Source organism: Cynocephalus volans, chromosome 6 (genome assembly GCF_027409185.1).
Source record: "Cynocephalus volans isolate mCynVol1 chromosome 6, mCynVol1.pri, whole genome shotgun sequence".
Lineage (NCBI taxonomy): Eukaryota > Metazoa > Chordata > Mammalia > Dermoptera > Cynocephalidae > Cynocephalus > Cynocephalus volans.
In genome coordinates this window covers 107,194,024-107,754,040 of record NC_084465.1, presented here as the reverse complement: position 1 = coordinate 107,754,040, position 560,017 = coordinate 107,194,024, and the positions used below count along the sequence as shown (strand labels likewise).

The window sequence follows — 560,017 nt, the reverse complement described above, 5'->3', positions numbered from 1 at the left end:
AGCTAAAGCCCATTTGAACATCAAGGCCTGTGTTTAAATGACACTTCCATGGAGAGGCTTACCCATTGTACACACTCTCCCAATCTAAACTAGGTCTCCCTTCTTTATTATAGCACTTCGTTCTTGTCCCTCACTGCACTTTGCACAGTTGATCATTGTATGTTTACAGGCATAATTATTTGTTTAATGTTGTCTTTCCCAACTTGACTCTAAGGTCTGCAGGGATAGTTACCTTAACTGTCTTGCTTACCAAGCAGGGTGCTTGAGGCATAGACAATCCAATGGCTGTTGCATGAATTAATAAATAGGTTATGAATATCTTGGCAAGATAACCCTGCTTTGAACTTGAGCAGTGGTTGAACATAGCTCTATTGGCGGATCCTGAGCAGCTTCAGAACTGTACGAGTGCACTGGATGATAGTAATGGCTGCAACTAAACCTTGTCACCACTGAGTACCAACAGCTTCTTACCCTCATGCCTGTCCCATTCTTCCCCTCATCACTCCATGGATCAGTAGTTCCACTCTCCTCTGGCCATGTTTGTTCAGCTCATGCACTCTTCTTTTCACTTGTCTGCCTGGAGCCTTAGAGGAGACAGACAGGCAGCATGAGAAGAGCATATTCCTGGGCATCTGGTAGACCTGTTGTTCAGTTCACTTCCCAGGTGTGTGACCTTGGGCAAGTCACTTAGCCTCTCTGAGCTTCAGCTTCTTCATCTAAAAACGAGATAATCATAGCACCAATCTCATATGGTGTTTGTGATGATTAATGAAGCACTAAGCAGAGTTTCTGGAATGTACTAAGCCCTTGGTACATTTTCGCTATAGTCGATATTGTTAGTACTGTTGTTATTATTATTGGAATACCCTTCAATTCATTCCTTTCTAGTCAAAATTCTACTCTTTTAAGATTCTGTTCAAGTATCATTTCATTGCAAATAGCCAAAAATCAGTTCAGATTGTCTTAATCAGAAAGAATTCATTAGTGTATACAAGGGTATTTCAAAAAGTTCGTGGAAGATGGAGAGAGAATTTTTGCCACTTTGGAAAACAGAGAAGAGCCTGTTTTACTCCAAAGAAGAACCTAAAATTTGAGTTTACACATGAAATATTGGGAAATATTTCCTATTACCTTTACCTGTTTGATTATACCTTTAAAAGGTGAAAGGTTAAACTAAAAGCAAGCCAGTGACTTAAAAACAAAAGTTTGCAGAAAACAGAATTTAAAGATAATGCAAATCTTTCCATGAACTTTCTGAAGTATCTTTGTATAAATTAAAACCCTATGCAGCTTCAGGTGACATTTGATCCAGCTGCCCATACAATGTAAGAATTAAACTTCTCTCCATTTATCCTCTCTGCCTTTTGTAATTTGGGTTTTATCTTAACTCTTCACGGAGAGAACTCCCTCCCTGACTTGGATGCTTCCTGCTCCCCTTCCAATGAGCAGAAGGAAAGAAAGGGTCTTTTCCTCAGAGGCCCCCAGCAAACATCCCCTTGCATCACCACAATGCCATGCCAGTTTACATATGCTCTCCTTTCCGAATGAAGGTCAGAAAAGCAGATGGCATATTTAGATTGGTTTAAGCCATAAGGGCCAACTCTAGAGAATGAGTGATATTAATCTCACCCAAACCACATGCCCAAGAATGAGGAGCATATTTCTCTTAAAATGAGATGTGTGTAACATTGCCCTGAGAAAGGGGAAATGGCCAATTTTTAAAGAGCCAATAGATAAACCATTGTATTCCCCATTCGGGAGTGAGCATGGGGATAGGGGTGACATATCAGCCAGTGACTACCATGCCCCTGCCCCATCCTTTTAAAAACTGCCCTTTTTTCTTCCATCCTATCCTTTGTAACAGCTATCCTTATAAAAAGCCCTAACCCAAATGTGCTCTTATTTAGAGACCCAGGTAAATTAAGAACATCAATTGCTATACTGGGCTATATTATAGCCTCACTCCATGAAGCAGGCAGAACAATTTGTCTTAACCCTCAAAGGCGCTAGGCTGCTGAGCCTTTATAGTTCTTCTGCTGACTTTTTGTAGATCTTCTGTCTCTTGCTTGCCATCAGCCTGTGAGCAGTCACTCCTCACTGTTTCTGGCATCTGCTTGTAGCAAATCTTCACTGTCTACCTCCTTCCCTTGTTTCTCAAGTGCCCAGGTTTGTGAAGCAGATGACAAAGGTTGTTAGGATGATGGGCCAAGTTGGTTTATAAATTTGAGCCAGTAGGTTTGGCATAAGAGCCTAAGACCTCATTTAGAGAAAAGTGCTTGGGCTTTGTGTTAATGGGCATAATCATTCCTGGTTAGAGTGCGTGATGGTTGATTTTACGTGTCAACTATGTTGGTCCATGATGCACAAACATTTGGTCAAATATTATTTGGGATGTTTTTGTAAGGGTATTTTTTGAATGAGATTGACATTTACACTTGGACTTTGAGTAAAGCAGATTGCCCTTCATGATGTGGGTCTTATCTAATCAGTTCAAGGTCTGGATGAGCAAAAGACCGACCTCCCCCAAGCAAGAGGGAATTCAGCAGCAGACAGCCTTTGGACTTGAACTGCACCATCAGCGCTTGTCCCTGGGTCTCCAGCCTGTCAGCCCCCCCTGCAGATTTTGGACTTACCAGCCTCCATATTCACATGAGCCAATTAAAAAAAAAAAAAACTTCTTTCAATGCATATACACATCCTATTGATGTTGTTTCTCTGGAGAACCCTGGCTAATGTAGACTGTTAGAGATTCTTTCTTTGGAAGTGTTGGAGTCCCAGAATTGGGCTTATAGTTCAAGTAGGTATCATCATTCTGGAATGAAGAGTAATATCCTGATGCAGCATGTTTGAGATATATGGAAACATGAAAGCACAGTGTAATTATTAAGCAATGTTAGCATAAGATACCCCCGACCTTTACCCAGTCTTGACCTGCACCTGTTCATATGGGACTCAAGAGTAGACTGGGGGATGTAGTGGGGTCAGGGATAAAGGGAAGTCCATGAAAGACATGGGAATGTCAGTTTTACATATTTGATCATTTTTTAAAATGAGAATTAAATAGTTTGGTTTTTAGATGAGGTCAAAATGCCGTATGTACTCTGAAGACAAAACAATGAGTGATTTTTTGTTTTTTTAATTTACAACTTAGCTAATATTGTCACAGGCTCGGTATTAGTGACTCATGATTTTTTTTCCTTTGTAAGATGTGAGAGATATTTCTGGAATGTTCCAAGCTATACCTATGTTCTCCAACAGAAAAATACATTCATGTCCCTGAGATCTTTTAGACATCCCTGTAACCTTCTTAAATGAATTGTGTGGCTTACGTGTTTTGTTTTTGTTACTGGAAATAAAATAAAACTATTATGTATGTTATCATATGTAAATATTCCTTATGAGTGCCTGCTAGGGCATTTCATGCCATTCTCTCATTTTATCCCCAAACAAAATGAAGTTTCACCTTGTTTTAAAGATGAGGTCATGGAGCCTCAGGGAGGCTAGGTAATTTACCTGAAGTCATCCCACCATTTGCAAAAATGGCAAAGTTGAGATTCCTCCTTCCACCCACTTTCTGCCCCTTATAGGCAATTTCCATGCCTATTTGGTACTCTTTAGACCTATGTCAATCCTCCTTGTTGGGAACCATTTGACTTTATGAGTTTCTTAAGCCTTGACTTTGAAAATTTGTGCCCAGTGGACATCATTGTTTAGAAAACAACCAGTAGTTCACTTAGAAGCTAGGCTGGCGAGTCACATGACCTGAAGTTAGGGTGAGATCATGAGACTCACCATTTATTTCACAAACTAGCCCTGTGACCTTAGGCAAATCATTTAACCTCTCTGAGCTTCATTTTTCTCACCTGTAAAGTGGGGATTATCGTGTTTAACTATAGAGTTGTTGGCAGGATTCAGTAACACAGAATATTTAAAGTGTGTATCACAGCACATAGTAATTGTTCGATAAATAGCTTGTTATTTCAGATAAGCCATTGATGACCTCCCAACAGGGCAGCACATTTGAGCTTCTTGGGCACAAAAGCAGATAGGGTTTCCTGACATTCAGAACTTGGAATAGAGAATTTGAGTTCAACGACCATCCCCAGTGAAATCACACGTGGGCAGGAGTCCTTTCACATATCCTATTTCTTCAGACCAAGTTGTCCAATCTGGAGACATGTGGCTACTTAAATAATCAAAATTAAATAAAATTTAAATGACAGTTTTTCAGTCACACTAGGTACATTCTAAGTGCTCAATAGCCACGTGTGCATGTGACCAGGGTTAGGGGAAAAAATACAGGACACTCAGATAAATTTGAGTTTCAGATAAATTACGTCCCAGAATACTTATATTAAAAAATTACTTGTTTACCTGAAATATAAATTTAATTGAACATCTATATTTTATCTGGCAACTCTAGGCTAGTGGCTACCATATTGGACATCATACATATGGAACATGCTACTGGTACAGAAATTTCTCTTGGATAGTGCTGATTCAGAGCATCACTGGGCAACTCGTAGCCAATGAACCCCACCTTCCACTTCTGTTCTGTCCAGAGGCACATCATTGGCATGCAGAACACAGTCAAAAGTATCCTAACTACTCTCATAAAGCGCTCAGCCTTTGAAGCTGCTATGAATTGAATGTTCCCCCAAAACTCATTGAAGCTCCACCCCCATTGTAACAGTGTTAGGAGGGTGAGAAATGCAATTATGGTATTTGAAAGGTGGGGCCTGGTTTAGATTGGATTACAGGACAGTGCCCTAGTGAATGGATTGATCCATTCATGGACTAGTGAGTTGATGATTTAATGGGTGGTCATGAATGTGGTTTTGATGGCTTTATAAGGAGCGCCAGTGAGCAGGTTAGCTCTCGTGCTCAGTGCATTCTTGCCATGTGACACCCTACATTGCTGTGGACAGTCACCGCCAAGAACAAGGACCTCACCAGAAGCATTTGGACTTTGGACTTCCCACCCTCCAAAACTATAAGTAATAAATTTCATTTCTTTGTAAATTACCCAGTTTCAGGTATTCTGTTATAAGCAACAGAAACAGACTAATACAGAAGCAGATAATATTAATTATTCCAACTATTTTTCATCCAGAAACTTGAATTTAATTTACCCACTTAGGCTTTTGTTTATCCAGCTGTTTTCTTTTCTGTCTCCCCTACATTGCTTAACATCCCTTGTAAATTAGCTTCTGCATGATTGTACGGGCTTCCTCTTACTTCTTACTTTTCAATCTTTATTTTCTCCATCTGACAGTGAACCCGGCCCCCCGAAGTATTTAAATATTTTGAAATCATTCACTTTGGGTTGTAGAAAGGTCTTTTCCCCATGTTCTCAATAAGAATAAGTGTTCTTCTTAAAGCTAGAGTCCTCTAAACGCAATTGTATTTTGAGTGTACAATTTAAACTCCTTGCACAGGTATAAGCTCCCTGAGGCTTATATATCCATTGGAATACACCAAGTGCCTAGAACAACACCTGACACATAGGAAGCCCTTAATCAATAATACAAAGCCCTAATAAATAGCCCTTAATCGAAGTTGAATTTGCTTTTCAATTAAACTTACTAATGTTGAGAATCCTGAGGGCAGATTTCAAATTCCATTTAGTCTTTCCATGTGCCTTGTTATTGCATCAATTCACAGTGAATAACAATAACAAAATTCTACATACTTCAACCCCTGTCTCTTGCATTGTTGTTAATTTGTGTTGTGTCTATGCAAAGTAACTGCAGTTGGTTCCTGGCCCTATCTGGATGACATTTCTGCCTTTGGGGGCTCAGGGCAAAATTGAAAGCTGCTGGTTTCATTGGAAAACATGTTGACACTCTTGGTCCTTCCTATGCTTTCATTTTATTTTTCTATCTTCCCCCTGCCAGGCACAGTTTGATTGAAAGCAAATCCTGTGTTTGCTAACTTCATAACAACACTTTGTTTCCCACAAGAAGGAACAACTACACACAAGTCTGAATCTGACAAGCATTACTGGTTTTTATCTTCCCAGAGCTCTAGACTGTTTTTCTATTGAGCTAATGTTCTGGAGAAATAAGGTCTGTACCCAGAGGCACTCCAACAGCATGATTCTTGATTTTCTCTCCAGGGACTCTGACCACATTAGTCTCAATTAGTGCTTCTCAACCCTGGCTGCTCATTAGAATTGCCTGGGGAGCTTTTTAAGCATATCCATTTCCAAACTTCATGCTTGCGTTTCTGCTTGGATAAGTCTTAGGTGAGACTTTAGGGTCGATCTTTCAGATGTCCCAGGTGATTCTAATCTCCAGCTGGGGTGGAGAACTGCTTGTCTGCACTATAAGATGAAGCCAACCACCAGAGTCAGGTGAACGGCAAGTGAACATTAGAGCCTGCTGCTGCAGGTGGGATAAGACGAGCAAAGTATTATTTGCTGTCACTGGGCACTGGGATATGCAGCTTTTAATAAAGGGTCCCATTTAAGTTTCACCACAATCTTGAAAGGTTGTGCACTGGGTTGAATAGTGTTCATCCAAAATTTATGTCCACCGGGAATGTGTGAACATGATCTTATTTGGAAATAGGGTCTTTGCAGAAGTAATTAAGTTAATACGAGGTCATACTGGATTTGGGGAGCCTTAAATCCAATGACTGGTGTCCTTACAAAAAAAAGGGGATGACACATAGAGGAGATGACCATGTGGAGACATATACATGAGGAAATGAGGAAGCTGCAAGCCAAGAATTGCTGAGGATTGCTGGCACACACCAGAAGCTAGGAAGACCCAAGGAGAGATTCTCCTTTAGAACCTTCAGAGGAGACATGACACTGCTGACACCTTGATTACAGACTTCTGGTCTACAGATCTGAGAGAGAATCTCTCTCTGCTGTTTCAAGTCACCCAGTTTGTAGTACTTTGTTACGGTGGCCTTAGGAAACTAATACAGGTTGTAAGAGGGAACTTCAAAAACTTTATGGAAAAATAAAATCGAAAGATACTACAAATCTTTCCATGAACTTTTTGAAGCACCCTCATGCTATCACCATTTGACAGATGAGAAAACTGAGGCAGTAGGAAGGATGCAGAGAAGTCTGACATGGGTCCCACCACCGGAATTTATACCAGCACTGTGGCAAAGCATCGTGTGCAGATTGAGAGCTTTGAAGGACAGACCTGGGCTGCCCCTTAGTCACTTACCAGCATATGGCCTTGGACGAGTCCCCTAGTCTTTCTGAACCACAATGTCCTCATCTTCAAAACAGAATCCTTCATAGAGTTTTGAGGAAAAGTAAATGAGAACCTGCAGGAAAACCACCTTGACTTGCACATGGTCATCTCTTTAAATGGTACCTGTTATTATTATCAGTATTAAAAATAGATGAATTTGGTGAGGATGCATTCAAGAGCGGGAGGAATCAGAATTTACTTCTAATTTTGTGCTAAAGCATCACTCCATTAATGTGGCCAAATTGTTACCTCTGGTCAACAAGGTCAACAAGAGGAAAGGGGAGAGGGTCTGAGTGCCCCCTAGAGGTGAGTGTGGGTAACAGACTGTGTGAGGAAGGAAGGAAAGAGAGTGCGATGTGGGAAGGACAGACAGTAGGGCTGGTTATGTGGGGCCAGAGTGTGAAGGACCTTGAATTCGGGCAGAGGATTGTTTTAAGACAGACAGACCATGCTTCTGGTTGAGAGGAACTGAATGTGAGGAGAGCAGTTGAAACCTGATCTGGCTTGGTGTAAGGTTCTGGCAGTTGGAATGGAAAAGAAAAAAATGAAGGGAGAGATGCTGTGAAAAAGAGGGGCTGGTGACAGAATGATTCAGGGACTGTAAGACAGGAAGCAAAGGCAGGGGTTTCTAGCCTGGGAGAATGGGGGGAACATTCTGAGAATGTTCTCAGAAATAGGTTAGTTAGAAGAGAGAGTCAGTATGGGGTTAAAAAAAAATCAGGAAAGAAAAGAAAATGAATTAGTTTTTGAACAGGTGGAATTTGAGGGAATTTGGAGTGAGGAAACCTGGATTATGGTTGTGGCTGTGCCAAATGTTCACAATAAATCCATCCCATAACCCTTCTGAGCCTCAGCCACTTGATCTTTAAAAACTGAAGTCACTGCATTAGAGCAGAGTAGGCTGATGTGGTTTGTTTATTCTACACAGGGTTTTACGTTTTAATTAACTAGCAACATTTCAAAATTGGGAGATCTTACACAAAAGCCCGATTTTGTGCCTCTAGCAGTTGGCTGAAGCTGAGTGTCAGCATCACTGTGAGACGGGACATGTGGTCCCCAGTTTTCCCACACCCCACTCCATCCTACTCTCTTCCTGATACTGAGGCCAAGTATCAGTTGCCATTTGCCATCTATACCCAGCGTGCTTCACACATTAGGTTACCTTCCTGGCCCCCCTAGGTAACTGAGTTCAAAATCCCTGGATTAGACACTCTCTAAAGACACTTCCAACTCAGTAAGTCTGTATTTTACCACCATATTCAGTTGAAATACAAGTACAGTGAGAATTCAGAGTTAGTGGCACTGATCTGGGAATTACATGGGTAAAGGTGATATTAAACCTTTGAGCCATGTCATGGGTATAAGTGCAGAAAAAGAAGAACAGAGAACCAAGGGCAGAGGACATTTGCCTTTGGCTAAGGACAGTTAAGGTCAAGGACATGAGGGAGATGAAAGGCACTCAAGGAGACAGAAAAGAAACATTTAGATAGGTAGGAATAGTGCAGTGATGGAAATAAAAGAAATCTCGAGGAGGCACAGGTGTCAAAGAGATTTCAAGGAATCTAGGACACTACAGTCACTATAGCAATGACTGACATATTTAGCATCACATGTGCTCATTTTATCCTTGTGACAACTCAACAAAGGGGTACTATAAATTTTCTCATTTCACAAGAGAGGGAACTGAGGCTTAGAAAGTTTAAATAAGTTGCCCAAAGTTCTATAGAATAAAGATTTTCCCATCAACTTTTGGAAATCTGGAATTGGTAGAACAAGCCACTCATTTTCAAGCAAAAAGTCCTCAAGGACAAAACATAAATCGTCAAAGGGTTGAGGGCAAAAGAAAGCAGGGAAGTAATTGGCACACATATATGAAGGATAACCAAGCTAAAAAAGACAACCAATGGAAGTTTTTTCAAGTCACTGGTTATTGATCATAAATTTGATTTTCTAACTGAATGTTGGGTAATTCCTGAGGACTCCAGCTTTTGCTTCCCTTTTTGATCAGCAATTGAAGATGTTATCTCATCTCAGAAGATCTTTGTGTTATCTGAATGTGTGTGAGCTGTTTTGTGCTGCTGGTTTTTCTCTTCTTTCTCACATCTTTGTGTCTGTCAGGGTCCCACCAGGAAACAGTGATCTCCAAGTATGTTCAAGAGAGGGAATTCAGTGCAGGGTATTGACTGCACAGGGGAGGGAAGAGCAGAAAAGCCAAACAGGGATCAGTGAGGCAACCAGAGATTAGCAAGAGCAGGAAACCGTTCCCACCCTAGGCTGGGGTCAGAGGGAGGAGGTGGTGTTACGAGAGTCTAGAGACAAGAGTGGGCTGGTAGATCCGGTCCCGTGATGGACTTGCTAGTTGGGGGCTAGAGCCACAGAGGAGACATATTCCTTGCCAGAGACATTGCTCAAGGCACAGAAGAAGGGAGAGAAATACCTCCTTCCTGTTCCCAATTCCAACCAGCTGAGGTGTTAATCCCAGCCCACAGGAATCACGACCCTGTGATATGGAGCAGGTCAGGAGAAGGATTACTCAAAAGGTTTGATATTTGGGGCATATTTTAAGCAAAGTCAATTTTAGATAATCTCATCAGTGTTTTAGGGGAATTCAGGATAATTGCAGTCCACTCTTCACCAAGAGAAGCTTGTCCATTGAGTCTATGTACTGCTTGGAAACTGACAGAGGAAAAATTAACAGCAGTTACAGGGAGCTTTTTAAGGAGATTGCTCTATGGACACTCATAGAAATAATAATAATAACAGTTAAGGGTCCACCATGTGTCCCATGGGTTACATACATTATCTTCATTTATTGTGCACATTTTACAAGAGTGGGAAATGAACTCAGAATGGGACTTGACAATATGCAGCTCTGCATTTCTGCACTTTACTCTCTACTAGGGTTTCTCAAACCTTAGTCAATGGGAACAGCCTCCACAGATATTGTCATATCGGATTCCCACCTGAACAATGTCCTTATTCATAATTTTTTAAGTCTAGTCACTTTTTAAACTTAAGTTTAAAAGAACTTTGTAGTCACCACTGCAAATGGAAAATCCTCATCAACTCTTATAATAGAAGGTAACTGTAAGAACAAATACATACTGAAAATATTATTAAAATCAGCAAATGGGGGAGAGATTAGCAAGTGTTAGAAAGGTACCCAAAGCATGCTAGTACCAACTGAGACTTCCTCCTGGATGTTATTAGTGTGACTGAAAGAGACTGGAGAAGAGAATAACATTCTGTGTGATTTGATTGTATTTGATGTTGGAGTGTATCACCTAAAGTTAGTATATGTACCTGGAGTAGACTGAATAATGGCCCTTCAAACACGTCCATATCCCCAGGGCCTGTGATTATGTTACCTTACATCATTAAAGAGATTTTGCAGATGTGAATGAGTTAAGGATCTTGAGATGGGAAGATTATCTTAGATGACCAGGTGGTTCCAATGTAATTATACTAGCCCTTGTAAGAGGGAAGTTCAGAAAGAGAAGGTGATGAGACCACAGAAGCAGAGGTCAGAGATTGAGAGGGGACATTAAAGATGCAGAAAGGGGCCATGAGCCAGGAAATGCAGGCGGCTTCTTGAAGCTAGAAAAGGCGAGGGAACAGATTCTCCCCCAGAGCCTCCAGAAGGAACACAGTTCTTCCAACACCTTTATCTTAGCCCAGAGGATCTTTTTTTGCACTTCTGACCTCTAGAACTATCAGATAATAAATTTGCAATGTTCGAAGCCATGAAATGATGGCAATTTGTTACAGCATCAATTGAAAACTAAGACAATACGCTACTTCAGGGAAGTGTTACTGAGCCAAGCTGCCTTGTAAAAATGGAGGGAAGAATCATGGAATCTAGTCCTATCTGACCCTATGAATTCCCTTCCCATCAGTACCTGTCAGGTAGACAACAGAACTATCTAAAATTGAGGACTGTTTTATGAAAGGCCTCAAATGGGACCATCAGTAGAACTGGCTACAAATCAGTTCCTGAACCTGCGGGGTTTTTTTGGCGGCTGGCCGGACAAGGATCCAAACCCTTGACCTTGGTGTTATAACACTGCACTCTAATCAGCTTAGCTAACTGGCCAGCTTGAGCCTGTGTGCTTGAGCAAGGTTGGCCCTGGGGCCCAATGCTGAGCTGTGACACCCACAGTCCCTGTTGTTAAGTCTCTATCAACATATGTGAAACAGCCACAGGCACAACACAGTGTGACATCTAGCCCTGCATTTCTTGAGTCACACCGTTAGTGCAGGAAAAATTCAAAAGCGAGAGAACAAAAGGATTTGTTTTCCTGTTTTGTCCCTTAGTGCTTTATTAGAGGAAGCTTCTCTTTGTAAACAATATGTCCTCGATAGCTCAAATCCCTGTTGAAAATGACAGGTAGCTAATGCTGGTTCAAGACTGTTAGAAGCCCAATAATTGAAATCATAGTGCCCCTTTCTTTATAATTGAAAATGATACCAAAATTAGGATGAGGAAGCCCAATAAAATTCTGATTTTTTTCTATCATTGGCACTTAGATGCTTATGTTTTTGAAAAACTGTACATCAGATTCATTCTAAGTTTTTTCTCCTTTTCTGACCCTTCTTCGCTGGTGTTCTGGTCATGTTTTGTCTGCCAACTGGATATTCTGGCATTATGGGAAATGCACATGGTAGCATGTGTGAAATTTAAGGAACTTCTTTAAATCTCCAGGGAAGTCCAATCATCTAAGAAAGTTATGGCCTTTATAAAATACTAAGCAATTAAGAAAAAATGGAAGTTTTTTGTAATTCAGTCTTTCCCAAATATTGCCACAGTAAACGGTTTGGGATATTTATATATATCCAAACTTTTTAATGCCTATAGGAATGTGTGTGTGTGTGTGTGTGTGTTGATATATATGTTGGTATGCCATATATATGTTGATGCCATATGTGTATGTGTGTATATGTATATAGTCATGCATTGCTTAATGACAAGGATCCATTCTGAGAAATGCATTGTTAGATGATTTTGTCATTGTGCAAATATCTTAGACCTGGATGGTATAGCCTACTACACACCCACAGCTTCATTATAACTTTATGGGACCACCTTTGTATACATAGCCCATCATTGACCGTTACGTGGTACATGTGTGCGTGTTTGCGTAAAATTCCATTGTTCTGTAATTATATTTGGCTTCTGGAGTTGTGTCAAATGCTGTTCTTTTAGGTAGAACTAGATGAGATTGTTGTGTTTGTAGGTCAAAAATGGTCAAATAGCTATTTCATACTGTGTGACCTTATATCTATAAGCACTACTGCAATAAACAACTCAAATATTGGGTACTTTTCTGACCATTTCTTTAGGGTAAGTTCCTAGAAAGGGGATCATTGGGTTAAACAGTACATATATGTAGCATGTTGATGGGTTTTGTCTGAGCGCCCTCTATTCCCACCAGTAGTGTATGGGACCCCCCAATTTCCCTCACACATGCCAAGCTAACCTGTAAGTCATGGGAAAACCAGTTTACTCATATCAAGTACATATACACTTCTCTGTTAGATCTTTCTGTGAAACTTTCATTTCCAGTTGTCTCCCTTTGGGGTCTCTTTCCTCTGGCCTGTAATACACAGCCACTTCCCTCAACCCTCATTGCACAAGAATCAGGTGGCAGAAACCTGGATAGTGCCTCCTCTCATGTCAACTGTAACGCAGAATTTCCTGAAATGTGATCTCTAAAAAAATAGGCTGATATATTTAAAGCATCACACTGATCACCTTCTGAGATTGGTGTGCATTGTTGATACAGAAAGTTATCAATAAAATAAAAGTAAATTTTAAGGTATGTTTACAAGGTGCCAGCCACCCTGTTAAGCATCTAGCTTATTGAATCCTCACAGCTATCCATGTTTTACAGATAAGAAACTTGGGCTCAGAGAGGTTAAGCCACTCATCCAAGGCAGCACAGATACTGTGTTAGTTTGTCTATTGCTACTTAACAAATTACCACAAACTTGGCAGCTCAGAACAATAAATATTTATTATTTTAAAGTTTCTGTGGTTTAGGAGTCTGGACACAGCTTAGCTAGGTATTCTGCTCATGGTGGCTCAAGAGGCTGTAATCAAGGTGTCAGCCAGGACTGGGGTCTCACCTGAAGACTTGACTTAATGATTAGTGGAAGGATTCAGTTCTTTGACGGTTGTTGTCCTGAGGGCCTCAGATCCCTGTTGCTGTCAGCTAAAGTCCACCCTCCGTTCCTTGGCACTTGGTCCTTTCCACATTCCATTGGTTAGATGAAAGTCATCAGGCCAGCGCACATCCAATGGAGAGGATTACCAAGGGCACAAACACAAGGAGGTGGGGATCATTGAGGGCTGTATAGAGTCTACCTGCCACAGCAATTAAATAGCAGAAGTAGGATTTGCAGCCAGTCCTGTCAAACTCGGAAGCTCCCCACAGCTAACCATGATGCTCTACTGCTTCCCAGACAAATGAATATGATTACTTCTCAGAAAGATTAATCTGGTTATTCTAATATGGACTCTGGTGTTTTTCCAAATGTATTATCCTTTTAAATTTAATCTCCAAAGTGGGAAGCTGAAAGATCCATCCAAGGTAGGTGAATGTACTAATTCTCTGGGTTTTATTTAGAGGTAACTTTAGAAAGTAAGACTGATGACTGCAAGACTTCCAGTGCTAAATCCCAGCCCCTAGCTATTAGATCCAGCCTTCCCATGTGATTTTTAGAACATTTGAACAATTTGCATAAGGATAAACAGAAATTGGGCAGATGATTAGATTCAAAGCAGACAGACAAACTCCCTGGGAGAAAGAATTTATATTATTCGCCCAACCTTTCTTCTCTCCTCCTTTGTGTCTTAAATCTGTACCAAATTCAGAATCGCCATGACTAGCCTTAACAAACTTCTCCAGACTCAGCCACACATCTGCGTGTAATTTGGTTTGCAAGAGAGCAGTAGGACTGGTTCATGGGGCATCTTTGTGGGCAGAGATATATCTTCATTTATTGAAATGTTCCTAGCAACAGAAGTTGTTTTCTTTTTCGCCCCCAAATCCTCAAAGTAGAAACAGGCAAAAATGATGATGAGAAAACTAGATAATTGTAGATCTACTTCAGTTTCTTTAGAGAGTAATTTGTGCAGTAAGTATATTTCATTGCATTTACCAACATCAAGTCGAAATTTTTTTTTCATATTTAATGACAGACATGGGTTAATGTGGATCTTTTTTTCAAAAGCTAACATATGGAACAGCAGGTAAATCCTATCATGTCACACCATGTCTCACACTGCTTAGGGATCGCTTTGGCATTTCCATTGCATTTTCCTTGCATGATGATTTTTCTTTGGCTGTTTTTGTATTATTCAACTCTGCATGCTTTCGGAACTTAGCCAGCTCAATTCTTTCTGGGAAGTAACAAAACAATAATAACATGTATTAAAAATTCTTATCCATTACTTACTATGTGCTTGTTCTATGCTATACATTTTCCATGCATTACTTCATTCCATTTTCATTATGATCCTAAAAATAGGTAATCATCTCAACTTTACAGATCAGAAAAATGAAGCTTGATGTTCAGAGAAGTTAAGCAACTTGCCCAAAGTCACACAGCCAGTAATTAGAGCAAGCTTTGAGACAGTGCTTAGACTATGCTATCCTGCCTCCCCAGTTGTTTGGGCACAGACAATGAATGAATGAATGAGTGAATGAATGAATGACCAATGAGCTCAATTACAGCAGACCTTACCTCTAATTATATTAGTAAATCATATTTTCTCATTCTTTCCCACCTTCCCTTGGCAAAGAGTGCAGTGTAATAAGACCTCAGGCTTTGCAAGTTTTTGTGTTGGTGAAGAGCATGGACTACAGAGTCAAAGAGAGCTGTATTCCACTTCAAGCTTGCAGCTTTTTAGCTGTGTGATCTTGGCCAAGTTAGATAACCTTGCTGAGCCTCAGTTCAAAAAACAGGGATAATGAGTGTACCCACTTCTTACAGTTGATGTGAGGATTCTATGACAGTCTACAAGTAAGGAGCTTAGCATAATGCCTGATATTTTGCATAAATGTTTACTCATTAGTGGTTGCCATAATTATTACATGGAGCTATGTAGAGCTGGATTCGAGTCCTGGCTCTGTCACTTATTAGCTCTGTGACTGGGAGTAGGATACTTACTTCTCTGCGACTCAGTTTTCCTATCTATAAAATGGGCATCATAATAACACCCTTGTCAAGAGGGACTTTTTAAAAAGGCTTTTTGGAAGTGGTTCTCAAATTGGCAATGTCTGGAGACATTTTGGCTGTCATAACTGAGGGGGTGGTGGTGGTAGTGCTACTGGCATCTAGTGGGTAGAGGTCAGAGATGCTGCTAAACACCCTGCAATGCACAGGGCAGCCCCCTACAATGAGGAATTATCTGTTCCCAAATGTCAATAGTTCCAGGGTTGAGAAATCCTGGTGAATGGGCACTTCACACAGAGCTATTGCCCAAGAAATGCCAGCTATTATTATTTTCTGTTCTTTCGAGCTTCCATTTTTTCCAATGCATTATTCCTAAGGGCCTGTCCAAGTTTAAGATTCTCTGATTCAACATACCATAAAGCATAGATACAACTACATGTATGAGGCAAGTACTGTATGAAAATAGTTTCTGAAGGTTTTCATCAAGACAAGTTGAAAACATGATCTGTTTTGGTGAAATGGAAGAATCTTTTTTTTTTTTTTTAGCATTTGAAGTTTTGTAAAAGTTTTACTTTAGAATAGCAGTTGAAAGTGGTCCTCGTAAAAGCTAGTGTTTTCCCATTTTATGTGGAAAGAACAACTCTAGACTGGAGGAACGATTTGTGCTATAATCCATTCCTATTTCCACGGGTTTTATAAAGCTCAAGGTTTTCTGAGACAGGAAATACCAGGTTATCACTGATTTTTTTTTTTTCCTGAGAAGTTGTGGTTATGGACAAATTTGCCCACTTCTATTTTCAGAGTTAAAGTTGACATATTAGGCCATCTTTTCTCTGGAGATGAGCCTTTCCCCCCCCCCCCCCAGTTTATGTTTTTTTCTTTTTATAATAGCAACACTTAATTGTTGTAGAAAACTTGCAGAGTCTAAAGAAATCTTGAGAAGGAGAAGGAGATAAAGAAAACAGGCATAATCTTGCCACCTAAATATGACCAAAGTACTATGAATATTTTGGCATATTTCTTCCTAGTGTTCTTTTTCTAAGCATTTCTTTGGACAATAGAAATGAAACTATATAGAGAAGTTTTATATTATCTTTCCCACTTAACAAGCATCACAGCATAAAAATGTCTCCATATTATAAAAACACTTCCTAAACATTTTTAGAACTGCACAATATTTTAATTATTAACGTATACTTTAAAAACTTATAACCTCTTCTAAAATATTTCATTATTCAGTAAATTTGTTGTAAAATGTCAAAAATATAGAAAAATATAGGAAATATAAAACGTATTTTTTTGGGCCGGCCCGTGGCTCACTCAGGAGAGTGCGGTGCTGATAACACCAAGGCCCCGGGTTCGGATCCCATATAGGGATGGCCGGTTAGCTCACTGGCTGAGCGTGGTGCTGACAACACCAAGTCAAGGGTTAAGATCCCCTTACCGGTCATCTTTTAAAAATTAAATAAATAAATAAAACGTATTTTTTTCATACAAAACAAAAATGAAAAATTACTCCCTCATACCTTCTCAAACTCTGTTTCTTCCATTTTAACTATTCTTAACCATTCCATGTGTATCCTGCAATATAGTGTTTGTGGTAGTCGTTAGTGTTATTTGCCAGATATTTCTAGCTCTTCATCTTCCAGGCACATAGTAATGATTACACTTGCTGGCTAGTTTATGTTCGGGTTAGATCATGTGACTAGTTCTGGCCAATGAGCTGTGAGTATTTAAACGCTGATATAGGACCATTAAGGTTTTTGTTTCCTTTGCCATGACAACTGGCAATGCTCCAATTAGTGGCTGCTTATCAGCCAAGTCCCAGAGAAAAGGTAACACTGAGCAGAGTTCCAGACAACTCATGATGGATATGTAGAGTAAGTGTGAAATGACACATTATTTTATTTAGTAGTTGTTGTCTGTTATAGCAGCATAACCTATCCTATCCTTACTAACAGAGTAGTATATTAGTATACACACATGCACACAGGCAGACACACATACGCAAATTGACTATAGTCCATACATGCATTTGTAACCTGTTTTTTTTGTTAAGAAATATATTTATTATTCAAAAATAAAAATTGTTAAACATCTACCATGACTTTGTACTTTTCTAGATGTTGATGTTGTATCAGTAAACAAAAAAGAAAAAAAAAAAAGCTTGCCCTAAATGGAGTTTATCTACAAGGATATTCTTCTATGTTTATGTATATATTTTTTGAATTATCTATATCAAAAATTTATTTACCTTATTATTCTTAACTGCCTATTATTTTATTGTATGAATTTAGTACAATTTATTTAACCATACTTTTATTTATGAATATTTAGATTGTTCCCCCTTTGTCTTTTGTTGAAAACAAGGCTGTAGTAGATATCAACACACATATTTTGAGCCCTGTGTATCACAGGTATACTTGTGGATACATCCTAATTCTGCTACAATTGAACACAGACCATTTCCAATTTTTTGCTATTATCCATGCAATGGTTTTATAGTTAGCCAGATTGAAGCTTTTGGGATAGTTGGGGATTATTTCTTTTAGCAAGTCTAAAATGCTATTACTGGGTCAATGGGTTTGGGCATTTTTAAGGCTGTTGATGTACGCTGCTATGATTCTCTTTTGTAGGCTTTCGGCAGGGATTATCCTGGGCATCTACAATTGTTTTACACATGAAGAGTAAGGGAGTCTGAGTAGCCTAGCATCAAAGGTTCCTCCACAAGGCCATCTGAGGAACCAGGAAAACATGATCAAGCACGCAAAAGCTCAATTAAAACTAGTGGAACAGACTTTTTTTTTTTTTTTTCCAGTTAGCATTTTGCTTTATTTTCTCCATTTTTCTTTTCTAGGCATTGATGCATTTCTTTGTTTTTAAATGAAGTTGTTAGAATGGACACTTTACACATATGCCTACACACCTGAACCGGCCTGGAGTGCAATAGCTTCCCGCACTGGGCTTCCCTGTGAGTTCTCTGACCTGCTCTCTAAGGCAATGGTTTTGTCATCTCTACCTACTCCCTCATCTTCCCACTAACCCATCCACCACCTCCTGTGGCGGTGCCACTCTCCCCCCTCCAATGATAATGTAGGGACAGAGTGTGAGAACCACAAAAGAGACCCCTTATCTTGTGCATTGCATCCTAGTCTCTTCAACCCGCTCAGTAGGTTGCACTTCTCTCTTCTCAGCACACAATGGCAGACAGATTTTTGTTACAGCTGAAGTTTAACCACTTAAGTGTCTGGTCTTTCTCTCTGGAGAGGGAATTTTTAAAAGATACAACATCTTGTCAGGTTTTCTAACCAACTCAAGGCTCCTCTGAAATGACATGGGGTGCAGCTGTCCAGTCCTGCTGGAGGGTTTGCCTGAGGGACAGAGCAGCTGCTGCCCAATTTCATTGCACAATGCTCCAGACAAGCTGTGAATGTTTAACCACTCATGGTTATGCTATTTCCAGTGCCCAGAGTAGTTGTTAGTGTGACATTCAGGATCTCTACCATGCATGCAATCAAAAGAGCATATGAATTGGGAAAATGAAATCCTATTGTCTGACTCTTCATACAGTGAGGGTGTAGGTATTCTCACTTAAGTATTCAGTACCCGATGTTCGTGAAAGGGTAGGGGGAGTGTTTCCTCTTTTGAACTTTCATTTACTCTATACACATTTATTGCTTGTCTACTTTATGCCAGGCAATGCTTTGGGAGCTTGGAATACATGGGTGAACAAAGCAAAGGTCCCTGCCCTCATGGAGCTTACATTCTAGCAGGGAACTCTGACAATACATAAAATAGACAAATGACATATCGTGATAGGAGATGATGCTTATGCTATGGAAAAAAGATGAAATAAAACAGGGCAAAAAGGACTGAGTGTACCAGGGCAGGGGAGAAGGTGGGTGGTGGTGTTAAGTAGGGTGGTTAGCATAGCCCTCATTAAGAAGGTGAAATTTCAGCAAAGATTTGAAAGAGGTGAGGGAATTAGCCAAGAAGATATCTGGGGGAAGGGTGTTCTCATAGAGAGAAAAACTAGAGTAAAGGCTCCAAAGGGGTGTTGAAGGGTGTGTGTGTGTGTGTGTGTGTGTGTGTGTGTGTGTGTGTGTACCAGGCACATTAAGGAGCAGCCACACAACCAATATGCCGGGAGCAGTGAACAAGTGGGGAGGAATAGGAGGAGCAGACGGAGCAGGGACAGGAGCACAACGTCATGTGAAGTCCCTTTATGCCTTTATGTCCCTTTATTGTAGGGACATTGGCTTTACTTTGAGGATAATGGGGAGCCACTGCAGGATTTTGAGCAGAGGAGTGACACGATCTGACTTGCATTTTAATTTATTTTTTTTAATTGAAACATAATTGATCATACATATCTGTGGGGTACAGTGTTGAATATCAATACTTGTGTGCAATATGCGATGCTCAAATCAGGATAATTATTACATTCAACATTACACAATGGAATCATTTTTTGTGGCCCTTTACCAGTTTCTTGCTAACCCTCCCACCCCCCGCCCTTTCCCACTTATGGTACCAGGTCTCAGTTCTGTTCTCTCCTTTTGAAAGTTCAACAAATTATTGTGATTGTTGTATCTTTCTTTGTAAAATGTATTTGTTTATTTTATTTACTTTTTAATTTTTTTTATTAGCTCCCACTTATGAGTGAAGACATGCGGTATTTCTCTTTCTGTGCCTGGTTTATTTCACTTAACATAATTTTCTCTCAGTTCACCAATGTTGCTGTGAATGAAAGAATCTGCCATTCGCAGCTACATAGATGACTTACGTTTTTATAGGCTTGCTCTGACTGTTGTGTTGAGAATTGACTAGAGGGAGGGAAGAAGAGAAGCCTGCAGTCCTGTTAAGAGGCTACTGCAATAGTTCAGGTGGGAGATGATGTCTCTGAGCAAGATGTGAAAAGGCAGAAATAGAGAGAAGTGGTTGGATTCCGAACATATTTTGAGAATAGAGTCCACGTGATTTTCCGATAGCTTAGAGGTCAAGAAAAAGGCAAGGATAATTCTGAGATTCTATCCTGAGCTACTGAGAGCGTGGACTTGTTAGGACACGAGATGGGAATAATGGTAGGAGAAGTCGTTTTCCGGGGGAAGATCAGGAGGAGTTCGGTTTGGTGCATGCTGAATTTGAGATGCCTGCTAAACAACCGAGTGGAGATGTTAGTAGACATTCAGATAGATGCATCTGGAATACAGGAGAGAGGTCTGGATTTGATATCCACCAAGGGCTCAACTTTTTTCTTTTTCTATTTTCATGAGTCAAATTCTCTGACATTCAGAAGCATATTAACCACATTTTTTTTTTTTTTGGTTTGTCAGTACTCCTATGTATCTATAATCAGTAATAATTGATATTCAGAATGATGAGCTCAAGAGCCGTAAGATTCTCAAATAGCTTTTGATTCATCAGTGAAATAACAAAACCTAGTTAGAAGGACCTTCTGTTTTAGTTTATATGTGACAGTTGATGATCCTTTCACAGCATGTGTGCTAGTTGTACCACCAAGGGCATTTAATCCACTAGTCTCTTCTCCAGTTCTATCTGAACGTGGCATGGACAAAACAACTTTAGAACCAAACAGAGCTGAGGTGGAATCTTGGTGCTGGCACTTTTCTGCTGTGAAGAGTAATTTAAATTTTCCTAGTCCCCAAATCTTCACTATAAAATGAGAATAACAACATCTGTGTTGGAAGGATATAGAGAGAAATGTATCTGTTCCTTTATAAAAAATTATTATTGGTATTTGTGCCTTACCCATGAGGTTGGTGCCCACTAAATTATTTTATGCCACTTGCTCCTCCCCCTGGCGCCAACAGAATGCCTAGCATATAGTAGGTGTTCAATAAATGTTATGATTCATCACTCAGACTATCCTTGGGGTGAAAAGAGGGGCTCTCATTTCTCTCCCCAACTCTTCTGAGATACACACACACACACACACACACACACACGTATATGTATTTATATATTAGTTTCCATAGCACACATCACTATGTGGCATGACATGTATTTATCTGTTTATTGTCTGCCTCCTCCATGAAATGTAACCTCCAGGAAGGTAAGAAAGTGTATTTGTTCAATTCTTCTATCTCTAGTGCTTAATACTGTTTCTGGTCATTGTAGGGACTCAATACATAGTTATGGAATAAACGAGGATGCAAATGAATGATGTCAGCAAACATATCAACTCGATTATTTCACATGCAAAGTGAAGTTTCAAGGACCACAAGCCAAATCACCTTGAGACATCTACTGCCCGGAAGAGGATGGACTTGACATTATTTCCAGCAGTAAGTTTTACAAATTAATTGATTTTTCTGACTCACTCAGTGTGGGTTTAAACCATTTATCTGAAAGCACCATAATATATTCTTTGAATTACTCTTACAAGAAGAGACCTGAAAGCTGAAATAATGAATTAAATACTTAGTTGAGCCATCTCCGTTAGCACTTTGCGTTAATCAGCCTTTTCAGTATCACCTCTGCAGTGCGAGCTTCAATGCACATCTGGGGACTGATTTGATGAGTTTTCTCCCCATTTCACTCTTAGCTCATTGGAGAAAACTGCAGACCTGCCCTTTGGTGACATCACCTCCTTTCAGATCAGGAGCCGCCTGCCAGACGTTCCAAGTAACGCTACTGCCTTGTCCTTGCAGCGGTCCCACCCACCCCTGCAGCAGCAATATTTAAGAACAGAAAGGATACAAAGACTGGCTGGATGAGTCACTGTGTGAGTGACCAGCCAAACCGAAATCTCCTTTAACAAAAAGGGCTTGAAATACAGGAATAAAAACATACTCCTTTAGTTTCCAGTTTTAATGGGCATGCTGTGCATTTCCAGGGACAATGCCTGTGTCCTCTTCTCCCTGGTGGATGTTATAAAACACTAAGGAATCCGAGTTAGTTTCTGAGTTCTTTCTTAACCCAGTGTTCCACAAGCTTCAAGCATTTGCATGCCATCTCCTCTAATTTCTTTGCTCTATCTGCAGACCACCTGTGGTATTATTCATGTCCTAATCTTCTTTACCGTAACTCACCTTTGTTACTCAAATACCTTGGCTTAGAAGAAAAAGCTTAATCTCACTGCTCGTGATTCTGGTAAACTGGTATCTCCTGCTACACACGGACATATGTAAAATCAGAGAGGAAACAAACTAATATCAGTATATGTTTGGTAGCTTCTGCTGTCTGCTAGGAACTCTGAGGCTGGGACTTGAGGTCTCTTTGATAAAGAGGGAAAGTGAAAAGTGTTAGGTGGTAAAGAAATAGTGAATGCGAATGGAGACATTCTCCTTGATGTAATCAAGTGATTTGAAAAGGAGTAGCACTGAGCGAGCTCCTTCGTGGTGATCCACCCTGTGTCAGGATTGTGCTGGTGGTTAAAAGGAGCCGCACATGGGATAAAATTGCATACAGCTACACACACACACAAATACATGTAAAAACTGGTGAAATCTGAATAGATTCTATAATCTAGTTAACCATATTGTCAATTTCCTGATTTTGATATGGCACTACGGTTATATAAGATGTCACCATTTTGCAGGGTAAAGGATACACAGGACTTTCTGTATTATTTTTGCAGCAACTTCCTATGGGTTCACATTATTTCAAAATAAAAAATAAATAAATAAAAGGAGAGGATTGCTCTCCCTCCTAGATGGCTTACCTCTGTGTACCACCTAAAGTCAACATGTGTACTGCCCGCTTTGGGAAAAAATGGGTTTATGATTTTCCAGAGGTAAAATCCTAAGAAGATTCATTTTTCAGGCTTTGGACCCATTGAGAGTAAATATGTAGCATTTTAAGAGGGGAGATAGCATTGTGGTTAGGAGTGTAGGTTGAACTGTGTTCCCACAAAAGATATGTTCAAGTTCTAATCCCCAATACCTTTGAACGTGATCTCATTTGGAAATAGGGTCTTGGAAGATGTAATCAAGTTAAAATGAGGTCATACTGGATTAGGGTGGACCCTAATCTAATGATGTGTCTTTTTATGTTGTTGTTGGCTGGCTGGTAAGGGGATCTGAACCCTTGAACTTGGTTTCACCAGCACCATGCTCTCCCAAGTGAGCTAGCCGGCCAGCCCTAATGACTGGTGTCTTTATAAAAAAGATAAAAAATAAAACAAGAGGGAGATTTGGAAAAAGAGACACAGAGGAGACACACCGTGAAGAAGGAGGCAGAGATTGGAGTTATGTTACTATGAGCTCAGGAAATCCAAGGATTGCCGGTAACCACTGGAAGCTAGATGAGCCAGGGAAGTGTTTTTCCTTTGAAACTTCAGAGGGAGCACGGCTCTGCTGACACCCTGATTTCAGGCTTCTAGCCTCTAGAAATATGAAACAACAAACTTCTGTGTTTTAGAGCCACCCCGTATGTGGTAAATTCTTTATGGCAGCCCTAGGAAACAAATACAGTCATTTGTCACTTAACAATGAGGATACATTCTGAGAAATGTGTTGTTAGGTTATTTCATCATTGTGCAAACATCGCAGAGACTGCTTACACAGACCTACACGGTCTAGCCTACTACACACCTAGGCTATGTGGTATAACCTACTGCTCCTAGCCAACATCACCACAAATACGTGAGCAATGCATTTCACTACAATGTTACAAAGGCTATGACACCATTAGGCAGTAGGTCTTATTCATTTCCATTATAATCTTATGGCACCACTGTTGTTTATGCAGTCTGTTGTTGACCGAAATGTTGTTATGCGGCTCATGACTATACGATCATCACCATCATCTAATCAGTCTTTGTATTCCCAGTATCTCAGTATCGATCATATTATTATTTAAAAGACTGTGAAATTCTACAGTAAGAAGCCCATCCAATTTTCTTTGCCCCGTGTTTCCAAACTTATTCATTCAAGAACTAGTATTAACATGTAGCAAGAAGAACTAATATTTGAGAAACACTAACTTCATCTCATTTCCCAATTAAGAAACCTAAGAACCAGAGTGTTATGGTCTGAACATTTGTGTCACTGCCCCCCCCCCCCCACACCAAGTGTATATGTTAAAATTCAAACTTCCTCTGGGCCGGCCCGTGGCTCACTCAGGAGAGTGTGGCGCTGGGAGCGCAGCGGCGCTTCCACCACGGGTTTGGATCCTATATAGGCGACACCAAGCCAAGGGTTGCGATCCCCTTACCGGTCACAAAAAAAAAAAAAAAAAGAAAGAAAAAAAAATTCAAAGCTCCAAGGTGATGGTATTAGGAGATGGGGCCTTTGGTAGGTGATTTCATCATGAGCCTTCATGATTGGGATTAATGCCTTGTAAAAGAGGCTCCAGAGAGCTAGCTCTTCCCTTCCATGTGAGGACATAATGAGAAAGCACCATCTATGAGCCAGAAAGTGAGTCTTTATGAGACCCCGAATCTGCTAGCACCTTGGTTTTGGATGTCCCAGCCTCCAGAACTGTGAATAATAAATTTCTGTTGTTCACAAACCCAGCAGTTTACGGTATTTTGTTACAGCAGCCTGAATGGGCTAAGACACAGAGAGGGTAGTTGACTCACTCTAAGTCACAGAATGAAAGTAATGTCATATATAGAATTATAACTCAGTTTTCCTCTCTACTACTCCATCAGAAAAAACAACAACAATAATCACGGAGCCAGGGCATTTTAACTGATTTTAACTGTCAGGGTCTTAGAGCTCATCTAGTCCAAACCCTTCCTGAGAAGACTGAAGCCCAAAGAGAAGTGATTTCTCAAAGACACAAAGCAAGCTACCATGTTTTTCCTACCCACAAAAGCACACACCCAAATTACCCAGCAATCAATGTAAAATAATAGATGATGCTGCCTCTAGTGGTGGACCTCTGCAATGCAAGCCATCAGAGCACAGATATTTTTTAAGGCAGATTCTTAACAAAAATAATAAGCCACAGACAACACAGCCGATCAGAGGTAAAGTAAGGTTAATTCCTTAATATATTAGATTTAAATTTATAATTACTCTAATTTTGCTATAGAACATTAATCACTGACAGCAAAATATTTCTTTTAGCTGATTTTATATTTTTTCTGGGTTAGTACAATATTATTGCACATTTTTGAGTCAACGATTTCCTACTAGATTTTAACACACAGTAAAATATACTCAAATAAACCAAAAGGGATATGTTCCCTCTGACAAAAACTATTTTAAAATCACTTTCAATACACATACCATGAAAAATATTTAGATTTTTCCTCCCAAAAATATGATTGTAGAATTGAGATGCATCTGATATGCCCACGTAAGCTTATGTGCCAGCAAAGATATAGTAACACAGGAAGACTGTTTGTTTTAATATGTCTCAGTGGGGAACCTTTTGTTTTTTCTCTTAAATCATCTTGTCCTCAACTTCTTAGTCAATGCTTATACAAATTTCAGCAAAACAGTGTTTGGAAAACAGGGTACTTAAAGCCCCAGAATCATGTAGCGGTTAATCCAGATATACCTGCAAGTGATCTACTTTGGGGAACTTTGGGAATAGGGTAGGTCTGAGGAGTCACTTTTCTAGAAAATCAGAAAGTACTTATTGCCTCTGATTTCCCAACAGATGATGGGATTAACCAAGACTATGCGATCATGTATTTGGTAAAGAGCTTCAGTAATGAGTACAGACCTATCTCATGTCTTGCCTTTCATGCAGAAGTAGAATGAGAATGCTCTTGGGCCAGAGGGAAGTCAAGAACCAGCTCATGTTGATGTTGTCACATTTATCTTTTTCGAGACGAAGGCTGAAAAACCGAAATTTGTGTGCCAGACAAGCCGTTTAGTTACTTCATCTTTTTAAATTCATACATCACGTATGAGAAAGATGCCTCTCCCGCTGTGTAAATGAGGAAGCTGAAGCTCAAAGAGGTTCATTTGGCCTTGGTTTTATTTTGTTAATTAGCATTTATTGAGCATACACTAGATGTCAGGACCTGTACAATTTGTTTGTGTGTATTTCTTTTAATCTTCATAACCTATGTGATATCATCTATACTTCACAGGTGAGGAAGGTGAGGCTAGAAAATATTAAAACTTTTAAAGTCTTAGGGAGCCAATAGATAAACACATCTGAAACACATTGAGAAGCAAGAGAGAGACTGCAGTCAGAAACATGGAGATCAAAGCACAACATGGACAATTGGTGGCCAAGTGAATGGAGGCTCCTTCCCAACATGTCACATGTTGAAGGTCACACAGCTTGTAAGCAGAGGAGGTAGGATTTGAAGTCTAATCTGCATGACTCCAAAGCCCAGACGCTTATCTACCACTCTGTCTTGTCCTTATTCTTTCTCTTTTTCAGAGAAATAATGGGATAACAAGGGAATCTTATAAAATCAAGTGTCATTCATCCAAATTTTGATTACTGATAGGGGCTTCTAACTATTGTTATTAACTGGTAAACTAAGGGTTAACGAACACCTACAATTCTTTTTTTTTTAAACAATGTAAATTTATTATTATTATTCAAAATATTTTAACATTTACTTGCACATCTTTGTGGGGTACACTATGTTGTTTCAATACCTGCATAAACTACATGATGATTCACTTAGGGTAAATAGCATAGTTTTGTACCCATTAGTCCACCACTTTTCCTCCCCTTCCCTCCCTGTGGCCTCTGGTAACCATTATTTTACTCTCTACTTCTACGAGAACCACTTTTCATTTTTTTTTTTAGATTCCACATATGAGTGATATCATGCAGTATTTGTCTTTTTGTGTCTAACTTACTTCACTTAACATGATGGTTTCCAGTTTCATCCATGTTGCTGCAAATAATAGAATATATTTTTTATAGCTGAATAGTATTCTATTGTGTATATATACCACAGATTTTTTTTTAATCCATTCATCCATTGATGGACATTTAGGTTGACTCCATCTCTTGACTATTGTGAACAGTACTGTGATGAACATGGGAGTGCAGATGTCTTTTTGAGGTATTGATTTCATTTCCTTTGGGCATATACCCAGTAGTGGGATAGCTGCATCATAGGGTAGATCTACTTTCAGTTCTCTGAGGAACCTCCATACTGTTTTCCACAGTGGCTGTACCAATTTACTCTCCCACCAACAATGGTGGAAGGTTCACTTTTCTCTGCATCCTGTGCCAGCATTTATTATATTTTGTCTTGTTGAGAACAGCCATTCTAACTAGAGGAAGATGATATCTCATTGTGGTTTTAGTTTGCATTTCCTTGATGATTAATGATATTGAGCATTTTTTCATATGTCTGTTGGCCATTTGTATGTCTTTAGAGAAACGTCTGTTTAGGTCCTTTGCCTGCTTTTTAATTGGGTTATTTGATTTTTTTGCTGTTGAGTTGTTTGAATTCCTTACATATTCTGGACACCAGCCCCTTGTCTGATGTGTAGTTTGCAAACATGTTCTCCCATTCTGTAGGTTAATCTCTGGAAATGCAAAATCTAATGAAATATAGTCCTCTGCCTGATTTAGCAAATGTAATTAGGACTTTTAACTGCAAGTGACAGGAGTCCAATCCCAACCAGCTTTAACAAAATGTTATATTTATTAAAGGGATTCTTGAGAGTCAAGCAAGGGAAGAGCACATTGAGACAAACAGAGCAGAGCAGAAATGCTTCTGAGCTTCCATTTGAGAGTGACAAAAGGCATGATCTTCCGGAAAGACTGCCCTGGCTTCCCCATCAGCAGGAGAAGGTATTTGTGTATTAGTTTCCTATTGCTGCTATAACAAGTTAACACAAATGTAGTGGCTTAAAACCACACAAATCTGTTATTTTATGGTCCTGGAAGGTCAGAAGGCAGACACGGGTCTTACTAGGCGAAAATCAAGGTGTTGGCAGGGCTGCATTCACATCCGGAGGGTTTAGGGGAGAATCCATTTCTTTGCCTTTTCGTTTCTAGAGACCACCTGGCTTCCTTGGCTCTTGGACCCCTTTTTTCTGTCTTCAGAGCTGGCAATGCTGCATCTCTCTCTGACTTTTTTCCTGTTTTTTATATCTCCCTCTGATTCTTTTTTTGCCTCCCTCTTCCATTCTTAAGGACCCTTGTGTTACACTACCCTACCCCCATCCTCATACCTTATTTTAAGGTCAGATGATTAGCAACCATAGTTCCATCTGCAACGTTAATTCCCCTTTGCCATGTATCATAACATATTTGGGGACTGGGATATGGACATCTTTGGTGGGGAAATGATCGTTATTTTCCTTCCCCTAGGGACGCACACCTAGATTTACCAATCAGCAACTTTGAATGCAGTGAGTGAGGGGTTGTATTAGTCTGTTTCTGTTGCTTATAACAGAAATATCCAAAACTGGGTAATTTATAAGAAATAATATTTATTGCTTACAGGTCAGAGGCTGGGAAGTTGAAAGTCCAGGGAACACTATGGTGAGGGCGTTCTTTGGTGGTGACTTCAGTGAAGCAGAGTGTCACCTTGTGAGAAAAGCAGAAGCAAGGGAGAGCTAACTCCTCATGTCTTCTCCTTTTAAAGCCCTCAGAACCATGCCTGTGGCCACCATTCAACCATTAACTTGTTAATCCATTTACTTGGGCATGGTCCTCACAATCTAATCACATCTTCAAGGTCCACCTTTCAATTTCCATTGTAGGATTTCTCACCCTCTTAAGTCTGTCACAGTGGGGGTTAAGTTTCTGATACATGGACTTTGGGGTATATAATTTAATCTACAGCATTCTGCCCCTGACCCCCAAAGTTCATGTTCTTCTCCCAGGTAAATATATTCATTTCGTTCCCAAAGTTCTAACTTGTTTCAGTTCAAAAGTCCAGAGTCCCATTGGTGAAACCAAAACAAGTTATCTGCTTCCAAGATACAATGGTAGGACAAGCACAGGGTACATATTCCTATTCAAAAAGGAAGAAACAGGCCAAAAGAAAGGGGTAACAGATCCTAAACAAATCTGAAACCCAGCGGGGCAGGCATTAAATCTCAAAGCTGGTGAATCATATACCTTGACTCCATGTCCAACGTCCTCTGCCCACTGGTGTGGAGGCTGGGTTCCCAAGTCCTCAGGCAACTCTGCTTCTATGGCTTTCCTGGTCTCTGGCCATGCTTCAGCTCTCTCAGGCTGGAGCTGCACACTGGTAGCTCCACAATTCTGGGGTCTCCATGGTGGTCCCACTGTCCTATCTCTACTAGGCATGGCCCTGATGGGGTTTCTCTGCTGCAATTCCGACCCCACATTTCTGCTCGGCATTGCTCTAGTGAAGCCTGTCTGCAGTGATTCTGCCCCTGTGACAGATCTCTTCCTGGGTCTCCAGGCTTTTCCACACATCCTTTGAAATTGAGGGGTGGAGGGAGGCTCCCAAGCCTCAACCGCTCTGGCATTCTGTGAGCCTGCCGACCTAGTACCACATGGACAACTCTAACTCTTCTGGCTTATATCTTCTGAAGCTATGAGTCCAGTCACATGTGGGGCCAAGTTAGCCACAGCTGCAGGAGCCAGGGTGTGGGAAGCAGCATCCTGAGGTGGCCCTGGGCAGCGAGTCTGTGGAGAACACCTTGGGCCTGTTCTCTGAGACGATTCTCTCTTTCCTTAGGCTTCCAGGCCTGTGATGGGAGGGCAGCCTTGAAGATCTCTGAAATGCCTTCAAGGTCTTTTTTCCCTTCTCTTGGTAATCCCTTTCTTCTGCACCTATCTCTTTAGCAAATGATCGCTGAGCTACACCATTGGTTTCCTCTCTGGAAGACACCTTTTCACTCTTTATTTGGCTGAGAGTTTTTCAATTTTTCACTCTCTGCTTCCTTGTTAATTATGAATTTTGTCTCTTCCTCATGCCTTTGCTGCCATAACTCAGCATAGACTGTTACAAGTAGCCATGCAGCTTCTTGAATGCTTTGCTACTTAGATATTTTTTTCTGCCAAATAACCTCAGTCAGCACCTTGAAATTCCACATTCCATAAAACTTTTGGGCATGAACAGAATGCAGCCAAGTTCCTTGCAAGTTCAAAGTAAAGGTGATCTTTTCCCCAGTTTCTAATAAACTCCTTCTCATTTACATCTGAGATCTCCTCAGCATGGCCTTTACTGTCTCTACTTCTATTAGCATTCTGGTCACCAATATTTAACCAGTCTCTAAGATGTTCCAAACTCTCTTCATCAGCATCTACACTTTCCCCAGCCTGTTCCTTCAAGTTCTTCCAGCCTTTGCACAATACCCAGTTCCAAAGCTGCTTTCACATTTTCAAGTGTTTGTTATAAGCAACACCCCACTTCTCTGGTACCAATTTTCTGTATTAAATTGTTTTTGTATATCTATAACAGGATACCTGAGACTGGGTAATTTACAAAGAAAAGAGGCTTATTTGGCTCATGATTCTGGGACAGCTACATCTGGCATGGGCCTCAGGCTGCTTCTACTCATGGCAGAGGGTGGCAGGCAGATGGTGGGTGAGAGATCACATGGTGAGAGGAAGCAAGAGAGAGAGAGGTCCTTTAAACAACCAGCTCTTGTGGGAACTCAGTGAGAACTCTCACTAGCTCCTCCACTCCCACGGAGGGTATTAATCTTTTCATGAGGTATCTACCCTCATGACCCACACATCTCCCAACACTGCCACACTGGGGATCAGATTTCAACATGGGCTTTGGGAGGGACAACATATCCAAAGTATATCAGGGGTAAATTTCCAAAAGGAAATTGAAGTGTTAGAAAGGGGGAGGGGAGCTATCAGTAATTCCAGGGTTGGAAGGTCTTCTGGGAAGACACAACTGTGGCTATCCATGACAGCTCGAAATCAAAGAGAAATCTTTCTTTGATGATTCATGCTCTTTTGGTGTCCCAAGGTAGTCTCAGGACTGCCACCAATTTGACATAATACTAAATAGGTAGACATAAAAGTGAAAGTGGATTTGTATTGGCTTGTAAAATATTCTGAAGCTTTAAAAAATCCCTGCCTAAGTTATTCTCTTGCTGTGTGTCCTTTTCTTATAAAACCAGAGTGTAGAATTTATAAAAATGGTTGTGTGTGGGCACTGGTGTACTGAAATTTTATTCTGCTGTATTTAAGAAAATAAAACATCCTTAAAACAAATGGTAGAAAGACTTTTTCTTAATTGAAGGCATTATACTTGTTCTCATCTCTATTAAGGTGACACCCAAACTTGGTGCATTTTCTGGCCAGATAAAATACTTTTTAAAAATTCTGGGCTGCTGTGGAATCCCTACCTCCATCTTACTTTATTTCCAATAGGTAACTATGATTTATAGTTTGGTGTGTATATTGTTCTAGATCTTTTTAAATACATTCCTATGGAGGAATATATGTCATAACAATACCCTTTAGAAAATATTATAGATCGGGCCGTATACCTTCACCTTGTTCTTTGCAACAGATAGTTGTAAGATCTTCCAGATGTTTTGAGAGAATCCCTGGGTTCAGGTTTTTACAGGAAGTTTTGACTTTTTAAATGTTGGCAACAAATTAAAAAAATTACAGAACAGTGTGTAAGCCTTCACTGAATATGCCTGTGGGCTTGTTTCATCCTGTAACCTGCTAGTTTTAGATTTCTGAATGGGTGTGCTTTTCAGCCTAGCCCCACATACGTGGTCTTGGTAGAATCTGACAAGACCTAGAAGTAGGCGATAAAGGAGCAGAGCAGGCTTAGCTGTGGTTAAAATGACTGCTGTTCAGTATTACCCTGTTCTAAGCACACAAGGGGCTTGTACTTCTAAGCTTCCTTTTCACTGGGCAGGGCCATGTGACTCTTTCTGGCCAATGGGCTGTGGGCAGAAGAGACATGTGTCCCCGCCAGGCTTGAGTATTTAATTGCCAGTGTGAGACCTTCCAGCTCACTCTTCTCCAGCAAGCACAGAAGCCCATCCCACAATAAAGCCCCCAGCATCCTGGATCCCTGAGTAACTGTTTTGAATGGGGCCCTTTTAATGACCCCCACCAGATATTAGTGTGAGTGAGAAATAAACCTTTGTTGTTTTATAATTCTGAGATTCTGTGGTTTTTAAAATAATTTTTTAGTGCAATGTAACTTGGCTTATCCTGGCTGATACAGAGTATATTAGTTTTCTATTGCAGTGTAACAAATGATCATAAATGTAGCGGCTTAAAATAGCACTCTTTCATTCCCTCACAATTCTGTAGGTCAGAAGTCTGGCACAGTGTGGCTGGGTTCTCTGTGAAAGACACCACAAAGCTGACATCAAGGTGTCCACTGGGCTGTAAGATTTGGAGGTTTGACTAGGGAAAGATCCTCTTCCTAGCTCCCTTGGGTAGTTGGTAGAATTAATTTCCTTGTGGTTATAGGACTGAGGTTCCTGTTGTCTTGCTAGTTGTTGGCCAGGGGCCATTCTCAGCCTCTAGAGTGTGCTCTCAAGTTTTTGCCATGAGGGTCCTCCATCTCAGCAGCTGGGGACCTCCCTCAAATTGAATCCCTCTCATGCTTTGACTTTCCTTTCTACAACCAGCCAGAGGAAACGCCCTGCTTTTAAAGCCTCATATGATTAGGTTAGTCTCAATCTCTTTATCTGCTTATCTTAAGGTCAACTGTGCCACACAATGTAACTTAATCATGAGAGCAAAACCCGCAGTTTCACAGTCCTGGGGATTTAGCAGGCCATGTACACGGGGCAATGTGGGGTGGGGACAGAAAATCTTGGTGCCCATATTAAGAGTCTGTCCAATATGAGGAGGAATAAGAAAGAGAGCAAGTAAATAAGGAAGACTATTTGTTGGCCTATTTCCGCATGGGGAACAATCAATATACAGTACCTATCTCTTGTATAACGGCTTTCATTTATTCCTGAAAACCCTGCTGCTAAAGGAAAAGTCATTAAATAGGAAACAAACATTTCCATTAGTATTGTTTGTTTGTTTTTGTGGCTGGCTGGCACAGGGATTGAATCCTGGACCTCGGTGTCATCAGCACCATGCTCTAACCTAATGAGCTAAATGGCCAGCCCGTTTTCCATTAGTTTTAATAAGAAAAATTATGACACATTCTATCTCAATCCATAGTATCCTCACAATTTTCAAAGATAGAAAAATACATCAATGGAAACGTGTTTATATGAGGAGTCTTCAGAAAGTCCATGGAAGGATTGGTAGTGTTTTTCAATTCAATTTTTCCATGAACTTTTAAAAGTACCCTCATTTAAATAATACATAAAAAATAGGAAGCAGATAAATATAGTTTGTTTGTCAGATATGATGCAAAGAGGATTTATTGTTCTTGCCAAAAGAGGAAGGTAAGACTTACTTGTGAGTGGTAGTTGGTAGAATAGGTGCACAAAGGAACCATTCTTTGGAAGGTGCATTTTTCTTTCTGCACCATTTTCTTCAGTAATTTCTTAACCATCTGGGGGCTGAGAGGTTGGTTATTTTGCACTCAGACTGCGCAACAAAATAATGGCAGAGCTCAGAAAAACATCTTTAGGATGAAACAGGTCTCATCATGAGTGTGCTCCTGGAAATAATTCATGTGTAAAACACACTGGAGAGTTATAGAAGACATTGCCTCTTCATCCCCCTCTCGGTCTATGTGTATGAGAAAAATCCTTTGGGTTCACCCAAACATAGCTCACAATTCAAACTTATTCCACTTGATATTTTCTGACTTGAAACTGTGGTGCTGGGTAAATTGGAGAGTGTGTCTTTGCCTGAAATCATATTGTCAAACTATCCCTTCTTATAGCAGATTTATGTAACGTGTTTTGGGGCAAAAACATTGGTATTCCAGAAAAAAAAAAAGAGAGAGAGAGAGAAAGAGAGAAAGAGAGAAGGAGAGTCATTGTCTTAAAAGTAGCATAACTTTTCAAGATCCGTTTGACAAAAACTGATTGAACAGCTATAATGCTATCAGGTATCTGGATCTAGTCCGAGGGTATATGGTTTAGGAAACCTCGGAAAACACAGGCCCATAGTTGGTTTCTATTTGTCAGCTGCTGTTAAAAAAGTCACTCTTCTTTTTTATATTTAAATTGAAAATTAACAAGTCAAGTATCACGAGGAAAAATATTTGAGATTAAATTATGTTAAAATGACCTGTTTGGAGGTCATCGCTACTTAGAAATTTCTGGAAGAACTATGCTTAGGAAATAAATATAGAGCTAAAAGTGGATAGTTACTGGCTTTTATAAATCTTTTTATTTGATTTTTGAAATAATAAAACTTCAAAGTTAAATGTTATTTTCATATTTCAGAGTGATGTTTTCTCTACCACAAAAATATTATCATGAAGATCCTAAAAATCAGCACAAAACAATAAAGTCCTCTACCTTCCTTTAAAACAGTTTGGTAGGATCTGTCCATTTATGTTATAGCATTATATTTCTACCTTCTAAATGCCATGTAGGGTACTTTTTTAGGATTTTGAATGAGGTAGGCTATCAGCCTCAGCTTTTCTCTTGTTATTTTTCCAAGTTAGTCTTTCTTTAAAATGTTTGCAGTGTAAGTTTGCATTTCCCTAAAATGTACAAAAGAGTATTTTTTGTAAAGTCTCTTGAAAGTTCAAGAGGAGAAAATACAGTTTTAAGTAAATGCTATATAAAATATAATACACTTGAAATAATGTTTATAAATTTTTTCTGTGTCCTACGTACATTTATAATTCCAAACAACTTACTTTACTTCAATTCTGACATTTCTTAACGGTGTTATTAAGAGGTACACACATTGTACTTGCTTTCTCTTGCCCTCCCTTCTCCACATTCCATCTTAGTTTATTGCTTTGAGTATGAATATTGAGTACAGCAAAGGGGAAGCCAATATTTGATATTGGTGAGCAGTGAAACTCCATGTTTATCAGATTCAGAGGTTTCTGTGGATTGCATGTCTTCCCCAAATCCATGGAAACTTGACCCCCATTGTAACAGTGCTAAGAGAGTGGGAAATCCTATTATGGTATCTGAAAGGTGGGGCCTTTAAGAGGTGATTAGATTGTGAGGACTGTGCCCTCCTGAATGGATCAATCCATTAATGGAGTAATGGGTATGGTTCTGATGGTCATATAAGGAGGGCAAGTGTGCAGATCAGCTCTCTCGCTCTTGCCATTTCTTGCCATGTGATAAGCTGGTCAACACGGGACTCTGTGTAGGGTTCCCACCAAGAAGAAAGCCCTCACCAGATGCATGCCCCGGACTGTGTACTTCCCAGCTTTCAACACTGTAAGAAATAAATTCAATTTCTTTATAAATTACCCAGTTTCAGGGATTCTATTATAAGCAACAGTAATAAACTAATACAGAGGTCAACACCAATTGTTTCAGGAAGAATCCATTATGAACTCCCTTTGAACAGGCCATATATTTACGGGTATTGCTTTATGCAACCAATATTTTTTGAGGTGAAATTGTTACTAATAGATGTTTCAAGACTTTCCTTTTCAGACTTATGACATGTCGGGAGGCACTGAGCTATAATAGTATAATAGGATTGAGTTCAGCTGCAAGAAAACCCTAAAACACTGGCTAAGACAATAGAAGTGTATTGATTTTTCACAGAAGTGAAGTCTAGAGGCAGGTAGTCTGGAATTACTGTGGAAGCTTTACCATTCACGGTGGCTCAGGCTTCTTCCATACTGAATACATGACTTTTTACCTCATTGTCTGAAACAGTTGCTGCTGCTCCAGCTAGCAGAAAGACAGGGAGGAGGAAGAGGCAAAAGGCACATGGCAGCTACCTCTTAGGAAGGTTTCCTAGAAGCCACTCTAGATTACTTCTCACATGCAGAATTTATTTACATGGCCATACATAATTACAGGGGATGCTAGGGTGTGTATTCTTCATTCTGAGTGGCTATGTGCCTAGGTAAAAAAATTGGGATTTTATTAGCATAACAAAAGAGGAGGACAGATCTTGGTCTGTCACTAGCAGAAAGAGTATGGTCTTTGAAGTCAGATACATCTAGATTCTCATGTGACACTTATTAATTGTGTAACCTTGTGAAAGTCATTTAAGGTTTTAAATGACTGAAAAGAAGAATGGTACCACATAGCTCCTAGGGCCTGCCTTCCTAACTTGCATGAAGTGTATCTATAAGATAATAAAATGCTGAATCCTGATATGCGCATCTTCAAAGAGGTCTCCTAGTTACACCATGACACTTTTAACACATTTAAATAACAAATATATCAAGAAAGCCTGCCCATTTACAATAGCCACCAAAAAAATAAAATACTTAGGAATTGAGTTAACCAAGGAGGTGAAAAATCTCTATAATGAGAACTACAAACCACTGCTGAGAGAAATTAGAGAGGATACAAGAAGATGGCAAGATATCCCATGCTCTTGGATTGGAAGAATCAACATAGTGAAAATGTCCATACTACCCAAAGTGATATACAAATTCAATGCAATCCCCATCAAAATTCCAAAGACATTTTTCTCAGAAATGGAAAAAACTCTCCAGACATTTATATGGAACAATAAAAGACCACGCATAGCCAAAGCAATGCTGAGCAAAAAAAATAAAGATGGAGGCATAACACTACCTGACTTTAAGCTATACTACAAAGCTATAATAACCAAAACAGTATGGTACTGGCATAAAAACAGACACACTGACCAATGGAATAGAATAGAGAATCCAGAAATCAACCCACACACTTACTGCCAGCTTATCTTTGACAAAGGCACCAAGCCTATTCACTGGCGAAGGGACTGCCTCTTCAGCAAATGGTGCTGGGATAACTGGATATCCATATGCAGGAGAATGAAACTAGATCCATACCTCTCGCCGTATACTAAAATCAACTCAAAATGGATTAAGGATTTAAATATACACCCTGAAACAATAAAACTTCTTAAAGAAAACATAGGAGAAACACTTCAGGAAATAGGACTGGGCACAGACTTCATGAATACGACCTCAAAAGCACGGGCAGCCAAAGGAAAAATAAACAAATGGGATTATATCAAACTAAAGAGCTTCTGCACAGCAAAAGAAACAATTAACAGAGTTAAAAGACAACCAACAGAGTGGGAGAAAATATTTGCAAAATATACATCTGACAAAGAATTAATATCCAGAATATATAAGGAACTCAAACAACTTTACAAGAAGAAAACAAGCAACCCAATTAAAAAATGGGCAAAAGAGCTAAGTAGGTATTTCTCTAAGGAAGATATACAAATGGCCAACAGACATATAAAAAAATGCTCAACATCACTCAGCATCCGGGAAATGCAAATCAAAACCACTGAGATACCATCTAACCCCAGTTAGGATGGCTAAAATCCAAAAGACTCTGAACGATAAATGCTGGCGAGGCTGCGGAGAAAAAGGAACTCTCATACATTGTTGGTGGGACTGCAAAATGGTGCAGCCTCTATGGAAAATGGTATGGAGATTCCTCAAACAATTGCAGATAGATCTACCATACGACCCAGCTATCCCACTGTTGGGAACATACCCAGAGGAATGGAAATCATCAAGTCGAAGGTATACCTGTTCCCCAATGTTTATCGCAGCACTCTTTACAATAGCCAAGAGTTGGAACCAGCCCAAATGCCCATCATCAGATGAGTGGATACGGAAAATGTGGTACATCTACACAATGGAATACTACTCAGCTATAAAAACGAATGAAATACTGCCATTTGCAACAACATGGATGGACCTTGAGAGCATTATATTAAGTGAAACAAGTCAGGCACAGAAAGAGAAATACCACATGTTCTCACTTATTGGTGGGAGCTAAAAATTAATATATAAATTCACACACACACACACACACACACACACAAACTGGGGGGGGGGAAGAAGATATAACAACCACAATTATTTGAAGTTGATACGACAAGCAAACAGAAAGGACATTGTTGGGGGGGAGGGGGGAGGGGGAAGGGAGGGAGGTTTTGTTGATGGGGAGCAATAATCAGCCACAATGTATATTGACAAAATAAAATTAAAATAAATAAATAAATAAATAAATAACAAATATCAATTCTCATGTCAAATATCTTTGTTAACAACTCTTTAATAAACTTCCTTCAAAGTCACATAAATATCATTGAATGAGAATCGAGTGCTAAACACAGAGTGTTTGTATTGAAAATGTAGAGTAAAGAATAGATACATTTAAAGATTGCCCTCATGAACTCTATTAAATAACCATATAATAAATATTGACTGGATGAAAAGTTAAAGAAAAAATAACTACAGATTCTTTCATTTGTTAATTTAAAAAAAATTTTTTTTTTTTGAGCAAGTACAGGCTCTGGGCTACCTATTAAGAAATAGGAAGAAATAAGAAAGCAAGATTCTTGCCTTCATGGAGTTTGTAATCTGGGGAAGAAGACCTGCCCTTCCCCAACTTGAGGGCACAACATATTCACTATATAGAACTCTGAAAGAATCTTGCCTGGTTGAAAAATCAAATCCACCCTTAAAAGTGATTTTTTTTCCTCTGTGGATGTTGGCTGTTCTGCTTGGCAGTATGATTCCCTGTCAAAATATAGCATGACCATAGTATTCCCAGTTCATTTAATCTGGGGAACCCAGTTGCTGCTAGATCTATCCATCCATTCATCCATTCAACCATCCATCCATCCATCCATCCATCCATCCATCCATCCATCCATCTACCCATCCATCCATCAATTTATCCATCTAATAATACTTATCAAATGCCCTTTTAAAAAAATGCCTTTTACGATGATGAACAAGTTGTGGTTCTTTCCCTCAAGAAGCTCTCATTGTACTGAAGAAGACAGGCAAGTAATAAGTCAGTTGTGATACAAAGTGGTGGTGTCACGTTGGGTGTATGGCCTATGATGATGGTTGCCTTGGCAACAGTTATTCCCATGTCTCACTCCTCCCTTGCTAACAGAACCCCATTTTTTAGGTATTGGGTGGTTATGTGCTCCAGAGGTTGCTGGGCTCCTCTCCAGCCACAGGAGTGAATTTTGACTAGTACAAAGTCCCCTTTGCCAATGACTGGTTTAAGTCTGTGCCTTAATTCTGGCCAATAACATTCAAAAGCAAAGTCTATAGAGAAGCCTCTGGAAAAGTTTTAAAATGGACTCAAAGAACGGACATCCTTTCTATTGGACTTTAGACTTTTAGTGTGCGAACTTGATAGTTGCACGCTGTGGCAATGATATTTCTTCCAAGAGGAGATCAATGTAAGGACAAAAGCCAACACACTAAGAATGGCAGAGGAGAAATATAGAAGGAACACAGGTCCTTAAGGAGATTGTTGCACTGCTGAGTTAATGACCTTGGAAATTCCTGATCTCTGGAATTTTTGTTATATGAAGTAATACTTTGGTTATTATATAAGCCTTTTTGAGTTGTGCCTTTTGTTGCTTGCTTCTGTTGCTTTGTATTCCAGAAATCCAAACTGACACAAGGAATAAGCATATAATTGGGGCCTGAACCTGGTCTGTAAAGGGGTGCAGTCAGGGAAGGCTCCCTGGAGGAAAAAACACCAAAACCAAAACCAGGAAGTATTAGAGCTGAAAAAGTGAGGACTCTGCCCTCATCGATATGATTAATGCTTTTATGAAAGGGTGTCGTTTCCCCTCTTTTGCCTCTTGGCCCTTCTGCCTTCTGCCATGTGAGCCTCCAGCCTTCCTCTCCTCAGAGGACACAGTGTGCAAGGCGCCATCTTGGAAGAAGAGAATGGCCTCACCAGCCACCAAACCTGCAGGTGCCTTGATCTTAGACTTCCCAGAACTATGAGAAACTAAATTTCTGTTCTTTGTAAACTACCCAGTCTCAGGTATTCTATTTTAGCAGCACAAAGGGGACTAAGGCAGCCACCATCTTGAGAAAACGATGAGATGAGACACAAGCCAATGAATGGCTAATGAGGGCAGAGCTTAGAAATGAGATGGCTCCCTGATAATTAAACTACAACAATGGTTCAAAATGTGTTCCCAGACCAACAGCAGCAGCATTCCCTGGGACTCATTACAAATTCTTAGACCTGCTGAATCATAAACTCCAGGGGTGAGGTCCAGACATATGTGTTTTAACGAACCCCCAGGTGATGGTAGTGCACTTTCAATTTAAGAACAGCTGCCCATAATCCACGCCTAGTGGAGGTAGTCACCTTCTCAAGAGAAAGCCCCTCTTCTAGAACTTTTAGGATTGAAGTTTTCTGTTTGTTGGTTGTTATTTCTACTAATGATAGTTACTAGTTAGATATTTATCTAGTGCTTACTATGTCTCAGGTACTCTAGAACATGAAAATAATAATAATTAGCATTTATTGGGTGCATACTATGTTCCAAACACTGTTCTAAATGTATTATTTTACTATCTCATTTAATTTTGAGAACAATGTAATGTGATAGACACGGTCATAATGCACATGAGACAACTGAGGTGCATAGAAGTCATGTCATTTGTGAGGGTCAAAAATGTAGCAAAGAGAAGACCCAGGATATGAACCAGGGGGTTGGGCTCCAGAGCCCTCACTTGTGACTGTCATGCACTGTCACTAGTGTCTTGAGATGGATGAACTTATTTAATCACCTCAATGTTAGAGAGTGAAATTCATGAGCAAAATTTTGCAGGTGAAGAGATAAATGATCTGAGAAGTCAACTAACTTGTCCCAAATCATACAACTCATTAAAGTCTTGGCTGGACTTGGAACCTGGGCTGTCTTTTTCTATGGTTGCTTCTTTGAACTATTATGTTACATTTCCTTCACTCCTCATGCTTGTCCTAGTGGCTGGCACACATTAGGTCTTCACATTGAGCACTGCCAGCTGCTGATTCAGAGACCATGCCCTGACCTTGTTTGGGTACAGCCTGACCTGTTCTTTAGGAAGTACAAGGAAATGGTCCTACATTCAACCTTAAACTGAGCACCACCAGAAAGAACATTCCTCAAAAGCCTCCTTGGAGCTTGCTATAAAATGCAGTGAAGGAAAGACCTCATTGAAATACTTATTTGAATAGAGTTTAAATTAGTTAATAGGTTAGATGAGGGATGAGGGAGAGACATCAATTAGAAAATGTGGTTAAATAATCAGAAATGGGCAATGTCCTTGCATCTGGTGGAAATCGTCATGTTCCATTAACAGTAACTACAGAGAATACCCTTTCCAGGCTAGATGAGGATGGTCTTCAGGAACAATGATGGTGTAGAATGTCTGGCTGCTCTCAAGTTTGAGCAAGCTGGTCACTTCATGGTATCAACCCTGAAACTTACCATCTGTGTGAGCTCAGCCTTCAAAGTCTTAACATCAGCTTTGCTAAAATGGAAATAATAATACCACCCATATAGGATTATGGGAAGGCTTTGTATGTTCAGTATCAAGAAGGGACTGATATTTTGGTATTTCCACATTCTTGGTCTTGTTTGTCCCTCAACATAGCCCTGGGAGTGGATAGAGCAGGGATTGTAACCTTCATTTTTCAGATGGGAACACTGAGTGTGGTGGCTCCAGTTTGTCATCATTTTTGACATTGTATCAACCTTTTTCTGCAATACCTCTCTGTACTGCAGAGACTGGAAAGCTAAAATTTACATTTCACAGACTCCCTTGCAGCTAGAGTTCCAGATATGATTCAGAACCACCAATCATGTGGACTCACATGAGACTTGAGTTTGAAATGGAGTTAAGTGGGGAGAAGAGGCATCCAATTTGCTGATAGAGCTCATAGCAGATGTGGTGCACCTCTAGAAACAGCAAGAGGAGAGGCAAGTTACTGTATCTGAACCATGGCTAAGGAGGTGAAATCCTGAGGCCAGATATTGGAAGATGGCTTTTTGAATGTCCTTCTTCCTCTTCTCCAATGGGCCAGTTCTGAGGTGCTGCTCTGGAAGTCATTCCTGCTGGACAGCCGGCTCCTCCAGCCCTCACAACATTTTGTTTGAACTGAATTCTTTACATTAAGCTATTTTTTTTGCCTAAAATAGTGGGAGAGATTTTGCAGCTGAACTCAAGGTGTATCAATGGGGTGTCCTAATAAAAATTAAATGTTTGATATTCCTGGCACGTTTTTTTAAAAACCCACAGATATTAATTCTATTCTCCCTGGTTTCTCTACTTTAACTTATATTTCTTCTCTGATCCTCTGTTTCCTCATCTGTCAAATGGTGATAGTAATAATTACCTTGCAGGGCATATTGTGAAGACTGAATGAGATCATGGATATTAAATTAGTGGAGTTATGTGCACGATCCACAAATGGTAGCTATTAGTAATAAAAACTGGCTTTAGAAGAAAGTGTGTCAGTCAGCATGTGCTGGTTGACATTGACAACAAACATCCCCCAAGTCATCTCAATAGCTTAAAACAGAAAATATTTATTTCTCGTTCATGCCTATATATATGTCTAGAGTGGCAAGAGGAGTTCTGCTCCTCTTGGTCACTCAAGGATCCAGGCAAATGGAGTAGCCAATATCTCGTATGCTCATTGATGAAAAAAGAGAGTCCTGGAGGGTCTTCAATTGACAATGCGATACTTGGGCCTGCAGCAATACAGGACACCTGTACTCGCAATTAGTTTTCCAGAACTAGTCTCAGGATCCCACCCAATCACAAGAAAGCCAGGAAATGTAGTATTATCATAGGATAAGCTGGATATATTTGATGACCACACAGAGCGTAGATGTGAAATGACAGCATGCTCTGTAGTACTTTCAGCATTTTCAAACTTCGTAATTGGTCCCATCTCCCATTAGGAAGTGCAAAACTGTGATCAGATGTTTGGAAAGCAATTCAAGGGCATTTTTAGACAATTGGAAGAAAGTCTGGAAATAGGAATCCTTCCAAACCCTTGATCTCTCTTGCCTGACTCCACCCCATTCTCCTCACAGAATCTGGAGTGATCTATGTGAAGAGGAATCAGATCATGTGACTTTCCCATTTTGAAATCCTCTAATGGTAGCAGAAAGAAAACTTGAGCTTCTTATGATGGCCATTCATGACTGTAAAAGTTAACTACTGCTGCATAACTAACAATCCCTAAAACTCAGGGGCTTAAAACAATAAACATTGATTATCTTGTGCCATTTCTGTGGGTCAGGAATTTGGGAATGACTTAGCTGCATAGTCCTGGCTCACTGTCTTTCATGAGATTGCAGTCAATAAGTCCCCTGGGGCTGTAGCTGTCTGCAGGCTTTGTTGGGCTAAAGGGTTCATTTCCAAGTTGGCTGACCCACATGGTGGCAGGTTGGTGCTGGCTGTGCAGGAGGCCTCAGTTCCTCGCCATATGAGCATTCCCACAGGACTGACCTTCCCGTTCATGACATGGTGGTTGGCTTCACCCAGAGTGGGTGAGCTGAGAGAGAGAAAAGCAAAAGCTTCCATGTTTTTTCTAAGACCCAGTCTCAGAAGTCACACACTGTCATTTCTCCAATATCCCATGGGTTACACAGGTTAGCCCTATTCTTTGTTCACAGAAGGATATGAACACCAGGAGGCAGAGATCACTGGGGCCATCTTGGAGGCTGGCTACAGCCATGACCTACCTCTCTGAGGTTATCTCCTGTTAGCTCACTAAGCTCTCCTCATTCTGACCTTCTTTCTGTTCTTAACATGCTAAGTTTGTTCAAACTCAAGGCCTTTGCTTGCCCTTCCCTCTGCCCAGGATACTCTTTCCTCCGGCCTTTTCTACATCGTAACATTCAGGTTTTAGCTCCAGTGTCTGTTCCTTAGAGAGAAATTCCCAAACCACCCTGTCTAACGTTGCTCTTCCCTGCAGCCCCCACTCCACACCAACCACTAGCACATCATTTTATTTTCTTCATTCTCTAAGATCATTTTGGTTACTTATTTTTTTATTCAGCCTCTGTTCCTGCCTTAGAACCTCAACTCTTGGAGAGCAGGCTGCTATGGTTCAAATGTGTCCCCCAAAATTTCATGTGTTGGAAACATGACCCCCATTGTAACAGTGTTAATAGGGTGAGAAATCCAATTATGGTATTTGAAAGGTGGGGCCTTTCAGAAGCGATTATATTGTGAAGACTGTGCCCTTGTGAATGGGTTGATCCATTCATGGAGTACTGGGTGTGGTTCCGATGGCTTTAGAAGGAGAGCAAGTGAGGAGGTCAGCTCTCTCGTGCTCAGCCCGTTCTTGCCATGTGACATGCTGAGTTGCTGGGACCCTGCAGAGTTCCACTAGGAAGAATGTCCTCACCAGATGCACCCCTGGACTGTGGATGGCCCAGCCTCCAAAACTGTAAGAAATAAATTTCATTTCTTTATACATTACCCGGTTTTAGGTAGTCTGTTAATAAGCAACAGAAATGGACTAATACATGGGCCTTGCCCATTCTGCTCACACAGCCTCCCCAGCGCCTGCAATAGCAGCTGGTGACAGCAAGTGAGCCCTCCCCATGTGTCTAATGAAACAACAGCTTCCAGCCTCTGTGGGGGAATATTCCAGATTCCTCAAATTTTCTCATACTCTCCTGTCATCATGGACCTGATCTGAAGTCTGACCTTGGGTTTGTGCTAAGCTCCCTGCCCTGATGTGAGCATTATTCACAGTGCAACCCATGCACTGTGCAAATCACTCCTGGAGAGGGGAGGGTGAGAAAAGACCAGGTGCCCAGCTGGGAGACTGCCTTGCTCCAGGCTTGCTGGCAACTCAGCCTGAGCTCAATTTCCCAGCCCAGAAGCCTTGTGGGTTCTGATGGTGATTACTTAAATCAGGCACTTCTAACTGCACAGTCCCACAAGGGCTTATCAGCAGGGGACCCATTAACACTAGCCTAAATGGGAGTCACCTGGAGAGAGGGAAGTCTCAGGGACCACTCTGAAAGCTTTAGCAGAGCATGTGGCCTTCTTAGTGGCTGCAGGTTCCCAGGGCAATTAAATGGGCTGCAGACTGGACTCAGCGTCTCCAGCCTAGGCTCTCAGAGATTGCAGTGACTGTCTGCCTATGCAGCAGATCCAATCGACCATCTGCCTGCAATGCTCCTTCCACCCTTTCTCCATCTTTCTTCCCTCTTGTCCTCCCTCCTGTTCTTCCTTCTCTCCTTCTTTCCTCCATTCCTCCCTTTCTTCTTTCCTTTCTTTTATCCCTCCCTCCCTTCCCTGTCTAGGGAAGTCACAAAAGGTTGATGAATTCCCCAGCTCTCCACTTCTCATCCCTGGCTATTGGCTCCACCCACTCCATCCCTGTTTCCTATCTCGCCTGCCTCTAAAATCTGAAATATAGAGGTGACCTACTTTCACTTTAAAGTGGAGGCTGTGGAGCTGTGGGCTAGATGTATGAGAGAAATGGGCAGAGGCGTCCAGCTGGCGAGGACTGTGGGATCCCACAGATTATCTGGCCAGGCTGCTGGTGGCTTCTTGCAGATGCAGATTTTCAAAGCCTGGTACCTGGGACAGCATTCAAGCACTTGGAGTTCTTGACCTGGGGCATTTTATAACAGCTCTTTTATACCAAACTGAACAGAATGTGGGATTTCTATAGCCAGAGTGCTATGTTGGGCTCAGCATTTACTGACTGTTACCAGGTACTGTAGGCAATGTGATCCCGTTAGTAAAAATCGTGAGTGCTTTATAAGGCAAGAACTTTGCACACACCATCTCATTGGATCCTTCCTGAAGCCTTGTGAGATGGAAAGGTTTGTGCTCATTTTTCAGATGAGGAAACTGAGGTGTAGGGAGGTTGGGTTGCTCAGGAAATTCTAAAACCTCTGTGTTGCACTGCTTCTCAAATTTAATTCTTACCATAACTCTGAGATGAGAATTATAATCCTCATTTTACACCTGAAAGCCCTCAGACTTGGGGGTGAAGATCACACAGCCAATAAGTGGGAAATCTACTCCTCATCAACAGTCTCTTGTGCATGTGATGCTAGATTGTGATGCCCAAGTGACTTGATACCATTTGCAAAATTTCAAGATTCAATTGCCAGCAGTGTTATAACACCAAGATCAAAGTTTTGGATCCCCATACCAGCCAGCTGGAGAAAAAAAAATTCTGTTGCTAGGAGAATCACTTATTCATTTCACAAGTATTTCCTGTGCACTAATTGGGTATTAGGATCAGTGTTGATGTGGTAGATTAAACGTACAACCACAGATTACTACCCTCTCTTTAGCCAAACCTCTTTGCCATGTGGCTTGGCACCTTCTCCCATCAGAAGGTGGAGTCTATGTCCTCATCCCTTGAGTCTGGGCTGGCTTTGTGACAAGCTTTGGATATTAGAATGTGGCAAAAGTGCCAGTGTCGGTCTAGGCCTCAGGGAGCCATGAAGCTTCTGCTTTCTCTTAGAACTCTACGAGCTCCAAGTGAACAATCCTAAGCTAACCAGCCAAGCAAAGAGAGACATATGGCCCAGTTACATATGTTGCTGTAGCCAGCAACTGGCCAACCCCTAGAAGGTGCTGATGGACAGCTGACCATAGATATGTGAGTGAGCCCAGCCAAGACCAGAAGACAGCCCAACTGAGTACAGCCCCAACTTGCCAGCCAACATAATCATGAGCTAAATCAGTCATTCTCACAGTGTACTCCCCAGCCCAGCAGCATTAGCGTCACCTGGGAACCTGTTAGACATGCAAATTTTCAAGCTTACCTTAGAACTATGGAATCATAAACTCTAGGAGTAGGCCTGTGTGATCTTTTTTAATGAGCCCTCCAGGCAACTCTGATGCATGTTAAAGTTTAAGAACCACTAAACTAAATAATTGGTGTTATTTAAAGCCATTAAATTTGGGGATGGCTTGGTACCCAACAGACACTAGCTGATGCAGGTGTGGAAAATTAACTCACTAATGCCCTTGAAATGCTTGAAGTTTATTAGCAGAGATGACATACTCCTAAAAGTTTATAACCTGTAAGACTAGGTTTTAAAAATCATAAATCAGTATATCAGATTATGTGATAATAATGATAAGTAATGTTTAAATAAGTGCTTACTATGTGCATGGCTATGGAGTGTTTTGCATTTATTATTTTACTTGGTCCTTGTAAGAAGTCTTTTAGGTGGGTGCTACTTTTATGTCCATTTTACAGATGGGAAAACTGAGGTCTAAAGAAGATAAGAGCTTTGCCTGAGGTCGCTTAACCAGCAAGTGGCAGAGCCAGAATTCTGTTCCATGTGTCTGTCAGATTCTTAAGCCCATGCTCTTACGTGCTGTGGGATCCAAACTCTAAGTGTGATGTGGAAAATGTGCTGTGGACATTCAGAATGGGAGTGTTACAATTCCATGAGTCAGGAGAGATGCTATGGAAGGGGGAATCTCTGGGTTGACTTTGAAGGCCAGGCAGGATCGGGACATGTGGAGATAGAAGAGAAAAAGAATTTCAGGTGGAGGGGACAACTTGAGCCAAAGTGAGAAAACCTTAGAAAGAGCAGGTTGTTTTACTGGCAGAAGGGAGTGTTTCAGGGAAAGAATGAGGCAGAATTTTAAATGCAGAGCATTACAAAGATTCAGCATTAATAGTCTTGTTGGGCACAAGATGTGGTAAGTTTATTTGAAATATTATATTATTAAATCCAACAATGTCTTCTGAATTTTGGATAGAGTGGTTTCCGAATTGACTGCCCTTCATTGTTTGTAAATGGCTTGAGGATGTTAGTCTTAAAAGGGTAGGGAAAATATTTTGTTGTTTTAGTTTAATCTCTCACCTAAATTTTTTATTTACATATTTTTTCCTCAAAGTTCATTGAAAGGGTAAGACCCTTCTCTTTCTGCTGACCTCTCTTTATATGTCAGCAACCAAAAGACGGAATACTTAAGTGAGCATCTATTGTGTGCTTAGCATCTGCCATGTTCATGTACAAGTTAAGATTCTGCCCTTGCTACCAAGGAACTTAGCAATCTAATTGGAAACAAAACTATCTGGCATGAATTTTAAAGACCATTAAAAATCAAAGAAGAGGAAACTCAGTGTAGGCTGGAGGAGGCAGAAAGACCTTCAGGGAGAAGTCAGTACTGATGTGGGAGGAAAACATTTCAGTTTCTACTGACATTCAGTACATCAGGGCCAGCCTTAGTACCAACTAGAATATATTCTCATCCAATTTAGAAAGATAAGAGATGAACCTTTGTCTAAAAATTTCTTGGCACGTTTTAAATCTGAAATGGCAAATACATTTCTCCTCTTGGATCAATTCTGCTTGGAGTGCTATCTTGAAAAGGATCAAAAGTCTCTGCCAACTTCAGAGGGAGCAAGTACTGGGATTATTTAACGATGACTGCCACAGGTGTGGGAGGAGTGAGGGAGAACTTTCTACGTATGTGACTTCGCTCTTCCGTACCTCTCTCTGCAAATTATCATAAAATCTGTTTTTGCATACCCAATTAGCCAAAACCTTTAGCTCACTGAACTTTGTACTCTGCTTTTGACTTTTCAGACAGAGGTACATGAAAAAAATTAAACATATCAAATATTTGGAAAGAGAATTTTCTGGTATATTTCTCTTCAGCTAGTTACATTTTAATATAATACCTGCACTTTATTTGGATAAGTTGATTCCTTTATATTTTAAAAGAGGACCCTGAGATACAGTAAAATACTGAATTATCAAGGATAAACTCTGTATCTATATAAACACCAAGCTGTGTTCTGTTGAAAATATATGTTATTGGCTGAGGGTCTATCTGAATTAGGAAGGAAACAGTCACTTAAGGATGTAGTTACTTGCCAGAGTGGTATTAGTTGGTTCTAAAGTGTTTGATTCTAATTAACTTTAGATAGCAATGCTAGGTTTCAGAGGACAGAGCCCGGGGAGAGAAGTGGGTCTCATGGAATTTTTTTTTCTGGATTAGACAACAACAATAGCAAGAGGAATGGGGGTGAAGGGTCTTCCATATAGCACGATTCTGTGAGGCACCACTTGTAATGGAGCATGGCACTCCCTGGCCTTGTGCTGTGAGGCTCTTCCAGTTGAAGTCAAGTTCAAGGGTCAATTTCAGTTCAGTTCAATGAATATTTATTTAGCACTTACCAAGTGCATTAGTCAAGATTCTTTGGAGCAACAGAACCGATATGTATTTATTACAAAGAATTGGCTCATGAGGTTATGGAGGCTGAGAAGTCCCATGATATGCTGTCTACAAGCTGTAGAACCTGGAAAGCTGGTGGTGTGATTCCCTCAGAGGACAGGAGAAGACCAATGTCCTAGCTCAGATGGTCAGGCAGAGAGAGAGAGAGAGTGAATTCTCCCTTTCTCCACATTTTTGTTTTATTCAGGCCCTCAAGGGATTGGATGATGCCCACCCACACTGGGGAGGGTGATCTGCTTTACTCAGTCTACTAAATCAAATGCAAATCTCATCCAGAAACCCTTCACAGACACATCCAGAAATACTGTCTAGTGAAATATCTGGGCACTCTTGATTCAGTCAAGTTGACACATAAAATAAATCATCACACCAAGCGTCTGGCACTGTGTTTAACACTGAAGATACAGAGATAAATAAGAGGCATCACTCATCTCGGGGAGCTCTCAGCACACTGGGCAGGGAGACTGACAATTATAACACAGCATTGTGCACATTAGGACAGAGAAAGGCCTATGGTGATATGGGGGTACAAGCAAAGGACACCCAGCTTGACCAAGAGAGGGGGGCACAGCAGGAATAAGGGTTTTCTGGAGGAGATGGTGTTTGAGTGGAGCCTTGAAGGGTGGGTGGGAGTAAGTGGAAAACCAGATTTGGAAAAGATGTTCCAGGCAGACAGAACAGCATGGCCGAAGGCATGGGGTGTGAAAACCCATGGAATGTAGTGGGATCTCTCACCCTTCTGGTTGTTAAAAAGGGGTAGCGAGGGCTGTGTGTGGCTGGCAAGCAGACCAGGGAGGTCACAGAGGGTTCTAATACTATATTGAGGATTGGGGACTTTATTCAGAGGGTAACGGGGAGCCAACCAGTGTTTCCAACATGGGTCAGATTTTCCTTTTAGCTAAATCACTCAGGAGAGCAATGTGAAGAAAATGTCCAAGAATATGCATGCATCAGAAAGTCCCTTCTCCCCTTCATGCAGAGGGATGCAGGAAAATGAAGAAAGTTAAGGAAATAGTCCCTAGGGCTTTGATCTCAAATAGCACTACATGTTAAAAACTTGGAACTAGAACTAAGTTTTAGGTGCATTCTGGAAGTTTTATGATTGTAATAAGTGATTCAGATGAGTGCATTTTATTCAACCTCAGACAAAGATGTAGAGTTAGATTCTGCAGATATTTTTGAATGAAAATTTGGTGAGGACATAATTTTCTCCAGGCTCATCCATGTTGTTGTAAATGGCAGAATTTCATTCTTTTTTATGGCTGAGTAGTATTCCATTGTGTATATATGCATTTTCCTTATCCAGTCTTCCATTGATGGACATTTAGGTTGGTTCCATGTTTTTGCTAGTAATAAGCCAGACAAGGAAAGAGAAATAGTGCATGTTCTCACCCATTAAGAGAATGATAAGAAAGAAGGAAGGAAGGAAGGAAGGAAAGAAACATGTGCACTAGAGCTGAACATTCATGTTCCAGAATAGTCATAGGAGCATTGTTCAAGGGTGTTGAGAATGTTCTATTCTTGACTGAGGTGGTGGTTACATAGATATTTGCTTATGAATTATTCGTCAAGTATTATATTCATGGTTTTTGCTTTTTTCTTATTCATAATATTTCATAATAAAAAATTTTAAATAAGAAAAGAAATTTTGATCATATTAAATGAAAAAAAGTAGTTATAGAGAGAAAAGTATGGGAAGGGAAATTTCACAATATGCCAAGGTATTTTTATATCTTTAAATCTTGCTCAAAATTGTGTATCACATTTGTTTGTAATAAGTGATTTATTTTGCTGCACACTTTCTTAAGAAGACTTGTTCAGCACACACACACACACACACACACACAGATCCGTGGGCTCCATAATGTGACCCAAGTCTATAGAAATCTAGACACCACCTGGGGACATCTCCATGAATTTCAGGCATGGTGCTTGAGAACCTCTCAAAGATTGGTCTTGCAAGTTCAAACTTTCAGTGACAGTAGATGTCGGAGCTATAAAAGAAAGACTAGTTTATGTTTGTCTAATGTTCCCTGGGCGGGGGGAGGGCACAAAACCACCCTCAATTGAGAATGACTGCTCTAGAACAGCACTGTACAATACAAATAAAATACGAGCCATATACACAATTTGAAACTTTGTAGTATCTATACTGAAAAAGTAAAAAGAAACAGGTGAAGTTAATTTTAATAACACATTTTACTTAGCCCAATTATATCTGAAATGTTATCATTTCAATATGTAACTGATATGAAAAATTGGCATACTTTCCTTTTTTCTTCCAGTAATATGTCTTTGAAATCCTGTATGTATTTTACAATGTGACAGCACATCTTAATTTGGACTTGCCACTTTTCAAGTTCTCAATAGCTCATGATGCTCGCAGCTGCCATATTGGTCAGTGTTCTAGAACATATGTTCTTGTGTTCTAGAACATAAGCTCACAAGGAGAAAAATTTTTCTGTTTTTTACATTGCTTTATCTTCAGTGCCTAAAACAGTAATAGCAGCACAGCAGACCCTTAGTAGATATTTTTAAATAAATGATTAAATGAATATTCAATTCTATTCATAAGACAGAGTAAAAGGACATTCTTATATGGAGTGGGGCACTTTAAAAACAATAAGGGCAAACCAAAGCAAGTAAGAATAATAATCCCATCTGGTGAGGGTTTGAATACTGCATAAGATGAAATCTATAAAACCACCACTAAAGAGGCCGGTCTGCTGTCAGGTGAATGAAGTGTGTGGGTGAAGCACTTTCCAATAAGATGCTGTGTTGCCCTTTTTTAAGTGTCCTCTTCTGTCACACTCCCTCCTCGAAATGTGGTTCTAATATCCAAATCATTGTGATCTTTGTTGCAACACTTTAAAAACTGCCTGAGATACTGTGTTAAGAACCATAGATTTCTTCTAGCTGCCTAGTCTAAAAATATTGGTTTGCTATACCTGCATTTGAGATTAAATTTTTTTCATTGGCAAACATCGTGATCTCCTGTGTATGTGTAGGCAGTTAAGGATGTTATTAAAATGAGATGGTGTTTTGTTCTTTACATATGACATGCTGATGCAAGCAAACTGGTCACAAAAAACACAACCAGGACCTTCTCTCAGCAACTTTTCCCACATCTCCCAATATCTTGATGTACTTTTCAAATTAGACTCCAAGTCCTTTTGGGTGTTGCCTCATTTTTTTTTCCCCAGCGGTAGGAACATTACAATTTTAGGTAAGCTAGATGTGAAGGATGACATGTGTTTATTTCATGGACTTTTCTTCCCCATCCTATCCAGCATTGATATAAACAAGCAAATATAGATGTGCTGGATTTTTTTTTTTCAGTTCAAGAAAAAGATCTGTTGACAAATATCAAGGGAGAAATTTAACTGCATTAACTGAAGTACAGTATTTTTCCATCAAGAAATCATCTATATTACAACTGGGTTTTCCCTCTTCAACAAGTCTGCCATTTGGCCCCTGTTCCTGTCAGCACATCTGCTTGGTGGATGTTACACTAACCTGATGTCTCCCTGGAGGATAAGCAGACACATTTTTTCAAAGCGTCTTCTAATGCCAACCTTTTTGCTATCTGTTAAGTGGTGACAGCCTAGGTTTGCATTCTCTGGCTAACATGGTTTACAGAGGATTAACCCCCTAGCTGAACCACAGGGACCCAGCCTTCCATCCTATTCTGACACTTTCACTTCTCCCTAGACAGGAGAGGAAAGACTTGAACTCTCTGGTGAGGACAGATCAGTGACTATGAGACTTTCTGAGTCAGCTTAAGATAAAAGCATCTCTAGAGCTTACCAAAACCACTCTTGTTCATTACTGGAAAAAAAAAAAAAAAGACTAGAAGCTTAAAATCAGACACGTGGACACACCATTCACAAGTTTAGCCATATTAGAGGGCTGGCCTGTGGCTCACTTGGGAGAGTGTTGTGCTGATAACACCAAGGCCACAGGTTCGGATCCCTAGATAGGGATGGTTGGTTCACTCACTTGGGAGAGCGTGGTGCTGACAACACCAAGTCAAGGGTTAAGATCCCCTTACTGGCCATCTTTTAAAACAAAACAAAACAAAACAAAAACAAGTTTAGCCATATCAGTACTGGAAAACAAATCAGACATACTTGGCATTTCCTCACTATATTAGTTGATATTCTGTAGCTTATAACAGAATACTTTAAACTGGATAATATGTAAGAAAATAAAAGTTATTTCTTATGGTTTTGGAGGCTAGGAAGTCCAAGGTCCCAGGGCACATCTGTTGAGGGTCTTGTTCTTGGTGGGGACTCCCTACAGAGTCCTGTGGCGATGTAAAATATCACATGGTGAGAACAGCATGAGTGTTTTCATGTGCTCTCCTAATGAAGTCACCATTCCACACCCATGCTAACCCGTTACTCCATGAATGGGTTAGTCCATTAGCGAGAGCACAGTCCTCACAATCCAGTCACCTCTCAAAGGCTCCACCTTTCAATTACCATAATTGGATTTCCCACCTCATAACATTGTTACAATGAGGATCAAGTTTCCAACACATGAACTTTGGGGGGTCATATTCAACCCATAGCACTGACTATTAGTAAGAGGCTGACCCGTGAGACCAATCAGATTCCTATCCCCAAATGTGGGTGATCAGCAGAATCACCTGAAGGGCTTTTAAAGAACATAGACTCTTGTTTTAGTGAACACGATGTTCTCTCATCTGCTTAACATCTATCTGGAAAATAGTCCTCTTCTGCTGGCAGCAGCACACTTATTTCTTGGGTAAACTCATTTTGCCTGATTAATGGACACTGATATCTCTGCCACAGGGATGGACAGATGACTCAGCCTTATCAAACAGAGAATTATATCCTTCTAGATACTGATTGGTTCGTGGGTGGGCATGTGACCCAAACTGGACCAATCATATAACTCCTGGAGACTTTTGCTGAAACTACCTGGAAAGAGATGTGCTCCTATCTTCAAGGATAACAAGCCTAAGACAAGGTAAGGACAGAGCTGCTGGTGGCTGTCATTTCATCATGTGGGGAGCCCATGGACAAAGTCAACTGGGAAAATAAGAGAGCCGGGAGACGGAGGAGAGAGACAAAATCTTGAAGGCAGCATTTGAGCCCCTGGACTTAGTTTTGTGATTAAGTCCTCCTACCTTTTTTCTTTAGCTTAAGTTAGTCTCACCTGAGTTTCTGTCATCTTCAAACAAAACAGTACTTGTTAACATACTCATAGTCTCATGATCAACGCAGTTGGAAATGACTCGATCAAACATGATGATTCTAAAACTTTAGAATGCATAAATCCAAACAGAGGGCATATTAAAAATGCTGATTTGGATTCCCAGAGATTCTTATTCAGAATTATGGAGCCCAGGAATTTGCCTTCAGTAAGCACTCCTGGTGATTCGATGTAAGACCATACTTTGGGAAACACAGAATTAAAATATTCTCATAGGGGGCCGGCCCCGTGGCTCACTCGGGAGAGTGCGGCACTGGTAGTGCCGAGGCCGTGGGTTCTGATCCTATATAGGGATGGCGGGTGTGCTCACTGGCTGAGTGTGGTGCAGATGACCCCAAGCTGAGGGTCGTGATCCCCTTACCCATCAGGAAAAAAAAAAAAGAATATTCTCATAGGTCACAGCTTTAGAATGAAGGAAGGTGACTAATTGATTGGGTGTCTACAATGAGCCACACTGCTGGGCTAAGTTATGTACTTAGCTCTTTTAGTCCCAGAACAACTTTATGAGGTTCTCCCCAACCCCCCCCCAAAAAAAAGGAAAGAAAAGAAAATAAGACATCTCCCTTTAAATTTGCAAAATGATTTTGGATCAAAGTACAACAGCAATTCCACTCTTTTAACAAGGAAAGATAGATGCAGGAAATAAGAGAATCCACAAAGTTTTTATCAACTGTCCACATGTTAATAATTACATGGATGAATGTAACTAGAAGAATTTAATTAATTTCTTGAATGAAACCTACTGGTCTTATGCATGTAGGCAAGAGAAGATAATGTCAGAATCATTAGCAGGTTACAGAGTCTGAGTAGTAAAAACTATAGTTGAAGATGCAAGAAACTGTCATAATATCAGCTGTGATTTTAATCATCCTGTTTTGTGAAAACTTGGAACTGGACCTTTTGACAGCTGGTCTTAGATTAACAATATTTGTGCTTTTTATTTCTGATTTTGAGTTTAAACTTATAAGATTGATTATCTGATGTGAAGTTCTTCAGAAGAAGGCCCTGAGATGAGGATTCGCATGTAGTTGATTTATGAAGGAATCACTTACAGGAGAACATAAAGGAAGCATAAGAAGCCAACCAAAGATGGGATTTTGGGTAAAGCTCCACAGTTCCCCCAGCCTAATCCCACAGTCGACTTTGGAGAGTAAACCATACTTCAGTATGTTCTGACCTGAGGCAAGAGAGCTGGAATTTCATACTCCTGCACTGATAAGTCATTGGCCAACACCCCTACTCCTCCACCCACAAGGGACGCAAGTTCTTGCTCCTCTGGCTCATTGGGCATCTAAGCAAATTTGCTCCAGTAGCCTGAGACCATTCTCTTCCTCCAAAGCCTTACCTGTGCATGGAGATAGAAGCAAAAGCCCATCAAAGTGGGTAAGAAATACAAGACATGATCAAAGAAATCCAAGGGGATCTGGATAGAGCCCCAACAGTGTCCAGTCCAATAATACTGATTTTGTTGCTGACTTGACAAATCTTTAGTAATTTGTATGCATTTTATGAATTTGTTGATGCATTGCTACTTGATGACAGACATTGGTTTTATAACATGATCTTGATCTAATTTCAGAATGAAAGATCAGGAAGTATCCATTATGTTGCCATCTCTCAAACACGCTTAGCTCTTAGTACTTTTTGTGCCCTGAATGTGCATAAAATAGGCACAGACTCTGATTTTTCATTAATAAAGCAAATAATTTGTTTTTCATTAATAAAGTGAATAATTTAAGCTTAAGAATATTTTCCATGAGACTTACTAAATAAAGCTGTATTTGATTAGAGAAAACTTGTGGATTTATTAACGTTACAAAAGTAAGGTGTGCCACAAGAAATCAAGTAGAAATGACAAAATAAAATGGAAAAAAACCTCTCTCTTGAGCAGCACTGCCTAGAGGTACCCACACTCTAGTGGTTTATCCTGTTTATTTAATCTCCTATTTATTTAGCCAGTCTCCAATTGACAGACGTTTAGGTTGTTCCCAATTTTTCACTATCACAACATTACAACAAATATTCTTATCCACAGTCTTGTGTACAAGGATACAAGTAACTTGTGCACAAGGAGAGACTCTTTGAAGGAGGACTGTTAATTCCAAGGCTAATGTATTTTAACATTTAAAAAGATGGGGTCAAATGCTTACCCCCCCATCAATGGTGGTACTAATATGTATTCTTACCAACAGGGGTTAAGTTCCCATTTCCCCAACTATTTTAATCTTAAATGAAAAAAAAAAAAAAAAAAGAAGATTGTCCCTATGTACTGTCATGTTTATTAAATTGGTCCCTGTGGCTCTTAGCCACACCTGTCAGCATAATGTCTTGGAATATGACCTTGCCCAAGCTGATGCCTGAGTCATTTTTTTCCTCAATCATTTTTTCTCTTTTCTTATTTTAATTGACAAATAAAAATTACACGTATTTATTATGTACAACATGTTGCTTTGAAATATGTAGTTATTATGGAATGGTTAAATTAAGCAAATTAATATATGTATTACTTCACATACTTATTTTTTGCAGTGAGGACACTTAGAAATCTACTCTTTTAGCAATTTTCAAGAATACAACACATTATTATTAACTATAGTTGCCATGTTATAAATAGATTTCTTGAATAGATCTCTCCTGCCTTCTCACTGAAATTTTGTATCCTTTGACCAACATCTCCTCAACCTCCCCAACCCCCTAGTCCCTGGTAACCACCACTCTATTCTCTACTTCTATGAGTTCAGCATTTTTAGACTCCATGTATAAGTGATATCATGCAGTTTCTTTCTGTACCTGGCTTCAGTTAATGTCCTCCAGGTACATCCATGTCACAAATGACAGGATGCTCTTTTTTTTTTTTTTTTTTTTTTTTAAAGGCTGAATCGTTTTCTATTGTGTATATATACCACATTTTCTTTATCCATTCATCCACAGACAGACATTTAGGTTGATTCCATATCTTGGCTGTTGTGAATAATGCTGCAATGAACATGGGAGTGCAGATATCTCTTCAACATACTGATTTCCTTTCCTTTGGATGTATACCCAGTAGTGAGATTGCTCGATATACGGTAGATCTGTTTTTAAGTTTTTGAGGAATCTCCATACTGTCTTCCATCATGGCTGTACTAATTTACATTCCTACTGATAATGTGCAAGAGTTTCTTTTCTTCACATTCTCTCCAACACTTGTTATCTTTTATCTTTTTGTTAATAGCCATTCTACTAGGTGTGAAGTGATATCTCATGGTGGTTTTGATTGGCATTCCCCTGATGACTAGTGATGTTGAGCATTTTTTCATATATCTGTTGGCCATTTATATGTTTTCTTTTGTGAAATGTCTATTCAAATCATTGGCCTATTTATTTAGACAAGGTTACTTGTTTTCTTGCTGTTGAGTCATTTGAGTTTCTTATATATTTTGGATATTAACCCCTTATCAGATGTATGGTTTGCAAATATTTTCTCACCTACCATAGGTTGTCTCTTCATTCTGTTGATTGTTTCATTGGCTGTGCAGAAGCCTTTCAGTTGGATGTAATGCATTTGTGTAGTATTGCTTTTGTTTCCTGTGTTTTGGGTTCATATCCAAAAAATTATTGCCCAGGTCAATGTCATGAAGCTTTCCCTCTGTGTTTTCTTCTAGTAGTTTTCCAGTTTAAGGTGTTACATTTAAGTCTTTAATTCATTTGAATTGATTTTTTTTCTATGGTGTGAGATAAGGATTTAATTCATTATTCTGCATGTGGATATCCAGTTTTCCCAAGAGCATTTAGTGAAGAAATCGTCCTTTTCCCCATTGTGTATTCTTGGCAACTTTGTGGAAAACCAATTGACTGTAAATGCATGGATTTATTTCTGGGCTCTCTATTCTGTTCCATTGGTTTATGTGTCTGTTTTTATGCCAGAACCATGCTGTTTTAATTACTATAGCTTTGTGGTATATTTTGAAGTCAGGCAGTATGATACCTCCAGGTTTGTTCTTTTTGCTCAGGATTGCTTTTGCTATTCGGGGTCTTTGGGGATTCTATACAAATCTTAGGATTATTTATTCTATTTCTGTGAAAAATATCATTGGAATTTTGATAGGGATTGCATTGAATTTATAGATTGCTTTGGGTAGTATGGTCATTTTAACAGTATTAATTCTTACAACCCATGAATACAGGATATCTTTCTATTTATTTGTGTCTTCCTTAATTTCTTTCATCAATGTTTTATGGTTTTTAGATCTTTTACTTCCTTAGTTAAATTTATTCCTAACTATTTTATTTATTTATTGTAGCTATTGTAAATGGGATTGTTTTCTTAAAAGAATGCTACTAGTTTTTGTACACTGATTTTATATCCTGCAACTTTACTGAATTTTCTTATTAGTCATACACATTTTTGGTTTAGTGTTTAGGGGTTTCTTTATATAAGATCACATCGTCTGCAAATGACAATTTTAAATTAACAATTTTAGTTAAAGGGACAATTTAACTTCAGTATTTTCAAAATTTTCACTGTTGAGTATGATGCTAGCTGTGTGTTTGTCATATACAGCCCTTATGGTGTTGAGGTACATTCCTTCTATACCTAATTTGTTGAGGGTTTTTAATCATGAAAGAACGTTGAATTTTGTCAGATGCTTTTTCTGCATCTATTGAGAGGCTCATCTGGTTTTTGTCCTTCATTCTGTTCATGTGCCCAATCACTTTAAAGTACATAGTTCATCACAATTAACTTGTAGTACATTCACAATGCTGTGCGACCTTCACCACTATCTAATTCTAGAACATTTTTATTACCCCCAGAAGACAGTTACCTTTAGTCACCTTTTATGGTATGTGAGTATCCAGTGCTTATGGGGTGCTTTGGGTAGGAACAACACATGTTTTGAAAAGAACTAGTGACCTTGATTGAGATCAGCAGTCTTGTACTCTTTCTTCTTCTATGTGGTAGATTTTCTAAGACTTCAGATGTTCCTTTCAGCCCTTGGAGACTTTCTGAATGTGCCACTACTTTTTGAGAATCCCTGAATAATTAAAAATACTGAACTGGGGTCTTGGTAAAAGGCAATGTGATTCACTCTCGTGTTCTCATCTTACCCTTCTAGCCTATTCTACTACATTCCACCATGTAGCCCATTAACTGGTTATACTAACTACTAACTATTTCTTAGCTCCATTTCTTCATTCAAAATGTTCTCTCTGTCCAGAATATCTTTTCTTGGGACATGTTACTCCTTCTTCAAAGCCCATCTTTGTGGTCACCTCCTCTATGAAGCCTTCCCTGATATTGATCCCTTCCTCCCATTTATATCCACAGTGCATTGTTTAACTCCCCCCCTTTTTTTCTTGATCTGCTGTCAGAATGACTTAACTATGTCCATCTTTTTCCACCTGAATATATGGCAGGGACATCTCCCTATTCATGTTTCAGCTCTCCCATAGTTACTAAGCTCCTAAGTGTTTGCTTAATTTGAATAGAACCATAGAATGTATTACTATGAATTTTGATGGTATTTCATTAAAAGAAGGTAATCTCAGGGAAAAAATGATTAGAATATTCAGAAGAAAAAAGCTTATCTTAGGACTCTTCTGGATGAAAGAAACACAAATCTATTCAAATTAGCATAGGTGGAAGTAGACTTTTAAAATTCTTTTTTGAAAAAATTGTGGTAAAATATGTATGATGTAAGATTTGCCATTTTAACCATTTTTAAGCAAACAATTCCATGGAATTAATGCTGTATGACCATCACCTCTCTCTATTTTCAAAATTTTTTTTGTCATCCTAAACATAAACTCTACCTGTTAAACAATAATCTCCCATTTCTGGTAACTTCTAATCTACTTCTGACATTGAAAATTTTTTCTTTTTAATTCTTTTTCTTAATCGACCCATGATAATTTTGTATATTCATGGAATATAACTTGATACTTGGGTACATTTATACTGTGTGCAATGATCTTATCAGATAACTAGAATGTCCATCATCTCAAACATTTGTCACCTCTTTATGTTAGGGACATTCAAAATCCTCTCTACTAGGGGCTGAGCCCGTGGCGCACTTGGGAGAGTGCAGTGCTGGGAGTGCAGGGACGCTCCTGCCGCGGGTTCGGATCCTATATAGGAATGGCCGGTGCACTCACTGGCTGAGTGCCAGTCACGAAAAAGACAAAAAAAATAAAAAATAAAAAATAAAAAATAAATAAATAAATAAAATCCTCTCTACTAGCTACTGAAAGTTATACAATAATTTGTTGTTGACTGTAGTCTCCCTACAGTGCTATAGAACACTAGATCATATTATTCCCCTACAGCTGCAATTCTCTATCCATTGATCACCCTCTCCCTATCCATCCCTTCCTCCCCACCTTCACACTTTCTAGTCTCTAGTAATCACTATTCTACTCTCTGCTTCTATGAGATAAACTTTTTTAGCTTTCACATATAAGCGAGAACATGTGATATTTCTCTCTCTGTGCCTGGCTTATTTAGCTTAACATAATTTTCTCCAAACTCATCCATGTTGCTGCAAATGGCAGAATTTCATTCTTTTTTATAGCTGAATAGTATTCCATTATGTATATATACCACACTTTATTTATCCAATCATCTGTTGGTGAACATTTAGGTTGGTTCTAAATTCTGGTTATTGTGGATAGAGCTATGATAAACATGGGAGTGCAGGTATCCCTTCAACATGTTGATTTCTTTTATTTTGGATATATACCCAATAGTGGGATTGCTGGATCACATGGTAATTCTATCTGTAGTTTTTTGTAGTTTTCTGTTTTCTATAGTGGCTGTGCTAATTTAAATTCCCACCAACAATGTATAAGAGTTCCCCTTTCTCCACATCCTTACCAGTATTTGTTATTTAAGAAAGATAAAAATACCAAAAAAATACAAAGACAAGCTGAAAATCTAGTTCTCTAAAAGGAAGGAAGCTGGGGTGATACCAGGGATCTGCAGCAGTAAGAGTTTATGGGACTCTACTGATTATTTTTTCTTTCAGCTAATATTTATTGAGTATCTACTATGTGCCAGAAATGGTGGCAGGCCCGGAGCATACAGCAATGAACAAGGCTGCTGCAGTCCCTGCTCTCATGGTGTCACATGGTTCATTCTGGTTCCTAACTTTAATGCAACATGACTCTTTGCCTCCACCCTACCCCTGTCTCAGTGTTTTTTAGTTCAAGTTCTTGAGAGCAAATCTGATTGGCTTTTGGGCTGCATGATTATTGATTGGCTCCTTCCTGGTCAGGCATCCCTCATCTCTGACCAGGAGGACTACAGGAGATGGGAGTGGGGTGAAGGGTGGGCAAGACTTTTCTCAGAGAAGGGGGTCAGGAACTGGATCAGGCACCGAAATGTATCCCATAAAAAATCATCTTTATTTTACATGGTTTGCAAATATTTATGATTCTTTTTATGTCCTGGAAGGCACCAGATTCCAAAGATGACTTTAATAAAGGAAAAGCTGTTTCATATTATGATGGTAACATCCTGTGCTGCTGTGGGAAACCAGGATAACTGCTGATTTAATTCAAAAGGAAGTTCTGCCCAACAAGTGGCTCTGTCCGTGAACATTGCCAACAACTTTTGGAGCTGGGACCTTAGAGATCATGTAATTCTGCTGACCTACTCTCCAGATGGAAAAACTGACACTCAGAGAAGGGAAATGACTTGGTCAAGGTGAAGGATCTATCAATGGAAGAGCTGGGAATGGAACTCAGGTTGTTCCTGTTGCTGCTAATCCAGGCTGTTTGAAGCTTGCTTTTCTTTTTATTTACCCTTCATTCATTCCTTCTCTTTTTCTTTCCTTTTAAAGACTCTTTAATCAGTCACTTTTCTTGAATAGTTAAAGCACACAAGTGGTTAAAAAAACCCAGGAGATAAAAGTATAAACATGCACAGGGAAAAGTAATTCTCCCTCCCATTCCAGTTCCTATTCCTAGAGGCTACCACTGCTCCCAGTATATCTTCACAGAGATAGTCTGCAGAGTCTAGGCACACGTGTCCCACTATTTTGGCCTCTTTAAAAAAACTGTATCTTAAAGATCATTTAATATATCTCTCTATATACTACATACTGTATATGTAATACATATATCTATATCTACATATCTATGTTTATGTATCTATCTATCTTTCTATCATCTATCTATATTACATCTTAGAGACTAGAAGGCAGTAATGCCAAATGGAGTTTTAGATTTTTTTAACCTGGCATTCTTTTTGATCATTGTACAGTATTCCATTATTTTATCATATGCAAATACTATAATTTATATAGCCAATTTCTCACTGATGAACATTTAAGTTGCTTTCAATACTTTGCTATCAGAAACAGTGCCTTAAAGAACACTCTTCTACATATATCTTTGTGTATGTATGTGAGTACATCTCTCTTTCTCTCTCTCTCTCTCTCTATCTATCTCTATCTCTCTCTATCTATCTATCTCTATCTCTATCTCTCCTCTCTCCCCCATCCATCTACAACTTTTAGTTGTAACAGGAATCATCTTGAACTAATTTAGGCAAAAATAGGAGGAAGGTAAGAGGACTTTATTGGAAGATCCAGGAATAACACACAGAAACCCCAAATCTCAAGAACAAGAAAGCCACCAATAATGTAGTCAAGTCTCTTTTTGTCTCATTTCTGCTTCTCTCTGAAATCAAACCTATTTTCCCTTTCTGCCTCCCAACTCCTTTTTCTCCTCTCTGCCTGTGGAGGAAGACAGGGATCCCAACAGTACTGTAGTGTATGGGTCCTCAGCTGAGACCGGTTGGCTTTTTCTCAGTCTTAGAAGGATGAGGAATGCCTGATTAGCCAGCAAAGTGACCTACACAAGAGGCAAATCTGAATGTGCCTCAATATTTTTTGATGAGGTACCATCAACTACAGGAAATAGTCTGATCTCCTTAGCAAGGCATTTACATTCTTTAAGCTAACCTTCCACTTGACCTTCATCTCCAGTTTTTTCTGCTCAAGTGCTCCAAATTCTGGCCATGTCAAACATCTAATAATTTTCTATATACACCAAGGATGCATGACTTGGCCAGCAGAGTGCAGGCTGGATTTTGGCTCCAGCTCATTCCTTGGTGAGCGCCTCTGTGAAATGCGCATCTTTATAACCATACAAGCAGAAGTAGGAAATCAGAGCCAGATGATATTTAGAGAAATATAAATCCCTTGATCATAAGGCGGGGTGGGGTTGTGAATGCTGGGATTCGAATTATATGGGGCTGAGGTTTAAATTATTATCACTCAAGTTACAAAGGGCAAGGTGGTCCTGGTAAGCTAATGGATTTGGAGGAGGACATCCAAGAGATAGCACCCGAATTTCATAGGCAACTTCCCCATACCTTCAGATCTCCCTATTTTGCCTCTGTCCTAGATAGGTGTCCAAGTGGGTATGGCCTCTGCAGTTACCATTGACCATCAGAGTTGGTGTAGTTGATGTTGCTGACACTGTGAATGTCCTTTGGTCAACAATTGGAGCCCAGGAAGTTCCTCCCCAAGTCCTCTTGAGTCTACCTATGTATTGAATTAGTCCTCTGCCATGACCCTGGATTACTACTGTCTTCCTACTTTTCTCCTAAAATAAAGTGACTGACAACCTTCTACCTCCAGCCTTGATTCCCCTGGTCTGTTCTACACAGAGCAGCCAGAATCATTCTTCAAAAATGCAAATCTTGGTCAGGTCACATTTGCATCAATGCCTCCCCAGCACCCTAAGGTTAAAATGCAACTCCCTTACAACCCCCTTGTCTATCTCTCAGCCTTAACCTCCATCTCCTCCCTGCCCTCCTATCTTTTAACCCAACTTGTTAACAGTGCCAGTTTAGGCATTACTGCCTATATTAGCTTTCTCCTGCTGTTGCAACAAATTACCACAAACTTAGCATCTTAAAACAAGGAAAATTTATTCTCTTACAGTTCTGGAGGCCAGGAAGTCTGAACTGAGTTTTGAGGGACTAAAATCAAGGCGTTGGCAGGGCTGGTTCCTTCTGGAGGCTCCAGGGGAGAATCTGTTGCTTTTTTTAGCTTTTAGTGGCCTTTTTCAGCTTCCTTGGCTTGAGGACCCTTCCCCCATCTTCAAAGACCATCACTCCAGCCTCTGAATCTGTCACCCCATCTCCTTTTCTTCTTCTGTAGTCAAATCTCCCTGTCTTCATTTTATAAGAACACTGTGATTCCATTCAGGACCCACTTGGATGATCCAGGATATTTTCCTCATCCCAAGACCATTAACATATCCCCATCTACAAAGTACCTGTTGCTAGGTAATAGGTTTCAGATTCCATGGATGAGGACCTGGATGTCTTTGGGGGCCATTATCTCGGCTACCAGTCTACTTCCTGCCTCCCAGTTTGTATTACATGTATTAAACCCTACCCTGGTTCTGACATGATGCTATACTTCCCAACCATAGCATCTATTATATGGATTACAACTGTCTCTTGAGGCAAGGACTGATCATATACCCACCAGTCCTCTTTCCTTCTCTGAGAACACAGGAAGACTACATTTCCCAGCCTCCTTTGTTCTTACATGAGGGCCGTGTGACTAAGTTCAGCTAATGGAATGTGGTGGGAATGATGTATGCCTCATCGAGGCCTGGCCAGAAATTGCCCCCACTTGATCCTTTATGCTCTCTCCCTCATCCACATGGCTGGAAGTAAAGGATTTCAGGATGGCGTTGGATTCCTAAGTCATCATTAATTGTGTTAAGCCATAGAGATTTTGGGATTGATGATCATAGCTGATGACCCACCCTAATAAATTTGTTTTATTTACAAGCTCTGTCTTATTATTTGTTGCCCCTAGCATGGTGCTTGGCACAAAGTGAACATTCAATACAGGTTTTGTATTAAACCAAACATGGGAGCCCTTCCAAAAGACAGTTGGATTTGGGATGTGGACATGGGGGTAGGAGTGGTTAGAGGGATACTAGAGTGACTTGTTGTAATGGTTATTGAGAGAAATGATGAGAGCCTGAACTAAAGCAGTGATAATGGAGATGTAAGGAAAGGAGGGATTTGATATTAACTTAGGAGAGAGAATTGGCAGAACTTGGTCACTGATGGAATGGAGAGACACAGTGTGGCATCAAAGACCTGCCAGTTTACTGGCTTGGACACATGGCCGGATATTGGTACGCTGGACTTTCAAATGTCCAAGGGACTTTCTGAATACATAGGTGAAAGCACAGCTTATACAGCTGTATGTGACTGTCACTTCTTACTTGCGGTAGAATTCATGTGTGCCAGCTTCTCCTTGAATATTGTTGGCTGGGTGATCTTGGTGATATGGAGATTTTCGTTCTACTGTGGTTGGCAGTAATGGAATTTGAGCTACATGGTAGGTTGACACCAAAAATGGCCACAGTTATCCACGTGTCCCTATACACATGCCCCCCTTTTCAGTGTAACTTTGTGGCTCTTCCCATGAGGAGAAGTCTGTTTCTCCACTCCTTGAATCTGAACTGGATTTATGCCTGGATTTGGCCAATAGAATGTGGCAGAAGTGATGGGGTGCCTGTTCTGACCCTGGGTCTCAATAGGACTTGTATGCTTTCTCTCGCTTTCTTAGCACCTGCCCAGCCACCATGTGAAAAAGCCAGGGCTAGCCTGAGGCAGTATGAGAGACCTCAGGAGTAGAGAAGAGCTGTTCCAGCTGAAGTCTATCCCAGACCAACCAGTGGGAGCTGACATGGCAGTTGACAGAAAAGCATGAGTGAGTCCAGCCAACACCAGAAGAACCACCCAGCTGAGACCAGCCTAAGTGGCCAACCCACAGAACTGTTAGTTAAATAGTAATTACTGTTTTAAGCCTCTGTACTGTGCATTGTAGGGGTGATTTGTTACATGGCACAAAGTAACTGATACATTCTGTATTTATAGGCATTTGTTTGAGCAGAGAGGCAGGGGTCTGGGAAGTAAACAGCTGTGGGGTTTTCAACTCATCTCAGCTGATGCTGATTCCTGGGGATATTTCTAGTTACTTTAATCAATGTAGCTAGCTGGAAAATGCATGACCCCAAAACCTACTTTGGTTTTGCAGAATAGTTGGAGGGAATTAAATTATTCAGATAATTCCTTCAACTTACTATTTTACTTGTGAACAAAAGCTCTTAAATTAGTAATTCCAGATTGAGATTTCACCTACAATAAAATGACTAAAAATTGGGGTCACTAAACACTAATTAACAGGTTTGCTAATTTTTCCCTAAGAAAAATTTAAAATAATACACACAGACACACACACAAACTCTGATAACACAGAACTGACATTTACTAAGTCTAACCTTACTTGAGAAAGAAGGTGAATTGTAACATGAATGGAATTACAACTAAAAAAGGTGTTTATTGAACAGGTTTCATCAGCCTTATTTTTTCGCAATTTTCTGTGGACCAGTGAAAACTTCAACACATACTGGTATTGTTCTGTGGAGTAGCATTTAAGAACTGCTTTTGAAGAGTGTCTACCAAAATTTTTCCTGCTACGTTTCTGAGAATGCTTACATGCACTTAACTTATGCCTGCTCAAATATCGCCACTCCTGAGAAGCCCCCCTTTCCTGGATAGGCAGAGTTAAACATCCTCTCCTAAATTCCCATTAGCTTGACCCCTGTTTCTGCTATAGTTGCATCACCCATTTACAGGAACATCTATGTAACTGGTGGTGCTCAGTGCAAAACTCAAAATGATTTTCCCTAGCGCAGAGCATTAAACCAAACACGGGAGCCCTTCCAAGCATAGAGGCCTGTGGGACTACACAGGTCCACATCCACGAAACCTTTCTTGTCTCTATATTCTGTCTCCCCCTGCAGATTTCGAGATCCTTGAGAGCAAGGACCTTATCTCAGTCATCTGTCTTCCCAGAACTCAGTGCAATGCCTGACATCTCATGGCCCTTATGGTTTACCATAATAAGAGTGACCATTTATTAAGCACTGCTGAGGTTCCATTTTCTGTGCCCAGCACTTTACACAAAGTATAAAGCATCTGTAACATTCCTGGGGAGAAGCACTAATCTTATCTCCATCTAATAGATAAGGAAACAGAGATGTGGAAAGATTAAGATTGATTTGGAGTCATAGATCTCCTGTGAGAAAGAACCAGGATTTAAATACAGGCACGGCTCAGTGGTTCTCAGATGATTTTGCCCCCCAGGGGACATTTGGCACTGTCTGCCAACATTTTTGATCGTCACGACTGGGGAATGCTACTGTCATCTAGTTGGCCAGGGATGCTGCTATATGAGAGTACTTCAAAAAGTTCATGGAAAGATTCATATTATCTTTCAATTCTATTTCTCCATGAACTTTTAAAGTATGCTGTATATCTTACAGTGCACAGGACAGCCCACCACAACACAGATTTATTTACTCCAAAATGTCAACATTGCTGAGGTTGAAAAACCCTGGCCTGACACAAAAGCCCATGTCTCCTAAACTTTGGTTTTCAGTACCAAATATTGTTTTATTATTTGTAAATACTATATTGTATTTATTTTTCTTAAATTGACTTTATGTTGATGTAACTAAAAGAATTAACTACACCCTTAAACATTTCTGCCTGTGAATTCATGTGTTCGATGTGTTATTTTTTTCTAATATATATTGACATAAAATAATAAATAAATAAATACATATTGACATAAAACTATTAATATAAAGAAGATCTTTGTTGGGGGTACCACCAAAAATCATTTTCTATACCACAATGAGTCTGGGGAAACCATACTTCAGGCTTATCTTCCTCTATGTGGCTTTCCTTATCCCTTCAGTACAAGAGAATAAAATATATCAGATATTACTTGAAACTGGCAAGGTGCTAGCTACATTTCACTTCTGTTTCATCTCTTTTTTCTCAAGGCTAACAGTTGCTTAGAAACCTCTTTGAAACCCTAAAAGTCATCTGATGAGGACGATTAACAAAGAACTCTTTCTGGTGAGGACCACAGCACATATAATTTGTTGAGTGGCTTATGGACATTGCGAGCAATGTCCTGGTAAGCAAACATCCTTTGTTACATCTTTCTCTTTTCTAATTGTTGGGGAGTACAACTGCATTCTTGTTGCAGTGTGTACTGCTGTCTGACATAATTAAGGCTAGAACAAATGAGATTCTTTTTTAGATATTAAAAGAGCCTGTGTGGTAAATAATAGTGTTATAATCTCTTTCAGAGAAAGCACTTTCATTAAGAGCTACATTTTAATCCCAACACATTGGCATGCATTCTTTTGGGTAGTGGCGGTGGTGAGGGCCACTAGATGATGATTTTTCATCTTCCATGAACTTGCCAGGTGTCTCAATTAGGTATTTTATAATGTGCCCCTCCCCCCCTTCCACTCCCAGGAGCCCTGAAAGAAATAACTTCTCAATCACATGTTACATACAGGGCTACGTTCCCAGTAATCAATCACACACCTATTAGAAGGTACTTACTATATTTACTGACTTGACATGCCCAGAGGAAATTAACTTTTTTCCTTTGAAGAGTAAAATAATCCAAGATGATTCCTCCCTCTTCTAAATATTTTTTGAAAGGCTTGGGAAACAGACTGGGGCACTATTCCGGGGATAGCAGCAGCCACAGCTGGCAGGAGCAGGAAAGGAATTTGGTTTGGGAAGAGTGCATGGGGATAGGAGGCTTAAGGTTTAGAATCACTGGCACAGAAGCCATGCAGGGTGGATCCCTTCTGCTTCTTTCTGAAGCACAATCCCTGCACTTTTCTTGTCACAAACAGGGGGCAGTCTCTGTTAATTAAAGCTGGGAGCAGCAGCCAGAGTGAGTTTCCTCTGAGGTCTAGAGTGAAATGTCCTGGTGACAGGCAACATTTTACAGATTGGAGGCAGATTCTGAAATGGACTTTTCTGTCCAGGTTTCTTTCTTTCTTTCTTTCTTTTTTTTTTTTTTAACTGTACAGTATGTATTTCTTCAAAAAATCAAATCCAGAGGTGCCTTAATATGTATTGACATAAATTAAATATTGACATATAATAATAAATAAATAAATACATATTGACATAAAACTATTAATATAAAATTTTTTTTGTTGGGGGTATCACCAAAAATCATTTCTTGTACCACCACGACCTTGCAGGAAGGTGTCTGTGACCTACTCTTCTACCATGCATGTCCCTGGATAAACTCTGCCATGATGTTTGCTGGGAAGTACCACGGTGGGGTGGAGTAGGGGCAGAGGTGGCAGGGGAGCCCTGGAGCAAGAGTCTGGCAGTCCGTGTCCAGCCCTGCTTTTGCCATTTGCTGCCCATGTAGTCACCATCAAAGCCCTTAAGCTCTCTGAGCCTCAGCTTCTTGGACCATAGGAAGCCTGCTGGAGGATCCCCTCCCAATTCTGATTTAGTGTGTAAAAGCTCCCGGTCCCTTTGTATGTGTCATGACAGCAGAAACGCTGTTGTCCATGCCATAGGCGTTCCTTTTCTCTCTTGGTTTAAGGCAGAGTCTTGCATAAAATATCTTAATTCATTAATACAGCTCATAAATCTTTTTTGAGTGCTTACCATGTCCAGCACTGTTCTAGGTGCTGGATGGCAAGGTAAGAGAGTCAAGGCTCTTTCCATCATGGAGTTTACCTCTCAATGCATGGAGACAGACAAAAAACATAAATATATCATATCATAGCAGGTGGAGAGAGAGTTTGGAAGCCTATTTTAACCAGAGTCAAATTTTCGGGGTCAAATACCAACTCTGGCACTCACTGAGCTACCATGGGCAACTGATTTAATTGCTTTGGGTCTCATTCTCTCGCTCTGTTGTGTGCCTAGTGATATTACCTAACGGATAGAGAATTGCATGAGACCAATCACTGTGGTTCAGCAAAGATTTCCAGATTGTCTGCTCTACACTAGACACTGCTCTAAGGTTCCATGAGGTAGTAATTTAGAAAAGCAAGCTTAGTGGGTATGTCGCCAAGTACTGATTGAATGTCAGCTATCATCAGCTCTTATACACCAATGTTTGTGTTTGTAGGACTCACAAGGTGGTGGTGGCCGTGGGTTGCCAGTCATGACAAACATACTACACTGTCCTATTTTGAAGATCCTAGTATAATGACTCTGATGAGTTTGGATTAAACAATCTCACACCTTCTCCAGGTGGGTTTGGGACATTCCATAATACCAGTCTTCCAGGTGCTGGCACGTTCCTGGATGTGCTCTATCAATGTTGTTCTTGTGTGTATTTGCAAATCTTTGGGGAGACAGTAGGTGATGTTTCATCCAAGAGAAGGGACGATCAGCGGAACTCCCTTTCATTTCCAGAAAACTTGCAATAGTGTCCCAATAAATCCTCCCACCCTTTTTCTATTAGGGGGACCAACTTCTCGGTTTTTCGAAAATGCCCTGAGAATCCCTTGGCTGTAGCCAAATGGAGAGGAGGGTGGTGGAAACATCATCTCCCTGCAAATCGCCTAGCCGGCTGCAAAGTATATACTTTGTTAATGCAATTAAAAAACAAAACGCCTGGGCGTGTGGAGATCTAAATTTGGTGTAGCAGCCTTGGTGCAAATCCTGTTTTGGGGGCTACTGGAGTCAAATTCAAGCAGAGGAGAAAAAGAAGTGGGAGAAATGGGAGAGGCCCAACGGATGGCTGGAATCCTCTGGGAGAGAGAGGGCAGATTTGGAAACGCTGAAAGGAGACGGGAACCTGGAAGCCGAGGAAGCAAGGCCGAGCTCCGCAGCCCCGGTGAGGATGTCCGAGGGGCTCCGGGGGGACGGGGACCAGCCGGTTCTGGAGACCGATGCGCGGGCTCCAGGTCTGGGAGGGTGGCCGAGGCTGAGTGCCCAGGCCTGGCGCAGCGCCGGATCCGGGCGCCAGAGGCGGCGCCGCTGCGTGCCCCCCCGTGGAGCTCCGAGATCGCTGCCGGGGCGAACAGGGGCAGGAAGCAGCAGGTCCGGGGGGCTAAGGGAGTTCCGAGGAAAGACCTTCCAGGATATGCCATTGACTCGGCCTTGTCCGTTGTCCCTTCCTATCCCCTGAGCTTTTTTGACTACTTCATCCAAAGCCCCTCTTCCGGGGCTGCTTACCCCCGGCCCAGGGGCTTGTCACCCTTCCTCCCCAGCTCAGCCTTGGTCTTCGCCTCGACCCAGGGAGTTGAGCCATGCGGGTTGCGTGCCAGGCTGGAGGTCGCAGCAGGGTTAAGAGCAAGGCGGCCCCACACGCCTGGGAGGGGCGATCCTGTCCAGACTGAGCCCAGTCTGTCTTGGAGCGAAAGCCATCTAGGCTGTCCCCATCCTCTCCAAGTCACCTCTTCCACCGTGGGCAGATTCCGACCGCAGCTCCTGCGCACGCACCCCTGAAAAAGCCACGGGCGGAGCCACCTCGTCGCCCTGGACTGGTCTGAGCCGCGCCTCCCGTCCGGAGAGGGCGCGGGAGGTCCCACCGTCGTCTTCCACCTGCCGGGAAGTCCGAGCTCTTCTTCCAGCCTCGGCGGCTGCGAGCTCGCTCCTCCCCGCCCGCCCGGGCTCAGCTCTGCACGCCCCCCAACTCGCTCCCGCCCGCTCGCCCGCCCGAGTCACCTCTTCCCGCGCCCCCGCCCCTCTCGAGCTCGCGCCCGCCACCCCCCCACCCGCGCCTCCTCTGCCCGCCCTCCTCCCCCTCCCCCCTGCCCTCCCTTCATTCCACAAGTGTCGCTTGCTCTCTCCAGCGCACTTGGCGAGCCGGAGAGGTGAGAGGGATCCTGCTAGCGGGCGTGGGGCGGCGAGTCCCGGTCGCCGGCCAAGGGGAGGCGCGGACAGACCCTCTGTCCCCTGCTGTACGCCCCCGCCTCCCCCAGTGGCCCGCCGGACCTGCACCCCGCGCTTGCCCCCGCTCCTCCTCCCCCCGCCCGGCCCCGCGCGCTCCTCCCCGGCCGGCCCCTCCGCGCGCGGCGCGCTGGAGGCGAACGCGGGCTGAGCCGAGCGCAGTGGCCGCCGACCACCGAGCGCCCCGCGCCGCTCCCTGCATGTGCGGCCCGCGGCGGCTCGCAGTCCCCGGCAGCAGCCTCGGCAGCTTCGGCCGCGCCTCTAGAGGCGGCTGCAGCGGCTCCAGCGGCGGCCGAGCGACCGAGCCCGGGCTGGGAGACACGATGCGCCGCGTCCTCCGGCTGCTCCTCGGCTGCTTCCTCACCGAGCTGTGCGCCCGCGTGTGCCGGGCGCAGGAGCGAGCGGGGCACGGGCAGCTGGCGCAACTGAGCAGCGTGGTCGTGCTGGCGGGGGACAACCGCTCCGGGGCCGCCTCCGGAGAGGCCGGTGAGGGCGCCGGGGTCTCGGACGCGCCCCCGACCCGGGCGCCCACGCCGGACTTCTGCCGGGGCTACTTCGATGTTATGGGCCAGTGGGACCCGCCGTTCAACTGCAGCTCGGGCGACTTCATCTTCTGCTGCGGGACTTGTGGCTTCCGGTTCTGCTGCACGTTTAAGAAGCGGCGACTGAACCAGAGCACCTGCACCAACTACGACACGCCGCTCTGGCTCAACACCGGCAAGCCCCCCGCGCGCAAGGACGACCCCCTGCACGACCCTACCAAGGACAAGACCAACCTGATCGTCTACATCATCTGCGGGGTGGTGGCCGTCATGGTGCTGGTGGGCATCTTCACCAAGCTGGGGCTGGAAAAAGCGCACCGGCCCCAAAGAGAGCACATGTCCAGGTGGGCTGCCTGCCCTTTGCCCTTCCCTCCAGGCTTCGCTCTCCCTTTTCTCCCCTCCCCACCTTCCCCCAGGCGATGGCGCACTCCCCCCCTCCCCTCCCCAAGCCTCTCTGCTGGGGGGATGGCTCCCGGGAAGCCAACTTCGGCTTGGAGCGCGGAGAAGGGGCGCTGGGCTGCGCACAGGTGGGGTATGCGCGTGTGTGCCCGTGTGTCGGGGGGTCTCTGTCCCCCTCGCCTTCTTTCTGTCCCCTGCCGCCGACGATTGAATCGGACTTGAGACACACAGCCTGGAAGCCCGTGGCCCTTAAGTCTTGGATTTTGGGGAGGGAGCCCATGGCACCCCACGGATTCCAGACGCTAGCTAGCCTCTAGGTAAACAGGCGAGCCCGAAAGGGAAGGGGGGCGTGTGTGAGCCCGCGCGCGCGTGTGTGACGGAGGGAGGGCAGGAGTGAGTGCCGCCTGCAACTCGTACGACTCGCGAAAATGAGGCGAAGGAGGTGGAGAGAGGGGAGGGCGAGAACAAAAGCCTTGCTTGGAGCGGCCGCCTCGCTTTCCCAGAGCTCCGAGGTCCTCGGAATGGAGACCTCAGCTGCTCTCGACCCTTTGCCCCGCTCGCCCCCTTCTCCCGCCGTCACCTCTCCCTGCCGAGCTGCGCCCCTTGCGCTGGCTGGCGCGGACTCCAGGGCCCCGAGCCCCCTCCCCGCGCGCCCTCACTCTCCGAGCACCCTGATTTGCCAACTTTCCCGTTTGCCTTATTCATTATGCAAGTCCCAGCACGGGCTAGTCGCAGCAGATGGGAGAAGGCATTTGGGGATTAATGGAGCTATTTGCCTTTTGCGTCTTTTTAAGTGTCTAAATGGATTCGCACAACTCAGTAACTTTGGAGGCGGAGGACGCAGCCGCGAGCACGTAGCCCCCGGCCCAGGGAGTGCACAGGGGTGTTTGTGTAAGGTCCAGGAGGGCAGGGCTGACGGAGCGACAAGCAGCCTGCGAAAAGCTGGATGGCCGGGGCGCAAGCTTTAACTGTCCCCTTTCCGAGGCTGGGCAACGAAGTCGCTGTGTTTCCGCTCCCCCCACCCCCATGCCGGGTGTGCGCGTGTGTGTGCACGCGCTCCGTGAGCATGCCTAAAAAATCTGAACAAAGAGACCCACCAAAAATAGGAGAAGGAACATCAACACTTCACTAGTAATTATTTTCTATTTATACGCAGAGTATCCCATGAATTTCTTTCCCAGAGAGGAGAGATTTGGGGGGAAGAGGTGAGAAAGTGCTTCTCGGTTAGGGTCAGCCGGGAGGTGTGGGTGGATGGTGAGGTCTTGAGGCTCAGAAGTAAGCTCCAAGGGGATTCTAGAAACCCTGACCTACTAAAGGAGTAAAGCGCTGGCCCCACCCACCTCCTGCAACCCCAAGGTGTCCTGTCCTCAACCCCATCGGCCGGGTCTTTTCACTTCCCCGCAGTCTTGGCCAGTCCCTGTTGATTCCCGGGGTCTGTGTTAAGAAGGTACAGTGAGAAACGGATATAAGACTGCGGCAGTGGGTGTCGCTTTGGTAGGGAAAGATTTACCAGAGACAGGTAGGCTGCCTTGCAGATTCCGGTTAACTCCTGCTGAAATCTCCACCGAGCCGTTTTTTCCAAAACCTGCTCTTAAAGGAGGCCTCCTTGGTGGTAGGCGGGGAGGGGATGGGAGAGAAGGTGGGAAGAGGAGCTGAGCGTCTCAGGGAGACAGCGATGCTGGATCAAGCCCTCTTTGATCTGGTGCTCTGCTGAGATGCTCCCCCAAACACCTAAGGACTCAGCAGGGACCGAAATTCCCGGTCCTGTCCCCTTGCAGCTCTGTTGGGCGAAAAAAGACTAGCTACGCTAGTTGTGGTCACATTCTTCTGCAGGTACCAGGAAAGGTCTGCTTGGAGGCAGAATCTAGGGGTACACAGGCTCACCCTGAATAAATTTTGGGAATTCCAGAATGGAGTGAAAGTGCACACTCCTGAAGAGAGAGAGTTGTGCATTTTTACTGCAGATTCTAAGGCATGACTTTCGACCCTGGCTCCTGTTTACGCTGTTTAGGATCAACTGGAATGCTTTTTAAAAAGTCCTTTCACCAGAGGCCCCACCCTAGACTATTTAAATCAGAATCTCTAGGGCAGAGCCTGAACATCTGTATGTTTGAAAAGCTCTCCAGGTGATTCTAATGTTTAGCCAATCACTGTTAAGGAAAAGGAACTAACACCTGCTGAACACAGTAGTGGGTGCCAGACACTGTACCAGGGAGTGTGTGTGCGTGTGTGCGTGTGCAGCGCACATGTGTGTAAACACTTTCTTATTTAATCCTCACAACTACCCTATGAGATAGGTGCTATTTTAATTCCTATTTGCATATGAGAAAATCATGGCTCAGGTGAGGTGGCTTGCTCAAGGTCACACAGAAAATTGTGCCATCCTCAGTGTCCTGGTTTCAGCTGTGTCCGAGGGCAGATGTTTTCAGGTTGAGTGAATGTGTCTGATGTTTCAGATTGATGTTTTCAGGATCTGGGGGAGCTTCCTCAAATGCAGATTCTTGAGTTCCATCCATAGAGATTCTGAGTCAGTGGGTTCCAGTGGGCCTCAGAAATCTGCATTTAACAACCCCCCTGAATGGCTCTGAGATAAAATGATCCACTCTTGGGGAGAAACTTCTCTTGGGTTTGGGAATATGTTACAGGGCTGGAAGATGGGTGAATTGATCCAAGAGAAAGGAGAGGGGCCAAAGTGACTCTCTTATTTGCATTGTATTGCTTGTCTTTCTCCACGTGTACATTCTTTCTTTGATGTTGGGACTGCTTCACGTACCCTCCAAATGCATCATGTGCTGCTTATGCAATTCATCATTTGGTGTCCCATCCATGGCAATGGGCTTACTGGCTTTTGCCGGATGGTGCTACCCACCCCAAGCTTGGCATCAGAGAGGCTGCTATAAGGCAAGACAGCTTCCAGATGAAATTAAGCTGCTGGCCACAGCCTCTTAATTTTGGTCTGAAGCCGCAAGAGACACTGATATGGGGTTTGTTCTCATCTCACCTGAAAGCACCTTCTCTTCAAAGATATGAGGCATGTTGCTGATCCCTCATTATAAACTTTGCCCCTGGTGACCAGTTAAACTTATGTGTTCCAGCACAGGCCTCCAAGATGTCAGTTTGCAGTCTCAAAGTCCTAGGCATATGGCCTGCTTCATTCTGGGCTGATTAGGACTGAGAAAAGGAGAAAGACAGCAATTCCAGGAAGGGGGGAGGGGAAGGCTTGCATGTGATCTTGTAAGAACTGAACAAATGTCCATTTAGCAGCTGCAACAGCAGCCATAGTCAGCCACTATCCAGTGCAAGAAATGACTGCAAATGTTAGCCAGCTATGGTCACTAAATCATGTGGACATGTTTCGTTTGGTCTGCAAGGTGTTTCTATTTATGCATTTTTATATTAAAGCTTTCTTCAATTTTTTATTGTGAAAAATTTTAACCATGAAAAGAATTTGAAAGAATTGTAAAATGAACTCCAGTATATCCTTCCTCTAGATCAGGGTTTCTCAACCTTGGCACTATTAACATTTGGGGTTGGGTAATCCCCCCCCCCCCTGTGGGGTACTGACCTGTGTGTTGTAGGATGTTTGGCAGCATCTCTGGTCTCTACCCACTAGATGCCAGTAGCACACACCCCACACCCCAGTCGTGACAATAAGAAATTTTTCTAGACATTGTCAAATGTCATTGAGAGGCAAATTGCCCTTAGTTGAGAACCACTAATCTAGATTTTACAATTATTAGTATTTTGTTGTAATTGCTTTATTGGTCTAGTGCTCTTCCTTATTTCCTTCCTTTCTTCCTTCATCCTTCCTTCTCTGCCTCCTTCTCTTCTTTTCTTTTTCGCTGAAACATTTGAACATAAGTTGCATTCATTGACACTCAGTCTCTACGTCCTTCAACGTTAATCTCCTAAGAATGAGGACGATCTCCCATACGACACAATTTCACAGCATGCCCAAGAAAAAGAACAAAAATTCCATAATATCATCAAATAGTCATCATATTAAAATTTCCCAATTGTACCAAAAATGTCTTTTAGAGCTTGGTTTTTCAAGTCAGGATCCATTCGAGGCTCCTTGTATCTGGCTGTGAAATATCTTTCATCTCTAGTATGCACAGTGTTTTAAAACCAACTTAGGATCAGTTGCCAACACTTAAAAACCAGGAGATATCATACAGAAACCCAGATTTCTGATTTTTTTGAGAATTCAATGGGTCTTGTCATATCACACCTGTATTTTCACATGGCGACTATTGGTTGTTGCTGTGTGGTGACTGCCCTCTATAGGATGCTCTTGGGTTCATCTCAGTTGCCGCCCCCACCGAATTCACTCAGTTATGTGACTTGCAGCTCCCAGAGAGTCAGTCAGGCTGGTGTGAACAACACAGGCTTCAGTCAGATGGCCCAACTTAGCCACTTAATAGCTGTGTGACCTTGGGAAGGTTGCTTCATGTCTCTGAGTCTCAGATTCTTGCTGTAGGTTGAAGATTCACTGAGTTTGGGCTTGGAAAGCAGTTAGCACAGGACATAACACATGCTCACGGCTCAGCAACTATTACCCTTTGTCACCCTACTTATTATTGGAATTTTCTATCTCTTCTTGTCTGCTGAAGGGAGTGATGCTGTAGTCTGGATCTTGGTGCCTATCCTTTACTCTGCTATATTTATGTAGCTGTGTGACACTGGCCCAGTCTCCTAACCTCTCTGGACTTACATTTGCATCCGAGCAGGAGAGGTTAGCAAGTTCAGCAAAGGAGGGAAGGTCCAGGTATGACTGCATTAAATGCATTGTAAAGTGTTGGTCTAGGTGGTGTTGAAGAATGCTTGATGGTTTTGCACTTTTTCCATACATAAGGTTATGTGTAAATTCTCATTTCATTTCACGCCCCCTCCCCCATGAGACAGGCTCTGTGACAATCTGCTGTTTACAGAGGCACAGATTGCTTTCCAAGAGGATGAATAAGCCCCTGGCGAGTGGAGGAGTCGAACTTCAAACCCAGACAGTCTGAAGCAGGGCACAGGTCCTTGACTGCTGTGCTGCACTGCCTTGGAGTGTAAACCTGCAGGGCTTCCAGTCTTCTCGGATCACAGAGAAGAGCTTGATGTCCTGCAAACAACAGTACGTGGATCAGGGCCAGTTTGAGGAGCCACTGTACGATCAAGACTAAGAATGTTTTCTGCATCTGTCCCTGGCAGGGCCAGACCTCTTGGTGGTGGCGTTGGTGAGAAATGACCTTGGGGACAGAAACACATGTTTGAAGCTCTCTACACTTGAAGCCAGTAGGGAACACATGTCATTATATTTTCCACCTTCAAATAGAATCAGAAATCCAAGTGGCAAATTGCATAGCATAGTGTCCTGTGTTTTTCAAACATGCTTCAGAAGAGCTGGAGTTCCTTGCAGAAAAATAGCATCAAGTGATAAATGCCCCTCCTTCCTCCCCTTTCTCTTATCTTCCAATTTCCCTCCCACCTCCCATCTATCTACACATTTGTGGTTATCCTTATCCTGTGGCTTTGACCAGCCTCCTGGGCTGCAGAAGCCCATGCGTGCATGCCTATACTATTGGCCACGGAAAAGGCTCTAAGTTATTTTTTCTTGCAAGATAGGTTCACCTTTCTTCATGCACTGAGTCCTTGCATTTGAAAAACTAACTCTATAGAGGTATAATTTGCACAGTAAAATGCACACATTTTGACAGTACAGTTTGAAGAGCTTCGAGCCATGTTTACACCAGTGTAACCACTACTCTAGAAAGTTAACTCATGCCCACCACACTTGCAATCTGGAAAAATAAATGATTCTTCTTGTGCAAGAGGAAATGCTCAGGAATCTCATTCAAGTATTTGATGTAGTTTGGACATTGGGACCCCTGAAGGCTTTGAAGCAAGATACTAGGACTCTGAGCTCTGTTTGGAAATACTGGGGTCTTCTATTTGCTCACTGTAATTGGAAAGACAAGAGATGCAGCCTTTTCTTTTCGTTCCTCAGATATGCCAAGGTCATTTGCACCTTGGAGCTGTTGTGTTGACTCAGATTCTCTTCTGGCAGACTTTGCATGGCTGGCCCCTTCTCATCATAGAGGTCTCCAATGTCACCTTCCCTGACCACACAGGCTTAGTTGCTCTTTGTCTCTGCCCCCTGCACCCCTTCCCATTCCAGCCCATCAATCAGTGTTATTAGCTTCATTTTACATTACAGTCCAAAATTAACTTACTAATTTACCATGTACTGGTTTACTAGTTTATGATGTCTCCTTTCATTATCCTCCATAGTAAGGAATGCAATAAGGGATTATTTCTTCCACTCCATGGTTGTATCCTGATGCCCAGAACAGTACTTGGAACATGTGATTCTGTTTTTTTTCTGGTGGCTGGCCAGTACCAGGATCCTAACTCTTGACCTTGGTGTTATCCACACCGTGTTCTAACCAACTGAGCTAATCAGCCAGCCCAGATTTTGGTTTCTGACATTTGGTTTACATGGCATGAGAAAGTATCTCCTCATTCATTCATTCATTCATCCATTCATTCATTCATTCATTCATACACTCAATAGTATATATGGAACACTCACCTTATGGCTAGCACTGTGCTGAGAACTGTGAGAGATCAGTGAATAGTATAGATGCTATCCCTGCCTTCCCAGAGCTAACAGTCAAATATTAGGAGACAGGTAATACACAAGGAAATCTATAAGTAAATTGATACTAAGCTGAACCCTACAAAATTGCCAGTGTTCATTCATTTGCAACCTCAAAAATGGCAATGCTTCAGCATAATTGTTCTGAACTGGGTTAAAGGATATTAAGGAAAAATGTAGATTCTTCAGTGAGGTACCTGTATTAGGGTTCTCCAGAGGAACAGAACTGATATATCAAGAGATTCATTATAAAGAATTGACAAGTCCAAAATCTGCAGTTCCAGTGTTTCTGTTCAGGTATGAAGGCCTGCTGGCTGATGGAGAATCAGGAAGAGCTGACGTCCTAGCTCAAAGGGCATCAGGCAGGAGAATTCTCTCTTACTCAGGGAAGGTCAGCCTTTTGTTCTCTGCAGGCCTTCCACTGATTGGACGAGGCCCACTCATATTAGGGAGGGCAATCTGTTTTACCCAGTTTACTGATTTAAATGTGAATCTCATTCAAGAACACCCTCACAGAAACACCCAGATCAATTTTTGATTAAATGTCTGGGCACCCTGTGGCCAAATTGAGTAGACACATAAAACCAACCATCACAGTACCCTTGGGATCTTGCTACTTAGATGTGGCCTGTGGACCAGAAGTATCTTCATCACCTGGGAGCTTGAGCAGAATCTCAGCATTTTATCACTGCATTTTAATGAGATCCTCAGGTAATCTGAATGCACATTCATGTCTGAGACACACAGACTATGTGCTACAAACAAATGCCAAATCCATACGTATTTGGTTTATGGCACATAGTTGTTTCTTCCCGTTGCTGAGTTAAATTTTTTTGATAATTCTCTGTTTATAAACTGTTTTTCATACACACCCCAATATATGCACATTTGTTTTACTATGAAGTATATGAATTTTGAGGCACATTAAAAGGCATGTGTAAGAACAAAAATTTCAAACTGAGCTAAAGGTGAAATAAATATTACTTTAAAATCTGTTGCTAATTGTGATGACTTCAAACTATCGTTAACTAATATCTCAAAGTGTAATGTACACTGAGGATGAAGTTCATGATTAATAAATAAATCCATATTTTGAGTATTCCTCATGAGAGTTTTGATTGTTTTTGGTTGACTTCATTTGGATCTAATAGTTCATCGTTGTATTAACCTTGTGAGAAGCTGTCGAAGAGGGGAGAGTCAATTCTAATGTTTTGTTGTGTTTGCATCATCAGCACTATCTTCTGGCTGTGGTTTTGTTAAGAGGGGTATTTTTTAAGCCACATAACTGCGGTGATAGTTAGCATAGTCAAAAGTAGATAATTTAATCTGTACATCCCCTTCAGGGGCACATACAACTGAAATACAGGTATGTCCCAGTGAGGATACCACTGGTTGTCACCTTCTTTGGTCCAAGGTTCCTGATTCCTGCCATCTGACGTGGGTGTTCCAAGCGTGGGTACCAGCATCAATACATGTAATAAATTGATTTCTCATTTTTGATGACTAAGGATACATAGAAGTTCTGACATTTCTGTCCCCCACACAGAATCATTTAATGCAGTCCTTGGAGTGAGCAAACCATACTTTGGAGACTTCCTGTCCAGGAAATGGAGGTCCCTAAGAATCATTGTCTCCACTGTATGCTCTGGGGAGGTCTGCACTGGGGAAAAGCATCCTAGAGCTTTTCGTCAGGAATTTCACAAATTTTGGCACTCCGGAGAAGCCCAGGGGGTCTGCAGATGGCACTGCTGACCAAGTTCATGGTAGCCATCCTGATTATTTACTTTGCTATTCTCTTAAAAGCCTGAATATTTTGGAATTTTGGGGGGTACTCCTTAGAGAATCTGATGAAAGCTCCTTGCTGAAAAAAAAATGCACAAACAAAATTTCCATTCAATTTCAGAGCAGTTCAGCAATCCCCTGATGCTCAGGATGAAGAACCCATTTAGAATGGAAAAAGGCAAGTTAGATGAGGGCAGCCCCTCAAAACTTTCTTTCCCTGAAGCCCCTTGGAGTTTCAGATGCTGCTTACAGCACAGAGGTAGGAAGGAGCCTAAACTTTGATTTTAAAGACGTTCAGGCCTGCACCTGCACTCAGTCCCTCCACTGATGAGCTGGGTGAACTTGGGCAGGATCTCACTCTGTAAAGTGGGTGTGATAATCCACATGTTGTAATGCAGCTCTCCTCGTTTGCTCTATTCCAGCTTTACTGGCCTTCCTCCTTGTTCTTCAAATACCAGAGCACTTCAAAAAGTTCAGAGGAAGATCGGTATTATCTTTCAATTCTATTTTTCCATGAACTTTGAGAAGTACACTTGTAGCTGAGCCTTTTCCTGCCTCAGGGCCTTTGCACATGCTCTTCTCACTGCCTGGAAAGCTGTTTTCATTATTTTCACATGTGACCAACTCCTCACCATTCAGGGCTCAACTCGAATTTCATCTACTTAGGAAGGCTTTTCCTGATCTCCCGATATTTTTCTTTCTCTCACTTTGTTTAGAATTTCTTATGAGTATAAAACTTGGTGGTTTTAGTATATTCACAAAGTTGTGCAACTATCATCACTATGTACAGTCCACTATCTAATCATACTAAGGTTTTTATCACCCTAGAAGCAAACCCTATACCCACTAGAAGTCAATTCCCATTCCCCTCCCCCACTCCAAACCCCTGGCAACCATAAATCTACTTTCTGTCTTTATGGATTTGTCTATTCTGAACATTTGGTATAAATGGAATCCTACAATGTGTGGCTTTTTGTCTGGCTTCTTTTTGTTTTCAAGTTTCATTCATGTTGTAGCAGGTATCTGTGCTTCAATCCTTTTCATGGCTGAATAATTTTCCCTGTCATGTAACATTTTGTACATCTGTTCATAAGGCAATGCACACCTGGGTTGTTACCACTTTTTGGCTATTGTGAAAAAAGCTGCTAGATGCCAGTTTCTCCTGATCGTATTACTCTTTATTTATTTACTAATTTGCAGCCCTTGTTTATTTATCTAATGTTTAGTTTTTATCCTCTCCCATAGACTATAAGTTCAGGAAGAGTTCTTCTTGAACACTGCTGTATCCCAAGAGCCTTGCACAGTGCATGGCATATAGTAGACAATAAATATTTGGTGGACGAACGAGTGAATGAGAGCTGTTTTTATTCTCTTCTGTTTTACAGGACTCAGTCTTTCCCTCTAATTCATGTGGGATACTCATTGTGTTGACTTGGGTCTCTCTTGCATCTGAATATTCTCAATAGCTGTGGTTCTTGCCCCATTGCCCAATTGCCCTGTGATCAATCATTCCCTCAAGCGCGGGCCTTCTGTTGCCCTCACACAGTCTCAAACGTGGATGTGTGGTGACTCACATGGAAGGCTTGTGAAAACACAGATTTTGGGAGCCCCAACCCTGGAGTTTCTGACTCAGTACTTCTGGACAGATCTCAAAATTTGCATCGTTAGGTTCTCAGGTGACGCAGATGCTGCTGGTGGGCAGACCACTGTTTTGAGGATTACTGCCCCAGTGGGGTAGATTTCAGCAGACAGGCTGTGCCTGCTGAGTTCATGGGTGGTCTTTGTGGGCTTCTTCCAAACAGTTTTTCCGCCTTTGTCTCTATGTGGACTCAGAGGGTCCTGGTTAGCTAAGGGCATCTGCGTATATCTTAAAACATGGCACTATCAGTTGTGGGTAAAGTTCTCTGGAGAAACTCTCCCTCGTCCAAGAGGAGGCCTGTGTGGGGATGATTACTGCAGTGTTGTTTATAGGGGCCAGGGAGTTGGTGACCATCTAGATGTCTGTAATTATGGAAATGATAAATAGAGTTGGTCTGCTGGTTTACAATGAAGCAACTGGATGTTGGCATTCATTCTGATTGGCCAGTTCTCTGTCATACTAGTAGTTGTGTGTTGAGACTCTTACCACTGCAAGGAAGTGCAATAAGGGGGTTGCATATGAAGGGACACCATGCAGTGGTAGCAACGGTGAAAGAGATTCACATCCAGCAATATGGCTAGCTCTCATGTTGTATGAACAAAGGAAGAAACAGAATGAGGTTTTTTAAAAAAATACCATTCATGCAGAAGTTACACACATATACAATAATACGTACAATATTATACGTCTTTCAAGGATGCTCATATATCTAAATAAACATGGGATGGAGGTAGATAAAAATAAACGAAGTGTTGGTGAAACTTAAGTGTGATTGATATCTGTTTGACAGGTATCTATCTTTGCTTTGTTCTATGTGCAAACACTGAACTTCTTTCCTAAGTTTACACGTAATTGTGAAGGTCACTGTTATGTGTTGAATTATGTTCTTTCCCCCGTGCTTCCCCAAAAATGTTCTGGTTCAAATCCCTGCACCCCACCTCAATGACTGTGTGACCTTGAGCGGCTTCATCCACCTCTCTGAGGCTTTGTTGAGTCAAGGCATGTAATGTGATTAGCATAGTTCCTGGCTTATGGTAAGTACTCAATAATTATTAGCTGATGTTGCTAATATTGGGCCATTGCTGTACAGGAAGTGTTGTTGGTATCTAGTGTTAGATATAGAGAGCCAGGGGGTGTGGACACGTTACACATCTTCATCATTTAATACTCTCAACAACTCCATGGGGTAGATAGTGCTGTTATTATACAGCATTTGTGAGAAGAATGTGGATTACTCTGTGTGAAGTCCCTATGTAAGCACTAATTGCAGTGATTTTATGTGTTTCTTATGTTTATCAACACCCCACCCCTAATTAGAATGGTGGTTCTGTGGATTAAATGGCCTTGTCTTTTATTCACAAGCACAGTGCTCAGTGCAGAGCAGGTGCCAATCATTGTGTTTTGAATGAACAGATTTAAATTCTTTCTTCTTTCAGGGCCCTTGCGGATGTCATGAGGCCACAGGGCCATTGCAACACTGACCACACGGAGAGAGACCTTAACATTGTTGTTCACGTCCAGCATTACGAGAACATGGAAACGAGAACCCCCATAAATAATCTTCGTAAGTATGGTTTCATGAACAGTTTCCAGTCCTGCGTGGTGACCCATGCCATGGTCACATTGCTAGATTTCATGCTGTGCGTTTGGGTTAGTTAAGATCTTCTCTTTGTTAAGGAGTTCAAAGTTTTATTTCATCTCTTCTGGATGAAGCTGAGTTTGGCATCTTCAGATTTTACTTGGGGCTTTCTCTGTTAAATTAGGATCCACTTGATTGGTTTCTCATGGTTGGTTCTGTCATTAACCAGTAGATCGCTTGATTGGTCCATCTTGGTTGATCTATTAACTAATGGCCCTCTTGGTTGGTTCTTCATGGCTAGGCATTTAGTTAGCCAATGGGTTATTTGGTTGTTTCATCTTAGATAGTTAATCAGTTAGCCAATAATCGACTTTGTTGGTTGGTCTTGACCAGGTCACCTGTTAGCCAATGGTCATTTTGCTTCTTTGTCTGCCATCAGAAGTAGACCAGTTGTGACTTTAAAGTTTCATGATGTTTTCAATTAACAGATACTAGTTCAGAAGAATTATATCAATTTTTTATAAACTAGGGTTTCTTAAAAATAATCCACAAAATACTCTGTGTGGTGGTGGTGAGGGGCAGGCATTGAGTTGGGGTCGTGTTGGTTTGGGGTGCATATGGGTGATTCAACAGTAGCAAATTCAGTTCCATTTTTCTGTCAGGAAAACAAAAGCTGTATTTGCTCTTGTTTTTCAGTAGGTATTCTTCAGTGGATAGAGCAGACTTGGGGATCTTAATATACTCCCAAAGATTTTCTTTCCTTTCAAAGGTCTGTATATACAACATATATTATGGAGCTGATCCACTGACTAACGGGAATGGAGGAAAAATAAGATTGTGTAGTTTCTGACAATAGTGTAATACTGCAATTATTCCTAGCAATTATGTTTTCAAGTAAGCCCCACATTAAAGTAATGTGGAGAGCTTGGTTCGAAATAACAAAAGCCAGACAATTCAAAGGATACATTTGGTTGTGGCTGGAGGTTCCTGAAAACAGAAACAGGTGATGTACATTTTCAGTCTGGGTTTCCTTTGTTGAGTCTCTACTAGAAGATGCATGGGAGTTTTATTTTGCTGAATCATAGTTTTGGGCTTTTTGGCTACAAATTTTTATGCTCAACTGGTAGAGGAAGGTATCTGTGGAATTTGACATAGGTGACGTGAATTTGCTCATTCCACATGGTGATGATTTTTCATGGTTTTGGACATTGTTGCAGTGTGTTGGCAAAGTCAATGTTTACATGATTTGAAAAATGGGCCACCAAGTAGAATGTCTTGGGTTTCATCATGTTAAATAATTTGATGCTATTTATGAACTGGATTATAAGATGGTATGAGCAATAGCCACAATTTAGAGGAAAATACACTAGCAATTGGAAGTTTTATGACCAAATCCCATTGTCCCGAAAGATATGGAAAATGACATCAAGTGTGACATGGCAATTGCTGTGTCCAATTCGGCTTTGATAGAAATGAGCACATTCTCTTTCACGTGGCACTGGGAAATAAGTTGAACCTAGAGGTGTGTGTGTCCCAGACATCACACATGAGTGAATGTGATCATGGAACAGAGACACTGAAATGGTGTTGAGTCCCTGGCTACAAAAGGTGACCATTAACAGATTTTTCATTTGAAGTTTCAAGCTCCAGGATGACTTTGAAGCAGCACTCAAATGGAGTGACGGACTCATTGGAGTCACCTAAGTTTCATCATTTCACACGCAAAAGGCAGTGAACATTAATTAATGTTGGTTAAAAAAGGGACTTTTGTTTAAAGTTGTGCTGAAAATAAATTACTGCTCAGAGATGGGTGCCCAGGCACTGAGTAATTCTCTTGTGACAAGCTACCTTGATTTATTTATGATTTGTGCTTTTGGTCTATACTTGTGTCTCACTAATTGGTGATCTCTTACACCAAGAGAGAAGATGTCTTGGAATAGTCTACTGGGTAGAGCTACACTAGAGCATTTCTTGGTAAACTATAGGGGAGAATTCCAGGAGTAACCTCACAAACGTTGCCTTCTTACAAGAATTGCCACAATGTTAATTTCATATGATCCTGACAGGTTGACTCAATCCTTCTTTTCTAGTATTATTGTGATAATAAAAAGCATGTAGCCTTTTCACAAATTTACATTAGTAAGTTTATATAGCACATTAATTCAGTAGTTGACAGTAATAATAGGTTTCCTTGTAATGGCTTGTTTATCTGTTTATTGATTTACAGCTATTTATATATTATAGACACAGAAAACAATTTGCATGTTCAGAAAAACAGATGATTTGGGGATTTCATTGAACAGCTAGGACTAGATGACTGATATTAATTGGTTACTAGGGTTTTAAGGAGACAAGCAATCATCAGAGCCCATTTGTAGAGAAGTAGGAGAGAAGGAATCCAGTCTGAAAACTGGAAAATTAGACCAGTCCTTTGTGACAGCATTGGAATGTACCCACTAAATATAAAACCCATTTCTGGACACTGTGGGAACTATAATGATTTGCCGTTACAAAAATTATAAAGAAATACACATCTCTTTGTGATACACCAAGAAAGGCTCATCATGCCATTTTTAGGTTATTCTGCAATAAACATCTGAGTTGCCAGATTTGCCTGGGGATCCCATAGTCTCAAGTTAAATGTTATTTGCAACTCTATTCAGTGACCCCCCTTGACATTGCTATAAGAGAATAATAATCTCCATCTACTTCTCTCTTCTCATCTTATTACTAACTCTAGGTCACCTTTTGATCTCTCCCTTATGCTTTGGTCAAACACTAAGGGAATCGACAGCCAATGTATAAGTCTGGGTGTTTGGAAGGAGGGGAGCAGAGGATTTGGGTGAAGGCAAGTAGGGAGGAGAGAGATTTAATATGGGGAATTTTTTGTCAACCTTCCTTTATAAATTTCCTGGGGTTGATTTTTCCTGTGATTTGTAGGACTCACCTTTTTATCTAAAGATGGATTTTCCTTCAGCCGATTCTGTTCATGTTCTTTCCAGGCATTCAGTGATATCGCCTAAAAATATTTAGTCTGATAATCAAAAGGGCCTCAACCTCTTTGATTAACAGGATGTAGATTTCAATGAGATAGTGATTTTCTGCAAATGCTCTTCAGCTTCTGTATAATTATAGTTTGCTTTTGAAGGCACATTTTGTCCTTAAGTGCTATGCACATACTCTGCCTCCCCCAGCTCAGTGACACCCCCACCCCTTTTGGGAAAGGAGTGTAAGTGTAGGCTCCCTTTAGTGTTCTTAAGGATATGAGATGTGAGTGACGGTTGTGGATATCACCCGGATCAATGCTTCTCAACTTGTTTGTGTTAACAGCACATTTTTCAAACTAAAATTTTTTTGTTTGGAGTACTTTTTTATTTACAGAAATGTTGCAAAGATTACAGAGTCATGTATACTCCTTACCCACTTTCCCGTAACGTTAACATCTTACATCACCATGGCACATTTGTCAAAACTAAGAAATCAACATCAGTACATTCCTTTTAGCTGTAGACATTGTTCAAATTTTACTAGTTGTTGTTCTAGGATCCAATCCAGGATACCACATTGTCTTAAGCACAGCACACTTTGATAGTAGAATTTTGGTTGTGCAATATTCTATAATGATGTGGTAACAATGGAAAACAACACTAAAGAAGTCAGCAGCAATTACAAAGCCTTTATTGCCATAGTATAAAAAGTGTCTCTTAGTGTCTATAAAAACATCCACATAAAATTATTCATCTGATCAATGTTGAAATGGAACCAGTTGCTGCCCTGACAGCTGCCCATATTTATGGGACAAAGTACTCTTGAGTTCCATGCACAGAAGCAGCTCCTCTTTGGAATGGGGTTGATGTTGCATTATTTACCTTAAAGCCTAATCTGAGCAAGTGAGATCTTCCCTAAACTGAGAAGAAATGATAACTTGATGTTTCAGAACACAAAATCCATCAGAAAGAGCAATCTCCTATTCCAGCTCCCTTAGGGTGATTCCCAAGTAGATTTACAAGGAACCAAACAGCAGACCATGGCTTAGTTTGTCCATATTTACCAATGCAGCTGGGTTGTCCCACACTTGACTTTTGGAAACACTGGTAGGGAGATTCTCAAATATTTAAAAATTTGGGGGGAATTCCCTAGCCAGGGCAGGCAAAAAGGTAAATATAGATGTAGGAGTGTATAAGAGTAAAAACTATGTAAGACAGTGTAATATTAACAGTGACTTACACAGATAACATTGTGAACTCACAACATGTTGAATCCTCAAAAACTTGTTATATCGATACTATTATTTTTGCCATCCTAAGGATAGGAAAAATAAGGCTCAGAGAGGTTAAGTGGCTTATCTAAAGTTTGTATTGCTACTAAGTGGTGGAGCTGGGATTTAAACTGAGCCAGTTGGGCCCTCCGGTCTGTGATCTTAATCACTGCACTACATTACCTCTGCTGTGGGGCAGGTATTTGCAGAATGAGTAGGCCCTCCCCCTGGGAGTAGAAATTGTTGAAGGATATGCTAAGTGAACAGACAGATCTATTGGCACTTTAGGAAAGGGCTGCTTCCAAAATATGTATCCAATTTACCATCTGTGACGAGTCCTTCTTTAGGAGGAATAAGAACTAACATTTAGTGGGCACTTACTATGGCGATCAGGCACTGTGCTAAATGCGTTTAATGTATTAGCTCATTCACAACTCAAAGCAGCTTTCAAATGGCCTAGCTCATTTCTGCCTCAGGGCCTTGGCACTTGCTGTGCTCTCTGCCCACAGTACATGGCTCCAGGCCTGTGTGTGTCTGGCCTCTTCCCTTTTGCATCTTACCCCAACTGGTGCCTCATTAAAGAGAACTTCCTCTTTACCTCTTTCTCACAAATTACCCACTGTTCCCCATTTCCCCATTATTTTCCTCATAACATTTTTGTTCTCTCTGAAATTGTCTTGCTCATTATTTTATTTATATCTCTTCCACTACAATGTAAACTCCATGGGAGAAAATGACTTTTATTGTCACATGTGCACTCCCCACACTGGGAGCTGGGCTGGCTCATGGCGGCAGATACACACATTTTTGTCTAATGAATGAAATAGCCTATGGGAGAGGTATGATCATTTCCATTTTGTGAATGAGAAAACTGAGATTCATGGAAATGAAAGGACTCATCTACCATGATGACCGAGATTTGTTTTAAAAATACTTCAGAAAAATATAAAATTGTGGAAGATGGTGGATGAAACAAGATTGGAAAAGTATAACATATGGGAAGTCATCATTCTTTTCTTCCTATGTTTGTGTGTATTTGAAAGTATACATAATAAAAAGTTAAAAATTAGAGTTGTCCATGACATCATAGTTAATAGAGGAGCCAGGACTTAAGCTCCGATCTCTTTGACTCCATAACCCGGACTTTACTGGATGCGCAGGGGTTATCTCACGGTGGATATTTGGGTGTCAGGAAGGATGGGAGTCAGGACCCCCTCAAGGACTTCAGTAAGTAGAGTGGGTGGAGCATCGGTATCTTTTCTCTACTTAATGTGCTGAATCGCTGTGTCTTTTAGTTCAAATTATCCAGAAAGAGAGAATATGATTGGTTTCTGGCTCTCCAAGGGTCTGGCTTTCCCTGGATCAGCTGTCTGACCCCGATTCAATTAGTTGGGTGGGGTGGAGGGTTATTTTAGGGTTTTTTCTCAAGACTGTGGCGGAGCAGGTTCTCTAAGAAAGGTGTGCATGAGAAGACGGGGGAGGTGGATTGCTGCTTTAATCTTCGCTGGGGGTGGGCAGAGATGCATTTATTTTATTCAGCCCTGTATTCCGTGCCTAGAATATATACAGTATTCAATAAATATTTATTAAGTAAATAAATATATGAATGCATGAATAAATGAAACTCTGGCACAAGCTTGATAAGAAGTCCAGTGCAACCCATTAGCAGGACACTTGGAATTTTGAGTTTTGAGGGAACTTGGCTAATTCCAACTCACATGAGGAGGATTAACTGTGTTCCATGAAGTCACAGCTACCAGTGCTCTAGTTCCTGAAACCTAAATGTTCTTTGCCACAGTTGGGCAGACTAGTTGTTCTATTTGAGTATCTGTGACTCTGATGATTTTGGCACATGGGTTGGTAAGTTGTACTCATATAGTTAAAAAGACTGAGGGGTGATCTACACTGGATCAGCTAAAATACATTGTAGGTTTAGAGCAGAAGCCTGAAATGAGTTTGAGTGGTTTTAGATCAATAAATCAGTTTTTCTCTTGAGGTATTCAGTGTTATAGATGAGTCTCTGACATGTGGAAGATGTTCACCAAACATGTTCAACGTGACGCTGAGGTAGTGCGATGAGGTGGTCGTGGATATGGGCTTGAGAAGTAGACCGTGGGATTAGGTATTTGCTCTGTCAATTATTAGCTGTGCAGTCTTGGAAAAATTAATTTAATTTTTTGAACCTCAGTTTCCCATTCTATAAAAGGAGTAAAATAATATCTACTTTATAAGAGTGTTGCGAGGGTGAATGAATTAGCACATATAAAGAACTTAGCATAGTGCCTGGTGACATAAATATTGGTTGTTATTATTATTGTGAAATGAGTGAATATTGGTGCTAAAGTTGTCTGTTCACTAGGGGACAATGATAGAGATCGGGTTGAGTTCATTGTGCCATTGTCTTCACAGTGAAAATGTTTTCACTCTGTGTGCCAGTTGATAACACAATTTGTGTGTGTGTGTGTGCGTGTGTTTGTTACTACTAATGTTTTCGATGCAAACGAGAACTGAAGAAACTGTCAATTCCTTCCTGAGGAAATGGCTCAGATGGAGCAGCTGTCTCATTCTTAGCCATTTGTTCCTGTTTTATGTTTTTCTTCTATTCCCATTTAAAACACATGAGCTTTTGTTCTGTTAGGAATATTGATTTTAATATTTTATTTACACTGGCAGACCAGGCCAGTTGCAATATGTATGCCCTCAAACATGTCTTATATTTCCACCCAGAAAATGAGATTGTGTTTGTTTGTGTGTAAGCAACGGAGAAACAGAGCCCTAAATGGGGGAAAAAAATCACTTTCTGTAAGCCATCCTCTGGGTTCTTTTCAAAAATTGCTACTAATGCTGGCCACATGGTATTACCTAATTAGATTTGCATTGCCTTTCCTAAGTGCTTCCAACCAGCTGTAGGACTATTTGTAAAGAAAGCCTAAGTGCTCAACACAGTGTCTGGTTTAGTTTAAAAGATGCCAAGTTCTGTTCCTTCCATACCAGGGAAAGCCTATCCTTGAACACGTTTCCTCTTGGAGAACATTTTTTATTTATATATCTGGATTAGATGATGTGACACACCTACTATGTGATTGACACTTAGTGTAGACACAAAGAAGTAATAAATAAAACAATAGCATTTATTCTGCCCCTACCATATGCGTTCATTTTACTTCTCAAAACAGCTCCTGAAATATGTATTGTACCCACATATTATAGATGAGGAAACTGCCTCAGAGAGTTTAACTAACCTACCCAAGGTCACAGAAATATTTGGCAAGGAATTCCAACCCTGAACATTAACTCATGTCTGCCTGGCTTTAAACCTTGTACTCTGTGTGTGACCTTACTTGTGTTTTTCCCAAGGACCCACACTATGTCTCTTTTCCTCTTTCCCCCCCTTATTTATTAATTCCTACTAAGAATTGCTGTATTATACTACACGCATCATCGAAAATGGACCAGCTGAGAAAAAGTTGCCATTTCTGCCCCGGAGGACTCAGCTTTTTGCCAATTGTTGTCATTTCCATGCAGTCGACATTTAACTGATACCTACTCAAATCTCGCTGTGCATCAGTCAATGTGCTAGGAATCGGAGGTACAGGGATGAATGATGCATAAATAGGACATATTCTCTTGGAGCTTTCAATACAGTGAGGAGGTGTAAGAGTAAACAGGTCATTAGAAAGCAGTGTGGTAGGAGTAAGTCCAGGGAGCCATGAGAGCAAGCAGGAGGGCTCCAAAACATCTGGGCTAAAGGGGTGGAAAGAGATATTAGAACAGCTTTTCCTGAAAAACTGATATATATATTTTTTTTCTGAAAGAAAAAACAACTTTCCAACAATCAGAGTGAGGGAAAGCAGAAAATTTTTATGTATTGACTTTGCTCACCTTTGACTGAGGGGAGAGCTATTAATCTTAGAATATAGATCTTTCTTGCAGGTTTGACGAGTTTTATACAAATTGTATAAAGGGAAAAGAGGATTTTGTTTGGCTAGGACCACACTGCTCTTGGTGGAAAAATAAAGATGCCATGTCTGACAGGGGAGGACCAGAATTTCAGGATCAGCTTTCAGGAGTTGAATGCAGATTCTTTTCAGAGTACTCTCTCTGTTCAGCCAGCCTGCTTAGTGTTAATTTTTTTCTTCTTTTAAAAATAACAGCTGATATAAAATTAAGTAATAGAGTTAATATCATAATACATATTTTAAAATAGTTTATAATAAGGTTTTAGGAAACTGCTGAAAAAAGTTCCAATAAGCATTGTCACTAAAGTTAATTACAAGTTGAAAAGGAAATGCCATTACATTAGTCTGAGAATGCAGTTAATGAAACTAAGTGTAATCATAATCTGAATATTTCATTAAATGGAGGCATAAACTCATTAATTTAGGTATTAGGCTTGAAGTTGTGTGCTTACACTAAGACTGCCAATCTCAAGCAGTCTTAAAAAAAAAAAAAAAAAAAACTCATTTAAACACATCCCTTTGTCCCACAAGGGGATGCGGACCCACACTGCCCAGATCTGTCCATGGTGCTGAAACACGCCATGGATATAGTTGTCCAGTTCAACCCACTCAGTCAGAAAAGTCTATCTCACAGAATTTTGGAGCTGGAGGGAATTTTAGATATCATCTTGCCTTTAGTATACCATACTTATGCTTTCAAAGATGATTAAAAATTTAAAAAACCCCACAAGAACTGTGGATCAACATAGTGTGCTAACTTTTCAATTTTGCTAAGAAAGGAAATTAAGTAAAAAGCAACTACTAAATACTATCACCATCATTTCATAAAAGATATGGGCATTTTAACACCAAAAATTTAGGTAAGAAATAGTTCTCAAAATGAAAGACATTGCTTAAGTCAAATGAAGTTAGCTTCATGAAAAACTCATTCCACCATCTTTCTTTTTTCTTCTTCTTCTTCTTCTTTTTTTTTTTTTTGCCCCCAATAAGTTGAAAATGAGAACATGGACTTGCAGTTTTGGTTATTTTCTTGTTGAAATTTTAGGCACTGGCACTTGGTGCTAGGGATACAGAGATAGGCAATGTGGGTGTGTTTGTGTATGTGTATATGTGTGTATATATGTATGACTTCATAGAACTTAGACCATTCTCTGCATTTTACAAAGAATGAAACTGAGGGTCCAGAAAAATGTGTGAGTTTTCTTAAAGTTATGTAACCATGAAACTTGTCTGGTTAATACTGTTTTTAAAATAATTATTGAATATTTAGGACACACTGATCACAAATACATATTTACTTAGTTCTACAAGATGAACGTAAGGATGTGAAAGGAAGAGGCAGACTTCATAGCTATCGGTAAAGCACTACCTCACCTATTATCTAAAGGAAGCCCTTTGAAATACTCAGATACTCTTGACATTTTAACAAAACATTGAATTGCTGAGAGCCCATGAATTTGAAGTTGTGCAAAGGCAGCATGTGGTATTTGCTTTTCTTTATTGAGTGGTAACAAGGAATAGAAGAATCACCTCATTCTTCAGGGCATTAGTTTTTAAAAAATTAATGCATACATTTGAAGTCAAAGAAGGTCATCAATCAAACAATTCTTTGATGATAGCTGACAAATAAGCTGCATGAGCATGTTTTTAAAAATTTGTCCCTTATGAACGTCTTTGTTCTGCTAATCAGAATAGAGGTGGCTGGGTTCAGGTCCTGATATTGTTTCTAAAAAGCATGTTTTAAATGTGGCAGAATTGCTTCTACCTCAGGGGCTTTACATTTGCTATTTCCTCTGCCTGCAACACTCTTCCCCCAGATTTTTGCAGTGCTGGCTCCTTCTCATTGTTTAGGTCTTGGCCAAACTGTTATCTTTTTTGGGAGCCTTCCCTACAGAAAGTAGCCCAGCCTATGTAAAGATTCCCACCACCACCCCTCTCTGTTAGTTGCCATTTTATTGTCATCATAGCTCATATACTACCTAAAATCATCTCATTTACTTGTTTCATGATATACATGTTAGCTCCATGAGATCAGGGATCCTGTCTGTCTTGTTCCTCACTGTATCCCCTATGCCTAGCACTGTGCCTGGCACATAGTGGGTGCTCTATAAAAATTTGTTGGATGAATGCACGCTGTTAAAATATAATATTGGGCACATTTTACCAAGTAATTTCTAATACTACTTTTTCTTTGTCAGTTTATTGGGGTTTTATTTCTTGTGGAATAAACTTTCTGTGTTGTTATCAGAATTTAGTAAATGCCAAATTATGCACCAAGAGAAATTGCATACATTTAAAAGCTCATAAATATGTATTCCAGCATTACCTGGCAATTATGAAATGTCATGCAAAGGCAGTGTTTTCAAATTTCACTCCATGAATTCAATCACAATTGATTTTTGTCAATGGCATTTGCTTTCATTTCTTTTGGCTTCTCTATGTCATAGCTTGCCTCAAAAATTCCTATCCATGCTGACCCTCAAGTCACTAGTATAAAAGCAAGCTAAGGAGGGAATTGGGTGTGTTTAATATTTATGAAATGACTATGTTGTGTTGATATGGATAATAAAATAACTTAATTCTGGTGATGCAAAGTAACCTTAATAATCCCCTGCTTAGGATCACAATATTGATTTTAGTGTATTGCCAAGCAGACTGTTAAATTTCCAACAGCTTTATTTTACATTTAATTATTATATTTAAAAGGAAGTCTTAAAACCCAGAGGGAGGAGGTGGTGGGTACAAAGAAAAAAACACAACAAAATCACAGATCAATTTCATATGCTACAATTGGGCAATCATGCAATTGTAAGCCCCAAGCCCTGGTTTATCTGTAGTTAAAATTGAGTATTTACCTACCCTTTGACTCTGAATCCAAAAATGCCCCCAATATGCTGCTAGATCTTATAATCCTCACCCCTGGAGCTGAATCAGGTCAAGCTAACAAAAGCTCCTAAGAACAAAAGATTCAGTCTCTCGATTTTCAGTCAGGAATGCTCTGAGTATCCCTTGCCTCCCAGGATACTTTTAAGTAAAATATGGGAGTAAAATGGGATATATCAGGTTGTGTGTGGATAGAAGGGATGGAGGAAGAAGCTGTTCTTGCTTACCTTTCCCTGGTTTTTGACCTTTGTATTTCATTGTAGTTACCCATTCTATTAAGCAATCACTGTATGGGAGACATTTTATAAGGCATGCTTGGAATAAAAATAATAACACCAACAGTTAGCAGTTATTTGATACCTGCTATATGCCACATGTTTCAAATATATTATCTCATTTAATTCTCTTCATGACCCTGCAAAGTGGGCTATTGCTTTAATGTATGGCTCATGTCAGGATTCAAATACAGTTTTGTCTGACTCCGAAGCCCGGGCTTTTCCTTCTATCCAAAGTAGGCAAATACGTTTCATCTTGGATGCTGTCACTGATGACTGGCCATGGCTGCCTACAGTGGGGTGCTGAAGGGGATTTGAGGCCATATTCAAGCTCAGTGGGCATGAATACTGTGATTGATTAGCCATGTCTGCTGTGAGACAAGGACAGGAGAAAAGTGCTTGTATGCCATCTATTTACTCTCCCATTTCTGCTACAAATGTAATAAAAGTCTCTCAAAGACTTATGATTTAGTAAATGAGGGGTGACAAATATGATATAAAATGAGGAAATATAAACCAAATTGATGGATTGACAAGACCTCAAGTGTGTAGTGCCTAACATATGGTGTTTGGAGATGTAGTAGGTGATTAGCATATCTTCATTTAATGAATGAATGCATAGAAGAATGAACAGTTTGAGGTGTATAACATTTTATCCTTCTAGATTCTGTAAGCTCTTTCCCTGTGTCAAGTCCAACCACCATAAAACTATTAGCAGAGCTGCATTCCTTTAGTTTTCTATAGGAATGCCGATCTAGAACTGTATTTTTAATAGTATATCCTTGATTTTTTAAAAAAATCATGGTTGACTTACCAAAGCGAAATGTGAAGAATGCGTCTGTATTCTTGCAAATCTGCTTTGTTGCTTGAGATACTTTACATAGAGAATGACTCCCGTATTACACATTTATTCAATAAATCTTTTTCTTGCATTATCTAATTAGGCACTGTGCTAATGAACCAAAAAAAAAAAAAAAAAAAAATCTCCAACCTCTGGAGCTTACATTTTAGTGGGGAAAACTATTCCAACAGCCAGTGGACAAAACATTTAATAGGTATTACTTGTGATAATTATGATAGGGAAACAAGTAAGGGAATGGGAAAAGAATAATCTGATATGGCTGATGTCACTGAGAAACTGACAATTAATATGGGACCCCAGGATGAATGAGAAGCAACCAATCAAGTGAAGAGTCGGGGGAAAGCCCATTTTAGGCAGAAGAAACAATGTGCAAAGGCTTCAAGGCAGGAAGGTACTTCATGCTTGTGGGAAAAAAGGAAGCCCACTGGGGCTGTAGTCTGGTGAGGGATGGAAAGAGTAGATGGGGAGGAATGCTATTCAGAAATGAGAGCAAAGTGAGATACTAATTATAGACACTAGCTACAGTTTTTGAGCAACTACTATGTATTAGGCACTATGTTAGGTGCTTTACATATATTTTATTGTGCCTCAGTGCTTGATCTGGCCATCCAATAATGCTGCTCAGTGGGTGTTCCACTGAACACTAGTTCTTTGAGATGTTCTGTAAAATTAGAGTTCCTTAGCCAAATAAATTAAAGACTCTTAGAATAAATCCAATAAAGCCATTTACAACTGTGTTTATTTCAGTGTTTTTCAAACTGATATATCTATTAAACATCTTGTGTAACAATTATATAGGTGAAGTAATCTGGAGAGGAGACTTTGAAGAATGCTACTGTATTAATGTTTTCGTGGTGCTGTGTAATCATCCTAGGGTGACAAACTCATTACGTCCCAAGGCAATCCATTTCCAGGGAGACTTCATGGACAGAGAGTTTGCCTTATGCCCTTTCCAAAGTCATCAGCCAAGCCCCTTAAAACAACCTGCCAACGAAAGTGAAAGCCAAAGCCATTGATAATTTTCTGTCCTCTTCTCTCTTCACCCTAGTCTCTCTCATCCTTCAAGGCTCAGAGTGAATAGTTCATATCAGGGTGTTTTGGCTGCAAGCAACAGAAATCAATTCTGCCAGACTTAAGCAAAAAGGGAACTCTTGTGAAAAATATGGGTTGGCTCATGGAACTGAAGGCCCAAGTTTTAGGATGATAGGAACCAGGGCAGCTCCAAGCCTGGTCTTATCAGAGCTCTCCTGCTCATATGAATTATTCCAACCATTTTCCCCTCTTTGCACCCACTCAAGTTTAAGGTCCTAGGGGAGAGTCTGATTGGTCTATACTGAGTCACAGGCTCAACCCATGGAGAGGGAGGGCAGGCTCTTTGATTGAAAGCCTCTCCAAGACTGCACCTAATGAGGAAGAAGAAAGTCTCTACAATGAAATCGAGATGCTGGTCAGAAGAAGGAGGGAATGCAGACTGGGTATTCCAAAAGGGAAACAAACAGATCTCCAAAGAGCCAAGCAAATCCCTTCTCCTGCCTGATCTCTTCTCCTCTGGATTTGCATATGCCTTGATGTCTGTCCAAGTCATTTCCATACCATTCAATTCTACCAGCATCTGGATGCTGCCTGGTGATTTTTCCTGTGTTATCTTGCCCTATGGCTTAGCTCCCATGGTGCTCTTTAACTGTGGGGGTGTGTTTGCCTTGTGTCTGTCATTGGACATAATAATGACACCCATAGAATGCCTCTGGCAGGAATTGGCTTATGTGATCATGGGGAGATCATTCATGTGGAAGGAAAATCAAGTAATTAGGAGGGAAGAACGAGATGTAGAATGTACTGAGGGGAGGGGGATGCGAGTGGACACATGGGCACGTGGAGAGCATGCTCACAGAAGGCTGCTAGGCAGGTGGGAAAGAACCAGTCTTCCCTGGGCAGAGGGGCTATTATTGGGAATGAGGAGCAATGAAGCTGACTGATGACCAAAAAGTCTCAAAGTCCAGGTAAAGGAACTCAGTACTGAGTCTGTGGGAGTTCTTGAGCACATGGACTACCTGATGTCACTTCTTTAACAGGTATCTTGTTGGGTTGTTGGGATGATCGATGAGAAAGGCCTATAATACAATTTGGGGAAGTTCTCCAGCAATCTCAAACACAGCTGCCAATACCTTACCCAGGAAGTCCTTGTTCCAGCCTTTCACCAAAGCCTTTTGAGGGTTGCTAGGAAACTGGGGATGCTTGAGCAGTTGGGATCTGATTATAATAATTCTCTAGGTTTCCATGGTTGGAGGAAGAGCCAGGTTGGTGAAATGCCATATTCTCCTACCTCACTATGGAGTACAGTGAGGCACAAATGTCTTTAAGTTATGTGAATTCAACTCTGTGATCTCAGTTCAGGGATGGGGAGAAGGGAATGGGGGTAGAGAGAGCACGAGTGAGGGAGCGAGTGCAACATAAATAATGTGAGTATTTCTGTTCCCCATTCCACACAATGAGCATATGCTGAAAGTGAGACGGGAGACATAAGTCTGCTTTTGCCTCAGACAGACTCACTTCCCACGAGCTTCACTGGAGTGTGATTTTAGCATTTAAAGATATGCATTTTTCATATAACTTGGCCCCTAAACACAAGCCAGTTACTTCATCTGGTGCTCAACCAGAGAAACAGCCATCGTGGGTAATTTTGGCTGACTGTGATTTTAGCTGCTCTCTCTGGCCTAAGATTTCTGCACAAGACAAGGCTCCAGAGTCCTCTTCTGTGAAGCCCGTACTTGGTGCCCATAGATGATGCAATATGGCTCTTGGCTATTTACCGACTTGCCCAGTCCCTTGGCATGCTGTGGGCTGGCTGGAGGGCAGTGGAGCTCCTGGATTTGCAGCTCACCTCAGCTTTTGAGATCAGTATTGTAGCCTGGAGCAGAAAATGTGCTCAGAACCTTCCTGCAATTAGTCAGTCCTCTCACAAACCACAGCCCCACCCCCTGTGTTGTGCAAGCCCACCATTGCCCTGTGCTCATATGTGTTGGAGTTTTCGGAATTGAATATTATATGGTTTGTGGGGCTTGGAATTTTCCAGAAGGATAGCTCATTCATGTGTTTCAATGACTTTTGCCTGGCAGTCTGTCCATTTACATACAGTAGATTAAAAAAAATTAATTTATCTGTCGTAATAGGCCAATATGTACATGATAGAAAAAAATCAAGCAATATAAGAGGGTGTAAATGAAACACTAAGTGCCCTCTGTCCTCCAGCCCCCTAATTTCCCTCCTCAGAGTCGACCACTGTAATAAGTTTATTGTCTATTCTCACAAAGATATTCTATGCATTTATTAACATTTATGAACACTTCTGCACCTTGCTGATTTCACTTAATAGTGGATTTATTAGTCTGTTTGGGTTGCCATAACAAAATACCATAGACTGGGTGGTTTAAACAACAGAAATTTATTTTCTCACAATTCTGGAGGCTGCAAATCCAAGATCAAGGTCCATCAGGGTCAGTTTCTGGAGAAGGTTTTCTTCCCAGTGTGCAGATGGCCACCTTCATTGTATTCACATGTCAGAGAAAGAGAGAGTGAGTACTCTGGCATCTCTTCCTCTTCTTATTGGGGCATCTGTCCTATTAGATTAGGTCCCCATCTCTATGACATCATTTAATTTTTATCACCTCTTCACAGACTCCATCTCCAAATACAGCCACATTGCGGGTTAGGGCTTCAACATACAAATTTTGGGAGTACACAAACATTCAGTCCATAACAGTGGATATTGGAGATTTTTCCCTATAGGTGTGTTTAGACATAGATGCCCTTTTCTGTCCATCCTGGGGACTGTGAACTGAGCTTGGAGGATTGGTAGCAGATGCGATTTAGAAGGTAAAGAGTATAGGATCCCGAGAGGTGGCTGAAATCTAACCACTGACACCCTTGAGGACCACACAGAGATCCTAGCAGGTAGACCCTATTCTCTCCTAGATGTGCTGATACCATGTGTAGTATGGACTGTGATCTTTATGAGGCCGTCATTCTCCTCCAGGGTTAGTGAGAGATGGACAGCCTGGGTCAGGTATTGGAGCCCATTCCAGGAAGAAGAATAAAGCTATGCTTGTTCCAATCTGTATTTTTGGGTGGGTCAGTTCTTAGTCTTCCAGAAACTCAGCACCCTGTGGGAACTAAGGCCATAGTGGAGTATCAGTGTTCTCCTGCAACTCTCCCCTGCAATGCCCTTCTCCTTTCTTACTAGACAAATCTTATGCCTTCTGAGAACTCAAGGCAAAGCTCAGCTCATTGTAACCAATCTGTCCTTTTCTATGGCTCTTACTCTGTGTTATGCTCATTTCTAATCTTTCCAAGTCAGCTAACATTTATTGACTCCCAGGTGTTAATTCTCATTCTGCCCTTTGATTTTTCCTACCTGTTGCCTTTGATTTTGATTCTTGTGTTGTGTCTTAACTTTCATGGAAGTATCTATTTTTCTCTCTAACTAGATCGCAGACTCTTCGAGGGCAGTCAATACTTCCATGTGTTCCCTGCCATGTCTAGCATGTACCATGCCCCCAGTAATCATTGAGGTGAACATTCAGTTGATGTTTTGGGGGAAGAATCAAGAAAAAGCTCTATCAGGAAGTGGTTTCTTTTGAATATCCCTGATTGTCTCATAATTTTCCTCCCAGAGATTTGTTGTTGGTGGAATACAGCTCTATTATGCACTGGTCACAAGTGCTTTATATTGTATTTTGGATGTGATCCTATATTGACCAAGAGGGATCATTTACTCAGTGTCTAACATAGCTCTTATTTATGATCCAAGTCAACCCCATGGGAAACTGGTACTCCTTCATCTCCTGCCTCTCCCTGCCCTTACTGTGATATTCAATGAAACACAGAAATAAGGCACCTAGTATATACCTGGCCCAGAATAGGTTCTCTGCAAGTACTTGTTAACAGAGGTTCCCTCAGCTGAGCGTCATTCTTTTAGGGCATCGATGCTGAGAAAACATCTACGTGTTGAGCAGCTGCACCCTTCTCCCAGGTGACTCTGACGTAAGCGGTCCTGAAGCTATAACGTGTAGGATACTGCCGTAAGGTTCCTAATTATCCAGCCAGCTAGTTCTTACTGTGGGGTAAGTGGTAGATACTCAATTAGAAGTTGACCCCTTCCAAATATCATTTTTAAAGGTGTGATTCACTTGTGGCCCTGCTGGGAAGGGAGGCATTTTTGGCTGAATGGGCCACAAGGGCAAAGCCTTCTTCTGCCTGCTCTTGGTTCCATGATGCCCACCTTCCAAGGTTTGATACAGAAGCCTGAGCATGGACTCAGGGGTCTGTCTCAAATGGGTTTAAATCCAGGGGTTCTGTCTATTACTAATGACGTGGCCTTGGGGAAGATACATAACCTCTCCTTCCTCTGCTAGTAAATGTGGTGTTAATCTACAGTTCCATGGATCATTGTGCAGATAAAATTAAATAATGCATCTGAAACCCTTGGCACAGTTCCTAGTGCAGCTAAAACAAACAAACAAACAAACAAACAAACAAACAAAGAAAACAACCAAATCCTGTGTTCTGTAGTGTTACCAGTTACAATATTTTGTTACAAATCTGCCTTTGTCCATGGCACTTGAGCCAGGCATATAGTTGGAATAGGCCTAATCAAAGCATCACTACTTCATGAAAAGTTTGGGGCATAGTGGCTTTTTTTTCTTTTTTCTTTTTTTGGTAAAGACAGGTTGCCTGGAACAATCTGTTACTTGGGCTGGAGCCATTTGAGATCTTCAGTGCAGTGACAGCCTGATGGTAACGTGAGATCCCAACAGCTTGAATTAATCATGAAGACAGGAGGTGAAGAGCAGGGACATTCTTGAGGACAGCCCCCAACTTCTGCAGGCACCTCATGCAACCCTTCTCAGGGCTAAGGGGCAGGCAGTTCTAATTCTCTTGTATTTCCCTCCTTGCTAGGGGAGAGAGCAGCCTTCAGAAGTTGGTACGAATGAGCTTGTGCCTGAGAAGGAAAGGGCAGAAATGAACTGAGAATTAGTACTGGCTAAAATGCCTTGGGCCCAGTTCCTGGAATGTTCACATGTGGGGAGAACCTTCAGAAGCATACATCCTCGAAACACATTGTCTCCATAGCAGTCTGTAAACAGCAGTCTTCTAAGTTCCATTATTGGATTTGTTGGGGGGTGTCAATCAATGCAGACAGTATCCTCCACAGCTCTCAGTATTTCCGTCTATAAAGCCTCTTGTGTTTTGAGAAGTAAGTGCTAGAAAAAAGCTTTGCTTCTCCTCAGGAGCTTGAATGTTCTGGCTTCATGCATAATGAGAACAGTGTTACTGACCAAATTGCCCTTTTCACTTTGTATGCCCAGAAGCTCACAGATAAATTTGAAACTGCATCCGCTCTCATCTCCTGCTGTGTTTTCCATTTTGCTCTCATTTGGCATATGCCCTGTACTATGTCTGTATCTTTTAGGTTCAGGGGAGAGAAACAATGCAAGCAAAAAGAGGAATTTAGTGGGCCATCTCTCTGACCTTTAGGTACAGCTAGGTCTCAACAAGTGTAATCAAGTCTCTGACTTTATCTCTCCATCTCTAGATTTTGTGTGTGTCTGTTGGCTTAATTTTCAAACAGCCTCTTTCCCTGTGATGGCAAGGTGGCTACTGGCAGCCCTAACCTGGGATTGTCCTTGCTACTAGACCCAAAGAAGGAGAGAGCGTATTTCCCTATGACTTTGGAAAAAACCTTGGAGAGATCTGTGATTGGTCTACGATAGGTCACATACCCAGCTCTGGACCAATCTCTTTGATCAGGGGAAGTGGTGCTCTGATTGGTCAGTCAGGGGTCAAGTGTCCACTGTTGGACATGGGTGGAGTCAACTCCACTCCAGTCTCACAGATTGAGCAGGATCCCTATGGAACAAGGAGTGTGTGTGTGTGTGTGTGTGTGTGTGTGTGTGTGTGTGTGTGTGTGTGTGTGTGTGTGTGTGTACACATGTGGCGTATTTGAAGGGGAGATCTTCATGGAAGAGATTCTAAAAAGATAACAATGACAAAGACCTTAATCTAACTTATGTTTTCCCTATTTTGGATATATGAATGTTTAGGTTTTACTTCACTGCCTCAAATCCTTTGTGAAATGAGGTGGAATAAATAAATGATAAGATGTGTAAACTGATTGAACAAACAAATCAGTGTCCTTACGAAAGGACAGTGGGGTTGATTGGGGATAACAGTCAGAAACTGAGCATCAGATTGAGCTCTGGAAAGTGCCAGAGGTAAAAAGATTTGTCCCCTATTGGGCACAACATACAGCCAAGGTCTCCATTCTGTTATGGGCATGCCTGTTAAGAAACAGCCTGCTTCCATTTGTAGATGTTGACAAAGGGCTCATGTAATGTCAATCCCATTTTACAGATTAATATCAAAAAGGAAGAGAAAGACACTAGCTCAGGCTTCACAATTCTTGATTTACTTGTTAATTGTCATTCTGTCTTCCCCTCCTTTGTTATAGGGTTTCTCGCCCTCAACAGTATTGATATCTTGGGCCAGATAATTCTGTGTTGTGGGAACTGTCCTGTGCATTGTAGAATGTTTAGCAGCATCACTGGCCTCTACACACTAGATGCCAGTAGCACCTCCCACTGAGTTGTAACTACCCAAAATGTTTCCAGTCATCATCAAATATCCACTAGGGTACAAAGGGGGTAAAATTGCCCCGGTTGAAAACCACCATTCTATGAGAATGTGGCTTCTGAGAGAAGCCTTGTATAACTTGGTCCCTCTTTAATCCCTCTACTGAGCGCACTGTCTGGAGCATAGTAGATGTTTGATAAATCTTTGTTGACTAAATGAACTGGTGCACTTTGAACTCATATTTCGAGGCTGTCTTGGCCTCTAAGCAGCCACATTTCTTCTTGTTAGGAGAACTAAAATTTTAAAAATCATGTAAAGACTTACCCTCTTTCAAGTACATGGTAAGCACTCAATAAGTGTTAGCTTCTGGCATTACTATTATTATGATTATTTCCTTCCTGTAATATTGATAAGCCCAAAGCCATGGGTTATTTTGTATTCCTTGTTTAGCTCACCAGTATGAACTAAAAATTACTGCAGGGAGGGACTGAACTGAAATACCTGGGGAGTGGAATATTGGTAACTGGCACAGAGTTTTGAAAGACCTTTGGATGGTAGTACTCTGCGAAAGCCCAGGCTCAGGCTTTTCTGGGAACCCAAGGCCTCTACCTAGAAAGCAGCTGTGGAACTTAAATGTTTTCTTATGCAGGAATGACACTGTACTCTCCACACCTCAGTATGGCTGTTTGGAAATATCTAGGAATTTTTTCAGTATCAGCATGCCTGCTGAGCTGTGTTGGTTTGATCCCACCCAGAAGCAGACCCTGAAACAAGGATTTGAGAGCAAATCACTATTTGGGAGGTGATTTCTGGAAGTGCTGTTAGGTGGATGTAAGTGAGATAGGGAAACCGATGAAGGGTGTATTACGTGAGTTACAACCATGGGCAGCTGAAGCTCAGTCCTGCTGGAGAGTGAGGGTAACATGCCTGAGAGTCATTGCAATTGAGGGTCAAGGAAGCTGGAGAATTTATCCAGCAAATCTTAGTTCGACATTGGTTGAGGGCTGCTCCTGGAGGCATTAACTCTCTGGCACTTGTGGTTTGCTTTGTGTGGGAACCAAGTGTATTTTCCAGTTGGAGTAAAAGTTACCAGGCAGAGAGTGCCTGCTGTTTGCAGCTGGCAGCCTTGCGTGTAGAGGTGAGTACTATAGGATACTTGGTGGACAGTGGTCTGTGGTGCCAAATATCCTATAGCACGTAAGGTGGGCCAGTAGACATCCCTTTGGGAAACATGATAAATGGGAATGGATATTTCCTTTCTTCTTTGGATTCCTGGAAGAGAGAATGGTTTTTGTTTTATTTTTAAGGGCCACAAAAATGATTACATTGTATAATGTTGAATATACTAATTATCCTGATTTGAGTATCACATATTGCACACAGGTGTTGATATTCAACTCTGTACCCCACAGATATGTACAATCAACCATGTTTCAATGAAAAAAACCCAATAACTATTATTTTTCCTGTTGATAAATGTAATACGTGTTCCTTGTAGGAAATGTGAAAAGTGCAAGAAAAAAAAAACACACACACATTGAAGAACACACACTTCGGTGCATTTCCTTCTTATTGTGTCCATAGGCAGTAAAGGAAATGGTTACAAAAACAAGAATGAATATCAGATAGTCCTGGGTTCAAATTCAGATTCTACCAGTTACTAGCTGTGTGGCCTCGAACAAGTTAGTTAACCAATCTGAGCCTTAGTTTCCTCAGCTGAAAATGGGAATAATAATAATATCTTATAGGGTTGTTTTGAGAATTAAATGAGATAATATATGCAGAGTGCTTGGCTTATAGTAAGTACTTATCAAAAATAGTATATACAAATTCATTTCCTTTAAAAAATGAGATTATTCACCTATCCCCATGAATTGAAATTCTTTATAATATCTTTTTATGTCAACTGTCTTGTTTTTTTTTGTTGTTGTTATTTAAAATTATGTCATTGGCTTGTCCTTGTAGAATTAAACCATTTCATAAAAATCTTTTAAACTGTCTTATATTTTATTTACAATATTATAAAGTATATTCTAAATAATAGAATATTTTATAATATTCTGATGAATTCTATATTTGTTATTTAATGCTGTGTAACAAATTACCCCACTTAGTGGCTTAAAACAACAATAATAATTTACTATCTTTTACAGTTTCCGTGGGTCAGGAATTGAGTGGCTTGGCAGGGTGGTTTGGTCCAGGGTCTCTCATGAGGTTGTAGTCAAGATGTTGGTTGGCGCTGCTGTCATCTGAAGGTTTGAGTGGGGCTGGAGGGTCCACTTTCAAGATGGCTCACTCTTGGTGATGGTGTGAATTCCAGGAGGTGAGAATCACTGGGGCCATCTTGGAAGCTGGCTACCACATGGGCCTGGCAAGCAAGTGGGTACTCATTAAATATTTGTTGAATGGATAGATGAGTCAATGTGATGCAATTTTCCTATTTCCCTGTTTCAGGATATTCAGATTATTTCTGGGGGCAAGAATCTTTGGTCCACAGGGAGGGTCTGAGTGGGGAGCCTAGACTATTGGAAATCCAGGACAAAACTTGATTTTCTCATCTTAGAATTCCTTGTCCCATTAAAAGCAAAAAGCTGAAAGGGGGTGTGGGGTGAATGCGTATGGCAAGGTGCTAGGAAAAGGATCAAGTCATTTATAAAGAATGTCTACTGTGTAGATAACAGTCAACTAATAATAATACTTGATAATAACATATTTTTGGAGCATCTTCTGGTTGCTAGGCACCTCAATCTTGTGTTGGTAATCACAGCAACCCTTCAAGGTAGCCACGGTTGCCATCATCTATAAAACTGCTGACTCGAACACTCTCTGATCCTAGGTGTTCTCATTTACAAATGGGTTAAGAACGTTTCTAGTAGTGATGCTGTGCTATAGACTGAATGTTTGTGTCCCCCTCAAATTTATATGGTAAAACCTAATCCCTAATGTGATGGTATTAGGAGATGGGGCCTTTGGGAGGTAATTGGGGTCATGAAGGTAGATCCCTCCCATGAAGGGATTAGTGCTCTTATGAAAGACACTTCACAGAGCTCTCTAGTCCCTTTTGCCATGTGAGGTCAAGGAAGCACCAGAAAGCAGGCTCTCACCAGAGGCCAAATCTGCTGGCACCTTGATCTTGGTTCTCAGCCTCTACAACTGTGAGAAATAAATTACTGTTGCTTGTAAGCTACCCTGTGTATAGTATTTTTGTTATAGCAGCCTGAACGGACTAAAACATGCTACAGGGATGCTGTGATCACTAACACCAAGTGCCTGGCACACAATATACTGCTCAAAACATGGTACCTGCAATCACCTCTATTGCTGTTATTCTTATTTTTCAAAGTCACACACCAAGTAAGTGACAGAGCCAGGACTGTAACCCGGGCTGTTAAGCTAAAAATCTTGCATTCTTTTTCTTGTACCACCATGGTGAAGGTACACCCATCTTCTTACCCTGCACCCTCATAGTCTAACTGGGAAATATGCAACTCAGAAGCATAGGACAACCAAGAAAAAAGACAATACCAGTGGGGAGCCAGGTGGAGTTGTAATGTCTCAGGTTGGGTTTCCTGCAGGCAAAGCCTGAGACTGGGATTTGGGAGCATCTAATTTATTGAGGAGAAGGAGAGTGACAAAGCAGAGTTGGGCAGGGTAACAAAGACCAGAAAAGGATGTAGTCGTGGTTGGAGACTTGCTTCTGCTTGATAACACAGCGAACTCTGGAGCACGGATTGCACCACAGAGTTGGTCCTGACTTGAGTCAAGTGGCTGGCCTTTTGTACCTTTGTGTCAGTCAATCAGTCATTGGCTTTGGCTGCTCTCCTGGGTGGAGGTAGGAGAGAAATAACATCCTAGGAGAGATGCTCTCAATAGCCAAGGCAGGGAAGGGGGCAGCTGAGAGGTGTTAGCTGCCAACATTCTCAGCAGCTGGTCAAGAGGATCTGAGCAGGGCACTCGGAGTGGCCACTACGAGTTTCTGCGGTAGGAGTCAGCAAACTACAACCCATGGGCCAATTTCTGTCCACCCCCTGTTTTTGTAAATAAAGTTTAATTGGGACACAGTCACGCTCATTGCTTCACATATCATCCATGGCTATTTGTGCTACAACAGCAGAGTTGAGTAGTTGTGACAGAGATCTCATGACCTTCAAAGCCTGAAATACTTACTTTTTGGCCTTTTAAGAAAAAACTTTCCCAGCATTTGGCCTATTGGATCAGAGGAGAGAAAGGGGGTTCTGCATAATTTGGGGTAGTCCCATGGTGGAGGTTACTTTTCCGCTGGTACTTGGAGAAATGGTGAGGTCTGGGTTAGAGGTGAGGAATCTGGAAGCTCTTCAAGGACTAGAAGGTTAATGCAGGTAGAGGAGAAGCAGGTACACCTGGAAAAAGGTGTAAGACTGTAGCAAGGGAGCATGCTCTGGTACAGAAATTCCTCCAAGGAACACATGGATATCTGGGACAGTAGCTTGTTTAAGTGAAGAAATCCACTTACGGCTCATATCCAGGGAAGAATTCCATTTAGAAACCCTTAATCAGAGGAGTGCATGGTCTGTGCTAAACACAAATGCATTCAAATGTAATTATTTGGAGCAGCTATAAACAAGTCTGTTCACTTAAGATAAAGATGTAAAGCACACAGTTTGCCTTCATAGGAACAGCAAAAGAAGAAAAGGGTATCTCAATCCTCAATGTTGGTGAATGTTAGCAGGAATTCATTCAGCATGGGCAGACATCACATGCTAGCTAACAGGGACATTGGAACAGAAGCTCTTGAAATCCATGGACTATTTTTGTCAAAGGAGAATTCAGTTTTAAATATTCGATGCGTTTAGGATAACTCATCTATCACTGGGCCAACTTAAGTCTCATTAATACGTAAGGAAAGAACTCCCTGCCCCTTGAAGCTATTAGTGTACAGCTGTGAAATGGAGGCCCAGTTCCCCCAGAAATGGAACTCAAGTGGAATAATTATGCAGCAATGGCAACAAGAGTGACCCCCTGAGTAGGGACTGTTTCTTGACTCAAAATTGCCAATTGTGGGTTCTGCTGTCAAGCCTGGGCCAAACTGAATTGAGGGGATTGAGAAGATCATGGATTGAATTTGAAGAAGTGTAGAGTAGGGCAAAGACCGTGACCTTTGGGGTTGGATAGACTCATTTATAGCCCTACCATCTATTGAGAACCTGCTGTGTGTCAGGCAATATACTAAGCACTTTACTTATTTTTTAATTGAAACATAATTGATTATACATATTTGTGGGGTACAGAGTTGACTATCAGTATTTGTGAATGATATGTCTTGATCAAATCGGGATAGTTGGCATATTCGTCATTACAAAACATAGTGATTCCTTGTGTCCACTGACCAATTTCTCCCTAGCCCCCTCCCTCTCTCTCTTCCCCCCTCTAATAACCACAGTTCTGTTCTCTCTTTCTGAAAGTTCAATGTATTATTTTCCTTCCTTCCTTCCTTCCTTAGCTCCCATTTATGAATGATGACACGTGGTATTTCTCTTTCTGTGTCTGGCTTATTTCACTTAACATAATTGTCTTCAAGCTCATCCATGTTGCTGTAAATGACAGAATTTCATTCTTTTTTATGGCTGAGTAGTATTCCATTGTGTACACATACCACATTTAATAACTTTTAAAAAAATATACTCTTTTTTTCCTTTAATTATTTGAACCCAAGTCTCCCTTTTTTTATTGGTTATGAATATTCATGGAATACAAAGCTAATTGTTACCACTTGTGCCCAAGATGTGATGGCCAGATCCCTACTGACAGGCACATTTAATACTAATGCTCATTTAACCCTCATAACAACTCTGTGAGACATATGTCACTGTCCCTTTTACCCAGTGGAAATTGAAGTTTAGATACCTAAACTCACTTGCCCAACGTCACAGAACTTGAAAGTGGTGGACCTGGGATTTGAACCCTGGTTTGACTATTTCCAAACCAAATCAAGCTCCTTAACTAGTATATGACACTGCACTCAAGGTGAGCCAAATCTCCTCAGAAAAGGAGCCCTTACTCACCTTGGGAAAACTAGAAATTACAGAATGTTAGATTGTAGAAGAAAAATCAACAATCATTAATTCTAATTCCACAAAGTAAGTTATTGATAACATTGTGGTATATTTGTCTTAGTCTGTTCAGACTGTTATAACAGAGTACCATAAGTGAGTAGCTTTTATAAATGACAGAAATTTATTTCTCTAGTTCTAGAGGTTGGGAACTCTAAGCTCAGGGTGCAGGAGGATTCGGTGTAGGCCTGCTTTCTCATAGATAGTGACTTTTTGCTGTGTTCTCACTTGGTGGAAGGGGGCAAACTGGCTCCCTTAGGCTTCTTTTATAAGGGCACTAGTCACATTCACAAGGGCTTTACCCTCATGATCTAATCACCTCTCAAAGGCCCTTCCTCTTAATACCATCACTTTGGAGGTTAGGATTTTAACATATGAATCTTGGGGGACACAAACATTCATACTGTAGCAGTCCTTTTAGGCTTTTTTAAAAAAAGTTTATATTGGAAAAATACTCATATTCACACAGTGCATTTTTATTTTTCCCAATCAACATTATGCCATGAGCATTTAAGTTTATACATACCTTTGTAAGTATGATTTTAAATAACTCCATAATATGCCATCATAAGGCTAGATAACTCATCTATGTTAGTTTCCGTTCTTTAAAATATAGATATTTCCCACCTCATAGCTGTGTGATGAGATAATAGTTATTAAGCATCTGACATATGATAGGTACTCGAAAAATATTTGTACCCTTCTCTCCCTGCATTAGAAGCAGAGTTCACTAAAAGAGTTCATTAGAGGCAGAGTCTGAGAGGGAGATTCTTGTGCAAGGCATTGATTGTGGGAGTGTGCTCAGGAAAGATCTGGAAAGCTGTGATGGCAGCAGGATTGGGCAGGCAAGCAAGGGAGTCAATAATGTGATCTCCGCTGGAGCCCAGCTGCAGCCTGATGCCATGGGGAGCTCTGGAGCATGAATTGGACACAGAGTCAGCCCCACCTTCAGGCAATAGGTTTGGCCCTTTATATTTCCATGTCAATAGTCATTGGCTGGGACTTCCCTCAAGGGGAGGGTTGTAAAACCTCTGGGTGAGGTACCTCCTATTTAACTAAGGGAGACTCTCTAGAGCAGCCCTTTCCAATATTGTAGCCCCTAGCTGCATATGGCTATTAAACATTTGACATGTGGCTAGTCTGAATTGTGATGTATTGTAATTGTAAAATACACACCAGATTTTGATGATGTATTATTAAAAAAAAGATGTCATCAACATTAATAATTTAAAAAAATTGATTGCAAATAAAGAAAATAAAAAAATTAATTGCATGTTGAAATAATAATACTTTGAATATACTGGGTTCAGTAAAGCACATTAATAAAATTAATTTCACTTGTTTCTTTTTTTAAGTGTAGCTGTTTGAAAATTTGAAATGACATATGTGGCTTTCATTTGTGGTTCTCATTATATTTCTATTCAGTAACACCGCTCTGGAGTAGAAGTCAAGAAAAATTTTCTGTGAAAGGCTAGAGAGTAAATGTTATAGACTTTGCAGGTCATACAGTCTCTGTTGTAGTTACTCTGAAGTTTTAGAGGGGAAGCATCCATAATAAAATATAAATGAATGGACATGGCTGTGTTCTAATAAAACTTTATTTACAAAAACAGGTGGTGGGCTGGACTTGGCTCATGGGCCATAATTTGCTTACCCCTGCTCAAGAAAAAGATCAGTTGTGAACTGTCAACTGCCAGTACTCATACCTGCTGGGAGCTGTGGTGTTGGGAAGTGTACCAGTTTGGGAAAAGGATCTGGGCGAGGCACCAGTAGTATGTCCTCTATACTCCAATTTCTCCCCTGGTTAGGGAAGAATTCTTTTTTCCTATGATTTTCCCCTGCCTTTACCACTGACCTCTAGATACTTTATCTCTAAAGGATGAAGCTTTGGGGGGAAACTTCACTTCAGGGAACTTGGACTATGAAACTTTCCTGCACCAGAGGTTAAAAGACAGAGAAATATGAAGAAGAAGGGAAAACAAACCCAAACATTTATTTCCTTTTCAAAACCAGAGGAGAGGAACATATGTATATCAATATGGCATTTGAAGATACTACCTGGTATTCTGAAGGTCTGTGCAACTGGTCTACCCTGGAAGGTGGAAGCAGTGTCTTGGGAACTTATCTGATTTTTTAAAAAAAGTGACATGTCCTCTTACAAACAAGGAGTTTTTCAATTGAGAGCAATTAACATATAATGCCTTAGGCCAGGAAATAATTAATACAAAATCTCAGGGAAACAGCAGCTCTGCAGCTCATGGTTTCTCAAGGTGAATTATTTCATGGAAATGATCCTTTGCTTTCCAGAGACTTTTTGTGACCTGTTTAGGCTGGACTTGAATCTCTCCACTGGATCTGTGCATCTCCTCTGCCAGCCCCTTGACACTGTCCCTCCTTGTAAATGCTGAGAATCTCCCTGATGTGCAGTCGATTCTTGACAAATTTTTAGCCATTGATATGTTGGGATGGTCTCTGCAGTCTTCAGGGTTCTCCTATCAGAATCCTGTGTTCCTTTGAGTCAGAGTTGACATCTTCCTCCTTCCTGCCCTGTTCTCCTTTCACAGATGTTTATTGGACACCTACTATGTGTTGAGTCTGTTTTAGGCTCTTTGTATGTCAGGCACAGCCCCCGACTTACATGCTAGTGGGGAAGACTAAAGATGACTATGTAAATAAATAGGTTAAACATACAGGAAGTGATAAGGGCTGTCAAAGGAGTAGATAGTGATGGTGTGTGGGGGGTGACTCTTTGAGATAGGGTTGGCAGGGGAGGTCTTTCTGAGGATGTGGCTTGAGAGGAGGTGTGAAAAAAAATGGAATAAAAACAGCCAGTTCTTATGCAGTGATTACTCTGTGCTAGGCACTGGAGTGCTTTGCAGAAATTGACTGATTATTCTTCATGATAATGCAATAAGGTAGAATGATGACGTGCCCCATTTGGTAGATGAGAACTTGAAGCATAGAAAGATGAAGTTATTGGCCCAAGGATGCCAAGTACATCAGTGGCAGGATGGGATTTGAACCCAGACCTTTGGCTCCAGGTGCTCTTAACCAACAGGAGGCACAAGGACATTGATTTGTTGAATATGTAATTCATTGATTTATTGCAATCTCTCACTCATAGATGACCTGGCAAGTGTCAAGTAGACATAAAGAAGACCTATTCTTCTCTTACTGCCTGACAGGAGAGACAGTTTTGAGGCTCAGGCTTGCTGAGGAGTGTCACAGAAGATCTTGTTTCAGTCTGGGACGGTGGACAAATGAACATGGAATCCCATTCAGAAGAAGTGACAAAATGATTTAATTCTTAAAGGATGAGTTTGCAGGAAGACAGTATTGGACTGGAAATGTAGAAAGTGGGGAAAGAGGCCTCTGGAAGGACATGCTGGGCAGAGGGATAGCCTGTGCAAAGGCACAGAGATGCGGCATGCTCAGGGAGGTAGAAACATTAAATATGGCATAGGGTGCACATGGGCAAATAACAATTTATGAGACAGGAAATATGAGTAGAGTTCAGACAGAAATGTGGGCATGAGGAACTCGGGTTTTATCCTGAGGGCAATGGGCAGCCATGGAATGATTCTAAGTAAGGGGTGACATGGTTGGATTTGTGTTGTTGGCAGATCACATGGGTCACAGTGCCTGTGTGTGTTTGCGTGTGTGTGTGTGTGTGTGTGTGTGTGTGTGTGTTTGCATGTGTTTGTGTGTAGGGAAAAGGGTTTGATGGGGGACAGGCTCTTCCCTTACTGCCTTTCGACACCTTGCCCATCAGCCCAGTAGATACAGAACGTTTTTCTTAATTCTTAAGCATTTTAATGAATAATAATAGCAGCTAATTGTTACAGGGCACATATTTGGGGCTGAATAGATCCTATGCTGAGTACCTTACACTTTTTATTTTATTTAACCCTAAAAAACACTCTGTGAAATTTTACAGATAACGGTCTATTTTACAGATAAAGAAACTGAGGGTTATAGGGGTTAGGTGGTGCATCTTGAATTACACTGGCATTAATTGGTGAAGCAGGGATTAAAGCTGAGGGATTCTCATTCCAGAGTCTGCAATATTAAGTGCTATGCTTTCGTCTCTCATCTTTTCATGAGCACATATCTTATTCCCATACATGGAGGGTGGGGAATGCATGAATGCATTTATTGAGCATCTACTGTGCACCAGGTGTGTGATGGACAGCTCTGCACATGTTATGCATGTTATGTCCTGACCATAGTCTAGTGCAGTGTTATGTCTTTTCAACACATGAGAAAACTGAAGCCAGGAGGTGTGGACTGTTGTGTTTCTCTCCTGCCTAGTGTTTTCATTGGTTTTTCCCTGAGAGTTTTGTGAGCTGCTTTCTCAGTCTTCTATACCTTCAGCTGCTTCTACTTCCTGTGGGATTGCCCCCACTTTCCCTGACAAGGGCTTTAGCCAGTGGACATGTCAAGGTTTGGCTGGGTTCAATCCTTGGATACAGGTGTTTTTCTCCTTGCTTCAGTTCACTTACTTGTCATTGCTTCCTGGTTTCCCTGCTAAGTGACCCCTCCATCAGCAGCCTTCTCTGCAGGCTGTGTCTCATCACACCTTGGAGAATGACCAGCTGATCCAGGCTTTGGTCTGATGTATGCCTCTTAGTTTGTTTCTCACTGGGGAGCTGGGGGCAGCAGGAAGATTCACTCTGTGTTCCCAGATACGAGCTCAGGTCTCAAAGACCCTGAATTTGCTTTTCCTCATGGTGCTATGACTTTTTTATTATAGGCCTGAAAAATGTGTATTTATGCTTTACTTCTTATTACTAAAGTAAAATATACATTTATCACCAGACTTTTAGAATGTTTAGATAAGCAAAACAAAAGAATCAAAAAGTAACCTTTAATCTTATCACCTAGAGATAAACTCTTTTAACATGCTAACATTTTGGAGAGTATTCATTCTCTCCGCCCGCCCCCTCTCTCCTAAAAAAATGAAAGCATACTGTAAATACTGCTTTGTCATTGGTCATTTCCCTTTTCCAGCTCAGCAGAGGCACCTGGACATTCTTCTCCAGTGATGGCGTTCAGACTTCTTTTAGCAGCTTCTGAACCCTTTCTATAGGCACAGGCACTGGAAATGCAGTTTATGACAGATTACCTTAGTCTGCTCGAGCTGTGTCTTCCTCAGTTCAGGCTGCCATAACAAAATACCATAGACTGGGGTGGCTTATAAACAACAGACATTTATTTCTCACGGTTCTGGAGGTTGGAAGTCTGAGATCAAAGTGCCAGCATGACTGAGTTCTGGTGAGGGTCCTCTTCCAGGCTGCAGACTGCTGACTTCTCTCTGTGTCCCCACATGGCAGAGAGCAGAGGTGGAAGCAAGCTTTCCCACCAACTCTTATAAGGGCACCAATCTCGTTCATGAGGGCATCACCTTATGACCTCATCTAATCCTAATGACTTCCAAAAGGCCCCATGTCCTAATGCTATCACATTGAGGGGTAGGGTTTCAAAATACAAATTTTGGGGAGTCACAAACATTCAGACCATAACAACTTCTATAACAAAATATCATAGACTGAGTGGCTTAAACAACAGACATTTATTTCTCCCTGTTTTGGAGGTAAGTTTAAGATCAAGGTGCTGGCTGATTTGGTTTCCTGGTGAGGGCTCTCTTCCTGGCTTGCAGACGGCTGCCTTCTCGCTGTGTCCTCATATGGGAGAGAGAGAGAACTCTGGTCTCTCTTCCTCTCCTTTTAAGGACACAAATCATATTATGGAGGCTCCACTCTCATGACCTCACTCAAACCTAATTACCTCCCTGAATCCCTACCTCCAAATACCATCAAATTAGGGGTTAGGTTTCAACATATGAATTTGGTGGCAGAGGGTGGGGGGTGGGGTACAAACATTCAGCCCATAACATAGATAAAAACAGTTTCTTTGATTAGAGAAAAAGCAGAAGAACAAAAATTCTGCCTAGTTTCTTTGTTCTCTTGCCCAGGTTGGCTCCTAAACCTCCTCCATGGACCTTCTAGTTTTCCAAGGACTATTGTTTGCAAAAAGCTTCTCATCTGACATTATTTTAAATGGTGGTATGGTATTTCATTGCATGGATATGTGCCATAGATTTATCTGGTTCCCTATTGTTGGATGTCTAGATTGCTCTTCATTTTTCACCATTATAAATAAAATTGTAGTCCACATCTTTGTACTTTCAACCTTAAATATAAAGTTTATCTGTTTTCCTCAGATAAAGTCTTAGGATTAAAAATGTCTTTTGATTCCCAGCTTGCCGAAATTTCCCTCAGAAGCCCAAATCTTTGTCAAGCCAGGAGGAAATTTGCAGAGAGAGTGTGGGCCTTGGTTCAGAGTATGTGCCGGACACAATATGTCTTCATAACAGACGGCCTGGTGTTGGCCTGCTGAGTCATGCTTTGTTGTCAGAACAGAAACAGACTTTCCCCTGGGTCTTGGTTGGCAAGACTGGTGCTGATGATGCTATCTTGTATTTGTAAATAGTCTTTTGCAGTTTTCAAAGCCCTTGTCATCTGTCATTCCACAGTCATTGCATGAGGTCAGTTGGGAAGAGATTAAAAATTTTAAAGCACTTTGAGGTTCAAGGAAGTTTAGTGACTTTCCTAAGATTATGTATCTAGTAAATGATGGTACTCTGTATTAGTCAGCTATTATGGCAACAATGCTGCACAACAAATACCCCTTCCCCAATCTTAGCACCTTACATCAAAAAACAGTATCTTTCTTTCTTCCATAAGGGTTAGGTCTTTGGGTTGTCTGTAGTTTTGCTGATGTTAGCTTGGCCAGTGTGGCTGGGTATAGGGAGCAAAGGGGATGGTGACCCCAGATAACATCAGAAAGAAAGCCTTGGGCAAGACCCTAAAGGCCATGGTGAGGGATTTGATTCTTATTTTTATTGCAATGGGAAGGCATTGAAGGATTTTATTTAGGGGAGTGACACAATCTGATTTATGTTTTACGAGCTTGCTTGGACTTGTTTGATCAATGCCAGGTTTTCTGTGCTGGCTTATAATAGACGCTCCACAAATATTTTATTGGATTAATAATAAACCTGATTGCCAAAGAAAGCAATGGAGTGCAAGACCCAAGGAGTTGGATATAGTTCCATGCTGTGCAAGGTGCTGGTAAACTGGTTAGCTTCTCTGGGCAAGACACATTAGTTAGTTTGTTTATTCATTTATTCTTTCATTTTGATCATGAGAAAACATTTACTAGGTGCTACCTCTGTGGTGTCTATAGCAGCAGAGGAAAGGCTGTGACTTTGCTTCAGGGCAGTTGGAGAATGAATGGGGCTCAGACTCTGAGGGACGGAGTCCCCTTCATTGGACCTAAATAACCAGGCCAGAGGGAGGCAATCATTGTTAGAGCTGGAATACCCTAATTCATCATTTCAGCTCCATTGTGTGGAAGAGGAAACTGAGGCCTCAGGGTGGGATGGGGAGAACTGGCTTGCTTAGGATGATCCAGCAAATTAGTGGCAGAGCCAGGTAGTCCCCAGACCTCCTAAAGTTCCATTCCTGTGGCTCTTTGTACCACCTGCCCTGCCACATTCACCTTTAAGCCAACAATCGCAACACTTGCAATATGAGTTTTGGGGGAAGAAAATAATAATGTTTATTTTGAATTAAAGTTTTTTTTTTTTTTTTTGTCTTTTTGTGACCGGTAAGGGGATTGCAACCCTTGGCTTGGTGTCGTCCGCACTGCACTCAGCCAATGAGCGCACCGGCCATTCCTACATAGGATCTGAACCCGCGGCGCTGCACTCCCAAGTGCCGCACTCTCCCGAGTGTGCCATGGGACCGGCCCAAATTAAAGTTTTTTTTTTAAAAAAAGTTAAAAGCTAACCACATAAAGATAGTTTACATTTAAAATTAGGTGTTAAAGTGCAAAGGTTTTCTTCAGGCATAGGAATTCTGACTTCTAATTATATAGTATCTGGGACCCCAGATGGATGGAAACTTTGAAGAAATGTGTTACAAACAGGTCAAAACAGACCTCACATTCCCCGTGTGTCTACTCTGGTGTGCTCATTTGGCACTTGGCCCTGATCTTGTGTAGCCTTGAACTCTAGTTACATCTTCTCGTGTAAACGAATCAACTCCAGCTAGACTGCTAGCAGGATATTTTTCTCCCTGTTTATCATTCTTATTCCTTTAGTCACAGCGTCTAGCATAGAGCCAGGCACAGGCAGTTTGCTGATACATCCATTTCATTCCCCTTCCTCCCATCCCCTCCAGTCCTCCCACTCCTCCTGCCCCCTCTCTTCCTTTCTACACCCTTTCCTCTTTCTCTTCCTTCCTCTCTGTTTCTTCCCTCTCTTCCCTCCCAACCTTTCCACCCTCATCTGACCCTCCTCCCCTCCTTCTCTCCCCTCCCTGCTCCTTTCCTTCCACATTTCTCTAAAGTCACAGCATGTTATAGGCATTGAGGATTCAGCAATGAACTCAGGTGAAAAGTTTCCTGCTCTCACCAAGCTTTGAGTCTATTTGGGTGGGATGCTGATACTAAACAGCTAGGAGTGAGACCACTTATATAATTGCATTTGTAACACATGAAAAATGAATGACAGGAGGGCATGGGATGGGGGCATTTGGTCAGGGGTCAGGGAATGCTTTCCCCAGGAATGGATGCTTGAGCTGAGACCTGGAAGAAAAGTAGAAAGAGTAGCTAAAGGAAAAGAAAGGGTGGAACAGCAATCTGGGCAGCGGGAGCTGCATGGTGCAGGGACGGCCTTGAGGTCGAGAGTGGCCTGGGGCTTTGGAGGAGTGGACAGGAGGCCAGCGTGGCTGGAGCAGAGCATGGAAGGGGACATAGCTGGGTAAGTACATGCATCTTGCAAGGTCTCAGAGGCCATGGGGAAGATTTGGGTATTTTTCTTGAGAGCAATGGAAATCCATGCAAAGTGTTTGGGCAGGAGGATAACAGTCATAGTTTCGTTTCTGGAAGGTCACTTGACCTTGCTGAAGGGTAGGCAGCTCCATCAGTAGGGAGGGGATTTAGGAAATTATAATACATCCTCACAAAGGCGTGCTCTGCAGATGTGACAAAGAAAAAGATGTCTTTGTATCTTGAGATAGAAAGGTCCCCAGAAGACCATGTTAAGTGGCCAAAATTGAGGAGCAGAATGGTGTCAGGAGAGGGGATACTACTAGACTATATATGTGAATTGACGTGTATTTGCATGAAGAACCGCTGGAAGGATGAAGAAGAAAGTGTTACACATGGCTGTATACTGTGTGTGCAGGGCATGGTGTGTGACCATGGGAGTGGAGCAACAGACCCCTTTGTGTGTGCCATTTCATATTGTTTGACTGTTGAACCACAGCTATGGATTATTATTTAAAAGCTGAATAAAAATGAGTTGAGCTGGGCTGTAACAAAAATAGCTGTAAGTTTGGGGGTGGGGCAAAGGGGATGGGATATGGGCTGTGGAATATTGGTTGGTGGGAAATGCGCATTTAACTCTGACTCTCCTTTTGGATGCTTCTTTGCCTGATATTGATGTTTTAATATTTTCTTGAACAAACAGCCCCAGATAGTAGGATCACGTTCTACTTTATCAACACCATAGTCTCAATAACCATAATTCATCAACATCTTACCTTTAGCAATTGTTGAAGGGTCGTCCCAGTTGGAGGGTAATATTATCAAACTTTTATGGAGTAGGTACTATATGCCAGACACACAGTGCTGTATTTATACTGTAGCATTTAATTCTCACAACAAGCTGTCACCACCATTTCATGGACAAGGAAACTGAGGCACAGAGAGGTGAGGAAACTTGCCCAAGGTCACCCTTAGAGGTCATTCTATAAAGAGTGAGATGGGTCATTTGTTAATTTGGTGGCTATTTGCTGAGTACCTGCTCTGTGCCAGGCACTACGTTCAGTGCTAGGAATACACGAATGAATGAGAAGAAGCTTTTGCTCTCACAGAGTGCATGGTCTAAAGGGCCAGACAGACACTTCCATCCATGGACAAGGGCTTTAAGCCAGAAATGCGCAAGACCTAAGTGCAGTACAAAGAAATGAGAGAAAGGAGTCAGGGAGGACTTCCTGGAAGAAGAGGAGACACTTTATCTGGGTCCTGCAGTATGGACAGGAATTTGACCAGCGGATGGAGAGTGAAGAGCGTTTGGAGGGCAGGCCATTCTAGAGATGAGAACAGCATATATGTGAAGGCATGAAAACAGGAAGTGGTGGATGGGGTGGTGGAAATGCAAGTGCTCTGGAACTGACATCTGGGAGGAGCTGGAGAGGTGGGTGGGGCCTGACTACACAGCACCTTAAATGCTGTGCTCAGGCTTTGTGTCTTATTCCTCCAGCCAGCCCCCTTCTGACATGTACCTCCCACCACTATCAGTATGTCCCTTTACCTTTGTAACATGTCTCATACCCCAAGACTCAGCTGAGCAGTTTCTAAGTGTTGGCCTCTTGAGCTAAGGGTCAATGATAAAAGTGATGCAGTAGTGTCTTGGGTGAATCAGGCATGGAAAGAGCAATTTGCATTTAATAAATGTCATAATACAACGTAGACCAGAGAAGAGGCTGATAACTAGAGACAGGAGGTGGTCAGGGAGGGCTTCTTGGAGGAGGTGACCTTTGAGCTAAGTTTAGGTGGATGAGGAAGAGTTGGTTGGGAGAAGAGCTGGTAATGGCATCAGAGTAGAGGGGAAAGCAGGGGCAAAGGCTCACCCAGAGAGGCATGATGCAGTAAAGTGTATGTGAGAACAGCAGAGTGACCAGAAATGAGGCTGAAAGATAACAGAGGCCTTGGGACCCAAGCCCTGAAGACTGCATAGGGAGTTTCCCAAGTTAAGAGAGAAGGAGGAAGAAGGAGAAAGATGGGGAAGAATGGCTATGTCATATGTTCCCAAATGCTAGCAAACACAGAGCCCATTCTTCTTGCCAACAGCAACCTGTCAATCGACCCCAGAAAGCACAGGGGCACATTGCACTAGAAATTTCCCTCCAGTCAGCCCTCTCCTGTGAACAGCGAGTTCCTCACAAGTGAGGTTGCAGCTGAGCCCTGCAGGTTGGGGGGCTATCAGGTGTGATCACATACACCTGCCAGAGCTGGTCTTTCTCTGCCAGGGACTTACATCTTCCAGCATGGCCAAAACTGAGAACCAGGCGGCCAGCACCTTGGGCCTGGCAAGAATAATTAAAAGGGGATCAGTGGTCCATCCCTGTGGCGACGTCAACACCAGAGCTCCCAGCACGGAGGTCTCTGGCCATGGCTGGACTTACTTACTGAGGAATGGCACTCTGCCCATCTTGCCTGCACTGGTCCAGCTTGCTCCAGCCAGACATGAAGGAAGGACTGTCCACTGCCTGGCCGTTATATGCCGGCGCTTTGCTGTTGTCATTTCATACACTTGACCTCAAATTCTCAAGACAAAAGCCCTAGGAGGCAGAAAGGGGAAACTGAGGCTGAGATGCTCAAGGACTTGCCTAGTAGGGTAAGTAGAAACCAGGATCAGGGTTGACCCCAGGTCTTTGGGATGCTGTCACTTCTGGGTTTTCTGAGCTTTCTTGACATTATTTCTCAGTCTGTTGGTTGTGCAAATAATGTTTGCCATGTCCACATGTGTTATGAACCAAATGTTTGTGTACCCCCCAAATTCATACATTGAAGCTCTAACCCCCAATGTGATGATATTTGGAGGGGCCTTTGGGAGGTAATTAGAGTTAGATCAGGTCATGAGGGTGGAGCTCCCACGAGGAGGTTAGTGTCCTTACAAGAAGAGGAAGAGAGACCAGAGACATGACACAGGCATAAATCACTGTGACATCAGGGCAAATGTAATAAGGGCATGAAGGAGACAAGAATGGGGGTTGGGGACTCAGAGGAGAAAGAGATTGTTCAGAGTGCAGGATAATTAATAATAATAGCATTAATTGAACCCTTACTATGTGCCAAGTGCCTTAGTAAATGTTTTATATACATATGTCATCTAATCTTCATAAAAACCCTAGGAGGTAACTACTATTATTTCTCCCATTTTGCAGAAGGGGAGACTGAGAGACAAAGAGGTTATATAAATGACTCATGGTTATAGGAATAGAAAATTGTCCAGCTGGGATCTAAATCCTTCCCTTCTGGCTTCTCTGTCCATGGTTTCACGAAGTGTCACAGGAGTGGAGGCTTTTGAGCCAAGTTGTGAGAGGTAGGCTGAGAAGATCTAGCCCAGCGTTAGATTATACTCATCTCAGGCAGCAGGCATTAGAACATCATTTTTAAAAAACATATTCTGGATGTCGTAGTCAAGAGGAAAATCATTCATGTAATTCCTTCCCTCTCCTAACCAAGGGGGCTTCAGAAGCCCTTCAAATCATAGCTTCATAATTAACTAAATGAAAACCTCCCTGCAAACAAGGAATCTTCAAAGGGCTATTGCTTGCAGATTAATAACACTGACAAATCATGGTTTTCATTAGAACAAATTGCTGCTGAAGTTGGACGAGGCCCCAGGTCTGCCATGGATATATTAAGAATCAGTCCATTGCCAGATCTGGCCTAAGAGGCTGGATTTGAGAAAAACTTGGAGCCAAGATACAGGCAGAGCTGATTTTGAAGGAAGTAAGAATGTATGTGTCCACTGTCCTTGGATCCAGGTCCATGGTGCACAATAGGTACTCAATAAATACCTGCTGCTTGACCAAATAAAAAAGGTTCCAACTGAACTCCATGGAGCACCATAGGTGTGACACGAACCAAGGGGTGATGGTATATCAATTAAGACTTTGGGGTTTTCTGCTTTTTTTGCAACAGAAATTCAAATTGACTTAAAGGAGAGAATTTATTGGCTATGTGACTAAGATGTCCAAAGGTACAATGGCCTTCAGGAAAGGTTTGAACCAGCAATGTCAGTGTCACCAAGTTGCTGTTTTTGTCTTGAAAACTCAGTTCTTAGGAAATTTAAGACAGGATGTGTTTATGTGTTTGAAGTCTGACGCTGTGGCTTGGTCAAGGGTAATATTTTACAGACACACAGTCTGGCCTGAGAAGGAAAGAACTCACCAGATTGCCAAACTTTTGGTAAAGTGCAGAGGAGCAGATCAACAGAATTCAAGAACATGATAGAGAATAGAGGGGATACCTAGCTAACCTCAGAAAAGTTGCTTTAGTTCTCTGAGCCTTGTTTCCCTCCATAATAAAAGTGAGTAGTAATTTCTGCCCTGTTTACTTCTTGGGGTTGTCAAAAGGCTCAATTGAGAACATATATCTATTAGAATTCTACATACATGAGTAACTGTAATTAGTAATCATGGAAATTAACTATTGTTAATGGTGATTTCTTCTAATAAATGCTTAGGCAATTCATTCATATATCCATTCATTTTATACACACACATATATCTATACATATATACTCAGACATATACTTTAAAGCATTCGTGGAAAAATGCTGTTTTTGAAACCTATCTTTGAATTCTGTTTTTCCGCAAACTTTTTGAAGATTGGGTATATTAATTGCATTTTTTTTTTGCCTTAGGATATTTTCATATTACAGTGGGTTTATCAGGATGTAACCCCAGTGTACATCGAGGAGCATCTCTGTGGGTGTGTGGATGTGTGTGTGTGCCTGTATACTGTGTGTGCGTGTATGTGTGTGTGTGTGTGTGTATATATATATATATATATATATATATGGATAAATGAATATCCATGGATATACAAAGTTACTTCAAGAAGTTCATGGAAAGATTTATCTATCCTTCAATTCTATTTTTCCATGAAGTTTTTGAAGTACCCTTGTATATCTCTCCTTTAGGAAAGATTTGATCTAGCAATATCACCAAGTTATTGTTTTTTTTTGTGGAAGCTCCATCCCTAGAAGATTTAAGAGATGATGTGCTTATATTACAGCCCTGTTTGAAGCCCATTTTTTTTTTTTTAGCAGCTGGCTGGTACAGGGATTGAACCCTGGACCTGGGTGTTATCAGCACCCTGCTCTAACTAACTGAGCTATCCAGCCAGCCTTCTGTTTGAAATATGTGTGTGTGTTCAAAATATATATATTTGAGATATAATTAACATACCCTAAAATTTTAGCCTTTTAGGGTGTAGAATTTGGTGGTTGTTAGTAAATTCACAAAATTGTGCAACCATCACCACTATCTCGTTCCAGAACGTTTTCCTAACTTTCAAGAGACCCTGTGCTTGCTGGAGGTCACTTGCATTCCCCTTCCCCCTGCCCCTGGCAACCACTAATCTTCTTTCTGTTTCTCTTTTATTGAGCATCTATTGTGTGTGAGGTGCTTTACCAGGTGCTGGAGATACAATCATGAGAAAATTCTCCCAACTGATTTGGAATCAGAGAAACAAACCCTGAATTATTCAGGCAAAAATTTAATGGACCTGGCTGGCTTGTGATGTCACTTTAAAGATGACTGCTTTTCTGGGGTGGGGTCAGGGGACAGTATAGAGTGGAATGGGCAGGATCTAGGGTTTACTTCCTCTGCCTTGACTTGGTTTGGTGTGGTTGAACCCCAGATCTTTCGTCTGTAAAATGACACCTATGTCCTAGGGTTTTATCCTCATGAAGATAAAATGAGATGGTCCGTGCAAAGCATTAGCACCCAGCACATAGTAAGTGCTCAATAAATGATAAAATATTACGCTTGAAATGAGTGACAAAAAAGTGGTGTTTGTTGGAAAAGTAGCAAAGGGAGGTGAGTGCTTATCTCAGGAAACTGAGGTCTCTTGACCTTGGCACTGTTGTGATCTTGGACTGGATAATTCTGTTGAAGCCTCTGGGAGGCTTCCTGTGTATTGGAGGATAGGAGCATCCCTGGGCTCTACCCGCTGGATGCCACTAGCATTTCCCATGTTGTAGCAACCAAAATTTTCTCTAAATATTGCCAAGTGTCCCCTGGAGGCCAAAATAGCCCTTGATTGAGAACCACTGATATAAACTGAATACTCAAGTATTCTCTAGAGAACTCTTTGCTTTCCTATAGCTATGATTTTGCTCACCTAGGGGACTTCCACTTCCCCAGCTCCACAAAGTCTAAATTCTACACTTGACCTTCAAGAATAAATTCCAATGCCACCTCCTTCCTGGATCTTCCCTGCTGAAAGAGCTTCCTCTCATCTCAAATCCCTAAAGCACCTTATGAGTGCCAACTACACATCAGGTCTGTGCTTTACGATCCTCATAGCAATTCCACAGGAAGGCGTTGTTATTCCCACTTGCAGATTAGGAAGCCAAGGTGCAAATATCCCTTTCTCCTTTGTGCTGGAGTGAGCTGTATACATAACTTAGTCCCTCTGTCTCATGCATTTCTAGCATAGTGCCTGGCACATAGTAAGTGCTAAAAAATATTTGTCGAATGAATGAATGAAATGAGAAACAAGTCAAAAGGCTCAGATCTGTTCTCGATGGTTAAACATTCATCTTTCTGGAGGAAGGCTGTTGTCTGATTATCTCTTGAATTCTTCCCTGATTGTAGTCCTTCAGAGTAAGTTTCCTGAGTGCCACCTGTATGCCAGGACTTATGATGATCTCTGGGGGTCCAGAAATAAATAAGACATGGTCTTGTTGGTAGAAACACTCTGGAGACCAATTTGGCAACTTCTAGGAGAGTTGAAGAAGCTCATATGCTCTGAGCCAGTGATTCCTTTTCTAAGTGTAGATCCTAAAATAAACTGCTGGTCATGGGCTCAGCGAGGCATGCAACAGAACAGTTCTTTCAGTGTTGTTGTTAACAGTAAAAAAATTAGAAACAACCTAAATCATTGGTTCCCAAATTTGTCTGCATGTTAAAATCACCCAGAGATCTTTTTAAAAATTCCAAAGCTCAGGTTACATTTATTTGATGTCAAGTAAATCACAGTCTTTGGGGTGGGGCACCATTGTCACTGTGTTTTGAAGCTCCCAGGTAATTCCAATGTGCAAACCAGTTTGGGAACCACTGACTTAAATATCCATTATCAGGTAAGCGAGTAAATAAATAATGTTATATTTATATAACGGATTAGCTTGCAGTAATTACTATGAATGGCTACAACAAATGACATGTAAAAGAACATTTATAGATGCACTGTTCATAATAGCCTCAAATTGGAAACAACTCAAATATTCATTAACAGTTGAATGGATAAAAAAATTATGTTGTAATCATAAAATGGAATATCATACATCAAGGAGAATGAACGACTACAATTACATGTGTGAGTCTCACCAATGTACTGTTGAGTAAAAGAAGCCAGACACAAAAGTGTACATACTATGCGATTCCATTTTTGTAAAGTTGTGAGAAAGAGGGTCTGCAAACTTTGCTGTAAAGGCACTGATAGTGCATATTTTAGGCTTGTGCGTGATGTGATCTCTGTTGCTACTCTACTCTGCCATCGTAGTGCAAAAACAGCCATAGATGACACATAAATGGATGATTGTGACTATGTTCCAATAAAACCTTATTTATACAAACAGGGGAATTTAGCCCACAGTTTGTATTTTGCCATAGTTTGCTGATCCCTACTCTAGAGCAAGACCATTAATCTATGGTGAAACTACTATGAAACGTGTTACCCTGGGTGGAGGGTAGTGAACGGAAAGAGGCGTAAGACAGCTCCTGGGACACAGAAAATGAATTTTTTCTTTTATCTGGCTGCTGATTGTGTGGTTGTATTTACTTCATCATTCTATGCATTTGTGAAATTTACAGTTTTCTGGATGATGTTATTCTTCTATGTTAAGTTTACATTAGAAACAGCAAACAAATGAATAGACTAGACCTATATGCATTAAATCATAATGTGCAAAAAAAAGCTAAGTTTAGGGAAATATATTCATAATGTAAAACATACAAAGCAATATAATAAACTGTTTAGGGGCCATGCAATAGATGAAGATCAAAAACATGTGCAGGGAATTCATAACCACCCAAATTCAGGAGACTGGATGTCTCAGGGTGGGAGAAGGGAGGAAAATGGGTTGGGGATACCACTTGAGGTATAGTCTTAAGTTTTTATTTCTTGGGCTGAGTGGTAAATAAGTGGGCTTTGTCATGTTATCCTTTATTTCCTTTTATGTGTTTAAATATTCAGTCATAATAGTAAAAAGAATAACGATGATATCCTTATTTTTAAGAGGTGTATGTTTTAAAGTAGGTTCAGAAGAATGTGAGCCCATGAAGGCAGAGGATTTTTTATATATTTCACTCATTTATTTATCTCCAGTGCCTAGAACAGGGTCTGATACATAGTAGGCACTCACAAAATATTTGTGAAATAAATGAATGAAATGCTCATCACGTGACAGAGATTGACTGAAGAACACAGGTTGGAAGTGCTGTGAGAATTTGGGGAGAAGGGGAGCCAGGGTCTCTGGAAAGCCCCCACCAGAGATCTGGCCAAGAAGCCAGGCACTGCCAAGGGCTCCCTTTTGGCTGAGTCTTCAAAGGTACTCATTACCCAGCCTCGATGGCAAAATGAAAATATTAGGGCAGATATTTAAAAGGTGATGCCTAGTGCTCTTGTTCCCCCTCCAAATCCTGACTCTGTGCAGAGAAGGTGTGAGGACCCCTCAGCTTGCTTGCTTTACAGGGCTGTCTAGTAAATCCTGAAGACTGTGTCAGTAGCCAGAAAACTGAGATCACCTCTGATCACAGATGGAAGGAGGTTATGGTGGAGACGCAGGCTGTGCCCTGCTGTGTTGGAGAGGCAGGCAGAAACCCGCTTGTCTCTTGGCTGGCTGCCCAGTCTTGAATGGGAGAAAGGTCTTCCCATGAAGCATGAGTCAGCCTCTGAAGCTTGGGGAGCGGGCAGGGGGAACCGTGGCCTGATTTGGTGCATAATTGGAGAGGCAAGCATCCTCTCTGTGCTCTGGGGATGCTGTCCTTTAAAAAATTCATGAATCTCCTTACTTAGCCTGTGCTGTTGTGTGGATCATTTGTCTTTAGGAGGCTGAACACTAGGAGCCAGGCGTCGCACCCAATTATTTTTATGATCACCACGATTATTAATACCATCATCATTGCTGTAGGGGTGGATCTTTGATGCAATTAATCAAAGCAGCCAAAGTAAAGATAATTCTGCAAAAATGGAGAAAACCAGTATTCGGCAGACTTTCCTAGCTCCTTTCCAGCTCAGTGTTCAGCTCAATTTTTGTGATACCCATGGGATTATTTCTATTAGCTTTCTGTTTGGAGGATTGTCCAATGGATTCTGGCCTGTTTTTACATTATATTTAGTCTATTTATTCCACAAAAATTTCTCTGGAGCCCTTATTCTATGACAGATACCATTCTAGACACAGGGGATATGATTATAAATAAATTAGGCAAAATCCCTGCTCTCTTGGAGTTTGTATTCTAGTGCATGTTGGGGGGGAGGGAGAGATGTTTAAGAAACAAGTAAATAAATATGAACTTCTCCAATAGTTGTAAGCACTAATATTAAAACAGTGGAAGGATACATTAGCTGGGGTGGTCAGGGAAGGCTCTTTTGAAAGACAGTATTTAAACTAGGACCTGAAAGGTAAAAAAAAAAAGAAAGCAGCAGAGTGGAAGAGTGTTCCAGCCAAGGACAACAACAGGTGCAAAGGTCCTGAGGCAGGAAAAAAGCTCAGGAAGTTTAAAAACTAAATAAGAGGCCAGTGTGGTTGGAACAAAGTGAGCAGGGATGAAGGTAACACATAATGAGGTGAGAGATGTTGGAAGGATGAAATCATACAGCATCTTTTAGATCCCAGTAAGGAGTTTAGATTTTCTTCTAATGGAATGGAACTGTCTGATAGAACTTTCCATGGTGATGGAAATGCTCTGTATCTGCTCTGTTTAATATGGCAGCCACTAACCATATGTGACTAATGGGCAATTGACATGTGGCTAGGGCAACTGAGAAACTGAATTCTTAACTTTATTTAATTTTAATAAATCTAAAGTTAAATCTAAATAGCTGCCTGTAGCTATCAGCTACCATATTGGATAGTGCCATGAAGGGCTTGGAAGAGTAGAATGGTATGATTGGGTAATAGATATCTGGAGAATGATTATGTTGACAAGAGTAGCTGCAGGGGTCCGTGTAGGAGGCTGTTACATCCCATTCACTGTCCCCGAAGACCCTGGCAGCTGAGCCCAATATTGAAAGCAAGTTTTTCTTTTGCCCTTCTTCTCCTTTGCAAATGCCATGTGCTTTCCTGGAATGATATGAGATCAGCAGGGCACTCTGCACTGACCTGATTCTTTAGGAAAACAAAGTCAGGAGGTGTGTATACATTGTTTCACTGAACAACTCAATTCTAGTGGTGCTTGGGAAGTGATTTTTGACTCCCGTAAAGATATGAGCTGCAGACCAAGCTAGTTAATTCCACCTGGACAATCACTGGGCTGGTGGAACATCTTGATTGCAGAGCAGAGGCTTGTCAGGCAACTGGGCAGGAAAAGACTAATTCACCCTGTAGACAAAATGCACTTAAGAAAATCAGCAGACATTAATGATACCTTTCTTTTTTTTTGAGTGCAGACAACTTATATATGAGCTAAGCAACTTATATGTATGTAATGAATTGAGTTTTTACAACCAGTCAACCTATTAATGATTGATTCCTAAGAAATTTTGAGGTATAAATATTCATATTAAGACCCCGTAGAGGTAGGGAGGGTATCATTAGTTTGGGTATAGCACAAAGATCTCTGGATTGAGACTTCAGAGGTCTATGTCTGGTCTCAGTTTTGCCACCAGTTGGCTGTGTGGCCTTGGGAAAGCTCTTTGTTTGTCCATGTATTATTTGGTTGGGATTAATAAAGTATTCTTCAAGCATCTCTGGATTTTGTTGCCTACCACGTAAAAGTGTGTATACTTCTCTTATCAGGCACAAGCAGCATCTAAGTGTCATTGAGCATGAAGCTCAGGGAGGGGTGAAAACATAAGTGGACGGTCTCCAGCATCAGCACAGTCAGGATTCTTTGGTGGCAAGTCAAAGAAACCAGTTCTGGCCATTTTGTAAATCTGAGAAGTGAGGCCTCAGAAGGAAAGGAGTTCCAGGGCACAGAGAGAACGGCAATGAAGACCTGTCTAGTTTAAGTCCCTGTACTCACATACTCATGATTCTAATTATGGGGAGAAAGCATATGTTTGGACAAGCTTGCACCACTCCTTGGCTGGGAGAGGGCAGGGCATCTTTATTGATAATTCCAGTAAAATTGTGTCCAATGGAAGAGCTCCTTAAAGGAAAATTGACATGATCTAACCAAAAGAAGGGGGCATGAAAAACAGGCAGGCAAAAATGACCAAGGTCTCCTAAAAACACGGACTATATTTCCTGGGAATTAAGAATGTAACTGCTATGTACACATGAGCCATGCCTAGCAGGTGATTTCTAATTCTAAGTGAAATCTCTATTAATTAGAATTTTTAATTCATAGGGACTTTTAGGTTACTCATTGTGAAAATTACTTTGAACCTAGAACTATCCATATCTATATTTGTCTACATCTGTATATGTATCTGTATCTTTATATATTTATATAAACTTTTGGGGTTGCTATGAGGTCACCTGAAATTCCAACATTTATACCTTGCACCATGCACAACACCTTCATTCATTCATCCATCCATCCATCCATCCATCCATACATACATCCATCCATCCATCCACCCATCCATCTATCTATCTATTCAACAAATTGAGCACCTGTTGTGGCCAGGCACTGTGTTTAATGCTGGGAGCACAAAATTCCATAAGATACATTCTCTGCTCTTGAGGGGTTTTTGGTTGAGTGTTGTTATCTTTGTTGATAATTCCACTAAAATTGAATGGAATGAAAGAGAGGTAGTTCACACACAGCTTGTTATAATCACATGAACAAAGTGTGTCGGGCTCAGAGAATAGAGCTATGGACTCTGAATGATTGGATTTATGGAAGTTGGGTGTTTAAGGATTAATAGAAATATTTAGATGGTAATGACCAGGGAAAGGCATTCAGGCATGGTAACTGAGGGGCAATGACATAGCATTATAAATAGTCCTGGCCTAACTAATCAGGATTTGGTGAGGTTAAGATAGAAATGGTGGGTGGGGGGAGTGGCAGGAGATGGATAATGTCCCAGATATTTGGCAAGATTCTTGGTTATTCTTGAGGGACTTGAAGTCATACTTGTGGCCTGAGTTATAAAGAAAGATAATAGCTTCATTTATTTGAATAGCATTTTTGGCAGTGACCATTAAACCCATAGAAATTTCTAGTTAAACTTTAATTCGTCAGCAAATCTGCTGACCCAGAGCGTCCTGCCTAATCAAAGTTTTACTGTGATTCTCCATTAGTTTCTCTTGGCAACATGTTGGAGCAAATCATGAGAAGCCTTCAAATCATGGGTTGCCTTCCCCACTGATTGCTCTAGGAAAAGAAACATTAATTTTTAAAGAGTGTGGCCCTTGGATTTTCTCTGTCCTTTTGTGGCCATTGCCATGTGTGCATCATTTTTAGCTGGAAAGGTTTGGGACTGAGCATCCCCTGCTGAATAATTTGTATTCAGCTACCATCTCAACTGAATCACAGAAATCTGGAAAGATACTTCTTCATTCCTCCAAAATTCAGTTATCCTGAATATTTGAACCAAAGATATTTTCCCCATCTCAGAATCTCTCTGAATCATTCCAGGGGTGCTAAGGTGTGGCTGTGGCTTTCCAAGTGTGCCTTTCAGGGGATAACAAGTGTGTTTCACAGTGGGAGACAGTAAGACATTGTGGTTGAGTCAGACTTTCCTGATTTCAGGTATGGCTTTGCTTAGAATGTCATCCTAGGCAGAGAAAACAAAACAGCATGGTGGGAATGGGCAGATATATCAGGAACCTCAGAGAACAGCCAAAGGTAAGCCAGAGCAGGCTTTTGGAAAGAGATGACACTTAAGATGAATCAAAAGAACACCAGGGGTTGCATAGTTTCTCTGGAGGAAGAGAACATTGTGAGCTTGGGAGATATGGAAAAAGAGGAAGCAGTGTGAGCAGAGGGTCTTGGACATTTTTCTTCCAACCCCCTTGAGGTTAGGCATTGCCATATGACTTGCTTGTGCCAGATATGTGTGAAAGGAAGCCCTTAGAAGCTCCTGCATGACTCACTGCCTTCTCCGCCTCATGTCTTGGAGACTGGCAGCATTCCCGATAAGTGAGGCTCTGATGGGCTGGGCTCCTGGGTGAATAACCCTATAGCAGGCAAAAGGGATATGTGAATGAAAGAAATGGTCCCTGCTCTCGGGAAATTCATGATGGGGGAAGCGTTGGTGCTATGGAGAACACAGTCCAATTTGGGGGAATCGGGTAAGGTTTCTTGGGAACTGACACCTGAGCAAAGTTGTGAAGAATGAGAGGGAGTTAAGAGGGTGAATAGGGTGGAAGGAGGGTAGGATGTTTGCAGAGGGAACAGCTGGTGCAAAGAGGGATGAGAAAGAGCGAGAGAGTGCTTAGAAATGAGCAGATAATGCAGAAATAGGATGCTGTTCTCTAGAAAATACAATGGAAACCAAGATGACACCACCGACTTGGTATAGGATTATCAGAATGCTCACTGCTTATTCTGGAAGAAACAAGAATGACTTCTATTCCCCTTTGGGAAGAATTTTCCTAAGTGCAGCCCTATTTCATCAAATTATGATTGCTGATTTATATAGCGAAGAAAAAGTACTATGTAACCCAAGGAGTTCCTTTTGATGGCAGCTGATGTCTGAGTATTATTTGAAGCACTTGGGATTTAATTACGCTCCACGTAGATGGTAAATAATATAAAATATTAGGCAATGAGTGTATTTCCAAACCCCAGACCAAATGCCAATGATGCAAATTGACACTTCCATGAAACACCCCTAAATAACAGTTAAGGTTGATGATATTTCTTTCTAGAGTTGTTTTCGTCCGTTTTGTGTTGCCATAACAGAAATACCTGAGACTGGGTAACTTATAAAGGAAAGAGGTTTATTTGGTTTACGATTCTGGGACAGCAGCATCTGGCACGGGCCTCAGGCTGCTTCTACTCATGATGGAAAGTGGCAGGTAGCTGGCAGGTACAAGCAGATCACATGGCGAGAGGAAGCAAGAGAGAGAGGAGGTGCCAGGGTCCTTTAAACAATCAGGTGTCACAGGAACTAATAGAGCGAGAACTCACTCACTACCCCTCCTCCCCCAGGGAGAGCATTAATCCATTCATGAGGGATCCGCCCCCATGACTCAATAAGTTTCCAACACTGCCACACTGGGGATCAAATTCCCACATGAGTTTTGGAGAGGACAACACATCCAAACTCCATCAAGAGTAATCCACTCAACATCTAATGTGAATGATGTTATAAATAGCCCTCAAGCAGTTTTTCTCCTTCAGCTACCTTGGGTGGGGAGATGGTTTGAGATCATTGTAGACCATCTGGTTTCTATGTTTAAGGAGGTGAGACATTTTCTTTTAAATTTTTTTTCCTATTGCGTTATAACAGAAGCCCTTCCTTAAAAAAAAAAAAAATGGATTGATGGGTGGCTGGAGGGATAAATAGAAGTATAGATGTGTGTGAGAGAAAATAGACCCAAGTATTAATTGTAGAATCTAGATGTTTAGTATGCGTGTGTTCACCTTGCAATTCTTTCAAATTTTCTGTGTGTTGGAAAGTTTCCTTAATAAAACGTTGGGGGAATAAAACAGTGAAACAGATTCAGAATTATGAGATGGTTCATGATCTGTTTTTGAGATCCTAGAACCTGGTTACCAGCTTTGACTTCTCTCCCTCTCAGTCTCCACCTCTAATTAGTCATTGAGTCCTGTTGATTCCACATTTCACTAAATCTTCAGATGCCACCTGCTCTTTGCCTGTTCCCATCACTTCCTCCCATCTTTTCTTGCCTGCCACACCCTCTTTGCTGGCTGTTGCCTGATCTCTCTCTGACCAATCCTTCCCACTGTTGTCAAAATCATCCTCTATTTATTCCATAAACATCCTTTGAGTATCGGCAATATGCAAGACACTGTGCCAGGTGCTGGATTTTTGTTTGTTTTTGGACCCCTGGTACACACACCTGGATTCATCATGATCCTTGATTTATCACACACGTTCATTGTTCCATGCAGGACTTGCTTTTGTCTAGTTAATTATGTCTAATAGTTATAGTTAATTATTTTTAATTATTTAATGAGCACCCGTGAGCCCATGCGCCAAACGAAAGCTGGAATATTGACAGAACTGTGCATCTAACCATAAAGTTTTCTACCATCAGTCCTGGCTTGTCATTTACATCTTTCCTTTTGAAATACTTGTGGCTTCTGTTATATTCATAAATGTTTAAATTTTTATTTTGATTGCTTTTAATTTTGTGAAATGTGTATCATGCTCTATGTTATCTTCTGGAATTTCCTTTTCTTTTTTCCCCCATTTACTAAGATTCATAATGTTGTGTGTTGTTATAGTACATTTATCTGGACTACTGTTTATCCATTTTAATTTAATTCAGCCTGCCTCACTTTTTAATGTTTAATCCTTGCTTTCTTTTTTTTTTTTTTTTTTTACAAAAAGGATGTCTGTATCTTCCTTCTAAGATAAGAACTTAGCATGCTCTTCACTTCCTTTATACCTTCCATCCCCACTACCACATCTATTAGGTTGATGTTATCTAGACTAGCACTTTAATGTGCATTCAGATCACTGGGGATCTTATTAAAATACAGAATCTGTTTCAGCAGGTTGTGGGAGGACCTGGGTTCCGGCATTTCTACAAGCTCAGGTGATGCCGATGTTGCTGGTCCAGGGACCTCACTATGAGCAGGATCTGGAGACTTTTGTGTTTTTATGGATATAATTTCTCTTTTTATTTGGTCTTAGCTATTCTTTAAAGACAGCATCAAACTTTACCAAGGCATTTGATTACCTACACCTATACATGTAGTACCATCTCCTCATATTTAGGTAATTCATCCAAAAGTGTTTTTAATTTTAATGTGGGGCTTTCCATGACAAATCTTTAAAGTCTTCTACGTCTTAAAATATTTTTATTGTCCTTTCATATTAGAAGGACAGCTTAATTAGATACATTTTAAGTTCTGTTTTTTCATTTACTTTGAAAGTAGTACTTCCTGTGTTCTTGTATCTAGTATTGCTGATAAAAAAAAATTCTGACTGTCAATCTGATTTTTCCTTTTGAAAAATTTGATGTTTCTTTTCTCCCTGTAAGCTTTTAGAATTTTCTCTTTGTTTTTGGTTAATTTTCTTAACTTTTACTGCAGTGTGTCTAAAAGTGGGTTTTTCCTCATTTCTCCTCTTTGAAACTTTAATTCTGAGAAATTTGTGTCCATTATTTCTTAGAATATTTACTCCTTCCCCCTTTATTTCTCTCTCTTCCTGGGAATATTATTTTAATGTTAGTGATTCTTTTCTATCCTCCATATCACTTAGCTTTCACATTTTTTTCTAATTTTTTTTTTTTTTTGCTTTTTTTCTTTCTGGAAGAGATTTCCTCAATCTTGTCTTTCAGTTGATTAATTCGTTTGTTAGCTGTATCCATTCGGCGTCCATTTACCCACCCATTGTGTTCTTTATGTCAACCATTACAGTTTTCTCATGCCTGATATTTCAGCTTGGTTCTTTTAAATATTTTCTTCTTATTTTATATTGTTAATATCTTCCTTTATCTCTTAAATATGTTTCATAAAAGACTAATTTTCAATTCTAAGTTCATTAGTTCTAATATTTTTGCTTCTGCTGGAATCTGTAATGTAGTGTGTTGTTTTTCTTTTTAAATGGTTGTACTTCTAAAATGATTTGTTATTTTGGGCTGTGAGGTCATTTTATCCAGGAGGTATTTGGTGACGTTGATTAACATGTGGATGAGTGAAGGCCAGTGCCAAAGAGCTTAGGGGATAGAAGGTGGGTGAGCCCCAAGATGAAGAGTCAGTCACTCACAAACACAGAGCTTTGACCTTTCGTTGATTTTATCCTTGGCAGCATCTTGACTCGAGGTTTGGGTTGGGCTATGGGAGCAGTTACCCTGTGCCCAGGACAATGGCAGGCGAGCGCGAGGACCAAACTCCTACAACTCTCCCTTCCAGTTTATCCTCTCATAGCCGTTCTGGGCATCATCTGCCTCAGATCTGAGTCATCCCCTACCCACCCCAGTCCAAATGAGCCCCCATCCACTCCAGCAGTTCCTCACAGGTTCTCTGCTTTCGCACCAGTTCCTCCAATTACGGTGGAGGAAGCCAGCAGTTGAGCCAGTGCAGCATCTTGGTCAGAAGATTATTGGTCTGTGGTACTTAGTTATGGCAGCCCGAGCAAACTAATATAGTCTTTCTCCAAGGGAACTCTGCACAAGCCATCCCCCTCCTTAACCAGTCTCAAACTATACTGGTGCTTGTTGAGTGATTACTATATGCCAGGCACTGTTTTAGGAATAGGAAAACTGAGAAGCAGAGATTAAGAATCTTCCTTAAAGTCACCCAGCTGGTTGGAGTTGGAGGCGGCATCAAGTCTGCCTCTACAGCTCACAGCTGAACTGCTAGATTCCACTATCCAGTATGGTGGTCATTAGCCACATGCGGCCATTTCAATTAAAATTAATTAAAATTAAATAAAATTAAAAATTAAGTTCCTCAGTCAAACTAGCCATATGCCAAGTGTGTACTGAGTGGCTGGTATATTGAACAGTGCAGATTTGGAACAATTCATCGTCATGGAAAGTTCCATGGGACAGTGCTACACTAGATTACATTGCCTCTCAAGAAAATAATTATGCTTCTTTTCTGAGCACAGAAAGTCACTCATGGACTGGCCCTTGCCTACCACTTAACCTAATTTTCTGGTATTCTCCTTCACATTCTCTCTACTTTCTCATTTTACCCAATTTCCCTAAGTTCCCTAGCAAGGCACACACTGTACAGTAGGTCCTGTCCACTCATCTGTTGGTACTCGGTTCCTGCACCCTGTATTAGTCCGTTTTGTTTTGCTATAACAGAAATGCCTGAGAATGGGTAATATAAAGAACAGAGGTTTATTTGGCTTACAATTCTGGGACGGCTGCATCTGGCACAGGCCTCAAGCTGCTTTTACTCATGGCAGAAAGCAGCAGGCATCCGGCGGGTATAAGCAGATCACACTGCAAGAGGAAGCAAGAGAGAGAGAGGGGGAGATGCTAGGTTCTTTTAAACAACCAGCTCTTGTGGGAACTAATAGACCAAGAACTCACTCACTACCCCCTCCCCTGGGAGAGCATTAATCCTTTCATGAGGGATCCGCCCCAACACTGCCACATTGGAGATCAGATTTCCACATGAGTTCTGGGAGGACAACACATCCAAACTCCATCACACCCCATCTTCAGAACGTCCCGCCTAACTTGCTAGGCCAGAGCAGGTGCACTTCTTCTGCAGAATGGCAGTACTGCTTGTCTCCCTCAACCACAGCATCTATCCTGCTGGGTGACAATGACTTACTTATGCATCTGTTCCAGACATTGTGAGCTCTTAAGAGCAGGTATGATAAATTCCTTATCTGTGAAGCCCTGGTAGCTGGGAAGAATGAGACACTGACTCAAGAAGCATTACATGAATAAATGAGAGCATTATAGGTAGCTACCAATTTTCCCTACTCACACACCTACTTCATAGAGAAGAGAAGTTGCCAGTCCATGCACCAGTTGCTTCGACTTTATAAGGTGATATCTTCTCCACCCCATCATCATAGATGAAAGGAAGAGAAGCCAATTAGACTCTTTAATTTGAGAATTTTAGCCAGAAGACATAGACATTCTTGTCAGGTGGTATTGGGTGCCATTGAACGTAATCATTGATAAGGTCAGGCTCAAGTCTCCCTTCCTGGTATTTTGCTTTGGGTGCCATGTACAACTATATTTGTGGTGGCCATCTTGCTATTCTCCAAGCTTGCTGAGGCAGAAAAAGCCAGCCTGCAGAGAGAAGCCTTCAGAACGTAATAGATCCAGGGAGAGAAGCTGAGATAGAGAGCTCATGTAGTTGGTGCAAGGGTTTGGAGAACAATTTGGAATCCTAATTCTGCCACTTTCAAGTCATGTGAGCTTGGGAAGTTTCCTTAACCTCCTGGAGCCTGTTTCCCCATCTGAAAAATGGGGATGTTTGTTCCCCAGAGAGATTCTTTGTGAGTTAACAGTGAGATAATGCAAGTAAAGCATTCAGCACAGTGCCTGACGCATGGTAGGGCCTCAGTGAATATTATTTTTTAATGTGGAGTCAGAGGAGAGAGTGGTTTTGGTTTTTAGCTTTCTAGTTATGCATCCGTTTGTGCTCTGTCCTCTATCCTCGATTCTTCCAATTAAAGTTCTTTTTAGCTCAAGCTAGTTTGAGTGGGTTTCTGTTTCTTATAATCAAAGGGTACATGATTAAGGTAATGAGTGCCTGTTGGCATTGGCTCCTGTTCATGACTCCCATATTGGCACATATAAATATATTATTTTTAAATGTAAATACTTTGTAGTTAATACTGATTTTGGAACTTTTTAGTTAATACTGATGCAGCCAGGCATTCGTGTAATCCCAGCTTTTCCAGCCTGGGGCCCCTGGCCTTCCTACCGATTTTCCTGGTCACTCCGTTGATTCTCATCTCTTTAAACTTCCTCAATATTGGAGCCTCTAGCATCAAGGAAATGAGCAGAGGTGCTGAGTGGCAGAAAGAAATGGAAGGCACATTCAGTATCTGCCATGGCAAAAATGGAAGCCCCGTAATGTTTTCAATCATCTTCCTTGTAGAGGATTTTATATTTTGCCCCAAAACATGAGCTCGATTTGCTGAAGTTCTGCGAGCAGTCAAATTCTCTCTTATTTACTGATGTCTGTATGAATAAAGCTGAAGGTTCAGGGACAAGTTATTCAATTATACCTCTCTCTCTCTCTCACTCTCTCTCTGTAGGAAATGGGATACTTTCCTTAGATTAGAGCTGAGTTTAGGTGATCAGCTCTTATAAATGGTCCTTGAGATGATCTTTAAAGTATCAGGGAAAGATACTTTTTTTCTCCAGACAATAGGGAAATTGGTTCTTGGGGTTTAAAGCTTAGGGTTCAGGAAAGTGCTGCTGGGCTTTGATAAGAATGATGGGTGTCCTGATGGGCACTACCTATACGTGTTCTAGACAGCCTTCAATTTTGGGGGCATTTTCCGACTCCTTTGGCATGCTCCATTGGGCTTTGCTTCTCATCACCTGACCCTGTGACTCTGTTTGAAGGACTCCTTTCCTTGGGCTGCTAGAACCACCTACATGCCCTGGGAGTCTAAGTGCTATGGGCATATGAGCGCCACTTCTCTTGTCTCCAGTCGGAACACACTCTGCAGCCTAATGTACACTGCAGAGCTCCATATGGGATTGGGCTGAGGTTGAGTCTTGCCCTGAAATCATCCCTTGCTTGGCTTAGTCCCCTTTGCTTTTTGCTTTCCCCTTCTTAGTTTCTCCCGGGAGCACTTCCTTAAGAGTGTTTTGCACATTACATATATTGCACAGGAATCCTTATCTCAGGATCTGCTTCTAGTTGACATTTGCATCAAAAGGAGGTGGTGTTTGTATACACATATCAAAACGTCATGTTGTACGTACATATAAACAATTTTATTTGTTAATTATAGAAGTAAATAAAAGAAGGTTGGATGGGGGGGTGGGTGCTGGAAAAAATATAAGCTCTGAAATCTGGCAGATCTGAGATTTATTGGAATTTCTCTTACCACTTCTTTGTTTTACCACTTCTCCCAGTTTCTTAACTTTGCAGATCCTCAGTTTGTTCATCTGTAAAATGGGAAGACTAAGTCCATCTGAGGTTGGACTTATATGTACAGTTGCTTGTACATTGTTGGCATTCTCTGCTTTTTATCTCTTGTTACTATTTGGCATTGATGGGGCTCAGGCTGAAGGCAAGGAGGTCATCTGGAAGTGAATGACCTAACAAAAGAAATGTTAAACACCTGAGCAGGTGCCCCATGCTAAGAAGTACTATAGTCCTCATTTCATCATTTGTATGAATTTCTTCCCCACCTAAGGGTTTGACTTGACAGCTGTGGACAATGTTAGCCCTCCACGTAGATCTCCCCCACATTCCCTCCTTTTTTTTTTTTTTTTTTTTTTAACCATTTTTGTGGCCTCCAATCTTTGACTTTCCTGTGCTTTTGCTTCCAACAGCCAGTACCACAGGCTCTTTTTCAGAGGACTTTCTGGGACACTGGAACTGCTTTGTCTGCATGCAAAAAGCCAGAAATGCCTGAGAGTTTATATCCTGTTCCCAGGACAGCCCTTAACTAATGACTACTAGGTATAGGAATATGAAAGCCTAGCTATCTCACCTAAGGTCAGGCCAAGAGTGGGGCTGGAGTTCTGGTCAAGATGGCAGAGTAGTTGGTTCCTGGTGTTGCTCTCTCCCACAGAATGACCAGTTTGCAACTATTAAGGAGCAATGACAGAAGACCTGAGATCTGCGCTGGAATAGGTAGGAACTGCGTGCCGTGGGACCCCAGTTCAGGTTGCTCTCCACTGCACAGAGAGACTTAAGAGGCTTGGGGCTCCCACAGCCCGAGCCAGCTGAGCTGGAGAAGGCAGGCGGGGTGGGATTTCCAGTTCAGGCCTGTCCATGCTGCTGGGAGAGAATTAAGAGGTTCGGGGTCCCCACACCCCATCCTGGAGAAGACAGGTGGGGCTTGATTTCAAGCCCAGGCTGGTCCGCACCACCAGGAGAGACTTAAGAGGCACAGGGCCCCCACACCCCGAGCCAGCTATCTCAGAACAGGCAGGCTCAGTGGGAACCCCAGCCCAGGCTAGTTGCTGCTGACCAGAAGTGGCAGTCCCTTCAGTATCTAAGCCAGTCATCAGGGTGAAACGAGTGGACTGTGATACCCTGGCCACAATGACAAAACACCAAATGAAAGATACCAGAAATGTGAAAAATCAAAAAGTACATCACCACCAAAGGAAAATAATAACTCTCAAGCTCTAGATCCTACAGAACAGGAAGTCTTTGAAATGACAGACAAGGAATGTAGAGTAACAATTCTAAGGAAACTAAATGAGACACAAGAAAACTCAGTTAGATAACACAATGAAATGAGAAAAAATATAATGGATCTGAAAGAAGAAATGTACAAAGAAATCAATGCCTTGAAAAAGAACATAGCTGAGCTTGTGGAGCTGAAGGTTTCATTCAACAAAATAAAAAGCACAACAGAGAGTTTAACCAGCAGACTTGAACAAGCAGAAGAGAGAATTTCCGACCTTGAAGACAAGCTGGCTGTTTGAATTATCACAGGCAGACCAGAAAAAGGAAAAAAGAATCAAAAAAATTGAAGAAAATCTAAGAGACAACTGACAACATTAAGCACTCAAATATCTGAATCATGGGTATTCCAGAATGGGAGGAAAAAGGAAATGGCATTGAAAACATATTCAATGAAATAATAGCAGAAAACTTCCCAGGTATATGGAAAGTCACAAATCTCCAGATTCAGGAAGCCCAAAGATCCCCAAACACATTCAACCCCAAAAACATCTTCTCCAAGACATGTGATAATCAAACTGGCAAAACTCAAAGACAAAGACAGAATTTAAAAGCTGCAAGAGAGAAGTGGCAAGTCACCTATAAGGGAGCCCCAATCAGAATAACATCATACTTTTTATCAGAAACCCTAAAAGCCAGAAAAGAATGGGATGATATATTCAAAACACTAAAGGACAAAAATTGCCAGCGAAGAATACTTTACCCAGCAAGGCTATCCTTCTGAAATGAAGGACAAATAGTATATTTCTCAGACAAACAAAAACTGTGGGAGTTCACTACCACATGACCAGCCCTACAAGAAATTCTCAAGGAAGTACTGGGTTTGATACTACAAAAGCAACCATCACTGCCATGAATACTCAAGAAAGAACAATACCTACCAGCAAAACAAAAATGCTCACAAACAGAAAAAAGATAGTTTACCTATCACCCCAAGAAACTAACAAATACAGAAGACAAACAAAAAATTAGAAAGGAACAAAAGATACTTAAGACATCTATGATTTTTTAAAAAATTTCTTTTTTAAAAATTTTATTTGATACTTAAGACATCTAAACAAAAATCAGTAAAATGCTAGGAGTAAATCAACACCTTTCAATAATAACTCTAAATGAAAAGGGATTAAATTCCCCATTCAAAAGATGTAGACTGACTGACTGGGTTAAAAAGATGGACCCAACAATATGCTGTCATCAAGAGCCTCACTTGACGTGTAAAGACACACATAGTCTAAGAGTGAAAGGATGGAAAAAGATATAACATGCAAATAGAAATGAAAAATGAGCTGGAGTAGCGATTCTTATATCACATAAAAATAGACTTTAAAGCAAAAACCATTAAAAGAGATAAAGAAGGCCACTATATAATGATAAAAGGATCTATCCATCAAGAAGACATAACAATCATAAACATATATGCACCCAATATCAGAGCAGCCAGATTTACACAGCAAACACTGTTAGATCTAAAGAAAGAGATAGACACTAACACCTTAATAGTGGGGGACCAGAACATCCCACTCTTTTCATTGGACAGACCATCTTGGCAAAAAATCAATAGAGGAACACAAGATCTAAACAATACTTTAGACCTATTCAACTTGGCAGATATCTATAGAACATTCAATCCAACAACCTCAGAATATTCATTCTTCTCATCAACACATGGAACATTCTCCAGGATAGACTACATGTTAGATCACAAAACAAGTCTCAACAAATTCAAAAAAAAATTTGAATTATTCCATGTATTTTTTCTGATCACAATGGATTAAAATTAGAAATCAATAATAAATGAAATTTTGGAAACTATACAAACACATGGAAATTAAACAACATTCTACTTAATGACATATGGGTCCAAGAAGAAATTAAACAGGAAATCAAAAAGTTTCTTGAAACTAATGAAGATAATGACACATCATACCAAAACCTATGGGATACTGCAAAAGCAGTATTAAGGGGGAAATTTATCATATTAAATGCTCACTTCAGAAGAATGGAAAGATGGCAAATAAACAACCTAACACTTCACCTTAAAGATCTAGAAAAACAAGAACAATCCAAACCTAAAGTTAGTAGACAGAAAGAAATTATTAAGATCAGAGCAGAACTTAATGAAATAGAAACCTAAAAAACAATACAAAAGATCAATGAAACAAGAAGTTGGTTTTTTGAAAAGATAAATAAAATTGACAAACTTTTAGCAAGATTAACTAAGAAAAGAAAAGAGAAGACCCAAATAAAAACATTAGAAATGAAAAAGGTGATATTACAACTGACACCTCAGAAGTACAAGGAATCATTAGAGACACAACTATATGCCAACAAATTTGAAAATCTGGAGGAAATGGATAAATTTCTGGATGCATACAAGCTACCAAAATTGAGGCAAGAAAATATAGAAAATCTGAACAGACCAATACCAATAAAAGAGATTGAAGCTGTTATCAGAAGGCTCCCAACAAAGAAAAGCCCAGGACTAGATGGGATCACTGCAGAATTCTACCAAACCTTCAAAGAGGAACTGATACCAATTCTCTACAAACTGTTCCAAAAGATTGAAACAGAGGCCATTCTCCCAAACTCATTCTATGAGGCAAACATCACTCTGATACCAAGACCAGACAAAGATACACCAAACAGAAAACTACAGGCCAATATCCTTGATGAATATAGATGCAAAAATCCTCAGTTTAATTCTAGCTAACAGAATACAGCAACACATATGCAAAATTATACATCATGATCAAGTGGGATTTGTCCCAGGGAAGCAAGGTTGGTTCAACATATGCAAATCAATAAATGTGATACATCACATCAAAAAAAGCAAAGATAAAAACCATATGATCATCTCTATAGACTCTGAAAAAGCATTTGACAAAATTCAACATTCTTTCATGGTAAAGACTCTCTACAAGTTAGGCATAGATGGAAAGTATCTCACCATAATTAAAGCCATATACGATAAGCCCACTGCCATATCATCTTGAATGGGGAAAAGCTGAAATCTTTCCCCTTAAAAACAGGAAGCAGAAAAGGATGCTCACTCTCACCACTCCTATTCAACATAGTGTTGGAAGTACTAGCCAGAGCAATCAGAGAAGAGAAGGAAATAAAGGGCATACAGATTGGAAAGGATAAAGTCAAGTTCTCCCTGTTTGTGGATATGATCCTATATCCTGAACAGCCTAAAGCTTCTGCAAAAAAAGCTCTTAGAGTTGATAACTGATTTCAGCAAAGTTGCAGGATACAAAATCAACACACAAAAATCAGTAGCATTTCTATACTCCACCAGTGAACATGCGGAAAAAGAAATCAAGAAAGCTAGCCCACTTACAATAGCCACCAAAAAACCCCAAAATACTTATGAATAAAGCTGACCAGGGATGTGAAAAATCTCTATGGAGAGAACTACAAACCACTGTTGAGAGAAATTAAAGAGGACACAAGAAGATGGAAAGATATCCCTTGCTCTTGGATTGGAAAAATTAACATTGTGAAAGTGTCCATGTTACCCAAAGTGATCTACAGATTCAATGCAACCCCCATCAAAATTCCAATGACATTTTTCTCTGAGATGGAAAAAGCTATCCAGACATTTATATGGAAAAACAAAAGACAACACACAGCCAAAGCAATCCTAAGCAAAAAAAAAGCTGGAGACATAACACTACCTGACTTTAGACTATATTACAAGGCTATAATAACCCAAACAGCATGATACTGGCATAAAAATAGACACACAGATCAATGGAAGAGAATATAGAACCCGGGAATCAATCCATATGCCTCCAGCCATTTGATCTTTGACAAAGGCAGCAAATCTACATACTGTGGAAGAGAATGCCTTTTCAACAAATGGTGCTGGGAAAATTGGATACTCATATGTAGGAGAATTAAACTAGATCCATACCTTTCACCATATACCAAAATCAACTCAAAATGGATTAAAGAATTAAATGTACATCCTGAAACAATAAAACTCCTTAAAGAAAACATAGGGGAAACACTCCATGAAGTAGGAGTGGGTACAGACTTCATGAATAGGACCCAAAAAGCACAGGCAACTATAGGAAAAATAAACAAATGGGATTATATCAAACTAAAAAGATTCTGCACAGCAAAAGAAATAATCAGCAGAGTAAAAAGACAACCAACAGAGTGGGAGAAAATATTTGCAAAATATACATCTGACAAAAGATTAATATCCAGAATATACAAGGAATTCAAACAACTTTTCAGCAAAAAAACAAATAACCCAATTAAAAAATGGGCAAAGGAGATGAATAGGCATTTCTCAAAGGAAGATGTATGAATGGCCAACAGACACATGAAAGAATGCTCAACCTCCCTCAGCATCTGGGAAATACAAATCAAGACCATCTCACTCCAGTTAGGTTGGCTAACATCCAAAAGACTGAGAATGATAAGTGCTGGAGAGGTTGCGGAGAAAAAGGAACTCTCATCCACTGTTGGTGGGGCTGCAAAATGGTGCAGCCTTTATGGAAAATGGTATGGAGGTTCCTCAAACAATTACAGATAGATCTACCATATGACCCAGCTATCCCACTGCTGGGAATATACTCAGATGAATGGAAACCATCACGTTGAAGGGATACCTGTTCTCCAATGTTCATTGCAGCTCTATTTACAATAGCCAAGAGTTGGAACCAGCCCAAATGTCCATCATCAGATGAATGGATAAGGAAACTGTGGTAAATCTACACAATGGAATACTACTCTGCTATAAAAAAAGAATGAAATACTGCCATTCACAACAACGTGGATGGACTTAGAGAAAATTGTATTAAGTAAAAGAAGTCAGGTACAGAAAGAGAAATACCTCATGTTCTCACTTATTTGTGAGAGCAAAAAATAAATAAGCACACAAACAAATGGGGGGGTGGGGGAGGGGGGGAAGAAGAATAACCACAAAAATTCCTTGAACTATTTAAGTCAAGTGAACAGATATGATGTGGGGGTGGGGGGAGGGGAGGGGGTGGAGAGGAATGGGTAAAGGGGCATGAAAGTCAACTACAATGCATATTGAGAAGTAAAATAAAAAATAAAACAAACAAACAAACAAACAAAAAAGGGTGGTGCTGACTCACAGACCAGAGCTTCCCTTTGGGATCAGATTGAGGTTACTATCTGTGGCCCTTTGTATCAAGTCCCCAACCTTGTTGGGCTCCCTTCCTTTCCTTGTGCTGTCTTACCTGCTTTCATACTGGGATTCCCTCCCCCCCCCGCCCCCAGAAGCAATTTCTTAATAAATCACTCACATGCAAATCCTCATTCCGGGGTCTATTCAAGAACACCTAGTCTAAGATAAGTGGTATGCACAAGTATGCCCATAGTGGGTATTAACATACTGAAATACTTCCAGTTGGAAAATAGCCAGGTGCCCCAAGTGCCCGCTGTCTACCTTGGCCCTTCTATTGGATACCCCAAACGTTCCCATGATTTTTAAACTAAAGGGGTAATAACAGGGCACTTCCAGAACCTTCTCCAAAGCTATGGTCAAGTGTCCATTCTGATTTGTAAGTAGCTGCAGTATTCAAATGGTTTAATATTTTGTCTGTCATCCCTTCAAGTAGCTACATATGGGATTACAGAGAAGTGTGTGTGTGTGTGTGTGTGTGTGTGTGTGTGTGTGTGTGTGTGTGTGTGTGTGAGAGAGAGAGAGAGAGAGAGAGAGAGATTGAGAATGGCAGGCAGACTGGCCCAAATTTATCACTTAATGGTGATTTTTCTCCCAGACATCACAATGTCTTCATTGTTCAACAAAACCCTCAAACACTTTTGTCTGCCCAAATGTCCAGACTCATGCCAGGGAAAAGGAAGAATTGGCTTCTGTTGGAAATCACCATGAGACCATGAGTCCATTCAACTTGAGGATCACCCAGAATGACCTGAGGGAGCTTCTGGGCAAGCAGGTGTCAAGGTGAAATAGGCACAGAGAAGGCACCTGTCACCTGTCTGCTCTGTCAGATAAGGCAGGGAAGAGTGTGCTCAGGTGTTCAGACCCTGTTCATGCTCAGAGAGTCCTGCCCTGCCCATGTTTATTTCTTTATTATCCTTTCCCACACCTGCTAAGAGCCTTCCTTCCTTCCTCTCTTCCCTGCTTGTTTGCTTTGCTTGCTTTTTTTTTTTTTTTTGGTAGGGCAGAGAGAAGGAGAGCAAGGTATTGTTTTTGGAAGTAATGTAGAGTTTCCTTTGCATTTAGAAAATGAGTGAATTACTCTTTACAGCCATAAGTCTTTTTTATTTTTAGGGGAGGTGGTTAAAACAATTAATGGAAGTGGACGTCTTTATTCCCAAGAAAGGGTCTGTGTGGTGATGCTGAGAGGGAATTTAGGTGTGGTGAGGTCATGAGCGCTGAGGTCTGCCCAGACTGGATATTGGAGAGGATGGCTGAATCCCACTGGGAAGATCCCACCCCTCTACCAGGACTGGCTTTCCAGGGTCTACATATCTAGTTGCCCAGATTTTAGTAGTGGTAACAGCTAACACTTATTAAGCCCTGAATGCCAGGTATGGTTCGAAGAGTTCCCCCTTACCTAGTCCTGACAAAAGCCCTGCAAGGGAGAAGTACTTTATTGTTACCCCAATTTAAAGATGAAAATACTGAGGCTTAAAGAGGCACACTAATCTGTACATTTTCACATGCTTACAAGATCTGTAGTTAAAACCAGGTAGTCTCTCTCTGAGGACTGAGAGCTTAACCATGACACAATACTACTTCCTTTCCTACTGGATGGTATCACACATGAATGGAGTGACTTCCTCTTCCATACCTGCTTTCTCCACTGGCTTTTGAACAACTTAAGACCAAGGGACTGTTTCCTGATTATCTCAGTATCCCCAGCACCTACTGAGGACCTGGCACTGATAAATCAGAAGGGAAGAGAGAATTGTGCTCAGACAAGTTCTACTGGACCCTGGAACACCTGGGAAGTCTTGATGGGGCTCAAGAGTGTTGTCTTTTATCTTTTGTGCATTTGTCCACAGATCTATACCACGTTCAGTTTCAAAAGGATTAATTCCATTCTGAGGAAGGTTCTAATTCTGTATTTAGAGTAACTTAAAAAAGCAATTAGAGCTGCCATTTTGTTGACTACTTACTAGGTGCTACCAGGCACTGTACTAAACATTTTACCTAATATAGATGCCGTCATCCACCTCTTGTGGGTATACAAATGGGGGCTTTGATTCATAAAGTAAGTAACTTACCCAGGGTTACAATAGCTCCTGCATGGTGGAGCCAGGATATTTCTAGAGGGCTGGTCTCCAGTGTTCCTATTCGTAGGCACTAAGCTATTCTATTTCTCTAAATACATCAATAGTCAGAGACCCAAAGGGGAAATTAAACTTGCAGGACAAGATGGCAAAACCTTGAAGCCAGGTCTCTAAATTGTTTCATTATATCCCAATGGTAGCACCCGTGGACCTCTTAGATTCCTTTCCAATGAGCTGAGACTCCTGTCTCTTCAGGCTCCAGTCCAAATGGAACACAACATGCACAGTAACATTTCCAGATCAAATTCCCAGTGCCTGTTTGGAAGGCCCTTCACTGGTAAACTGTTAGGCAGTTAAACCCTTCACGGTTATTGACATGTTAATACTCTTGACTTGAAGCTCCCTCACCAACCTGTCCAATTCAAATAACATTTTCCCATAGGTCGTCCCCTTCTGCCAGATGGGATTTTCAGCCCTGTCTTCATTCCAGCACTGAGAGTTCTATTTGGTGCCAAACACTCAAACATCAGCAATCATTCGTTCTCAGACGGGTTCTCTCTCCAGAGAAGATAGACAAACTCCTTCTGGCTTGATGTCATGTATTTATTTCCTCTTTATGAAAAAATGATTTTTAAAATTAAAAAGTAGTGCCTGTTAATGAAAACTAACCTTTAACTGAATACTTACGACCTGCCAGGTACCTTTCTAAGCACATTATTATGTGTATTATTCCACCTGGTTACCCCTGGTTATACCACTCTTTGCAAAAGGCACCTACCTGGTTTTGTAGATGAAGTCACAGCAATGAGGAGGTTAAGAGTAAGTACGAGCTAGAAAAAGGAACCTAAAGCCAGGTTTTTCAGCCTAAAAAGTCATTCTCTGAGCTTATAGAATGAGTAGTTGTTTTGAAACAGGAAATGAAAACTGCTTTTTATCCTGCTACCTAGAGATAATTACAGTGGGCATTTTCTTTATTTCCTTTTGGTCTGTTTTTCTAAGAATACATGTCTATTTAAATAATTTTATTCTTAGTTTTTTTTTTTCCACATACTGTTTTATTATGATTAGATTTCCATGTCATTAAATACTCCTTAAAAGCAACATTTTAAATAAGTAAATAATATCCCACCATATAAACAGATCATAAGTTATTTAACCTTTTAGTTATAATTGGATATTTAGGTGGTTAAACATTTTTACTCTTGCATCAGTGATTCTCAATGCAAGTTTTGTCCCCCAAGGGCCATGTGGCAATGTTTGGAGACAATTTTCATTGTCATGATTGGAGGTGGGTGGATGAGGATGCTATTGACATCCATTGGGTAGAGATCAGGGGTGCTGCTAAACATTATATAAGGCACAGGACATCCTCCAACACCAACGAAAAATAAATTTTCCAACCCCAGAGGTCAATAGTTCTGTGGTTGAGAAACTCTGTTCTTAGACATGCCATCATGATGAACATGCTTGTGCATTAAAACAAACATGTTTGACAGATAGATCTTTTATGGATTTCTTAGAGTTGATTTCTAGAAGGGAAATTACTGACTCATAGGTTATAACTTCTTTGAAGGATCTTAAAGAACGTTATCAAATTGCTTTCCAGAAATGTAGAAATATCTTTCTTCCACCAGCAGTACCTATTTCACCTCATTCTAGCTAGCATGAATAATTATTATATTATAAACCTTTGATAATTTGAAACCCAAAAAACCCTGCTTTCTTGTTATTTTAGTTTGCATTTTCTTTGATTATTAAGGAGTTGAGTACCTTTTATATGCTTATTAGTTGTTTGTATTTCATCTCTTGTAAATTATCAGTTCACATCCTTATTAACCCATTTTTTTCTACTGAAGTTTTAGGGGTTTTTTAATTGATTGGTGGGAAAGTTTTTCCTTTCAAACCTTTTTTGTATTTCAAAGGCAACTCAGAACATACATTTTCGACTCATTATGCATAACTTATTAAATATTGTTTGGCAAGAGCTGTCTAGTAGGATGATTATGGGTTTTTTTGGAGCCTTTCTCCTGTCAGCTATAGAGAGGTCACTGAAAGTTGATAATATTCTTTGAAGATGAAAAACGCCTTCGCCTGGGTGTAAACAAACGTCCCATTTTACTGACGAGAAGGCGATGAAAGTGCCTGGAGTTTGGAGTGTGAATTGAAAACAGGAACCAAGAAGTTCAAGCATGTTCTCAAACTGACAGAGCCCTAGTCTCAGGCTCAGAAATAAAGTTCTTGTAATTGCTGAATAATTACTCAATTAACGTCACTCTGTTCATTGCTCTATCAGAGTGGGTTGGAAGAGAGGAAGACGGGCTGTGTCAATCTTCTCTTCAGAGGAATTCAGAACAGTGCAATGTGGAGAGTTGCAAGGGATCATAGATATCATCCAAGTCCATTTGTCCATATGCATCACCTGTATCACTAATAGCACCTGAGATTATAGGAGGACATTGATGGACCTTTTTCCTTTCAATAGTTATGCATTTGTTTTAATGCACTTTAGAAAAAAAATCTGTCATGACTTATCACATGAGTTCACGGATATTATCGCCTATGATGGGAGTAAAAAAATATATGTCAAGTTTTAAAAAGTCATCTATAACAGTGCCTTAGTGTCTAGAACATGCCTGGCACATAGTCGGTGCTCAACCAATATTTGTTGAATAACTACAAATGAAAATATTAAATAAGTTATAGTATGGGAGGTATGTAGATGTTTTAAGGGCATGACTGTGAAGGTGGTAGGAGAATGATAAGTTTGAGAAATAGCGTTACTGACACCTTTGTTTTCAGACAAGAAAACTAAGACTGAGATGGGAAAAAATTGCCCAAGGGCACATGGTAGGAGAACCAGAATTTGGTCTAGATCCCAGCTTTTCTGTCTCAGAGACCAGTGTTCTTTTAGCTATTACAAAAGGTCGTTTCCAGCAATTTGATCATGAAAGTTCCCTTTTCACTATTGTAACTGTAGTGTCTACAGGTGTCACTGTCATTTTTGCTTTGGAAAATGATACAGTGTCTTGCATTTTTCAAAAGGCATGTTTTGTAGGCATGGTGAACATTTACTGAATGTTCACCATGTACTAGGCAATAACTGAACACCTCACATGCTTTCTCTCTTTGATTCCTTCTTGCACTTCTCTGAGGTAGGTACTAGTATTATCATCCCATTTCACAACTGGGAAAACTGAGGCACAGAAAGATTACATCACACTTCCAGTGCTGTAGTATATGCACCTATCCATTTGGCTTGTATGCACATACCACCTTGTGACATGCTCCTTGTTTCCATCTTGGATTTTTAAGGAGTTCATTTTTGTGTATATTTATACCTCCTTTTCTAAAGCAGAGTATACGTTTTATGGTGGGTGTTGGGTGGTCAGCAGAACGGGCAGCCTCGGTGCCTCCATGAGGCCCCATGTACCTGCCCTCAGCTGTGTTGACTGCAGGAGGAGGAAGCTGACTTTCTCCTTGTCATTGAGGCTGTGTCAGGTTGCAAAGAGTGGGTGCATGACAGGTTGTTTCAGGTCCTGAGAAATCACTTTTGGGTTTCCTGTAGAGGCAGCCACATCACACATAGTTAATTATGTAGACTCTAGAAGTAGACACAAATGGATTTGTATCTAGACTTTGTTTTTTCCTAATGGTGTGACTTTAGGAACATTATTCTACCTTTCTGAGCTTCAGTTTCCTTGGATGAATACACCTAGAGCAGGCATGAAGGTGAAATAAAATAAGATAGAAAGCACCTAGGTGCTCAGTAAAAGAGAGTTTGGCATTTGTTCAACAACGAGTTATAGAGCATCTACCATGTGCACTGCATCCATTGATGATTCTTTGGTGGGCAACACAGATACAGCCCCTGCCGGCATGGAGTTTACCCTGTAGCACTGAGGCAAGTATCAAGCCAATAAGTACTCACTTATATTTTCAATTTGTAATAAATATAGGTTAAGAGGCTAGTATGAAGAGCCCATTTAAACTAGGCAGTCACAAAAGACCTTTCTGAACAAGGGAATTTGAAGCTGAGATCTGCAAGGTGAATAGAAGGAAGGCCGGGTAGCAAGGAGAAAGGGTAGGGGGTTCCAGGTGGAGGGAACAGCTGAGAGACAGAAGAAAGGATGACAAGTTAAAAGGGGACCTGAAGGAAGACCAGTGTGGCCGCAGCGTGAGTGAAGGGGGCAAGTGGAGAAAGCGAAGCTGGACACCTATGGGGGTCCATGAACCCTGGGTAAATACCCCTGAGCTAGAGAGATAGTTAGGGGACAGCTTGTGTAGACCCTTAGAGATTGGGATATGGAATTTGGATTTTCCCTGAGTGCAATGGGAAGTTATTGCAAAGTTCAACATAAGCTGATCTATACTGTAAAAAGATCATGTGGGTTGCTGTGCGAACAGATTGGAGGGGCCATGGGAGGCGAGGACTGTTGTTGACATACAGTTGAGAGACAATGGTAACTTGGACCAGGGTGTGAGCTGTGGCAATGGAGAGAAGTGGATCTGGGACATATTTTGGATGTCATGGAGGACTCTATCATTGTTCAGCAAATATTAGCTTTTTCCTCTCCATTGGAAAACTGTACTTCCTGCCTCCACTGATGTTGGGCGCGGTGATTGTATTAGTTCCATTTCTGTTGCTTATAACAAGATACCTGAAACTGGGTGATTTACAAAGAAAGTGAAATTTATTGCTTGCAGTTTCTGAGGCTACGAAGTCCAAAGGCCATCCGGTGGTGGTGACAGTGACCCCAGGGGTCTCACATTGCAAGATGGTGGAAGCAGAGAGAGCAGGGAGACAGACTCTCCTCTTCTTTTAAAGCCCTCAGAACCACGCCCCTGACCACCATTATTAATCCATCCACTACTGCATGGTCCTACAATCCAATCACCTCTTCAAGGCTCCACCTTTCCATTACCATAATAGGATTTCCCACCCTCTTAACAGTCACAGTGGGGGCCAAGTTTCTAATACATAAAACTTGGGGGACACAGTTCAACCTATAGTGAGTTTTGGGGGGACATAAGTCAATCCACTACAGTCATGTTACATGCTTTGGCATGTGTCACGTAGGCAGAACTGACAGGTATGGTCTAAGCAGAGGCTTTAAGAGGCCACATAATATGTGTTCCTGTGATTTGTCATGAGAAGGATGAACCCCAGATTGGTAGTGGTGATGGTGGTGGGGGCATGCTCATTCGGCCTAGCTTTTGGAATGAGGAGACATGTGGTATAGACCTGAACTTGACCTATATCCTGAGAATTAGCTTAGCAGAGCCCAGCAGAGTTGTACTTGACTCACTGTAATCTTCCACCACTAACATTTTGAGGTTCTTTGTCATCACAGCACAAACTAAGCCTACTATTTATCACAATTAAGAAGATCAAGAGTTCAGTTTTGTTCTTGTCAATTTGAGATATCTGTGAGGTGCCCATATGGAGAAATTAAGTCCACAGATGCATGTATGTGTTTGGGCTCACAAGAGAGTTCTGAGCTGAAGACATGCCTTTTTTCCCTACTGGCATATAAACAGTATTCAAAGCCACAGGAGTGAATAAGATCATCTGGGCCAATATTTCTTGAACTTTAGTGTGCATCCAAATCTCATGAGGATGCTTGCTGAGAAAGCAGTTGCCTTGGCCACACCCATGGGGATTCTGACTCAATAGGCTTCTGGTAGGAAACAGGAACTTGAATTTTTTAAGAAGCTTCTCAGTGATTCTATAGTAGGAGTTCTATAGACCACACTTTGAGAGACATTAGCCAAAGGAGGGATGCTTCAGATCCAGAAAAGAGTATATTTTGAATGTCCATGTGGCATTCAGCCTAACAGAAATGATGTGCTTGAGTTCTGAATTTCTCCCTCGTCTCTATGCTCCCTCACTTTGCTTCCATCTACCCACCAACAGAGTTCCTGGGCCTCAGAGGATTTCTTAAAGTAATCATACAGAAGAAGGGCTTCAGGAGGCTTAAGATCAAATCATGTTTGCATTCACTTCTGTGTATTTATTTATAAAGAAAAGTCTGCCTTCAGATGATGTAATAAGTATTTTAACTTGGCAGTATTATCTTGTTTATTCATTTAAATGGTGCCTATGCTGAGCTGCTTGAGTTTGAGATGTGTATACTATAGTCTTGTAATTGCCACCTTCGCCATGGCGGTCACCTCTGATGCATCATTGGCCAAGGGGTGGACAGATGCACAGAAAGCAGTACCCACAGCTCTCATTGTGCTTCTTGAGTTGTGGTTTGTGCCCAGGTCTCTCATAATGCCGACTGATTCATTCCTTGGAAATTGAAGGAAGGTGTAAGTGAAGTCTCCTGACTCTAGGAAAACAGACAGCTCAAATTCCTGGATATATCCAGGGTGCAAAGGGAACACGCACACTTGCCTCTTTTCATGTGTTGCTAAGAGCTCAGATAGTCTTTGATTAAAATCTTAAACCAAAAGTTGCAAATGGGTGGCCTAGAAGAGTGGATTTGCCTGGCAGATATGTTTGATTTGGGCTACACAATGTTTTTTAAATTAAATTAATTTCCAGCATTTAAAAACTGAGAGGCTTGATGTAAAATCCAGATTTTTGGCTTCCCTTGGAAAAAAATCTGAATTTCTGGCAGTGCCAAACTCATTTTCCCACGTAGCAACAATCAGCTGGAGGTGAGAAGCAGCTGTCTCTTTAAACAGGGCTGTGTTCATCAGTTTGCTACAGTCCCCACCACACTCTCTTGAGCTCAGTGCTCTAGCTGAGGGCTAGTTATCATTTTTCACCTTTACCAGGTCTGCTTGAATTGCTTGCTTTTCCAGCATGGCCCCCAGGGCTTCTGCACTGCCCACCTCCAGGGGATGCCATTCCCATTGTAGTCTGGAATTGTGCAGTGCTCAATTGTGCAAACGAACTCAGCAGCCCTGCTGGCTCCCCTGGACCAGTGGTTCTCAACCTGGGATCTGTGAGTCCTAAGGCTCTTTGGATATGTCTCCAAGGCCTTGCAGAATTGAAGGGAAGACTCTGAGGTTGTGGCCTTTAAGGGACCTTCGATCGCTTATCTTTATGTCAAGCAGAACCATTTCCTTTTGGTCTGTTATTTTGGAATGCTGAATAATATTTTGATTTTGAGAAAAAAAAGTTTTGTGACTAAAAAAAATTCAAAAATGTGGCTGCCAAAATTAGCTTTATACAAGGCACCCAGTGCTGAGTCCTCTGGGGATAAAATCACTCAGCTTGCATGTAATTGGCTTCTGCAGCCCCCAACTGCCAAATCCTTAGCTTAGAATTTGTTTTAATCAGTATAATTTACATACAGTGAGATGCACATGTCTGAAGTGTACAATTCAATGAGTTTTGACAGATGCATTTACCCGTGCAACCAACTCCTCCATCAAGATGAAGAGCATTTCCATCACCTCCAAAATTCCTTTATGCCCCTTCTCAGTTAGCCCCACTTATCTCCCAAAGGTAACCACTGTTCTGTTTTCTTTCACCAGAGTAGTTTTGCATGTCCCTGAACATCCCATAAACGAAATCATAGCACATAGTCCTTTGTGTCTGGCTTCCTTTGCTTGGCAAGACTTCTTTGAGGTTCATCCATGTTGCATGTATTAGTAATTCATTCCTTTCTGTGGCTGAGTAGTTGCCCTAGTCCATTTTACACTGCTATAACAGAATACCTAAGGCTGGGTAACTTGTAAAAAAAAAGAAAAATTCCTTTCAGTTCTGGAGGCTCGGAAGTCCAAGGTCAAGGGGTCTGCATCCAGTTAGGGCCTTCTTGCTGTGTTATCCCTTGGCAGAAGGCAGAAAGGCCAGAAAGCAAGAGAGGGCTGAACCCATTCTTATAACAACTCACTCCCATGAAAATGAACCCATGCCCACGACAACAACATTATTCTGTTCTTGTGGGTGAAGCCTGCATTACCTAATCACCTCTTAATGGTCCCACCTCTTAAAAGTGTCACAAAGGAAGTTAAATTTCAACATGAGTTTTGGAGGGGACACTCAAACCACAGAATTAATATTGCATTGAAATTATTTATCTATTTTCCTGTTGATGAAATTTGGCTTGTTTCCACTGTAGGCTTATCCTGGAAACTTCCAGGTTGCTTCTGGTTGAGGTCCTTCATCATCTGGGCTTTGATTTCTTATCTGGCCTCACTACCTGGCTTTTGCCAAATATTCTTTATGATATTCCCTCATTGAGGGTCTTATTTGATGCCTTTCACATCTTTGTACTATACACACCTTTGTACTGTACACACCTTTGTACGTGACCTGCCCTTCCCGCCACAGGTATGCCTTTACACAATTCTCACCTGACAAGCTTGCCATTTTTTCAAGACCCAGCTTAAATGGTGCCTCCTTGCCCAGATACTGTGTTGTGAACACAAAGAATTCTTTGTGTTCGATTATATCTCTCCCATGCCACCAGTTGAGAAAACCATGCATTGGATCCATGTTTTATTCATTTTTGTACCCTCAGTACCTGTACATGGGACAAAATAACGTCCAATACCTATTTGTAAAGTTAATGTGTCCTCCTACCCCAGATATCATATTTTCTTAGAGCCTAGAATGCCTACTTGGCGGATTATCCTTCATGTTCTCTCTGATAGTAAGGGGAATATTTAGGGAGGCAGGTTCACTTTGTAAAGTGAGGTGCCATGCATTAGTTAAGGTAGGCTGTGCCACTGTAGAAAAAGTCACTGAAACGTGTAACACTTCAAAGACAATAGACATTTATTTCTTGCTCATGTGACGGTTCAAGGCAGGTGTTCTTGGTTGATGAACAGCTATTCCCATGTGGTAATTCACGACCCAGGCTCCTTCTGGTACATGGCTCTGCCATCCCTTAGGGCAGAGATTCACTAACTTTCAAGTTCAGGGTGTCCTAATATCTTAGTAACTTTTTCATGCCCCACTATGCTAAAGAAATGACTTATCTTTTAAGTGCTTAGGTTTAAACAACATAGTGAGTATTTATGTCTTAACTCAGTGCCTACATTGATCTTCAGGAGGTAGAGTTGATTCCTTTTATTTATGGTAGATATTCTCTCTCTGGTCACCGAAAACACTGAATTAGCGAATCCTGAACCATTGCTCCTAGGGGATATTCAGATTTAGGTTCCTGTGAGCCTCTAGTTACAACATTTTTGTCAACCGATCAAACCATAACTTGGTTTTATATGTGTTTCTGTTTAAAGACACCTTACTTAATGTATAGTTGGTTTATTAACATTGAACTCACAGCCAAGAGCACTACAATTCATGCCTGAAGGAAACTTATCTATCACGTGTATTTTCTCCATGAGGCACATCACAGCCTTCTTTGTGCTTAGCAACACTAGATAGCACTTCTGTACTATGCTGGGGGGCTGTTTTAAACAGCAAAATCACCAATAGAAAGGACGACAGTGCAGAAAATATGGCAGTAAATAAACCATGAGAGGTCACTTGTTTACAGCATGAAAGCTGAAAGAAAAAGCCAGAGCATCACCTTGTTTGACCTCATCTGGGAATGGGAACGTTGGGTGACTCAAATTTTTTGCCACTCTGTACATGTTTGTGAATGACCATTAAAGTGCCATGAGTATTGATTTTGGGGATACAAATAAGTTTTAGTGAGGAGGTGAATTCATAAATACAGAATCCATAAATAATGTAGATGTACTATGCTTGCTCTTTATCAAGCAACCACTGAATACCCAGCTTTGCAAAGATATGGCATCATCAAAAAGAACATAGAGATTAATGTGAAACCTTGAATTACATTGAGCTAGTAGTTTGCATGGGGCCTGATAGATGTTGCTGTGAGTCCCTCAAAAATTTAATATATCCCGTGGCACCACTGTGAGTTAGCTGTGATGCCCCGACAGGCATCTAGTTTGGGAGCTGTGGTATTAGGGCCTTGAGATTGTCTTCAGACAGCCTGCAGAAAGGTAAATAGAGTGTTGAAGATGTACTCCTGCTTCTTAAAGTCCTGTCCCCCAAGTGTCCATCATCAGTTTCTCTCATATTCTATTGGCCAGAACGGGTCACATGGTCAAAGTGCAGTGAATGCTGGGAAATATAGTCCAGCTATGTGCCCAGGAAGAAGGGAAATGGGTTTTGGTGACAGCCAAACAGTCTGCCATTGGCCTTGAACTTCTCACCTATTGGTAATAATAATTTGACTCCCTTATATTTCTCTATCACTGTAAGTCTCTTTTATGTGTAAATGTTGTTTAATTGTCAGGACCATCCTATAAAGTAGGAATTCTTAATCCCAATTTATAAGCAGCCATTCAAGTCAAAGGTTTGGAGTCAGACTTACCTGGGATCAAATTCCAGTTCCTTCAGTTCTAGCTTATGGACTGTGGGCGGGCTGCTTCAATTTTCTAAGCCTGATTTTCCCTTCTCTAAAATGGGATATCTTAGGTCAGGTTCCCTGGACGTGAAGCCTGAGTTGGAGATTCTTATGCAAGTGATCCATTAAAAGAGTTGTGTTCAGGAGAAATCTGTAAGGGAATAAGGAAAGCAGGTTAGGGAAGTGAGGAGTAAACAAGGATGTGGTTTTTGGTAGAGACTAGCCTCTACAGGATCGTGTGGACAGCTCTGGAATGTAAATTGCACCTCAGAGTTTGTTTCACCTTGAGGCAAGGAACAAAGCTCTTGTATCTTCACATCAGTCACTGGCTCTGGGCCATTCTAGATTGAGAGAAGTAACTTTCAAGAACCTCTGGCCAAGGTAGCTCCAAGAATCCAAGGGCTATCACAGGTGTCAGCTAGTACCAGCAACAACATCTACAGCAGCAGGCAAAAGGGATCCCAGGGACCAGGTGGGACTTTGACAGTGTCTGCAAGGAGGGTTACAGGAGATATGGCCTCCTTGTTGGCTGGTGGCACAGACTCCAGATGGCCACACTGAATGGGAGTGGGCGGGGTCCAGGGACGTGCTTCTCCTCCTCCTCCTCTGGCTGGCCAATCCTGGGAACTCTTTGACTAGCATCAGAGAGGCCTTTTGCTCATCCCTGGGTTTCCTCCGCACTCCTGAGAACCCCTAGGGCAGATGCATTCAACTAGGACTTTGGTCTGAATCTTGACTTTACCAGGAATCTCCTCTAGAGCATTTAAAATTACAATGCCCCAAACTAATCTATGATAGAAAAAAAAATCAAAACAGTGTTGATTCTGGGGATTGAGGGTATGGATTGACTGAGAAGTGGTATAAGGGAGCTTTCTGGAGTGATGCTAGTGATCTGTATCTTGATAGAGATTGCGCTTACGTGGGTGGATGCAATGCTAAACTCATGAAATAGTAATTTAAGATTAGTGTGCTACATTCTGAATAAATTTTATAACAGAAGAATTAACGTAAACAGATATTGGACTCTAGTTAATGAAATGATGAGCATGCTGAAGTATTTAGGGAAAAATATACTAATATCTGCAATTTAGTTTGACATGCACAAAAATTAATACAGATTGAGTAGAGGAATGGATAGATGGATAAATATGTGATAAAGCAAGACTTGTACAATGTTAAATGTAGAACTTAGGTTGTGGATATGTGACTGTTTACTGTGAAAATCTTTCAATTTTTATATATGCTTGAAAATTTTCATAGTAAAATTGTGGGAAAAGTACCAATGCCTAGGACCCTTTCTCATAAAAATGGATTTAATTGGCTTGGGAGTGATCTGAACCTCAGTGTTTTGTAGAGACCCCTGGTGACTGAAAACCACTGACCTGACTTAGAATGATAACATTGTGCTTTATGAAGTGCCTATGACATGCCAGGACCTTTACATGAATGATCTCATCTAGTCCTCACAAATGTCTGGATGATCAGAGAAGTGTCACATGTTTAATGTCACAGGGCTGCTAAGTGCCAGAGGCAGGCTTGTAGATACCATGCTCCATATCCCTAAACAGTGACCTTTTATTGATCTCTTAATATGTACTAGGCATGTAATAGGCCTGGAGAATTTCATTGCCTCTCCCTGCAACCATTCTAGGAGCTAATCATGATTATCTTTCTTGTCTGTAATCAGAGGCTCAAGGAGGTTAAATCGCGTAGTCATTCATTCATTTGATAACAATCTATATGCCAGGCACTGTCCTAGGAGATGGTGATGTATGGTGAGACAGTTACTTGGTTCCTGTCTTCATAGAGCTTATACTCTAGTAGGTAGATAGGCTGAAACATGCATTGTCAACTAAGTGTTTAGTTACTATCGAGATGTATGCGCCATAAACAGAATTAGAGCATGTTATGAATGCATTTAAGAAGGACACTAGATTGAGCCTTGGGAAAGGAGAGGCCACCAGAGAAAGCCTCCCCCAAGAGGATATGCTGAGCTTAAGTCTGAAGGAATAGTTGGTCTTGGCATGGGGAGCACATTCCAGTTAAAAGGAATGGCATGTGCAAAAACTTCAAAGTGGGGAAGATTTCAGGGAAAAGAAGGCCGGTGTGGCTGGAGCAGAGTGTGAGATGGGAGAGTTGGTGCAAAATAGTTTCCAACAATAGGCAGGGAACGGATCATGCAGGTCTTGCATAGCATGGGTGTGACTTGGGACTTTAGCCCTAAGTCACTGGGGAACCACGGAAGGGTTACAAACAGGGGAAGAACACTTTGTTCCAGGTTACCTAAATTAGAAAATGGCCAAATCCAGTTTTAGACATGGATCTGTCTGCCCTCAGAAACTTTGGTCCACTTCCCTACACTGTTTTTCTAAGCTTGATGGGATTCCAAACTTTTCGAATGCTGGTGAATTTCCAAGAATTAGTTGTTTTGGCCATGTATAAAAATCCAACCTGGTCCACTGACATGAGAAGTTCTCTTCATTATAGGGCAACCCTGCATCCACCAGTAACAATAAATAATAAGTTACAATATCCATAATATTTTGTGTGGCAGGACTAATTAATGGGCATTGGGTAAGCTGGCCATGCATTTTTTTGTGACTTCACTGCAGAGGTGTCCTGGGAGAACAACATTATGGTCCCAGCAAGAAATAAGCAAGAGGGAGCCAGGGTGGAGGTGTTTGGTATGTTCTTAGCACTCTGCTTTCTAAGTGTTAGAAGGTGTTTGAGAGGAAGACTGTGGGGGGTAGAAGGTGGGTTTCTTTCTTAAGCCTGCCTCAGAGGGGATATAGGAAAAAGTCCAGCTTTTGACAGATCTGGAAGGGTACCCAGTAACTAACTTGTGCGTTTTAGAGAGATCCAGAGACAGGATGTAATGTAGTCAGGGCTTCACCGTGAGCCTGTAGCAGTTTAGGAACCAGAAGCCAGGTTGCTTGAGGGCCAGGTCTATGTGTTAAATTATCTCCAAAGTCAGGGCCAATGGCATAGTCCATGGTAAGGCCACAGGGGTGGGCAGGACCACTTCATGATCTCATTTTGGGCTAAGGTAAGGAGTTTTGATTTTATTTGAAGAGCTCTGGGAAGCCATTGGAAAGTTTGAGCAGAGAGAGCTACTAGATCAGATTTCTATTTTACAAAGAGATCTCTAGATGTCTGGTCTAGAATGGATTGGTGCAGTCATCTGTGTGGGAGACGATGGTGACTGAGTCTAGGGTGGGATGGACAAGATGCTGAAAAAGAGACAGATTCAAGAAATGTAGAGAGATGCGGTCAACAGAGCGTGGTCAGGGTTTAGTGATGAGGGTGGGAGAGAGGTGTCTAGGATGGATCCTCGATTTCTGGGTTGGGTGTTTAACACCCATGGTGGGGAGGTGCCATTCCTGAGAGGAAGGTGATTGGCTTGTGGATTTGGTGGAGGGAAGGGTGGGTCACTAGTTAGTTTCAGGCATTGCTAAGTTTGGAATGTTTGGAAGACATCCAGAAATGCCAAGTCAGCTATTGGACATATGAGTCTGGAGTTCAGAAGAGAGGTCATCGCTGGAGATTTAAAATTGGGAGTTTGGGAAGGTTGCATGACAGGTGAGATCAACTGCTAAGGAAATGTAGAAGAGGCTGGGGTGTGAGTGAAGGACAGTCAACATTTATGAAGCTCCTACTATGTGCCTGCTCATCTTGCAAGCACCATACAAATGGATGCCCATTTTACCAATGAAGAAAATGAAGCTCAGAGAAGTTAAGTCACTTGCCCAAGGCCACACATCTAGTAAGTGATGGCAGAGGTGGGATTTAAATCCAGGTTTTTCCTGAAAGCAAACTTCTCCTGCTTGGTGGTTCCCATGAGAGTCCTGTGATTGATTCTAACTGAAAAAATCTGAGTTCTTTCTCATCATCCCTGCTTCTGTCACTCAGGCCAGTGGGATGTTCTGATTGGCCAGATCTGAGACATGTGCCAACCTGTCAACCCCTGAAACTGGGCACTGGTGTTGGTCCTATTCAACCACATGGCTGCAGAGTGGGGGAGGGGAAGGGCTGTTACCAGAAGTGGGAGTGGACACTGGGGAGGACAAAGAGCAGGTGTTCTCTATACACAGATGCTTTGCTCCTTGGGCACCAGCATTCCAGGGACTGCTGCCTATTGGAAAGGCATTGCCACCACATGGCAGTTCTTGGGTGACCTCGGCGTATGAGCAGAGGAAGGTCTGAAGCAGTGGGAGGCTCTTATTTCAGAGAGTTGAGCACAGAATGTTGGAGTCCTTTTTGATTGCAAAGTCATCCACAAAGGCATATGTGTCCCTGCAGCTCAGGCTACAGATGGGCAGTGAAGCGCGCACACACACACACACACACACACACACACACACACACACACACACACACACACACACACACACACACACACACACTGAGAGACTGATTTCAGACAAGCTTTTATTAGCTAACATATCATCTGTGCAAAGAAGAGACTCACATTTGAACATTTGCATGATTTGAAGGAAAAAAATATGCCAGCCAGACTCTTTCCTTCCTTCCCAGAGGAAGGGGCCAGAGGACCCCAGCAGTCTGGGTGGCTGCGTTTTCTCTAAGCACCTGTCCTTTGGATCATTTTCTAAAACTGAAATGGGAGAGGTCAAACCACAAGCTGTTGGCAGTGAGAGAGAGTCTGGGGGGAGAAGGAGGGTCTCACTCCATGGCTACCTATCAAAATACCAGTCAGCCTGTGGCACTCGGTCAGTATTTATCGAGCACTTTGTCTCTTCAACTTGTGGCTGAGGGCAAAGAGAATGCCAGTGAAGCATGACACAGAGACTCTCAAGGACTTTGCAAGTCACCTGGACTTGATTCATTCATTCATTCAGTCAATCATCAGATGTTCTTATCTGTTTTGTTCGTTATGCATTGCCAGTATCTTGCCCGATACCTGGCTCACAATAGCTGCTTAGTAAATATTTGTCGGATGGACAAGTGAGGGAAGAAATGAGAACATGAAATGTACGTATTAGGCACTGAGCTGAAAAGACTGGGAACCTGCCTTCGGAAGTTTACAGCTCATTAGGGGGACATACGCAGGTACTTCAGAAAGTTTGTGGAAAAATGGAATTAAAAGATATTACGCATCTTTTCATGAACCTTGTGAAGGCTGTCTACACCTCGAGTTTGACACCAGGCCACTCTCTGATCTTTGCAACTCACCTTGGCTTTCATGCTCTGCTTTCCTGTCTGTTTCTTTTCACCTCTCAGACCCTCCAGCTCAGGCTACTCTTCTCTGGCCTGTCCCTAACTGTGGGTGTCTTCAGCTCTTTTTGTCACCCTCCATACCTGTTGCTTCAGGGTCCTATCAATGCTGATGAGCCCCCAGTCACTCACTTATCTCGTCAACAGATATTTATGGAGTACTACTCGTGGGCCAGTCTATTCAAGATGCTAGAGATAATACAAAGGACAACACAGACTAAGTCCTTGCTCTCAAGGAGCTTCAATCTCCCACTGTAAACTTGCTCTCTTGAGCTCCAGAGTCATGTAGCCAAATGTACACTTGACATTCTCTTAGACGCCTGAAAGGAAATTCATCATCTCCCACCAGCCAGCTCCTCCTCCTGTTGTATGAATCTCAGCCGATGGCTCTTTCCATCATCCAGTTCCCCAAACGAAGACTGGGACTCTCCCTAGACTCCTCCTCCTTCCCCAATTGGTCCCCTGTTCTGTAGTTTCTATATTTTGAACATCTCCCATGGCAGCCTCTTTTCCACCCTCCCAGCACAAGTGCTCTTTATTTCTTGCCTGTGTTTATGGTTGTGGCTGCCATACTGGTCTTCCTTCCAACATCTCTCTCCACTGCAGCCAGAGGGATCTAAGATCCCAATCACACCACATTTTTCCATTGCTCAAAAACCTGAGGGCCTCCCATTGCCTTAAGATGAGAACACAAGTGTTTTACCCAGCCGATAAGGCCCATTATGACTTGCCCCCTCAGTATAGTCCCCCAGCCTCGGCTCTCACATGGTCCATGCCTGTCTTCTGTCCTTCTTCTGTGCAGCTGTTCCTCACACCCCCTGCGTAGAATTGGCCTCTACCCCTCTTGTTTCCCTCTTGTGCCTGTCATCTATCCCTACTCCTGCAAGTCTTATTGCACATTCTTGTTTACATTTCTTTCATTTCCAATCCCACAATGGAAGGAGTAGTGTCTTAGTGTTCCCAGTGCCTGGCACTTGTAGGTGACTGTAGCAGACACTACTTGTGCCTGCCCTTATTCTTTCCACTTTCCTGTACAAGCTGCAGGCTTCCTACCACAAGCCCCCGTGCCCGTCTCCACCTGACAGCTTTCTCTGACCATGAGAACATGCTTGGGATACAAATGGGGCAGGATGGAAGTGTCAGTGAGTTAATGCTTTAGGGAGCACTAGTAGACGAATAATAATTTTAAAAATATGCTAAGAAAGAATGGATTTTCATGGATTAATAGCGTGGCTTCCTTGCTTCTCAGGTGGGACAACTTTGAGATGTTTCTTATGCCCTCTCCCAGAGGTCCCCACTATGAATGTGTCCCAGTTGTGACAGTGGTAACCAACTCATTCACACACTTTCCCCCCATCTTACCTTTCCACTCCTCTGCTGGGGCTTCCTGGGATCATCTCCCAAATAAACCATGGCACCCAAATCTTTTGTCTCAAAGTCTGCTTTTTTGGAAACCCAACTAAGATAGTGCCTTAAGAAATGTTTGATGACTGACTGTATGTTTGATGAATGTAATATAAAATGTTTGATGAATGTAATATAACAAAAAATTAAATATCCCTGAAACAGTAGATGAACAACACGTGAGCTTATAACCAGGAATCAACAGTTCCAAAGCATTTGTAAATCAGGGGAGAAGGACCCCAGTGAATATGGGGAGTGATAAAAGCTATTACTTAATGGCCATTCACTATGTTCTAGGCAGGGTTCTAAGAGGGTATGAGTACGTGATTTTTTTTTTCATTTAAACATCTCAACAACTCATGTAGGTGCATTTATAATTCTGCGTTACAAACAAGGAAGTAAACTGGGGCATAGAATGGTTAGGCCCAAGACTTCCTAGCTGTAGGTGGAGGATCTGGGAGTCAGCTCCAGGCAGTCTGGCTTTGAGTTGGGTTCTGAACCACTTTGGCTTGTAAGGTGATGAGATTTGATCTGAGTCTTGAGTGGCTGAAAAGGATTGGGAAGGGCATTCCAGGAGGTAGATCCTCGGGAGCAAAGCATGGAGGTGAGAATTCACATGTCTTGCTCAGGATCATAGGCCTGGGAGGAGTCTTGATTTGCAGGAAGGTCTACATTCTGCTACTGTCTCATTTCCTCTTCCTTTCCCTCTGCCCCTCCCAACCCCCAGCTTATTTTCAGCACCGTGGAAGTATGGGGAAGGCTGAAGGGCCAACAGCCAGGACCAGAGCCTCTGAGAAACCTGGCTGCATCTGCTACAGCAGCAGAGTCTCTTCTGTAGCTTTACTTACTTGTAGTCATGCACTAAAACTTAGATTCAACAAAATTAAAAACAGCAGCAACAACAAAAAACCCCAAATCACAGGATCCTGGAAACCTTATATTCAAAGTTGTAAACTTAAATGCCTGTGAGGGTCACATAGCCAAGGTGAATAGTGAAATGCCCAGACGTCAGATGGTGAGAGGCAGTGCTCATGCCCTGCCTGCAGGGGGCAGGCAGTACCCAGCTGCCTCCCATCAATGCTTGGTGGGAGTAGGGGCTCAGCATGGCTGGTTTTCCCTTTTATTAAAAAGAGAAGCCAGAACTCCAATTTTTAAAGATGAAATATCCCAAGGTTTAAATATTGATAATAAGTTAATTAAAAGACCACTTTGTATGCTGGCTTTAAGGAGGTCAAATAAAATGCCTTGGTGGGTCAAATTTGGCTCCTGAGACCCCATGTTAAGACGCCTATCCTACACAATAGAATGTTGTACGTAAACAGATGGAATCTTGGACTTAGAGAATCTTAGCTTCAGAATCATTAGTGTAATAGATTCTTAGACTTAAAACTGTCCCTTAGGATACTTGACACCTTGAATCATTAAAATAATAGGCAGAATTTTAGCTGCAATCTCAGGTACATAGAATCATGTAACCAGGAAATTAGAATCATTAGCATTATAGTTTTTTGAGTCTGAATCTTTTACTCTGAAATCTTAGACTCAGTATTATTGGAATCAGATTCCCTTTACATCAAGTATCTGGTTTTTAGAAATACTAGTTAAGTAAATATACTTGCCCAGTCTCTTCTTGGATGAATGAAATCCCCCTCCCCGATATTAATTTCTTCCAAAAATATTTTTATTGAGTACCTAATATGGACAGCAGTGAACCAGAGAGACAAAGAGCCCATTGTAATGCCACTTCCATTTTCATTCGTAAGATGATTTTAGATAATGATCATTTCTAAAGGAGAAATGAAACAGAATAGTATTACAGAAAGTGACACTGGGATGAAAAGAAGGGGCTACTTTAGAAAGGTGTTTAGGGTTGGCCGCTCTGAGGAGGTGACTTTGAGAGGAGATGTGAAAGATGAGGAGGAGTCAGTCACAAGAAGATATGGGGGAAAAGAGTTCTAGGTAGAGGGAACAGTAAGTGCAAAGGCCCTGAGGTCGAGATAGGCTTGTACAGTAGAGGTGCAGGAAGACCACCAGTGCGGCCATAGCACAGTGAGTGAGAGAGAGTGGGGTGTGGGGGGGGGAGGAGGCCAGATGGCTGGGCAGGAATGCACCCTCTTTTCATTCCAAATAAATACGGAGCAACTTTGAGCATACCTGTGTTCAACCCTCTGCTCTCTTCACATTGTATGTAAGAGCTCGCTAAGTGTTTTGGGGTGGAATAATCAGGTCACAGAGAATGAGTTGTGGTTAGCGCTGCCGTGGGTCTGCAGTTGAACTTCCTCAGTGCTTTTGTAAGCATCTTTCCCTACACCACTTACCCCTTACTGCTGCCCTGGGACACAGCCCTTTCTCCCTGGTCCTGCAGTGCTGGGTCCTGTGTCGCTGTCAGTCATGGCCAGATGGGGAGGAGAGACACCTTCCAGAAGGGTGTGTGTGCTGTGACAGCCTCTGTGGTTGCCATCTCCATGGTACCCAGGCAGGGGGACAATCTAATTAGGTTATTTTCAGCATCCCAGAGGGAGGGGGGTGGAGGGAGACAGGGAGAAGGGGACCTGCCTTTCTGGCTGTCTCTCTCTCCCTCTCTCACTGAAGCTATTATTGATTAAGCAGTCAGAGGCTGAGGAGGCAGGACCTTTTCACAGTGTGTGCTGGGATCAGAGGAGGCTTTCTGAGCCTTGTGAACAGCATCAGGGACCCCAGGGCTGACAGGCTTCCAAGTGCCCAGCGCTAATGAGCTCCAAAGCCTACAGCTTTGACCAGAAAAACATCCTCTGCAGGGTATTTGTCTTCTGTTGGGGCTGGCTGCCACCAGCTTCCTCTGGAATGATGGGCCCAGAGACAGGGACGCTGGCGGTCCTTTGTTTCCTAGCCTGGGGCCTGTGTTGGCCTTCAAGGCGTTTGCCTGTGATATCAGAGCCTTGGAAGAAAGCTGAGCTTTCATCTGCCTGGAGCACATGGCCAGTGGCTCCTGGAAGTGACTCATGAGCTGTGGACTTAATGCAGATGCACTTGAGTCTGAGTTGTGAGTGGCCAGGGATCACGCCCAGCTGGCTCCCCCGATGCCCAGCGTCTAGCACTTACAAGGTGCTAAACATTTCTTCATCAAATATCCTGCTATGAGCCTGCAAGAAGGCTGGCTCTAAGGTGACTTTTTAAACCCACGAGGCACTATTTCACATCCCCACAGTAGCTTTTGCTTTGTCTGAGTCTGCTGGATGTAGATAGTAGATAGCAATGTGGCCAAATACGTTTGGAAAATAATCAATACTTTTAAAGCCCTGACTGTATGTAGGAACTCTGCCAGGGGTCCATGCGTGCCCCATCGCATTTAACCCTTGTAACAACTCCATGAAGTTGGGCTTTTTATTATCCCCATTTCACAGTTGAGGAAACTGAGGCACAGAGAGGTTAAAGGAACATGCCCAAGATAACACAGGTGGTGTCAGAGTTGATATTAAAATCCAGGTTTGCCTGACTCCAGAATGATCCTCCCAGGGAACAAACGCGGCTTCAGGACTCAGCAGAATCTGTAATAGCTTAATGTGAATTGTGAGTCTTAAAGTAAGGGCATTTTCTAAAATCATTTGACCCCTCCCCCCCTTTTTTTCTGGGCACACTTGTTAACATCTTCTGACAGCAGTTTGGGAACGGCTGCTAGGAGGTAATTAAACAGAGCAAGTGATAATGCCCTTAATTAATCCAATTCACTTGCTTTTATTTGTGCTTATTTCCTTATGTTGGCGATAGCTCCAACAAGAGGTCTTTAAAAAATCAAATCCCTGGTTGTTCCTTTTGACTCCAGAAAAGAGTATGAACACCAAAAGGAACATTTTTAAAGAGAATCTCTTCTTAGGTTGCTGCTTCACAACGATCTGGGATGGGATGCTGACTGATACAACAGAGAGCAGGGACGAGTTCTGAACCGGCGGATGGAACACAGGGTTGAGTTTGTTACCCACCCCCTCAACACACACACCTTGATGAACCAGGCCTCACAGTGGGACTTTGTCCTTTTTGAAAAAATATTATGAACTCATAGGACTTCAAAGACATCCCTCATATTTTCGCATTGCTGTATTTCTTTTCAGCCACTATTTACTTTCTTGGTGTGCATTGACAGTGCCTCGAAGGTGGGGACCTCACGTATGTACCTACTACTTCTCCCCTTAGTGTCCAGCAGAGGGTTGGACAGAAAGTGCCCCAAAAATGGTTAGTGGCTCTCCTCCATTCATTGGCATTGCTATCAGCATCATCACAGCTACCATGTATTGGTCTTCTATGTGTAGATATTGCGCTTCATGCTTTACAGCCAGGAGTGAGCACACTGTAGCCCATGGTCCAAATCTGGCCTGATGCCTGATTTTTTAAAATAATGTTTTGTTGGAACACAGCCATACTCATTTATTTATATATTATCTATGGCTGCTTTTGTGCTGCAATGACATAGTGGATTATTTGGGACAGAGACGATATGGCCCTGCAAAGCCTAAAATATTTGCTGTCTGGCCTTTTAAGAAAAATTGCTGACCTCTGTTTTATATACATATACAATCTTTTTTAATTCTTGTGACAACCTTGAAAGGCAGTGTTCCCATTTCACAGATAAGAAGCTCAAGGTTCAAAGATGTTAAACAGTGTTCCCCACTGGTAAGTGGTAGATACATTGTTGGAACTGAAGTCTGCATCTCCAAAGCCAAGGTTATTTACACCACTATTCTCTCCACTCCTCCATACCACAGAAAATTGAGAACAGACTGATTTTTTTTCACCTTTATTTTTGAAGCAAGTTTTCTGAGCATCTGGGGTTAATTCTATTGGGGGCTGCAAGGTCACTGCCAGCCTAAAATTGCTCTGAAGGTAGGCAGGATGCCTGGGTAGTTGGTAGCTGGAGGAGACTGTTTCTGTGTGCATAGATACACAAATTCCCACCAGGAGATCAAAGGTTTCTGGAGCAGCAAATTCATCTACACCTTTGAAGTCTGGTGCCAATTTCACAAAGACAAATTAATTTCTTTATCTTCTCAGCCTCTGATGGCTTCAGCACTCCTGGTGCTTTCAACTAGAAAGTGATCCTTATTCTCAGTATTTCTCCACCACACATTCCTAGAACTGCCTAAATCTCAGGAGACTTACCTGTGCAGGGGAGGAGAGGGTGCGTAGTAAGGCTCAATTCACAAGCACAAATCAAAGTGGTTGGCTGTGTAATGGTGGTGGTGAGGGCAGAAAATATTCATGTTTCTGGAAAGAAGACTGGTTGAGTGAGTCTCCCCGTTGCTGGTGGAGTTTTTGCCACATATTTATATTAGGCAAATCCTATAAGGCTTATTAACTAAACCCAAATTCAGAGCATGTTTCATTTATTGATTTATCTTTCTTACCTATACTATCTTTCTATGGATAATCTGACAAAAGCATTAATTCATATGTTAAAGGAGAGAACTTTGAGGGAGAGGATGAAGTGACATGGGAAATCAAATCTTGGAAAATCAGGGACAGGTTGTTGTGGTGCTTTTTAGGCACGTTTTGGGGACATTTAAAAATACAGCCACCAAGAAGTGCAATTTTGACCTAGTGAGCATTCCGTGGTATTAGGAATTTCAAGGTACCTTTTGAAAGGAAGAGGAGGAGCCTGTGAATGTGTACATGTGTGTTGGGGGGCCCTACTTATGGGAACCTTTGCTCTTCTGAAAGGATGGGGTCTGCGGTTCTGTGCAAGGCACTTTCCCCCACATTATCTCATTATCCCATTATCTCAGCCTTCCATGTTGGAATCATTACCCCCATTTTGCAAACAAGGGAACTGAAAATCAAGATTGTTAAGCAATTTGCTGAAAATCTCACACCTACTGGCTAAACTGGGATTCCCACTTTGATCTGTCTTATTGAAAGTCCTTATTCTTTGAACATAATGATATTATTATCTTCACGAACAAATTCAGTAATAGTAGCTGACTGATACTGAGTGCCAAATATGTGCCAGGCACTGTGCTAAGCACATTCCATGGATTATCTCATGGAATCTTCACAATAACCTTGTGAGGCAGTTTTTATACACAAGAGAAATTGAGGTTCAGAGCAGTTGAGTAACAGGCTCGGGCCCCTCAATTTACAAACACCAGGGACAGGATTCAAGTACCTCCTTGTGTGATATCATGTTGCAAGGCCATGACCTACTAATTTCTGCTGTACTCAGATCACTAGTTCATGGGTTCAGCCTGGCATGTGTTTGCTGTAGGAGCCATCTCATCCAACAAAGGATCAATTGGGATGTAAGGAAACCCCCTTATACCCAAATTCCCGTCTCAAAGGAGATTTTTAGCTACCTAAAAGAGAAAGCTCTGGACTTGGCCTTCTTGCTTATACCAGCTAAGACCATTCACTTTTCCCTAAATCCTATATTGACCCCACTGAGGGTCTTGCTCAGAGCCCTGACCCTTGGCTGGACAGGGGCAGCCACTGCTGAACCTTGGCCAGGTCAGCCTTTGCTCACCTCCTTTAGACCTGTTTCAGAAGCATTCTCAATCAGCACAACTCTACAGTATGGAGAGTTTATTGAGCCACTGCTGGCCTGGCTTCTCTTTGTCATTCATTCCCTACCCCCAATGCCCTGGCCCCAAATCTGGCAAGAGGGATCTGGCCTCCAGTTTGAATTTAGTCTCACTCTAGTTGGCCCCACTTCCTGAGGAAGCCATGACAATGGTCAATTAAGACCAGTTTCTTGGCATTTCCGGTTTCCTTATTCTTTTCTCTTGTTCTTATCTACCCCACCTGCTAGTATTTGTCCAGCACCCAAATCCTCCACCTCATGGGTCATCCTTTACAAGCTATAACATTGAGCAAGGTGGGAGAAGAGGACAGGGGATGAAGGCAGTTTGCAGGGAAGTGGAGAGCAGAGACTTTTCAGTGCTCTGCCCCCAATCTCAGTGGTTTCCAGTCCAGGAGAGGCACTGCAGCTAGTGATGTTTCCAAAATATAAATCTGCTTAAAACGTGGGAAGCTTTGACCTACTGCTCAAAGTTCAAACTCCTCAATATCCACTCAAGCTACCATCAAAAAATATCCTAGACTGAGTGGCTTAAGCAACGGAAATTTATTTTCTCACAGTTCTCGAGGCTAGAAGTCCAAGGTCAAGGTTCTGGCAGATTCATTTCCTGGTGAGGGCTCTCTTCCTGGCTTGCAGATGGCCTCCTTTTTGCTGTTCTTCACATGCCCTTTCCTCGGTGAGTGAGTGAGTGAGTGAGAGAGAGAGAGAGAGAGAGAGAGAGAGAGAGCGCTCTCTGGTGTCTCTTCTTATAAGGGTACCAATCCTATTGGATCAGGACTCACCCTCATGACCTCATGTAACCTTAATTACTTCCTTAGAGGCTCCATCTCCAAATACAGCCACCTGTTAGTGGAGTTAGGGCTTCAACATGTGAGTTTACAGGGGACACAAATATTCAGTTCATACAATCTGGCACTCATGACTCTTGAGGACTTGATTTCTACCGATCCTTGGCATCTCCAGCACCCCTCCTCCTTTGCATAATTGGTGCAAATGTACCAAACAATACTAGACCTCTGATATTTTAGAGGAATAGGTTCCAGACCTTTCCAGTTACAGGGTGTGAAGAGACCCAGATTCCTATTACTCACCGCTCTTCGAGGGAGTTATACACAAGGACACAAGGTCCTTCTGTACCCTTAGCTGCAAACACCTAATATCTTCCTAGTCTTTGGCTTCTCTGGTCATTGGTGCTGAGCAAGAAGTCTCAGGCCTAGAAACCTAAATAGTGATTTCTATTCTTGGTTCTCTTAACTCTAGAAGGGCTAGGTGTGCTAAGCAGATGCTGGACTTGCTTAACCATCCTTATGGACAATGACGGTGGCATGGTTCTAACGTCTCCATGATGAGGTCATGCGTGCTAGACCTTCCTTTCAAGCAATGGCTCTCACCCAGGGATGATTTTATCTCCCTACTCCACCTCCCTCAGGGGTATTTGGCAGTGTCTGGAGAAACTTTTGATTGTCACCACTAGGAGAGGATGGTGGCCCCTGGTGTCCAGTGAGTAAAGGCCAGTCAGGGATGCTGCTCGATTTCCTGCAATACATAGAACATCACTCATTACCCCAATATACATACATATACAATGAGGAATTATCCAGGCCAAGCAGTAGCGCTGAGGTTGAGAAGTCCTGCTCCCAAAGTCCTCCTGAGGGCATGTTTACCACATAGAGATGGGAGCCAAAGAGCGTCTCCTGTGCCTGGAGTCAGGAAGTGAAATGGGGACGAGGCCTGGCTTCCAATGCATAAGGTGCAGTTATCATGCTCACTAGAAAGTGTGGCTCAATCAATGTACCTGATTGTGAACAACTGAATGAATAACTTCTCTTCCACAGGAGGCAGGAAGACTGGGAGTGGGATGAAGAAGAAGCCAATGTAGACTTGTGTAAATGACCATTCTTTTCTCTATGGGCTGAGGAGGCAACGTGGGCAGAGGAAGGGTATTAGATCCTAGGGCTGCCGTGACAAATTACCACATACTGCGTCCATTTAAAACAACAGAAATTTATCCCTCTATGCTTTGCTTATTTCACTCAACATAAGTTTCTCACTCATAGGTGGGAGCTAGGAGAGAAAGAAGGAAGGAAAGAAAGACCACAGTGGTGCATTGGACCTGCAGAGGGAGAGAGCAGACCTAGGGATACAAGGTGGAGTAGGGGACAGGGGGATAGGGAGGGAGGTCGGGGATAATTGGGTGGGGGACACGGGGTATGACTGCAATTTGTCGTAATGGGCATGTTGCCAGTATGGATCTGGCCATCACGTCTTGGGCATGAGGGGTGACAATCAGCTTTGTACCCCGTGAATATTTGTAACCAACAACAACAACAAAAAAAACCCAGACAATTTTTTCCTACCATTTTGGAGGCCAGAAGTCTGAAACAAAGGTGTTGGCAGGGCTGCACTCCCTCCAGAGGCTTGAGGAAGAAACCTTCCATGCCTCTTCCAGCTTCAGGTAGCTCCAGGCTTTCCATGGCTTGCGGGTGTGTCATTCCAACGTCTGCCTCTGACTTCCGATGGCCTTCTTCCTCTGCCCCTGTGTGTCTCAAATCTCACTCTGCCTTTCTTTTATTTTGTCGAATTTTCATTTATTTATTTATTTTGGTGGCTGGCTGATACAGGGGTTGAACCCTTGACCTTGGTGTCATCAGCACCATGCTCCAACCAGCTGAGCTAACTGGCCAGTCCTGCCTTTCTTTTACAAGGACTCTTGTCTTTGGATTTAGGGGCCACCCAGGTAATCCATGATGATCTCCTCTCAAGATGCTTAACCTGATTACATCTGCAAAGACCTTTTTTTCTGAGTAAGGTCACATTCATAGGTTCTGGGCGGGGTAGGATGTGGTCATATCTTTGGGGGGCACTATTCAACCCACTACAGAAGAGGATAAAACGTGAAGATGGAAGGGGATAAAAACACACTGTGGCACATGATTTACCACCTAAAACTAGGGAAAGAAGAGGCTCAGGGAGAGAGAGGAGCAGCAGTCACAGAGCACCTTTTATGTGCCAAGAATTGGACTCTTTATTTCTCATATCTAGTAATTTTTGCTAACATTTAGTGGATTGATTGTCTCCATTTTAAAGATGGAGAAAGACGCTCAGTAGTAGTTCCGGCACATACAGAACAAACTGAACCCAGATCTGCTGGTTCCAGAGCCCATGCTCTTTCTAGGATAAAGGAAGCATTTGCAGGGCCTCTTACCAGCAGCTGTAGGGAGAGGCCAAGCCCAGAACATCTATTTTGTAACAGAGAAGCTGTCATTGCTCTTCCTGGACCTCCTCGAAGCCTGGCGTTCACCTGCTTGCCTTTGGCAGCTGGAACCCAGGTGCTGGACAGCCCAGCTGGCCCAGAGCCTCCTGAGGCAGGCCTGCAGAGTCAGTTTTTGGCTGGTTTAGACGCAACACCCTTTTTGGCACCTTGGTCACTTGGCACAATGGAGGACACAGTCCCAGAGATAAATATGAAAGAGTTTTGGATTCCCTACTCCCACCAGTGCTGGGACTGGTACAAGCCAGGATTTTCTGAGAGAGGCAGTGTAATGTGATAGAAAGAGAAGGTTGGAACAAGGCAGACCTAGGTTCAAATCTCAACTTCGCTGCTTATGGGCTGTGTGATGACAAGTGAGTTATGTGAACCTCTTGTTATCTGAACCTCATCTTCCTTAACTATAAACTGGGGGTGATGATAACCATTTTTACAGAGCATGCACATAACGCAGCCCAAACAATGCCTGCTACAAAGTAGACTTTCAAGGTTCCTGTGTTGGCTGAATGTGCAGGTTCCTGTGATGCTTCCTATATCTGCTTAGCATCTTTCTCTGCTTGCCTGGAAGTAGCAGCTGTGGAGCTGGGATCTTATTGCCAGGTGCCTTCTGTCAAATACAAATGCGAATATCACTGCTAATGCAAGGGGGCAGATATTGGGTGGAAGATTGGGATCCTGCGTGACTTGTTCTAGGAGGGCTTTTACTGAGTACCTACAATGAGCCAGGTGTTTCACTACCTTATCTCATCTATGCTCTTAGGTACTTTGGCACTGATACCAGTATTTTAAAAGGATTTAAAAATCAGCCTAACATCATCTCCCTTGGAATTTTCTCTGAATCTCTGGGCATATTTGATATCCCCCCTTCTCTGAGTTTCTAGAATACCCCATGCTTTATTTATCACAATATTTATGATATTGTCCTGTAATTGTCTATGTATTAGACAGGCATGAATTTGAAGGCAAGAGCTAATTATTCTTTTTCTCTATATTCCTAGACTAGTGGTTTTCAAAGTTTTCTCCCCAGACCAGCAGCATCAGCATCACCGGAAACTTATTAGAAATGCACATTCTCAGGACACACCCCAGATCTACTGAATTAGAGACTCTAGGTGTGAGACCTGGCAATCTTTTTTAACAAAGTCTCCATGTGATTGCATGCTCAAGTTGAGAGACCACTGCCCTAGACTAATGGTCCTAAAATTTGGCTATGCACTGGAACCTCAGAGGACCTTTAGAAAATAGTAATGCCTTTGTCCCATCTCTAGAGATTCTAGCTTAATCGTTCAGGGGTGTGTCCTGAGCACTGAAATTCTTTAGAATCTCCAGGGGATCCTAATATTCAGTGAGTGGTGAAAAGCACTGACATAGAGCCTCACTTCTAACAGGTGCTGAATTAGGCATCTGCTGATTAGTAGATACAGCTGAGTGCCTGCTTGGCAAATGGACATAGGTCACACCTCGACCTTCACAGTTTTCCCTAACTGTGGGTCAGTTCTTTTATTTTTTTTTCACTTTTGTTTATTGTGATAAGAACATTTAACATGAGATCTACCCTGTTAACAAAATTTTAAGTGAATAATACAGTGTTGTTAACTATAGGGACAGTGCTGTACAGCAGATCTCTCGAACTTACTCATTTTGCATAACTGAGAGTTTATGACCATTGATTAACAACTCCTCATTACTCCTTCCCTGTTGCCTCTGGCAACTACCCTTCTACTTTCTGTCTTTATGAGGCTGACTATTTTAGATATGTCATATAAGTGGAATGACTCATGCAGTGTCTGTCCTTCTGTGACTGGTCTGTGTCACTTAGCATAATGTCCTTGAGTCATCCATGTTGTAGCATGTGACAGAAATTCCTTCCTTTTTAAGGCTGAATAATATTCCATTGAATGTAGATATCACATTTTCTTTAGCCATTCATCTATGGATGGGTATTTGGGTTGTTTCCATATCTTGGATATTGTGAATAATGCTGCTATGAACGTGGGAGGGCGGAATCTCTGTGAGGTCCTGATTTCAATTCTTTTGGATAAATACCCAGAAGTAGGATTGCTACTTCATGAGGTAGTTGGATTTTCATTTTTAATTTTTTGAGGAACCTCCACACTGTTTTTCACAGTGGTTGCCTTGTGTTACCTTCACTATGGGTGAGTTCTTAATCTCTTTAAGCCTTAATTTCTCTATCCATAGTGTGAGTAATAATGGAATCTTCTCATAGGATCATTTTGAGATTACCTATGTAGTGCATACGAAGCACTTGATACAAAAAAATTTCCAATTAGCTCTGATGATTAGTATGATTTCCATCTTATAGGAAAAGGATGTGAAGCAAATCTCATTGTGAAACACTTGATTACATCTGTAAAGACCCTTTTTCTATTTTTTTTTTTTTTGTCCTTTTCGTGACCGGCATTCAGCCAGTGAGTGCACCGGCCATTCCTATATAGGATCCGAACCCGCGGCGGGAGCGTCGCCGCGCTCCCAGCGCCGCACTCTCCCGAGTGCACCAGGGGCTCGGCCCTAAAGACCCTTTTTCTAAATAAGGTCACATTCATAGGTTCCAGGACATGGACGTATCTTTTGGAGGGGCACTATTCAACCCATGACAGAAGGGGATAAAACATGAAGATGGAAGGGGATAAAAGCACACTATGGCACATGCTTTACCACCTAAAATTCAGGGAAAGGAGAGGTTGAGGAAAAGAAGGGAATAACCATAATAGGGCACCTTTTATGTGCCCAGGGAAGGAGAAACCAGGGCTCCTCTTGGAGCAGAGTCAGGGTTTTAGGGTTAAAGTTGAAAATCATGGGATTTGCCTTCAAGGAACCATAATGACTTGGAATTTTGCAGCCCGGAAGAGACCTGGAGAGTTTGTTTGTTTGTGGCCCCCCAACCACTGTATCTGAGTCTTCGAGGGTATAGCAAAACATTTAGAGATCCCCAAGATTTCTGCTCTCAATACTGAGTTGTACTATGCCTTGTCAAGTGTTTGATGAAGAGTCCCCAGATTTCTTGGGAAATTCTGGTTAATACTTATGGGTGTTATTATCTGGAGGATGGATTCCATCAGTGTTCTTTTAGATATAAGTAGCAGCAAAACCCATGTCAAAGTTACTTAAGCTATTAATAGTATTTATTAGGTTATGTAACAAAAAGTCCAGGAATCCAGCAAAATACAGGTACTCAAAAGAAGTTGTTAAAAGTCTGCTCTTTGTTTATTATAAAGTTAAACATAAAATTCAATATACATTTAGCGTGCAACCCAGCAATTTTACTCCTACATATTTACCCAAGAGAACTGAAAATTGTCTACACAAGGAATCTATACTAATATTCATAGACACTTTATTTATAATAGCCAAAAGCTGGAAACAACCCAAATGTTCATCAATGAGAGGATAAATAAACAGACTTTGGTGTGTCCAAACAATGAAATAATTCTCAGCAATGAAAAAGAATGAATATTGATTCATGCAAAACATGGTTGAATCTCAAAAGCATTATACTGAGTGAAAAAAGCCAGGCACTAAAGAGTATACACTGTATTATTCATTCATATGGGATTCTAAAAAGTGAAATTATAATGACAGAAGGTAGACCAGTGGTTGCCTAGAGCTGGGGTGGAGGTAATTGATTGCATATAGATGTGAAAGACCTTTCTCAGGTGATTAAATTGTTCTCTCTTGGTTGTTATGGTGATCTTGTATGGTCAAACATTTATCAAACTGTACACTTAACATGGGTGCATTTTACTGAATGTAAATTATACCTCAATTAAGTTTGTTTAACCAACTGAGCTAACTGGCCAGCCCTCAATAAAGTTTATTTAAAATAAATCTGCCTCCATCTCTAGGCTCTACTTACCTCTATGAGGCTTTATTCTCAGGTAGGCTTTCCCCAGGTGGTGGCAAAGACAGCTGTCCTCAGTTTTGCCCTCTGCTCAGGAATCCCCATGGAAAAGAGCTTCTTCCTATATAAAAGTTATGGCTTAGATTGTCATTGGAACAGCTGGGGTCATATGACCTTTCTTGAACCAATCACTGTGTCTGGGGGTGGGGGAGGAATTCTCTGATTGGTCAGATCTGGGTCATGAGCTGGAATCAGGGCGGGGGGTCAGCTCTCCAAAACTACATGGAGTGGGAATGGGAGAAGCATTCTTTCCCCAAGGGGAGTAGAGGTGCTGTTGGTAGAAGGTGGAGAGATGGAGGCAAATGCAGTAGAGGTCTTCTATGGAGACCTTCCCTGGATACATCCTTCCTGGCTAGGTACCCATCCCTCAGACCTCTCACTCCCCAAAATGAGATAAATCCACACCTGTCTCATCACTTTTGCGATTTCTGCCAACATGAGGTAGTAGAAAGACAAAGGCACTGGAATCAGGTACTTCAGATCTTCCTAGCCCTTGACCCCAGGTGATTTATTTAAGCTCTCTAAGGACCAGTTTCCTCATCTATGAACTGAGGATAATTATAGGACCTACCTCATGACGCTGCTGTGAGAGCTAAGTATTTTGAATGGCTTAAAGAACTGAGTGCCTGCCTGTGACCAGGTCTAGCACGTGTATTGGTGCCCTATCCACACTCTTTCAGTACTTTCATTTTCGTACACACTGATGGCATTCTGCTACGAGAACCTCCCACTTATACCATCTGAGGGATTTCTCTGGCATGCTCTCCTGCAGGTGAGGTTGGGCTAGAAGTGCTGGAGAGTTGATGCTCCTGAGAGTAACCCTCAGCCAGTGATAGCTACGCTGCTTTGTCATCGCTTGGATAAGACCACTCTGCGGGAAACTTGCCAGCGTCTCCCAGTGGTCCCCTGCAGGACCGAGCCTGAGTTGCCCACAGCAGTAACATACTCAATAACATGTTCATTAATGCTAGATTGGCTTGTTTCCCTTCCCTGTCTAACTTCCCTGCTCCCCTTTATGAGATCATCTTACCTGCAAACTGTTTGCACCCAAACTTTATTTCAGAGCCTGCTTCTGAGGGAACCTAACCTGAGATCTAGACCACAGGAGCGACGTGAAACATCACATTCTTCTGCTCTTGGCTAGCATTATGGCAACACTGTGTAATGTCACAGTGTGGTGTAGTTATCTCTTGCAGACCAGAGGCACTGACTGGCAGCTCTTTACGGCTTTGATGAATAAAATGTGGTAGAAAAGAATTAATTATTCTTTAATATGTGCAGTTTGCTAGGTAGGCAAACTCTATAAAAACATTTATAGAAGAGGAATGCAATGGGGGAAATGAACCTCAGAAGACCCCTTCATGGTAGAAAAGGAAAGGGGAGTCGCTGACAGGGGAGTTCTCAGTAAATATTAGTTGAGTGATTGATTAGCCGGGTTCCTAGCACAGCTCTATTGCTCAGTGTCAGAATAATGAGCTGTGGGTTTATGTGCACCTAGTGACCTTGCAGAACTGCAAGGCTTGGAAGGCTCAGTACTCAACTCCCATCCATTCCTGTATCTCTGTTGTGTTGATGGCGAGGGACTAGTGTGAGTTAAACGATGGCTAAACCACGTCCCACTGGGCATCACGATTACGATGGATCTTCATCCAGGCGTGTTGGGAAATGACTTTACTAGGGATCCCCAGTCCCAGGTTTTAATGCCTGTTCTTCCACTGCCTCCCTGTGCAATTTTGGTAAGTCTCCTGCCTTCTCTGGCCCTCAGTTTCCTTCTCTGTTGAGTGCAGTGGGTTGGATAAAGAGCCCACAATTATTCGTGCTTTGTGAGCTGTAAGATGATCTCTGTTGCCTCATCAGTAGTGTATTCAGCCATTGCACCTTGTCCATGAGGTAGGTGGGCAGCAAATGCACGCTGCTCCATTTGACAGATGGAATCACTGAGGTAGAGTGGGCAACATGATGCAGTCACAACTTACTGTGCCAAGTTCTTTATTTCAATAGAGAGTCTTGTGTAATTCTTGAGACATGACAGGGAGACAGCCAAGGGTTAGACAACTCACACACGCATTACAGGAAACATTGGAGTTCATGTGGAGCACACCAGTGTGGAAAGCAGGGGAGCACTAGGGTCTGACAGATGTGGGTTTTATTAGGTCTGGCACTCACTGGCCCTCTGAGACTCTCGGTCTTCCCTTTTAGAATAGGAAAAATAATGTCTATGTTATACAGTTAAGGTTAGACTCATATGAGACAGTTAGTTCTGTTACAACACTTGTTCTGAAAACATGAATTTGTGGGCTGGCCCGTGGCTCACTCGGGAGAGTGTGGTGCTGATAACACTAAGGCCACGGGTTCGGATCCCATATAGGGATGGCCGGTTAGCTCACTGGCTGAGCGTGGTGCTGACAACACCAAGTCAAGGGTTAAGATCCCCTTACCGGTCATCTTTAAAAAAAAAAAAATGAAAACATGAATTTGTTCCAATGAGACTGATATATTAAGACATAATTTGAGCATATTGTGGATTTCACATTTGCTCATGTGCAATTTCAGCTGTGAGAAACAATAGGTAAATGCAGAAAACTGCACTCAGATAAACTGAGTCAAGTAGGAACACAAAAATGCACACATGCACACACCTCAAATATTGACCAGCTACCTAAATTATGAACCATGCCCATCCACACCTGGTGTTCCAACTCTCTGTCCCATGTTCACCGCTTCACGATACCTCATAAGCTGTGACCCTTCTGACACCTGCCTCCACAAGCTAACTTTTTAAGTCTTTTTCAAGGGAAAGTGCCATATTTATTGTAGTATTTATATATTTCCAAATCTTTCAACATGTGTAAAATGGTGCTACCAATTTTCTTAGGTTTCCATCTTTTTTTATGTGTCACTGATAAAATTTTTGGGTGTCAGACACCTAAATTCATTTCTCCATAAACCCTGTAGTTTTTTGTGTGTGATTTTGCATGGTACAGTAATTTTTAGGAATGCGTGTGTTGCACTGTAGGAGAACTGACTGTAAAATGAAGTACTTAGTACAGTGCTTCATACAGAGTAAATATTAGAGTGTCTTCCTGCCCTCACTTTTTATCCTCATGTGACAGAAAGCAGAAAGTTCCTGAATTATGACCCTTGATAGTTAGAAGGAGAAACTACTCAAACTTCATAGGCAGAAAAGAGGGAATTGTTAGAAGTCTCTAGGGATCTCTCCTAGACAGGAATTTAACTTGGCTTTAGGGAAGTCATTGTTATGACCTTTGTAAGAAACAGAAAACCAGATTTGCACTTGCTAGGACAAAGAAAGAATTCATTGGCTTGTAACTGAAAAGTTTCCTGTAGATCTTGCTTCGGTCGGAGCTGGATCACGGAACTCGAGCCATGAGATATTACCAGGACTTAATTTCCATCTCTCGGTCCTGCTATCTGCCGTGTTGGCTCCACTTTAAGGAAGGTTTTCTCCTCATGGTGGCCAGCAGTGCCTGGTTCACATCCACACAGTTTCAAGTCTAGTAGAAAAGAGAGGGTGCTTCTTTCTTCTAGTCTCATCTGCCAAATCCTGGGATTAACGGGTTCTAACTGAGCCATGATTCCACTCCTCAGATTATAACTGTAACCAGAAGAATGGGATACTCTCGTTTAGCTAGGCTCGAGTGACATGCCCACTCCTAGGATTAGGGTGTGGTCAGTTCTTATGCCAATGACCTGGACTGTTGGGAGGCGGAAGGTGGTTCTTTGAGGAAATTCAAAGTATTAATACCTGAATAAGGAAGAATGAATATTAGACAGAGAAAAACAACAACGTCCCATTCTAAGAGCCCAAACCAGGGATTTGGAAGCCACTTAGATTCTGTTTTCTACTCTGTGCTTCTTCCTTTTGTTTTTCTGAAGCTTTTCTTTCTCTGCTTCTCTAATCCATGTGATCTTTATAATCAAGTTAGTATCTACCAACCTCACACTTCCCAAACTATTAGACGGTCAGCTACCAGACTGGAGTGAATATCTTGACTGCAAATTCTAAAGGAAGGGTTCTGACCCAGCTTGGATCAGGGGCCCACTTGCATTCAAATCAACAAAGACTCAGGCATGGGGGTGTGGTGGTGTCTTGTATAAAAAGACTGCCAGGGGCCCACTGTTTTGTCTGTGGGGTGGAGAGACCAATAGGAATGCTCATTGTTAGTTGGCCAGACTTCGCATATGTGTCCATAATAAAGCAGATCTTTTCAACTTGCTCCATTATACTTCCATTATTTTCAAGACCCAAGTCCAAGATGGTTTAGCCCATGATTGGTGAAGTGAAGGAAACTTAAGATATCTCCATCTGAGCCAGAGTCTCCACCTCCCCCAAGCAGAGAAGTAGTCTGCTTGGCTCCTTGGAATCTAGCTCATTTAGCAGGATAGGGTTGGAGGATGGGGACACAGAGGAATGGAATTGGTGGGGGGAGGGGCGACAAGCACCTTGCAAATGACCCAACTTCTCAGCTTCTGTTTCACCTCCTGGCCCAGCTAGACTTGATAATGAGCAATGATGCTGACTCACATCTTAGAGAAGTCAGGTCATTGGGATGTTCTTTTTCTGGGATCAGAGGAAATTGGATCATAGGCATTCAACTTCAGTACAGAATTAGTGAGATGTGAGAGCAGGAAGTAATCTAAGTTTATTTTTTTGGTACACTTGGAGATTGTTTCGTTTGGGAGATAAGATTGTAATGATAGGCCCAATTCTTTAGCTCTCCCTGTACGCACAATTTTTTGCAGTTTCTATCACAAAAGAGGTGGAGTCTATTTTCCTACCCCCTGAATTTGGTCTGGACTTGTGATTTGCTTTGGCCAATACAAAACGGTAGGAGTGAGTGTGTGCCAGTTCTAAGTCCAGGGCTGAAGAGCTCTTGTGTATTTCTTGCTCTCTTGTACCTCTACCATTGTCGTGAGATGAGTCCCATACTATCCTGCTGAAGGGACATGTGAATCAGAACCAGGTCACCCAGGTTTCCCCATCTGAGATCATCCTAGATTTGTCAACATCCAGCCAATCCCAGACCTCTGAATGAGCTGAGCTGAAATTGTAAGATCTGCCCAGCTGATCCTAGTTTGAATTACTGATCACAAATTTGGGTGCTAAACAAATGCTTATCTTTAAAGTTACAGTGTTTTGGGGGCGACTTTTAGGGTAGCATTATTGTGGTAATAGAAAACTGGTATGTTTGGAATAGAATTAATATATTGAGTATCTACTATGCAACAAACACCTTATGTAAATTGGTTTCAGTATTCTTGACAAAACATTTAGGTAGGTTGCGTTAGCTCTATTTTTGTAGACAACTGTGATGAGAATTATAGAGGTTAAGAGACTCACAAGGGGTCAACCAGCTAGGAAGGGGTTGGTTTGAGATAACAAGATAGGTCTTTCCCACTATACCACTCTGCCTGCCTCTCTGTGCTGTAGCCACACCCAGAATCCCATGTTGGTAATCGCTGCTGTTCCAAAGAGCTCAATAATTCAGAGTAAAGGGAACATTCTTATGAATTGTGTTATCCTGAGGCTGATTATGTCTTCCTGTAATTCGCACCTGTAATAACTTCCACAATAATGATCGTGGATTTGCTGATAGCATTACAATCAGATTTAAGCGGGCAAAAATTTGAACACACAATCCACTAAAATGGCGATAATCACATAGAAAGGTGCTAAATACCATTAGCCATGAAGGAAACACAGATTAAAACCATAAAAAGATATCACCTATTAGAATGGCTAAAATGAAAAAGACTGACGACATCCAGTGATGGTGAAAATGTGGAGCAACTGGAATTCTCATGTGTTGAAGGTGTAACATGGTACAACAGAAAAGAGTTTGGCAGTTTTTATGTAAAGTTTAACCTACGCTTGTCATATGGCTCTTCAGTTCCACTCCTAGGTGTTTACTTGAGATAAATGAAAACATATGCTCAGAAGAAGACTTGTACACTAAAGTTCAGAGCAACCTTACTCATGATAGTTTCAAGCTAGAAATAACCAAAAAACCCATCTATAGGTTAATGGATAAACTACTTGTGAGATGTAACTTAACAATAAAAATGAACAGACTATTGACTCATGCAACAACATGAATTTTAAAAAGAATTATAATGAGAGAAAGAGGGTGGATATAAAAGAGTACAAACTACATAAATCCATTTATATGAAGTCTAGAAATGACAAATCTAATCTACAGTGTCAGGAGGAAAATTAGTGTTTGTCTGAGAGTGGGGCTGGGGGATTAATTAATATGGGATCCAGTGGGACTTTCTGGGGTGATGGAAATATTCTGGATCTTGATGGTGGTGGTGGTGGTTACACTGGCGTATAAATTTGTAAAAAGTCATTCAAATATACAATTAAAATGAGTGCACTTGTATATACATTACAACTTAATAAAGTTGATTTTCAAAGAGACTTAAAATTATGTCTTCTGAAAATCACACGATTAAGAATTTCTGAGGAATGATGGATGGGGTGACATAATCAGCTTCCTGGAGTTGGGAGAAAAAAGCTCCTTCTGCCAAAGATAATTCAGTACCATCGACAGCACTGCAGTATTAAATAAGGTAAAGCAGTTAGCACAAGTCTGGCAACAGAGTAAGCACTCACTAAAATGCAGCTCGAAAAAATCTTTTAATGAATGCCTACTATGTGCCAAATATCATGTGAGTTCCTATTTATATGAATTATCTCATTTTAGGCTCAGCAACCACTTGTAAATTAAGGACTATTATTATTCTCATTTTGCAGTTGAGAAATCAGGCGTTGTCTTCAAAGTAATTTTATAAGTAAAAGGAAAGTGGGGAATAATCTCTCTCACACACACACACACACACACACACACACACACACACACACACACACACACACACACACACACACACACACGTTAAACTTTAAAGTGTTGGCCCCAGGTTCTGAAAGGGGATAGGGCATTCTTGCCTTTCCTGTGTAATCACGTTCTGTTCCCAGGGCATTTGAAAGCAGTAGTCAGCAGGCAAGCGGGTGTGAGTGCCAGTGTGTGGAAGAACTACAGGTACATTTCCTCAAGAACTGCAGGTACATTTCCTCAGATAATCAAGGCTCTGGCAGATTATTTTTTAAGTACAAAATTACTTGTCAGGTAGATTTTTTTCCTCTCTTAGTTCTCATAGGATAGAAACAACACTGTTACATAACAAGCATTAGCAGTGTGTATTTTGCACAGTAGCTGACCTAGGTGGGGAGCGGGGAGAAGCAGCCAGGGGAGAGTGTGGGTTATGGATAGTTACAAGGCCCCCTCAAAGGCTGAGGTTCTGGGCAGGATGCTGGGTGAGAGAATGGGGCAGAGATGAACTCTTCTTATACGAGATCAGGCAAAGTTCTGAGCTGGAAGCTCAAACCTGAGGTACTCACCTGCCTGTATCTCCTCCCATCTACACTGTTAATCACTATGGTTCCAGCCCTCCTTTCTTGTCTGGATTCAGAAGCAGCATCCTATCTGGTCTTCCCACTTCCAGCATTTCCTTGTAAATGACCCTAGAGCTTTGTAGATGTGTTTCTGGTTCATTTGCTACCTTTCTGTCAAATGTGCTAAACATTCGCCTAAACTGAACTTCCTCTTGTTGAATTCTTTATAAGCATCAAGGGTCATTCAGAAATCTAAGCACTGACTACTCCATCAGTCTCTCTCGTTGCTCTTGTCTGCCCTTGACCCTCACCCTACTGTACTACTGGCAGGTCCCTGAAAGCCTCATGGTGTGTTGAACTTTGCCTATGGTCTGTTTAATCATTTTGTAGTTTACCTTCATTTTATCATCCATCTCTCTTCCTTTCCTTAATGTCCTTCAGAGCAACTAAGATCACCTTATGTGAACCACAAGGTCCTGAACAATCTAGCCTCTTCCCCTACCCCAGCCTAATCTCATGCTGGCACCCCCACTTACCTTCACTCTGTTCCAACTACTCACTTTTTTTAGGACTCACTTTTTTAGGTCTTCCAATGTGTACATACTCTTCCCTGTCTCAGGACCTTTGCACGTGCTGTTCCTGCTGACTGGAATGCTCTCATCCCGTGGTTGTCCATCTCACAGTGAATTCTTGTATAACTTTGAGATTTCAGCTCAATCATTATTCTAAGGATGCCTTCTCTGCCCTTTAATATCACCCCGTTTCTTTAAACACACACACCAACAATGTGAAATTAACCACAGATTGAAAATATTCAGGAAGAAAGCAATAAAACATAATAATACAAAAATAAAAATAGCACAAGTAAACAATACAGTATAAAACTATTTGCATAGCATTTACATTGTATTAGATGTTATAAGTAATCTAGAGATGACATAAAATGTACAGAAGGATGTGCTTAGGTTATTTGCAAATGCTAAGCCATTTTATATGAGACTTGAGCTTCTATAGATTTCGGTATCCATGGGGTTGGGGGTCCTGGAACCAAGTCCCCATGGATACCGAGGGATGACCTTATTTGCTGATGCAATCATTTGTTAATTCTCTTCCCCTTTACACTATAAGCTCCACAATGGCAGACATGCCATGCCATAGCTATTTTACCCACTGCTAAATTACTCGTGTCTTTGCACATAGTGGAGGCTATTTGTTGAATGACTCACTGGCTGTCTCCACCTCAATCCCTGATTAAATACCAAAGAATTCACAATATTATCCGTAATGTTACATGTTTTAGTTCACAAATGACTTTCAATGCAGTGTCTCATATGATTCTACTTGAACTTTCCTAGATTAGTGGGACAGGAATATCACCCCAGTTTTCAGATGAGGAACTTAAGGCTCAGCGAGGCTAAATGACTTGCACAAGGTCATACAGCTGTTCAGGAACCTCCATCTCCAGCTCTTTCCACATTCCCATCCCCAGTTCACTGTTTTCAGAAAGACATGCCTGCCCAGTGTGTCGATGCCATGGGTTTGTTTATTTCCATAACACATAGAGGATGTTGTGAGACGAAAGAGGGTGACATATTCAGAGCCCAGAGAAAGATACAGTATAATATGGGCCCTTATTACATTACCCTTTGGAAGATGAATTGAAACTGCTGAGCATTTGCCTAAATCAATAAACAGTGAGGTTCATTTTTCCTCTCCAAATGAGGAGCAGTTGGCATAAGGGAATGCTCAAACCCCAAACACCTGTTCTTCGGCAATGACCGCCAAGAGCAAAACTCCATAAAAAGAAGGCAGAACAGAAAGACCATACAGGCTCTGGAGCCACACAGACCTGGTGTCAGATCCTGACCCTGAAAGTTTCCAGCTTGTGACCTGGACCTCAGTGTCCTAATCTGGAAAATGGGGACAATAAGCCATTCTTCATCATCCCCATTGGCGGTTGGTGTGCTTGATTCCTCTCTCTTGTGAGCCCTCTGAACTCCACCTACATAAGATAGCCCAAGTCTCTTCACTTTTTGGCACCATCTTGGTTCAAATCATGGTCATCTCCCTGCTGATGGGCTGCCATAGCCTTCTACCAGGTTCCCCTGATTCCACTCTTGCTCCTCCTATAGTCCATTCTTCATGCAACAGCCAGGGTTGTCCTTCAAAAACAAGTCAGGTCGTGTTACCCCTCCACTTGAGACTGTCCACCTGCCAGCTTCTCACAGTGCCCTGTACAGAGGACTTGATCTCGTCTCTGCCTCCCATTCCTGCTCTCCTACCCCTTCCTCTGCCTTTACTGCTTAATTTCAGTCATACCAGCCTCCTCAAACACAATGCTTATCCCTGCCCCAGGACCTTTGCACTTGCTGTTACCTCTGCTTGGTGTGCTGTGAACACGTTTGCATGAACATCTCCTCCTTGTCATTCATGTTTCAGCTCAAATGCCACTTCTACAAATCTTCTAAAAATCTCTTCTACAAATCCTCTACTTCTACAAATCCTTTTCTAAAAATCTTCTTGGCCTTCCAGTCTCTTTCTTATGCATCTCCTTGTTTAATTTTTTTTCATAGTGTTGATCACATTCCAGATGATCTCATTCATTTGCATACTTTCATGTTTATTACCTGATGCCCTCATTAAAATATAAATTTCAAGAGAGCAGGGATCAACCTATTTTCCCCCTGTTCCATTACCAGTGCCTTGGGCAGTGCCTAATGCATAGAATGTCCCAATAGAATTTTTGGATTAAAAAATATTGAAGAGTCATTCAGTAAAGAAAAGCTCCTTTTCCTCTTCCTATCCTACTAAGGTCTGAGGACCGTTAGGGGTAGATTTTTGGTGTAAGTGAATAATAAATATAGATTTTAGAGAGTCATGAGCAAACATTGCCTGTCTTAGGCTGCCCTGAGGAGCTTCACAAGGCTTTTTCTAGGGTCAGCCTGACAATGGGGAGATAGTGTGGGAACCCGAACCTCACCAAAGTGACCGCCAACTTAGAGGGGTTCTGCAGCAGATATAAAGCCCTTTATTCATTCATCCATTAATTAATTCATTCAACAAGTACTGTGGTGTTGAGGACTGACCCCATGCAAATACTGGACTAGGTACTAGGAATGCAGCATTGAACAAAACACATGAATCTTCTCCTCTCAACTGCTCATAGCTGGGCCTGCTCTTTTGATGATGGTACTTTATTAGAGTGGTGCAGTGTTCCATGGGACTAGTGGAGGAGCCCCAAAGAAATTCCCTTTCCTCACCATTTCCTCCCTGGCCAAATGGAGCCTGCTTATTTGGCCAACCCGATCTCCATTTGTGCCTTGGGTTCAAGGTCTCATCATGGCTAACCCAGACTTAGGACTCCAGCCCTTGGCTCTACCCTGGGATTGGTCCATCCCTGACTCTCTGCTCTGCCATTATGAGGCTTTGCATCCAGCCCTCCTCCTCCTCCATGTCCAATGTCAAACCCTGTTGTCTCTTCGGCTGTTGTATTCCCTGTTGGAGCCAAGTAGCTCCAGATATGGTTTCTATAGGACACTCTCTACCCTCTCTATCCATCCTGGGGCTGGGGTTTGCAAACAAGGGACAGTATGCAGCTCCATTCTGATTTATTCTGTGTTTTGACATCCTGAGGAAGAGTTGGTTTTAAGAAAGGGTTCTGAAGCTCTGATCGAGTTTCAAAACCACGGACGGATCTCATCAGATGCAAACATGTATCAATTCCCTCCCATTTTAGCAAAATGTCAATGCGTAGGTTAGCAATTCTCAAACCAAAGAGTGCATGAAGCCCACTGGGGAAGCTTGATAAAATACTAATTGCTGGGCTTTAGTATGGATTCCAATTTAGTATGTCTTTGTTAGGACTCAAGAATCTGTAATTTTACCAGACTCCCTGAGGATTCTGATGTGGGTCCGAGGGTAATATCAAGAATATTTAATGCACTAAAGTTAGCAGACGGAAAGAAATCATTAAGATCAGAGCAGAACTGAATGAAATTGAAAACCAAAAAACAATTCAAAAGATCAACGAATCAAAAAGTTGGTTTTTTGAAAAGATAAATAAAATTGACAAACTATTAGCATGGCTAACAAAAAAAAGAAGAGAGAAGACTCAAATAACAAAAATTAGAAATGAAAAAGGCGATATTACAACTGATTCATCTGAAATACAAGGAATCATTCGAGACTACTATAAACAACTATACGCCAACAAATTTGAAAATCTGGAGGAAATGGATAAATTTCTGGACACACACAAGCTCCCAAAACTGAACCGTGAAGACGTAGAAAATTTGAACAGACCAATAACAATAAAGGAGATTGAAGCTGTTATCAGAAGGCTCCCAACAAAGAAAAGCCCAGGACCAGATGGATTCACAGCAGAATTTTACCAAACATTCAAAGAGGAATTGACACCGATTCTTTACAAACTATTCCAAAAGATTGAAACGGACGCAAATCTCCGAAACTCATTCTATGAAGCAAACATCATCCTGATACCAAAACCAGGTAAAGATATAACCAAAAAAGAAAACTACCGGCCGATAGCCTTGATGAATATAGATGCAAAAATCCTCACTAAAATACTAGCAAACAGAATACAGCAACACATACGAAAAATTATTCATCACGATCAAGTGGGATTCATCCCAGGGAGGCAAGGTTGGTTCAACATACGCAAATCAATAAATGTGATACACCATATTAATAAACTCAAACACAAGGACCATATGATCATCTCTATAGATGCTGAAAAAGCATTTGATAAAGTTCAGCACTCATTCATGACAAAGACCCTCTATAAGTTGGGTATAGAGGGAAAGTATCTCAACATAATTAAAGCCATATATGCCAAACCCACAGCCAATATCATCCTGAATGGGGAAAAGCTGAAAGCTTTTCCTTTAAGAACAGGCACTAGACAAGGATGCCCACTCTCACCACTCCTATTCAACATAGTGTTGGAAGTACTAGCCAGAGCAATCAGAGAAGAGAAGGAAATAAAGGGCATCCAGATTGGAAAAGATGAAGTCAAACTGTCCCTGTTTGCAGATGACATGATCCTATATATCGAACAGCCTAAAACCTCTACAAAAAAACTGTTGGAATTGATAAATGATTTCAGCACAGTAGCAGGATACAAAATCAACACACAAAAATCAGTAGCATTTCTTTTCTCCAATAGTGAACATGCAGAAGGAGAAATCAAGAAAGCCTGCCCATTTACAATAGCCACCAAAAAAATAAAATACTTAGGAATTGAGTTAACCAAGGAGGTGAAAAATCTCTATAATGAGAACTACAAACCACTGCTGAGAGAAATCAGAGAGGATACAAGAAGATGGAAAGATATTCCATGCTCTTGGATTGGAAGAATCAACATAGTGAAAATGTCCATACTACCCAAAGTGATATATAAATTCAATGCAATCCCCATCAAAATTCCAAAGACATTTTTCTCAGAAATGGAAAAAACTATTCAGACATTTATATGGAACAATAAAAGACCACGAATAGCCAAAGCAATGCTCAGCAAAAAAAATAAAGCTGGAGGCATAACACTACCTGACTTTAAGCTATACTACAAAGCTATAATAACCAAAACAGTATGGTACTGGCATAAAAACAGACACACTGACCAATGGAATAGAATAGAGAATCCAGAAATCAACCCACACACTTACTGCCATCTGATCTTTGACAAAGGCACCAAGCCTATTCACTGGGGAAGGGACTGCCTCTTCAGCAAGTGGTGCTGGGATAACTGGATATCCATATGCAGGAGAATGAAACTAGATCCATACCTCTCACCGTATACTAAAATCAACTCAAAATGGATTAAGGATTTAAATATACACCCTGAGACAATAAAACTTCTTAAAGAAAACATAGGAGAAACACTTCAGGAAATAGGACTGGGCACAGACTTCATGAATACAACCCCAAAAGCACGAGCAACCAAAGGAAAAATAAACAAATGGGATTATATCAAACTAAAAAGCTTCTGCACAGCAAAAGAAACAATTAAAAGAGTTAAAAGACAACCAACAGAGTGGGAGAAAATATTTGCAAAATATACATCTGACAAAGGATTAATATCCAGAATATATAAGGAACTCAAACAACTTTACAAGAAGAAAACAAGCAACCCAATTAAAAAATGGGCAAAAGAGCTAAGTAGGCATTTCTCTAAGGAAGATATCCAAATGGCCAACAGACATATGAAAAAATGCTCAACATCACTCAGCATCCGGGAAATGCAAATCAAAACCACATTGAGATACCATCTAACCCCAGTTAGGATGGCTAAAATCCAAAAGACTCTGAACGATAAATGCTGGCGAGGCTGCGGAGAAAAAGGAACTCTCATACATTGTTGGTGGGACTGCAAAATGGTGCAGCCTCTATGGAAAATGGTATGGAGGTTCCTTAAACAACTGCAAATAGATCTACCATACGACCCAGCCATCCCACTGTTGGGAATATACCCAGAGGAATGGAAATCATCAAGTCGAAGGTATACCTGTTCCCCAATGTTCATCGCAGCACTCTTTACAATAGCCAAGAGTTGGAACCAGCCCAAATGCCCATCATCAGATGAGTGGATACGGAAAATGTGGTACATCTACACAATGGAATACTACTCAGCTATAAAAACGAATGAAATACTGCCATTTGCAACAACATGGATGGACCTTGAGAGAATTATATTAAGTGAAACAAGTAAGGCACAGAAAGAGAAATACCACATGTTCTCACTTATTGGAGGGAGCTAAAAATTAATATATAAATTCACACACACACACACACACACACACACACACACACACACACACACACACAAACCGGGGGGGGCGGGAAGAAGATATAACAACCACAATTATTTGAAGTTGATACAACAAGCAAACAGAAAGGACATTGCTGGGGGGGAGGGGGGGAGGGAGAAGGGAGGGAGGTTTTGGTGATGGGGAGCAATAATCAGCTACAATGTATATCGACGAAATAAAATTTAAAAAAAAAAAAAGAATATTTAATGCATGTTGGGACGTGAGTACCATCCAATCATCAAGGCCTTGGAGCTCCTCTCACCCCACACCCCTGCCAAATGCCTGCCTTTGACCTTTTGGTTTCTCGATTGTAAGGAGGTCTTGGGGATTTTGAGGGAGGGATTATAGCAGCTGGGTAATCAGGGGAGCTTTTAGGATTCTTGGGGCAGTGGCTGTAACCAACAAGTATGGAAGTATTTTTGTATTTTAATTACTGGTATGATGGCCAAGCTCTTTCCTGACTGGCATAGACGGTCTATAGAACACAGTGGCCATTAGGAAAACTGGAAGTCTTGGACCAGTCTCCACCTCCACCTGACCCTGGAACTGTGTGTTCATGTTGACTCACATCTGGAAGGGGCTTCTTACCTGCTTCTCAGCAAAATGTTGAAACCATGCTTCTGGTTGCTTTCTGCTCATTGACAGAATTTATACTGTTGGGAGCCAGTATGTAGGATTAATGAAATGGCAGATTTGCTTCAGTTGTAATGAATGGGAAATACAATAGCCTTTTATGGGACAAAATATAGCTGACTCAAGTTTCCCAAACATAGACACTCTTTGTAGGTACCTTGCCAGCCTCTCAGTGAATAAATATCTCAAGTATTCTTGCCAAGGTTCCTAAGCCAAGAACATTTGGTATCCTTGGAATTGGGTGTCCAGTTTTCTGCTGGTTTTGTCAAGAGTAGCCCCTTTGTGATGGCTGTCTGGTCCTCTATTGTTTAGAATGCTTGTGGGTACTGAAATGGAATTTTATGTTTCAGAAAACAGACTGAGGGAAATGATTGCCCTAGTTAGGGTGAGTACCCTGCCCCTATTCTCTAGTCACATTATCTTATTTTATTTCCTTTGTAGCTCTGTCACTGTCTAAAATGATCTTATGTGCTTACCTGTTTATAGTCTGTCTCTTCCCACTAAAGTTACCTAAGAGCAGGGACCTCTTCCTTACCCACCACTGTATCACCAATGCCTAGAAGCAGCCCTGGCACATTGTAGATGCTCAAAGAATGCTTGTAGAATGAACTAAGTCAAGGGGTGTATTAGTTAAGGTAATATTAGCTTCCAGAACAGATGAACTCCAAAATCTCAGGAGCCTACTAAAACAGAAATTTATTTTGCATTCATGTGAAGTCCACTTACGTGTTCCTGGACAGCAGGTGGAGAGTGGGGTGGGCATGAGATGCTCTGCTCCAAGCAGTCACTCAAGGACTAGGATAGTGGAGAAACTTCTAGCTTTATCATATGGCTATCAAGGTTGCTGTGGGCATCAATCGCCAGCAGGCGGTGGGGAGTGGCGGGGACAGAGGAATGGAGGATCTCGTGGGAGGTTTAAACAGGCCTGGCCTGGAAGTGGGTACATCAGTTCTATGCATATTTTGTTGGCTAGAAGTCAGTCACATGGTCACACCTAGCTGCAGGGGAGTCTAGGACATCCCAGAGGAAAGAGAAATGGGCTTAGTACACAGGTAGCCCATTCCTACCACAGGGAGTGTTTGTAGTTGCTCTAGGACTCCTGAATGGGATTTTAAAATGCTCCTGTTTCTGTGAAGATCCAAAGTTGACATCTTTCTTCCTGCAGCAGGGAGTCTAAATTCCTTAGCCTCCTGCAGCCAGAACTCACTGTCCCAACTATTTCCTTGGACTCTGTATCCCTCCTTAATAGTTCAGAGCCATGCACTTTATGCTTCAGGGGTTTTGCTGTTCTCTCTGCCTAGAGTGCCTCATTAGCTTAGACTTATTGAAGTTTTACTGACTGACCCTTCAAGGCCCCGCCCGGAATTCCTCTCTGCAGGATGCCCCCTTGGCGTACCTCCCAGCAGAACCAGTCCCCACCTCTCTGGGATGCTGTAGCACTTGGCTCGCTTAACTTCATTGCACCTGTCCTGCCCTTTACCCAGCTTGCATCACCCCAGACTGTAAGAATATTTTATTTCTCTTTGTGTCATGCTCCAGAATTTAGCCTGGCCAAAGAAATGTGGGATTATGAATTAGAAGAGAGGGCTCTAGTTAGAGTTTGCCTGGAAACTGGTTCTTGGAATTTCAAAGACTCAACCTGTGCTCTATTTCACAAGGTGGAATCTGAAAATCCTATTTGGGGAAGGGGTCCTAGAGTTCCCCAATTTCAGACAGGTGAATATCGAATCCATGTGGCACTTGTATATCTGTGTGGCAGGAAGAACTTGGGTTCAGAAAGACACTGGTTTGAATCCCAGTCCTGCCGCTTGCCAGCTGTCTGATCTTGGGCAAGTTATTGAACTTTTCTGAACCTTGGTTTTCTCATCCATAAAATGATTATCTTAACAAGACACATGTTTATGGAGTGGTTACTAATTGCTGGCTATATGAGAGAGTGAGTAAAATGGACATAGACCTTACAGACGGTGGGTAGTGAGCCAGTGGCTTTAAAAATAAGGTCTGTGGTGACCATGCATGGAGAGGCTTTCAGTGAAGAGGTCTTGGAGGGCATGCTGCAGGGCTCAGACCTGAAGGTAGGCAAGGTATGGCAGATGAGAAGGTTTCAGGAGGATTCTAGGCAGACAGTGCTTGTGAAGGTCTAGAGGTGAGAGGGCACCTGGCTGTGTTGCTGGGGGTGGGAGGGGGGGATTAAGTGAGCTGCTGCAATTTTCTAGCATGGGATGAATGTCACCCTGGAAGCTCCCAAGATGAGTATAAGGTGGCAGTCAATTGATCATTTAAAACCCTTAAAACCTTTTTATATAATATTCTCTCTATTTCTACATGTTTAAATTTTTCTGTCATCAAAAGTCAAATAAAAACTAAAATTTATGTGGATACTTACATTCTCTATTTGAAAAGTGATACCAGCATTTCGGGGTGGCGATAGTTAAGCACATCGATACTGGAGCCCTGCTGCCAGTTTGAGTCCCTGCTCTGTCCCTTCCTAGCTCTGTGACCATGTGCCCGTGACTTGTGCCCCAGTTTCCTGATCTTTAAGATGGGGGTGATCATAGTACCTACCTCATAGAGTGGTTATAGAGTGTCAACACGTTTGTTATGATTAGTGGGAGTAAGTAAAAGTTTTAAAATCTATTTAAGTCAGCATTGTAAGTCAATATAAAAATGTTAGGATAATAATAACCAACTATGAGTACTGACTAGATGCTGCTCTAAGTATCTCACACATACAAGGAGTCCTCAAAAAGTTCATGGAAAGATTCTTCTTAACTTTTAATTCTGTTTTTCCACAAAAAAACAGTGCCCTTGTTATCTCAATGAATGCTTACTATGAGGTAGGTGTTATTAACCCATTTTATAAGGACAGACAGATAAATAGTTTGCCCAGAATCACACAGTCAATGGCAAAGCAAGGGTTTCAACACAGGCATTCTGTCTCCAGAATTCACACCACTCACTGATACACCAGACTGTCTTGGTTTAAGTAGTGTAGATGGTGCATGAATACAACATGAGTTCTGAAAGACTATTCACGCAATAAATATTTATTGAGCATCTACTATGTGCCTGGCTCCATTGGAAATGCTGGGGTTACAATGGTGAACAGTAAATCTCCCACAGAGCTTTGGCATACAGGTGATAAATCTGTAAACAAAGACAAAAAACAGATAATTTCAGAACCAGATAAGTCCTATGAAGAAAATAAAGCTGGATAATGGGACAGAGAGTGACTGAGGAAATTTGGCACAGCTGCCCCTATGGGGCAGGCCACATGGTGTCTGGGAAGGAAAGGTTTTGTCCTCTCTCCAGCTGCAGCTTGTCTGTCCTGATAAGCCAGGCCATGTCACTGTTGTGAATTCAATCCAAATTTCAAGACAGTCAGGCCTATTAAGTCAGACCTTCTGACGAGTGTGCAGAGCACAGATTTATTATATGTCAATGTCTGTTTAAATTTGTAACTCCCTTGCAGTGGAATTGAGGAGGCAGGCTCCAAATAACCATCAAAGCCCATTAATTTTCTCTGAATGCAACAGCATATTAATCAGCCATCACCAAGGGGCTGTGGTCTGGAGGTGATGGTGATGTGAAACAGATATCTTATGTATGCCCTGCCCCTCCCTTCCTAGGGAGAAGCAGGCTTTCCTCTGTGACTGTGTATTTATTACACAGCCTTGTTGTGGCCAAGATGAATAATATAGAATCATAGTGGTCTTTGAGTGAGAAGGGACCTTACTGAAGGATGCTGTATTTTCTGAACCTAAATTCAGGTCTTATATGGGCTGACAGTGGATATTTAAACTGCTTCTAAGCATGACAGTCATTCTGGACATGGGATACAGACACGCAGGGAGCAGAGTAAAGGCTTCCTGGACCTGCTGTTGGGGGAGCCAGGATAGATTCTTGCTATAGCTTCATGTCATCAGTCTTCTTTCCTTATCTTCTAGAAAACAGGACTCGGAGAACATGTGAATAATCCATAGCCACACAGGAAGTTATTCAGAGAACCAATAGTCCATACACAGCAGCCAGGGCAATCTTCATAAAAAGGGAATTTGCTTGTACCTCCTCCTGCCTAAAGCCTTCCATGGCTCCCTCTTGCTCTAACAAGAAAAGTTAAATTTCTGACCACAGCCCACCACATTCTGTATGATCTGGCTCTGGTCTATTTTGACTTCTTCTCACTTCTCTCCTTCCTCACACTTTCCAATCCAGCCATCATGAACTTTTTTCTCCTTAGAGATTTGCATCTGTCTTTCATCTCCAAGTCTTTGATAACATTATTACCTCTGCTTAAAACATTCCACCTCTGCTTTGCCTGGCTAATTTTCGCTCACCCTTCATGCTTCAGCTGCAGCACCATTCCCTCCATCATGTCTCGCTTGACCTCTAGGTGAGATTTACTTCTCCTGTTCTGTGTGCTCGTTACACCCTGCCCTTCTCTGGCATGGCGCTCTGTCCAGTTCCTGACAAATGGTGTTAATGCTGAAGATGATGGTGTGTGTGTGGTTCTCTCTCCAGAGGTTTGATATTTTCTAGAGAGAAAAACTGAGGAAGGGTAGAAGCTTATTCCATGATCCCCAACTCCCAGCTCTTTCTACTTGCCTTGATTGAATGCCCCTGAGATTAGTGTTTCTATTCTCACTCTGGCAGGTTCCTCAGAACTTTAAAAAATCCTTCTCTGCCCCTTCTGCCCAGCATGGGAAGAAGGGAGCCAGCTCATGCCCTGCCACTGGCCAGCAGGCTACCCATTCCTCCGTCAATGAGACCATCAGTCTGTGGCATCTCATCCATTATGGAGAGAATCAGGAACTTCCAGGAGCCTTTGGGGATAGGGACAGGGCCTCCAGCTGTCATTTCCAGTGCTGGAACATATCCAGCCCCAGACTGTGGCAGATTTGCAGTTTGTATTTTAAACAAACTTTCTTAGGCAACAGAAAGAAGTTTGCAGTCTGTCTGCTTGTTTGGTGATGAGCCAAAGACTCTGTGAGATCGGATTCAGGGCCTGGGGATTAGCTTTTTGATGATGGCTTTCTGGAAGGTTCCTGGATGTTTACTGCATAATGGTTCTGCCCTGAAGAAAAACAATAAATACAGAAAATTCCCAATAAGGCCATCTGAAAAAAATGACAAGAAATAAACATTTATCAAGTACTTCTTGAGTGCCAGAATCTGTGCTATATTCTTTACATCTTTTATCTCACTTGAAGCTTATACAACCCTATGGGCTTCATACTAATAGTAATATTAATAATATAAAACTGCTGAAGTTTGCCGAGCACTTACCATGTCCTTGGCCTTATGCTGGTTGTATAAATGCATTGTGTCATGGGATCATCACCATCTTTCTGCAAGGTGGAGGTTATTAATGACCCTTCATGTAGAGGGACACTGAAACTCAGAGAAGCTGAGAAACATGCACAGGTTTGTACCATGTGGAGGTGGGATTCAAACCCTGTTCAGCAGACTCCAAGACTTATTGCCATTTTCAGTGTCCAGCTTTCCTGCTTAGTGGTTAGCTGGGCTTAACACTGAGTCTTCTGAGGCTTTCTGAAGGATATCATCCCAGGAGACCACCCTCCACACCAGGGTTTTCTCAGGATGGATTCATAGGGCTCAGCTTTGAGGCAGCATGTGTCCAACATTTGCACAGCACATAACTGATTTCTTATTTGTTTTCCCACACACTCTGTTGTTTTGATAAGTGGCATATCTCAAAGTATGATGATGAAGTAGCAAGTAATTTGTTTGATTTTTCCATTTTGCATAACTCACATTCACATAGGAGCATCAGAACTTCTGATCAGCATGATAAAGAGGCCAAGCATCTGTGAAACCCAAAGCAAATCCAGGCATCTCTTGAGTGTGCAATTTCTAGTAAGCATTTTGAGCCATTGAAAATGGCTTATGGACCTGCATCATTTTAAAAAAGTACTTTATGGGTAAAGAAATCTAGAAAGAAAGCTCTGTTCTGAGACAAGCTTTGGAGTTCAAGAGAACTCCATAGTGGGTAGAGGTCATGAGATCTAATTGGTCAAATACGTGTGGGTTTCAATGAGTAGACCATTCAGACATGAATTAATTATTGAATTAAATATATTCACTCATTCATTTAATATTTTATTTCTCCTATTATTTATTGATTGAGCCCATCATTCAACTCATTAAACCCTTTAGTCATTCAACAAACATGTCTGGTCAAGTGTGTGAGATGCTGGACTCTCCAAAGGGAAAAGTAACCGAAAAGAAATCTATTTCTTGTTGTAGGCTCAGCAGGCATTAGCTAGGAATTATTGGCAAATCCAAAGACTTAAGCAGCCATTGTAATTTTTGGTTGGGGTGTGAGTGTGTGTGTGTGTGTGTGTGTGTGTGTTAGATTTGCAAGCCTTACTCTTGGTATTTTGCCAGGTTAGTGTTGAGGATTCATGGAAGTTATTTCATGGCTTAGAGGAAAAATACAACATGGATGTGAGAGCCCAGACTGCTCTGGGTTGGAAATTAGCATACTTGAGTCCTGGGATGGCCCTGCTTCTTAGTAACTGTCATTTCTGGCAAGTTGAGAAACATCTCTTAGTCTCACTTTCACTGTCAAATAAACAGGTTGACCAGATGGCCTGGGATTCATGTTATGATTATCCAGTGTTCAGCCCTGTGATCTCAGTGGGTGATCACTTCCTCGCTTCTTTTGCTCTAGGTTTGAAATGAGGATTCATGGAGAAGTGACCCGGTTGGGCTTTGCTCTTTACACTCTGGGGGAGGAAAATGAGTCTGCTTTGTAGTTTTCTTCACTGACTTGTTGACAGTGGTGAGAGAGTAGGAGATAGAGGGACTAGTTGCATGTGCTGTAACTAAAACAAGAACTGCTCCTGACAGCATGAATTCCTTCTCTAACCATAGCTTAAATCTTCTCTGTCAAAAGGGGAAAATTAGACAAAGAAAAAATTCTGAAAGGATAATGAGCCCTCTCTTCTTCCTGCTGCTTCTCTTCCTGGGGCAGTACAGTTAAATTAAAATGTCCTGGCTTCACTCTCCTCCCCCCACCTCAGCTTGTGCTGCCAGATGATTCCTACCTCATCAAATGCTCAGATTGGGGAAGGAATGACATAGGGCTCATATCCTGCCTTTCTGTGGCTTGGTATGGCTCCTGGAACCCCACTCCTGGTATTTTTCCTTTGATATTTATTTTTCATTTGTCCCTACACTTGTCTCTGTAAGTCTTCAAGAATAGAGATTATACATCTTCTTAGCAGGAGAAACGATTTCTATGAAATCATCCTAAGGAAATCATCTTGAAGGTGCCAAACTAAATGCCCAACAAAAGAAATACTATGCCACCTTATCATGATGCTGTGGAATAACTATTGACATGGAAAGTTGTCTATGATGTTGCTATGGTTCAACATCATAAAAAAGTTCATGTGTTGAAACGACCCCACTGGAACAGTGTTAAGAGAGTGGAGAATCCGATTATGATACTTGAAAGGTGGGGCCTTTGAGAGGTGATTGGATCATGAGGACTGTGCCCTTGTGAATGGATTAATCCAGTCATGGTGTAATGAGTTATCATGGGTGTGGACTGGTTGTTTTATAAGGAGCATATGAGAGAGCTCCTGCCCATTCTTGCCACATGATACTCTGCATCACCACAGGTCCCTGCAAGAGTTCCCACCCAGAAGAAGGCCCTCATCAGTCGCGCTCCCTGGACCATGGACTTCCCAGCCTCCAAAATTGCAAGAAATAAATTTCATTTCTTTATAATTTACCCAGTTTTGGGTATTCTGTTATAGGCATCAGAGACAGATGAATACAAATGCATTGGTAAGTTTTTAAAAAGCATGGTTACAAAATCATATGAAGAGTATAGTCCTATGTGGGATGTTGATAGAGATATGGATATAGATATATTGGTGCAAAACAAAATATTAAAATTAATTTCTGGATGGAGATATTATGGATAAATTAATTTTTTCATTTCTTTACATGTCCATAGTTGTATAATTTTTTTATAGTAAACATATATTAAGTTTCAATGAAAAATGCAGTAACCATTATCTTAGAACCTAAATTGGGAAACCAGGGCATGGAGAAGTCACCTATTTTTCCTTAGTCCTTCAACAAACTGGTGACAGATTAGAACTCAGTCTTTCTGCTTCCATGCTCATGCTGTTTTCATGTGACATCCTGTCTCCTGAAGATTTGTCAGGAGGGACCCACCAGGAAAATCCCAATTTCAAATATTCTGCCATGTTGCTCTCATGGGTCAATCCTTACGTGTAGAAGCATTATAACAGTGTGTTCTGGAGTTCTGTTTGATCGATTCTTAGCTGTGTGACTTTGGGCCTCAGTTTTGCCATCTGAAAAACGGGGTTAATAGTAATTTCTGTTTCAGAGGGTGGTTTTGAGGATTCCATGAGATGAAGCTTCTGTACAATGCTTAACACAGAATACATATTGGCTACTGCTGAGTGGCCTGCATGCTCCAATTTGGGGTTCAGAAAATATGATCACTCTAACTACCCACATTTTCATCCACCTTCTTCCTTTTTCCCTTCCTTCTCCCTTCCCTCCCCTCCCCTCCTTTCCTTTTTCATTCATGGGAGTTGGTGGCATGAACAGCAATCATACCTGTTAAACAAACAAGTGAGCAGGGCTGGCCGGTTAGCTCAGCTGGTTAGAGAGTGATGTTATAACACTAAGATCAAGGGTTCAGGTCCCCATACCAACCAGCTGCAAAAAAAAAAAAAAAAAAAAAGCAAACCAAAGTGAATCTTGGAAGCCATCCCATGATTCCAGAAGGAAAAGACCACCTTGAATTACAGCCCAATTTGTCCCCAATTATGCCTCCATGCAGTTTTTGTGTTTTTAAGGCATTTAAAAAATTTTAATACTTCTCATTGCAAGCCTTAAATCCCCGAGGGAGGATTGAATAAATCTAGCTTATCCACAGATGATAGAAACCCCCACTCATTTTTTAAATAGTAAAATAATAATCCAGAATAAGAAAAGAAGAAATAAGCAATGTGGTGTCAAACTACGAGTTAGAATCCAATCTCTGAAGAGCTTTATGCTTCCGGTAGTGATTTAGAGATTTCCCACCTCCCCTGTCTGGGCAGTGGAAATGAAATAGTTTTTCTGTAATAAATCTTGGTGAATGTGTCATCTGAACTGTTTGGCTCTAAAGATGATTAAAGATTATGTGTGAGGGAGCAAAGAAATAAGGCCAGGGAGTGCTTTTGTGGGGCATTTTCCTGTGAGAGCTGTACAAACAGTCATTAGCAGGTGATTCCCTCTTGTACCATCCTAGTCGGTGAGTAATGAATTGACCACATCTCTTAAACACTCAAGGCTCAAGGCTACCAATTGCCCTGAAATAACTGAGTCTTGGACCCAGTCTATGGCAAAAATACAGATGACTGACAGACACTGTGCAAAACCATATTCAGATGAGTTCCCCAAACCAAGAAATCCATATGATTCCAAATTGCTGGGGTGTCATTTCTGTCTTCCTGGATTAGGTTAAATTTCTTTAACTATATGCTGTTCTTTCCCAGTGGCAGCCACACCTCAGACATACTAATGGAAAAGCAGGGTTGGTCTTTAAAAAATACTTTCTGGGCTGAGCCCAGTGCTAAGCATATATTATTTGGTCCTCCCAGAGACCTTCAATGTGGGCATGGTTATTCTCACTTTCAGCTGGGGAAACTGAGGCTCAGAGAATTCAAGTAAGTTACTCAAGTTCACCCAGCTATTAGAACCAAGAAGTCCTTTAGGATTCCCATGCATCTGTACTCCCTGCCTCCAATCCTTCACCAAGTGCTGTCATCTCACCTCCACGATATAGTTTCATCTTGTCACTTCCTGTCATTTCCACCACCTCCAACCTGGTCCAAGCTTCCATCTTCTGTCACCTGGGCTATAGCCAGAGCCTCTAACAGGTCTCCCTGTGCCCACTCTCACCTTTTACAATCCATTTCGTAGATAGGAGTCCAGCTGTTCCTTTTACATGTAAATCAGATTATATCATTCTATTATGGCACCCTTCAGAGTTTTTCTACTCACCTGGATTAAAATCTGGGCTCCCCCTCACGACCTCTCTCTCTGACTTCACCTTGCCTGATTCCATGCCCCTTTCCTCATGGTGCTCAGACCTCCCTGATCTTTCTTCATGCACCTTAAACCCACCATTGTCACTCCTGCCTCAGCAACTGTACGTTTTCACCTGCTTTTCTATCTGCCCGGAATGCTCTGCCTCCAGATGTTGGTCACTGCTTCATGGTCCAGGTCTCAGGTCCAGTGCCACCTGCCTAAGGAGGCTGTCCATGATGATCCCAGCTGGAGAAGTCTCAGATCTTTACCTCCAGTCACTCTCTTCTCATAACCTGCTTTATTTTCTTTAAAGCCCGTACATATCTATCCCTGAAATTATTTTGTTTACATACCAGTTTGCTTATTTTTTACATCTTTCCTGTTAGAATGTAATTTCTATGAGAACAGAAGCTATGGCTGTGTGTTTCCTGCATGTAGACCCACACCTGGCTCTTGGAGTTCAACAGCCATTTGATGTCTGTTTTGATTTGATGACTGTTTCTATTCTTGGGTTTGGAAAACATGGCCACTTTATATGGCATTAGCTCTTAAAACTCTTTATTCCCACCTCTTTTTATTTATTTTAAGTTTATGGGAGTTTAGGGGTGTGAGCAAGCTTGCCAGTTGACAAGGAGACTTGTGTCCTCTTATTTATTTTATTTTAGTATTTATTACCTTTTATTTATTACTCATTTCAAAATTTGCTCTGGAGACTGCCTTGTGAAGGTTTTTCTGATTGGTTTGGTGGCAGGTAGGGTGAGCAACTGTCCCAGTCTCTCTGGGACTAGGGGGTTTCCTGAGATGTGGGACTTTCAGTGATAGTCCCAGGTAGACCATCAAAGTTGGCCACCCTATTGGAAGGGCACCAGCTGATGTGACAACCCAACCATTATGCTACACTTTTTCTTTCTTCCCCCCCTTGAACACTCATCAAGGGTAGCAGAAAATGCCACTAGATTCAGGCTTTAGGTTCAAACACTGGCTTTAGGCAAAACCACCTAAAAAGCCTCAGTTTTTGCTTCTATAAAAATGAGGATAATAATTATCTTTACCTTACCAGGAGGTGTGGGGATGAAATAAGAAAAACTTGTAAATAATAAAAATAAAAATAAAAATAAAAAAGCCCGCTGCTTGCTGAGCATCTGGTGCACTGCTGGTCCTCGGTGAGTATTGCTTCTCTTCCTTTCCCTGCTGCCTTTTGGTGTGGCATTGAAGTTTCCTAAGCGGCAAGTGATGACTGTTCTATTTTAAACTCCCTGATATTTCTGGGAACCAAGGAGCCTTGGAAGTCATCTGATTACACACACAGCCATGGAAGTTCTTATTGGTAAATCAAGGAGAATGTCTTTAACTTTCTATCATAACCTCCATTTAAAAATAGCTGACAAATTTGACTTATTTTCAGGGCAACAGTAGGATTGTGCTAAGTGGGTTTGTGAAATTCCTCTGGAGATGGTTGATAAAAAGGCAGATAATGCATTACTTGGTATGGGGAGGGTGTAGACTTGCCTTCAGGTGGATGCTTAGAATAGAGAGAAGTCTTCAACATGGCTGCCTCTCTCTGACTGTCTACACCTCCAGCCACCTCTTGAGCTATGTTCATTTTGCTCTCTGCCTTCCAGCCACACTGATCTCCTTTCAGTGCTTGGAAAGTTCCATGCTCCCTCCTGCCACAGGGCCTTTGCACATGCTGTTCCCTCTGGTTCACTATTGTTACACTTTCCCCTGTGTAACACAGATGTAAAAAAGAATTACTCAATTACTCAAAGCAGTATGAATGCATTGAGGAGCCCAGAAGGACTGCACTTCAGCAATTTCCTCATTAGGAGGAGAAAGCTGAATGTGACAGCCCAGAGATTCAAAGCTAGCTTCTCCATTTTATTGTGAAGACAGGGAAGTTTCACAAGAAAATTCGGTTGATTTAATCATTACGAAGAACACAAGGACATGAGCAGAGTTATGGCTAAGTATAGTTTTAACAGTGGAAACTAATAACATCAGTGAAATGAATGAAGTGACATTCCATAATGCAATTTGCAAAAGGTTAAGTCGATCTATCAACAAAAGCTTGTTCTTAGCAAACACTTTCTTTTCCTACAGCAATTTCCTCAGCATGTTTACATAACAATCAAGTAACTTTCTCAACATATCAAACAGTAGGTTAACCTACACCAAGGTCATCTGCCCTTTGAGCCAGCAATTTTGCTGTGTTACAGTTCTTTATCTACAACAGAGACTTTAGCCTGAGGAAAGTTTCCTGTCTTTTGCAAGCTTAACATTCCTATGTGTAATTTTAAAAAGTTAGGCTATACCTGAAACTACAGGGCTTTGGAAGCTAGGCCCCGTGATATACATTTGTTTTATAAATGTTACTCCACAACTCTCCTCTCTATTCTAACTCTAGTTAGCTTTTACGTGTCCTTCAAAGTTCTACTAAGACACAACAATCACAACAATTCCTTGAACTTGTTAAGACAAGTGAACAGACATGATGTGTGTGTGTGTGGCGGGGAGGGGAGAGTGGAAGGGGAGAAGAAGAACAGGTGAAGGGTCATGAAAATCCGCTACAATGTGTATTGAGAAGTTGAAATCAAACAACAACAACAATGACAACAACAACAACAAAACAAAGTTCTACTAAGATAGCTCTTCTTTAGAGAAACCTTCACTGATGTCTCCAAATCAAATCTCTTTATCCTACACTCTCAGCGTGTCCCAAGCTTACATTTACATATATCAATAGGCTTATTGTTAAACTAATAAACCTCCCTTTTTGACCATCATCAGATAATAATAGCTCACACTTTAAGAATTTCTTCTATTCTAAGCACTCTAGTTGTGTTAGTTTATAGAATCCACACACAACTATGATTATGACCATTTTACCAATAGGGAAGCTGAGTCACAGTGAAGGTAAATGATTTAAGACCATGTTTCAAGTAAACAGAACTGGGATTAGAAATCGGACATCCTTGTTCTAGAGTCTGTGCTCTTAACCAAGATGCTGTTCTTTCTGTTTCTTTTAAGCTCAGTGGGAGCAATGACCACATGGATTTTTGCTGCTCACTGTCTCTTTGGCTCTAGCACAGGAACTCACACATAGTAGGCTTCCTGTAAGTATTTGGGGAATGAATGAATGGCTCCCTCTCTTTACTTCTGTACCCCAAGGGCTCTATTGCCTTACAGTTTTGGTGATGAGGATCTTGGTCTCTTGGTTCTCACAGTTTGGATCCAAAAGAAAACTGTAATATGACTTTGTTGGACTCATTGAAGAAAGAGCCAACATCCCACTGTGATTTCCAAGAGCTGAGCAGGATTCTCAATCCTGCCTCCATGCCCACCCACCCTGTTTCCCTCACAGCAGTCTGAGGCTGTGTCCCATGTGGAGGAACATTGAAATGTATCCTTGGGCAATAGAGAAGTCAGCAGAATTACTGAGAATGCAGAAAAGTCCATGTTCTGTTACTCGTTGCTCAACCAAGATTTTAACAAAATGTCTTGTGTTCAGCCAAGAGTGGCTAAACCAACAACCAACTGTCCTTGGTAATAGCTAACAAGTCCTTGCTAAGTGATGCCCACAGGGAAGTTGCCAGCTAGACCTCCAGACTTTTACTGATGCCATAACACATGGTTTTCATGATGCTTGGGAAGCAAATGTGCTTACTGGGTAGCAAATGTGTTTCCCTCAAGTAGACTGGGAGCTCTAGGAGGGCAGAGACTCAGTGTGGACTCCCCAGGGCACATTTTCAGGGCCTGGCACATAACAGGTACTCAGGAAATGTTGGCTGAATGAATATATGAGATATTGGGGTCATATGCTTAAATGGGCTGAACTGTGAATTCTTTATAGCAGAGAAAGCTTGCATGCATTACACAGCACTAAATGGCAGAAGTGGGCTGGGGCATATGCTTTGACTAAAGAGGAGAAGAAGAGGAGAGAAGTGTGTTTTCTAGGGTTGAGGAAAACCAGACCCAGCTTCATATCGTGAACAGTCCAATCATTTCATAGGGGCCTGAAAGCAAGGAAATATAGTTCCACTTCTCAAATGTACTTCTCCAGCCAATGGGATCTGTGTTGGTCCATCTAAGTTGGAATCACTTGTAGACATCAGGGTCAGACATGTAGACCACCATCAGGTATGGGGAGGGATATATACAATGGGCAAAGAGGAGACAAGGTTGACATCAGTTATGGGGTGGCAGAATTTAATGGGCAACTAATAGCATGGGCCTGGGACCAGACTGCTTGAGTTCAACTCCAGGATCTGCTCCTTAGGAGCTCTGTGGTCTTAGCTAAGTTACCTTATCTCTCTGTGCCTCAGTTTCCTCCACTATAAAACATACCTTCTGCCTCCTAGTGTTGTGGCGAACGTTCAATGAGTTAATTTTTGCGAGTGCTTAGAAGATTGCTCAGCACAGCAGTAAGGGATACGGAGGAATTAGCTTATTAGGGTGGGACAGGGATACTCAAATTCATACAACAAAGCATTATTTTTCTGGGCTGGTTAACACCCCAGTATTATTAGGAAGAAATGAGGGAAAGCAGACACAGGGAGGGTGGGGGTAGATATTGAGTCTGGCAGGTGTGTAAGTCTAGGATGAAGACATGCTCTAGGCTATGTTAGCTGTCAGGCTAGCATAGGTGGGTGTGAGGCTTCCCCTCTGCCCTGGAAAACATGTTGCAAAAGAAAAATACAAACTGGAAGCTCAAGGAACTGTGCTTGGTGCTACAATCCCACCAGCAGAGGGGGCTGCTGAGTGTGTAATGCCCTTCCTGGGACTGCAGGGTTGTAATCAGCTGAGGCTCAAAGGGCCAGTCCTCCTGTTGTAGAAGCCTCGGAGAGCTGACCAATCAATGAAACTTTCATGGACTTGAGCTAGCCTTGACTTCCACAAGGCAGCCCTGTGTGGATGGAACTTTCACTCATGGAAGGCAAGCAAGTTTCGGAGGTAAAGTTTTCAAGGCAGGGAGTCCCTGATTCACTGTATCCTGATTGCCTGGGAGGTTTATTAAAATGCAGATTCTTGGGTCTTACCTTATTGAATCAGATTTGGGGCAGTAAGAGCCTGGAGTCTGCATTATAAATAAACTCCCAGAGCTGCTGCTCTAACTCAGTAATTCTTAATCAAGTGTGCACCTCAGGGATGCCTGGGGAGCTGTTTCTACATGTAAACATGCACGTCTTTCCCCCGGAGACTCTGACTCAGTAGGGCTGGGGTGGGCCAGGGCCCAGGAATGTGAATTTTGGGGAAAAAAAGTCTTTCCAATGATTGGATGAATAACAATTTAATTTGCTTATTTCCTGGTCGTAACAGTACCTGAGAGCTTATTAAAAATGCAGGTTCCAAGGCCTGGCCCTAGAGCTACTGAATTTGCCTCTATGGGGAAGGGGTGATTCTTAACGTTGGCTAAGCTAAGGACGCAGGGTGCTGCCCAGTGCCTGTTATTATGAAGGGGCTCCCTGGTGGTCACAGCAGGTGGAACTCATGTTGACAAGCACCTGTCATGCCCAGCTCTGATCCATGAGGCACTTTATCCTTCTTCCTTTGTTTACTCTCACAACTACCATAAGTGTTTATTACCATCCCCATTGTACAGATGAGCAAAGTGAGGCCCAGGGAGGAAAGCTGTGATGCTGGGAAGTGACTGGAATAAAATGCTAGAAACACAAAACTTCTCTTCCAGGTTTTCACTCCAAGCCCAGTATATCTGTGAGCTTAATCTTATAGGGATAGGTGATTGAAAGCTTTTGCACATGCTCAGGGTTGCCATATACCATGCTGACTCCAGTGTGTGTGTGGTGGTGGTGGGGGAGTGAGGGAGTCATCTTCTGTGGCTAGGGATCCAGGCAGGACCAACTTACTTAGTGCCATTACCCACTAACCAAGCAGCCCACCAAGAGGAAATATGTAATTCTAGACCATTTGGCCAAGGCATTTGATGAATGTGTGTTTAGGTGGGGACATTTGGGAAGGCGTTTCCATATATATTTTCTGTACTAATCAATAAAACATTTACAGAGGTCATATTACAGGTTGGATTTGTGTCCTCCCCACCCCAATTGTATCTTCAAGCCCTAGTCCCCAATACCTCAGAATGTGATATTATTTGGAGATAGGGTCTTTACACAGCTAAATCAAGATAAAGTGAGGTCATTAGGGTGGGCCCCAATCCAGTACAACGGGTGTTCTTACAAAGGAGGAAATTTGGACAGAGAGAATATGATGTGAAGAGACCCAGGGAGAAGACGGCTGTGTACAAGCCAAGGAGAAGCCTCGGAAGGAACCCACTGTGCCCACACCTTGATGTTGCACTTGGCCTCCAGAACTGTGAGACAATACCTTTCTGTGGTTTCAGCCACCCAATTTGTGGTAATTTGTTACGGCAGCCCTAGCAAACTAAGGCAGGCAGTCACTACTGTTATTATCCCCATTTTACGGGCGAGGTAACCAGGATTCAGAAAGGTCATGACCTTCACCCAGGGTCACCTGACAGTTAAGTGCAGGTGGTCCCATTAAACCCCGACGGACCTGACTCCCAGGTTCTGGTTTCCTCCACTCCGCTTGTACAGGCATCATCCCTGTAAAAGACCATTTTGATTTTATCCCTCCTCCTTCCTCTGGCAGAGGCTACTGGTAAGGACAGTGGTGATACTGACCAAACTGTCCTTCAAATACATGCCTGCCTCGGGAAAGACACTGAGATGAAATCCTTCGCTTGGCATTTTATCTACTGGAGGACATTAGGCAGGTTTTGTACGTCTCTCTGGGCCTCAGTTTTCTTATCTGAGAAATGGGGAGATTGGAACTAAACATAGAAGGTGATGGTGAGGATTGGATAAAACAATGCCTGGAAACAGTCTAGCACAGTGCCTGGGCATAAGGACTCGGGTGAAGGTAGCTGCTGCTGTTCTACTTGAAACCAGATGGTGTGCCCTCCAAGCCAAGGTGTGTGTTACAGGGGACAGGGGCCTTTTGGTTTCCATGCCCCCATCTCCATGGGGACTGAAGGAACTGGAATACAGGAAAAGCAGAACTAGGTGATCATTCTGCCACTTCGAAGCTCATTCCTGTTCAACATAGTAAACACAGAGGTGCTTTTTCAGGCCCTCTGCACGGGCCTGATACGGCTACAAGCACGACCTACTCGAATAGGCTTCTGAAGCTTTTGCATATGTTCTGTGCTACAGCCAGAGATATAAATATGCCTCACACACACAGCGTTAAAAGAATCATTCCGCAGCCTACACAGATGTCAAAATAATAACAGGATGATGTTAGGCAAGGAAATATTTTTGATGATTATTCCTCCATCTAGAGATCTAGAGTTATATAATACTTTTTTTTGGTTGTTATTGTATTTAAGGGAAGTAATCTGAAGGTTTGTGAGTTTGAAGGTCTAAGACTGTTAGTTATCAGCAAAGCCTTTGAACTTGGCAGGACTGTGCATGGTCTGGGTTAAAGAGAACTCGGGTGTAAGAATTTTGGAGAATGCTTTAGGGACAGACAATATGCTGCTGGGTTGGGGGACCTAATGGTCACTTTGACTCCACAGGAGGACGTAGTATATATAGGGCCCCGTGCTAGGGGCTGGGGACACAAATGGGACCACACAGCTGCTGCCCCCTGGTACTTGCAATCTATTGCAGAGAGATAGCCCCAAGCCAAGTGACCAGCCATATATAAAATCATTGCAAGTTGTGATTTCTGCTGTAAAAGAAACAAACAAAAGGCTGAAGGAATGAGAGAAAAGGGACACGAGGGCATGGGGTACGTCTCTCTAGGAGGTAGCATTTAAACCAAGTCTCAAAGGATAAAAAACACTGAACCATTGACTAGTTGGCAAAGGAGCAATCCAAGCAGACAGAAGAAACCATACAAGGTCCTTCAGCTTGGAAAAAGCTTGATGTGCCTGGGGAAAGGACAGAAGTCCAGACCTGAGTGAGGGAGGGAGCAAGTGAGGGGAGGAAAATGCCCTGGAAGTACTAACTCTCATTATTTGTATTATAACAAGTCTACCTCAGCTAGCATTGCTGAATAAAATATGGGATACCCAGATAAAAATTTGAATTTCAGATAAACAGCAGAAAGCATTTTAGTCTAAGTATGTCCCAAATATTGCATGGGACTTTCCATTGTTTTGTTTATCTGAAATTCAAATTTCACTGGGCATCCTGTATTTTTATTTGCTAAATCTGGCAAACTTAGCTGTAGTGATCAACGAATTCCATGCAGACCAGGAAGACAGCGGAAGTGTTCAGATAAATTTTATGGGCAAAGACGATGGTTTGTTTTGTACCTGCAAGTTCTACAGAGTAGAACAAGAACTGCCTGTAGGTACAACAGATCCTGCTGTGTGACCGAGAGCAGATTGCTTAACCTCTCTGTGTCCCACCGGCCACAGCTGAAAAACAGAGATCCTAATTTGGGTCTTGAGTATCTCAATAGGTTTTACTGAGGCTTCAGTTGCAGAATGTTTGCTAAAGTGCTGCGAAGAGTACTGGAGTTTTTATTTGGGGACACGAGTCATTATGATCCTTATAAGCCCCTGAGACCAGGTTACTCAGAGGAATTTCCTGGAGTAGGGTCAGGAGAGTAACACTGATTTTTTCCCTTTTGCCGTAGGCTCTAATTTAGCTTGGCATAACACAGTTGCTGATTCTGTCTTTATTTAAAATTTTGATAATTTGTTCAACATGAATTTCTTTAATTACTTCTGATTTTTAAAACAATTGCATTAAAATATTATTTGTCTTGATGACTGAGTTATTTGGTGCCACCTTATGTTTTACACCCCAGGAGAGTGCCTTAAATAGCACCTCACCCTGGTCCTGGCTTCTGATGGAGAGATCACAGTATCGGGGGCCAGACACATTGGTCTGTGTGTGCTTTCAGATCATTGCTCAGTAGCTGAGCAACCCTGACGTAGTTTCCTTATCTGTGAAACGGGTTAAAGTAAAAGTACATATCTCAAAATTGGTGGCTGGCCTTAAATGGAGAAAAATCCATGTTACATACTTAGGCTAGTGCCTGGCATTTACAAAGCACTCAGAGCATGTTGGCCATCACTATTACTGTCTATGAACCTCAGTTTTCTCATCCGTAATGTGGAGACATCATCAACTTCTCCCTTGGTGGTTTATTGTGGGACATCAATGAGACATTTACTCAGAATGTCTGTGGAAGTGCTGGGTTCTTCAGCATCCTCTCCTTTCTTCACGCCAGGAAAGCAGGTTATTTTTTTTACTGTGCTTCTTTATTTACACCACACCACTTTCTAGCAAGGGTCAGTGATGGCTTCTAATATAAGGGCACATGTGCAGTAAAGACTATAACAAAGACGCAGGTGGCTGAGATCATGAAGCAGAAGCACGTGGAAATGTGCCAGCTGGGAGATTGGGTATGGGGACAATGTCCCTGAACTTTCTTGCACCAGGAAAATTAGGGGTTTTCCCAGAGCCCACTCTTTGGGTGGCTCTAGCCCATTTGAGGTCTGGTTGGGCCCTTGTCTCTGACCCCCCACCCCTGCCCAGCCTGGGGCTCTGCCACTGGCTGAAGCAGGCTTTGTGTTGGCTTCCGAGGCTGGTGGCTCTTTGCTCCTCTCTGTATGTGGACCCATGTCATTGCCTCTGCCTTTTATTTCCTGTATTTTGACTTTTGACCCAACTTTGGCCGCTGAGAACTGAGACTCAAAGAAGTGTAGTGGCAGCTTGCTGTCATTCCTTTATTCAGTTGACAAATACTTCCTGATCACCTACTGTGTTGTAGGCACTTCTGTTGATGTTGGGGAAACAGCAGTAAATTAACAGAGACAGGTCTCCATGCTTAGGGAGCTTGTCTTCTCATTGTGGAGGTGATCAAGACCCAAGAGAGCAAATGACTGGGCAAGACGACTCTCAGCAGTGGCAGGTGCTGACAGGTGAACAAAAATGGGCCAAGGGAGAGGGTGATGGGGAGGAGGGTACCTTGGAGAGGGGCAGCCCACTGGAGTGTGACATGTGAACTGAGACCTGATGGACCACAAACCATACCTCTCCTTTGAGCTTTGTGTCTTTTTCTGTGGCATGGGGATGAGTCTCCACTTCTCAGGAAGTAGTGAGGAGGAGCCACGTGGCTTTAAGTGATCAGTCTGGCTTTAGCTTAAGACATCCTGTCTTTATCTTCCCTGGGTTTCCCAGATCATGGTCCTCATCTAATGAGGGTATCAGTATGTCTGCGTCTCATTCCACTTTACCTTCTTATCTCCTTGTTTTGCAACCTTGACAATGGCCTCACTTTATTATTACTGTCTTCTCCCTCTCTTCCTCCATCTCCCTGTCTCTTTTCTCCCCTACCCTCTCTCCTCTCTTTCTCTTTCAAACCCATCCTTTCACCACCATGTGAATTGGGCCCTCGTCTGGACACCAGCTCAACATTAGGGTCAGAATTAGCCATACTTATAAGCAAAAGACCTGTGAACCTTTTAAAGAGAAGACAGAATTCAAGGTCAAAGCCATGTCTGGGGCACATCCAACTGAAACTACCTGTTCATGTGAAAAGGACATATTCGTTTAGCCACTTGATGTGAAGATGATACCTTCAGGCATGCAGGTGGGATTTTACCTGTGTTTCTAGCTCTTGGGTGAGATTTCCTCCCATCTGCGTCTAATATTCATTGCCTAATTTAAAAATTCTATTGCTACAGAAGGGTTAGAAGCCTTGTCACATTTCCCACACTGCGGCTCTTCTGTAGGAAAGAACAGAGAAAGGAAAATAAAAGTTTCTGAACCAAGGTGTACGTCCTTTGAATTTTCCAAGAAAGGTGAGAGCAGAGACTGTTGCCTGGTGCTCCTAGAATCTCTGCTTGTCAGGATGACTTTGCAGGTCTTTCATCACTTTGAACTAGACTTTGACAATGGACTGACTTCCACAGCTCAATTTGCAAGTTTTAGTCTTGTATACCGGTGGTGTAGGAACTGTATTCTGTGCCGGGGTCATTGATGATTTATCCTAGTAGTCTGGCCCAGCAGAAGGTGTGGGCTTGTGAAAGATCAGGGTTCAAGTCCAGGTCCTTCAATTCGCTATCAAAAGGGCCGTCCTTAACCCCTTACTCAAAACAGCCTCCTCAATTACTCTCTGTCCCTCACAGACGGAGACACAGGGCTGTTCACAATACTGTTTCTCCATGTTTCAGGGAAAGGGTAGCATCCTCCCCACTCTCTCTGAAGTAAGGAGCCATGTGACATACTTTGGCCAGTGGAATGTGAGCAGGAGTGACACATGTCATTCTCAGTGAAAGCTTTAAGATCCAGTGCGTAATTCTGCACGTCCTCTTCCCTTTGCCATGATGGCCATGCTTAGATGGAACATGCACCAAGAGGAAGCCTCTGTCAGCCTGGGTCCCTGAGTGACAACAGAGAACATATCCTTCTGCTTCTCTGCCCTTGACATATAGTGTGAGTGAGAAATGCACCAGCCACTGAGACTAGGGTGTTGTTTGTTACTGCAGCATAACCTAATGGATACTGATTGATACATTGTCTTTTACTATTTTATTTTTCCTTTATAGCACTATAACCATCATCATGTTTGCTTATATTTTATGTATGTATTTTCTGTGTCTTCTCTCTAAAATATAAATCCACGAGAACCATTTTTTTGTTGTTGGTTTTCAATGTAGTAATTCCAACATCTGAATAGTGCCTAGTACATAGCAAGCACTTAATTAATGTATATGTTGAACGAATTGATTAATAATTTGGTTAATGTGGGCAAGTCACTTAACTTCTATGAGCCTCACATTCATCTGTAAAATAGGAATATTAACCATGCCTGCCTAATAGTGGTGTTTTGAGAATTAAAGGAGTAATGAATGGCACCATGCTTGACACATAGTAGGTGCGTACTATAAATAGGCTTTTTTGGTAGCAATTGTCAGTCCATTAACCAAAAACAGGGCTTCCATTGTCAGTTTTATCTTGCAGATATATTTTATGTTCCCCAGACTTATCAAAGATCCCTTCACAAATAGGTGGCAACGGTGCACTGGAATCCAGGGTCCTCATTCACTGAGACTCTAGAAGGCTTGTTCTAAACGTCTGCTTATAAGTCAAAGCCTGGACATGGAATTTAGGGAATGTATCTCTTCTGCATTGGGGCTGGAGCACCAAGGTCCCCTAGAGCTTTAAATGCTTCAGGTATTAGGATGGATGTTCAAACAGAAACGAATTGTGAGAGCTGGTGCCTGTGAAGCTTCCAGGGACACAGGTTGTGACACTGTATGGAGAGTTAAGCTTTTGAAGTGGGTAACACTCAGAAGAGACAGACTGCGTGCATACTCGGCTTAGTTTACTCTTATTTTCTTCTCAGTGATGGGTGTGGGATCTGGTCCCGATGCAGGAGAAATGGCCACAGCAGAATCTTTTACAGATTCTTCTTAGCCAAGAGATTGATGAGCCTAAGTAACGCCCAGATGGGCAGAGGCTTGTGTAGGTGCTGAAGAGCTGGCTCTGGTGTTGGATGAACTCAAGTTCAAATGTGTCTCTGCAGCTTTCCAGTTGAGTGATGTTGGGTGAATGGCCTCTCCTCTCTGTGCCTTGGTTTCCTCATCTGCCATCTTGGTGAGGATCAGATGAGTTTCTGCGTCTCTCCTGCTGGTCTCACCTCCTCCAATCTGTTTTCTGAGGCCAAGGTGTTCTTTCTACGAGGCAAATCTGATTATGTGATTGCTCTTCTAAAGAGAAAAAAATCTGCAATGCTTGACATTGTCTTCAGGTAGTCTAAACTCTGTATCCCAGCTAAGGCCCTGTCTTAACTGGCCTTTGCCCACATTCCAATTCCACCTGCACCTGCTGTTCCTGCTGCAGACTAGATCCAATCAGCCTCTGTGATAGGCCTTCCTGCCATTTGTATTCTGCTCGGTATGCCCCCGTGCTCCTTCCTGCCTTCCACCCTCTCCTGTCCTCCCACTAATTCCTCCTCAACCTTCAGATCTCACTTTAGATGTCACTTCCTTAAACCCCCGGACACTGGCATTGACACTAACCATGCTGTATTGATATCATCTTTTTAATTGCCTTCTCTAACACACAGTAATTTCAGGCTGGCTGGGATGGAGCCATTATTTTGTGAGAGCCAAATAGCTCAGTGGCTCAACACATACACTCCGAGATCAGGCTCCCTGGGGTGTAATTGTGGGTCTGCGACTGACAGTTATGGGCCCTTGGACAGCACTCTTCACCCTCCTGTGCCTCAGTTTCCCCATTCATGGTGTGGGCCCTTGAGCAACACTCTTCACCTTTTTATGCCTCAATTTCTCCATCCATAAAATGAGCCAATGGCAGTCATCGTTGTGTGGATAAGACGAGATGATTCACGGAAAGTGATTCCTGGTACATATGAAATGCTATATAAACAGTGGTTGTTTTTTTTTTACCACTTTCCTGTAGTTTTGTGGACCTGAAAATAAAAAGGTTCATAAAAGGACATGTGAACACACACAGACACCTGTACACTCATTCTTGCTCACCCTGTCACTGAGGGGCAGTTCCCTTAAAGTAGCAAACTTGATCTAGCAGTTAGGCTTTTAGATGGAGGACAGAGCTGATCATCTTTCCAGGCTTTTCTTCTATCCCATACTAGTAGCTCCATAAATAAATTTGATTTTAAGGCATGGCTTTGACAGACTTCCTGATTCCCAACAAAAATTGCGGCTGGGCTGTTAGAAGCCCAGCTTCCCCCATGACTTGTGATGGCAGAAGAGTTCTAGGAGTGTGTGTGTGTGTGTGTATGTGTGTATGTGTTCATGTGTGTATGTGTATATACATGTGTATATGTGTATGTGTGTGTTCATGTGTGTATGTGTATATGCACGTGCCTGTGCGTGTATATGCAGATGTGTGTATGTGTATATAAATGTGTGTGTGTGTCTATACCAGTGAGGGTGCTATGGTCTGAATATTTGTATCCCACCAAATTCTTATCTTGAAACCTAACTCCAGTGTGATGGTATTAGGAGGTGGGGCCTTTGAGAGGTGATTAGATCACAAGGGCTCCACCCTCATGAAAAGGATCTGTGCCCTTATAAAAGAGGCCCTAGAGAGATCCCTCATCCAGCCCTTCTGCCACATGAGGTTACAGTCAGAAGATGACTGTCTGTGAGGCAAGGCACCCTCAGCAGACACTGAATCTGACGGCACCTTGATCTTGGATTTCCCAGCCTCCAGAATTGTGAGAAATAAATTTCTGTTGTTAAGCCACAATGTTCATGGTATTTTGTTATAGTAGCTCAAATGGACCAAGAGAGTTTGACTGAGAAATCCCACCATCTGGGTCTTCCACTTTGCACATTGTGGTCATAACCATTTTTCCTTTAAAAAATCAGCCCCTTAAAGTATGTGTGTGTGCATGTGTACAGGGGTGAAAAAACAGCAGAAGAGAAGGGATTCTCTCCCCGCTCCGTGTCCCTGCCTGCATCACTTCGTCTCCGTGACTCCCCATCCCTGCTGCTCCATCCCTGTCCCCTCCATCTCCAACCCTCTCTGTAGATCTTTCTCTCTCTCTTGCCCTCCCCACTCCCCCCCGCCCAGCACCCAGTCTCTCCGTGTTGGCACAGGAGTACTGGTTACCTAGGAAACCACTGAAGGGTGAGCATATGTGATTGGCCAGGCTGGAGTCTGACTCTGGGTTGGTGGGCAGATTTTTGGGGTGATTCTTGTCCTTAGTCCCCTCTGGGGGAGGCACATTCTCTGGAATATGAGAGAAACCTGATTGTGCCATGGTGGATAGGGCTTCTCAGCTGGGGAAGGAATTCCTGTCTTAATGAAGATTGGGAGCTGCAGAATGAGGCCACACTAAACAAATTTCCAAAAAGGCAGGAGGCTTGGGAGTGGAGGTGGGGTGATATGATAAAAATAGCTAACACCTATATGCCAGTTAGTATTTGCTAAGCTCTTTATAGACATGAGCTCATTAGCACACCTATGCAGTAGGTGTTATTTTTCTCCCTGCTTTACATGTTAGGAGAGGAAGAAGTAACTTGGCTAAGGTTATACAGCTGGGAAGTGCAGAGCTGGGATTCGAACCCAGGTGTGTCTTGTCATTAAGAAGTCTTCACAGCCACCTTCCCTGGAGACTCTGAGGAGGGAGGGAAAGTGTAGGATTGAGAGGATGAATGAGACGGCTTTGCAAGGTCCTCCTGCCCACCCCCCACCCTTATCCACGATTAGGTTCTCCTCTCTTTTGAGAACTAGACTTCAGGTTCACAGAACTTCAAAGTCCTGGGGAACTACCACGTTACAGCTGCTTACTCATCTGCCAAGACTGCCAAGGAATTCTAGAGATGGGCGGTGGTGGTGTTCTCACAACAATGTGAATGTACTTAATGACACTGAACTGTACACTTAAAAATGATCAAGATGGTAAATTTTATGTTTTGTTTATTTTACAACGATTAAAAAAAAAGAGTGACAAGGGTCATAGGTATAGCCAGTTGGGTCTTATAAACCTCTGAGTCTGTCCACGTGCTTTTCCCATTAAATGGATAAGAGTCAGCTAGCAGGGTATTTTTGAGTGCTTTCTGTATGCTGGGCAGGCACTCTAAGTAGTTAAATGAGGACGATTTCATTGATTCTTCCAATTCTCTACGAGGCAGTCCCTCTTATCATCTCCACTTTACAGGTAAAGTAGCTGAGGCTCAGAGGCTGAGGAATTTCTGGAGGTTGCACAGCGAGGAAGTGATGCTGCCTCAATTTGAACCCAGGCCTTTCTGACACCCTGAAGGCTCCTCCAGAATTGCCTAAGGCTCCTCACTGCTTTAACATTGCAGGAATGCTAATGAGAGAACCCTGCTTCCCTGCAGTGCCCAGAGGTGAGATGAATCCTTGTCCCTGGTTCCAGCTCAGTCCCTTCTAAAAGCTTCAGTGCCCATCAGTCTCCTGGTGGGCAGCTGGCTTGCGCAGGCCATCTCCCCAGTGTCCTCAAAGTGTCAAAGCTGCTTCAGGGACACTGAGAAACAGCAGCTGGAAATAAACCAGGGACCTAATGTAGGTAAGTCTGCCAGATCAAAGCTAATGAGGCACGTCCTCTAGAAACACAATGGAGTTTGGAAACATTTGGCGTGATTAGTGCCATCATCAGTTCTGGAGATGTGGCTGGGCAGTAGCTTGGTGTTGGTGATGGTGGGGAATTCGAAGCTTTTCAGGAGAGGGATGATTGGGCAGAACATACTGCCTTTCAGTCATTATATGGCAAAATTAGAGTTTTCCTGCTGTCGTGAGCCCATCACATATTTGATCTGAGTCATTTAGCAGGACTGCTGGCTTGCTGTGATTTTAGCTTGAGGGGCTGTTACAGTTACCTATATCATCTGACTCGATCCTTTCAAGAACTACGATTGGGTCAGTCATGATTCTTATTCCCATTTTATAGAGGAGGAAACTGAGGCTCTGAGAGATGAAATGGTTCATTCGAGCTTACCCAAGTGGCAAAATGAAGAACCGGGCCTGGCTAAGCTCAACCTTTCCCTCACCTTTTTTGTACAACAAGCCTGACTGCTTCCTGAGGATTAATTGGGGTTAGTAGTCAGGAGAGCAGGCATTTATTAGGTGGTTAAAGATGAAAGATGGTGACAAAAGGTCCTTGCCATCTTTCGTGGTTCTTCTTACTCTAGTCATCTGACTTGTTAAACACCAGAACATGAAATCACTTGGAGGTGGAATATTTGCCTAGGGTAATGGTCCTCCAAGAGTGGTCCCTGAACCGGCAGCATCAGCGTCGCCGGGGAATTTGTTAAAAATGCAAATTCTTGAGCCCTACTCCAGACCTACAGAACAGGAATGCTGGGTGTGGGGTCCAGTGATCTGAATGGTTGAATGGTGGTGAAAGGTGTGGTTACCTAGGATCTGTGCATGTGACCTTATTTGGAAAAAGCATCTTTGAAGATGTTATTAAGGTAAGAATCTTAAGATGAAGTTATTGTGAATCAGGGTGAGCCCTAAATCCAATGACAAGTGTTCTAATAAGTGAAGTAAAGGCGAAAGGACACAGAGAAGGCGGCCATGTGAAGACAGAGGTGGAGATCGGAATGATGCAGCCACAAGCCCAGGAACATCAGCGACTGCCTGCAGCTGCTAGAAACTAGGAGAGAGTCCTGGGACAGATTCTCCCTCACAGCCCTCGGAAACCCTGCTGACACTTGACACTTTCTGGTCTCCAGAACTGGGAGAGAATAGCTTTCTGTTGTTTAAACATTCCAGTTTATGGTCATTTGTTATGGTCACCACAGGAAATGAACACAGATTCCTCCTGGTGATTCTTTTTTTTTTTCTTCAAATTTTTATTTTTATTTATTTTTTATTTTGTCAATATTCAATGTGGTTGATTATTGTAGCCCATTACCGAAAACTCCCTCCTGGTGATTCAGATGCACAATAAAGGTTGAGAGCCAATGGCTCAGAGCAGTACCTCTCCAGGTGTAGGGACACATCGCCCCACCCCAGCCCTTGCCCACCCTGTCAGAATCAGCCCAAGATGCACATTTTTTAACAAGCTCGTAATGGTGATTTTCACACAGACTAGAAATGGAGAGCATTGAGCCTTAAGGAGCCTTATGTGTTCTACTAGGAGTAAATACCTGTTGTCTCTTCATTCCAGACTGACTGTGCCAAGCCAAGTGAGGGGCGTTCTTCAACCAGCTTCCTACACTTGCAGGAATAGTGTGATTTTTGTTGTTATCATTATTGCTATTATTTTTATTTCTAGTTTTCTCTGTTTCTGTGCAATTGGCAGGGGAAGAAAGTGAACTGGGTTTATGGTAGAGACACGTTACCCACTTAAGATCCAAACTCGCCCCAACCATCAGTGCACCCTGGCACACTGCACCAAGTGTCAGGACCTGGGTGTGGGGTTAGCAAAGATGATAGGCATGAGATTTGACTCCCTGACCCGCATCTGGGAGGCAGGACCACTGAGGAAGCACAGAAGGGGCATGGAAATTTCCTAATCTGCTTGGATGACATGATGAAGTCAACAAGCCACATAATCACATACTTGGGAAGTTTTTAATATTTGCCATGTTTCGATCTCTAGTACCTGGTGTTGGCCACTCTGGAGACGGAGGGCCTGGATGCTAAGAGGAACTTGCCTGGCCCTCTGGGCTCTGAAGCCCAAGTATCCTGAGCCTGTCCTCATGCCTTGAATCTATAGAATAGTTTTTTGAATCCAGTTTGCTCTGCTGTGCCTGTTGCCTGCAAGAGATAGGATGATGGGGAATGTATTAGTTTGTTTCTGGCACTTATCACAGAGTACCTGAAACAGAATACCTATTATAGGGAAATATAATTTATTTCTTACAGTTTTGGAGCCTAGGAAGTCCAAAGTCCAGAGAACACATATGTTGAGGGCCTTTTTTCTTGGTGGTGACTCTCCACAGAGATGCAGTGTATCACATGGCGAGAATGGGCTGAGCAAGAGAGCTAACCTGCTCACTTGCTCTCCTTATAAAGCCATCAGAACCATGCCCACTATTCCATGAATGGATCAATCCATTCACAAGGGCTCAGTCCTCACAATCCAATAGCTTCCCAAAGGCCCCACCTTTCAAATATCGTAATTAGATTTCCCACTCTCTTAACATAGTTACAGCAGAGATCGTTTCCAACACATGAACCTTTGGGGAACACATTTAACCCATAGCAGGGAGACACATCAGGCTGGGAGAAATGTCAGCTAAGGTTGTGGGCTTCCCCAAGGGATCCTTCTGATTCTGAAAACTTAACCTAGAGATTTCTGGGGAGGCTGAGCAGGAGTGGCCCATTCAGTTAATAATACCTGTTGATAGCAAGAACTTTACATATATTATCTTAGTTAACATTCATAAAATCTCTATTGTGAAGGTATTACTGATTCCCAATTTACAGAAGATAAAGTAAAACCCAGGGAAAAAGTAGCCCGCCAAAGGTCACACAGCTGGTAAGACAGACAGAGCCAGAATTGATCTAACTCAGGGTTTCTCAACTTTGGCACGGTTGACATTGTGTTATGGGGGACTGTTCTGCATTGTAAGATGTTTTGCAACATTCCTGGCCTGTACTCATTAGGAGTTTCCCCCTACCCTAGTTGTGACCACCAAAAATGTCTCCAGACATTGTCAAATTTTCCTGGAGGGCAAAATCAACCCCTGTTGAAAACTAATGGTCTAACTTCAGATTTTATGTTCTTTCTAAGATACCACTCTATTTCAGAAAACATTCTAAATATAAGCATCTTTATTTGAGGCACCAGGGTATAAAGTTATTTACGACGGAACTTGTTAGCTTCAGCACTTTCCAGTTAACCCATCTGACATACAGACACACACACTCCCTTCTGCCATTTTAGGGGTATTGAACAACACAGAGCTTTGTTGACTTGGAAGGTCATATGGCTGGTAAGTGACCGAATCAAGGCTAAAGCCAGGTTCTGCAGATCCTCATCGAATCCTTTTCCTATTTCCTTGTTTTCTGCCCTCCACATGCCAGCAGTTCTGAGGCCTGCAGAAGGCTGTGTGAGCTTCTGGAAACTTCATTAGGTGGCATTAGCAATAGTGTCTTTAGGTAATTAGTTTTCTTACTTTTTCTCCCTTCTTTTCCTAGAATCTCCTTGATTGTCATCTGCACAGATTAATAGATGTATCTAGTGTGTTCAACACTGTATCATTAATGCCTGTCATGATGCCTGCACGTAGTAGGCCCTCAGTACATTTTGTTGGATTAATGAATGAATCACTTTGAGGGTCATTTCCATGAATTAAAATCACAGGAGCATTAGCTCTTACTGTCAATGACACTTTGTCTTGGTAATGACTGATTTTGAGGCAAGAAGAAAAACTCACTAAAACTAGACAAAGCAAAAGGAGCTTATTTACTGGAAAGACCCAGGGATCTCTCACAGATGCCCAGAGCAGAAGTACAGCCCAGTTCATGAGATACCAGGGCCAGGACCAGAACTAAGGTTATTCTGCTTTTCACTCTGGACTAAACAGCCCCTGATCAGAGACTTGCACAGCATTCGGCTTCATCTCTCTCTCTATCTCCTCTCTTTCTGCGTCTCCCCTATTTTTTTTTTAACCTTCTCAACCCCTCTCTGTTCAGGCCAGCTTTCTCTACTTTATCCACATGGCAAAAGATAAGCACCTCAACACTGCAATCTCAACCCCCACATTTTCTTGTCCTCATAGTTCAAACACAACCCCAGCCCCAGGACGATCTCTAATCCCCAATACCAAATTTCCAGGAGAAAGAATCTGATTGGTTCCCTTTGGATCAGGTGACTGACCCTCTGTGGTCCAATCAGGAATGGCCAGGAATTAGGGCTTGTTTAGTATACAGGTGACCCCAGAGGCCCATTTCCATGTATGGGGAGCAGCTCTTAGAAAGGGGGTGGGGTGGGGAAACACCCTACAGACTTCTGCTACACTTTTCCTGCCGTGTTGAGAAGTACTAGCATCCCCCTAGCCTGGTAAAAGGCAGGTGTTTAATAAGAATCGGGAGTTGGCATGCCAGCCTCCGGTGGGCAGTCAGGCAAAAAGCCCTGAAAAGAAGTCAGAGCACCATTGCTACCATTTCTAATTACAACCAGTCTTAGTCAATTTGGAATAATTGAGGGCAGGAGTCCAATTTCTGTTAAAGAAAAGCCATATGTATATTTCTCTGTTTTGATTACTGTAAGGACATGCAGTAAGTTATACTGCAATGATCACAATGTAGCAAACAAGTAAAAAGAAGTCAAGGAGGATGACTAGAAGCCTAAGCAATAGAAATCCCAGGGGACGTGCTTTATTGAATAAAACCATCATGGTTGCAATAAACACATGAACAGTTGGAATTAAAACAGGTGCTTGTAAGATGTTTGGAAACAAGGTTTTATTCTCTTAAGTAATACCAGTGATAAGAAAGAAAAATAGCAAACGTGTTTATAGCATTTACTGTGTGCCACACGCCCTGCTCTAAGTCTTTCATAGATTATATATCAACTCATTTAATCCCGCAGCAACTAGATGATGGAGATCTTGCGGGGTGTGAAATCTAGTACTAGGCATTAGAGGCAGGGGTGTTCAAACTCTTAAAAGGGTAAAGGGAGTGTGCATGTCTGACCTCTCTAGAAGAGGCATAACAGAGTGGTTAAAAGCCAGCACTATGCTGCAGCCGGACTGCCTGCGTTTAAATCTAGCTGAGTGGCCTTGTAAAGTTACTTAACCTCTCTGAGCCTCAGCTTCCTCTTCTTTAAAACGTGGCTACCAGAATCACCTCAGATGATTGTGTGAGGATTAAACTTGACATAGAATCCACGTGAAATGCCTGGCACACAGAAGACAATAAATGCCCTAATGTAGTAGTTGATGTGACAAGGTCTGGATTACAGCTGTGTATCTCACAAGCTTTGCACACTTGACATTACTTCTCACTAAGCTTCCATTTTCTCATCTGGAAAACATGGGTGATGATAGAAACTATCTCCTGGGGTCTTGTGAGGAAGAATTCAGGTCATGCAGGTAAATTACTTAGTGCAGTGACTTGCATATTGTAAGCTTTTACTACGTATTATTGTGTATTGTTATTTTGTTTAGTTCACCCTAGGAGGATGACTAAAGTAGCACAGAGAAAAAGGTGGGTCATTAAAAATGACAACATGAAACCCATTCCACTGTTAAATGATTTGCACTGTGCAATTAGCAAATTACACTCAATTTTTTGCAAAAGTGCTTTAACAAGAGGAGGACTGTTGTACCAATCACGACACCCCATAAACAATGCATTTCTCCTGGAAGATCTATTTTCTCCTAACAATGCTTGCTCAGTTTGATGGCATTTGCATTCTTCTTGATTTGCCTAATTTTAATGAGACATTAGATGAGCATCACAAAAGCAATTTCAGATTACTCTGGTTCCTTGTCGAAAATTCTGTTGTCATGACATTATTCGGCTTTTACATAGAGAATCTGCCATTGATTTCCAGAACCAAACTTACGTAATGCCAGCGCAAGTGTGAAATGGTTATTTTTTAAAATATGTAATCAAGGTTTTAAAAATCCAGAAAACACCTTCATGGAGTGTTAACACTACACATTAGTGTTCATCAGTGCTAGCAGCAGAAACCAACCTTGCCTAACATAAATCAAATGAGAATATATTGAATGCCTAAGAGAAGAAAAGGCTAGGGAACGAGAACGCAGGAAAATTCTAGGTGTGTAAAAAACAGGGCAATTGGACAGTCTTGTCCAGATACCACCATTTGATCAGCTCCAACCTTTATCTCAACCTTGTTTCACTTAAGATTTTAAGTCCTAGGAAGTAGGACTAGGTTACTACTAGGTTATTGTTCTAGCTTGGATCCTATGTCTGCCCCTTGATGGGTAAGGGAGGATGAGACTTGGTGGTTTACAGTTTTACCAAGAAGAGCAGGTGGGAGAGGACTGGGGTAATGGTGTGTCTGTATGTGTGGGAATTCCTCTTTTCAGTTGTCATCTATCAGAATTCCTGGTTGATGCTTTGCAGTAATTGATTAATGTCCAACTTTAGCCAGGTATTGACTGTCACTGGAGATGTAAAATAGGCATGCTGTGAAAGAAGTTAGTCACCAAGTGTCTTATTTCAAGCTCCTATAACAAAATACCATAAACTGGAAAGCTTGAACAATATTTATTTCTCACAGTTCTGGAGGCTGGGAAGTCCAAGATCAAGGTGCCTGCAAATATTGTGTCTGGTAAGGGCTCACTTCCTGGTTTATCGATGGCTGCTTTCCCACCATATCCTCACATAGCCAAGAGAGGGATCATCTCATATGATCCCTCTCATATCTCTTTATATAAGGGCACTAATTCATTCATGAGGGCTCCACCTTCATGACTTATTACCTCCCAAGGCACCACCTCCTAATGCACTGGGACTTAGGCTTTAACATACAATTTTTTGTGTGTGGGGGGAGCGGTGTACAAACATTCAGACCATAGCACTAAATTACGGAGGACTGAGGTTTTCAAAACCATTCTTAGTCTCATTTGATTTAATTCAGGGAGTTTTTTGCCTTACTCAAGAATGGATAGAAAATGTGATCCCCAAAGGCGGAGCTTCTTCTGGATCTTGGCCTTGCAGTCATTTTATATGGAGAGGGAATACTTCATCTAGATCGAGACCCAAAGCAGTGGGAAGGGATCATTTAGCTCGGGGAAGAAGAAAAGATGGGAAACTTTATAGCACTCTCTATCATGAATGTAAAAGGGTCAGGCGAGGCTGACGTGCTAGTCCTTACGGCCACTGTGAGTAGGCTAAGGAAAGCTGGGCTGAAATTGCATCATGAATTATTCAGGTAGAACATAAGGGAAGACTTTCTGGCCGCAAGGAAAGTTAGACATTGTAGCAAGTCTTCAAGGTATGATTTTGATACAAAGTGGCCAAAATGTGCTCTCTCCGTTCCTCCCAAGTATCATAACGCTAGTCTCCGCCTAGGCAGAATTGGATCTCAAATGTTTCTCAACACAGTGCTTAAGAGGATTTCTACTGCTCGACTAGATTTAGCGTGTGTGTGTGTGTGTGTGTGTGTGTGTGTGTGTGTGTGTGTGTGTGTGTGTGTGTGTGTGGTGGGGGACACGATTTACTGTCCCTAATCTAGATTCAGAATTGAGATTACAAGTGGAGACAGGGACTGCACTAAACAGCTTTACAATATTTTGCCATACTTAGGAGTTATTGATAACTCATTAGATAACTGCTAAGGCAATAACAATGACGACAACAACAATAAAAGATCCCCAAGGGGGGGAAAAGGAACAGGGAGGCTTATAGGCGTGAATTCATTAAAGCAGATGTAAGGCATTAACCAGAAGTGCTTCGCTCCCTTGAGAACACACAGAACACATACGTGTTGTTTACGTCTCTTTGCACTGTATATAAAAAGAAAATACAAGTCACTCTGGCTTAAATAATTTAGGCAATTTATTGACTAAAGCAACAGAAATATCTAGAGATGGTGCTCAAACTCAGGTGGGGCTTGATCTAGCAGTATAAAGACCTGATATCCTCTCAGTTTGCCTTTTCACGGTAGTAGTTCCATTCTCAGGTACCTCTTGGCTGGTTATGGTAGCTCCATGCTCTGTTCTTATGAAGACAGCTGTGGCAGCTGCAGAATTGCCATCTTCAGCACACACCATTCAGAGAAAAGAGAATATCTCTTCAGGTTTCTCCTGCTCAAGTCCTGGGATGACAGAGGCCAATCCTTAGAACCTAGGGGATGGCCAGTCCCACCCAAACCATATGGCTGAGGTTGGAGTAGAGGAACCTCCCCAAATGAGAAGAAGCAGGGTATGATTGAAAGGAGGGGAGAATGGATGCTGTGGAAGCAATAGAAAACATTCTCTGTGGTAGTAGTTTGTGCATGTGTGGGTGGGGGGCTGAAGTCTGCTGCCCGAAAACTGTTCCTTTAATAGAAGAGGAATAAGGAAAAGATGGAGAGTTCACCATGTCCAGAGGTTCCCAAAGTGCAGGTTTTAAGAAAAAAAAGTCCTTTCCTTCCCAAGAGAGTCCATCACCTGCTTCACTGCCTCTTAATGTGGAAATTGGTTTGGGCCAACTTTTCCACTGGATTGTTCCATCAGGTTCACCCAGGGTTTTACCTGCCTAACAACCACTCCCAGGTGTGCATGTGGGTCCGGCTCAGAACGGATGTGCCAGGTGAGCCCGAGCTTCTCTAGCACCGGAGAATTCAGGGGCAGGGAGCCAACAGTGGGGCTACCTGTTGGCAGGCAAGGGAGAAACCAGGGAGAAGCAGATGCTATTTCTCCTTCTCTGTCTCTCGTCACCTCTAGGGGTTCATGGCTACTCCATGGGGTCGGGAAGCTACTCCAACAAGATGGAGACATTTTAAGACTCAGGCTTGGACAAGTTGCTCAATTCCTCTTGGTCTCATGCCTCATCTATCCAATGGTCATATGAGTGGGTCATCATAGGCATTATCTGAGATGATGTGTCCACAGCAAGAGCACCTTGGTTTGCACCTTAGATTGAGTTCCCTAGAAGCAGAGTCTGAGATAGGGATTCTTGTGCAAGTGATTTATTGAGGGATGCTTCCCAGAGAAGGGTCGTGAGGAAAGCAAGATCATGGAGTCGAGGAAGCTCACCAAGGACGTGGTGGTCAGCTGGTCTTCAGCTCAATCCCCTGTGGAGCTCTGAACATCAGTGACATCTCAGACCATGTCCTACTTTGAGGCAGGAGTCTGGCCTTCTGTGCCCTTGTGCTAGTCAGTCATTCACTGTGGGCTGCTCCAGGGGGTTGGGAGAAGTAAGCTCCATGGCTAGATAGCTCCCATTCAGCTGGAGCCAATTTTCTGTGGAAGAAGGTGGTTGCGAGCCATTAGCAACCATTATTCATAGCCCCTGGGGGATGGGGACACCTGCTGGTAAAGGGAATCTGGGCAGGGCACCAGTGGAATCCGCTATAGTGTGATGGATGCAATCTGGGGACAAAGGAAGAGGGAGGCAGGATTTGGAGTTACCTCTAGTTTATGGGTATGAGAACTGAAGCTGAGAGATCAAGCAACTTGCCCAAGACCACACTGCCAGTGGGCATTAAAGGAGGAAGGAAGATAAAAACTTCCTGCCTCTTGCAATGAGGCCGCTCATACTATCATAGTTTTCTCAAAAAGCTGCTCCATTTCTTATAGATGATCTGGACCAGCCCCTTTATTTTAGAAACCGGGAAACTGAGGCCCAGAAAGGAACATGATCCAAGGTCACGGAGAGACTAGGACAGACCCAAGACCAAACCTTTATGAACATATTCATCTTCAAACCCAGCAACTCTCATTCTGCAGCTGCTTTGGGGAAGCAGGCAACTAAGCAAGCTGCTGTTGCTTTGTGGAAATATGTTCCCATGAACTCAATGACCCCCTGCTGCTTAGAAGCAAATTTTGATCATGTGGTGAATAAGCCTCCCAGACAACGGTGTTTTTGCTTCAGCAGAGACTTGTGAGAAAATACAGCAGGCTCAGGTGCATGTTCGTGAAGGGGACAGGAAGAGCTAGAGCTAGGGCTCTCACATTGATTTAACAAATATTTATTGTGCTAGACAGAGGTGGTGCAGCAGCACACAGTCCAGATGGTTCCTCCCTCTGGAGGTTATAGTCCAGTGGGATAGACACTAATTAAACTACCCTTTATGCGATTTCAATGACTATTATGGTAAGTGTTATGGAGAGGTTCAGGGTGCTGTGTGAACACATGACCGAGTGATCTGACTTAGTTTGGGGCCACAAAGCTTTTCTCTATGGGTGTGATGTTCAAATGGAGATCAAAAGGATGAGGAGAAATTAAAGAGGGAAAGGGGTTGGGGGAGGTCTTGGAAGAACATTCCAGGTGTAGTGAACAGTTTGTGCGTGATCTCCAAGGTGAGAAGGTGCATTTGAGACCCATTTGCTTGAGAACAGCCAGGGTGGCTGGAAAGCAGAGTGAGTATGGGTTTGATTGGAGACAAGGATGGAGATTTGGTTCTTTGGCCAAAGGGAAGACATTAAATGAAGGTAAACAGGAGTGTGTGTGTGTGGGTGTGGGTGTGTGTATGTGTAGTGTAATAGGATAAGACTTGTGTTTTAGAAGTATCATACTGATTGTCATGGCACGGGGGGAATTTATTTACCAATATGGCAGACTCAACTGGCACAGCCCCTTCCATTCTTCAACACACATATAACTGCTGGAGATAATATACATCTCCAAAAGAAAGAGAAAATAATTAAGGGTGACAAAAGAAGAAAGAGCACCAAGATAGATACAAGTTCTGGGAGATAAAGGCTGGTGTTGATAAAGGTTGGTGTCTCATCAAGAGACAGAAAATGTGTACTAAATGCAGGGTGAAGTGTGGAACTGCAGCTATCTCCCCTGCAGAGGGCTAGGTCTTCGCCTTCTCTACGAAAGGACTAGAAAAACTCTGTATGCATGCTCAAAAATGTTACAAGAAAGGCTGTTACATGCTCAGGGTTCAAGGTTGAGAAAAGAAAATCTCTGGTGAGAAAGTAAAAGGCCAAGCCTGTGATATGTGTAGGGGTACACCCAACCAGTGTAGGAATTCTAATGTGGGAATTTACAGTATGAACTAACCAAGGGCCAGGGAAACACCTGGGGAGCAAGAACTCTTCGTAGACTATCTCTATATCCCTTGGCTCACAGGTCACAGGACTTTTGCAGAATAAAAGAACCTCTGTTGGAGATAAGTGTCTAATAAAAATTACAGACTACATAAAGGAAAATCAGGTAATACAATAAGCAGAAGTAGTGTATCAAGAACTTGAGACAGTAGAACCATCAGGAAGAGACTATAAAATGTATTTGTTTAAAATGATCAAAAAGATTAAACAACAACAACAACAAAAAGATGGGAGACCATAATGAAAGCATAGGATATTGTGAAAAATAAAGAAGATTTTTTTTAAAGCCAATAAAACTCACGGAAATCAGGAATATGGTTGTGGAAATTAAATATTGGATTTCAGAATTAAACAACAGATTAGATATAGCTTCAGGGAGAGGTAGTGAATTGAAAGACAGGCCTGAGGAAATTAGGAAAGATAGACCAGCGTGCAGGGAAATGAAGAGTTGAGGATGGATTGGAAGAAGTCAAGAGTAGTCTGAGAAAAATGCCTTAGCTGTGTAGGTGAGAGATGATTGTGGCATCCTGGGCAAAAGCAGTGCCTGTGAAAATGGAGAAAGGAGATGGATTAGAATGAAATTTATGACACGTTGTATGTCACGGTTGAGAAAAGAACATGTCAAGGCAATGAGAAGTGTGCTTGTCCTCTGAGGCAAAGCAACCACCAACAGGTAGAAGTTGGGGATGAGGTAATTTTAAGGCATTATAAGGGAGATTTTATTTTTCTTAGAACCAGGCTTGGAGAAATTATATGAATATTAGAGATGCGATATGAACCTAACTAACTCTTTTTGACACTTTTGACACAAAAACCCATTTATGGAAATATTGAGTTGGGATGGAAAGGGATGTAGTATTGAGATTTCCCTGGGGACATAGAGTCCTGGGTTTAGTTGACAGCAGAGGCGTTGAAATGGGTAGGGAGCATGGGGTAGCCACCCTGGGTGGCTGGATTCCCCTTGTTCTGGGGCTTGGCCCAGGACTTTATTTCAACCTCAGATGACACGACAACTTAGGTGTGAGGAGCTTCCATTGTAGATCCTGCTTCTTACTGTAACAGAAGGGTTAAGAAAAGCCCGACTCTGCCACTTAGCAGCTGGGTGATCTTGGTCCAGTTGCTTTCCATCTATGGGCCTTAGTTTATTCATCTATAAAGTGGGGATAATATTAAGACTCACCTTTCAGGGCTGCAAACAAGATTAACTGAATAATGCATAAAATAGCAAGGTTGTTGGAAAATTATATTAAATGATAGCAGAATGGTGGTTATTGATGACTATTTCTGGATACAATCCAGATGTTGAGATGGGAAGGGTCAACGTAAGAGGGGATTCCATGAGCATTAGCTGTCATGGATTTCCAGATAAGGGCTTGCAAAGAACAACTTATCTATTAAAATTTAAGGTATGACGATGTGTATGTGGGAGAAAGAAAGAGGAGGAAGATTATAAATCTGAGAAAGCCCAGAGAAAGCCAGGCTTCTGGGAAAAGCTCTATTTCCCTTTTGCACCGATTCAGCCCTAGATTTTCTCCCAGGCTCTCAGGTGTGCTTTGAGAATTTCCTCGGGAGTTGGGTGCTTTTCTTGCCTGGCCTCCCCCACCTCTGCCTTTGTATCTCTTTGCAGTTTTACTGTGCCCGTCCTCTCTAAGTACACCGCACAGTACCATGGGGGCTATAAATAGTGTGAGGGCAAATGAGTTCAGATGGTATTGTCACTGACTAGAGATGTCCGTGTCTCTGGCAGAGGGGAGGCACCATAGGATCTACATAGGTGGGACTCGCTCCTTCCCTCCCATCTGCCCCTCCCCATTGTATGCCTTTCTCATCCCTCTGCCCAGCTCCAGGCCACGCCCAGGACAGGAATGCCCGGGCCCATTCACAGGTCTACCATGTCAAGAAGGCTGCCTGGATCCTGGCATCTCGGTACTTTTCCATTCTCTCTTTGTCCTTTGCCATGGCACCAGCAGAAGGGATTCTGGGAAAGAAAAGATTGTCATTGTCATAAGAAAGGAGAAAAGGTAAAGTATGACAAATTCCCCAAGTGTGCTCCTCTGATTTGAGGTGAGGATAGAAGATACATTTTTTTTTTCTCCCTCCAAGCTGCACAAAACAGTTGACAAAACCTGCAACTGAACTTCCCATCCTCGGAAGATGTCTTTAGAATAGGCCATTAGACAAGAGTAAGCTAAGAGCCGATTGAGTGCTAAAAATACCCATTCTTATAAAATCTGCTATTTTTGAGTTAAATGTTGCAGAAATTACCGAATTTGCATTTAATTATTTTAATAGGTCTTGTTTACAGATGACTAGGCAAAAATGATAAAAAAAAAAAATGTCCCCCAAACTAATTTACTGTGAGTGGTTGGGTCGTAACTGTGCCTAAAATAGAATAACTTACTCCGAATATTTTCTCAAAGTAGGAGGGAAAGCCAACTTTAATTCTGTTTTGTCCCAGCATCAATGCCACACATGCTGTTTCCCTTATTCTGTGAGATGTATACTTTTGAAATTGGGGATGAAATATATTTTCCCTGTTGAAGAACTTTTCTGGACCCATCTCCTAATTGGTTCGCAGAGTTTGTTTTGGATGTAATAAATAAAGTGTTGTATATAGTCCAGAGAGCATGGCATTTGTGGTCAAGCAGGCCTGGGGTTGAGTTCTTGCTTGCCTTCTTAGTAGCTGTGTATCCTTGGGCAAGTCACTTAAACTCTCTAAGTCCTGCTTTATTCTCCTAAAATAGAGATACTAATTTAACTGGCTAAGAGTCTTATAAAAATTATCCATAATGTATATGTAAGGCGACTGGCACACAGTAGGTCCTCAGTAAATACATATGCCTTCCTTTCCTCTTCTCCTTCTCTCTTTAGATGTGATCAGTTATTTTCTTCCTCCTTGGTGTATTCCATGGTTTGTCAAATGCTTCCAGAGTCCAGGGGGAACCGTGAGAAAGAAGAGCAGGATTTTCTGCATAATCATTGTTTATGGTCATACTTGTAGGCGACTTGTATTTGGAACTTGTTTCTCAGATGGAGATCGGCAGGTATCTACTTGAAACGTTTTTTATTCCTATCTCTGCTTTGGGGGCAAATAGATCCATTAACCTGCAATACACAATGTGTCTTTGTGCTTTCAAGAGAAGCTGAGAATGCCAGAAAGTGGTCGGCACTGCTGTTTTGTTTCTGCATTGGCTAACTCCCCACGTTCTGCAGAGCTTGCATGTCTTAGTTAAATGGGGAATGGGTCATGGGCAAAAGAGGCAGATTATGGGTTCTCAGATATGAGCATGGCCACCTCACTGGGCCAGGCAAGGGAAACCAATAAAGGAACACTGCAGGAGGGACTGCCAGCGTCCTCCTCAGGACTGTTCTAGCTCACGTGGACTCTTGGCACAGTATTTGCTATGTGTCAAGGAAAAAGACTGTGGTTCAAACCATCCTCATTTTACAGACCTCTAGCCTTGGTTTTCTAAGTGTGTTAGGGTATAACATTCATTCAACAAACACTGTACGATTAACTCCATTAAGCAGGAGCTGGTGATGATCTTTTCTCACCAGTGTATCCCTAGAACTTAACATCCTATCTGGAACCTAGTGAATATTCCAAAGAATAAGTTTATACCAAGAGGCAATAAACTCTAGCTCAGTGATCCTCAAACTTAAGCATGCATCAAAGTCACTGGGAGGGCTTGTTAAAACACATGTTGGCTAGTGTGCCTAGGGTTTCCGAGGCATTAGGTCTGGGGCAGGGTCCAAGAATTTACACATCTAAGAAGTTCTCAGGCGATGCTGGCACTGCTGGTCCAGGGACCGCATTTTGAGAACCATTGCTCTGGTGGTCAAGAGTGAAAGCTTTGGAGTCAGGAACACTTGAGTTTGAATCTCTGGTCCACTAGGTGTTACCTGGGTCACTTTGAGCAAGTCACTTACCTCCTTTAAACTTCAGTTTCCATATCTATGAAGAAGATCATAATACCTATGTCACAGGCTGATTAACATGATTAAATGAGATTCACTTATAGTTCTTAGTGTAGACCCAGCTCATAGTAGACACTCAATAAATGGAAGCTAGTTTAATTATATACTAACAGCTACTTTGGCAAGGCCTGAGCTATGTGATGTGGAAGGCAGAAACAAACAAGATATGGTCCCTGCCTTCAAAAAGCTTACAGATTAGGGGTAAAAGTAAATGGTTAAACCAATAATCATCTACCATGACTCCATGTGATAGATGTAGGCTCCTATGGGACACCCAACCTAGCTGGGGCTGGAGGCTCAGAGAAGGAACTTGGGGCAAGGCTGGTACCCAAGTTGAATCTTAACAAATGTAGAGAAGGTGGAGAAGTTTGTTCTAGGCAGAGAAAGTGTTTGGGTAGAGCTGGAATCACCCATTTGCTGGCCTTGTAGATACTCAAAGGCCTTTCCTGGTGCCCAGATCTTACTAGGAATAGCTCCTTAGAGTCTAGGCAGATCCTATCTTGGAATTTTAACTCACTGAATCCTTATCAGATGTAGATTCCCCCATTTTCTCATTTCCACCCTCTTTGGGCTTTTGATGTTGCACGAAGATCCCAAGCTTGTTCTTACCCCAGGCTTTTGCATGTGCTATTCCTGCCACCTGGAATTCTCTTTCCTGAGACCTTCCTTCTCTTGGATGACTCCTTTCCTTCATGCCACCTGCTCAGAGAGGCTATTCTTGACACCTGTTTTAAAGTAACCCCTTTGTTCCCTACACTACATTCTTACTCTGCTCTATTGTTCTGCAGGGCACATATCACTTGCTTAATTTATGTCTTTGTTTACCCATGTATTATGTATCTTCCACCATTAGAAGTTCAGCTCTATGAAGACAGGGACAGTGTCTGTCTCAGTGCTTAGGTACATAATAAACATTTAGTAAGTGTTTGTTGAATGACTGTATGAGTAACTGAGTAAAGGGGTGAGTGAGGGTATCCCTTTAGAAAGCTACATAATGCCTTGACGATGTTCTAGTTCCACTCCTTCATGTTACATTGGAAGAAATTAAGACTCTGGGAGTAGAAGGGAGTTTCGTAAAGCTGCACTGTGAGTCGGTGTTAGATCTGGCCTTGAACCCAGGACCTTTGACCCCTGAAACAGTGCTGTTACCTTTTCTAGCCCTAACAGAGAATAGACACTTTATGAACTGAGCCACCGGATGGTGGAAAGTCCTACGTGATGGTGGCACTGTCTGATCATACAGTCTTGAGAGGCTTTGTCTTTGGTGGGAGTGTCATTCCTATACAGGGTGCAGCTTAATAGCACTAGAGGACTGGAAGTGGGTGGGAAAGAGTTTTAGAAGTAGGTATAGTGCAATATGATGGTAGACAACATCCTCGTTCACCAGGTTGTACCTGGCCAGTGTTGAGAACCTTGTGATTCTTGGAGTCAGAGCAAAGAAAGTGGTAGTGATAGCAGGACTAGTTCTAGCTCTGGTACTAGTAGTACTAATTAGTAGTAGTACTAATTGCAGAAAACATTGAGTGCATAATACATGTGAACCACTGTGTTTAGAACTTTATGTGCAGAATTTTTCCAACAACCTGTGAATTTGGTACCATTGTTATCATTCCATTTCACAGAAGAAACTGAGGCCCAGAGGGATGAAGTCACATATCCAAGGGTTTGAACCAGGGTTGGTTGGCTCTGGAGCTTATGCTCTTAATGTTGATGCTGAAGAGTCCTGTAAACCTGGGCTCAAATTCTGACTGTGACACTTAGAAGCTGGGTGGCCTCGGGCAAGTAACAACATCTTTGAACCTCGGTTTCCTCACCTGTAGAAATGGAGTAAAAACACACTCGGTGATGGATTGTCACAAGACTTAGACACAATGTATGCGAAGTGCTGAATGAATCCCTGGTGTGTAATTGGCGTGCATAAATGCCAGCTCTTGTAGTAAATCACTACTATTCTTCTCTTTAATTCTAATTCAGGATTAGCTGTTCTGTGTTGCCATGTACCTATTAAAGTCTCAGCCACTCGGAGCCGCCGTTTCCCTTTGACTTACTTGCTGGTTCTGTGTTTTTCTTTTTGTTTTCCAAATTTCTGAATCCTGTTCTCTGCAAGTGAGAGGGAGGCCTCTCTTATTTGTGAAACATGTAAGCAACTTCCAGGCTGCAGTGAGAAAGGAAGGAGGCCCAGACAGAGTGACATCTGGAATTAAACCAAAGGACTTGAGCTGTTTCTGGAAGTTGAACAAGGCAGGATGTACAGAGATTCCTCTTTCAGGATCAGCTGCAGGTTCTAGTCCCCTCTGTGCTCGTGGCTTTTGCTGCCTCTAGGAACAGAGCTCAGTGCTGAATCGGATGCATTTGCAAAGAGGCTGGGTGTTTCTGGAGTCAGACAGACTCTGAGTTCTGATTGATCTGGCTCAGTCCCTTCCTACTTCTGTGATCTTGGACAGCTCCCTTTGCCTCTCTGAGCCTTCCTTTCTTCATCTGCAAAATGGGGTGGTCATGCAGAGTAAATAGGAACGAGTAGTTAGTTAGAAGAAAAGGGCTGTATACATTTAAGGGACTGGCATTAAAAGCTGCTGAATTTATTCAGCAAATATTTACTGAGTACTTAACATCTCCTAGGCACTGTTCTAGGTCTGGGCGTGGCAAACTATGGCCCTCAGACCAAATCCAGCTGCTGCCTGTTTTTGTAAATAAAGTATTACAGGAACACCCCCACATCCATTCATGAATATATCCTCTATGGCTGCTTTGGCATCACAAAGACAGAGTTAGTAGGTGTGACAGAGACCATATGACCCACAGAGCTGAAAATATTTACTATCTGGCCCTTTACAGAAAAAGTTTGCTGATCCCTGATCTAGGTGATGGGCAATAGTGAACCACATACACATCTCTGATGGGACTTTCTAGGACTGGGAAAATAATTGGGAAGATAATAGACAAACTAAATAACCAAATTATATAATATGTTAGAAGGTAGTAAGCATCGTAGAGAAAAATAAAACAAGGGTGGGGGACAGGGCATGCTTGGGAGGGAGTACAGTTGTGATTTGGCTGACCAGAGCCAACTTCACTGAGAAGGTGACATCTCAGCCTTTCCTTGAAGGAGGTGAGCATATGGGCAGTGAGGATATCTGGGGAAGAGTGTTCCAGGGAAAGGGGATGGCAAGTGCAAAGGCCCTGAGGCAGAGATATGCTTGGTGCATCCTAAAAACAGTGAGGAGTCCAGAGTGGCTGGAGCAGAGTGGGTGGGGGGAGGGAAGGTGGGAAATAGAGAATCCTCTTCTCAGTGTGGGCCAGTTGTCTCAGATCTTGTGGCACTTCTGAAGATTTTGCCTTTTCCTCTGAGTGGGCTAGAAGCCATCGGTTGGTCAGGATTGACCCCAGAAGTGACATGATCGGATGTGTACTTCACAAGTCCCACCGAGGCTGCAGTGTTGTAAATGGCCTCTAGGGGAGCTGGGGCAAAATCCAGGAGATGAGAGAGCCTGTGGGTCTCCACATTGACCTCTGAGCCCTCAGTCCCTGGCCATTTCCCGTCACACTTTAACACAGTGTCAAGAATCCAGACACCGACAGGGGACAGATGGGTGGGACATAGCAAAAGCTGTGGAGACTGTAGCAAAGTGAAGAACATGTTGCCCATTAGGTTGGTGGATATTTAGCTGCAGCTGGTTGTTGCTATATGGGAATGTGAGCTCAGTGTCCCTGGAGCTGATTCCTCAAGAGAACTCGGAGATGCAGATTTTAATATAAAATCTTTCAGCTTTTATATGTGGTCTATTAATTCAACTTGTCTTTTTGAAGATCATGCAAAACGAAACATACCTGCGGTACATTTTCAACAAACATACTCCCAGTTTACTGAATACAGGGATTTGGGTTTTGTTTAATGTTGTTTTGTTTTGAGTAGGCCAGTTGGGACCTGGCATTAGAAAATTGTCATTTCTAATAATGTGCCCAGGTAAATAGTGACATGAACCAGAACACACATGGGAGGACTCTGGGATACCATGCATACGACTCAAACTGGTGTTACATTGTGCACCAGGAGTTGGATCTGAGTATCTATCCCTTTTGGCTTCTGTTACTTTGAGGGTGTAACTGGTACAGTGATGATGGCTCATTCATACCCTGGATCTGGCCATGTGCTCAGGACTGTTCAGGAGATTGAGAGACTGGCCACTTGCTCCTGCATTTCAGAAGTTTATGCTCTTGGAGAAAGGTTAGCATAAATTGTCCTTAGAAACAGCAATAGTACTCTCTGCTTCTATGAGTTTGACTATTCTAGATTCCACGTATAAGTGGGATCATGCAGTATTGGTCTTTCTGTGCCTGGCTTATTTCACTTAGCATAATGTCCTCTAGGTTCATCCGTGTTGCTGGGGACTGCAGGGAGAGGGGAATGGGGGAATGATGACCAAGAAGTGCAAAGTTTCAGTTCCGCAAGATCAATGAGTTCTGGAAATTTGATGTACAGCATGGTGACTGTAGTTAACAGTATTGTATTTTATATTTGAAACTTGCTAAGACAGTAGCTCTTAAGTGTCCTCACCACAGAGAAACCGAAACACAAATGTTAATTAGTTTTATTATGGTGATTATTTTGCAACGTATATGTACATGAGATTCTCAAATTGTACACCTTAAGTATATACAATTTAGGGGAGTCAATTATATCTCAATTATTGACCAAAAAACTGGAATTAAAAAATAAAACAACTACTTGAAACCAAAACCCCCTCCCCCCAAAACCCGACCAAGAAACACTGACTCATGCTAGGTTGCAAAACTGAAGCCCTCAGGCCAGTTTGGCTAACAGTCGTGTTTTGTTTGGGTTACACAGACTTATAATAAAAATAACTGTTTTAAACTAGTTGCTGGCTTTTGAAACATCAAAAGATTTCACACTATTCCTTTGGATATATACCCAGAAGTGGGATGCCTGGATCATATGGGAATTCTATTTGTAGTTTTTTGTGGAACCTCGATACTATTTTCCAAAGTGGCTGTACTGATTTACACTCCCACCCACACATGCGAGTCTCCCTTTTCTGCACATCCTCGCCAACACCTCACCTTTTAATCAGTGCCATTGTCTTTTTGATCATTGCCATTCTGTGAGGTGTGAGGTAACATACACAATTAATATCTGTCCATTAAAAATAAATAAATAAGAAAAAAAACGGGATTTCATACTAAATTCCAGATTTGAGCTTCTCTTGAAACACCAGGAAATTCTGGCCACTCCAGGCCCCAATTCCTGCATGGATGATTGGGCAATAGTGAGAATGGCTGCCTCTTTCAGGTGGGGTGTGAGCTCCCAATGCACCCCCAAGTCCACTTGGCTTATTTATGTTCCCTGCATGTTCCCCTCTATCCTGCAGCCTTTTGGGTTTGAATCTCTTGAAGTTGGGGCTACATATCTGTGCGAGGCCCCTGGGGCTGTGTCCTGTCTGCAAGAACTTCCATGCTTGTCCCCAGGACTCAGAACTCTGTGTGTTTGCCTGGACCAATGACTGGTTATGATTTCTCCTATTTATTGTTGCGAACCAAACACCTAGCACGGTGCTGCAGCTTGACATTGGGGGCACAGGGCAGGGCAGCCTTCACAAAGAGTTACAAGGAGGCTGGGGGGTGCTATTTTGATAGAATTCTGACCTTCCCTGTGCATCCCAAAGGTTGTCTTTCTTCCCCTCTGCCACATCCCTCTGTTTCCACCTGGTAGCCCAGGTGGTCCTCGTCACTGAGGGTGGCCTGAGTAGCCACTGCTGTTCTCTGAAATATTGAGGGGCAAGGGAGAGGACAGCTTTTCCCTCTGTCTCATCTGATGCCCTAATATAGCCTTCTTGGGCAGCTTTATCATATGGCAAAGTCAGGGTTGCAGCTGGGACTCTGGAAGCATTTCATCCATGACGTTGTAATTGATTTTCCTCCTTTTGTCTTCCTTCTTGACTCTCCCCTCCTTGGCTACCCCAACCCCACACCCCCATTTTTCTGCCACTATGATGCTTCACTGATTCCCCTTGACGTTGGGGGAGAATTCACTCTCCATGATTTGTTTTGTTCCTGTTAATCCCCAATCAATATGTGACGTTCAATGCAGTTGCTGTCCAGGGAAAAATAATTATTATTCTGCTTGGGCCAAAAGTCATCCTAATTTAAAGGATAAATTGCTCCTTCAACTTCCAGACATTTCATTCTTAAGGGATAGGCTCCTGGGTTAACAGGGGGAGGTGGCAATTTCTGATAGTCTCCGCATATAGTGATACCCTTTTAATATATTCAAAAAATCTCATTTATGCTTTTATTGAAGGCTTACAATGAATACATGCTCTCTAGTTCTCCTCACAGCCCGTAAGGTAGTTTATTCATTTATAACATGAGGAAAATGAGGCAAGGACCTAACAGGACTTAAACAAGGTCATACAATTTGTCACCGGCAGAGCTGGGATTTGAACTTCAAATCCCAAAAGCTCACACTGTACACTGAGGAAGATGCCCATCCGGACCTCTCTGCACTGCCTTTTATCCTTGTCCATATTCCAGGATGGGCTGAAAACCTTCTCAAAGCTCTTCTTGTAGCATGAGTTTGATGGTTAATCTTTCTCCACTGAGCCTGATTTGTGGAGGGAAATGATTATGATTCTTGGGTGAATTGCTGCACATTCTAAGTCACAGAGCATCCTTAATGTCCCATGAGCGTTTCAGGTTAGAATCAGCTTGTCTCTCCAACAGGGTCACCCCACCTTCCTAGGCTTCCCCGACTGCAGGTCAGATGGAGTCATGGTAGCAGAATTTCCCACATTTTCTGGCTCTCATCCTCAGTCACACATACAGGACTTCTGCCCATGCGAATTTCCCTTTGTGAGGTCTGAGAATTCTTGTGACAGGTTCATCGTGTCCTTGCTTTTGGCTGACTGCATTTGTCTCAGTGTCTGCCATGTTTTTTCTGCCACTTTGGCCTCACTGTCAATGTTTGTAGCTTGAGAAGCTCTTGAGGGTGCCATGTATCACGATGCCATAGTCTCTGCCTCCTGATGTCCACATAGATGCCAATTCTAAAGATTCCCAGAGTAGTGGAAAGAAGTCATCTCTCCCCCGGTCTGGGATAGACTCTGCTATCCAAGCTCCGAAGCCATTCTCGTGGGCTTTGCAGTAGAGTGTCTTGTGGAAATGCAGCTTTCGGTTTCTCAATTTGTCCGCTCTCTCAACTGCTCCAGAAGCCATGCACTTGGTTCTTGCTGCAGTCCTATCTCTCTCTCTCTTTCTCTCTCTGGACATCAGAGCCTGTTGCTTTCTTTTTCATCCCCAACCAATGCCCTCATGCAATCAAATCAGATAAAAGCGTTGTCCCAGGGGGCCCAGCTTCCCGGTTCTCCAAACTCTCAGACATGTCTGAATTCCAGTTTGGCTTCAAAGTAGGATAGAGTAGTTTTTAATAGTATGGGCTAGGGTGGGAATGTAAAATGGTGCAGAAGCTTTGGAAAACAGTTTGGCAGTTTCTTAAAATGTTAAATATAAACTTACTATACGACCCAACATTTCCCTCCTAGGAAAGTACCCAAGAGAAATGAAAACATATGTTCACGCAAAGACATATCCATGAATATCCATACAAACATTATTCATAATAGCCAGAAAGTGGAAACGATCTAAATGTCAATCAATTAGTGAATGGATAAACAAATGTGGTATATCCATGCAGTGGAATATAATTCAGCAATAAAAAAGGAATGAAGTACTAATATTTGCTATAACATGGGTGATCCTCAAAAATAGTATGCTAAGTGAAAGAAACCAGATGTATAGGCTACATGTTGCATGATTTCATTATGAATTGTCTAGAAAAATCAACTTTCTAGAGACAGAAAGTAGATTAGTAGTCACCTGGAGCTTAAGGTAGGAGCAAGGATTAACAGCAAATGGGCTTGAGGGTACTTTTTAGGGTGCTGGAAATGTTCTAAAAATGGAACATCATGATTGAAACACTATGAATTTACTAAAAAGTCATAGAGTTGTATACTTACAATTGGCGAATTTTATGGTAAATTGTATTTTAATAAAGCTTTAAAAAAAAAATAAATGTATGCTTTTAGATTCAGACAGCCTTTAATTTGGGTTCCCGTTGCATTGCTTACCAGCTGTGCCATCATGGGTTACTTAAGTTAATCAAGCCTCAGTTTCCTTATCCATAAAATGGGCATAAATACAACTTCATAGTGTTGCTGTAAAGGTTAAAATTGGTTCAGGCATGAGAAGTGTCTAACATGGAGGAAATATAATAACAAAAATTAAGATTTATTTTAAAAATTAATATTTATATACCATGTGCTTACAAAAGTTACTTTTTAATTCTTGTCTTTCTTTGCTACAAAGACTTTCTTTAATTTTTAAATGTGTATATTATTAACATTTTGCACCATAAGAGTGTATGCTAGAAAAGTAATTGGGTTTCTTTTATTTTAGAAAGTGTTTCTGAATATAAGGTGCGTCTTTGGATTGAAGGTGTCTAAGACTGGAGGAGATGCAGTGTTATTATTGCCTACTGCATTCAGTCCCAAGTGGGTCCTATCTGAACTGCATTTCAGGCTGTCACCCTCTCTCCCCCTTGTTTACCACAATAGATCTTCCAGTCTTCCCAGGCTCCCGGGATCCTGCTTCCTATTTTTTCAAAGCTTCTTCTTGTAGGGAGGCGTAGATGGAGAGAGAATGGGCAGAATGTCCCCACGGGGCTTCCGGCAGCCTTCCAATTAGACTCGTTTGGGGGAGACTCTGGAGGAGGGAGGTCTGGGCTCATGCCAGCAGGATGGCTGTGAGTCTGGGGAGAGAGAAAATAGAGCGCGGAAAGAGAGCTGAACTTTCTAAGCAGCCAGTTTCGTTTTGGGCCTGGCAATTGCTTGTTCTGTCAGGAGGAATCAAGCTCATCTGCTGTGGAGAGCTGCCAGGGGCCGAGAAATTTCATCCTTACAGGTTTCCCAGTTCCTCTTGGGCTTACTGAACACTTGGCTCTGCCTGGGTGGGTGTACAGAGCTTCGAGGTTGGGAAACGTGGTGCTGAAGGTGAGTGCTCCATGTCAGGTGATTTATTGGCATGTGAAGTCTTCATCCTCTGGCTTCTATCATAGACACACCTCACTCTTGCATCTCACTGAAGGTTGACTCATGCACATGCCCTGGTTTCTCCATTTCCAAACATACTGTGCTACCTCCTGCCTCTTTTCCTTGCCCTGTAGCCCCACCCCCATTCTTCTTTTTTCAGATGATGAAATTGTTGCTCAAGAGAGAGATCAAACAACTTGCTCAAGATCACACAGCTACTCAACAGCAGAGCTGGAATTAGAACCCAGGTTTTAGTGACTCAAGAGCCTGAGCTCCTGGCTCTTAAGCTGTACCATCTCCCAAATGTTGGAGTGAATTATAACATGTTAGCACATTGTGCCATAATTGCATGCTGGCAGGTCTGCCACCCTTGTGCAAAGATTACGTACTATTCATCTCTGCGTCTTCTAGGCCCAGCTCAGAGCCTGATGTACAGTAGTGGGTTTGGTGTGTGTTCCTGAGTCAGATTCTGCTTTCTCCATTTCATGGCTCTATGGCCTTGGGTGACTCATTTAAATATTTCTGAACCTCAGTTTCCTCATTAGAGGGTCATAACACATAACCGGGGTGTTTGTGAAGATTTGGTGAGGTGATGTGTGTTCGTTGGTTGGTGCACATTAGGTGTAGTGTCATTTTTGTTTTATTCTGAGAACCCAGTCCTATATATTCTCAGCTGCTGGAGTTCAGTTCCGGTTCACCTTAATCTCTAGCTTCAGGGAAAGCACCATGATCCTGGCCAGCCTGGTCAGAGTGCTGAATTACCCTGATCACAGGGATTGGCTTAGAGGTAGACATATGACATGGATTGGCCAATCCATGCCTTCTCTGGGACTTTGGCTAGAAATGTCAGGAAGAAGTAAGTTCCATTCTTCTGAGATGACGGGTGTTAAAGGTCATATAAACAGGTATCTGTTGTTGCTACCTGGTGGGAAAGGATTTTCCTGAGAATGAATCCAACCCAGAAGAAACAGAACCAATAGGAGAGTGAAAGAGTGTTCTGATCATATTGTTTCAGTTTCTGGAACCTGTCATGCCTGGACTTTTCTAGCCATATAAGCCAACACATTTGCTTTCTCTCTCTCTCTCTCTCTTCTCTCTCTCCCCCCCACCTCCTTTTTTGCCTTCAGCTAGCTGAAGTATGTTTTTGTTATTTGTGAGTGAAATTTCTGTTTTAACATAGTAGGTGTTTAAAAGCAGCAAGTCTTGTCATTATTTAAATGTTCAGTGAGTGAGAGTGTGAATGAAATAATTAATGCTTGTAAGAACATCAGAGTTGAACTTTAGATTTAGCAAAGATCAAATAATCAGGATAGTCAAGGTGAAGACAGGTAACAGTATCCAGAATGCACAGGGTATAAGTCTCTTGAGTAGGAAGCAGGGCATTTAAGCTGAGTAATTTTCTTGTATGAGAGCCACAGTGTGGGTGGCAGGTGAGACTGACCAGATAGGTTGGGGCCAGGTCATCAAGAGCTTTCACTGTCATGAGAATGCTTTGGAGGACAAATGGTGGAGGGTGAAACTGAAGGCCAGTGGACTATTAGGAAACTGAATGGGGATGGATGAAGACATGAGACACAGAGCTAGTCCTTCATCTTGGGTCAGTATAAACCAGATTGCAGAGGGGACATATAAGTTGGGGTCTAGTCTGGCATAGCACAAGCCCTACATGTAGTAAGTCCTGTAGGTGTAGTTTGGTTTGATCTGATTATTTTTTAAAGAACTGAGCTTGTCAGCTACGGTTTTATGGTATCCAAAGTTCCATTAATTTCACTCATTCATTCAAAAAATATTTATAGAGCACATCTCACATGCCAAGCACTGTATTAGTCACTTGAGATTTAGCTGGTAAGAAAGAGAAAGAGTCCTGGATATTTTAGAGTGCATGTTCTCATGGGACATTGAGTGTATGATGTTAGGTGGTGATCAGAACTAAAAAGAAAAGAAATTTGAGTAGGAGGACAGACAGTGGGGGACGAGGTGTTATTGAGTAGGGTGGGAGAAGAGAGCCTCTTTGATAAGGAACTCTACCGTTAGCTCAAGACACATGGGAGGGCATGCATGTTAATTTCTGGGAAAATGTTTGTAATGTAATGCTATATGGAGAAAAAATCTGCATAGGAATTAGAAAGCAGGTTGGGATGGAGGGGGATTGCTTTTATCACTGGGGTAATCTTGAATCTGATTCAATCTATTACTTTTTTCCAGCAAGTCACTTACAAACTTTTTTTAAGTGTGAAATTTGTTTTTATTCATCCTTAAAAATTGTTTTTTTTATTTTTTATATTTTTTATTGAAACATAATTGATTGTAAGTATCTATGAGTTACTGTATTGAATATCAACACCTGTGTGCAATATGTGATGCTCAAATCAGGATAATTAGTGTATTCACCATTACACAATGTAATCATTTTTTGTGGCCCTTTTCCAATTTCTCTTTAATTCCTCCCCTTTCCCACTTCTGGTAACCTCAGTCCTGGTCTCCCATTTTGAAAATTTAATTTATTATTGTGATTTCCTTCTTTTGCTTATTTTTATTTTTTTAGCTCTCATTTATGAGTGAGGACATGTAGTATTTCTCTTCCTATGCCTGGCTTATTTCACTTAACATACTTTTGTCTAAGTTCATACGTGTTGCTGCAAATGGCAGAATCTCATTCTTTTTTAAATACAAACTTTTATTTTTATTTACTTTTATATTTATTTATGATTTGAAAAAGCTCACATCGCAACAAATTATAACACAAGGGAGTGTCATGAGCCTCAGATTGAGTACAGCTTCCATAGACATAGTCAACTTTTCAGTGTTCCCCCGAGAGGGTAGTGTCCTGAACTAAAACATTCCAGAGTGGGACAAATGGACTGTGGTCTCCAGGTGTGTGACAGGTACATGATGATTCAGGGTGGCTGTTTCAACCTGGCTTTTTTCACTCCAGAATTATTTGATATTTACGAGCATTTGGGGATTCTGAAAAATCAAATCATTACCTTTTAATTTTTTTGGAATTACCAAGTCTTGTGAGCATCAGACACGCACATTCCATCACCAGTCTCCAGGGGCAGGCTCGACACTGGCCTCATTGCTCGTCTCTACCCCATCCTGCGCTGCTCACCCCTTGCCAGAGTCCCTCTTCGTACTCAGTGATGGGCGGGCGCATGACAGCTTCACAGGGCGTCTGATACACAACATCATTCAGTCTTTCCAAAAAGCTTTAAAAAACCCAACCTTATGGGAAGAAGTATTTTTTACATAACATAAAATATACCCATTTAAAACCTTCAATTCAATTTTAGTAAATTTACTGATTTGTAAAACTATCACTACCATCCAGTTTTAGAACATTTTCATCATCCCAATGAGACCCTTGTTCTTGTTCTCAGCCCTAGCCCCAGGCAACCACTAATTTATTCTTCATTTCTATTGATTTGCCTTTTCTGAACATTTCATATAAATTGAATCATACAGTATGTGGCCTTTTGTGTCTGGCTTCTTTTACTTAGCATAATGTTTTTTGAGGTTCATCCATGTTGTAGCAAGTATCAATACTTCCTTTCTTTTTATTGCTGAATAATATTTCATTATATGAGTAGACCAATCCATTCACTCATTGGTGGACTCTTGGCTTTTTCCATTTCGGGGATATTATGAATAACGCTGCTATGAATATTTACATGCGAGTCTTTGTGTGGACATATGTTTTCATTTCTCGTGAGTAGATACCTAGGAGAGGAATTGCTGGGTAATATAGCAAGATTATGCTCAATGTTTCAAGAAACTAATGTCTTGGTTTTTAAGCTGTGTCAAAATTACCTCCTGGCAACATCAAAAGGGCTGTGTCTGAGCATCCTTTGTGGCCTGGGGTGCTCTCCTCATGTGGCTGCAGCTGAGGTTGCAATGGGATCTTCAAGCCTTTCCATGCCTAGCCATTTGCTGGAGCAGCTCCACCCACCAGGCACTCCTCCAAGCATCCCACTCCTGCCACAGCCAACCCCGAGGAAGCAGGAACACAAAGACGTCTGTGGTTGTCTGAACTTGGCTTTTTCTCCAGATGGGACTGGTGCAATGGCTGTAAAAGCAGCTGCGATGTTTCTGTGCTGAAAAGGGCTTTTCATGCAAGAGACAAAAAGACGAATGTTGGGCTGGAAAGGTGAATTTCGGTATGAAAAGAGTGGGATGTTTGCTCCTCATTTCTCTGGGACAAATGAGTCGTGTTTGAGAAACGGTCCCTTTCAACCTCAGCGACTGTTTGGATCTATTTCAACATCCAAAAGCACGGAGAGGGGAGACCTGAAACTTTGGCAAGAATCAAAGGTTGCTGGAGAATTGGAAACAGTCTCCAGGGGATGTGACGGGTCCATGAGGCCAATTAGCCAGCCAGAAATCTGCCATGAAGGAAGAGCCCATGATCAGAGAGTGATACATGGTCTTGTACATCCCATGGGAAGCAGGGGAAGTTGGTCTCACACAGATGGTACTGAATTGAACCTTTGTATGTCCAAGACAAAAGAGATCCTTTTAAGTTGAACAGATGCCTACATTACCAGTCTCCTTACTGGTAACTGACCCTCCCCTAATGGACATAAAGTTATTAAACATATTTAGGACTAGGCTCCCAAGATTTAATTATAGCCTATGAGAAGCTCAGCCCATAAACGCAGGTGTCCAGGAAATGCTCTGCTTGTTAAGAAGGTGATCTCAGAAATCAGACTGCCCTATTTCAAATCCTGGTTGCAGAGGATCATCCGATAATTGACGTAACTTCTCTGTGCCTTGGTTTCCTCATCTGTAAAGTGGGACTGAAAATAATACCTCCCTGTTTTAAGGATTAACTGAGATAATCTATGTAAGGCATTTAGCATAGTGATGGATACATAGAAAGACCGCAATGAACATTAACTGTCATTACTATTTTTTTAAAATATACTTTTATTACTAAGGTCATTTTCTATTTTGAACCTCGATTCTACCAGGTGGGTGAAATTTGAATCTTGGTCTGTTCCAAGTAACCCCAGGCAATTCAGTATTGCTCTCCCCAAAGATTTTGATTCTGTAAATGCATGGTAGGTATTTTAGTCTGTTTTGTGTTGCTGTAACAGAATACCTGAGACTGGGTAATTTATAAAGAACAGAGGTTTATTTGGCTTATGATTCTGGGACAGCTGCGTCTGGCATGGGCCTCAGGCTGCTTCTGCTCATGGTGGAAAGTGGCAGGCAGCCGGTGGGTACAAGCAGATCACACAGCGAGAGGAAGCAAGAGAGAGAGAGAAGGTGCCAGGGTCTTTTTAAGCAATGAGCTCTCTCGGGAACTAATAGAGCGAGAACTCACTCATTAATCCCCCCTACCCCAGGGAGAGCATTAATCCATTCATGAGGGATCTACCCCCATGACTCAATCAGTTTCCAACACTGCCACATTGGAGATTAAATTTCCACATGAATTTTGGAGGGACAACACATCCAAACTCCATCAGTAGGATTGCATCTAAAGGAGCATGGGAGATTATGACTCTCCCTGGCTGGGTGAGGGGACATCTGGTCTTTGATTATCTGTTCAGGTTGACGTCAAGGAAGTCCATTTCATGTTGCATTTGCAGATGAAGAAAATGAGGCACTGAGAGGTTTGAGAAGCTTGCCTAAAGACACAGCAGGATTCAAAACCAGGTCTGTCTGACTTCAGGACCTTGCTCTTTATCATTTGTCTTCTAAAAATGACCCCAAAGTCCTTTCCACCTTAAGCCTAGATGGTCACACCATTAAAAAAACAAAAGGACAAGATTTTTTTTTTTTTAAGGTGGTGAACTATGGTTGCCCCATGGTTGGTCAGAGAAAGGCCTGAAGACTTGTGTCAGATGCCAAATAAAACTTTAGTTCCTGCTAAGTTTGGAAAGCAACCTGCTGTTTTGGTTAATAAGAGATATTCAATGCATATTTGTTGAATTAAAGGAAGGAGGGAGAGAAAAAGGGGAAAAAGTGAGAGAAAGAGGAAGAAAGCAAGAAAAAAAGGAAAGGAGGTTGGAAGGGAAGAAGAAAGGAGAGAGGGAGGGAGGGAAGAAGGAAGGAAAAGATTTTGGTTTTTATTCACTAGCCGCACCTTTGAGATATACTACACATTCTAAGGCCCCACTCTACACCTACTGAATTGGAATCCCTGGGATCAGTCCTGGGCAAATAAACCCAGGTGATTCTCTATTATACCTCTCACTGAGAGCCATGAGTTTGTCATTTTTTAAAAAAAGCAAATTGAAGATTAATTTAGGCTTAGCCAAGGATTGTTCTGGTTTGTGGATCTGGGTTGGTTGTGGCTTTGTCTCTTATTTGGGTGCTTCCCAGTGACCTCCCTTTTGGGAGGAGATGCTCAGTGATGCCTTTCAGAGGCTATTAAAAGGCACCCCTGGTTCATGGCTCCAGCTCACCTTTGGGAAGACCAGAGAATGTGTGTGGTTGACATTTCCCTTTAACTAAACCAGATGCCATTTGGGATTAGCATTTCTATTTGCTTTCATCCTACCTCAGCTCCCTGATGGTTAGAGCACCAAATCTGAATACATCTTCCTAATTTTTAGGCCTAAATTGACCTAAACTAAAAGTATTTTCATTTGTTGTAGGGATGATGGTGGTGGTAGTTCCACAAGGGACCAATGATAGAGAATCTGCTGTGTGTTTGGCAAGAGGGCTCTCCCAGTCAGTCAGGGTTAGGGTTCAAGAGATCTTGTATCCCAGGCAATGTGTGTCCTGACCGAGCCTGGCGGTTGTCATCTGATCTGTACTTTTCACCATCCAGGGTAGGAGAGAACCATCTTTGTTTGGTATAGCATCTCTGAACTAATTGGCAGCCTTCCTCAGGACTTGGCAGTAATTGTACAGGAATAGGCATTGAATCCCTGGGAAAATTGTCTTGCCCGAGAGGCTCATTATTGCACCCTCTATGAAGGAATTTGGGCAGGGAGGTCAGAGTTAATGAGCTTAATATTCAGTTGCTACAGGGACCCAGCCAAAGATTTGAGAATGTCCTGAAAATTATTGGGCTCCTTTGTTTGCATTTTCTGGCTGTGTTCTTGGAATCCATGGAAGAGGAGGTTGGACATAATGGAAACTGGAAAAAGGCCCAGGACTGTATCTTAGGGAGAAAAAGGGTTTTGTGGCTATTAAGAGTCATTTAATCTGACTCCCAGTCAATGTAGTCCTCTGCCCTGAACCACCTAACAGGGATCACTGATTGATTCTATCTTTCTGTCATTCATTCATTCAGGAGACACTTACTGAGGACATGCTCTAAACCTGGAATTGTGCCTGGAAAAATTCTGGAGATTACCTGTGTTGGTTAAAATATTCCTAGAAATAAGTGATTGTTGTTGCAAGAGCACAGGCACTTAACAATTAGCAAAGTCATAATATTTAAGCCTCCCTCACTCCCAGTTTTCTTTTTCTTAAATTACAATTTTTGTTTTGAGGGAATTAAAAATAATACAAAAAATACAAAGGACTAGGTAACAATGACCAAGATTCCCACTACCTAGAATTGACAATTGTTAACGTTTGGCCATATGTCTTCAAATATTGTTGTTTTAATAAAAGGACAAATATGTTACAGATAATGTTTCAATTTCCCATTCCCTTGTGCAATTTATATCCCACCCTCTCCCCAACCAGGCGATTATGGTCATGTGCTTCCTACTTACATTTAATTTCTAATCCTTTTACACTTTGCATATAGATTTATGTTTCAATAAGCAATATTTAGTATTTTATGTGTTTTAACTCGTGTATTTCATCATATTTTACGTTTTATTTTGCATCTTACTTTTTTTTGCCCGTTTTGCTATGAGACTTTATACATGTCGATATCTAGCTAAATATTAAATGTAGCTCCATCCATGTGTCCATCCGCCCATCCATCCATCCATCCATCCCTTTACCTACCTATCTATCTGTCTACCTATTTACCATCTATACATCTGTACTTCATCATCATCGCCATCATCATTTCTATCTATCCATGTATCTACCTTTTTTTTTATATGTATTTCTGGCTGCCTATCTTACATCTGTCCTGTTTTACTCACTCATTCATTTTTCTTGCCTGGTTCCTGAAGCAAGGGTGATACTCAAGATATTTAACAACCCATATGCCCCAGGCACCAAATAATAAAAATGTGCAATGGCCCAATCAGATTAAACCTGGCCACGAATAAATGGTAAATCCATCATGCTGCTCCACACCAGTAGACCAACCGTCTTACCTGGAGGTGTTACAGTCTGCAAATCCTACATTAGCCGTCCTTGCAATTTTTTCCAATGCCGACCTCTGACTTTCTTCCTCAGGAATACCTTTCCCTCTGACCTACAGTCCTCCCTCATCTGTACTTCTAGAATCTAAACAGCCTTTTAGGCCAAGTTCAAATACTACTTCCTTCATGGGTGACTCTGGGATCTCTAAGACAGATTTGTGTGTTAATTCTCCATCCTGCCTTATAATTGTGGTTATATCTTTAGTGTTGTCCAGTGGTTGAATGCTTCAGTGTACTGTGAGTTTCTTGAAGTTGGGACTGATTTACTAATCTCTCTGACCTTATTTTATATTCACCCCTCACTCAAACATGCACATAAGCTGGTGTCTGGTGTACTCCACAAACCCTTACTAGGTTGGTAATGAGTTAATGGTGAAGCCTACCCGGTGTGGGGGCCTTTGGGCTGTGTGGGTGGGATGATAGGAAGATGTCAGCTCCTAGTATTCTCATTCATGGGAACTTCTTAAGGTGTTTCTTTCTCTAATGGTCCTTGGCTCTGAGAAAACTTGTCAGAGGACCACGGTTTATCGTATGGCAGAGTGACATTGCTGAAGGTCTCTGGAAGAAGCTGAAGTTTCAGATGTGGAAGTGCTTTGAAAAGGTGAAATGGAGGTGTTGATTGAGAGTTAAAAGCAATGCACAGAACACCAGCATTGCAGTTAGATGCAAACCTCTGTGAGTCTGTGCCTAGAAACCAAAAATGTTGTGCATCTTGAACTCCATTGCTCCTGGCACATAGTAGGCACTCAGTAAATATCTGTTTAATGTATAAATGAAGAAAGATAGTCCCATGTTCAAATTCTGGCTCTGATGCATGCTGCCACCTGTGAAACTTTGGGCACATCCGTTATCTGAACTGAGTCTCAGTTTCCCCATCTGGAAAAATGGTGAGATAATGCCTACTCTTCAGGATTGTTAGACAGAGGAGATTTTGTAGATGTGTAGTGTCTAACACCACTAATACATGTAGTGGGTACACAATAAAGGCGTTGCACTTATTACTATAGGTTAGGGCTCTTGTATACATTAGAGACAAACACCCAAGAGACAGACATATGTATTTGTCTCAGTACTATTTTAGTTGTGTAGTACTGGAAAGATTTTTTAAATTTGTTTTTCACACTCTCAGCTTTAGTTTCTGCATCTATAAAGTGGGTATGCATTAATACAGCAGACTTGCATGGATTCCTACTGTGAGATGGTGCAGTAGGCTGAATGGTGACCTTCAAGAAGTGCCCTAATCCTGGAATCTGTGAATGTGACTTCATTTGAAAAAAAAAAAAAAAAAAAAAAAGGATGGGTGTCTTCCAGATATAAAGTAAAGGGTCTTGAGATGAAGAGGTCATTCTGGGTTATCTGTGTCAGCTCTAATATAAGGACCTATGTAGTAACTTATTACAGCACGCAGAAGAGAAATGCACAGAGGAGGGGACAAAGCACTGTGACCATAGGGAAGAGATCGAGGCAAGGAATGGATTCTGCCTTAGAGCCTTTGGAGGGAGCGCAGCACCCATGATGCCTTGGTTTCAGACTTCCAGCTTTCAGAATTGAGTGAACAAAGTTGTGTTGTTTTAAACCACCCAGTTTGTTATACGTGTTATAGTAGACACAGAAAGGAATATAATGAACTTCTATGTTATGGATATGCAAGAACCTGTTGCACACTGTTGGTGCTAACTGAAATGCCCTCAAGAAGCTCCCAGTCTAGGGCTGGGAGACGACACATTAACCAGCGATTATATAATACAGCAGGTTAAGGTTGTGATAGAGGCACGCATTGGGAGGGCAGGTGACCTGGCAGGGAGATGTGTGTGTGGGTGTCCCTGGGAATACTTCCTGGAGTTTATCTAAGCTGAGCCCCAAAGATCAAGGAGGAGTTAACCCGACAAGGAAGAGGGAAGAGAGAGCCACATGCACAGAGTCATAGACAATAAGAACAGGCCATCATTCTTATCTTCCTGACTCCTGGGAGGGTTAGAGAGCCACCTAGAGCAGTGCTTCTCAAATGGTGAGGATGCACAACCTGGGGGGGTCTTGTCAAAATGAAGAAAATCAGATTCTGATTCAGCAAGTCTGGGGTGTGTCCAGGGAGCCTGCATTCCTTACAAGCTCCCAAGGGATGCTGCTGCTGCTGTCTGCCAACCACACTTTAAGGAGCAAGGCCTTAGGACACTAAAGTCTACAGCTCTTTTGCCCATTCTTTATCTCATTTGAGCCTCCCTTGGAGAGAGCCAGGTCCTTGATTTGCAGCTGTGAAACCAGAGAGGGGAGGTGCCTTGCTCAAGGTTACACAGGTTTAGATGGTACCACTGATTTTAGATCCAGGTTTTCTGACTTTGAATATATTTCTCTTTTTAATATCTCATCACACCACTTCATTATGACATACAAATAAGGGCTAGATTTTGATTTTTTACCCAGTCTGTCTTTTTAAAGATATTGTTTATGTCACTTTTCCACTTGTTCATGTAATGTGCATGTTTATAATTAATTAGTAACAGTGATTATTTATATTGCATAGTTATTTATTATAATTATCAATTATTAGTTATTAGTTATTAATTATTAATAATTAATAGATAATTATAATTAAGCTATCTCTCTTCATAGCCTCCCAAAAGGTGTGGGCAGCAATCTCTCTATTTTCTCTTTCCTTCAGAGCAAGTGACCTAGTGGGATCTGGGCATGAATTGGGCTGCACCCAAAACATCTTTTCCCCTGATCAGAGCCCTAGAGGACCTAGGTCTTCCATTTAGCTTAAGGCAAGCATGTTACTGAGTTCTTGGCTAACTAGTTATATCAGACAAGTAGTAAATATTTAAAGGTAGCTAATATTTTATAGTTGAGGATTGCATGAGATTAAACTACCATATAGCAGCAATAGCTAAGAGGTACATTTTTTGGAAGAGGGGTGATGGTTGACTTCAGAAAGAGGGGAAAGGACTCCAGAAAGGATGGAAACATGACAAGGAAACATAAAGGGATGAGGACAGTGTGGCCTTAGAGGCCAGGTGGGAATGGTGTGACCACAGCTAGCATAGCCTTAAAGATGGCATGACCACAGATGGACACAAGAGGGGACATATGGGTGTGGGCATGTCTGCTAGTAGCACCGAGAGAGAACTAAAAGAAGGAAGAGAGCAGGTATGCAATTAGATATATAAATAATTCTTATATTTGGCCAAGGTAGTTTGAATGCAGCATTATGCTAACTCTTGGGACTGTCTATACTAAGGCAGTGGAAGCTGATAAATTCCATTCTAGGGCTTGGAGTCCTTTGGCATATCTACAAGGACCTGTTCCTGAGGACTTGTTAACAGGGTATTGCACATAAAACAACTGTTCCTTCCCCATGACTTGGGATGAGATTGGTGGCCCCTGTGTTCCACCAGACTGCATGGAGGTACTATGTCTGTAGTGTCCCGAAGGCTCCCAATGGTAGTATGTGGGACAGAGAACACTGGGGACAGGGAGAACATATTTTTCCACATAAATATTTATGTCAGATCAGCTCTGCTAAGAAGGTGGCAAAACAAGGCGTGAAAACACAGTGAGACAGAGCAGCCTGACTTTTGCAAATATTTATGAAAAAGAAAAATGCTGAAAGAGAGTAATAGCCCCAGAAGGCTGGCAGAGAAGGAAAGAGATACACCCAGGATGCCCTGAGCTGTGGGACGGCTGCCTTCTTAGAAGAATACATAGAGGGCAGGGCTGGTCAGATGGTTTTATTTACAATTTTATTTGTGTTTAAATGCCTATATGACAGTCAGTTTGCTAAGCATATGGAATTCTTTGGTAGCCATCAGTAGGCCATTGTACAAATGGTCAAAGAGATTAAGAAATATTTTTTCAAGTTACTCAGTGTATTAGTCCATTTTCTGTCACTTAAAGTACCTGAAACTGAGTAAAGAAATGGAATTTATTTTTTACAGTTCTGGAGGCTGGGAAGTCCAGGTCAAAGGGATGCATCTGGTGAGGGCCTTCTTGGTGGGAGAACTCTCTGCAGAGTCCTGAGGCAGTGCAGGGAATCACGTGGTGAGAGGGGAGAGCATGTTAATGTGCTCACTTGCTCTCCTTATAAAGCCACTAGTGCCAGTCCTGTGATAACCCATTTATCCATTAATCTATTAGTCCATGAATGGATTAATCCATTCAGAAGGGCAGAGCCCTCATGATCTAATCACCTTCCAAAGGCCTCACCTTTCGAATACCATAGTCAGATTTCCTACCATCTTAATCATGTTGCAATGGGGATCAAGCTTCAATACAAGTTTTTTTGGGGGGGTGGGGAACAGGCAAACTATAGCACTTAGCGACTAAGGGAGAGAGCCCAGCCCCAGTGGTCTGTCCACCATGACCCTACAGTTGCCTGTTTCCATTTGGGGCTGTGCAGCAGTGTGATGGGTGACCAAGACCATCTGTTTGTGTATTCTTTGCATTTTCTATGTTAATCAGAAATGACTCTTTATGCCAAAAATATAAACATTAAAAATATTCATACAAAAACTCTAAAAGATGGTCTAATATATGAATAATTATATTGAATATGCCTTTTTTGGCAGAAGCAATAACTGCAAGCATCCACACCAAACTGTATCCATGCTAATCTCCTGGGGGTGAGAGCAGGGAAGGAGAATGGACAACCTCAGTGTTTCATTTTGTCAATTTCTGTTCAAAATTTTTGACCATGAACATTATTGCTTTTATAATAGATTACTATTTCTCTCTCTCACACACACACACAAACACACACACACACACACAAACACACATGACAGGTCTATATAGCAGGCACATTCAGCATTCTTCTCTTTCAGCCTCAGTTTCCTCTTTGGTAAAACGATGATATGCATGGTCCTGTTTCATGGGATTATCTGAGGATTGAGTGAGATAGTCCACATAAAATACTTAACCATGGTGCCCAGCACATTGGAAGGTCTCAATCCATGTCAGATGTTGTTTTCTTTCTTTCTTTCTTTCTTTCTTTCTTTCTTTCTTTCTTTCTTTCTTTCTTTCTTTCTTTCTTTCTTTCTTTCTTTCTTTCTTTCTTTCTTTCTTTCTTTCTCTCTCTCTCTCTCTCTCTCTCTCTCTCTCTCTCTCTCTCTCTCTTTCTTTCTTTCTTTCTTTCTTTCTTTCTTTCAGCAGATAGCTTGTTGCAGGAGTTCCTTGGATGGTGGTTGGTGGATCTAGCATGTGCCTTACCCATAGTAGGGGCTCAGTGCTTTTGCTGTTGTCATTGAAGAAATAAAGACACTGGGACCGACATTGGCTTTGAGAGCAGGAAGTTCAGCCTCTGTGGGCAAGCCAGTTGTAAGCAGTTACCAGACATTTCAGAATTTTGTTCTTGCCCAGGCAAAGCTCTCCTAAAGGTCCTCTTTTGCTGTCCTTTTAGGACACAGCCATTTCTTGCCAAGCCACCAACAATTGTTCCTGCCTTTGGAAAGAAGTTATCCTAAGGGTGACATAAATCTCATCCTTCCTAAATGCTGGAGAGATATCTCTGTAATATAGGAAACCAGCCAGGCTATGGTGTTGAGGGAAGAAAGACATGCCCCTAAGATGTTTGGACATTTCCTCAAGAAAGAGTTGCAAAAGAAATATGTACAGTGTCACCTGGATTTGAAGGTTTGTTGCTGTGAGTTATTCAACCCCAGTTATTAATAAGTGCAAATTGGCAAGCATAATGATTAGCTGCTGCGGGAAAAGAAGAGAAGGATGTTTATATTCGTGGACTATGATTGTACTAGGCGTTGTGTTTGATGCGCTATGTATGTTTTCTTTTTTAATCTTTAAACTGTACTGCAGAGAAGATATTATTATGTCTGTTTTACAGATAAAAAAGTCAACTTCCCAAAGATCATATAACTCATATAAACATGGTAGAAATAGTGTTTGAAAACTAGGATACCTGTCTGGTGTGTGAGGGTGTGTAGAGGATAGAAAAATAAGAGAGACCTGATAGTAAATGGATACTTTAGAATATGGTCAATTTAATTTTCTGCTCTCCTGGGAAGTGGGCAGAAAAGAAGAGACTCTGTTATTCAAAAAGGATAAATCTATTCATTCATTTAGAAACTGTGATTGGCTTGGGCCATGGATGGCAAAAAGATTAAATCCTGTGTACCTAATCTGATCCATTGGTAGTGGCTGCCTGGTGGAAAATTGATTAATGATGCCTATTAAGGATATGAGTTGGAGATTAGTAGTCTAGTTGCTATATCTTTGATATCTACTCATGAAGCAGAAAAGTGGCTTATTTATTTACTCATCTGTCTATTTGGCAGCTGGATGGTACGGGGATCTGAACCCGTGACCTTGGTGTGTTATAAGGCTGTGCTCTAACCGGCCAGTCCCCAAGAAGTAGCTGCTTTAAATAACACAGGAGGAAATGCTATACTGAATGGCACAGATATAGGGGGTGGATAATGTCTTTGTAGGGAGAAAGGTATGAGGTAGATGGTGAGCACAGTTGGCAGATATTGAGGATTCCATGAGGATGGACGAAATAACATTTCATGTTATAACAGGAGATAATGAACTTATAGTTCTTCATCTGCCTCCAAGTGAAGCAGCCCAGTCTGGACAAGAGAGAGACAATTGTTTAGCAAGAGCCCAGGAAGCAAGCCCTTCTTTATGAAGAGTGGTTGTTAGCAATGAGACCACTAGTGCTAGACAGGACCATATTTTAAGTCCACACATCACTTATGAGCTGTGATAATTTGGGTATTTACCTATGTATTCTCATCTACACATTGTGAATACTCTTCCTGACTCTTGTTATTCTGAGATCGAAATAATATTATTAAAGTGATTTGCATACAGCAGGTACTCGATGTGTGATTGTTCCTTTTTCCACCGACCACATTGCACCCTGCAGCTGGGAATGCTCCCACTGTGAGAAAAGGTCTAATTGGGGGACATGGAGTTCTGACTCAGACTTGGCCCAGCCCTGGTGTACAGGTATCTCTAATGCTCCTTTCCCATAACTGAACTTAGGGCCCTGTTACTATTAATGGAAACTGTTCCTAATTCTCCTCCCACTGTGCAGTCAATTTACCTCTTAATGCCTAGCAGAGGCAGCATGCAGAAAGATCGACAACATTGTTCACACTGTTTAAACATTCCACTGTGTGTTGAAAATTGTCTAAATAGGGGGATAATGAACAATCACCAAATTGGAGCTTTCTCAAGCTGAGAGGAAAGAAAGGCATTTGGAGAGGTTTCCACCTGACCCAGGATGGGGAGCGGGAGAGAGGGAGAGTTAGTTCCTCTAGCTGGAGAGAGATTGGATTTGTTAGGGCAGGAAGCATTTGAAGACTTTCACTGTTGCCTCTCCTCATCCCCAGATGGGTTAGCAAAACTGGGAATCCATTGGCATCTGCCATTGGACTGACCTGATGTGCTATTTCCATTGATTTCCTGATGGTAACTTTCCCAATGGGATGGGGTATCCGGAGTGGAAGGATTGAGCCTCAAACTCTGGCTGTCTGTTTTATCAGCAATGTGTCTTTAGGTAGGTGGCTACACCCCTCTCTGAGTCTCTGCTTGTTTCCTGGTAAATGAGGGGTGATAATATTACCTCACAGAGTCGCTGTGATGACTTATAGTCATGATGTTTAGAAACCGTAAGTATCATTTACCTCATCCTTATTGTAGGTGGATGAGACACAGTAACCAGTATCCGTTTTGATCAACAATCCTGCAGTGTAGGTATTATTGTCCATCCTTATAAAAATAAGACATTGAGCTTCAAGGAGTTGAAGTTTCTCATCCAAGATCCCACAATTAGGAGTCAAAATCTGTCTGGCTCCAAACCTGATACCTTGACATGAGGTGCTTGCTGATGGCAAAACCCACTCTGGGGCAAGAACACAATGGGTGCTTGAGAAATATTTGTTTTTGCTAAATTTTAACATTTACTTGTACATTTTTGTGCGGTACAGTGTTGTTTCAATACGTGCATATACTGCATAAGGATTCCCCGTAGTTAGATAGCATCATTTTGTACCTGTTAGTCCACCCCGTCTCCTTTCCCCCATACCCTAACCCTTCTGGCCTCTGGCATTTATTTGTTTATTGTTCATTAATTGGTTTACATGAGTACTGAACCTTGATTAGCTCTGAGGTTAACAGTAAACACTAGCTGGTTGCTATTTAACATTATTTGGCACAGAGCACAGAGAGCAAACTTCTTTTTCTCTTGACAGTGACTATGGCTATCTCAGAAATGGCCATCGATATTTGAATATTGGCAGGAGGTGAGAAGGGGTCCAACTCCAAGACATATCCTAGCTAGTAGCAAGCTCTCACTGCACCAGTTGGGAACTCAGTGATCTGTGGAGGCTGACAGAGTCTCAGCAGCTCCTATGTGTGCACGGTGACATCCCCATCTTGGACAACAACAACAGCGATGCAGAGGTTGCCCTGAAGAGGAAGGTTTCCCTGGGACCCTCCTCCCTGGTCTCACAGTCCACCTCTTATTCTCCCCATCATCATGCTTACCCCAATGCTGTGCTCGGCTGCTTTCCTCTCAGCCCCCTCCACCCACCTAAGTTTGAGTTCCTTAGGACAGAGATGATGTCTAATTGATCTGCATATACCCATGTATTGCATATGACCAGGCAAAGAGTAGGTAGTTAATTAATGCAGAAAGAGCAAGAATAAGAGAGAGATAGATCGAGGGAGGGAGAGAGAGAGAAATAAGGAAAGGAGGGAATAAAAGAGAAACAAACAAAAGAGGGAGAGAGAATAAAGTAAGAAAACTAGGGAGAAAAGGAAGTTAGAAGAAAGGGGAGAAAAAGAGGGAGAGAGGGGGAGGGAAAGTAAACTCTACAGACCAGCTCCTGAAGGGCTTCTTTTTTGCTTGTCTCCAAAAGATGAAAAGCTATAAACATGACCTGTTTTCTAGGACACTAGGCTGCAGGGAGAGCTGAAGAATTTTGTTCTGGAAGATCCAGTTCTCTCTAAACCTTGGCCCCCTTGTCTGCATAATGGGCTTAACCATGTCTATTTCACATTGCTATTGTGGGATTTAAACCACATATTCACAATAAAAGAGTCAAGGCCCCCAAAGCATAGGAGGCTGAAGCCCAGACGTAGCACTTTGGAGAGAAGGTCACCCAGGAAGGAAAGGAAGGGATCGCTGGAAAAGCCCCAGCTTCTGATGATGACCTGTGTCCTTTCCAGTTCTAAGTATATTGCAATTGTTAAATTCTTTTATTAGATGCTTTTCTCCAGCTTAATAGGTCCGTGTCTGTGAACGGGACCTTTCCTGGGGTGCACACAGACTGTGCTATTTTGAATTCTGCATCATTAGGATAATTAGGTGCCCAGACAGAATTTAAATACTATTAAGGGTTTGGTGCACACTGGCTGGCTGTGGTGGAGGAGTCACTTGGGGACGCAGCCTCTGCTTGCTGCTGATTTTCTGAGCCCAGAAGTAGGATTAGAATAAAGTGGCTCTCCTGCACGAAGGAAGGGAAGAAAGGAGAAGAGAGGTGACATATTTCTGAGCCCCTTCTAAGCTCCAGGGGTTCTGCAGGGAATTCTACAGGCGTTGTTTAATTTAATTTCATCTTCCTAATAAACTCATCATGTTGCTCCCATTTTCCAGATGAAGAGACAGTGGTGGAGGGGTAAAGGCATGTACATCAGGTCTAGCAGCTCAGAAGCTCCACTGGTTAGGTGGCTTTGAACACTTTTCTTACCTCCCTAAGCCTGAGTTTCTGACTTGTGAAGTGAAGATAATAATAATACCTACTATGTAGAGTTGATAAGAGAATTATTATGAATGAGATTGGGCATATCACTCTCTTATCACAGTACTGGATAGCTAGGAAGAACTTCATAAGTGTTAGTTAACGTTCTTACTCATTCCCACATTATTTGGGCCCAAAACTTACATGTGGTTCTGTGACTGAGCCTACCTTATGTTCCCCTGGGAGATGGACGTGGGTCCCACATGGATGTGGGTCCTGCATGGACAAGGGAACTGAAGGTCTCTTACTCTGTTTAGGATGTGAGCACTTTTGATTCTCATCATGCTGTAAGATTTCAGCTGTGCCATGTCTGTGTACCTGTGTCTGTGTCCCCATGTCTGTACTATGATGCTCTAAGGACCCCATGTTATCGTGTCTGTACACATGTTCTGTGCCTGTGCATGTGCAAACCCACCTCTGTGGTGATGGGAAAAATTAATATCTGAACAGAACTTTTCTGTTTACAGAAGTGCAATTTTGTGTATATACTATTAGCTCATATTTCCAAGGACTCTGGATCATTGATCGTCATTTCCGTCACCTTCAACTTGTGAATATTTTTGTCTACAAATGTTTTCTGAGCATCTTATTTATGTCAGACACTATTCTACACAGAGGAGTGAAATAGAAGACAGAATTCTTGGGCTTGGTTAGCACATTTAGTTAGAGTGTGGTGCTGGTAACATCAAAGTCAAGGGTTTGGATCCCCATACCAGCCAGCTGCCTAAATAGATAGGTAGGTAGGTAGGTAGGTAGGTAGGTAGGTAGGTAGGTAGGTAGGTAGATAGATAGATAGATAGATAGATAGATAGATAGATAGATAGATAGATAGATAGATAAAGAAAGAAAGACGGAATTCTTGTCTTTATGATGCTTCTGTTCCAGTGGCAGTAAATGTATATAAGGAGAAAATAAGATAATTTAAGTATTAATTAGGACCATGAAGAAGAAAACCCCAAACTCTCAGCACATTCATATTTCTTATATCATAGATAGCTCTGCTCCATGTAGTCATTCAGGGACCCAGGCCTTTTTCATCTTCTGGCTCCACCATTCTCTTGGGACCTTGGAGTCCTCCACTGGGTCCTCTGCTGGGTCCACCAGCAGACAAGGGGAGGGTAAAAAGTTGAGGAGTAGATGGGAGGTCTTTAAAAGGCCAGGCTTTGAGGGGAAAACATAACTTTTATCTAAGTTCTATCTGCCAGAATTGTCATGTGGCTATACCTAATTATAAGGGAGGCTGGTAAGTATGGTCTAGCTAGTTTCCTAGGAAGAAAGGGGAACGAGTTTAGTAAAAATGCATACATCATCTGCTACAATGTACCCAAGTGTGGCTCTGTGTTTGCTCTGTTGTGGTTATCTATTTGCATGGCTTGCTTTGGAGGGGCTCAGAGGAGCTGATCTCTGCAAGAGAAGGAGGCATCCCTGGTAGATATGTAGATTCCTCTCTGGTCCCATAATGTTCAGTAGGGAAATTTGACCTAGGCCTACCCTTCTCACATACTTCTTTATCCCCCATCCCATCTTTTACCATATATCCTACCAGCAGCTCTCTGCTTATCTGCCAACTTTCTTTCCCCTTCCTGGAGTGAAGCTCTTCCACTCTTGTGAAACCCCCATCAACCTCCAAAGTCTTCTCACAACTGGGAACCCGGAGAGTTTCTTATATCTTTGAAACATTCTCAGCCATTAGTAGCAGTCATAGTAATGCTACCATTTAATATGAATGGTCCTCACAGTTTTCAAAGAACTTGCCTGTATTGAAATTTCTTGCTCAAGATCTGTCTACTTCACTAGACTCTAAGAGCCAGGATGGCAAGGACCATGGGCGGTTGGGCCTTCTGAGCACAGCCTTATGTCTGGTGATTGGCATAGCTCCTGGCACACAGTGGGACATCAATATGACATAGCCAGTGAACAAATGAATCAATTATTGAGTGTGTCTTATTTAATACTTAGGAATTAAGTATGATTCTTCTTCCGTTAAGAAAACTGAGACTCAAGGAATTTAATAACTAGCCCGAAATCACAACTGTAATAATTGGTTGGTATTGGTCAAACTCAGGTGTGCTTGATTCCAAATCCCATGATCTTTTTTCTATTACTTTTTTTAACTGCATCACATTGAGTCTCTATCATTTAATATTAACACCACAATGCATATATTTCTTAATACTTTTGCAAAGTACTTTCACATATGTCATTTCATCATATCATTGCAATATTTCAGTACAGTATGCAGCACAGGTATGAATTTTTATAACACCTGCAATAAGATACTTCTCCACTAAAGCTCAGCAAACTTTTTCTGCACAGGGCTAGACAGTAAATATTTCAGGCTTTGTGGGCCATGCAATTTTCATTATAACTCCTCACACAGTAACACAAAAGTGTCCATTGACAACGTGTAAAAGATAAGTGTGACCATGTCCCAATAAAACTTTATTTACAAAAGCAGATGATCCTATTTAACCGGTGAGCAGTTTGTCAACTTCTGCTCTATACAGTAATTAGAAAAGATAAAATAGAAAATACCAAAAAAGAAAAATCATGCCTGAGAGTTTAAGTTACTTTCCCAAAGTCCCACAACATATTTGTGGCAGAGCTGTGTCTTGAATCCATGTTTCTTGCTTCCTAACATAATATCCTTCCCACTACACCAACTTCCCTTATTAACCACTATGGCAGACATAGAAACTGATCTCGGACTCATGGAGATTTGCTATATGTCCCCCCACTAACAAACATTAGTCACTGTCCAGTCTTCAGTCCTGATAGCTTTCTTTCACAAAAACCTACAGAAGTGTGAATTCCTTTGTTGCATTTTAATCTCAGCAACGAGCACAGAATGCTGTATCTTTTTCCTAAAGGAATGAATCCAAAAGCCAGGACAGAAAATCTCCTTGATTTTCAGTATACCAGAGTGGTTAAAAATACAGATTTGGAGCCAGACAGTCAAGGTGTGAGTAGCAGCTCTGATACTGACTAGCTTGGTGACTTTGGGTGTCTTGGTTTCCTCATGAGTAAAATGGGGATGGTAATATTGTCCTCAAAGGACTGTGGGATGAGGATTAAAATGGTGTAGTGGATTGAATTATATCCCTCCCAAATTCATTGAAGCTTGAATTCTGTCCCTCAAGTTTTATGTATTAGAAACTTAGACCCCACTGTTACTGTTAAGAGGGTGGGAAATCCTATTATGGTAATTGAAAGGTGGAGCCTTGAAGAGGTGATTTGATTGTAGGACCGTGTAGTGAATGGATTAAAAATGGTGGTTCTGAGGGCTTTAAAAGAAGAGGAGAGTCTGTCTGTCTCTCTCTGCTCTCTGTTTCCACCATCTTGCAATGTGAAAGCCCTGGGTCACTGTCGCCACCACCAGATGGACTTTGGACTTCCCAGCCTCAGAAACTGTAAGCAATAAATTTCATTTTTCTTTATAAATCACCCAGTTCTGGGTATTCTGTTATAAACAACAGAAATAGACTAATACAAATGTTTAAAGTGTAAAGCACTTAAAAGAGAGTCTGGCACCTAGTAGGTGTTTACTGTTGTTGCTGCTATTATCATTATTATTATTTTTCCCAGCATGGGATTTGTGACTTCATTTATTCACTGCTTCCAACCTCCAGTGCTTCTGATGCAAGGGTAAGCCCTTGGCACTATGGACATTTTGAGCCGGATAATTATTTGTTGTTGGGGCTGTCCTGTGTGTTTTGTGATATTTAGCAGCATCTCTGGCCTCTACCCACTAGATTCATTAGTAGCCCCCTCCCCGAGTTGGGACAACCAACGTGTGTCCTGACATCGCCAAATGTTACTTAGGTCCTGGGGGCAAAATTGTCCCGATTGAGAACCTGAGGTCTAATGTCACTGTGTCCTCCTTGTAAATATTGGGCTAGTTCTGACATGTGCCTTCCTCATGAAGAGAAAAAGTAACAGGTGGTAAAGGAAGGCACTGAAAGCATTTATCTTCTAATTGGGACCCTCTCACTGATGTGATTCATTGAAGGTCTTTGGAGAAATCTTCAGGAAGAAAGTAGACAGGTTGTGAGAAGCATTTCTGATTAAAACTAAACATTTTGGGATGTCCCCCTGGCCCAGGTTTCTAGGTCTTCCTCATGATTGGGGAGGACATTCTGTGTGACTGGTCGATAACCTGGGGGAGGTATACTAGGAGAGACCAGATTAGACCATGACAGAGAGAGGCAAAGACATTTTTTATTCATTCAACAAATAAAAGACTACTTTTATAGCTAGGGAGCAAAGAGGAACGAGATATCGTTTCCAGAAACTCACAATCTAGTCCAAGGAGGCAGACGAATAGATAATAAGTGAGCATCTCCTGGATTTGGAACACAGAGCTAGATGGGATCTTAGACAAGTTCTTTATTTTTTTGAACCTTGATTTTTACCAAACATGAGGGGATTCTGCATTGATGTGGAGGAAAGTGTGGAAATGTTGAAATTCCTATCTTCTGTTATCCTAAAATGTCTATTACATTATCATCAAAGGCCCAAGAAAAATAACTTACTCATGAGGAATGTCCATGATTTTCATTTCTCTTTTTTCCAGAAGAATAATAGTTTGGTGAGCAGGCGGCTGTTGAAACTTGGCTCATTGCCCAATGGTGTCTGTAGAGATTCAGGTTCCTGATTCCTTCTTGAATCCACGTTACATCCTTTGCAGCTCTGGTCACTGGCACAGGCAGGGACACCAAGACGAGATAGTTCTCTGCCCCCAGACTTCAGGCTTCTAAGCCCTTTGGATAAGGAAAGTAGAGAGTTTTCTTCTTTTTCCAAATGCCAGGCCCATCCAGCTGGGTTGGCCGGTTTCCCCCCTATTTCGCCCACATTCCCCAAGGGAGGCAACATGTCAAACTAGACTGTGGGCTTTGCTTTAATTGAAAGTCATGGAAGTAATTGGCTTGTTCCCTGTCAATTGCTACATCTTCATAATTCTCATTATCATCAATTCCATCAAATGGTTCTTTCATTCACTTAGCAACCATTCAGTGTGGTATCAAAGGGGGTGTGGGGTGGAAATGGTCCACTTTGGCGGAGAAGACTATTTTATTGCTGACATATTGTTTAGAATTGCTGGAGCATGGTGCTAATATAAAGCATATCATATCTTAGTGATTTTATTATTGTTTTTAAATTTCCTACTGACAATGTACTCCCTTTATGCCTGTTCTAGGGGCAGATCCCTCCAATTACCCTGACCTTGATATACCACTGCTACCATTTACTGAGTGTCTGCTGTGTGTAAGAAACTTTGTTAGGATTTGAGTGTGCATGGATTACTACAGAATAGCACATGGGTTAAGAAGTGGGTAGTAGCACCATACTGCTGGGGTCTGTCACTGCCAGATATACATTAAGTTACTTAATCTCTCTGGGTCTCAGTTTCCCCATTTGTAAAATGGGAAACTGTAGTAATACTTAATTTAATTTTAAATTAAATTAAATAATGTACATGAAGATGAAGCACTTAGTATAGTGTCTGAACACACTAACACCTCAGTATATGCTAGCTATTATTTATTCTAACAAATATTTATTGTGCCTCTGCTGAGTGCCTGACAGTGTGCTAGACACTGGGTGGGGATTAGCAAAATAGTTTCTACCTGGGCAAATGGGGAAGACAGGAGGGGTTATTTCTGCTTATGGAGAAAGAGAGTGGAAAAATTTCACAAAGTAGAGAATAGTTGAGCTAAATCTTGGATATCTAAGATATTTAGCACATCTTTGTCCTCTACCCACTAGATTCAGTAACATCCCCCTTTTTCAGTTGTGACAACCAAAAATGTGCTCTGACATTGCCAAATATTCCCTTGGTTCTGGGGACAAAATTACTCCCATTGAGAACCAGTGAGGTGAGTTTTTTACAATAAGAGAAATGGGTTTGATGTGGCTGGAGCAAAGCATGGAAGTGAGGCACAGTGAGACATGAGACTGGAGAGATGGGCAGGGGCTGAATCACATCAAGCCTTGCTGAGGAGCTCAGGTTTTATGCCTTGTAGGTGATGGGAGGTGTTTTAGTCAGTCTAGGCTAAGTTATGCCGAGGTAACAAATATCCTCAAACATCTTAGTGGCTTAAAACAACACGAGTCTATATCTCATAATATATGTATCTATTGTGGAGTGCCCACCACTTTGCTCCATGTGTCTTAATTTGGGAACCCATGCTGAAGAAGCAGCCCTACTGTGGCACACCTAAACTCTTAGCAGAGGGGGAAAAAAAGAGAAGGCGGCCACACACACAATGGCTCTTAAAGTTCTGCTCACAGGCGGTACACATCCCATTCACTCTTATCTCATTGGCCAAAGTGAGTCACATGACTGAGCCTGCTGCCAATGGAGGCAGGAAGTAATTCTTCCATAGGGGAAGGCAGCAAGTGTTTTGAACAATAGTAGAACCTGCTGCAGCACACCATGATCAGACCTGGATTGTGAGGAGCGAATGTATTAGCAGATATGAAAGCATCATAGATTGTAAAGCCTTATTCAATTATCACTAGTTATCATCAGTTTTGGTAAATAAGGATGCATCACCTGGATCCTACTTCAAAGAAGGACTTGCTGTCCAGCTACAAGGAGTGTGATTAGCAGGTAGCATACAGCCACCAGGTCCTTCAGGGTCTGCCTCAGCTGAGAGATCTACGTCATCACATTCTTCCCAGAGCATCCAGCATTGCGTGACCGAATGAGGCAGATATACGAAGGTTGGGCCATGTTTGCCTGAAGAGGGACAACCATAATGAATAATACTCACTCCAGAGCTCCCTGATGATTGTTGCAGCTCTCCAAGTGTTTATACCCCCTTCCCATCACAGGTGTTGACTCCCCAATAAACATCTTTCACCCTAAATTCCATCTCAGCATCTGCTTCTGGACAACCTAACCCATGACATTATTATAATAGTAGTAATGATAGTGAATAATAATTATTATAATATAATAATGTCAACAACAAGATTGATGTATTTATTATATTATATTCCCCACTGAGGGCCAACAAAGGGAAATAAACCAGATTGCAGAGTTAGTAATCTAGGCAACAGATCATTTCTTGGGGTTTTGTCTGGTAAAGCACCATTTTGTTTCATAAGGATTTTGTGCTCCTGGGGTAAATATCCCGGGGGTCTACTATCAGGTCCTTTGGGGATCAACCAGAACTGAAATCTGAGACCCAGGCCATCTGAAACTGAGAGTTCTCTACCAGAAAGAGCCTTAAAGAGACCCTTTTAGCTGCCAGAGCTCTCTAGAATATCTACCCTGAAACACTTGCTATTCTGTGTTCTTTTTAAAAAAAATTAAATTAGTACTACCTTTCTATGCCTCTGTTTATTAGAGTGTAGGGGAAAAGTCTATATTTCAATCTAGAGAGATCTGGTTTTGAATTCCAGCTCTCCACCTACTAGTTGTTTCTGCTTAACATTTCTGAAACTCTTTTATAGACTGTAGACGACAATGTTTACCCTATAAGGTTGTCATGCGGATTAGGTCAACTCTTCTATGTATTAATGTCCTGGCAAAGTACATGGCACATAGTAGGGGCTCAGTAAATTGTGTACTTCCTCCCTTTTCTCTTATTCCCTTACAGTGAAAAGGACATAACTTCCTTTTGAATAGGTAGTTTGGTCACTCCACCTGGTGTCTCTGGAATAAGGATGCTTCTTAGTGATAAGTCCATACCAGGCAAAAAAAATGATGGCAACCCTTCTTTTCCCCTATGCCCAGTCAAACATTTATTTTGACTAATGTCTCTCATTCAAAGATGAGTTACAGGATTAGCAGAGTTTTCTCTTAGGTGCAAGCTCCTCTTAGTGGTAGATACCTAAGGAACTGGTTAAGAAGGTTTCTGCAACAGCTTGTAGGCAAAACAGGAAAAAGAAAAGGGATTGATTAATTATGTCTGTTACAGGAGCAGAACTAGGAAGTGGTGGCACACATGCTATCCACTTGCAATTTCTGTGGCATTTCAAAAGAATGTATCCTTCTTTCTCTTCCAGGAGTTATCAAGCCTGTCCCAGCTCATGGAAAGTCAGGTCCAATTTTGCCTTGGCAATGATGCTGACCTTTTGTACATTTTTTGGAGCTGAAATGGGAGGCACACAGTAGAATCTACGATAGATGTATGGGAATTCGAATATGGCAGTGGTAATTGGAATCTGAGGTTGTGAAAAAATATGTCTCAAGAAACTTGGAGGATGAAGAAGTGACACGAGTTGGGATAACAAAAAGATCACCTTACTTCTAAAATCTACCAGTATGAATGGTGGTGAACTGATCATGCTGGGGGTATTCCTTAGCAAGCCATCAGTGGAGGACCCAGTCTTTAAACCTTTGGGCACACTCCCTGCCTCATTTCTTTGATCATGCATTCTGCACTCCTGCTATTTCAAACTACTACTAGTCCCTAGATTGCTCAATCTTCATTCCTCTCCTTATGCCTTTATCCAAGCTGCTCCTTCTGCCTGAAATACCTTTTTCTCATTTTGCTTTCATGGCTCTTAATTCTTTTTGTAGGACTGAGTTCAAGTAGATTGCCAAGGTTGCTGTTTCTCAAATGTTATATGCATAAAAATCACCTGGAGAATTTGGTAAAACACAGATTTCTGGGCTCCACCTCCAGAGATTCTAATTCAGTAGGGCTGGAGTAAAGGCTGAGAATTTGCATTCACGTACACTCAAAGGTGATGGCTGACAGACCGGGACCACATTTGGAGTGGCTCTGTTCTAGGACTTTGCTTTTGCTCTAGGTGGTCTGTGAACCAGGAGTATCAGCATCAACTGGGAGCCTGATGGAAATGCAAAATCTGAGGTCCCATCACAGCACTACTGAATCAGAATCTACATTTTAACAAGATCCCCTGGTGACCCGTATGTAGATTAAAGCATGAGAACTACATGTCTAGGGAGTCGCCTCTGACTCTTTTGCTGGAATAGGGACTCATGCTTTTTCTGTGTCCCTCTCCTACGTTGTTCATAGTCCTTATCGCACTGTATTGGAATCAGAATTGTCTTTTATTTATTTATTTATTTATTTATTTATTTATTTATTTATTTATTTATTTATTTATTTATTTACGTTTAATGCATTAATTACCAGGGTATCACCTCCACATCTCTCCCTCTCTTATGGTAACATAGTTGATTATACATATCTGTGAGGTACAGAGTTGAATATCAATACTTGTGTTCAGAATGGTCTGCCTTTTAGACTTTGAGGTTTTGAGAACAGGGACCACAATTTCATTGCTTTTTATCCATCTCCCAGGATAGTACCTGGCATAGAGGAGACCCTCAGACACTGCATTTTGAATGAACAGATACAATAGCCTCCAGACCATAAGCTCCACTCACCGCACCTCCCCACAGTTTCATTCAAGTTCTCTTTTGTACAGTCTTGAACAGAGACTTCTCTCAGTGATTCAAGATTATGGATGGATACCTCACAAAGAGGTTTTATGAGCCATTTAGGGAGGACAAGGATTTTCCAGGCACACCAGCCGTTAATTGCATGCAAATAATTGCTGCCCTTGTTATGAATCATTTCCCCCATTCACGTGAGCCAGTTGTGAGGATCCCTATTTGGCAACATCTTTTTGCAGGATTCGTGGCTCATGACATGGTCAGAGTGTCTGATCTACTATTTGAAGTTTTTAATTCCACAATGCCCACCTTCACCTTTGCTTTTTGGTGCGTTGGGCATCTTCGGCTTGGGGCATCTACTAGGACACCTTATACTGTTGTGGGGTGGAGGGGGGAAGATGTAGCTAATGCAACTTCTGTTCTCAAACAGGGTGTATGAGTTGGGAATGAGAGGGATGGCGTTGTCATCACTACAGTGTCATTACCTCCCTCTGTGACCTCAGAAATACCACCTTTCCTAACTGTTTCCTCATGGCAGGTGTGGGTTTCTTCCTTCCTTCATTTCTCTTCCTTAACCTTATTTCCTCCCTCATCCCTCTCCTTCCTTCCTTTCTTTCTTCTTTCCTTCCTAACTCCCTTCCTCTATCCTTTCCTCCTTCCTTCCTTTTGTCCCTCCCTCTCTCCTCTGCTCTCCTCTCCTCTCCTCTTACTCCTTTCCCTTTCTTTTCATCCCTTCCCCTCCCTCCTTTCTCCTTCCCTATCTCTCTCGTTCTTTGTTTTCTTTCTTCTTCCATCCATCTCCACCCTTTTTTTAAAAAAAAACTTTATCACTAGAACTATTTCTTTAAAATTTTCCATGGGGTGCCAATATGTAAGCCAGTTATAAATGGAGCTGCCCTCGTTGAAGTGAGCATGATGTGGTCTGTAGCACCAGTATCATCCCCCCACCCCTACCCCATTCCCTGTCTTTGAAACAATTTTCCAGAGTCCCAGATTTCTTTGAAATGCAGTTTACAAACCACTGGAATTGGTAATCTCGGATCAAGGGGAAAAAAAAAGCAACACCGACAAAACACCTGATATGTTTTTAAATATTTAAAAGAAAACTTCTCTTATCAGAAGTCTGGGGATCGATTCATGATAGGTACATAGAAAATGGGGCATTTTATTTCTCACAATTTAAGATACATACGAGTAAGCAGGCAGGTCAGGTTAGAATCTGCTTTGGCATCTCACAGTGAGGCAGTTTTAAAACGGTCGCCCTTGGACCTTAGAAGTGGCAGCCCTTGCTGTTCAGAGTCACTTATTAAGCCACCAGCTCTGATAGATGAGGTTCCTGGTCATCTCTATCCCTGTGCCTTTGGTTCTGGCTCTCTGCTTCGGCATTTGACCCTTGGTCCATCTTTCTTCTTTTGCAAGTAGATGGTGTTCACTTCTGGGGATAGCCAACCATTTTTATTCATTTGTGTATTCAATAAATCCACACAACAAAGATTTCTTGCAGCAAATTCCCTATGCCAGGCACTGTACTAGGCACGGGGGATGTAGTGATCCATTAGACACTCTCTTTGTCATCAGTGTTCCCATAGTATAAACATTCAAACAGATTAATATTATTCAGTGTGTTAAGTGCATTGATAGGATGTGTATAGCAGTAAGGACAAGGTGTGAATTCTGTAGGGAGGCTTGGTGGGGTCAAGGAACGTTTCCCAAGAAAGGTAATATCTCAGCTAGGTTTTGAAGGAAAGATCCAACAATTGGACTAGGAAAGTGGGAAGGCATTTGAAGATATAGGATTGGATGTACAGTCAGAATTGGAAAGCCATAGAGTATGTCTGGGACAACAATGGCCACTTAGAAGTATCTAGAAATACTGACATCTAAACAGGGTGGGAGACCTTGGTGTATTACATGAAGGAGTCTACCTTGTAGATGGTTGAACAACAGTGGAGCCATTTGCAAAATCCCCTTTTCCATCAAAGGGTAATTGTGGAAAATTTGGAAGACAAAGAAAAATTAAAGAAGTGGGAAAAAAAATAAAACCCCTTCTACCTTACATAAGAATCCCACCATCTAAAGACAATCATGGTTATCATTCTTACTTATGTCCTTCCAGTCCTTTCTCTACACAGTTTTTTTTATATAGTGGAAATAATGACAATGGAGGGTTTTAAAGAGGAGAGTCAAATTCAGACTTGCCTACTAGAACAGTCACTTTATGAGCTAAGCAACAGCTTGGACCCTACGCAAAATCTCAGTGAGCTGGAAATTGCTTGCAGTCTTTCATTTTTAAATGTTTTATTTTAGAACAGTTTAGACTTATGAAAAAGTTGCAAAGGTAGTAAGGAGAGCTCCTATATACCCCTCATCCTAGTTCCCCATTAAATAGTGTTTAAATGAATTGAAGTTTATTGCCATTACTTGTTAGTTAAGAAAATAGGCAAGTCATGGGGATTTGTCTAAAATATGACTAGTCCCTGCCTCCTGTGCCTCCCACATTCTTTATAGCTACAGTGCTGGACATTGAAAATGAGAGTTCACAATGATAACCCTGCAGGGACAGATCTTTAGATCTTCCATGCTGAAGCAGGAAATTAACTCAGATTGTAGAAAGATTCCCTACCACATAAGTTGAAATAAACACAGATTTCTGTTCTACCTGAAAAAACATAGTAGCATCTCCATTCTAGGAACACTTCTGAGGCTCATCCTTGAACCCATAGCCAGTTGGAGATGGTTCTTCTGGGTTTGACCTAGGTCTTTCTTGTCTGGGTGTGGACTGGGGGGAGTGGGAGCCCAGAAAGCATTATAATTTGGCTAGAAATGGGGTGTCTAGCATGACCAAGCTAAGTGGGATAGCCACGACTACTTATTAGGTTTTCCCTAACCCCAGAACAGTAACAGCCTACATGTTCCCTTCTGTAGCTGTACAGTTTGAGTCCCCAAATAGTGCTGCCTGAGCTAGGTAATTTAATTCTTTGTGGCTTCTGAGTTCCTCTAGGCTCCACTTGGCTAAATGCACATAATCAGAACCCAATTTATTGCATACTTCTGTGGCCAGCTGCAATGGAATCGTACAAATAGGAAAGTAGTCTACAATACTCAGACTCCAAGTCTTGATGTTAGAGTTGGCTCTAGTCATCTTGTCCCCACTCCACCCCCTGTGAGGTCTGCAGACCATGTATTCTCTGTCTCTGCCACATAGTACTTTTCATTTTCCATCATTTGGCTCAAAGTATTTTTGCCTTTTGTTTACTTCAAGTTCATTATTTTATCACTGTCTCATTATTACCTTTATTTTGTTACCATCTCATTATTTCTCTGAAGGGGAGATGTTTCCATGGTGATGCAGAAACCTTACTACTTGCAACTCAGTCAAAGCACATTAGCTGGTTAGTGCAGGTGGCTAGAGCTTGAGGTCCGGGGTCCCATTCCTGTACCAGACAGCTGCCACTCCAAAAAAAAAAAAAAAAAAAACACTGATTAGTGATTTTAAAAATTTTTTTCATTTTTTATCTCTTTTTTAAAAATTGAAGTATAATTGATTATACATATTCTGGGGGTACAGCATTGAATACAATCATCTGAATATAACATGTGATAATCAAAAATCAATATTATTAGCATATTCATTATTACAAATTGTAATTATTCTTTATGCTCCTTACCCAATCTCTCCCCAACCCTCCTCTTCCTCCCTGCTCCCACCTCTAGTTAAGCATAGATTTTTTCTCTCCTTCTGAAAGTTCAACATATTATTGTCTTTCTTTCTCTTTCTCTTTCTCCTTCTTCCCTCCCTCCCTCCCTCCCTTCCTTCCTTCCTCTCTCCCTCTCTTAACACCCACTTATGAGTGAGGACATGTGGTATTTCTATTTCTGTGCCTGGCTTATTTCACTTAACATAATTTTCTCCAGGCTCATCTATGTTGCTGCAAATGGCAGAATTTCATTCTTTTTTATGGCTGAGTAGTATTCCATTGTGTGTATATACCACAGTTTCCTTATCCAATTATCCACTGATGGACATTTAGGTTGGTTCCAGATTTTGGCTATTGTAAATAGAGCTGTGATGAACATGGGAGTGCACGTATCCCTTCAAAATGATGATTTCCATCCCCTTGGGTATATACCCAGAAGTGAGATTGCTGCGTTATATGGTAGTTCTATTCATAGTTGTTTGAGAAACCTCCATACTGTTTTCCATAGTGGTTGTACTAATTTACAGTCCCACCAACAGTGTAGGAGTGTTCCCTTTTCTCCACATCCTCACTAGTATTTGTTAGTCTCTGTCTTTTTAATAATGGCCAGTCTAACTGGGGTGAGATGATATTTTAATGTGGGGTTTTTTTTCTTTTTCTTTTTTCTTTTTTTTACCTGAATTGACATTTTATTATTATTATTATTATTATTATTATTATTATTTTTAAATTTTATTTTGTCAATATACATTGTGGCTGATTATTGTTGCCCATCACCAAAACCTCCCTCCCTCCTCCATCCCCCCTCCCCCCTAACAATGTCCTTTCTGTTTGCTTGTCGTATCAACTTCAAATAATTGTGGTTGTTATATCTTCTTCCCCCCCCCCGGTTTGTGTGTGTGTGTGTGAATTTATATATTAATTTTTAGCTCCCACCAATAAGTGAGAACATGTGGTATTTCTCTTTCTGTGCCTGACTTGTTTCACTTAATATAATTCTCTCAAGGTCCATCCATGTTGTTGCAAATGGCAGTATTTCATTCGTTTTTATAGATGAATAGTATTCCATTGTGTAGATGTACCACATTTTCCGTATCCACTCATCCGATGATGGACATTTGGGCTGGTTCCAACTCTTGGCTATTGTAAAGAGTGCTGCGATGAACATTGGGGAACAGGTATACCTTCGACTTGATGATTTCCATTCCTCTGGGTATATTCCCAACAGTGGGATAGCTGGGTCATATGGTAGATCTATCTGCAATTGTTTGAGGAACCTCCATACCATTTTCCATAGAGGCTGCACCATTTTGCAGTCCCACCAACAATGTATGAGAGTTCCTTTTTCTCCACAACCTCGCCAGCATTTATCGTTCAGGGTCTTTTGGATTTTAGCCATCCTAACTGGGGTTAGATGGTATCTCAGTGTGGTTTTGATTTGCATTTCCCTGATGATTAATTATGTTGAGCATTTTTTCACGTTCCTGTTGGCTATTGGTATGTTTTCCTTTGAAAAATGTCTACTCAGCTCCTTTGCCCATTTTTAAATTGGATTTTTTTTTTTACTGTAAGTTGTTTGAGTTCCTTATTTATTCTGGATATTAAACCCTTGTCAGATGTATAATTTGCAAATCTTTTCTCCCATTCCATAGGTTGTCTTTCTGCTCTGTTGATTGTTTTCTTTGCTATACAGAAGCGTTTTAGTTTGATATAATCCCATTTGCTTGTTTTTTGTTCTGTTGCTTGTGCTTTTGAGGTATTATTTATTTAGTCTTTGTCCAGTCCTACTTCATGAAGTGTTTCCCCTATGTTTTTTAGTAATTTTATGGTTTGGGGTCTTGTACTTAAGTCTTTAATCCATTTTGAGTTAATTTTAGTATACAATGAGAGGTACAGGTCTAGTTTCATTCTTCTGCATATGGATGTTCAATTTTCCCAGCACCATTTTTTGAAGAGGCAGTCTTTTCCCCAGTGTATGTTCTTGTTGCCTTTGTCAAAAATTTAGCTGTAAGTATGCGGGCTGATTTCTGGCTTCTCTATTCTGTTCCATTGGTCTGAGTGTCTGTTTTTATGCCAATACAATAAAGCCATATATGACAAACCCACCACCAGTGTCATCTTGAATGGGGAAAAGATGAAAATTTTTCCTTGAGAACAGAGTACATGTATCCCTTTGGCATGATGATTTCCATTCCTCTGGGAATATTCCCAGCAGTGGAATAGCTGGTTCATATGGTAGGTCTATCTGTAACTGTTTGAGGAAACTCCATACCATTTTCCATAAAGGCTGCACCATTTTGCAGTCCCACCAACAGTGTATGAGAGTTCCTTTTTCTCTGCAACCTCTCCAGCATTTATCATTCTCAGTCTTTTGGATATTAGCCGTCCTGACTGGAGTGAGATGGTATCTCAAAGTGGTCTTGATTTGCATTTCCTGGATGCTGAGTGATGTTGAGCATTTTTTCATATGTCTGTTGGCCATTCATATATCTTCCTTTGAGAAATGCCTAATCAGCTCCTTTGCCCATTTTTTAAATTGGGTTATTTGGTTTTTTTTTTGCTGTAAAGTTGTTTTAGTTAGTTGTATATTCTGGATATTAGTCATTTGTCAGATGTATATTTTGCAAATATTTTCTCCCACTCTATCGGTTGCCTTTTCACCCTGTTGATTGTTTCTTTTGCTGTTCAGAAACATCCATCATCAGATGAGTGGATAAGGAAACTGTGGTATATCTACACAATGGAATTATACTCTGCTATAAAAAGAATGAAATACTACCATTTGCAACAACATGGATGGACTTAGAGAAAATTATATTAAGTGAAACAAGTGAGGCACAGAAAGAGAAATACCACATGTACTCACTTATTTGTGGGAGCTAAAAATAAATAAACAAACACACAAACAAAGGGTTGGGGGGAAGAAGACACAACACTCACAACAATTCCTTGAACTTGTTAAGAAGTGAACAGATATGATGTGGGGGGGAGGGGAGAAAGGGAAGGGGAAAGAGGAGTGGGTAAAGGGTCATGAAAATCAACTACAATGTATATTGAGAAGTTAGAATAAAATTTTAAAAAGAACAGAAACAAGACAAGGATCCCCACTCTCACCACTCATATTTAGCATAGCATTGGAAGTACTATCCAGAGCAATCAAGAAAGAGAATGAAATAAAGGGCATCCAGATTGGAAAAGGTGAAGCCAAACTGTTGCTGTTTGCAGATGACATGATGCTATATAGAGAATATCCTAAAGACTCTACCAAATAACTCTTAAAATTGATTAACAATTTCAGTAATGTTGCAGGATACAAATTTAACAGCCCCAAATCAGTAGTACTTTTATATTCCAATAACAAATGAGCAGAAAAAGAAATCAGGAAGGCAAGCCCATTTACAATAGTCAACAACAACAACAAAATATCTCGTAATCAATGTGACCAAGGAGGTGAAAGATCTCTACAGCAATAACTACAAAACACTACTAAAAGAAATTCAAGAGGATGTAAAAAGGTGGAAAGACATTTCATGTTCTTGGATTGGGAGAATTAACATTGTGAAAATATTCATACAACCCAAGGCTATCTACATATTCAATGCAATCCTCATCAAAACATCAATGACATTGTTCACAGAAATAGAAAAACCAATACTAACATTCATCTGGAACAACAAAAGATCCAGAACAGCCAAAGCAATCCTGAGCAAAAGGAATAAAGCTGGAGACATAATGCTACCTGACTTCAAATTATACTACAAAGCTATTGTAACCAAAACAGCATGGTACTGGCATAAAAATGGGATTGTTTTTAAAGAGGGGACATGATTCAGGATGCTGTAGAGTCTATGATGGGGCTATAAATCCTTTCCTAATTCACTTTTTAAATATGTCTTATGGGAGAAGATATATTCAAGTTAGTGGGGATGAACTCAGTAGCATGTAGGGGTGGGTAAATGTCCTTAGTAGCTGTTTTCTTTATTCTAATTAACCTGCTCACTTAATATATTAATGAAATTTTCCAGCCTAACACCACAGTATGCCAAAATATATATATATCACCATACCTTTTCTTCTAGGATTCAGAGCCTACCAGAAGAAACTGATAAGGAAGGAAGCAAACAGTTACAACAGAGGGTGATAAGGATTTTACATGAGGCAGAAGAAAGGCCAGTGGGCCAGCTGCATGGGTCCCCAATTGAAAGCCATACTATGATCTGGTCACTGTGCTCCAGCTCTGCCTCCCAGCCTTGTTGGCTTTCCCTCTAGGTAAAATCTGGCTGCAGGGACTGATTCCCACTAGACTGATGTATAAGCCATCATTAATATGTATCTCTTTCCATTGAATGAAAGAACCAGCCACCAAGCAATGTTGAGGCAGATGAATTCTCTCCCATGGGTTGAACCACAAGGGAAGTTAAATTACAATCAAAGGAGGCGGTACCACTGGGAATGCTGGAGCCAGTTTCTTTTGACTTGTGAGAACCAATTGTATACATCTCTTCCCAAATCCACATTCAGTTATGTCACACTGACTGCTGGCAGTTGGCCACAATTTACACCATGATAATTGGCAAGTGGTACAAATTCAGACTTTTTTTGATCGCCCAGAAATCTGGTTCTTAGGCATTTACCACCATGCAAACTATACTCAGGTTGGATGAAGAGGGTACCATATGTCCTGGAAGGGTCATGACCAATGTCTTCTTCCTTGAGCAAAAACCCTCCTCACAGATAGTTTAGTGTGATGTCCTAGATTGGGAGATATATATGTATTTTTGGCTAGTCCTTCAAGTTGACATTACCTACTTCTGCTCTGGTGTTCATCTTGTATTCAGTGAGTAACCTGGTTTCTAGATTCCGTTTTCTTTGGGGCCATCTCACTGTTGGCCAAGTGTACACTATTGGAGTGGGGGAGTGAAGAGATGAGACAAGAAACACAAGTGAGGAGGGGGCTATTATCATTTTTAGTGACTTTTACCATCTATCATTAAATGCCTTCCCTAAAACGGTAGAAATAGATTTATTGGAAACTTAAATTTTATGCTAAAACTGGCCTTCTGCTGATCTTGGGCCTTGGTTTGGACAAATGGAGGGCAGCAGAAGCCATCACTAAGTGGATTATGTTCTTCTTAATGAGAAATATAGTGCCAAAAAATCAAGTTTCTTTCATTAGTGAAAATGAGGCTCCTTAATCAACTTTCACATTATATAAAGAAAGAAGGAAAACATACAGGCAAGAGAGAAGGGAAGGAGACTAGACAAAGTAAACAATTATTTTTGATTTATTGATCCCTGTAAGAAGACAGAGCTTTTGGCAGGACAAGGAACATCTTTCTTAATTAATGTCATGATTTTCCAGCAGTTATTGACAGTGCAGTGTCGTTGGCCCTATTGTTTTTTTAATGACAGCCTCTTTCCTTGTGTTCCCCTCCATGTAGGCTGGGGACTCTGTCTGAGGGATGAAGGGAAGAGAGGGTGCTCAGCCTCTCCCCAGGAAACCACACGAATGCCTGGATTGCAGCACAGAACAGAGCTGGAACTAGCCCTTTTAAATCCCAATTTTAGCACTTAGTAGTTATGAGTCTGTGGGCAAGTTACCTCCATGAGTCTTAGCTAACTTAGCTTGCTCTACAGAAGGGAATAGTCAGACCTGCCTTCATGATTTTGTTGAGGGAATTATACATGAGGTGTGAACATTGTGTCATGCATATGGAAAGTAACAGTTATTAATAATAATATTGATTGGACAGATTAATAACAGTAATGGTTGGACAGATTGATTTCTGCTGACAGGTGCAGCATTCATTACCTTAACAGATACTTACTGAGCACTAACTGCATGTCAAGCACTGTTCTATGTAGAGAAGTTATATTAGTGAACAAAACAGACAAAAGATCCCTGTCCTCATAGAGCTTACATTCTAGTATATCACTAAAAATTTGCAGTGGACATTATTCTTTCAATTAAGAAGACACTGGAGGCTTCAGCTCTTAACTGAAGCCAAAATTCCTGCCTTCAGGAAAGGAAAGGGGCATAATCCAAGCCCATTAGAGGGAAGTTAGGTGGATACCTTTCTAAGCCAACATTTATCAAGCCCTTACAATTAAACAATTTCTCATTCAACTCTTTGAGGTAGGTTTATTATACAAAGAAACTGAGGCACAGAGTCTAAGAAACCTGCTGGAGACCACACATCTTAACATGGGCAGAGTAAAATTTCCAACCCAGATGTGTCTAATACTGAACTCATGCTCTTAGCAGTGACTAATGGAACCCCAACTTGATGGATAGGATCTTTTCTTCAAACTCTCCTTCACTCCACATTCAGACACAGGTTATGGGACTAGGTTTCTGGAGAAAAGTCTGATTTCAATTGATTTTAATCTACTGGCTTTACAAGAGCAGGAAGCATGCCTCTTTGGCTGACACATTTTAGAACCTAATTGAGTTCTTGGAACCTATTAATTGCTCAAAAATATTTTGGATGAATGAATGAATGAATGAATGAATTAGTGAATATAGCAGGAGGTGTCCTTCCTAGCCCTTGTAGGTCTTTCTGCAGGAGGAAAGAGGGTCTTATGCTTATTGAGCACGAAAGACAGTGATGTATGGTTTTTTGCAGAGATAACATTGCCTTTGAGAAATAGTCAGTAGATAGGAGAGCCTAGAAAACAGGGCATCACAGAAGGATGACAGGAAATTAGAAACTGGTAGAGCCAGGTTGTGAAGGGTCTTGGATGATATGTTGAGGAGATTGGACTCTATCCAAGGGCCATGGGGAACCACTGAAGAGTTGTTAATAGCTTAATACATGGATAACGTAGGTAAGAGTTAGGACAAGATTCTAGAACCAAGAAGAGGAAGGGTTTGCTCAAGGTCAGACCACAAAATAGTGACAGAGCAGGAGCTAGAAACCATAAGGCTAGGGAATTTCTTCTAAGCCATACTGTGTTTTCTTAATTCTTATGGAACAGTGTGAACTGAGCTTTAACTCTAGGCTGTTTCTGCTCAGGATAAGTTTTTTAGTTTTTTGTTCATTTTTGGTTTTGACTATGGTGGGAAAATCTGTGCCCATAGACCAAGCTTGACAAAAGCCCATACATACCAAGGAATGCTACCTGACTTGCACCATTTGTGTCTGGTCAAGTGGGTAAGGATGGGCTGGGGACCGGGCGGGGGGAGGGGGGGCGCAAAGGAGAGCAGGAGGTCAGCATTCTGGAGAACACCTTCAAATAGGTGTTTAGAAATGTGTTGAAGCATCTAGGATGTTCTAGATATTGGGAAGGGGACTCGGGATGTTGTGATCCTCTTTCCTGATATCATCAGCCATGGCACATGCATGCACCCTCATACACACCCCCACACACCCCTTCAAGCACACACCTGCATCACCTGTGTGTCCTACTTCTACTTTGATACATCACACCTACCTACATATCACACTGCTTACATACATTTCCCACACATTTCCACATACCTGGCTGTACACAAACACACTTTCCCCACACTCAGTGAAATACATCCACCACATGCTCCCATAACCAAGAGCAGATACAATACTTTAGGTCCCCATACCCTTTACATGCCTCTGAAAACACATCAGCACCACACACACCATACAGTTTCCACAGCACACCCACACAACTCATACTCTTAGCCATGGACATATCCCACACACCTGTATCAAAACCTTCCCACCCACAAAATATACACACCTCACACTCACCCACCTAAGTCACGTTGACACTCATACCAATACCAACTCACCCCATCAAACCACAGCCCACATTCATTCTATATCTGTATCTATATGTAAACTATATCTGTACATACACCCGCACCATACAACCTCATTCACACACTCATACACATATACACACACATAAACATGCCATGACTATGCCATACCTATAGACCGTATTTTTTTCCTAGGGATCATAAATCAACAGTGAAAAAATTGCCTGAGGCCATGTACGATCCTAGCCTAGAATCCCTAAAAAATTATTATTTAAGGCTTAAAAAGTTTATGTGGAAATAAAATTCTATTTGCCTATTTTTAACTCTCCTGAGGTTAAATATGGCCTTATTCCATGCTCAAGCAGCTTCTGGGATTATGTAACTTCCACAGCTCTGACTTCTGACGTCAGTGCCTTCTCTACCCTTGGTGACGGAAGTGCAAAACCCTTTCATCCACCATCAGCAGCAGGTGTTCTAGGCTGAGGGTTATTCACTGCTGTGGTTCAGGGATGGAATTTATGGGGGCAGAGTGTGTGTGGGAAGTGATGCTCTCAGCACATTGGATGAGCTTCCTTGGTACAGTAAACCCTGCTTGGTGAAGACCGAGTCTGAGACCAACATATGAAATATGTCTGTTCTTGACATGTGTCCCTTCTCAAGCTCTGTTGATGGGAGACAAATGTCTATGAAAAAGAGCAAGGACTCCAGCTACCCAGCTGAACTTCTGAGCCTACTGTTGAAGAGCAGCTGGGGATAGAGATGAGGGGGCCAAGGTTCAATCCCTGGGCTTTGTTGCTCATGCTGACTCGGCACAGGGTTAGAGGGTTTCCAGAATCCACCTACCAGTGGGGATGGAGTGGCCACCATATCACCAGGTGGAGGGTAGTATGGCATAGTGGTTAAGCACATGGGACCTGGAGTCAGGTTGCCTTGGGTCAGTTTCTGGCTCCTTCATCTATTAGCTCCTTGACTCTGGGCAAGTTACTTTACTTCTCTGAGCCTCTCTTATCCCAACTCTAAAATGGGGATTGCCATGATGTTCAAAAGAGATAATCACAAAAAGAGTTTACCATGGTGCCCAACACACAGGAGACATTCAATAGTTGTCGTCATCATCATTTTATTATTTTTTTAACCAAGCCTATTTCTCTGTGTCAACTCTGGCTAAGATTGACTTCTAAGGAAGGCCCACTCTTGTTTTTGCTTTGAAGGCAGCACGTTACTCTTCATCTGTATTGACCTTTATTATTTCCTCAAATATACTACCTCTGGTTGAACTTCTATGTCTTTTCTCATCTCATGTACTGCATCCTCTCCCTTGTTGGCAAAGTTGTACTCACCCTTCAAGAGTGGACTCAGATGTTACTTGTCGTGAATGGCCTTCCAGATGCCCCAAGGCAGACTTAGGCTTCTTCTCCTGCTTTCAGTGCTCCTTATACATGGGGACCTCTGTCTCCCACCCCATCCTTAAAGACTGTGGCAGGTTTAGTCTTCTTTGGCAGCAGCAAGAGACAGGAAGGGTAGCTGGGGAAGAGAGCTCACAACAGCCTCCGAGATCATGAGATCAGTGAACTCCTAGCCTTGCTACTCAAAGTATATTCTGGTGACAAGTCGCATCATCATCACCTGGAAAGTTGTTAAAGATGTAGAATTTCAGCCCTACCTCAGACCTACTGAATAAGAACATGGATTTTAATAATGAGGTGAGCAACATTTGAGAAGCATATCTACGGCCTCTCCACCCCACCTCCAGCAGTGACAGTGACAAACAGGGCAGGTAAAGTCATGTGCATACGTGAACACTTGATTTACTTAGTCTGGTTTTAACCATGACCATGGAACAAACCCCAGGTAGGTATCACATCCAACACACAATCAAGAATACAATCTTAACTTGTCCTTTTTATTGAATCCCCAAATAATCTTTCTCCATATTATCTTTCTCTTTGCCCTCTTGTCAAACCTCTTCTAAATTCCATCCCAATTTTCCCAAGGTGGAACCAGCAGACTGTGGGTTATCCTGACCCTAATTATTATTTACTTCACTTGCATATGGATTTTCTTTTCATATTATGAACATGAGGAGGAAGCTCCATAAATGGGATAACCGAATGGTATCTGATCTCTTTGATTTTCAAGGAACATTATCCTCCCTCCATCTGGCTGAACAACAAACAGCTCACCTTTTTCTTATGGTCACAAGAACATACAGACTCTGTGGCTATATCCTCCTTATTTCACTTGTGTCTTTGTATATCTTACCCACCCAGACATGCTACCTCAAACCCCTCAGTTAGTACCTGCTATGGTTTGAATGTGTCCCCCAGGATTCATGTGTTAGAAATTTGGTTCCCAGTGTGGCAGTGTTGAGAGGCGGGGTCTTTGAGAGGTGATTAGGTCAGTAAGAGGGATTAATGCCACTTTCTTTTGAGACTGGGTTCATTCTCCTGGGAGTAAGTGAGTTTTTGCTCTCGCGGGACTAGATTAGTTACTGCGAGAGTGGGTTGTTACCAAGTGAGGATGCCCTCCATCTTTTGGGTTTTTGCATGCTCCTGCTATGTTGCAAGGTTCATCACGTTATGTGGGAGCATGAGGCCCTCACCAGAACTGCCTGATCTTGAACTTTCCAGCCTCCAGAGCTGTTAGCTAAATAAACCTTTTTTCTTTATAAATTGTCCAGTCTCAGGTACTCGGTTATGGCAACAGAAAACAGACTAAGACAAATCTATCTCTACTGTTGTTATATAAAAAATATTTCCAAATTTGCATGACTGCAAACCTTTACAAACTCTCGAACTACATTTTATGTGCTTATAAATTAGCCAAATGTACTTCTCTCATTCAGAAAAATAGATTTCCCTGCTGGTCATTGTGCACATCAGTACATGGCAACTTTACGGCCTTTATCATTAGACTCTAATCTCCATGAGAACAGGGCCATGGGTTAGCTGACATGGAATAGGTATTCTTAGGAAATTTTTCTCAGGTAAATAAATAAATAGGACCCTTGGGTCCTGGGAGCCAGAATTTTTCATCTCTGCACCCCCAGGATTTCTGGCACATGGTGAGTGTTATAATTTGTTTTGTATAAATGAATCAGTTCTGCAGCCTTTGCCTCTAGGGATTTCTGTGGCTTCCTAGGTTAATTTGTGTGAGTAAAAGATCAGGGAAGAAAACAAAGCAAAAAACTTATTTCATATGTATTATCATACTGATTTTTTTCTTTCTTTATTTCATTTAGTGTAAATAAACAAAATGGGCTAGTTCCAACAATGGAACTGTGAAAATACCCAGATATGCTTATAACAAGTCTACCACTCCCTAGAAATAAATTCATCTGGTTGAGCTATTTATTTAAGATTCACTTCCCCCCGCCCCAAATAAATCTTCTGTCCTCCATACACGTCAGGAGCGGTTGTCTATGTGCCTGCTTATCTTTAAGCTTGGTGGATTTCTCTGCTTATCTCCTTGTGTATCTATTTGATTCAGAATCTGTCAGGCCTCGTGGGTTGCAAGCAACAGAAACTAACTCAGATTCTGGATGACTTAAACAAATTCATGATCTATTGGAGGTAATGTGTGATTGCTCATAAAATCAAAGGTAGTGTTAGAGAACCATGCTTTAGGAGGAGAGAGATCAGGGAAGTTTCAGAGACCCGATGTAGAGATGTCTTTTCAGCTTGCCCTATCACTGAGATTATTAGACTTCAATCGCTTTCTGTATTGGGCCACTCAACTCAAGATTCAAACTCAGGGCCAGGATCAAATCCCAGGCCTGCCTTGGGTCACATTTGTCCCTGGCCAGGCAAGGATGGAACACCCAGTTTGATGAATTGACAGAGACTGTATCTGAGGAAGGAAGAATAGATATTGTGGTAGGCAGAATAATGGTCTCCCAAAGATGTCCACATCCTACTCACTGGAAACTATGAATATGTTATGTCACGTGGCAAGGGAGAATTAAGGATGCAGATAGAATTAATGTTACTGATCAGTTTTATTCTAAATAAGGAAATTATCCTGGATTATCAGGTTAGGTCAATGTAGTCATAAGGGTCCTTTGAAGGTAAGAGTCAGAAGAGCGTCAAGTGACGATTGTGACCCAATTAGCCATTGCTGACTCTAAAGATGGAATGGGCCATGAGCCAAAGAATGCAGCAGCCTCTAGAGGCTGAAAAAGGTAATAAAACAATTCTACCCTAGAGTCTCCAGAAGGGGATGCACCCCTGCCAACACCTTGATTTTAGCCTGGTGATACCCATTTTAGACTTCTGACCTCCAGAAATGTAAGATAATAAATATGTGTTGTTTAAAGTCATTAAGTTTATGATCCTTTGTCACGGCAGCAATAGAAAATAAATCCAGATATCAATCAGGAAAAACAACACATGTCTTAAACAGGGTGTGCCTTTAAAGACTTATTTGTATATTGGGTTTTTAATGGAAAGCTTGGTAGTTGCAATGCACTTAGGGATGGAGATTCGTAATTTTGTTCCAAGGCCTAGCACAGAGGAGGTGCTTGATAAATGTCGGCTGTGTAAATTGATAGCAGAATGTTCTTGCTCTTTCTTAGTTGTGTGTGTAGTGGATTGTTGATGTATTCTGTGCCCATTGTTGGAGAACTTTGTAGTGAAACTTCAATGTGTGACTTCCCACAAGGGAAGGGGTCCTCAGGTTCTGCTTTACATAGGGCCTTTAGAAAAGGCAAAAATGTACCCCAAAGTACCAATTCTCTACTGTTCCAAGCTCCAGCAGGCAGAAAAATGTGGCCCTCTGAAGGGGACCAAGCCTGATGTTCCAGGACATTTGCCAGTCTTCTCCGGAGCCTAAGAAAATATTGTACTTGATGATCATTCATTTTGATTACACTTCTGCTCCAGGGATTGTGATACTTTTTTCTGCAATGTTTGGGAACGAAGCATCTCTGGGTATTGGTCTGTGCCCATCAGAAATCAGTGTTGTGATATAATTACATTTGCGAAGCAGATGGATAATCAGCGAGCACGTGGCTGAACTCCTGTTGCAGAGAGAGGCAACAGATCTGAGGGCTAGGGTGGGAGTGGGGGTGGGGGTTGAAAGCTCCTCTCTGTTCCCAGATAAGAGCCGTCCAACTTGTGTGTCTGAAGTTTTTGCAAGGACATTGGCAGGGAGATAAATGCAGAGGCTCGGGGAAGGGATTTAGTATTTATGAAGAGCCTACTATGTGCTGGATTCTTTCTATAGCTATCTGATTTAATATTTATAACAAACTGAAGAAGTAGGTTTTAATTATTGCCATTTTACAGGTGAGGAAACTGAGTCTTAAGGAAGTTTAAGTGAGAAGCCTACAGGCACCTTAGCTGGTGTGGTAATCATTAGTGCTGCCCAGCAAATACGTATAGTTCTATGCCCAAGCACATGAGAATTTCCCTGGTCTGTGTCTCTCCCAAAGTGTGGTTTTTCTTCTCTTACCTTTGAATGGGGCTAGATGCATGTGACTTGCTTAGGACATTGAAATGTGAGCAGAAATTAAGTGGAAGTCTTCTGAGTGGAAGCTTTAAGAGCCCACACCTGATGTGACATCTCTCCTTCCACCATGGTGATGGGCAATGTTTCAGCTAGAGGTTGCTCTGACAGCTGGTTTTTTTCAGTGAGGATGATGTGGAGCAGAACCCTTAGTCAATGTATGAGAGGCATGGATTATGAGTGAGAAATAAAACTTAGTCATTTTAAGCCACTGAGATTTTTGAGGTTATTGGGTGCAGCAGCATAACTCTGTCTAATATAGGGGCTAAGGCAAACATCTGGAATTTGGACACTTACCAGGCTGGGTTCAAAGTTTCAGCTCTGTGATTCTTGATTTACCTGAGCCTGTGAAGGCAAACAGGTTCTCATTTTTTTTACTTTTTTATTTTTTCATTTATTTCCTGCCTCCCCAAAGAGACTGCAAATATGGTGGCTCTGTCCCTCTCTCACATGGCTGCTCATGTGATGCTGATAAAATACTTTCAGTAGGAGTTACTGGAACAGATTGAAACAATTAAGACAATGAAATAATGAAATAGAATGAAATACAATAGAACGGCATGAATTGGGACAGAGGGCTTGACCTGGCAGAGCTTGAGTTGCAGTACAATGAGATGAAATGGGAGTAGATTAGGACAGAATGGCTTGAACTGGGATTGACTGGGGTGAGCTGGACTTCGAATGGGACAGAATAGCTCAGAATGGAGGAGACTGGAGTGTAATGTACTGGAATGATGTGGAGCAGTGTACCGGCTAGAACAGTATGGAATGAATTGGATGGAACAAACGGATTAAATTGTAGATTGGAACGGAATGGATTGAGATGGAAAAAGATTGTAGCTTAGTTCTTTTCTTTTAGTCTCCTACCCCTTTTTCCTGCCCTCGGACTATTTTTGCCACTGTTAAGTAATCAACATAATGTTGAGAAAATGCCATTATTACCAAGATGTCACCTCTCTGGGGGAAATAATTTTGATCTCCTCATTAGCTTGACCGGACTGCTTCAGGAATGGGCTCTGTCCTTTAAGTGTGTGTGTGTGTGTGTGTGTGTGTGTGTGTGTGTGTGTGTGTGTGTGTGTGTATGCATGCGTGATGGGCATAGAGGATGGTGCTAGTTGGGGTACCCAGACCACACTCTTTGAACTAAGTAGCAATTACTGGGTCTGGGGGAAACATTGCTGGGTTAAGGGGCATTTGGTCAATTTCATTTGGTGAAATTCATCTCACCATATTGTTAGTTTTTCTGTTTCTTCCCCATTTCTCCCTCTTCCGCTGTCCCTGTTCTATGTTCCCTGTGTAGTAACAACAGACTTTCTCTGCTTCTTCCTTCCCTCTCCCAGAATGAGGGAATGTGCTTGGAAACAGTTGCCGAGGGAGCAATCTTGTTTTTGAAAAAGAAGCTGTAAAAAATGTGTTTGTGGGGATGCCGAAGTGGAGTGAGCCTTATTTAAGTGAGTGGGGTGGTGGGGATGTATTTACACAGCAAGAAAACATGGGCTGGATGTCTGCTGTTTCTTAAGTGGATGGTATTTTGAAAGGACTTTATGATCTATCTTTTAATTCATCGTTACTGCTTCCAGTCCAGGAAAGTATGCCTTCCTGGCATTATTCATGTAGCTTGGGTTAAGCAGCAGAAAATTGACAGCCTGTCTGAGCCTGTGTTTACCTAATAGAAATCTGTGTATGTGCAGCTCAGACAGAGCTGCACACAGGTGTGTAAATGGGTGCATCTATACCACTGTGAGGATTAAGTGAGGGGATACTTGCAAAGTGCTTAGGACAGAGCCCGGCATGTGGTAAACTCTAAATAAGTGTTAGCTCATTATTAACTGTGTGCACATCTGCATATGCATGTAGTCTGCAAACACTCATTGATAGTTCTAATTGTATACACATGTAAAATTACTTGCTTGCACATCCATACATGCCAACAGCTAGACACACTGAGGGATTTTGTTGATACACAGAACTCTATGCACACCTATAACTAGGTGTATGTGCAATCAGGTATGCTTTCATCTTTGTACACATCTCCACGTTGTGTTCACCATCAAAACATGAAGGCATGAAAGAAGGAACTGAACACTTACTGAGTGTTTTTTATACAGAAGATTTATAGACACAATTTACATATTTCCTTTGGAAGCCTGGCTGAGGGCTTTTAAGCATGCACCAGAGGATCCTCATTCAGAGCCTTGTTTCTATGTTCTACTTTTTCTCAGTTCCAAATGGTTTCTTCTTCCTCATCTCCCCTGCTACCATCAGAGTCCTCATCTTGTGTGTTCATTCATTTGTCTATTCATCCACCCATCCGTTCATTCATCTACCCATCCCTCTGTCCATTCCACTAAGATGCTTTGCAGGTGCACTCTAGGTTAAACATGGTGCTGGGCTCTAAGACAGATATGAGTCTGCCTTCTTGGAGTCTCTAATCTATCCTGACATTGAGAGTATTGTTGGTTAATATGTGTGAGACAATTTGCAGACACAAAGCTCTATTGCATACTTTAAAATACCTGATTAGCATAGAATTAAAGATCTCAGATTTGGGAGCTAGAATGCCTGGGTTCAAATCCCAGCCCTGCCAATTATTTGCTGTAATTGGACAAGTTACTTAATTTTTCTGTGCCCCAGTTTCCTATCAGTAAAACAGAGATCACAAAAGTACCCACTTCATAAGGTTTTGGTGAGGACAGAAAGAAATCGTATATGGGAAGCACTTAAAATAGGCTGTAAAACATATTAAGTACTATGTGTTGTGACTGAAGTTGCTATTTCTGATTCTCTGACAGGCCTGTGCAGTTCGCTGGTGCTGTCCCTATTTTGCACACAGAAAAATAGGGTCAGAGCAGTTCAGTGTTGCCCCTGGATGATTGTTGCTGTCTCTCAGCTGTCCTCTCTGCTTGTTCCCAATGAGGAAGACCATCCCTCCTACCCCTTATCCTGAGGCAATGATTCATTCCCTCTCCCAGTCTCCCAGGAACTCTCAGTGAACACAGATTTGAGTCTCGTTCCGAGAAGAGGGTTTCAGAAATAGCTGCTCCAGGTCCAGCGAGCTCCCACTTCCATTTGTCTGGTGTCAACAATCTCCTTCTTCCTCCTATCTCCAGGATTCTCATTCCCTCTAACATGAGACCCTCAGTTATTTCAAAACATGATTTTTAAGCCATGAAGCAGTAGTGGAGAATGGTGGTATGGGGGTGAGTTGTTGTACATTAAAAAGAACCAGGAGCTTGGAGTCCAGTCTTGGCTCTGGTGTTTTCCAGGCAGGGCAGTTCCCTCTCCTCTCTGTGCCTAATTTGTACAATGGGAAAACAATTTTTCTAGTGTTCCACCTCAGGTCATTTCAGCAATAGTGGAGGAAACATGGTGGTTGCCCTCAGACTGACCAGTGTTCAAATCTCAGCTCTCCCTCTTACTGACTGGGATATGCTTGTCTCTCCTTAGGTTGAGTCAGCCTGAGTTCATAGTTATGAGCAAGAGAACCAAACTCTAAGTGATTCTAGCAGAAAATTAATGTATTTCAATCCTTCCAAGGATATTAGGGAGCTCATAGAATTTCTAGGGTGTCTGGGAAACTAGCTTGAAAAATAAGCAGAGATGAGGAATGGCACAGTAGCCATGGTCACTCCAAAACCATGCCACTGAAGCTGTCCTATGAGGACCCAGCTGTTAACCCCCACTGGACACTGAATGTTGTTATGGTGCTACTTCTCCCGAGATGGCTTCCTCACTGTCCATGCTTCTTGTGCCACCAGCCCCCAATTTAAAGTCTTTCATGGCTGATGCATCTGATTGGCCAAACCTAAGTCACATGCTCTTGTCTAAGATGCAAGGGAGGCTGGGAAAGCAAATATCTGGTCTTTCCAACTTCTTGGAGGTAGACTTTATTGCTCTTCAAGATCCATAACTTGGAGACCTCCCCAAACATAGGACAAAGTGATAAAGATGATTTAAAAAAAAACACAACAACAACAAAACAAAAACCAACAGGCTAAACTAATCTATCAACTACAATATGGATTCCTCCTCCAGAAATTTGGAAAACAAGACCTATTTCTAGGAATTATTGTGAAAGCAACATGAATGAACATGAATTAGGCATAGTACCTAGCACATTATATGTGCTCAACAAATGCTGGTTTCCTGCCCTTTTCTAGGAGGGGCTTTCAGGACCTGAGTTTCTGGGGTGGTTCCCAGAGGCTTCCTCTTCCAAACTGTGGAGAAGGTAGAGGCTTCCTTAGTCCAAGATGCTGATTTGTCTCCAGACCCCCAGTAGCTCACGGATGTTCCTGATAATAGCTATTTTTGAGATACAAGAGAAGAGAGCCCGGTACTGTCCAGTTTTCAGAAGGAACTAAAGATTAGGAATGGTCTTGTTCCCTTGCCTAAAATTGGAGTAAAATTTCACTCAGAAGATTGACAGAAATGGATATGACTGGCTCCTGATTCATTAACCAGAGCATCCTTTGAACATATATGGTTTTCTCTCGATAAATATTTGCTACATTTCTATGCTGCCAAAGCCTTCCTTGGGAACCGGGTCCCATAGGAATCAGATATGTATAGAAGGCCCTCCTTAGAGAAAAATATAGGCTCATGGAAAAGTCCAGGTCATTTTCCCATTCTCCAAGTCTCAGTTCATGTCCATCCCCTGGGTGAAGCTCTCCATGACCATTCAGTTCTCAGAAATTTTTACCTTTGAATGCTTCTGAAGCTTATATTGTCTGCCCTTCTTTCTCACCTTGTTCTTCCTTTCTCGAATATTTGTTGAGGGCTCACTATGTGCCAGACTCTGGAAATAAAGTGGATAATAAAACAAATAGCTATCTGCTCTCGGAGAATTTTTATTCCAGTAGGGGAGAAGAAAATAAATAAGTAAAGAAAATAACTTCATCTTGTCATGGGTGAGTGCTCAGAAGGTTTTGTAACAATGAAATCAGGGTAGGTTGGGAAACTTTATGTGTGGATGTCAGTGAGGTCTGTTCTAAGAAAGAGTGAGCCACATGAAGATTCAAGGGAGAGAGTTCCAGGTAAAGGGAGCACAGGTGCTGAGGTCGGCAAGAGCTGGTATGATCTGCATGCAAATGAAAGGTTAGCATGGCTAGAGAACAGTGAGGATGGGAGAGAGTAGTAGATAAGGTTTAATTAATAGTACTTTCTGGTTATTGTGCCTAGTATGTACTATTCACCCAAGAGGTATTTATACTTGCTGATTGACATTATTCCCCCCTCCAGTTGTATATTATGCTGCATAGGTGGCCCTGGTATCTTCACATTGCTATTTCCTATAAAACAGTGGATCTGAAAGCAGAAGATCATGAGGTCCTAGACTGGGTTAGGTGGAGTGCATCTTAGTTGGGTCATGTTTTGCCGATGCAGTCAAGCCAGGAGGCTCAAACCCAAGCATGCAGTATGAGAACCAAACTCTGTTGAGAAAATTCTACTATGTACTCTTTGGGGACAGTTTTAACACCCCCCTTGGGCTTAGTTTAAAGATACAGCCCTCTGAACCTAATATTTAACAGCCTCCTTATCAAATATGTACACAGATCTATCGGAATACCTCTGCTAGGAACATGCCAGCAGGAAGAAGTGGTGGTGTCACCCTGAAGCCTCCTGATTACACTCCCTCTGGCTGAGGTGAGGAACCCACACTCCCCTTTTCAGGCTGGATGGCTTCAAAGAAACAAGTAGATTCTCAGCCTCAGGGTAGACGTTGGTGTTGAAGTGACCCTGGTTTCTCTCCTTCATCCTGTTCTGCATGGCAGAAGTCGAAAGGTTGATCTTTGAGCCAAAGCTTTGCATATAATTTGCTGGAAAAAGTGAACTTTGGTTCAAACCAAAGACATATGTATTTCAAAGGAGCCATAGAAATTCTCAGACTTTTCTATCCTGGCTGGATCTGGGGAGTGGTGAGAAGAGAGAGTTATATTCTGTTCGGTGCTCCAGGCTGTCTAGGGCTTTTGGAGATATCTGTAGAAAAACAGAACTTCCCAGAATGGGGAAAAGTCAAGATGGGTGGTGAGACCTTTGCTACGTTGGTGGGTCAGTCTTTGTGACATTACCTAAGATTTCTTCACCAGCTGCCCAGGCCTTTATATCATCAGACTCAGCTGCCCACGTGGCTAGCCCCACATGAAACCTGGACCCTAACACCATCTCACTGCTCTGTCTTATTTCTGAACAGCTTCTCTTAACTTATTTTGCAACATTCTCCTGAGCAGATTCTGACCCCGTTAATCATACTCTTTCATTTGGGTTTTGACTCTTGGTACTTTTTGTCTCAACCTTGGACTGTCCTCATATAGCTAAGATGTCACGTCCACATGAACTCAAAGGCATTTTCCTGTCCCAGCTGTCAGCCTGCTACGTTGGTCCAGACCCATGGCCATGAAGAACCAGTCTATCTCTCTAGTCTCTGCATTTGAGATTTTTCATCCCTTGACTCTTAAATTTCCCATCCTCTTTTATAGGCAGTGCGTCCTTCGAATACCCACCATATGCAAGATAAAGTTATGGGTGGGCAGAGTTTGGACTCTGCCTTATGAGAAAAACCCATTTTGGGTTATTTTTCCCTATTAGTGCTAGAAGTGGGGAATTTCTAAAGATTAGTTTTCTTGGGTATTTTATACTAAGGATGGGGAAAATGTGGTGGCGGAGGTTTACCTAAGATGTGGCTATCAATAGAAGATGAATTAGCTCACATGGCCCCTGACATTCTAAAGTAGGTAACGTAAGGTTTAGTAAAAGTAGCCAGAAGGTGGGTGTTTGGAAGGGAGTGGGAGAGAGCTTTTTCCTGGGGACAGAGCATATGCATCTCATTCTCAGGTTCTTTGGAGAACTTGTTGGTGTAGAAGAAATAAGGAGAATAAGTATGAGTTTTTAGGATTTATGAGTGGGTGTAGAATGGTGTAATTCTTTCTTGGGAAGCAGGGAAGGGAGGTATTTGTTTGGATATGAGTCATTAACATACAAATTAAACAAGATTTTCAGGTAATTCTTAAAGGACTGTCAAGGAAAAACACTGAGAGGTAGAGATTTTTTTTTTTTATACCTTGCATTAGCATCTATCGCTGTACTGCATGTAGAGCACATCTTTAATACATGGAGCTGATTGCTAGAATGATAAGCCAGATTCCATTAAAACAAATTCTGGCGTTGTCTAAATTCTTCTCTGTGATAGAATTGGGTTATGGCAAATGGACTTGGAAGTAAGTAGGCCACTACTGGGCCCTGGCAGCGTGTTACACACAGGATTTTGTTGTAATGCCATTTTACGAGGTCGGTGCTGATTATCAAGTGGGTATATAATCATTGTTATAAGAGAAAATGGGAGTGAATCTTAGTGAAATAGATGTCAGAACACTTGAAAAAGATTTTAATTGCAAATGCTCTGGAAAGGAAAGTATTAAATTAAGTCAGTCATTTACATGAAAAAATACTGATATAAGAAAAAGAGGAAGGGATTTTGAGCACATCCTATTTTATTACCTTGGAGTAGTTATCCTGTCTGTCCAAAGATGGTTCTTCTCAGTCCTAATTCTTAAGGTGAATGTGTTATTTATAATGCTTTCTATTTTGAAGAAAGAAAAAGAAAGAAAGAGTTCTAAGTCAGTCCTTATCCTTTTCTTGTTTTTAAAACCCAGGTTCTTAAAGAACACAGACAGAATCTAAGTGACCTTGGGCAAGTTGCTTAACTTATTGAGCCTGTTTATTTGTCTGTGAAAGGAAGCCAATAATGCTCATATATAGGATTATAGTAAGGACAAAATGAGAAAACGTGTCTGGAAGTAGCTACCTAGAATAGGTCCCAGGAGGGGGCAAAATGAGGGCCCAATATGCCCCATATGTCTTTTAAGGGAAGAATTTTCACTTGACCTTGGTAAAATTATTTAACATATCTAAGCCAACTTTGTACTTTCTGAAGTGGTTTTGGTTGTTAAAGATCTTTTAAATTTCCATGTGAATTTTAGAATCAGATTGTTATTTCTACAAAAAAGTCTGCTTTGATTTTGATTGGCATAGCATTGAATTTATAAGTTAATTTGGAGAGAATTGACATTTTAAAATACATGGTTCTTCTGAACCATGAATATGGTATATTTCTACATTTATTTAGGTCTTTTAAAATTTCTCTCAGTAAGGTTTTGCAGTTTTCATCATACAGGCTTTGCACATCTTTTGTCAGATTTATTCCTAAGTATTTAAAATTTTTGACCCTATTATAAATGGTACTTTTAAAAACTTTCAACCTCTATTAGTCCATTACTATACTATAGAAATACGACTGAGTTTTGTACATTGATCTTGTGCTTTGTAACTTTGCTAAAATTATTTTTCAGTTTAGTGGGTTTTTGTTGTTGTTGTTGTTGTAGATTCCAAAGAATTTTCTACATAGATGATGATCTTACCTGAAAATACAGTTTTAATTTTCCCTTTCCAATATGGATTCCTTTTCTTTTTTTCTTTTCTTCCCTTGCTTTATTGCATTGGCTAGAATTGCCAGTTAAATAGAAATTGTGAAAGTAAATATTCTTGCCTTTTTCTTGACCTTAGGGTATTGGGTATATCATCATTAAGTATGATATTATATATACACTTTTTTCATACATGTACATTGTCAGTTTGAAGAATTTCTCCTCTACTCCTATATTGCTGAAAGTTTTTATCTGTGATAGAAGGTGGGTTTTATCAGATGCTTTTTCTGCATCCATTGAAATGATCTTATGACTTCTTTTTTACCATTAAGATTATGAATTACACTGACTGATTTTCAAATAGTAAACCAAACTTGGATTCATGGGATCACCACCACTTGGTCATGATGTATTATTTTGATATATAGTTGAATTTAGTTTGCGAAAATATGTTGAGAAATTTATTATCTATGTGTATGATGGACATTGGTCTATAGTTTTCTTTTCTGATAATGTCTTTGTTTGGTATCAGGTTAATGCTGGCTTCATAGAATGAGTTGCCAAATACTTCCTCCTCTTCAATTTTTTTGGAAAAGATTTTGTAACATTGACATTATTTATTCCTTTAATGTTTCTTAAGCTAAAAACTGAGGCCATTTATAGGCATGCCTTGTTATACTTCACTTCACAGATATTGTGTCTTTTATGAATTGAAGGTATGGGGCAATCCTGCATCAAGCAAGTCTTACTGGCACCATTTTCCGACAACATGTGCCTGTTTTGTGTCTCTGTGTCACATTTTGGTAATTCTTGCAATATTTCAAACTTTTTCGTTATTATTATATCTGTTATGGTGATCTGTGATCAGTGGTCTTTAATATTACTATTGTAATTGTTTTGGGGCACCACTAGGAGACAGCGAATTTAATTGATAATATTGTGTGTGTTCTGACTGCTTCAGAGACTGATCATTCCTGTCTCTCTCCTTCCTCTTGGGCCTCCCATTTCCCTGGGACACAACAATAATATAATTAGGCCAATTAATAACCCTGCACTGGCCTCTAAGTGCTCCAGTGAAGGGAAGAGGCTCTCGTCTCTCACTTTAAATCAAAAGCTAGAAATGATGAAGCTTAGTGGGGAAGACATGTCAAAAGCCAAGATAGGCCCAAAGCTGGCCTCTTGTGCCAGTTAGCCAAGTTGTGAACGCGAAGGAAAAGTTTATGAAGGAAATTGAAAGTGCCACTCCGGTGAGCTCATGAATGATTTAAGAAAAAAGAGCGGAACAGCCTTACTGCTGATGTGGAGAAACTTTTAGTGATCTGGGTAGAAGATCAAACCAGCCACAACATTCCCATAAGCCAAAACCTAATCCAGAGCAAGGCCCTAACTCTTTTCGATTCTATGAAGACTGAGAGAGGCGAGAAAGCTGCAGAAGAAAAGTTTGAAGCAAGCGGTGATTGATCTGTGAGGTTTAAGGAAAGAAGCTGTCCCCATAACATCAAAGGGCAGGTTAAGCAGCAATTACTGATGTAGATGCTGCAGCAAGTTACCCAGAAGATGTAGTGAAGACACTAAACAAAAGATTTTCGGTGTGGACAAAACAGCTTTCTATTGGAAAAATATGCCACCTAGGAATTTCATAGCTAAAGAAGAGAAGTCAATGCCTGGCTTCAAAGCTCCAAAGGACAGGTGGCTCTCTTATACAGCTGGTGACTTCAAGTTGAAGCCAATGCTCATTGACCATTTCTAAAATTCAAGGGCTCTTAAGAATTATGCTAAATCTACTCTGCCTGTGCTGTGTAAATGGAACAAGGCATGGATGACAGCACATCTGTTTACAGCATAATTTACTGAATATTTTAAGCCCACTATTGAGAAGTACCACTCAGAAAAAAAAAAAAAAAACTTTCAAAATGTTACTGCTCATTGACAATGCACCTAGTCACCTACAAGCTCTGGTGGAGATGCACAGGAGATTAATGTTGTTTTCATGCCTCCGAACACAACATCCATTCTGCAGCCCATGGATCAAGGAGTAATTTCAACTTTGACATCTTATTATTTAAGAAATACATTTCATTAGTCTACAGCTGCCACAGATAGTGATTCCTCTGATGGCTCTGGGCAAAGGAAATTGGAAAACTTCTGTAAAGGAGTCATCATTCTAGATACCATTAAGAACATTCATGATTCACAGGACGAGGTCAGAATATCAACATTAACAGGAGTTTGGAAGAAGTCATCCTCATGGATGACTTTGAAGGGTTGAAGACTTCAGTGGAGAAGGTAACTGCAGATGTGGTGGAAATAGCAAGAGAACTGGAATTAGAAGTGGAGCCTGAGTTGCTGCAATCTCATGAGGAAACTTTAATGGATGAGGAGTTGCTTCTTATGAAAGAGCAACGAAAGCAGTTTCTTGAGATGGAATCTACTTCTGGTGAAGATGCTGTGAACATTGTTGAAATGACAACAAAAGATTTAGAATATTATACAAACTTAGTTGATAAAGCAGCAGCAGGGTTTGAGAGGACTGACTTCGGTTTTGGAAGAAGTTAAAAAATGGATAAAATGCTATAAAACAGCATCACATGCTACCAAGAAAACTTTGTGAAAGGAAGAGTCGATCAATGTGGTAAACTTCATTGTCTTATTTTAGAAATTGCTGCAGCCACCTCAACCTTCAGCAGCCACCAGCATGGAGGTAAGACCCTCCACCAGCAAAAAGATTGTGATTCTCTGAAGGCTCAGATGATCGTTAGCATTTTTTAGCAATAAAGAATTTATAAATTAAGGTATAACACTTTTTAGGCATAATGTTATTGCATGCTTTGTAGATTACAGGTGTAAACATAACTTTTATAAGTGCTGGGAAACCAAAAAAATTTGTGTGACTCACTTTATTGCGATGTTCTCCTTTCTGTGATTGTCTGAAATGGAACCTGCAGTATCTCTAAGGTATGCCTGTATTTGAGATCTTCTAATGTGGGCATTTATGCTGTAAATTACCCTCTAAGTCCTTCTATAAGTGTATACTACACATTTGATATGTTGTGTTTTCATTTCTATTCAGTTCAAAATACATTCTCATTTCCTTCTTAATTTTTTTTTCAGATCCATTGGTTATTTAGAAGTGTATTTTCAGTTTTCAAATTCTGTGTATTTTCTGTTATTGTTGTCAAATTCTAATCTAATTCCATATTGTTACAGAATATACTTTGTATGACATGAATCCTTTGACAATCATTAAGATTTGTTTTATGACCCCAAATATGACCCATCTATAGATTATTTTCTAGATTTTATTGTTTCCAATAAGAAGTCTGCTGTTACTATCTCTGTTTCATCTGTATATAATGAGTTCTTTTTTCCTCTGGCTATTTTTACAATTTTCTGTATGTTGTTGGTTTTCAGCAATTTAGTTAAGATGTGTCTTGATATAGTTTTCTTCATGTTTTTTTATGCTTGTGATTTGTTATCCTTTCTGGATTTGTGGGTGTATAGTTTTCATAATATTTTTAGAATATTTCTCCATTAATTGTTCAGATATTTGTTCTGTCTTCTCCTTTCTTCCCTCTTATAAGGACTCTGATTCTGCATATATGTTAGGTCACTTGATGTTTTTCATGGCTCAATGATACTCTTTTCAAATTTTGCTGCCTTTTTGAATCTCAATGTTTAATTTTAGTTGATTCTATGACTAGATTTTTCAGTTCACTAGTATTTTTTTCTCCATTTTATAATCCAATCCAGTATATTTCTTTTGTCTCACGTATTTTCATTTTTATCCTTAGAAGTTTGAATTTGGTCTTTTATATATATTCCATGTCTCCACTTAACATGCTCATTATATTCTCTAACTTTATGAACATACAAAATTCAGTTATAATCAGTGGTTTAATGTGCCATTTAGGGTGTTTCAGCTGATTGATTTTTGTTCTCATTATGTGTTGGTTGTTTTCCTGCTTCTCTGCATGTCTTGTAATTTTTTTACCAAGTGCCAGGCATTTTCAATCTTCCTTTTAGGGGGGATTTTTTTTCTCCCATGAATATTCTTGAGCTGTTTTTTTAAGGATGTAGCTAAGTTACTTGGAAACAGTTTTATGCTATTGAGTATTGCTTTTAATCTTTGTTCATTAGGACCATAGAAATATTTATTTGCCTCAATACTGAAGCAAAACCTTTCTGAGCAGTTTGCCCCAGTGCCCCGTGATTTGCAAGCTTTTCCACTCTTTCAGTGGTAACATGAACTATTCCCAGCCTTGAGCAAGCTCTGGGAATTATTCTCTCTAATTCTTTCAGGTGGCTCTTTTCCTAGCCATGTGCAGTTTTCCTACAAACATGCCTACCATATGCCAGGCACTGTGCTATGCTTTTTTGAGAAAATATTACCAGGAGCAACAACAAGAATAACAGAAATTAATATTTATTGAGTACAAGCTATATGCTAGGTACTGTTCTAAATATTTGTTTCATTTCATTTGAATTATTCCTTAAAATAAGGATATAAAGTCAATATTTTATTATTTTAAATCTTATTATCTACTTATTTTAAATTATTAAATCTTATCATCTAAATATCTTTAAAATGAGTAATCTGAGGATTTGAGAGGTTACAGATCACCCAAAAAGCAACAGAAATAGGACAAGAATTTGGTCAGTCAGACTTCACAGCCTGGAGTCATAACATGTGTACCTTGCTGTCTCCCTAGTACAGCAACTAGGTGTGATAAACATGTCCCTACACACACATGACAAATCTTCAGGGGGTTCGGAGATAAATTTATTAAAATTTCAGTGGTTAGGGCCAACCCTGTGGCGCACTCGGGAGGGTGCAGCGCTGGGAGCGCAGCAGTGCTCCTGCTGCGAGTTCGGATCCTATATAAGGATGGCCGGTGCACTTACTGGCTGAGCCTGGTGCGGCCAGTCACAAAAAGACAAAAAAAAAAAAAAAAAAAAAAAAAAAATTTCAGTGTTTAACTTGTTAGAAAAAATATATAACTAGCACATCAAATTTGTAATTTTATAGGTGTTCCTGCTTAGATTGAAGCAAATGTAATGACATCATACCTGAATTTATTTTAAGAAGAGTTATTTAATAAATAGTTGTACAGGTAGTGGTCGAGTTTGGCAATGATTGTGAAAATGACAGAGGCTTAGGAAACTTCTTATTACATGTTCTTCAGTAGCTGGGGAACTGAGGCTGAGGTGGGTGCAGATTTCTCGTGTGGTGAGCAGACAAGGCACTTTGTGGTGTCTTTCCTCTGTCTTCAGGCAGCTCATGGCTTCATATATCCACACCCACAACAGGAAGCAGGTAGGCATGCTGGCACATGCTGAATGGCAAGTAAAGTCCTTTCTACTGTGAACTTATTAAGATTCACTTACTAGGGTGGTTGGGGGATTTGTTGAGCATTTAAAAATGTTAATGAACACAATTGCCAATAAATCATGCCAACAGAGCTTTATAAAAACAGCGGGGAGCTTTTAAACCTGGCCCAAGAAGCAGCATTGGCCCCACGTGATGGGCTCAGTTCAACCTTTAAGAAAATGACAGGTATTACCAGCTAGAGTCCGGAGCCTGTGAGTCTCCAGCCACTGAATTCCAATGGAAAGTCATCCTCATGATAATAACTATTCCATGTTTGTGTCTACTGTTTGCAGGCGGTTGCTGGAGATTTTATGTAAGCTCTCTTTGATCCTGCAGATGGCGGCTTTATTATCTTCCATTTCATAGATGAGATGATCAAGGTTCTGAGAAGTGAAGAGACTTGCCTAAAATTGTGGCTTTTCTCCAAGTCTCTCTCAACTGTAGTTATGTCAGACTGCTAAGGGGTTCCACAATTATATGTTACCCTTTCATGCTTCTGGGCTTCTGCTAGCCTTATTCCTTCCCCTGGGGCACCCCTTCTCTCCCTTTTTACAAGGCCATCTTATCCTTCATATCTCAACCCTCTTGATAAAACAGATCTGTTCGTGTCACGCTTCTGCTTAACTGTCTTAGAACATCCTCTTTGCTTTAAGATCAAGTGCACAAGGTGCAGACTTCTTAGTGTGACCAACAAGGCAAGATTGGAGAGGTTTTTCTCAGCCCCTTTTTCTAATAAAACCCTCTCCCCACTCCTCCACTTTCTCTCTCTTTTCCTGCTTTACTTCTCTCCATAGCTGCAGTATTACCTGTCATTTTGTCCATTGTATTATCTTTCTCCCCCTCTAGAATGTCCCTGCCAGGAGCGCAGGTATTTTTTTTTGCCTGTTTTGCCTACTGTTGTGTTTTTGGTGCCTTCTCCAAATGTTGCAGAGAAGCTGTCAAAAATAAAGGCAAAGGAAAGTTCATTGTGTGTGATAGTGGGAAGCTGCTGGCGACCTTCTCAAGGAGGTTTTAGGCAAAGAAGTCAGACCCTGATGGAGAAAGTAGGAAAGAAGAGGAGGCAATGAGTTGAGTGCTCTATCAAGATTGACTTTTCTTGGGAGAATGCTTTTCTGTTCTCATTTTATTCCACTTCTTAGCAGCATTTGGCACCCTTCTTTTTCTTAGAACACTCTCCTTCCTTGACTCATCCTCCCCTCCTCTCTGGTGTCTCTTTCTCTGCCTTATTTCTTAGATTTCTATCTGTTTCGTGCATGTATTATTGCTCTTCCCATGGCTGATGGCTTCTCATTACTTGGGTCTCAGTTCACATGTCCATAATAACCACATTCGCTATTTTCTGTGTTTGATGCTTTGACATCTTGGGGCCTTGCTGGTGCTGGAGGGACTGCCCTCCCAAGGTTAGCCAGTTCCTGGAGATAGTAAAGAACTTGTCTGAGCATGTCTTTCATAAGCAAACCAACCAATCCAGAGCCTATACCCCCAACCACTCCCTTTATCAGGGTCTTACACTCAGGGTCACTATTCACCTGCCTCAATCACCCCAGGGCCAGGTACTAGACAACAGGGATAGTCCTTATGCCTCAGAGTGCACAGAAATTATTTAAACTAGCCAATTCTAAGCCTGCTGATCTTCCTTATCCATCCCTTCCCTTGGAAACCATGATAAAGGCCCTTGTCCATGTTTCCCCCTCACTCCCTCTGCCTCCTGACTACCCCTGTTGCTTCCCTATGTGGCCCCCTGTGAATGGTGTACCATCTTCTCTTGGGATCTGCAAGTATATCAATCTGTATTTTCCATGGCAATAGTTTCTTGGTCAGTTGGCCTTACCATATCTGAATAGTAATAATTTGAAAACAGTTACCTCCCTGGAGAGACCTTTTCTGACCACACGTAATTCTCAAGCTCAACAAACTTGTTGGTTTCTTTCATGGAAATTATTTAATTTGTGTATTCATTTGTCTGGTTGTTTATTACCTCTCTATCTCCACCAGACTCCTTGAGAACAGGACCATGCCTGTCTTGATTGTCCTCATATCTCTGCTTCCTGGCACAAGATGTGCAAGTCTATTGACTGAATGCAGAACAGAGAGATAGGATGATTAGTTGAGGGGACAGCCCAGTTAGGCTAGGCTATGCAGCAATGGTTAATAAACCTGTGAATTAAGGAGCTTAACACAATAAAACTTTATTTTCTACTTACACAAACTCTGCCACCTACGGGCAGCCCACCTCCATCTTATAGCAATGCCATCCGAACATATGGCTTCTAACATTGCCACATCAGTGACCTGGAAGTGGCCGAGATCACTTCTGCCCATAATCCATTGGCCAAAATATAATCACATGGTCCCAGTCTAGCAGCAAGGGAGGCTGGGAGATGTAGTCTTTCTCTTTGCCCCGGGCATGGTAAACTGCAAAGCATTGTTTCTCTTCCACACCATGAAAGCGAGAAGGGAGTCTTTGAGGAGGCTGTGAACTGCTGACGTGGAGAAAGCTGGCCAGGAGTAGTGAGAGCTTAGTAGCATCCAGAGAGTTTCAATTTTCTCTGGATCTCGGCACCTAGTTTCTTATTTTTTCCAGTATCCACTGGCAGGCTAAGAGACCAGGATGTGGTCAGTGAAGTTGGAAGGGTATAATTCATATTCTACTTCTGCCACTGACCAACTGCGTGGCTTTGGGCAAGTCCTCACCTGTCTGAGCCCCGGTTTCTTTATCAGTAAGAGTGGGCATCTACACCGGACTCATAGATTTGACATGAGAATTGGAGAGGATGCTTATGTCATACCTGGCAAACACTTTGTTCAATGAGTGATTGTCATTATTATATTTGTTTTTATCATCTTGATAATTAAGTGGAACCTACTGAAGCATGAACCCTAGCAAAATGGGAGCAGCTTCCACCTCCTGGATTTCTAACTCTGCATATGGTGACCCTTGAAAGACCTCACATCTGTTTCAGAAAAGACAAGAATATCCTACCCTGGTTTGGCCATTTCCTCTGTCTTACAGTTGCTATGTGATCCTCACCCCTCCCAGTGCTGACAGGTCAGTGCAGCACAGCCCTTTTTCAGGGTAATAAGTTTTTAATGTAGATGCAATTAGTGAATAAGCAGTTGATTAGTTCATTATGAAAATACTGAAAACAACACCATTTGCAGTGGCAGAAGCTCCGAGAAGACAGATGCATTCCCTTTTCATGTTATCAGTTGGGTCAGAGAACCAGGAAAGTTAACATATTTTACCATAATATTAAGCCCTTTTCACACTGAAAAGCCATTATGTTAGAAAAAAAATTTCCCCTCTTGGGTATTCATTAGAGAGATACAACTTTAAAAAAAATCATAATCCCATTAAATTCCTCTCTTATAGCCATTTTCATAAAGAATCCTTAATGTGAAATGTGGATGGAAAAATGCAACTGTGGTTGAAGAGTTTATGAAAAACACCAAGCAGGTGATCTGTCATTTTTAAGATAGGGGGGTGGTGTGTGACAAAACATTTTGTCAGGTTCCTGGCTTTGGATTTCTAAAACAATGATGAGCAGCCTGGACCAGAGTCAGAGAATAATTCAGTGTTTGTAGTACAGTCTCCAGCCTCCCCCAAAGCTAATGATGATAGATGATCCCTCTGGGTGGAAACTTACGCTCTGTGTTCCAATCCTGGATCGCTCTGTTCTCGTAGGGCTTTCCTGGGTTGCACTGGGTCTCTGGCTGATGTGGCAATCTACTTCTGAATTCTTACATATGTACTTAAAACTGTAGGCATCTAAAATATATATTCATCTGTGCATTTTTTCCTCCCTTTGATGAAGGTCTATACTGTGCTAGGTATAGGAGCTATAATGGTGTTTGGAGCAGAAAAGGTCCCTGAACTCAGGGACTGCTAGTTTAATGAAGGGGCTATCCGTTAACCACAAATCACAGAGAATGGTGAGAAATTTCAAATGAGGTAGATGTAACAGATGGGTGGGGGGAGTAGGTGAGTGACTAACAAGGTCTTTGATGTACCCAGGGGAGGTCCAGAAGGGCTTCCCGTGAAGCTGACATGAAGGAGGGGAGAGGGTTAACTAGGCAGAGGTGAGTGGATGAATGGGGGTCTCTCAGGCAGAGAAAGCAGTATTTTCCAAGGCCCTGCCCTAGAAGAGAAAGAACAAAGGACATTTGGAAATTGAAAGGAGGCCAGGTGGCTGAAGGTGCAGTGAGGGAGGAAGGAGTGGAATGACACAGGCTGGAGAGGTGGGCAGAGGCTGTGTGGGCCTCGCTGAGGATGGTCATCTTTTCCCTGGGAGAATGGAAACCACTGGAGCATTTTAGGAGGTGACGTGTTCGTGTGTGCGTATGTGTGTATACACACATGTCCATGTAACAGATAAAGTTGCCGCATTATGTGCTGCTGAATGAATTGCCTTATCTCTCTGATTCTTTCCTCATTTATTAAATAATAGTACTAATAAAATTTATTTCTAGTTTTACCATAGCTATTATATGAAATAATCCAAGTGAAAATGCTTATGTTTGGCATGTTGTATGTATGGAAGAAAATTTCCTTTCCTTCCTTCCCTCTCTCTGTCTCTTCTTCTCTCCTCTCCTCTGCTTTTGTAAAATGAACTAAATGAATATATCTTGCTTTTTTTTTTTTTTTTTTTTAACTTTTAGGACTCATGGCTATTATTTTCTTTTTAAACTAGGGATCCTGCTTTGCTTATTGTCCTTAACAGATCAGTTGGTTATCAAATAAATCAGTGAGTATTCAATGGGTACTAACTTTTTAAAATTGAAATATAATTGATTATAGATATCTGTGGGGTACAGCATTGAATATCAATACCTGTGTGCAATATGTGATGCTCAAATCAGGGTAGTTAGTACAATCAACATGACACAATGTAATCATTTTTTTGTGGCCCTTTACCAATTTTTTGCTAATGCGCTCTCCCTTTCCCACCTCTAGTAGCCACAGTTCTGTTCTCTCCTTTTGAAAGTTCAATGTATTATTGTGATTATTGTATCTTTCTTTCTTTTTTAAATTTATTCTTCATTTTATTTATTTATTTTAGCTCCCACTTATGAGTGAGGACATGCAGTATTTCTCTTTCTGTGCCTGGCTAATTTCACCTAACATAATTTTCTTTAAGTTCACCCATGTTGCTGCAAATGGTAGAATTTCCTTCTTTCTTATGGCAGAGTAGTGTTCCTCAATGGGCATTAACTTTATGCCTAGTTCTGGAGAGATGCCTGCAGCATTGGAAAGCTCCCTAGTTATAACACCTGTGCCCTAAGCGTATAGGAAGTCCTTACTTAAATAAATAGTTGGCTTCAGGAATAGAGACTGAACAGAAACCAGGTAACCTGTTGATTGCTCTTCCTCAGAGGAATTTGTTATTGAGTCTCGTCATTAGTCACAGCACAAAATCAACACATGGACTGTCTTTGAAGATGCACAATGATCTGGATTCTGGGTTTGATTGTTTTCCTTTTTTATGGCACAATCTATGGCTTCTCAGTTCCTTTTTTTGTGAAAGAATAATCAAAAAAAAAAAAAAAAAAAAAACTATTTCACTATCACCTTCATGCTGGCAAGAACAGCCATCATTCAGCTTTCCAGCAACAACTTGAGTCTGGTTTCCCATGTCTGTTTAGGCTCATAGAAAAAGTGCTAAAGACAATCATCTGACTTAACCACAATTCACTTATCTTGACTTTTTTTTGTTTTTGTTTTTGTTTTGGTAAATAATCTTGATGTAAATTCCTAGTAGGCCAGGAGAAAGGAGGCAGGTGTTTAATGAACTGGTGATGAAGTGGAAATATTTTGAAATACCAAATAATGCATTTTGCTTGTCACCTAATTACTTATCTCCTGCCAAATAGCACATTTCATAATATCTTACTTCTGATCTGTTCATCTGGCAATTAAAGTTCTTTCCTGTGATTGACATGTGCTCCCAAGTAAAGACCAGGGCATTAGGAGCTCAACATATAACGATGCTTTAATGACCTGATAATGTCTCTTTTATGAAATGGGTAAATAGTTTTCTTATTTCACTGAAAATATATTTTCTTCTCCAAGTGAATATTGTTTGAGAGGAAAGTGCTTATCAGTCAGAAGAGATGAATAAGCACGAACACACACTCACCAACCTGGAAACAAAAGGTTGTTAAATTCTCATTAGCACCAGCATTTTTTGATACTTTTGTTTTAACAATGCAACATAAACACAAAGAAATGTTGAATACATCCCTAAAAACTTGTATCCCTTGGCAACATATTTTGGAAACCACAATGTGGGAGAGGTATGTGCATGTGTGTGTCTGCAAACTCGCACACACAACCCGTGTATTTTTGTAATTATAGATTCAATTTATTGCATGTTTAATAGGTTCTGGGACCTGTGCTCCATAATAGAAAGAATAAGAGGACACTGTTTCTGCCCTCATAGCCCTAAACAGTCTAGATCAACAGTTCTCAATGGAGGGCAATTTTGCTCCCACTCCCATTTGAGGACAATTAGCAATGTCTGGGGACATTTTTGGTTGTCACAACATGTGGGGGGATGCTACTGGCATCTAGCGGGTAAAGGGTAGGAATGCTGCTAGAAATCCTATAATACACAGGACGGGCACATTCCCCACCGCCAAGCAAAGAATGATCTGTCCTAAGATGTTAGTTGTGCCAAGATTAGGAAATCATGGTCTCACAGGAAAGATAAATGCAAAATCCCACAATTATAATAGAGTCTGATAAATATATTCTATGTCAGAGGAAGTTTAGAGGGCTGTCAGGGCAAAGCATCAGGGCGCCTATCTGAGGCTGGGGATTCAGGGAAGGCTTTCTGGAGGAGGTGATGTCTGAACTGAGTTGAAGAACTAGAAGACATTCACTAGAAGAAGAGATGGGAAAGAGAAGTTCTGTTCTGGGAAATGTATACTGACTGGGGAGTCAGTCTTTGCAGAGCCCACGGTCTGGCTCATAGTGTGGCCTTAAAACAGGTCATGTCACCTCTCTGGACTTCAGTTTTCCACCTCCTAGCCCCACTAAAATAAGTGTTTAAACTAGATGATTTCTGAAGTTCTTTCTAACCCCATGTTTATTATCCTGTACCTCTAAGCCATTTGTAAAATACAACATTAGGGTTTGTTTGTTTTTTGGTTTGTTTTCCGTGTTTTTTTTTTTCTATTGTGGGGACTTTTCATATGACAATTTCTAGCCTTCTGTTTGTTTACCCAACATCAAATGACTTTTCTCTGGGTCCAGCCTTGTGCTGGGTTCTGAGAACACAGATATTCCTCCTCCTTGTGCAACTTACAATCTGGCCCCAAGTCAGTTCACAGAAGCTTCCCGCACCCACCCATGGCCATCATGGTCCTTGAACTCCTCCTGTTCTAACTCATCCCTTTACTATTTCCCTGGACAGTGGTCCTAGGAGAGATGACAGTGGCCTGAATTAGGGCAGGGATGGTGGCTGAGAAGGTTAAGCAATGTTTATATGTTATAGGACAGGGTCAGTTTTGGGGCTCGGGGATGAGGTGATGGAGAGGTCTAGGAGGAAGTGCAGAGTTGGGCGGAGGTGAGTGGTGATGCCTGTCTCTCACATGGGGTGGGCCAAACAGGGGGTGTAGAAGGAAGAAGCTGGTTTCATATGAAGATGGTGCTTCAGGTCCCTCTTTCTTCTTGGGAAGAGGACTAGGGAGGCCTGTGGGAGTGTGAGAAGTCTAGAGGAGCCAGGTAGATTCCTTTCCTGTCTCTGGATCCAAGGCAGCTCTGAGATAGGAAAAGGAAGACTCCTCATGTGGGGAAAGGGCCACATTATACTCAAGTTACTTCCAGAGCACCCATAACAGACCCAGGCCAGGACACTAGAGAAATCTATGACTGGATCCAGATCCTCATTATAGGGCACCAAAAGATACTCGCATTTAGGGTGAAATAATCTGAACTCGAGTCCCATATCTGTGTGTGGGATGCTCTGTCTGGGTTTCACTTTCTCTATTTTAAAAAAGGGGGGTGATTCTTCCTATGTTCCAGAGATACTGTAAGGAGTAAATGAGAGAATGAATAATATAAATACTTTGGAGGCTGGAAAGTTCTGTGATTTGAGTGGCACACGCCCAGTGACAGGGGTCCAGGGTAGCGTGGACTCAGTTTCATGCCCACCAGTGGCCAGCACGAGGTGAAGGCTATGTGTGACCCATAAGAGAGGCTGGGCTGGTTAAAGGCAGTTCTTCAGTTGGTTTTAAAGGGACTTGGGATTAGCGCCAGTGTTTCTCAGCAGGTGCACTGTTAGCATATTGGGTGGAATGAATCCCTGCATGGGACACCCACGTTGCAGGACATTTGGCAACCATGATCCACAATGCCAGTAGCATCCTTTAGATCACTTTGGCAGTGAAATATGGCCTTTCCCACACTTCACATGCTTCCAAGGGAGGGTAGGGGGTGGTATTACTCTGCTTAGAACCTTGCATGTAGGGACACCAAACAAGAGAAAGGCATCTAAAGGGGCCCAAAGCTGTTTAGCTATTAAGTGGCAGAACTGGGATTTGAACCTAGGTACAATCTCATTCTTTCACTTTCTCTCTCGGGAAGGTAAGTTTATGTATCTTTTTTTTTTTTTAAAGCTTGGCTTAATTTCTGTTTTTTTTTTTTTTTTTTAATTTTGCCTAATGTTAAACACTTTATCAGTCAATTATGATTTCTTTACTCAATTTATTCTACATCCACCCTCATCCCCAAGATTTCTTCTAAATTTGGAGGGGCTTACACAGTGTCCAGGCATATTGGGGTATAGGTGTGGTCTCTGGTCATTGTCTGTCTGTGACGGCTTCTGCTACCCAGTTTGGTTCTGGGCTGACATGAGTTATCCGTCCTTACATCTGCAGAGGTGACCCTTTTCCTCCTGTCTCTGATGTGACACTCCATGCCATGCCTACTGCTGTGCCTTCTCGTTCCAACCCCAAGGTCTGTCCAGGTCTCTTCGTCTACTCTCATCAGAACCTGTGTCATAACCACTGCCTGATGCCCCCTCTTGTGTCTTAGGGCCAAGTGCTACTCACAGACCCTGGGGGACCCAGCCCGGAGCAGCCAGACAGACCCAAGAACACGGACCTGCAGTGGGGGTTCTGAACTCAGCCCAGGACATGGCCCCCTCCCACTTACATAACTAGTGGTGCCCGTTACATTTGTGAGCTGGCTTTTTGACTCACCACTATTTTTTTTTTCTGAAGTAAAATATAATTGCAGGCTTATTGTTACATTATAACCTCACATGGAGGAGTGGGTGGTAGGGTGGGCTGGAGCTCAAGACAGATAATGGCCTTATAGTTCTGCAGCCCTCAGATCACCCACATTTCTTCTCTCCTTCCTGTTCTTAATCTGTTGTTGAGACAATAACTAAGCCATGATGCTGACTCGATGTTATTCATCTGCGTGGTTACTCTAAGGCTGGGGAGGACACAGAATTCCAATTACAGACTATTTCCCCGCTTTTGATCTTTGAAGGCCCAGGCCTGGGGATTCATCTCATTTGCTGACTGGGGAAAGCCTGATTCTCTCCACATTTTGTTTCCCCTACTCAGCTCACCAGTTGGGGATATGTCTGAGCCAGGGCCAAACTCTCAGGTGTGCTTGGGGATTTCAGAGTTCTGGTGCTCTGCATTTTGTGTCTACCATGGGCAACCTACAGAACCCATCTGAGAGGACACGCTAACAGCTCGCTTAATTGCTCTTTTATCTAATTTGCTCATCTCTGTTAGCCAAGAATTCTTTGCATCTTCTGGGCCTGAAACAAAAACTAGTTCAACAAATGCTTGTCCATATCAATATTATGTTTTGAAGCTCAAAAGCTTAGCATTTGGCTCTTTCATACTCTGATTCTGTTGTAGAAACTCCCCATGGAGACTCTGACTGCCCTATGGCCATCGACCCAATGAGGGAGTGATACGTATATGAAAATGTGCGGACTGACATAACAGTTAGTTCTTCATAATATCCCACCACATGTGAATTAGGCATGGTGCCCAGTACTTTTTCTTTTAAAAACTGATGCAATTTGTAAGTATATATCCATTCATGTGACTTTCTCTTTGCCTGTTATCTGTCTTGCTAGATTATGAGCTGCTGGAAGCAGGAACTAGGTCCATTTTTTTTTCACTGATATATTCCCAGTGTTTAGAATGATGCCTTGTACATAGAGGCATTTCAGAAATATTGTTGAATGAATGAATGAATGAATGAGTGAATAATCAAGTATATTCTGAGGTTCTATAGAGAGGAAGAGATGCTTGAAAGTGGAGAACAAATGCGAGCACAGACAAGAGAGCTGGGGTATTTTATCCTTCTCAAGTTGCTCAGAGCTTCTCCTCCACCCATGGGTTAGGTACAAGGAGGGGTCAGGTGCGTGAGTGGAGAGAGGAGTCTAGAATTCTGGAGGGTTGGCTCTCACCTTGGCACATTTTCTGGGTGGCCATGAGCAAGCCCACTCCCTTACTGGGTCTTTTTTTTTTTCCTTTCTCCTTTTTATTTGTAAAATTTTGAGCGGCTGGGAGGGTCTTTGGGGCTCACAGTTCCACTCTCTCCTGAAGAAGCTCTGCCTCCCGTCTTGGGCCTCACGTTTTACAAGTTACTTCTCCAATCACTCTCTTAGCTCCTGACGCGGCAGATGGAGCAGGTGCCCGCCCACAACTAACAGATGAGCCTCATTTACAGCCTTCAGCATTCAACCACTTGGCTATTTGGCAGTGTCATCTAGCTCGAGATTCTGGGAGAGCTTTCCCCAGCCTGAGCAACACAGACAACTTCCCACTCTCATGCCTCTCATGCTGGGGACCTGGGAACATGGAACAGAGAAGCCAGCCTCCAGCCCTGTGTCTATGTGACCTTAGAGGAAAGCCGAGTTTGGGCAAAGCTATATTGCCCAGAGAACAGAAGACGATGGGGAGGTGTTCAGACAAACATTAGCTAGCTTGGTTTATTTCCAGCCCAATTTCCCAGAGGTCAGTTGGATTCTTTTTGCTGCCTTATTCAATAATAATATCCATAATTCTAGAAAGGCGTGGTATTAAGTATAAGGTAGTCTGAGAATTGAAGCAAACTTTATTCTTATCATAGTTGTTGATGTCTAAGGCTTTGGGTGGCCAAATAGTTCAATAACTATAACAACATCTCCCTAATATCTACTGAGTGCTGATTTGATGCTAGGCATAAACATCTTTACATGCTCTATCTTATCCTCATGACATTATTACAAGATAGACACTGTGATTATCACTACTTTAAAGCTAAGGAAACAGAGAATTAAAAATGTTAAGACATTCACACAACGTCATGTAGCTACTAAAAGACAGAACTAGGACTCACACCCACGCAAATCCACTTCCCTTCTCCTTTCCTCCTCAAGTAATTGAGGAAAAGTCCTTTGTTAAGTAATGATGCCTCCTGGCCTTGGCCCCAGTAATGGTCCTCTAAGAATGAGGGTGGGGCTGGAAAAAGTGAAGGTCTTCTCTTATGTGTTCTATGAATTAATAATTTTGAGGTTAATTGTGGAAACCCGAAAACCATGACCCAAATGCAAAATTAAATCATGAGACGAGGCCATTGGATTGGAGCAAATCAGAGCCCTCTTAAAGAGAGAAAGTCTTTACCAGAAGCTCCTTCTACTGCCTGGCAGAGGATGTAGGTGTGGTGTTATGGTATTGAATTGGGAGCAGGATTGAGTTAGTGGAAGAAGACTTGAAATGTTTGTTTAGGTCTTTGGCTTTAGGTTGATCTCTGCCAGGACACTGATGGCTTTACAATGTGAGAGGGACAGCAGATGGTTAGGAAACTTCTTGAGTCAAATGGCCTCTGTTAACTTAGTTTCTTAACTTAGATTGTCCAGGAACTTATGACTTATAGCTCCGAGGAGCTGTTAGGTCTAGACGTTTACAATGTACTTGTGGCATTTGTCCAATGAATGTAGACTCTTCAATACTTTTACACTTTCAATACTTGGCTCCATAAAGAGGTATAGATATATTCAGGGTATCTTCCTCCTTTCCGACTTCTGAGATAAACTGACCACTCACAGCCCTTTTTAGTGACATGTGCCATGTTGAATCCTATATGACACTGCTCCTGTTCCGGATCACAGAAGTTTGGACCAGGGTTGGAAGACACCTAACCCAGAGGCAGCTTGTCCATGGTCGTTCTTTGTCCTCAGTGTAATAAAGGTAAATTGATCAAATGAGCTCCTACACTCTCAAATGTTTGGAATTGGGAAAATGAGAGACTGAACCATCCCCATGGAATCAAGATTCCAAATGTTATTCCAATTGACTCTATGATTCCATCAAGTGTCTCCTGAAGCAGGAATAACTTTCCATCTGAAAAGGAGACTGTACCCCATATCAACTTCCAGGAATGTGGAATTTTGCATCTGACTCAGTACTCTATCAGTTGAGGCAGTCACAGAGATCTGCTCAGGTTTAACAAGAGGGGACAAAGACCCCACCATTAGGTGGAAGAAATGTCAACATCACACTGTGAAAAGTGCCCGTGAGATAGGGAGATATCGTGGTGGCCATCTTTGCAAAATACAATCTACCACAGGTGGTAATAGATGGTAAAGAGTAAAATGACATACATTAATTAAAAGTTCAAATTTATGTATTTGTGTGCTTAGAAAATGAACACTTTCCCTGCAATGTAATCCATGGCAAGTGCTAGTAACTGAAGCTATAGCGAAAGGAAAGAACTCTTCCATGTGTGCTTTCTGCTCTAGCTCTGCTGAGTTTCTTACGGTTTCTTAAAAACCATAAAATGCTTTTTCATGGTTGTTTACCTTTGTCCTTGCAGTTTCTTCAGACAGGAATGATCTCCCAACTGAGATCTCGAAGATTCAAGGAAAACTCCCCCGGATCCTCCAGATATACAGTTAAATGTCTAGGAAGTTTCTTATCTTGGTTTCAACAATAATAATTTCGTTTCTGAAGAACTCTATTTGGTTCTTTTTTCATAACTACCTATTCTTCTCTCACATATGCATTATCCTCTCATCCATCTGAAGACATCAGTTACACTTATTTCGAAGTCCTGGTCCAGTTGCCATGTTAGCCCTATTTCTCGGATTTAAGTTCTTCTACTTTTTGAGTTTACCTTTCCTGTTTCATAGTGTTCGTATTTCCATGCGTTTATTGACTGTAGATTAGATGCTAAACTTCGTGATTGATTCCTTGTTAGACTCTCTACTGGATTTGTTAGCATTTTCTTCTTGGGGGCAGGATGGACAGGACCTATTGTTACCTGCAGTTTCTTTTTCACACTCTATGCAGAAAGGGTAGGCGAGGGATGTGACGTGTCACTCAGCGGGACGCTTGGGCAGGGGGTCTTCTGTGTGAGAGGGATTCTTCCTGAGTATCCTCTTCTCTCTTAAGGACTGCTCTGTCTCTCCAATCCAAGAACTCTCAGTCATGGTCATTGCCTTGCTAAACTGAAAAACTAGAGGGTGTGGGGAGAGGCAGGATGGCTTTGGATCTACTTACCTACTTACTTCCACTGCAGCAAATAATTAATAACCTGCCCTCACCCCCTCCCATTTCCAAAATCTATCACCTCTGGGATGTTTGCACCCCTCTTCTGCAGCTCTACTCTCTGTCTCAGATTCTGGGCTGTGGATTCCCTTTTAAACCAAATCCCATCTGGGCCCCATATTTCAGAGGTTCCTCACAGTTTCTGGTCCACTAGCAGTACTGTATGTTTCTAAGCAGGGTGATGTCTTTATGTATTTTAAAAAATCTTTTCAATTTACTTTATTGTGGTATATATACACAATGGAATACTACTTAGCCAAAAAAAAGAATGAAATTCTACCATTTGCAGCCATGTGGATGAGCCTGCAGAAAATTATTCTAAGTGAAACAACCCAGGTACAGAAAGAGAAATACCGCATGTTCTCACTCATAACTGGGATGTGAATCCATAAATAAACAAATGAACAATAAAGAGAGACAGAGAGAAAGAAGGAAAGAAACAACAATCACAGTAATATGTTGAACTTTTAGAAAACTAGAGGTGAAAAAGGTGAGGAGAGGGGGGAAGGATCAGGGCTAATGAGGAATTGGTCAACAGACACACAGAATGATTGCGTATTGTAATGATGAATAAGCTAACTATACTGATCTAACCACCACACATTCTACCCAACTATTGAAAATCAGTGTTGTACCCTACATGTATGTATAATAAATTATTTTTTAAATTAGTTCAATTCACTAAAATAAAGCAGCTGAAATTTCAAAAACATAAACATAAAAATAAATAAATAAAAATAAAACAAATTTACTTTATAACTTACATACAGGAAAATTCACTGTTTTTGGTGAATGGTTATTTTTGGTGGACAGTTCTATGAGTTTTGACAAGTGCATAGAGTCCCGTAACTACCACCACAATCAAGACACAAAACGTTTTCACATCCGCCCCACCCATACACACATACACACTTCCAAATTTCCTTAGGCTGCCCCTTTGTGGCCACCTCCTTACCTGAACAGAACTGCTGATCTATTCTCTATCTCTATAGCTTTTCCTTTTCCAGAATGTCACATACATGGAATCATATAGTATCTGGCATTTTGATTCTGCTTTTTTCACTTAGCATAATGTATGCACAGTATCGATAGCCTGTTCCTTTTCATTCCTGAGTGTTATTCCACTGTACAGATGTACTGCAGATTGTTTATCAGTCCAACAGTGGAAGTAATTTGAATTGTGCTTTGTCTTGGGTGGTTATGAATGAATCTACTTTAAATGTTTCTATACAGGTTTTTGTGTGAACACAAGTTTTTATTTCTCTTGGTTAAATACCTAGGAATGGGATTGTAGGATCATATTGTAAGTATATGTTTAACTTTTTTTTAATTGATTTTTTTTTTAATTTTGGTGGTGGCCAGTACTGGGATCTGGACCCTTGACCTTGGTGTTATCAGCACCATACTCTAACCAAGTGAGCTAACCAGCCAGCCCTATGGTTAACTTTAAAATAAACTGCTAAAATATTTTTCCAAAAGAGTTGTACCATTTTGCATTCCTACCAGCAATGTACAAGAGTTTCACTTTCTCCACAGCCAGATTTGTTTTTGTTTTTGTTTGGTTTTGTTTTGTGCTATTCTTATTGATATGTAATGATAACTCATTGTGGTTTTATTTATGCAATTTTAAGTTTATTTTTTTATATCTTGATTAATGTTTAGAAATTTTGCATAGGAGGGATTCCTATGAGGTATGCCCCAACTTGAAACAGATGTTGCCTCTGATTTTTGTACCTACTTTTAATATTAATGTGTGTTATGAGCAAATGGTTTACCTGTCTGTTTCTCTCTTAGGACTGTGAACTTCTCAAAGGCAGGACTATATCTTATCCATTTCTCTTTCCCCAGTACCCAGAATGATGCCTAGCCTAGGATTGGCACCTGGTGATTATTTGATAAGTGGGTTTTAAATGAATAAATTTGCTCAACCTGTAATTGAAAGGGTTTGGTTTACTCAACAATCACCATCTTTAGCATTCTCAGACAAAAAAAAAAAAAAGTGGTTAGGTTGTTTTTATTGAGGCTTGAATTTTTTTTTAATGGAAATGTTATGGGGAAAAGGAGACAGGATGTAACATTCCAGAGCACTTCTGTGTGCCAGGCACTAAAAGTGATGTTCTCATGATGTATCTCATTTTACCCTATCCTGAACTCTGTGGTAGATAATCAGTTGGAATAAAGAAAACAACCCAACAGTAAGAAAACAAGTAACCCTATTAAAAAATGGGCAAAAGAGCTGAACAGACATTTCTCAAAGGAAGACATTGAAATGGCCAACAGACACATGAAAAAATGCTCAACATCACTAATCGTCAGAGAAATGCAAATCAAAACCACATTGAGATATCATCTCGCCCCAGTTAGACTTGTTATTATCAAAAAGACAGAGAATAACAAATGCTGGTGAGGATGCAGAGAAAGGAGAACCCTCCTGCACTGTTGGTGGGACTGTAAACTAGAACAGACATTTTGGAAAACAGTATGGAGGTTCCTTAAACAACTACAGATACAACTGCCATACGATCCAGCAATCCCATTGTTGGGTATATACCCAAAGGAATGGAAATCATCATGTCAAAAGGATACCTATATTCCCATGTTTATTGCAGATCTATTTACAATAGCCGAGAGTTGGAACCAACCTAAATGTCCACTGATGGACGACTGGGTAAGGAAAATGTTGTTTATATACTCAATGGAAAACCACTCTCCCATAAAAAGGAATGTACAGGTGTTAGGAAAATCAGGGTAGAATGCTCCTATGCACTGGCACGTGCAGCTTCAACAGACTAGTGTGCTCCATTGGCACATACAGGCTCAACCTATGCTGAGCCAAAGGCCTTTCTGGTGCACAGTGAAAAATTGTTAAAACACCCCCCAATGTAAGGTCATCTAGAGACTCCTCCAACTCTGTATAGAGATGGTCTTTCCTAGAGTCTTGGTATAGAATACATTGTATCCTCTATCCTTGGGGGAATGGTGCTAGTTATTGCTAGATCAGTGTAGAATCCTTGTTTCTAGGTAAGCTAAGCCCAGTTTTCTCATTCGTTATATTGCTTTGCTTTTTTGGTTGTTGTCATTTGCTGTCCCAGGCATCAAATGGTCCATAAAACAAAACACTTATCCAACAGGCACACATACTCCGAAAAGAAAAAAACAAATTTCAGAACAAGCAAAATGGCCTTTGCTAAGCCAATACATTAAAGCCCATGCATTTTTCTTTGAGTAATATCTGACTACTTATAGGTAAAGCACCTTGTGCATTGCTTGTCACATAGCAGGTGCCTGAAAAATGTATTTGTTTTCTTTTTTTCTTTCCTTTCCTCTGTTAGAATTCAGTTCTATTGAAAGAACTAGGCTGGGCACTGGAAGTAGAGGCGAAGGAGAAGAACATATTCCCTGGCCTTGGAGAGGTTTGGGGAAAACAGGCACTGAAAACAAATAAAAGTGTGCATGCGGGTATGGAAGAGAAGTAAAAGGGCATTATGGATTAAATTGTGTTCCCTCAAATTTATAAGTGGAAGTCCTACCCCCAGTATCTCAGAATGTGAGCTTCCTTGGGAACAGGGTGACTGCAGATGTAATTAATCAAGATGAGGTCAGATTGCAGTAGGGTGGGCCCCTAATCCAATATGACTAGTGTCCTTATACAAAACAGGATTTGGGGCACAGACACACACAGGGGGAATGCCATGTAAAGATAAAGGCAGAGATCTACAAGCCAAGGAATGCCAGATTGCCAGACAACCACCAGAAGCTGAGAGTCCTGAAACAGACTCTGCCTCCCCACCCTCAGCAGGAACTAAGAACTATGAGACGGTACATTTCCGTTGTTAAGCGACCCAGTTTGTGGTCCTTTCTTATGTGAGCCCTAGAAAATGAATAGAGAGAGCTATAGGAGTATTTAGTGATAGGATGGAGGTTAGGTAGAACCTTTGAGGGACGTGGTGCTTAAGCTGAGACCTGAAAGATGATTCAGAGTTAGTTTGGGAAAAAACATAAAGGAGAGCATTTTGCAGAAGAAAGTAGTATTTTTACATACAGTCAATTGTTACTTTAACATTTATTCTAACAAGCGTGCCTGGTTTCTAATCCCACAACAATTTAGGAGTAGACACAGAGAAGGCCAGGAGGATGGGCTCACCATGTGGGTGATAAAACAGAGGAGCGGTGGTGGAGGACAAAGGAAGACTGCAAAATAGGAGGAACCAGTGGGAAGGGGATACAGGAGGGGGAGAAGAGAAGGAGGAGAAACTAAACAACCCTGGCTCTCTGGGGCTATTGAGTGAAGAAGCAAACATTCGCTGTTAATACTCTTTCATGAAATGGGCTGAAATGGTTGCTGTGGGCATAAAACAACTTTTGGTATTTATAAGGATGACACTGAGCCATCCACGGTGAGTTGCAGTGCCTTGGAGATGTCCTGTTCCAGAAGTGATAACCATACATTGTTGTTTCTTGAACATTTACACGATGCTACTTCGTATTGAAATTGAGCTCCTCCTCTTTTTGTGGTCTTTCATACTCTCTTTCAGAATGTAGATGAAGAAGGTCCCCTACCTTCTAAAACTGGGTTAGGTGGCCCTCTCTTGTGCTCTCGCAGGGACCTCTGTTTTGCTGCATCTAGCGCTCACCATGCTGATCACAACTTGTCCCTGTCATGTTAGGGATCTGTCTCCTACTCTAGACTGTCACCTACTTGGAGCACAACCTGAGACTTTGAAATGAACCTCTGTCCCCCAGAGCCTCCATAAAAACTGGCCAAAAGTGAGCATTAAGTAGATATTTAACAACTCTAGTTTTAAAATATTTCCATGCTAAATGGTAAAAAACAAACAAAAAAATTTGCATTCTTAAACATATAAACCCTTGAGTAACACAAATGCCTTATTTACCAAAGATTTTACAATTCTATGTGTAATTTTTTTTCTCCATTGCAAATTCCTGCTGGTCTCTCTGCCACCAAGAATCAATAAGATGGATTTAATTCTCTTTCTACATAAACCTTTTCTGGTAGTAACCTACCCCGCTATGTTCTCATTTGACAAATTTAGAGTAATTTTGAGTGGGATTGGATTTTTTCCCCCCTTGTTCATAACCAGAGAAAAATTCACATGGTATTTCAAACCGTAATTTTCAGGTTTCCCTTAAAAAGGTTGCTAGGCATAAAGGTCTGGAAAGGTTAGAAAGGAAAACAGAGTTAAAGCCAGAGCACTGCTCTGATTTCTGAATGTCTATTCTCCTTTTTTTGTGGTTATGAGAATTACTGGTGCAATTGGCCCCTGCAGAGACATCTCCTGACTGTTCCCTCTCATTGGTCCAGTTTTGAGGCAGCTGAATAATCTGGAATATGTCCAAGCATTCTGAGCCCAGAGAGGGCCTTATGGAAACCTAATAACTTCTTCTTCTCATGGCCACCCCATTGTGTTGTCTTGGTTTCGTAGACAATCGGAGGCAGTAAAGCTCTAGCTACCATATGCTGGATGCTTACCATGCTTCAGGCATGATGCATGCTGTGCACACTTTAAGCCTCACAGCAACCTCATAAGGAAGCTGTTATGGTCCCTGATTTAGAGCCTAGAAGACTTTCTAACACAGCAAAGATGTTGTTGGTATATCGAAGAGCCAGAACTTGAATCTAAAACGGACTGACTCACAAGCCCATCTTTATTTCACCTGGATGGTGCTGTCTGCAGAGAGAGAGACTGCTGAGGCTGTATTGTGTGGCACAGAGTGGAAGGAGTGAAGTTGAGGGAGGACCATGGGCAGGACCAACGTGCCCTCACAAGACAGGCAGAAACATGGTCCCTCTTGAGTATTGGGAGCTCTATAAAAATGTTCTGAGATTCTCCAGTTAGTAAGAGGTATAAGAAGTAGGACTGTCCACCAAGCCCAACACATGGAACACCGTAGATCCTAAAATACACAAGGAAGAATAGATGGATGGACCAAGACGGAGAGGCAAAATCACAGGTGGGTTCCGCAAGGAAGCAGGGTATTCCCAGGACTGAGAGGCCTGCTTATTCTCCAGCTATAACAGAAAGCTTTGTTCTATGGATAAAAGAAGAAACAAAATGCATACATCTGGCCAGGCTTTTCTCATCTGACTGGGAAACTTTTCTGGAAGAAGGAAGGTATTCAAGACAGAAAAGCCTCTCTCCACAGAGGTGGCTCAATTTGAACCTCCGGTGTCTTCATGATCCGTGCTAGGGGCAGCCTAGCTTAGTGGAGGAAACACCAGTTTTGCATTCAGACAAATCTGAGATTGAATCCTGATACTGTTCTAACATGCTGTGTGATTTCGGGCAAGCCACTTAACCTCTCTGAGCTTTGGCTTCCTCATCTGTGAAACTAGATTGTGATACTTAGAGAAACAGGGGTTAAATGCTTATACTTAGAGAGTCAGTGTGCTTCTTTATTTGGCCTTTCTGAGTATGTGACTTTTGTCTGAGTTGGCTTGTGGTAGCCATCTGCTTAGGAGAGAAAAGAGGACAGGATGAAGTAGAAGAAACGCACTCTACATCACTGTGTGGGAGCCCTTGCCCTGCAGTGGCAGGTTCTCTGGTGACACACCAGCTCTCAGGCTGTCTGGTGTCTACAAGTCACTGGGGAGTGCCAACGAGGCAATCTTTTGGTCAGATCATACTGCTGTGTTTCTTGACTGGCTCAGCTACCCCATGACAGCCCAGAGCTTCTTCTCCTGAGCACTTGCCAGAATCCCAAACAGGGGAGCAGGAGAAAAGTTCCCTGCCACTAGCATTTCCCTCAGTTCATCCAACATCGCTCCCCAACCCTGGATCTGAAGCCCAAAGAGAGAAAGGCGAGCGACATGATCTTAATCTCTTTTCTTTCTTTTCCTTCTCACAGTCTCCCAGAATAAGAGCAGTCAGACGTCCCATCCCTTTTCCTGTCTGTTACACCCTTGTAAAAACTCTGTGGTCTTGCCAACCAAGTCTGGTCCTTGATAAGCTCAAGACTGCTGATAAAGGAATTTAGGGAAAAAAAATTTCCAAAGATAATAGTGTGACTTAAAAATTTTGTTATTGTCTGGTTGCAAAATCATCTTTGAATGTCATAACTTTGAATACTGTATTAACTCAGGGGCAGTAAGGAAGTGCCTAAGATAACAGATTCTAGAGTCAGACTGTCAGGCTCAAAGAATGGCAGAGCCATTCTTCTCTCAGTGGCATTCTTCTGCCACTTCCAAGTGGTGCGAATTTGGGTAAAACCTCTCTGTGCCTTGGGTTCCTCCTCTACAAAACTGGGTTCATAATAGTATCGCATGAGGGTTCTTGTAATAATGAGATTAGTTAGTATAAGGAATAGTGTCTGGTACCTCATAACCCCTGTGAGTGTTTATTACGTATACAGGTGTGTCTTTCCCTTCGCCATCATTACCATCATCCACAGCCTCCTCCTCATCGTGTTTCTTTGTGTTACTTCTGTAATAAGTCCTAATTTCCAAGCCCTAACCAGGTATATGGAAGTCATAGGCCATCCAGGGAAAAAGCTCATATACTCAGGAAGAAAAAAAAAAAGAGACAAACACATTAATAATTTGAAAAATACATAGTCCCTAAGCATTGTATTCTAGTTAATGAAGTTGTTTCCCATGGGGATATGAGTTAATAATTCCGCTTTGCTATAAATGTATACTGGAATTGAATAATTAACTAAATGGATAGTGAAGGATGGGAGCTCGGTTTTACCATCGTTGGGGTAGGAGGTTAGAGATAAGGAGAGGAGGAGGCTAGAATGACCCACTTGGTAATGAGTTGGAGTTGGAAATGTCAGGGTGAATCTATGCCTAGGTTACTATAGATACAGATAGTTACATATGTAAATAGTAAAAGATACGTGTATGTCCACGTGTTAGTATACACATATGGATCTCCTTACTCTGTCAGCTGAGAGGCACTAGAAGCTAGGAGCACACGTAGCACCTAGATCCTGGTTTCTGGTACCATTCTCCAATAAAACGAACGAGGCTCCTTGAAGAAATGGGTGATTGTTGGACTAGGATAGGAGATATATAAGATGAGCCTGGAGAACCTTGTATTGCCAGAATGTAAGGAAGTGGTCAAAAAATTTAAAAGATGATGGGATATGTCAAAAGGACACAGGAGCCAACTAAAATAGTTTATGATGGCCAAACCTGGAACAGTTTCAGCAACAAAAGAAAATAATGTAGTATTGGATTATAATTTAAAGTATAAAATACATAGCCATGCGTTCACATTGCTGTGAAATAAATAAATAAACAAGGAAGAAGAGACAAATCCCCCACGAAGAATTCCAAATAGTTTATGTAGACACTCTCCACTCAAGCAGGAAGAATGTAATTCCCTAATCCTTAAGTGTGGATGGCACATAGTGACTTCCTTCCAAAGAGTAAAGTGTGGAAAGAGGGGAAAACTGAGTAATTTTATGCAGGAGAAATCCGACCAACACCAATTCTTCCAGCTGATAAATATTAGCATCCATAGTGATAAGTCAGTATAGCATGTATCTTTGATGTATTACAATGAGAATGTCATTTTATCTCTATGGCTTTCCTCCCCCAAACCCATAACCCCAATCTAGTCATGAGAAAAATGTGAGACAAATTCCATTCCAGGGACATCCCACAAGGAATGTCCTGACCAGCGCTTCTCAAAACTGTCCAAGTCATGAAAAACAGGGAATGTCTGAGGAACGGTCACAGATAAGAGGAGCCTAAGGAGACATGACTAGATTTGATATGGCGTCTGGATGAGATTCTGGAACAGAGAAAAGGACATTTAAGCAAAAACTAAGGAAACCTAAAGTGTGGGCTTTATTAATAGAAAAATAGCGATATATGTTGAAGTCAGGAAACAGAAGTTTAAGAATAATTTCTAGATCTACAAGCTAAACCCAGAAATAAGGAAGAGTGGAAAAATGTACTGGAATTTGCCCCCAGGAGTGGGATAGGAGATAGAAATGGAGAAACGTGATTCCACTGATGTCCTTAAGTTATTTGGTCCTGTAGTATTTGTTCATATGTGCATGTATTACTTTGATTTTTTTTTAAAAAAGAATGTGTTAAAAAAAACATTGTATATGCTTCTTCATTTTATTTATATTTCTCAATAAATTGTTTTCATAAAACACAATTTTACTATAAAATAGTGATATATCAACATTGTTCATTAATTATAACAAATGTAGCATAATAATATGTTAATAATAGGGAAACTGGGTCTGGAGTATATTGGGATATATTGGGAACTCTGTGTATTATCCTTTCAGTATTTCTGTAAATCTAAAACTGTTCTACAATAAAAAGTTTATTTAAAAATATAGTGTCTAGATAAACTAGATATGCGTCTCTCATCATACACTAAAATCAACTCAAAATGGCTTAAAGACTTAAGTATAAGACCTGAAACTGTAAAATTACTAAGGGAAAATGTAGGTGAAACACTCCAGCAACTAGGTCTGGGCACAGACTTTATGAACAGGAGCCCAAAAGCACAAGAAGCAAAAGAAAAAATAAACAAATGGGACTATATCAAACTAAAAAGCTTCTGCACAGCAAAGGAAATTATCAACAGAGTGAAACGACAACCTACAGTGGGAGAAAAGTTTTGCTAACTATGCATCTGACAAGGGATTAATATCCATAATATACAAGGAACTCAAACAATTATATAGTAAAAAAAAAACCAAATAACCCAATTAAAAAATGGGCAAAGGAGCTGAATAGACATTTTTCGAAGGAAGACATACTAATGGCCAACAGGTACATGAAAAAATGCTCAACATCACTAGTCATCAGGGAAATGCTAATTAAAACTACATTGAGAAACCACCTCACTCCAGTTAGGCTGGCTATAATTAAAAAGTCAGTGAATAACAAATGCTGGTGAAGGTGTGCAGAGAAGGGAACACTCCTACACTGTTGGTGGGACAGTAAATTAGTACAACCACTATGGAAAACAGTATGGAGGTTTCTCAAACAACTACAGATAGATTTTTCATATGTCCAGCAATCACACTTCTGGGTATATACCCAGAGGACTGGAAATCATCATGTCAAAGGGATACCTGCACTCCCATGTTCATTGCAGCTCTGTTTACAACAGCCAAGACATGGAAACAACCTAAATGTCCATCAATGGATGATTGGATAAGGAAACTGTGGTATATATACACTATGGAATGCTACTCTGCCATAAAAAAAGAATGAAATACTCCCATTTGCAACAAAATCAATGAGCCTGGAGAAACTTATGTTGAGTGAAATAAGCAAAGCTCAGAGGGATAAATATTGCATGTACTCACTCATATATGGGAGCTAAGAGAGAAAGAAGGAAGGAATGAAAGACCACAGTAGTGCATTGGATTTGCAGAGAGAGAGAACATTCTATGGGCTACAAAGTGGAGCGGGTTGGGGGTCAGGGGAGGAAGATTGGGGGATAATTGGGTGGGGGACACAGGGTACAAATGCAATTTGTGGTTATGGGTATACAGCCAGTATGAATCTGGCCCCCACATCATAGGCACAAGGGGAGACAATCAGCTTTGTATCTCATGAATATTCATAACCAATAAAAATATATATTGTCCCTTTATTACTACCTCATAGGGTTGACATGAGGATTAAAGGAGATAGATGAAGCGTGAGAAGTTCTTTACCAAGTGTCTGGCAGGTGATCTGTGCTCCACAAAACAGCACTGTTTGACCACCCAGTGCCTTTCTGTGCTATTCTTCTTTGTGAAATACTTTGAAGGATTTATTTGTATCATCTCCTCCAAGATGAGCCAAATGGTCATATTGTCCATTTCTGTTGCCTATTAACAGAAATACCTGAAACTGAGTAATTTATAAAGAAAGAATACTTATTGCTTACAATTTTGGCAGCTGATAAGTCCAAAGTCCAGGGAACACATCTGGTGTCACATGGCAAGAATGGCAGAGCAGAGAGAGATCTAACTTCTCCCTCCTCCTTTGAAAGCTTTCAGAACCATGACCATGACCACAATTAAACCGTCAATGGATTAATCCATTCACTTGAGCATGGTTCTCACAATCCAATCACCTCTTCAAGGCCCCACAATTTAGTTACCATATTAGGATTTCTCACCCTCTTAACATTGTCACAGTGGGGGTTAAGTTTCTGATACTTGGACTTTGGGGGACACAATTCAATCCACAGCACTGGCCTAGTTTCTAATAGCTGTTGTTTGTCTCATCTGCACGGAGATACTTAGAGTGTTTGTAGCTGAGCATTTTTACCTTAATTGACCCCATCTGAATTGCATCCATTTTATTTCTGTTTAGTGACTAAGATATACCGCATAATAAGGTTACTTACATGGCGGTTACCTTGGCACAAGTCTGCCAGATGCTTCCAATTAGAGTAATTGTATCTTAACTGCCTTTGAAAATGATTGTTAGATACATGAGGTGCCTTTCCTGTCTTAGGAAGGACAGCACAGGTCACCATCCGCTTCTGTGACTGAGGGTCTCGATGGGATGCAGTATCACAGAACAGCAAGTCCTTGTATTTTGAAGTGTCATGACGAGTTGCAAGACTGTCCTGAGGTGGGGAAAGTTTTCTTGTGGCATTGGGTAGGGAGTACCTTTCCACAAGGGTGGGTTAGATAGCTCTGGGGTTGAGGCATGTCTGCAAGAGAAATCATTCTCCTGAGTTCAAGACCTCTTATTAGATTCATTTTATGGTTATGGCTGTGCAAAATAAATTATATATATATCATGCATATTATATGTGTGTATATAGACATATGAGGGTACTTCAAAAAGTTCATGGAAAAATAGAATTAAAAGATAATACGAATCTTTCCATGAACTTTTAAAAGTACCTTTGTACATATATACATGTAAATACATACATACATATACATATATACACACATATATACATACACACACATATTTATTCTCTCATCTTGGCAAGGACAGGATTTGCTGATTCTGCTAGATCTTACCCACTCTGTGCCCTTCACCCACCCTACTGTTCTACTTTTCTTGGATGCCAAACTGGGTTTCATGTCCCATCTCCATTTTTGTTTCTCCTCCTCAGCTGGATATATCCATGGAAAACTCACAGAGCGATTGCGCTGCCTGGTCTGGTTCATCTTCCTGTCTAGTAAAATGAAAATAGAATTTTAAGAACCCAGCCACAAATGTCTGTTTAATAATTCTTGATTGCTTCCCTGAGATGGTGATTTTAATATTTCTGAATATTCAATGCCTGGAAGCTAACACAAAATGACTATCTAAAACTGCCAGAAATTTGCTTCCTGCGGTTCTGAATGTGAAAGTGGAAACATGACTTTGGGGCAGGCTTCTTTCTTCTTTTGAGAGGGATCACTTTGGTGGGCCCTCTTGGTCATGCTTGCTTATATTAAGTAACTACTTGATGCCCTTGAGGTAGCTCAGAACTTGGAAGAAATAATCTAAAAGCAAATACTTTATAATGGAATATTAAGGATCCTGTTTAATAATATAAAAGGCTGTCCCCAGATGTTCTGTGAGGAACATCTCTACAGACTTTTTTTCCCCTTTAATGAAGCATTTAACATTCCCCCAGCAGGCCTGGAAACAGGATTTGGGCATATTGAGTAAGGTCTGGGATCTAGGGAGACAAGACTTGAGAGAAAGGACTTATACTGGATGATAGGCTTTGAAGTGTCAACGCTTTAATCAGACAGGCTAGTGTTTGGGATCTATTTCAGGGGTGGGGGGGAAGACCTGCCACTGAGACACTAGTTAGTTTATTTATGAATGTCTCTGGGCGTTCTCTATGCATAACTCGGCCCATTTGTTGCTTACCATTTCTACTGCAGCTCTGTAGAAAACCGAGGGGCAATACCTTTTCTGTCTTCATGCAATCCTCGGGCTTGCCTTCTTCACTGTAGCCCCATGGGCAGCCTCCTCTCTGGTCAGTTCCAGCTGTCCCCAGAGGGAATTCAGACAATAGTTGCATTAGTCAGAACCCTACACTGCAAGTGACAGGAACCCCAAAGCATACTAGGTATTTAGAAAGACGCTTCTCTATCCCCCCAGCTTCTTTTGTGTGGGTATGAGCCTTATTTTTTTCATAGTGAAGATATATTTTCTCCACATAGTAGGTTCAAACTCACTTGAGTTCATGGCCTCCTAGCTCCTTGACTCCAATGGTTCCAAGTAGAAAAATTCATGGAAGAATTCTGATTGGCCCAGCCTAGATCACATGCACCCCTCTGGCCCAATCACTGAGAAGAAGGAAGTATTGTGATTGGTTGGATTTGGATCACATGGTCACTTCAATGGCCAGAGGGGTGAATTACTGCAGCATTTGTGCCTTTACCAATTGGATGCATACCTGCCTGCTTTTCAACTCTTACCTCGCTGAGTAAGGATGTGTCTGGCCACCAGCACTTGCTCTGCCCGTGAACATGGCAGTTTGCAAGTGCTAAGGAATTCATGTCTCCCAGAAGCAGCCCTCAACCAATGACTGATGGGAGTTGGTGTATAAATACTAAAGGGCTCCCTTGCTCTTGGGTGACAATTTTGAAGCATACACTCAATACCATTTGCCAGAATTCCAGCGTGGGATTAAACTCCAGTTCACCACAGTTGCAGCTTGTTTGGCAGTGCACTCTTTATTTGCTTCTTTTTCTTCCTTGTCTTGGTACCCCACCCTTTTGCCACAAGTATTTCTTGAGATCACCTCCCAAATATGCTTGGAGTTGAGTCCTTATTTTAGTGACTTTTGGGGAAATACAAACTAAGACAGTTACTATGATTGGCACCTCATCACATGACTCCAATGACGCTGGAACAGTGTACCAAAGGAAGTGGTGATTTGAATAAACAAAAACAGTAGCTTTCCACTAAGAAGTATGTCACGAAAAACAAACACACATGCAGAACAGCAAACAATGATAACTTACAGTAAATATTATAGGAAGAATAAAGGAGCCACATAAGAACAAGATCACAGGTAAAGTCTAGTTCTCGAACTATGGCCCTTGTGCCATATCTGATGTCACCTGTTTTTATAAATAAAGTTTTATTGGAACACAGCCACGTTTATTCATTTACATAATGTCTAGTGCTGCTTTCATGCTACAATGGCAAAGTTGAATAGTTGCAACAGAAACTGTATGGCGTGCAAAGCCTAAAGTATTTGTGATCTGGCCCCTTACAGAAAGTCTGCTGATTCCTGCTCTAAACTTGTCGCAATGCATGTGAACTCTGGAGTATACACCATTCTATAAAGTTATCCCTACCTTCAGGCAAGGGGCTGGTCTTTGTCAGCATGGCATTGTTAGCTGACCACCCCAGGCATTGAGTCTGAGGTGGCTCCATCAGCTGAGAGCAACCCTCTGGATGCCAGGGGCAGCTGTGAACCGTTAGCAACCAACATTCCCAGCAGCTGAGAAATGGATGCTTATGTCAGGTAATGGGGACCTTCCAAGTAACTGCCAGCATCTACTGCAATGTGTACCTGGATCGACACATGTGCCTCATGTAGCTGGAGAGAACCCCTATTTCCTGCCCAACTGAGTCTTCATTATCTCACCTGGACTCTCTGTCTCCCATTTCACTCTTGCCTCCTATCCATCCATCCCATCACTCTCAGGATGAAGATGGGAATGCTTAACAAGTTCTACTAGGTCCCGCCAGCCTCTCCAGCCCCACCTTGTTTTACTTTCCTCACACTGTATTCTCCAGCCACATATAGCTTGAGGCCAGAGGCGTTCTTTCAGTTCCTGAGCACACCAGGTTCCCTCCTCCTTCACGCTATTGTTCGTGCTGTCTCCTCTGCCTGGAACACACTCTTTGTACCTTCTATCTTCTACCATGCTTCTTGAACCTCTCTCCCTGTGAATCTTATCCACCTTCAGTAGCCAATATTCAGTTTGCATGCCTTTACATATTTTTTTTCTGCCTTGTGCAAACCACAGCACACAAAAATTATGCATAGATTTTCTTTAATAAAAATGCTACATTTTTTGTATTACTTTGAAGCTAGCTTCTCCTCCTTAACAGTACAAATCATAAGAAACTATCCAGTTTGATGTATATAGAATTAATTCGTTTTTTTCTAACAGTCACATGATATTCCATCATATGTATGTACATCCTATGTATTGTGGTAATTTAAGAATTTTCATATTGGTAGGAATTCCGATTGTTTCTGTGTTTTTTTTTTTTTCATTTTATGAACAATCATGCAAAAAACATCTCTGGACAAATATTTTTACATTCTGATGCTTATATCTGCATAAGCTCAATCCCTAGAAGTGGCATTGTGTGATCAACATATACCTGCACTTTCAATTTCAGTATATAGTGTCAGATTGCTTCCTGTAAAGTAGCAAATTGCACATCCACCAGCAGCTTATGAGGCTTCCCAGATCCCAACATCTTTGCAATCAGTCTGTCAATACTTTTAATGTTTGCCAATCTCCTGGCAAAGGACTGGCTTCTCATTTTTCTTCTGACTTGCATTTCCTTGACTATTATTAAGGCTATAACATCTATATCTTTTTTGTACATGTATCTTTTCGATAACAAAAATAGCCCTTCCACTCATAGGACCTTAACATGTTAATTTAGAGGGCAGGTGGAGACGTTCTGAACACATCCTTTGCCCTTTGAGGTGATATCAGAAGAACACCCATCTGTCCTCAATTGCTCTCCAATGGAGATTCCGGAGTCAGTTGTTTCCTGTGCATCTGCACTCTCTCCGGATGTGGTGATGTTGGAGTGGGTAAAGGTTCTGCCCTATCTGTGACCACCTTTCTCTGTCTTTTTACTTTCAGATGCCACCCAGATGAACAATGCGGTGCCCACCTCCCCTCTGCTCCAGCAGATGGGCCATCCACATTCATACCCCAATCTGGGCCAGATCTCTAACCCCTACGAACAGCAGCCACCGGGCAAAGAACTCAACAAGTACGCCTCCCTAAAGGCAGTCGGTAAGGGCCCCTTGAACGGATCTGTTTTCTTTCTCCTCTCTCTGCTCTACTTTGCTGCTCCTTCTAGATATCTTCCTCTGCAACGTTTTTTCTATTCCTTTTTCTGTCTCTCCCTTTTTTCTTGTCTCTCTTTGTTTCTACCTCTATCTATCTCTGTCTTTCTGTCTCTGTCTCTTTTTCTCTCTTTGGCTCTTTTTGTCCGTATCTCTATTTGTATATCTATCTATATATGTATCAATCATATTCTGGGTCTCTATCTGGGACCCAGGTTACTAAGGATCAGAGCTCCTCCGCTGCTGTCTGTGATCCAGATCAAGTCCTACCTTGTTGTGTGGGGCAGGGTGGTTGGGCGAGGGGCAACTGTGGGGTGAAGGCTATTTCCTGGGAGGAGGACCTGGATGCTAACTAGGTCCATCTGACACTTCAACCCCTTCATCATCCCCTATCTGCTCTAGTGAATCCTCAGGGAACCTCGGCACAGAAGCCAGGTCTCTCAGTCTCAGGAATGCCTTGCCCTTTAGTGGGTAACACGCTTCATCCAGAGAAGTCAGTAAATAATGCACATTCCTACCCCAGGCAGCTTCTGCTCTTCAAGATGTACATGTACACTGGGGTAGGCAGCCGGGTGCTACTACTAACTGAGTTCTTATCAAGTGTGAAACACTGCCTTAGTCCCTTAACACACACACTCATTTTCTCACAGCAATCCAAAGAGTAAGGCACAATTACTACCCCAATTGTCAGGTCAGGAAATTGAGACTCTAAGAGGCTAATTAAACTTGCCCTAAACTAAGCAGCGGTAGGTGACAGAGCTAATTGAACCTGTGTTTTTATCAGTCCAGAGCCAATGTTTCCACTACTTCCCCGGTTCTCCAGTCCATTCCCCTACTCCTGCATGAGGGAATGTGACACAGTAACCCTGACAGTGACCAGGGTCCTGAACAGTTTGCTCCTAGAAGAGTTCTATTGGATAGAAGCAACAGCCGCAGCAAAGTTAGCGAGTCCTGAGTCCTGATTGGCGGTGGCAACCTCAGGTTTCCCTAAGCCAGTAGTTCTCCCATGCAAATGCACGTTAGTAGACTTAGGTGGAGAGCAGGTGGAACGTACTGAGGCCACAGTCTCATTCTAGAGATTTTAATTGAATTGGTTGAGGATGGGGTTCACACATGGGCATTTTCAAAGAGCTCTCCAGATGTTTCTAACCTGAAGCCAGGGCTGAAAGCCATTGATGAAAACCATTCCATCAGCCCAACGTCCAGAAAACCTAAAGTGCTTGCTCTGAACTTTCTCTTAAACTCTATGTTTTCTCTCTACATTCCCATGCATTCTTAGTCCAGGAGGAAATTTCTCTCCTTTCCTTATCACTGTGTCCTGTGAGTTCAGTTTTTCCTCCCTGTTTCAGAGGAGGGATTTCCAAGCCAGGCTTTCCACTGAACCTGTCCCTTCTCTGAGTTTATTCCTTAGAGAGCTGGAAAGAGTCTTGGGCAACACTTAACCCTTCTTTAGGCCTCAGTCTTCTAATCTGTGAAATGGGCATAAAGGTGCTTGTGAGAGTAAAACAAAATGACTCATATTATGGCCTAGTAAAGAATATTCTTTCCACATATATTACGCATATATTATCTCCCTTCTCCAGAGCTCCACTGTCTTGTTACTAGTATCTCCATGGGTGAATCATTTTCTGATTCCCATCTCATAACATGCTCAGATTTCATGGGAAGGTCTTCTTTTTAAGTGTCTTTAAACATTCTCCTTTTCAAGTATGAAATCCTGTCTTTCTTGGCAGAATTGACTGTCAGAAGCCCCAGAGTAAAATGAAACAATTCACTTTGAGAGAGATTCTGTTTTATTGGTAAAAGCTCTTTAGGTATTCTAAGATTTATTTATTTATTCATTCCCACATACTTTTGGTTCCTGGAAAACTTTGGGCAGGCAGAAGACCCCACAGACCATGTACTTTCCTTTATTATCCACTGCTTATCCTCTTTTCTGTCCCTGCTGCCAAGCTGCTCATTAGAGATGGGATGGGAGATAGTTGCTGATTGATGCAGGTATGAAATATCCTAATTCTTTTATAAACTAGCACCAGAACCCCCTGTGCATGTCTGTGATGCTTGTGGTAACCATAGTTTACAAACATCAGATTCACAAAACAAGTGTAGCATAGGGCCAGGCTCATACTAGGTGCTAAGTGTTTGTACCAGAAGTCTATCTTTAGAAATTCACATTCTCCAGTCTCCTAGGACTCCCAGATGGAATCACTCAAACAGGGCTTGAGCCAAATTTATGATATCAAGGTTATACAGATTAACACAAGCTTTTCTAAATCCGACGACCTGTAAGACCTTATATACTAGCTACCCATGTTTCATGTTGAATTTCTATGCCCAACTCAACTCCTTATGCCCCTTGACCATAGATTCCCTCTATTCCATGGTGCATGTTTGCACAGCATAGGCGCCCTAAGCATGTTCAAATATACTCAGATATTACTAACAGGGGATGAGGGCTGTTGCCTAGGAGAATTAGTGTTAGGGCGTCTTCACCAACATAACTGCGGAAGCCTTTATACACTATCTGGTAGAGTCCTTTCGCTTCTGAGCCCTGCAGTTAGATGATAAACAGTGTCTGCTGTTATATTTGATTCTTCTCTAGATGTAAAAAAAAAGAAAAAAAAAACACATCAGCTTAGATACCTTTCTATTTTTGAACTGGCCACACTATTCTATGCAACTCATTTCTTCCACTTAGTCTCAGAGTCTCCCTCCCCAACACCCCGTAGCTCTCTAGAAAAATAACACATGGATATTCCAACATCCTTGATTCTCTGCAGGATTTATACAGGGCTCTTATATATGCAAATGTCTGCAGTGAATTTGGAATTAAATTTGCAGTATAAAACTTATTTAACACTCTTTGGGTAACCCTTTGTTTCACAAATCAGGAACTCCTGAAATGTTTATTGAGTGAATAAATGAATGAGCTCGTTTTTGACAAGAATCAAGAATAGCTTGGTTATAAGGAAGCACCTTTATATCTCCTAGAAAACCCTGAAGGATCTCACTTGAGGAACCCTCCCAGATCCTGAATATGGTTGATGTGCCCCACTTCTTTACTCTTCTTTCTGACTGCTGTGGGAGTTCACAAGTGGTCCCGGTCTCTAGTGAATAGAAGGACAGTTTGGAGCAGACAGAGGGACTGCTTGACCCAATCAGTCTCCCAGGAGTTCAGCATCTGCCTGCACAAATGAAATGCAAATCCCATAATAAATGTTCTTTCAAGAGTTCTTTATTAAGGCATAATGTGATCATGGTGTGAATGATGAAATGCATTTCATTAATGAAATCATTACCACCCGGGAGAGAAGTTGTTTAAAAAATGGTTTGCTGTTGAAAACTCAGCAACCTCCGATAACCAGAGTCATTTTCTAAAAAATTTTAATCCAGTGAATAAGGGGAGGGTTAGACAACCTTCAGGGTTAACTGCAAAGTTCAAAAATGCCTCTGGGAAATAAACTTCTCTTGGAGGCTTTAATAGCCAGATCATCGGGTGCGTGATCAGAGGTTTCGTCTTGGCCCTGGGTTTCACCTTACTTAGCTGTATGACTTTGAGCCGGTCACTGAAACTCTTGAACAGCCGCTTGTTCTGGTGAAAAATGAGGAAGCTGAACTATACAGTCTCAAAGTCCCATTCTAATTTTAAAATGAGAAGATTAAATAATTTCACTCATTCTAATTAGAATACCTGTGGGCCATTAAACATGCACCATTCATTCACTGCCAATTCTGAGGAAAGAAACGGTTTGAAAAAAAGATGGTAACTCTTGGTTGTTCTGGAGACAAATCCTCACCAAACCTGCCTTCCTTTCTATTGTATTTTTTAAATTCTATTTTTGTTTGCTTGTTGAAATTACCCTCATTTATGTTTAAACAGAGCTCATTTCTCTCTACAATTCAGGCATTTGGGCATGTACTATCTGAGCATGTGACTACAGAATGGTCTCTGTTCCCAAGTGATTCACTGCCCAGCTATTGGCAAAAGATTAGCACACACTAGGGAAATGTGAGGGACTAAGCCATATAGGACTCTGTTCAAGAAGGAGTAATAGGGTTGAATTATCATTCATTCAATTCACTCATTGTCCAAACATTTAGTCTGGTGTCCCTTGACTGCAGGTTACATTGAGCTATAGACCAAGTTTATCCCATTTGTCGATGTATCTTCAGCACCTAGCACCACGTGGGTAAAGCCAATGAACAACACCACGTGGCGGGCACCACATCAAGTCAGGAGGCTGAGATGATCAGCAAGATGGCAGAATGTAGCACGGCCCCTGCAATTAGTCAGGACTGAGTTTGAGACCTAGCTCAGACATTTATCAAGTAATTGCAGGAATTACTTAACCTCCTCAGGTCTCAGTTTCCCCATCTGTAAAACAGAGATAATAATAACACACAGCTAATGACTTGGAAGATTCAATGATAGAGCAAGTAAAATGCTTAGGCTGGCACATAGTCAGCCCTCAGTGAATGCTGCAGCATATTAATCCCAGACCAGAGTCATCTGATGGTCATATTCTTCCTCTAATCTCCAAGATACATTAATTAATATGCAATTGTCCAAATTTCATTTTTAGGGAGGGAGAATTGGATCTGTATTCTTCACTCCAGTATGATGGGAAAGAAATACATGAAAATTAAGTCACATTTGGGATCTGATAAAAACAAACAAACAACCAAACAACAAATGGGTTTTCTGAGCTGTCCTAAGGACCAGCAAAGATTTAGCCCAAACCTCCTCTTTCCCCATCCATAGTCTGGACAATAAAGTTTGATGCCCAGATGTATGGGTTACTACAATCCATCAAAGAAATATTCAGTTTCTCTCATTTGACTCTTCTTATTAAGGCATAAATATGGGTTTAAACATTTTAGAAATATTTCCCACTGAGGCTGAAGTCAAGAAGTATCTCTTGTTATAGACTGAGTCAAAATGTAACCTGAAAATTCAGTTAGGCACACAAGTTCCCTGGCCTGAGCTGTCCATGCGATAGGTGGTTACAGTGTAAGAACCTACCCCTGCGATTCTTCATAGGTCCATGTTTGCAAGTCAGAAGTATTTGCAAAAATAGCCCTAAGGATCACCTGATGGTTCAGAGAGGGATGACTCCTGCCTCCAGAACGGAGAAAAGACCACCCTTTAATGTAGTTCCCAATGAGCATTGCAAACAGAAAGTTGCCTGCACCTTCGCATTTATCTCCCTGTTGGCTCCTTGTCCAGTTTTTCCTCTAGGTTTCTGAAAACCGAATTCCTAGGCTACCAAAGGAGCCTGACCATGTGCCCTTCAGATGGCTCAGTGCAACCTGCCACCCAGTATAAGAAAGAGACAGGATGCACCAGCATCATTGATACAGTATCATCTGCCTTCATTTGAATTCGAAATTTTAATTTTACGAAAATATTTTCTCTGTTGCTATCTGAAAAATGATTAACTATTTTGACAGAATCACATTACATTTTCCAATAGCACTTTTTAAATCCACAGCAACAATGCATTTCGATGTGGCAGGAACTACCTCTTCACTCTTGCTGTAGGAATTATGCATGAAAACCGTAAGAGATGTATGAGTCTCTCAGCTGTGGGTTGATCTCTACTAGTTTAATTTTTTTTAAGTTAGGGTAAATCAGGATAATTACTATATTTATCATTATACAATGTGATCATTTTTTGTGGCCCTTTACCAGTTTCTCACAAACCCCCTCCCCCTTTCTCACCTCTGCTGGCCTCAGTTCCATTCTCTCCTTTTGAAAGTTCAACAAATTATTGTGATTGTTATATCTTTCTTTCTTTTTTATTTATTTGTTTATTTTTTAGCACATATTGCACACAGGTATTGATATTCAACGCTGTACCCCACAGATATGTACAACCAACTCACTGAACTCACAAACAGCACACATCTGAAGGAGGCAGTAGTCCCAACGTTTTGCAGATGGGGAAACTGAGGCTCAGTATAGTTAAATACTTTTCCCAAAGTCACACTGTTAGTAAATGGCAGATCCAAGACTCATATTCTCGATTGCCTGACTCAAATCCTGTGTTCTTCCCATGAAACAATGAATGCTGTCTTTCCCAGAGCAATTTTTGGCACCTGAAGGACGGACATAACCAGGCAAAAGAAAGTCTGGGGACACCATTCTCCTTCTCCCCACCCACCCCCCTTCTTTTAGGGTAGGGGGTTTATTAAGGTACTAATTGTTTTTCTTTGTTTGGAAGTGAAATATTTCCCATGATGCTGAATATAACTGAAGTGTAACATAGTTGAGGTATGCTATACTATTCACATGCAGTGAGATACACAGAAGTGTGATTATTGAAAAAAATGCATACATTTGGGTCACCAACATCCCAATAAAGATAAAAGATATTTTCATAACACTGAAAGTTCCCTCATATATCCCCTTCCTTTCAATACCTTAGGTCCATCACCTTTTAATAAGCATTTAATTTTCCACCCAACCAATATTTATTTCATGTCCACTAATGCTGCCATGTCCAAAGTGGGGACTTAACTACATGTTTGGTAGCCTGTGTGACATCTCATTAAGTGCTCTTATTGTCAATGGATTTATGAAAGAAAACTTCTTACTGCCTTGTCAAAGTTAAGCCCTGTCTTTGGTGCTGGGGACAGAGGTGACAATGGAGTGCTTCCTGCCTTCAAGGCCAACAGTGATGGATTTGATTTGGGGATAAGATGGCTTCCTTGGAACCAGTGACTCAGTGGCTGGGTCATTCTTGTGTCCACCCACACAGGAAGTTCTGGGGCTGCATCACTATTTGCAGATGACCCTGGCTCCGAGGGAGAGGGAACACCAGTCAACCCATACAGGTCTCACTTAATGGTAACTCCCTCACCCTTCCTCTGTCACTCCAGTTTCCCCTCTGTTGTGAGTGATAAGGGTGGAGGGTTCAGATCTGCTAGGGGAATGTGGCAATTCGAGCTTCCTTTGACGTGCCTGGGAAGCCAACCAGAAATGTTTAAATGGGGCTGGAGCTGTGCTCTGTAATCATCCAGATCACAGACTGTTCCCTGAGTCTCCTCACAGCTGGCAACCTGATATGTCTCTGGAAATTGTGCAGAAATGTTGAGGACTTGGTCTTTCCAGGTAGAGTCCTAAGAAAGGAAAGGAGAGCTAGTAGCATACTCTGATTGGTCAAGCTCCAGCCACTGTGGGGAGTCCTCATGAGTAGGTTCGCCTTGCTTTAAGTAAAACCCAATCTTAATGGAGAAGGCCTGTCAAGAAAGGGGTGGGGTACAGCCGTGGTCATTCCCGTCATCCTTTATTTTATGAAAGGAGTCACCATGGGATTCTGTTAATAATAGGAGATCCCCCCAGGGCTCATTTGGTACATCTGAAAGATAATTCAATTTGGAGAAACTGATTTATAATGAAAATTTCAGGGACACATCTGTTCTGTAAAGCAATGTATTACTCATTATGGGATTCTCAGATAGCAGGCTTGATCCCTTTAGTGTTTAGGGGAATTTCCATACTTTAGAGCGACCCTGTAGAGAAAACTGAGTTCATTCATTCAGTATTTTTCAAACACAGACTATGTGTTAGGCACAGCAGTGAGGCAGTTTCTACCCCAAAGGGCGTGCCGCCCAGCATGTAAAGTGACAGTCAGCAGAGCCTGTCCAAACCTTGAATTTGGAGCGAATACTGTGCCCCTTTTCAGGAGGTGGATTGAAATAAAACAGGATCAAAATTCATCTCTTGTGATCAGAGTGTAGTCATTGGCCAAAGTGACCTCATGTAACTCAAATTTTCCTTTCTTTCTTAATGAGTTGAAATCTAGAGCCAGATTTACTGCTAAGAATTCTCTCTCTACCTTACATAACTGCAAATATCTAGGCCTTTTTCAGGGTACTTCTTTTGATCTTCTGTTGGGCGTAAACTTGATGCTACTTCAAGGCCTTGCAGAAAGAGGTACACACATGGTTACATTTTCACACCGGGTCCCCCTCCCTATACCCTGGGTGCCCCTTGGAGGGTGCAGCTGGGGCAGCCAGCAGCAACTGGGTGCGTGGGCACCGCGAACACAGTATGCTGGCAAGTGGATCAGTATCTCTCAATTGTTATTTTTTTAGGAAGTTCTGATGGTGACTGGGCAGTGGCGACACTTAAGTCACCAAAAGGTACCGTATGGCTTTTTCTAGCTGTCTTGTCCAGGTGTTGTCAAATTTGACATTAAATTAAAAAGGAACAGAGAGTCCTGGTGTCTGTGTGTGACCCATGCACACGTGCGTCCACCGTGGGTGACACCTACAAGTCTGTCTGAGTTCCAGTGTGTAGGTCTTGTGTGTGGGGGGGAGAGGGGCTGGGGATGGTGTGTCTGTGCTTGGGGCAATTGTTGGACAATGTCCTACCCTTCACTTTCCAATATTGGTTGCCTGAAGGAAAATACCACTACCAGAAAACAATCCCAGGTAAGACATCCAGGAATTTTTTTTTTTTTTTGGAAGAAAACTACAAAAGCAAGATAGCAAAACACAAAGTAAATTAATGTGGGTTAAAGCATACCACTTCCAAGGGAGAGATAGACACAATCAAGTTATTGGCCAAGGGTCTTAGGAATAATTAGCCTTTTAGGGAACACAGCACTATTTTCAACTTTCCTGAGGCAGCGTGGTGAGCAGCGAGCATTAAGGAGTTGGTCAACGTGAATCTGTGAGTTAACTAGCTGGGTAACCGGGCCAGGCAGTAGCTATAGTTAATTTGTTAACTCCCTACCACATGCCAGGTAGAGTGCCGGCTCTTTACATCCATTTTATCGTTTAATTCTCCAGTGACCCAGCTGGGTGAGTACTGTCATTCCCATTCAGAGATGAGGACACGTGTGTCTGAGTGAGGATGAGTCTCTTACTGGAAGTCAATAATAGCTGCCGAGTGGTAGGGCTGGAGCTTGAACCCAGGTCTGTCGGACTCTAATGCCTCAGCTGTTTCTCGCTGGGGTGGGATGGGAGCAGCTCTTTTCAGAACAGACCAGAAACGCTGTTCTCGTCTGTCTCCACTTCTTATACTTTGTTGGATTTGGTGGTGGGGAGGATGTAGCTGACCCAAGGAGGTGGAGGTAGAACTCTTTAATGACCTTGAGCTAGGGAAATTAGGAAACTGCAGGGATCCAGACAGGGTACTGCCATGGCCATTCTTGCCTTCTCAAAAGATTGTTCTGGATTTTAAGTGGAGACTGCATTAAGGGAGGGTGGATTCGAGTTGGGAACATCCACTGGCAGGTGGGCAGTGACCTGCACTGGGGTGGGTAGAGGATAGAGAGAAGAAAATGAAGTGGGAAGATCATTGAGAAGCTCTCTGCAGAATGCAGAGAGTGAGCAGATGTGAGGGGGGAGGAGGGAATGTGGACCGAGGGTTCTCACATTTGAGCCACTGGAGCACAGATTGGCATCACCTGGAGAGTTGCTGAAACCCATATTTCTGGGCCCCACCTGGAGCTTCTGATTCACTAGGCTTTGGGTGGGGCTCAGGAGTTGAATTGCTCACAGGTCTCAAGGTGATATGCTGCTACTTGTCTGAACCACACTTTGAAAACCACTGCAGTAAGAGAAATCTTGCTGGAAAATGAAGATTCTTTGATTAGTCCTCCAGATATGTTTCAGTGGGCTGAAGATTCTGAACAGGGGGGTTTGACCAGGGTCCCAGAGGCTCAGAAACAACCTGGGCTCTGGGTGTATGTGGGGGTGGGGGTGGAGGTGGGGAGGCACAGTGTATTCCCATATTGTGAAAAGGAGCTTTGGATTCGTGTGTTTTGAACCCCCTGGCTATCCAGTTGTTGCCTTGAGAGAGGCAGATTTTTGGGTCTTGCATTAGATAATAACTGTTCACATGTCAAAGTCCATTTTTAGAAATGCAAACAATTTGGAACATGACAGACCTACTAATTTGAGCCATAAACTTTTTTTTCCCCTCTCCTGTGAAAAACAAAGCCATTATGATCCCGTGACAGCATTTGGAGGCAATCTGCATCCTGTCTTTCTATCAGCCTCTTGTTCTCTGATGCATTTAGAAAATATTTCAGGACAGGTCAAAAGCATGGGCTTGGAAGCTGTTTTCTTCCCAAACTAGGCTAACTTACCTGTGCTGCTAAGTGCATCTTTATTTATCCTGCCTTATCTGGGGAGGGGAAAAGGGGGTCCCAAAGGGGGTCAGGCCCAAGGTCCTCTGGAGTCACCGGTCTGCCTCTAGTGTTCTCTGCTCAACTTCCAGACTCAGAGTCTACATGAGGCATAATAACAAGGTTGGGGGGTTTGTAAGACCCCACTTCTCCATTCTACCACTTTCTGAAAAGGGAGAGGCAACTAGGTGTGATGGGCTGAGGCTCAGATGTACCTGGCCTCATTCATATGCTAGTCTTGTTATCTTCAACAAGTCATTCAACCTCTCTGAGCTCCTATTTTCTGATCTGCAAAATGGAGACAATTACATCACTTACCTCCTAGGTTGTTGTGAAGATGAGGTAACATTTAAAACGTGTCACAGTACATGGAAAGTGATAAATGCATGCAGGTCATTACTGGTATTATCGTTACTATTATTAACAGGTGAGCAAAATCCTGTGGCTCTGAAAAATCCGATGGTCATAAAAATGATTAAACTCTGTTTAACCCATTATTTACCAAACAGTTGTGACATCTGATCTCTTTTCTCTTAAGGAAAACCAGTTAACATCTTGGTATTCAGTTGCATGAATGTCCCTGGGAACCCATGCTGGGAACATAGGGCATGGACAGAGAAATAGGTGGTGTTGGTGGTGGGGTGTCACCTGGGGAGGTTGGATAAGGAAGGGATAGATGTGAGGGAGAAAGGACAGTGTCCCTGAAAATTCAAGTTTTCTGCTGTTATCTGCAATGACTATGGCTCACTTTGGAGAGGAACCGTATCTGCCAGGACAGGAAGTGGCAAACATCATACTCATTTTTCAGTACTTAGAGCTTCCCATGCAAGTCGCCCCCTAGTGGTTGCTGCTGTTGACCTACCCAAGACCAGCCTTGGGAACACCTGTCATATTTGTTTAAAACCCACCGCAAGGCAACATCACCTCAAGCCCAGAGGGCTGCCCTAATCAAGGTGAAGCCATGTCCTTGAAAATCTGTTTATTTGGCAAAATGAATCTGAACCTGCCCTGTCCATAAGTCCAGTGCTACATTGAAGCATTGAACTTGCGGGAAACTGCCAACATAGTACTGTGATTTAATTGCTGTGATTTTGATTGAAATCAGCCTGTGTACTCTTGCCCAGGATGCTCCCATGCCCCTAAATTTCATTTTACCATTATCATAATAGGTAATCAGAGTATCCACTCTCCATCAGGTTTGAGAGAGTAACTGTATCAGACAATGCAAATTTCTTAGCACAGGACATGGTATGTAATAGGTACTAGATAAGTGTAAAAGAGGCCAGTACCACAAAGTCCCCAGTCACCTCTGCCTTAGAGATCACTTGTAGTCACTGTGATTGAGTCTTTCAGAAAGAAATACATTTCACTCAACCATTTTGCTTTTACTGAGGAGGAATCTGGGTCCCCTGAGATAACTGAGGCTGCCTAAAGTCACATATGAAAATTACATCACTACAGGACCAGGACCCAGACCTCAAAGAGGGGCTTAAGGACGTGACCCAGAATTGCTGGAGATTTTGTTACAAATGTAAATCCCGGGCCCACCCACTCCTAAGGATCTGGAACCTCTGAGTGTGAGGTCCCAGCATATTCATTTTTTAAATGTACCTCTTGGGTGGTTCTTATGTACACTAATGTTTAGACTTACCTTTTTTCAAAGACCCAACCCAAGTACAAACACAATTTGCCCTAGAACACCAATGTTCACATGGCAGCATCTCTTCCAACATGAGAATTTTTGCTGTTTTCTGAAATGAAACAGTTTTCTTAGTTTGGATTTGAGCCGAGCTACAGCCAGAAGGTAAGAGTATTGGAGGGAGATAGTCTTGGATTTGATTTCTTGCTCTGCCGCTCATTAGCCAAATTATTCAACATCTCCGGGCCTTTGTTCCATCATTTGTCACGTGGGAAGAATGATATTCCATTGTCTCCTTTCTTTAAGAAGGTTTAAATGAGATAATGTAGGTGAAATGGCTAAAACAGTGTCTAGCCCATGGTAGGTACTCAATAAACGCTAGTTCGTTCTTTCTTCTGAGAAAATCGATGTAGCCCAAGGAGAAATGTTCATCCAAGAGACGCTACAGAAGGCACAAAGCAGTAGAAAATGTGTAATTGGGTTGCAGTTCTGTTGGAGTATGGAGTGCACATGTCCTGTAGACCATCCTGGGGGCACACTCACCTAAAGGCAGCCTTAAAACATTACTTCATGAAATTCAGGCTTTTGCAATTTCTTGATGTGGGTTATTGGTTTGGTAGTGAGCAGAGTACAGAGCAGGTGGAGGATGTGGGGGGTGATACAAAGTAATGTTTTTTAATAAAAAATCAAATCCCACCTGATCCTGAGTTCAGCCCCTTTTGAAAAGCACACAGCAAGCACTGGATTTTTGATGAGCTTCCTTGAGAACCTATAGGCTTAAAATGAACAGGTGGAGAGGGTTCTCTGATTTTCAGAAAGTGCCATTGCATCAAGATTGTAGCAAATATTTACTAGTTTGAAAGTATGTCCCTCTGAGGCTAAGACAACTAGACCCCATCATTCCAAAGGCACCTTGCATGATGCCCACAGTACATAGTAGGCACTCATCATACATTTTGTTAATAAATTATTAAATAAATCTGGGCATAGCATTTGAAGGGAATCTTGTCTATGAAGAATTGATTCTTGCTTTAATATATAACAGGATTCCAAATCTCATGATTATTGACTTTGGGAGGAAGCCACAGCAAAGTGGAAGACAGAGAGAAGGATGAAGGATTTTTACCCTTAATTTGCCTCATTTTAAAAAATTTGTGGGAGCTAAAAATAAAGAAATACACAAAAAAACCGGGGCGGGGTGAAGAAGACATAACAATTACAATTCCTTGAAGTTGATATGACAAGTGAACAGAAAGGACATTGTTGGGATGGAGGGGGGAGAGGGCAGAGGGAGGGAGGTTTTGGTAATGGGCCCCAATAATCAACCACATTGTATATTGACAAAATAAAATAAAATAACACAAAACCCACCAGTCGTATAAAATTCTGACAGCAGGGAGGTTGATCAGAAGAGAAACTGCACACTAAATTTTTGAAAAGAAATGCCTGCATCTATGGAGCAGCAATGAAGTGTGCGTGGCAAGGTGGAGAGTGGACACAGCTTCATTGGGGGCCCTGTGGTGTGGGGGGCTTTGTGGTCAGCCATAGCTCAAGCACGACCCGTCCACCTCTGCTCAACAGACATCCAGAGAATGGTGACTGTGCACTGGGATTGTCTCAGAGAAGAGACAGATGTTGCTGTTCTGTCCGACAGCAACAGCAGTTTCACAGAGGGCTCCCAGCAGCCACCACAGGTGTCTCACAGTGCAGCCTGGACAGCTTTGATGCAGAGCCCAAGCCAGATACTGTTTCAGAAGCCCCCCCAGCAAAGGCAGTGATACCTCCTGTCAGGAACCTTCAGGGTTAAGACATAAAAGGGCCAGGCTGCTTGATGCCCATTTCTGGTTTTCTCTTTTAGAGAGATATGGCTTCAGGAAAGATATGGTGACCCCTGGGGAGGGCCAGATGCCCTGAGCATCGTTATGACCTGGTTCAAATGCAATTTCTACTACTTACATCTCTGCAGCCAGGCTTGGAACCAGGTGAACCGGGGCTAATTCACCAAAAAGACAAATCTTCCCGTCTCCTCCCTGGCCCTCTCCTGCTTGGGAAGCTCGGCTTTCTTCTTGCCTTTCTTGTTTCTGCCTGCTGAGACAGCCTCAGGAACCTGCACAGCTTTATAGCATGTATTTCAAAAGAAGAGAAAAATAACTGTATTTTTTTTTAGCAACGTGAACAGTCACTCCTTTTACTTTTTAATTCAGCTTGTGAAGGAGGAATTAAAGCAGAGACCCAGGAAACATTCCTATTAAGTTAAAGTAAATACTGTCCTGTAGTACCAAAAGGTTCCACAAATACAGTGGCTTAAGAATGAAGTATATTTCTCTCATGTAACAGTCCCAAGAGGAGTGAGTGGTCCAGGTTGGTGGGGAAGCTCTGCTCCAGGCAATCACTCAGGGGGCCAGGTTCCTTCAGCTTTGTTGCCCCTCCACCCCTCCCATGAAATCCTCATCTGCATTGTTAGAATTAGTTGCTGTCACAGCATCATTCTATCCTGTGGCAAGGGGGAAGAGAGGACACCCACAGCAAGCAACTTTCTTTTATTCAAGTAAGATGAAGTGGAAATTAGATGCATCACTTTGCTAACATTCCATTGATGAGAGATCAGTCATATGGCTAAATTTCCCAGCTTCCAAGAAGGCTGGGTGATAGAGTTTAGATACATTATCCCCCCAAAGGTCAAATCGAAATCTGATCACCAGTATGGCAGTATTGGGAGCTGTTTAGGTCATGGGAGGTGGATCTCATGAATAGATTAATGCTCTGGGTTGGGGGGGTAGTGAGTGAGTTCTCGCTCTGTTAGTTATTGCAAGAGTTGATTGTTTAAAGGAACCTGGCACCTCCCCTCCCTCCCTTTCTCTCTCTCTCTCTCTCACACACTTCCTTTTGCCATGTGATCTTGCCTCTTCTGGCTGCCTGCTGTTTTCCACCATGAGTAGAAGCAGCCTGAGGTCCATCCCAATGCAGCTGTCCCAGAATCATAAGCCAAATAAACTTCTTTATAAATTACCAAGTCTCTATTTTTATTTATTTATTTTTATTTTATTTTATTTTATTTTTAATTTTACTTTGTTGATATACATTGTGGCTGATTATTGTTGCCCATCACTAAAACCTCCCTCCCTCCTCCCTCCCTCCCCACCAATGTCCTTTCTGTTTGCTTGTCGTATCAACTTCAAATAATTGTGGTTGTTATATCTTCTTCGCCCCCCCCCCCGGGTTTTTTTTTTTTTGTGTGTGTGTGTGTGTGTGTGTGTGTGTGTGTGTGTGAATTTATATATTAATTTTTAGCTCCCACCAATAAGTGAGAACATGTGGTATTTCTCTTTCTGTGCCTGACTCATTTCACTTAATATAATTCTCTCAAGGTCCATCCATGTTGTTGCAAATGGCAGTATTTCATTCGTTTTTATAGCTGAGTAGTATTCCATTGTGTAGATGTACCACATTTTCCGTATCCACTCATCTAATGATGGACATTTGGGCTGGTTCCAACTCTTGGCTATTGTAAAGAGTGCTGCGATGAACATTGGGGAACAGGTATACCTTCGACTTGATGATTTCCATTCCTCTGGGTATATTCCCAGCAGTGGGATAGCTGGGTCGTATGGTAGATCTATCTGCAATTGTTTGAGGAACCTCCATACCATTTTCCATAGAGGCTGCACCATTTTGTAGTCCCACCAACAATGTATGAGAGTTTCTTTTTCTCCGCAACCTCGCCAGCATTTATCGTTCAGAGTCTTTTGGATATTAGCCGTCCTAACTGGGGTGAGATGGTATCTCAGTGTGGTTTTGATTTGCATTTCCCGGATGCTGAGTGATGTTGAGCATTTTTTCATGTCTGTTGGCCATTTGTATATCTTCCTTAGAGAAATGCCTACTTAGCTCTTTTGCCCATTTTTTAATTGGGTTGCTTGTTTTTTTCTTGTAAAGTTGTTTGAGTTCCTTATATATTCTGGATATTAATCCTTTGTCAGATGTATATTTTGCAAATATTTTCTCCCACTCTGTTGGTTGTCTTTTAACTCTGTTAATTGTTTCTTTTGCTGTGCAGAAGCTTTTTAGTTTGATATAATTCCATTTGTTTATTTTTCCTTTGGTTGCCCGTGCTTTTGGGGTCGTATTCATTCCTATTTCCTGAAGTGTTTCTCTTATGTTTTCTTTAAGAAGTTTTATTGTTTCAGGGTGTATATTTAAATCCTTAATTCCCCCCCCCCAAAAAAGAAGCAAGGACCAAAACCAAAAGAAATAAAAATAAAAATAAAAAAATAAATTACCAAGTCTCAGGTATTCTGTTATAGCAACACAAAAATGGACTAATACACTGGGAAATCTAGTTTGGAGCTGGTGATCATGTGTCCAAGAAAAAGAGTTAGAACCGATCTTATGTAGGAGATAAGTAGCAGTCTGCTATGACATCTTCTCAGATGGGGATACACATTTGAGGAGTCCTACTATGTACCACGTATAATGTTCTGGGCCTTTACATGTCATGTCTCATTTACTTCTCCACTGCACTCTGCAAAGTAGTTTCTATTACCTTCATTTTTGTATTCTTATCATTTTCTAACAATAACAGCAGTAGCAGCTAACATCTACTGAATACCTACTACGAGGCAATGACATTAGTACTTTGCACGAGACAAGGTACTCTACATGATTCTCTTCAATACCTTCAACCCCCTGCCACATAGGCCTTGTTATTTTACTTTCAATTGTATAGGTGAAGCTTAGAGAGCTTAGGTAACTAGCCCAAAGTCTTCAGGCCGTAAGTGGAAGAGTTGGAATTCGAATCAGATCCATCTGCTCTTCAAGTTCATGCTCTTTCCTCCATATTTTAAAGAAGATTTTACAGTCACAAAAACCAGACACGTGTACTTCCAGACTCTGTTCTATGTTGTATAAACCTGGTGCACTGCAGCCTTCAAGCTCTGGGCCTTAATAATTTCTCTTGCCTTCTCAGCATTTCCAGATCTCACTGCTGACGTCTTACTTCTCAAGACTAGGGGGCCCCACTACGGCTTCCAGGAGCCTGGTGTAGGATTCAAAACGATACCTGGGCTCTTTGCCATCACTGAAAGTGATTGCTGCTCTCAGAGTGGTGGGAGGGGATGGTGGAAGCACAAGGAAAAGAAACATTGGTTAATATCTCAAAATAGGACCTCACTACATAGCCATGGAGGGAATCAGTGTAATGCAGTGTGAGGAGCCCAGGCGACCATATCTGCCTCATTGACGCAAGGGGCCAACTAAATGAGAAAACACATGGGGATCTCCTGGAGAGTGCCCAGGCTGGAGTGATGATGAAGAAGCCTCCGTCTCCTCTCTGTCCTGTGAGAAGCACGTAGCTCTTCATCCCACCCAGCTCTGTGATGGGAGGCCACCTTCCGGTCTGTGACTGGCTAGTGCTCCAGCCATGTTGCCCACCCCAGAGGATGCCAAGACCCATACCCCTTGTGATGAAATAGCCAGCATGAACGCTGGAAGAACCAGAACCTGGCAGAGAGTCTCTGGTTACCCCCAGCTCTTTTCTCCTGCCCCACCTTAAGGGAAAAAAAAGATAAACATATTTTGTCTTGGGGTGGCAGGGGAGGGATTTGAGACTTCATTAAACTTGCAGCCATGACATTTTGGTGTTTCTCTTGAGAATATGATATTTACATGTGTACCCTGATCCCTGATATTTGGAGAGGAAGAATCAAGAAGAGTGTTTTCCCTGCGTAATCCTCACTCCATCCTCCATTTTTCATAGTTTTAAAGGAATATTTTCCTGTGGGTAGACCCTGGCCAAAGAAGCAATGTTTATCTTCTACAAAGCAGGGAAATGGTTAAATAAATGGTGAGTGTCGTGGCCATAAATTCAAGCAGTGTCTGAAATCCCAGCTCCATCGCTTGAACGCATTGCTGAGGGTCTCTGAGCCTCAGTTTCCCCATTTATAAAATGAGACCAATAATAACACCTGCCTCAATAGGGTGTTGAGAGTATTAAAGGGAGTAACAAATGTAAATTTCCTAACAGAGGAGCACAGACTTCATAAAGGTGAGCTATTACTCAGTTTACCACTGATTAGGGTGAGGGAGTGAGGAGGGAGACCATGTCACTACTCAGTCTTCTGCTATATCCAAACAGTCTCTTTAACCATTCCCTACCTCTGTCACCTGACTTTATTCTACGTCCCCTGAGATAGCACTGCTGAAGAATACCCAGCCTCTGCAAATTTCCATTCAGAGATATAAAGCCTAGTTCATGTGCTTGAGAAATAAGGCACTTAAGCTCCAGCCTTTCAACCCTTGTAAGGAACAGATCACCCGATCTTTTGTGGTATGGACTACATAACCAGAAGGTGAAACATCCTGCCCATTTCTAATATATTAGAGAATTTCATTGCAACTGAACTACCTTCAGTGCTTTCCTTCCTTCATTAAATGTTGGTCATTACACTGCACTCCTGCTGTGTGCCAGGCACTGGGCTGGATTTGAGAATACAGCAGTGAGCAGAACAGATATGATCTCTGTCCTAAGTGGAGTTTATATTCTAGTCCAGGAAGACAGACAATATGCAAGTAACTAAGAAAGATAATTTCATACAGTAGTACAGGATATGAACATATTAAAATAGGAAGAGATCATAAAAGCAATTGGCGAGTGTCTCCTTTGGGTCATCAGGAGGTTTTTTCTGAGAAAGTAGCCTTTCGTCAGAGGATCAAATGACAAGAAGGAGCATGTTGGCAGAAAGAACAGCACGATGAGCTTCAGAGTTGGTGATAAGGTTGTTATATTTAGGAACAGAAAGGAATCCTGTGTATACTGGGTTGAATTGTGTCTCCCCAAATCCATGTCCACTTGGAATCTCAGATTGTGAATGTACGCGGAAATAGCATCTTTGCGGATGAAATCGAGTTAACATAAGGTCATAGTGGATTTATGTGGGCCCTAATCCAATAGCCAGTGCCCTTATAAGAAGTGAGGAATTTAGGCACACTCACACACGGAAAATGGCCATGTGAAGCCAGAGGCAGAGATTGGAGTGCAGCCATAAGACAAGCAACCTCAAGGATTTCCAGCAACCACCAGAATCTAGAAGAGTCAAGGAAGGATTCTCTGCTGGAGCCCGCAGAGGAAATGTGGTTTTGTGACACCTTGATTGTAGACTTCTGGCCTCCAGAACTGTGTGAGAATAAATTTCTGTTTGTTTTAAGCCATCCAGTTTGTGGAACTTTGTTGCAGCAGCCCTAGGAAACAAATACACCATGTGATGGGTTCACCGTACATGTGCGAGAGAGGAGGGGAGATAAGTAGCCAGAATTTGGATCATGCAGTCCTTGGGGGCAACTGCAAAGAATTTGGATTGTATTCTTAAGTGTGATAGGAAAGTTAATCACTATAGTTCCTCATATTCCTCAACCACAGACAGAGTCAGATGAAGAAACATGAAAGCTTTGGTTGGAGCATCTCATACCAGGTGAAATCCATCACCTGAGACCCAAGAATATCACCAAGTGAGAATGAGCTGTAGGACCCCCTCCTTAAAATATCTTTGGCCCAGAGAAAGAAGGTAGCTGAGAGGCCACCTGCTGAGACCCTCAGATGTGCAGCTTGTTTTGAAAACTGGTTATTACCTTGATGCTTTCCCTTTCCATGGAAGCCAGGCTCCATCCTGCCCTGCACCTGTCCAAGTGTCTGCTGCTAATTAAGAGAGAGACAGATGGAAGAAGGTAGAGTTTAATTTTACAGCCCCAGTTCCTTCGAGGCAATTAGGCTCATTGGAAGGAAAGCACCTTTTTTCTTTCTTTTCTCCTCTTTTTTAAATGAAGAAAAATCAAACTGGAGAAGGCCAGTGTTGTTGAAAGGCTCACACATCTGTTTCCTGGTTGGCTTGTCAGCCACCTGCCCATGAGATACTGTGGCTGATTAGGTTAATGCATTTACTAATGGGGCTTATAAGACAGTTCAATGAATCTGTTTTTTTCACAAGGAGCTTTTTAATATGCTAAGACAGGGACCACACTGCACGAATCCTGGAGTGGCCGGGTAAGCATTTCTTCTCCCTCATCTGGCTCCAAATCAGAGGGGAGCAGAAACGCTGTGGAAAGGGAGTTTCATGAAAACCGTGTTTCCGGGTTAAGGGAATGGTTCATTTGCATAATCTCCAACCACCTCCTTGTTGTTGAAAGAATCCTGGAAATGTCTCTTTGGGGGACAGTCTCATGCTTTAGGCACCCAATCTGTGCCTGTGCTGTAGTTCTATAAAACACCTCGGAGTCCCATGGAGGTAGAATGGTTAGACAAATAAATAGGTGGAATGACAAAATCTTGCCTACTGGATGCTAGATGATCTGGTGACCCTCTGCTTTCTTCACTCTACCACACAGATATCCTTTCAGTTTCTTGAAGCTGCCATGTTCCTTCCCACCTCAAAGCTTTTGCAAAGGCTGTGGTGCATCAGTTATTAACCACTGCATAAAACTTATTGACTTATTTGACCCAAAGCTTAGTGACTTAACATAACCACCAATTATTGGGATCATGATTTTGGGTCAATTGCACAGTTCTTCTTGTTTGGGCTGGATTGGCTGCCTTCAGTCGAGCTTTCAGTGTCTGTGGTCAGCTAACATGTTGAATGACAGCTGTAAGGTATAGGATGGCCTCACTGGATATATGGCATTTAACAGGCTGTAGACTGTGGTCAACATGGGTAACTGGCCTATGGGATTCTCATGCTCCAGGAGGCTAGCCTGCACTTCCTTCTTCATGTGGAGGCAAAGTTTCAAGAGGCTGATATGACAAGCTGTTACAATCTACTGGCCAAAGTCAGGCACAAGGCCAGGACAGATTTAAGGTGTGTGGAAATAGACTCTACCTCCTGATGAGAAGAGCTGCAAGGTATTATGTGCATTCTTGCAACATACCGTGTGTTCCCTTGCCCGGACTGCTCAATCTGCTACTCGTACTCTTCACCTTCAGATCTCAGCTTAAAGAGCACTTCCCCAAGGAAGGCTTCCCTGACTGCCACCCCTCTACGAATGAGATCAAGGCCCCTTTGTATGCCCTCTCATGGAGTAAACTAGGTACTCAACAAACATGGGGGGTGGGAGGAAGGGAAAAGGATGAAGGAAAAGGCAGGTTGTTTTGGATGAATGCCTCCTTTGTGCTTAGCAGGTTGCCTGGCACAGAGTAAGTGCTTGATCAGTGTCTGCTGAATTTAATTCAGTGCTTCTGTCATAAGCCAAGGCGTACATAAAATGCATGTATTGAACAGTTACTATATTCAAGGAATGCTGCTGTGTAGCTTGTGTATCTCATATAATTTATGCCTTACAATAAACCTGTGAGTAGTTAATATTATCCCCATTTCACACCTAAGGAAACAGGTATGAGAGGTTAAATGGCATTCCCAAGATCTCATAAACTCAGGTCTGTCTGATTCCAGAACCCACAGACTTTCTTGTCCACATCACTCTTGCCCCAAGTACCGAACACTTTCTGTGCCCAGGGAGTGCCCAATACCAGGTTCACCGAGAGACCAAATCAGGTTTAGATATGGAGGAGGGTGTGGATTCCTCTTCTGGGGTTTCTCTTCCCATCTGCACTAGTATAGCAAGAGTTGAATGCCTCTCTGTCCACTTTTCTTTAGAACTTTCTGGGAATACATCACCTATTCCAGCTGCTGGGATGTCTAATTGATAATCGACTTTTTTTTCCACTTGTCAGAATCAGGAAATTTTGAATGCACCCTTGCTCTGTGCAGACCTTAGACTAGTCCAATATCTAGAAAGAGGAACACAGGAATGAATGATTCTGGATTACGGCTAGGCACATACTGTGAGCAAGAGAGATTTTCAGTAAGAGACGACTGGGGAGAAAGCAGGAAAGAAGCTTCCACCCCAAGTGTTGCCTGATTTTTCTCCTCTATGCTCTCATGGTATTTGGTCATGCATTCATTCATCAAATATGCAGTGAGTACTTAATATCTGCCAGAAACTAGGCTGGTCATTGCTTATGCAATGGTGGGCAAAAATCAGACCTGGCCTTGCCTCACTGGAACTGTAGTAAGCAAGATAGAAAATAGTGAGCGAAATGCAGAAGCAGGTGTAAAATGGTGGCTATGATAAGTGCCACAGAGAAGAGCCTGTTATGGAAGGATCTGACCTTGTCAGACTTCCTAGAAGGGAGGAGTACCTGAGGCAGCTGAGGATAATGGGTAGGAGGTGGGAGGCCCCTTATCTTCAGTTCTCTACAAAAACTACATGCTGGCACTGTGATAAACGCTGGGGTTCTCAATCCCGGCTGCTTATTAGAATCACCCAAGGGACTTAAAAAATTTTGTCTGATCCACATCCTCAGAGATTCTGATTAAATAGGTTTGGGGAGGGGTCCAGGTACTTGAGTCTTGAAAACCTTCCCCATGTTATTCCTAGTATTGCCAGGATTGAGAACCACTGAGCCACACAGATGGAAGAATAAGGTTCCTGCTCTCTGAGACCTCATGGTCTAGTGGGAGACAGGTGTGAACATAAAAAAATTATCAAGCAGCATAGTCAGTGCTGTGATGGGAAGAGCAGGAGTTGCCCTAAGGGAATCGGGGGGCAACACCTTAGCTGTGTTTGGAACAATGAGTGACTGAGGCTGGTTTAAATGAATGGGTCAGACACTTAGCTCAAACATCTGGCTCTTAGACCAGATCAGGGACCTCATTATAAATACTCATAAGACTGGGTAGTTCTCTTTCATAGTACTTATCATATGTATACTTTTATGTCATTTGTGGGATTATTTGGTCACTGTCTGTCTCCCTCTGATGTAGATTAAGAAAGTATTTTTATAATTATTCCAAATTGTAAAGAAAGGCTTAGATCAAAAGATTCTCATCTCAGACTTATTTGTAATAAGAAAAATATTGTCACAACCTAAATGTTCATCAACAGCGGGATTGATTAATTTTGATAGCTCCACTCGAAATGTTATGGAGGCATTAAAATGCTGTTAATTAGTAACTTATAACAGCATGGAGAAATGCTTGATAGAACATTACCTGAGAAATTGAAATGAAGTTATTTTTAATGATGATGATAATGGTGGTGGATATCCATGCACTTTATACACATTGGATCATTTAACCCTCAAAACAACCCTATGAAATATACTTTTTTATTATAGCCACTTTCCTCATGCAGAAAGTTAAATAATTTAGCCAAAGTTGCACTGCTAGTAGGTGGCATAGTTGGGATTTAAACACAGATCTGCTTAGCTGCTAAAAGTAAAAACAAAAGCGAACAAACCAACCAAGAAAAATCCCCAATTAAGCTCCGTTTATGAAAAAGACCAGAAGAAAATACACCCAGAAGTTGATATTGGCTGTTTTGAGTGGTAGGGGATCGATATGAATATTTCTCAACATGGTCAATATTTTCTCTAATGAAGAAATGTATCATTTTAACAGTGAAGAAACAATGCTTGAATTTTGTAGGGCAGCCAAGGGTGGCAGAAGGATAGGAGGGAATGTGGTGGGACAAGTGTTTGTTTAGGGAGAATCTAGAGATTCCTGTGGGGATGCCCTCAGCCCTCTTGGTCCTGCTCTTGTTTGTGAAAGGGATGTGACGCTGCCATCCCCTCTGTCTTGTTCCCGGTGGAGTTTCTAATGTGTCTTGTTTGGATTGTTGACCCAGTTTAATGCTGCTCTCAGGTTGACCTGCCAATCCCTAATTCTCTCTCCTCTCTCTCTCCCTCTCTCCTCCCCTTCTTCATCCACCTGTCCTCCCACTGCACAGCCGACAAGGTCAATGATGACTTCTACTCCAAGCGACGGCACCTGGCTGAGCTGGCAGCCAAGGGGAACCTACCTCTGCACCCTGTAAGAGTGGAGGACGAGCTTCCCCGCTTCAGCCCTGAGCATGGTCCAGCCAAGCAGAATGGACAGAAGTCTCGCACCAACAAGATGCCCCCCCACCCCCTGGCCTACAACTCCACCACCAACTTTAAGGGCTGGGACCCCAATGAGCAGTCTCTCCGGCGGCAGGCTTATGGCAACAAGGGCAAGCTTGGGACGGCCGAATCGAGCTCCAGTGACCCCTTGGGAACTCGCACCCAGCACTACCCACCCCCACAGCCATACTTCATCACCAACAGCAAAACAGAAGTGACTGTCTGAGCTTTCTCTACAGAGAGCACCCCTGGAGACCACACTCAACTGAGAGAGGCAAAAAAATATCCCAGCCCACACCTTCCCTGTCCTCCTTCCACACACGTCCCCACACACTCACTCTCCACAAGAACCCACTATAAACCAACTGGTGACACGGAATCATGCCTTTCCTGGGTCATGCCTGACACGTGTTAGTGGGCAGCTGAGGAAGACCGAAGTATGGACATCCAGCAATACAGCAAAGGGGAAACTGAGGCACAGTCTTTCAACTTCAGGCCCAAAGTGGCCAACTCACGTGCCCAAACTGTGGGGCTAATTATTCTTTCCCTCTGAACTTGTACCTGAAGTCCATGATGAAAAAAGAAATAAAAGTAGCACAATTTAGAGAAATTGTCCATTTGAGCACAGATACCATTTGCCACGTGCTGTCTGTTTCTGGATAAAAGAGCTGGGGAACAGCGGGGGTACGGAACGAGAGTGGATACAAGGGAAGGGTGTCCTTCAGAAGAGGAGTTGTTTGGGGAGGAATTTGCCCATATGATATGCATTTTCTAACCCCAAGAAGTGGTGATGTGGATGCAAAATTTTGACAAGCGTGAGGCAGAAACTGGACCCCAACCATTATATTTATAGGACATTTCATATCATTGATGTTGAAAGCAAAAAAACAACACATACTCAAACTCAGAAAATAGACTCTGAACCCACCGACAGTGATGGGAAGGAAAGAAATTTTAGAGAACTCCCATAAAGATTATGACGATGGAAATGGGAGGGACAGACTTGTATGACAGAGAGAGGGTCCAGAAAGTATTAAATAACTTTTTTTTAAAGGGGGGATAAAATATAAGCCCACAACAAAACATACAAGAACAGCAAATTCATTTTTTGTCCCAAATCTTCAAGACTTAGATGAACAGTGGCATCGACAAAAAAATCCACAGTTGGAAGTCGGCAGGAGGTGAGACGGGGACCCAGCAGTCTCCAATTTCTGGTGTTTCTCCCTCACCCCCGAGATCTGAATCAGCCACAGAAACATGTTCTCTATTAACTGTCTGTCCCCGACGTCCCTTCCCCTTCAGCGCGTTGCCGCCGCCGCTGCCAAACTTCAACTGCTTTGGACTGAAAATGTCATAAGCGTGGGTGGTGCCTTCAATGTGTTACTGTTGTTTAATGACAGTCTTGTTTCCCAAGTGCAACCTGTGTTCCTTCAGCCTCCCTCCCTCCCTCCTGTTTTTCTGCAGTAGTAGAAGGTGTTTCCATCCTTTCTTTGTAGGTGAGCCCACCCCATAACACCCTCTGAAGGGGCTGCTGCAATGTCAGAGGTACCCAAGGGTGAAGACCTCCCTACTCCCTACATTGTCAAAATAAGTCCTACCATTTTCTAGCCCCCCAAACCTGTCAGACATTTCTGGGTTCTGTAATTCCCACAGTCCCTCCAAATGATCTCCCCACGTACTTCAATACCTACCTGCCCCATCCAGAATTTCCTAAGTTTGTTTTTCAGATTGGTTCTCATAGCCAATAGCCCTTGGTTGTCCCATCACAGGCATTTTCCTACTAGACCTGTTTGTTTAGTAGAAGCCCAGAGAGGTGAGTTGAAGGAGAAGAGATTTTCAGTTAAGGTGAAAGGTTTTCAATTAGCTCCTAAAGGTCTTAGCTAATTAATTAATAGAGACTCCCAGCTCCTCTCTGGCGTCAGAAGCTGTAAATGCTCTGGTCCAACAAGACTCAGAGCATTCCTGGAATCCTGAACTGCAAAGTTCTGCTTGACCCGTCTCCCCATCCAGTCATCATGAAATCAGCAAAGTCAGCTATTCATCCTCTTTCTCACTCCTGGTAAATGTGAGAACGTTGACAAGGCACCTCATCTCTCTGGGCCTTAGTCTCCCATCTGAAACATGGAGAATTGAGGTTAGGTCAAGCTTTTCAAGATTTTTAAAACAGCGAAACCTCTGCCAACTTTTAAAAATGAAATCTTGCCAAGAACTCACTATATAAGATCCCCATGCAAAAAGAGGTGCAGGGCTGGACGAAGCAGGGGTCAGACATTCAATGGCCACCTTCTCAGTCTTCTTGCTGAAACCCTAGCCCTCCCTGGGGTGAAGTAAACACCACTGGGCTTGGTGTTTGTCAGTGTAATGTAATGTCAGTGTATCCTTGACATTAGCAAGAGCTACATACCTGCAACACACTTTGGCACCTCTGTGTATCACCGTCACAATATTTGTATCTAAATTGGCTCATTTTTAGTACATTTTATTTTTAAGAGGAAAATGTCCTGCCTTTACCACAAATAGAAAACCAGCATCAATCGCCAGAAATAGAAAGTAAGCCTACAAATAAGTACGAAGGAAACAAAGCAGCAATGATTCAATTTGAGCTAGATACTGTTGCCTGTGGAAGGGTCTGAACCTAAAGCCTGGCAGGCTCTCTCTCTATTAAAAAGAGACTAGCCATAGACAAAGAGTGGCTATAGATTCCAGCACCCAATGGAGACTTTCTCCTTAAGTAACAAGAGGGACTTACTTAAACGTAAACGAGAAGGGAATCATTTCCTGAGTCAGTGCTAAATAGTGCTGTATCCATGTACTCCCTACCATAATTTTGCATACGCTAATGATACATAGCCCACAGTTCAAAAAATACTGAGTTGGCTGGCTTATCTATGAGGTTCCCTCCAGCCCAAAGGTTCTGTAATTCTTATCTCCCCCTTAGTTTGTCTTTGCTCTTTGCCCTCAACCCATTTCATCTCACCCTCATCCCAACTCTGATGAAGCATCTTTCTGGGTCTCTGAATCCATGGCATTTTATTTCTTCTTCATGCTCCTTCTCTCCTGAGTGAACTTCATCTAGTGAACTGGATTCCATGGGGTCTGCAGTTGTAATTTTGGCAGCAAACGTGCAGCCTGGTCAATCAGATGTAGCGGTGATGACAGCCCAAGAAGGACAAGTACTTCCCAATAGTACTGTCCAAGAAGGAAGGACCAAGAAAGGGTTCTCAGTCTCATTACCTTCCAGTTGGCTTTAGGAGATGAACTGAGGAGGGAAGTTTGGACAGGGAGGGTCCATTTATTCTCTGTCTTCCTCTTAGGAGGGTGGACAGATGTCTCCATTCTGAAAGAGGGGACAATCTATGGTAGTGTGTGTGACTGCATGTACCAAGACAAGGATCCAATAGCTGGGTGGGGAGAGAGACCTAGAAGGGGAAAAGCCAGAAGTACGCAGAGAGACTGTTCTCTCCTCATGCCATGCCCTGACACTAGCATCTAATTCTTGCCTTTGGCTGTCACCTGATTTCAACCCAATGGGACCAGAGTCTGACTTCCCTTTCCCTCCAGAGCATCTCAGCCTCCATCGCCTTGGGCTCCTCCTGGCATTCCCATCTAACTCCCCCCACCCCCCAGTTTTTTTGTGTAAATGGAACATATTTTATGTGCAAATATTTTAGTAACTGTATGTTCTGCAAGTAAACCTGTGTTAATCCTTGTCAACAACTGCAGAGTTTATGATACCCCAATAATACTTCCTACAATGAAGAAAAAAAAAACATTTGTTTGTTTTCTAAGAATGTTTATTTGTAAACATATGTACTCACTATATTAATATGAATTTCTTACCTGGCAATAAAACTGATTATATGTGAGGCTGTTGGGGTTGCCATGTATCTTTTCACTAGGGGGCACCAGTATCAGCATGGAGAGCTAAGCCTTTAATACTCAGAATGTATGGGAAATTGTTTCAGGTGAAGGGAATTTCTAGTTAACAGCAATTTATACAAAATTTCCAGGAGCGATTTATACAAAATTTTCAAACAAATTTTTGTTTGAAGTTTGTGGGTTTTTTTTGTAAGAAGTTTTTTTTTTCATATCTCTTAGTAATAATATATTTTTCAGGCAAGGAAGTGAACCAAGTCTCCTTATCATAACTAAATTTATCCTTAATGATTAAGAGTCTTGCTGAGCTTTGAACTTTTGTTTTTACCAGTGACCTGGGTTATAGAAGACATGAATATGAAAAGGATGGGAGATTGGATTCTTCCCCCGTTTATTAAATTTTATTTTCTGCCTGGCCTCTGGTAGCATTGAGTTTAAAATGTTCAGGTAGAAGCCTGTCTGAATATGGTTTCCCCAGAAAGAAGCTCTGGGATGAGGATTTGAGTGCAAATGGTTTGAGAAGTAAAAGGAATACTTAGAGGATGTGGAAGGGTTCAGTAAGGAAGGAAAAGCAGCCAATAAAGGTACTTTATAATGCCACCTACCACTATGGGCAACGGAGCTTATTGCTACAGGGAAACTCTGGGAGAGACTGTTGACACACACTCAGGATTACCCTGCCCAAGAATGATGGAGCTTGGGTGTCTGCACACCAGATCCCATCAGATATCCTTTGCGAATGGTTTCCAGGGATGCTAGTGTTCACACACCCCTAGGGTATCATGTGCAAGGGCAGAGGGGTTTCCATGACCTTGGAGAAATCCCCAGGCACAGAGGTGTGCCTACTGGCAATTGAAAATCAGCCACTGTGCACCAAAGTCCTAAAAACACAAGAGATGGGGGAAGGAACTCACAGTGGCTGCTCAAAGCCAGAAGTCTGAGGTCTCCTAGGAATGAAGCTTTTACTCTCTATATACTTCAAGATGTCAATGTCAAGCAAGGGGAAGGGTGGACCACAATCTGCAATCATAGTCAGGGTTTTTACTCTGGGATTTGGAGAACCTTCATTGACCATAGGGCCACTTGATGTCACCCATAGCAGATCCCATGTGCTCTCTTAGAGGCATAATTTTAGTTATTAGAGAAGTCTGGGAGGCAGAGGATGCTCTTGCAGTACTCAGGACCTGTTCGGGGGTGGAGCCACTGACCAGCACACATCAAAGCCTCATGGATTCATTTGTAGGACAGAGAATCACGCCTCTGTGGGGAGGGACAGACTATTACTCTAGTGTAACCATCCAGTTGGTTACAACTCATTATCAACAACAACAGCAGGAAGCATAGTTGCAGAGCCAACACTTGTAAGGACTTTCTGTGCATCGCCACATTTGGTCCTCGCGACTGTAAAAGGTAGGTACAATTATGCTTCGGATTTGCTGTTTAGAGATATATCTCAAATTTAAGTAACTTTCCAGAAGTGACTCAACAAGTGAGTGGTGGAACTGGGATTTGAATTTCCAGAGTTATCCTTTACTCTGCCAGTAGTTCTCACCTGGATGAGCATGTAAATCAGTGGGCAAGCTTGATAAGAATACTGATTCCCAAACTCCCCCTGCAGAGAATCAGATGAGGTAGGTCTGACTTGGGGCCCAGGAGCCAGTGTGCATAACACACTTCCTACCATTGCAATGTAGTGGCCCTGGGCCCTACTCTGAGAATCATTGCACAAAGCCACATTGTCTGATCATCTGACATCGGGCTTATGCCAAGGATCTCAGGATGCAGAAGGAAATGCAGCAGAGGTGTGCGCTTCCATAGAGACAGAGACTCTAACCCTGTGGCTTCAAGTCCAATGTTGAAAGGTTGTGTCCTATAATGAACAGAAGACTGACTCCAGAAGACCTGGTTGGTGGTATTGATTCCAACACCAATTTGCCATGTGCCCTGAACCCAGCCTTCTCTGCACATCTTTTTCTTCATCCCCAAAAGGAAGAGGTTTCAGTTGATAATCTCCAACCCTTTTCTCTCACTTGACTGAGTGTTTCCCCTCCTCATCACTAATGCAACTGGTATAGTCAACAGAATTGAGTCCCTTACCACTTCCAAAGATTTGCTCCTGGATGACCAGGATCTTACAGGTGTAATAATAGTCATTATAATAATGGCTTCTGTGCATTGAGTACTTGCTAGGTACCTGGCTTTATGCTAAGGGCTTTCTGTCTAACAGCCATGAACTAGTATGAAGGTTCTTAACTTTTTTGTACCATAAACACTTTGCTGGTCCAGTGCAGCCTATGGATTCCCTTCTCAGAATAATGATTTCAAATGCATAAAATAAAAGATACAGAATTACAAAAGAAAACCATTGTCTTGAAATATAGTCATAAAAATATTTTAAAAACCCAAATGTGAATATGGTAATATATGTGCTATTAAACTAACACATTAAATAACAAGATCTAATGGCCAGTTTCAAAGTAATGATGAGCACAAACATTCTTTGAGCTACTGTTACAAATGCAATTTGATGTGACAATATCCATGATGCTACTGGCAACAAAGTCTCAGGTCAGTGCTAATATCACTGTTTTTTTTTTTTTTTTTTTTTTTTTTTTTGCCTACATTTATAACTGAAGGACATACTAAATTTCAACTGAATGTTAGTGAAAATAAAGATGTTATGTATTTTTTCCCATCTGTGTTCACAAACCCACTGAGTTCTATCCCCAGATCCTCCTGAAGGTCTGTGGGTTCCAGGTTAAGCACCCATCGAGTGGCAGGACTTAGACCTACTCACCATTCTCTCTACGCTTCTATTTTATCATCTTTTAAATAGAGATAATGACAGTATCTCTATCACTGGCTATTGTGAAAAACATGATAATAGATAAAAAGACATAAGAGCCATGTTCAACGCCTGGTAAACACTTAGGCATTGGTTTTTATTATCATGATTATTATTTTAGATTATCCCTATGGTAACCCCATGAAAGTGAGGCTTTGGGAGGTTAACCTTGTGCAAAGTAACACAGCAGGTCAGTGGCAGAGCTGATTGAAACCCAGATCTTTCTAATTCAGCCTCAAGTTCTTGACCATATACCATGCTGTGTAATCTTTTTAAAAAATTTTTTTATAGCAATTATATTAAATATCCTCACTACTCCCTGGAATAGACACTAGGGTAGATTGCAATGGATGTCTACAGTTCTTGACCTCTTCCTGAGAAGAAAGACACATGTCAGAGGTTCAGGAAGCTCTTGTTAGGGCCCTATTTATTTAAAGCCATGTTGGAGACAAACAGTTAACAATAATGTCCTCCCATTCAACACAAGCTGTCTCTAGCCCAGTACTTAAAAGATCCCAAATACAACTACCACCCTGTCCCAGAAATGGCCAGATTCTGTTTTTGTTTTGTTTTTTAATTCCACCCTATTAGAAATATATTCTTCACATAAAACTGAAATGTCTTCCTCATAAATTCAGTCTCAGCCTTGAAAGATAATAATCATCGTAATACAATAATGGCAACATCTCCTTCTGTTACCAATTATTGAGCTTTTATTGCATGTCAGGCACTGGGTTAGGCATCATACAGCACTGCCTTGTTTTCCCCTCTTGACAGTGCTCTGAACAAGACGTTATACCCATTTTTGAGATGGTTGGTGTTTCTGTCCTTAACATTCTTCAAGTCTGTCCTCTATATTCCACAGGTCACCAACAAAACAGACTTGATCTTGAGAATACTTGCATGTCCGTGAGTTGGGAAAGAAACCAGAAACAAAGGAAGGCTCTGGGACAAGCAGACAGGAAACTAAGAATCTTAACTCAGGATGCTTTAATTTAGTATAACCTTGGGAAAGTCACTTCCCCTGTCTAGGGGGCAGTGTAAGCTTCTAAATAAGAGTAGGACCTCTGCAGTCACAGCGTCCTTGTCTGAGGCCCACTGGGTATAATAATAGCACCTATCAAGGGGTTGTTATGAGAATAAAATAAGACAATCTACACAGAGCTCTGAGCATAGTTCCCAGACAATACTATTTTTAATACTTTAAACCTCATTCAGATCATTACTTACCCCATTCCCTGCATGCAGGGTTAAAAGAAACATCAAGCTTCTTTGATTTGGTGTGTTATCTTTTCTTCCAATCTTTTGGCTGCTGGTAATGTCATGAGCATTTCAGAGATATTATCTTACTGCAGACCTTATTAGATAGAGTTTTGGTGAATTTTTTAAAAAGGGGAAAAAAATCTTGCTCAATGAATATGGTTTGCTTGATAGAAGGCATTTTGTAGATGCAGAGGTGTAAAGGGGATAAAATCATAATTAATGAAGATCGAGCACCCCTGACTTTAGATAATGTATTAGTTATCTATTTCTGCATAACTACGTAATTACCCCCAAACCTAGAAGCTTTAAAAGACACATTTTTTAAATCTCAGCTTTTGAGGTCAGGCATCTGAGCATGGCTTAGCTGTGTCCTCTGTTCCAGGGTCTCTCATGAGGCTATCAAGGTGTCAGCCGGTGCTGGAGTTCCATCTGAAGGCTCAACTGGGGAGAGATCTGTTTCTAAGCTCACGGGTATAATTGCTGGCAGAATTTAGTTACTCAAGGGACTGCTAGCATCAGCTGCTAGTTGGCTTTTGGTCAGAAGCTGTTCTCATTTTCTTGCCATACAGGCCTCTCCAATGTAGAAGCTTGCTTCATCAAAGGTGACAAGAGAGAGTCTGCTAGCAAAGCAGAAGTCACAATCTTTCGAAACCTAATGACAGAAGTGACATCTCCTCAATGTTGCCATGTTCTATTGGTCAGAAGCAAATTGCTCAAGGCGAAAGGATCACACAAGGCTGTGAAGACCAGAGGCAGGAATCATCTGGGGCCATCTGATGGGCTGCCTGCCACAGACAGTATCTGGGGTCCCTCCAGTACAAAAATCTGAGCTTTTAGGTCTTATGCAAATAGTGGACATCTGAGCATAATGATGCTATCTCTATCACTATCAGAAAGGCAGTCAACTAACGAACCTGGGACCAAATCTTAGCCCACAACTAATTACTTTGTGTGCCTCCGTTTCTCCATATTCAATATTAATAGCATCCGTCCCTCAGGTTTATTGTGGGAGACCTTTGCTATGAAATGTAAGAGTGGCAAAGAGAGCTGATTGTCCTACAAAGAAGTAATTTAGAGCGTGACTGGCCAAACATGAAGTGTGCCTCCCAAGCCTTCTCCCATTGCATCTGGATGGGATTCATGTGGCTGAGTTTTGGACAATATGGGTGGAAATGGCCCATGAAAACTTTGGCGTGATTCTTTCAACTCTCTCCCCAATCTGCTCTATGGATGCCAACACACAGAGCAACCTTGGAAACCACACGTTGAAGGTGGCAGCGCTGTAATGAGCCTGAGTCTCTAAATGATTTTGGAGGGCAGAGGCTTCCCTCACCACCATTCCCACCAGCAATTGAATTTTATATGAGACATAATCTTCCACTGTGTTAAGCCCTGAGATTTTAGAGTTTATCTGTTTCTTAACAACTACAGACAATAAAACACTTAGAACAGTATCTGGACATTAAAAAAAAAAACCAAAAAAAACCCAAAAGACTCAATAAATTTACCTGTTATCAACATTATCATCATCATCATCTTCACTAAATTTTACTCTGTGCTACGAATTTTATACACTTGCTCTTTTATCCTCCTAGCAGCCCTGAAAGGGTTAGTCACTTAATTTTATAGATAAGGAAACTGAGAGGTTAAGTGATTTACTCAAGGTCACAGACCAAGTACAGAAGTGATAATCTACATCTGGTTTTATCTGGTCCCACCATTTCTAGCATCCCACTTAATGCTCTTGAAGTTGCTGGTGCTATCTGTATGCAGTTATTGTGGTAAAACCTTTGTAGAAGAATGTCTTCATCGTCAGCTTGGCATCTCACTTATTTTCTTGTCAGATTCCAAATCCTAACTCGTGCTGTGTTGTACAGTTCAAAGAAAGCATTTCACATCAAGAAATGTCATGGTTGCTAGAAATAATTTTGTCACATCCTCTTGAATTTTTCCTCTCTGCAAGTTCAGAGGTTTCAGTTAAATTCAAATCTTATAATGCCTCTTTTTAGAAGATTATAAAAGAGAACCTCATTTTAAAAAAATCTCAGTGTCCAAATTAGAACACTTCATTGTTTTCATCTTAAAAGGCACAAAATGGGGAGACTCTAAAGAGGCCATTTATGATGTGCAGGTGTCTTATTTTATGGTAATTTGAAGCTGTTTTTGATGCTGTCATTTTGTTTTCATGTTTTGCTGTCCACTTATCAGAGGCAGTTGAGCTGAATATATAGAAATCCTACAAGTTGAATGTCTGTTGAATCCCAAGATTCAGGGCACTAAAAGTCAATATTGTGTAGACCTTAACACCTTTACTTTGGATTTCATGCTTTTGCCATGGGAATCTGCCTCATGGGTGTTTGATGCTTTCTCAAATGGAATCCACAGAATTTTGGAGAAAATTTAGAGAACACTTCTGAGTGCTTGGATTTGCTCAGATCACCTCATTTAGTTCTTCATTCAACAAATAAAGAGCATCTACTATGTGGCAGCATGGTGCTTTTCTTGAGGATACAAGGATCTCTCTGCTGCCACCTCTCTCTCCTTCTCCCCTTTTCAAAAAAAAAGTGGGGGGGGGACATGGAAAATGGGCAATGGATAAGCAAGCACCATAAAGACAGGCATCATGGGTAGGGGAAACCCTTGATGTCAGATAACCTTGGATTTGAATCCTCTCTCTAACACTTCTAGCCCTGTGACCCTGCGGAAGTTACTGAGCTTTGTAGAACCTAGATTTTCTTCTCTCTAGAAGAAACACAGTCATGCCCACCTTGCAGTGCTGTTTGAGCCTTTGAGATGAGGTATGTAAAACATTTAATCATGGTGGACGTTCAATAAACTGGAGCTGTGATTAATATGAATAATTTGCCTACTATTGATTCCTACCGTTGAGAATCAGGCTAATGGGGTAGCTTGGTTTTTTCCTTTTGTCTATGTTGGGGTCCCCATAATCAGATTTTGAAACAAGGATTTACATGCAAGAAAGAAAGGGATCTGGGGAGGAACTGGTAAGGGAATGGCGGAAGTTAGACAGAAGGAGAACCCAGGCAATTTCAGGCAACCTCTCACAGAGGGTAGCTCTGAGGGTACTCTGCAGAATTTGCACCTACCACAAGCAAGGAAACCGGGCTTTCATTCTTACACAACTGCCAGTCATTAGCCAGAGGATGAGAACCTCCAGGAACTCTCACTTGTTGTACGTTGGGGGTAAAGCCGCTGAAGAGAGTCTCAGCTGCTGGTAGATAGAATTAAAGGCACACAGAGTCAAAAAGATGCATGCAAACAGGAAAAAGGATATGAGGACATCTGGGTGAAGCACCACCGTGTCACTTATACATCACTTTCCTGATTTCTGGGGGCCGTTAGCTCTGGTCCAACTAGTCCCAGTAAGTAAGATGAGTTTTACTTGGTTCATAAATGCAAAAAGTTTGGAGAATTTAACTGTCAAAAATATGGCTAATGGGAGGCATTTAGGACTTGGCTTTGGGGTCAGCCTGGTTTAAGATACAATCTCGGCCAGCCTTTTAATACCCCATGTAACTTTGGGCAATCGATTTAGCCTCCCTCTCTGACTTAAATTTTGTCATGTATAAAATAGAAATAATGTCACAGTTTTTGTAGAGTTGTTGTAGGCTGTGATGTCTTTATGTTCACTGATTTATTTGACAAATATATAGTGAGCATCTGCTATATGTCAGGCTCAGGGCTAAGCACGGACACTGAAATGAATCAGACACAGATCCTGCCTTCCAAGACCTTGTGATCCAGTGGGAGAGGCGGACTCATAAAGACTCTGTGTCCTTATACATTCTCTCTTTCTTTCCCTGCCTCCTTCTTTATGTCTCTATTTTTGACTTGGTTGCTTCTCCTCTCCTTCCTTCTACCTCACTTCCTTTCACCTTCACTTAACCTCTGCATTTCTATCTTGCATCCTCCAACCCAACCCCATACATACCTATTTTTATATAACTGGAAGATATCTAACCTGCTGCCCTTGTCAAGTTCCTGCGTCCCGCTGCTAAACAGAAGCAAGGTCCCTTCTGAAGGTTGCACAGTCCATGGAGTCCCAGGGAATTCAATTTGACTCAGACCCTCAGGTGTGACAGAAGGTGACTTAGTGATAACAGAAAACCATCCAGAGCTTTACTTAAAGCTTAGGGGTGGAGGAAGGGGGCATAAAACTAGCACTCCTGAGTGGGCAGCCCTGGGGAACGTGAACAGAAATTATGATTAATTGTATTTGGGTGAGGGTGGCCACAAAGATGATTTCCCTGCTCTTTTGCAGATGGGTGCACTCACAAGAGCATTGGGATAAGAGCCAGGAAGTTCTTGGTTTTAATTCTAGCTCTGGAACTAGCTGCGTGATCTTGGACGTTGTTTTTCTTATTCCTATAATACAGAGTTTGCATTCAGTGATCTTTTAGGACTGCTCTGGTCCTCTTGGCCAGGAACTCTGCCTTCATAAATTTCTTATTTCCCCTCCCCCTCACTGTGCCTTACTCAGGGAATGGCACCACTAGGTGCTTATATAATAACAACTAGTATACTTTTTTTTCATTCCAGGATTCTGAGGGACAATTAGCTTTGGCTTGAGAAGATCTATATCCAGGTCCTGGAAGCAGACTCTGTTGGCTGGAACCCATCCAGCCCTTTTATTGTGAAGTTAAGGGCTGCTGCTGCAGGGAGAGGTGAACCCTGGTGACTCGCATAAGACTTGAACACCATGACTCAGTAGCTCTGGGTGCCCAGTAATCTGAATTTTGAGAAACACATCAGGGATTCTGATGCAAGTAGTTGGTGGATTACTATTGAGAATTGCTTCTGCAGACCCAAGCTTGGCTTTGCCACTAATATCTAGTCGTGTAAGATCTCTGAGCATTTTTCTTTGTCTGCACAATAGGGCTCTTCACCCCTGCCCTGTCCTCCTGCAGGATTTCTGTGAGAGACAGATGAAATAGCAGATGGGAGAACTCTAAGAGGCTCCACAAGAATCAAAGATGAGGACCTTTGTGTGTGAAAATGAACCTCCCCCAAGCTCCCACCTCTCTATACTCAGAGGCAAACCTACTACAGGGAATATTCTAGTGAACATTTCAGCCCCTCACTCCACCTCCTTCCTGTATCAGGCAACTTTCAAGCTCCACTTCATCTCCTTTTGGATGTTTGTATCCAGCCATTGCCACGGCAACCAGCTGTGCAGGTGTGTCCAGATAACACCTGGAAATCAGCTGTGCAGGTGTAGCCAGATAGCACCTGGAAACCATTATGCAGGTGGACCTATATAGCACCTGGCCTAGGTGTGCTGTAGAGTTCCTGCTTTCTGCTTCAGTGCCCCTCTACCTCCAGCATGTAGGAGGCATGTGCAAACCTGGAAGTATGAGGGGGTAGATAATACCCCATGGGCCAAACTTTGACTAATGCGGGTGGGAACTGGTGGTGCATAGTACCCAATTCCATCTCTTGGGTGGACAATTCTAAGTGAGTTACACCAGCTGCTCAGATAGTTCCTAGTGGGCTGGAACTCACTTACCCATAGTGGTTTTCAGCTCCATAAATCCTCCTGGGATTGGCTTTTCCTCCTCCCCTGTTTCACTCTTTCCAGCTCTTCATCCGTTTCCTTAGGGTATCTTCCCAAAGTGACTACCTGCATGCAGCACCTGCTCAAGCTCTGATTTGGAGGGCAACTCAGGCTGACATGATATCCCTTTATTGCTGGCACCAGCCTGGATCCCCAGCAGGAAATCCAGGTCTGGGATTCAATCCAACTACTGACTTAGTGACAGAATGGGGGCAGGTAACAAGAGGCATAACAAGCCCACTCCCCACTTGATGAGAGAGAACTGAGTTCAAATCCCAACATTGTGATCTGGGGCCAGTTACGACGTAAGTTAAGTATTCTGCAATGATGCCTGGTACAGAGCATGTTCTCTTAAGATCCATCATGTCACTCTTCCTTCATTTCCCTCCTTTTCACTCCAAGTAGAGCCAAAGTCCTTAAAAAAAAAAGCTAAAAGACCTTTCATGATCTGGTCTCCAATGGCCTCCAATAACCTCTTTGCCTTGCCATAATAATACTCATTGGCTCCTTCTTACTCACTCAGCTCCAGCCACCACTGGCATCCTTGCTATTTCTCAGATTCTCCAAGCACATGCTCACTTTGAGTGCTGTGCCAGTGGCTCTCAACTGGGGCAATTTTCTCTCCCTAACTCAGGGGACATTTGGCAGTATCTGGAGACATTTTGGGTCATCACAACTTGGGGAGCATGTTACTACTGGCATCTAGGGGGTAGAGTCCAAGGATGCTGTTAAACATCCTAGCAGGCATAGGACAGTCCCCTCCCCCAACAATAGAGAATGCTCTGGCTCCAAATGTGTAGTGCTGAGGGTGAGAAACCCTGCCAGGATATTGCAACTTCCCCTGCCCTGCTCACATCTCCACCAACTCCTGATCGGTCTCCACCTGCTCTACTGCTCTCTTATAGCATTTATCCCTTCCTATCATATTGTATAATTTACCTACTTTTGTTTATTGTCTGTCTCTTCTCACTGGAATGGAAGCTCCATGAGTGTACAAATCATTAATTGCTGCTGTATCTCCAGCTCCCAGCTCAGTGCCTGGAACATAGTAGGTATTCAATAAATATTTGTTGAATGAATGAATGAGTGAACGCGTGAATGGAAGGAAATATTTTTGAGGTTGAGGATTGGGAAGGTGCCATCTCTCCTACCATCATGAAAATGCCATTAATGCTCGTGGGAACATCTGTCCAAAGAAACAGGAAACAAGAAAGAGAGCAGCACTGGGACCTCCAAGATTTCTTAAAAGCATTGAGTATTTTTTATGGATGACTTGATTCTATGTCCAGCTTTTGCCATTTTTTAAGACAAAGCCATTAGCATTTCCAATGATCAGAACCCTTATTCTCTGATGCCAGCACAGAAGTTCATGGGCCCTGTCATCATGCTGCTCACCCTTGGACAGCAGTCCCTTGTAGCTTTTATTTTGTTCCCATGTCACATGGCAACTTCATGTAAACGGACGCTCTAGAGCAAGTCTGCCAATTATAGAGTCTTAATCCTGAACCTCTTATCTGAACCCTCTTGCCCATGCAATGCCCCATCCTGTAGTCAGCATGTTCTCAGTTATTCTGAGGGTCCACCAGTTCTTGAGCTGGGAGGGAAATATATCCACTGGGGCACTAATTATTTTTGGACAAGAGCGTTATGAACCCGGCCCCCCCCAATCAGGTCAAAAGGTGAGCACAGGAGAGACGTTTCATCCAATTTCTCTTAATACTCACCAACACGAAGATGACAAAAATGTGTTACCACTGAAAGTTACTGTTTTTTCTTCACTTTTTAAAAATCCTCCCACTTCCTATTTTCTCTTGGGATATTGAAAAGTGTCTTCTCACCCATTTCTCATTATCAGAATTTAATGAGAATTCTAATTAGGGCTCCTGCACACTTTGGTGGTAGTTTTCAAAATGTAGCTCTAGCTTCTAAGTTGTCAGGCTGCCAGGCTTTTACAGCCTTGCCAAAGATGTCTCCTATAATAATAATACTAATAGCTATCATTTATTGAAAGTCTACTATGTGCCAGGAAATGTGCATACATTAGCACTAGTCATCACAAAATTACAGGAGGTGGGAACTATTAACCCTGATTTCAAACGAGGAAAGCGAGGCTTGGGGTGGTGAAGTGATTTGCCCAAAGCCAAGCAGCTAGAAACGGACAGAACTGAGACTCAAACTCAAGTCTATTCTCTGGACAAGATCTTTTCATGTCCAGCTTTCAGAGATCTTGGGGAAAAGGAAGATTAAACAACAAGATAACTTATCCATTCCAATCAAAATGTTTGTTATCAGTTCTTATGTGTCTAGCTTTGGGTGCTGGGTCTCTCTTGGAACAGTGCTATAGTTTAGGGAATCCCAGGACACTCTGAAACACCCAGTTGGAAGGGCAGTAATAGCAGACTCAAGAATAGACTGATTTCTTATTCATTATTCTTGTTATTTCTGGACTCTTCCATCCATCATACAGAGGGCTGTCAGCAATTACCACGACGTTCTTTCCAGAAAGAGGCCTCTTGGCCCAGCTAATCACCTCACCCAGAATCAAACACAGTCTCAGAGTCAAATACTCCTAATGTGACATCAAACTTCTCCTGTCTCTGAGGCTTCCCAGCACACCCTCAGTGGAGATTTTGAGGGCAAAATGAGAAAACAGGACTTTTACAAATGAAGGAACAGTCCCGTCTGGGCTAGTTAAGTGCCAGCCGTCTTGTTGAGCAGGTGTGCCCAGAGGCAATGTGGTCTTGTAGTGGATCAGCCGATTAATAGCAGGTAATGGAGGATCAGGCCTGGACGGGTACATCTGAGCAGCTAGAGAGCGTATAATCTCTTCCCTTTCCTCCCAGCAGGAACATCTTCCATTTGCTTATTGTCTTCCTTCTCTACCTTCCTCCCCTCTCCCTCACTCATCCTCCTGAGCCTCTTCATCTGCTCAGTAACACCACCCTCTTGTACACCTGGCTTCACCAGGTAGAGAACGTCATTGACACCTGCTATGTCCCTTCACCCTCGCACTGCCTTCTCTCTCCTTTCTTTTATTCTGGCTGTGCCTCTGTCTGTAGATTTCTCACCCTCTCCTTTCTCTCTTTAACATTCCCTTTCTGTCTGGGTCCCTTTTTTCCTTTTTATTTCATGCACTTTTCATCCTCTAAACTCTGCCTCCCTCCAACACATATTCTCTCTCTTTTTTTCCTGCTTATATGAGGTATCTAGTGTAGCCAAATTTATTTTATTTTTTTATTGTTATTACTTATTTATACATATTTATGGGGTACAGAGTTGACTATCAGTACTTGTATACAGCATGTGATGATCAAATCAATATAATTAGCATGTTCATCATTACAATCGTAATTACTTTTTATGTCCCTTGCCCAATTACTCCCTAGCTCCCCTCCACCTCCCCCTTTTCCACCTCTAGTAACTACAGGTCTGTTCCTTCCTTCTGAAAGTTCAATGTTTTATTACGGTCCTTTCTTTCTTTCTTTCTTTCTTTCTTTCTTTCTTTCTTTCTTTCTTTCTTTCTTTCTTTCTTTCTTTCTTTCTTTCTTTCTTTCTTTCTTTCTTTCTTTCTTCCTTCCTTCCTTCCTTCCTTCCTTCCTTCCTTCCTTCCTTCCTTCCTTCCTTCCTTCCTTCTTTCTTTCTTTCTTTTCTTTTCTTTTCTTTCTTAGCTCCCACTTATGAGTGAGGACATGTGTTACTTCTCTTTCTGTGTCTGGCTTATTTCACTTAACATAATTTTCTCTAAGCTCATCTATGTTGCTGCGAATGGTAGAATTTCATTCTTTTTTATGGATGAGCAGTATTCCATGGTGTATATATACCACGTTTTCCTTATCCAGTCATCCACTGATGGACATTTAGGTTGGTTCCATATTTGGCTATTGTAAACAGAGCTGCTATGAACATGGGAGTGCAGTGTTCATCTCTCTTTCTCACTTTCTCTCTGTCTCTCCTCCCTTGCTGTCCATCTTTGGGACTCTAGGTCTCTCTCTTATCTGTATCTCTATTTCTCTCCCTCTCTCCTTCCTTTCATATACATACAAAAGATTAATTCTGTCTTTAAATTAATCCACATCAAGATATTAACACCATCTTTCACTCCTTCTTCTGTTGTCCCCAAAAAGTATCACTCAAATTCAGAAGGCAGAAGTTAAATCCAGATCTGGCTGACTTCAAAGCTTGTGATGTTAGAAGCTTCCTCCAATTCCCTCTTCCTCACCCTCCACTTCTAATCTATTTCCAGTTCCTGCCAATTTAACATTCTGAATACTTCTCAAACACTAATTTCACATTTCCATCCTTACTACTAATTTATTTATTAAATCTATTAGTATATGAGCACCTGCTATCTGTAGTGGGTGTTGGGACAAGTGACAGAAAAAACAGAATAAGACGTGATCCCAGTCTACTGGAAAAATTGATGACCACCATCTTTGTTCAAGTTTGCATCACTTCATACTTGGGTTAAAACAACAAATTTTTCTCATCCCGCTCTCCATACTGCAGCCAGAATACCTAATTTTTGCTTAATCCTTTTAATAGAATCCCTTCCCTGTTGAATAAAGAGGTGTCATATAACAACTTCCTTAACCTGTCTTGCAACCTCATCAGACCCCCCCCCCCCGCCCCCTTTTTTACCCTTCTCAGCCTTTTGTGCGAGGAAAATTCAGCTGCTGGAAGTTCCCATATACATACACTGTGCTGTTTTCTACCTCATCTGGCCTTGCCCTTTCCTCTGCCTGGAATGACTTTCCTTCTGTACCAGGTTAACTCTACTTGTTTTTTTAGACTCAGATCAGAATATTTCTAACCCTCCCAGCCTGGATTAGATAACCCTTCTCATGGCCTTAAATATCTATTATTAAAATTACAGCATACTCTTTTACAATCATGTGCTTAGGTGACTTTCTTCCTGCTAGATTGAGAGCGCCTTAAAGATTAATTTGTCTCTGAATTCCCTTTTCCTAGAACAGGGTGTGAAGTAAGGCAATTGATAAATACTTGAAAGAATTAACTGGCAAACGAATGAGTAAATGAATGAATGCTACTTTTACTTTGCCGTATTGCCTTTCTGAGCATTCATAGTGAAGGATTACAGAGCACAAGGGACAATGAATGTTCTAGGAACTGAAAACCTTTCTTTGGTGGGGGAGATGTCTTAGACCCCTTTAAGCATCTGATGAAAAGCAGTGATCCTTTCCCAAGAAAATATGTATGCACTCAATTTGTTTGATATAGTTGCAGGGAATTCATGGACTCCTGATGCTCATATAGGTCAACGTTTGGTGCCCTTGAACCCAGTATTAAAAGCCCTAACTCTGGAAATGATGTCAGGGTACAACCTAGCAGAGAATCTCTGCCCATTTAAAAAGTTTTGTAGGAAAAGAGATGGGATTAGAATGCTGCGCATCCTCCCTCTGTTTCCTAGGGACATCACTTTCCTTCTTGGCTTAAGAATTTGGCCATCAGTCTGGAAACCATCAAAGGATAATGTTTTCTTTCTAGCATTGTTGATACCGAGATGAGATACTTTGTTATAACCCTGGAGAGTGACTTGGAGATGATGCATGGGATAGTTGAAAGTAATTAAATTGCATCTGGCTTACTTATTAGTAAACCTGGCAAGTTACTTAGCCTCTGGGACTCTCTTTCCTCATTTCTAAGATTGGGCTAGCAATAACAAACCAATAAGGTGTTAAATAGATAACATTCAAGGATGGTGACTAGGACTATATCTGGTATATAGTGCATGCACAGTAATTATATACTATCATCATCGTTACCCCTAGAATTCAGCTCTCTTGATCTATATGATACTTTACCTTTACAATGACATCATCTTATTTGAATTGCTCCTTTTTATAAAATAGAGGAATGCTGGCAGGTATTTCCTCCAGGCATCATGTCTGCCAATTTAAATACTGTGGTTCTAAGAAACAATCCAGGTGTCTTTGCAGATGTTTCCACCACTGTGTGAGTGTCCACCTGGAATCAAACATTTACCCCAAAAGGCCTTAATTTGACCTTTAGAGTTGGAAAGCTCCCTCTTCCCTTTATGTTTTTAACTCCTTTCTGTGCTATGTAGAAGCTGATGAAATCTGAAATCTGTTCATTATGTGCTTTTCTGAGGAAAACCCACTTTAAATGCTTTATTTTATTGGTGACTTAAACCTGTGTTTGCCATTTTCTTTGCAAAGAACTCTGAGATTTTGAAAGCAGCCCTCTGCAAATAAAAACATCATGACCAGACTCCTCAGCATGCCCTGTGTGGATGGATAGTTTTGCAAATGGAAAAAATTGCGCACTTAAAAAATTGCGAGTAACTGGAATCTGACTAGAAAATCTCAGCAGTCCGAAGGCCATTTAATTTAGCGTTCTTGACACCATTTGGCCATCTGCCATCCACTCTCCAACCTTAGGGCCCCTCCCCTACAGCACCATTTGGAGATGGTAAAAGTTTGAATACTTAGAATAGTCACAGTAAAGATTTTGAGTAAATGAGTTTTCTAGTTCATTAGGGAGTAATCCTAGCATGAAGAGATCATTGGAAAGACCTATGTTTGAATACTGTCATTGCCACTTATTAACTGTGTGTCCTTGGTCAAGTCACTTAACTTTGCAGGGTCTTTATTACTCCAGCCAAGAAATGCAAACGGAAAGGGAAACATTTAGAGGTTTCTTTGAGGATTAGAAATAAGTACGTATCCACTCATCTGATGATGGGCATTTGGGCTGGTTCCAACTCTTGGCTATTGTAAAGAGTGCTGCGATAAACATTGGGGAACAGGTATACCTTCGACTTGATGATTTCCATTCCTCTGGGTATATTCCCAACAGTGGGATAGCTGGGTCGTATGGTAGATCTATCTGCAATTGTTTGAGGAACCTCCATACCATTTTATCTACACAATGGAATACTACTCAGCTATAAAAACGAATGAAATACTGCCATTTGCAACAACATGGATGGACCTTGAGAGAATTATATTAAGTGAAACAAGTCAGGCACAGAAAGAGAAATACCACATGTTCTCACTTATTGGTGGGAGCTAAAAATTAATATATAAATTCACACACACACACACACATACACACACACACACAAAACCGGGGGGGGGAGAAGATATAACAACCACAATTATTTGAAGTTGATACGACAAGCAAACAGAAAGGACATTGTTGGGGGGGAGGGAGGTGGGAGAAGGGAGGGAGGTCTTGGTGATGGGGAGCAATAATCAGCTACAATGTATATCGACAAAATAAAATTAAAAAAAAAAGAAATAAGTACGTAAAGCATAGGACATATAATAAAGGCTCAATAAGAGTTGATTCTCTTCTCTTCTACTTATTCACTCATTTAACAATATACTGGACAGTTACTGGGTGCCCAGCATATTCCTAGGAAATGGGGATACAATGGCAAGCAAGACTACATTGCTTTCGACCTTGAGGAATTTAGTCATAAAAGGTGACATATTCTATGATTAGGAAGTTTAGAATGTTTGGGGAGCCCACAGGAGAGGAGTCTACCCCAACCTGGATTCATGGGGTTATAGATGATGATAATGACAGTGGCGGTGATGATAATGCTGGTGGTGGTGGTGACAATAGTGATGATGGTTATCATGATTTTGATGATGACGGTGATGAGGATGATGATGGTGGGGATGATGATGATGATCTTAAGGATGACGATTATATCACTCACACTTGGTGCTTGACTCTGACATTAAGTGACTTAACCAAGGCCACATAGACAGTAAGTGTCAGAGTCCAATTCAGACGAGGGTTCTTCCCAACACTAGAGCCAACTACTCTCACTAGCTCTCTCCAAGCTCATGGAGCTTGAGGATTTATTCTAAAGTTGATGAGCAGTGAAATGTTAAGCATCCAAATCTTTGTTCTGTGATTGCATTCACTATACCCTTTCTTATAATCCAAACGCACTGTTTTTGGTAATTTATAACTATGTAAGAAGCTGTGGACTAACAATGTCACATGTCAGCCAAATGCCATGTGCTGAGGGAGGATGCTCATAAACACTTCCTGTGACCTGGAATGGATGTGGGCTGGTGAGCATGGCTTTCATGAAACCAAGAGGATTGTGATAAAGAAAACTGTGACATGGTAGTTAATGAGACTCAAACTCATCAGGAACTCACTCTCTCAGAATCAGGTATGAATATCCTTGGAAATCAAAACATCTCTTGCCTTACCTCTGAGTTCTGTGGCTGAGGATGTCAGGAGATGGGAGTTTGCTGGCAGGTGTAGCCTGCAGGTGCATCATTGTGCAGCTTTAATATCAGCAACAGACAACAGCTTCCAAAGCAGCAGATAGATAATACAGTCATTAATTAAATCAGTGAGCCCAGGTGGGCCCCCTCTACAGAGAATTGGAACATGGAGATAAAAGCCAGGAGTTCTCTTTGAGGTTCCGACTGAGAGGAAACCAACATCTCCATTGCTCTTGAGTGCCCCCAAACAATCTGGCAAAATAACAGGCTGTCACTCATCCAGTGAGGAAATCTGGTCCTGATATGCTCAGTGCCTACAAAGAATGGGGTTGACACCTGCTATAAATTGATGCATAGCAACTTGAGCCTCTATACCATACAGCCAGAATGCATTGGTTTTCATGCAACATCCTTAAAAGTCCAAATTCTAGATCCTGACATTCACAGCCCTCTGATTCCAGCCCCAATTCTCAGCTCCTTCCTTCCCCAAACACAGTAGTAGCTTTTAGCTCTCACTGTATTCTGTCTATAGTAGAGGACATAGATTGCATCGTGCCTGTTGACTTCTGCTGCCCTGTGCACGAGCCTGGAAGATCACTAAAGGTAGAAATTCTTATTTGCTTTTTCAACTTCGCCCATTGTAGGACCCATAGAACTTCCATGTTCTGGCCCAGTGAGTAGATTCTCAAAAAACTTTTTAATTAAATGAATCAAAGAGGGAAGAAAGAAAAGAAGAAATGCTAATCATTCTCCCAAGTAATAGGCCCCATTCACTATGATCACCCAGTTGAGATACATACAGTCAATACTTGCTCATTCAGCCTTAGCTTGCAGAGAGGGCATTAAATATCTCTCTCCTCTTCTCCTTCTAAATCACTCTCCCTGGGTGCAACCTCACTTTGTGCTCCCACCCCATATATAACTATGGGGATCTATTCTTTATTCCCCATTTCGATCTGCCAACAAGCCTTTGTTTACTTACCTTAAATTTCCTTGCACATAACTAATCTTTCCTGTGGACTCATAATTTGCCTCATTTCTAAAACCCCATTTCCAGAGCCCTGACTCCACTACCCTCAGCCCAACCCAACTATACTGCCCTTCTCATAAACGTCTTTCCTAGCTCTATTCCCCTGGGAGGGGAATGGGCACTTTTAACTAGGCGAGCCCATGGTCGTGGTGTTTGGAGACAGCCTCCACAAACTCCATTATTAGGGACCCATCAGTCCTCCGTGACTGTATATAAAGTATTGTGTGGGATTGTGCCAATATCAATTTTCTGGTTTTGATCATGTACTATAGTTATCTATGATGTCACCTTTGAGAGAAGCTGAATGATAGGTACATGGGACCTGTCTGTACTATTTCAGAAACTTCTTGTGAGTCTATAAATAATTCAAAAGAAAAGTCTCAAAAAATCTTGTGAGCCAGCCAAATATGTAAAATAGAAAAAAATCTTATGTATACACTTGTTTATTTTTCGCGGAGGAGAGTCATACCTGTCCTCCATTTCTTAAAGTGGAATTTGACCCACAAAATTTTAGAAACACTCTCATAACTACTTACACAATTCTGAGCATTAGTGCCTCTGTCCCCCCTCCCCCACAGTATGTCTTGCTTTGTGTGTTGTCATTTGTCATCTCCTATATCTACTTCTACAGCTAAATAAGGGAGAGGAGACAAAGGGGAGGAAGGAAGAGAGAGATTGTTTTAAATCTTGAGAGTGGAAAACACCAGGGGCAGAGTTCCTCTAGGTGGTTGTCTGACTGCAGGACAAAGCATCTAAACTACTTTTTGTGCTGCAAAAATAACCTTTGTGCTAATGTTTCTCCTATAGGTTATGGTGTTAAACAGAATGTCTCTCTTTGTTTCTAGCCTTGAGTTGCATTTCAGAAGAGTCTTCTCACACCAAAGGTTTGCACTGATGTTGAGTCCTGGTTTAGGCATAGAGACAAAAGTAGAGGAAAAAGCACTTCTTTTGGTGCTGGCCACAGATCCTCACCTGAGTCCAAGATTGGAGAAATAATTCACCCCCATATAAAAAAATCTAAATCTTTACATTCCCAAAGAGGTAAATCAATAACATGTAGGAAAGACTAATCTTATCTCCTCTCCCCTCCCTTGCTCTCTCCTCCCCTCTCTTACCCTCCCTCTCCTCTCTTCCTCCCCTCACCTCTTCTCTCCTCTTCTTTTTTCTCACTCATCCATTCAGCAGATACTCATTGAGTATATACAGCATCAAACCATGTGACATAGGCTGAGGATAATGAAACCAGTGGGACACTGTCCCTTTCTCTCCAAGAGTGTAGCATTTAGAACGGGAGACAGAAATGACCCCTTTCTACGGAAAGAAGGAAAAGATAATCCAAAGAAAAGCAAGCAACTTTGGAGGATTTTGTTTTTAAAATAATCATGTGCCAACATCCAGAGAATGTTTTGGGCATCGATTCACACTGAGATCAATCTTCTAAACTCCAATTCATCTCCATCTGCAGGCTTGGACGGTGAGGATTTCTGTTCTTAACATATGGGATCAGATAAGAAAAATTCAGTTCTGCTCACCAGACATCAGATAAGAAAGTAGGTTCATATTTTGTTTTATTTTGTTTTTGCATTGTCGTGTTCAGTTGATGATTCTTAAAATATGTTTTTTGTTTTTCTTTTTGATATTAAAGCAACTGCATGCACATAGTATTGATCAACCTTATAAGGAAAAGCAGAAGTCCTCCTTCCCCATGTCTCCTCTTGGGTACAACCCAACAGGCAAGGACTTTTAATGGTTAGCTTTTTCTTCCAGAGAGTTAGCTGTATATTTCTAAATACGCATACATTACTTTTTCTCGACTACTCTTTCCCAGACATTATGTATTGATTTTCCTGTTTGGGAAGATAAGGATTTAGTCCTCTTCTATGGGGGTGAATTCTTTCCCCAAATTTGGACTAAGTTGAGGGCTCTGTGGTTCTCAGAGCGTGCAGTGCTTCTCTGGAACATTGCAAAGGCTGTTTCCACCTTGAGGCTTATCCAGGCTAGAGAGAGATAGCTTTGATGGGGGCACTGTTGGTAGCATCAAACACACAAGCAGCCTTCCCACAGGCACAGGCTATTGCTGTGTTTCCCAGTTGGAATTGTTCGGGGAGGTCCAGGCCTCTGAGAATGTAGGCTGGCATTGGGGGAAAAAAAATAGAGAAACAAACAAACAAAAAAATGTCAATATGGAAAACTCTTCAGCTGGAAGTCCAAGGACAGCTCCGGGGACCCTGATGGAGGAGGAGCTGAGTAGGTGGTGGGGGGTAGAATAGAGAGAAAAAAGGACAGAGAAAAGAGGCCATCGCACAGCTCAAGAAGGGAAAGATGAAGAACAGTCACTCTCAAGAATAAGACTGTAATAGATAACGAGCTATGGGGAAGGCAAGAATTTATTCAGTGCACACTGCTGGGACAAACGTTGGTTAGTAGTCAGGCAAAACCTCAGGTTGATCCTCGCATCAGAGTCAACACTGAAAAATGAACAAATAAACCTTCCAGATAGAGTAAAAGATTTAATAATAATAAGCACCAGAATAAAATAAAAAGAAACAAAAGAAAATAAAAGGTGAAACAGGGAGGACTCTGGGTGGATAAAAATCACAACTTAAAAGATTGATGTATTTAATTGCATCTTTTGAAAAGTCTTTGGTTTAAGAAATGTTAAAAGGAAGCTTGATATTTTTAACATACAGAGATTATAAAAATCATTACGAAAATCACTGAGATCCTAAAAGCTAAAGTAGACAGGAAAATACAACTCACGAAGAGGAGAGAAAATGGCTTTAAAGACATATGGGAAAATGTTCAACCTTACTAGTAATCAAAGAAATGCAAATTAAAATGGCGATACTATTTTCAGCTGGCAAGTGTGTAACATTTACGAAAAATGAGAATACCCAAACTGATGGGGGTGTGGTAAAATCCATACTCTTATGCACTGCTGTAGGCAGTGTGAATTTGTGCAGCCCTTTTGGAAGGCAATTTGGCAATGTGTATCGAGAGCCTTAAAAATATTCATGCTTTATTCAACAATTCTACCTCCAAGGCAGCCACCCTAAATGCAGCCAAAGCTTTTTGTATTAAAAAAAAAAAAAAACCACTTTATTGTGGCGTTATTTACAATATGTGAAAAGGAGAATGGAATCTAAATGCTTAACAAGAGGGGAAACGGGTCAGTAAATGACACAATCCATTTGCGGGATTATTATAAATCATTAGGAGTGAGTCCGACCAACAAGGGTCTGTTCCCTGCTCTACCTTCTCTGTGTCTCAGGGAATACTGCTTATGTTTCTGTAAAATTGAACAAATGGGACCCTGAAAGATGGTTGTGAGAATTTGGCTTGGTATTTTCTACGTTGCCCAGGGCGGTTCTTGTTTCTGTCTTTCTTGATTTAGCACCTGGCACTGTTCTAGTCCTGTGACTCAAAGGATTCCTGTGGTTCAAGGATTCCACCAGGAAAGTATTAGCAGAGAGAAACATGTCCAAAGGACTTGGGGGCTGGGGGAGATGCAGCTGGTTGATACTGATACACAAATCCATGGGGGAGAACTCCTAGGACCCCATGTACCTGACTATCTCATTCCTCAGCCCCTCTTGGGGAAACATTCTCAATTCAATTGTGATTGAATAGGTGTTTTTGTGCTAGACACTGGGGGTGGAGGTGGGGGCCAGGGAGATGTTTGGGATGCTGAGATGAATAAGCCATGCCTTATGTTCAACAAAAAATTCTGTCTTTGAGAAACTCACACTGCAAAATGCTTAGGAGCACATAGTGTTCTCCAGGTATAGGAGAACATGAAGGAGGCTCCCTTTGTAATTTTAATGGTCTTGTTTCCATTCTCAATGCCAGCATATGTGGGCACAATTCCTTCTGATATTTATTTTTTAATGAGCTCAAATGTCTTCCTATTAACCCAGTCGATCCTTTAATTAAAAAAAAATCAACATGCATCTGTATTAAATAGCAATTGTTGGAGAAAGCCATCATCACTAACTTTGTGACACATTCAGCAAGTATTTACTGAGTACCTATTATGTGTCCAGTTGGGCACATAATAGTTATTCAGTGTCTTAGTCTGTTTTGTGTTGCTGTAACAGAAATACCTAAGACTGGGTAACTTATAAAGAGAGGTTTAATTGTCTTACGATTCTGGGACAGCTCGTCTGGCATGGGCCTCAGGCTGCTTCTACTCATGGCGGAAAGTGGCAGGCAGCCAGTAGGTACAAGCAGATCACATGGTGACAGGAAGCAAGAGAGAGGAAGCAAGAGAGAAAGAGAAGGTGCCAGGGTCTTTTAAAGCAAGGAGCTCTCATGGGAACTCACTCACTACCCCTCCTCCCCCAGGGAGAGCATTAATCCATTCATGAGGGATCCGCCCCCATGACTCAATCAGTTTCCAACACTGCCACATTGGAGATCAAATTTCCACATGAATTTTGGAGGGGACAACACATCCAAACTCCATCACTCAGCATACCCATATATCTATTACCTGTCTTATATATAACTATTATGTGTCTGTAATGGACAGATGCAGAGGTTAATACATGGTCTCACTCCTCAACAAGTAACAGTCAAGTGCGGAGACATCCAGGTCAAAAATACAACTATGACAGGGAGTTAGGAGAGCTCCACAGTGGTACATTCAAAGTACCATGGTGTGGAGGAAAGACAGGAGAGGCTATTCAGGAAGGGAGTCAAGGAAGGTTTTCAGGAGGCAGTGAATTTGAGTTGAACCTTGGGAGAGGAATAGGCTGGTAGATGTTTGAAAGCAAAGCACTGCAAGGCTTTAGCAGCATGCCCACATCCTTTTAGGCTGTGTAACATGGCTTTGAAGACAGAGAGCCCTGGATTAAATCCCAGCTCAGCAGATTACCAGCTGTGTACATTGGAAATGCTACTCAATCTCTCTGAGCTTCATTCTCCATGTACGTAAAATGGCTAAAACAGTACCCTATGGGGCATATAGAGAAATGAATCTTTCTCCACATGTCAGACCCCTGGTAGTCATAAATAGAAAGTACTTGTCCTAAGAAGTGGCTGTTTATGCTCCCTCTGTTCCGACTTCCCCTCTCTGTGCACTCTCTTAATAACGAGCTTCTGCCAAGCATACTCTTCTGCTATTGATTTACTATGTGATATTGGAAAAGTCACTTCCCCTCTCTGTACCTTAGTTTCCTCATCTAAAAAATGAGGGAAATAGACAAAAATGGCCTCTTTCTGCTGTAATGTTCTGTGAGTGTTCCAAGCAGAGAAGACAGTCTATGCAAAGGTCCTGGGGTGATATATTGGAGGAAATATGGATAAAGAGAAAGAATAAAGGAAGCAAGGGCTGAAATAAAGCTGTAGAGCTAAGGTGGGCATTTGTGACACAGAGAAGTGATATAACTTGCCCAAGGCCATATGCTTTGCAAATAGGGGGTCTGGGATTTGATCCAAGGTCTAAAGCAAAATCCATGCTCCTGCAATCACCATAGACTTGGTGAAACTTCAGTTCTAAAGAGTCCCCCCCTCCCGCCAAGTAGCAAGCTGGCATTTGCCAAAAGTGAGCTTTTATGCAAGGGCATGGCAATGAGACCCTGAGAAGCTGACCCAGTTATCATCACTCTACTGCCACAGTACATTTAAAACCAACCACATTGGGAGGAAATGTTTGCTGGGCTCTGATAAGGGTTTAAATGAGGCAATGCCCTGCCTTGCTCACCACACTTCAACAGAATCCAAGTGTTTATTTGATGGGAAATACAGTTTGCCTTTAACCTACGTTTCCCCTGATGGTGAGGGTCTACAAGCTGCAGCCTGGATAAGACAAAAAGCAAGACTTTGTAGCATTGGACTGATGTGTAGTTCAAAGCTGTAGGATTTTGCAGACCCAACAGGGAGGGTACAAGGACACCATTGCAACTCTCCAAGGCACCTCCACTGGATTTTTGGGAGGAGCCTTTTATACAAGGCAAAGTAGACTTAGAAACAGAATGTACCTTTCTAATGACTCTTAGGAGAGTGAGGAAGAAAAGGAGAAAATGAGGGAGATAGAATGAGCTTTGCAAGAATGTATTTACAATTAAATTGCATTTTAAAAGGAATGTGGAAATCCTTGTTCTGCAAAGAAGCAAGGTGGAGAGAAGGCAGTAAATTCTGGTAAAAAGTGCGCAGGCTTTGGGGTCAAAGGCTTGAGTTGAAATGCTGGATCCACAACTATAAGCTGATAAACTGGCCAGTTAGCCTAGCTGAGGATCTGTGAATGAAAAAAAGGATAATAATAAATTTATATGATGGGGACAATTGTGCAGGTATGCCAAACAGTCACTGAATATGTTTCTTTCTGTCTTATCAATCAAGAAATATGTACAGCAAACAGGAAATGGGGAGAGGTAGAGAACTCTGGAGTCATAAAAGTAGCCTCTAATTAGAAGTATAGTGATTGGTACCTTGAAGTCACCTGAAGAGTTTCCCTTAGGAAACCACTTTTTAGTTACTGAAAGTAGCATCCCCTAAGAGGGAGTTGGGTCTAGAGGCTCCCCTGGGAAGTAGATCAAGTGCTCCTGTCTTCTTGGGTTCTGAGAGTTTAAGAGGAGTGAACTGACCACTGACCTTGGACCCTGAGAAGGGAAGATGTGGGGGACTTTGGGGTTCAGTGGGCAGCAGGGGTATATCACAAGCCTGACACCCAAATGAAATGCTATAATGTGGTCAAGCTCAATGGGATCAAATAACCACAAGGGTGATCTAGGAATATAACATCAATATAGGGAGAGGGGCAAACATTATGTGCTAGACTCTGTAGAACAATGATCACCATGACCTGTAGAATCACTTGGAAAGCTCTGAAAACAAACAAATGTCCTGAGCTCTACCCCAGACCCATTAAATCAAAATCGTCATGTGTAGCCAGGCTTGAGAACCATAGGTATAGACCATTTTAAAAAAAGGATTTAGGTCATTTTCAGTTTGAGACTATTATAAATAATGCTGCTGTGAATATCTGTGTGCAAGTCTGTCACAAAATGTGTTGTATTCATGCAATGGTATACTTTTCAACAATAGGAAGTAACAAACTACTGACCCATTACATCATGGATGAACCTCAAGTACATTATGCAAAGTGAAAAAGAAAAAAACCCAGACACATAGTCCATATACTGCAGAATTCTATTTACATAAAATGTAATATAAATATGAATTAAAATTATATTTTAATTAAATGTAAAGAAAAGGTAGAAACATAAAGTAGATTAGTGGTTGCCTGGAGCTGGGGGTAGGAATAGTGACTAATGCAAAATGGGGAGGAGGGATCTTATGCTCGTGTGTGTGTGTGAAAATATTCTAAAACTCATTTTTGATGATGGTTGCACCATTTGACAAAGTTAGCAAAAATCTTGAAAGGGTATAATTGAAATGGGTGAATTTCATGATATGTAAAATATACCTCAATGAAGTTGTTTATAAAAGCAATACAGTAAGGTAGCAAGAAGTATTGCTGGGAGCAGACTGTTTAAAAGCCATTGCTTTTCCTACTTGAGTGTGGAAGTTGTACACCTACGTCCCTTCTCCCACCCTGCACCACATGTAAACTGCAAAAAACCCTAGTTCTTTCTGGTATATGTGAAATTGATTCAGAGACCTAAGGGAAGGCTATCAGAGTTTTGGCCAATCTGGTAGGCGAGGAATCAAAGATTACTTGAAAAAAATAAAAGAAATATCACCATATTTGCACAGTAAGTTTATAGAGCAGCTGATAACCAGTTAATATGAGGATCGGGTGAAATATACATGTACTGAGAGAGTGCATTGGCAGTTGGAAGACGTACAACAAATATTATTAGTCCCCGTCTCCTCTGAAAGACCATAAGAATACCCTATATTCTATCTCTCTTCTTTTGCTTCTACTCCTATTTCATTGCTTATCACCAGAACTATACACTTATTGAAAGGGATTTTCACTTTGTCCTTTGCTGATACTGCAGATTTTCCTGATGGACTCACTGGTATTCTCTCCCTCTCTCCCTCTTTCTCTCTCTGATTTATTTGGGATTTTAAACTCTCAGGAGAACTGAGGTTATTGCTTTCTGTCTTGTTTTCTGAACTTGTAGAGCTGTGGAAACAGCAATGAGAATGATGTGCCCAAGCCTCCAATTGATTAGTCAGAATTGGTTCTTTCTTCCACATCCCATGGCTTCACCTGTCATCAACTGAAACCCCCATATGGGGCAAAGCTTCCAGAAGTGTTATTAAGAATCCAGTTTTCCACTACGCACCACCCTCAAGCCAGTGCATAGAGACCCCATCCTGCTGGTGAGACATCTCAGTGATGTGCCCTAACGGTGACATTTCAAAACCTCAGATGAGCAGTTGTGTGGCTGTGGATAACTTGCTTAACCATCTAGGCTCTTTCTCCATCTGCTAAATGGGAATGTCTATGGCATGTGGAAGTTATAAAAATTCAATGAAATTTATTTTTTACGAAGAGGACATGGACCAGGCATACAGTAGAGGCTTAGTGAATTCTCATTCTCTCCCCCAAACCTCAGAAAATTAAGAATCTCTAGGATCCTCATGAATCGTCAAAGACCATGGGTATCAGAAGGCAGTCTTCCTGGGCCATCAATCAGAACATCCATCAGTTTTGAGTTGATTGGAACTGAAAATGCCAATGTTGAAAGTGAATCTGGACTCCTTCAAAGCAGTTGTTTTGGGGAATGAATCACTCACCATTGTGACCTTGAAAAAGACACTTACCCTCTTCAGGTTTTTCACCTGGTCAATGTCCCATTTGCAACAACATGGATGAGCCTGGAGAAACTTATCTTGAGTGAAATAAGGAAAGCACAGAGAAATAAATATCACAGGTACTCACTCATACGTGGGAGCTAAGAGAGAAAGAAGGAAAGAAAGACCACAGTGGTGTGTTGGACTTGCAGAGGGAGAGGACATTCTATGGGCTCAAAGTAGAGTGCGGAGGAAGGGGGCAGGGGGAGGGAGGTTGGGGATAATTGGGTGGGGGACACGGGTACAAATGCAATTTGTGATAATGGGTATGCTGCCAGTATGAATCTGGCCCCCACATCATGGGCACGAGGGGGGGGAGACAATCAGCTTTGTATCTCATGAATATTCATAACAAATAAAAAAAATAATAATGACAAAAATTGTAAACATAAAAAAAAAGAAAAAAGGAGATATTTGGTTAGACAGGTATCCATAACACACACCATTAGCTTGCTTACTTCTCACTTGAAGCCTCATAAAATCAAAACATAAGAAAATGTGTTTCTGCCCATCAGACACTCCAGAGTTGTTGGGGCCATCTGGTTAAAGAGGAAGATGGACTGGTCGTCATCTTGAATTGCCACTTTCATTCATCAGAGTTTTTAATTTGCTGTTCTGGTTCTCCCTCTCTCCACAAAAATCCATTTTGATGCTCTGGGTAAAATTCCAATCCAACACAATAAGATCGTTCCACTTTGTCAGCCTTTATGGTTTGATGACTTATATATATGCATAGGAAATGCACGTTATACTGCTAATGTACTCTTGAAAACAAAAAGTTTTCTTTCCCTTGCTAATCAGTTGAAATGCCTTGAAGAGGTTACCCATTCCTATAGTTTCAGATGCAATAGCTTGTAAGTGGTTTTATTTTAAATTTTAATTAATTATTCCAGCCTCTAGCAGCTGTGCAGTGAAGTGGTTGTTAATTCCTCATGGTAGAGATAATGTGGGCAGACAGAAGGGAGCCAAATTACTGCTGGCTGACCCTGAAAGAAGGAGGGAGGAGAAAGCTCCTGATTATGTCAAGTGGCCCAAATTCCAGACATGCCAACTCTGTGTGGAATCAGAAGGCTTGAAAACATCATTCATGTTGCCTTGAAGCTGGAAAAGCCACTTAGCAATGATAGCTATCCTTTGGAGGAAAGCCAATGAAATCAAACAGGTTTCAGGGAGGTCTTGCTAATTCCCTACAGCAGAAAGACATCAGTCAAGGCTGAGAATTCAGTCAAGTGTTCTCTTGTCACACACAAATTCCTAAGGTGCATTGGAAGTGTGGCCCAGAGTGCTAACCATTGGGTATACTGGGAGTTGGTGTCACAGTTATTTGATGCAACAGGGTTATCACTCACTGACTATCAAGTCTAAATTCCTCACTGAAGACAAGGCATCCTCCTAGTCAGAAGATATTTGAGTCCAGCTCTACTCTCTCCCAGCTACGTGAGATTGGGTAATAAAGAAAAAAAGAGAATAGAACTGTGGTTATTAGAGGTGGAGAAGAGGGAGGGGAGAGGTGTTAGGGAGAAATTAGTGAAGGGTCACAATGTCTGATTACGTTTTGTAAACATGAGTATATTAATTATCCTGATTTGATCACCCATTTTGTACACATGCATTGAGATTCAAATCTGTAACCTACAAATATACATAATCAATTATGTTTCAATAAGAAAAAAAAGTACCTCATCGGGCTTCTATGAAGATCAAATATGATAACATTTCTAAAACCCTTAATACCATGACTAGGTAGGTATTCAACAAACATTGTTTCTTTTATATAACTAACTTATTCATATTAATATTTGGTGTTTTCCTTTTTTATGCATATTTTAACATAATTGAGATTACACTGCATATACAATCTTGTCTGGATACAGAAATAAAAGTTCAACATTACAGTCTCTTGGAACTTTAGACATTGCTCTATTGTTTTAGCGAGGAGGTGTCATCTGATTTATTTTTATGTAAACCTTATTTCTTTCTCTTCAATATTTTAGCATTTTGTTGTAATTTTGTGATCATAATATATTGTCATATATATGAATTTGATTTAGTAATATTTTAATAATATTTGCGTGAATGTTCATGAGTACTTTCGATCTGTAATTTTGTCTTCAAAATGTCTGTGTCTAGTTTATTTATTTATTTTTATTTATTTATTTTTTCTTTTTAATTATTTTTAATTTAATTTAATTTTATTTTTTTTAACTTTTATTTTGTCGATATACATTGTGGTTGATTATTGTTGCCCCTTACCAAAACCTCCCTCCCTCCTCCCTCTCCTCTCTCCCCCCCAACAATGTCCTTTCTGTTTGCTTGTCGTATCAACTTCAAGTAATTGTGGTTGTTATAGCTTCTTCCCCGCCCCCCGGTTTTTGTGTGTGTGTGTGTGTGTGTGTGTGTGTGAATTTATATATTAATTTTTAGCTCCCACCAATAAGTGAGAACATGTGGTGTCTGTGTCTAGTTTAAATATCAGCATTGTGCTTGCCACGTAAAACATGTTGGGAAGTGCTTCTCTCGTCTCTATTTTCTGTAAGTTTAGTGTGATTTCTTCCACGAATGTATTTTATAGAATTCATCAATGAAACAACCTTGGCTTTTCATTTTCTTTGTGAAAAGGTTTTTGATAATGAATTCAATTTCTTTACTAATGTTCCCTGATTATCCTTTTTATTGTATCTAGGGATCTGTGAAGGGAGCCTCTCTCATTTTTGATTTTGTTCATTTGCCTTCTCTCTCTTTTTTTCTTGATCAATCTAGCTAGGTCTTTATCATTTATTTATTTGTTTATTTATTTATTTTAAAATCATTTGTTATACATACATGTGGGGTACAACATTGATTTTCAGTAGTCGTATACAATGTGTGATGGTCAGCTCAGGATAGTTAGCTTATTCATCATTACAATATGCAATCTTTCTTCGTCCATTAACCAATAGGTCTTTATCAATTTTGTTGATACTTTTAAAGCAGTAACTTTTGGCTTTGCTAATTATCTCATTTTTTCCCTATTATCCATTTAATTGATTTCTGTACTGTTTATTTCCTTCCCTTCTAGTTACCTTGATTTTACCTTTCTCTCCTTTTTCTGCTTTCTTAAAATGCAACCTCTGATATGGATTTCATACCTTTCTTCTTTTCTAACATAGGTATTTAAAGTTGTACATTTCCTTCTAAGGAGTGCTTCAGCAAATAACACAAATTTTGATATAAACTATATAGTCAAACTGTGGGGAATGAAAAATGAAGAAAAACTTTGAACGCAGAGAAATAAAGACATACGGTACAGGGGAACCACAATAAGAAATATCATTCACTGCTGGGTAAAGGAATGGAAATCATCATGCTGAAGGGATACCTGCACTCCTATGTTTACTGCAGCTCTATTTACAATAGCCAAGAGTTGGAACCAGCCTAAATGCTCATCATCAGATGAGTGGATAAGGAAACTGGCATATCTACACAATGGAATTCTACTCTGCTATAAAAAAGAATGGAATACTACCATTCACAGCAACATGGATGGACTCAGAGAAAATTATATTAAGTGAAATAAGCCAGGCACAGAGAGAGAAATACCACATGTTCTCACTTATTGGTGGGAGCTAATAAAAATAATAAATAAATATACAGACAAATAAATGGGTGGGGAAGACACAACAATCACAACAATTCCTTGAACTTCTTAAGACAAGTCAACAGATATGATGGTGATGGGGGAGAAGGGGTAAAAGGAGGGGAAGAAAGGGAGGAATTGGTAAAGGGACATGAAAATCAACTATACTGTTTCGATAAATTAAAATAAAATAAAATAATAAAAAAAGAAATGATTTAAATAAAAAAAAGAAATATTATTGACTTCTTATCAGAAGCAGTGGAGGCCAGAAACAATAGAACAATATCTTTAATATACTCAAGGAAAAAATGACAACTGGCAATCCAAAATCTATATACACAAAAATAGCCTTCAAAATCAAGGGTAAAATATAGGTATTTTCAGATAAGTGAAACCTGAGAAAATACATTACCAGCAGGCTCACATTAAAAAGAATGTGAAAGGGTATCCCTCAAGTCTAAAGGTAAGAATATAAAATAGAAACTTGGATGTACATACAAGAATGATGACCACCAAAAATGGTAAATCAGTAAATGAATATAAAATACTATGTTTTCTGTCTTCTCATAATTTAAAAATCTGCTGGTTTCCATATTGTGTCTAGTTTTATAGTTGTTTACTAGTATAAAGAGTAGACTGGTACATACAAGTTATTCTATCATGGCCCAAGGCAGAAGAATTTAGCATTTTCTTTTAATATCTGGAATTCAGAGATGGTCACTAGGATATATTTAGATGCAATGTTTGTATTCCTTAGCACTGCATTTAAAATACTGCCTGACACACAGGTGGTCAACAGAAATTTGTTGAATAAATGAAATACCCCTGCTGATTACCTGGTCAACCCTTTCTTCAGCTCAGAGAAAAATGTCCTTTATTATTTATTTGATAATTTCCTCTTTTTTATTGTTTTTAGAACATTACTAAATAGATGTTGAATTTTTTCTGGATATATCTGTCATGTATCTTAATATTTTCTTTCCTATGTTTGGACTTTTTTTCACTGGTTATGAGATTATCTCTTAGTTTAGTGTCCCAGTCCAGCTTTTAGTATTCATTAGTATCTATTCTTTTAGGCAGACCATCCATTTATTAAATTTTAGTTTTTACTTTGGCAACTGTAATTTTACAATTTTGTTTTTTGTGAGTTCTGGTTGTTTCTTTTCCTTAGCCTCCTGTTCTTTCTTATTGATGGGACAGCCTGATGAGTTTCCTTTGGTTTATAGTGTTAACTGTTCCCTTACACATTAATTTGTCTATTGTTCTTTGAAATCTTTCTCACACTGTTAGGTTTATTCAAATGTTTGGTATTTATTGGTTGCTGTTCATAATTATTGATGAAATTTAAGTTGAATGAAAATTATTGATGAAATTTAAATTGGGTGATGTTGGCAGCTGAGAGTAATTCTTCAGCCCAAGGGAAATTTCATGTTCTCTTGGCAATGAATACAGATTTGGATCATAAGAACCTTAATTCTGGTGTTTTTTAGAAGAGAAGGGAGTGGAGGAGGGATGTTAGACCAAGTAGGATTTCCTTTAAAGTGTGCAAGTAGAAGATATTTCATTTTGACTATGTGATCTCCCTGTGTTTCCTGTAAGTTATCTACGGCACAGCCCCACTTCTCTGGCCATAGATCTCACTTTGGGAATCTTCTTTGTCAGAATTTCTGTTTCAGGCATCTGTACACAAGACATTATCCTAAGTACAAATGTCAGATAAAACCATTCTGATATCCGGAGCATTGCTTAACAGCTCTACCTTTTAATTACCACGCTGACGAGCCTCAATCCGTTTGTTCTTTAACACTTTCATTTCCACCATCAATCTTTTCCAGTTGCTCTTCTCCTGGGTCATAGTACATTGGTAGTAATACTTCCATTTTTCCAGTTCTGCTATAGATGTTTTCACATATGCATATTTTTCTTCAGCCATTTAAAGCATGCACTTTAAACCAGAAGTTTCCACTTACAATTTTATATTCTATTTTTCAGTAACCACTGTATCCAAACATTTTCTTTATTAAATGTATTCACACCAGTGTAAAATCATAGTCAAGAGCCCAGATAAAACAGGCATAAAGATCTGAGGGACTCACTTGTCTGGGTAAAATATGACAGCCAGTGTTTGTTATCCCACAGTGATTAGAAAAATGTTAAACCTATATTAGGGAAAAGAATAACAAAAAAAGAACAGGTCAATTGCAAAGTTCACCTGAGGGCTTTGATGTGTGTTTGTTTATCAGTAGAGGACAATCATTGATAAAACAGATCTTCGTCTGCAGATCAAAAGTATCCCAGAACAGCAGGCACTGGGAGATAGAATAGATTTATCAAGAGGAAAATAATGAAGTTAGTGTAAGAACCCAAATGCCCCAAGGGATCACACCCTGATCACATAAGTCCTTCTCGGCCACACCCCATCATGGCGCTGGTTGCCCTTCTCTTCCATACTCTCCTTCCCGCCAGCTTGAATTGCACACCAATCAGCTCACCCCAAGCCCCATGCGCTATGCTAAGTAGGGATTGTATTTTAAGCCAATCAGCCCTCCCTAAAAGCCCTATATATATGTGTGTGTGCCGCCTAATAAACGAGCCCTCTCCGGTGGATCGTCGACTGGTGTCGACTCGTCCTTTCAGTTAGTATTGGGCATTGAATTTATATATAAAGCTGTAGACATGATACTTCTTAGAGGCCTTACAAAGAGATTCCCATTAAAAAGCTGAAATGGTAGGAGTTTTTCAATAGTGTGAGTTAAGCTCAATGAATTATGGCCACTGTGTGACTGGAAGCTGGGTATGGATTTGTATATTTTTGGTCATTGATTCACCCATTAAACAAATATTGAGTATACACAACAGACACCAAATACTACTCCTACCATAAGGAACTCGCAGTCTAACAGAAAAGGAAAAATGTAAGCGCAACACTTACGATATTGCAAAAGGCTCCTAATATAAGATTAATAATACGGTCTGTAATAACCAATAAGAACCTAATTAAATTTAGGAGAATGGGAAGGCTTCCCGTAGTAAAATCAACTAAGCTGAAACCAGAGGACTAGTGGAGCTAATTAAGTAAACAGCAATAAAAATGATTTCTGTAGATAGAAAGAGTAGATATTCAAACATGGAGAAGCATTAATGAGCGTGATATGGTTAAAAAAAAATTGCTAAGTAAATCCACATGGCTGAAACAAAGAGTGGGAGGGGGGAAAAGCAAGAAATGTTGCTGGGAAGGTAAGTGGGAGTCAGACCACGCAGGATCTTTCATTTGTGCTGAGTTTCATGCAGAGGAATAGCATCATCAAGATTTGACTGTAGAATGTAGAACAGGTTACAGAAAGCAGGACTGGAATCCTGAAGACCACATAGGAGAAGGTTGTACAAATCCAGCTGAGTAATGATGGTCATATTCACTGAGGTGTGGTCAGCAAAAATGAAGATAAATGTAAGCGTTCTAGAACTGCTTGGTAGGTATACTAAATAGAATCTGGTGAGTGTTTGCACTTGTGGGTAAAGGAGAAGGATGCATTCATGTTGACACTTTTTTTTTTTTCTGTATTTCTATTTCTTCTTTTTAAAATTATGTTGACACCTTTTAGCTAACAGGTGAATGCAGGTCCATTCACAAAGGTGAAGAGTGTGGATGGAGGCAATTACGGAGGAGGAGCTTTGGGAGAAGATAATGTGTTCAGTTTTGGATTTCTGAGGGTGATGCACCCGTGGAGCTATTTTGTGGCAGCAGAATACATTAATACATAGCTTGTGCTGGAAATCTGAGCTGCAGATTCTATCTGGGAGGCCAAAGTGATAATGAGAGTTGAAAACATGGGACTAGGTAAAAAATTCACCAAGAAAAGAGCATAAAGGGATAAAATATCAGGGAAATAAGAGGAAAACTGGATTAGGTTGGCATATTAGTCAGCTGGGGCTGTTATAACAAAAGACCAGACACTGGATGGCTTGAACAACAGAAATTTTTTTTTACAGTTCTGAGGGCAGAAAGTTCAAGATCAAAATGCCAGCATTGTCAGGTCCTGGTGAAGTCCTTATTCCTGGCTGGCAGATGACGGCCTTCTCACTGTGTCCTCACATGGGGTGGGGTTGGAGCGGGGGGAGATCTGTCATCTCTTTCTCTTCTTATAAGTCCACAGTCCTACTGGACTAGGGCTCCACCCTTATGAGCTCATTTAACTTTCCTCACTTTCTTAAAGGCCCTGTCTCCAACACAGTCACATGGGGGGTTAGGGCTTCAACATACAGATTTTGGGGGAACACAATTCAGTTCATAGCAATTGGTATCATCCAAGTCTGTAAAAAGTCATCTTTAAGAGAGAGTGAGTGGTAAATGGGTTTATATGCTGCAGATGAATAAAGGAAGATAAAGACCGAAATAAGTCTACTGATGTTGGGATGTCTGCAGAGGGATTGGAGCAGAGGAGTTTTTGTTTTCCTAGCACGCTTGCCTATCCCTTTCTTCTAGCAGTGCGTGCTTTGGTCTTGTGTCCATCGCATTCCCAAATCTTCCCCTTGACCACAAGGGTAGGCATCAGATTCTGCTCAGCAAATCATTTTTTAAAAAAAATTTCCCAACCATGTGTTTCAGGTCACTCAGGGTAGGGCAAGTGACCTAAGATGGGTCAACCTGAGTCCTGTCTGGCACTTTATTTTTCAGGACCTGGTAGGGAAACTCAGTTCTAGGAAGAAGTAACCAGGGAGCTCCTTTCAGTCATGGAAAAAAGTCATTCTGCAGCAAGAAGAGATGAGGTCAACGAAGAGGAACAAAGAGAATCAGATGAAGTATTAGTAGCAGGAGGAGGGAGAGAGGAAGGAAAGAAGGGAGGGAAGGACATGGGTTGACAGAGAGGGAGAAAGAGAAGTTGGTTTGCTGATTGGTTGATTTCTGGGAGCATCGTGTTTCAGGATGAATCTGCAAGCCCCAAGCTCCTAAATCTTTTCCTTTGATCATTGTGAGCTATTCCAACTTTCTTTTCAGATACATGCTCCAAAAATCCCCTCTTTTGTCTAAGCTATGTTTGAATTATGTTTGTACTCTTCACAATATTCGAACAATCTTGACTAGTACTGAGATCACTGGTGTGGAGACGAAAGCAAGAATACTGTAATTTGAGAAATTAATCAAGGGTGAAAAAGTAGAGAAAATAAATGCAGTTGTTTTATAAGAGACTTGTTCATTCATTTAACAAACATTGACTCTTCTACGCAGTGCAGAGTCAGCCTTGAACATAGGTGGTATGTATGTGCATAGCTGAGTGTAAATAAATCTCTTTGACAAAAAATTCTTTTGAAAATAAAAACTCAGAGCATATTTGTGGTGTAACCTAATCTTCACTTCTATGGTATTGCACGTGTAGCAATAATATTGAATTTTTTTAACACTATAAAAGTGCAAACATTTCCACTTACAGAAGATAGCCAAAGCAGAATTTCTCTCTTAAATATGAGTACAACATTGGTTTGGAGAATAAAAATATAAACAGAATTGCACTTTCTTGAATTGAAACTTCTTGCTATTATTCTCTACGGTGGGCATTCACCTATGCTTTTAGCCAAGGTGGGCACACAGAGAATGAAATGGCCCACGACTGTTAAAACCTAGGAGGATGGGAGATTGATTTAAAACAGACCTTCTGTACCAGGAAACATGGTATCTGGTGTCACTGCCAATTAATTAGTAATAAGTTTGTCGTGTTGCTTGTTGCCCAGGATGATTAATCTGAGCTTGAATCCAACTAAACCATTAAGGAACGTTCACAGCAAGATAAGCTGCGAGTGACAATGTTACCCTTTAGAAGAAGGGGAGCTGACAGGATGAAATGCAACCCCCTGCCTCCCCCTCACCGGCTTCCAGCCTGTCATGGTAAAATCCCTGAGCCCCTGTTGTGATAAAGAGCTAGGAAGGCATGCCGTAGAATCACACAACCAGGGACTATTAGAACTTAAAGGAGACTTGGAGATTTGCTTATCCAACATATTCATCACACAGATGAGGGGACTGAGGCCCAGAGAGTTTATTTTACTTACTTGTAAATGCACAGCAAGTTGTTGATTGGACTGGGACTAGAGTTCCGCCTTTTGACATTTATTGTGGTCTCTTTCCTACTGTATCATAGAGTTCTGATCTCATAGCAGCTGCCTTCTTCCACAGAGGAGAGTTGCCATGCTGAACACACTCCTTAAGGACATGAGATTAGAGGCCTGGAGATGTAATTTCTAGTCTAGCCTCTGGCATCAACTTGCTCTGTGAACCGCAGCAGGCTGGCTGCTGACGGTACCTTGTTTATTTCCATGCGGCTTCTCATTCTTTAATTGGCCAGATCTATTTCCATACGTGGTGATCTCGGAGAAGCATCCCAAGAGAGTAAAGACACTGAAAGACCTTTCAAGACACCGAGAGACCTTTTGAAACCTAGTATCCAAAACTCACGCAATATCACTTCAACCATTTTTTATTGATTAAAGCAAGTTACGGGGCCAACCCAAACTCAGAGTGTGGGGAAAAAACTCAAACTCTTGATGAGAGAAGTGCAAAGTTAAATTGCTACACAGTCGTACAGGCTAGAACTTATTGTGCAGTGATCTTTGCAAACCACTTCTTCCATCTCTGGCAGTTTAGAAATTTAAAGTCCCCACAGGAATAGCAAAATAATCCCATTAACTCCATTATCAAAACACATGTTACATAATGGCTCTGTTTCATGTTGCTCATGAAGTGCTCTCAGTGATTCTGTTGTTGTTGTGGAAGGGGTAGTCTTATGAGAGAAACTATAAGCATGTGTATGTTGATCGTGGGATCACACATGTGCATGCATGTCAGTGTATGTTCCAGTGTATGTTTTTATTTGATATGTGAATGATTTGTTTTCCAGAAAAGATGTCTTACAGCATCATAGCATATGTGACATCAAAAGAGAAATCTCAAATTCAAAGTTGGTGAAAGGCTAATTAAAATACAGAAGAGTGAAACAATAAAATGGAGGCAGAAATAGTTCTTAAAATGCACATTAATATATCCTTAGACACTTGAGATAGGTAAACTATGAACTTGACTCTGAGCTTCCTAGGAGACATTATGAAGATCAGAAACACGTGACTACTGCTGAGAGAGATGGAGACAGTAGTGGCTTTTCATCTCTTGGAACAGAGCCTCCTGTCAAGATTCCATTTCCTCCCTTTGATTTCATGACCTAGTTATATCTGAGCCTATACATTTCCCTCTCTCTCTTTTTTCTTTTTTTTTTTTTTAGGTTGGATGAGATTCCCTATTTCCTATGATCAATTTCTTCTGCTTTAACATGTGATCATAAGTAAAAGCAGAGACCAAATGTGGAGACACCCTGGCCTCTGTGTGCTGTCCACAGTGCTGAACTAGGCAAAAGCCAAATGTGAATTGAGATCCTGATTTCTGAGAGCCTCTAGGTCGTGACTAATTAGATTCAATTACAGCTCAAAATGTGTGTGTGTGTGTGTGCTGACTGCTGCTTTTAAACCATGCCACTCCTAACACACTCTTTTTCATATCATGCAGTTGAAACCCTGAAGTAGAGGAGTTGAATATTTCTGTCCAGTTCATCAAGAAGGTATTGGGTTCCCCTCTTTGATTCTACCTTTGTATGTCACCTCTTGGAATGATCTTGTGTTTACATTTCCCTGATCCCTTTAATCCTTTTATTTAGACTATAGACTTAGCCCTCTGCTCATACTAAATGTAGTGACAGATTTGCTAAGTGTTGTTTTTTTTTTCTTTCATCTTTTCAATTATTTCTCAAATATCCAGTTTGCATTGATTTCACTATCTCTTCTTAGTAGCCTCCATCATGTAGTCAAACCATTATTCCAGAAATCCTCATCCTGGAATTGCCATCCAGTTCCTACCATATAGCATCAGCCTCTCAGATGATGGGGAATAACATAAAAATAAATCTTAACTTCAAGACGAGATAAGAGCAGGGAGTGGATGAGGAATTCTGAAGCTGTCTTGTATACTGTGCCCGGAAGGGTTGTCTAGAAAGTGACCTCTTAGGAAATACTTTAAAAAATTCTGTCAAAGAGCAAAAGTTCTATGGTATCCATTTGAATAAGGACATTCTGCCTCCCTGCTCCCAGCAGTCATCTTTTGAAAATAAAGAAAATATGCTTGCATGCTTTAGTCAGTATGGATCTCTGTTCTAGAGAGAAAGAATGTTGCTCTCCATCAGATGAGGATCTTTCATCAAGAACAAGACAAAGCCAAGAATACCCAGGTTTTTTCCTTCTCCAAACTGCTGTTTATCTCGTCAAGTCTTGGCTACTATATTTACTGGAAAAATCAGAGGCAAACAGATTCCAAATAGTCTCCACATATTCCACAAGATTGAAGTGAGTACACAGCTGTGGTAACAAATTCAGAAACAAGTTATTTCAAGTTATTTGTTTATCTGGCCCACCACACACACACACACACACACACACACACACACACACACACACACACACACACACATCCCTAGAACAAATGAAAAGACCATGTGGTTTTTCAACTCTTTTGAACTTCCTGTTCCTTATCCCCTATGGCTAATCAAACAAATTATGTTTATTGTACCACTTGCAAAAGCTCTTAAATAGTGCAGGGGCAGAATCCTGCAGTGACTGAGAGTCCAGACCCAGCATATAGACTTCCTGGGTTTGCATCTACTACTTGCAGGCTGGGCCACCTTAGGCAAGTCACTTAGCCTAAACGTCATCCTCTGTAAATTGGAGAAAGTAATAGCACCTAATTCTTAAGGTTGTTGATGAAATATATATTGTGCGCTAGAAGAGTGCTCGACACATAGCAAGCACCTGATAGGCATTGTTATCTGCACTGTGTTTATTACTGAATTTTCTTACTTATTTTCACTCTTCTTATTACAGTCAACTTTATCTTCCACCTGGATACCTGCAATAGCTTCTCAATGATTTTCCCTGTCTCTGCCTCCATCTTCACTTCCACCCAGTTCATTCTTCCATTGTGCAGCCAGAAAGAAAACTTAAAGCAAATAAATATCTCTGGTGATGTTGCATGTATTTATGAGAATGTGGAGATGAAAAGAACTATGAAAAAATAAGCCACGGGAACTGAGAAAATCCATGAAGAGTTCGGGTGGTCTCCTGCTGTGTATTGGGGCTTTGTTCAAGGTCTGGCACTAGGCTGAAGCTGCCATATCCAACATTCCAACCCTGAATCTTTGACCTCATCATGTAAGAGAGAAGACCAGTTTTCACAAATCTTCTAGTCGTATTTAACACAGACGGCATCATCAGTGTATCCTGGAAAAATCTGCAATATCTGTTTTGGTCACTGGATGATGCTAAGGGGTTTCATTGACAAGTTTATCAGCTAGGGCTTGCTGTCTAACACTCCATCCCAAAACTCAGTGCCTTAAAGCCACATCCATTTATTATTATATCTCATATGACTGTGGGTTCACTGAGGATTGGCTGACTTAGGTTGGTTTCAGCAGATCTTCACTGTATTTCTGAAGATCAGCTGGGACCCTACCTTATGTCGAATTTGAATAGGTCACCTTAGCTTCACGTGTCACTCCTCTTCTTCCTGGGCCAGCAGCTAGTCTGAGCTTTTCCTCCTCAATAGTGATTGAGAAAATGCAAGAGGCTTAGTGGAAACGTGTAAGACCTCTTAAGGCTTCAGCTCAGAACTGATACATCATTAGTTCTGCTTCATAGCAGTTGTCCAAACCAAGTCATGTGGCCAAATCAGGGGAAGGAAATAATATTCCACCTATTGTACTCATATACTTTCTGGGGCCAGAAAATTGGCAGCTGTGGGATCTCTGAGCTATTACCCAAGGCATTATTAGCCTCATTGGTTTATAAAGGTCCCACATTGGCAAATACTTATTTTCATTCAAGAGCAGGAGTCTCAAACTCAAATATTTATAGAGGTCACACAGCTAGTATGTGAGTTAAGTGAATTGAATTGGGTGGGAAGTAAAACTAAGTGAACAGCTTGTGCCCTATCTAGAGTGAGGGTGGATGAATGCTGTGAATGCAGTCTCAGTGATAATATTAATAGCCAACATAGCATAGTAACTGTACTAATGTCTACACATGGTGGGCATTGTTCTAAAAGCAGTCCTTGCATTAATTCATTTAAGCCTTACAACAAGCATTTGGGATAGGTATTATTATTATTATTATTATTATTATTCCCATTTTATGGATGAGAAAACTGGGGCAAAGAGAGGTTTGGTACCTTGTCCCTAATCACAGAGCTGATATTCTAAACCAGGGAATCTGATGCCAGCCAGACATTGTTTGGTTTTTGTTTGTTTGTTTGTTTTGTTTTTTGTTTTTGTTTGTTTTTGGAAAAAGTCAGAAATGCAGACTTTCACATGAAATCATTCAAATTTTACATTTTGACAAATAGTTTAAGTAATAAAAATCATTATGCAGGCCAAGGAAAATACATCGAAGGGCTGATTTTGACCGAGGCTTTCTAGTTTAAGACTGACTAATAGTATCTGACTTAGAGGGTTGGTCTGATAGGAAGAATTTTCTCAGCCTGACTTTAGGGAGGATTCCCAGCCACTCCGGGCTTCCTACCCTTCCGGAAAAGTACTGAGCTCAGTCAAAGCTTCAAAAATCAATCCTCAAGATCCCAACGGTGTGTTTTCCTGCCCTGGCATTCGCCCAGGATATCAGGTAGGCACTGCCTGACATTGGCCAGTCCTTCAGAGGGCATTGGAAATTAGAACTGGAGCTCAGGGTGGGGACTGACCTTGATTGCATATCAGGCTAGAAGCCGGCTCTGGGCCTTTTCACCTTGGTGGTTCACATTCCTGCAGGGTGCTGGGAAGCTGAGAGATGTCTCAGGTGTGGTTTAACATTGTTGTAGAGAATTTGAAAGGTTAGGGGCAAAATCTCTAGGAAAGCAAGAGAATGTGAAAACTCGTGATGAAAAATTTGCACACAGCACACAGAGAGAGAAACAACACATAGTATGTGCCAAAGAGAGTCTGAAAACTTCGTGTAAGGAACTTTGATTCAGAGAGGAGTTTTTTTTTTTTTCTTTCTCCTAGAGCTTTTCCTTGAATGGCCGAAAGTCACAAGGCAAGTCCCTGTGGGATAAGCCTGCCTCTCTTGAGCCTACTTCAGGCTCTGTATGTCCCTGTTAGTTAGAGAGGGAGACAGATTTTCTCCTGCCTTCCTTGCAAATCTGGAAGTGTCCCTTAATCCCCTGTCCCTCTGTTGGTTTCGGCTGTCTCTCTCCTGCTATACAATCCAGCCTACTTGCTGTGCTTTCAGTAGTGACAACAGACAAAGCTCTCATTTTATTGAACGCAACGTTTTCCTCCATTATCAACTCCACCTCTTCCTCTGTGATTTTGAAAGAAAAGATTTGAATTTTTTTTTTTCTCTGCCAAATTCCCCACCCTCCATCTTTTTGGCAGAAACAGATACTGGGATATCTGAAGGTGGGAAAATAAGTGGTTACATCCTCAAGTTATATTTTTTTAGCACTTTATGTAACAAATCCTGGCAATATTTATCCATTTGTATTATCTAGAGGGTTGTTATTTGCTGTGCCTGCTGTTTTCTGAGCAGCACACAGAAAGAAAGCAGATTCCTGCCTTGCTGTGTCCAAGAGCACTGGGAATGTGGTGGATGACATTGTGTGGGGGAGCCACATTCTGTCTGTGGGACCGACAGTTGCATTCTTGACAATAAAGCACATGATGGGGCTTGTAAAAACCCCTCCGTGTACATTACAATTGTATTTCCTTATTATAAATGTAACACATGTTCACATGTAAAAATATTTTGGAAAATACAAAAGAAACAATGCCATTTGTATTCCTTTCCGTCAGTGATAACTTTAACAGTTGGATGTATAGTCTTCCACACACCCTCAAATCCTAAGAGATTATCTGCTTAGAATTGCACTGTAAGTAAATATTAATATCCAGATTTATGTTGTACTCTAATGGCACCCCCTCAGTATTAAAGACTTGAATTGCCTGCGTGATGTTCAGTAACATTTTAATCATTCCCTTATGGTTTGATATTTAGGCAATTCCCAACTTTTCACTTCTATAAGTGGCGTACCTTGATGAATGTTCACCATTCTTTGTATTTTAGATTATTACCCTAGGTTATTCCTATGAGTCATATTTTCTAACCAAAAGGAATGGTTATTTTTAAGGCTCTTGATAATTTTGCCACATTATTTTTTAGGAAATTGAAACCAATTTACATTGTGGAGCTTTTTGAGACCAAGTTGACATAAGCCCGTAGTTGGGGTTTACCCTTGTCCTTGGGAATGGAGAATGCATGGGTGGAGTTGGTATTTAACATAGGACAGTCAGGAACGGTGTCTCTAAGGTAACAGACACCTGAATGAGGGGGAAAAGAGCCATATATATATATATATATATATATATATATATATATATATATATATTTAGGAGAAGAGATTCCCAGCAAAGATGAGCAGATACAAATTTCCTTAGGCAGGTGAAGGTTTGACTTAGTGAAGAATAGTAAGAAGAACGGTCTGACTGTTGGCTCTGAGCTTCCTGGTGGTCAGAGCAAGAAGGAGAATTTGAACTCCAGGTGCTCCCTCCTACATCGACAAAGCTATCAGTGCTTCTGAAATTTGCACCATCAGTGAACCTGCTAGGATGCAGAGAAATATATTCCAGTAACCAATTCGACCCATTGATACCTGTTGCTCTTCATTCAAATTCAGAGATGCTTATAGAAATTCAGTGAGCTTCCTGGCCATGATTCTGTCCTTCAGATAGCTCAGAAGTTCAGAGAGAATATAGGCTTTAATGGACCCGATTAAGCACAAAGGAACTACCGATCAAACTCATACTGGGAAAAGTCCCTCTGAAAATTAATTTTCTATGAATAATTATTCGTAATTTTACTAATTATTAATATCAGTATTATTATTCATAATAAAAATAATGATAACCCACAAACACTAAGAGATTATCTCCCAGGCATTGTGCTAAAAGCTTTATACTGATTATCTCATTTTAATCATCACAACAATCTTAAGAAGCAGGCCATATTAGTATTGTCATTTTTCAGAGGAGGAAATCAGGGTGCAGAGTGCTTAAGTCACTTATCCAGAGTTGCAGAGCTGGTATGTGGTGGAGCTGGGATTTGAACCCACTTCTGTCTGATTCTAGAGCAATTCTACCTCCAGGATGGCCTGGCCCTTTCAGGTCAGAGTGAGCTCTGTCGAAGCCATATTTTATGTAGGCAAATGTTGATAGGCAGCCCTTCGGAACTGTTTATCCAGTTAACTAGGCCCTGGAGAAGGAGAGTCTGAAACTTATACTAACCCATCCTGGCCACCACGCTGAGATCTGGCCTAATTATGGCTTTCAGAGCAACCAAAGGGCTCAGTTTATCAGAAGGACACGTGCAGCGTCCATTCTGCACACTGCTGGGTTCTGGTCACAGGCAGAGTGGAAAGCTCCCTGCACAGGGTGCCTGGAGGCCTGTCCCCAGACCCACTTTGCTTAAATGAGCAGTTTCCTTGGTCCCCCTCGGAGCTGCAAGAACAAGATGAAAACTACTTTGGAGAGGACCAGCAGAAGGATGGTCAAAAGCACAGGCCTGTGACTTCCTGCTTTTCAGTAAAGGTCCCGCTGAGATATTCCTCTCCGCTTATCTAAACCACATCCTCCAACAGACGAACATCATTCCTTTATTGCACTGAATATTGCTTTGTGGCTAAGGGTATAAAAACTCGTTTGCCAACACCCATTAGAACTTACCTAGTACAGGCAGTCACTGTTCTAAATGACTGACTGTTTAGATCATTGAGATTTAGACTCTCATTCGCTCTTCCCAACCCTGTGATGTGAGTACGATTTTTATCTTTCTTTTATAACTGCAGACGCTGAGGCACAGAGATGTTATATAACTTGTTCAAAGTCACACAGCTGGCAGGCAGAAAGAGGAGCTCAGATTCAAATATAGGTAAGCTGCCTCTACAGTCCATGCTCTTAACCATCCCTGTAGAAATAGAGATGAACAGAACTATGTTCAAATCCTGTCTAATGCTGCCTCCCTGCTCCATGCACTTGGACACATTCTTTATCTGCTCTGGGCCTTGGTTTCCTCTTCTGGGAACTATAGGTATTAGTTGTATGTAGATCCTCCACAGGGTTACTGTGAGGATTAAATGAGACAGTGCATGTAAAGCTTCAGGTAGGAGTGTGGTTTCTCAAAGGGACTTTCCCTCCTAAGTTTTATATTCCACCTCCACTTCCATCTTCACCCCTATTTCACAGCAGCCCAGCAGTTTCCCTCCTCCAGGATGTGAAGTTGCACATGGATCCAAGCAAAAGAAAGCATGCAAGGTAATGCGAGGAGAAGAACAGAGCCTAGAAGTCGCAGGTTCTTGCTCACTTTACAATACTCCTGCATTTCAGTATGAGCTGACTTTCTAGACCTAATCCACCCCCTCATTCCCTCTTCTGAGTGGGATACTATGATGTAACAAGCTGCAAAGAGAAGCCAGCTCCCCTAGAACAAGGATCCATTTTTGGAGCTTCCCTGCAAATGCAACCCTGCTTCTCCCCCTCCCTACCCCAAAACTAGCTCATCCAGGCGAGCCCTCCAGGAGAAAAACCAAAAAGGTGCCTGTTTCTGCATTTCCCCTGACGTGCTCTGTCTTGTGGCCTTCCCCTTCAGCACAATGTGGTGTCAGATTACTCAAGGTCTTATTTATTAATTGGGAATACAAGCCTCTTTAGGACAGAACTGGGTGGTTGTTGAGGAGCTGAGCTGCAATGAAAGAATTTAATTTGAAGAACAAGTCAATTCAATTGAATCCTGAAAATCATTCTGATGTGCTCACAGGGGAGTCTATTTAGAATCAATATATGTGCCTGTGTCACTGTCTCCTGTCCCTACTCTCTCCCCTGCTGGCCCACAGCCTGGGGGAGATCATTCAAAGGGACCAGGTTTCATTCTAGAGAAATGTGGGTTCTGTCAAATGCACAAAATGGGATACTTCTTAGCCCTGTGATAAGATCTCTCTCTCTCTCTCTCTCTCACTCTCCTGAGTTTCCTTTCTTTCTTTGTCAACATTTACTCTGTGACTCCTCTTCTCTCCTCTTTTGCCATCAAGTCTTCCTTCCTTTCCTTTAAAAATACCTATTAACTTTCCCTGAAAAACCTACAGTCTGCATTCAAAAGTCTGCCCGGGTTCTTCAAGCCAGAGTCCATCGTTGAAGTGCCTTTGAGAATTTGTCGTGCCAACTATCTCATTAGAGCCTAGATGATTTTGAGGTTGGGTCTGCTGAGACCAGATGGGTAGAAATGCTCCAAGAGGAGAAAAGGTCAGAAAGGAAGATTGAAGTCACACGGGGACATCATATCTACAGACTAGCACTTCTCAAACTTTCATGTGCATAAGAATCACCTGGAGAATCTTGTTAAAAATGCAGTTTCTGACTCACTATGTCTTGCATGTGGCACCAGACGCTGCATTTCTAACAGGGTCCCTGGTGATGTTGGTGCTGCTGGCCTAAACACCACCATGCTTTGAGGCTGTGTGTGCTGTTACCCAATGTAGAAGTCATGTGCCACTAGTAGTGCACAAAATAACTTTTGGGGTACACAAGTGAAGATTTGCAAATTTCTAATAGTCCTGTGTTAATATTTATTAATAGCAGAAAATTATAGCTAAGCACCTGTGGTTTTATAGATAATATTGCTTGAGGTGGGTTTGAAAAGGGTATTCAATTCCTACCTGAGTTGACTTAAAATTAGGAAGGAATTGGTGGTATGGGTTTTGTGGGGGGGGACGATTTTGTGAACGTGGTGAGTGAATGAATGATGTCAGGGAACACAGTGCAGCAGAGGAGCATGGGCTTTTCAATGAGGCCTAGATTGGGGCTGAAATCTTGATTCTGCCAAACGTATTCTCTTTGAACCTCACTTTTCTCCTTGCAAAATAAGGCTAATCTTGTCTACCTTGCAGAGTTATTGTGAAGGTAAAAAAGATAGTTTCTGGAGCATGCCTGATGCAAGGCTGTGAGGACTGAGGTTAATGGTGATAAGGGTAGGAATTTTACTACTGCAGAGGGATTGGTGGGCCCAGAGTGAGGAACACACACCGATTTTCAAGGATACTGGCAGATGCAGAAGGTTTTAGACCGTGGAGTGGTGTGAGCTGAGCTGCTCATTGCTTTTCTCTTCACATTATAGGGCTTGGATTCTTGTCTCTCGGTCCAGCTGAATCATGTTGGTTAATGGGGAACCTGGAAGGCCAGCAATCTAGTCACTTAATCTCTCATTGTACCCCACAGGACTGAAGTGTGCAGGTAGGGAATTAACCTCTTTTTTAGAAAGCAAGAAAAGCCAATAGCTTGTGTGAGCATGTGAGTGTATGCGTCTAAATTAGAAAGCTGAACAGAACCTCAAAGCCCCTCCTGGAATAGTTTTTACTAATACTAAACCTGACACAGATGAGCTTTTCTGACTCTGAAAGGTGAATAATACCAACAGCCAGCTATCCTAGGAGTAATAAATAGAGCCCCTCTGGTCTTGGTTCATTGTAAGCAGGCCTTGGCTGCAACCAGACTGAACCGCCTTCCTCTGCCTCCGTTCGTGATATGAGGGTGGGATCCAGCCTCCTCCAGGAAACCAAACCTGGAGCCTCCCAGAAGGGGGGTCCCAGCCATGGCACTTCTTCTGAGTGTGTTCCTCCTCTTGGCATCTCACACTGATCTACACTCTGCTCTATTCCCCGGCAGTGGCCAACTTCCTTGTAGATAATCTCACCTCCTCCAGGAAGCCCTCCCTCATGCAACTATGACCCAGTGAAAATGGCAAGGACTTTTTTGTCCAAGAGGCCTAGATTTAAGGCACTCATATTAATTTCTCCATCTATAAGAAGAGAATACAAGGCATTTCCTCAAAGAGTTAAACATAGAAACAATTTTACTTCTAAGTATATGCCAAAAAGAATTGAAAACAGAGACTCAAACAAATACATGTACTTGCATGTTCGTAACAGCAGTTTTTGCAGTGGCCAAAAGGTGGAAATAGTCACATCTATGGATGGATGGATAAACAAATTGTGCTATATCCACACAGTGGAAGAGTATTGAGATATCACTCAGCCATAAAAAGAAATGCAGTACTGATATATGCTGCAACACGGATGAACCTCGGAAACACTGTATGAAAACATTAAATAAAAACAGCCAGACACCAACCACCAAAAAAAAAAAAAAAAAAAAAAAGGCAGACATAAAAATTCGTATTTGCACAATTCCATTTATGTGAACTATCCAGAACAGGTAAATCCATAGAGACAGACTACAGATTGGTGTTTGCCAGGTTCTGCAAGGGAGAGGAAAATGAAAACAGCTGCTTGATGGCTTCCTTTTAGGGTGATGGAAATATTTTAGAACTATGTGGAGATGGTGACTACACAACATGGCATATGTACTAAAAGCCACTGAATTGTTCACTTTAAAATGGTTAATTTTGTTTTGTGAATTTTACCGAAATTTTTTAAAAAGGAAATAGGAATAGCTATCCATTTAACATGGTTGGGTGAGAATGGCGATCTAATGCAGGTAGAACCCGGAATGCACCTCATTGCTTAACAACTGTCACACAATATATGCTACTTCCCTTCCTCTTCCCAGCCTTAATCTTTTCACAGCTCGCAAGGATCCTATCCCTGGGGTCCCTTAGCATAGTTGAGTTGTCCTTAATTTTTAAAGGACCATATTAATTGCTTAGGGAAATTAACTGTTGTTTTTTTTTAAAAAAAATAAAACAGGAAATGTACAAAATGTCTCACTTCCTGGCCTTGTTTCTGCCCCTGCTACACCTGTTTGGTTTACTTCTGGGATCTTATTCTCAGTCCATTTTTAAACTGTCTTGGGGTATTCCACCCCTCCACCAATAGGCTGCTCTCTAACCTGGGTTTTTCCATTTCTCGTTCTGGGCCAGATCTGTGTCAGTGGTGTATTATTACCACCCACCACACAGAAGTTGTCTTTCTGATATCTTGAGATCCATGGACAAAATAATAACAACAGCAAAGAGCTGCTGATGTTTATCGGGAATTTACACTGTTTTGAGAACTGCAGTGAGTTTTTATGGGTATTTTCAATCCTCTCAAGAACCTAATAAGTGTAATACGCCAAAGTGGTGAGATGTGCGCCATCAGCGAAGATGCAGACCACAGGAAGAGAATTGCAAAGAGCAGCAAGTCTTAGGAACAGATCTTTGTTATGCCCCACACTGCTATTCTTTAGCTTTCTCTGATCACTATTTGATATCACACACACATGTGTGCGCACTCAGTATTAGTTATTGCTGGGCAACAAATTACCCCAAAATGTAGTGATTTAAACAACAAAGAAAATTTAAGTTCTGGAGTCAGGGTTCTGAGAGAGGCTTAGCTGCTTAGGGTCTCCCATGAGGTTGTTGCAGTCAAGATGTTGGCCAGGGGTGCAGTCATCTGAAGGCCTGAGTGGGGCTGGAGGATTCACATCTGAGATGGCACACCCACGTGGCTGTTGGCTGGAGGCCTCAGTTCCTATCCACATGAGCTGCTACACATGGTAGTTAATGTCTTCCAGAGCAAAGCAATCCAAGAGTTGGAGAGTGATCAGGAAGCCACAGAGGTTTTTTATTTTCTTTTATAACTTAGACTCCTAAGTCATACGCCATTACTTCTGCTTTAGTTTATTCATTAGAAGTGAGGCACATAAAAAATTTTGTGGATATAATCTTAAAACTAATACATATGAGTATGTGTATGTATACTGTGTATAAACATATGTGTGTGTGTGTGTGTGTGTGTGTGTGTGTATGCCAGTGCCCAGCTCAATAAGTATTTATGAATGGAATAATTCATGCAGAAGTTTTATCCTATGACATTTAATATATTGCAAACATGGTTCCCTGGTATTAAGAAATAAATATATCAAAAACTTTGCAGTCATGCTGGCTTGGGTTTGAATCCCAGATCTGTCTGTCCAAACTTGAGCAAATCATTTAACTACTCTGAAGCTCAGTTTCAGAATTTGTAAAAAGAGAATAATAGTACCTGTGTCCCAGAGTTGCTACAAGGATTTAAAAAATGTAATATATGCACAGGACTTAGCCCACTGCCTGGCACAGGTAATTATTTTTTAAATGTTGTTTATTGTCAATACCATGCAATCTTGAATGGAGTGGCTTTCATGTGCTTTCCTGTATTTTTTGCCACCATTTCCCCTCGGCTTGTGGTTGAGGTTTTAAGGATTCAGACATCCAGAGATGAGATATCATACGGGCCTCACAGTGCAAAAGGGGATGTACTTTCTGTTCTAGTAAAAGCACAGGATAACTGCCTGTTTTCTATTTGTTGTATAAGAGCCCAGAAGGCAAGGAGCTTGATGCCAGCCATCATGCTGACTGCAGACATGATTGTTTTTTTATTGCAAGAATTAACTCTTCTTCTCATAGATACCTGATTACAATAACTAATTAGACAAAAATTCTTCCCCAAACTGGCTTGAATTACGCCTCTAATGTAACAAACTTTATTCAATGTGTATATGACTTTTTCCTCCATTCTTTCTCTTTACAGGAATGAATAAGTTGTTTAGACGCCTTTAATAGGAAATGAATAAAAGTGGGTTTTGCTCCTTTATGAAAGTAACTTAATTATTTTATCTTTAAAAAAAACCATTTCTTCCATCTCCCAGTCAGTTGGTATTTTCAGGAAAATTTAGCCGGGCTTATTTCCATGATTAAGTGAGAACAATGAATAGTCTTGCCAGCAATTATAATTAGATTTCACTGTAAATAAGAGGAACTTGCTCTTGTGGGTATACTCTGGGTGCCATATGTCACCGAGCAAGGACAATTTTTTTTTCTTATCTTGCCTTGTGCCACATCTAATGTTCATGTTTCCTCTGCTCTTTCATGACATTCAAAGTGCATCTAGAATACTAAGTTCCTTTCAGAAAATAATTATTTTGAGGCACCACATGAATAATAGGTCAGTGAGAAAAGGGAATACAATGTTCTGGGACTTTTTAACCCCTACAGCATCAGATTGCATGAATTTTTCTTTTATATTTGTCAAAGCAGTCTTTGTTCCAGGCCCATCCTCTTGGGGAGAAGCTTGTTCTAGTGCTTATGTGGATGAAAAGCACCGTATAAATTTCAGGTGGCATTGTTAGTTGAGGTGGAATGCCAGAATAAGAGGTTGGAACCCACTGTAATGGCCTCTGGTTCCTCTCTATCTCTCATAACCATGGCACTGAGGGTCCTGAGTTATATTATTCACGGTGGATCATTAAGGCAGGAAATTAGTGGAGACAGTGTTGGCTGTATAGCGTCCCTCTGAGCATGAGCATGGATCTCAGGCAAACATCCTGGACCAAACATTTGCTAAATACCTCTATGACGCAGACTTCTTCAAATTCCCTCCTGCCAGCCCTGCTCCACTCCCAACCTAACTCCTAGCATAACCATATCTATGATGGGGGACAAGGTGTGTGGGGGGAGGTGGAAGAAAACTTAACACAAGAGATAACGTGCAGCTGTGAATTTATGTCGTTGTCAGTCATTGATTCAAAATACATTGAACACTTACTATTGTCGGGGTAGAAAAACTCAACCTCCATCCTCTTAGGGTCTCAGCTGGGTTCAAGAATTAAATGGACATAAGATAGACTAACAGAAGAAAAGCATAATACAAGTTTTACATGGCATGGGAACCACTGTAAAAAAAAAATGAAGATCTGAAGAACCAGTGAGTCATTTGTTTATATACTGGTTTGGACAAAGAATAGTTATGAAGGGGCAACTAAATTATGTGGGGGAACTTAAAAGATAAGATTTATGCTAATAAGATCTGTACAGTATTCTTTCAGTCTCAACTTCTCATTCTTGGAGATAAGAATGTTGCCTTTTCTTTTAGCATAAGGAGAGTGCCTTTCACATGGGAATTTCATCTTCTGCTTTTAAGAAACCGCATGGAAGTCAAAGTGGTCTTCTTGCACGTGCTGCTCTTCAAGTGCCTTTTACTTAAATAGTCAATATGCCAGAGAGATATGTTTTTAATTCCCTTACCATGAGTACTTGCCAGGTATTGTTCTAGGTGCTGAGAGCTTTGTATCAAGAAAGCTAAAATTCCAAATGGGTCATGACCACACACATGGGAACTTTGGACCAAACTTCAAAAAAACCAAGTTCTGTATTTAAATACCAAATAGGAATGAAACAGAATTTTAAACTTTCCACACAACCCATATTACAGTTGTAACTGAGTTCAAGGACTGGAGATGGGCTTTTAAAAATTATTTTTATACTATGAAATATTTGGAATATAAAAAACACATGAAGAACAATTTAGTGAACATGCAGATGTTTATGACATAGCTTAAGAAATAAAACACTATAAATACAGTTGAAACCCTGTGTGTCTCTCCACCTTTCTATCACAGCTTCTCAACCCACAGAAATGCTATCTTGATTTTTATGTTGTTATTTTTAGAGGCATTAAGATAGGAGCTGCTGTTTCCATGAGTTCTGGTATCAGGACACACCTCTGGGTTTCAACCCAGTCGCTAAGGTCTCAGGCCCTTCCTCTAGGTGCTCCCCTAGGGAAGAGTTACAGTTGCAGATTAGACCTATTTTTGGCATGAACACAGGGAAATTGAGACCTCAGGGGGTTGACTTAATGCAAATCCAGTGGCTGGGCATGCTCAGTAGGGAGGGATTATATAACTGTAGGAACCCAGCATGCTCAGTAGAGAGGAGTTTATCCTTTGATGTGCTAGAGGTGCTGGAGAGCACTGAATAGTGTAGTTGTTTTCCAGTGGGTCTGTTGGAATTCAATCAATGAACAGGCTCTAAAAAGACACCAACTGTGCATGTGTAAGACTATGTTGCATAACTGGGAACCACCTCCTTAGTTAAATATTCATTAGATATCATGAATATGTATTAGATAGTGAAACTATAAAAGTTGAATCCGGAACCACCTCCTTAGTTAAATATTCATTAGATATCATGAATATGTATTAGATAGTGAAACTATAAAAGTTGAATCCGTGTAGGAGGCGGGGCCACTGCTGCTAGTTCACTCTACAGCCAGTCCACACTTCGCCTCTGGTGTGTATTTCTTTTTGTATCCAACTTGCCCTTAGCAGGCTGCTGTTCAGTCTGGGGCAGCCTGCTCTTTGTCTGTAAATGTGTATTTCTTACTTTTGCATTATACTTGCTGCAGGTGGTTGCTTGCTTTCCTGGAGCCCACCTGCACCTTGTTGGGAGAGGTGTGTATACTTTTGTGTTAAACTTATTTCTACGGGGCTGTTGCTCACTCTCCTGAGCCACCAACACTTCATACTAAACGTTAAGTGTGCATTTCTTACTTTTGTATTAAACTCGGTGCAGAACTTGCTCAGTCTCTGGAGCCTATATTTCTTAACTGTTACATTAAACTCGTTTTCAGTTTGTACTGTGACTCTGTCCTTGAATTCTTTCCTGTGGCAGAGTCAAGAACCTGCTAGAGGACGGGATGGGTCGAGGACAGCTGTCGGGCCTTCCTAGACCCTTTGTTCCAATATCAGCATGTTTGCTTAATCGTACTCTAATTCGATATGGTGGGGATGAAAGAAAAGCCATTTTGTAAAAATGTTAAAACTGTTCAGACGTGCCACATTTCATCCATTAATTTGACAAATATTGATTAAGAATCCACAATATGTCTATTTGAGCAAACAAGTCTATGTTGAAGAATTCTAGCAAAAACCCAGATTTAAATGTCATGGAAGATATTTCCTCTCTCTTGTCTCTGCTTTTCTCTGTGTGTTTGTTTGATTTTTATTGCTGTGCGTGCAGGCTTTCTCCAAAACAAAGGTATTCACAGGGCTACCAGACTTAGGAAAAAAATCACCACATATATAATATGTTTTATATATTATGTGTGTGTGTATGACACTCAGTTAAATTTGAATTTTAGATAATAAAGATTTTTTAGTGCAAATCCTATGCAATATTTGGACATACTTACACCAAAAAATTCTTTATTGTTTATCAGAAATTTAAATTTAAGTGGAAATCCTATATTAAACTGGATATAAATTTAACTTCTAAACCCTGAATATTTTCTACAAATGCATGTTTTAAGCCCAGTCCCATGAAGAGGTAAGCCACCTGCTCCTTTCAGTTCCTGGGAGGGAAAGGACTCTGACTGGTACAGCTCAGGTCAGGTGACTTGGTGGGTGCCAGTCAGCGCTAGGCTGAGTCATGTTGATTAAGCAGAGCTGCTAGAAGACGACCTCTGTGCAGGGCAGAAAATAAAGAAGGTGAGTTGGGAAGACACATGTCCACTCCAGAAAATCTGTATTTACTTCACCTTAGAGTGGAGCTTGCTCTCGTGGGTTACTTCTCCTCTCATTTCTCTATGAGGAGAGCTAAAGAGGCAGGTAAGAGTACAGACCCTCAAGTCCCACTTCCAGGAGTGATTCCCCCCTCTACTGCTTATCAGGGTTATGATTTTGTGTAAGTTACTTAATATCCATGTCCTCATCTATAAAAATGAGGTTGATGATAACAGTAACTACTTCATAGGATTACTGTGAACAATAAGCTGAAATATATAAAGTGCTTACAACCGTGCTTGTAACATATTAAAATTACACAACTGTTTATTTTTTTTCTCCTGAGATAAGTGTGTGCCCAGTGGCTTTCAGAAGGATGTCCAGGAAGAGAGGTAAGAAACCATTGCAGCTAACTCAATCAGTTTCTGAAACCAGTGCATACCAACCTTAGGGTTTACTCTTCAAGATCTTCTAGTTCAGAGGTCTACTAATATTTCTGTAAAGAGCCAGATAGCAAATATTTTAGAACTCATGGGTCCTATGATCTATGTCACAATGACCCAGCTGTGTGCTGTTTGTTGTAGGATAAAAGTAGCCATTGATAATTTCTGAGCAAATGGATGTGTGTGTGCCAATAAAACTTTATTTACAAAAATGGGCAGTGGGCCAGATTTGGTCAGTGGACCATAGTTTGTTGATTTGTAAACCTTCCAATGTCACTTTCTTCCTCACATTTTTTTTCAAATGAAGCCAATATAAACTATTTCTCCTATCCACACTCTCAGTCGTGGATTTCATGGGCATTCAGTGATGACTACTTAGAACGTTTGCTGGAAAGCAGATTTGAAATGTCAAGAGCCTTAAAACTGTTCAGACGTGCCACATTCCATCCATTAATTTGACAAATATTGATTAAGAATCCACAGTATGGGGCTGGCCCCGTGGCTCACTCGGGAGAGTGTGGCACTGGTAGCGCTGAGGCCGTGGGTTCAGATCCTATATGGGGATGGCCGTTGCGCTCACTGGCTGAGCGTCCTGTGGACCACACCATGCCAAGGATTGTGATCCCCTTACCGGTCAAAAAAAATAAAAAAGGAATTCACAATATGTTAGGCACCCTCTGGCCACTGTTTCTCTCAGAGAGATCATCAGAGAACCAGATGAAGAAACAGAAAATAAAATATTTTCATCCCAGTGTAATTTATAATAGCAAATAATTGAACAAAGACAATAATAGAAAAAAAAAACTTAAAATCCAACCTAAATGTTAATAATGATGAGGTAAATTGTGGTACAATCATAAAATGGAATATTATGCAGTCATTAACCGATTTCCATTCTTTATAATAATGCAAATGCTCTTTTATTAGTTTTCAAGTTCTGAGATCAGCTTATAGAGAAAGCATTAATGTCTTAATTATATACTCAGGAAGGAATATAAACATTATCAAAACTGATGAATTAAAAGAAAAACTATAGTTAACAGAAGTTGAGAAGTGTCAGGGAAGATAAGATGAGGATATTACTAAATGTTGAATTTAAAAATCAATGTACTTAATAGAAAGAGAAAAGTGAGGTTTAAGTATGTTATAATTATAATGGTAACCAGGAAAGAAATTTAAAAATAAAAGTATAACTATTAGAAGAAGAAGCAGGAGGAAGGTTGTGTTTGGAGGTGGTGGTAGAAATGAACTCAGCTCCCATCCTTTATGGCGGGAAATCAACAGGTAATTCCTGAAGTAGAGAAATCTACAAATCACACATTATTTAGCCATGAGAACATAACAGAAGAACTTTCAATGTAAATAGTTAAAAGTGATTCCCAAGGAGATATGAATAGGTTGGAGGTGGGTGGGTAGAAATAAGGCAGGGGACTGTTCCATTTCATTATTGGAAAGGAAACATTGTTTATGAATAGTCTGTAATAACATAGAGAAATATTTCTAATTTAAGTGGGAAGGCTGGTAACAAATTGTATACACAGTGTTCACAAGTATATAAAAATGAAAAAGAAAACAAACAAAAAGCTATGCATGGAGAAGGCCTAGAAGGAAACATGCCAAGTTATCTACAACTCTCTGGGTGGTGGGAAAGAGGATCATTTTATTTTTGTCACAACGTTCTTCATTTCCGTTTTTTCCCAATTTTCTATAGCAAGTATGCACAGTTTTTATAATGCCAAAATAAACTATATATTTAAAGACTTGAATGGAAGCCCTTTGGTGCAGTTTGCTACCTTCTCTCTGTGGGGTGGCTATCAAAGAGGAAGGTTTGGCTGGGAGTCAGAGGTCGTGAGATTTTTGCTTTAGCTCTGCTAACCACACGCTTCATTCTTTGGGCAGGTCTCCAGCCTCTCTTTTTCTACTGCAAAGAGAAGGCTGGAACTAGATTATCTCCAAGATCTCTTCTTTCTCTGGCATTTTAGGATTAATTCTAGCACAATTCACTATGCACTGGGAGCAACTCCTTATTCTTTAATTTTTATTTTATTTTTTAACAGTTTTATTGGGGCATAATTAAAATGCAAAAATTTGCACATACTTAATGCGTACAATTTTATAAGTTTGGACATATGCATATACCTGTGAAACTATCACCTCTCTCAAGGTAATAGACATACCCATCACCTCCAAAAGTTTCCTCATGGAAACTTTGTGTGTGTTTGTGCATGTGTGTGTGTTAGGAATACATATGTGTGAAACCTAAAATACTCAAACTCAAAGCAGAGAATAGAATGGTGGTTACCAAGAGCTGATGGGAGGGGGAAATGGACAGTTGTTCTATGTGTATAAATGGGTATATAATGGGTTATGCAAGATGAATATGTTCTAGAGATCTGCTGTACAACATGGTGCCTGTAGTTAACAACACTGTATTGGGAACTTAAACATTTGTTAAAAAGAGTAAATATCATGTTATGTGTTCTTACCACAACTTTGTATTCTTGCTCTTTGTCATCCACAACAGCATCCCAGCCCCTCTGGGTTCCCTTGAAATGATCCGTGTATACACCCTTGTCGAATAGGACCTGTTGTTGGAGTCACAGATGCAAAGGAGAGAGAATGGGTCTTGGAGTCAGGGAGACTCTGCTATGTATTAGTTGTGTGCACTGGGGCAAATCATCTCTAGCATAGCTCCTGTAATGGTACACCTGGTGCATAATGATTTGTAAAGAAGAAACCTCTCCGAACCTATCCCTTTGTCTTTAAAGGGAGAGGGTAATAATCATCCCTGCTCCCCAGAGTTATTGTGAGGACGAGAAATGAGAGAGAGTGTATGTTTTGGGACATAGCTTAGTATATGGCACAGGGCAGGTGCTTGATAAATGGAAGTTGTTACAATAGGAGCCAACTTTTACTGTGTTTATAAAGCCTAGCACTACTTCATATTCATTATCTTGTTTAAACTTGCCATAGTCCTTGCAATCAGAGAGGTATTTCTATCAGGTTTGGAATGTAACACAGAGTTGTGGGTGAAATCATGGACTCTGCTACTGTCTAGCTGTATAATTGGGCAAGTTATGTAAACTCTCAAAGCCTCCTTTTCCTCATTTGTAAAATGTGAATGTTAGTAGGACATCATCCTCAAAGATGGTTGTGAGGACTAAATTATTGTTTGTAAACTGCATGGTGTAGTGCCTGGTACGTAATATGGTTAGCTATTATAATTCTTGTTTTACAGATGAGGTCTCTGATAGTAATTGGATAACTTTCCTGTGGAAGAAAGTCACACATTTAGGGGTAAAGACACAAACCCAGGCAGTTAAGATAGCAGCACTTTCTTTCTTAATCATTATGCTATTTACCCTCTTCTTGGTCAATTATTGAGCATGAGTGAATATTGATAAAAATGCCCAGGTAAAATGCATGCCCACTAAATATTGCATCTGTAGGACAGAGTAAATAAAATCTGATATAAAGTGTCATAACAACAACAAAAATAATCGAGAGAGCTTCAAATGCCCAATTTTGTGGTCAAGCTGAAGATGAGAGATGACATTTGGAAAAGGATTGTCACTAGGCCAGTAGAGCCTGGGCATGGAGCACTTACCCACCATTGAGTCCCTGGTTGCCACCCTTAGTGTGTGTGGCTTGTTGGTAGGCTGGGAAGCAGCAGTGGGAAGAAGTCAGTGGCTTTGTATTGCAAATCATGGAGCAGAGAAGGAACATGATGGCAAAAAGTTCCCTGAAACCACAGAGAGAGAACCTGTCCAAAGTGATTTATTGCCACCAAAGTTTCATCATTTCTTCCTGTCTAGGGGATTCTGTTTGTAGGTTTTTGTAGACCTGCTTCCCCAGGAAGGGAGCCCAGAGTGTGACCTCTCCTTGTTCTTTACAAGGTCTCCGTGCTCATATACATCTTCAGGTCAGATTCAGACTCATGAGGGACTGACTTTGAGCCCACACTAGCCGAGTGCTAAGGATGTGCTAGGAGCCGGCTATAAAAAATAGAAATAATTCCTGATATTTTAAGCCCTTACCATCCAGGGATATCACTGAATCTAAGATGACATCAGTAACTTACACTTTTATTTCATGCAACAATAAGAGTAAAACTACATCCAATAATCTATGATATGCCATCAGTTGTGAGCCACATTCCCATTTCAGAGATGATAAAATGTGGAAAATGTGCACCTGAGGAACAATGAAATACACTGTTAGCTCTTGTGGTCCTCCCATCAGCTCCATAAAGCAGGCATTAATATTCACCCCCTTCTAGAAAAGGAAACTAGTTCAGGGACATTAAATAACTCATCCAAAGTTATACATAGGAAGAGAGAGCCGAAGTTTAAACCTAGGCAGCCTGATGGAAGCCCACACACCTCTCAACCTCGGCACTGTTGACGTTTTGTCAGTTCTTTGTGGAGGATTTTCCTGTGCATTGTAGGATGTTAAACAACATCTCTGTCCTCTTTTTATAGATGCCAGTAGCAAATACCCCTCCCTCTGGTTATGAAAACCAAAAATTCCTCCAGACATTTCCCAGTGTCCCCTGGAGGGCAATCTTGCCCTCAGTTAAGAACCACTATGCTCAATCGATATAAGCACCATGAAAACCTGGCTGTGTCTGACTCTTCTCTACATTCATGAAAACCTGGCTGTGTCTGACTCTTCTCTACATTCTCAGAGCCTAGAAAAGTACCGGGCACATAGAAAGTGCTTAATATTGGCAAGATGATCAGATAAACCCAGATCATGACAATCTTGTGCAAAACAAAAAGCAAAAAACAAAACAAACAAACAAAAAACAGCAACAAACACACATGCACACAAACACACACAAAAAAAACAAACAAAAAAGCACTTCTAGAATCCTTATTACTTCCTAAATCAAGTCTAAATTCCTTAGCTGACACTCCATGCTGTGTGCCCAACTCTACTTTCAGTCTTTGTTTCTTAAGATAATTTATTTATACATATATGGGGGGTACAAGATTGACTTTCTTTTTTTTTATTTTTCTTTTCTTTTTTAAATTTTATTTTATTTTGTCAATATACAGTGTGGTTGATTATTGTGGCCCATCACCAAAACCTCCCTCCCTCCTCCCTCTCCCCCCTCCCTCTCAATAATGTCCTTTCTGTTTGCTTGTCGTATCAACTTCAAGGAATTGTAATTGTTGTGTCTTCTTCCCTCCCCCCAGTTTTTTTTGTGTATTTATTTATTTATTTTTAGTTCCCACAAATAAGTGAGAACATGTGATATTTCTCTTTCTGTGCCTGACTCGTTTCACTTAATATAATTCTCTCTAGGTCCAACCATGTCGTTGCAAATGGCAGTATTTCATTCTTTTTTATAGCAGAGTAGTATTCCATTGTGTAGATACACCAAGTTTTCCATAGTCAATCCTCTTATGATGGACATTTGGGCTGGTTCCAACTCTTGGCTGTTGTAAATCATGCTGCAGTGAACACTGGGGAACAGGTATACCTTCGACTTGATGATTTCCATTCCTCTGGGTATATTCCCAGCAGTGGGATAGCTGGGTCATATGGTAGATCTATCTGCAATTGTTTGAGGAACCTCCATACCATTTTCCATAGAGGCTGCACCATTTTGCAGTCCCACCAACAATGTATGAGAGTTCCTTTTCCTCCGCAACCTCGTCAGCATTTATCATTCTCAGTCTTTTGGATATTAGCCATCCTAACTGGGGTGAGATGGTATCTCAGTGTGCTTTTGATTTGCATTTCCCAGATGCTGAGTGACGTTGAGCATTTTTTCATGTGTCTGTTGGCCATTCATATATCTTCCTTTGAGTAATGCCTAATCAGCTCCTTTGCCCATTTTTTAATTGGGTTATTTGTTTTTTTGCTGTAAAGTTGTTTTAGTTTACTTGTATATTCTGGATATTAATCCTTTGTCAGATGTATATTTTGCAAATATTTTCTCCCACTCTGTTGGTTGTCTTTTCACTCTGTTAATTGTTTCTTTTGCTGTGCAGAAGCTTTTTAGTTTGATATAATCCCATTTGTTTATTTTTCCTTTGGTTGCCTGTACTTTTGGGCTTGTATTCATGAAGTCTATGCCCAGTCTTACTTGCTAAAGTGTTTCTCCTATGTTTTCTTTAAGAAGCTTTATTGTTTCAGGGTGTATATTTAATTCTTTAATCCATTTGGGTTGATTTTAGTATATGGTGAGATCTGATCTTTGACAAAGGCACCAAGCTTATACACTGGGGAAGAGACTGCCTCTTCAGCAAATGGTGCAGTGATAACTGGATATCCATATGCAGGAGAATGAAACTAGACCCAAGGTTGACTTTCAATAGTTGTATACAATGTGTGATGGTCAGATCAGTATAGTTAGCTTATTCGTCACTACGATACATAATCATTCTTTGTGTCTGTTGACCAATTCCTCATTAACCCCCTCTCATTCTCCCTCCCCTCACCTTTTCCACCTCTAGTAAATAAAGCTCTTTTCTCTCCTTCTAAAAGTTCAGCATGTTATTGTGATTGTTGTTTCTTTCCTTCTCTCTCTCTCTCTCTCTTTATTGTTTGTTCATTTATTTATGGATTCAGCTCCCCCTTATGAGTGAGGACGTGGTATTTCTCTTTCTGCACTTGGGTTGTTTCACCTAGCATAATTTTCTCCAGGCTCATTCATGTTGCTACGAATGGCAAAATTTCATTCTTTTCTGTGGCTGAGTAGTATTCCATGGTGTATATATACTACATTTTCCTTATCCAGTCAACCATCGATGGATATTTAGGTTGGTTCCACAGCCTGGCTATTGTAAATAGAGCTGCGGTGAACATGGGAGTGCAGATATATCTCTGACATGATGATTTCCATTCCTCTGGATATATACCCAGTAGTGGGATTGCTGGATCATATGGTAATTCTATCTATAGTTGTTTGAGAAACCTCCATACTGTTCTCCATAATGGCTGTACTAATTTACAGTCCCACCAACAGTGCAGAAATGTTCCCATTTGGACTCAGTGGTCCCCACGGACTCATTTCACCATTTATTTTTGCAAAACAAACTCAACTGCTTGGTGAGAAAGCTCTGCAGTCAGCTGCATTTCTCCTGCCCTAGGAGACCCGTTGGGAGAACTCTCAAACAAATATTTTAGTCGTCAAAGTGACACTACGAAGTAAGCCCTGCATGAATAAGAGATGATAACGCTTTATCGCACAAGAATAAAGCTGACTCTTTTCCTTGCCTGACACAGATTTGAAATGGCACAGCTGAGGCTGTGGTTGGAAAAATCCCAACTTCAAGTGAGCCTCACTGCCTTTTGTCTCTCCCTCTCCACCATCCTGGGATGGGAGTGTGTGTGGGGAGTCGGGGATGACTTGGAATCTGATTTAATCCTTCATATCCATCCATGACGTGCAAGTCTGAGTTTGCAGAAGGAGACCTGGGAATGATTTCTCAGCGATGGCTCCTTCCAGGTCCTTCCGGGTCCCACAGAAGGGCTTCCAGGGGCTGCAGTGCAGAGATGTGCACAGAGCTGCTAAAAAATGGGGCCAAGGAACAGAACGCATATGGCTTTTCCAGAAGGAATGGTTCTTGTTTAAACTTTGGTTTTACATTTGTTTTGATATTTGAATTTGAAGCAAGGCCAGGAAAGAGGAAAATCTGCAATTATAATTGTTTCTTATCCTGTTCAGTAGAAGCTTGAAAATGAAATGTTAGGTTAGAAAGTTGGACAAAACAGCAATGGGCTCAGAGGTCAAGAGACCCAGATTCCAATTCAGGGAACTCACTTTGTAGCTGGGTGACTGTTGAGCAAGTTATCTCACATTCTGAGCCTTGGTTTCCTTCTCTGTAATAATAATACCAAACTCTTTGGGTTGCTGGGGAGGCTTAAAAGAGACGCCAAGTGCTTAGCACTGTACCAAGAGACACACATAAAGGGAAGATGCTGTTCTCATTTTGTTGTTGTTGTTGTTATAGTTACTGATACACACAACCTCCTGTGGAGATAGTGGGGTCTTCTCTGGAGAACAGCTTCTTCTGAAGACCACGTCTTACTGCTGGAACATGCACAGCAGTGCCAAATCTGAAGTTGATGACTCCTTATGCTTGGTTTGTGCAGAGGCTGACAAGCTGGGTGGGATAGGGTCGGGAGTAAGGCTATTATTTGGCAAACACACTGAAAGTTTCCACTTACAGCTGGACTAGCTATGGACTCATTCTGTGGCCACACCTTTCTGGGCTTCCATTTTACCATCTGTGCAATGAGGAGGTAGAATTTGAATATCTCTAAACCATCTTTACTCTTCGATCCTCTGGTCTGGTGCTGAAACTCTCTGTAATGATGAAAAAATGTCATCCAATATGGTAGTCATTAGCCAGATGGAGGTATTGAGCACTTGAAATTTGGCTAGCACAACCAAGGAACTTAGTTTTCAACTTTATTAACTTTAATCAATTTAAATTCAAATGTAAATAGCCCACATGGCTAGTAGTGATCATTTTAGACAGCACAGCTCCAGGATTCTGGGAATACACAGTGAAGATTCTAATTGGAACCACAATCCCCAGATTGAGACCAGCTTCACTCATCTATAGGTGACATTAGGAGAGTGTGTCAAAAACAACTGTAACACCAGCAGAATCTAATATCTGTGAGGTCAAGGATCCTGTCTCTCTCATTATGGCTTTCTCTTCAGAGTCTTACACAGAATGAAGGCACTTAAAAAGTTGTGGAAAAAATGCAATTAAAAGATAAAACCAAAAAATATAAACTTTATTCTCAATATAAGCTCCATCAAGTTAAGACACTTTTGTAAGTGATGATACCAGCCATTTGGTCCATCACTAAAGAACTGAGGGTCCTGGGAATTTAGCCATGCCAGTGCAGTCTTTTTTACATTATTAACTGAAGAAAAATGGGTGTCCTTTAAAGATTTTTTTAACATTAGGAAACTAAAAGAAGTCAAAAGCAACCAAATCAGGACCATAAGGTGGATTCCTACTGATTTCCCATTGAAACACTCACAAGATTGCCCTTGTTTGATGAGAGAAACAAGCAGGAGTATTGTCATGGTGGAGAAGGACTCTCTGGTGAAGCTTTCCTGGGTGTTTTTTGCTAAAGCTTTGGACAGCTTTCAAAACACTTTCATGACAAACAGATGTTATTGTTTTTTGGCTCTCTAGAAAGTCAACAAGCAAAATGCGTTGAGCATTCCCAAAAGACCTTTGCTCTTGACGGGTCCACTTTTGCTTGGACTGGACCACTTCCACCTCTATGTTCTTTGTCTTCAGGATTGTACTGGTAAAGCCATGTGTCATCTCCTGCTACAATTCTTCAAAGAAATGCTTTCAGGATCTTACTTCAACTTTTTAGGAATATCCATTGAAAGCTCTCCTCTTGTCAGCAGCTGATCTGGATGCAATAGTTCTGGTACCTATTGAGCAGAAAGTTCACTCAACTGTAATTTTTCAGTCAGAATTGTGTAAACAGAACCAGTTGAGATGTCTATGGTGCTGGCTATTGTTTCCGCTGTGAATTGTTAGGCCTCTTTAATTAGGGCATGAAAAAGGTTAATTATTTATTTTTTTTGCAAATGGATGTGGATGGCCTGCTGCTGTGGTCTTCATATTCAACATAATCTCATCCTTTCCTAAAACAAATTATCCACTTGTAAACTGCTGATTTCTTTGGGACATTGGCCCCAAAAACTTTTCATAAAGCATCAATGATTTCATCATTCTTCCACCCAAGTTTCACTACAAATTTGAAGTCTGTTTTTGCGTCAATTTTAGCAGAATTCATATTGCTCTGATGAGGGCTCTTTTCAGACTGATGTCTTATCCTTCTTAGTGCCTCAAACTAGATCCCTTGTTCAAACATGTTATACCAAGTTAGTATGAGTTTATTTTGGTGCAAAAAAGTTTGAAATTCATGCATAGTTTTTTTATAATATACATTTTCTATGAACTTTTTGAAGATCCTTCATATATGGAGCATAGCTGGTGATCATAAACACTGAATGGATGAATTCCCTATAGGACTCTCTCTTTTGTCTTTCTACCATAGGCCTGAAATTCCTCTAAGAGCAAATAATTCTTGCAGCTTTTGCATTGTGGTGTCTAGAATTCATCTGTTAAAATGCAGCTACCTTGGGAAGGTATTGCAAGAGAGCCATTATTAACATCCTACCTGCATTAATCTATGAGATTAGTTGAACACTGAAATGAATAATGCAAAGAAGAAGGACATTCTGATAGTAGAGGAGGAAGGGAAATTCTACAATACAATGAGCCTATGTATTGTATAATATATGTGTTTCTTTGTTCCTTGTGTATTCAGGTGTGCCCGGGTGTGTTTGTGCATGGATGTGTGTGCAATATATAGATGGGATTTATGCATTGTTAGAGAGTTGGGCTCCATAGGACAAAACAAATAATAATAAACACAATAACAATAATCTCCACTAACTAATAGTTAATGTGACCCTTGAACAAGGACATAACCTCTTGGAATTGTCTATCTGTGAAATGGGGATAACAATAGGAATTATATCTTTGGGATCTGTGATAATTAAATATGATTTTTAGAAAAGTATTGTCTTAGTCCATTTTGTGCTGCTATAACAGAATACCACAGACTGGATAATTTATAAGCAATAGAAGTGTGTTTGGCTCATGGTTCTGGAGGCTGGGAAGTCCACGATCGAGGGGCCTCATCTGGTGAGAGCCTTCTTGCTGCATCATAACATGGCAGAAGGCAGCAGATGGCAAGAGAGTACATGAGAGAGAGCACAAAAGGGTTGAACTTGCTTTTATAACAATTCTGCTCCAGAGATAATAAACTCACACCCACATTAACAACATTAATCCATTCAGGAGTGCAGAGCTGTCATGACCGAATCACCTCTTGACACTGTTGCATTGGGGATTAATTTTTTAACATATGAACTTTTGGGGGATACATTCAAACCATAGCAAGTACCTTACACAATACCTGACATATGCTCAGCAAATATTCACTAAACAACATAAGAGAATTGTGATTATATATTGTATATGTCCATATATTGTATATTATCTTAGTAATTATATTAAATGCATTACCAATACACTGTTCTTTAATTCTCATAACAATATTGCCTTCTACATAGTATATCATCCTCATTTTACAGAGATGAAAATGACCTCAAATAAGCAGAGTACCTTAACTGAATTTGGTCAACCAGATCAGCAAATCAGGCCATGCTGAAGGTTAACAATAATGATCCTGTAGTGATCTAGCAGGAGAAGATAATTGGAAATGAGCACAGACTGAACTTCAAATCTATAGCCTTTCCCTAATGCTGCTGCTGCTACTAAGGCCCCTGGAGCCAGAAAGGCCCTGAGTAGCCCAACATCTGCATAATGGTCTCCCATCCTTCCCGCTCTTAGCAGCTAATTTAACTGGCTGAATATGGCTGCAGGCTCAGAGCCAGTTAGAGCCCTCTGAAAACAGGGCTGTAGGTGGGTAAATGGGGAATGTCTGTTTTCTCCTTTTTTGCATACAAAACCCAGACTATATGATTTGTGAAGTTTAGCAGGGGTGCCCATGAGGCTAGTCAAACCCTATTGGGAATGTCAAAGGCTGGGATAAAGCACTTCAAGTCAGAGAATAAGGAAATAGCAATAGCTGCCTCTGCAGATGAGCTTTCATCTGCCCCTTCTCTCATCCCCATCCCATTCCAAGGCTGTGCTGGTTGCCAAGTTGTGTTTCGAGAAGGGACAAAGTTGGGTGAGGTGGGGGAAACTTGAGACATTATTGTAATGTTGGAGCTTTGAAATCTTTGTGAAATCTCCCTCTGAGTCAAGCCTGCTCTGCAAAATTGTCCAACACCCATGTCATGGTCTTAGGAGATAACAGTGAATATAAGATAACAATGAATATAAGATGCTGCCAACTAGACTGTGTCTTGATTCCCACTGTTCCAGGACCTAAACCACAACTTTGAGAAGTGGGTATATGAGTAGGGGTTTCCTGATATATAAGTCATCTCAGAGTCACAGAATCTTTCTGCTATGTTTGTTTAAAAGCCAGATTGTTTAGGTTTAAATCCCAGCTCACAGACTTTAGTAAAGTTATTTGTCTGTTTTTCTCCTTTATAAAATGGGGGAAATAACGCTGATATTGGTATCGTAAGGGAGATAATCTTTGGAAAACATTTAGGACAGTACCTGGCACAATAAGTGTTCAACGAATGTTGGTGCTTCTATTAGTCATTTATACCAAATGCCCTTTTGGAAATGAAGTCATGTGATCAGCCTCATGGCCAAGAGTCAGACTGGCAATGTACTGTCACAAAGTTTGCACCCAGAGTTGAGCCACCAGATACATTTTGTCTTCCATGTCCCTGAAGGGGCAGCACCCTCACTGATGTAGTGGGAGTCCACCAGCTTGGCACTTGGCTCTGTATCAGAATTGACCACACTTTGGTCTATGAATCTCTGACCTCTTAGCATCTTCCTTGCTCCAGATGAGCCAGTATCTGGCTCTGGAGTTTCTGTAGCTCAAGATGTCGTAAAGAGCCACCTCTAGGATTCCAGACCAGTTTATAGAATCTATTCTGCCACCTTGTGATTAGCAACTCCAAAGAAAGAAGAGGTAGAGCACAAGCTCTAGGTTTAGGCAGGCTGGGTCAATCTCGCCTCTACCACTCAGTAGCTGTGCAATATTAGTTAAGTAATTTCACCTCCACGAACTGCAGGTTTCTCTTTTTATACTTTAAAGGGGAATAATATTCATCCATTTCCAGGGGTTACATTGTCAGCTGTGGTTCTTTGGTCACAAGCAACAGAATCCGGCTCCAGATTGCTTAAGCAAAAGGAATTAATTAGAAAAATAAAGAGTAGCTTCCAGGTGGTAGAGCGCAGACAGTACAAAGTATCTGGGCATCCCCAAAAGGCATTGGTAGAACAAACCTCTTGATGATTACATTAGTCAGAGTTCTCCAGAGAATCAAAACCAATAGGATATGTTGGTATTTTTGTGTATTACAGAAATTGGTTCATGCAATTATGGAGAATGAGAAGTCTCATGCTATGCCATCTGCAAGCTGGAGACTCAGAAGTGCTGCTGTTATTGTTACAGTCTGAGTCCAAAGGCCTGAGAACCTGGTGAGCCAATGATGTAAGTTCCAATCTGAGTGCAGGAAGAGACAGACATCCCAGCTCAAAAACAGTCAGAGAGAGCAAATTCTTCCTTGCCCTGTCTTTTGTTCTATTCAGGCCTCCGATAGATTGGGGAGGGCAATGTGTTTTACTCAGTCTACCCATTTAAATATTAATCTTATCCAGTAGCACCCTCACAGACTCGCCAAGAGTGATGTTTGAACAAATATCTGGGCACCTCTGGTCCAGTCAAGTTGACACATAAAGTCAACTATCACAATGGTCTTACTTAGGTGCCAACATTGGAATAAACAGACCTCAGAGGTATTCCACTGCCCATGCCTCACTTCATTCAAGAGTCAAAGACCCGGGAAAGAGAATAATTGGCTAATGTTAGGTCATGTGCCTGTCCTTGCTATATTGGAATAATGCAGAGAGCAATCTGGTTGAGATACCCAGCCCATAATAAGTGTTCCATATATGGGTAGCTATTTTTATTATTTTTGTGTCTCTCTGAACCAGAAACTCAGTGAATCATCTCAGAATGTCTTTGCAACCCAGTTATCCTAAAAACAACCTCCTCAACACCCACCAGCCAAATTTGCTCCTTCCCCAGCAACAATACATACAATTTAGATGATAAACAATGTGATAACTGTTATTTCAATTTTTGCTGTAGTGTTCACCAATTTTTAAAAGTCACGCCTCTAGGAAACACCAGGCATGATCACTCTGTGAATGTAACACTCCAGGTTACTCTTCCTGATACACCAAGCCCTTCCGGTGTATTACCAGCCCTTCTCCCTATCCATTCCACTAGCAGTATAAGCAGATCCTTTCCAGGGAAGAAGGGATGCTGGGGGCTGGCCCTGGCAGGGCTGGGACCATTGGGGTGGAGCCTGTGCCTTTTAGTTAGTAGATCAGCTAGCTCTTGCCTTTCTTTACGCCTCAACATTGCACTTTGATACTTGTATCATCTAAATCTTTAATCATACTCATAACAACATCATGTTCATACATTAACTTTGCACAAGTAACTGAAAATATTCTACTTTTAAAATTTATGCAAAGAGAGAACCACCACCCCTTGTGCTCCCCTAAATACACTTCTGTCCCCTTCCTCCTACTCTCAATTCCAAACTAGGCCTGGAGCACCACAAATGACCACATGCACTAACTATTCACCATCACCCCTCCTAGCTCTTGCTCACCTCTGCAGAATCTTAGGCAGATTGGAATAGATCATAAAGGGAAGAATAAGATCAGCTCCCAAATGCCAGCTTTCTAGCAAGTGTCTGTTTTCCCCCTTGACAGTACCAGTGTGTTTACAAGTGCATAGTCCATGGGTCTTGGACTACCCACTTGGTCACTTGGACTTTCCCACATTAGCCACTTTTTCATAGGAGGCAGCCTACTACACTGGGCTTATGAACAAAAGATACGTTAAAATCCATGTGGTAGACTGCATTGTTAGCCCTACTTCTTCACCCTTCCCTCTAATCATGCCATTTACCTTGTGACTTCATTTTCTTCCACTAACAGTGGAAAATAATTCCCCACGCCTCCACTTTGAGTTCAGCCATGTGACTCTCATTAGCCCATGGAATGGTAGAAATCACACTGTGCCAATTCCAAGACTACGCCTCCTGAGGCCTTCGTGCTACCCTCTGCTCTCGGCATCTCTTCCATCACGCCCAGGATAGCCTGCTGGATAAAAAGACACGTGGAGTGGAGCGGAGCCATGCCAGCTATCCCCTAGTCCACCCCCAGCCAACCCACAGAACTTGAGCTAAATAAATGCTTTTTCTTAGACGCTGTTGAGATATTGAGGTTATTGGTTCCACAGCAGAACTGAAATTTTAGATCTGGCTCATAAGCCCAAGTTCTGCCACTTTTATCTTTGTGTGGCCTTGGTCAGGTCTGCTTCCTTGAATTTTTCATGAAGGGGTGGAAGCAGATGGTTCTTAAGGATACTTTTAACTCTGAAATTACACAATTCTTCAGACCTCCAATAATCCCTTTGGTGGATCACTCCCCAGTACCTTTGCGTTGAGCCTTTATTACAGTGTATTATTGTGATGTCTGAGATGTCTGTCTCACCTACTAATTGTAAGATCCACGTGAATTGGCCATGTCTTATTCATCTGTACAGCGCAAGTGTCCATCTCAGTGCTGGCACATAGTAAGTCTTCAGTTAATGTTGGTTGTAGGAAAGACTAGATGGCCAAAGAGACCATCCAGATGTACACTCAGATAGGCAGCAAGTTCATCAGCTTTCCTTCCTCAGAGGCAAACAGATAATTCCAGATTCACTAAATTATGCACACGCTGTCCTCTGTGCAGTGGGTGACTTAACCAATCAGCAACTTTTTCATTTAGTCAATTTATGGCATCCTTATTAAGTGCATGTGATGTGTCCAAGTACCTTTAAGTTTTCATTCATCTATTTGCATATCTAGCTATCTTGTTAACTATGAAGAGGTAATACATGCAAACGATAAAAAAAAAGGTACTATAGAAGGATATCCAGTGAAAATTAAGGCCCTCCCGTTCTTCACCTTTAGTCCCCTAGGTCACCTCTCTGTTGCAGTTTCTTAGATGTCTTTCAGGAGATATTTATGTACAAGTAAATATGCATCTATCATGCCATTTCTACTCTCTTTTTTGTTTTAATGGTGCGTACTTCCACACTCTGTATTTTGCTTTCCTCACTTTATAGTCCCTAAAGATAGTACCACATTTAGTGGGCATAACTCTATCTTGATGTTTTAATGGCTGTGTAGTATTTCATTTCATAAATGCACCATAACTTAAGTAACCCCTGTTGTGGGTGTTAAAGTTATTTCCATTCTTTGGTCCTTTGAAGACCTTACCTTATTTGGGGCCAGCAGGGGTGGGCACTTGGCCAAGAGGCCAATCAGGAATGACATCTAGCCCACACCCCACTCATCAAGCCAGGAACCCTAATGTGGGACTTTATCTGCCAGATGTACAGGTGCAGTAAGTGGGCAGCTCCCTGGCCGAATTCCTCTAATAACCTAAAGAGGAAGTCCTCTGACCCTAGCACTCAGCCTATCTCAGAGCTAAGTGAGATTGCCAGTCGTCACCATGAATGACCACAGACTCTAATTATTCCACAAAGAGTAGTTATTTATGAAGAAGCAGAAACAAGTAAGAGCTATTGTGTGGGAAGCTGGATAAAAGCCTGGAACTTGAGAATGGACTGGGAAAAAATGAGAGTGTGTCCCACAATTAGAGAGAAAGAGGGAATGCAGAGGGGATGGAGATAGACAATGAGCTGAGTGTTGGCCCCTGGGCAGATGGGGGAGTCCCGGAAAATCAGCTTGAGGGCTCCTGAGGGTTAACAGAGGACAGGGAAATTTAATGAATGCAAATAGAATTGTGAATATCTGATGAAAAAAAGAGAGAAAATCTATTTCCCCCAAACTCTTCTGCTCGTTCCTATGTTCTCATGTCTTTAAATACACCAAACATGATAATTTTATGAGCAAACCACATTATACATAATATATTTTTATGTTTCAAAGCTTACACGGTGACTTAAGTTCCATAATGAGGTAATTTTTTTTTAAAGAAAAGAAGAATGCATATATTTTAGTTTTTCACACCGCTATTTCATCTGCTCCTCTCCATCAGTGTTTCCTCCCAACCCCCAGCTTGGCTTCAACATTTTGGGAAATTTTATGTCTCTAATCCTGAATTTTTCTTCCAGAATGACCCCTTCTCTCCCAACAATATCTGGACTCCGGTTCTACCTCCATCATTTGCAGTGTGACCTCTGGAGGATCACTTAATCCATCTAGTCCTTGGTTTTCTATATGGAAAGTGGAAACTATAATAATAATCCCATGTTGGGATGTTTAATGGTATGTGTTAAGGATCTGGCATGGTGCTCTGTGCTCATTACATAGACTTCATGATGTGTTTCTCCTTCCTGAGACCTTTCAGAAAATTCTCCCCTTGGTCTTCATCCAGTGGTCTCTCTTACTAGCCTGGCTGGAGAGAAATTACACAGTGGCATAAGGACATAAAGTGGGACCAGAAGTTGAGAGAAGTGACTGGACGTAGGTCTCAAGCAAAATAGGTGACACCATGAAAAAAAAAATTAGTGAGGCCCTGCAGGTAACCCAGAAAAGACAGGCCTTTTGGAAGAGGTAGGGGCTCATCTCTAAGATGACCAACTGTCCTTGTTTTCCCTGGACTGAGAAGGTTCTCAAGATATGGTATTTTCAGTGCTAGAAGCAGGAACGACCCTAGTTCAAATGGAGACAAGTTGGTCACCCAATGTCTTTACCTTTTGGAGGTCATGAAGAACACTTCCCATGCCCATGAAAGACTGGGTGAACTGGTCAGCCTCTTGACAGAGTAATTTCCATTTCTTTCTGGAGAAAATATTAAAAGGGCAGGTGAGAGAACACTGGGCCAAGAAAACGGTGGAGGTGAGAAAGAGAATAACCGGGAATGACTCACCGGCTCTAACTGGGCAGTTGGGTCCCCATCCTACCTCCAAGACCCACTCGTGTTCCTAAAGAAGCTTCACATTTGATTTTAAAAGATGTTCTTCCCACCCACAAGGACAAAGATCCCTCCATCAGAGCTGCAGGAAAGCCGCCCTGTTCAGACTGGACCGTTGATGTCCCCCAGAAACCCCAGGGTGGCTGAGTTTTCCCTCAGAGAGCAAAGAGGAACTGGAGGATGAAAAAATCCAACAGGGCTTCAGCAGGACTCTCAGAAGCCTCATGTGGGAGGATTATTAGAGACGCAATAAAATAATTGGGCATTTTCTCTGAGTGTTTGTGTGTTCTGTCCTGCTGTTACTCATGCCCCTCCCATCCACCCTGGGGGCAGAGATGTTGACTGGTCCTGTGTTTGAGCTGCCATCGACTCCGACTCCCGGGGATGCCTGAGCTGCCTCAGGAGTTGTTCTGTAGTCTCCAAATTCACTCCTTCTTTGAAGTCTGTTTTTTTTTCTCTTAAATATATTCAGCCCTTCAGCCTGCTTCTTCTCTCAGCAAGAGGTCCTCTGCAATGTCTGTCTTCAAGAGTCGGAAAGCCTGGAAGACCTACCCTTCACTGGAGGAGAGGGAAAGGGGATGGTGTCCCCCAGTCTAGTTTTTGCACCTTGAACGGGACTGAGGTCATCAGTGCGTATGTGTGATTGGAACATCCAAACAGAGGCCAAGCACTCCATCTCGTCTCTTTCAAGGGAAGGGAAATAAAGCCACAGCCAGGGACATGAGAGGACCACTTTGGTTCCTGAGCCCCTCTACGTGGAATCAAAGCCTGGTTGCAAATCTGGTTCTTCAGGTAACCTGGGAAAGAGGAAGCTGGTTTGGCTAAAGTGTGACATATTATCCCCCTGATGGAATCATTGGTATGCCTCAAGCTCATCCCCAGATATACATTTGACTGAGATGTTTATAGATCACAAATACCACTCTCCCAGCATCCAAGAGGGAGGGAGCTTTTCAAGTTGGCCTATTTTGGTGTCATGTATATTTCATTGCAGCCAGTGTGAATGGAACCTCTGGACATTTTCCAACAATGTCAGACTTTCTGGAGCTAAGAGCCACATTATGCTTTTGAAGGGACAAATTGTCTAACTCCGACTGGGGGGATGACAATCCAGGTTTCTATTCAGCTGCTAAAAGGTTTGGATGAGGAAAGTTGGTAGGGATGTCCTAAAACAATTAGGAACAGAAGTAAAATTGTTATACAAATATCAATACACAAACAAAAAGGTGACCATTCAATCCTTAGCAGCAAAGAGGGGTGGTGGTAGGTGGTGTTCTCCAGTGCTCCTGTTTGCTGACATAGTTTCTGCTTTATACTTCCTTGTTAAAACTCCATAACCTAAGCTAAAAACTTGATCTAATGAACAGTAGAATAGTGGTTACTAGAGACTGGTAAGGGAAGTGGGGAGGGTGGGATAGAGTGGGGGTGGTCATGGATACAAAATTGCAGCTAGAGAGGAAGAATAATATTTAGTGATCTATAGCACTGCAGGGAGACTACAGTTAACAACAATTTATTGCATAATTTCAAATAGCTTGCAGAAAGGATCTTGAGTGTTCCCAACACAAAATAGCAAATGTTTGAGGTGATGGATATGCTAATTACCCTGGTATGATCATGGCACACTGTATACATGTACCCAAATATCACATTGTACCCCATAAAAATAAGCAATAATCATGTGTCAATTAAGAAAAAAATAAATTAACAAAAGAAAGTACTTCCTGATCCACACACTCACAGAAAAGACTACATAGATTACATTGTGTACTTCTTATTGTATACATTAGGTTGTCCTATTAGGGGTGATTCGATCCCTTGGTTAATATGGAGTCTGCCAGGTATCTTCATTGTAAAGACACATTTTTCCCTCTGTAATTAACAGTTAATCAAAAGGCTGATTTTTTAATGTTTCTTGTTCTTAAAAGACCAGCCAAAATAAAGGCCTCAAGATACAAAATATCAAACAAAACAAAACCAAAACAAACAACAACAACAAAACCTTCAACAACCTTGTTACAAAGGATAACAGACTTTGCCTTTCAGAAAAGGTCATGCCATCTAGCTCCAAACTGTCTCTGCTGTAACTACAACCATGAAGCTAAAAGGATCCACATTTTCATCATGTTTTCACATATCTTATTCCATTTGATTTTCCCAGCCATGTTCATGTCCCCAGTTTTCGGATGAAGAAACTGAGGTTGGGTGGTCTTCGGACTTGAGGCCAATGCTACCTCAAGTTTCACATCAAGAATAGAAATGTAATTCTTTTTCTGTCCTCACTGGGGGACAAACTCTGTGTTTATTTTCCTCTTTCTTGGGGCTTTTCATGTTTCCACCAGCCCTAAGGTTGTGCCTCTTGGTGGCAATTGGTCTAATTGTCTGAAGTCTGAGCCAGTGTTGGTCACCAGCCAATCCTTATGGTCACAGAGGGCTGACAATTGGAAGAAGAAACTCCCTGCTCCTGATCTGGAATTTGAGTCCTGCTCACAGAGGGTTCTTCCCTTCTCTAGGCTTCACTATTCCACTCTATAAAATGGGGACAATAGAAGTTCCTACCTCTTGTGTTTGCTGTGAAGTATAAATGAACTGATATGAATACTAATGCACTCACTACAAATTGAGCTAAATAGGGCGATGACTATAAAGTGGTTAACAGAGAGCCTGGCACGCTGGTGTTCAGCAAATGTTACCTACCCACCCCTCCTGGAGAAGGATATTTCAATTTCATTTTATGTGCCAGGAACCTAAGTATTCTAGAGGTTATGTGAATCCAACCTGTGGCTCTAGTAACTTTTCATGCTTCCTTCCCCTTTGATTCTTTCCATGTGAAAAGCTAATTCTTGAATTCTGGTTCCTGTACGAGAACCTAGGTGTTATGGGTCAAATTATGTCCCTTCCCCCCAAAAAGATATGTTGAAGTCTTTACCCTCTGTTCCTCAAAATGTGACCTTATTTGGAGATAGGGTCTTTGCAGTTAATCAAGTTAAAATGAGATCATGAAGGTAGGCTTCAATTCAATGACTAGCGTCCTTCTAAAAAGGAAATTTGGACACAGAAGTAGAAATATACAGAAGAAAGATGACGTGAAGACACAGAGGGAGAAGTTGGCCGTGTGGCTGGAGTGATGCAGCTACAAGCCAAGGAATTCCTGAGGCTACCAGCAGCTAAGAGAGAGGCATGGAGAGCGGGTTCCTTCCCTAGAGCCTTCAGAGGGAGCATGGCCCTGCTGACACTTTGATTTCAGACTTCTGGTCTTCAGATCTGTTAGACAATAAATTTATGTTGTTTTAGGCCATCCAACTTGGGCTACTTTGTTTCAGCAGCCCTAAGAACCTAACATACCAGGGTTTGGAGATGGGCTCATCTAGGGCTTTCTGACTTGGGAATGAGGGTCAATTCAGGTTTTTCTCATCGCCTCTGTTCCATGACTTCACTGATAGATACATCACAACCTACTCTTTTGAGCCCAAATCTTCTAAATCAAATCTATTGCAGAAAGCCAAGATGCTTGCACAGGCGTGTGCACGCACACACACCTGGAGTCTCCATCTCAAGTGCCAATTAAACAACAAATAAGGAAAGGACATGTTTAGGTTGGGAGGGGTGACCTGCAGATAAGGACTTCCAGACCATTTCATAGAAACAACATGATACTTTGGGAATAACTCAGGTTTTGAACACAGTTAGCATCCAGGGTCTAACACTGCTACTTACCTGCAGAGTGAATGTGAATAGACTCCTCACCTGTAAAATGGAAATACTAAGAGTACTGACCTCACAGTGTTTTTATAAAGTTAAATGAGGTACTATATGCAGTATACCTGTCACAGAGCTAGGTAGAAGTAGTGGGCATTCCCTAAAGGGTAATTATTAGTAATGCTGTTGTTACTGTGTTCTAAAGAATAAAATGGTCATTCATACCTTATTTCCCAAGAGTTTTTGTTGCTAATGTGTGGTTCATTAAAAATGTTTTTAAAAAGTGGCTGTCCAGTTAGCTCAATTGGTTAGAGCACGGTGTTATAACATCAAAGTCAAGGTTTGGATGCCAGTACTGGTCAGTTGCCAAACAAAACAAAACAAAACTTGATTCTTCTGCATGTGGATGTCTAGTTTTCCCAGCACCACTTACTGAAGAGGCAATCTTTTCCTCAATGTATGTTTTTGTTGCCTTTGTCAAATATCAATTGGCTGTGAGTATGTAGGTTGATTTCTGGGTTCTTTATTCTGTTCCACTGGTCTAAGTGTCTATTTTTATGCCAATACCATGCTTTTCGGGTTACTATAGATTTGTAGTATAAGTTGAAGTCAGGAAGTGTTATGCCCCTGGCTTTATTTTTTTGCTCAGGATTGCTATGTCTATTTGCAGTCTTTTGTTGTTCCATATGAATGTTAGGATTGTTTTCTCTATTTCTGTGAAGCATGTCATTGGTATTTTGATGGGGATTACACTGAATCTGTAGATCACTTTGGGTAGTATGGACATTTTCACAATGTTAATTCTTCCAATCCAAGAGCACTTCTCACTATATACCCAAATCAACTCAAAATGGACTAAATATTTAAGTCCTGAAACTGTAAAACTAGTAAGAGAAAACATAGAGGAAACACTTCAGGAACTAGGACTGGGCACAGACTTTATAAACAAAAGCCCAAAAGCACAGGCAACAAAATAAAAAACAAATAAATGCGATTTTAGCAAACTAAAAAGCTTCTGCACAGCAAAGGAAACAATCAACAGAGTGAAACCTACAGAATGGGAGAAAATATTCACAAACTATACATCTGACAAGGGATTAATATCTAGAATATACAAGGAACTCAAAAAACTACACAGCAGAAAAAAAAAAACCCTAAGAAACAAAACAAAACAAAAAACCCAAATAGTCCAGTTAAAAAATGGGCAAAGGAGCTGAATAGACATTTTTCAAAGGTAGACAAACAAATATACAAATGACTAACAGGCACCTAAAAAAATATTCAACATCACTACTCATCAGGGAAATGCAAATTAAAACCACACTGAGATATCACCTCACCCCAGTTAGACTGGCTATAATCAGAAAGACAGGGAATAACAAATGCTGGTGAGGATATTGAGAGAGGGGAACACTCCTACATTGTTGGTGTGACTGTAAATTAGTACAACCACTATGGAAAATAGTGTGGAAGTTTCTCTAACAACTACAGATAGATCTACCATATGATTCAGCAGTCCCACTTCTGGGCATATACTAAAAGGAATGGAAATCATCATGTTGAAGGGATACTTGCAGTCCCATGTTCATCGCAGCTCTTATTTACAATAGCCAAGATACAGAACCAATGTAAATGTCCATTGATGGATGACTGGATAAGGAAACTGTGGTATATATACACCATGGAATACTACTCTGCCATAAAAAAGAATGAAATTTTGCCATTCACAGCAACATGGATGAGTCTGGAGAAAACTATGTTGAGTGAGATAAACCAGGCACAGAGGGAAAAATACTATATGTTCTCACTTGCAAGTGGGAGCTAAGAGAGAAAGAAGGAAGGAAAGACCACAGTGGTGCATTGAATTTGCAGAGGGAGAGAGCACACCTAGGGTTGCAGGGTGTAGTGGGGGGGGGAGGTTGGGGACTAATTAGGTGGGGGACACAGGGAAGAATAGCAATTTGTAGTAATGATCATGCTGATAGTATTGATCTGGCCATCACATCTTGGGCACAGGTGGTGATGGTCAGCTTTGTACCCCATGAATATGCATAATCAATAAAAAATAAAAGTTTGAAAAAGATGGAAAGAGAATCTAACAACCTAATTCCTTCAACTACTCAGAAAGGATGGTTCAATGGGTCTATTTTCCTTATGCAATAATAAGTAAATCACACCACATGCATTTTTGCATATGAATGTGGAGCTTTTGATGAACTAGAAGGGAAAACATTTGAGTGATTTGCTGAGTGGCAATGGAAGCGTATGCATGAGTGTTTCCCCATGACGTCACCTCAATCCTGACAAATAGCATGATATGGCAACAATTCTAGAAAGACTGGGGGCAAATCAGTATAATAAGCATAGAGAAGAGATGGAATATGGGTCATCATTAATCCACTCTGTGCCCAGGAAGACATTGCTAATCAACCATGGAACTACTTCCCACTGAATCTATTCATGGACTTAGAATCCCATCTCAAGAGCTTAGTTACACACAAACAGAGTCAACCTTCAGCTTGAAAAATATTTGCTGCCTCTAGCACAGGAAAAGACAGAAGAGCCCAACATTTATGTCTCTGGTCAGGTGAAGATGAGGCAGGTCACCCACCCACAAAATCTAATGGCCACGGAAGGGAGAAAAAGTCGGGCTTTGGGCATGAAGGGCTAATTGAGGCAAAACATGAGAACACAGGAAGGTAATAAATCAGACCCAGACATAATACCCAGGGGCAAGGAGGAGCTCAGGGCAAAGTCTTCAGGACAAAGAATGAGAATGATGCATAATTGTTGGAGGTCCAAGCTGGAAAGCTTGGTGGTGATGCCTAAGAAGAATTATTCAGGACAGCATATAAATATTTATTGAGCAAATACTGGGTGCCAGAGGCAATCCTAGGCACTTCCATGACTGTTTCTCATTCAACCCTCACAATCACTCTGTAAGGTAGGAAGTATTGTTCCCATTTTGTAGATGAAGACACTGAGATTCAGAAAGATCAAGTAACCTACCCAAAGTCACAGCTGTGCACTGCCTGTATTTTCAATCTTTTCCTTTTTCTTTTACATCACAGTTGAAGTCCCTACTTTTGAATATTGAAGGTTTTTCAGACTTCTTAAAGAGTTTACTAATAAAGTACAAAATAACAACAGCTATAAATAATAATAAAGGTACCATAAATTCACAGTGTCTTTGGCTAAAATTTTTACTTGATCTCAAGGACCTTCAAGGTAGGATCTAATAGGTATCCAGACTGAAAAAAAGACCACAAAAGGCAGTAGAATATACCCAAGACAACTTTTGAAAGAAGGGGATGAAACTATTTATAGCAACTATGTCTGGGCAAAGGTTAGAGTTGGTCCAGAGCAACAGGCTAGTGGTGCCCTTTCCCTGGAGGGGACAGTCCTCGGTGAATGTGAGACAGGGTAACCACTTGTATGTGGCTGCAGATATCAAGCTGCATGGGTCAAGTCCTGGCTGCACCCCCCAACAACTATGTCACTGTTTTAACCATATGACCTTGGGTGAGATATGGTGAGGCCAGACACACATGAACAGAGAGAAGCCAGAAAGAGTTTCACAGTTTGCTACACTCACAGTTCCATGGGGAGGAAGAGCACCCAGGCAGGGCCACTCAATGGAAGTGCCAGGGTTAGTCAGGAGGGGCAGGGGTGGAGCTGTGGAACAGAGCCTTTCTTGTGGTTCCTGTGGAAGGAAAGGGCCAGGCAGGGTAAGCAGGCTTAGGATTGGCTCATTTGAATGATTTTAGCATGCGCTGGGGCATAGGGGCTGTCCCCGGTTGTCTGGAACCTGTTCTTGGGGCAATTCAGGTGGATGAATTGGCCCAGAGTGTGAGATCCCAATATGGAAGGTAGTTGGGGTGTGGACTTAAATCAGCTGCTCAGAAGGAAAACCGACCGATCTCTAGCCAGAGCCTCAAAACTGGATCAAGACAGCATTTTAAAATGCTGTGTTACAGCCACCATAAGCAAGTGGTGAACTGTCTGGGCCTCCATTTTCTTATCTGCAAAATGGGGATAACAGTACATATCCTATAGAATTGTGTGAGGGTTAAATAGGAAAATAAATGTTAAGCACTTAGGTGATGCCAGGAAAGGCTCAATACAGATGTGGCATTATTTTAATATAGAATGTTATTAATAAAGTCTTAAGAAGGACCCTGTTTTTCTTTTTAACAAACCTTTATTTTACTCATAGAAGAAGTTTAGATTTACAGAAAAGTTACAGACAGTAGAGAGTTCCAGTGTATCTCACATCCAGTTTCCCATATTGTTAACATCTTTTGGTGAGTATGATACATTTGTCACAACTAATGAAACAATGATACATTATTATTAACTACAGTCTACGCTTTATTTATATTTCTTTAGTTTTTACCAAATTTTCTTTTTTTCTTCTATGATCCCATCCCAAATATCACATTATATTCATTGATCGTGTCTTCTTGGGCTCCTCTAGACTATGACAGCTTCTCGGACTCTGTGTTGGATGACCTTGATGGATTTGAACAAGGATCCTACTTTTTACAACCAAAAGTGTTTGCCATGCCCAACACCTTCTTCTAGCTGGCTTGGTCCCACCCACAGCCACTCCTTACCAAGGCTGCCCTTTCCATGGGGGGCATTTCTCAGTGGATCAGGGTTCTTCCTGTAGATCATCCATTAGCTGGCTAATAGCCTAGGAGGTTATCTGACACAAAGGAAGATGGCCAATGAACTGGATAGCTATCAGCAGAGCCAGCCAGACTGGCCTTCTCTGGGATGTGACTTATAAAATTTAAAGGGAACTAGTTAGACCTGAGGGAGTAGGTAGCGGAGTTGAGTGATGAAAGAGACAGAGCCATCATTAGGGACAAAGCTTGTGGACAAAGAGAGAGATAGATGGAGCAAATTGTTTGTAGGAATACCTTGAACCTTGATCACTTTTCTGGTTCCACTTCCACCACAGATATGCTTTCAGTACCTACTCTTTGCCTCCTTATAAAGGTGACTATAATCCCTTAAGTAGGGTAACCACATAATTTTTTATCTATTGAGAATGAAAAGGAATGTACTCAGCTGATGCAAAATGGGTTGTCGCCTCCAGAAAAGACCAAGAGAGGTCATGTGCCTGTCACTCCAAGTTCATTCTTAACTTGTTTTGGACCAGCTGTATATTTTCCCTGAGCCTCAGTCTCCTCATCTGTCAAACTGCCAGGACATCCAATAAGGCTGTGACATCCCATGAAGTTCTGATGCTCTAGAGGTGCCTTGAGAGTGGCTGAGGCCAGCTGAGGATGGGGCCGTAGACTCAAGTAGGAACCACAGAGTAAAAAGTGTCCTGTTTTCTTAGGCTTTGGGCAGGAGTATATTAGTGCTTATACCCTGTACTCCTTGATGCCTAGAGAAGAAATAGAAATGTGTTATCAACCAAAGAAATGGAGATAAATATAGCCTTTGTTGGATTAATATCCCCAGGATTACTCATGTCTCCTTCAAAGTGAAGCAAAGATCATGTGCTGCCTGACAACCACCCATCTGGCCTGAGAAGAGTCGCCATCTGGATGGTTCTTGCTAATTATAGTTAAATACTGAAGGGAAAGATGCAATTTGGGGCCTCCCCAGATCAGAAGTCCCCTTGTTTCCCCTTTTCCAGGAGCTAGCGGAAAGGCTATGTGGTTACTCTGCTCAGATTTATCCAGGTGCATTCAGGCGTGCCATTTAACCTTTCCAGAACCAACTTTCTCCAACTCAAAAGTGGAGGAATAATACTCTTCCTCCCATATGTTAAAAAGGATTAACAACAGTGGCCTCTCTGCCAAATAAAGAGCCAGTCAAGATTGTAGATTACAGAGGAATCCAAGGAAACACGTAATAACCTAATAACACATTTGGTTCCAATTAGGAACTTGATTCTTTGATTAGTGCACTGGGATTTTTGTGAAAGATGTAAAGATAGGATTCTAGTATTTTAATTAATTGATTATTTTATGTTTCACTAGTCCTAGGGAAAAATCACTCAGTGAATCATTCTGATCCCAGAAAGGAATTTCCCTTGTTGAAACCATGTGGCAACCTATAGCATTGCTTTCTTAAAATAGTTGGAATCTCTTTCTCTCCATCCCAAGAAGATAAGAAGATAACCAACTTGAAAGATAAGAAGTATATTTCCTACACTTGCCTTTAGACAGTCACCAAGAGCCATCGGTTTAGCTGTGGACTACACGTTGGGTAGGGCATTCCATTTTGGGTGAGAGGAGGTGGAATATTCAATTTGTGGATGAATACTCATCGATGCTTTATTTTGGCTGCATTGCTTTGTCTGTGCCTGGACCCTGATTCCCTAAGCACAACTAGCTCCCCCACTCACCACACCATCAATAAAGGACTTCCTTGCATGGAGGCTCAAACCTCCATCCCTCAGAATCCAGGTAGGCAATATGCATGACCAAAGTGGACCAAACAGGTGCCAGAAAATTCACACGGCTTTCTCAGTGTTTGTTAATTGGCCCACTTTTCTTAAAAATATGTCCACAAAGAAATACTTCTCTTCTAAAACAAAAACAACAAGGAAAACATGATGATAAATGAAAACTGGTACCTGACTCTAGAGTTTGGGAGATGATAGGATGTGGAAGGGATGGTCATGAACTGGAAAGCCCATGTCCTATGTCAAGGGGACCCCCTCTAAACAGCCAGCCCATGGTTACCATTTACAAATGAAGGCCCACTATTGCCAGATGAACTGACTTTCCTAGGGATATTCTCAACTGGGATACTCACATTCAATATTATGATTTTTCTTGATGCAAATTTTTAATAAATACTTGAAGCTTTTCTAATATTATTTTTAGAAAGAGGCACTACCTTTTGGTTTGGCTGAAGTGATTGGATGTGAGACAAGTGCTTCCAGGGAACTTCTTGTCAACTTAGGTAAATAGTTTACCTAAAATTACACTAACACAGAGAAAAGCAGAGCTGAGAGATAGTAAGCATCTGAATCCTGAGGCTGTCATTTGAACCCCTGGATCCAACCACACCTGAAGCTTCTGATGTCTCTGAACTTCCCAATTGCATAGCCTAAAAATTTCTTCTTTCTGCTTAAGTCATTTGAGTTATGGTTCTTTTACTTCCAACTGAAAAAAAAAATCACAATCAGTACAAGGATCTCAGGGTCATCCATGAATATTTGATAACAGGATTGTTCAGTATAAATGTGCCAAGGATCTGCTCACATTTGAAATGGCTAGAAAAGAAAGTGTGCTGGGGCCAAGAAAGATGCACTAATAGAAAGAAACTGCATCATAAATAACCTAGGATGCTTTCCTAAAAAGCTTATTTCTCTACTTATAGGCAATAACAAGTCCATGAAGGGTTTGGGAGGTGGCCCAAGACTTTTCTGTCTTGAGATTTATATTTAAAAGTTTGGCTTCTCAGGAGCCATGGTCAGCCCCCCACCTGGCAGATGGCAGGAGCACACATGGGAACCTCAGCAGGAGCCATGGGAAGCCCCACCACCACCGCAGACACTGCTTCCAGACTGGTGGTCTGCCACAGCCACTGCCATTGCAAGGGTGACTTGACACCAAAGCAGCAGCAATGGCCATTGTGCAGGTGGCCTGTTGACCATTCAACTGCATTGGTATGGGGAGAGTCGGCAGTGGAGCATGGGGAAAGAGGTGAGTAAGTGCATACCTGAGACACAGTTGCCCAACCCACAGGGGGCACACCTGGGGGTGGGAGGTACACATGCAGCCCACAGAACTGCCCTGATCTGGGTAGACACATGCAGAACTCCATGAGAGTGCAGAAACCCAGGATACCCAAACAGAGTAAGAAATAAAATTCCCAGTCACCACCACACTATCCCCCAATTTGAGGAAGCAAGGACCTAGGAGGAGCCTCTGCCTGTAGGAAAGAGGAGAGAGAAAACCTGCCCAGGGTAACCCACTTAAACTTAGGAATTCCAGTATACTATAGTGAAGCCATCAGGGTTATGGTATGCTAGCTGGGGTGCCAACAAGCCTTCCAAGTGACACCCACCCCAGCCAAAGAGTGACAGTGCACGCAGGCACTTCTCCCAAGAACTTGAGAGCTCATCCATGTCCTCAGTGAACCAACACAGTGTCACTAACCTCAGCAAGAAATCACTAAGTGCCCCAGGGCCTAGGCCATGGAGGCACTTATATGCAACTCCAACACTGAACATGGGTGAAGAACCCACATAGAGACTACACTACTGCATCTACCCAGAAACAACACAAAAACACCTTACTCGATGGTAAATATAAAACACACCTACAGGAGGAAGTCTTTCTCTTCAAAGCCTACTCCAGAGTAATAGAAGGAACAACTGTTCTACAAGATGACTGGACATCAATGTAGAGATACTACAAATAAACACACACACACACACACACGCACACGCACACACACACGCACACACGCACACACCAAAAACAACAATAAAAACAAAAACAAAAAAATGTGACACCACCAAAGAAATATTGTAATTTTCAAGTACCCTACAGAGCAGGAAATCCTTGAAATGACTGAAAAGGAATTCTGAGCAACAGTCTTAAGGAGACTTAATAAGATATGACAAGACTCAGTTATACAACACAATGAAATAAGAAGAAGTGTTCTAAATATGAAGAAGGAAATTTACAAAGAGAGCTCAATACCTTAAAAAAGAATGTAGCAGAACTCCTGGAACCAAAGGATTCATTCAATGAAATACAAAACACAACTGAGAGCTTAAACAGCAGGTTAGATGAAGCAGAATAATTTCTGATCTTAAAGATGGCCTTTTCAAAATAACTCAAGCAGACAAAAAAGAAAAAGAAAAAAGAATTTAAAAAATGAAGAAAATCTAAGAGAGCTAGCAGACAACCTTAAGCACACAAACATCTGAATCATGGGTGTTCCAGAAGGGGAGGAGAAAGAAGAAGGCATTGAAAACCTATTAATGGACAAAACAGAATTTTCAAGATGGTGGCGGCTGCGGCGGCTGGCGCGGAGTAGCTGAGGTGGAAAAGGTGGCCACTGAGCCTCAGGCAGCCGGGAAGCTTGTGGACCTTCCTCTGGCCATCTCTTAAGGGAGGACTGCTGCTGCTGGCCGGTCGTGGGGGCTCAACGCCACTTTGCCCCCGGCAGGAGAGGCTGCCTCATTTACAGGCAACAGCTTTGAAGTGTGGAGCAGGAAAAGAACTGATTCTTAGCTGCAAAACCGAGTCTTGAAACAGGGAACACGGCGCCAGGGCTGCTGTGGATGCAGCCAGGATCCCGGAGGCTGGGGCCGCACTGAAGGCGGCCAGCTGCCCTATTCAGGATTCGAGGTTTCAGACCGGCATTAAAGAAGATTCCTGGGAGCGCCCGAGCGGCGCCGCGACTGAACAGCCCGAGGCGGCAGCGCCGAGAACACGGAAGGCAACAAACCAGAGACAGAGCGAGCGCCCGACCTGGCACAGCACTGTGAGTGATCGCTGGCACAGCTCTGTTCGGGGGGTGGATGCCCACGCGGCTCCTGCCTGCACCACCAGGCCACTCACTGCCCCGGTGCTGCCTCCATTTTCCCAGGTGCGGGCAGCTCCGCCCTGCTCGGCCATCACTGAGCCCATTTGCTTGGCCTGGCGCGGGGCTTCCCGGACCCTGCGGACTGGCCTCCTCTCCCACTCCCTCCGCGGTTCTCTGGCGGGGCTGGGGGTGTGGGGCGTCCCGACCAGTTTTGGGAGGGCTAGGAAGTACGGGCAGGCCGACTGTCACTCCACCACACCCTGGACTCTGCCCCGGTAAACTTCCTGTTACTGGGAGGCAGATACCATCTCTGCGACCACCAGTTTGGAAAAAAGCCTAACGAATTTCTGGTTGGGAATAGTGTGGTAGGAGAGTTCCCAGGTCCGCTTGAACCTGCCGGAGAGCAGGCTGCAGGCGGGCACTAGACTCGGTTTATACCGGGGGGATACAAAGGTGAACAAGACCCGAGAAAGATCTACACAGTGATACAAAGGCACCCAGAGAGACCGGTCGTCTGTGCCTAGCAGAAACCTGGTAGACTTCCTGGGCGAGGCGGTGCTGAGCAGGGTCTTGAAGGCCCAGCTGATAGACGAGGGGTGCAGAAGACACACCCCAGCCCAGCACAGTGTGCACAGAGGGGGGAGACGTGCGGCCAGGGAGGCGGAGACTCGACAGAAACCACACACCCGGTGGGGTCGCCACTGCACGATCTAACAGCCTGGGCCAGAGCACACCGAACGGGGAGAAGTCCTGTACAGAAAGTGAAAGCTCAACAGAGATCACACACCCTGTGGTATGTGATCCACCAGCCCAGCAGAGTACAAGCTGACCAGAAAGGTGGATCCCTGGAGAAGCCCAAGACCCGAGGCAACCACACACACAAGACACTAGAGGCCAACTGAGCAGTCACGGCGGGAGCCATACCAAATTGGCAACCACAGCAACATCCTAGTTAGTCATTAGTCTCAAACCGGTGGACTGTGAAACCCCCTGCCACAATGAATAAACACCAAAAAAAAGACACCAGAAATACAAAAAATCAAGAAAGTACACCACCAAAAGTTAATAAATCTCATACTCTAGATCCTGTAGAACAACAAGCCCTTGAAATAACTGACAAGGAATTTCGAGTGATAATTCTAAGGAAACTGAATGAGATACAAGAAAACTCAGCTAGACATCATGATGAAATGAGGAAAAGTATACAGGATCTGAAAGAGGAAATATACAAGGAAATCAATGTCCTGAAAAAAAATGTAGCAGAACTTGCTGAACTGAAGAAGTTATTCAGCGAAATAAAAAACACAACGGAGAGTTTAACCAGCAGGCTTGTCGAAGTTGAAGAGAGAACCTCTGAACTTGAAGATGGGCTGTTTGAAATAACACAAGCAGACAAAAAGAAAGAAAAAAGAATCAAGGTCATGGAAGAAAATCTGAGAGAGATATCAGACAACCTCAAGCACTCAAATATCCGAGTCATGGGTATTCCAGAAGGGGAGGAAAATGGAGATTCCATTGAAAACATATTCAACAAAATAGTGGCAGAAAACTTCCCAGGTATAGGAAAAATCACAGATCTTCAGATCCAGGAAGCTCAACGATCTCCAAACGTATTCAACCCAAAAAGGCCTTCTCCAAGACATGTCATAGTCAAATTGGCAAAACTCAGAGACAAAGAGAGAATCTTAAAAGCTGCAAGAGAGAAGCGTCAAATCACCTATAAGGGAGCCCCAATCAGGTTAACATCAGACTTTTCATCACAAACCCTAAAAGCTAGAAAGGAATGGGATGATATTTTCAAAATACTAAAAGACAAAGATTGCCAGCCAAGAATACTCTACCCTGCAAGGCTATCCTTCCGAAATGAGGGGCAAATAGTATATTTCTCAGACAAACAAAAACTGCAGGAGTTCACTACCACAAGACCACCCTTACAAGAAATCCTCAAGGGAGCACTGGGTTTGGTTCCTGAAAAATAACTACCACTGCCATAAAAACCTAAGAAAAATCTAAACCCGCTAGTACAATAAAAATGGCATTCATGAAGAGAAAACAAGCTAACAAAAACACTATCTACAACCTAAGGAACCAACAAACAAAGAAACCAAACAGTAAATCAGAAAGCAAGGAACAAAAGACACCTAAGACAACCAAACAACCAATAAAATGCTAGGAATAAATCAACACCTTTCAATAACAACTCTTAATGTAAAAGGCTTAAATTCCCCAATTAAAAGACACAGACTGGCTGACTGGATCAAAAAGCAGGACCCAACTATATGCTGCCTACAAGAGACCCACCTCACCCATAAAGATTCACACAGACTAAGAGTGAAAGGATGGAAAAAGATTTACCATGCAAACAGAAAAGAAAAACGAGCTGGAGTGGCTATTCTTATATCTGACAAAATAGACTTTAAACTAAAAACCATAAAAAGAGACAATGACGGACACTACTTAAAGATAAAAGGACTGATCCATCAAGAAGACATAACAATCATAAATATGTACGCACCCAATGTTGGAGCAGCCAGATTTATAAAACAAACTCTATTAGACCTAAAGAAGGAAATAGACACTAATACCATAATAGCAGGGGACCTGAACACCCCACTGTCAATATTAGACAGATCATCTAGGCAAAGAATCAGTAGAGAAACACAAGATCTAAACAAGACTCTAGACCAATTGGAATTGGCAGATATCTACAGAACATTCCACCCAACAACCTCAGAATATTCATTCTTCTCATCAGCACATGGATCATTCTCCAGGATAGATCACATATTAGGTCACAAATCAAGTCTCAATAAATTCAAAAAAATTGGAATTATCCCATGTATCTTCTCAGACCACAATGGATTAAAACTAGAAATTAATAACAAACAAAACTCTGGAAACTATACAAACACATGGAAATTAAACAGCATTCTACTTAATGACATATGGGTCCAAGAAGAAATCAAGCAGGAAATCAAAAAGTTTATTGAAACTAATGAAAACAATGATACATCATACCAAAACCTGTGGGATACTGCAAAAGCAGTATTGAGGGGAAAATTTATTGCATTAAATGCTCACTTCAGAAGAATGGAAAGATGGCAAGTGAACAACCTAACACTTCACCTTAAAGAACTAGAAAAACAAGAACAATCCAATCCTAAAGTTAGCAGACGGAAAGAAATCATTAAGATCAGAGCAGAACTGAATGAAATTGAAAACCAAAAAACAATTCAAAAGATCAACGAATCAAAAAGTTGGTTTTTTGAAAAGATAAATAAAATTGACAAACCATTAGCATGGCTAACAAAAAAAAGAAGAGAGAAGACTCAAATAACAAAAATTAGAAATGAAAAAGGTGATATTACAACTGATTCATCTGAAATACAAGGAATCATTCGAGACTACTATAAACAACTATACGCCAACAAATTTGAAAATCTGGAGGAAATGGATAAATTTCTGGACACACACAAGCTCCCAAAACTGAACCGTGAAGACGTAGAAAATTTGAACAGACCAATAACAATAAAGGAGATTGAAGCTGTTATCAGAAGGCTCCCAACAAAGAAAAGCCCAGGACCAGATGGATTCACAGCAGAATTTTACCAAACATTCAAAGAGGAATTGACACCGATTCTTTACAAACTATTCCAAAAGATGGAAACGGATGCAAATCTCCCAAACTCATTCTATGAAGCAAACATCATCCTGATACCAAAACCAGGTAAAGATATAACCAAAAAAGAAAACTACAGGCCGATATCCTTGATGAATATAGATGCAAAAATCCTCACTAAAATACTAGCAAACAGAATACAGCAACACATACGAAAAATTATTCATCACGATCAAGTGGGATTCATCCCAGGGATGCAAGGTTGGTTCAACATACACAAATCAATAAATGTGATACACCATATTAATAAACTCAAACACAAGGACCATATGATCATCTCTATAGATGCTGAAAAAGCATTTGATAAAGTTCAGCACTCATTCATGACAAAGACCCTCTATAAGTTAGGTATAGAGGGAAAGTATCTCAACATAATTAAAGCCATATATGCCAAACCCACTGCCAATATCATCCTGAATGGGGAAAAGCTGAAAGCTTTTCCTTTAAGAACAGGCACTAGACAAGGATGCCCACTCTCACCACTCCTATTCAACATAGTGTTGGAAGTACTAGCCAGAGCAATCAGAGAAGAGAAGGAAATAAAGGGCATCCAGATTGGAAAAGATGAAGTCAAACTGTCCCTGTTTGCAGATGACATGATCCTGTATATCGAACAGCCTAAAACCTCTACAAAAAAACTCTTGGAATTGATAAATGATTTCAGCACAGTAGCAGGATACAAAATCAACACACAAAAATCAGTAGCATTTATTTTCTCCAATAGTGAACATGCAGAAGGAGAAATCAAGAAAGCCTGCCCATTTACAATAGCCACCAAAAAAATAAAATACTTAGGAATTGAGTTAACCAAGGAGGTGAAAAATCTCTATAATGAGAACTACAAACCACTGCTGAGAGAAATTAGAGAGGATACAAGAAGATGGAAAGATATTCCATGCTCTTGGATTGGAAGAATCAACATAGTGAAAATGTCCATACTACCCAAAGTAATATACAAGTTCAATGCAATCCCCATCAAAATTCCAAAGACATTTTTCTCAGAAATGGAAAAAACTATTCAGACATTTATATGGAACAATAAAAGACCACGAATAGCCAAAGCAATGCTCAGCAAAAAAAATAAAGCTGGAGGCATAACACTACCTGACTTTAAGCTATACTACAAAGCTATAATAACCAAAACAGTATGGTACTGGCATAAAAACAGACACACTGACCAATGGAATAGAATAGAGAATCCAGAAATCAACCCACACACTTACTGCCATCTGATCTTTGACAAAGGCACCAAGCCTATTCACTGGGGAAGGGACTGCCTCTTCAGCAAGTGGTGCTGGGATAACTGGATATCCATATGCAGGAGAATGAAACTAGATCCATACCTCTCACCGTATACTAAAATCAACTCAAAATGGATTAAGGATTTAAATATACACCCTGAGACAATAAAACTTCTTAAAGAAAACATAGGAGAAACACTTCAGGAAATAGGACTGGGCACAGACTTCATGAAGACGACCCCAAAAGCACGGGCAACCAAAGGAAAAATAAACAAATGGGATTATATCAAACTAAAAAGCTTCTGCACAGCAAAAGAAACAATTAAAAGAGTTAAAAGACAACCAACAGAGTGGGAGAAAATATTTGCAAAATATACATCTGACAAAGGATTAATATCCAGAATATATAAGGAACTCAAACAACTTTACAAGAAGAAAACAAGCAACCCAATTAAAAAATGGGCAAAAGAGCTAAGTAGGCATTTCTCTAAGGAAGATATCCAAATGGCCAACAGACATATGAAAAAATGCTCAACATCACTCAGCATCCGGCAAATGCAAATCAAAACCACATTGAGATACCATCTAACCCCAGTTAGGATGGCTAAAATCCAAAAGACTATGAACGATAAATGCTGGCGAGGCTGCGGAGAAAAAGGAACTCTCATACATTGTTGGTGGGACTGCAAAATGGTGCAGCCTCTATGGAAAATGGTATGGAGGTTCCTTAAACAATTGCAAATAGATCTACCATACGACCCAGCCATCCCACTGTTGGGAATATACCCAGAGGAATGGAAATCATCAAGTCGAAGGTATACCTGTTCCCCAATGTTCATCGCAGCACTCTTTACAATAGCCAAGAGTTGGAACCAGCCCAAATGCCCATCATCAGATGAGTGGATACGGAAAATGTGGTACATCTACACAATGGAATACTACTCAGCTATAAAAACGAATGAAATAATGCCATTTGCAACAACATGGATGGACCTTGAGAGAATTATATTAAGTGAAACAAGTCAGGCACAGAAAGAGAAATACCACATGTTCTCACTTATTGGAGGGAGCTAAAAATTAATATATAAATTCACACACACACATACACACACACACACACAAACCGGGGGGGGGTGGGGAAGAAGAGATAACAACCACAATTATTTGAAGTTCATACAACAAGCAAACAGAAAGGACATTGTTGGGGGGGAGGGGGGGAGGGAGAAGGGAGGGAGGTGTTGGTGATGGGGAGCAATAATCAGCTACAGTGTATATCGACAAAATAAAATTAAAAAAAAATAAAAATAAAAAAAAATAAATAAAAAAAAACAAACAAAAAAAAGAAAACCTATTAATGAAATAACAGTGAAAACATCCCAGGTATAGGGAGAGGCATGGATCTTCAGATCCAGGAGGCTCAAAGATTCCCAAACAGATTCAGCCCAAAAAAGTCCTCTATGAGACACATCATAGTCAAATTGGCAAAACTCAAAGACAAAGAGAGAATCCCCAAAACAGCAAGATAAAATCATCAACCTACCTACAAGGGAACCCCCTTCAGACTAACAGCAGACTTCTCAAGAGAAACTCTACAGACCAGAAGAGAATAGGGTGATATATTCAAAATACTAAAAGAAAAAACAAAAACAAAACCTGCCAGCCAAGAATACTATATTCAGCAAGGCTATCAGGGAGAAACAGTGTATTTCCCAAACAAACAAAAACTGCAGGAGTTCACCACTGCACAACCAAGAAATCCTCAAGGGAGTCCTGCATCTGGAATACCAAAAAACAATAATAACTACCATGAATACATAAGAAAGAACAAAACTCACTGGTAGAACAAATATGCAAAAACCAAAAGATTATCTAAACAGACACAGAAAAAGCATTTGACAAAATTCACATCCTTCATGATAAAGACTCTCAGCAAATTAGGTATAGAAGGAAAATATCTCAACACAGTAACAGCCAAACTGCCAATGTCATCCTGAATGGGGAAAAGATGAAAGCCTTTCCTTTAGGAATAGGAACAAAACAAGGTTGCCCACTCTCGCCTCTCCTGTTTGACATAGTGTTGGAAGTACTGGCCAGAGTAATCAGCCAAGAGAAAGAAATAAAGGGCATCCAGATTGGAAAAGACAAAGTCAAACTGTTCCTGTTTGCCTATGACATGATCCTATTTACCGAAAAACCCTTAGAGCTGATAAATGATTTCAGTAAATTTGCAGGATACAAAATTGACATGCAAAAATCAACAGTGTTTTAATACTCCAATAACAAACTAGCAGGAAGAGAAATCAAGAAAGCAAGTCCATTTACAATATTCACCAAAAAAATAAAATACCTAGGAATCAATTTAATCAAGGAAGACAAAGGTCTCTACAATGAGAACTACCCATCACTGCTGAAAGAAATTGAAGAGGACACAAAAAGATGGAAAGACATTCTATTCTCTTGGAGTGGAAGAATTAACATTGTGAAAATGTCCATTCTACCCAAAGCAATCCACAGATTCAAGCAATTCCCACCAAAATACCAATGACACTCTTCACAGAATAGAAGAAGAAATCCTAACATTCATATGGAACAACAAATGACTCTGAATAGCCAAGTAATCCTGAGCAAAAAATAGATAAATAAATAAAGCTGGAGGCATAACACTACCTGACTTCAAATTATGCTACAAAACTATAGTAATCACAACAGCCAGGTACAGGCATAAAAATAGACACTTGGACCAATGGAATAGAATAGAGAATCCAGAAATCAACTCACATACTTACAGACAACTGATCTTTGACAAAGGCATCAAGAACATACATTGGGGAAAAGACTGCCTCTTTAATAAATGGTGCTGGGAAAACTGGATATCCATATGTAAAAAATGAAACTAGACCCATACCTTTCGCCATATATCCAAATCAACGCAAAATGGATTAAAGACTTAAATATGAGACATGAAACTATGAAACTCCTAAAAGAAAACATAGAGGAAACACTTCAGGATGTAGGACTCAGCAAGGGCTTTATGAATAAGACCCCAAAAGCACAGGCAACAAAAGGAAAATTAAACAAATGGGATTATATCAAACTAAAAACCTTCTGCACAGCAAAACAAACAATTAATGGAGCAAAAAGATAGCCTACAGAATGTGAGAAAATGTTTAGAGACTATACATCTGACAAGGGATTAATATCCAGAATATACAAGGAACTCAAATAACTTCAAAATAAAAACACAAGTAATCTGATTAAAAAATGGGCAAAGGAGCTGAATAGGCATTTATCAAAGGAAGATATGCAGATGGTCAGCAGACACACGAAAAAATGCTCAACATCACTAAGCATCAGGGAAATGCAAATCAAAACCACAATGAGATATTATCTTACCCCATTTGGACTGGCCATTATCAAAAAGACAGAGAATAACAAATGCTGGTGAGGATGTAGCGAACCCTCCCACACTGTTGGTGGGACTGTAAATTGGTGCAGCTATTATTGAAAACAGTATGGAGGTTTCTTAAACAATTACAGTAGAACTGCCGTAAGATCCAATAACCCACTGCTGCTTATATACCCAAAGGAATGGAAATCATCATGTCGAAGAGATGCCTGCACTCTCATGTTTATGGCAGCTCTATTTACAATAGCCAAGAGTTGGAGCCAACCTAAACGTCCATTGACAGATGACTGAATAAGGAAAATGTGGTATATTTATGCAATAGAATACTACTCTGACATAAAAAGAGAATGAAATTCTGCCATTCACAGCAACTTGAATGAAATTAGAGAAACTTATGTTAAGTGAAATCAGCCAGTCACACAAAGAGAAATACAACATCTCCATATTCATAAGTGGGAACTAAAAAATAAAAATAAAAATAAACAAATAAATAAAAAAAGAAAGATACAACAATCACAACAATTTATTGAATTTTCTAAAGGAGAGAATAGAACTGAGACCACCAGACGTGGGAAAGGAGGAGGAAGGGGGAATTAGTGAGAAACTGGCAAAAGGCCACAAAAAAATGATTATATTTGTAATGTTGAATATTTTAGTTATCCTTATTTGAGCACCACATATTACACACAGGTATGGATATTCAACAGTGTACTCCACAGATACACACAATTATGTTTCAATTTACAAAAAAAGTTTGGCTTCTTTGATGCAGTTGCCATCTTCTGCTAGTTGCTTCCCGGGCAGCAAAGGGGCTGCCTCCTGAGTGATGGGATGGAATGATTGGCCCATGTTTTCTGGATCTCTAACATCTCTAAGCCTGTTACAGACTCATTTGATTGGTTTGTAATCCCCAGGTGAATATATAGTAAGCAGAAACTCTCCTGGCAGTTTGCATACATGATACAATAATGCAAAAAGCACGATAATAGAAGAACAAATGGCACATTATTTTCCTAAGCGTGTTTGGATTAGATTTATGTTAGACTTGGGAACCTGGCAATTTAATAGGTGGGAGAACTTTCATCAAACTTCAAAAAGTACATGTATAATTCATGGCTGCTTGGTGCAGGAAATTGCAGGGAGGGATTGTAACCAGAGAGAGAGATACAGTATGGCAGACAGCAAAACAGTGTCACCTGTCACCCCGCTGAGCCTCCTCTTGCAATTTATGGGGACTGTCAGCTACTAACCATCTAAATAACTCATTTCCGTGCCAGAGATTATAACTGAAGCAGAAAATACTGAAGATCAATCCCTTGTTGTGACATTTTTTTGAAAACGGGACACAATCTGGTCTGCTTGGATGTCATGGAGTAGGAGCTAGCATGACTTAAGGGCTAATAGGCACTTTTTACTGTCCCAGTGTTTCACTTTATTTCTTTGCAAGAGTCATTTAGTAAGGGCTGAAATGGAACCAGTGGAGAGAGGATGATTAGAAACCATTTTCACCTCTTAATAACCAGGGCTTTGAGATCAAACAGAACTGAATTTGAATCCTGATTTCTCAATCTGTGCTATCTTGGATAATTTATTCATGTCTCTGAGCCTCAGTTTCCTTATCAATAAAATGGGTACAATAATAGCACCAAAATCACAGAGTTGCTCCACAAAGTAGGGGTTCCCTTGTGCTTGATTTTTTAGATGTATCTAGATAATTCATGAAAAATAGTCACAGTGGATTTCCCCCCTTTTGTTTGTGTATTTTTGGGGAGGGGGGGGGAGAGAGAGAGAGAGAGAGAGAGAGAGAGAGAGAATCATCACTGTGTTTTACATCCTGGACTCTGAGGCCACCCTGCTGGGGTTCAAGTTATGGTTCTGCTACTTACTTGCTGAGTAACCTGCTCAAACTACTTAACTCCTCATGCCTCAGTTACTTATCTGTAAACTGGAGATAGTAATACTATTTAGCTCTTAGGTTGTTATGAGCGTTAAATAAATGAATATATGTAAAGTGTTTAGCAAATAGTGTACTACACATCTTAGCTGCCAATAGTAATTATATTATTATTAATTAAACTCTGCTATTATTTCTATTAGAAATGATAATAATAATAATTACTCATTTGATGGGAAGGACTGTGATACTTAGGAGAAAAATGATGAAGAGTATACACACTTTAGACCTAGTCCTTCCCGATTTAAAATATGCTCATCCTTTGTTTCTACTTCTGTAAAATGGGAACAATAATTGCTACCTCGTGGGGTTAAGATAACATCAAAATGAGCTCTGGTGTACTGTCCTGGGACACAGTGGCTGTTGTGATGATCTCTTACTTTACAGAGGGGGAGGTACAGGAGGTTAAACCACCTGCCCACAGACACACAAATAGTTTGGCCAAGTGTCTTTCCCAAAATTCCTTGCCCTTTTTATTCCTCCTACAAAGGAAGCTGGGAACTTTTAGGGGACAGTGATAGCCTTTGGGTTTTTATATCATGGAAAGTGGTGGTGGTTCCACGTGAACTGATGCATTATTTGGGGTCTTCTATAGAGTTCATCTTTCTGAAAACTTCCCTTGAGGTGGGTCCTCAGCAACCATGTTCCTGCCATGTGACCCCACCCTCCTGTTTTAAGTGATTGATCCAAGCTGGGTCAATTCAACTCACTCTTTCAGGAGCTGGAAATCCATATCATACACCACAATTTAGCCTTTTGAAAGGCAAGTCTAAAATGCAATCACCCTCTCTATTCTTCAAACACATCTGTGGCTCCCTATTGCTCTTGGAATGAGGACCTGTCCAGCCTGGCCTTAACCATCATGGCCCTACAAGGCATCGACTCACACCACCTCATGCTTTATTTTAGTGCTGCAGCCACGCTGGCCTCCATGGCCCCTTGAGCTTGCCATGTGCCCCCTTGCTATACAGCTTTTGCATATGCTGTTCTCTCTGCCTGCGACAACAGTCCTTCTCCTCCACTTTCATCCTCATCTTTCCAGTATTATTGGAGCGGCTAATTTCTCATGAAAACCTTTCATAATTTCCCTGACTGGATCAAGTTTGTCTCCATGGATTTTCATTACACTGCATACCTTTCCATCATAACACTATCCGCGGTTGGGTTTATCCATTTGTATGTGTGACTATTTGATTAGTGACTGTTTCTTCCAGCAGACTCCAGGCTCCACTGGGGAGGAGCCACCTTTACTTTGTCCATATTTTATAGAAGTAGAAATGAAGGTTGAGCATATTTTAGGTCAGACATGACTAACTCTAATGCTATTCATCATTTTTCTCCCCAAAATCACAGCTCTTCACATCAAGTGAGTAATTATTATTACTTTTGTATCCCCAGCACCTGGCACAGTGTCTGGCCCATAGTAGATGCTCAGTAAATACTTTCTGAACAAATGAGTAAGAATCAGGTTGAGTAGATCTATAGGGTGAAAGTCCACAGACCACCCCTGCTGGGATTCCTAGAGTTTTCCTGGTTCCCCACCCCACCCTTCTGGACATATGCTTTTCTTCACATTTTCTGTAGATTCAATTAAAGACCCTCAACCTCCTTCCATTGAATTCCCATGTTTTGTTTAATCTTGTGTGAGTGTGTTTCTCTTATCTGCAACCAATAAAATTATCATCAATTGCTTTAAAAAAAAGTGGAAAATCTTATAATTAAAGTCCTAGTTGATTCACATATTTGTACTCTGAAAGCCATTGCTTCGGAATTGGAATTCATTACTACAAAGCAACTAAGCTCCAGTGCTTACATGTTCAAAAGTGTGAGAACTATCCTCACAGAAAGGCCGACTGAGCTAATTACATTAGGCATCATGATCTTTAACTAGATCAATAGGAGAAGCGCATCAATAAAGATCTTGGGAAGCTTTTGCTGCATTGGCTGGGCCCTCTGGGGAATCCCAGCATCAATATTAAGAAAGTGTTTAGAAAAACATGTTGGATTAACAATGAGCGAAAGAATAATTTGGATGAAATTAATCATTGTTGTCATAGTACAAAAGCAAAAATCAGCTTATAAAATGAGTCCGGAGCATTAACAACCATGCCCTTTTCTGCCCAGCTTTAGGGTCACTCCCAGTCTCATAGCCCAAGACTTTCTGTTGGCAGAGACAAATGACAATGTCATCACCAATATACTTGTATATTATTATTCAAAGGAAAACTCTGGAATTATTTTACTTGTAATGATATCACCCAAGAGACTCACTGAGTGTAAATCACATAGCAGAATCAGAGCTTTCCTACTCGCTGACTTTGTGGAGGACCAAGGAGGGGTGTGATGGGATTGGAGACAGCCAATGGGTCTGTATTTGGTCATCATTTAGATATTGGTTTTATAATAATTCATCTGCAAAGGATTCATCTCTCTGTCTCTTTCTGTCTCTCTCTCTGTCTCTCTCTCTCTGTCTCTCTCTGTCTCTGTCTCTGTCTCTCTGTGTGTGTGTGTGTGTGTGTGTGCGTGCATGTGTGTGTGTGCGTGTGTTTGTGTGTGTGTGTGTAGAGGGAGAAATCATGTTCCAGGAATAGTTCCAAACACTGCACATTTATTTTCCCCCATCATTTCTTCTTTCGTTCTTCCTTCTTCCTTCTCTATGCCCTTTTCTTACTTTTGAGGGCTCTCTAGATTTGTTGCAGATTTCAAAATTATTTTCTAAAGATCAGATTCTTGTAATATGCTTTCCCACAACACATCTGTTTTCAGAAAGGATACTATAGTAATGATGTTGACAATAACAATAACAGTAGAAACAATCATAGTTGCAACAATAATAACAATGGTAGTCCCTAAAGGGCTGCAACATCCCCAATGCATGTAGAATATAGAAAGTAAGTGGAAAAGGGCCAGCCTAGAGTAATTTCATAGCTTTGGAGTGAATTTCTGCTGTGATTTGTTTAATGGGATATCCAGCTGCTTGCTTGGGTACACTTAAAGGCACAGAAAATGAGGGGACAGCTTAAGTCAGCTGTGATGGCATCAGATTTCATGTAATGAAGATCCCTACAATTTTATAGAGCACATGATGGTCAAGTTCTCAGGCAAAACTGTGTTTCCTGAAGACTAGATCAGACTTGATGGTACAGGTTATCCTAAGTCCCTGGAGGTCCCTTAGTCTACTGCACCACTGTAGTAGAATACAGCTCTTCTATTACATGTAACATTTTATGACAATTTCTTTGCAATAGGAGTATGAAGGCTACCACTGTTTCTTGTTGTTTTGGCTTTAAATGTAAAATTTTAATATGGGCAATTTATTGTATGTTAATTATATCTCAATAAAACTTTTAAAAACCGTCATAGATAAAATAAATAAATAAATAAATAAAGGACCTCAAGAACAAAGAAATGAGATGATTATACTCTCCCAGTCATGACGTATTATTCTTAGTCAGTAGTAGTAGTCTTTTTAATTTTATTTTATTATTTTTATTTTTCCTTTTCTCCAACCAGGAATACACACTAGCACACTTAATATATACCCTTCAAGTCACCTCCATAGTCTATACACATTTAAAATATACCTGTACCCTTGAAAAAATATGGTGTTATTTTGTGTACGTTTTTAATTTGCATAAATAATGTTGTGCTATAAATTCCCCCATTTCTTGCCTTTCTTCTCCCACACTGCATTTTGAGGTGTACTTACACTGTTCTGTGTAGTATGGCACACAGATCTCTGGCTTTCTGGTCACTTCCCATTCTCTGCCTTTATTTATCAACTCAAAAACAATCAAAGGAAAATTGTGTATTGTACTTATTTAGTTTCCTTTTAGTTCTCTTTCTGGTGGTGTGAGAAAAGATAATGTCTGGGATGTGTTTTTGATTTCTGATTCAACCAAATAAAAGGAGTAAAAGTTGCCAACTACCATTTTTGGAAGCTTGCTCAAACAGTTTTTTGAGCACTACATCAGGTATTGTATGTTCATTTAATTCCTAAACTAATGATATGAAGCAGAGAACATTATCTCCATTTTATACAATGAGGATTCTAAGGCCATACACTCAGTACAGAGCTTCCATATCTTGCTCGGGCTGCCAAAGTTCATAGGAAGCAGAGCTAGGTCTCAAATATATCTTCTCAAATCTGTCTCCAACCCAATTCCAAGTGAAATCACATAGTGCAAGGCCAATACCCATATATATTCACAGAAATCCTTCACTTAAATGTCTTTCTCTTTCAGGTAATGGTACAGAGACAATGGCTGGCTTTTGTTTGTTTGTTTGTTTTGTTTTGTTACTCTTTAACTATTTTATTTTATTTTATTTTTTTATTGTAGCATAATTGATTATACATGCTTTTGGGATATAGCGTTGACTTCCATCACCTGTGTACAGCATGTGTCGGTCAAATCAATATTATTAGCATCAAATCATAATTATTCTTTATGCCCCTTATCCAATCTCTCCAACCTGACTCTCCCTCCCCTCCCCTCCAACTCTAGTAACCACAGATTTGCTCTTTCCTTCTGAAAGATCAATGTATTATCGTGGGCTCTTCTCTCTTCCTTCCTTCCTTCCTTCCTTCCTTCCTTCCTTCCTTCCTTCCTTCCTTCCTTCCTTCCTTCCTTCCTTCCTACCTTCCTTCCTTCCTTCCTTGTTCAGAGGGGATGAAAAAGGAAACCTGAGGATTCCTTTCAAAGAACATTGTGCAAAGAATGAAATACTGCCATTTGCAACGACTTGGATGGACCCAGAGAGAATTATATTAAGTGAAACAAGTCATGCACAGAAAGAGAAATACCACATGTTCTCACTTATTGGTGGGAGCTAAAAATAAATAGATACACAAACAACCTGGGGGAAGGGAGGGAAGAAGACACAATAATCACAATTCCTAAAGTTGATATGACAAGGGAACAGAAGGAGATTGTTGGGAGGGAGGGGGGAGAGGGCGGAGGGAGAGAGGTTTCGGTAATGGGCCACAATAATCAACCACATTGTATATTGACAAAATAAAATAAAAATTAAAAAAAAAGAACATTGCATTTCTGGACAAAGAAAATATACTAAAGTGGGCCTGGCTCACCTAAAATTCTGCAGTATATTATCCACGAATGGTGTTATTTATTTTTTAGGTGACACTGATTGACATAGAAGACTAGGTCACTTCTAGAATGAGTGATTGGTTACTAATCAAAAAACCAACACCCCATGAAGCAAATCCCAAGATATCCCAACCATAGTGTATGTTTCAAGGGTGTGTCATATGTGGAGATAACATGATGAGGACTGGCCTGGTGGGTCATGTGTACCTTTGCATCAGTGGTCTCTGTAATAGCATTGATGAATATTTGTGATAAAGACACTGATGTGGGGAACATTTCCACCTTATCAAAATTCCAGTTGTAAGTATTAGTAACCCACTTAAGCTTGTTGGAGCCAAAAAAAAAAAAAATGGATAGGAACAATTATTTTTATAGTGATCCTGGAATGTTTCAAGGAAACTATGTGAAGAAGTGAATATGGGCCTCCAGGAGGGCTAGAATGGGGAACTGTGAGGCCCCCAGAACTCTACACGTCTGGCCTGTCTTCACTCTCCTGTAAAATTGCTGCTGCTTTGTTACCATCTTCATGATGTACTATAATTGCGCCAGCGCTCCCAAAATTTTTATAACTATTGTGATAGATAGAATAATGCCCCCCACGATGTTCACATCTTAATCTCCAGAATCTGTGAATATGATTGATATGTATTGAATTGTATCCCCAAGTTTTAAGTCATTGAATCTTAATCCCCATTGTAACTGTTGAGAGTTGGAAATCGAATTATGGTAATTGAAAGGTGGGACCTTAAAGAGGTGATTAGATTCTGAGGACCATGCCCAGTGAATGGATTAATAATTATGGTCATGGGCGTGGTTCTGAGAGCTTTAAAAGGAGACCACATGAGAGTCTCTCTCTCTGCCCCACCATTTTCTGCCATGTGAGACCCCCGAGTCGCTGTAAAGCCACCACCAAGAAGACCCTCACCAGATGTGTCCCCTGGATTTTGGACTTCTCAGCCTCTGAAACTGCAAGCAATAAGTTTAGTTTTCTTACAAAATACCCAGTTCCAGATATTTCATTATAAAACAACAGAAACAGACTAGTACAATGCTACACTAATTACATGGCAAAGGGAATTAAGATTGCTCATCAGCTGAACTTAAAATAGAGAATTTATCTTGGATTATCCAGGTGGGCCCCATGTAATCATCAGGGTGAGACTTCTGTTGGATTTCTAACCTACAGAACTATAAGATAATAAATTTGTGTTGTTTTAAGCCACTACATCTGTGATAATTTTTTATCACAGACATAGAAAACTAATGCAGTAATAGAGCTAGTATTTACTGAGCACTTGTACATGCTTTGAACGATGTGCTAAGCATCTTACACGATGTGTGTACTATTATTGCCTTTAGTGCATGGGTGTAGGAATAGAGTGTCTCCTAAGTAAAGAGAAAGATTCACGGAACAACTTTTTGTCTCATTGAAATCTGTCTATTACAGCGTTCCCTCACTTGTGCACTTTGTGACCTCATCAGCTTCTTCCCTCCTGCTCTCCATCTGAGGTGGACTAACTTTCCCCTTTGCCAAAGTGGGTAGTGTAGTAGTTCACATAGTCACTGGCAAACACTTTTCCCTCAATCTTGACATGTGCTCTTTGAAATTACCAAACTGGTGTGTCCTTTTTATTCTCTAGCATGGTAAGGGAGTCTTTGTAACCAATGAAGTAGACCTGGTTTGGGGACCAAAGAGATAGATGAGAGGCATGTAATTCTCAAGTAGTTCTTCATACAGCAAATACCAACATCTCCCTCGCCTCTTGTCCGCCTACTTTCATCAAGCAAAATGCCAATGAGGTTTGTAAGGCAGCCACCAATTTAGACTTTTCTGTGTCTGGTATTCAATATGTCTTTATCACCCACAGTATTAACACGTGGTGACTTACAGGGACAAAGGTGTCAGAGAGGCAGCTCTGAGTTCTTCAGAAAATATAAAAATTGCCTAAATCATGATAGTGGTTAGAGTCATAGGGAACAGGCTCTACAGACGTGTATGAGACTTTGTTGGTTAAATGCCAGCTCTCTGGAGACCAGATGCTGGCTTCCTGAGGACCCTGGAATAGAGAGAGAACAGAATGGATCAGGAGCCCTGATAACACACAAAGCTGTGGCTGCACATTGTAATCCATTGGCAGTCCTAGCATTTCTGTTGCAACCAGTGCCCTTTTAGTTAATATGACTATGATTTTTCAATTCCAAGTTTTACATTTTTCCACATTTATCATTTCTAGAAGCATGGTTCAACTGACAATTGATGTGTGCATTTATTTTTGTGTTTTTCTTCTTCTAGGAAGGTGCTATTAAATCAGTGATGTGTCTTAAAATATGGCATCTTAGAATCATAAAGACGTGTTCATAAATCTCCTAGAGGAATGGTTACTTTTGTTTAGATGAACAGATAAAGAGGTCTGCTTTTTCTTTAGCCTGGAATTGAGGGACTAGGTCATATGTAAGGATAGACCAAGGTCCTTTGAAGATGTGCAGAAGCTAGGAGGTGCATTATTTTTACTTGAGTTCTCTGAAAGACCTCTGTGATGGATAATTTTAGGTGTCAACTTGACTGAGTTAAAGGATACCCAAATAGATGGCAAGGTGTTATTTACGAGTATGTCTGTGATGGTGTCTCTGGAAGAGACTGGCACTTGAATCAGTGGACTAAGTAAGGAAGATCCACCCTTAATGTGGGTGGGTGCCATCCAATTGGCTAAGGGCCCAAGTAGAACAAAAGGCAGAGGTAAGGTATATTTGTCCTCTTTCTCTTCTGGAGCGGGTTCACCTTTCTTCTCCTGCCCTTGGACATCAAAATTGGGACTTCTCAGCCTCCATAATTACGTGAGCCAATTTCCCTAATACATCTCTTCTCATCTCTCTCTCTTTCTATATATATCCTATTAGTTTGTCTCTTTGGAGAATCCTAACTAATGCACCTCCTAAACTGCTAAATGCACACTTAGGTCCATGAAGTGGAGCTTGGTTCCTATACTGCCTCAGGGCTCAGTCTTCCGAGAGCCATGCTTGGGATCTTCAGGTCTGTGTCTCCACATCCTAAATGCAGACATGCATTTGCAGAAGTGAGTTCTTCCTAGATGTGCCTGTAGGCCCCAGAGACACAAGTTCCTTCCAGACACCCCTAAGCTTCTGTGCTCTTGTTTGTAAAGAAAGAATGAGGGAAAGAGTGAACACTGGGATATTAACTCTGAATGGCTCCTTAAGTGGCTAGTTTTAAGATTTTGCTTCTTATTACACAGAAACGCTTTTTAGTTTTCAAAAGAGTCTTTGGAAAAGTCAAAGTGAGGAAGACTTAATCTTACATGGAATGCAGCTGTTCCAGAGAACATGAGGTCCACAATATCTTCTACCAACCGTACTTCCTGGACCTGTAAAAGGCTTGCAGGTCTTTCCAACAGTAATAATGACTACCACCAATTGAGCACTGTCATGCAGGCTCTATGCTAAATTCTTTATATGAATACATCTTTATGTAGATTTTCTCTATCAATTTTCATAACAGTCCCTATTATATAGATGTGGACATTGAGAATCAGAGACCTTTCTCAGGGTCTCACAGTAAAATGTGGCAGAGTTAGGACTCAAATCCAGATTTACGTCACATCAAAGCTCAGTCTCTTTGTCACTTACCCACACTGCCTGTCACTCCGCCCTTGACTTTCTTTGTCTCAGAAAAGGTTACAAAAAGGTAGATAAAAAGACCTCCAGCCAGACAGTGTTAAAGCTATCAGGGTAAGCAAATGGCAGCTGCTTTTATGTACACATACTCTTCTGTGTACTGGATTTCCCGCCTTTCAGGAGCTCATGGACTAGTGGTGGCAGAGAAGGCGGGAGGCAGCAGACAACTACACCACACTGATGAGAACAAGTAGGAACCAAGGTCTAATGTGTTGAGGTACGTTCCTTCTGTACCTAATGCACTGAATGTTTTTCTTATGAAGGGATGTTGCATTTTATGAAATGCTTTTTCTGCATCTATTGAAATGACCATATGGTTTTCTTTCCTTGCCCCATTCGATCTACAGAGGAAGACCTGACCTCCCTGATTGTTCCCCCTCCCTGAGCATAGTCTGATTAGACTAGAGCTGATCACTTGATTCAAACAAGGCCAATCAGATTCCCTCCAACAGAATTCAGAATCCAGCCAAGCAGCAGCCATTCAGTCTCTATCTATGATTGGCTAAGAGAACGAGTTACAGAGTCAGACACCTGGAATCAGTTCCACCTCTTTCCTCTCCTTTGAGTATGCCAATTATGCCGAGGTTATTTTGCTTGAGGGAGTCCCATATTTGCTGTATTTCTGTTTCTTTTTAAAAATTCTTTTGCCCATTTGCTCCTCTGATTGGATACTTTCATGTGTTTTATTTTTAAGCTCACTGATTCTTTCCTCTGTTTGATTAAGTCTTCTGTTGGAGCTTTCTAATGAGTTTTTTAATTCAGATAATGTGTTGTTCTTTATTTTTAGAATTTATATTTGTTTTTTAAATTGATTCTACTCATTTGTCAAGTTTCTCATTCTGCTCCTGGATTATTTCCAGATATCATTTAATCTTCTATCTGTGTTTTCTTGTTACTCTCTGAACATTCTTAAGAGGGTTGTTCTGAATTCTGTGTCAGACACCTCATAGATCTGCTGTTCCTCTGCATCCATTGCTGGTGCTTTGTTTCTTTCGTTTAGTGCTGACGTATTTCTCTGTTCTTTCTCGATCTTTGTGTCTTTCTGTTCATGCCTAGGCATTTGAGGAGACTGCTATTTTCTGCTGATTCTCTGAGGGAGACTTTTTGTGCAGATAGTTAATCACTTCTGGGTCTGGGTTGTGTGGAAATCCAGGAGTGGATGGAGTCTTTCCTGCACATTGAGCCACCTGCAGTTTTACTGCCCTGACCGATTTCCCCACTGAGACCAGCTGCCCGTGCTGCACCCAAGTTTCCCCTGGTGGGCTAGCCTTTCTCTTGCGTTCCATCTGTTTCCTGTGGGGCAGGCCAAGTATGTGTCCCTTGTGATAGCTTAGTGGCTTCTGGGTGGCTCTTTTCTCTAGTTTTTTGCAGCCACTTTCTCCCACATGGGCCTGGGGGACTCCTGTCAATGGTCTTTATGGCCCGTGGGCTAGTGTGGTGTGCTCTGAAGCCCTACTCTCCCCCACAGACTCTGAGCAGGTTTACATGAATGGTGCCACTGTAGCTTTTTCTGGCTTCAATCCATGTGTAACAGCTAGTCCTCATCTACATATCAGGCTGGCTGAGAATGGTAGGCACCATTCCTACATCCTCCACCATGACCTCTCCCACCTTCACGAAATCTACGGCCCTCTCCTCCTCTTCCTCCAGCTCCACCGGTTCCTGGTTGGCAGCCTTTGCCTTTTAATAGTTGTAAATTGGTTACTTGTGGGGAGGTGCGATGCTGGGAATCATCTATTTTGCAGTCTTCAAGCCAGGACTATTTTTTTTTTTTTTTTTGTCGTTTTTTCGTGACCGGCACTCAGCCAGTGAGTGCACCAGTCATTCTTATATAGGATCCGAACCCGCGGCGGGAGCGTTGCTGCGCTCCCAGCGCAGCACTCTACCAAGTGCGCCACGGCTCGGCCCAAGCCAGGACTATTTTAAAGTAAGCACCAAGTCCTACTTCCCCATCCACTCCTGCCCTACTCCTTCCAGCCTGTGATGAGTCTGAGGAAGAGAAATCAACTCTTGCCCAAGTTGCTGTACATTTCTTTAAGACCCTAGTCACCAGGGAAGACTGTATCTCTCCTTCTTTCACTTGGAAAAATACGTTATGTTGGGATAATTATGAATCATCCTTTGATCTGTATCTATATCTGCAAAGCATAATTGGAGCATCAGCTGGTGAGGTCTGATTGCTCCGATATTTCAGGTTCATATTTTATATAACATGAGGCTTGGTTGCTAAAACCAGTAAATAATTTACTCTAGTCTGAAATATGAGCTCCAGGCAAGAAACATGAGATCAAACAGGGGGAACCGCGGTAGGATAGCAAACACACTGCTGTCCTGTGACAAGTTTTTTCTAAATTCATGGCTGGAAGAAGAAAGAGGGGAGATGAGATGACAACAGGTGGAGTTTCAGTCATGGTCCTTTTGGCTACTGCCCAAATAAAATGATTCCGCTGACATCAAAAGAGGCTGGAGAGATGAATATCAATTGTGAACGTGATGTAGAAGGCATGATGGCTGAAGGAGCTTCTAATACCAAGACATTTCTCTCCTCACCCCAAGCCCTTGGACATGCCCAAGGGGAGTAGCAATGCTTCCTTCTTATATCTCCTTTAAAAATCATTCTAAGCCACAGGAGTTCAGAATAATGGGAGAAGGGAGTGCATGTTCTTTTTTCTTTGATTTTGAACATCTGAGACAGAAACAAAAATTAACAAGTGGAGTTTCTTATGAAAAGGGAGTTTGATGCTTTTGTTGTGACATTAAATGAAAAAGGCAGGATTTGAGATGCAGCTGCAGCATGATCCCAAGTTCAAGTCAACAGCAAAATTTCTGGAGTGAGCAAAGACTGAAAATAAACACGTTAATGTGTTTTCAGTGGTGGCTGTTGGGAGATGGGAGGATAGCTCTATGTAGCACTTCCTTGTTGCTGTAGAAGCACGATTCCTGTAGGGAATGCTGTGTTGTCCTTAAGATTGTTCTGGAGGATAACGATATGCCTCTGTGAGGGGTATGGCCTCCCCTGAAGAGGGAGGACCTTCTGCCAGCAGATCTTTGGTAAGTGACAAGGGTACTAATTGACCCTCCCTACTCTGTATTCGATTGGGAGCAACTATCTGGGACATGGGGGTGAGAAGGATTCTGAAATCAATGGCATAAAAGGCCTGATTGATTAGTAGGTCTACCTGGGGACAGGATAGGTGGTGGCAGTGGGAGGTGCTATATTTGCCATGTGAGTTTGAAGTCAGACACCTGAGTTCAAATCCTGGTTTTAATCATGAGTTTTTGAACCATAAAAAGTCACTCTCGTGTTCTTGGATCAGCTACCTAACCTGTTACCAGCCTGTGGGAATAACATGAAGTAATCGATAAGGATGTAGCTGGTGTAAGGAAATGCTCAATACCTTTCTCCCCTCCCCTCCCCTCCCCTCCCTCCCCTCCCCTCCCCTCCCCTCCCCTTCCCTTCCCTTCCTTTCCTTTCATCCTTCAGGACCTAAAGACCATGAGAAAATTCTATTCTTTTTCCAGAACTCTCACAACACATTCTGCATAATTCTGAGTGCTTCAGCCAGCCAGTGGAAGGCCCTAGATAGGCAAGGATGGGAACTCTTGTCCCTTCCTTATGCCTACATCAGACTGTTAAGGGTTTTGATTCCGGATGTCAACAGCAGCTGCAATACCTGCCCTCTTTGCTGTTTTCGGCACAGCCATAAGAAGATAAACGCGATATGGTTGACAGGCGTAGAAGACAAAATAGTATTATTTTTCAGGTGTTTTCAGGACCAAATAGTATTAGAAGGACCTGTCAGAATGAAGAAGACAGAAAAATACCTTAATACAGGGCACGTAATGCTGAGCTAAGCAGATTACAGGTGCAATTTTTGGAATTCCTCCTCAGAGGCCAGAAGCCTGGAACTTTAATAGTTCTGAATTCCTAGAGGAAAAGAATTTCTTGATTGGTCTGAGAAACGCAATTGCCATCCAGTGGACTTCAACTGGAGAAGAATATCCAATTTCAGAGCAACTTGAAATTCTTCGTGGCTCTCGTTTCCTCTTTACTTTTGGGTCCTGGTCTGCAGAACAATAAGTCAGAGGAATTCCAATAATTAGCACTGGGGAGAATTGACCCATTAATAGTGTTGCCTTTTTCATTTCAATAGAATTATGTGCTGAGGTTGGTAGCTTGGTGGGTAGCAAAAGTGTGTAAGTTTTGGATTCCATCTGTTATGGGTTTAATCCCCAATTTACCACCTCACCATCCCCTTTGGTGATGCCTGATGTCACTTTCCCTCTGTGAAGCAGGTTTACTATGCACTGGTTACCAACTTGCCTGAGTCTGGTGAGACAGAATGCCCACCCACACAACAGGTTACATGAAGTGAATTTACTGCTTACAGACAGGAAGCAAGAGACAACAGAAACCTAGGACTCATGACTAGCTGGTCTCCCAAGGCTCAGGAAGACTGCCCGGGGTGGAAGGAGTTTCATTTGTGCGTGCCTCACTTGTGTCACAGCTGAGGGACCCCAGACAGCAGTCCACTCTGGGTTTTTTACCTCAGTGGAATGGGAATCACTGGGCTAAAGTGTTGAAGTACATCTTGTTCTGGGGGAGAGGAGGAGCAGAGCCAGTTCCTGCCTATCTCCAGCACATTCTATAGTTATTCTTGAGAACTACTAGTGAGAAAGGAGGAGAACTGGGTCAGTACAAAGCCTCTCAGAGAACGATCCTGCAGCCTTGGCCCACCTCTGACTTCAGCTGCAGCTGATGCTTACCCACTGTGTCCCACCTCAGGTCTCCGCTGTGTCGTCCCACTTTTCTGTCTCAGGGCTTTTATCAAAATGGTGACAGCTCATTCAGGCCACAGATTGATGGAGCCTAGAAGTGTAGGGGAGCACATACAGCCTTCAGCCAATAGGAGGTGGGAGTCAGTGGATAAATGCCCACTGCCCAGTCTTCAGAGGGTGCATTCTACACAGTTCCTCAGAGGGACCCCGGCAGGATGGTCTCTGGTCGCCCATAGCAGTAACCAGCTCTGTAATGCCTGCTTTATCGACGCTCCGCCCCTCCCTTTCTCACTGGCCCTACTCTCTCTGTGAAGGTTAATTCTAGGTATCAACTTGGTTAGATGAAGGAATGCTGAGGAACTGGGTAAAGTTATCTTTTTAGGTGTGTTGTGAGGGTGTTTCCAGCAGAGATTAGTACAAGAGTCTGAATGGCCTGGGTGGAAAAGACCGTGAGAACCATCCCATCCGCTGGGGGTCCAGAGAGAACAAAAGACAGAGGAAAGAGGTGAAGCTCTCAATCCGCTGGAGCTGGGATACACTCTTCTCTCCTGTCCGTGGACATCAGAGCTCGAGACTCTTCAGCTTTTGGGTTCCAGGACTTACACCAAGGACACCATCAGCTTCCCTGGTTTTGAGGTCTTTGGACTTGGACTGAGCCAAGGTACCGACATCCAGTTAATAGACGGCTTATCGTGGGACTTTTCTTCATAGCCACGTGAGCTAATTCCCCTAATAAATCCCTCTTATGAAGTTATAACATATCCTATTGATTCTGTCTCTCTGGAGAACCCTGACTAATACATCCTTGTTTCTACTTTTGGAGATAACCTCTCCAATAAAGTCCCTTCACCTGAGTCCTTGTCTCATGACCTGTTTTAGGGAGATTCAAACTGACTCCACAGCTATGTTAAATATTCTTCCTCTTTATACTCATTCTTCTTGCATTTATCACACTCATGAATGGCTCAATTTCTCCCTAAAAATTCAGAAGATACACCATCATTTTCTTCTTCCATATCTCTCTGCTCATCTTTCTCTTCCTTTCATTCTTAGGGAAATAGGGATACTCTCTCTCTAGAGTCAATGCTTTTATTTTGTCTTGAATAAACCTGATTCTCCAGCAGGGTCATCCATTTCAATTAATGGCATCTCTGTCCCTTCAGTGACTTAAATCAGAAACCTGGGGCATCTCTGCTAATCCTCAGTCAATCACCAAATCCTAAACGTTTCTTACGTTTACTCACTCCTCTCTGCATTAGCCTCTGATGGGTATTTGCTATGTGCTAAGCATCTTACGAGCTCTACATGCTTTATCTCAAGTTATATCTCCATAAGAATGATACTATTTTTGTCCCCACTTACAGATGATAAAATTGAGGCACAGAGAGGTCGAGGAACTTGCCCAGGTTTGTTCCAGTGAGCACATGGGGACCTGGAATGTGAAACTTGTTCCCAGTTGCAGAGCTCGTGTTATTTACCACTCTGCTGTTCAACCTCCACATCTTCTAAGACATCTCACCCTGAGGGCCGTCCCTTCCCACTCCAACACGTCCACTCTCCCTCTCAGAGCTCTTCCCTTCTGTCTTCACCCACGCTGCTGCTCCCTCTCTCACACCGTAGGCTCACACCAATGATTTATTGGATGAATGAGCCTTTGCATAACCGATGATTCCCCCTATGTTTTAGCATTTGCATTACACGTAATTGTTGACTGTTGTTTGTCATTACTGAATAGAGGTAAAGAACTATGGGCTCTGGAGTCAGAAAGACCTAATGTCAAGCCCCATTGCCATGGCTTACAAGTTATGTGACCCTGAGTGACTCACTTAACATTTCCAAGCCTTAGTTTCCTCATCTGCAAAGTAGAGATTAAAAATAGCTCCTATTCCATGGGTTTTTAAGAGAGGTGAAGGAGGTAATTTGTAAATGCAAATCATTCTTCAATGTTTTTGCCACATAATAAATGCTTATTATCCTATAGTGCCAGCAGCACTGTAGTAGTAGTAGTAGTAACAACAATAGTATTACTACTAGTAGTAGTAATGCTACTATTAGTAGTAACAATCATAGTAGTAGAAGTAATAATAGTACTAAATACAAAGGTCCTGTGGGTCTCCCAACCACATGCAATTTACAAGAGACTGACACAAACCTCATTTCCATAGCCAGGGGAAGTTCAAAGCCTTCCCCAAGAGTTTCATAAATTTTTAAGTTTGTTTGGTCTCCCTCCTTCCACCCTTGCCACTTCTAGTCTGTTCTCCACACAGCATCTAGAGAAAGCCTTTAAAAACTCAAATCAGGTCATTGTCACACCTCTGCTCAAAACCAACCCCTGGTTCCTACTCCACACCTCCCGCACACTCAGGGTAAAATCCAGATTTCTCACCAGGCAACACCCCACATGCCGTGGCCCCAGCTGCCTGCTGACCTCCCCTCCATCCACTTCTCCCTGCTGTCCCTCGGCTCCGCATATGCTGGCATTCTGGCTGTCCTCAAATGCACTCCATCTCAGGGCTTTGACACTTGTTCCCTCTGCCCGGAGGTCTCTTACCCCAGGTAGCTGATGACTCACCCTCTCACTGCAGCCAGGTCTCCACTCAAGCATCTCCTCCTCATCGTGGCTCTCCTGGACCACCACATACCATCATTGTCACTCCATCATCTTGCCCCACTTCATTTTCCTTCTTAGCTCTTGCATGAAAACTCCATACAATCAAGGGCTTTTCCATTTTGTTCACTGCAGTATTCCCAGGGCTGGAAGAGGGTCTTGTTGGACATGCTAGTCACACGCGGTGAGTATTTCTCACTGAGGGGCATCCTAATCCAGCAGACTCACTCATCTCACAGACCACCTTACCCCTGTTGATGAACCCTGGCTCCAGCCCTCACTGGACTGACACAGGCACAAACTCAGACTCTTCCTTTATTTCCATAAATACAAACACTAACAAAAGCACTCATATAAGGCATTGGTCAGTTGATCGATTTTACTCGAGATTACAGAGCATTCAGGGCAGACATAGAAGTGGCTTCAATCAAAGTAGTGAAAAATTTTCAGAAAAAAAAATCCCTGTTAGTGAAATGTTTTGGTCATCTTGGGGCTAGAGATTTCATGAGGCGCTTCCTCCCACTTCGTGTCTGAGCCTACCCTGTCTCACTGGTGACAGCCTCCTCTCTTTCTCAGTCCCTTCCACATTTTATTTCCATTTCTTTTAGTCTTTCTTTCCCCACTCCAGGAGCAAAGCCACCTTTCCTTCATCTTCTCACACAGAGCCACGCAGCTTCCTCTTTCATCGTCTTGATTTTTTTCCAAAGTCCAGGCACTCTGACTTTTCTTCGAGTAACTTCTCAAGGGATTTCTCCAAACAGAAATAGTTCCCACATATAAAAGGAATTCTGGTGCCAACTAATAATGTAATTAAGGTTTCCACATCTGCTGCGCTTGTGTTAGTATTAGATTGTTATCCCTTTGGGAAGAAGAGCTGCGTTTTACTAAACTCAGAAGACATTTAGAAAATATGTGACCATGTGACTGAATCTCTGCAGGCACTGGGTACACAGAGATGAAAAGATTTGGATTTGGCTCCCCAAGGGGCCACAGTGTGTGAGGATAAGCAGACATAGAAAACAATGATTTCAATCTTAGATAATAAAAACAACATTGATATATTTGTAAGGCCCAGCAAAATACAGAGGTGGTATTACAGTTTGGAGTTTTTCATTCCATGTCTCCCCCTCCCAACTGTAATTTCCTTGAGGGAAAGATTTTCCTTGAGCAAGGACTAAGTCTCTTCTATTTGCCATTTTACTTCAGGTGCTTAGCACAGTGACAGACACCTAAGATGAGCTCAGTAAACACTCATTGAATGAAAGAATGAATGATAGAATGGATTTTTAAAAAATAAGTGGTAGTGGCAAGGATAGATTGGCAGGGGAGGACCATGCAGAGGAAGATGGGATCTGAACTGGGCTTTGAAGGATGAAGCAGAGAACTGGGCAAGAGCATTCCGGACACATGAAAAACCATGTGCAGAAATGGAAATATGCAGAAGAGCTTTGAATTCGGAAGACTGTAAGTGGTTTGGTAGAACTGGAATGCAAAGCAGGGCTATGGGAGCATGGAGGATAGGGCTCTAGAGGCAAGCAGGACCTGGCCCTTTCTGCATCTTCTGTGCTGCGGCTAGTGCTGGCTTCAGAATAAGCATGCACTGCATGGGTGGTTTTAAACTTTGGGGTGTATGGTTGTTTAGCATGCATGATAGACATGTACATTCTCAAGTCTCAAAAGATTTTGATTCAGGGTCTCTAGGGCAGATGTCTTCAAAGGGTGGTCCAAAGACCAGCAACATCAGCATGTCCTAGGAACTTGTTAGAAGTGCACATTCTCAGGCCCTCCCAGACATTCTGTATCAGAAACTCTGGGCGTGGAGCACAGAAATCTGTTTTTTAATAAACCTTCCACGTGATTTCAGATGCACTCAGTTTGAGGACCACTGATCTAAAACGTGGGGTTAAGAAACTGCACTATTAAACAAAACAACCCCCCCACACACATATCTTTGATCATCTGCCCAGTTTGAGAATGTCTCTCTAGGCATATCCCTTATCGTTATTGCCATGGGCTTAGCATCTGACAGATTTACTATGCCTTTTGGGACTATCCTGGGCTTCCTACAAAAGACCTATGCCCACTAGGTCCTTAATGAAAATATGAAATAGACCAGAATCCGCAGAGGGAGTAAATCTAGTCTCTGATATTCACATGCTCCAAAGGGGAAGGAAAAGCAATTGTGTTTTTTTTTTTTTTTGCCGAAAATGTTGAATCATAGAAAGACAAGAGATGCCCTAAAAAAATAAAGAGAAGCAAATTTAGAACAAGCAACAAGAGATATTTTCCCATTCAGCATTCACTCAGCTTGCAGAATTTGGGTTTTTTACGTCTTTCAATGAATATGCAATATGATTCTTTTCACCCAAATATAATTAACACAATTCAGTATTTTTATTCAACAGACAATATACCATATAGACAATATTAAAACAGACAATACCCAATTATAATGAGCACCAGGGAATATTTTTATTAAATAGACAATTTAATGATAAGAGGCTCCTGAAAGATAGTTTTCTATTTCTTTTATTTCTTGGATCAACCTCTGGAAGGGGCTTGAGTCTCCATGTCTAAAGAATTGTGCTCTTTGAATGGGTGGCTTCCCTGGACGTTAATCACTTTTTGAATAAGGCAAGTGACAGTTATAATGAAAACATCTGTGTTTGGTTAATTCTTTGGTTAGAGCATGTTTTTTCAAACACGTTGCTGGTAACATTAAGGCTGGGGGTTGCTATAGACTGAACGTCCCTCCAAAGCTCATCGAAGCTTCGTCCCCATCGTAACAGTGTTAAGAGGATGGGAAATCTGATCATGCTATTTGAAAGGTGGGGCTTTTAAGAAGTGATTAGATTGTGAGTACTGTGCCCTCCTGATCAGACTGATCCATTTATTGAGTAATGGGAGTGGTTCTGATGGCTTTATAAGGAGGGCAAGTGAGAAGGTCAGCTCTCTTGCTCTTGCCATTTCTCTCGCCATGTGATATTCTAAGTTGCTGTACAGAGTCACCACCCAGAAGAAGGCCCTCAGCAGATGTGTTCCCTGGACTTTGGACTTCCCAGCCTCCAAAATTGTAAGATATAAATTTCATTCCTTTTTAAATTATCCAGTTTCAGGTATTCTGTTATAAGCAACAGAAATGAACTAATATAGGGGTTCAATCCTTATATAGGCAGTAAGAATTAGAAAGTGAGCAATTAGGAGTAAGAAATAATGAAGGGAGAAAAGGTGGATAGTAACATACAAGATGTATTTCCACTGAGGAGAGCCTAGGGAAACTGAAGCCAGACATCCTAAGACCTTGGGACACCAGAACTCTGTTCCAAAGGCGACGAAGATGGTGATTATAATGATAATAATTATTAATATAACAATAGTAATAGCTAGCGGTATTCAGTATTTACCATATACTGATATTGTGCTAAATGCCTTATATGCATGCATTCGCTAAACCTTCAGAACAAACTGGGGAAGGTCCTAGCATCATCTTCTGGAGACTGAGGCTTAGAGAGGCTAAGAAATGTTCCCAAAAGTCACATTCCTAGTAAGGGACTGAACCAGGCTTCAAGTCCAGGAAAGCTTGCTCGAGACTTGTGCTCTTAACTGTGGCATGGCAATTCCTCTGGTAGAGAGGACTTGAAATCTAAGGAGATTACTGATGTATCCATGTTGTATGTACCATGCTCTAACATCTATTGAGCATGTGCTGTGTGCCAGACAGCAAGCTAAGCATTTAACATGCCTTATCCCACTTAACCCTCCTGCAGAGTGTATACTTCTAACTTTCACATTTTATGGGTTGCAGAAATATTTGGAACAGAATGTTGTAATTGTTGAAAGTGGGGGTGAAATCAGAGATGACTCCTAGGTTTGTATCTGTCTGTGGGACCTCACTGATGACCTACAGATTTGAACCTCTGAAAAAACTGAGGACAGAGTGGAATGATTCCATAGTTCAGGAAGTTACCCCCAAGGAAAATTTCATCTCACAGAAAATAAAGCTCAGCTGAAACCTTCCAGATTGCCTTGAATTGCAATGCAGAGCCCCTACTTTGGTATTACTGTTGTATTATACCCTAATTTGGTGTAATAATGGTAATTTTATGTTGCAGTGGGTCCAGAAAATTATGGGTCATTCAAGGGTCAAGTGCAAAATGTTTATATAAAACTACGATCAGTTACTTACGTGTTGACAAAATATCTAGTATTTATCTAAGTGGCTCACATCGTTAAAAAAGGTCTTTTAGATTACTCAACTGTTAGTGCCTTAATGTGATATTGAGTCCTTGGTCCACTCACTTTCCTATGGTGCCTGTGACAGAGACACAATAAGCTTGTGAAAATAGAGGACATGTCTATCTAAGAATAGATGTGTGTTTTTATATATAGTGTACACATTTAGTAAATGCATTTCAAATTTATCATGCATACAAATCACCTGAGGATCTTGTTAAAACACAAATTGTGATTCAGTAGATCTGGGAGTGCTGAGAATCTGCATTTGTAACAAGCACCAGGTAATACCAATGCTGCTGGTCGCTAGTCCACACTTGGAGTGGCAAGAATCCACATTGTAAAAATCAGAGTTAATATGTGTATACAATTCTTCTCTTCTCAAAGATCTCAACAACCTCAAAAGTCATTTGTCAAACCAGTGCAACGAGGAGTTCCAATCAAGAAAATTTAAACTCATAGAATTAAACCAACTACCAGGGTGAACATCTAAATAAAATGTCCAACAGTGATTGCCAACAGCCACTCAGAGATCATACTTTCTGCGACTACCATGTGTGGAGTGCTTATTGAATGTCAGGCGCCATGCAGAGTTTACTCTGTGGCACCCAGTCATGCTGGGGTCTAAATTCAGGCAAACTGGATACATAAAACAGAGGAAGAGAAGGTGCCACCCATGAGTACCATTTATTATGCTTTTACTCCGTGCCAGGGACTTCACAGACATTTTCCCATTTAATCCTCACAATGAAAAAATGGAAATATTATCATTGTCCCCATTTTTTTTCAGAACAGGAAGTCAAGATCCAGAGAAATTAAGCCATATGTTCAAATTCACATTGTTCTTAAATGGAAAAACCAAGATTTGAAACTCAGAGTTTGTTGACTCATTACCTAGCTTCTATCAAATCTGTACCGTTGGGAATGAAAGCTCAACTTCCAATTCTAAAACAAGGTGAATAGCAAGCAGAATGGGCAAGAAAATGAATATCCCTCCTGAAACACACGCGCGCACACACACGCGCGCACACACATGCACCAGAGCTTTTCTCCTTCCCTAAAACTCGGGCTAGGAACATGGATGTGCTAACAAGCCTTTACTTACCCGTGGGCCTCCCACAATCTTCCAGGTGATTAGCTCTCTAATTCCAATCAACATCCATATTGTTGATAGCTGCAATCATTTGTAATTCAGAAAAGCCTCCTCCAAAAAACTCACAGAATGGCAATTCCCTACCGTGCTTCAAGTGATTAATTCAACCAGGTCAATCAACAAACCCTTAAAACTGGGCTGAGACAACTTGCAAAGGTGTTTCTAACTAACCATATCTGAGTAGTGGGCACTAGTAGGTGGAATCATGGGGATGATTTTGCTACCAGACTTTTCCAACCCTTGGAAAGACAAGTGTGTCTTCTGAGGCAGTAAGGTGGAACAAGGGGGATTTCAAGGAATTACGGTAGCACAGGACTTATAACTATCAGGAGAAAGACCACTGGGAACTCAGAGCTTGATTGGATTACACAGGTTTTAAAGCTTGATTGTGGGAGGAGGGTCATTGTAGGAATGAGGAGAGAATAATGTGGGAAATGCAGTAGTGTGTGCTTGTTTTTACATTGAGAGAAGACCTTTACCAGACACATGCAGCTGGTGGGAAAATGATGGATTATACTGATCAGAAGTGAATTTTTTTTTTTATCTTGGAAGGTGGAAAAACATTAGCTTAACTAGTAAATACGTAAAATGCATTTGGTTAGAGAGATGACTTCCAAAGCAAGATGTGTGTAATAAAAAAAAACAAAAAAAATTGGGATATGGGCAGAGAATATTAGAACTACTAATAATGTATGTTTTTACTTAGAAATTAAGAAGGAAATTGAGCTTTACTAGTAATTAACATATGATCGATAGGAGGTAAGTGTACAATGTGTAAATGAATATGCATACGTTTAGGTGTATCATCAAACATTTTTTCCTGGTAGAGATGAGATTCCTTAGTTAGTAAGATCATTTATATGTGAATATGTGTTTTTGGAAATATTCTAAATGTTATGTTGGCAGAAATTAAATGTGTTATGATGGATAAATAACGTGTTAGATATTTATAGAATGGAACATTAGACAGCTATTAAAATGAATAAGCTGGGCTGGCCAGTTCATTAAGTTGGTTAAAGCATGGTGTTGATAACACCAAAGATCAAGGGTTCTGATCCCTGTACCAACCAGCTGCTAAAAAAGAAAAAGTAAACTGGATTTACATAAACCTCAAACAATGCCAGATGAGAAAAGCAAGCTGCAGAATGATTAGTGTGATTGCATTCAAGTATACTTTAAAAACATACACAACAGTATTCTAAGTCATTTATTTGCATGTATAGAAAGGCTATAACACCATGGATAAGAGAGGTGCTCACTAATTTTAAAGTAGTGGTCAACTAAAACCACTAGTGGAGAACTCTAGGGGTTCAAGATTTGGGAAGGCTACCAAGGAAGGTCTGAACAAACATTAACATTTGTTCTGTCTGGGAGATGGGAGTGTGGCTACTTGCTGGTTTATTAAATGAATCTATAGTCTTCTGCATATTCAAAATATTTCATAATAATGAAAGAAATGAAATGTGCTAAACTGGTGAGTTGAGAGGAACGTATCCTAGACTGTTAGGCTTATAAGTCACAATGTGGAAGGCTGAAGGAAGTTTACTCTCTTGGGACTCCAGAAGTAAGGTGAGCTGAAAACACGTTGTTTAACCAAGAGAAGCAGAGGATGCAGCCAAAACTAAACTTCTGCTCCCACTTCCCAGTGGTCCATTTAGGAGGCTCTCTCCTTATGCTAATTGCATCTTAATGAGCAGAGCCCCACACAAATGAAAATCAAGTAATCATGAGCAATGCGACATGCGATCCTGTGAGCCCTGTGTTGGAGGATGTGGGGTGAGTTTGAAAGGAATATGAAAGAATAACAAAAACTGAGCTAGGTCAATGGTTCTCAGCCCCAGCCACAAATTGGCAACACAGGATTAGCAACAGGGGATGCCTGACCCCCACGCAGACCAATTGAATCAGTATCTCTGGGTGTGAAGACGTGGCATAGGCATCTAATTTAAAGTTCTCCAGCAGATTGCAAAGTGCAGCCTGGGATGAGCACCGTGGTGTGTAACGTGTGCTCCAGGGCTCCGTAACCATGGGTTTTGTCTATTTTTATTCTTCCTGGCCCGGTAACAACTAACATAACTTGTGTTTGAAAATACATATTGCCTTACCTGTCCTAATGTTTACCTTTTCTACTCAGACAAAAACCTCAGTGGGAAATGGGAAATAGAGTCAATGGCCCTTAAGAAGGTCATATCATAGGGTGGCCCTGTTTTCAAAATTAGAAAACAAAGACTCTGAAACGAGAAATGCCTGGTCCCAAAGACACACAGCTAATTAGCAGTAGATCCAGGATTCAAACACTAATTTTCTGACACCATCTTGAAAACAAAATCAGAGAAGTTTCTACAAATAAAGGTTGATTTTCCTCAGCTAATACTGTTAACCTGAACTGGCTTTAGAAGATGTTGCTGAGTGGAACTTCTTTGAAACACAGCACAATTTATAATTATCCTAATTGTGTGGAAATACAAGCTTTTCAAACGTATGAAGGGTCATAAAAACATCTTGTTCAGTTAGATATTTTAAGTGTTCCTAGTATGATCTTGTTTTTAACATAAATTTATTTTATTTTTGAGAAGTGTTTCGTTAGTAATAAAAAGCTTGAATCTACCCTCTGTTTGAATGGGCATATATTAAAATTGTTGGAAGCCAAATGGATAAGATTCTGAAGGACTCTTTAGTCTGAGAGAGAGGCTGGGAATGGAGTAGGCTCAATAATAAATATCAAATAATAATAACAGTAACAAATATTTTTAGCACTTGCTGGGCTAATAAGCACTTCTTAGTGCTCTGAGTAATAGGGTTGCCAGATCTAGCAAATAAAAATTTGGACGCCCAGTTACATTTGAATTTCAGATAAACAACAAATAATTTTTTAATGTATGTTCCTGTATTTTTCTTTGCTGATTCTATTAACTCTACTAAGCGAATTAACACCATTTAATCCCCATAACCCTACAAGGTAGGTTCTATTATAATTCTTGTGGTATAGATGAGAAATGGAGGCAGTGAGTGTTAGGTTACTTGTCCAAAATCACAAATCTACTATGTGGCCTGGTTGGGATTTGAACCAAGCATTTAACCACAATGCATACTGCCCTTCAACAACTGTTCAGTGGGAAAACATTTATTCAGTGTCTATTATGGCCAAGCATTGTCTAGTGGGAGGAATCATAACTGAGAGGGACAGATTTGGATAAGTCATTTTCCTCTTTGGGCCTCTGCTTCCTTGTATGTGCAGTGAAAGGGAAAAGCCAGATAACCAGTTCTCAACTTGGTTGGGCAACTGGGGGACTTGCTAACGTTCACATGCCCCTTCTCACCTCCATAGATTCTGATGCAGTAGGTTTAGGGGTAGATCCTTGGCATTCATTGAAGCTGATGAACCTGAAGTTTGAAACTCTCCAAATGAGGTCATCTCTATGCTTCATGATTCTCAATCCTGGCTGCACGTTAGAATCATCTGAGGAGGTTCTGATTTATCTGGTGTGGGGTGGACCCCACTGTGTGATCCCACCACGGGAGCCAAGGCTGAGAATCACTGCTATGGCAGCTCTCGGCTCTGACTTAGTTGGATGGTGAATGAACATACATGGTTAAAACACTCCTGATGAGGTTAGGGATAAAAAGGGAGAAAGATTAGTGGGGTCTCTTCATGACAAAGGACTTGCCCCTCACCTGACATCTGAGTTTTCATTTTTGCATCAGTTCATTCAACATATGTACACTGTTTCCCTACTGTGACCTTGGTGGAGAGATACATGGAATCAAAGTCTATGTAGATACATGCCTGGGAAGCAGGATGATATTCAGGAAAACCATAGCTTGATCCTCAGTGAGATGCCCCAACTTCTCTACTCTACCCATCTCCCCTTTCAAATAATCAGGATCAGACCTCCAATTTCACTTCTCAACCCTCCCCCCCCAGAGTTATAGCAGCTGCTTATGCAAAACCCAAGCTACACACTTCTACTGCCTGCTTTCCTTCTTCATCGTAAAGCTTATCTGTTCTATGTTCCAATCCCTCCAATGCTCTTCCAGGCATCTAAAACTCAAACAATAATCTTATTCGAGCTACTGTTTAAATGCTAAATTGACTGTGGTTTGATATTTTGCCACTGCTGAAGAGTTTGTCCTTAGAATGGAGAGCTGGGGTGTCTCATGGCAGAACCTTCTTTTCATGGACTCCTGAGATTCTGCAACCCCTGATCAGTTTTTGAAAGTCTCAGAATGTGACTTTATTTGAAGATAGGGTCTCTGTAGGGGTAATCAAGTCAAAATGAGGTCCTTAGTGTGGACCTAATCCAATATGACTGGTGTCCTTATAAAAAGAATTTGGACATAGACTCATACCTGGGGTGAACGCCACGTGCAGACTGGAGTTTTGCAGCCAAAAATCAAGGAACTACCAGAAGCCAGGAAAAAGACCTGGAACAGATTCTTTCCTAGCACCTTCAGAGGGAGCATGGTCCTGTGGGCACTTTCATCTTTGACTTCCAGCCTCCTGAAATGTGACATTAAATTTCTGTGATTTAAGCTGTTCAGTTTGTGGAGCTTTGTTACAGCAGGCTTAGCAAACAAATACAGGAGAAGGAAACCCCACCCACAAAACATACCAACAATGAGATATAAACAGTGTAGTAATTACCAAGGAGTCCATTATTAATTTTGATCCTTCCTGGAGGAGTTAACCTTTGAATTAGGCCTCAAAGGACGAGTGAGACTTTGTAATGATTTTTTTTTCTTAAACAGGTGTGTTAAGATCTCCCCCAAATGAGCACTGCCTCTTCTGAGAGGAGAATGCCCAGAAAGTTTCACTCACTATTTTGTTCCCTGTTAATGATTAAGTCTAATAACTTTGATGTTCCTGGTCCCTCTGCAGACAGGCGAGAGTCTTCAAGTCTGTGTCCAGACTTAATTGTTCTGTTTTTAAGGGTTCTTTGTAAAAAGTCCCTTTTGGGTTGAAAATGCTGCCAGCTTACCTTGTGTATTCAGTGAAAATAAAAACGAATGAAATACTGCCATTTGCAGCAACATGGATGGACCTTGAGAGAATTATATTAAGTGAAACAAGTCAGGCACAGAAAGAGAAATACCACATGTTCTCACTGATTGGTGGGAGATAAAAATTAATATATAAATTCATACACACACACACACACACACACACACACAAAAAAAAAAAAACCGGGTTGTGGGGAGGAAGAAGATATAACAACCACAATTACTTGAAGTTGATACGACAAGCAAACTGAGGGGACATTGGTCAGGGGGAGTGGGGGAGGGAGGAGGGAGGGAGGTTTTGCTGAGGGGCAACAATAATCAGCCACAATGTAGATCGACAAAATAAAATTTAAAAAATATATAAATAAAAATAAAATGGAAAAAAAAAAAAAACAGAACAATTATTAAACCAAAAGAAGCTTTCAACAAAGGGCTTCCTAGAAATGGTAGTTGTATTTCCTCATTACAAGGAGGCATGTTTTTGGTTTTTGTTTTTACTAGGAAGGGATGTAGAGGCCTTAATAAGCCTTTTCAAAAGCTTGACCTGCAAATTGCATCTGTTCCCTGCAAGAGGGAAACATCATTTTGTGGCAATGCTTTCCCATGAGAGCAAGGAATGTATTATAAAATAGTTGAGTGATACAGAAGTATAAGTAGTAAAAAACAAAAGTCCTTTTTCACTCTCCAAAGCAGTTCCACTGTATAACCATGATAAACAGTTGGAACATAAACTCCCAGGACTTATTTCTGGACATTTCCTCCTGTGTGTACAAATTCATTCATTTCATTTCATTCATAAAATATTTGTTGAGTGCCTATTATATGCCAGTCACAGTTCTAGACATTTGATGAATAAACAAAGCCTCTGCCTTCAGGGAATGCTTACATTCTAGTAGTGGAGCTAGATAACAAACAAATGCTTATGGTCAAGTAATGATAAAGAAAGATGAGGTGGAGGAAGGCATAGGAAGGGGTAGGGGGGAGGTCAAGGAAGACTTCTCTAAGGAGGTGACACTGGAACAGAGGCCTGAATGAAGTGAGGGAACAAAACAAAGCAACTCCATAGTAAGAAGATTCCAGACAGAGGGAGCAGCAAATGCAAAGTCCCTGAGGCAGAAAGGTGCTCAGTGTGTCCATGGACAAAAGAAAGAAGCCAGAGTGCATCAGTCCAGCAGTGTGTCCAAGACTGCAGAAAAGTGGTGGGGTATGAGACCAGAAAGGTGACCAGGACCTGGTCATGTAGCAACTTAGGAACCACGGTGAGGACTAGCATTGAGAAGCCATTGTCATATTTGGGTACACACACTTGTACAGTTTGTTGTTGTTGTTCTATATAATATGGCATCATATTATGTGTTTCTCCCGTTATTTATTTGTTAATACTGCTTTGCAGTATGTTTTGGCAATCTTAGTATGTTTGGATTTTATCATGTTCTTTCTGGACTATTGCATAGGTTTCCACAAGACACTGTATTATAGGTCATTTAACAAGTGGAATGTTCACCAGGTGGCAACAGGGAAGGGCAGGATTCCAGGTGGAGGATCAGCCAGATCCAAGGCATGGAAGTCTCATCACATCCTGTGGGGTTGTTGCTAACTCATCTCACCTCCAGGGTGCTGGGGTCTGAAGCTCCACAGACCTCCTCCCACTTTCTTCACACCAAAGCACTGTCTATTTCTCTGGCTCAGGAGTTGAGAAAGGGTCTATTTGCAACCAGAACAGCTTTACAAGAGGACAGGAGAAGGTGTGAATTAAAAATAAAAGTCCAGCTCTGTTCTCCCTTCACTTGACTAGAGCCATTAGATTATTTGGGGTCCAACAATGTGAATAACACTGATTCCATGTGCTTCAGCCATCTGTGGGAAAACCCGTTTCACCCAATCAAAGCCACATATTTGATCCATGTATAGCCTACTGGCTGAAAATGGGAGAAAAAAGAAAACTGCCCACCAAATTCAGTACCAGATTAACCTGTTTGCTTAGGATGTTTTACAATATCTATTTGGTCTGGGTACTTATTGGAAGAAAGTGAGCCAAGATGCCAGGTACCAATCAAGCTTTATTAAAGGAAAAGAATCTGCTGGGCTATGCTCAAAGTGGAGGACAGCACCAGGCTTGGGGGTGGGAGACCTTATATAGGGTGCCAAGGGCTGGCTGATACACTCAAGGAGGGGCATTATGCTAATGTGGAAGCTATGCAACCAGGGTGGAGAATTGCACCCTTGTGGAAGTAAAAGGTTTCTGTTTCTTAGAAATCATGAGGTTTCTTGAAAAGGGAGGGGCTGGCAACTATTTTGTGCTTATTGTGTGCAAAGTGGCACTGGTCACATCCAAGATCCATCATTCCCACATTTTAAGTATAAGGAGAAGGGAAAAAGTGGCCTAGGTCTCATTCTTCTGAAGCTACTTCCTGCTGGAGATGGGTGAAGATATGAAAAAAATGAAAGATTTATGTTGGTGGGTAAAACAATTAGGTGGCAGGGTATTGGTTTCATGAGGTGAAGCTGTATTCTCCTGGGGAAGGGTCACTGATTCTGAGGGGCTGATATCCTCCTTGCAGGAACTATTTGGTGACCTTTTGGTTGGTGAAAGCCTGCATACGTTCCTGCAAGAAATTAGAGAAACATCAAAAGAGACAGGGACCAAAAAGCAGGATGAGGCACAGTTAGGGGTCCAGGCAGTGACATACGCCAGGGTATCCAAGGGTTCAGTGACTGGGGCAACCCCCTAGGTGTGTTTATCTTTTGTAACCCTTTGTGTTGGTGATCAAGTCTTGCCTTTAAATGGTTTAAGTTGTTTTGGATCACCCCAGACTCATTTCCATAATAATAGCATTCCTCCCCCAAGAAGAGGCAGGTGCCTTCCTTCTTGGCTGTAAGGAGGTCAAGGGCCTGACAGTTCTGTAAAGTGACTGTTGTGAGTGAGGTGACCTGTCACTGGAGGGAGGAGATGTTATCTATACTTAGTTCTTCTGACAGTTTTTGATAAAATTGGGAGGCAGTAGCAAGGCCCACTATGCCAGTCCCAGTTGCAGGAAGGATCCCTGCCCCAACTAAAAATGGTACAGTTAGTGCCCTATGGGAGCAGGGGCACTTCCTGAGGGGGGGGGCAAAGTTAGTCCCAGTACCATCTCCATCCCTCCATCTGTTTGGACAGTGGTGTCCAGATGAGCCAAACGAATATGCAAGAAATCGCATTAGGGGGCAGGCAACAGGATCATGTAGTTTTACAAAGGAAATATATTCTGGTTTTAGGGCATGGATGAGGAGGGGGTAAGTGAGTGGTAGCATTTGGTGTTAGTAAGGCTGAGTGTGGGCAGGCCCCGCATAATGCTGACAGTCCACACTGAGGTGAGATTAGAGGAAAGTGAAGAGAGGTTTGTGGAAACATTGTGGGCTGCATCGATGGGGGGTGGGGGGGTGGACACAAAAAGTTTCTCGTGAACTGGGAGACAGATGAGTCACTTGGGGACCAGTCTGATTCGTTGAGGACTGCATCATCCCTGCAGACCTGGAACCTCCATGTTCCAGGTAAGGGGAGCATTGAGATAGGAAGAAAACATGGGAAGGATGCAAAGGGTTAGGGAGCCAAAAGAATTGGAAGGGTACATTGCCACAATGAAATTGCTAAGAAGCATCCTACTGATAGGAGGTAAAGGAGTGCCAGGAGAAATCTTCCTATAATGTTACACTCCTTTGGGGCAGCACTAGCCAATCCTGTAGCAAGTACTGGAACAGATAGTATAATAAAGGTTAGGGACACAGGGTGGCATAAATTTATCATGTCCCACGATGGCAAACCCATGATAACAGGTTGGGACCAGTCTTGGAGTAGCTCTTGTGTGAAGGATGTGAAGTGGGCCTGCAAGAGTGAGAGGATAATCTCAGGGGGGAAAATCATCCTTATTCTGGTTTGGGGGGAAGAGTGGAGGTCCTGGAAATTTTCAGTTTTGTGGATCCTAAAATGGATGAAGTGTAAGGAGATGTTGGGTTGGGGGTGGAGTAGAGGGACCCCTCTGGCTTGGTGTTAACAGATTCTTTGGGTAAAGTCTCAGGTGCTAGTTTTACCAAGGATAAGTGATACCAAGGGGCCTTTCCTAGTACTTTTACTGCCATGGGGGTGGTAAGAAGTACTGTATAAGGCCCTTCCCAGCATGGTGAGAGGGACTTTGGGATTCAGGTCTTAATATACACTTGCTGTCCTGGGCACGGCTTAAAGTCTGAGGGGGTAGTGGGGAAAGGATGAGGTAATAGAAGTTTGGCCTATTCCCTAAGAAGATCCCTAATGAGTGAAAGAGTAGGGAGATACTGGGCTAAAGGTGATGAGCTGGAAGGGAGAGGTGTGAGAGTGAAGGGTCTACCGCACATAAGTTTGAAGTGGCTGAGGCCTGTGTGCTTGCAGGGGGGCAGCCCATAGGCGAGTGAGTGACTGGTGGAGAGGCCAAAATGAGTGATGATTTCTGAGGTGAGAGCACGTGTTACTGCTGTAGCATCCTCTGTAGTGAGGGAAAAGCCTCAACCCAACCTGAAAAGGTATCTACTAGGGTTAGAAGATAGCCTGTCATAATGAGATGTGTGGAGATGTGTGGAAAGGGATTGAGAAAGAGGTTCTGAGGGTCAGGAGTGTTTGGGGGATGAGAGTGGCTGGATTTAATGGAGGGTAAGGTTTGAGGAAGAACTGGTAATTTTCAATGAAAGTAAGGTGAATAAGTTGTAGGCAGGAAGAGGAGAGAATTGACATGGCCTTATGGCTGGGAAGGTCTTGAAGATGACAGGGGAACAAATGACTGTTTGTTGTCCAAAAATTAGTTTAGAGCTTTCTTGTGCTAAAAGGGCTGCTGCCACCAAGGCCCATAAACAGGGACCCATCCCCAGGCTGTGGCATCCAATTGTTTAGAGAAGTATGCAACAGGAGAAAATTTCCCCTGCCTCTTGTCCCAAAACCCCGACCACCAATTCTTGGGTTTCAGTGACATATAGGATAAAAGGATGAGATAGGTTTGGGAGGGATAGAGCTGGGGCTGTGAGGAGATCAGCTTTTAATTGCTGGAATGGAGAATGAATGGGCTTTGGGGGATCTAAAGGAATGGCAGGATCCCCTTTGGCTGCCTCATAAAGTGGTTTTGCTAGCAGCCAAAGTTAGGAATCCACAGGCGAAGATACCCTGCAAACCCCAAGAAAGAAAGGATTTCACCCTTTGTAGTAGGAGTAGGGAGTTCAGAAACTAGACTCTTGCAGTACCCCATTATGTCTCTGGTGTTGGGAGTGAGGTGTACTCCCAAACAGGTAACTGAAGGAGAAGAAATGTGGGCCTTGCTGGGGGACACTTGATATCCCCTGGAGGCCAAGAAATGAAGGAGAGCAACAGTGCGGGCCTGTGAATCCTCACAGGAGGGGCTACAAAGGAGGAGGTCATCCACATACTGTATTAAAGTTCTAAAGGTTGGGGGAAGTTCAGATAAGTCTTGAACTAAGGCCTGGCTGAAGAAGCAGGGGCTATCCTGAAATCCCTGGGGCAAAACTGTCCAAGTAAGTTGTTGGGAATGACATGTGTCAGGATTAGTCCTGTACTAAATGGTATGAGCCATTAGGCTTTATAACCAGAAGGATGGGTATATTAAATGGTGAGCAGGTAGGCTGTAAGAGATGAGAAGAGAGGAGTTTGTGCATGATGGGTTTTAAGCCTATTAGGTGTTTGTTAGCGATGGGGTACTATGGGACATTAGGGAACAAAGAGGGGTTCCACAATTTAACAAGGATAAGGGAATGGTGTGTAGCAATGGAGGGAGAAGAAGTGTCCCATACTACGGATTAACCTTGTCTGAGGGGAAGGGGAAGGTGGAAGCCTCAGGGGTCAGGTCTGGGGCAGTCCGTAACAGGAGTATTGTAGCTGGAGTTAAAGTGTCTAGGGTAAGTGTAGCTTTGAATGTGGAAAGGATGTCCCATCCCAGTAAGGGGGCTGGGCATTGAGGCATTATTAAAAATTTGTGTGTGAGTTGGATGTCAGGTAGGGTGCAGGAAAGGGGTTGAGTGATCTGTGGGCAGTATTCTGATCCCATGACCCCTACTATTGTGATAGAGGATGGGGTTGTTGGTCCTGCATATTCAGGAAGGGTAGAGTAAGCGGCCCTTGTATCAATGACAAAAGAGAACGGCTTACCTGCTACAAGGTGAGTTACCCTGGGCTCATGCATGGTGCTGTCTGTGGGGGCCTCAGGCCCTGGGCGTCGTCAGTCCTCCTCCTGGACAAAGCCAAGAAGCACTGGTAGGGATGGCTATGAAGCAAAAGGCTGTGTATTGGGGACTGGGCCACTCCCTCTCTGGTGAGTGGAACAGTCACCCCCCCGCCAAGTGATTTGGCTGTTTGCAGTGAGGGCAGGGCCTGGGAGGGGGCCTGAGGTTACTATAGGCCCATGCCCAGTGGCCCAGTTGACCACATTTGAAGCAGTTCTTGGGTGACTTGCCCCTAGAGGCAGCCAGCTTTGGAGTATGTGAGCCATGGATGGCATTAGCCAGGAGCTGGTGTTTGGTCTGATCTCTTTTGTTATGATTCTTTTTCTCTTCCTCCTCCCTATTGTTAAACACCTAGAAAGCTGCACTGAAGAGGTCTCATTGGGTCATATTTGCACCATCCTCGATCTTTTTGTTTGTTTGTTTTTTCCTTTTTTGAATGTCAGGGGCTCATTGGGTAATGAAATGAGAGTGTAAGAGGGCCATGCCTGCAGCGGAGCTTGGGTCTATATGTGTATTTATGTAAAGCCTCAGAGAGGTGGATTAGGAACTTGCTGGGATTTTTGGTGGATCTCTGTGTGATTTCTCTAAGCTTGTCATAATTGACTGACTTGTGAGTAGCCTTTTGGAGGCCATGAAATAGGTGTGTGATCATGTTATTCCAGAGATCCCAGTCCCCATGGCCGGCCTGATAGTCCCAATTTGGGTTCATACAAGGTATGGCAACAGCTCCCACAAGCTGCCTATTATTTTGGGCATGTACCTCATCTGCCTGTTATTGGGCCATTATCCTGACCTACTCCCTGCTTTCTGGGGACAGATATGTGTTTGGATTTGACTGGAAGGATCCCAGTTGTTTTTCAATTTGGGAAAAGTCTGAAAGAGAAAAAGGGACATAGACTCAGACAATTCCATCTGTTCCAGCCACTTCACAGAGAGGGATATAAATGAGCTGGAGCTGAGGTGGGGTTGTTACCTGATGAAGAGGAAGAAGGAGAGGGGTTGGGTGGCTGAGGATGAGCATCTAGAGATCAGGTAGGGGGAAGAGAGGAAAAAGGTGAAGGCTGATGGATCAGAAGATTGATTTGAGTCCAGAAGGGGAGGTTGGGCATGAGCTAGGAGAATTTGAGACATAGGACAGTTTTGACAGAGAAACAAGGAAGCTTGAACATAAGGAATCTCTCCAGCCTTTACCATTTTGGTGACAATAGATGTCTAGGTCTCTGAGAGTATCGAAATCAAGAGTACCATCTTGTGGCCACTGGGATTCATTGTCTAGTTTGTACTTAGGCCAAACCTGATACTAAAAATGAGGCATTTGAGTTTTAATGTCTCTCTGGAGGCCAAGAGATTGTCCAGGAGACAGCCTGGAGGCATAGAGCATGGAGGTTTGGATTGTGAGGATCCCATGTGAAGGGTGAGAAAGGAAACAGGCAGTCCTGTTAGAAGAAGTGTGGCAACAAAAAGCATCCTCTTTGCTGTGCACCTTCTTTTTGAGAGAAAAGCCACTGACTGGCTAGAGGAGCATCCTCCAGTTCTCTCGGCCAGGCACCTGGGCTTCTTAGAGACCATAGTTGTAGAGAGTAGTCAGGGGAACCAGTAGAAGTAAGACAGACCCACTGATTCACCCTGAATTGAGGCCAATGTTGGATGCATTGGTCTGAAATGGCAAAAGGAAAGCATTCCGAATGTACCAGTTTGGCAGATCTGGGAAGGGTGGCCATAGGCCAATCAACCCAAGAGAGGGGATCATCCCAGAATGTCACCTAGAACCCTTCCCAGGTTTGGGCACCAAAATGAAAGAAAGTGAGCTGAGATGCCGGGTACCGATCAAGCTTTATTAAAGGAAAAGAATCTGCTGGGCTGCACTCAAAGTGGAGGGCAGCACAGGGCTGCCCTCAAAATGGAGTTCAGCACCAGGCTTGGGGGTGGGAGAGCTTACATAGGGTACCAAAGCCTGGCTGACACAATCAATGAGGGACATTATGCTAATGTGGAAGCTACACGACCAGGGTGGAGAATTGTGCCCTTGAGGAAGCAAAAGCATTTCCGTTTCTCAGAAATCATGAGGTTTCTTACAAAGGGAGGGGCTGTCGACTATCTTGTGCTTAATTGTGCAAAATGGCACTGGTCATGTCCAAGATCCATCACTCATAAAGGAAGAATTAATTCTTTCAGCTGAACGTAATATTTTGGTCATAATATTTTATGAACCTCTGCAGTATAATGCTTAAGATTGTGGGTTTCAAATCCTGGCTATGACATTTAAGGGCTCTGTGACATTTAGGTGAGTTACTTAACCCTCTGAGCTTGAGTTTTCCCATCTGTAAGGTGCAAAGAATCATAATGACTATCTCATAGTGTTGTTTTAAGGATGCAAAGTGGTATTGCATGCAAATTTGCTTGGCAAAGAGGCTAGCACACTCTAGGGTCTCAATAAATGTTCACTGTTATTGATGTTGGAGTTATGGTCTGGGGGGCCTGACAGTTGGCCTTAACCACCCAGTCTGCTTACCAGGTTCTTGACTGCCACAGGAAAGAATTAAAGGGCAGAGTCACAGTGGAAAGTGAGAACAAATTTTATATAGTAAATAAGAAATACAGGTTCCACAGAGAGAGAAGTGTGGCATAGCCTGAGACTGAGCAGGGCCCACACCAAGTTTTACACAAAAGTAAGTTCAGTACAGACATCAAGTCTAACACAAAAGCAAGAAAAACATCCTTAAAGTTCAGTACAAAGTGCAAGCTGCCTCAGAGAATGAGCAGCTGCCTGCTGAAAGTAAGCTTAGATGCAAAGTAAAGTATACACACCTCAGCCAGCGAAGTGCATGTTGCCTCTAAGAAAGTGAGCAACAATCCCGCCTTCAGCTGGGATTCGGATTTTATAGTTTCTCTACTCAATGAATATTCAGTTAAGGGAGTGGTTCTTAGTTATATACACCAGGCATATTCAAGAATATTCTGTGCTCTCTATTGAGCATGCCTAGCCACTGGATTTGCACAAACCAGCCCCTGTCTCATCTTCCCCATGTTGGTGCTGATAGGTCTAACTGGCAACAGTAACTTTCTTCCAGGCAAGAGCCAGAGGAGGGGGCCTGAGACCTCAGGGGTGGCTGGAAACCCAGCGTCCTGTAACCTTTAGCCCAGGGAAACCACACACCTCCTATATCATTATTACCATGATCATTATCACTTTGTGCCAGGTATTGTGCATATATTATCTTATTTAACCCTCTCAATCACCTTTGTGGTACATAACATTACCCCATTTTACTGAGACTCAGAGGAAAAAGATGCCTTACCCAAAGTCATGCAGCTTATAAACAACAGGGTTTCAGGCCCCAGATATTTTTCTGTCATGCCAACCTGCCCGGGAAAAAAAAAATTCTGCCTTTCTTAAATTCGCTGGCTTATTAATATGCTTGCCTAACTCTAAGCAAAGTTTCTTGCCCAGCAACATGAGGCAGTTCGTATTCTAATTGATCTGAACTGTTCCCAAAGTTGAAAGAGTGATACAACATCAGCTGGTTTCCCATTAAAACATAGTTCCTTGTTGCACACACTTGGGTATGTTTAGTCTGGGATGGAATATGCCCCATCTACAAACAGATACGTGTTAATTATCCCTTATCCAAAATGCTTGGGATCAGAAGTGCTTTGGATTTAGGATTTTTTTGGGGGGGGGAGGGAATTTTGGAATATATGCAAATACTTAACCAGCTAAGCATCTCTAACCCCAAAATCAAAATCAAAAATTCAAAATGTTCCTTTGAGTCTTATGTCAGTGCTCAAAATTGTTTCAGATTTTGGAGCATTTTGAATTTTCAGACTAGGGATGCTCAACCTTAGCAACAGAGAATAAACTTTGTTATTCTTGCCAGAATCTTCTCTCCTACCCAGCTTTAAAGGGGAATCTCTACTTACTAGCTGTGTGACTTTGGGCTGGTCATTTTAATCTCTGTGCCTCAGTTTCCTCATCCGCAAAATGTGAATGAAAATAGTACCAACCCACAAGGCTGTTGTGGGATAAGCTAATGTACATGGAGTGCTCAGCAGAGTAATACGTTCATGTTGTCACAGGTTGGGTTCTTCGGAAACAGATGTTGAGATGGAGTTTGGAGTGCCAGATGTTTATTAGGTATTAACACCTGAATGAGGAGGAGATGCAGTCAAAATATAACAACCACCTGTGGAAGAAAGTGGAGGGACAATGATGTGGAACTGTGGTGAAGAAAAGCTTAAGCCAACTTGGCCATAAGCTCTGGAGCAAGTAGTGTCCATCAGATTGACCAGCATCAGGCCCAAATGGCTGGGCTTTGTTGTTCCACCTCACTCAATCCCAGGATGCCCTGGGAAGGGGGTGACCTGTGGCCAGGAGGCTCTCTGCACCTGGACAGAGAGCTGCAGGTTGTCCACTGACCACACTCCCCACAGCTGTGCAGTCCTGCTATGGAGAAAGATCTGGACAGCACATCTCCATCTCTACCACAATCATCATTACCATCTTCATTTCTGTGAAAGAAATGCCAAGTTATCCTCAAGGGAAGTGGAGAAATGCCCCCATCTCCATACTACTAAAGAGCAAGTTTCATCCACTGAGCCCCAGCTTCTGCTGCATGTCTGAAGGACATGAGGACTTCCTGGAATGAGACGTATGACCGTGGGGCTCAAACTCATTCCTTCAGGGAGCAGACTTGCAAACCAGCAGGCCTGCTGTGATGGATGGAGAGAACAGGCAGAAACAGGAGGAGAAGGGGAGGGGGAGGAGCTGCCCCAGGAGAGCGGACTTTCCCTGACCTGCTCAGCAAGCTGCCCCATATTTCATGAGTCTACTGGTGTCATTGCAACCTGCAGGGTGTGACTTTAATGGATGTGTCTTGCTGGTGCCCGAGCATTGCAAGCTGCCTGGGATTCAGTCTCTTGCCATTTATCATCTTGGAAATATTGGCTGAACCCCTTCCCCACCCACACACGTAGACACAGCCTCAAAAATTTACACAGATGTACATTAGATACAGTCATGTACACATACAGACGCACACATAGATAAACAAAAACCCACACATACTAATTCAACAATTATTTGTTAAGAACCTACAGTATGCTGAGCCCTCTTCTAGGTAATGGGAATTCAGCAGTTAACAAAAATGATAATATGGCCTTCATGGAGCATGTGTTTCAACTAGGGTGGTCAGGGGGTCAAAAATGATGAATAAGCAAATTATATTAGTTAGTGATGAGGGCAAAGGAGAAAAGTAAAACAAAGAAAGGGGAGCAGAAGTGATGGAGGGGGAGTTGTAATTTTAGATAGCATTTATTGGGCTTTTACCATGAACCAGGCACTGTGCTAACTTTTTCATGTATAATATCATTTAATCCTCACTTTTTTGTGTGTGTGTGTGGCACAAGTATTCTAACTATCCCTATTTTGCAGCTGGGACTCAGAGATATTAAGTGCCTTTCCCCAGCCACATAGGTAGTCAGTGGCAGGATTAGGGTGTAAACCAAAACACTCTACCCAAGAGCCTGTGCTCTTAATCATACATCAAATCATATTGACACAGAGGCATCCCCAGTAACAAATGAAAATTCATACCTACATCCAAACATACAGGTATTCAGTTACACAAATACACACAAGCATGCAAACTGATACAAATGAATGCCGTGACACGTAAATTCCTACACAAAGGCATACACATATGAAACCATGCATGTGTGTACGCACGTACCTCCAGACAGGTGAAAAGCAGATGCTGCTGTCCCATCTCTAGTCTCTCCTTCAATGTGAATGGGGGGTGATGTAGGTTGCAGCCCCTGACTCACTCACATGCTGGAATCATGACAATTACCTTCCTCCTTGAAATAAACAGTATAGTCAGTGCAAGCTCATTACTCTGACTGACAGGGTAAAGACAACCCAGCTGAACAATGGCAGCCACCTTGATGAAGGGGCAGGAGGAAGAGGACAGAAAGGAGAAAGTGGAGCTCAGAGTAAGCAGATGTCATTTTATAAATGGGACAAGGGTGAAGGAATGGAGATGGCTACTGCTCTTGGAAATCTGCAGATTATTATTCAGAGGTGGAATCTGCTGATAAATAATTTAGCCCTATGAACATTTCATCTTTTCCTATGAATGTGTCAAATATTCTCCAATTTCTCATCCCCTCCAACCTTCCCAAACAGAGCATCCTTTCTTACCAGCTTACCAATGATTATTGACAGTAGAGCCTGGAAACGTTGCTCATTTGATCAAATCTCTCCTACCCATTTCAATGGTGACCAAACTAAGGTGCAGGGAGGGGAGGTTTATTTATCCAAGGTGAACAGAGCCAATGGGAGAGAACAAAATTAGAACTTAAAATTTAAGACTCCCAGGCCAGGTTTTTAAAATGAAATTGGGAGTCTTTCCCTTAGAAAATATCTAAACATCCCTCTAATGGAGGGACTATTGTGATACAAAGTGATTGGTAGATGGGTAAGAACAGGTCCACATCTGTTCACACCCTTTTCCATTCACTATTAATCACTCTGACATGTTGAATTTAATATGGGAGTAGCATGTGATAAGTATTTAGCATTTTTTATATACAGACACCTCACATATATTATCTCATCTACTCTGCACCACAACCTCAGGAGGTAGGTACTATTACTACCCCCATTATACAGATGAACAGAATGAGGTCTGAGGATGTTGCATAAGCTGTCCAGGGCAATAGATCATATGTGTGGGTCTATAATTTGAACTCAGAGTTTTTCTGACTTCTAATCCTATATAAAAGACAAATAGACTTAAATTGCTGAAACTGATTCAAAAACAAATTTAATTAGTAATCAAAAAAATTTTCACAAAATAAGCCCCAGAGCCAGAGGGTTTCACTGGTAAATTCTACCAAACACTTAAAGAAGAAATAACAAAAATCCTTCACAAAGGATTATAAAAATAAAAAGGGGGAGGGAATACTCATTCCATTAAGCCAGTATTACCCTGATACCAAAATCAGACAAAGACAAGAGAACTACAAATTAATGCCTACTGTGAATATATATGCAAAAATCTTCAACAAAACACTAGAAAACCATTTCAGTAAAATATAATAAGGATTATAAAGGGAATATTAAGGAATATAAAGTTGGTTCAGTACATAAAAGTCAAACAATATGATACACCATATTAATGGAATTAAGGACAAAAACCACGTGATTATTTCAACAGATGTAGAAAGAGCATTTGAGAAATCCAAGATTCTTCCATGAGTTAAAAAAAACAAAAACAAACAAACAAACAAAAAAACCCCACCACTCAATAAACTAGGAATAGAAGGAAACTTCCTCAACCCACAGCTAACATGATGCTTAACAGTAAAAGACTGAAGAACACTTTCACCCTGAAATCAGGATCAAGAGAAGAATGTTCACTCTTGCAATTTCTATTAAACATTGTATTAGAGTTTCTTTTTTTAAAAAAAATACATATTTTAATATTTTTAATTTTTTTGGTATCCTTTTTTTATTTAAACATGATTGATAATACATATCTTTGGGATAAAATGTTGACTATCATTATTTGTGTATAATATGTGATGATCGAATCATTATTCTTAACATATTCTTTATTACAAACCATAATTATTCCTTGTGCCCCTTACCCAATTTCTCCCTACCTTTCCTCCCTCCCCCTTTCCAAACTCTAGTAACCATAGATTTGTTCTCTCCTGAAGGTTCAATGTATTATTGTGGTCTTTCTTTCTTTCTTTCTTTCTTTCTTTCTTTCTTTCTTTCTTTCTTTCTTTCTTTCTTTCTTTCTTTCTTTCTTTCTTTCTTTCTTTCTTTCTTTCTTTCTCTTTCCTTCTTTCTTAGCACCCACTTATGAATGAACATGCGGTATTTCTCTTTCTATGTCTGGTTTATTTCATTTGACATAATTTTCTCCAAGCTCATCCATGTTGCTTTAAGTGGCAGAATTTCTTTCTTTTTTATGGCTGAGGAGTATTCCATTGTGTATTATACCACAGTCATCCATCAGTGGGTGTTTATGTTGGCTCTATATCTTGTCTATTGTAAATAGAGCTTTGATGAACATGGGAGTGCAGATGTCCCTTTGACATGACAATTTCCATTCCTTTGAGTATATACCCAGAAGTGGGATTGCTGGATCATACTCCAGTTCTGTCTGTAGTTGTTTGAGAAACCTCCATACCATTTTCCATGAAAGCCATTCTATTTTATGGTCCTATCATCAGTGTAGAAGAGTTCTCCTTTCTCCACATCCTCATCAACATTTGTTACTCCCAGTCTTTTTTATTAAATAGGAGTAATGAGAGTGGGCATGCTGGTTTTGTTCCTGTTCTTAACGGAAAAGTCTTCAGCTTTTCCCCATCCAGGATGAAATTGGTGATGGGTTTGTCATATATGGCTTTTAATGTGTTGAGATAATTTCCTTCTGTACCTAATTTTTTGAGAGCCTTTATCATAAAGGGATGTTATAGTCTGTCAAATGCTTTTACAGCATCTATTGAGATAATCATGTGGGTTTTGTCCTTGATTTTGTTGATGTGGTGTATCACATTTATTGATTTGCTTATCTTGAGCCATCTTTGAATCCCTAGAATGAATCACACTTGATCGTGTTGTATAAGTTTTTTGATGCGTTGCTGTATTCTGATTGCTAATATTTTATCAAGGATTTCTGTAGCTGTGTTTATCAGAGATAATGGTCTGTAGTTTTTTGTTTGTTTGTTTATCTTTGTCTGGTTTTGGTATCAGGGTGATGTAGGCATCATAGAATGAGTTTGGGAGAGTGGCCTCTGTTTCAATATTTTGGAATATTTTGAAGAGAATCGGTATTAACTCCTCTTAAGAAGTTTGATAGAATTCAGCAGTAAAGCAATCCTGTTCTGGACTTTTCTTTGTTGGGAGACTGATGATTACTGCTTCAATCTTGTTGCTTGTTACTGGTCTTTTCAGGTTTTCTATTTCTTCTTGGTAGTTTGTATGTGTCTGGAAATTAATCCATTTCCTCCCAGTTTTTATATTACTTGGTATATAGTTGTTTATAATAGTTTCTAATGATTCTTTGTATTTCTTTGGTATTGGTTGTAATTTCCTCTTTTTCATTTCTGATTTTTGTTATTTGGGTCTTCTCTCTTACTTTTCTTGTTAACCTAGCTAATGGTTTGTCTATTTTATTTATCCTCTCAAAAAAAAACAACCACAACTTTTTGTTTCATTGATATTTTCTATCTCTTTTTGGGTCTCTATTTCATTTGGTTCTGCTCTTATCTTAATTATTTTTTTCCATCTACTACTTTTAGGATTGGATTGTTTTTGTTTTTCTAGTTCTTTGAGTTGTAGCATTAGGTCAGTGATGGATTTTTGGATGTGACCATGGACATTGTGCACACAATAAGCACCAAATAGCCGCCGGCCTTTTCTTCCACTCCAGCACCAAGCCCCACACACCTTCCCTTTACAAGAAGCCTCGTGACTTAAACAGAAACCCTTTTGCTTCTGCAAGGGTGCAGTTCTCCACCCTGGTTGCATAGCTCCCACATTAGACTTAAACAGAAACCCTTTTGCTTCTGCAAGGGTGCAGTTCTCCACCCTGGTTGCATAGCTCCCACATTAGCATAATGCCCCTCCTTGATTATATCAGCCAGCCCTTGGCACCCTATATAAGCTCTACCACCCCCACACCTGGTGCTGTCCCCCATTTTGAGGGCAGCCCCGGGCTGCCCATCACTTTGAGCACAGCCCAGCAGATTATCTTCCTTTAATAAAGTTTGAATGGTACCTGGCATCACAGCTCACTTTCTTTCATTTTGGTGCCAAAACCAAATCATTTGGGGTGCGTTTTGGCTGGTCTGTTGGATGATCCCCTCTCTTGGGTTGATTGGCCCATGGCCACCCTTCCCGGACCTGCTGAACTGAGTATACTCTGGACTCTCTCCTTTTGCCATTTCAGACCAACATGTCCAACATCAGCCTCAATTCAGGGTGAGTCAGTGGGTCAGTCCTCTCTCATCTCAGGTTCCCCTGACTCACTCTCTCTCTCTCATTATCAAAGACCAGGCGCCTGGCTGAGGGAACTCTTTTTATGCCCCCCAGCTGTTGGAGGATGCTCCTCTAGCCAGTTGGTGGCTTTTCTCTTGAAAAGAAGGTGGACAACAAAGAGGATGCTCTTTGTTGGCACCCTTCTTCTAGGAGGATGGCCCATTCCCTTTCTCACCATATAAATGGTATGCTCACAATCCAAACCTAAACATCTCATTTTCTACTGTACTCCATGCTCTACACCTCTGGGCTGTCTCCTGAACAACATTTCCATCCTCCAGGGAGACACTAAAACTCGAACACCTTGTTACAATGGATCCCAGTGGCCACAAGATGGCACACCTGATTTAGATACTCACAAAAGTAGCAAGCTGGAGAGATTCCTTTAAGTTCAAGCCTTCTTCTATCTCTGAATGCATTCTTCTCTCTGTCAAAACAGTCCTATGTCTCAAATTCTCCTAGCTCAGGCCCAACCTCCCCTTCTGGACTCAGATTAATCTTTTAATCTGTCAGCCTACTCTGCTTCCTGTACAGGCCACCTTGACTACCTCCTTACACTCCAAATCCTTCAAAAGCCATTCCACCTTTTCCTTCTCCTTGTCCTCAGCCCTGGCTCCTTTATACCCCACTTTGTGAAGTGGCTGGGATGTAGGGATGTCTGAGTTCATGTCCCCTTTTCTCTTTTGGACCTTTCCCAAATCAAAAAATTACTGGGATTCTTGCAGTCTGACCCAAGCACATGTCTATCCTCTGAAGACTGGGAAAAGGTCTGGATACCAGCCCAACAGGCAGACGAGGTACATGCTGAAAATAATAGGCAGCTTGTGGGAGCCATTGCTGTTCCTTGCATAGACCCAAATCGGGACTACCAGGCTGGCCACAGTTATCGGGATCTCTCAGATAACATGATCACACACTTGATTTACAGCCTCCAAAATGCTACTAATTCCTAACCTGCCTCTCTGAGGCTTTACATAAATACACATGTATAGATCCAAACTCCCCTTCAGGCATGGCACTTTTACATTACCTCCTAATGCAGCATTCAAGGTTTTTAACAATAGAGAAAGGGGGAAAAAAAGGATCATTGCAAAAGAGATCAGGCTAAATGCCAGCTCCTGGCTAAGGCCATCCATGGCTCACATACTCCAAAGCTGGCTGCCTCAAGAGGCGAGCCACCAGGGAACTGCTTCAAATGTGGTCAACTGGGCCACTGGGCATGGGCCTTTAGTAACCCCAGGCCCCCTCCCGGGCCCTGCCCTCACTACAAACAGCCATGTCACTGCGGGAGGGGGGTCGAATGTTCCACTTGCCGGAGAGGGAGTGGCCTGTTCCCCAACCCACAACCTTTGGTTTCATGGCCATTCCTACCAGAGCTTCTCCACTTTGCCCAGGAGGAGGACTGATGATGTCCAGGGCCCGAGTCCCCCATGGAGATCACTACACATGAGCCCAGGGTAACTCACCTTGTAGCAGGTAAGCCAATCTCTTTTGACATTGATACAAGGGCCACTTACTCTACCCTTCCTGAATATGCAGGATCAACAACCCCATCCTCTATCACAATAGTAGGGGTTACAGGATCAGAATACCACCCATGGATCACTCAACCTCTTTCCTGCACCCTACATCACACCTAATTCACACACAAATTTTTAATAATGCTTCAATGCCCAGCCCCCTTACTGGGATGGGACATTCTTTCCAAATTCAAAGCTACTCTTACCCTAAACACTTTAACTCCAGCTACAATATTCCTGTTACAGTCCACCCAGACCTGGCCCCTGAGGTTTCCACTTTCCCTTACCCCCCAGACAAGGTTAATCCCTAGTATGGGATGCTTCTTCTCCCTCCATTGCTATGCACCATTCCCCTATCCTTGTTAAGCTGTAGAACCCCTCTTTGTTCCCTAATGTCCCACAGTACCCCATCACTGACAAATACCTAGTACGGTTAAAGCCCCTTATAAACAAACTCCTTTCTTCTCATCTCTCATGGCCTGCCCACTAGCTTTTTAATACACCCATTCTTCTAGTTATAAAGTCTAATGGTTCATACCATTTAGTACAAGACTAATCCTGACACACATCATTCCTAACAACTCACCTGGACGGTACTACCTCAGGGGTTTTGGGATGGCCCCCACTTCTTCGGCCAGGCCTTAGCTCAAGACTCATCTGAACTTCCCCTACCCTCTAGCACTTTAATGCAATATGTGGATGACCTCCTCCTATGAGAATTCACAGGCCCACACTGTTGCTATCCTTAATTTCCTGGCCTCCAGGGGATGTCAACAGTGCCCCAGCAAGGCCCAAATTTCTTCTCCTTCATTCACCTACTTGGGAGTCCACCTCACCTCCAGCACCGGAAAAATGATGGTGGATTGCAAAAGTTTAATTTCTGAACTACCATCTTCCACCACAAAGAATGGCATTCTTGCTTTCCTGGGGCTTGCAGGATATCTCCATGTGTAGATCCCCAACTTTGGCATGCTAGCAAAGCCATTTTTTGAGGCAGCTAAAGCTGCCTACCATTCCTTTAGATCCCATAAAGCCCATTCATTCTCCCTTTCAGCAATTAAAAGCCACTCTCCTCACAGCCCCAGCTCTATCCCTCCCCAAACCTTTCTCATCTTTTATCCTATACATCACCAAAACCCAAGAATTGGCAGTTTGGGTTTTGGGACAAGAGTCAGGAGATATTTTGTCCCTGGTTGCATACCTCTCTAAACAGTTGGACATCACAGCTCAAGGATGGGCCCCCAGTTTACAGGCCTTAGTGGCAGTTGCCCTTTTAACACAAGAAAGCTCTAAACTAACTTTTGAACAACAAACTATCAAGACCTTCTCAGCCCTAAGACCAAGTCAATTTTCTACCCTTCCCGCCTACAACTTATTCACCTTACTTTCATTGAGAATTCCCAGTTCTCCTTTAAACATCTCCCTCCCTTAAATCCAGCCACTCTCATCCCAAAACACATACGACTCTTAAAACATAATTGCATTAGACCTCTTTCTCAATGCCTTTCCATACATCTCCCCACATCCCATTACACAGTTGATAGATGGGAGTGCCACCTCCATGCTCACCCCCTGGGCGGATTATGCCATAGTAAATCTAACACAAACTATTGAGGCTGCACACCTCCCAAAGGAGGTTGGGTTTATACACTGCAGAGGACACCAAACCTCCAATGACCCCATAGACCAGGTAAACAAACTGGCAGATCTAACCACAACACAGGCTGCTAAATCACCCGGCCCCCACTCTTACTCTCCTGCTCAGGTCTTTTCATGGTCCCTGTGCCCTTACCCCAATACACACCTCAAGAAATACAACACCTCCAACAGTTGGGAATACAAAGAAAGTATACTGGTATACTCTCTCTGGTCACTTTGTCTTCCCTACCACACAAACTGAGCAAATCCTTTTAGATTTCCACAATTCAGCTCATATAGGCTAAGAACTCCTACTATATCTTCTTGAGCCCTTAGATTACTTTCCGCACAAAAGGACATGCTATCTTCTAACCTTAGTAAATACCTTTGCAGGTTGTGTTGAGGCTTTTCCCTGCACTTCAGAGGATGCTACAGCAGTAATGCATGCTCTCACCTCAGAAATCATCACTCATTTTGGCCTACCTACAAGTCATTCACTCGCCTATGAGATTGCCCCCACAAGCCCACAGGCCTCAGCCCCCTCAAACTTATATACTGCAGACTTTTCACTCTCACACCTCTCCCTTCCAGCTCATCGCCTTTAGCCCAGTATCTCCCTACTCTTTCACTCATTAGGGATCTTCTTCAAGAACAAGCCAACCTTCTATTACTTCATCCTTTCCCCACTACCCCCTCAGACTTTAAACTGAGCCTGGGACAGCAAGTGTATATTAAGACCTGAATCCCAAAGCCCCTCCCAACATGCTGGGAAGAGCCTTAAAGAGTATTTCTCACCACCCCCATGGCAGTAAAAGTACTAGGAAAGGCCCCTTGGTATCACTTATCCTTGGTAAAACTAGCACCTGAGAATCTGTCCAAAGAATCTGTTAACACCAAGCTAGAGAGGTCCCTCTACTCAACCCCCAACCCAACATCTCCTCACATTTCATCCATTTTAGGACCCACAAAACTGAAAATCTCAAGTACCTCCTCTCTTTCCCCAATCCTAGAAGAAGGATTATCTTTCCCCCAGCAATTATCTTCTCACTCTTGCAGGCCCACATCCCTTTGCATCCTTCCCTAGTTTTTCCTCCTATCTCAATGCTCCTCTTACCTGGAACATGGAGGTTCCATGTCCGCAGGGATGATGCAGTCCTCAATGTATCAGACCAGTTCCTGAGCGACTCATCTGTCTCCCACTTCGTGAGAAACTTCTTGTGTTCAACCCCCTCCCTGTCAATGCAGCCCACAATGTTTCCACAAACGTCTCTTCACTTTCCTCTAATCTCACCTCAGTGGGACTGTCAGCATTATGTGGTGCCTGCCCACACTCTGCCTTACTAACACCAGATACTACCAGTCACTTACCTCCTCCTCATCCATGCCCTAAAACCAGAATATATTTCCTTTGTAAAACTAAGTTATCCTCTTGCCTGCCCCCTAATGTGATTTCTTGCATATTTGTTTGGCTTATCCCTGACGTCACCATCCAGACAGATGGAGGGATGGAGATGGGACTGGGGCTAACTAACTTTGGCCCGCCCTCTCAGGAAGTGCTCCTGCTCCCATAGGGCACTAATTATACCTTTTAAGTGGGGCAGGGATCCTTTCTGCAAGTGGGATTGGCATAGTGGGCCTTGCTGCTCCCTCTCAATTCTATCAAAAACTCTCAGAAGAACTAAGTGTAGATAGCATCTACTCCCTCCAGTGACAGGTCACCACATTCACGACAGTCACTTTACAGAACCGTCTGGCCCTTTACTTCCTTACAGCCAAGAAGGAAGGCACCTGCCTCTTCTTGGAGGAGGAATGGTGTTATTACGTAAATGAGTCTGGGGTGATCCAAAACAACTTAAACCATTAAAAAGCAAGCACTGATCACCCGATGCAAAGGGTACAAAACACAAATACAAATATAACCTTTACCACCCCCACACCTGGTCCTGTCCCTCATTTTGAGGGCAGCCCTGAGCTGCCCATCACTTTGAGCACAGCCCAACAGATTCTTTTCCTTTAATTAAGCATGAATTGTACCCGGCATCTCAGCTCACTTTCTTTCAGTCATTTATTTGAAGTCTTTCTATTCTTCTGATATAAGTGTTTATTGCAATTAACTTCCCTATTAGTAATGTTTTTGCAGTATCTCACAAGTTTTGGTATGATGTGTCTTTTTTTTTTTTTTTTTTTTTTTGGTTTCAAAAATTTTTTTGATTTCCTGTTTAATTTCTTAGTGAACCCATAGGTGATTCAGGAGGCTTTGTTTCATTTCCAGTGTTTGCATAGTTTCCAGAGTTTTGCTTGTTATTGGTTTCCAGTTTTAATCCATTGTGGTCTGAAAAGATACTTGAAATGATTTCAATTTTTAAAAAATTTGCTGAGGCTTGATTTGAGACCTAACATGTGGTCTATCCTGGAGAATGTTCCATGTGCTAAATAGAAGAATGTGTATTCTATAGTTATGAAGTGAAATGTTCTATAGATATCTGCCAGGTCCAATTGGTCTAAGGTATAGTTTAAATCTTCTGTTTCTCTGTTGATTTATTGCCTACATGATGTGTCCAATGCTGAGATATTGGACATTATCATGTTGGGGTCTATCTCTTTCCTTAGGTCTAATAGTGTTTATTTCATATATCTGGGTGTTCCAGTGTTGGGTGCATACATATTTATGAGTGTTATGTCTTCTTGCTGGACAGATCCTTTTATCACCATATAGTGGACTTCTTTGTCTCTTTTTATAGTTTTTGATTTGATGTCTATTTTATATGATATAAGGATAACTTCTCTGGCTCATTTTTCATTTCCATTTGCTTGGTATATCTTTTTCCATCCTTTCACTTTTAGTCTTTATGTGTCTTTGCAGGTGAGGTGAGTCTCTTGAAGACAGCATATATTTGGGCCTAGTTTTTTAATACAATCAATCAGTCTGTGTCTTTTGAATGAGGAGTTTAATCCATTTACATTTAGGATTGTTATTGAGAGGTATTTTCTTATTCTTGGCATTTTATTGCTTTCTATTTAGATGTTTTAAGTGTCTTTTGTTCCTTTCTTCCTCTTTTATTATTCATCTTCAATGTTTGTTGGTTTTTTGAGGTGGTAATATTTAGTTTCTTTCTCTTTCATGTTTGCTTTTTTTTTTTTTTTTTTTTTTTACTGGTGGGGTATTGTTCTTTCTTGTGAATTTATGATAGCAATTACTGTTTTTTGAATTCCAGATGCAGGGCTCCCTTGAAAATTTCTTGCAGAGATGGTCATGAGATGGTGAACTCCCAGTTTTTATTTGTCTGGGAAATATTTATTTCTCCCTCATTTCTGAAAGATGTACTTGCTTGGTATTGTATCCTTGGCTGGCAATTTTTTCTTTTTGAATTTTGAATATGTCATCCCATTTTCTTCTGGCTTATAGAGTTTCAGTTGGGAAGTCTGCTGTTAGTCTGATGGGGGCTCCCTTTAGGGTATTTGGTGCTTTTTTCTCACTACTTTCAGTATTCTCTCTTTGTCTTTGAGCTTTGCCAGTTTGACTATAACTTGTCTCTGAGAGGATCTTTTTGCATTGAATCTGTTTGGGGATTTTTGAGCTTCCTGAGTCTGAAGGTCCATGTCTCTCCCTATACCTGGGAAGTTTTCCATTATTATTTCATTGAATAGGTTTTCAATGCCTTTCCCTTTCTCCTCACCTTCTGCAATACCCATGACTTGGTTGTTTGTATACTTAAGGTTGTCTGATTGCTCTCTTAGATTTTCTTCATTTTTAAAAATTATGATTTCCTTTTTTTGTTCTGCCTGGGTCATTTTGAAAAGACCATCTTCAAAAGCTGAAATTCTTTCTTCTGCTTGCTGTAACTGTTCCTTAAGCTCTCAGTTGTGTTCTTTATTTCATTGAATAAATCCTTCAGTTCCAGGAGTTTTGCAACATTCCCTTTTAAGGTATTAACCTCATTGTAAAATTTCTCCTTCATATCCTGGATATTTTTTCTTGTTTCATTGTGTTTTCTAATTGAGTCTCCTCTTATCTCTTTGAGTTTTCTTAAGCTCATTGCTCAGAATTCCTTTTCTATCTTTTCAAGGGTTTCCTGCTCTGTGGATTCTGGTACTTGAGACTTACTTTATTCCTTTGGTGGTGTCATGTTTTCTTGATTATTTGTATTTCTAGTATCTCTGTGTTGATGCCTGGTCATCTGGTAAAGCAGTTGTTTCTTCTATTACTCTGGAGTGGGATTTGAGAAGAAAGAATTCCTCTTCTATTGGCAGGCTCTGCTGGTGACTCTCCTTGTGTCAATATAATCAACTGTGTGGCAGGCTGGTTGCAGGGCTGTCCTGGCTGCTACTGTGTTGGTGAGTCACCCTTGTGGTGGAAATAGCTATGACAGTGGTTGTGGTGGACTACCTACACAGAAGTGGTATTTGTGGCACTATCTTGCCTTCTGTTCACACAGTGGGAAGGCTGCCTGAGGCTTTTCCCTGGGACCCTGGTCCCAGGAGGCTCTCTTGCCTACTGTGCAGCTAGAGGGAGGAATGCCTGGGGCTTTTGCCTGGGTCCCTGGCCATAGGAGGCTCTGTGCTTAGAGTTTCTAGCCAGGGCAATTAGGCAAGAAAAAGAAATAAAAGACATCAATATTGGAAAGAAAGAAGCAAAGCTGATATCCTGGCATTTGTTTGCAGATGACCTGATCTTGTATACAGAAAATCCTAAAGAAATAATAATAATGATAACTACTAAAGCAAATAAATTTCAGAAATGTAACAGGACATAAGATTAATATGCAAAAATCCATTCTTTTTCTATATACTAGCAATGAACAATACAAAAAGGAAACTACAAAAACAATTCCACTAGCAATGGCACCAAAAATAATAAAATACTTAGGAAATTTAACAAAAGTATAAGACTTGTGCACTGAAAACTACAAAACATCATTGAAAGCAATGAAAGAAGACCCAGATAAATGGAGAAATATCCTGTATTCTTGGACAAGAAGGCCTAATATTGCTAAAATAGCAATACTCCCCAAATTAATCTGAAGGTTAAACCCAATGCCTATCAAAATCCTATCTCCTATTTCTGTAGCTCTCCACAAGCTGATTCTAAAATTCATATGGAAATACAAAGGGTCCCAAATAGCCAAAACAGTGTTAAGAAAAAGAAGAACAAAGTCAGAGGATGCACATTTCCTGATTTCAACAGCTGTAGCAATCAAAACAGGTTTTAAACTGATTTAAAAAAATCTGAGACATGGGTCATGTTGCTTAGAAAAAGTGAGGAAGTGAAATACTACACAATGACTCTTAAAACTTCTGCTCATAATTGGTCCACATCACTTTGGTTCAAATTCCATCGGCCTAAGCTAGCAATTCATATGACCAAGCCTTATATCAATGGGAGCATATGTATAACCCTACCCTAGTGAAGGGCAGTGAATATTTTGATCAATAGTATGATATACTCAGAGTTAGAGGAATGGCATAAATAATTTGGGGTGTAGTCACAACAAAAAGGTGTATTGGGATAATCCTATTTGCTCTCCCCTCTCTGCAAGCTAATGAGGAATTAAATTTAAGAACAAAAATGATGTTTGAGATGTAAATGAATAATTGTCATTTGGCAACAGGATAAAAAAGAATTGGTAGGTTACCAGCACCTGGTCAGCTTATCCCGGAATATTTGGTTGTTCTCGGTACTCAGCTTGCCCCATAAAAGGATCAGCCCATAGCTTTCTTCCCCCGGGAGCCTGAGCAACAGCACACATTCACTGCCCATAGGCTGCTATTCTTGTCCACGCTGTGGAATAGCTCCTCATTCACAGGCCACCCAAGGCAAGTTCAGCTCTTGGTCCGGTATGCACTGTGCCCTCCTTGGTAGGTGGTGAGATGCTGTAGCCGTTTCCTCCACTTGCCTCCTTGGGGGATGGAAGTGGCATTAAAACTTTCTTCTGATGTACTTTCCCTTGGGTACCTGCCTCTTTGATATGAAAACCCCATCATTCACAGAAAAAGGGATATTTATTAAGCTCCACTCCTGGAAACAGGAATTTGGTTTTTAATCAGCCTAAAACAAATCAGTCTGCGTGTTAACAAGCACAATCCTTTTCCAATTTTCTGCAACTTTAATTCTGTTGGGCTTTCTGGGAAAATCACCTCTGGTCATAGAGGTAAGGACTGGAATGACCCTAAATACATTAGGAAGGCGAGTGGGCTGAGTTGGGATTCCCCACCTGACTCTAGATAGGCAGATTCTCGGAAGCTTGTCATCTAAGTGTGTTGACATCATCTTTACACTTCCTGAGGGCTCTGCCAAAGAAGCAGGCAGGCTCCAGGAGTGGGAGAAAGAGGTGTTAAAATAAAACCTCCTCCTAAAAGGGTACATCTCTTGCTCCTGTAGCAACAAGGGACCATTTCTAGGAACATCAGGTAACTAAGGTACATCCTAGAAGATGTTTAACAATGCTCATGATTACTAAAACTCTATTTTTAATAACGATGAAGTCCAAATATTTATCTATCAAATAGACAAAAATTTAGATGTTTGGTAAAACCCAGCAAGGGTGAGAGGGTGAGGAAATGAGTGTTCTTGTTCACCTTGGAGGGTGTGAGCCAGTGCAGCTTCTTAGAAGAGCAATTTGGAAATGCATGTCAAAATGGGGAAAAAGTGCTTTCCCTTCGGCCCAGCAATTGATCCTCCATACAAACATCTTACAGATACATTAATCTCCGTGCAAAGACATATTTAGACCAGCGTTCCCCTTGCTGCATTGTTTGTAACTGCCTGCACTGTAAATAAACTAAATTTTTATCAATACCATACTGATTAAATATGATATATCTACATGTATTAATAGAATAGCCTGCGGTTGTTTAAAACACTGATAAATATCAGTATAAGCTGATATGGGAAGATGTATAACGTGTTGCTAAGCATTACAGGCAAGGCAGAAAATGATTCCTTTAAATCAGCACTTCTCTATTGACATTTGGGGCTGAATGGTTCTTTGTTGTGGAAAGCTGTGTTGCTTTGCCCCCCACGGATTTGCCAACCCACTTCCCCTGGGTGATGGAGATGCAAAGGATTACTCAAAGCCCATCTCTACTGAGCAGTGAGAAGCCCCCAAGTGGTTAATCTCCCACCAGAACCCTCAAGCAAGAGGGATTCCTTCCTTGGGAAATTAACACCAAATTGGGGTTCTGTTCCTGCATTTATTTTCCAGACCAGGAAGTTACAGTAAGAGAACAAAGGTGGGGTTATAGTTTAACAATATAGGCTGATAATTTTCAGTGAAACAAGCCAGATGACATTCCAGTAAGACAATTAAGTGGTCTTTATCAAAACAGTTTGATCTTAGCAAACATTCCTTCTTATAGCAATTTCTCAGTATCTTTTCATAACAATCAGTACCTAATTTGTCTTTGAGCCAGCAACCTGCTGTGCCACAATCCTTATCTTGCAACAGAGACTTATAGCCTGAGGGAAGTTTCCAGTCCTCCTGAAGGTCAATATTTGAAACTGGAAGGCTTTGGAAAACCAGGCCCTGTGAAGTACATATGCTTTATAGTATATTCCAAATCTCCCATGCTTTATTTATTTAAAAGGGAAAGCGAAAGCTATAGATCAGGTTGGCATAGTTAAGACAAAAAGCATTTTGTTAAAGCAAAGTTAGTATCAATTACCATGGCAAGTCCTTTTAATTTACTTCAGATGAGGATTGGTGATGTCATCATCTCAGGGCAGCTGCAGCAGCATCACTCCAGGTGCTGTGAATTAGGTGTAATTAGCAATGTTGAAACTCTGGGAAACGATTCTGCTCCACATAATAGTTGATTCTGAGTTCAGGGAGTTTGTTAATGTTAAAATGGTCCATTACATTACTATTTCCAAAGCATCTAGTCTTTTGTAAAATTTTTGATCAATTACAAGTCCTTTGTTTAAGAATAGGATGTCTCATTCAAGTTGCAAACACCCTCTTTAAGGCCAGGAAAATTAAGAGAACTGCTTTTGTAGAGAAGACGTTATTTCCCCCTTATGATCAAAGCATTCCTCATAAAAGCATTGATGATTAATATCTTGCTTGAAAAGGTCTTACTTTTTGTTGCACAAATCTATTGGTTTTGGGAAGTCTCTTTCCCAGGTGGTGATTGAAAGAAGCATCTCGGCTCACTTTCTTTCAGTGATCTGTCCCACGATGCTTGGAATGCTGTTTTCCATGTTGTGTTTTGTCCCACCCCAGGGGGGAAAGATGAACAGCAGGATGAAGCAGCACCAGGTCAAATTTACAGCAACATAAAAAAGGGGTCAGCAACATGAAAATGAGACATGCTATCCTATATCCAAAGTTTTAAATTATATCCTGTTATAAAGAGAGAGAGTTAATTTTCATTGAACTTATAAAAATAGCCATACTGTTATAAAATTATAAGAATACTTAAAGTAACTAATTTTGGGAGGGATTAAATAAGGAGAAAACAAATGCTTTTATCTCTGTTTTAAATGACATATTACCAAACTGTTGTTAGTTATAGATAGCTGAAGAGAGAGGGAGAGTTTTCTCACATTTGGAAAAACATTAGGAGAACCAGCAGTGTTTTAAAATAAGGAAACTGTAAAAACCCATAATACCTTTTAATTAACCAATTAACTTTTGTTGTTTTGACCTTTGTGAACAATTTCATAAACCCATCAATTTCATCATTAGAATTTTTGATTCAGTTTAAAGCTATGAACTCAAAGTTTGTCAGAAAACTGTACCTATCAGAGATTTTTTTTTCATGAAATATTTGAACACATAACATTTTAAAATTATAATTAAAGCAAGATTATGACCCATAGCATTTGTATCAAGACACAGATATTTAAGAACCCTACAAGATTTTGGAACACATATCCATAACACCTTCAGTACTGACAATGCTTTCCCATATAGTCTAATGTATTAAATAAGCCAATTAGTTTTGATACATCTATTACATATCCTTTGAAAAAGTCCAGGGCCCTTGGAATTCCTCAAAGTTATTTTAAAGTTTCAGAATTTAGTGTTGGAAAGCTGTGTTAAATAACAAAAAGGCTTAAAGCATTTAGTTGAATAAAATCACAAATTCTTACAAAAAATAAAACCAAAGTGACAAAGCATTTTAAAGGCAGAGAGCACAAGAACTTATCATGAAATAAGTTTCTTAAACCAGTTATCTAAGAGACAAAGAAAACCTTTTACAATTTTGTATTAAAAACATTTAAGTGCTTTTTTTTTTTTTTTTTTTTTTTTTTTAGAAAATCTGGTTGTTCCATCACAGGAGAGCAAGTTCTAACCCTGTATTAGAATACTTTTGACATTAATTTTTAGAAAAACTCACACATAATTTGTTTTTAAGTCCAGCTATTTTTTTTTTTTACTGTGAAACCCTTTCAACAAACTTATCTACATAAACCATCATCAAGACTTACTCAGACATTTTGTTTTTGTCCTATACTTCCTACTTTCTAAATAGCCAGTCATTTAACTCTAGGACAAAAATACACTGTACCAGGTGCTTTCTTACGTAAAAATTAGTTTTCCTTTTCTCTAGCCCCTCCAACCATAACCATATCCCCACATCCATAGCCTTTTTTATTTTTATTTATTTATTTTTTCTGACTGGTAAGGGGGATTGCAACCCTTGGCATGGTGTGGTCCATACCACGCTCAGCCAGTGAGTGCACTGGCCATCCCTATATAGGATCCGAACCCACAGCCTCAGTGTTACCAGCACCACACTCTCCCAAGTGAGCCATGGGACCGGCCCCCATAGCCTTTTTAAAATCACCTCCTTTTTACATACTTGTTTCTTTTTTATCAATGTTAAATTGTCCTAATTTGTCTAAAAATTATATATAAAAAGGTTTTTGTTTTCTTTTTGGTTTTGGCAGGGTTTACAACTTAAAAGCCTCTAGCAAAGACAAATGTAGTCCTGTTTGATTAGTAAACTCAAGCAACAATGTGTGTTAATAAGAACATTTTTATACATTCAGGTTAGTAATTAGATAAACATCCATTTATCAGAGCAAATTACATAAAGCCCCGTTTGAGTTTTAGTTATTTTTGCCAAATAAATATTTATGATTTCCCAGCCAAAAACTTGGTGTATTAGATTTATACCCTTATCAGTAAATGCTAACTAGGGCCTATGCAATATTTGGCATAGGTTTCTTTTCACTTGTCATTTCAGGTCCCAGGTTTCCACGTGGCATTTAGAGCCAAGTGGAATCCAGAGAGGCAGAGGACAGTATTCACTATCTATGTCAAAAAGATATTGTCTCTCTCAGCATGTCCAGGAGGCAGAGCTGAGATAACAAGAAGACATATTGACCTAGAGACAAATTTAGGTAAAAGGTTTGAATCAAATTTTGAAAATATATTTATCAAAACTTTAGAAAATTTAAGTCACATGAACTTGAAAAGTATACTTATTTATTTAATGAGCACACATTAATTATAAGCCAATTTGGTACCTTGCACGTAAAACAATTACACAGACATGAACATATAGACATAACATACCGCTTACACGCACATATATGCAGACATAAACAACAAGAACAAACAAGGATCTCATAGGTTTTGTTCAAGATGTGAAAAAAAAGCTCACTAGTGAAAAGGACAGTCAGGTTTAGATAGTGTTTTTTCCGAAAGACTTATTGGTGAGGTTTCACCTTGCGTTAAAGAAAGCAAGATAACAAGTTTACATTGTAAAGCAAAGTATTTAAGCCTTTTTAAGAAGATGCAGAGAAGATTTTCTTACTTTAACATAGCGTAGAATTCTACCATAGAATTTTGTGAAGAAATATATAGATGAGACTAGAAGAGAACTTAGAAGTCTGTTTAAGATGCCAGAAAATTTGAGACCATCTAGTTAAACAGGTAGTTTGTAGGTTAGTTTTTGTTTCTCAAATGGGTTACTGAGCTCAAGAGCTGAGCCACCAATCAGAGATGAAACCATTTGACTCTTGAGGTTTTTAGGAGAAGAGCAGCAGACCCCCAAAAGGGTCTGATTGGCGCCATGGCTGCTTTTATTCATAAAACTCCAGAGTCTTCAGAGAAAAAGAGTAGCACATGCTGTTAAGAAAAGCACCACTGCTTTTAAGAGAGGAGAGAAGCATTGTTCAGATAAGAAAGAAAAACACGCTCAAACAATACCAAGGGTGTAAAGAAATATTAACTTCTTTTATTTTAGATTGTCCAATTTAAAGTTTTCTCAGTCACTGGCAAAGATTAAGTTTTATCCTTTTTTGGTGACATAAACATGTCTTTGTTTTTTGTTAAGATCTTAGATAGGTCTCAGAGCGACTTGATGTAGATTCCTAGTTGTTAGGTGGGAAGCCTTAATGAGACCCATTGCGTAATTAACCAGAGACCAATTTTTTCCCAAATTTTACGTTAAGGCTTCCTTCCTTGAGGTATCAAAGACATGGTTGTTTAATATCAACTAACAGTTTTAAAAGCTGCCATTCAGTTACTTACAGCCTGCTGCTTTAAGGAGACATTGGAGTTGTAATGTATGTTCAGTCTCCCCTTTCATTAACAAATTATCCATATTTTAAAAGTAAAGAAAATGAAAAAATATCTCTGGGGTTGAAAAAGCCTAACTTTGACCCGCCACAGGCGTGCAATCGCTAAGTGAAAGCCACCCGTGATTCCCTTACTGGGGTGCATGCGTTTCCCTTAAATGGGACTCCCTTTGCTGGGGATGAATTGGAGGTCTGTTTCCTCTCTAATGCTTGGCAGGTCAGCCTCCGATCCATGGAGAACATCCCCACACGGGGCACCATTTTGTCGCTTTGCATTGCTTCACCCCCCATGGATTTGCCACCCCACTTCCCCTGGGTGATGGAGATGCAAAGGATTACTCAAAGCCCATCTCTACTGAGCAGTGAGAGGTCCCCAAGTGGTTAATCTCCCACCAGAACCCTCAAGCAAGAGGGATTCCTTCCTTGGGAAATTAACGCCAAATTGGGGTTCTCTTCCTGCATTTATTTTCCAGACCAGGAAGTTACAGGAAGAGGACAAAGGTGGGGTTATAGTTTAACAATATAGGCTGGTAATTTTCAGTGAAACAAGCCAGATGACATTCCAGTAAGGCAATTAAGTGGTCTTATCAACAACAGTTTGATCTTAGCAAACATTCCTTCTTATAGCAATTTCTCAGTATCTTTACATAACAATCAGTAACTAATTTGTCTTTGAGCCAGCAACCTGCTGTGTCACAATCCTTATCTTGCAACAGAGACTTATAGCCTGAGGGAAATTTCCAGTCCTTCTGAAGGTCAATATTTGAAACTGGAAGGCTTTGGAAAACCAGGCCCTGTGAAGTACATATGCTTTTTAGTGTATTCCACAAAACTGTCCTGTGTGTCTGTCCTGTGCATGTTTAGCAACATCTGTGATCTCAACGTAATAGATGAAAGCAATGACTACCCCTGCCCCCAAGTAGTGAAGATCAAAAATGTCTCCAGACATTGAAAAAGGTCAAAAAGGGGTGCAAAATTACCCTTGGTTGAGGCACCACTTCACAGGCTTGGAGCTTTTGAGACATCGGTGCTTGCATATGCACAGATGATTTCTCTAGTAACCATCGGAATCATTAGCCGTAGCTGCCTCTGTAGAGAGACTGGGATCTTAGGTGGGAGAAGAACTCAGATTTTGTTTAAATGAAAACTTTTGTACTGTTTACGTTTTTCATGTGTGTGCCATTTTTAAAATCACAGCTGAAATACTACCTGATGATATCTCCATGAGCTGTTGAAGGTGTAGGTAAGAAGAATTTTTTTTTTTTTTTTTTTTTTGTGACCGGTAAGGGAATTGCAACCCTTGGCTTGGTGTCGTCAGCACCACGCTCAGCCAGTGAGCGCACCGGCCATTCCTAAATAGGATCCAAACCCATGACCTTGGCACTACCAGCATCACACTCTCCCAAGTGAGCCACAGGCCGGCCTGGAAGAATATTTTTTTAAATGCTGTCTTGACCCAAAGAAGTCAGCACCTTTCTTTCCCTTAAGGTTTGATGGTGAGATGTGCACAGGATGAAGAGGTAACAGTTCTGGAACAGAGGTAAGATGAGCTTTGGATGTGCATCATGAAGCACACATATTCCTTGAGACTTAAATATGTTCCCCATAGCCACAATTAAATAAGTTTGGGAAACAGTTTTGATGGAAAGCAGATGTATGGGCCTTTGGAGCTAAACAGTTTTAGGTTTTAATCCAAGATTATGATCATGTGATCTGGCTTAAGTTACCTCTCTGAGCTTCAGTTTCCTCTTTGTAAAACAAGCATAAAATTACTCAGTTAATAAAAATTTTATGAGCACTAAATAATACATGCAAAGAACTTATCACTTAATAAGCACTTAAGAAACTGTCTGTGATGTACTTTCCCTTCACATTCTGGGCTCTTGTTTCAGACCTATAACCATTCTGTGCCCCATTTTTCCCTTTTATTACAACTCTCCACATTATCCAGCACCTTGACACTTTGAAAATATTTCCTCACACATTATTTTATTAAACATTAATCCTATGAGAAGAATGTCACTGTTCCCATTTTATGGATGAGAAAACTGATGCTGAGAAGGAACATCTATTCAGCTAAAATAGGGCAAACAGAGTAGAAACGATAACGTAATGCTTCCAAGGCTGGATCTCTGCTTTCCCTTTCTCCTACGGCAGGAAATAACTTTGGGAAGTAAATACAAGAAAGGTAAAGCACTGTGTAAGTGTTATATGGTATGGTTTTAGTGTTGTAATCAGATTCTACTTGAACAAAAGCTCCTCGAGGGCAGGGGCTTTGTTTTGTTTATTGGTGTAGTCACCACACCTGGCACAGAGTGGGTGTTCAATATAGATATTTTAGAGTGAAAACTTCTGCTAGATTTAATGCATATATTCACTGAACCAAGCCATGCATATTTATTGAGCACCTACTGTGTGCTATGCTTCAGTGATAGGCACTGGGGGTTCTACAGAGAGCTAGTTGGATCTGATGCCCATTCTCAAGGAACACAGGAGGTGCAGACACATGACCAGAAAATAGTGGGCTATGAGAGCTCAAAGAAGAGAAGCCTATGTCAGGCTTAAGATGTCAGGGAAAGCTTTTAAGAGAAGTCCAGGGCCCATGCTGAGCTAATGGCTGAGGGTTAAGCCAGAGGAAAAGATGCTGAGACAGGATGGGCAGACCAGGCAAAGATGCAGAGTGGCCAGTGGTGTGTCCCAGAAAGGAAGTACATAAACAGCAGTAACAGTATATAATCAAGCAGTTCCTATTGCTTAATATGTCGCTCTGCTCTTTACATTTATCTTCACTTAGCCAACACTTTACATGGTGATTAGTATGTGCCAGACATGGCTCTAAGTGCTTTACGAATATTAAGTTATTTGTTAATGAACAGTATATCCATTAACTTTCACAAAACACCAATAAGTTAGAATCCACTGTTATTTCCATTTTACAGATGAACAGGTTGAAAACTGATAGAGATTAAGAAACTTCTCGCTGGCTGATTAGCTCAGCTGGTTAGAACGTGGTGCTGATAACACCAAGGTCAAGGGTTTTGATCTCTGTACCAGATAGCTGCCGAAAATAAAATCTCAATGTCACTTGTATGGAGCAGACAAAGGAGCTACATCTGAATCTATTTTCATGTCTGAGACTTTAGTATCCCTTCCCCAATATCTATTTTATCCTCTCTCTTATCTGCAGGCTCACATATCCAATTGCCCCTTTGACATGTCCACTTAGACATTTAACAGGCATAAAAGCTAAAGACCCTTTTCACCCTCCCCAAATGCATGTATTAACATCAAAACACACAAACACAATTTCTGTATAAAGTTCCTGGTGACTGCCCGAAAGTTTCTGAGTGGAAGATATATGTGGTCTCCAGCATTGTGGTTAAGAGCTTTTTCTTTGGAATCAGACAAACCTGAATCCAAATCTTAACTCTACCACTTAATTGCTGTGTGGCCTTAGGAAAATTAATTAATCTCTCTGAGCCTTGATTTTCTCATTGGTGCATGGGAAGACAAAGCACAAAAAGCACAGTACCCAAGATACAGTTATTCTTTTTGACTACATAAAGCTTCATTTTAAATTGACGGCTGGCATCTATTAGTTTATGTATAATTTGCATGTTTCTTGGTTTTGAGAAGCTAAATGTATGTAGATAGATAGATAATTTTGTGTCAACTTGAGTGGGCCATAGGATGCCCAGATTAAACATTGTTTCTGGGTGTGTCTGTGAGGGCATTTCTGGATGAGATTAGCATTCGAATGTGGTCCCAGTAAAGTAGATGGCCCTTCCCAATGTGGTTGGGCATCAACCAGTCCCTTAAAGGCCTTAATAGAACAAAAGACAGAGGAAGGAGAAATTTGCTCCTTTTTTCCCTGCCTCTTGTTTAAGCTGGGACATCTCCTCTTCTCTTGCCCTCAGCATGGAATTTACATCGTTAGCTCCCCTGGTTCTCAGGCCTCCAGACTCGAACTAAAGTACACCATGAGCTTTCCTTGTCTCCAGCTTGCAGATAGCAGATTATGGGACTTCTCAGCCTCCATAATTGCCCGAGCCAATTCCTCATAGTAAATCTCCATATATATTTATCTCCTATTGGTTCTGTTTCTCTGAAGAACTCTGACTTATTGTTTTTAATATTTCTCTTAAGTTTTATTTTTAATTGACATGTGATATTTGTACATATTTATGGGGTAAAATGTGATGTTTATACATATATACATGTATACATTGCATAATAATCAAATCAAGGTAATTAGCAAATCCATCACCTCAAGAATGTAACCTTTTTTTGTAGTGAGAACATTTAAAATCCTGTCTTCTAGCTATTTTGAATCATACAATACATTATTGTTAACTGTAGTCACCCTACTGTGCAATAGAACACCAAAACTTATTCCTCCTATCTTACTATGACTGTTTTTTTTTTTTTTTTTTTGGTATTTCTTAATTGGATTTCAGCAGTGGAGTTCTATACTGCAAATACCTCCTTACCTATGTCAAAGAGGTAAATGCCAGAAAAAAACCTTTGTTACCTAGACTGCCAGGCTAGGCTGAGCAGAAAGAAAAGCTGGATACTCGATTCTGTGATACCCACAGTTTTTGATCAGTATCACTTTTAATATGTTAATGAAATGTAAAAACACTTATGTGGTTCTCTAGGTAAATATATTCTTTGCATCTGTTAGTTTCACTAAATATGAAAAGAAGTTCCTGCTCAAGATATAACTCAATGGCATTCCTTCTTGGGAATATCTTTTCTACATGTAAAAAAAGCCCAAAATCCCTACCACAGAAATTAGAGACAAGTGACATGTGGCCCCTCTCTGACTCAGCAAAGTCTGCGAAGTTAGGATAGATGATGTCTCAGATCCTATATTACTTAGGGACAGAACTCAAACTGGTTTAGGTCAAGGGAGGAGTTTAATGACCTACATACCTGAACAATTCAGAGATTATTCTGAAATGGCTACCTTAGGTATGACTGCTTCCAGGCACTTAAATAATGTCACAAAGCTTTGGTCCCTTTGCATCGCTTGGTTCAATTTTACTTTGTGTTGTTTTTATTCTCAGGCAATGTGGTAGCAGAGTGACTGTGCATACTGAGCAAACTTAGCATCAGTAGAGTGCCTACTACCAATTAGTCCCAACAAAGTTTCTGGGTTTGTTATTAATACTGTCTGAATCCTGTGCCCGTCTCTGAAACAACCACTGTGTCCAGGAAGACGTAGTGCTCTACAGGGCCAGCCCTTGTTCATGAATCCATCCTGGAGACCGGAGTGGAGTCAGTTCAAAATCATGAGAAGGGCTCTGTTATCCATGACACTCGTTATAACATATAGTGTGCCTTATTTATTTTAGTCTCCTAACTTTCTCCTCTTCCAGACTCTGAGCAGCACAAGGGCTAGGATTCTCTAATGTGTCTTTATAAGCCTAGTGTTTAGCACAAAGACTGAAACACACAGTTGCTCAATCACTGCTCATATAGAACACAAATGGGTGTTCAATAACCATGCAATGAATTACAGAGATAATATGCATTCTAATTACCTACTCTGAGGTCTGTCCCACAGCTCAAAAATATTTGCTGAAGAATCAGTAGTTAGTTCCTCTGGGGATAGAAATTGTATTTTATTCACTGTTTGTCTTCTCAGCAAAGTCCACATTGAAGTGACCAATTTATGCTTGTTAAATGAGCCAGTGGTTGGGTGAGTGAGCTCTAGGTCCCACCACTGGAGGGATCTCATCTTCATTTCTCAACTCGCAGCAGTAGATTCAGTTCATTCTACCCTTTAGTGACCCAGGGTACCTCCAGCCACACCCTCCCACCCACAGCTGGACAGCTGCTCCTCACCCATCACCCAGAGGATGTCCAGAGGATGGGGGCCATGGTGAGAAGGCAGTGGGTTTGAATACGAAGAAAGGGCAAGAAGGAGACAAATAAGGAGTTCACTCCAAGTTCACGTCTATCTTATATTTGAAGGAAGTGGGAAAGGAGAACAAAGTTTTCATGAATAATGCTGCTTATAAAATGCCTACTCTCTCTATCTGATAGTGATTAAGATGGATCGGCATCATACTGACTTTCAGAGGGAGTGGGAGTACAGCTGACAATTTTCCCATCAGAGTTTTTCACGAAGAAGGAGCAACTCCCGGGTCCCCCCTCCACCTCTCCTCCCGCTCCAGCCTGCTTTTCCTACAGAGCTTCTGGCTGCTTCTAGGCACTGGGGGAGGAATTCATCAGGGGCTGACAAGTGGCAAATGACATTAGCTTCCAACTATATTAAAGGATTTGAATGCAGCAGGGATGGTGCCTTATTCCCCCCTTCCTGTCCCCAGCCCCTGTGCCTAACAATAGAGCCTGGATCCTGATAGGCACATGATACTTTGAATCATTCTGAGGTGGGCATCTGTCATTTTTGGCTGTCTCACATCCATTTCCTCTTCTATTATCAAATGCCTTTCTTTTATTTTTGAGAACCACTCCCTTTCCTCAATCCATATGATTCTGGGTATTAAAGAATCTAATTTTGCAAAGTTCTTAAAGTACTCCCTTGCTCAATTAATATCAGCTATCATTACAGCTAATATTACATTGTATTATAATTCATAAAACACCCAGGAAACAGAATACCATAAACAAAAGAATTTTCAGAGTGTATGAAAGAGCTCTTTTAAATGAAAACATCATAACTAACCTTTCTAAAGAACTAAATAAGCCTAAGAGTTGGAAGATAAAATCAAGGACATCTCCCAGGAAGTAGAACAAAAGATATAGACACACACAGACACATACATGTTTAGTTTGAACATCAATTCACGAGGTACAATATTTTCACTAAAAAGTGTCCATAAAAAAATAGAACAGAGGAGACCTGCGGTGACCATGCTCCCCAAGGCGCCAGCACAACCAAGCACGTAGGCCTCGCCACTGCCAGACCCCATCCCCAGCCTGGGTGAGTGGGTGCTGACCAGAGAGGTGCCCCCTGGAGAGGCCCAAGACTTGCGGCAACTACGCACCCCGAGGCACCAGCATGACCAAGAAGGTAGGCCTCGCTGCTGCTGGACCCCTCCCCCAGCCCGGGCAAGTAGGTGCTGACCAGAGAGGCCTGAACCTTCTGCCCACAGGCACTGAGGCAGCCATGCCAAATTGGCAGTCTCAGCAGGATCATAGCCAGACAATAGTGTTGAACCAGAGGACCGTGAAATCCCTTGCCACAATGACTGAACACCAAAGGAAAGATACCAGAAATATGAAAAGTCAAGAAAGTACACCACCAAAGGGTAATAACTCTCAAGTTCTAGATCCTATAGAACAAGAAGCCCTTGAAATGTCTGACAAGGAATTTTGAGTGATAATTCTAAGGAAACTAAATGAAATACAAGAAAACTCAGCTAGACAACATGATGAAATGAGGAAAAGTATACAGGACCTGAAAGAAGAAATGTACAAGGAAATCAATGCCCTGAAAAGGAATGTAGCAGAGCTTGCCAAGCTGAAGAATTCGTTCATCCAAATAAAAAACACAACAGAGAGTTTAATCAGCAGGCTTGAGAAGCAGAAGAGAGAACTTCTCACCTTGAAGATGGGCTGTTTGAAATAACACAGGCAGACCAAAAAGAAAAAAGAATTTAAAAACATTGAAGAAAATCTAAGAGAGATATCATACAACCTTAAGTGCTCAAATATCCGAGTCATGGGTATACCAGAAGGGGAGGAAAAAGGAGATTGCATTGAAAATATATTCAACAAAATAGTGGCAGAAAACTACAGATCTTTAGATTCAGGAAGCTCAAAGATCCCCAAGTGTATTCAACACAAAAAGGTCTTCTCCAAGACATGTCATAGTCAAACTGGCAAAACTCAAAGACAAAGAGAGAATCTTAAAAGCTGCAAGAGAGAAGCAGATATATACAGAACATTCCATCCAACAACCTCAGTATATTCATTCTTCTCATCAGCACATGGATCATTCTCCAGGATAGATCACATGCTAGGTCACAAATCAAGTCTCAACAAATTCAAAAAAATTGGAGTTATCCCATGTATTTTTTCAGACCACAATGGATTGAAATTAGAAATCAATAACAAACGAAATTCTGGAAACTATACAAACACATGGAAATTAAACAGCATTCTACTTAGTGACATATGGGTCCAAGAAGAAATCAAACAGGAAATCAAAAAATTTATTGAAACTAATGAAAACAATGATACATCATACCGAAACATGTGGGATACTGCAAAAGCAGTACTAAGGGGGAAATTTATCACATTAAATGCTTACTTCAAAAGAATGGAAAGATGGCAAGTAAACAACCTAATATTTCACTTTAAAGAACTAGAAAAACAAGAAAAATCCAAACCCCAAGTTAGTAGACGGAAAGAAATTATTAAGATCAGAACAAAACTTAATGAAATTGAAACTCAAAAAACAATACAAAAGATCAATGAATCAAAAAGTTGGTTTTTTGAAAAGATAAATAAAATTGACAAACCATTAGCACAGCTAACTAAAAAAAGAAGAGAGAAGACCCAAATAACAAAAATTAGAAATGAAAAAGGTGACATTACAACTGATACCTGAGAAAACAAGAAATCATTAGTGACTACTATAAACAACTATATGCCAACAAATTTGAAAATCCGGAGGAAATGGATAAATTTCTGGACACACACAAACTACCAAAACTGAGCCAAGATAATGTACAAAATGTGAACAGACCAATAACAATAAAAGAGACTGAAGCTGTTATCAGAAGTCTTCCAGCAAAGAAAAGCCCAGAAGAGATGGGTTCACAGCAGAATTCTACCAAACATTCAAAGAGGAATTGACACCAATTCTCTACAAACTATTCCAAAAGATTGAAACAGAGGCAATTCTCCCAGTCTCATTCTCTGAAGCAAACATCACCCTGATACCAAAACCAGGTAAAGATACAACAAAAAAAGAAAACTACAGGCCAATATCCTTGATGAATATCGATGCAAAAATCCTCAATAAAATACTAGCAAACAGAATACAGCAACACATATGCAAAATTATACACCATGATCAAGTGGGATTTATCCCAGGGATGCAAGGTTGGTTCAACATACACAAATCAATAAAAGTGATACACCATATCGATAAAATCAAACACAAGAACCATATGATCATCTCTATAGATGCTGAAAAAGCACTTGACAAAATTCAACACTCGTAATTCCTTGAAGTTGTTACGACAAATGAACAGATATGAGGTTGTCGGGAGGGAGGGGCAAGAGGGAGGGGGGAGGGAGGTTTTGGTAATGGTCCACAATAATCAACCACATTGTATATTGATAAAATAAAATAAAATTAAAAAATAGAACAAAGATTATAGAGGAAAGAAAATTATTGAAGAAAAAAATGCAAGAAAATTTCCTGGGTGAAAAATATTATTTTCCAGATTAATTAAAAGCTGTACCTCTTAACTCAGTTCTGAGAATAAAAAATGAAAAAAAAAAAAAAAACCAAACCAAGAAATATCATCATTAAGCTCTAAAACTAAAAGGGTAAAGAAAAAAATTAAATGCTATAAAAAAGAAAAATGGCAGAAAACATAGAAAGGATTGGAAATTCGTATGGTATTGGATTTCTCAACAGTGACATTGGAAACTAGAAGACACTAGGGCAGTAATTTTAAAATTCTGACTAATAAAGCTTGCTGGATTAGAATTCTATACCTGTTTAAACTATAGATCTGGAAACTTATCCATATCTTCCAGATTTTCATATTTGTTGTCATGCAGTTGTTTATAATAGTCTCTAGTGATTCTTTGTATTTCTGTGGTATTGGTTGTAATGTCTCCCTTTTCATTTCTGATTTTTGTTATATGGGTCTTCTCTCTTCTTTTTTTTTTTTGTTAACCTAGCTCATTGTTTGTCTATTTTATTTATCTTCTTGGAAAACCTACTTTTTGCAAAGCACAGATTTTTTTTTAAATTAGCAAGTTCTCATAAAGCTGCTGAACAATGTTTTCTACCAAAATGAAGGAATAAACCAAAAGACAGAAAATAAAAAAGGGATCCAAGCATAAAATAGAGGCAAAGATAATTTCAAGAATTTTTTCGAAGAGAGGTCCATAGATGACAGCTGAGAAGAGGCCTACAGGGCAGTTAAAGTAGATTAGAGCAGGAAAACAGATGGGAATAGAGTATCCCCAGGAAAACAGTAGAACCAATAGAATAACTGATTCATTCAACTGTGAGAAAAAGTGTTAAAAGGATTTCTAATGTTCTGTGGAGAGTGTGAAAAACTAAAGAAATAAAAGAGATGAAGCAATTATCAACTCCAGGACAAGCATAAAGTTAAGTAAAAGATAATCAGTTTATACTTTTTGACTCAGCAATGCACTTATGTGTAATTACTGGGTCATGCCCTATCAGTGAACAAGTCATTATAATGTAAACACTGAATGTTTATTTAACTTTATATGTTATATAACTTTATTGGAAAGGTTGAGGAGGTGTTACAACTGCTGAAAAAGGGATGAATCTTCATTTTTTTGTATAAGAAATTAGTTTATATATTAAGAAATTGGTTTATATATTAATTTATAAATTAAGAAATATTTAAAATATATTATTTACAAACAAATATAAAAATAGCAAAAAGTTGTGAAAGTCATTTTGTGTCTGGAGCAAGACTTGGAAATGGAGAAGACATGGGGTGTTGCTCTTTGTCACTAGATTTGTAATAGAAACTTCAGACCAAATTATGTATATTATTTTGATAACAATGAACACTCATTTGAAAATAAGTAAATGACATGAAGAGATAGTTCACAAAACCAAATACAAGTTTAAAAATTACAATTAAAAGAATGTCACTTTTAAAAAAATTGGTTATGAGTATTCATGAGATACAAAGCTGATAGTCACCCCTCATGCCCAAGATGTGAAGGCCAGATCCATACTGGCAGCATGCCCATTACCACAGATTGCGATTGTACCCCATGTCCCCCACCCAATTTATCCCCACCCTCCCTCCCCTTCCCCCTTTCCCTCCACTCCACTTTGTATCCCAAGGTATGCTCTCTCCCTCTGCAGGTCCAACACACCACTGTGGTCTTTCTTTCCTTCCTTCTTTCTCTCTTAGCTCTATGTCACTTTTTAAACACATCCATTTGAAAAAAACTAAAAAGTCTGAGAATAACTCAGGGAGGGTGAGAAGAAACATTATATTCAATGTAGGTAGGGGTGCAAATTCTGGTACATACTGATATACCCTTTCTGAGTGAAAATGAGCACTATTTTTCAAAATATGCTTTGATCCAGCAATTCTACAAAGAGGAATTTGTCCTACAGATGTTTGCTTATGTGCAAACAGAGGTATATTATGTTAAGAATATTTGTTATAACACTGTTTTTGATAGAAAAAAACCCTAAATATCAAGCAATATGTTACTGATCACATGCGTCTTTGTACCTCCATGTGATTTATTCAATCAGCAAACATTTATGAAGTGCTTGTTGAACCTCAGGTACTATTCTAGGCTTTGGGAACAAAACTGTCACCACCTTCATGGAACTTACATTCCAGTGGGTGGAGAGAGAGATAATAAACAAATAAATAGGCTAAATTACGATAAATGGTACAGAAAAATAAATTAAAAGTGGTAATGGGGTTGGGGAAGATGGCAACTATTTACAAGAGTGAATAGGGACAGCCTGTCTGATCTCAGGTAATATTTAAACAAAGATCTGAAGAAGGTGGGAATCAAGCCATGTAGCTATGTGGTAGAAGAGCAGCATTTGATGAAGAGGAAACAGCAAGAACAAAAGCCCCAAGGCAGGACTGTGTGAAAAATACAATATGATCATATGCAGATATTTTTAAAAAATGAATGAGGCAGATCTGATCGGGAATGATCTTTAAAATATATCATTAGGTAAAAATAAGAGGGCAGAATAGCATGCTACTATTTATGAAGAGAGAGACAGAGAGAAATAGAGAGAAATAAATATTTATATGCTATTTATAGGTAGACTGTCTCTGGAAAGATAATAATATTACTATTATCTAGTAATAGTGATGTCCTTTGAATCATGGAACTGTGAAGGGCATTGGGAGGGAAGTTACTTTAAATGTAATATTTTGACTTACATTTTGCAGTGTGCATGTATTTCTAAATGTTTAGAACACACCTATTTGAAAAAAATGACTAAAGTTAGAGAAAGGGAGAATCTATGCCTCCTCTCAACTAGTTTACACATTCAGAAATCTTTGGCAAGAGGCATTAAGATGTCTAGTAAGTTCCATTATTCTGTATTCATAGGCAAATACTAAAGTTAAAAAGTTCAGGATAGGAGCTACACAGGATCAGAGACCATCCAGTACAAAGGGTTAAGATTTCAAGGTCTCCTCATAATAGTTCCTACACTCCATCCCCCTTGGTCATGTCTGTGGTCACAGTTGGATGGTATGAGGCTAGGAACTGATAGCCATTTTGCATCTTACAAAATGATTGTAAAAATCCTTATCTCTGGCTATGTGATCCCTGTCTTAATTTTTCCTACTTTGAGGGACCACGGGGGCCATGGCTATTGGAATGAGGAGAGATATCCATCCACAATAACTAGCTTATGCATGAAGACCTGGCTATGGCAGGTTCCCAGTACCACCTTGGATGTGAGAGGAGAAATGGTGTCCACTTCTCTCTCTCAAAGGTCAGGAAGTGATCAGTGGTACCCCGGCCCCCAGGCTACACCAAACATCATTCAGAATGGGGAAAGAGTAAACTTGGAGCCCCACAGACAAGAAATCCACAGATCTTCTTCTCTGGCAAGAGCACTTTTTTTGCATGAAAAATAACGGAGAAAGGTTCAATTCAGACTTTTCCCCAAACTTCCGTTATCTGCCTGACATGAGCACAAATATTTGATTTTTAAATTAATATTTAGTTATATAAATTTGGCGTGAACTCATTGTTTTCATAGAAAGTTTGAGGCTCAGCCCATCAAAATTAAAAATGTCTTTTCCATGAAGGACCCTGTTACGAGGATGAAAAGACAAGCTACAAATTGGGAGTAAATATTTGAAAACCACCTATCTAGTAAAAAACAAAACAAAACAAAAAAACAAATAGTGTCTAAAATATATGATCCTCCAAACTCAACACTGAAAATAGCAAACAATTCAATCAGAAAATGGGCAAAAGACATGATGAAGAGACGTTTTACCAAAGAAGATACACATGAAAAATAAACACATGTAGAGATGGGAAATGTAAATTAAAATAATAATGAACTGTTACTACATGCCTATCAAAATGGCTGAAATTAAAAAATAGCGACAACACCAAATGCTGGCAAGGATACAAAGAAATCCATAAATTGCAGGTGAGAATGTAAAATGTTATACCCACTCTGGAAAACAGTTTTACAGTTCTCACAAACAAAACAAAACATGCAATTATCATATGACCCAGCAATTGTATTTTTGAAATTGAAATTTACATTCCCACCAAAACCTGTACAGGGATGCTTAAAGCAAGTTTATTCATAATAGCCAAAAGCTAAAACAACCCAGATGCCCTTCAGTGGGGGAATGTTTAGACAAACTGTGGTATATCCATACCACAGAATACTACTCAGCAATAAAAAGTAACAAACTACTGGTACATGTAACAACTTGAATTAACCTCAAAGGAATTATGCTGACTGAAAAAAAGGCAATCCCAAAGGATACATACAATATGATTCCAGTTATGTAACATCCTTGACATGACAAAATTAGATTAGTGGTTGCCGGGGGTTAAGTATGGGGGTGGGGCAAAAGGGAAGTGGTTAAAGTGGTGTGGTTATGATAGGACATGCTAAAAGACCCTTGTGGCGATGAAGCTCTTCTATATCTTGACTGTGTCGATGGATATATGAGCCTACAAATGTGATAAAAGTGCATGGAACTAAATATACACACACAAATGAGTACAAGTAAAACTGAGGAAATCTGAGCATCAGTGGGTTATATCAATTTCAATATCTTGGTTGTGATATTATACTATAGTTTTGCAAAATGTTATCATTAGGGGAAACTGGGTAAAGGGTAGACAGGATCTTTCTGTATTATTTCCTACAACTGTCAAAATATTAAAGGCTGAAATCTCATTGATTACTATCTGTAGTCATGGACTCCCCTCTACCCCACCCCCGAAGGTTATCACTCATAACTTTTATGTGTATTCTTTTAAAATACGTGAAATGGTGGGAAAAGAAATAATCCTTTAAATTCAAACAAGCTTGGATTCAAATTCAAACTCCACCACTTTGTGGTCTTGAAAGAGTAACTTAACCTCTTTGTGCCCTAGCAAACTCTTCATAAAACAGGGTACTCTAGAACTTAATAGGTTAATACATGTCAGTCTCTTAGAACAGTGTCTGGCACACAGTATCATCAGAAACTTGTTGCATGATTTTCTTTGATGTTGATTTTTGTCTGTTTTATATAAATGATATCATGCTCTCTGGATCAGTCTGTTATTTGCTTTTTCTTGGCACAACAATATGTCTTAGATTCCTTTTCATGTCACAAAATATCAAACCATCTTATTTTTAATTGCTATTGTAACTTTTAATTGCATTGTAATTGCTGCACAGTATTCACTGGTATGGCTATATTTAAATTTATTTTCATTTCCCTATTGATGAAGATTTAGGTTGTTTCTAATTTTTTGCCGTCTAAACATATGTGAGTGTCTCTCTGAGTCAGGTATGAGAAATGATTCACTCAGGTGATGTGTTGAGATTCATGGCTGTCTACATAAATTTCAGGACCCCCAGCGATGTTTTGAAATATCTCCTTGCCACTTAAAAAATTGCTTTATTGAGTTATAATTTATATATTATAAAATTCACCCATTTCTATAAATTGGCAACCAGCACCCCAGGATTTACTTTATTACACATTGAATTGTGCCCTCCCTAAAAATATATGTTGAAGTCTGTATTAGTCCATTTCTGTTGCTTATAACAAAATATCCAGAACTGGGTTATTTGTAAGCAAACAAAATTTACTGCTTGCAGTTTCAGAGGCTGGGAAGTCCAAAGTCCAGGGAACACATCTGGTGAAGGCTTTGTTCTTGTTGGTGACTCTATTCAGTGACTCAGGGTGTCACACAGTGAAATGGCAGAAGCAGAGAGAGAGATAGCTCCTTATGTGCTCTCCTTTTGAAGGCCTCAGAACCACGCCCATGGCCACTATTAAACCATTCACTATGGCAGAGTCCTCACAATGTAATTACCTCTTCAAGGCCCCACCTTTCAATGACCACAATAGGATTTTCCACTCTTAACACTGTCACAGTGGGGACCAAGCCTCCAACACATTAAACTTTGGGAGGATACAATTCAATCCACTGCAAAGTCCTAACCCCAGTAGCTCAGAATGTGACCTCATTTGGAAATAAAATTGTTATAGATATAAGTAGTTAAATTTAAGATGAGGTCGTACTGGAGTAGGGTGGACCTGATGTCCAGTATGACTGATGTTCTTACAAGAAGAGAGACATTTGTATTCAGACAGACAGGGAGAATAATGTGACATGACAACAGAGACAGATTGGAATGATGCTGTCACAAGCCAAGGAATGCCTGGGACTACCAGAGGTGTAAGAGGCATGGAAGCATCCTCCCCTAGAGGCTTCTAAAGGAGCACAGCCCTGCCAATACCCTGACTTCAGACTTCTAGACTCCAGAATTGTGAGAGAATAAATTCCTGCAGTTTTAAGCTACCTGGTTTGTTGTACTTTGTTACAGTAGCCCTAGGTAACTAATAGATACTTTTAGAACATTCCCCTCACTTCAGCACAATTCCTTATGCCTCTTTACAACTAATATTTTGCACTGACCCCAGGAAAGCCTTGAGGTTGTATTCGAGTATAGGGAAAACCTCCAAATCTTTCAGCTGCTGCCTGGATTAGTATTATTCTTGACAGCCCATTTTTACTGACAAAAATGACTCCATGAGAAACTTAGATGGTCAAGTTCAGAACATAACTTCATTCTACTCTCCCTTCTACCTTTGGACTCAATAGTTCTCAATCACTGGGTCAAACCCAATTTTGAAAACATGGTGAAAATCGCCTTCAAGAAAAAAGTACACATAATTCTGCACTCGAAATTTGGCAATTTTAGACCATCCAGAGCCCTGGTGAAGCCTACTCTAGGAACTCTTTGTCTTTCTGTTTGTTCACTTTCTGTCTGAATACCTGCGGTGATGGGGAGGTCAGTGCTACCTGAGGCAGCCCATTCCTTCCTGGGCAGCTCTATGTACTGCAAAACAAGTCCTGCTAGTTGAATCCTGTGTCCTGGTGGCTTCCACTTATTGGTCCCAGGGTCATCTGTGTGGATCAAGATATGGAACAGAATAAGGAAGGTTCAATCACAGGAGTCAAATAGGAACCTGCACAGGAATGATTACTGTGCCTCTAGCAAACTCTCGGAACAGGAAAGCATTGCGGTGAGAAGGTCCAGAATTTGGACAGTCTTATGTTTGCAAATCCTGGCTCTATCATAAGCTTACCTTCTGGCTTTCAGGAATATTGGCAGCCTTTCTTAACCTATGTCTCTTTCGACTGTAAAATAGAAAAACCTGTTACATAGCAGGTGTTCCAATCATGAATGGATCTAGGTTGAAGGGAAAGCCCCATATGAACAAAAGATGGGACCTAATTCCAGAGGAGATAGAAAAGAGGAGGAGAGGAAATTTCCACGTCAAATAGCATCCTTTCAAATGAGATTACCAAGTCATACATGGGCACTTTAAAAAAAAATAATAGACATTATAACATAGAGTTTTACATTCACAACAAAATTGATGAGAAGGTACAGAGAGTTCCCGATACTTCCTGCCTCAGGCATGCAAAGCCTCCTCCATTAGCAACATTCCCTGCAGAGCAGTACATTTGTTACAATCCGTGATGCTACGTTGACATATCATTATCACCCAAAGTTCATGGCTTACATTAGGGTTCACTGTTGGTGTTGTATCCACGGGTTTTGACAAATATGTAATGACATGTATCCACCATTGCAGTATCATACAGAATAATTTTGCTTCCTTAAAAATCCTCTGTGCTCTGCCTATTCATTCTTTCCTCCCCACCACCTCTGGCATTCACGGATCTATTTCTGTCTCCATAGTTTTGCTTTTTCCAGAATATCATACAGTTGGAATCATACAGAGTGTAGCTTTTTCAGACTGGCTTCTTTCAGTTAGCCATATATTTAAGGTCCATGTCTTTTCATGGCTTGATAGCTCATTTCTTTTCAGTGCTAAATAATATTCCATCGTCTGTGACAAAAGTAGAGATCATTTCACTGTGTATATGTATATCAAAACATTATATTGTACACGTTAAGTATATACAATTTAGAAAATAAAAAATATTCCATTGTCTGTATGTACCACAGTTTATCCATTCACCTATTGAAGAACGTAGATCTTTCATTGAATAAATTAGGTCTCTATGCTATAGCTGAGGGACTACAGCATGAAATGAGTAGGTGGCAGCATTCCAGATCCCTCGGAAGTCAGACAGTTCCTCTGATTAACCTAGACTCACACCAATGTACCACAAAGGTCAGGTCTTAGGTCTCTAAAGTCACAACACCTACTGCATTGAGAGATTAAAGAAAAATAAAAGCAATTTGCTAGGGATGCTGGAATTCACCTGAAAAATCACAATGCAATATTTCCACCCGCTATAATCACTGACAAGTTCCACCCACCCCCACAAGGTTAACCCACCTCCCTGGGATGTGTGCTCTTGGAAGATCTAATCCCAGAAATGCACCCCATTCCCACCCCCTCATCCCCACTTACTTCTAAGGACAATACTGTGGCACTTGGCTTAAAGTGCCCATAATAAGCAAGTGCAAATGATAAGACTTAAAAAGAAAATCTGAATGCTTTGCCTTGGTTTGCTGAAGTCTGAAGTAAACAGAAGTTAAATACTATTTATTTTATTTTACTTTTTTTCTTTTCCGAACTGAGCCTAGAACTAAATGGGATTTTCTCTCTATTTTCATAAGACCCCAGTGAATCCCAACCAAACATATATTTTTTAAAACCGATGAATAGTCTCTAAATCACACCTAAACTGAACCTCCATTTCATCCACTTGGAGTCTCTGATCTAAGTTAGGCCCCAGACATGAAATCATTTTACCCAGTTCAGAGAGCCACTATGAGGTGTGTCTGCTGGGTCTCACTCTATCTTGGCTCAGTTGTTGTTATGGTCTGATTCTGTCTTGCCGGTTTTCTGCATCTTGGTGGCTGGCTCTCTTTGTCCCTCTGTGTCTCTGTCTTTTGTGTCTCTGTCCTTCTCAGTCTGTGATCTTTCTTCCTCCCCCAATTTCTCCTTCTGAAATGCTTGTAATACAAGGTCAACTGTAAGAGCACAGACTCTGCAGCAGACAACCAGAGCTTGAAATCACCTACTATCTCTGTTTTCAGTTTCCTTATCTGTCAACACACTCAGAAGAGTACCTGGCATGTAGCCAGCATGTTGAAGTCATTCACTGTCATTATTTCCCACATTTGTGCAGTCATCTTCCCCATGTAGTTTCTGGGACCAGCAAACAGGTGACAGGAGATTGAAGAGACAATTCTTTGTGAGAGAGAAGACTTTATGGGCTGAGGGAAGGAGAAAAAGAGCTAGGTTCATCCTCTCGGCTGTACAGTTTCTCCCTGCATCGTTTGCAAGTGGCAATCTGAGATATTTCAGAAGATTGTAAGGTATACATATGGTTTATCTTAATAGTCATGATACTTTGGCTGTTAAATCTACCCCTACCCTTCACTCCAACCATGACAATCTGTAAAAGCAAGAATTTTGAGGAAAGAAAGGGAAAAAAAGAAAGATGAGCGAGAACATAGGAGAGAAGGAGATAGGATGAGAGTTAAAGAGAGGATAGAGGGAGTTTCAAGATGGCGGCGGCTGCGGTGGCTGACGCGGAGTAGCTGAGGTGGAAAAGGTGGCCACTGGGCCTCAGGCAGCCGGGAAACTTGTGGACCTTCCTCTGGCCATCTCTTAAGGGAGGACTGCTGCTGCTGGCCGGTCGTGGGGGCTCAACGCCACTTTGCCCCCGGCAGGAGAGGCTGCCTCATTTACAGGCAACAGCCTTGAAGTGTGGAGCAGGAAAGGAACTGATTCTTAGCTGCAAAAGCGAGTCTTGACACAGGGAACACGGTGCCAGGGCTGCTGTGGATGCAGCCAGGATCCCGGAGGCTGGGACCGCACTGAAGGCGGCCAGCTGCCCTATTCAGGATTCGAGGTTTCAGGCTGGCATTAAAGAAGATTCCTGGGAGAGCCCGAGCGGTGCCGCGACTGAACAGCCCGAGGCGGCAGCGCCGAGAACACGGAAGGCAACAAACCAGAGACAGAGCGAGCGCCCGACCTGGCACAGCACTGTGAGTGATCCCTGGCACAGCTCTGTTTGGGGGGTGGATGCCCACGCGGCTCCCGCCTGCACCACCAGGCCACTCACTGCCCTGGTGCTGCCTCCATTTTCCCAGGTGCGGGCAGCTCTACCCTGCTCGGCCATCACTGAGCCCATTTGCTTGGCCTGGCGCGGGGCTTTCCGGAGCCTGAGGGCCGGCCTCCTCTACCACTCCCTCCGCGGTTCTCTGGCGGGGCTGGGGGTGTGGGGCGTCCCGACCAGTGTTGGGAGGGCTAGGAAGTATGGGCGGGCCGACTGTCACTCCACCACACCCTGGACTCCGGCCCCGGTAAACTTCCTGTTACTGGGAGGCAGATACCATCTCTGCGACCACCAGTTTGGAAAAAAGCCTAACGAATTTCTGGTTGGGAATAGTGTGGTAGGAGAGTTCCCAGGTCCGCTTGAACCTGCCGGAGAGCAGGCTGCAGGCGGGCACTAGACTCGGTTTATACCGGGGGGATACAAAGGTGAACAAGACCCGAGAAAGATCTACACAGTGCTACAAAGGCACCCAGAGAGACCGGTCGTCTGTGCCTAGCAGAAACCTGGTAGACTACCTGGGCGAGGCGGTGCTGAGCAGGGTCTTGAAGGCCCAGCTGATAGATGAGGGGTGCAGAAGACACACCCCAGCCCAGCACAGTGTGCACAGAGGGGGGAGACGTGCGGCCAGGGAGGCGGAGACTCGACAGAAACCACACACCCGGTGGGGTCGCCACTGCACGATCTAACAGCCTGGGCCAGAGCACACGGAACGGGGAGAAGTCCTGTACAGAAAGTGAAAGCTCAACAGAGATCACACACCCTGTGGTACATGATCCACCAGCCCAGCAGAGTCCAAGCTGACCAGAAAGGTGGATCCCCGGAGAAGCCCAAGACCCGAGGCAACCACACACACAAGACACTAGAGGCCAACTGAGCAGTCACGGCGGGAGCCATACCAAATTGGCAACCACAGCAACATCCTAGTTAGTCATTAGTCTCAAACCGGTGGACTGTGAAACCCCCTGCCACAATGAATAAACACCAAAAAAAAGACACCAGAAATACAAAAAATCAAGAAAGTACACCACCAAAAGTTAATAAATCTCATACTCTAGATCCTATAGAACAAGAAGCCCTTGAAATAACTGACAAGGAATTTCAAGTGATAATTCTAAGGAAACTGAATGAGATACAAGAAAACTCAGCTAGACATCATGATGAAATGAGGAAAAGTATACAGGATCTGAAAGAGGAAATATACAAGGAAATCAATGTCCTGAAAAAAAATGTAGCAGAACTTGCTGAACTGAAGAAGTTATTCAGCGAAATAAAAAACACAACGGAGAGTTTAACCAGCAGGCTTGTCGAAGTTGAAGAGAGAACCTCTGAACTTGAAGATGGGCTGTTTGAAATAACACAAGCAGACAAAAAGAAAGAAAAAAGAATCAAGGACATGGAAGAAAATCTGAGAGAGATATCAGACAACCTCAAGCGCTCAAATATCCGAGTCATGGGTATTCCAGAAGGGGAGGAACATGGAGATTCCATTGAAAACATATTCAACAAAATAGTGGCAGAAAACTTCCCAGGTATAGGAAAAATCACAGATCTTCAGATCCAGGAAGCTCAAGGATCTCCAAACGTATTCAACCCAAAAAGGCCTTCTCCAAGACATGTCATAGTCAAATTGGCAAAACTCAGGGACAAAGAGAGAATCTTAAAAGCTGCAAGAGAGAAGTGTCAAATCACCTATAAGGGAGCCCCAATCAAGTTAACATCAGACTTTACATCACAAACCCTAAAAGCTAGAAAGGAATGGGATGATATTTTCAAAATACTAAAAGACAAATATTGCCAGCCAAGAATACTCTACCCTGCAAGGCTATCCTTCCGAAATGAGGGGCAAATAGTATATTTCTCAGACAAACAAAAACTGCGGGAGTTCACTACCACAAGACCACCCTTACAAGAAATCCTCAAGGGAGTACTGGGTTTGGTTCCTGAAAAATAACTAACACTGCCATAAAAACCTAAGAAAAATCTAAACCCGCTAGTACAATAAAAATGGCATTCATGAAGAGAAAACAAGCTAACAAAAACACTATCTACAACCTAAGGAACCAACAAACAAAGAAACCAAACAGTAAATCAGAAAGCAAGGAACAAAAGACACCTAAGACAACCAAACAACCAATAAAATGCTAGGAATAAATCAACACCTTTCAATAACAACTCTTAATGTTAAAGGCTTAAATTCCCCAATTAAAAGACACAGACTGGCTGACTGGATCAAAAAGCAGGACCCAACTATATGCTGCCTACAAGAGACCCACCTCACCCATAAAGATTCACACAGACTAAGAGTGAAAGGATGGAAAGAGATTTACCATGCAAACAGAAAAGAAAAACGAGCTGGAGTGGCTATTCTTATATCTGACAAAATAGACATTAAACTAAAAACCATAAAAAGAGACAATAAAGGACACTACTTAATGATAAAAGGACTGATCCATCAAGAAGACATAACAATCATAAATATGTACGCACCCAATGTTGGAGCAGCCAGATTTATAAAACAAACTCTATTAGACCTAAAGAAGGAAATAGACACTAATACCATAATAGCAGGGGACCTGAACACTCCACTGTCAATATTAGACAGATCATCTAGGCAAAGAATCAGTAAAGAAACACAAGATCTAAACAAGACTCTAGACCAATTGGAATTGGCAGATATCTACAGAACATTCCACCCAACAACCTCAGAATATTCATTCTTCTCATCAGCACATGGATCATTCTCCAGGATAGATCACATATTAGGTCACAAATCAAGTCTCAATAAATTCAAAAAAATTGGAATTATCCCATGTATCTTCTCAGACCACAATGGATTAAAACTAGAAATTAATAACAAACAAAACTCTGGAAACTATACAAACACATGGAAATTAAACAGCATTCTACTTAATGACATATGGGTCCAAGAAGAAATCAAGCAGGAAATCAAAAAGTTTATTGAAACTAATGAAAACAATGATACATCATACCAAAACCTGTGGGATACTGCAAAAGCAGTATTGAGGGGAAAATTTATTGCATTAAATGCTCACTTCAGAAGAATGGAAAGATGGCAAGTGAACAACCTAACACTTCACCTTAAAGAACTAGAAAAACAAGAACAATCCAATCCTAAAGTTAGCAGACGGAAAGAAATCATTAAGATCAGAGCAGAACTGAATGAAATTGAAAACCAAAAAACAATTCAAAAGATCAACGAAACAAAAAGTTGGTTTTTTGAAAAGATAAATAAAATTGACAAACCATTAGCATGGCTAACAAAAAAAAAGAAGAGAGAAGACTCAAATAACAAAAATTAGAAATGAAAAAGGCGATATTACAACTGATTCATCTGAAATACAAGGAATCATTCGAGACTACTATAAACAACTACACGCCAACAAATTTGAAAATCTGGAGGAAATGGATAAATTTCTGGACACACACAAGCTCCCAAAACTGAACCGTGAAGACGTAGAAAATTTGAACAGACCAATAACAATAAAGGAGATTGAAGCTATTATCAGAAGGCTCCCAACAAAGAAAAGCCCAGGACCAGATGGATTCACAGCAGAATTTTACCAAACATTCAAAGAGGGATTGACACCGATTCTTTACAAACTATTCCAAAAGATGGAAACGGACGCAAATCTCCCAAACTCATTCTATGAAGCAAACATCATCCTGATACCAAAACCAGGTAAAGATATAACCAAAAAAGAAAACTACAGGCCGATATCCTTGATGAATATAGATGCAAAAATCCTCACTAAAATACTAGCAAACAGAATACAGCAACAGATACAAAAAATTATTCATCACGACCAAGTGGGATTCATCCCAGGGATGCAAGGTTGGTTCAACATACGCAAATCAATAAATGTGATACACCATATTAATAAACTCAAACACAAGGACCATATGATCATCTCTATAGATGCTGAAAAAGCATTTGATAAAGTTCAGCACTCATTCATGACAAAGACCCTCTATAAGTTAGGTATAGAGGGAAAGTATCTCAACATAATTAAAGCCATATATGCCAAACCCACTGCCAATATCATCCTGAATGGGGAAAAGCTGAAAGCTTTTCCTTTAAGAATAGGCACTAGACAAGGATGCCCACTCTCACCACTCCTATTCAACATAGTGTTGGAAGTACTAGCCAGAGCAATCAGAGAAGAGAAGGAAATAAAGGGCATCCAGATTGGAAAAGATGAAGTCAAACTGTCCCTGTTTGCAGATGACATGATCCTATATATCGAACAGCCTAAAACCTCTACAAAAAAACTGTTGGAATTGATAAATGATTTCAGCACAGTAGCAGGATACAAAATCAACACACAACAATCAGTAGCATTTCTTTTCTCCAATAGTGAACATGCAGAAGGAGAAATCAAGAAAGCCTGCCCATTTACAATAGCCACCAAAAAAATAAAATACTTAGGAATTGAGTTAACCAAGGAGGTGAAAAATCTCTATAATGAGAACTACAAACCACTGCTGAGAGAAATTAGAGAGGATACAAGAAGATGGAAAGATATTCCATGCTCTTGGATTGGAAGAATCAACATAGTGAAAATGTCCATACTACCCAAAGTGATATACAAATTCAATGTAATCCCCATCAAAATTCCAAAGACATTTTTCTCAGAAATGGAAAGAACTATCCAGACATTTATATGGAACAATAAAAGACCATGAATAGCCAAAGCAATGCTCAGCAAAAAAAATAAAGCTGGAGGCATAACACTACCTGACTTTAAGCTATACTACAAAGCTATAATAACCAAAACAGTATGGTACTGGCATAAAAACAGACACACTGACCAATGGAATAGAATAGAGAATCCAGAAATCAACCCACACACTTACTGCCATCTGATCTTTGACAAAGGCACCAAGCCTATTCACTGGGGAAGGGACTGCCTCTTCAGCAAGTGGTGCTGGGATAACTGGATATCGATATGCAGGAGAATGAAACTAGATCCATACCTCTCACCGTATACTAAAATCAACTCAAAATGGATTAAGGACTTAAATATACACCCTGAAACAATAAAACTTTTTAAAGAAAACATTGGAGAAACACTTCAGGAAATAGGACTGGGCACAGACTTCATGAATACGACCCCAAAAGCACGGGCAACCAAAGAAAAAATAAACAAATGGGATTATATCAAACTAAAAAGCTTCTGCACAGCAAAAGAAACAATTAAAAGAGTTAAAAGACAACCAACAGAGTGGGAGAAAATATTTGCAAAATATACATCTGACAAAGGATTAATATCCAGAATATATAAGGAACTCAAACAACTTTACAAGAAAAAAACAAGCAACCCAATTAAAAAATGGGCAAAAGAGCTAAGTAGGCATTTCTCTAAGGAAGATATACAAATGGTCAACAGACATAAGAAAAAATGCTCAACATCACTCAGCATCCGGGAAATGCAAATCAAAACCACATTGAGATACCATCTAACCCCAGTTAGGATGGCTAAAATCCAAAAGACTATGAACGATAAATGCTGGCGAGGCTGCGGAGAAAAAGGAACTCTCATACATTGTTGGTGGGACTGCTAAATGGTGCAGCCTCTATGGAAAATGGTATGGAGGTTCCTTAAACAATTGCAAATTGATCTACCATACGACCCAGCCATCCCACTGTTGGGAATATACCCAGAGGAATGGAAATCATCAAGTCGAAGGTATACCTGTTCTCCAATGTTCATCGCAGCACTCTTTACAATAGCCAAGAGTTGGAACCAGCCCAAATGCCCATCATCAGATGAGTGGATACGGAAAATGTGGTACATCTACACAATGGAATACTACTCAGCTATAAAAACGAATGAAATACTGCCATTTGCAACAACATGGATGGACCTTGAGAGAATTATATTAAGTGAAACAAGTCAGGCACAGAAAGAGAAATACCACATGTTGTCACTTATTGGAGGGAGCTAAAAATTAATATATAAATTCACACACACACACACACACACACACACACACACACACACACACAAACCGGGGGGGGGGGGAAGAAGATATAACAACCACAATTATTTGAAGTTGATACAACAAGCAAACAGAAAGGACATTGTTGGGGGGGAGGGGGGGAGGGAGAAGGGAGGGAGGTTTTGGTGATGGGGAGCAATAATCAGCTACAATGTATATCGACAAAATAAAATTAAAATTAATTAATTAATTAAAAAATAAATAAATAAATAAAGAGAGGATAGAGAGTCTATAAAAGTGACAATAAAAGGAAGAGAAAGAGAGAGAAACAGAGAGAGAAAGATAGAGACAGAGGGAGAGACTGAGATTCACTGAAACCAGTGTGTTCTGCTGAATAGAGTGAGATCAACCTACATCCTGAGAAAAGAGATGCTATGGTTCATGTTATTGCTCCTTATAATAAACTGCACTAAATGCAAATCTATTCTCTGTTCAATTCACTTTTGGTAGAATTCACTGTGCTACAGCAGGCCTCAGTTTCCAGCTGAGGTGCTGCCTTTGTAAGCAAAACTGTAGCTCCAGATAGCAAAGATTTGCTCCTTAGCAACTGAAAGAAGTTAGGCTACAGAAAAGAAAACAAAGCACATGGTGTTGCAGAGTTAAAGGGAAGAGATATGAAGCATTTAATTTGAAAGCAACAAACAAAAAACAACTTGTAACAAATCCAAGCCACGCCATCTGCAATCAATATGCATCATTACAGTTACGCAGATGGCTGGGTTCTGGGAGAGTTCCAAGCCAGTGGTTCTCAACCTTAGATGCACTCAGTAATCACTGAGAACTTAAAAAAAAAAAAAATCTTGGTGCCCGGGTTGTACCCCAGACCACCTAAATGGTGGGACTCAGGTATCAATATTTTTAAAGCTGCCCATGTAACCCAATATGTAGCCAGGATTGCCATCCTCTGATCTTGGATAACCCCATGAGCCAAGTCACAATGTTTTTGAGCTCTGTAACCTAACCACAGGTGAGGTAACTCAAGAAATGACTGCATCTGTTGGATAATTAAGGTAACAATTCAGGGACTGTCAGAGGACTATGAAAAGTGACACAGTTTAATCAAACGATATTCTTCAAAAGTGACTACCGCATTCCCTGACATTTGGTTTGCCCTAAGTATTTGATGGTCCTGGTTTGCTAGTGTCTGTTTATCGCCATCTGCTGCCAGTGATTATCGGGACAGGAGCAATGTGCTGCTGGGAGACCTGTGCAGCAGGTCAGCTTCCCTACCTGCTGGTCTCCTGGGAGCTAAGATGTCTATGCCAGGGAGTGACCCTGTGCCACAGGCAGTCAAAATGGACCTGTTATGGGTTGAGTAGTCCCCCCCCAAATCCATATGCTGAAGTTCTAACCCCCAGTACCTCAGAATGTGACCTTATTTGGAAATTGGGTCATGGAAGGTATAATTAGTTAAGATGAAGTTATATTGGTTAGGGTGAACCCCTAATCCAGTATGACTCGTATCTCATAAAAACGGGAAATTTGTAGACAGAGACATGCACACAGGCAGAACTCCATGTGAAGATGAAGACAGAGAACATCTGCTTCTATTAACCAAGGAGCACCAAAGATTGCCAGCAAACCACCAGAAGCTATGAAAGAGTCATGGAAAGATTCTCCCTCACAGACCTCAGGAAGCACCAACCCTGCCAACACCTTGATTTTGGACTTCCAGCCTCCAGGGCTGTGAGACAATAAATTTCTGTTTTTAAGCCAGCTGGTTAGTGGTGCATTGTTATAGCAGCCTTAGGAAACTAATACAACACTCTAGCCTGGGAAAAAACAATTTTTTCCCACTGATTGGAACAAGTGGAGAGTGTCAGGCATGGGGGAGGATGGGCCCTGAACCAATCAGCTGCCCCACTTCCAAACCTGATTCCAAACCAGTCACACAGACGGTTGCTTCTGTGTGACCCCATTTTGCTCACTGTACCCATTGTCAGGGGGATTGATATACCCTAAAAAGGGCTGGCTCCAGGAATGTGTGACCTGTGCAGTCCCACAGGGCCCTAGCCCTGTTTTAATTCTCTGGTGTCACCATCTTGAAATTCTGACAATTTTTGAACAAAGGCCCAGGCATTTCCCTTTGCTTTGGGTCCAACAAATGCCCAACAGTGCAGCCAGTCCTTCCCTGAAAACTCTGTTAACAAATTTTTCTGGAAAAGAATTCGGAGATAAGGGAGACTTTATTTGGTGAACAGTTTGAAAACCAGGAAGACAAAAGTGCAATCTGCCAAAACAGGGAGAGACAGAGACTTCTTATACAGCAAAATTTCCTGCCCCAGTTTCCACTCAGGTCCTCTGTGCACATGAGGGATTCAAGCTTATTTAGTCCTGATTGGTTCAGACTGTTATGCAAAAGAGGGATTCTGTTTTGCTGAGTTCTGGCCATTTAGCACTTGACAGGTTACAGTCCATTGGTTAAGATCAGGTGGCAGCAGTTGAGCAAAGGTGTAATCAGGAACAGGTAGCTTGTGGAAGTCCCAAACAGGGTACATGCGTATAACCTCTAGTTAGCACATGGTTACTTGGCTCCAGTTTGGATTTGGACCCAGTTAGTCACTTCAGGTTCCATCTTGAAGGATTGGCTCTTTCAGGGTTCATATCTCCTTCCACCAACTTTCCCTTCTTCAGGCAGATCCCATCTACTTTCTCATAGGAATTCCACATAGTTTCTGGTCCACTGGTGTCCACCCCTTCTTGCTTCCAATGATTTTGTTGCCGAACTCAGGTCCGGCTACCCACCCCCTTGAGAAGGAAAGAAAAAAAGACTCAGAAGTCAAATGGTTGGTGTTAGAAAAGCAGGTGTATTCAGCTGAAGGAGATGGTAGGCTATTCCATCCCAAAGACTTCAGTTTACTGGGAGGTTTTTAAAGGAGGCTTTGAGGGAATGGAACATGGGAGGTGAAAAGCAGGAGAAGGAGAAGTGAGCTACAATGAGTCCATGTCTATGGGTCAGGAACAAGGTCTCACCAAGGCCTCATCTGGTTTCTGTTCTCATCTTCGCTGTTATCTCAGGACCCTGCAAGATTTTGATTTGCTCCAGTAGAATCACATTCTCTGAAGTCTTTTGCATAGCTTTGCTTCACAGAGCTCTGGTTGACTCGGCTGGTGCCCAAGGTCAGCTTCCAGTGACTTGGCCTCGATCACTTCTCAAAACTCTACAAGTCTCAAGGATCAGAATGAATGAGAGACAGCCATGCTTTGCCCCCCACCTCCATGCAAACTCATCCCAGAGAGTCGATAGGGCCCTTTCCTTCTTTTGCTGCTGTGTCATTTTAAAGCAAAAGCAGAACCTGCTTTCTCTGTATCCTGTAAAATCCTCAGCCACTCTGGTGTCATCCCAGAAAGGGGATGGTGAGAGAGGAATATGGCTTTGGGGCCCAGCTGTGAAAAATCCCCCCAGAGTGAGGATGGACAGAAATAGGCAGGTCTCATGAACATGGGCCTGTGCTCACCACAAGAATGTAGGGAATCTGGTGCACCTAAAATAGACTGGACCTCAGTCTCTGGGCTCCTAGTCATCAGGAATGCCTGTTTCTAGGTGTTGCGGAAACAACCACTCCGGTGAACTACAGGAACCAGGCAGGCTTAGACAATAGGATACTCAACAAAAACCAGGATAAACCAAAGAAAGGTCAGAAGGGTCTGCATATTTATTTTCTATTGCTACATAACAAATTACCACAAATCTAGTGGCTTAGAACAACAAAATGTAATATCTCATGGTTTCCAGGGGTTCAGGCACAGCATAAATAAGTTCTCAGCTTAAGGTCTCGCAAGACTGAAATTGAGGTACTTTGCAAAGTTCCACATTAAAGGAGTGAACTCTAAGAGTGTCTGGAACTAAATTACCTGCCAAGCAGACGTGCTGTGGCTGGGAGTAGAACTTAACTCGATTTACAGAAAATAAATATCTTTGCTATTTCTTGCATCCTCACATTTATGTTTTAAGTTCACATATACACATTAATTCTTTGTCTTTCTTGGTAGTAAATAAGCTCTTGGAAGCTAGTATGTTTGTATCTTGCTTATTGTTACATATCTAGACCCTAATACAGTGCCCGAAACACCAAAAAGAGATTCAATAAATATTTTTCAAATAAGTGATTGACTTTTAGGTGCTTGATAAATACTTATTGAACTAAATTGAACCAGTCCTCATAAACACTGTGTGATCTATGCAGGGTGGATATCACTATGGCTCTTTTTGAGAGGAAAAACCAGATTTGGGGAGGTTAGGTAACATGCTCAGGGTTACATAAATAGTAACAGCAGAGCTAGAACTTTTTCATTACATTCAGAAAAAAATTATTCCTTTCTCTTTGAAACATGGCCCTGAGATGTAATGCTATGACGTTCTAAATCGTATGACTCATATTTTCATCTTCTAGGATGAAGAGAGGGGAAGGTGTAGCGAATTAGAAGTTTCCATAAGATGGGATTTTATGTTGAGTCTCCAGATGCTAACATCTCATAGAATCTCAAACTGTCTGGATTTTCCAATGGATGACTCTCCTCTCAGTAGAAACACAAACTAAATCAATCCCAAGGGCCCAAGCATAACCTCGTTTCTCTCAGACAGATTTGACTCAAATCCTCTTTCAGGTTTTCTGTTTCCTAAATAAGGTGATTGTTCAGTGAGCATAAATCTACGATGTGGGTTATATTTCTTATAAATCATGTAACCATTTCATTAGTTCTTGCCTCAGGGCCTTTGCACATGCGGTGATACTTATTTGGAATGTTCTTCCACTTTCTGAGGCTCCATCCTCCCCACTCTTCAGTTCTTGACTTCAACATTAGTCCTCAGGGGGTCTTTCTTGATACCCCATCTGAGTTCCTTCCCCCTTCTCCATTAATTCCTTTCACTGCACACCATTAATAGCACTTTTCATAATTTGCAATTTTATAGTAATTTGCTTATTTTCTTACCTATGCCCCACTTCACAAGGGCAGCTACCAATGTGGCTTATACACCAGTGTTAACTCACCTCTACCACAGTGTCTGAACTAAAATAGACACTCATCAATTATTTGCTAAAAGAATGAGTGAGTGAATGAGTGAATGAATGGAGTTCATTGGATCATTCAGCAAGCATCAATTGAGCACCAGTTACATACACTAAATGCTACAAATACAAAAGTATACAAGACCTTGCTTCTAGGTGTTCACAGCTCAGTAAAAAAACAGATACAGATTATGCTAAATGGCCCAAGTTTCACCTGGTTTAACCACAAATGGAGCCAAATTAACACAAACACTTACATTGCAACGGCTCTGTCACACCACAGAACTACATGACCTTACTATCCCCCAAGACCTCCCTCAGTTATTTCCGTGAGTCCCACTTTACATGTGCTCAGGAATAGTCCAATCTCCAACCTCCCGGTCAGATCACCATGTCACTCCTGGCAATATTGTTTCCTGTTTCTTCCTTAGATATGTGGCTTTTTTTTTTCTTGGCCTTGCATTGGGCATGGGGAGCTCCCATTTCTTCATTGATGCCTAACAGCCCAGCTACATGTGGCTATAGTCTTCCAGCACAGAAATGAAATGGATTCCTGTGTATATCCAAATTGTCTGGAGAACAGTGACACTTTGGGTTCTGATTCAGTAGATCTGGGGTGGGTCCTGAGATTCTGCATTTCTAGCAAGCCCCCAGGTAATGCAGATTCTGATTATTCGTGACCACACTCAGAGTAGTGGTGATGTAGAGGATATTTGTAGTGGGCACAGTATTCCCAATCCATGTTGGCTGTTAAGATGGTTGCACCTGGAAGGCACCGAGCACAGGGGCTACCATGTCACCAATGTTTCGAAGTATAGCAGATACCAGCAGTACACTGCCCACCTGTCTCAGAACTCACCTCTGCATGCCAAAAGCTTCCAGCTGTGCATACCTGCTACTTTTTCAGTCCATGGGAGCATGACTGGCCCTCATATAGAGCAGGCTAGCAGGCTAGAAATGCGGAAGAGTAAATGCCTGGTGGGGCAACCTTCAACCAGTCATGGACAAGAAACTGGGAAATAAACGCCTGATCTCCTTTCTCCTTGGGTAGAACCACTCTGAGACACATGTTCTAGGCGGGCTCCCAGAGCTCCCCAGGAGGCGAAGGCCCAACTACTACATTAGAAAATTGCTTGATAGCACCCCACTAATTGGCTTTCTTCTTTTTCCTGTCTCATTTTCCTCTGTTCCACCCCCACCCCCAACACACATACACACACATACACGCGCACGCGCACACACTGGCATTTCTTGGAGTTACCTCCCAAGTAAACTCTTTGCACAGGAATCTTTGCCTGTGGGTCTGCTTCCCAAAGGTTGGTGTTTCGTTTTGGGGTCAAATGTCTTAACATAAAATCACTATTTTTTCAGAAAGACCAAATGTAACCATGGAGGCCACATCGAGACACTGCCCACCGAGTCTAGCAGCGGGGGCTGCATCCACAGTTCCCAATGTCTTCCCAAGGGCATCATCTCAAATAAGGACAGTTGCTGCCAGGGTCTCCATAAGGCTGTCTCGATCAGAGGACAATGAACAGTTCATTTCAACAATCTTCACTCCATGTCTAAACAAATCAGTCTACTTGTTTTCTTCAGTCTGCTATTTCTTGCAAGCAACCAGCTGTCGGATCACCATGACCCCAAAGAAGCCAGGTGTTGAAGGGCACGGGCTAGGAGGCACTAGGTGTCAGCTGTACAGAGCAGTGAAGGAGCCACTGTTTTACTGAATCTGACTTCTCTCAACCCCATCAAAAAAAGAAACTTTGAGAACCAGATGAAGAGGGCACGGGTGAACTCTGGGCCTTATGAATGAAATTGCCCCAGACAACCTAAACAACCTCTCCTAACAGGTAAGCTAGTGATTCTTCAACTTAAGCATGTATCCAGGTCACTTAGGGAGTGGGCTGAAATCCATATTTACAGGCTCAGCCCTAGACATTCGGACCCCACTTTGGGAAACATTGGTATAAGCTGTCAGAGTGATGACTGAATCTCTCAAGGGTTAAATATAATTTATTGAGTGCTTATACGCCGGTCACTGTTCTCAGCTGTTTTCCTGCATTCACTTCTTTAATCTTTGTAATAACCTTATGAGTTAGATATGGTTATTCAGCTTCATTTTACAGATGAGGAAACTAAGTCATTTGCCTGAGGTTACACAGCTAGATGCTGGAGAAGCCAGGATCCAAACTGCCAATCTGACTCCACAGCCCTGTCCTTCCCACTATATTGGAGCTGAAAGGCTGAGCCAGGCACGTATGTGTTACTTTCATTTCTTATAAAGACCCTGCGATAGGCTGAAGGTTTGTATTTCCCCCCAAATTCGTATGTTGAAGCCCTGGGCCCCAGCATGACTGTATTTGGAGATAGGGCCTGTGATAAATATTCAATGCAGTCATAGGGTGAGGTACTAATCTGATAGAGCTGATGCCCATGTAAAAAAAGGAAGAGACACTAAAGCTCGTTCTCTCCTCCGTGTGAGGACTCAGCTAGTAGAAGGCCATCTATAAGCCAAGAAGAGGGCCTGTACCAGCAGCCAAGTCAGCCAGCACCTTGATCTTGGCTAGCCTCCACATATTAGTCAGCATTCTCCAGGAAACAGAACCAACAGAATACATACAGATATGTCAGAGGGGATTTATTATGGGAATTGGCTCACACGATTATAGAAGCCATAAAGTGCCATGATATGCCGTTTGAAAGCTGACGAGCCAGGAAATCTGGTGGTATAATTCAGTCCAAGCCCAGAAATCTGAGAATCAGAGGAGCCAATGGCATATCTCCCAGTTCAAGAGCGAAGCTCTGAGAACTAGACAGGACACTGGTGTAAATCTCAGAGCCTGAAGGTCCAAGAACCTGGAGCTCTGGTGTCCAAGGGCAGGAGAAGATAAATGCTCCAGCTCCAGAAAAGAAAGCAAATTCACTCTTCTTCGGCCTTTTTGTGCAACTTGGCCTCTCAGTGAATTACATGATGCCCACCCACATTGGGGAGGGCAGGTCTTTACTCAGTCCACTGGTTTAAATGCTAGTCTCTTCCAGAAATACCCTCACAGACACACCCAGCTATCTGGATATCCCTTAACCCCTCAAGTCAACACATAAAACTAAGAAAAATACTCTAGAACTGTTAGAAAATAAACTTCTGGTTTTTAAGCCATCCATCTGTGGTATTTTATTCTGGCAGACTGAGAAAATAATACAGACCCTGAACTGTAGTGCTCCATGAGGTTTTCTTGATTCCACCTGTCAAAACCTACCGGACCTTTGTCCATTTGCTCAGATCTCTGGTACATGACCAGAAATAAACTAGAAATAAATTTGAACTGACTTTTAGGACCTATTTATTAGCTCTTTTACTTGTGATTACAATAATAAATTGAGTTCAGAGCAGCATATTTGGTGTGCAGTAAATCTCTGTAGAATGAATGAATGGATGTGTACATGGTGGATGGATGGATGGGCAGATGGATGGATGGGTGGTGGATGGGTGCGGGGTTGGATGGATGGATGGATGGATGAGTGGATGGATGGGTGGATGGATGAGGAGTGACTCTGCAGAACCAGAAGTGAGGAATCATCCCCTGCAGAATGCACTCCAAGTAGCAACAATGCTAATCACATCTGGAATATTATCCCTGATCACTGCTGGGTTTGACACGTTCCAAACATGGTACTAGAAATAGAGATAGTAATTCAGAAGCAGCACTTAGTCACAGTATTAGATAGTGAAGCTAATAGTCATTATGCACATGCATCCACAAGGAGAGAAGCACATTATTAACATTAAATTGTCCTCTAAGTAGGTTGTATAAGGACAGAATGATGCCATTTCAGGGTCTGAAATGGTGCTCTTGAAAAGATGGACTGAGAAATAACAAACCCAGTTGTGTACATAAGGGTTGTTGTCACAATTAGCTGGCAATTCTTGAGCAAGTCACTTTACTTTGATGGACCTGAGTTTCCTCTCCTGCAAAGGAAAAGGCATAAACCTGGTTTTTGATTCTGACCTTTCTTTGTCACCCATCAAGCTAGAGTTAGACGTTCCTTCTCTGAAACCACAAGATACTGCAAGAGCAAATGACTAAACCAAGAGCATATCCTGTAAATGGCAGAGTTGTGATTTAAACCAGTTTTTCCTACCCTAACCCCCTACACTTCCCTCTATTTATTTGTGTCATCCTCCACCTCCTGAAATTCCCTTCTTCACTCAACAAATCTAGTGTATCTGTGCCAGGCACTGAGCTGGCATGGGAATAAAACTGACACCCTCTATGCTCTCACGGGGATTACAGTCTAGTTGAGGAGACAGGCATTAATCTAATAAACATGCAAAGGAATGAAAAACTAGAACAGAACTGTGGACATCTTCAATGCTTTGAAATCATATGCAGATTGAGTATCCCTTATCAAAAATGCTTGGGACCAAAAATGTTTCAAATTTTAATTTTTTGGGTGGGGGATGGTTGGAATATTTGAATTATAATTACCAGTTGAGCATCCCTAATCTACAAATCTAAAATCCAAAATGCGGGGGGTGGTTTCAAGATGGCGGCGGCTGCGGCGGCTGGCGCGGAGTAGCTGAGGTGGAAAAGGTGGCCACTGGACCTCAGGCAGCCGGGAAACTTGTGGACCTTCCTCTGGCCATCTCTTAAGGGAGGACTGCTGCTGCTGGCCGGTCGTGGGGGCTCAACGCCACTTTGCCCCCGGCAGGAGAGGCTGCCTCATTTACAGGCAACAGCTTTGAAGTGTGGAGCAGGAAAAGAACTGATTCTTAGCTGCAAAAGTGAGTCTTGAAACAGGGAACACGGCGCCAGGGCTGCTGTGGATGCAGCCAGGATCCCGGAGGCTGGGGCCGCACTGAAGGCGGCCAGCTGCCCTATTCAGGATTCGAGGTTTCAGGCCGGCATTAAAGAAGATTCCTGGGAGCGCCCGAGCGGCGCCGCGACTGAACAGCCCGAGGCGGCAGCGCCGAGAACACGGAAGGCAACAAACCAGAGACAGAGCGAGCGCCCGACCTGGCACAGCACTGTGAGTGATCCCTGGCACAGCTCTGTTCGGGGGGTGAATGCCCACGCGGCTTCCGACTGCACCACCAGGCCACTCACTGCCCCAGTGCTGCCTCCATTTTCCCAGGTGCGGGCAGCTCCGCCCTGCTCGGCCATCACTGAGCCCATTTGCTTGGCCTGGCGCAGGGCTTTCCGGACCCTGCGGGCCGACCTCCTCTCCCACTCCCTCCGCGGTTCTCTGGCAGGACTGGGGGTGTGGGGCGTCCCGACCAGTTTTGGGAGGGCTAGGAAGTACGGGCGGGCCGACTGTCACTCCACCACACCCTGGACTCCGGCCCCGGTAAACTTCCTGTTACTGGGAGGCAGATACCATCTCTGCGACCACCAGTTTGGAAAAAAGCCTAACGAATTTCTGGTTGGGAATAGTGCGGTAGGAGAGTTCCCAGGTCCGCTTGAACCTGCCGGAGAGCAGGCTGCAGGCGGGCACTAGACTCGGTTTATACCAGGGGGATACAAAGGTGAACAAGACCCGAGAAAGATCTACACAGTGCTACAAAGGCACCCAGAGAGACCGGTCGTCTGTGCCTAGCAGAAACCTGGTAGACTTCCTGGGCGAGGCGGTGCTGAGCAGGGTCTTGAAGGCCCAGCTGATAGACGAGGGGTGCAGAAGACACGCCCCAGCCCAGCACAGTGTGCACAGAGGGGGGAGACGTGCGGCCAGGGAGGCGGAGTCTCGACAGAAACCACACACCCGGTGGGGTCGCCACTGCACGATCTAACAGCCTGGGCCAGAGCACACGGAACGGGGAGAAGTCCTGTACAGAAAGTGAAAGCTCAACAGAGATCACACACCCTGTGGTACGTGATCCACCAGCCCAGCAGAGTACAAGCTGACCAGAAAGGTGGATCCCCGGAGAAGCCCAAGACCCGAGGCAACCACACACACAAGACACTAGAGGCCAACTGAGCAGTCACGGTGGGAGCCATACCAAATTGGCAACCACAGCAACATCCTATTAGTCATTAGTCTTAAACCGGTGGACTGTGAAACCCCCTGCAACAATGAATAAACACCAAAAAAAAGACACCAGAAATACAAAAAATCAAGAAATTACACCACCAAAAGTTAATAAATCTCATACTCTAGATCCTATAGAACAAGAAGCCCTTGAAATAACTGACAAGGAATTTCGAGTGATAATTCTAAGGAAACTGAATGAGATACAAGAAAACTCAGCTAGACATCATGATGAAATGAGGAAAAGTATACAGGATCTGAAAGAGGAAATATACAAGGAAATCAATGTCCTGAAAAAAAATGTAGCAGAACTTGCTGAACTGAAGAAGTTATTCAGCGAAATAAAAAACACAACGGAGAGTTTAACCAGCAGGCTTGTCGAAGTTGAAGAGAGAACCTCTGAACTTGAAGATGGGCTGTTTGAAATAACACAAGCAGACAAAAAGAAAGAAAAAAGAATCAAGGACATGGAAGAAAATCTGAGAGAGATATCAGACAACCTCAAGCGCTCAAATATCCGAGTCATGGGTATTCCAGAAGGGGAGGAAAATGGAGATTCCATTGAAAACATATTCAAAAAAATAGTGGCAGAAAACTTCCCAGGTATAGGAAAAATCACAGATCTTCAGATCCAGGAAGCTCAACGATCTCCAAACGTATTCAACCCAAAAAGGCCTTCTCCAAGACATGTCATAGTCAAATTGGCAAAACTCAGAGACAAAGAGAGAATCTTAAAAGCTGCAAGAGAGAAGCGTCAAATCACCTATAAGGGAGCCCCAATCAGGTTAACATCAGACTTTTCATCACAAACCCTAAAAGCTAGAAAGGAATGGGATGATATTTTCAAAATACTAAAAGACAAAGATTGCCAGCCAAGAATACTCTACCCTGCAAGGCTATCCTTCCGAAATGAGGGGCAAATAGTATATTTCTCAGACAAACAAAAACTGCGGGAGTTCACTACCACAAGACCACCCTTACAAGAAATCCTCAAGGGAGTACTGGGTTTGGTTCCTGAAAAATAACTAACACTGCCATAAAAACCTAAGAAAAATCTAAACCCGCTAGTACAATAAAAATGGCATTCATGAAGAGAAAACAAGCTAACAAAAACACTATCTACAACCTAAGGAACCAACAAACAAAGAAACCAAACAGTAAATCAGAAAGCAAGGAACAAAAGACACCTAAGACAACCAAACAACCAATAAAATGCTAGGAATAAATCAACACCTTTCAATAACAACTCTTAATGTTAAAGGCTTAAATTCCCCAATTAAAAGACACAGACTGGCTGACTGGATCAAAAAGCAGGACCCAACTATATGCTGCCTACAAGAAACCCACCTCACCCATAAAGATTCACACAGACTAAGAGTGAAAGGATGGAAAAAGATTTACCATGCAAACAGAAAAGAAAAACGAGCTGGAGTGGCTATTCTTATATCTGACAAAATAGACTTTAAACTAAAAACCATAAAAAGAGACAATGAGGGACACTACTTAATGATAAAAGGACTGATCCATCAAGAAGACATAACAATCATAAATATGTACGCACCCAATGTTGGAGCAGCCAGATTTATAAAACAAACTCTATTAGACCTAAAGAAGGAAATAGACACTAATACCATAATAGCAGGGGACCTGAACACTCCACTGTCAATATTAGACAGATCATCTAGGCAAAGAATCAGTAGAGAAACACAAGATCTAAACAAGACTCTAGACCAATTGGAATTGGCAGATATCTACAGAACATTCCACCCAACAACCTCAGAATATTCATTCTTCTCATCAGCACATGGATCATTCTCCAGGATAGATCACATATTAGGTCACAAATCAAGTCTCAGTAAATTCAAAAAAATTGGAATTATCCCATGTATCTTCTCAGACCACAATGGATTAAAACTAGAAATTAATAACAAACAAAACTCTGGAAACTATACAAACACATGGAAATTAAACAGCATTCTACTTAATGACATATGGGTCCAAGAAGAAATCAAGCAGGAAATCAAAAAGTTTATTGAAACTAATGAAAACAATGATACATCATACCAAAACCTGTGGGATACTGCAAAAGCAGTATTGAGGGGAAAATTTATTGCATTAAATGCTCACTTCAGAAGAATAGAAAGATGGCAAGTGAACAACCTAACACTTCACCTTAAAGAACTAGAAAAACAAGAACAATCCAAACCTAAAGTTAGCAGACGGAAAGAAATCATTAAGATCAGAGCAGAACTGAATGAAATTGAAAACCAAAAAACAATTCAAAAGATCAACGAATCAAAAAGTTGGTTTTTTGAAAAGATAAATAAAATTGACAAACCATTAGCATGGCTAACAAAAAAAAGAAGAGAGAAGACTCAAATAACAAAAATTAGAAATGAAAAAGGCGATATTACAACTGATTCATCTGAAATACAAGGAATCATTCGAGACTACTATAAACAACTGTACGCCAACAAATTTGAAAATCTGGAGGAAATGGATAAATTTCTGGACACACACAAGCTCCCAAAACTGAACCGTGAAGACGTAGAAAATCTGAACAGACCAATAACAATAAAGGAGATTGAAGCTGTTATCAGAAGGCTCCCAACAAAGAAAAGCCCAGGACCAGATGGATTCACAGCAGAATTTTACCAAACATTCAAAGAGGAATTGACACCGATTCTTTACAAACTATTCCAAAAGATTGAAACGGACGCAAATCTCCCAAACTCATTCTATGAAGCAAACATCATCCTGATACCAAAACCAGGTAAAGATATAACCAAAAAAGAAAACTACAGGCCGATATCCTTGATGAATATAGATGCAAAAATCCTCACTAAAATACTAGCAAACAGAATACAGCAACACATACGAAAAATTATTCATCACGATCAAGTGGGATTCATCCCAGGGATGCAAGGTTGGTTCAACATACGTAAATCAATAAATGTGATACACCATATTAATAAACTCAAACACAAGGACCATATGATCATCTCTATAGATGCTGAAAAAGCATTTGATAAAGTTCAGCACTCATTCATGACAAAGACCCTCTATAAGTTAGGTATAGAGGGAAAGTATCTCAACATAATTAAAGCCATATATGCCAAACCCACTGCCAATATCATCCTGAATGGGGAAAAGCTGAAAGCTTTTCCTTTAAGAACAGGCACTAGACAAGGATGCCCACTCTCACCACTCCTATTCAACATAGTGTTGGAAGTACTAGCCAGAGCAATCAGCGAAGAGAAGGAAATAAAGGGCATCCAGATTGGAAAAGATGAAGTCAAACTGTCCCTGTTTGCAGATGACATGATCCTATATATCGAACAGCCTAAAACCTCTACAAAAAAACTCTTGGAATTGATAAATGATTTCAGCACAGTAGCAGGATACAAAATCAACACACAAAAATCAGTAGCATTTCTTTTCTCCAATAGTGAACATGCAGAAGGAGAAATCAAGAAAGCCTGCCCATTTACAATAGCCACCAAAAAAATAAAATACTTAGGAATTGAGTTAACCAAGGAGGTGAAAAATCTCTATAATGAGAACTACAAACCACTGCTGAGAGAAATTAGAGAGGATACAAGAAGATGGAAAGATATTCCATGCTCTTGGATTGGAAGAATCAACATAGTGAAAATGTCCATACTACCCCAAGTGATATACAAATTCAATGCAATCCCCATCAAAATTCCAAAGACATTTTTCTCAGAAATGGAAAAAACTATTCAGACATTTATATGGAACAATAAAAGACCACGAATAGCCAAAGCAATGCTCAGCAAAAAAAATAAAGCTGGAGGCATAACACTACCTGACTTTAAGCTATACTACAAAGCTATAATAACCAAAACAGTATGGTACTGGCATAAAAACAGACACACTGACCAATGGAATAGAATAGAGAATCCAGAAATCAACCCACACACTTACTGCCATCTGATCTTTGACAAAGGCACCAAACCTATTCACTGGGGAAGGGACTGCCTCTTCAGCAAGTGGTGCTGGGATAACTGGATATCGATATGCAGGAGAATGAAACTAGATCCATACCTCTCACCGTATACTAAAATCAACTCAAAATGGATTAAGGATTTAAATATACACCCTGAGACAATAAAACTTCTTAAAGAAAACATAGGGGAAACACTTCAGGAAATTGGACTGGGCACAGACTTCATGAATACGACCCCAAAAGCACGGGCAACCAAAGGAAAAATAAACAAATGGGATTATATCAAACTAAAAAGCTTCTGCACAGCAAAAGAAACAATTAAAAGAGTTAAAAGACAACCAACAGAGTGGGAGAAAATATTTGCAAAATATACATCTGACAAAGGATTAATATCCAGAATATATAAGGAACTCAAACAACTTTACAAGAAGAAAACAAGCAACCCAATTAAAAAATGGGCAAAAGAGCTAAGTAGGCATTTCTCTAAGGAAGATATCCAAATGGCCAACAGACATATGAAAAAATGCTCAACATCACTTAGCATCCGGGAAATGCAAATCAAAACCACATTGAGATACCATCTAACCCCACTTAGGATGGCTAAAATCCAAAAGACTATGAACGATAAATGCTGGCGAGGCTGCGGAGAAAAAGGAACTCTCATACATTGTTGGTGGGACTGCAAAATGGTGCAGCCTCTATGGAAAATGGTATGGAGGTTCCTTAAACAATTGCAAATAGATCTACCATACGACCCAGCCATCCCACTGTTGGGAATATACCCAGAGGAATGGAAATCATCAAGTCGAAGGTATACCTGTTCCCCAATGTTCATCGCAGCACTCTTTACAATAGCCAAGAGTTGGAACCAGCCCAAATGCCCATCATCAGATGAGTGGATACGGAAAATGTGGTACATCTACACAATGGAATACTACTCAGCTATAAAAACGAATGAAATACTGCCATTTGCAACAACATGGATGGACCTTGAGAGAATTATATTAAGTGAAACAAGTCAGGCACAGAAAGAGAAATACCACATGTTCTCACTTATTGGAGGGAGCTAAAAATTAATATATAAATTCACACACACACATACACACATACACACACAAACCGGGGGGGGGGGAAGAAGATATAACAACCACAATTATTTGAAGTTGATACAACAAACAAACAGAAAGGACATTGTTGGGGGGGAGGGGGGGAGGGAGAAGGGAGGGAGGTTTTGGTGATGGGGAGCATTAATCAGCTACAATGTATATCGACAAAATAAAATTAAAAAAAATAAAATAAATAAATAAATAAAAAATAAATAAATAAATAAATAAATAAATAAATAAAATAAAATAAAATCCAAAATGCTCCAAAGAGCACTACCTTTGAGCCTCATGTGGGAGCTCGAAGAGTTTCAAATTTTGGAGCAGTATGGATTTGGAATTTTTGGATTAGGGATATTCAAACTGCAATAGGAAAATCTGGCCTCATCAGGGATGATAGGTCTTTTAGAAAGTGATGTGTGAGCTGAGACATGAAGGATGAGTAGATGTTAACCAGGTCAAGAGAGAAGGGAAGGTAATCAGGCAGAGAGGCAGCACATGTAAAGGCCCTGTTGGAGAAAGCACACGGTGAGTATAAAGGACTGAAGGCTGCAGGTGGTTGGAGCACAGAGAATGCGGGGAAGGGCATGTTGTGAGATGAAGCTGAATATATAGGTAGGGATATATGGACTGAATTTTTGTGGACCATGCCAGGTATTTTATTTTTCTGTATCCTAATGCAAGCAGAAATCCACAGAAGGAGATTGTGCAATCGTCTTTAGGGCTGACTCTCAAACATCCTTTCTACCCCAAGTGGCCAGTCTAAGCCAACGATGGTAAATCCTTTTTCAGTTATAAGTGACTGGTTAGAAATCGGCATGTGATCTAATCCTGGACATTAAGACATGAGAGACTTTCTTCTATGGGGGGTTTAAGGTAGATTTCCATGTTCATGAGAGGGACATCCTGAAAGAGATGATCTGTTTGTTCCTCTAGGCACAGTCATGGATGTGATGCCTGGATCTGTTGTATCCAGTCAAATATTGCCTCCTGGTTGTCCTGAGGAAGGAGGAAGACACTTGGTCCCTTCAGCATCCAAGGTGAAGGTGGTTACCTAGAATTACCCTCTCACTAAGAAGACACACAATAGTCAAAGCGTCATGCCCCCTATGATGGGTTCCCTCAAAGTTCATGTATTGGAAACTTTACTCCTATTGTAACTGTTTTAAGAGGGTGGGAAATCCAACTATTGTAGTTGAAAGGTGGGACCTTTGAGAGGTGATTAGATTGTGCGTACCCTCATGAATGGATTGATCTGTTGTTTATGGAGTACTGGGCATGGTTCTGATGGCTTCAAAAGGAGAGCAAATGAGGTTATCTCTCTTGCTCAGCCCGTTTCTCTTGCCATGTGATGCCCTGCATTGCTATAGAGTCACCACCAAGACAAAGGTTCTCACCAGATGTTCTCTGGATCTTGGACTTCCCAGCCTCCAAACTGTAAAAAAACAAATTTTATTTCTTTATATATTACCCAGTTCCAGGTATTTTGTTATAAGCAGAAAAAAAAAAAAAAAAAAAAAAGAACTAGTACATAGAGGCATGGATACAGTGTAGATAAAGTAGATAAATCATCATTATCCCATGATTGATTTATTTGTCAAGAATTGCAGTTTAATCTGGATTTAATCTTCTAGGTCAGCTCCATATATGTTACTTTCACAGTGTAAAAGAAACCCAGTCCTGATGAATGCAGGCAGGACTTTGCTGCCCTTAATTACATGGGACTACGGGTTAAGAGCCAGCCTGGTGTAATAGGATGTGAAAGTGTATCAGAAACATTCTATGGAATGTCCATTATTGAGAAAATAGAAATATGCTCCCTGGAAGGCAGCTGTTCAACAAGGGGTGCTCTGACAGAAGGAACCCCAGAACTGAAACAACTTTTTCTTAACAGCTTCCCAGATGTGCCACCTCTTGGCTTTTTGAGAAAATTCACCACTAATAGTGCATTTTCTAAGCATTCTTGAGCAATGAGAAGAAGCAGGGAATGGAAAACCATTATGTTGTAGAGACTTGTGAAAATAACCCCACTTACCCTTTATACACAATCTAGTGGCTCACCCTCTCTGTCTCCAAACATCATTTAATTCACTTAAGTGAGGGCATGCAAGTCTTACTCTTAACTTTCCTGGTACCTCAACCCCTTCTGTGGTTCTGAACCCTGGTTTGGTTATTTGCCTGACTACCTGGAATAGATTCCCATTTTTAGCTTTGATTTTGGGGTTCTCTCTAGGATATTGATCCCTAAGAAATTCGCCCTCCAGACTTAGACCCAGGGTATCCTCTTTCTACCTGGTCCTGTGGAACTTTTTGGCCAGCTTTTTATTGCCCTGTGCTCCTTCCTCAGCACTTGGCCATGCTCCCTAAACTTCCACAACTTATAAATATACACCAGAGACATGGCCCTGTGGGCTGGGAAGGGTATATGGTGTAGTATAAGGCATTAGTTGTGTTTGAGTTAAACACATGTAAGTTTCATAATTTCATCACTTTTTAGGTGTCTGACTTTGCACATGTCACTTTATGTCACTGAGCCTTCATGTGTTTGAGTACAAAAAGAGGACAATGATTTGGGCTACTATAACAAACTTTCAAAGACTGGGTGGCTTATAAACAACAGAAGTTTATTTCTCACAGTTCTGGAGCTGGGAAGTCCTTGATCTAGGTGCAGGCAGATGCAATGTGTGGTGAGCATCTAATTCCTGGCTTGCAGATGGCTGCTGTATTCTCACATGAAAGAGGCTGAGAGACAGCCCTGGTCTTTTTTCTCCTTCTTAAGAGGACGTTCTGTGTCTTCCCGTGGTGGAAAATGCAAGGGAGCTCTCAGAGATCCCTTTTATAAGGATAATAATCCCACTCATGAGGGCTTGATCCTCATGATCTCCTAACTTTCCGAAGGCCCCACCTCCCGATATCATTATATTGGGCATTAGGATTTAACCTATCAACTTTGAGGGGAACACAAACATTCAGTTTATAGCAGTGATGCTGTTGTGAACACTGTTGGTTACCCAATCAACAATCATTCCTTCTTTGTTGACAGTAGACTGCTGTTTCTTTCAGGTACTCAGAATAATACGTTCTATCCAGAAGATGAATTTTGATTTCTAGATTGATCATACTAATCCCACTCTCATTTGCCAATGACTGCTTCAGGCTAGGCCATATGACCATTTCTAGACTAGGGATATAAAGGGAATTTTGGGGAAAATATTTTTCTTTCTGATAACAAAAGAGACATTTGAAAAGAGCAAGTCCATCTTCCTTTTTTCATGATTTTAGATGTTGTATGAATGTATGATGGTTGGTGCTACAGCAGCCATCTTGCAACCATGAGGGAAAGCCAAGCAAATCATAGAGAAGCTGTACCAAACCCTGAACCCTGACAGCAGAATTAGCTCTCCCTGAAAGTATCTATCTCTAAGTTGTATTACATGAAAAAGAAAAATCTTTATTGCTTAAGCCATTTTTACACTTTCATGGGGCCTGAAGTTTATATTATGCTTTAAACATTCCTTGTGGGAGACAAAGGACACTTTGTGGAAGTAAAAGAACACAAAATTAAAAATATAAAAATTAGTTATGAAAATGAATATTTATTTATAATAAAACAGGAAGTCACAGCACATTACAAATTTTAAAAGTCAATAAATGCCTAAACATCACAAAACTTTTTAAAATAATATTTTTTACTAATAAATGACTAGTAAAATAAATGTTTTATCCTGTTTGTTCAGGCTGCATGCTCTGTGTTCATAAGACAATAATTTTGTAATACTATTTTTATACAGAGAATAAATAATTCTGGCTTTTTTCTAGCATGATTGACAAAATTTAGTATTATTATTGATGACTCAGAAATTTTTTTTTAGCTTCACAAGTCACTGTTGGAAATTTCATGTAAGTTTTTACGATTGTCATCAATTTTGGGAAAAGCTCTAGTAAGTATGTTTCATAAATGAGCTGTATGCTTTGGAAGAATTTCCCACAGACTAGCCTTTGGCTCCCTACCCTTGAAACCTTATTTCTACTGTTACCTACATTTCTTCTCTTCCCACTGCAATGCCACCTTTAGCCTGCTGTTTTGTTTCAGAATACCAGGTGAGTCAGCACAGTGGTGGCAGGAGTATTCGTGGAAGCCATACCTGTACCCCAGGCAGCTTGTCATAACTTACATGCATGTGGAAATTATTGAGAACCACATACACATCCCTCAT

At 41.4% G+C, this 560,017-nt stretch overlaps 1 protein-coding gene across 2 annotated transcripts; it reads left to right on the top strand.

The window, feature by feature from the left end:
- Positions 1-72,642: 72,642 nt before the first annotated feature.
- SHISA9 (shisa family member 9) lies at positions 72,643-356,652 on the top strand. Of its 2 annotated transcripts, XM_063101327.1 has the most exons (5): positions 72,643-73,205; positions 84,761-84,888; positions 332,511-332,666; positions 340,820-340,867; positions 356,273-356,652. In XM_063101327.1, exons 1-5 carry the CDS (start codon positions 72,643-72,645, stop codon positions 356,650-356,652), a joined length of 1,275 nt encoding a protein of 424 aa, XP_062957397.1. The 2 variants fall into 2 exon arrangements, with proteins under 2 accessions (XP_062957397.1, XP_062957398.1); XM_063101328.1 differs by lacking the exons at positions 84,761-84,888; positions 332,511-332,666; positions 340,820-340,867; positions 356,273-356,652 and adding an exon at positions 78,166-78,223.
- The last annotated feature ends 203,365 nt before the right edge of the window (positions 356,653-560,017 follow it).

Coding starts and splice junctions, on each gene's coding strand:
- SHISA9 (XM_063101327.1), top strand. CDS start 72,643: ATGCGCCGCGTCCTCCGGCTGCTCCTCGGCTGCTTCCTCACCGAGCTG. Junction 73,206..84,760: donor CAAAGAGAGCACATGTCCAG/GTGGGCTGCCTG, acceptor TTCTTCTTTCAG/GGCCCTTGCGGATGTCATGA. Junction 340,868..356,272: donor GACACTTAAGTCACCAAAAG/GTACCGTATGGC, acceptor CCCACTGCACAG/CCGACAAGGTCAATGATGAC.